Source organism: Chiloscyllium punctatum, chromosome 10 (assembly GCF_047496795.1).
Source record: "Chiloscyllium punctatum isolate Juve2018m chromosome 10, sChiPun1.3, whole genome shotgun sequence".
NCBI lineage: Eukaryota > Metazoa > Chordata > Chondrichthyes > Orectolobiformes > Hemiscylliidae > Chiloscyllium > Chiloscyllium punctatum.
Genome location: NC_092748.1, coordinates 8313627 through 8890342, shown reverse-complemented (window position 1 = coordinate 8890342; position 576716 = coordinate 8313627). Strand labels below are relative to the sequence as shown.

The window sequence follows — 576716 nt, the reverse complement described above, 5'->3', positions numbered from 1 at the left end:
ACTGTGAAGCTTTTAAAGAACAACATAGGATAACCAAAAAGGAAATACGCAAAGAAAAAATAAGGAACGAAGGTAAACTGGCCAAAAATATAAAGGAGGATAGTGGAGGCTTTTTTTAGGTATGTGAAAAAAAATGGTTAAGACTAAAATTGGGGTCCTTGAAGAGACAAACGGGTGAATTTATTACGGGGAACGAACAAATAGCAGAAGAGTTGAATTGTTACTTTAGATCTTCTTCATTGGTGAAGACGAGCAATCTCCCAGATGTAATAGTAGCTAAAGGACCTGAACTGAAGGGAATTTATATTAGGCAGGAAATGGTGTTGGACAGACTGTCAGGTCTGAAGGCTGATAAGTCTTCGGGACCGGATGGTCTGCATCCCAGGGTACTGAAGGAAGTGGCTCTAGAAATCGTGGATGCATTGGTAATCATTTTCCAATGTTCTATACATTCAGGATCAGTTCCTGTGGATTGGAGGGTGGCTAATGTTGTCCCACTTTTTAAGAAAGGAGGAAGAGAGAAAACAAAGAATTATAGACCGGTTACTCTGACCTCCAGTGGTGGGAAAAATGCTGGAGTCAATTGTAAAGGACAAAATTACGACACATCTGGATAGCAGTAACCGTATAGGTCAGAGTCAGCATGGATTTATGAAGGGGAAATCAAGCTTGACTAATCTTCTGGAGTTTTTTGAGGATGTGACTCTGAAGATGGACAAGGGAGATCCAGTGGATGTAGTATACCTGGACTTTCAGAAAGCCTTTGATAAAGTCCCACATAGGTTAGTGAGCAAAATTAGGGCACATGGTATTCGGGGCAAAATACTGTCATAGATTGAAAATTGGTTGGCTGATAGGAAACAAAGAATAATAGTGATAAACTGCTCCCTTTCGGAATGGCAGGCGGTGACCAGTGGTGTGCCTCGGGGATCAGTGCTGGGACCGCAGCTTTTTACTATGTACATTAATGATATAGATGAAGGTAATATTAGCAAATTTGCTGAGGACACAAAGCTGGGTGGCAGGGTGAAATGTGAGGATGATGTTATGAGAATACAGGGTGACCTGGACAGGCTAGGTGAGTGGACAGATGCATGGCAGATGCAGTTTAATGTGGATAAATGGGTGGTTACCCATTTTGGTGGCAAGAACAGGAAGGCAAATTACTAGCTACATGGTGTCAAGTTAGGTAAAGGGACAGTACAATGAGATCTAGGTGTTCTTGTACACCAGTCAATGAAAGTAAAGCATGCAGGTACAGCAGGCAGTGAAGAAAACTAATAGCATACTGGCCTTCATAACAAGAGGAATTGAGTATAGAAGCAAAGAGCTCCTTCTGCAGCTGTACAGGGTCCTAGTGAGACCGCACCTGGAATATTGTGTGCAGTTTTGGTCTCCAAATTTGAGGAAGACCATTCTGGCTATTGGGGGAGTGCAGCTTAGATTCACTGGGTCACTTCCTGGAATGGCAGGACTATCTTATGTTGAAAGATTGGCGCGACTGGGTTTGTATACGCTTGAGTTTAAAAGGCTGAGAGGGGAACTGATTGAGACATATAAGATTATTAAAGGATTGGACACTCTGGTGGCAGGAAGCGTGTTTCTGCTGATGGGTGAGTCCTGAACCAGAGGACACAGTTTTAAAAATAAGGGGTAGGCCACTTAGAACAGAGTTGAGGAGAAACTTCTTCACCCAGAGAGTGGTGGGTGTATGGAATGCTCTGCCCCAGAAGGCTGTGGAGGCCAAGTCTCTGGATACTTTCAAGAAAGAGTTGGATAGAGCTCTTAAGGATAGTGGAATCAAGGGTTATGGGGGTATGGCAGGAACAGGATACTGATTGAGGATGATCAGCCATGATCATAATGAATGGTGGTGCTGGCTCGAAGGGCAGAATGGCCTACTCCTGCACCTATTGTCTATTAAAACAAGAGTCCCAATTCCAGCACTATTTTCAGTCTGAGAAATGCCCACCAATACCTAATCTCTGTCTCTTTTAGCCAACTTCTAATCTATACAATGAAATGGCTAATCAATCCCCAATATTTCTAATTTGCTAACCAACCTTCCATGTGACACCATATCAAATACTTTCTGAAAGTTGAAGAATACCACATCCAATTGCATGCAGTTCAGGTCTCCTTCCTGTCAGAAGGATGTTGTGAAACTTGAAAGGGTTCAGAAAAGATTTACAAGGATGTTGCTAGGGTTGGAGGTTTTGAGCTATAGGGAGAGGCTGAACAAGCTGGGGCTGTTTTCCTGGAGTGTCAGAGGCCGAGGGGTGACTTTATAGAGATTTACAAAATTGAGGGGCATGGATAGGGTAAATAGGCAAAGTCTTTTCCTTGGGGTCAGGGAGTCCAGAACTAGAGGGCATAGGTTTAGGGTGAGGGGAAAGATACAAAAGAGACCTACAAGGCAACTTCCTCAGACAGAGGGTGGTACATGTATGGAATGAGCTGCCAGAGGATGTGGTGGAGGCTGGTACAATTGCAACATTTTAAAAGGCATTTGGCTGGATATATGAATAGGAGGGGTTTGGAGGGATATGGGACGGGTGCTGGCAGGTGGGACTAGATTGGGTTTGGATATCTGGTCGGCATGGATGGGTTGGACCGAAGGGTCTGTTTCAATGCTGTACATCTGACTCTAAGACTCTGACATATCACCACCCTTATCTACAGCACGACCTTTATCCACTGCCTGCCCCCTCATCAAAAATGCAGTCACATTTGTCAGACAAGATCTGTCCTTCACTCAGCCTTGACTTCATATTACTGTACAGTACACAATACTGCAGTCTATTAATTTTTGACCCTTCCACTCGTTTGGAAGATGAAGGTGAATTAAAGTTAATAGTATTGATAAACAAGATGTGCCTGCACCCTGAGGGGCTGCAACCTTACCATTTGTTAATTTCCATCTTTGGACCCTGGACTGAATGTAGTTCATTTTTATGCCCTTCTGGAGCAATTAGTCATTGGGGATCATGTATGTGCTGATTGGTCCCAAGGTGAATGCTGTGCCCTTGCTAGGGGCAGTATGGAAGTCTACATATAGAAGAGGGCTGGTAGCAAGAAATTCTGAATCTGTAGATTTATTTTCCCATTCTTTTTACAAGAACTCCCCTATCTTCTAAGGTACAGTAAACTTGTAGAAAATTTGCAGTTGGTCAATTTTCCCATGTCAATGCAGATAATAGTGGCTGCTGTCCACTAAGCTGCTCCTAATATTAGTGTTCACATAAACATTGAGCTTTATGATATCTTAAACAGGTTTGTGTAAACTAGATTGATTGCTAACTGCTATTGAAAACCATTCCTCAATCGTGTGGGCTGAAACAGGATTTGTTAAATCTACGTGAAAACTATTTGTTGGGTTTTAAAGCTAAGAATTTCAAAGATGTGTTAATGAAAAGCCAGTGTAACGACATGCTAGAAATTGTTGTAGAAAAGCATTGAACAGAAATGTCACATTTTGACATTTGAACATGATCCCTGAGCCACTGGTTAGCCTAACTGTATTATATTAGAATGACAAAGTGAGTGGTCTTATTTCACCACTAAAGTTTCATTTATTCTCATTTGTAATGTAGTTTTAGATATGTGGTGGGTGCAGTAATTTCTTCTATTGTGCTGAATTAATAGAGTTACAAAATTGGCTGCCTTTTGTTCCTGGTACTTTCATTTTGGTTGCTCTCTGATAAATATGAGCCATTGCTCCTAATTTTAGGGAACCATGGGGAGAATTTTGATTTAGAGTTAATTCTTGGCACATGCTAGAAATGGATAGAGAAATTATGTAGCACTAGCTCTTGATGTTGTCTTTTAAAATGATTGGGTGGATGATTATAGGTTGTTCTGATCTGTATTCTGAAAAGTGCAAGAAGGGAATTTTGACCTATTGCTTCCAAAAGTATTTCATTTTATCAAGAGTGTAATTTCATTCTGAATAGAATTAGGCAGTATCTGTTAACTACCAGGACTTGCATTGTACAATCTTTGTATTTGAGGCTGCTGTAAAATACAGTGGTGTTCCCATGGTTGGTGTTTGTAGGTTATCTATATGTTAATAACTTGAACTTTGATTCATAGGTGGCAAGTGAGGTTCAAAAGAGTGAATTGAAGTTCTACATCTTGGAAGGAAGCCCATGGAGCGACAGAATAAAGGGTGTAATTCTGAAAGAGGTGCAGAAGGACATGGGTGACTGTCCATAAAGTTAAAAATCATACAACACCAGGTTATAGTCGAACAGGTTTGTTTGGAAGCACGAGCTTTTGGAGCTCCGCTCCTCCTTCAGGTAGTTGTAGAGGGTAAGATCATGCTCACAGAATTTATAGCCAAAGGAGTCCAGTGTCTTGGGGATGTCATATAGTAAACAATCTTAAATTAGAACATTTGTCTTTTATAATGGGATATGCTGGTTTCTGTTCTTTGATATGTAAATCCTAGAGTTGCTTTTAAATTACATTCTCAAGATCACACCTATTGCTTAAGAAGCTGAGTTAAGTCTGTGTCTGATCTTAACTTCCACGTCTGAAGGAATGGCGCTCTGAAAGCTAGTGCTTCCAAATAAACACGTTGGGATTATAACCTGGTGTTGTAATTTTTAATTTTGTCCACCGCAGTCCAACACTGGCACCTCCAAGTTATGTCCATGAAGAAGGTTTTTTTTTAGATTAGATTAGATTACTTACAGTGTGGAAACAGGCCCTTCGGCCCAACAAGTCCACACCGCCCTGCAGAAGCGCAACCCACTCATACCCCTACATCTACCTCTTACCTAACACTACGGGCAAATTAGCATGGCCAATTCACCTGACCTGCACATCTTTGGACTGTGGGAGGAAACCGGAGCACCAGAGGAAACCCACGCAGACACGGGGAGAATGTGCAAACTCCATACAGTCAGTCGCCTGAGGTGGGAATTGAACCCAGGTCTCTGGCGCTGTGAGGCAGCAGTGCTAACCACTGTGCCACCCACAAGGTGTTGAGAGTGAGTGGGCACATGCTTGGCTGATGCAATGAAATGTTATCCAGTTTGGAGTAAAAACAGAAAGATAATTTATAGCCAGATAATCTGAGAGAGGGGTATGTGCAATAAAACCAAGATGACCTTTTACACTTTGTTACCAAAGGTAAACACACAAGTGTAGCAGGCAGTAAAGAAGGTAAATGGTGTGTGGGCCTTCAAAAGAAGGTGAGATTACAGGAGCAGGGGCGGCTTGCTACAATTGTACAGGGCTTTGGTGAGACCATGTTGGAATACTGTGCTATTTTGGTCTCCTTATCTGAGGAAGGGTGCTGTTGCTCTAGAGGGAGTGCAGTGCAGGTTGACCAGACTGATTCCTGAGATGTTGACACTCTCCTATGAGGAGAGACTGAATTGGTTAGGATTATTTGCTGGAATTCAGATAATTGAGGGGGGAGTCCCCTCAAAACCTAAGATTATAACAGGAGGTGGCAAGGTGGTTGTGGGAAGGATGGTAGAGTCCAGAAATAGGGGTCATAGTCTAAGGTCGTGGGGTAAACAATTTAGGACTGTGATGAAAAATTTCTCCACTTGGAGAGTGGTGAGCCTGTGGAATTCTCTATACAAAGCAGCCTAGGCCAAAGCATTTTATTACTTCAGGAAGGAGTTGGATATAGCGGTTGTGGCTAAAGGCATTAAGGGATATGGGGCAAAGCAGGAACTGGTAATTAATTGATTAGCATGATCATATTGAATGGCAAAGCAGGCTTGAATGGCCAAATGGTCTACTTCTGTTGTCTGTTTTTAAGCCAGTAGTTAAAATGCAAATTACCTTAGATTTATGTATTGGGATTATTTATGATTGTTACAATGTGTTGACTTTGTATGAGGTACTAGTTTGGCCTTGGGCGTTAGAAAGACTGCAGAGGTTTGAACCTGAAATGGATTAACAAAGCTATGACTGTTCTTCTTGTAGAAGGGGAAGTGGAAGGATCATCTGAATTAAGTGTTTAAATTAGAGAGGTCTGAACAGTAGATAATGCAAAAATGTTCTCATTTTGTAAAATTGATTTGAGAAGATGCAGGTTTGACATCATAGAGCAAAACTGATATGGGGAAAGACTTTTGCATGCAGCTTCTGGAATGCACTGCCAGGGTATCATGAAGGCAGATTCCATTGTGGTATTCCAAAGGGAATAGGGTAATTATTTGAAACAGAATAAAGCGTAGGATCAAAAGGAGAAGGCATGATGGCACTTTGAGAACTGGTCCTTTAAAATGACTAATGGGTCGTCTGTGTGCATCCTTTAGTTTAATGAAAAGCAGTAACTGTCTGTTTAAGAGAACATCTTTGTTTTTGATCTAGTATATAGGTCGAAGTATCCTTTGGAGCCTATCATTCTCTAGCTTTTTGGACATTGGACTTCACACAGCCAAACTAACCAGTGTTTCAAAGATCACCTGTGCGGCAGGCCTATATAATAAATGTCAATGTTTACCTCCAAAAGGAGGTGCATACTGTATTTTGGGGCAGCTGATGGGAGTGATCATTCAAGCATCAACATCATGACCTCAAAGGTATTGTCCATAGCTGTGGCCATTCATGCATTTGAGTAGAGGTTGTCGGTTCAAGCCAGATTCCAGAGATTTGATCCTGAATTCTGGGCTGATGCAAACCAATATTGTACTGAGGGGTGGTTGTTGTGAGAGAGAGAATGAACCTCAATTGAATTAACTTGAGATTCTGTCCTGCCTTTGGATGTATAGGCAATATTTATTCCTCAGTGAGCAAAACTAACCTGATTAACCTAGATTTTGCACTGATAAGTGCTCACCATTATTGAGTAAATGGGACAGCAATTTCTGGCTTTTACATATGCACATTTGAAATGCAGAAATCCAGGTTTTGCTGTTGTACATCTGTGACTCTATTCCTCCTCAGATTGAGCTATAACAGTTCTCACTGAAACTTGAACTAAAGTTATTGGAATGTGTACAGTGTTGTACCAGTTGCTTTTTATCCACTTAAAATGCCGGGCAAGACAGAAACACGCAGGTGAACAAACATTCATCACTAAGGTCGTCATGCTTTTCATTTGATGAACGTGTTGCATTTGTAGTTGTTCCATCTGTCATTTAGGATACATAATTCACATTGGCTTGTGTTTCCATGGTTGATTCCACTGGAATTACCTGCAGGTCTGAGATGAACTTTGTCATTTGGGTTGCTTATCTTTGCAATCCTGCTACTCATTCTTGGTGTCTTGCACAGTCAAAGCATGTTTAAACCCAGCATGACAGAAGTTGGTGATTGTGGCATCTTGTGTTTTCAACTCCGTTTTCATCATGAATACCTTCTAGCTGCTCAGTGGTTTGTACTCATTACCGATTTCCCTTGATAACCCAACAGATCTGCTACTGATGACTTTTTGGTTCCAGTCACTCCTGATCCCTTGGCTGGTTTTTTGGTCATAATTTTGGGAGGCCTCTTGAAGCTCAATGTTAGGGTAGTTGTCTGTAATTATGGTATTCTTTTTCTTCCATTGATATGTTTTGTCTACTTGATCTGTGATTCAGTGTTAGAAGTCATCCAAATGGGTTTTGTAAGCCACCTACTGCATGGGCAGTTTCTAGACATTCGCAAAGTAGCATAGCTTTTTGGACTTTGCTGACACCAGTGACAGCTTGTTGACATCCTTCATTTTGGTGCAGACCATAGTGACGTGTTCCTTCCTTTGCTGTCCACTGTTGCATGTTTCGGTTTTAGACATCAAATAACAATCTGGTAAAAGGCAGTAAAATAGTCCAATTTCATTAACATTTTCAAAAAAAAAAGTCAGTTTCATTTTTCAGGATGTACAAGACTTATTTAACCTATCATCTGTCATTGCTACAGGGACTGCCTCAGCAATGGCACCAGCAAGTGATGCTGTGTGCTCTCTTGAATTAGTCCACCCATCTCTCGCTGCACATGAGCTCTATGCAGTTCAGGCTCTCTGCCACTTTGCAGGATTGGGTGGGAGGTGGGAACATTCTCTGCTCAAGTTGTCTTTAACATTCTTCTCTACCTGGATAGAATGCCTGCCTGTCAGACTGTTAAAGATGTTCCTTTTGTGCTGCAGAATGGTTGACAAACACTGGTGGGATATCCCATACATTTGTGATATCTGCTTTATTTTCTTCACACTGGTGTTTGACTTGCTATATCAAATTCACTTTACCTTCAGTTGACTGCAAATTGAACTTTGGTTTGGCTAAAATTACAGGTTTTGATCTCTAACTCTTCAACAGTTGGTGGGCGCAGTTAGACTATATAGGAGCAGAATTAGTCCACTCGATCATGGTTGATATGTTTCTCAATCTCCATTCTTCTCATAATGATTTGATTCTTGTTAATGGTTAAGTTGTCAGGCAAGACCATGTGAGTTCTTCTAATTCTAAGGCACTGCGCTGGAACTTATCAGGGTATCCTTCCAAATCAGGTGGGATTGGCTGATTACTTTGCCACAACCAGCATTTCAGGTTGTCTTAGTTTGACTTGTGATTTCACTGCATAACTTTCTGTAGAATTAAGATCGTTGTGGTGTTTCACTAATCTGTCTTAATGCCCTAGATGAGAACTTTGGCCAAGGCTAGTGCTTCCCAAACTTTCTTTACACTGAAATCCTATTTCAAAGCTAAAATTGCCAAGAATCTGCCAAGAGTGGTTTGAAAGCTGAGATCAAGGTGGAGGCAATATATTGAATCTTCAGAGATTTTTAATGGCATGCTTTCTTGATGTTTGTTTTTGAAATGGGAATTGAGCCTCAAAAGATTAAACAATGTACTGCGCTATGCCCTAATTCAGGAGATTTGTAGCTTTTAGCACAGTCAGGGTTCCACTGCAGCTGTAGCTATTTCAGATCAAGCCCAGAGTTCTGATCACCTGTATTGAAGGTCATGACCCACAGTTAGGGAATCGCTTCCCTAGACTATCCATGCCATATATCATATATATGCTGCTAATTAAGATGAAAGAAAGAAGAGAAATATTGTTTTGTCCTATATATGCAAGTTCATTATGGGCATGGAACAGACTGTGTGCAGCATCTGGTACCATGTTGAGCAGCAAAAACAACCGCAGTCATATTTTCTGAAGCATTTGAAGAATTTGAGAGAAAATTGGAATGGTGAAGTGCAGAAGATAACTTGAGTCATGTGTGACACAGGCTTGCATGATGCAAATGGCAGAGTGGTACAAATGGTCTAGCAGTTTGTGGTTGTAGATGTCTCGTGTTGAATTGAAATGTGAAAGAACTCAGTGTGAAATGGTGCAAGCTTTTGAAGAAAAGTTATAGGTATCTGGCATCATCTAATCAATTGGCTTTGAATTATAGAACCAATAATAGTGCACATTAAACCTACCATTATTTTGATATTGAAAACAATCATAATTTTTTTCGTCATTCTAAAAGTTATTCTCTTGGACAGATGTGCCCTACAATTTGAGCAATTTCTATTGTGCAGCAAGGACAACATCTTTGCTCCTACCTTTAACTAGAATTTCCTCTCTTCATAAATTAAAATTCTCTCTTGGTTTTTGGTTAGATCTCTCCATGGTTGAAAATTATGTTCAGAATGGTTAATAGTCTCTCTTTTATACAAAAGTGTGGTTTCTACACAAAAATATTCCTATATGCCTGTAAAATGTTACAATAGCATGTAGAATTAATATTTTAATGAAACTTAACTTATCTGCTTGTAACTAATGCAGTGTAAGCATTCTGATGTTAGGTACCTATCAGACTTGTTTTAAAGTTGATCTTGGAAGTGCTTGAAATATGTAATTTTAATCACGTGGATCTGCATTAACATGTGCTTGCAATTTTAAACTTTAGTTCTCTCCTAATAAAATTGGCTCTCTGAATAAACAGGCATGATCACTAGAAACTCTGGTTCAGTAGTATCCTGGTTTGCTCTGCACATCATAGAATCTAGTACTTATTATAAACATTGCACCAAGATTTATGGTATGTCTATGTTCAGATGATTGCATTTCTACAGAATGAATAAATAAAAAGAAATTTTGTTAAAATGTGCATTGAGTAAAGAGCCGTTTTAAATGCTAAAATAATTCAATTTATTAAAGAGCAAAGTATGAGCTTAACAATGCAGTTTGCTTATAATTATTTTGATTAAAATGCTACCTGTCTATGTCTAAGATAAAGACCTAACGAATGCAATGAAGCATTTCCTAAACCTGACACAAAATTCAGAAATAAGCAGTGTTGTGGACACATTTGGCTTGAAGGGAGACACTGGGTGGCTGGTTATGAGGTCGCTGAGCATTTTGCTCATTCGTGCTCATTCACTTTTTAAAAATTCCTGTTCTAGGCCTATATATATTTCAGTAAATCGTTTCTTGGGGAAAAAAATGTCTTGCGTTGTGTTCATGAGAAGGCTGCTTGGAATCCAATGAAATGCACTTTGATTTCTAAGCTAACAGATTAACTACTGTCCCAGTGAGCTGACTTAGCTTTGCGAAGAGCTCTTTCCGAGCTGTGGTGATACTTGGTGCAGTATGGTAGCCTGCAGCTCTTTGGTCGAAGAAATGGTCTTTTTGTTTGTGCCATCAAAATAAGTGATTTTAATGTATAGCAGTCAAAGACCAAAGAGGAGTATTTGGAAAAAGATTTGTCACATGGCTGGGACTCTGAATCATGTGATTGTTTTGTCCAATCAGGTTATTCTAAATGGGATAGACAAAATCGCTATTTTGTCTGAACGTTTTTCCTTCAGTCGTTGAGCACTGTCTGACCATCTGTTCAGATCGACATCACGGGAAAAAAAGTGGGGCAAGAGCAGAGCTGCTTTTTGGGGGTAGGATTACTTTGAAGGTTTTTTTTGTCATGAACAGTCGCAACTAAAATATTCCATTTTCCTATTTGGTCAAATGATCTAAATGGTTAGGTTCCATTCTCATGTTATATAGTATCATTGAGTTTTTATTTCTCAGTTGTTGATTTGAGATTTTAATGATTGTGGTATGTTAAGCAATTGTTAATGTCCTGAGGAGTGTTGGATTTGGTAAGAATTTAATGCATTTTTATTGTATATTTAGCTTTCCACTGCAAGGTCATTAATTTGTATGGTCATTAATTTATTTGCCTGTGCCCCCTCCCTTGTTGAAGCCATATGGTCAAGCAGAGCAAAAATTTAACAAAAAAAAACTGGATCTTTTTTGTTAGTCCAAGTCTTGTGCCCAAAGGATTACCTGCTGGCTTTTTAAAATCTGGGATATGTCTTAGTACTGTGAATATTTGTCAGTTTGTTAGTATTTGAAATGAATGAAGGTGAATAATGTAAGCGTATTGTTTAAATATTTCTATGTTAAGAGCTTCAATTCATTGGGGGATGGGGAGAAGAATGAAGAGATGGAGGGAGAGTTGGTGTGACATCAGCAAATGTTCAATTGTATTCTGCTTATATGCAGGATAATAGATATTAGATTCTGCTTATCGTTATAATCTTGGTCTGCAATTTAGTTGGCAATGGCCAGAAATTGCTTTCCAACTTGGGTGTTGGTCAGAGCTTATTAAAATGCTCAAAAAGTAGTTTGGGAAAAGCAAGAAAATGTTAACCTATTCAGGCTGAAGCTAATCATAAAGATTAATTGAGTTTGTTTTATCATGTTTTGGAATGCAACAAATGCATGGAAGGCTTGCCTCTATTATAAACTGGACCAGATTTCAAATCCCACTCTATGGAATGCCAATGTGATAAATATTTGCTTTGAGTAATAAGCCACTATTTGTTTGTAATCTGTATGGTTATTTGTGATTAATTGAAATGCTGGACAACTTTGGGTTGGATGTGCAGTTAAATTATTAGTTTGTTTATTAGGTTGAATAGCACTTTTCCAATTCAATTCTGCACTTGAGTTCTGTTATTGAATAAAATTAAATGGTAAAAGGTATAGATGCAGAAAAATGAAATTAATTGTTTGTAGCCCCATATTTATAAATTGATTTTGTTTCTACATCAAAAGCTTGACCAATTTATGGTTTTTGAAAAGTACATCAAACCAAAGAGCACTGCTGTCTCAATGTTAAGAATAAATCACTATTTCAACTCGTTAATATTCTTGACTTTGTAACCTGTGCTCCTCTTTAATCTGGACATAATGTATTGGCATCAAAGATTTTAGAATGCCTCAGAAATTCATTGAATGTATCTCTTAAACTTTCTGTAAGGCACAGATGGTATTTACTGTACTAGTGTAGCTGTCCTCTGTGCAAACTAATTGTATCTGATAACTGAAGGATGTTATGTTGAATTAAATAGAGTGGAATTAAATTTGAATAGTCAGCCAGAAATGCCTGTTGGAATTTTGAACGCTTATTTCTATTTTGTTATCTATATTGTAATGGCTCTGTTAATGGTCTTTTCTCAAAAATAACAAAGCACTTTTATTGCCTATGTTTTGTGCTAATCTTGAGCATTCTATTATTCTTGCTAAAGAAATAATTGAGCACTGTCCACTTCAGTAATACTTAAATGCCTCTGATTAAATGTGAGGCGTAACTGTGGCTCAATAGTGATAGTCTTTGCTTCTCAGTTAGAAGTAGTGAATGTGAGGACCACTCCAAAGACTTGAGTGCAAAACCTAAGTTGACATTTCATTGAGAAGTTGTTCTTGGATGTGCTATCTTTTAACAGCTTTCTCACAGAAGGTAATATGGAAGTAAAATTTTTTTTTAATTCACTGGAGAGGCAAGGGATTTGTTCAGGTGCTAGTAAAGATTTACCATTCAATGAACACCTGAAACAACTGATGAAAATTAAATACTTAATTGCTATTTGTGTGACCATGCTTTTTTTTGAATAGACTGTTTTCTATGTCACAATGAAGACTTAAAGAGAAACTTGCTTTACTGTGAAGCACTTTGGGATGAATTATGTTAGGTGATGTAAAAGGTTTTTCAGTCAACAGTATTGTGATCTGAGTAGTGCAAACTTAACATAATTTATTTTCCTTTGTAATATAAAACTAATAATTGCAGCTATCAATGTATTTTCTGAATACCTTTTACTGTTAACTTGCTTATCAATGTCCTATTGCTACCTTAAAATGTAAAGTTTGTCATTTTGCATAAACACTAGTTCAAATTACCACCACTCATAATATAATGAGACAATGTTTCTTTGTGCACCTGTTCCCTTTGAAGAAAATGGAGGTATGTGCATTGAAAATAATAGGCTGTCTTTGCATGCAAAATGCTATATTCTGTCCTTTGAGAATTTCCTCTGGCTGCACAGAAAAATAGCAGGTACCTACATTGACTGAGATCTGAAAGTGAGGTAGTGATCACAACTATCCTAAAATAAATACATTGCTCTTGACAGTGGTTATTTTCAGTTAGTTTTTGCAAATACTTTAGTTTTTGATCTGTTATCTTGTTTAATTACAAATAGTCTTGCCATTCTCTGTCATCCTGAAATCATTGACAACGATATAGTTCTGAGAGCATCGGTCTTTTATTTTGGCATCTCACCAAACAGCTGCAAATCTCTACAATAATTCTTAGCAAGCTGTTTGACTACCAGAACCAGTCATGACCAGGAATGCATTTTTTTTTAATGGGACAATGAACTAATTTGTACCATCCTACCACTCTAAATATGAACTCATGTGGATCTTTTCCTGAATTACATTACGAATGGCTTTACGTTAAATTTACTAATAGTAAACTTAGCTTACCTCAATTAAACATTTAATCCATTGTTAAAATGGAAGTTGTATGTGTATCTGACATTGGTAATTTCCCAAAATCCCTCTTCTAGGATAGGCATTTTAAGCATGCATGCAGAGCATTGCAGTTCTGGATTTTCCATAAGCTAAATTCCAAAGCATTCCCTTTGAACATTGTATAAGCTGTCAACTATGTAGTAGTGCCCTTAAAATTTCTCCCTAAATGTATGTACCTCATTTAGAATAATACAGGTGAAAGTAAGTTATGCCCTGCAAAATAACCATGCAGTCATTATTGTCATGTCTGAGTAGTGCATTGGGAATAGAGAGGCTTGATTTCCAATGTCATCGCAAATGTGGAAATGTTCAGTCAAACTGCTGCAATCCACAGTCGATTTGATTAACATAAAATTGTTCAAGTTTCTGTACAAGAAAATAGCTTTATGAACAAATTGTTTTCAAACAATGGCAATTAGCAAATCTGAATTACTAACTGAATTTCACAACTTTATCTTTTCTTGAGTCCCACCCTTGTACCCTGAAACAAAAAGAATAGATTAGATTACTTAGAGTGTGGAAACAGGCCCTTCGGCCCAACAAGTCCACACCGACCCGCCGACGCATATACCACCAAGACCCATCCTCCTACGTTTACCCCTTCACCTAACACTACGGGCAATTTAGCATGGCCAATTCACCTGACCTGCACATCTTTGGACTGTGGGAAGAAACTGGAGCACCCAGAGGAAACCCACGCAGACACGGGGAGAATGTGCAAACTCCACACGGTCAGTCGCCTGAGGCGGGAATTGAACCCGGGTCTCTGGCGCTGTGAGGCAGCAGTGCTAACCACTGTGCCACTGTGCCGCCCGTGTCTGATAGCTCATCAAATCCTGAATCTAGGCTGGTGCTATTTGTTTGTTCCAGTTGCTTTTAGTTCTTTGCTATTGACACGATGTTCTTTGCGCATTGATTTTCTTTGCACTGTTTGTTTAAGAATTTGGCCTTGCATTTCCTTTTGAAGGCATTTTATTTCCTGTTCAACAGAAGATTTCCAGAGTGAAATAAGTGGAAGACAGCAAGCTATTATTGGAGACATTTCAGTACCTCCATAAGGTTTTTTTTAGTGCATTCTCACTGAAGGCTAGGTGGTTCTCCGCTGTCCCAACACAAGTCCTGATCACCTGGTCAGGAGCCACTCCACATTGTCCAGCATTTTTCCTCTAATTTAGAACCCCATTGGCTCTACTATAACTGTTCTTGCTCTTTGTTCTAGAAAGTGTAGCATTATATACAACTTGTTTGCTGCAGTAAGCATTTTTAAACTGTAACCATCTGTTAATCCTTGGACTAAAACAATGTAATTTGTCTAGTCAAAAACTAAATTAATAAAATGTGGTCTTAAACATTCCTGAAGAAGGACTCATGCCTGAAATGTCGATTCTCCTGCTCCTTGGATGCTGCCTGACCACCTGCTCTCTTCCAGCAACACATTTTCAGCTAATCTCCAGCATCTGCAGTCCTCACTTTCCCCTTTCTTAAACACTACACTAGATCTATAAATGTCCAGCGCAATACATAAAAACTGACCAGTGTTTGAGCTGCTTACTACAGCAACATGCATTAAGAAGATGCTAAATGAAACTACCAACATTATTTAATTGCTAGTACGTTATGTACCTTTTAAGAGGGATTAGTCTGTCTTGTTACTCTTGAAATCTAGCCATATTGTAAACCTGATGAGAAGTGTCTACTCCATGGACGTCAGTAAATAGCTTTTGGGGTTTTTAAAAATTAGACAAAAGCGTGAGTGGGTGGAATGTGAATGCAAAAATAAAACAGTTTTTGAAGTTAAAACTGCAAGATACAATTCTCCTCTGATGCAAAAAGCTTGTTCTGTCTCTGCTGTTAAGTTCACTTTTTAGTTTTTGCTTACTCCTGGATTGCAGATAGTGAGCCAATCTGTTTTGATGAATTTGTCTTTGCCAAGGGTGTGTTTATAGGATGCCACTATATTGCAATAGTTGAGTAGTAGTCAAATAATATATTATTGTGTATTTTGATAGTTGTGCCTACTTTTTTGTTTGTATTTTAACTCTTAAGAATATGTGTGATTTGCTTAAAGTTTAGTAGTTTGACCAAGCAAGTGACGTCTGGAATGTAGCACCTTTCACTTGCTTTTAAATAAAGTAAAATTTAGGGTTGAGGCCATCCTTGATGAGGTTTAAAGGGTTTGGAATAGTCCCTAACATTACGCATTAATTTAACTTCATGCACGCATTTTGAGAGTTCTGGTGTTCATGAAATTTGGAAACTTCAGGAATTTTGGAAGTTATAATTGGATCAGAATCTGAAAACTGAATAACCCAAAATATATCAATTAGCATGTATCAATAGTTCATTGACAGATTGTAACAAAATAAACAGCATGACAATTAACCAATCTTGGATGACTATTACTGTAATGCCTTTATTTCCATGTTGCAAATAAATCTTGTTGGGAAATTGAGTTCTCAATATCACTCAACTGCCTTGTGAAATAGTTTTCTTTCAGTATCAGCTTTTTGGCATCCTGTTTTAATCTTTACAATTGGTCATGTTTTTCATCTTGAGTTCACCATGTTGCCTTTTTAACTAAGTGCAGAATTATAATGGAATGTGCCCTACATTCTCGTCTTAGCTGGTTCTTTGCCACACTAAAATTATGAGCGGAAAAAAATGTTGCCAACAAACCATTGCAATCAAAATATCATCCATATTCCTCTTTTTCCTCTTAATCACACTTCGAATGATAGCCCAGGGTTTTAATTATGGCTTTTGGACTGAATTTTATTGTCGAGAATTAACATATCGCAGTTAACTCAAAACTCCCATTAAAGTGTATTGGACTGAAAGTGATGTCTAGTAATCCGAAAATGTGGAGTGACTTGTTCTGATTTGGAGCGAACTAACTTTTAAAACAAATGCCAATCTCTGAAAATCTCTCGTTTTTAAGTTGTAAATTGAGATAAGCTTGTCTGCTTTACCATGGACATTTTAGCAACTCATTTAATGTGGCACAGTATGAATGGTAGTAATAGCTTTATGGCACTTAAAGGGTTATGTTTAGTTCCAATCCATTGACCGCTAGCGTTAAAATACCACATCTTAATGCTTTTGGATAACTTAAACAATGTTAAATATATTTAATAGCTTAAATTTCAAATGTACATTTGGGGGAACAACCGCATTTTCCTTAGTTTGTTTTAAAGATAATATGATTGAATGGGAAAAGGAAGTTGACACTGGAGGTGATGGCAGCCTTGTCTAGCTTGACCTCCAAGACGCTGAAGACGATTGATTAGAAATGACAGCTCTGGAGCCAGCTGTCACTGCCATACAGAATGCGCTCCAAAAATATGTATTTTCAGGCTAACGGTTTGCATAATTTCCTCGGGTTTCTTACATGTGCCACACTGAAAAATCAGTGATAAAACCTTGGCAAAGGAGTTTTCTTTATTTTTGAATAATTTCAATATGGTATAAACCTTTCTCGAAGCTCAGTGCATTAGATTTGAGAATTTCTCTACTCTGCGCTCTTTTAATTGCATTTTTAATATACCTAGTCTTAATTCCTTTTACAGTTATACGAAAATTTGCTGAATTTTCAGTGTCGTAAAATATAAAATTATTATTTTCAGGACGCACTCCAAAGTAGCAATCATTAACCTAAGTGTTTCAGTGGTGATTAATAGGGGCATAGGCATGGTGCCTTAGTTTTTTTTGGTGTATTTCTATATGCTTGGCATTTTTCTATTTATATAATCTATTCTCTATCATAGTGATTTGTGAATTTAACCATTAGAATTTTGGTATTTAAGTTATGTATTGATGTCATTGGCTTACTTTGCAGTTTCCATAAATTTTATCAACAAGCCTTTTAAAGCCAGTATGGAAACGAGGACATAATGTAGTATGTGCATGATTAGATAGAATTAAGTGGATGTCTGATAGAATTGCCTATTCCTTGATAAATTTTAATTTTTGTTTACTTTTAATCTTTTTTAACTCCACTTTTTAAAACATAAAATTCAGTCAACCTATTCTGCTGTTACCTGACAAATCTGTCATGCTGTACTTTTTAATCTGCTGTACTGAGGCCCTGGGGTTAATTTCCAATTACAAATGAAAAGAGAATGATGTGTTGCAAAAATTTATATTTCTGAGCACGACCTTGCTTAATTTTGGAGTTTAGATCTGTGCTATTGGATACTGAATTCCACCACAGGATACATTTTGTTTTTGAACAGCTGAGTACAAATATCCTTCTGGACTTTAAGAATTAATTCATTAATCAGACTTAAAATCTAAAAATAGGAGCAACAGCAGATCATGGGATCCTCAAGGCTGCTGTACATTCAAGAAGTCCAATGATTGATTAATCCCCAGATTCCTGTACTGTCCCTATTTTTCTTAATTCCTCACGTAACCATGTCTCAGATTGAACGTTTTTGTGAGAAGCCATAGCTTGAGGGAGAGGATTCCGAAGCTGTATACTGATTTGAATGTAGGAATTTCTCATCAGTCCTAAATGTCCCAACTCTTCAGTCACTAACCCCAGATTTTAGATTCTCTGCCATCCATGAAGCATCGACCCTGCTCATAATATTATTTTTTAATGAATTCATCCCTTATCCTTCTGTATCCAGAGAATGCAAACTCAGCCTACGCAGTTGCTTCTTGATGGACAAAAACTGTCCAGTGTGTCACTGAACCCTATTCCTTAATTCCATAAGAGAAAACCCAAGCAGCTTTTACAGGTGAAATAGTGATTTACTTGTGTTTTCATTTCAGTAACTTGTATTTACTGCTCAAAAGTCAGCTTACACTAGGGGGAAGAACAAAAACAGATTGGGTGATTGCTTGCTGGATACGGTTTGTTTAGCCTGTGAGCATGACTTTGAGCTTCCAGTGTCTTGCCATTTTAATTGTCTGTCTCACAGCTGGTCAGACCATGCTGTGCCTAGCCTCTCAAGTTACACCTTGTTAAGATCATTTTCGCTCTTTATTCCATTTACTGTGTACAGCCTGATTGTAGACCTTTCATTCTGTTTTTCCTTCCCCTCTTCTCCCCCACCCCCCAAAATTCATTTGTCTGTGCCTAAAACCTATTACATCTGCTTCTAGATCCACCAGAAGATTGTAGACTTGAAACTTACTCATCAGGTTTAGAATAAGAATGATCATTTCCAGCATTTGTTGTCCTTTACAAATGTCCCATATTTCATTGTGTCTTTATTTTGCCTAAAGGTTAGATTTTAAGTTTGATTATCCCTGTATGGCAGAATAAGAGTTTAGAGAAGCATGAAAGATTAACTTGAGATTTGCTTATAACTGATCATACCCCCATGGATTTAATGGGTCAGGTTGAATCTGCCTCCTTACAGTTTGCACTCTGGATGGAGCTAGTTAGATCAAATGGCCTTTTCTTACTCATCATAACACATGTTCATTCCTCAAATTGGCTACAGTTGAGTTTTTTTTTGTCCACATTTGCGGTGTTATATTATGACTAAATACTCCTCACCTGGGGTCCTAGCACTAATCCCAGTGGACAGTGTTTTCTTGTGAGAGCCACATTAAAGAATAATTTCTTTATTGCACATTTCTATCTTTACCTTTTGAATCAGTATTGTGCCTCTACACACAATTTGTCTTAAATTCCATGAAGTTGTAGTAGAAACTTGGCATTGAAAACTTAAAAGCTTCCTAAATGTCATGAAGTAAAGATGAATTATCCAAAAATGTTAGAAACAAACTGCTTTTACATGTCTGGCCTTTTTGCTTTTTAAAGCAGTTGCTTCCTCTTCTATTTCTATGAATTTTAATATTATCACTATTGATTAGTTTTTACTCATTTGAGTAATGCTTACTAGCTTCTAACCAGACACCGCCTGATTCCAAACAATATTGCAAGATTATACTAAAGCAAACCAAATTTCTGTTTGTATTTAGTTTCCAACCCAAAAACTTTAAAATATCAGGCCTTTTATTTGTTTTAATCCTATTTTGCATCTGCACCTCTTTCCCTGTATCCCAATCTCTCTCCTGGATCTCGTACTTTTATAGCGAAAGTGGTTCGTGGAGGGAGAGCTGAAGCTGGTTGGGCCTAGGGCATTAAAGCCTATATAGCGCAGTGGTAATATCCCTATGACAGGGTCAGAAATGTCTAGTAATAACTCTGAACAGGTCAATTTAAAGAAATTAATCCCAAGGAACACTGTCATGGAGTGCAGTGATAGTATCCCAACTTATCAGCCCACAAGTTCCATCTACACCAGAGGCATATAATAGCTATTTGAAAAGGTTGATGAGAAAATATCTACCCTGACAAACTCCTGTATAGCGGTCCTGAAAATATCCTTGGGGTATCGGGGGTAGAACAGTGGTTAGCACCCCTCCTTCACAGGGACCTGAGTTCATTTTCACCCTTGGGTGCCTGTGGAGTTTGCACATTCTCCTCATGTCTGCATGGATTTCTTTCAGGTGTTCTGGTTTCCTCCCATAGTCCAAAGCTATGCAGGTTAGGTGGAATGGCTGTGCAAAATTGCCTGTAATGTTCAAGATTGTGCAGGTGGATTGGCCATGGTACATGCAGGGTTTCGGGGATAGAATGAGGGTTGGAAGTGTGGTGGGATGCTCTTCAGAAGGTCAGTGCAGACTCTAGGACTAAATGGCCTCTACCTGTACTGTAGAGATCCTATGAAATGACTGACCTTCAACCTCAACCGTCATCTTTTTATGTCAGGTATGATGCCAATTTGCAGAGTGTTTCCTCACTAATTCTCATTGAGTCTTCAGTTTTACTAAGGCTCTGTGATGCCACACTCAAATGCAGATTTGATGTCAAAGGTAGTTTCTCTCTCATCTCAGCTCTGGAATTTAGTTCTATCTGTATTTGAACCAAGGCTGTAATGAGGCCAGAAACTGAGTGGTCCTGGCGGAATCCAAACTGGTTACTTTTAAACAAGTGATATCTTTGTTGATGATCCATCCATTACAGCAACTTGGCAAGGTTTTTGGACAGTTGTGATTGCTATACTATACAGTACAACCTCTATTATCCGCACAAGATCTCAACGCTTGGGTAAACCGTTATCCAAACGAACAGTTGTCCAAACAAAATACACTCCACCCATATCATTAGGATAATCGGGGTTGCCCTGTAGTCGGTGTCAATGAAGTGGAAATCTCTGTATTTTTTTTAATATAAACAGACCTATCAGTGTTATATTTGCATCTGTCAAATATTCAGTATTTACTGTAGTTATGTGTCAATAAATCATTAAAATTAAGTCCGGGCATCTTGTTGCTTGCCTTTTAGCTCATCCTGTTTGAATTTGTAAAGTGAGATTATATGTAGCTCCTAATGCTTTGGAATTTATCAAGTGCTCACTTGGTATAGTTCTTTCAGGCTTTTTGATTCATTCCTTCCTTCCCTGCTACCTTTCACTTACTCGCTCATGTTCCCCACCCCTTCCCAAGTTGAAGTTGGAGCCTTTGAGCACAGTCAAGGTGTCCAGGTTTGAGGTGCAATTATGGCAGAGGTTGGTTAATAGGCTAGAAAATTCAGTCGCTCATATCTGGATCTCAGTCTTTTCATATCTGTTCGAAATATGGCAGTAATTGCTACTGAAGCATGATGTCTTTCTAAAATCTGAAATGAAGAATCTCCATTGTTTGGACACAATAAAGTAATGACCTGGAAATTTTATAAAGCTACCTATTGGTTAAAAGCTCTTTTAATATGGCACTTAACCATTGAAATGCAGTGCTTTGGTCTGTATTATATTTTAATGGCTAAATTATGAACCATTATCGCAAGTCTATTTAGTACTAAATTATAGCATTTCTATCTCTTATACTCTGATTAAATAAATTCTGTTGGGTAATTTGTACGAATTTGTAATCTGTATACTCCTGTTAAATGGAGGTGATCATGATTTACTTCATCTAGTTGCATGAATAAAAATGTGAAATGTTTTGGTTTTTAAAAAATGTAGCAGTGGTTAGGATCAGTAGAGCATGAACCGTATTTAATTCAATAACATAGCTCATGGAACCATGAAGATTTGTTTTAACACAGCGCTGCTTGCTTTCTTCAAATTAGAAGCATGCAATTGGACCTTGATATTCTAGTTTTGGGCTTCAGAAAATGTAGTCCTAATGTGAGCTTGATCACCTGTTATTGGATTTCCTTTCTCAGTAATGTCAGTTTTTGATGATTGAATTATCGCAACCTTAATGTAACAATCAAAAAATACATCAAAATTGGGGAGGATAGATTGTCACAACACTTAAAATATCATATTTGAATTTTCTGTAGTAATAACAAGCTGTCAAGTGCTCACCATTTTTAGAGTACAAGAAATTTCTTGTATCTGTACATATGCATGCATAAATGCAAAAATGTGGAAGCTTTTTCTCGGTATGTTCGCAGTCTTTGCCCGTGGATGTACCAGATATCAACATTAAGGCATAAATTTCAACCAGTTGCCCATTGTCCTCATAAATATAGAGAACACTGGCGAAACTCTGGTTTAACAGCATGTTTGGAGAGAGAAAGCATTAACATTTTGATTCTGGGATGCCACATCTTTCAATGCAAGTTTTGATATCATGTTCTAATATTTAAGTTACAGGCAATGTTTCCCTGAAATCCAGGACTAATTCCATTTTCAGAAAACATCCTCATAGGTTGCTCTAATAAGAATAGTGTACTCCACAACCACTTGAAGGAGCAGCACTCTGAAAGCTAGTGCTTCCAATTAAAACTGTTGGACTATAACTCGGTGTTATGTGATTTTTAACTTAAGTTGCTGTTTTAGTAGTCCTTATTTCGTCATAAGGAATTGAGGGCAAATTTAGTCTTAGTTTGTTAACACTTGGAGCAGTACGTTGGAAAAATACCACATTCAATACACTTTTTTCTGCTTTTTATTGAACAAATGATGCTACAACTGAACAGTGAGTCTATACTATTTAGGAAGATCGTGACTGATTGGTGTTAAGACGCTCCATTGCTTTATATCTTGCCTTAACCAAAGATTTGCTGATCGCAGGCTTTGAAGTATTAAGTGAGCCAGACAAAATCTGTCAGAGGGTCCCATGCATTTCTTCATATATTTATTTCCTGTATAGCAGGATTCTTATTTTTAAGTTAATTCCCTTTTATGCTGGATGCTCCCACATGTAGAAAAAGTCTCTGTTACCCTGTCAATTCCTTTCAAATTGCTAAACATTTCAATCAAAATCACTTTCGTTATCTAGATTACAAATTTAATTCATGCAAATACTTCCTCCTCAAATCCTAGCTCTTGGGGACACTGGTAACATTCTCCTGCATTCTTATCTGGGCTATTACTGTATGTCAGAGGGCACGACTCAAATTTTTGGTACCAATTATCATGTTTATACCTACATTCAGCATATAAATCAATTCCCTTTTTGTGTTAAGTGTTCTATCAAGGCTGGATGCACTAGGACTTTTTTCCTTGGAGCGTAGGAAGTTGAGGGTAACCTTGGCTTTATAAAATTGAGGGGCTTGGTTAAGATAAATAGCAAAGGCCTCCCTCAGGATAAAAGACCAAAACTAGAGGGCATAAGTTTAAGGTGAGAGAGGAAAGATTTAAAAGGGACTTGAAGAGGAACTTTTTCACACAGTAGTGTGTGTATGTAATGAACTGCCAGAGGAAGTGATAGATGCAGACACAGTTACACCATTTAAAAGACATTTGGACATGTAGGCTAATGCAGGTAAATGGGACAAGATTAGATTAGATTACCTACAGTGTGGAAACAGGCCCTTCAGCCCAACCAGTCCACACCGACCCTCTGAAGAGAAACCCACCCAGACCCATTTCCCTTTGACTAAAGGACCGAACACAATGGGCGATTTAGAATGGCCAATTCACCTGACCTGCATATCTTTGGACTGTGGGGGGGAAACTGGAGCACCCGGACGAAACCCATGTAGACATGGGGAGAATGTGCAAACTCCACACAGTCAGTCACCCAAGGCTGGTGTTTGAGAAACCTGATCAACATTAGTGAGTTGAACTGAAAGGTTTGTCTTCCCTGTCGTATGACCTCCATTTTTCATAAATGCATGTTTTACTCCCCTTGGGTCACTGCAGAGGGTCAAGCAAGTGATTGTGGACATATTGTCTAGATAATGCATGGACGTTTGACAGTCTTTGTCACAAACTGAGCAAAAGGAATGAAGAACAAAGCTGGTTTCGAGCTAAAAGTCATAATGTGCAACTTACCAAAAATGTGTTGCAGTGAAGGAATAGTTAATGAAAACCTGACCAGTAGGTTTCCACAGGAATTGGTCCTGGAACCACAACTGTTTACATTCACTTCCTTCCTCCGAGTCATTAACACATGTATTGTAATGTAGCCGAATCGGCACTAAAACAAATGGAGAGGTAGGTTGAGAGGGATACAAATAGTTTAGAGAAAGTGATAGGTTAAGTAAATGAACAAAAAGTTGGTAAATGGGCTGAAAATGGGCAGTTCATTTTGGAAGGGAGAACTAAAGAACAGAATATTATTTAACTGGAGAAAAGCTGCAGAAATCTGAAACACAAAGCGACTCGTGCATACTTGTAAATGAAGTGCAGCAGGTAGTCAGTAAGGCAAATGGAATAAGACCATAAGACGTAGGAGCAGAAGTTAGGCCATTCAACCCATAGTCAGCTCCACCATTCATTCATGGCTGATAGGTTTTCTCAACCCTATTTTTGCTTTCTCCTCGAAACCCTTGATCTCCTTGACAAATGAGAACCTATCTATCTGTCTTAAATACACACAATGACCTGGCATCCACAGCCTTCTGTGGCAGTGAATTCTGCAGAGTCACGACTCTCTGGCTGAAGAAGTTTCTCCTTATCTCTGTTCTAAAATGTCTTCCTTTTCCTCTAAAGCTGTGCCCTCTGGTCTAGTTTCTCCTCCCTATAGAAACATTTTCCCAACATCCACTCTGTCCAGGTCATTCAGTATTCTAAGTTTCAATTAGACCACTCCCGCATCCTTCTAAACTCCATAGAGTGTAGACCCAGAGTTCTGAAGTGTTCCTTGTATTTAAGCTTTTCATTCCTGGGACCATTCTCATTAGCTGCCACTGAACACCCTCCAGGGCCAGTACATCCTTCCTGAAATATGGGGCTCAAAAGTTTGCACAATACTCCAATGTGGTCTGACCAGAACCTTTTAGTCTCAAATACAACCCTGCTTTTATATTCAAGTCTTTCCAAATAAATGCCATAATTGCATTTGCCTTCCTGACTACTGACACAACCTGTAAGTTTACTTTGAGAAAATCCTGGGCTAGAACTCCCAAGTCACTCTGCACTTCAGACTTCTGAATTTTCTCCCCATTTAGAAAAAAGGCCATGCCTCTATTCTTACCAAATTCCCACTTTGTACTTTCCTACTTTGTACTCCATCTGCCACTTTTGTTTGCTTTCCTAACTGTCCAAATTCTTCTAAAGCCCTCCCTGCTGCTGCAATGCTTATCTGTCTCTACCTATCGTTTTGTCATCTGCAAACTTAGCCAGAATGCCCTTAGTTCCTTCATCTAAATTGTTAATGTATAAAGTAAAAAGTTGTCTTCCCAACACTGAGCCTTGCGGAACACTACATCACTAGCTGCCATCCTGAGAAGGGCCCTCTTATCCCTACTCTGCTTTCTGTCAGCCAATCTATCCACACTAGCACCTTGCTTCTGACACCATGGGCCCTTCTCTTACTCAGCAGACTTCTGTGCAGCACCTTGTCAAAGGCCTTCTTGAAGTCCAGGCTATCTTTGATCTAACCTGCAATTACTTCTGCAAAGAATTCTAGCAGATTTGTCAAGACATGACCTCCCCTTGATGAAACCATGATGATTTTGCCCTATTTTACCATATACTTCCAAGTATTCAGAAATGTTATCCTCCACAATGGATTCCAGAAACTCTCCCATGACCCAGGTTCGGTCAATTGGTCTATAATTGTCCATTTTTTTGCCTTACCCTCTTTTTAAGCACTGGTGTCAATTTAGCAATTTCCAGTCCTCTGGGACCCTTGCTGATTCTAGTGATTCTGGAGAGTGCAGGCGTTAGTGATCTGTCTCTTCAGCTATTTCCCTTAGAACTCTAGGGTGTAGTCCATCTGGTCTAGGTGACGTATCCACCTTTGTCATTCAGTTAACCCTTATTTCAAGAGGATAGAGTTATAGGAGTAGGGAGTCTTGCTGTGACAGTACAAGGTGCTGATGAGATCACATCTGGAATACTGTGAGCAGCTTTGGTCCCCTAATGTGGAGATATTATTTCATTGGCAGTGATTCAGAGGTTTGTTAGGATCATCCCTGGTATGGAGGGATTGTCATATGAACAAAGGTGAAACAGGATGGGACTCTACTCAAAGGTTAAGAAGAATGAGAGGTGATCTCCTCTTGAAATATATGGGAGTTTGATAGGGTTAACGTTGAGAGGATGTTTTGTTTTACAGGAGAGTTGCAGACCAAAGGGTTTGTCTCAGGATAAAGGGGTGCCACTTTAAGACTGGAGGAATTTCTTGAGGATTGAGCGTCTTAGGAACGCTTTACTACAAAGGTGATGGGGCAAGGGTGTGGTGTACAATTAAGGCTAAGATAAATTCTCGATCAGTAGGGGAATCGAAGCTTCTGGGGAAAGGGCAGGATAGTGGATTTGAGGAATGTCATCGGATCAGCCATGATACTATTAATGGCAGAGCAGGCTTAAGGGATCAAACTGCCTACTTCACCACCTATTTCTTATGGTATGAGAATGAAAGAAGAAATCTGTCCTGAAGACGTTCAATACCAGTGCGCCAAAAGAATGGGACCACCACCTGTGAAAATTACCAGTTTCCAACAATTCTATTTTTCATTCTTTTGTGGTTATGTGGCCTCTGTTTTCTTAGAGATATGATCTTTCAACTTCTGTTGAAATTCATTTGCTAATTGTAAACTTTGGAGGCAAAATGGAAATATGTTCAGAAAACATAAAGAACAGGGTAATTGTCTTTTGTGTGTTGTAATTCTATGACTCTTCATTTAATTTGTTGCAGATTCCAGAGTTTGACTATCCCTCTAAAATTAAAATACTTTGCAAACTTGGAAATTTTGATTTGAAATCTAAATCATTAATGTAAATTACAAATTGCAATGGGTCTAATGTTGATTCTTGTGGGACTTCACTTTCAACTTTCCATTAATCTGAATGGTGACCCATTTCTCTCTCCACTGCTTTGTCTTGCAACAAGTTACTATCCATACTGTTACGTGTGTCCCGAAACCATATGTTGTGATCTTATTTGTTAATCTTCTATGTGGTACCTTATCAAAGGCTTTTCAGAAATATTGCATCTACTGCATTACCCCACCTACTGTTATCTCCTGAAAGAATTCAATAAGGTTAATTAAAAGTGCCTTTGAAATGCATGCTAACGATTAATTATTTGTTTTTGTTTTTCTATTTGCTCCTTTTTATAGATTTCAATTTTTTTCCCCAGTACAGACTTTAAGCGGGCTGGTTTATTTCCTGAATGTGCTCTATTACACTTCAACATTAAAAATAGCAGTAGCGATGTCTTCGTCCTCTATCATTGTATTCTTTCTTAATCATTAAGTGTAATGCCTGTAATGTTTTCTCTTTTGGCTAGATTCTAAAACTTACAGGTGCACACTATCTGGACGAGGGATTTATCACTGATTTGGTTAGTTTATTTAATCTTTCTCTCTTATTTCAAATGCAGCTATATCATTTCAAATCTCATCTTCAGATGTCAAGTCCACCTGACTCGATTCCCTGGTAAATACTGAAGCAAAATATGTTTCTGCCATTCCGTTGTTGCCCATGATTTTATTCTAACCATTCCTTGGTAACCCTATCCCTATCTCAACTTTCCTTTCTTAAATTTGTACCTGCAGCATATCTTTGTTTATGCTCTGATAACTATGAACAGTTTCTCTTTACCTCTTCTAATTTTTTGCCTTTCGTTTTCCTCCAGTCAATTCGCATTCTCCCTGGTTGTGTTCTGTGCATGCTGCTGTGCTGTCCATGTACTTTGTGTAATGCCTCTTTCAATTACTGTCATGTGTTCGCTCCTATCTTTGTTTATTTCTGTTGTCTCATTAATGTTTGGTTTGTTCCTGTTTGGTGCAATGTGTTTGGTGTTAACTGTTGCCATTTTGCAACTTCTCGTCAAGGTTCTCTGTTTTATCTTTGTAAGTTTTATTGGAGTCAGTGTATCAAGTTTTCTCCAATTCCCTTGGTTTTTGCTATGTTTATGCCTTAGCTACTATCTAAAGCACTATTATGTATAACTATTGCTTTTACCTCTACTTCCCCTTTCTGTTCTGATTAGTTTCCCCACTGCTAGATACAACAGCCAGTGCTTGCTTAGGTTTCTGTATACAGAAACCTGATCCAGGGAAAATCCAATCTACATTTGTAGTGACACCTTTCTATAATCTACATCTTATTTGTCTCTTATGACGAGTTAATTTTGGGGTACTTGAAATTTTCTATGATTTTTCTAGTTTTAACTTATTTGTTTTCTAATTTGCATTTTGCTTCAATCAACTTTCACCATCAGATGGTCTGTAATACTACCCCTATTAATGTAATTGTTATCTTCTACCTCCACTTGGAGACAAAGTGGTTACTTGGATAATATGGCTTAAGATTGAAAGTACAGAAGGAGTAAATTGATTTTTCTTATCCTTGTCAAGTTGGTTGCATTTCTAGCATCTATCTTAGGGCATCTTTTTATAGACTTCAAGGATTGATTGGACATGCACCATGCAACATTACTGTTTTCTTAGTGGTATGCACAATATATTAAGGAAGAAATCAATTAGTTTTAGGAGGACAGTCAGACTAGAGTGGTGAGCAGGTTTCTGTTTAGTGGAGACTCCTGGAAACATTCAAAGAAATGAATGACAGGAATGTTTTCCCCACTTTTTCTGCATGACAAATACGATTCAGAGCTGTGCTGAGATTTTCATTGACAGGTCTGCAGGTGGAAAAAGCTGTAAGGACATTTTGGGTTCTGGGTTCTATTTTTTTCAAGGAGAAGCTGAAGACAAAAACAAGGAGGTGATGACAAATCATGCAATTGCTGCATTGCTGTGCAGAAGGGATTTTGGAATGGTAGAAAATTCATTAGGATAATGCAAAGAGTGAGAGGACAAATTTGTGTAATATACTTGAATATCTGTAGCTCTTCACCAGACCAAAGATGATTAAGGAGTAATCTAATTGTGCTCAAAACTGAGGATTTTGAAGGGTAACTAGTGAACTTTTTTTATGGTTAAATTGGTAAAAAGAGGCTAAGTTTAAGACGTGCTAGAAATGTTGAGGAATTTGATAAATGATTCTTGAAATTTGTGTGGAATATATTACCGAAGGGACCTAAAATCTGTTTGAATCAGCCTTTGAGCCGAATCTACTTGAAGCAGCAAATTAAAAACTGAAGGGAACGTACAGGAATAAGAGACTAACATGCGTAGCTCTAATATGGAATTAGCAGTGTTCTGTCCAAATATGATAGCCTAAAATGGCAGTCTCTTAGTTATAGGGATGTACAGCACGGAAACAGACCTTTCAATCCAACTCGTCCATGCTGACCAGATATCCCATTTCAATCTAGTCCCACCAGCCACCAAATCCTTCCCAATCCTTCCTATTCGTATACCCATCCAGATGCCTTTTACAATTGTACCACCCTCCTCCTCTGCCTCAGGCAGCGCATTTCATACGTTGCCCCTTGGGTCTCTTTTATATCTTTCCCGTCTCGCCCTAAACCTATGTCCTCTAGTTTTGGACTCCCCCATGCTAGTGAAAAGGCCTTGTCTATTTATCCTATCCATGCCCCTCCTGATTTTATAAATCTATTGCAAGCAATATTCCAAAAGTGGCCCAACCAATGTCCTCTATGCTTCTATAATTTCATGTGCCAAGTAGCACTTCTGAGAAAGTTTCATTTGTTATGCCAATGTCAAACCTTTAAGAATCCCATGTAAATTTTGTAGTTAATTTAACTTTGCACTGATATTTGGGGACATGGCTTCAAGTGTTTAGCAGTGTAATGTTTTTGAATTGGACATTTTGGTCACAACCACTGTCTGATCTGATCTGAGAGTTTCATGTGTTCAGTTGTGGGAGATGTTTGGGTGCCAGACAGTTAACTGGAGAAATCTTTAGCAGGGAGGAGCAAATCTGAACGTTGATGTGCAGTTTTAGGATCCTTGTTGGCTGCACATGCTAGTGAGCTTCAATTGAGGCTGTAATCCTAATAACTCGATAGTCATAGTTGAATGTGGACATTTGCTATAGAGGCTATTACAATAAATAGTCAATAAGATAAGTGGAAATGGAAGATATAAGGAAAGAAATGTAAATGCTCACTTTTCCATTATTTAGTATTTGCTTTTTGTATCAATTGATGCGCAAGATTATTGATAATGTAATAAAGCAGATGTAGTTTGAAATAGAACATATTGTAAACGCCCCCAGAAAGTGTGTTGGAATACCAAGGGCAAGAGAGCTATATCCCTTTGAGAATAGATTAAATTAATCATGCATTAGGGTAATGTAATCCTGTAATGATCACATTCTATTCTGGATATTGAGTATTTCTGTAACTCTAGTTGTAAATCCATTCCCATTGCACTTTTCGTGCAGGTCCTTGGGCCTGGGAACATGCGGAGGAGTTATCAGTTTCATTTTAAAAAATGTTCAAGCACCCAAACGTTGTGAAAGATTGCAGTTTGAAATAGGAAAACTAACAAATATAAGCTGAACTTCTTTTGGTCTACATATAAATAATTTTTGAAATTTTAAAAAATTCTGGCATGTTTACAGCAGACAAGACTATTCAATCTGTGCTGGATTTCTTTGTAATAGTGATTGTATTACATTTGAAATTTGGACCAAATCTTTGATCCCATTGAATGATCGAACTTTGAACAGCCTGTTCTATTTATATCTATCTCTTCTTTGCCCTTGCATCCCCACCTATAAATATCATATGTCAATATAGATCATTGTTACACGCTTGAAGGAAAATATTAAGACAAAATCCTTTGTTTTAGTACCTAAAAGTACTGACTTCTAAAGAATCAATGCTCTTTAGCAGTGTATTTACTTTCATAATTGAAATAGTTCATTATGTACACTCCATATTGAAAAGAATGGGCAGGAAAGCATTGATTCTGTACAGCTTGCTATTGCAAAGCTAGGGAACAGTATGTGGCACTCTTGAGTAGAACAGGGCATGTGCCACATAACCTCAAAAGTAAGTTAGCAATAAGGAAGTATTTTCAAATTCTCATGAGCTGAAAGTAAGAAGGAATGATTTCTAATAAAACACTTCTATGGATTAACAAAGACTCCTGATCTGTGCCTTGGGATGATATGCATTACTGGGAAAAGCTGACTTGATTTTTGAAGGGAAGTTAATTAAATGGCAGTTTTTCTTCCTACTTAAAATGGTAATACACTCTTTGTATACAAAGTAGTGAGTAGTTTGACTAGAGTTACATTCATATTTCGTCAACGTAATCACCTGATCAATGTTTTTGGCCATAATTTATAATTAAAAACAAATTATATTTTCAGTGAGAAATCATGAAAATCATATGACACAATGTTTAAAAGTTAGCATGCATGTCCACTTAGAATTTCTCTTTCCCTTGTTTTAATGAAGTTTGTAACAGATGTAAAATGTGTGCAGTAACAGGAGATGAGTTTTAATGCCAGATGTGCTGCACAATAATTAGTGTTAAGGAAGGGTTAGATTTTGTGAAGGTGTCACTCTGATTTCAAAAGAAATGATTTCCTTCTGTGTTAATTAACTGTACAATTAGCTTAGCCTGTCTCTCATATCTAGTCAAGTGTCATCTGTAGAATTTGAGGCACCATTCTGAAACCTACTTTAATGTTCAGTTCATTAATGAACTATATATAAGCATTCTGAATACAACTTCAGTTTACACTTTGTTGGCTCATCCTGGACATGCAAAGATATTAGTTTACTGGGACATTTTTGCCTGATCAGAAGTGATAGATATGTGTGGTGGAATTATTTGGGTGAAATTGTCTTTCTGAATGTGAATATTAGAAAATGATAAATCTGAAAACCTGTGCAACAAACATTTCGAATGAATTAGTAGATTTAGTTCAAACTTGGTATAAGTTGACAAAGCTATGGTGCTGCTTTTAATAAAAAAAGCATGTTTTCACCATTGAAAAATTGATCACCGCTTCTTTGGGTGTGTTAAGTGACTGTTAGGCTTCCTTGTCACTCTACATTTCGCTCTATGACTCCAGTTTCGTTAGCATGAATTCACTGTAATACAATTGACAAATTGGGGACACTTTCAAGTGTGAACTTTTAAAACGTGTGTTGGCTGTAATGCGATTACAACGCCAACACTTGCAGCGCTGTTTCTAAAATGCAATTTTTCTATATCACAAGCTTGTACAAGAATGCAACCGTTGCGTTATTGAAAAGCTACCTATATTGCAAGCATTGAATTATAAACCTTAGAAACGCTACAATAATCTCCAGACGTTAAAGAGCCACAAAACACAAGCACAGCCTTTACAGGCACACTTCATTGCTATTGCACACATCTGTCTAGTCTCCATTGCCATTCAGTCCCCTCACTCATTCGTTCCCCTTGTCATATTCCATTTCCACTTATTAATGCCCTGCCTCCCATCTCCACTCACTCTCATCCTACACTCATCATCTCTTTCCCTGCTGAGCATCCATTCACTTAATCTTCCCTCCAGTTAAGGCACATTCATCCACTGCTGTTCCACCCTTCCCCTGACCAGGCTATCTTTGCCTTGCTCAAATGTGTGTGTAAAGAGAACTGACAGAGAGTCCAAACTCTCTGCTCCAATTCCAGGCCCCCTCAGCTCTGAACAATGCCCTACACCTCCCTGGCCCACTCTTAGTACTCTGACCTTGTGTACACACTTGTCTAATAGCATGGATTCCTGCAGCCAAGGTTGTAAGCACAAGCTGCAACTCCTGGAGGTGTGGCCTTGCCATAACCAAATCTGTTGCATTTTGTTTCTATAGACTAAAATGAGCCTGTAAGTCAAGAGTCCTTTTCGATTAATTTCCTTTTCTGTCTTTTAACGGAGCCAGCAGCCCAGTAACACACTTTTTCTTTGTGACATTTTGATTTTAAGATCAAAATTGTTTGGGCATTTCATTTTGTCAACCTTGACATAACAGCTAACATGATGCTGTTGTCACTGAGACCAAGTGTGTAGTTAGTACCACAAATTGAGAGTCAGGCTCCTAATTTCTTTGGAAAGAAATGCATCTTGTGGGTATGTTATAGGTGCCTTTTGCTAGAGGCGATTAATTGGTTGTAATTGGATTTTTGGCTGAACGGTAAGTTTATCTGCATGTTTGAAACTTGCTCAAGACTTCAGAGTAAGGATAATCAGTTAATTTAATTTGTTTTCATTTTGAATGTATCGATTGCATATTCTTGCCATCATGTGACTTATGCCACAAACTAAAGTTGGAGTGTCTGGTTTTAGTACCTAGTCTTGTCTTGAAAGAGCCTTATACAATCGTATTTGTCCCTTTTGAATAGAAACTTACTTGAAATGAACCTGGGGATTTGTATACCTTGATTTTTTTTTTTCATCCTCATTAAAAGTATCCCAAGCAAAATGTTAGGTTGTTAGACGAGTGAGAGAATTGCTATGCTTTCCTTGAAGGTCTTTGTATATGCAAATTGTTGTGATTTACAGGTGATTTTTCTTTTATGAATACTGTTTTCCCTGTGTATACATACAGGTGCATCACTATCCAAATACACTTTCCCTGAGGAATCCTTGATAGTAAACGAGCAACAGTGATACTACAACCACGACCATGGACCCTAAAGTTACCGAAGGCGGTCTAAATGTTACCCTTACCATCCGACTGCTGATGCATGGGAAGGTCAATATTCAGTTTTAGTATTACAAAGAGGAATGCAATGATGCTTGTCTTGCTGATGGTGGTCACCAGTAATGAATTATCTTGGCTTTAAGTCATTTAATATTGCTCATCAAGGAGTGTGTGTTCAGGGACTTTATATTCCAACTATTGCAAATGCTTATATGGTTGACAAATAATTACTGTGACTGACTTGTCAAAATAGGTTTACTGGCTGACACTTTCATAACAGGGACATGGTTGAAATGAGTGAGTTTCTTCAAAATAATTAATGAGCTAATGCCAGAATTAAATTAATCCGAATGAGTATTGCATTATGGCTCATCATAAACCTATTTTGTGTTACGTAAAAATTATATGTTTGGTTTTTGTAAACTTAAAGAATTCCTCTGGTGTCAGATGAGACCCGCAATGTTCAGTTTCTCTTCCCTTACTTGAATTCTGTTTGGTGAAGGTGTAACACTCGTAATCACCATTTGCTCATATGGCAAATGTTGACCTTTTTAAAATGAAAGAATTGGACAGATTAAACATTTTGGAGAGAAACATGCAATAAAGCAATTGTAAAATATCACCATTTGAAATGTTTTCATGCTATCCTAATTGTTGAAGGTTAAGTAGGGGAATGGCATTTTCTTTCCCCACACCATTCTTTAGGACATCTAATGCTGTTCTGTTAGATATTTGCTTAGGTCTTCCAGTTTCAAGATCGTTAGAGACCTAACTATCCAATTCTCCTGCCCCTGCTCCCTTTAACCCAAAGGCACCCTTGTTACCTGATGGCAACTCTACCCAACTGCCATCCTATTCCCTTAACCACTTTGCCAAAGATGGTTTGGGGCATTTGAACTCAAGTAAGCAGAATATAGCAGCTATTGCTATTTTTTAAAAAGAGGCAAGTTTTCTACGTGGATTCCTTTTGCTCATTTCATAGTTGATTTTTTTTTTGAGGATTCATGTACTGGCTAAATTTGGAAGATCCTCAGCCAGAAAAACCTGAAAAATAGGTTGACGTTTTTTGTCCAGTCAAGGTTGGAAACACTGGCTGTGATCATAAGATTTGGCCAAAGTAAATTTTGATCTCTTTGTCATCTTGACTGAACAAAGTTGATGTTTACCACTTGGACATTGTCTTTCTCTGTCAGCCTAAAACAGCCACCTGATGGAGTAGCACTTTTGAAAACTAGTGCTTCCAAATAAGCCTGTTGTACTATAACCCGGTGTTGTGATTTTTAACGTAGCCTAAAACCAGGATTGCTGAACACTGATTTTCTTAGTATTAAGCATCTTTAACACTGGACAGGAGTGTTAGAACTTCACATTGACAATTTCTAAAGGCAAGCGGTGGCGGGAACTCACTCTAGCCCACCTGCCCCTCATTTGAAGGTGATTTAACCTTAAATTTCCAAATGAGAAATGGAAATGATTCTGTCAGAGCACGTCACTGCTTGCTTATTTAAGCACTGTTTAACATTTTATATTTGCTGTGCCACTTTTGTCAGTTTGTTGCTGATCAACTGAATTTAAAGAATTGTGTACCCATTTAAGTATTCTGTAGTATTTCCTATTAACTGAAAATACTAACTTTAAAAAAAGGACATTTTCCCCAGATTTCTGTTAATCTTTAAACTGACTCTTTTGCATGAAGTAGAGCAGCAATGATTCAGTGACTCATCTCTGCTATTTGCCTCTTGCTGTAGGTTTCTGGTTATTTGACTTGCATGCTCCGTTTACCCTTGCCCATACACTGGTCATTCTGGGCATTTTTCCCTGGCTCAAAAGTTGTCCCTGTCGCTCCCAACCCATGCTGTATGTTCCTACCCACCCCCTCATCAGTACTATTCCCACATCATCCTCTTTGACCTATGCCCCTTGACATTTGCAGGAAGGTGAGAATTATTAAGAAATGTGTTTTGCTTTTGGAACTGTAACATGGTTCTTACTGTAAGTATTTGTCTAGCAAGGTTTATTTCTTTTCACAAATCCATTGAACTATGAGTGTCACTTAGTAAATCAAATATCACTTGAATTCAGAAGCTTGAAGTTTTAGGTTTTCAAATAGGATATTCGTTAGTATCCAATAAATTTGTTTTCTGCAGTATTTTAATGTGGCAGTTAAAGCATTTATTAAAAACAGCTTGAAGTCTGTTTGAATGTGCCACAAAAATTTGTGGATGAGTTAAGTAGTGCTCTATTAGAGGAATTATCTACAGGATAAGCATTACTATGTTCTTTTCCCCTTTTGATTCTTACAGGAAGTTGGAAGCATCATTGGAAAGGTATAATATTTTACTTTGTATTTGCTGATCTCTGATTATGAATCACATTCCCAAAATTTGAAAATTAAGTGAATGCATAGATATTTCAGATGACAATTCTGATATGTTTGTGGCTGAAGTCTTATGGTTTCCATAAAATTGTGTTCATGAGAAGCCTTTCTAACCTGTTTTTCTCTCTGGCTTGAATGTGTGGTTTATTACTTTTGTAGTAATCATTTCTACCTGTTGCATACAGTTGCCACTTTCTAATGACTTCATACCATTTAACTGCAAACCTGCGGACTTTCATTGCTTCCAAAGGCATGATGTTGTACAACCATTATTTTAAATTTCATGCCTTTTGACTTATCAGTCTATCGCCAGTGCTACTATATCCATAGATTACAGGATAGCATGAACAGAATATAGGTGAATGGTTTACGTGCTTTGTATCTCTGCTTTCAGAAAGGTGAAACTGTAAAGAAAATGCGCGAGGAGGTAAGTGAATTTTCACTGTGATCTTTCATTTGAGGTTTTGTGCCTTTGCCAAGTAGTTTGATCAGCTTTCCTGCTGTAACTTGGACATCTTGTGGCTGTTTCAGAGTGGTGCACGCATTAATATCTCTGAAGGAAATTGTCCCGAGCGAATTGTAACCATCACAGGTCCAACTGATGCAATATTCAAGGCATTTGCAATGATCGCCTTTAAATTTGAGGAGGTAAGATACGTGGCTTAGGGCAGTCAGAAATAAACCTTTCTTTTGAAATGAGCTGTGGTTTGTGTAGGTGTCTCATTTTGATTAGAGTAGATTCCCTTTGATTAGTTTTGCTGCAGTTGTCAGGAGGTGCACCGTTTATGAAGAAACATCTATCAACTATAGAGTTCAAAACTAATACCAGTCCTATTTTGTGAAATTTAAAAATACTGTTACCCAAGTTCTCCTTTCAAAAAATATTCTTTGCATCTGTGTAGTGTGTAGGAATATAGCTGCATTCATAGCAGCCATTAAAATGAATTTCAATTACCTGTACCTCAGTTTAAACAGAAGTTTACACTACCATATCCCCATTACCCCTGACAGGTTCTGCAGTATGAATTTTGAGTTCAGTTCTGAGACCAAGTTGTGTTTAAATGCTGCAAACTTCTATATGTATCTAAGACAAGACAATACAAAATATTCATTGGATAAGACCAAAGGTATAAGAGCAAACGTATGGTATTCAGTCCATCAAAATTGATCCACCAATCAATGAGATTGTGGTTATCGAGTAAGAGCGTAAGAATTAGGAGCAAGATTAAGCAATTCAGCCTCTTGAACCTGCTCTGCCATTTAATATGCTGTCCACTCTTCATAACCTTTCAATCTGTTCCTAATTTAAAAATCTGTCCATCTCCTCAAATATACTGAGTCCCAGCATCCACTACCTTCTAGAATAGTGAATTCCACAGATTCACAATCCTTTGAAGTAATTTTTCCTTACCTGTTTTAACTGTGCTACCCCTTATCCTAAAACTAACGTTCTAGATTACCCCACATGAGGAACAAGCCTCTGTACATCTACTTAGTCCATCCCTTTTGTCATTCATCCAAATGAGATAAGGTGGCACAATGGCACAGTGGTTAACACTGCTGCCTCACAGCGCCAGAGACCCGGGTTCAATTCTAGTCTCGGGTGACTGTCTGTGTGGAGTTTGCACATTCTCCCCGTGTCTGTGTGGGTTTCCTACGGATGCTCCGGTTTCCTCCCACAATCCAAAGATGTGCAGGTTAGGTGAATTGGCCATGCTAAAATTGCCTGTAGTGTTAGGTGAAGGGGTAAATGTAGGGGAATGGGTCTGGGTGGGTTGCTGTTCAGAGGGTCATTGTGGACTTGGGCTGAAGGGCCTGTTTCCACACTAATCTAATTGCTCCTCATAAACTTGTGTGGCCTAACCTACTCAATCTTGTAAACCACCTCTGAAGTGCCTCCAGTGCAACTAAATTTCCCCTCAAATAAGGGGCATTATGCAATAATCCATATTCTCAGTAATGTATTGTACAGTTGTAGCAACACTTCTTTTATACTTCCTTTAGCAAGAAATGCCAAAATGCCTGTTGTACTTGATTTAATACATTGATCCCTGTATACCAAAGCACCCTGAAGTTTCTGTTTCGACAGTAAGTTGCTCTTCTATTCCCGCATCCAGAATGGATAATCTCACTTATCCACATTATACTAATACAGGAAATTTTGGCCCATTCACCTAACCTATTCATTCATTTGTAAATTTTTGTTACTTTATTGCAGCTTGCTTTCCCACCTATTTTAGTGTCAGCTGCAAATTTGATTATAATATATTTTACCCCACATCATAAATGTAGATTGTAAATAGTTGGGGTCTGGGAATCAAACTCTGCGGCACTCCACTAGTTGCATCTTGCCAACTGGAAAAAGACCCGTTTATCCCAACTCTGTTTCTGCTGGCGAGCCAATAGTCTATCCAAGCCAATAAATTACATCTAAAGCCCATGTGTTCTTACCTTTATGTATTATCCTTTTGTATGGCACCTTATCAAGTGCCTTCTGCAGTCCAGATGTACTATGTTTGCAGGATTCCCATTATCTGCATTGTTTGTTACGTCTTTGAAGAACTACAGCAAATCAGTCAAAACATGATTTACTTTTCATAAACTATGCTGATTATAATGGATTGCGTTTGGTTTTGCAAATGTTTTGTTACTACTACCTTAACGGATTCTAACAGTTTTCCAGTGATGCATTTGAGGTACATTTTCAGGTCCTGGAGATTTATCCACATTTTGTTTTCTCAGACCTCCAGCATGTCCTCTTCTGTAACATGAACTATTTCTACAACATCAGTATTTATTTCCCTGAGTACTCTAGCCTCCAATTCTTTCTCCTCCATTTCCTAATTTCTGTCTCCCTTTCATTTTGAAGAAAGGTATTTATATTAACATTTCTACATCCCCTAGAACTTTCCTGCATCCAGGGAATTTTGGAGTATTGTAGTTTGAATCCTCTGTCTTTGTCACTTCCTTTTAAGCTCTTAGGATGTAGGGTCTGTCAAGCCCTGGGGACTTGTTTGCCTTCAGTCTTAATAGTTTGAGTACTTTTTCCCTAGTAATTGTTCCACAGTCTTCCCTTTCTATAATCTTGGTGTTGCCTGCTACTATTGGAATGGCATTAGTGTCTTCTGCCTTTTAAAAACAGAAGAAAAAAATCGATTTAGTGACTCCATTTGTGTTCCTTGCTATTAACTCCTTAATCTCATCATCCAAGGGTCTAACATTCCCTCTAGCTACCCCATTCCCTTTTACCACTTTGAATCTTTTGCTCTCCATTTTATATTTTGCAGTAGTTTTCTTTCATAATATACCTTTGCTCTTTTTGTAGTGTTTTTGGTAACCCTTTGAGCTTTAAAGGTTTCCTGATCTTCCAGCCTGCCATTCACCTTCGCAATATAATGCACCTTTGCTTTTGGCTTTATATTATCTTCAACTTCCTTCCTTAGCCATGGATGTTTTCCCCCCTCTTACAATCTTTCTGGAATATGTTTTAATCCTACAGCATAGAGCAGGTCCTTTCGTCAATACTGGTCAAGTTTCCCAAATTAAACTAGTCCCATTTGCCTGTGTTTGACCGATATTATTCTATCCCTGTAAACATTTCCTATTATGTATTGAATTGAATTTATTGTCATGTGTACCAAGGCACAGTGAAAAGCTTTGTCTTGCGAGCAGTACAGACAGATCACATGGTTAAGTAGCCTAGATCAGCAAATAAGAGGTAAGCAGCAAAAACAAAAACACAGGTCTATTAAGTTTAGAGCGTAGGACAATTGTAGGAAATAGAAAACTTAGATCTGCACATTGGATCTTGCAAGGAGTCGACCATATCCAGGGCCATCTTTGTAACTGTATCTACCACTTATACATCCTTGTAACAATCTCTTCATAATGGCTGCAAAATCATATCAATTTACTTCAGTTTGCACCACCAGTTCATCTATTGCATTCCAAATACATAAGTGGGAGCAGAATTAGGCCATTCAGCCCTCAGTCGTCTTTTCCCCTTCTCATGCCTTCTCCCCATAAATGTTGATCCCCTTACTTAAGTCAGAGGAAGAAAGGTTCTTGATTAGTATGTTTAATGACTTGGCCTCCACAGCCTTCTGTGACAATGAGTTCTGCAGATTCACCACCCTCTGGCTGAAGAAATACTTCCTCAACTCAATTCTGAAGGATCATCCCTCCACTCTGAGGCTATGCCCTTAGGATCTAATCTCACCTACTAGTGGAACAATCATCTCCATGTCTGCTGTATCCAGGCCTCCGTATACTCCGTTTCAGTGAGATTTCCCCTTCATCCTTCTAAACTCTATTCAGGACCCAGAGTCCTCAGCTGCTGCACACGTGACAAGCCCTTCATTCCCAGGATTGTTCCTGTAAACTTCTGGATAACCTCAAAAGGCCAGTGTGTGCTTCCTTTAGATACCGCTCCAAATTACTCAATATTTCAAATGCAGCCATTATGAAGAGATTGTTACAAGGATGTATAAGTGGTAGATACAGTTACAAAGATGGCCCTGGATATGGTCGACTCCTTGCAAGATCCAATGTGCAGATCTAAGTTTACTAGACCCTTATACAACCTCAGCAGTTCATTTCTACTCTTATATTTTAGCGCTCTCATTGAATGCTAAAATTGCATTTGCCTTCCAACTCAGCCTGCGTGTTAACCTCGAGAGAATCCTGAACTAGGACTCTCCAATCCCTTTGTGCTTCAGTAGGGAGCATTTTAGCCAGGAGTAGTTGAGTATCTCCTTAAATTTCTGCCACTGCTTGTCAGCTGTCCTACTTTTGTCTTCCTGTCCAATCCACAATGGCCAAGTCTTTCCTCTTGACTATGGAATTACCTATGTTTAACTTCAGACTGCTATTAGAGTCAGATGTACAACATGGAAACCTTTGTTCCAACTCGTCCATGCTGACCAGATATCCCCAAATGAATCCAGTCCCATTTGCCAGCACATGGCCCATATCCCTCTAAACTCTTCTTACTAATATGAACATCCAGGTGCCTTTTAAAGGTTGTAATTGTACTAGCCTCCGCCACTTCCTCTGGCAGCTCATTCCATACGTGCACCAACTGTTGCAGAAAAAGGCTACCCCTTAGGTCTCTTTTATATCTTTCCCCTCTCACCCTAAACCTATGTCCTCAAGTTCTGGACTCTCCCACCCCCGGGAAAAGACCTTGTCTATTACCCTATCCATGCCCCTCATGATTTTATAAGCCTCTGTAAGGTCACCCCTCAGCCTCCGACGCTCCAGGGAAAACAGCTCCAGCCTGTTCAGCCTCTCCCTATAGCTCAAACCCTGCCAACATCCTTGTAAATCTTTTTGAACCGTTTCAAGTTTCACAGCATCCTTCCTCTAGGAGGGCCACCAGAATTGCGTGCACTATTTCTGTGGGGCTCCAGCTTGTTGCCTTGCAATTGAATTTGAAATTCTAGCAATCTATGATCACTCATCTCTCATGGATCCTTTACTGTGTGATTAATCCCACCTCGTTGCACAATACCATATCCAGAATAGCCACCTCCCTGGTTGGTTCCAAAACATGCTACTCCAAGAAATGATCTCTAATACATTCAATTAACTTTCCCATGAGGCTAGCTATGCTAATGTATTCAGTTTTATGTGCATATTAAAATCGCCCATTATTATTACTGTACCTTTTCTTACAAGTCCCTGAACATTTCCCGGTTTATACCGTGACTCATAATGGTGCTACTGTTTGGGGACCTATGGATTGCACCCATTTCGGGACCTGTTTCCCTAATTTCTACCCACACTGATTCTATGTCTTGGTCTCCTGTGCTGGTATCATTTCTAACCACAGCATTTACATCATCTTTACTAACAAAGCTACACATATCTTTTCCTTCCTACTTATCCTTCCAAAGCAACACTGAGTACTCTTGGGTATTCAGTTCTCAAAACTAGTCTCCCTGGAACCATGTCTATCAAAATTGGTAATTGCTACCAAATCCTACCCACGTATCTCTCTTTGCGCTGTTAACTCATTAATTTTGCTCCAGATGCTTTGTGTATTCAGATACGCCTTTAAGTTTGTTCTATTATCAAATTTGTCCACTTTTGTATGATTCCTTGGTGCATGATATATTCGTGTTTTTTGTTACCAGAAGATCAAAAAATGAACTCTGTTCACCTGCTCTCTCCCCCTTTCTCAACTTTGATTTTCTGATTTTCCATGCAATTGAACCTTATATCCACTACCCCCACTCAAAAAAAAACTTTAGTTTTAAATTTCTATCTACTACCTTCGTGCAATTCACCAGGACTTTTCCAGAATCTGAGGATTCTTGAAAGTTTACTACCAGTGCTTTTTTGTTTTGAATTTTTAGTTCTTAAAACCTTCCCAATCCTCTGGTTTGCCATAATCTTTCCTAGATTTAGGTTTTTTTCTTTTAGTTTGTTATCCTTAACTTAATCCTGGTTGCTTATTCCTCTCCTCACTGAGATGTCTCTTCTGGGATTATTGTCTATAACACAAAGACTACTTGTTCACAATTTCAGGACATCGATAACTCAATGTCGAACAGTACTGCCACCAGTAAACCACCTGTGACCCTGCGGCTTGTGGTACCAGCCAGTCAGTGCGGATCACTGATTGGCAAAGGGGGCTCCAAGATCAAAGAAATTCGTGAGGTCAGCTTTTTGCTCTGCTTGAATGTGGTTTGTCTGGTAGAATGTGTATTTCAGATGTAAATACTACTGTTGAGATTCAACATGATGTATAGTTGTCACTGTACCTAATGCAGTGCCAATTCTCAAACAAATGGTCATTAGCTTGCAGTCTGAGTAGTCTTATGATCTGGTCTCCCCTGCCAATAATGCCACTAGATAGCAAGATTTTGGGGGGGGATCTTCAATGCTTTACTTTGAGAGAGAGCTACGGAGTGCATTTTTTAAAGATACAATGGTACATAAACTGATTGCAGCCAGAGATGACAAACAAAGACAGTTCACAGAATCTTACCAGATGGCAGGAAAGCATTGTGTCTGCCTTGTATCTTTGAGCAAACTTAATTGGTATACTTCGCCTCCGCTGCTCATCCTTCAAAAGGTTTTCCTCCAAGTAAATAACCAATTCCCTTTCAAAAAATATTGCTGAATGTACTTACAATCATTATAACTTTGTAAAATAAAATCTCACCTACCCTCAGATTCTTGTGGCAATTATCCATTTTCTGATTTTTGACCTTTCTGATTTTTGAAACAATTATTCTTTTGATTTAGCAAACCACTTCGTTTGAGGGGCTTGGTAGACATGAAATCTTTCTTTAGCTTTTTCTGTTCCTAATAGAATAATCCCAGCTTTACATTTCACTCCATAAAATTGAAGACCTTAACCATACAAACTGCGTCACGAAAAGAGTATTTTCAATCATTTTTCTTGAGGCACTCCCTATAAATGCTAGTATGTTTTCAAGCTCCTGCTGCAGATAATGGCATGTTTCCAAGGACCCCAGTCCTAACTTTTGAAAAAATTGTGGCTGGAAACCAAAGCAATGCACTGCTGCCATTTTTGCTGCTGTAGCATTATAGATGTCATGCTAGTAAGATAGTGAATAATTCAAAAATAATGCTCAAGTATGAGACCAGCTATGCTAATGGATGGTTTAACATCTGCAGACAGAGTATTCCACTGCTCACCACTTTTTTTTTGGCCCCAAAGGCAACAAAAGCATTTTCTTAATCTGCTGCAGGGCAGTTTAGTCAGTGAAATTGCATTAAACTTAGTCATCCCAGTTCAAGAGCCGACTCCTCGGTCACGATAAGACCAGACTGGGTTGCTTTCAAATTTTCCTAACTTGAGGAGGTTTGGTTATAAACTAGTTTAAAATTTTGTTTTTGTAGTGTAAGGCATTTGTCCATTTCAGGAAACAATGGACTGCACCAAAGATCCATGTCACTTCTTCCTTGTTGACCATTACCTGTTGTGGCTATAAAGACTGACTTTTGAGTGATGGGTACAAGTAAACAGCATTGGCCAAAATGGCTGCTGTTTTTCTCCCCTAAGGATCTCTTTTCTGTTTTTTCACATCGTCTCTGTCCATGCTCTTCCTGACTTCGTCCCTGGGCACTCCGGTCAGCAGCAAGACCTGCGTGTAAGCAGATTCTGATCCTCGTCATGTTGATGTGTCTCTTGCTAATGTCCTTGTGTTGCAGATATGGATGATCTGTTGGTTTAATGCCAGTGAAAACTTTCCTCAGATTGTCTGGAGGACGTGTCTGTCATTTATTTGGTTCACATAACCCAGCAAATGCGTGCATTTACTGACAAAAACAACATGCTGGAGATCCCTGCATGTTGAAGTATTTGCATATTTAGCACTTGCCTCCCAAAACGTCCCTGAAATTTGTCTTGAGCAATTGAGGTGAAAGCTACTTTTCCTGGCTTGCATAAGTTGTCTATGCTCCATTGATGTAATGGAGAATGTTGAATACAAACTTAATACACGTGCATCTTCATATTTTCCTTTAAGTTGCTGTTGGCCCACACTGTTCAGTGTTGATTTGTTTTATTGTCACGTATACCTAAGTATAGTGAAAAGCTTTAAATGCAAACAGTACAGCCAGATCATAGTAAGCAAGGACATACAGATTTTAGGGTGAAGAAAAATACTTGGAGGCATACAGGTTACATCACATGGCATGTGCTGGGCAAGATAGACATTAGCAAGATCGACATTATTTGAAGTTAGTGTCCATCCATCAGCATAATGAAGGCGGGGATGAAGCTGCTCCTGAATCTATTAGTGCATGTTCAAACTTGTGCACCTTCTGCCTGACCAAAGAGTTTGTATGAGTGTGTTACTAGGATGCCTTGGATCTTTGATGTTGGCAGCTTTTCTGCAGAAGCGGGCTGTGTAAATGGAGTCCATGGATGGAACGTTGGCTTCTGTGATAGTCTGGTTCTGTGCACACAACCTTCTGCAGTTTCTTACAGTCCTGGGCCCACCAGACTGTTCTGCACATGGGCAGTATGCTTTCAGTGGTGCATCTGTAAAAGTTGGAGAGTGTACTTATGGAAATGCAAACTTGCCTGAGTTGCCTGAGGAAGAAGAGACATTGTGTATTTGTGGAAAGCCTAGGATAGGTGGTCTGTTATTGTCACTCTTTGGAACTTGATACTGTCCATCACGTCAGCCCCTCTCATGTAGATCTAGCCATGTTCTCCTCCTGATGTTGCAGCTATGGCCTTGTCAAACTTGGTCCTCATTTTAGTGTCTAGAGATACATTCCTCGTGATTGTTAATCCATTGGGCATGAAGCATGTGACAGTCTTCAGAGAGGTTGACAGAAGGTGGCCCATTGCACTGGCCTTCCTGACACCATTGTCATTCCAAAGTCCTGCCAAGCTTGGAGAACAAGCTGTTGAGTGAACCTCAGTATGGGGTGTTGTGCACTTTGGGCATGGTGTATTGAATTAGCTGCTGTATTAATACAAAAACAATTTGTATGTCACTAAGTGCCTAACTGGAATTTATGTAATTTACACAATATTAACATGAAGATTATCTTGTGATTAAGGGAGCACATTAAATTCTTGTTTTAACACTTGTAATGGATTTATTAAAATTTTACTTAGGATTACGATAAATTATGCTGTGTTCTCCCTATATTTTGAAATTTTGGCCATCTGCATATTGAGGTGCACAGACTTAGTGAAATGTGTCAACTCTACAATGCAGGCATGTTTCATTGAACTGGCACAAAGGACTTCTAGATGCAAATTATGGTCAAATAATTGTCATTCTTCCAGACTCTGGCACCACATCTGTGGCTTTAATCTATGCATTTTTTTATTCGTTGCAGTCAACAGGGGCTCAAGTCCAGGTAGCAGGGGACATGCTGCCTAATTCCACTGAGCGTGCTGTGACAATCTCTGGGATGCCAGATGCTATCATCCAGTGTGTGAAGCAAATATGTGTGGTGATGCTGGAGGTAGAGTATAAGGCGAGCATCAGGAGCAGCATATTTTAAGGGAGTCATGGCTGCCTTTTGGGCATTGTAATACTTTGATACCATAACACAGATTAATTGTACCTGAAGATGTCTGATCTGATTTAGTTTTATAATGTAAGTTGGGCAATACAAATAAGATGACCACTTGATTCAAATGTTAGTGTCAACTTTCATCCATACTAGATTCATCTTCTGTTTTTCTTTCTTATCCTATTTGGGTAACATTCAACACACAAATACAAAATAATGCTGCATTCTAGGTCAGTCTTTCATAATTTTTAAAATTGTTTTACTTTATATTCTTTAAAGTCTATCTTGCAGATTTGAATAGGAATTCTGTTGATCAATTCATGATACACATTCCATTGTTCTCTTTAACGATTACTCCACTGAACTATAAAGTGTTCTATTACTCCTGTAAGCATGAATAGTCACAACGGTTAGTCATTTCCACCTGAGTTTCAAAGTCATGTTCTATTAAAGTTAAGAGTTAGATTTATAGCCAGTTACTTGATGTTATCATCCAGTTTTCAGCTTTTATTAAAAAGATCTCAGATTGGAAATTTACACTTTGCAATAATGAGAACACCTGCAAGTTTTTGGCTGGTACTTGCTTGGTTAAAGTTGTGATTTAAGTCTAGCTTAGAGTGGTATTGGAACAACACAACAGGTCAGGCAGCATCTGAGGAGCAGGAAAATTGACTTTCCAGGCAAAAGCTCCTCCTAAGTTGATTTGAGTCGACTTCTGACTAACCTGTACAATCAAACAAAGACAGGCATACTTTGTTCTTTTCACAATCCAGAACACAATAAATGTATGTGAATGTTAATAACTTGGAACTCTGGCACTGTAATACCTTCGCAAAGTGGCCCCATTAATCGATCAAATCAGTTGATGCTTTTTTTTAAGCTCTTCTGTACAAATCTTATTTACAGGCAAGGTAGTCACTGAATAAATGAAGTTGCTATTAAAATGAGTAGGTGGATACGGAGCTACTTTGAATTTTCACTAAAAAAAAATTTCAAATTCATTCTAACAGAAACTGAGCTATGGAAAATGTTTCTACAATAACTGTGTCATTGGCAGCTACACTAGTGATTCAGACATCCGGTTATTTATGAAGCGTTCTCTCAAAACATCTCTTATTCTCAGGTGAAAACCCTTTCAAAGCTGGACTGGCATAAAGCTGTTTTTGTAAATTATACACAGTTCATTTGCTAAGGCACTCATACAATACAGTGTACAAGCCTGCAACTTTTAGAACATTTCTGGTGTCCTTTTAAAATGTTTAAATACCTTTATGGTGTTTGACTTTGAGGTAAGTTATGAGGAATATCATTCCCTGAACTCCACGCAAATTCAAAAAATAATGGTTTTACTTTTTGTCACAATGTGTTTAAGGAATGCAAGCGTGGCTTTGAACCTTATATTAAAATTTCAAATTGCTGTTCTCCAATCTGGGCTCTTTTCAGAGCTACAAACAACCTTTCCTGTGTTTCCTAGCCAATTAGTTGATCATCACAAGACTGGTATTCGGGGTAAAGTGCGATTTTGCACTCTGTATGTAATATAAATGGTGCAGGTACTTTCAGTCTAGTGCTAGAAACCATGAAAGAGAGACTTGCTTAACCTTCAATCAGACTTGTCAGTTCTGCAGCTAAGTATGGATGTAAAATTTAAATAGATTCCACTGTGCAGTCACCAAACATATCAAGCTATCAGTGTAAAGTGATAAATCATCCTGCAGTTTTAAAATGTAACCAGAAAGATTGCAGAATGGAGCATACCCACTTCAGTTTGCCCTTCCAGTTTCAAACATCCTATGTGAAGGCTAGTGTTATCAAAATGTCTATTGAAGATGGCATTAATACTGGTTCTGTTTGCATTTTGTGAATCTGTTACTCCCATTCTTAGCAAAGTTTTCACCAGTCCATTTTAGGTTGTGATAAGTTGCTGATGATGACTAAGCTGCATTCTCGTTTGGAAATGGAGTATTGTGTAGAGGAGTTTCTTTAGTTAAAGCTTCAATGTGTTTGGAATGCCCCTGCCACAGTTCCACTTTGTGTTTGAGGTGGGGAGCAGCAAATATACAAAATAAAATCACTAGAGGAGACTGGTATGGGGTAATTTATAAATTGGGGATTATATGCCTTTAAATTACATCATTCACAATTTTTGCCTTGAGTTTTATTTCCACATTTGCTCACAGGATTTAATGTTTTCCTGAAATTTTCTCATTAAACTGTTAATTATCTTATTGTTTTTGGAAATATGTCAATTATCCAGGTTGACAGTTTATTCAATTACGTAAATAAAATTGTTAAATCATTAGGAAATAACCCATCTTAGTCCATGATTCTAAAGATAATTGACAGTCCAGCAGAGAAAGCAGCAATGTGTCATAGACACTAGATAATGTTGGGGAGGTCTGTGTAGCATTTGATCATCGATTTGTCTGACCAGAAAGTGTTTGGTGTCAAGTGCTCATTTCCCTAATGATTTGAAGCCTGTTACAGTTTCAAGTTCTGTTTAGAAAGCCATCTTATCAAATATAAAGTTCCTACATTAATGGAGGACAGCTTCAGCTTGATACCTTGTGGAATGAATTTAGTGCAATCCTCATTTCCATTTATAGCTGCTTTAATTCACTCGTGAATCATGGACATTGGTGGCAGGCCAGCAATTATTGCCTGTCCTTGGTTGCCTTTGTTGTTGCACTTCATTCAAATCTCTTGATTTGTCAAAAGAATAGATGTGCTTGCTGGCATCTTTCTTACACCTTACTGCATCCAGTGACCAAACCAGGCAATTGCATAATAGGTGGAAATTCTGGTCTAAAGTAAACCTGTCTCTTCTCTGCCTCAACCTCCCAAAGTACCTCCAGCATCCTAGTTATTTGTTCCTTGTGTTTAGTTGTCACCTATTTCTGCAGCCTCTCTTGAGCTCATTAGTTAGTTCCAAATAATTGGTAACCTTTTGTAAGTTCATACAAACCAGTACCATGTGGAACTGATCTCATTTTATTGAGGAATTTTACATTTGACAAGATGGAATTTATTTTGAACAAAGTATTTGAAAACCTAATGAGCTTCCATTTCTGCAGCATCCCAAGCTTGGACTCTGTTAGAGTCTGTTGCATTGCCAGCAAGTGCTGCCAAGCATTTCATGTTAATCTGTTCTTTGTGTCTGAAATATGACTTTTGGAGTAAGAAAAGCTGGGTACAATGTAGCCTTTTCAAACTGGTTATTGGGGTCAGTGGGATTGATGCATGATTGAGGGAAAATGTTAGTGTTTCTGAATGACTTTGTTAGGTTTGTATGGGGAAGATAATATTACAATGAAAAGTGTTAAATTGTTTGTTGTATGTGACTAAGATTTTCTATTAATTGTTTTATTAAAAGTAGAATTTTGAGTTGTTTGTTTTGGGTTAAGAAGATATATTGCCATTGTAAATGTGTTTAACGATCATTTTGTTCTGTTTTGTGATTGAATTTACCTTTTATTTTTTCAGAAATGAATTGAACCTGTTCTAATGCTGTTTCTAACATGCTTTCCCTGTCCCTCCTAGTCCCCACCGAAAGGTGCCACCATCCCCTACCGCCCAAAGCCCGCCTCTGCCCCCGTCATTTTTGCAGGTGGCCAGGTAAGAGCAGATCCCCTCTCGGCCTCCGCAGCCAACCTCAGCCTCTTACTGCAGCACCAGCCACTGCCTGTTAGTGCATTCAGGTTTCTCATCTTCACTTGCATGTTGTATCCTAATGGCCACTGAACCGTGTCAGAAACTGCTTAGAAGACTGTGTGCGTGTGTTTTTGTGTGAGCATGCACGTGCGCCTGTCTGTCTCTTCATGCTGCCACTGAGTTTATACACATGTATGTGTGACAATATTCTTGAGTAGCTTCAGAACATCCCAAACGTGCAGCTTGTCTCAGCAAAGTTATTGTCTCCATGTTGAATAACTTATCTCCTGCTTTTGAAATCAAAAACCTTTCAAGCCATTTAAAAATTCTTTCACTGTAATTCAATGCTGTTAAGCCACTGACTTGGACTTCATGATTTCTCAACACTTAACTGGATAGTAAATGAAATGGTCTATAGCCTGAGTTCCCAGCTAATTGAGTAAAAACTTTTACTGAGGTGTTTTAATTAAATATTCATCACGGTTTAAGAACCATAGAATTATCAAAGTGGGTCGCAGAACTTTGCAACTTAAAGGAAGTTTACGGAAATATACCTTTTGCAGTATGTCCGCAGTTGTCAGTCGTTTAGGGATCAGAGTGGTTTGTGGTGGCAAGTTCCCAGTGCTTTTACTTCCAACCATTTTATTGTACATGGTATCATTTGGAAGTTGGATGCCTTGCCATGGAATGAGAAGAGCTACTTTTGTTTTGAATCTATCCTTTGTCAACAGGGCTGCCTAACATTACAGATATAAAATTTATAAAAAGAAAAGCCCATTCAGACCAAATTGTCAGTTTTGCCATTTTGTTCTTCTTAAATAAATCACTGGCCTGTTATTGCAGAAAGGAAAATTGTGTCGTGTCCCAGAAAAGCATAGGTAGATGGAGAAGAGGTTTTTTTTAGATTTTAAGGAGAAAATAATTAGTTATGTTTACTCCAGGACTAAACTACAGGTGATTTGAAAAGTCATTTGTGTAAGAAGCAAGATTCACATTCCTACTCAAATACAGCAAATGTTTTCCATTTTAAAAAACATTTTCAATGCAATTATCCACTTGCAGCAAAAATAAAATATTTCTCCAACATGTAATGCAAAGATTTTGGGAAATGATAGCTAGGTACATGTTTAACAGGCAGGTGTTTTTACACGCAATGGGCTGACTATATTCAAATACTAACCTGGCAGAAACAATTGTAGCCAAATTGAAGATTGCTGTTCATGGTAACTTGTTTGTTTCAGACCTCTTCAATTAGGACTTTTTATTGGACTGACTACTTCAGAACATTTTCTGCTTTTATGGGTTTTTTTTGCACATAATTTCACAGTTGAATTTTCAAACTTGAATAGCTTGTTCTTTTAGTAATCTATTATGTGTTTTACGTTTTTAATAGCTAAAAGTGAATTCCATGCTTTTACATTAGTACACCTGAACTTCATAACCAGACTGCACTGACTTGAGAAAAGTTGGACAGGCGGTTTAGATTTCTGTCATTAACAGTTGATAAAGAATATAAAAGGTAGGAGGAATGACTAATTGAAATGGGTAGTGAGTTGCCAAATAGTGATTGATGAGAGAACATAATCAGTTTGCACTAGAACTGACCAACTGAATTGCAATAGCTTTTAATTAATTTCACTTGACAATGTGAAAGCCCTACTGTCTTTGCTAAGGTAGCAGTCAAAACAACTATTCAGAAGGTAAGTGCATGGTAATTAATATAATTGTTAATTATATAGAGGTAATTGGTGTTACATAGATACAATATTTGACTTTGTGAAATGTGTGCAAGTGAGGTAGGAAAAGCAATTGTGCTGCATCTTGGTGTAGACACTTTGACCTACATAATGTATGCTTTCCAAAAAAAAAGTGAAAACCTCCACCTGTTTTAGGAGCAGCTACACAAGCTGAAAATGCAGAATTTATAAGCAAATGCTTCCTGCACACACTTTCAATATTTTTCATGCTGGAGCCACTTACAGCTGTATAACAGTATTAGCCTGAGTAGCTTAACATGGTAATAAATGAATGAGTGCTTTTCAGTCCCGGGGATTTTTGTTTTTGCTCTACTGTTATTCACTGCAGGCTTTCCCAGCATTTGCTGGGTCATGCTTCAGTGCTGATATTTTATTGCCAAAGTATGGTGTTATAACCCAGGCTCTTGTTCTTGCAACAGTTTTCTTTGAAAGTTCTGCGGCACATGATAGTTGTTGTAGCAACTTTGCACTCGAGCTGTTGTTTCATCTCTGTTCACAAATGTTCTTTAAGATACAATTTTGATATTTGTCTTTGTTTTAATAATGTAACAATTGTGATTACAAGATTGCACCATTACGGCAAAACATTTGCTTTGAAAGTCCACACCTGGCCCTAGAATGTTCCTAAATATACAAAAAATGTAAATAAAGCAAATATATTCTGGAAATGGGCAAACTTTTTACAATACGTCTATGTCTCTGTTATCAAAGAAATAAGAAAATGCAACTTTAGCTTTGCAGAAAGTTGATATGAAAACTGAGGGCATCCTTTCTTTGGGTTAAATGGATGTTTGCAAGATGTGGCTCAGTAATTTTCAGTACTTATTATTTCCAGTTGAAAAAATAATCCATCCATTTGGCTAATGCCAAATACTTATCTGGCTAATGCATTTTAAGTAACAGCTCGGTCTGATAAGATATGTAGGTTTTAGCTCCCCAAGAAAATGTTGCTGTTTTCTAAATTAAAGTGGGTCCTGAATACTTAACTGTTTGCTCATGTTACTTCATCCTGTGCTTTGTCTTTTTCCAGCTCAATTTCTGTCAATAAATGTTTTTGCATGCTTTTCTCTTTTAAATTTATTGGATAAAACCTTTGCTGAGACAACATGTATTTCAGAGTAGACAATTTAGATGCAGGTCAGGTGCTTGCAGTGGTGCTAACTGTGTTATTTCTCAAATGTGGAACTTCTGAAGAAGTTTTTTCTTTTTCATTTCACTTTTACAGGCCTATACAATTCAGGGACAGTATGCCATTCCACACCCAGATGTGAGTTGTTTTCCCCCCTTTCTTCCCTAATTGTCAATTCAAATGAAAACAAAATGCATGATATGTATAATATTAATGAATACTAATAATGAACTGCTGTATTATGATTTCACTAGTAAAGTTGTCTATGTATTTGTGATTTCTAATAACTGTTTTTAACTGACCATTTTGTTATATCGTAGTAATGTTTTACAAGAGTATTTGATGGAAAATAAGTGTCACACTTTCTTGAGTAACTCCTGATACTTGCCTGTGGGGATAAATGTTTCTGAACAGTTGTATAGCTATTTTTCATTAAATGGAGCGAATGCCATTTAAACCTACATTACTATCTGTCAATAAGATAAATAGTAATATTGCTTCTGGCCCCATGAACTGAGAGTAGCATCTCCATTACTGAACACTGTTGTTCCTGGGAACAACAAAAAATACTGAAACCTGCGTAAAGTGAATGGTTGCATGAACTAAACTTTACTGTAAGGCTGTAATACTTTGATTATTTGACCTTTATCCCAGTCTGTGCTTTTATATGTCCACATTCTGGTCAATTACTCAGTACCAAAGAGGGAATGACATTCAAATGTCATGTCTTGGTGTTTACTTTCCAAGATAACCAATTGAAATTGCTCACAAGACATCCAATTTTTGTATTAAAATAAATCGGAATAGTGTAGACTTGCTAATGTGAATAGGTTGTTCAGTCCTTTCCCTCTGTTCAGTTAGATTATGGCTGATTTGGATTCTAAATCCACCCCACCCTCTTTTTACTTCTGTCCTGTCTCAGATTTAAAGGTGTCGATTGTGCTAGCATTTTGACAGTATTCCATTCTTCTACCATCTGTTGTATGAGCATTTTGAGTTGCCCTTCTGAATGGCTTTGCTCTGATTTTGTTATGCTGCCCATCTTGAGACTCCAGAACAAGTTTCTAGCTACCCCATAAATTCCTGACAAAATTGTATAACACTACATCAGATCACCAGGTGACATTTATCAGAGGTCATAGCTTAATTTTTATAATCTGTCCTCAAATCGAATGCTTGGTGACTTAATAGCATACTGGTGAACCTGAGCTGCTGTGCCCCCTAAACCAATATGCACTTTTATGATGTAGTGCCCAGAGCTGCTCATGGCATAGCAAATAAAAATCTAGCCAGAGCTTCAAAGTTTGTGCGAAGATTTGTAGCTCGGGTGCTCGTTGTTGTGGTTCTGTTCGCCGAGCTGGGAATTTGTCTTGCAAACGTTTCGTCCCCTGTCTAGGTGACATCCTCAGTGCTTGGGAGCCTCCTGTGAAGCACTTCTGTGCTGTTTCCTCCAGCATTTATAGTGGCCTGTCTCTGCCGCTTCCGGTTGTCAGTTCGAGCTGTCCGCTGTAGTGGCCGGTATATTGGGTCCAGGTCGATGTGTTTGTTGATAGTCTGTGGATGAGTGCCATTGGGTCGGCCCAGACCCAATATACCGGCCACTACAGCGGACAGCTGGAACTGACAACCGGAAGCGGCAGAGACAGGCCACTATAAATGCCGGAGGAAACAGCACAGAAGCGCTTCACAGGAGGCTCCCACGCACTGAGGATGTCACCTAGACGACAAATTCCCAGCTCGGCGAACAGAACCACAACATCTAGCCAGAACTTTATATAGTTATCATAAACTTCTCATTCTATTATAGGGCGCTTGTTATAATAGCTAATATTCCCTTTTTTCCAGAATCTGACTAGTCTTAGCAACCTAGATAAAGGGAACCTTCATCTCTCTACACTCCGAACTGTTCACTTACTCAGATTTATCTTGTTCGGTCCAAAGTGGATGGCTTTGCAGTTCCCTACAATTCCTGTTTAACTGTAGTTCCTTAAGTGCAACCTTGTTGAATTCTATCTGGAAGTCAATAGAGACTTCAATAAACATTCTTTTTTTTGTCTAACATTAGATATGTTTCTTGCCTTAGTTTCGTGAACTCCTTCACAAATCTGTTCATTCTCTCATCAGCTTGTGTGTTGCACAAGAGCTTTGCACAGTACCTGATGATGATGTAAGCTATGACTAACATGGATGCTATCACTAAGGAATTTTTTGACACTGCATTGCAAATAAAAACATCCCTAGAATTGTATATGTGATGCTGGGAACTTGGAGTCATAGTTATACAGTATGGAAGCACCCTTCAGTCCATCTTGCTTATACTGACCAGATATTCTAAATCAGTCTAGTCCCATTTCCTCCTAAATCCTTCCTATTCATATACCCATCCAGATGCCTTTTAAATGTAATTAGATTAGATTTCCTACAGTGTGGAAACAGGCCCTTCAGCCCAACAAATCCACACCAACCCTCCGAAGAGTAACCCACCGAGTCCTATTTCCCTCCGACTAATGTCAGTAACACTATGAATAATTTAGTATGGCCAATTCATCTAGCCTGCACATCTTTTGGACAGTGGGAGGAAACCAGAGCACCTGGAGGAAACCCATGCAGATACTGGGAGAATGCGCAAACTCCACAAAGACAGTCGCCCAAGGCTGGAATCGAACCTGGGACCCTGGTGCTGTGAGACAGCAGTGTTTACCACTGAGCCACCATGTTGTCTGTACCAGCCTCCACTTCCTCTGGAACCTTGTTGCATGCATACATACACCACCCTCTGCATATAAAAGGTGCCCCTGGGGAAAAAGCCCTTGGCAATTCATCCTATCTGTGCCTCTCTTGATTTAATAAACCCTTATCATGTCATCCTTCAGCGACCAACACTACAGGGGGAAAAAGCCCCAACCTATTTAGCCTCTCCCTATAGCTCAAACCCTCTAAACCTGGCAATGTCCTTGTAAATATAATCTGTACCCTTTCAAGTTTGACAACATATTTCCTATAGTAGGGAGGCCAGAATTGTATGCAGTATTTTAAAAGTGACCTAACCAATGTCCTGGATAGCTGCAATCTGACATCCTAACTCCTAGACTCGATGTACTGATCAATGAAAGCAAGTGTGCTAAATGCCACCTTCACAACGCTGTCTACCTGCAAGTCCATTTTCAAGGAACTAAATATCTGCATCCCAATTTTGTTCAGCAACACTCTCCAGAGCCCTACCATTAACTGTACAAGTCCTGACCTGATTTATACTTATCAAAATGCAACACCTCACATTTTTCTAAATTAAACTTCATCTGCCGCAGCTTGACCCATTGGCTCATCTGACAAAGGTCCTATTGTGCTCTGAGAATTTCCTTTATTGTCCCCATACCACCAATTTGTGTCCTCTTCAAACTTACTAATGATACCTCATGTTAACATCCAAATCATTTATATAATAACAAAAAGCAGTGCTCCCAGCACCGATCCTTGCGGCACACCACTAGTCACATACCTCCAATCCAAAAAACAGCCTTCCACCAGCCCCTCTTCTATCTTCGAGCCGTTTTTGTATCCACTTGGCTAGTTCCTCCTAGATTCCATATGGTTTGCCTTGCTAACCAGTCTACCATGTGGAACCTTGGCAAGCGCCTTACTGAAGTCCACATAGACAGTGTCTACTGCTCTAACTTCAGTCATCATTGTCTCTTCAGAAATTCGAGCAAGCTGGTGAGACACTATTTTCCACATACAAAGCTATGTTGACGCTCTCTCTAATCAGTTCTTGCCTTTCCAAATGCATGTAAATCCTGTCCTTCAGGATCCCCCCCAGCAACTTACCCACCACTAGAGTCAGTCTCGTCGATCTGTAGTTCCTGGGCTTTTCCTTGCCACGTTGTTTAAACAATGGCATCACATTAGATAACCTCCAGTCTTCCAGCACCTCACCTGTGGCTATCAGTCATGCAAACAGCTCAGCAAGGGGCCCAGCAATCACTTTCCTAGGTTCCCAGAAAGTTCTGTGATAAACCTGATCAGGTCCTAGGAATTTATCCACCATTTTAAGACATCCAGCAGCATCTCTTTTGTAATATGGGCACTTTTCAAGATGTTGCTATTTATATCACCAAATTCTCTAGCTTCTACAGTTTTCGATGTAAGTACTGATGAAAGATAGTTGTTTAGTATCTCATCCACTTCTGGTGGTTCCACATGCCGAAGGACTTGTTGATCTTTCAGGGATCCTAATCTCTTCCTCATACTCTTTGTCCCTTTTTAATGTATTTGTAGAATCTCTCTGGATTCTCTTTAACCTTATTTGCCAAAGCCATCTCATGTCCCCTTTTTGCTCTCCTGATATCCCTCTTGAGTATAGTCGTACATCTCTAGGCATTCACTCGATACCAGCTGTCTATACCTGACAAATGCCCTTCACATGAACAGGAACATGCTGTCTCTGAGCACTCAAATCTTCCCACTTTCCATTCGTCCCTTTCCTTGCAAATAGCCTCTCCCAATCAGCTTTTGAAAATTCTTGCCTAATACCGTCCAAATCTGCCTGCCTTCAATTTAAAGTTAACTTTTAGATTAGGTCTTTTCCATAACTATGTGAAAATTAATAGAATTATGAACACTGACCCCAAATTGCTCCCCTACTTGTGCCTATTAGTTGATGCTATCAGTGAAATTGTTTGTCCCATCTAACTTGCTAACTTAAAAATACTTCAAGCAAAAAGGTAGCATTTGGCCTGAGGGGGTTTACTATATTTTAGTAAAATTTGCTTCTCTTAGCCACACACACACACACCGCACATTTATTTTAAACACAGCTGGTTAAACATGAGTAGAACCTGAAATTCTACAAAGGCTTTGAAATTTATGCATATGAAACTAGCCTGAAAAGTCATGGTCAAATTGTATTTCAAATTGCTTCCTAGTAATGTTGAAATATGGCCTGTAATCCTTTGCTGTACCCAGACCCCACCCCTAGATTCCTTCCCATCCCCATATTAAATGTCTTCAACAGGATAAGACATCATGAGCAACATTTAAAACATTGGATCCTCTTGTTATAACATGTTGTAAGCATCTCAAATCTAATAGAAATATTGTATCACCTTGATTTAAGAGTGATGGCATTGGGGCCCACACAGCCAGCTCTGCAAGTTCAGTTAAGTTTCAGTATCTGTTCTATTCCTTTCTCTTTGTAACAAGAATGAGAGTTACTTTCCTAACTGCGCTGTTGTGCTTGGTAATCAGTGGTATTAAACTTCTGATCATGCATTTAGGCCCTGAAATTTTACCACATCATGGTAAAATAAGCAACATGTCCATTTTGAATGGTTAAAGTGCTTCTTCTGTTGTGGCTTTGAGTCGCAGTGCTACCTAAAACTCCAGTCCTACAGCTACCCTTCTGATGAATTCCTTTGTCAGCGATATTGGATGCTCTAATCTTGCGGCACCAACATGAGGTCCTTCAATTCTCAGTCAGACAGCAAGGCAGGATGTCTCATGGTATGGGAGCATCGCAACTCTGACACTGGCCATCTTGCTCCACAGGATGCATGCCTCCTGTCGGCTGAGTATAAAGCGACACTGGCGTCGACAATGTGGAGAAGTCCGCAGCTTACTCACCCATCCTCCCAGCTGAAGGAACCTGCATGGAGACCAGAGTCCTTGAGAGGAAAAATCGAATTAAAAAACTGTAACGAAGAATCAGGAACCTGGGGTATGTTTGAGTCCCAACTGAGGCTGATTCTCCTGTCTCTTGTCATGCAGGTATCGGTAGCTCTCAGATAAGGCACCAGATGAAACCTGGCTTGCTGACCTCCACTTTCAGAAAGACCTCAGCAACTTTCTGGCTGGCTCACAGAGCTGAGGGTGAGCCTTCACTTCCTCTTGTCTGCCAGGAGAAATTCCCATTTACTTGTACCAGTCTTCCCAATCAGATCCTTTGATATGGAGAGACATTAAGAAAGGGTGGGACCCAGAAAGTTTGCAATTTTAAAAAATATCTTATTTTCCATCAAATTAAATGTTTGCCATGTTGCTGCATGGTTCATTGTTTACTGCCTTTTTTTTTGTTTCTAAAAGTAGTGTTTGTGTTTATTGTACAGTAATCAGTTAGTTCTAATTTCCCCTCCTACCCCCAGCAGTTGACCAAGCTTCATCAGTTGGCTATGCAGCATACCCCCTTTACTCCCCTTGGGCAGACCACCCCTGGTTTCCCTGGTACGTACCCACAGTGCCCTATTCAGCTCCTTTTCTTGGCACCTCTGTTTTCTCTACTCTCTTTTCTCTTTCTCTCATAGTTTTTAAAATAAATTGGAATTGATGTATATTCAGTGCTTCAAGGTTTAAGTTTCTTAACTCATTGAACTTGTAATTTAAGTTAAATTAATTTCTCATTTTCTATCTGTAACTTTATGAAAGAATGTGAATGTATAGTTTTTGTGGATCAGTTTCTCATAATGCCTAAGTTAAATTATCAATCTAAAGTTATCTTTGCTACTTCTAGCCTCAAGGTGCAGGATTATTGATTTTACCGTTCCATGTATGTAAAATTGCACCAAATAGCAGGATATTTATTTTTATTGATAAAATTTAAAAGATCAGAAAGTTTGCCTTCATTTGGTAAATGGTTTAAACTCTTAATTTATAAACAAACATAAATTTCCGATTCTGAGGCTAATTTGCAGCTTGTAGAAAGACAGCTGCACGCATTTCTAATGATTTTCACAAATTCTACATGTCTCACTTATGAATGCAGTCTGTCAAGTGCGAAAGAGTAGTCAAATAAAAGCAACTGATTGCGTGTCTCATATTTAGCTGGGTATTTGGTTTGCAAAGGTTTTGCAGTAAAGACAAGTAGCTGATTGTGCTTTGATCGCCAGAATCTTTGCTCAGCATAGATGTTTTCCATATTGAGAATTTCCAGTAAATATAATACCTTAAAACTATCAATTTTACAAGTATAGCGGTTGGGAGGTAGGTCATCTTGCAGCTGTACAGGACATTGGGTGGACCACTTTTGGAATATTGTGCCCAATTCTGGCCGCCTCCTTACAGGAAGGATGTTGTGAAACAGTTCGGAAAAGATTTACAAGAATGTTGCCAGGGTTGGAAGGTTTGAACTATATGGAGAACCTGGATAGGCTGGGACTGTTTTGACTGGAGCATCAGAGGCTTGAGGGGTGTCCTTAGATGTTTATAAAATCATGAGGAGCATCGATAAGGTAAATACCCACAGTATTTTTACTGGGTGGGTGAGTCCAGAGCTCGAGGACATAGGTTTAGGGTGAGAGGGGAAAGATTTAAAAGACCTGAGGGGCAACTTTTTCACGCAGAGGGTGGTACATGTATGGAATGAGTTGCCAGAGGAAGTGGTGGAGGCTAGTACAATTACAGCATTTAAAAGACATATGAATAGGAAGGGTTTAGAGGGATATGGGCCAAATGCTGGCAAATGGGACTAGATTAATTTAGGATATCGGGTTGGCCAGTTGGACTGAAGGGTCTCTCCCTGTGCCGGCCATCTATGTGACTCTAAGTGGTAAAATACACTATCATAATGAAAACAGTCACACAGGAGGTGATTAGTAATTCATTTACGGGATTTGCATGTCACTGACATGGCCAGATGTCCGTGCTCATGCCTAGTTGCCCTTCAGTATAGTGAGCAATCTTTTTGACCCAGTGCACCTGTGCCTATTGTTAAAGAGCTATCATCTTAGCCTCATTGGGCTGGACTTTCCTCATTCTCTTGTAAATATTTCAATGTCAAATATTTATCTGCATCCTTTTTAAAAGGGTGTTATGATTTTTGTAATATTATAACTCTGCAGTAACTGAGTCTAATCTCCAAACTTCAGCAAAGACCCATTGAGACCACTGTAAATTATAATTTACATAGAATAAGCTAATGGCTAGATGACATGACACAGTCAGAAGCCAGATAAGTACTGACTTTATATTTGGCTTTATAGCTTGGATAATTAGTCCTTTTTCATTATGGTCATTCACATTAAATTTTGCCTGTCACCTTCTTAACTACCTTATCTGTTGTGTATTTGGGAATCTACAGGAATCAAAGTCAAAAATGGTGCAACTTGAATTTCCCATGTTTTAATTAATTCAGATGTGCAGGGAAATGATTTGACAAGTTGGCTTTCTCCTATCATGCTTTGTGCTCCTCCAAGAGTCATCTTCCACAAGGAGGTCTTCATTCTCATAAATCAAAACTTGTCCATTTTCAACATTATATATTAAAAGTACCAGATCTAAGACGAGCAATTTACTTTTCTTTATTGGAAGTAGGAGAGGATTTTCAATGTAAACAAATACTTCAATCCAATTGCCAGTTGCTTTTTGAGAAACCCAAAGCAAGTCCTATTGGGCAGTAAAGCTTTATTCAATCGTGCATATTAAATAGATCTCGAGAGCAAAATATTGTTTTATTTTAAGTCCAGCTTAAAGTATCGCATTTGAACATGTTCCCAAATTGAGGTCAGGTGGGTAGAAGCACCATTGGAGTTCAGCGTATGAGTTCAACAGACTGAACTATATGATCCAAATTTTAAAAGAAACCATTTATGTCAACAGTATTAGTTTTGAGACAACTGTTTTTATTTTAACTTGGAGAAACTCAGCAAACACAGTTGATCAATCTGCTTTAAAGCTAACGTTTAAGCTCCAGGTAACTGCTCTATATATTATTTCATTGGAGACCTGATCCAAATGGATTTTGGAAAATCTAACAAACAGTAGCCAGAGTTTCCATTACAAGTAAAACCCAGCAACTGACCTCCCTCCAGTTTTACTTGTAGATCTGATTTTATAATTAGATGGATCTGCTTCTGTCACAGGAGGCACTAAGCAATTCATTAGTTACTAATGTGCTGGATGGCACATAGGACTTGTGGACCCCTGTATCTACTGCTGTGTAATTAAATTGATGCCTGTGGAAGCGTAATGAAGCTTTGCTTCTGTCTCGGCAATTCTTGACATAACTACTTTTTTTTAAAAAACTTCAACTTTTTGCTGGACCTTTTGAAAGAAGCAATTCTGATGTAGGTGCCTTTGCATCAACCAAGGATCTGCATTGGAAGTGGTCATGAAATTTTTCATGTGCCAGTCTGCCCCTGTACTAGCCACTCAAACCTCTTTCAAAATGTAAGTATGATAAATTGGCCATCTTAACAAATTTTCTGTTCATGCCCTTTCTTCTTATCTTTAAATCCAATAAACAATCGTGTCCACTGCAGTGCTATGTACTTTTGTGAAGATCATGAGAATGAGGGTCTGATTTGTATATATAGCAAGAGAAACTGGTCAGTGATCAACTTGACAGTGAGAGATCTGGGACAAATCTGCCTTTGTGGCACTGAACCTCTCATTCATGTGCAAGGAGAGGGGATTGCGTTGTTTGTTTCATGCATGTAGTCCATTGCTAATAACTTATTCTCACATTTACTTAGGTTTGGATGCCAATCCCCCGGCCAGTACTCATGAACTCACCATTCCCAATGATGTAAGTTATTTCCTTTGGGTAAAGGCACTATTTTGGAAATCCTGATTGTAAAACTTGTGTCTTGATTCCAGTCCCCAAGATCATGACTTATTCCTATTTCCTCCCTTTCGAAATGCAATATCCCAAACCTACTCAATCTGTAAGTGACCAACAGAAGGGTTCTGCAAACTCAGCTCACTTCTAAGAGACTTGGAGAAAAAGCAAAAGTAAATTATATTAATTGCTAAGGAATCAAATAATTTAATGTTAAATATCCACGTTCCAATAATTTTAAACCTGAAATGTTTGCTGATCTTTCTCCATTAAAGTAGATTCTGCCTTTCTATTATTCTGCTCAAGCATCAGGAAGATAAATTGAACTTATTGCATAAATGGCATGTTAGCTCTGTAGGCTGCAGTTCCCCATTTGAGGTGATGTAATGCAATTTTTGAGCAGTGAAGGTTAAGTAAATTAGAAAAGTTGATCCAAATAGTGTAAAATTTTGCCTTTTTTTAAACTTTCATGCAAAATGGGGTCTCGCTGGCTAAGCATGCATTATAACTGTTTACTTACTACCTCTTCAATCTCTTTCTCTCTCATTTTCTTAACTACCTTGTCCTTGTATATCTTTGTTCATGTGATCACAAGTTCCATATCTGCATCACGCTCTCGAAGCTTCTTGTAAGTTATGTTTATGATAACTTACACCATGGAAAATATTTTTTCCAAGCTACAGATTAATAAGTGCCTGTGAACTGCTGATTTGCTCATTTATATTTGTACATCAAAAATGAAAAATTTTACAAAGTTTTTTTATGTTTTGATGTTTCAAAACACTTCGTAACAATAAGTCGATAATATAACTCTTGGCTAGCTGTGTTGAGAAATTTGGTCAAACAATGCAGTATTATTTCTTTATTGCTTCCAATATATTTGACTGGTTAGGATTGCCATTGGATAACTTTTCACCTAAATGTCCACATCAGTAAGTGCCTTAAATCGCATGTGCTTTTAGTGTGGAAATCCTCGTCCTTTCCCATTATCTTGGTTTAAGTAATCTGATGTTTTCATCACTTTTCCAAAGTTTGGTCTTATGAGCAAGCAAACTAAATTTAATTAGGAATGACTATTGCACATGTGAAAGTTAATTTTCAGTAAAAACTTAGTGTTGAGTGTAGGACTCAGTTTAAAGAAGAACTGGACCTTTTCCAAGTATATGTGGGACTAGCCAGCAAGGAAGAAGCAAATGGCCACTAGCAATCCTTAAATATAAGCAATAAAATAAGTATTCGACTGAAATGCTTCTGCTTCTATCTTCTCATTCTCACAGCTTTGGTCTACATTCATTGTTGCACACTTTACCAGTTAATTGTTTCATTTAGTTTTTTTGCAAATTTCTTTCCAGCTAATAGGATGTATAATCGGCAGACAAGGCAGCAAAATCAATGAGATCAGACAAATGTCTGGGGCTCAGATTAAAATAGCTAATGCAGCCGAAGGCTCAACGGAACGCCAGATTACTATTACTGGATCCCCTGCCAACATAAGCCTTGCACAGTACCTCATTAATGCAAGGTAAGAGAATTCCACCTAGCATTGGGGGTGGGAAGGAGATGTGGACAGATAGAGGTTATCAATTCAGATTATTATGGAGCTTCATTAGCACCAGAGCAAAAACAGTGCAATTGCAAAAGCAAATATTGCTCCAAACTCAATGAGTAAAATCTGTATAATTGCTAATAGTTATAAATTCAGATAATGTTTATAGTTGTGCAGAATTTTTAGGACTCTTTCTGAAAGGACAGATTTTTTTTCTTCTTTCTAACATGCTCCTCAACTTCAGTATGTAGCTGTGATGTGCTATCTTAAAACTGTTTGCTGTCTTTCCAGTCTTATAATGATATGTCGGTGAAATACAATTGGAAGCCACAGGGAAGAAAGATGTAATGAAGTAGCAATGAATTAGATTCAAGTATTGTCTGATATTGCTGTACCCACTTGATGGTGCTATAACAGCGATTATCACAGTTCAGACATTGATTTCATTGTGAAAAGGTAGAACAGGAAATACTATCTACTTAGTAATTTGTACAGGTGAAATTGAAGACATTATCTATAATTTATAAACTTAATTCTGTTTAATCTGGACTTTATACAAATGTGATGCTGTAAGGGCAAGCAATTTTGTACCCACGTTCACTCCAGTTTACAACACCAGATAGTTGTTTGCAAATTTTTAGCATTCGGAATGCAAAATTTTTCAAGTACTTTGTACACATCCAGCTTAAAACCAAAGTGCCATTTTCGCATATTTTGTTAACCTGATGGTATTGTAAATTCCCTATCTTTATGGCAGTACAAATTAATTTAGGATTCATGTGGTTGATGGAAGAGAAAATTGGTGCATTAAGCACGACCTATCGGAGTCAAATCACCTGCCATGAAGTTAATTTGTCTGCTCAACTCTCCTAAACAATCTCAGTTGTTCCTTGATGTCAGAAACACATTTTACTTTTGCTGATCTACTGTGGTAGAATTGAATAAATCAGGACCTAACAATGACTGTTTACCTATAAATGAATTAATTGTAGCTTTGTACTGTGCTGTCATCACTGCAGATTTTCATTAAGCATGTACTGTCACTTTACAGTTTTAAAAAAATGAGGGGAAAAATTGGCAAGATTTAATCAATGCAATGTTTTAGTGAAACCAGTGAATGTAGCAGCATAAATAGAAACTTAGACAAGAGAATAGTAATTGATGCATTTTTTTCCAATGTATATCAGTAATATCCTTAGTGCCATTGTCAGGAATATAGCTCTAGATTTGGATATGGGGACATAGTTTCAAATTTGTACAAAATATGAAAATTGGGAGTACAATGAAAGGGATGTGTGACTTGCAAGGGAACATAATGAGATTAGGTCAGGCAAATATGTCTGATGTCTAGTGAGAAATGAGCATATTCATACTGAGGGAGAGTTAAGGAGAGGATTTTTACTAAACCTCAAGTTTTTAAAAGGGTGTATATGCAAATTGGAAGTGCTGCAATCTTTATTTTTATAAATAGGGCCATGGTGCAAACACTAGTGCTTTGCTAAACTTGCACTAATATTGGTTCAGTTGCAGTTAGAATGCTGAACAACTGATTTCAGGTTGGAGATGGAAAAGTGTTCAATAAGGCAATATAAATAACGTTTCAATTATAAGACACGAGATCTGATAGTATTGAAAATTTTGAAGTGATCAGGGAAACATTGCTTCATCATAAAGATGAACACCAACAAAACTGCTATGTTTCCAAAGGGTCATTATAGCACAGGGTAGCCTATTATAAACAGATGCAAGAGCTCTCCTCCGTACCCCTGGACTGGGAAGCCTAGGTTCAGGTACCACCTGTTCGAGTTGTGTAATAATATCTTTGAGTAGTTTAATTAGAAAATGAAGTAAAACAAGTGGACAAGTACTTGCTGGAAGCTAGGTGTGTTGCAAGCTGCAAACGACATTGCAGAATTTGCATTTGAATCGTGGATGAACTAGTGAGCAAATCAGTGTCTGGCATTTGCACGTGAGCCATGTCACTTTGCCAAGCCCATAGGAACTGATCTGGAACAATTCCCCAGAGTAAATCATAAATAAAGTAATGTCTCTAATTTTGACGTGCTGATCTGCTTAGGTTCCTTGTGCATTGGTGTCTTCAGAATCTGTTATTACTCACTGTTTAGCTCGTTCACTTTCAAGCATTAAAGCAATATTTAAAACATCATTTGGGTTTTATGCTCCATGTGCCTGTGTCTCAATTTTCAAATGATCAGCATTGAAGACAGCTTTTGCTTTTTTCATTATGTTGTTAAAGTTCTAAGGGATAATGAGTAGAGACTGACTTAGGAAAATAGAATCCTGAATAGAATCCTAAATTATAAAATCATAAGAAGTGGCCAGCTTTAGAGAATTGGTGGTGAGGGATTGATTAATTCCGCCCTCAGCCAAGCATGATACCTGTACCTGAATCAGAAGGGAAGGAAAGCACTTTTTTTTCTAAGATTAAAAACTGAGTACTTAATTTTAACTTTTCAGAAGCTCCACACACTCCAGTATCCTCAACGAACATACATGATAAATGTCATTTGCTGGGCCTACTTAAGGGTTATTTTTGCTAATGCCCACTAGCTCACTTGTTTGCCATTCCCAAAGATTGAGCAAAAGAGTAAGTATTTCAATCTGCAGGCATTGTTGTCTGATGGCTTGATGAGAAAAGTAAATATAGCACAGGTACTCAAGTAAACAAGTTAAGTTGACCGTACTTCACTGACCACTGTTAGCTACATGAGGATGTTCACTAAATAGAAAATTATAGTCTGGGCAGTTTGCTAAAAGGTGCTGGATCTGACCACATTCCCAAATCCGATCAGTTTTACAAGAAATCAATTGACAAAATTATTGTAGCTTGAGAGTTTCAGGAAATGAATGTTGTGATTTTAAGCACAATATACACTTTGTTTCATTTGGAATTTGCCGCAAGAGTAAAATAGATTTGTGAATGTTGGCTAAATATACAAAGAAATTAATAAAAGGATAGGCTGCTTAGTTGAAATTAAGTGAGGTAAGAGGGAGGCTGTGTGAAACAAAAACACTGGCATAGATCTGTCATGCTGAATTTGCTTGTCTCTGATAATTAAAGATCGCTCAGAACTTTTATTGATCAAATTGTTTTTTTTTTGTTTCTCCCTCTCCCAGGCTAACATCTGAAGTCTCTGGAATGGGCACACTTTAATTGTTTCCTCATCTCCTTCTGCTGTTTGTGTCATGTTACCCACCTACATAAACCACAAGTAACCTGCTATCGCACCCTGTTTGTAAAATTTGTATATTACAGTCTTGCCTCATAGACAGTACTTAGAATGTTAAATTTTAAGGAATTATTCTGAACTACTTTTCTAATTCCAATCCTTTATGGCTAGACCCTTCTTTCCCATTGCTTCGTGCTTTAATGTAGGTTTTCGGTTCCACATTTAAATTAACGATTGCTTGCAAAAAATGTATTTGCAGACTATTTCCTCTGTATACTTTTTAGTTCAGTAATTACTGGTAACATGATTGCAAACTCTTTTTATAAAAAAAACCTTGATGTAATCCAATTATTTGTAGTTGTTCTATTTGGTTATAATAAAGGAAGGCACATGTCCTGCTATGTGCTGAAATACAACCTATCACTAAACCGGTTTCATCTGTCTTCTGTGCTACCACATGCCATAACAAGGTGAATTTAATTGAATTGCAGATTTTCATTGGGGAAATCAATATTTTTAAGGGACAATACAAAATAGCATGATTTATTGATTCACGAGCTAAGCCAGGAGTGTGCAGAAAAGGCAGGAGGGTCAAGGAGTGACGTTCAGCACTATTTGTGGGCGGCACGGTGGCACAGTGGTTAGCACTGCTGCCTCACAGCACTTGAGACCCGGGTTCAATTCCTGCCTCTGGCGACTGTCTGTGTGGAGTTTGCAAATTCTCCCCGTGTCTGCGTGGGTTCCCACCAGGTGCTCCGGTTTCCTCCCACAGTCCAAAGATGTGCAGGTCAGGTGAATTGGCCATGATAAATTGCCCGTAGTGTTAGGTAAGGGGTAAATGTAGGGGAATGGGTGGGTTGCGCTTCGGCAGGTCGGTGTGGACTTGTTGGGCCAAAGGGCCTGTTTCCACACTGTAATGTAATCTAATCTAATCTTTACTTAGACGTACGCCAATGTCCAGAAATACTTGTGACACCTCTGGTAGTGAAGCAGTTCATACTCAAAATGCAACAAGGTCTGGACAATATCCAGACTTGGACTGACAAGTGGTAACTAACATTCATGACACAAATGTTAGGCAATAACAGATGGTCTGACCACCGCCCGTGACATTCATTGGTGTTACCATTACTGAATTCCCCACTTCCAACATCGTTGGTATTACCATTGACCAGAAACTCCACTGGATTTGCAACGTATGTGCAGTAGCTAGAAGAGCAGGTCAGAGGCTAAAAATACTACGGTGAGTAACTCTCCTCCTGAATTCCCAAAGCCTGTTCACCATCTACAAGGCACAAGTCAAGAGTATGGTAGAATCCTCTTCACTTGTCTGGATGGGTGTGCCCCCTACAACACTTGAGCTTGACATATCGAAGACAGGGCAGCTGACTTGAATGGCTGCACTTCCACAAGATTCCACTCCCTCCACTGACTGTGTGCGCTATCTGCAAAATGCAATGCAGAAGTTCACTAAAGATTCTTAATCCCTTCCAAATTCACGACTGTTTCCATCTAGATGGACAAGGGCAGATGTATAGGAGCACCAACTGTAAGTTCTCCTCCAAGCTACTCCGCATTCTGACTTGGAAATATATTGCTATTCCTTTACTGTCACTCAGTTAAAATTCTGAAATTCCTTCAGGGCATTTGTGGGTCAAAGTCTATCAAGTAGACTGCAGTAGGGGGCAGCTCATCACCACTAGCATGAAGGCAATAAGTGCTGGCCAGTCGGTGATGCCCCTGTCTCATGAATGAATTTTTTGAAAAATGTTGCACCCTAACCAGTGGTGTAAAATTGAAAATCTGTTTGGGGAGAGTTTGTGTGGTAAAGGATGGTGGTCGTGGGTTTATTTAGGAGAGTTGAGTTTGGGGGAAAAAAGCAATGTTGAATGAAGTAGGTGGTCAAGTCAGATCTGATGCACGGAAAAGGGGACTGTGACTGAATGGAATCTTAACCATTAAGGAATTAAATTGATCACTTTACAAGTGTATTTAATACCTGGGATTCTTCTGTACAAAGACTGGTGTAGGATCTTTGACATTTTTAAGATTAGCATTCTCTAAATTCTTGATCTGAATCTCAAAATGGAGTAAATGCAAGTGGAGGTATAGAACAGTCATAATCTAAACTGAATGATGGATGCTTTAGACAATGGAATCAACATTTCATACTTTTTTAAAATCATAATCATACTGCTTCACTGGACTCTGGTATGCAGAGTACCTGCTGCTGCATTTCCCAAATTATGACAATCTTCTAAGGAAGTATGCTGTTTTGGAAAACATAGGGGGTGATGGATTCTCGGGGAGGGTAACACGAACATCCAAGTTTCTGGTATTGAGACTACCTCTAATGCAATGAGGGGTGCACCGGGTTCCAAGAGATCAATTGTTAGGGGACTGTAGTCTGAGGCACCAACGGATATTTCTGTGGCCAGCAGCAAAAAAGCAGAATGGTGTGTTGCCTTCCTGGTGCCAGGGTCAAGGATGTCTCAGAGGGTGAAGAATGTTTTCAAGGGGGAGAGGGGCCAGCAGGAGGTCATTGTCCACATAGGAACCAATGACATAGGAAGGGAAAAGGATGAAATTCTGCCGAACTCTCTATTCTCCTTTCAGGCATTTAAAAAGGAGGTTCTCGAGTAGTAATATCTGGATTACTCCTGGTGCTTTGAGCCAGTGGGGGTAGGAATAGGAGGATAGAGCAGATGAATGCATGGCTGAGGAGCTGGTGTATGGGAGAAGGATTCACCTTTTTGGATCATTGGAATCTCTTCTCGGGTAGAAGTGACCTGTACAAGAAGGACAGATTGCATCTGAATTGGAAGAGGACTAATATACAGGCAGGGATATTTGCTAGAACTGCTTGGGAAAATTTAAACTAGTAAGGTGGGGGTGGGACCCAGGGAGATAGTGGGGAAAGAGATCAGTCTGAGACCAGTACAGTTGAGAAAAGAAGCGAGTCAAACAGTCAGGGCAGGCAGTGACAAAGCAGAAAACCAGGTAGCACTGATCAATTAAACTGCATTTATTTCAACACAAGGAGCCTAACAAAGAAGACAGAAGAACTCTGGGCATAGTTAGGAACATGGGACTGGGATATCATGGTAACTACCGAAATGGGGCTCGGGGGTGGACAGGACTGGCAGCTTAATGTTCCAGGATATAAATGCTACAGGAAGGACAGAAAGGGGCAAGAGAGGAGGGGGAGTGGCCTTTTTGATAAGGGATAGCATCACAGCTGTGCTGAGGGAGGGTATTTCCAGAAATACATCCAAGGAAGTTATTTGGATGGAACTGAGAAATAGGTGATCACCTTATTGGAATTGTTATAGACCACCTCATCGAGGGAAATTGAGAAACAAATTTGTAAGGTAATTTCAGTTATCTGTAAGAATAGTAGGGTGGTTCTGGTTGGGGATTTTAACTTTCCAAATGGACTGGGACTGCCATAGTGTGAAGGGTTTAGATGGAGAGGAATTTGTGTGGACAAGAACATTTTCTGATTCAGTATGTGGATGTACCTACGAGAGAAGATGCAAAACTTGACCTAATCTTGGGAAATAAGGCAGGGCTGGTGACTGAGCTGTCAGTGGGGGAGCACTTTGGGGCCAGTGACCATAATTGTTTATTTTTAAAATCATGATGGAAAAGGATAGACCAGATCTAAAAGTTGAACTTCTAAATTGGAGAAAGGCCAATTTTGACGGTATTAGGCAAGAACTTTTGAAAGCTGATTGGGGGCAGATGTTTGCAGGTAAAGGGACGGCTGGAAAATGGGAAGCTTTCAGAAATGAGATAACAATCTAGAGAAAGTATATTCCTGTCAGGGTGAAAGGAAAGGCTGGTAGGTATAGGGAATACTGGATGACTAAATAAATTGAGAGTTTGGTTAAGAAAAAGGAGGAAGCGTATGTCAGGTAGACATACAGGATAGATCGAGTGAATCCTTCGAGTATTAAGGAAGTAGGAGAATAGTCATAGGTATAGTCATAGAGTCATACAGTATGGAAACAGACCCTTCAGTCCAACCAGTCCATGCTGATGATAATCCCAAACTAACCTAGTCCCATCTGCCTGAGTCCCATGTCCTTCCAACTTAAGAGGGAAATCAGGAGGGCAAAAAGGGGGCATGAGAACTCTATTTGCCAAAGCTAAGGAGAATCCAACAGGTTTTTGCAAATATATTAAGGACAAAAGGGTAACTAGGGAGAGAATAGGGCCCCCTCAAAGATCAGCAAAGCGGCCTTTGTGTGGAGCGACAGGAGATACAAAAAAAGTATTTTGCATCAGTGTTTACTGTGGAAATGGACTTGGAAGATATAGGATGTAGAGAAGTAGTTGGTGACATCTTGAAATATGTCCATATTACAAAGGAGGAAGTGCTGGATTTCTTGAAATGCACAAGAGTGGATAAATCCCCAGGACCTGATCAGGTGTACCCAAGAACTCTGGGAAGGTAGTGAAGTGATAGCTGGGCCTCTTGCTAAGATATTTGTATCATCGATAGTCACAGGTGAGGTGCTGGATGATGGAGGTTGGCTAACGTGGTGCTACTGTTGAAGAAGGGTGGTAAGGATGAGCCAGGGAACTTATAGACCAGTGAACCTGACCTCGGTGGTGGGAATGTTGTTCGAAGGAATCCTGAGGGACAGGATGTACATGTATTTGGAAAGGCAAGGACTGATTAGAGATAGTCAATATGGCTTTGCGCGTGGGAAATCATGTCTCACAAACTTGATTGAGTTTTTTGAAGAGGTAACAAAGAAGATTGATGAGGGCAGAGCAGTAGATGTGATCTATATGGACTTCAGTAAGGCTTCAACAAGGTCCCCCATGGGAGACTGATTAGCAAGGTTAGATCTCATGGAATACAGGGATATCTAACCATTTGGGTATAGAACTGGCTCGAAGGTAGAAGACAGAGGGTGGTGGTGGAGGGTTGTTTTTCAGACTGGGGGCCTGTGACCAGTGGAGTGCCACAAGGATCAGTGCTGGGACCACTGAGCATAAGAGGTATAGTTAGTAAGTTTGCAGATGACACCAAAATTGGAGGTGCAGTGGACAGTGAAGAAAGTTACCTCAGATTACAGTGGGCTCTTGATCAGATGGGCCAATGGGCTGAGTAGTTGCAGATGGTATTTAATTCAGAAAAAATGCGAGGTGCTGCATTTTGGGAAAGCAAATCTTAGCAGGACTTATACGCTTAATGTTAAGGTCCTCTGAACTGTTGCTGAACAAAGAAACCTTGGAGTGCAGGTTCACAGCTCCTTGAAAGTGGTGTCGCAGGTAGGTAGGATAGTGAAGAAGGCGTTTGGTATGCTTTCCTTTATTGGTCAGAGTATTGAGTACAGAAATTGGGAGGTCATGTTGTGGCTGTACAGGACATTGGTTAAGCCACTTTTAGAATATTGCATGCAATTCTGGTCTCCTATTGGAAAGAAGTTGTGAGACTTGAAAGGGTTTAGAAAAGATTTACAAGGATGTTGCCAGGGTTGGAGGATTTGTGATATGGGGAGAGGTTGAATAGGCCAGGGCTGTTTTCCTTGGAGCATCTGAGGCTGAGGAGTGACGTCATAGAAGTTTATAAAATCATGAAGCGCATGGATAGGATAAATAGACACAGTCTTTGTCCTGGGGGTCGGGGAGTCCAGAACTAGAGGGCATAGATTTAGGGTGAGAGGGGAAAGATATGAGAGAGACCCAAGGGGCAACTGTTTCACACACACGGTGGTGCGTGTGTGGAATGGTCTGCCGGAGGAAGTGGTGGAGGCTGGTACAATTATTGCATTTAAAAGCCATCTGGGTATAGGAATAGGAAGGGTTTGAAGGGATATGGTCTGAGTGTTGGCAGATGGGACTAGATTGGGTTGGGGTATCTGGTCAGCATGGATGTGTGGACCGAAGGGTCTGTTTCTATGCTGTGCGTCTTTATGACTTAAATACTTCATTGAGTTTAAAACTCTTTGGGTCATCCTGAAATTGTGAGAAATGCTTATATAAATGCTTGTCTGTTTTGGGCTGGAGACCTGCTCTTGTTCTGAACTTGTATGTTCCGTAAGAACAAGTTGGGGATAGGCACTAGCTTTCTTTATTTCATGGGATTTTGTTCTTTTGGCAGGTGACTAAGCAAATGGTAACCACATATTTCAAACGAGAGGGACCGTATTGTTGAAGAGGAGAGTGTGAAACGGACTGATAAGCTAGAAGAGATACCTGTTAGGAAGGAAGATGTGTTGGACATTTTGAACAACTTGAGGATAGACAAGTCCCCCGGGCCTGACGGGATATATCCTAGGATTATGTGGGAAGCAAGAGAGGAAATTGCAGTACCGTTGGCAATGATCTTCTCGTCTTCACTGGCAACTGGGGTGGTACCAGGGGACTGGAGAGTAGCGAATGTTGTGCCCCTGTTCAAAAAAGGGAATAGGGATAACCCCGGGAATTACAGGCCAGTTAGTCTTACTTCTGTGGTAGGCAAAGTAATGGAAAGGGTACTGAGGGATAGGATTTACGAGTATCTGGAAAGACACTGCTTGATTAGGGACAGCCAGCACGGATTTGTGAAGGGTAGGTCTTGCCTTACAAGTCTTATTGAATTCTTCGAGGAGGTGACCAAGCATGTGGATGAGGGTGGAGCAGTGGATGTAGTGTACATGGATTTTAGTAAGGCATTTGATAAGGTTCCCCATGGTAGGCTTATGCGGAAAGTCAGGAGGCATGGGATAGAGGGAAATTTGGCCAATTGGATAGAAAACTGGCTAACCGGTCGAAGTCAGAGAGTGGTGGAAGATGGTAAATATTCAGCATGGAGTCCAGTTACAAGTGGAGTTCCGCAGGGATCAGTTCTGGGTCCTCTGCTGTTTGTAATTTTTATTAATGACTTAGATGAGGGAGTCGAAGGGTGGGTCAGTAAATTTGCAGATGATACAAAGATAGGTGGAGTTGTGGACAGTGAGGAGGGCTGTTGTCGGCTGCAGAGGGACTTAGATATGATGCAGAGCTGGGCTGAGGAGTGGCAGATGGAGTTCAACCCTGCCAAGTGTGAGGTTGTCCATTTTGGAAGAACAAATAAGAATGCGGAATACAGGGTTAATGGTAGGGTTCTTGGTCAGGTGGAGGAACAGAGGGATCTTGGGGTCTATGTACATAGATCTTTGAAGGTTGCCACTCGGGTGGATAGAGTTTGTAAGAAGGCCTATGGAGTATTATCGTTCATTAGCAGAGGGATTGAATTCAAGAGTCGTGAGGTGATGTTGCAGCTGTACAGGACTTTGGTTAGGCCACAGTTGGAGTACTGTGTGCAGTTCTGGTCGCCTCACTTTAGGAAAGATGTGGAAGCTTTGGAGAGGGTGCAGAGAAGATTTACCAGGATGTTGCCTGGAATGGAGAGTAGGTCGTACGAGGATAGGTTGAGAGTTCTCGGCCTTTTCTCGTTGGAACGGCGAAGGATGAGGGATGACTTGATAGAGGTTTATAAGATGATCAGAGGAATAGATAGAGTAGACAGTCAGAAACTTTTTACCCGGGTACAACAGAGTGTTACAAGGGGACATAAATTTAAGGTGAAGGGTGGAAGGTATAGGGGAGATGTCAGGGGTGGGTTCTTTACCCAGAGAGTGGTGGGGGCATGGAATGCGCTGCCCGTGGGAGTGGTAGAGTCAGATTCATTGGCGACCTTTAAGCGGCATTTGGATAGGTACATGGATGGGTGCTTAATCTAGGATAGAAGTTCGGCACAACATCGTGGGCTGAAGGGCCTGTTCTGTGCTGTATTGTTCTATGTTCTATGTTGTTTGATGATCTCTCTTGTGTCTTTGAAGAGTTCACATTGTGAAATATCAGATCGCATTCACTTTTGAAGAGGAATTTGTATTCCAAGCATCCACCTCCATTTCATACAGCAAGCAGTGCTATATTTTGCTCAGTTTTGAGGTGCCATGATTGTCCTTGTTGTTCTGTCCTCACGTGTGGATAGAGAGCTCACCGCGTGATCGGGCTCATTCTTTATTCCCCTCAAACTTGGCAGGCCAACTGTTAAGTCCATGCTTTTGAATGCTCATTTGTGTACCTCTTTTCAGCTAACTCTCTTAGCATTTCCCCATTGCTTCATTGATATGTTGCGTCTTTTTATTGGTTTTCAAGTATGGGAAGGTGGCAGCTGAGTGGTGATGTCATCATTCGGCCAGTAATCCAGAGCCTCAGGCACATACAAATCTTGAATTAAAAAGCTAGTTGAATGCAAACATGTAAAAGGAGAATGACAATCTTCCAGTTCCTATGCATAGCTGAAGAGAAAAGTGCAAGACCTAAACCAAAAAATTATGCAATGTGCAATATTTATGAACCATTTAAATATTTATTTGCATTACCACAGTTTCCTGGGCTATGGACCACACTTTGGAAAGTGTAGTTAATCTATGTTGACTAGCATTGACACAATGGGCTGAATGACTGCCTCTTGTGTGATAAATATTTATAAGCCTAGAGAAATAAAGAGGGCCCGCTCTATGCACTGCTACAAAAGACCAATCACCTGGGCTGCTATTTAAATCTTGGGCAATAGTGCCATCTACAGTACTTGAAAATTACAAGGCATTTGAATGTAGAATTATTCCTGACCCTTTGCATTATTTGCAGATGCAGAATGAAAACAGACCCTTCGCTCCAGCTTGTCCATGCTGACCAGGTATCCTAAATAAATCTAGTCCCATTTGGCCCATATCCCTGGAAACCCTTCCTATTCATATACCCATCCAAATGCCTTTTAAATGCTGTAATTGTACCAGCCTCTGTCATTTCCTCTGGCAGCTCATTCCATACATGTACCACCCTCTGTGAAAAGTTGCCCCTTAGGTCCCTTTTAATTTTTTTCCCCCTCACCTTAAACCCCACCACAGGGAAAAGGTCTTATCTATTTACTCTGTCTATACCCCTTGTGATTTTATAAGCTTCTACTTCTCAACCTTCAACGCTCCATGGAAAACTGGCCCAGCCTGTTCAGCATCTCTCTACAGCTCAATCCCTCCGAACCTGGCAACATCCTTGTAATCATTTTTGAACTCTTTCAAGTTTCACAACATCGTTCCGATGGCAGGGAGACCAGAATTGCACGCGATATTCCAACAGTGGCCTAACTAATGTCCTATACAGCCGCAACATGACCTCCCAACTCCTGTACTCAATACTCTGACCAATAAAGGAAAGCATACCAAACACCTTCTTCACTATCCTATCTACCTGCAACTCCACTTTCAAGGAGCTATGAACCTGCACTCCAAGGTCTCTTTGTTCAGCAACACTCCCTAGGACCTTACCATTAAGTGTATAAGTTCTGCTAAGATTTGCTTTCCCAAAATGCAGCACCTCGCATTTATCTGAATTATATGCCATCTGCCATTTCTCAGCCCATTGGCCCATCTGGTCCAGATTCTGTTGTAATCTGAGGTAACCCTCTTCGCTGTCCACTACACCTCCAATTTTGGTGTCTTCTGCAAACTTACTAACTGTACCTCTTATGCTCGCATCCAAATCATTTATATGAATGACAAAAAGTAGAGGGCCCAGCACCGATCCTTGTGGCACTCCACTGGTCACAGGCCTCCAATCCAAAAAACAACTCTCCACCACCGCCCTCTGTCTTCTACCTTTCAGCCAGTTCTGTATCCAAATGGCTAGTTCTCCCAGTATTCCATGAGATCTAACCTTGCTAATCAGTCTCCCATGGGGGACCTTGTCGAACGCCTTACTGAAGTCCATATAGATCACATCTACTGCTCTGCCCTCATCAATCTTCTTTGTTACTTCTTCAAAAAACTCAGTCAAGTTTGTGAGACATGATTTCCCACGCACAAAGCCATGTTGACTATCCTGAATCAGTCCTTGGCTTTCCAAATACATGTACATCCTGTCCCTCAGGATTCCCTCCAACAACTTGCCCACCACTGAGATCAGGCTCACTGGTCTATAGTCCCCTGGCTTGTCTTTACTGCCCTTCTTCAACAGTGGCACCACGTTTGCCAACCTCCAGTCTTCCGGCACCTCACCTGTGACTATCGATGATACAAATATCTCAGCAAGAGACCCAGCAATCACTTTTCTAGCTTCCCACAGAGTTCTCGGGTACAACTGATTAGGTCCTGGGGATTTTTCCGATCTTGTGCATTTCAAGACATTCAGCACTTCCTCCTCTGTAATCTGGACATTTTGCAAGATGTCACCATCTATTTCCCTACAATCTATATCTTCCATATCCTTTTCCACAGTAAATACTGATGCAAAATATTCATTTAGTATCTCCCCCATTTTCTGTGGCTCCACACAAAGGCTGCTTTGCTGATCTTTGAGGGGCCCTATACTCTCCCCAGTTACCCTTTTGTCCTTAATATATTTGTAAAAACTCTTAATTCTATTTGCCAAAGCTACCTCATGTCCCCGTTTTGCCCTCCTGATTTCCCTCTTAAATATACTCCTACTGCCTTTATACTCTTCTAAGGATTCACTCGATCTATCCTGTCTATACCTGACATATGCTTCCTTCTTTTTCTTAACCAAACCCTCAATTTCTTTAGTCATCCAGCATTCCCTATACCTACCAGCCTTCCCTTTCCCTTTTGCAGGATACCTTTCTCAGCATGTCCCCACAGGCCAGTCACATTTCTCATGTTGACTTTATTTTCAAAATGAACTTCCTGATGCAATATCGAAATACAGCCAGAACATGCCGTGAACTGTCACAAATATGCAGACATAATGTTCAGAGTTTTTTTTTGCTTGTGTGTGTGATGTTCATCAAGGGCTGAATACTGGGGGATAATTCCCCTGCTCTACTTCAAAGTAGTGCAATGGGATATTTTCTAGCCACTCAGACAGACAGGTGTGTCTTCAGTTCACATCTCCTCTGACAGCCTGCCTCAGTACCACAATGAATTTTAGTGTTCAGGTGCTCGAACCCAGAAACATACATTGGTTAGGCCACTGTTGGAATATTGTGTGCAATTCTAGTCTCCTTCCTATCGGAAAGATGTTTGAAACTTGAGAGGGTTCAGAAAAGATTTGCAAGGATGTTGCCAGGGTTGGAGGATTTGAGCTACAGGGAGAGGCTGAACAGGCTGGGGCTGTTTTCCCTGGAGCATCGGAGGCTGAGGGGTGACCTTATAGAGGTTTACAAAATTATGAGGGGCATGGATAAGATAAATAGACAAAGTCTTTTCCCTGGGGTCAGGGAGTCCAGAACTAGAGGGCATAGGTTTAGGGTGAGTGGGGAAAGATATAAAAGAGACCTAAGGGGCAACTTTTACATGCAGAAGGTGGTACGTGTATGGAATGATCTGCCAGAGGATGTGGTGGAGGCTGGTACAATTGCAACATTTATGAAGCATTTGGATATGTATACGAATAGGAGAGGTTTGGAGGGATATGGGCCGGGTGCTGGCAGGTGGGACTAGATTGGGTTGGGATATCTGGTCGGCATGGACGGGTTGGACCAAAGGGCCTGTTTCCGTGCTGTGCATCTCTATGACTCTAATAATAGAGCTGCATCTAACGGTGGCCGGCTAATGTGTGCTTTGTTTTCTCCCACCCCGTCTCCCAAAATACTGACCAGAACATGGCTTTTGTGTCATATGAGAAATGCTAAGGTACCAGCTTGTTGTTTTTTTTTGTAGATTAATTCAGCAGCCTGTTTGCTTCTGATACATACCGTGCACATTGCAGTAATTCTACTTAAGAATTGAAAGGAAGCTATTATTACTCAGCAATTCAGTTGCAGAACAAGCCAACAATGAGGGTGTGCATTTGTGTAGCATCTTTAACGCCCTAAGCTATTATCAAGGACAGAGATTGAGGGGGGAAAAAATGCCAGGGCTTGGGGGACGAATAACTGAAGGTAAAGCAATGAACCGCGTGCAACTGAAATGGGAATGTAGCACAACCTAGATTTGGGGAAACGCGGGTAAACACAGAAACAGAGATTTTGCTTTAAGGCGCAGCTGAACAGGTCAGGCAGTGGTGCCACTCCAGTCAAATAGCAGGGACAGCTAGTCATTCTCAGAAGTGGTAACATGATCCCTGCCACGACAATAAGTCACCTCTGTCTGACAATTTAAGGAAAATTTAATAACTTGTTTTAATTCTTTTGACTCAGTTAAAGACAACTGATGACGGCCAGCCAGTAGGATTCCTGGTTTCAGTTTCGTTTCTGTGATCAGTTGTTGAAGTTGCCTCTCGTTTGAAACGACGGGCGAAGAAAATTCACGCGGGGGCAATGTCACAGCTGACTGTCACTGAATTCATCCTCAAGACCCTGTGCGCCAACCAGGGCTCGTCAGATTTTAACACCATTCTGGAGAAAGTTGCCAGTACTGGTTTTGGTATTTCTGGGGCGGACATGAACCAGGTCCTGTACAACACTCAGCACTTTGCTGTGGTAAAAGACTCAGGAGCCGCAGGTTCCAGCCGCTCTCTGGGCAGTTTGGTCATCGCTGTCACCTCAGTCAGACTGTGCAAGAACTACCCAAATCAGGACTGTGAGACCTGCAACAAACTGCACTTGTGCCGAAGGTTTGTCTATGATGATTGCAGACCAGCTAAAAACAAGTGAGTGAGAGTGGGCTCTTCTGGCTGAATAACTAATGTACTGTAATCCACTGTAAATCTCGGTCTGACATTATACAGGTAAAAACAAAGACTGCAGATGCTGGAAACCAAACACTGGATTAGTGGTGCTGGAAGAGCACAGCAGTTCAGGCAGCATCCAAGGAGAGCTGCCATTCTCAGTTCTCAGCTAACTCTGTGCTAATGTTTACGCAGTTAAACTGGTTTCTATGACTCTATAACCCGATGTGCGCAGACAATGGGTGGAGTCGAGAGTGTGGTGCTTGTTCAGCACAGCAGATTCCTGATGAAAGGCCTATACCTGAAACGTCGATTCTCTTGCTCCTCGGATGCTGCTTGACCTGCTGTGCTTTTCCAGCACCACACTCTCGATTCTAATCTCCAGCATCTGCAGACCTCACTTTCTCCCAAACATTGGGTGGCGTTTATTTTTGAGCTTGTACTCAAAGCCAGGATTTGTTGCATCATAGATTACTCAGTGCAGCTGGAGTCTGTTGAATCGGTGCTGATTTTCTCTGCAAAAGTAATCTATCTCTTCCCATTTCCCTGTGCTGTCTCTCTTTGGGTTCTTATCCAAACCCATGGAAAACTGGGTTTTCCATGAGCATCCAGCACACCCTCAGACAGTACATTCCAGACCCTGAATGAGGTTTGTCTCCTGTCATCATTGACTCTTTTGCAATTCACCTTTAAAATCTTCTCCCTCTGACTATCAGCATTCTCCCCAATGAAATTAATCTGTCTGCTCCATGTGGATTCCTTGTGAATTTTGAACATCTCTATCTGCTCTCAACCTTTTTTTATTAAAGTGAACAGTTCCAGCTTCTTCAATCCCCACTGAAGTCTTTCATACCTGGAACTGATCTTACAAAGTCTGTCGCATCTTTCCAATAGTTTGATGCCTAGAATTGGAACCCACAACTCCAGTTGAAGCTGAACTGGTGTTTTACAAATGTTCATGATAAGTTCCTTGCTTGTGTACTCCATAATTCTTGCTGGAAGCCTCTTGTCTCTTACTAGCCATGTTCTCACCCTCTTGTATCACCTTCAATGATTTGTACACTAATAATCCGAGGTCCGCCAGTCCCTGTCCTCACTTTAGAATTGACCCTTTCTTGTATTTTGTATTACCTTGCTTCATTCTTCCTATGAAAATATATCTATTTACAAATCCCTGTGTCCACCTGCCTATGCTTTCTTGAAGTCAATGACTAACCTTCTCACAGTTCACAATACTTCCAGGTTTGTTATCTCCAAGTGTTGACATCCATGCCCTGTATGCCCAAAGTCTAAGTCAATGTTGTTCCAAATATCAGTCACTAGCCCCATGTGTCTGATCAAGAATGGATCAACCATGATCCTCTTGAGTGGTGAAGCAGGCCCGAAGGCCGAATGGCCTACTCCTGTTTCTTATGATCTTAACCTGGATGTCGTGTTGCTGTTCTCATTCAGCTTCCCATGATGCACGAGGCAGATGGAACACATGCTTGCATCTGTTTCCATTGTTTTCCCTGGAATAGATTGCCAAGAGGCTGTAGCTTGATGGGGCACCTGTCAATGAACAGCACATGAGGAGACTCTCTCTCTCTCTCTCTCTTCCTCTCTATTACTGCTTACCATAGGTGAATGGGAAGGATTTACAGGTTGACCAACTGTTTGGCACTATTTGCAATGCAACTTCATTGACCTTCAAGCCAAGTTCAAGTCGGACTCCAACCTTGAGGCAGGGACACTGTTCTCTGCACCTCAAGACCCTTTCTTATTTCTGATTTATACTGGACCATCAAAATTGAGTCATTAACCCCGTGGCTGGGCATGTGGCATCAACCCTTCTGTTCATGTGGACTAAAATCCTGTTGTGCATTCATTATGAAAATGGTGAGATGAACAGCAGAGTGTGCAAATGCTTTTCTAAATTACTATGTGTTACTTCCTCGGTCACTGAGCAGAGGTAAATGTTTTGGAATATATCTGGAATGGTTGTGTGAAGGTACGTAAAATACTTGATGAAAGTGAATATGGAGCTCAGACTGTGCTGCACTAGTGATTGATCGCTGATTTCTGTGGACAACACTGGTCTGTTATTAATATGTATCAAGGCAAGCACACAACTGCAAACCTTCCACCATTACTCACTTTTCCCAGTCACCCAATCCGACTTCTTGTCCGTGCCACCACTGCCTTTTCTTGTGATTCCACGTATATCAACTTTGCTGATGTGTGGCAATTTATGGTGTGTCCTTTAGAAGTCCAGAGAAATCAAATTTAATCGGATTGCCCTCATTCATCCTTACTGTTACCCTACCAAAAAAAGCACAGTTGTGTTGATTTGTCATTATTTGCTTTTAGAAAGTCCATGCTGACCTTCCTTAATGTGAACAGGCCCAAGAAAAACATGAATTTTCTCCCAGAGTTTAGTATCTAAATGTTTTCTCACCATTGAGGTTATGCTGACCAGCTTTTAGTGACTAGGTTTATCTGGGTTGGCATGGTGACCCAGTGGTTAGCACTGCTGCCTCACAGCACCAGGGTCCCAGGTTCGATCCCAGCTTGGGCAACTGACTGTGTGGAATTTGCACATTCTCCCCATGTCTGCGTGGGTTTCCTCCAGGTGGTCTAGTTTCCTCCCACAGTCCAAAGATGCTAGGAGTTAGGTGCATTAGTCAGAGGGAAATGGATCTGGGTGGGTTACTCTCCAAAGGGTTGGTGTGGACTTGTTGGGCCGAAGGGCCTATTTCCATACTGTAGGTAACCTAATCTAATCCTGACACCTCTCTGTTTGAGCCACTCCTGGTGAAGCTCTGCTGTCAATACTTCCAACCTACAGCCCCCTCTCTCATATCCTACAGCTAGCAACCCAATCAGTGCAAGAAGGGGTAGGCCACAGATGCTGGCTTTACCAGCGATGCCCAACCTTCTAGCTGAATGTTTATAACACAAGTGTATTATGGGGCTGTGACTGTAACTCCATTATTGAACCAGCTAGGTTTTTATATGTTTTCTTAATATCCTTCATGTGTTTCAGAAAAGCCTGCACAAATTCTCATGACATCCTGTCTGCCCACAACGGTGCAATCTTGAGTAAGAATGGACTTCACAATCTGGATGTCAAAGAGTTGCGTCAGCTTCTGTTGCAGAATGATCCTACTCTAATGCCTGAGGTGAGATTTGAAAAGCAGCAAGAGACCGGGCTGGGACACTCATGAAACTTAATTATTTACATATTCGCCATAGAGCTAATAAATCAGCGATGCTTCCGCAAACTTTATCAGCAGATTAAAGTTTAACCGATACACAAATTTCACACTCATGCCAGCAAATTCCTCTTCTCAAGTAAAAGGGTTGGACTATTGTAAATCGCATGTTAGATCTCAGCTTCAGCTTTGGGTTCAATTGTCAGCACAGCACAAGGATGTCATAGCTCCAGCTAGAGAGGGGGAACAGAAGACTTGACAGAGTGGAACAAAACACGATAGACTTCAAATATCCAGGAATCACTGCAAAAAGTGGAGATTTTCTCCTTGGAGTAAGATGGTTAAAGAGGGCATTTGAAAGGTGTTTAAGTCATGAAGGGAGATTGATTGAGGGCAAGTGTTTCCAGTGACAGTAGGGTTAGTAACAAGAAGGGCTCTTGTGGTGCAATGGTATCGTCCCTACTCTCTGGACTGAGAGACCCAGGTTCAAGTCCCACCTGCTGTAGAGATTTGTAATGACATCTCTGAATAGGTTGGTTTTAAGAAAATAACATGAGCTGCTTGCGGACAGTTTTCAGACCCTGGGTGACTCAGTCAGTTGAGCATCTGACTTCTAATCTGAAAGTCTGAGCTTCAAGTCCCTATCTGGCTGCTGCTGTGGCCTCAATTTGTTCTTTTAGAGAGAGGTGAGCCCCACTAGGGATAGAGTTCTTTATCTCCCCCACCCACTCTGTTTTGATTTAGATTAGATTAGATTATTTACAGCGTGGAAACAGGCCCTTCGGCCCAACAAGTCCACACCGAAGCAAAACCCACCCGTTCCCCTACATTTACCCCTTCACCTAACACTACGGGCAATTTAGCATGGCCAATTCACCTGACCTGCACATCTTTGGACTATGGGAGGAAACTGGAGCACCCGGAGGAAACCCACGCAGACACGGGGAGAATGTGCAAACTCCACACAGTCAGTCGCCTGAGGCAGGAATTGAACCCGGGTCTCTGGCGCTGTGAGGCAGCAGTGTTAACCACTGAGCCACCGTGCCGCCCTATCTCGTTTGGATGAATAATAAAAGGGATGGACTAAGTAGATGTACAGAGGCTTGTTCCTCATGTGGGGGTAATCTAGAACATTAGACCTTTGATGGTCTGCTTTGCATGCATTGCTTTGCATGTAAATTATCAGTTGGAAAATCGGGGTGAGTTACTGGCGGTGGTTACTGGATGAAAAATGCCATGGGTGATTTGACGACAGGGACAAAAAAGTTGTTCAGTTTTGCGTGCGAGCAGCTATGGGTATGAAAATAAAATAAGCAGAAAAGAACGGCTGTTGCATGGTGGTAGTATCTCTACCTGTGGACCAGGAGCATGTGTTCAAATTCCGTCTGCTCCAGAGGTGTGTCATAACAACTCTAAACAGGTTGATTGGAAAATATCCAACTGGAGGAGACAGACTGGAGGTGGTTTAAGTTAATTGGCGTTTGATAAAGCAAAGTTAAAAAGCCAATGGAATCAAAGGCAGGTGAGTGTGACTGGCCCTCTCAGAGAATGGGCTGACTGGCCTCCTTTGTGCTTTTACCATTCTATAATTCTGTGCAAGGTAGGAATTTTCTTATGCACCGTCATCTTGTGGAATACATTTCTTGAAAGGCAGTGGATGTGAATTAACGGTGACTTTCTCAAAGGAATTGGATAAACTCTTGGAAAGGATACATTTGGGGCCAAGAGCATGAGGAGAGGGAATTTCAAAGATCTAGTCTAAGTATGAGGTTCTAATAACGTTGCTTTGTGCGTTGTGATTCCAGCCATGGTCCTAAAACCTGTCAAGCAATTTCTTTCTGCAGATTCTCTCCGTTACGGAGAGACCGAAGCCAATGTCCACAGCCATTGCCTGGGCTGGATTCAGCAGAGTCAAGATTAGAGTGGTGCTGGAAAAAGCATAGCAGGTCAAGCAGCATCCAAGGGGCAGAAAAATCAACGTTTCGGGCTTTTGCCTGAAACATCGATTTTCCTGCTCCTCGGATGCTGTCTGACCTGCTGTGCTTTTCCAGCGCCACTCCAAAATTGACTCTAATCTCCAGCATCTGCAGTAGCCACCTCTGCCCTGAGATTCAGCAGATGCAGCTTTACCTTGAAGGAACAGAATATTTGAGAGGAAAGATATTCTCATTTGTGGTCGAATCATAAAGAGCATTATGTAAATATTGTGCTGTGCTGTGACATATTTATTTATGTCACCTCTCAGAATGAACCACATTGCTAGTTTGAAACAGAAAATGGTCAGGACACTCTGCTTGCAGACAGGATGGGGAATATAGGATTCCCCTGGAATAAGATTGAGAGCTGAAAAATGTGTTGCTGGAAAAGCACAGCAGGTCAGGCAGCATCCAAGGAGCAGGAGAATCGACGTTTCGGGCATAAGCCCTTCTTCAGGCTATGCCCGAAACATCGATTCTCCTGCTCCTTGGATGCTGCCTGACCTGCTGCGCTTTTCCAGCAGCACATTTTTCAGCTCTGATCTCCAGCATCTGCAGTCCTCACTTTCTCCTATAAGATTGAGAGTTGTGTGGGGCGGGCTGAAGATCTTTTCCATCTCCATTGTTCGTACATTTGAATGGAAGAGGTTCTGAGTAGAAACTAGGTACTTCACAACAGTCAAAGGAGAGCTAATAATTCATAATTGTTCATTTTTTAAAAAAAAATTAAAACAAAATTACCCTGTCAAAGCTTTGTCACCTCCAGAATTGACCACCTTCTGTGAATTGAACCATCATCCAAAACTCTACTTGACTTAAGTCAAGCAAATTCCCCACTCCACGCCTCGTCCCAGTGCTCACTGATTTATATTGTTATCAGTCCAAAGCCTCATCTATCTCTGGACCCTCCTCCTAACCAACTACCCAACTGGCTTCCTGAGCAGTCCCAACTTTAACTGCTTCACCTTCAGCTTCCCATGCCCTTAGGTGAGGAGTTCCCTCCCTGCTGCTCTCTGCCTCCTCCTTTAATGCACTCAGTATCACCTATCTGTGACCAAGCTTTTCATCACCTGACCCAGTGTTCCCTTATGTGGCTCAGTGTCAAACACTGCTGTATCGTGAAGTATCTGGGGGCGTTTCATTCTGTTTCCTGGATGCTATGGAAATGTAAGTTGTTGTTGCTTTGCTTTAGGCCTTCCTGTCAGGATTGCAAGAACCGTCAATACTAAAGGCAGGAACTGTCAGGGATAGACAGTCTGGGTGTCCTGGACAGTGGACAAACATGAGATAAATTAATAGAAGAACAAAAAGAACAAAAGAGAAGTACAGTGCAGGAGCAGGCACTTTGGCCCACCAAGCCTCTGCTGATCGTCAAGCTCTAACTAAACTGCCCTTATTCGGTCTGTATCCTTCTATTCCCTCCCTGCTCATGTAACCATCCAGGTGCCTCTTAAATGTCATTAACATGCAGGTTTCCAGCAGCCGTTCTGGCAGTGCATTCCAGGTTCCTACCACTCCCAGCGTGAAAACCTTTTCTCGCACATCTCTCTTAAACTTCTCCCCCTCACCTGTGTCCCCTTATAATTGAAACGTCAACCCTGAGGAAAAGCCTGACTCTTCACCCTGTCTATGCCTCTAATAATGTTGTAGACCTCTATCAGATGTCCTGTCAGTGGCCATCTTCCCAGTGGGAAAAACCCTGGTCTTTTTACCCTTCCCTCATGGCCAAGGTCCTCGTGACCGGGCAACATCCTGGTGAACCTTCTTTGCACTCTCTCCATGTCCTTCTGGTAGTGTGATGACCAGAACTGCACACATTACTCTAAATGCGGCCTAACAAAGGTTTCATATTACAAATCATCTTGTCTCTTCAGGTCTGTGCCTTTTACAACAAAGGAGATGGTCCCTTTGGCTCTTGCCACTACAAACAGTCTTGCAAAAAGCTTCACATCTGCCTTCAGTTTATTCTGGACACCTGTCCACTGGGAAGCCAATGTTGGCGATCCCACAGCTTCTTGGAAAACCGGAATTTGCTGGAGAATCGTCGAATAAACATCGAACTGATCTGTGATCTGCCTTCCATATATCGTAACATCTGTGAAATCAGGAGAAGGGAGGCTGCCGGTGCCAAAGGTAAATCACAGCTCTAATTCGATCTGAAGCTCTACTTTGTTTAATTTGCTTCCCCCACATCCCCGCCCTGCTCTGCCCTGTGGCAACACCCTGACCTCGCAAGACCACAACCTGAATCCCAATGTAAACTGATGATTCAGTGGAACATTGGCTGGAGGTGGCTTTATTTGGTTGTGACACTAAACTGAGATCCCGTCTGCCGTATCAACGGGGCATTAGATATGTCATACGGCATTACTTATCGCCAGTGCTATAGCCAAGGCGCATCCATTCACCGAAGCTTACGATCAGATTGCTGGCTTTGTGGGATCTTTCTGTGCTCCATTTGACTGCTGCATTCTTATTTACAACTGTGCCCACACTTCAAAAATAATTAACTTGAGACTAAACGCGGTGGGCAGTATTTGGACAGTCTTTAGTGCATCGCCCAGCTTTTGATTGGACCATGTCTAGGGAGTGAGCAGGGCACTCATTTTCTATTCCTCCTTCCTTGACCTACTGAAAGTAATAAAATCTAGCCCCCATGTGGTGAGGTTTTACCTTGGAATGGTATAAGGGACGAGGGAATCCCTCTGTATTTGTTCAGGGGTTAGAGGTGTTACTGGGAATTTATTGCCTATCCCTAATTGACGTGGAGTCATGCAACATGGAAGAAGACCTTCGGTCCAACCAGTCCATGCCGACCATAATCCCAAACTAAACTAGTCCCGCCTGCCTGCCCTTGACCCAGATCCTTCCAAACCTTTCCTGTTCACGTACCTATCCAAATGTCTTTTAATTGTTGTAATCGTGCCCACATCCATCACTTCCTTGGGAAGTTCATTCCAAATGCGAACCACCCTCTGTGTTAAAAAAGTTGCCCCTCATGTCTTTTTTAAATCTCTCTCCTCTCACTTTAAAAATGTGCCCCCAGTTTTGAAATCCCCCATCACGGGAAAAGACAACTACCTTATGGGACCCAGGGATATAGTGAGGAAAGGCATCAATCTGAGGCTGCTGCAGTTGGGAACAGGAGCAAGTCAAACAGTCAGGGCAGGCAGGAACAAAGCAGAGAACAAGGTAAATTAAACGGCATTTATTTCAATGCAAGAGGCCTAACAGGGAAGGCAGATGAACTCAGGGCATGGTTAGGAACAAGGGACTGGGATATCATAGCAATTACAGAAACATGGCTCAGGGATGGGCAGGACTGGCAGCTTAATGTTCCAGGATACAAATGCTACAGGAAAGATAGAAAGGGGGGCAAGAGAGGAGGGAGAATAGCATTTTTGATAAGGGGTAACATTAAGGCTATACTTAGAGAGGATATTCCCAGGAATACATTGGTGCAAAGGGTGGTGTGTGTATGGAATGAACTGTCGGAGGGAGTGGTGAAGGCTGGTACAATTACAGCATTTAAAAGGCATCTGGATGGGTATATGAATAGGAAGGGTTTAGAGGGATATGGGCCGTGTGCTGGCAAATGGGACTAGATTGGGTTGGGATATCTGGTCGGCATGGACGGGTTGGGCCCGAAGGCTCTGTTTCCATTCTGTACATCTCTGTGGCTCTATGATTCTATCTGCACCCCTCATGATTTGATAAACTTCTAACACGTCACCTCTTAACCTCCTACGCTCCAGTGAAAAAAGTCCCACCCTATCCAGCCTTTCTTTATATTCAAACCTTCCATACCCGGCAACATCCTGGTAAATCTCTTCTGAACCCTCTCCAACTTCATAATAACAGGGCAACCAGAACTGGACGCAGTACTCCAGAAGAGGCCTCATCAATGTCCTGTAGAACCTGAACATTATTTCCCAACTCCTATGCACAAAGGACCGAGTAATGAAGGCAAACGTACTAAACACTATTTTAACCACCACGATACAAATTTCAAAGAATTATGTACCTGCACCCCAGGTCCCACTGTTCTACAACACTACCCAAGATCCTACCATTAATTGTATAAGCCTTACCCTTGTTTGTTGGACCTAAAGCAATATCTTGCATTTATCCAGATTGAACTCCATCTGCCATTTTCCAGCCCACTGACCCATTTGAACAAGATGCTTTTGTAATCTCAGAATACCTTCTTCACTGTCTACTATGTCACCAATTTTGGTGTCATCCACAAACTTACGAACCATGCCTTCTTTATTCTCATCTAAATCATTTCTATAAATGACAAACAAAAGAGGACCAGAAGCGAACCCTGTGGAACCGAACTGATGACAGACCACCAGCCTGAAAGAAAACCCACCATTCTCTGTCTGCAGCCATTATGCCAATTCAGGCTCACCCTGAACCCCACGTGACCTCGCTTTACTAATTAATCTATCATGCTGAACTTTATCAAAAACTTTACTCAAGTCTAAGGAAACAATGCCTACTGCTCTGCCATCATCAATCTTTTTGATGACTTCCTGAAAAAAGCCCCAACAAGTTTTTGAGACAGGAGTTTGCTCACATAAAACCATGCTGACTATCCTTAATCAATTTTTGCTTCTCTAAAGGTCCATAAATCCTCTGTTTTAGAACTACCTCCAACAATACACCCCCAGCCAAAGTCAGACTCACAGGTCTACAGTTCCCCAGTTTCTCCTTGCAACCTTTCGCAAACAAAGGTACAACATTAGCCACCCTCCAGTTGTCAGGCACCTCACCCTCACGGGTTTGTCATTCTTCGGTGAAGTGGTGAAACTGGAGTAGATGGGGTTGCACCTTTAGCATGAAAGGTTAAGGTTAGCTTTAATCGAGGTGTGCAAAATTGTGTAACACGATAAGTAAGGGGAACGGTCAGTAACCAGGTTGAATAGAAATGGCAAGAGAACCAGAGAGATTATTGAGTTGTTATCGTCTGAATTCCAAAGCCAGAAGGGGAGCTGGTTGTGAGCAGATTTGTTGTTAACTTACAAAAAGGAATTGATAAATAGTTAAAAAGGAATAACTTTGCAGAGTGTCGGGGGAGATCAAAGGAATTGGGCCATTTCATTAACTGTTAAACAGACAATGACACAACGGACAAAATGTCTTGTTTTTCTGTTGAATGAGTTTATGCAGTTACAGTTGTTACGTTCTGCATTAGTCAATGATTTTGTAGAGATATTACCAAAAAATGTAACTTGCGATCCTTGTATTTCATTCCAGTTAAGGGATCTTCACCCAGTTGCTCCCTCAGTGAACCCAACACTAATGTGGACAGTGAGGAGATCTGCTTGTTCTTCCTCAGGAAGCACTGTTCCTTCAAAGGTACTGAAACATCAGCTGTATATTGGTATTGGAAAGGGGAGTAGTTTCGAATGTTAAAGGTGACGTAAATCATAAGGGTTTGACATTGTGAGGAAAAGCCAGCAACTCAGTGCTAATGGAAAAGTTCCTTTGGTACCACTTCAAAGAAAAGCAGGAGAGTCTGTCCTACTGTCTCCCAACCAACTTCACTAAAAAGGTGAGACAGTCTTTATCTCAGTGCTTCTTGGATTCAATTTGGCTACCACACTTCCTGCGCTATTTTAGTGGCTACCACACTTCTTGCACTATTTTAGTGGCTACCACACTTCTTGCACTATTTTAGTGGCTACCACACTTCCTGTGCTATTTTAGTGGCTACCACACTTCCTGCGCTATTTTAGTGGCTACCACACTTCTTGCACTATTTTAGTGGCTACCACACTTCCTGTGCTATTTTAGTGGCTAGCACATTTCCTGCATATTTTAGTGGCTACCACGCTTCCTGCAATATTTTAGTGGCAACCCTTCAAAAAGTACTTCATTGGTTGTGAAACTTGGAAACTGGGAGCAGGAGTAGGCCATTTGACCCTTTAAACCTGCTCTGCTCTTCAATGCAATCATGGGTAATCAACCTAGTACCCTGTTCCCACTTTCTAATTTTGGCCCCTTTCAGTACACCCTAATTCAACTTCTCCTCAGCCTGCTCTGTTCCAAAGGAAACATCCCCACTCTATCCAATCTTTGCTCAAAGCGAAAGTTCTGTATCCCTGTCAATCCCCTGTCCACCCTCTGCTGTGCATTCACATCCTTTCAATGAAGTGGTGGCCAACATTATACACAGAACCCTAGCTGTGGTCTACTTAGTGTTTAGTTCTAGCATTACCTCCCTGCTCCCGTATTCCAGATTTTGGAAACTATCTCAAAAGCTATTTTGACCACCTGATCTACCTACCCTGTTATTCCAAGAATCTGTTACCATTCACTGCAAGGTCATTCTGTTCTGTTGTTCTAACTTGGAATGCTGCCATTTATTGTATGACCTCTCAACTCCTGAATTGATTTCCATTTGCTACTTTTCTGCCCACCTGACCAGCCCATTGACATCTTTCTGCAATCTACAGCTTTCTTCCTCACCGTTAACCTAGTGGCCAATGTTTTTATTGTCTGCAAACCCCTCAAGGATGGATCTGACATGTAAGTCTAAGTAATTGGCTCACAATGTATGCCAGAAATCACTCTGCACCTTCTGGACCCTGACTAAAAGGAACCTTCCTCAATTCCTAAAAGTACCCAGTGACCATAAATCTTTACTTTGGATCCCATGAGTCTTCTGGCCAGTCTGTCATGTGGGACCTTGTCAAAAAAACTAATTGCGTTAATTTTGCGACCTTCATAGATCCTTCTTGTTGCCTCTTTTTAAAAAAAATACCATCAAGTAAATCATACATGACAAATCAAGAGCGGTGAATTTGCTGCTTTCTAACAGTCAATTCATGCACCCTCTCAACATTTCTAATAATTTGCTCATGTCCAAGGTTCAGCTGACTGTCTGGTAGTTACTCGGTCTGTGCCTTCCTCCTTTGTCACCAACAGTTCAATTCTCCATGCATCTAGCACCATTCCTGCAGCCAGAGATAATGAGGTTAGATAAGTAGTCAACACTTGTGCGATATCCTCCCTTGCTACCTGCAGCAGTTTGGGATACATTTTGTTTGAGCTGAGTTGTTAATGTACTTTCAATGATACTCTATATCAAAAGATGCTCCACCCCCCCCCCCTCCATCAAAACATCCAGCTGTTTATCAAACAGTTCCAAGAATTTTGCTGGAATCCATTCCACATGTTGATTGTACTTTGTTTGAAGAACTCTCTGACATCAGTCCAAATTTCAGTTATTTTGACACTGCGCAGCCTCATCTGAAGGCCACAGTTTGGTCTGAAGTTATGTCCAGTACCTAGCTCTTCTATATCACCTTTGATGCTTTCCATTTGTACAAGGCACTCAATAACGATGCAACATTCATTGACCTTCCTTTGTGCTATGGATTGGCTTCCGTGGGCAGCTCCAAAATGTTCATGCAACCTCACAGAACAGAAGGAGACTTGCAGCGCAGTGGTAGTGTCCCTTCTTCTGGGGCAGAAGATCGGGGCTCAAGTTCCACTTGCCCTGGCGGTGTGTCATACTCGGCCTAGGGCCTGTTGCGATGCAGTGGTATTGTCCAAATCTGGGTTGGGAGGTCTGGGTTCAAGTCCCACTTACTCAAGACATGTGTACTAACATTTCTGAACAGGTTGATCAGAATATATCTGCACCAGAAGGAGGCCATTCAGCCCATCATTTCCCTGTGGCTCCTTGAAGAAGTTCACTGAAGTCTCAAGAGTCTGGCTGCGGCTGCGATGTTTTGACTAACATTACAAGCTTTGATCCAAGGGCATGAGGAAGGAATTTAGAGGGAACACCATCAAACTTCATTTGAAATTACCTCTTTTTTTTGTGATCAACACAGATCGATGTAAACTGGTGCACTTCAGGCTTCCTTATCGATGGCAGGTTTATGTGGAAGGATGGAAAGATCTCCCAGACATGGAGCAGATTGAAAAGGAATACTGTAATCCCCAATCCATAGGCAGGTAAACTTGATGTAGGCTAAGAGTTTACCTTTTCTGATCCAAGCTCCGGTTATTGGGTTTAATTTCCATCTTCGCCATGATCATAATGAACGGTGGCACTGGCTCGAAGGGCAGAATAGCCTACCCCTGCACCGATTGTCTATTGTCTTATTGATTGTAAAATCTTTATTTATCTTACAAGTGATGTTATGTATGTTCTTACTATAAAATGTCACACTATAGTTATATAGTGTTTTAATATGGCATTTACTATGTTCTTGCTGAAAAGAAAGGCATGTTTCTGAAGCTGTACTCGTCAGGACAAACATAAAAGCAAATTTCAAATGATCGCAGTAATGAAGACTGCATGGTGAAAGAGCTCAGGAAGCCAATGGTGTTCGATTTCTTTGTCTGTGCGATACCTCGGCCAACCAGAGTATAGCTGCCAACAAATTAAGCCCTTTTTCTCCTGTAGTGCAAATTGTTGTGATTGTTTGAAATTTGGCATTCTTGCATTTGTCCTGATGAGTGCAAGAGGGAAGATTTCAGGGACACATCTCTCTTTTCAGCGAGATTCTGGTTTTGTACAACTAGGTTTTGCCTTGGTCCCAGAAGGCCGTAGGGCTGCTCTCTCATTAGACAGAGTGCGAGATAACTGGTGTTGGTTTAACCTGAGGGTCACCATACCTCAGGTGAGGGGAGAGGTCTCAAAGGATCTTCTAATTGTATAATGTTATAAAATGCTAAGTCATGGGGTTCAGCTAAGTTTCCATGTTATCAGTTTGTGATGTTAAGCAAATGTCATCTTTCGTGAGGTGTACATGTCAAAGTTTGATCTAAAACTCAGTGACTTTCCCTTCACTTCCTTACAATGAAGGCTAACAGTGTTTGGAGAGTTGGAAAAGTGCTTCGTAGCCACTGAACTTGCATCAGCCTTCACTATAGAGTCTGCAAGGAATATCCCAGAAATAGGTGTCAGTCAGGAAATGGAAGGGGAGCAGGAATTCATGAAAACTACAATCACCAGGCAAAGCTCACCATGGATAAATGATTGGCTAGTTAGCAGGAAATTGAGGAGGCATTAATGGGTTACTTTCTCGTTCGCACGGTGTACTGAGTGGTGTGTCACAGGGATCAGTACCTGGACTCTCAACATTTTTCCAATTTACACAAATGATTGGATGCAGGCACCAAAAGTGTAGTTGCTAAATTTGCTGCTGACACAAAAATAGGGAGTGCAGTAATTTGTGAAGAGGACATAACCCTTACCTTAACCTGAACGGATATAGATGGATAAATGAGTGGGCAACGATGAGAAATAGAGAGAAAATATGAAATTTTCCATTTTGACAGGAACCATACAAAAGAAGAATGTTATCTAAGCAGTGAGATATTGCAGAACTTTGGGATGTAGAGGAATCTGGGTGTCCTTGTGCATGAATCTCAAAAGGTTAATAGACACTAATGGCAAGTAAATAGGAGAAAAAATAAGTTGTTATCATGATGAGATTTCAGTTATGCAGGACACAGTGAGACTACACACTATAAACGGGCTAGGCTGCCATCAGGAAAACACTAGAGTCCATTGTAAAAAAATTTAATAGCAGAACACTTAAAATAGTGACGGGTTTGGACAGAATCAGCATAGATTTATAAAAGGGAAATCGTGCCTGACAAATCTATTGGAAATGTACAAGGATGTAACTAATAGATTTGATAAGGGTGAGCCAGCAGATATTGTTTATTTCAGCAAGGTCTGACAAGGTCTCACATAAGAGATTGGCATTTAAAATTCAAGTGCTTGGGGTTGGAGGTGGTTTACGGACATGGATTAGATTAGATTACATTACATTACAGTGTGGAAACAGGCCCATCGGCCCAACAAGTCCCACCGACCCGCCGAAGCACAACCCACCTATACCCCTACATTTACCCCTTACCTAACACTACGGGCAATTTAGCATGGCCAATTCACCTGACCTGCACATCTTTGGACTGTGGGAGGAAACTGGAGCACCCGGAGGAAACCCACGCAGACACGGGGAGAATGTGCAAACTCCACACAGTCAGTCGCCTGAGGCGGGAATTGAACCCGGGTCTCTGGCGCTGTGAGGCCGCAGTGCTAACCACTGTGCCGCCGTGCCGCCCACAAGATGGAGAACCAATTGGCAGAGAAGGCGGGTCATTTTCTGAGTGTCACCCAATGAATAGTGGGGGGTACCACAGGGAGCAGTGCTTGGACCCCAGCTATTCACAACATAGATTAATGATTTAGATGAGGGAACTACATGCAATGTCTCCAAGATTGCAGTTGGCAAGAAGGTCTGGTGCAAGGAGGATGCAGAGATGCTTCATGTTTGGACGGATTGAGTGAGTGGGCAAATGGTAGGTATAGCATAATGTGGTTAAATGTAAGTTTGTCCAATTTGATAGCAAAGACAATAAAGAGGATTATAATCTGAATGGTGGTAGATTGGGAAATAGGGACATGCAACGAGACCTGGGTGTCCTTGAAAAGTAAACATGCAGGTGCAAGAGGCTGTGAAGAAAGCAAATGGTATGTTGGCCTTTCATAACGAGAGGATTCAAGTACAGGAACAGGGATGTCTTGCTGCAATTGTGCGTTCACACCTGGAGCAGTGTGTGTGTAGCTTTGGTCTCTTTATCTGAGGACATTTGTTCTGGCAATGGAGAGAGTGCAATGTAAGTTTACTGGACTGATTCCTGGGATGACAGGACTGATGTAAGTGGAGAGACTTGGATCAGTTAGGACCATATTCACTGGAGTTTAAAAGAATGAGAATAAAATTCTAACAAGACTGTGCAGGGTAAATGCAGGAAGATGATCCCAGTAACCAGGACTGTCAGTTTACGGATACGAGGTAAGACTGGGATGAGAAGAAGTTTCTTCATCCAGAGAGTGGGGGAGTTCTCTGCCACGGACTTCGGTTGAGGCTGTAATATCGAATATTTTCATAAAGAAGTTAAATATAATTCTTAGGACTAAAAGGATCAAAGGGTATGGGGACAAAGCAAGAACAGATTACTGGGTTGGATGATCAGCCATCATTATATTGAACGGCAGAGTAGACTCGAAGGGCTGAATGGCCTACTTATGCTGCTGTTTTCTGTATTGCTATCCAATGTACTGTGTAGAGTACTGTCACTTTAGTCAGGAAGGACGTTCTTCCAATGGAAACAGCTCAAAGAGGATTGAGTGGACTAATCCCTGGAATGGGCAGTATTTGTCTCATGTGGAAAGGTTAAACAGGCTGGTGTATATCTCTGGAGCTTAGAAGAAGAAGACACACTTAAGTTTCTGAGAGGTATTTAAATGGTGGATGTGGAAAGGATGTTTCATGTTGGGGGAGAATCTAGAACAAGAGATCATTGTCTACGAATAAGGGCTCCCCATTTGAGACAATGATGGGGGGAACCAAAAAAGAGAAAATGCTGGAAAATCTCAGCAGGTCTGGCAGCATCTGTAAGGAGAGAAAAGAGCTGACGTTTCGAGTCTAACTGACCCTTTGTCAAAGCCAGACAAAACTTTTACAAAGGGTCAGTTAGACTCGAAACGTCAGCTCTTTTCTCTCCTGACAGATGCTGCCAGACTTGCTGAGATTTTCCAGCATTTTCTCTTTTTTGGTTTCAGATTCCAGCATCTGCAGTAATTTGCTTTTATCCAATGATGGGGGTGGGGGGGGGGTGGGGTGGGGGGTGGGGGGTGGGGGGGTTCTTTTCCTCGTAGAAGGTTATGTGTCTTTGGAATGCTGCTCCTGAAATTGTGTTGAAAGCAACGTCCTTGAATATTTTAAAGGCAAAGATTGATAAGAGTTTTGATAAACAAGAGTGTGAAAGATTATCGGGGTAGGCAGGAATGTGGCATCATGAGGTCACTCATGATCTTACTGATATGGAGATGCCAGTGTGGGACTGGGGCGGACAGAGGTTACACGGCTTTAGTCCAACAGGTTTATTTAAAGCCACAAGCTTTCGGAGTGATGCTGATTCATCAGGTGAAGGATCTTATTGAATGGGGAAGGGGACTACTGCTGTTCCTAGTTCATTGACCTGCTTGTGTGAGCTGGTCCTGAGGTGGAAGTGTGGCCGCAGAGCCACAGCTGACAAGGGGGAAGAGTGTTCTTCCTTGAATCTAATAAGATTCCCAACAGCCCAAAGCAGTGGAAATGGTGATGTGGATGTTTAGAACTCAATGCAAGACACAGCCAGTGTGTGGAATGGTTCCCAATTGTGCTCCAGGAGAATCAGAGTTCCATCCAGGAAGTCACCAAAGGGAGAATTCTGAACTTCTATTGCATTCCTTGTTTCAGAGTTCAAACACCAGGTTGTTGCTAGGTGGGGAGGTGCTTGTCTCTTTGCTATCACCAAGGCAACCAAAGGCTTACCTTACAGTTTGTTTACTGAAGGCAGCATGTTTGATATGATATTGGTGTTATGCATGCTATTGTACTAAGTGGCCTAATCCTTCATTTGTCACCTTAGTATTAACTGCTAAATTGTCACAACTTCTGTATGTGTCAATCCTACTGCTTACTCTCATGATGTCAGCAGTCAGACCAACACACACACTGAGAAGAGATGGTCATTAATCCCTTAAACCTACTCTGCCTTTCAATAACCTGCTTGATCCTGCCTGCCCCTTTATGTTCCTGGTTAGTCAAGAGCCCATCTACCTTAAAGATATTCAATGAGTTTGTCTCTCCTATTGTCTGGGGAAGAGACTTCCACAGACTCTCAAACCCTAGAGAGAGAAAATAAAATATCCTGTGGGATATTTCAAACATTACTTTTAAACTGTAATTCCTAGTTTTAGTCTCTTCCATGAGGGCAAGCATCCTTGCAACATCCACTTGGTCAAATCTCTTCAGGATCTTGTATGTTTCAATAAGATCACCTCGCATTTTTTTAACTTTAGTGAATACAAGTACGGCCTGTCCAACCTTTCCTGATAAGATGACCCCTTCATCCCACAAATCAGTCAAGTTAACCTTCTCTGAACAGCTTCAAATATAATTATGTCCTTTCTTAAATGAGGAAGCCAATACTGAACACAGTACTCTAGACGTGGTCTCACCAGTGTTCTATACACCCACAGCAAAACTTACCAATTTTTTATATTCCATTCCATTTGCAATAAACAGCAACATTCCCATTGGTCTTTCCAATCATTCACTTGCTCTTGGCTAAGATGATAGTTCTGAAAAGCTTAATGTTGGAGGCTGCATTCTGCTCCACCCCAGTCTGTAGCTGATTAAGTACTTGGGTGGGAAAAGGCAAAGCATTTTCAGATCTTGCCAGCTGAAGACCTATATCCACACGCTTCCCAATGGTCTTACAAACTGTGTGCATTGTATCTTCTCCCTGATCACTGTTGTGCAATCAACAGCATTCTGTTCAGATGCACTTCTGGTTTTCCTGCACCACCTAGGTCCTCAAACCTGCTCCAGGAAAAGGGGGTGACAGAAGCATAAACACAAGCTGGTATCGCGGCCCATGCAATAGCTGCATGCTTATGTTTTTGTATCCGGATCTGTCTGAATCTCCAAGTTTTGCAATCCCACTCCATGTAAATAACCTGCTCCTTTTCCACTCTTCCTGACAAGTTCACACCTGCTCACATTACACTTCAGCTGCCAATTGTTTTGCCCATTCGGCTCAGTGGTTAGCCCTGCTGTCTCACAGCTCCAGGGATCTGGGTTCGATTCCAGTCTCATGCAACTGTCCGTGTGGAGTTTGCACATTCTCCCCAAGTTTGCACCAGTTTCCCCCGGGTGCTCTGGTTTCTTCCCATTGACCAGAGATGTGTAGTGTAGGTGAATTAGCTGTGTTAAATTGCCCATAGTGTTCAGGGATGCATTAGTCAGGGGCAATGTAGGGTAATAGGGTAGGGGATTGGGTGAGGGTGGGATACTCTTCGGAGGGTCAGTGTGGACCTGTTGGGCCAAATGGCCTGTTTCCACACTATAGGGATTCTATGATTTCATCTATATCCTATTACAGACTCTTTAAGTCTTTTTCAACAACTTGCTCTCCTAACTATCTTTGACATCAGCAAATTTAGCAACATCCAGGTTATTTGATGTACTATAAATTGTAAATAGTTAAGGCTTTTCTGCACTTTTCTCGATATGTTTTGCCAACCTGAAAATGACCCGTTCACAACTGCTCTCTGTTTCCTGTCAGCTAATCAATCTTCTGTCCTTAATAATGCATTGTACTCTAAACAATGAACTCTTACTTTGTGTAGTCACCTTTGTGTAGTCGATGTGACACCTTAGTCAAATGCATTCTGGAAATCTAAGTACATCACACTGACAGGTTTCTCTTTATCCACACTGTTTGCTAAATCCTCAAAGAATTTCAACATATGAGACAAAGAGGTGACAACTTTCACAACCCCATGTTGTCTCTGCCTGATTGCATTCAGATTTTCCCTGAATGACCTTCTTGATGATAGGCTCCAGTATTTCTCTGGCAGATATTAAACTAACTGGCCTGCAGTTTCCTGCTTTCTGTCTCCTTCATTCTTGAATAGAGGAAATAAGATTGACTATTTCTCAAACCAATGAGAACTTTCTGGAATCTGGGGAGTTTTAGAAAATGAATGTCAATGCCAGCTGCTTCAATTTCTTGAGGATTCTTGGATACAGTCCATCAGGACCTCTGAACCTGTCAGCTTTCAGTTCACATAGTCTTTTTTTCAGTATCCTCCTCTTGGTGGCTGTAATTGTTTGAAGTTCCTCCTTGCCTTTCTTCTTTCTGATTTACATTTATTTCTGGGATATTATCATGATTGGATTCTTAATTCCAGATATACTATTGAATTCAAATTCTACTATCTGCTGTGGTGGGATTCAAACCCAAGTCCCCAGAGCATTACCTGGATCAACAGAACAGTGTTAATACCATCATATCACTAGGTGATTACCTCCCAACCGTATGCATGTGAGTGTGTATGTGTGTCATCTACAGCGAAAATAGATGCAAAACAAATTAATTCATCTGTCATCTGCTTATTTCCCATTATTAATTCACCAGATAAACTCTCAAAGTTTAAAGTTCAATTTACTTAATCTTCTTTTTAAATACCAATGATAGAGTGTAGAAACCTTTACCATCTGATTTTATGTTTTTCACTGGCTTTCTCTTGTACCGTTAATGTCTCCCTCCTTTATTATTCTTTTTTTCACTCTTAGCTGTTTTTATACTATTATTTTTCCATTTTTTATTCACCCTTCTAACTAATCTTTGCTGAGTGAGACACATTGTTTTCAATTTTCTTTCAATTTTTAACTTTCTTAATTAGCCACATTCTTCTCCAAGAAGTTTTCCTTCTCAAATGAATGTATTTCTGCTGAATGTTCCGGAATGTGTCTTTAAGTCTGTAGCTGATACAATGGCCGTCATTGTCGGCAATCCCTTGAATTTGAGGCTAATCAGCCTGAAATTCAAGTTAATTCTCGACCTGAAAGTCTTTGGGTACTTTGAGGAGGATGTCCCACTTGGTAGTGGGATATGCAGAACAGGATTTGCTTCCTTTTCTTTCCTCTTCTGCCACTTTTCTGCCCCATCACTAAGATGTTGGGACTCCATGTGCAGCACAGCTTTGATGGGCAACATGTCCCCATTTTGAATGTTTCCCTAAGCTCCTCCCAGTCACTAAAGTCAATGCTGCTTCATTTCGAAGATGTTATGTCACTACCATTTCAATTACCTTAATCACAGACACACACTCATAGACAGACACGCTCACGTTCTCATAGACACACACATACGCTGACACATTCTCGTATGCACTCTCACATTCACTCTCACACACATAAACAGAAACACACACTTTTATGTTCTCTCACACACATTCTCACACACTCACACATTCTCATACGCACACATTCTTATATGCATGCTCATGTTCCCTCTTGCGCACGAACAAACACACACACACACACACACACACACACACACACACACACACACACACACACACACACACACACACACACACACACACACACACACCCACAATTATGGTGTTAACACTGGACTGTTGATCCAGGTAATGCTCTGGGGACCTGGGTTTGCATCCCACCACAGCAGATAGTAGAATTTGAATTCAATAGTATATCTGGAATTAAGAATCTAATCATGACCATGAATCCATTGCCAATTGTCGGAAAAACCCATCTGGTTCACTCATGCCCTTTAAGGAAAGAAATTGCCATCCTGACCTGGTCTAGTCTACATGTGACTCCAGACCCATAACAATGTGGTTGACCTCTAACTGCCCTCTGGGCAATTGGGAATGCACAATAAATGCGGCATTGCCAGTGACACCACATCCCGTGAATGAATAAAGAAAAAAAACACACTCGTACATTCTCAGATGTACAAACATAGACACAAAATACAAACAGTGACACATGCACCCATTCTCTCACTCCCATGCTCTCTCTTATATGTGTGCATGGGGTCAGCCACACGTGCACTCTCACACACATCCTCACATAAACATACACAAGTAGAGAGACACACATTCTATTATCTTGAAGTGCAGTCAAACATTACAAGGAACCCCCTCCCCAGGGCTGCCTGTGTTTATCAACGTGCTCACCCAAACTCGACTTGCTTTGTGAGGAAAATGATGTAATAATTAGTTTCAATTGAAAATCATTTTATTTGTATCTGAGGGAGGTCTTTCGGCTTATTGTTCACGTGTTGGCTCCTTGAAAGAGTCATCCAATGAGTTGCTCTCCCTGCTCATTCCCTGTGGTATTGCAGTACAGAGGAACCTCGATTATCCGAATGAGATGAGCGGGCACTATTTCGTTTGGATAATTGATTATTCAGATAATTGATTTGGCCTTAAATAAGGAAAGTCATACTGATCTAATGCTGTGCTTGACCAGAGAATTTGTTTAAATCTATAACTTTAATGAATCCAATATTTAAACAAACTGATCTTTAAATTCTGCAAATTACAGGTTAACCTGAGAAAGATTAAACCCTTACCATCACATAAATACTGTACTGTGTATGAAATGCCAATCAGCTTCGACAATCACAAGAGCATTTGTCAGTTTCCGGGAACTCAACCTCACGATAGAAAGACAGAAACACAACCTTACACGTGCGTTTAGTTTTCGTCCATTTTTTTTTCGTGAACAGCCTGGTAAAGTGATGGGAATACCCTGTAAAACACTGCAAAGGGCTGTGTAACAACCCTAACCTAAAAAAATCCCGTCGCTGCTGCTTGAGCTGCTTGTGTTTGTTTTTGCCAGGATTTTCACATGTTCTTCAGTACAAGTAAATCAATTACACTTACCTCTTTGATGTAACATCTTTACGGGACCTTGAAACCTCCTTTGGATAATCCGACATTCGGAAAATCAATATTTGGATAATCGAGGTTCCTCTGTATTTAGACAATTCCCTTACAAAGGTCCTGATTGAATTTGCTTTCCCGCACACTTCAGACCCAAGCTGTCCAGATGACAACATCCTGCTGTGTAAACCAAGTTACTCCCTCTGGGTTCTAACCTTACAAAGGCTAAGCAGTGCAAATTGTTTCCTCTGTATTTGTCCTTTTCTCAATTCTGTCTTGTTAACCAGTCTGAAAACATGGTCAGTCCCAGTTTAATGGAGTTGCATGCCTTTTAGTAGAAGGATAACTGAGTCCAAATCCCTCGTGGTTTCCTCATCCTCTTGCCAACTACTCAATGTCAGTGATCCAACAATGCTATCTAAAACAGACAAATCAATAAGGAGCCAACTAGACAGCTGATTACTTCGACTCATGTCATTTAATATCGTCATGGCTGATATCATTGCTGTTTGCATTAAAGGGGCCTTGATGTTCTGTGACTGCTTTCCATCTACACTCTCACTTCCTTCGGAGGATTGAACACATGGAGCATGGGGTGTCACACTACGAGGTGTTAGCTTTCAGTCATCCTCGGCTTTAGCTGCATCCATGCACTGGGGCTACTCATGAGTAGCTTAATATTTAGGCTGTGGCTGATTTCCATCCCAGCGTGAGGCTTTCTGTAATGATTTGGAGATGCTGGTGTCGGACTGGGGTGGACAAAGTTAAAAATCACCCAACACCAGGTTAGAGTCCAACAGGTTTAATTGGAAGCACTAACTTTCGGAGCACTGCTCCTTCATCAGGTGGTTGTGAAGTACTGTATACGATCTTATACTGATGAAGGAGCAGCGCTCCGAAAGCTAGTGCTTCCAAATAAACCTGTTGGACTATAACCTGGTGTTGTCTGGTTGTTAACTTTCTGGAATGTTTGTTTTGTGGTGCTGATACACAGTAATACCCAGAAGTATAACGTCCGATCAGAATTGACTTTATTCTTTAAATTACAACTGAGTTGTCTGTTTATTTTCTGAGGCAGAGCTGGGCCCCCAGCCATTAATTTCATGACCATGACCAGCAACTTGAACAAGGTGAGGCGTCTGTCCACCGTCTCGTCCGTCACCAAACCTCAGCACTACACCTTAACCACTGAATGGCTTTGGTACTGGCAGGCTAAGGCCGCAGAATGGATTGAATACGGCCAACAGGTGAGCTCCTGGTTTCCTGTATTGAATTACATAGACCATATCGAAAGAAACAGCTCATTTGTCCCGTCTGGTCCAGACTAGTCTATGTTAATGTTCTCTGCCAAATGACTTCAATATTGAATTGGATTTGTTAATGATCCTAGAGCTCTCTCCTCTAATATTGAACTCTCCTAGTGTGTGAGAACATTTCATCTCTCTTTACCCTATCAAATCCCTTCATAGTCCTAAAGAACTCTCTCAGGTCACCTCTCAGCCTGTTGCTTACAGATTTAAAAAAACTCTAGCCTGTTCAGTTTTTGCCAATAATTGTAACTTTTCTGTTCTTGTATTATCCATGTGAATCTTTGTTGTGCCTTCACCAGGGTTTCTGTTTCGTGTTGGTAATATGGAGATTATGTGACTCTCTACTTGCCTGGATGGGTGCAGCTTCTCTAGCCTGGCACCTGGGAAAAGCAGCCCGATTTATCAGCACTCCTTCTGCCTTCAGAACTATCCCCTCTCTCCACCACTAGTGCACAATAGCAGCACTACACAGTGCACTGCTGCAACTCACCAAGGCTGTTTTCAAACCTATGAGCTTTACAATTCAAAAAAAGACATTGAGACACTTTCACACACGATCCCAACTTGAACAAATATGACCATGCCTTCATTGCCACTCAGTCAAAGTTAAAGCCCTTCTTAATTATTACGGTCTGTAGTGATTCAAGGAGATGGGCTACCATCTACTCACAGCCCATCAATGGGTTGGCAAGAGATATTAGCCTTGTTGGTGATGGCACCTTATTGAAGGCTTTATGAACATCCAAATACACTATATCCTGGTTTCCTATGATCCATTTTACGAGTAAGATCCTCAGTAAACACTTGTCTGTTTCTAAAGAGAAAAGAAAGACCTGACTTTCACAAGCTTGGGACATCCAATGATATCCTTTTGAAGTTTAGTCACTGCAGTAATGGGTAGGAAATGTGGCAGCCAAATCTGTGCACAGCAAGCTCCCACAGAAGGCACTGCTGTAACACCCAGATAACCTGTTTCTGTAATGTTGATTGAAGGTTAGCCGGGGATAGCTCAAAAAGCAGAATATTGAAACCTGGAATACAAACCGATGAGGCTGAAGTTACTCACCAGGTCAGGTAGGGTCTGTGAAGGCTGCCAGACCTGCTGAGTAATCTTGACAAGGGATCTCGCCCTTGTTATTCTTAGAAATATAGCACGGGATCTTTTAAATTTGTCCAAGTAGATGGAGGCCTCAGTTTAACGAATCATTCAGAAGGTGGAATCACCAACATTGCAGTGCCCTCTCACTGAGTGTCTGATTTGAACTTTTGTGCTCAAGCCCTGGACTTAGGAGGACTTGAACCCAGAATTTTGCAATTCCAAAGCAAAATGCTCCCCACTGAGCCACGGAGTAAAGCCATTTCCTTCCTGGCCACAGCACAATATGCTTCTGCACTCACCAAATCGGCCCAGCAGCAGATGACTCTGCTGAATCATTTTATGACTTTTTTTAAAGTACTCTTTTGACTCAGTAATAGATCTTCTCATTGCCTGATGTCTCCAGGTTTCTGAAACTCCTTAACTTAAATAATGGGGTCAACTTATCCTACTTTCAGTGCTTAAAGGGAACTGTTTTAAAAGCTATTAAATTCCCAAGGATCATGACCAATACACCCACTATCTCATTTGCTCCCTTTTTTAAACCCTGGTGGTCAGGTCTGGGGAATTTGTCGTCATTTAGTCTTATTAAAAATCTATAGTACTATTGCTTTACTCAGACTGACATCTTTAAGTTCCTCATTGGTTACTCGTAAACTGCAGAATTGATTTAGCATCTTTTATCATGAAGAAGAAGAAGCAAGATTTTGTGTCAGCCATTTTACTGTTTCCCATTGTAACTTCACCTGTATCTGCCTCTGATTAGTACCTATTTATTTTCACTTACCTCACTTGCCTATTTATGTATCTATAGAAAATATAATAATTTTCCTTGTATTTTGTTAATTTACTGTCAAATTCACTGTTTATTCCTGATTTATTCTAAAATCTCCCCCAACCTCAGGTTTACTCCTCTTCCTGGTAGATTATACAACTTTGATCCAATACTGTTTTCACCCTCTTGTTAGTCATGGTTAGACAATTAAGGCCCTTTTCGTGCTCTAAAGGACCATACACTAGTGCCAAGATTTCAAATTGATTATTCTTTTTTTAAATACTCACCATTGCTTGTAAACTGTCATTTCTTCAAGTGTAGTTTCCGAATCAACATCAACGCTAACTCACCCCACAGATCAATATAATTTCCTTTCTTAGACTCTAATTTCAAACACTATTGATTCACTCTCAATCTTGATATCAGATTCTGTCACATAATAGTCAATTTTCCCTAGAAGCCCCTTTAGTACAAGTTTACAACCTTTCTCATCACACAATACTAAAGCAGCTTGCTCCACATTAGAAACAGGAATTGCTGGAGAAGCTCAGCAGGTCTGGCAGCATCTGTGGAGAGAAACCAGAGTTAGCGTGTTGGGTCCGGTGACCCTTCGTCAGAACTGATCAGTTTTGGGTTGTTCCATAGTTTGTTCCTCGATGTACTACTGCTCCAGAAAGCTACCTTGTACGAATGAACTCAACTGCTGTGTTATTCCTACAGATCTGGTTTGCTAATGAAGATTTAAGCTATTCCACGCCCCCACTGGCCCCACCCCCTATCCCCCACCCCTCCCATTCCCCCCCATCTCCAACTAATGCTTTTTGCCTCTTGCTGTGCCTTGGCTGCACCTGAGTGGCTTTGATTCTTCAGATGTTGAGCTAAGTCCTTCCTCTGTATGGTCTTTATTCCAATCTTTATTATCGCAGTTACCCATCCCTCCTTTTCCATTATGTTAATCTCTCCTAAAGTTAAGAAGCCGCGAATATTTAATTCACAAACCTTGATTTGATTTACTTTATTGTCACGTGTACTCTAGAATAGACGTACAGTGAAGAGTGTACAATGTCGCCACACATGGCACCATCCTAGGGACAAAGGTACCTAGGTACAGGTGGTAACATAAAGTAAAGCATTACAATTGTTTTTAGATTAGATTACTTACAGTGTGGAAACAGGCCCTTCGGCCCAACAGGTTCACACCGACCCTCCAGAGCGCACCCACCCAGGCTATTCCCCTACACCTAACACTATGGGCAATTTAGATTAGATTTTTTTTTAGATTACTTACAGTGTGGAAACAGGCCCTTCGGCCCAACAAGTCCACACCGACCCGCCGAAGCGCAACCCACCCATACCCCTACATCTACCTATTACCTAACACTACGGGCAATTTAGCATGGCCAATTCACCTGACCTGCACATCTTTGGACTGTGGGAGGAAACCGGAGCACCCGGAGGAAACCCACGCAGACACGGGGAGAACGTGCAAACTCTACACAGTCAGTCGCCTGAGGCAGGAATTGAACCCGGGTCTCTGGCGCTGTGAGGCAGCAGTGCTAACCACTGAGCCACCGTGCCATGTTCTTGGTATAAGTATAAAAATGATGCTGTAAGTTAACATTACAGTCCTTCCTAGTATTAAGTAGAAAAATAAAGGAAAAAGGTTCAACACCTTGATCACTTAGTGAGCAATTCTATCAAGCACAGAAGAAATAGGAGCAGGTATGGGCCATTTGGTCCCTCAGCCCTGCTCTGCCATCCAACACCATGGCTGATCGTCGCCAGGACTCAACTCCTCTTTCATGTCAACTCATTTATGATCCTCAACTCCCCGATATTTCAAAGATCTATCTACCTTCTTTTTATATCCTTTCAGTGATCTATTATTGTCTATGTGCTATTAATTTATGTGAATGCTTTTCACACTCAGATATAGTTCCTCTAACTTTCACCTCGTCCACGTTTTTCCCCTGATGTCAACCTCGTCACTAATGCCCAAGTCTGTTTGTTACTCTCAGTGCCCCTCCCTGATCAGTTCTGCTTATTTTCACTCAAACCACTCTCTACCTTGGACCTTTGGCTTTAACTTTCCTCCTATCTACTCCCACCGTCCAACTCTTCTTTGTTAAAAGTCTGATGTGCTACTCTAATTCAATTCACCGGGACACTGACCGCAACCCGGTTTAAGTAAAACCCATTCCAAGGAACAGCTCCTGCCTTTCCTCAGTAATAGCCCCAGTTGCCCATGAAGTGAAACCCCTGCTTCACAATTTAAGCCACACCTTTAACTTTCTGATCAGTGTATTTCTGCGGCAGTTGGGCATGGTTCGCTAACAATTTGGAGATAATAACTTTTCAAGTTCTTTGTTTCTCATTTGGATTGTCAACTCGTAAATCTCTCTCAGTTTTCATTCCTGATTATGCCGATGCACGTGAACCACTGTAGATGTAACTTTTCGGATCTGACAGACGAACCATTCTTATACAGGAAACAGGAGCAGTCCTGCTCCACCGTTTGGTGTGATTACGGCTGATCATCCAGCTCCGTAATCTGTCCCTGCTCTCCCCCCATACTGTTTGATCTCTTTAATCCTAGGTGCTATATCTATCTCCATCTTTAAAACATTCAATGTTTTGGCCTCAACTATTTTCTGTGGTAGAGAGTTACACTCTCCGGGTGAAGGAATTTCTCCTCACCTTAGTCCAACAATAGTCCTGTTGATTTGGTCTTGTGTTGTTTCTTTCTGCCTTTATGTTGCACTCAAGTTCTTTTATTAATGTACCAATTCACACTTCATTTGGACGTGACCTTTCTTTATTATATCTGTTCCCATTTTCTTTGCTGTTGCACCAGGAAATATTTTGTTATTTAATCTTCCCTGAACCTCTCCCAAAGCCTTAATTTCTTCCTGCCACCTTCCACTGGCTGAACAACTCATAAATGTTAATCTTCCTTTCAAATGTGCAGCAATATTGGCTGTTTCTCTCTCCACAGCCTGACTCCAGCATTTTTTGTTCTGATTTGCACTATGCCCACTGTGTTTCAGTTGGCCATTGGCCTGACCTCTGGTGTTGTGATCTGACAGGGAAGTTCAAGTGCTGTTTCCACAGTCACATCAACTGTTCTGGAGAACCTGTACTTGGTGGACAGCAAAGATAAAGCAGTATTCCAGGTCGACAATCATCCCTACGTGGTGGACTTTGAAGGTAGGGCCACTTCACTGTGAGGAGGAACTCACATCCAGTTCACCAAGTGTCATAGAGTCATACAGCACAGAAGCAGGCCCTTCGGTCCAACTCGTCCATGCTGACCAAGTTTCCCAAACTATACTAGTCCCATCTGCCTGTATGTGCCCCTTTTCCCTCCAAACCTTTCCTGTTCATGTACTTACCCAAATGTAAACATTGTAACTGTACGCACATCTAACACTTCCTCTGGCAGTTCTTCCCACATACAAACTACTCTGTGTGGAAAACGTTTCTCCTGAGGTCCCTTTTAAATCTTTCTCATCTCACCTTAAAAGTACACGCCCTAGTTTTGAACTCCCTCCACCCTAGGGAAAAGACCTTTGCTATTCACCTTATCTGTGCCCTTCATGATTTTATAAACCTCTATAAGGTCACCCCTCAACCTCTTATGCTCCAGGGAAAAATATCCCAGCCTATCCTTATAGCTGAAGCCATCCACTCCTGGCAAATGTTTTCTGAACCCTCTCCAATTTAATTGCATCCTTCCTATAGCAGGGCGGTCAGAACTGGATACAGTACCCCACCAACGTCCTGCACAACCTCAACATGACATTCCCAACTCCCATACTCAATGAGGGACTTTTAAGAATAGATCATAGAATCCTTACAGTGTGGAAGCAGGCCATTCATCCCATCAAGTCCATACCAACCCTCTGAAGACCATCCCACCCCCATACCCTATCACTGTAACTCTGCATTTCCCATGGCTAATACACCTAACCTGCACATCTTTGGACTATAGGAGGAAACCCATACAGGGAGAATGGGTAAACTCCACACAGATAGTAGTCTGAAGGTGGAATTGAACCCAGGTCCTTCGTGCTATGAGGCAGCAATACTAACCACTGAGACACTATGCCACCCCATTCAAGCGTAGTATTTATTTTAAAGAATGTGAATGGGTTTGCATTAATCAAGTGTGCCTTTCGCATGGGCCAGAGTATCCCAGAACACTATACAGCCCCTAAAGTGCTGTTCTAATGTAGGAAACACAGCAATGTGTGCACCGTAAAGTCCCGTGAGCAAATCTACTTCCATCAGCATATCTCCTTTTCTGATATTAATTGACCAGGACAGCAGGAGGAACATGTTTGCTCTTCTTTGAATGCTGCCATTTCCATGCTCCTCAGGGGACAGATGATTCCTTGGTTCATTACGTCGTCTGAAAGGCTGCTTCTCCGACAGTGCAGCACTCCCTCACTGCTGTGCTAAAGTATCAAGCTGAATTTTAGTACCCAAATTGGGTGGCATGGTGGCTCATTGGTTAACACTGCTGCCTCACAGTGCTAAGGACCCAGGTTCAATTCCAGGCTCGGGCATGTTTCTTTCTGGAGTTTGCACACTCTCCCCATGGGTTTCCTTCAGGTGCTCCGGTTTCTTCCCACAGACCAAAGATGTGCAGGTCAGGTGAATTGGCTGTGCTAAATTACCAATCCTGTCCAAGGATGTGCAAGCTAGGCAGATTGACTGCAGGAGATGCAGGTAGGTCTGAGTAGACTGCTTTTAGGAGGGTCAGTGTGGACTCGATGGCCTGTATCGACACTGTCGGGATGCTAACTGGAACTAGTTGGAACTTTACTGGGTCCTTGTGTGTCTTGGCAGGATTGAAAGGCAAGTTGACTATAACTTTCACAGGCATGTCAGCCTGGATTGAGAACGAGCCTTTGGGTTGGGGCCTGAACCCATAACCTTCTGACTTAGAGGCGAGAGTAACGTCCACTGAACCACCATCTTTTGATGTTTTCTGATACAAAGGGAAGAGGCTCAGACATACAAGGGCAGTGAGAGACATCAGGTCGTGAGCAGAAAATTGGTGGGGGATATCAGTCAGAGGGCCTCGATATGGTGGCTGAGAACACATGTTGGTGTCACCAGGTCCTCAGCAAAGTGCCTACTCTGTTCTCACGGAATAAACTAGTCCCGTTTCACCTGTGTAAGTGTCCACAGCCGAACTGGCAAAATCTGAAAAGTAAACCAATCACTGGAAACCTGGCAAGCTAGAAGCTTACCATTGTACCAAACCTCCAGCCAAAAAAAAAAACAAAAGGTAGTTATACACTGAGCCCAAAGCAGGGTGAGACAGCGGGTTGTGTTTTCTTGGAGATTGTTTACTTTGACACTTTCTGTTTAGCAGCTGAAGTATTTGCTCGTAAGATTTTTGTGCATGGGTTAAAATGGCGGCATTATTTTACTTCTTGTCCAGCAATGATTCAGAAGAACATGGTTCTCGGAACGTGCAGGGAAGTCCGGAGAAGACCTCGGTTTGTGTCCGAGCAGGAAATGGAAAGGCAGATGTACAGGTACTGACACACGTGCTGGAGTATCCCCTGACAACTGGAGATTCCGTGTACCCGAAGAGACCTGCCTTGGGACCGTGTGGTATTCCCGATGCATTGTCTATCTGGGAATTGCCTGGGAAGTATCGATGGGCAAGTACCCATCGTGGGCGGCCCGGTGGCACAGTGGTTAGCACTGCTGCCTCACAGCGCCAGAGACCCGGGTTCAATTCCCGCCTCAGGCGACTGACTGTATGGAGTTTGCACGTTCTCCCCGTGTCTGCGTGGGTTTCCTCCGGGTGCTCCGGTTTCCTCCTACAGTCACAAAGATGTGCAGGTCAGGTGAATTAGCCATGCTAAATTGCCCATAGTGTTAGGTAAGGGGTAAATGTAGGGGTATGGGTGGGTTACGCTTCGGCGGGGCGGTGTGGACTTGTTGGGCCGAAGGGCCTGTTTCCACACTGTAAGTAATCTAATCTAATCTAATCTACCCAGACCCTGGATCCCTCTGAAAAATTCCCCACCTCCTAGGGAGAGTATTCCTGCAATAGTGAGCCAGGAAAGATTAGGAGGAATAACCCCAGCTCCGATTCCTGGGTAATTTCCAAAACTAACTCCACAACCACTCACAGAAACTTCTCCAATAATCACATACACGCACGCACACACGCATGCACACACACACACACACACACACACACACACACACACACACACACACAGCCCTCTCACCCACAATAGTCGCTCAGACAGTCCACCCTCCCCCACCCACAGTCACTCACACTGAAACCCCACCCCCCCCACCAAACATAGTCCCTTCCCCAAAGGCTCCCAATCTCCCGCCTACCAGACCCCTTCCCATCAATCCCATCGGAGACCACACATCCTTCCCAGAAGCTGGTGACTTTCCCGCGATACTCTGACCTTCATTGGCTCCCAAATCCCCAACGGCTTAAACCTTGAATAAAATCCTAAAATGTTCGCCCCATTGTGCGCCGCTTGATATCCTCACCTTTCCACCATCTCCACTTTCCTGCCTGTGACTCTTATCACTAGTTCCCTGATGGACCGTAAATCTGCCAGTCTCAGCCTTCAATATTCACCGATAACCCCAACCCTCAGGGGAAGCCACTTCCAAACATTCACAAGCCTCTGAAGTAATTACTCCTCATCTCAATCCTTAATAATGGGCCCCCTTTTCTGTATTGTGCCCCTATGTCCCAGGTTCCCCAGCCAGGGAGATGTGGGGGTCAGTGATTTCTTAGTATCAAGCCCCTTCAGAATCTGTTACGTTTCAATGAATCATCATTCATTCTTCTAAACTCTAGAGAACATCCATGCCGACCAGATATCCCAACCCAATCTAGTCCCATTTGCCAGCACTTGGCCCATATCCCTCTAAACCCTTCCTATTCATATACCCATCCAGATGCCTTTTAAATGCTGCAATTGTACCAGTCTCCACCACTTCCTCTGGCAGATAGATCGAATTAACTCAGCTTCTCATCATAGGAAAAACTCCCTCATCCCAGGAACCAATTGAATGAACCTTCACTGTTATCTCCAAATCAAGTACATTGTTTCCTCAGTACAGAGATCAATATAGCACAAAGGAGTCGGTATGCTCCCATCAACTGGCGTACTATTGATATCAGACTGTTCTTTCAGTTCTGTTCCAATGCCCTTGCAATAGAGGTGCAAATTGCAAACATGAATGCCCAACTTTATACATTCTGAATTATCAATTCTGAGCCAAAAGCTGAATCTTGTGGTCCCTTAATCTCAACTCTGATCTTTGTAGGTATATCCATCAGCTTCTTTCTCTTGTGTATTCTCTTTGTTCGTGTCTGCCCCATTCTTATACAAATGAATGGAGCTGTCCCCATCAGTAAGAGTAGTTAAACCTCCAAGCTGGCAATGAATTGCCTGATATCCCTGCTAGCTATTTTCTGATCTACTCATTAGTACACACCTCTGGAACAAGTGGGACTTAAATCTGATCCTGCTGGCCCAGAGGTAGGAATACTACCACTGTGCTGGGAGATCCCTCCTCCATGCCCCTGGTAAGTTTGCTGACTGTATTTGGATATATTTATAGGTATCATCACATGACTGCCCATGCTGTCACCATTGGTTCCTGAACCTGTCCATCATCACAGAGCCCTCCCTTCCTACACCAACTGGAAGGTGGATGAATTGCTCATCACCCAATTGAATAAACCGTGGCAATCAATCACAACAGCCTTCCTCCTGTGTTCCCTTGTTTTTATAATTAATGAACCAATGTATAAAATAGAGAAAACATCATTTATTTTCATGTTGCCACCATTTTGTTTCTCCTGGGTTGCTTGCAGTATCCTGGAGGTTAATCTGTAAGGTACACTGTGGGGAGGACACCTAGAGACTGAAAGGGGACAAGTTAAGTGAGCAGGCCCCAAGATGGCAGTGCAGTGTAATGTGGGGAAGTGTGAGGTTACTCACTTTGGTCCTAAGAATGGAAACATTGAATACTTTGTTAAAACTGTGAAATGTTGATGTCCAACGAGACTTGGGTGGACCATACCAGGAACACTGACAGTTAGCATGCAGGCAGAGTAAGCTATGAGGGAAATAGCCTAATGGTTTTGCTGCTTGACTAGTGCTCCAGAGACCCAGGTAATATTCTGGGAACCTGGGTTCAAATCCTGCCATGGCTGATAATGGAATTTGAATTCAATAAAAATCTGGAATGAAAGAGTCTAACGATGACTATGATGATTGTCGTTAAAAACACATCCTGGTTCACTAATCCCACTCAGAGAAAGAAGCTGCCATCCTTGACTGATCTGACTTACATGTGATTCCAGACACTGATCTCTGAAGAGACCTCTTGCAATCTGTTCCGTTGTACCAGTCTCTAAAAAGCAATGAAAATGGACAACCTGACATCAGATCCCTAAACAATTCAAATATTAAAAGCTGGGCCAGGTAGGAGGGATCAGGTAGCGCTCTTTCATGCACAGGCTAATGGGGGAAATCTGGAATTCCCTCTGCCAAAGGGCTGTAGAAGCTAATTGTTGCTTTCATGATTGGGATGTACAGATGTTCAATCAGGAAGTGATTTGGAGCAATAAGGTGGATCAGTAAGTTTGAGTTGTGACCCCCAATCACAATCTGACTGAATGGCAAGACAGGTTCGAGGTGTTGGGTGTCATTGCCCTGTTTACACATGTTACAATGTGCAGCAATGGCCCAAATGCCATGTATCCTGTGTGGAACAGCATGCAGCCTGTGACAGGCTTTTGAAGGTCTTTCAGTGAACTGCTGTCTCCCTCTTACAGCAACAACGAAGTCAAAGATGAAGCAGCTCAACGTAAAGTCATTCCAACTCATTGGGAAATGTCAGCTCAGCCGACTAATGGGTATAAGGTAAAGGACTGTCAGCTGATCGAACAATGCAACTCATATCACACTCACTATTCTGCAGGAGAAGAACAGAATTTGAGGTAATAATGTTCTGAAGGAGCTGACATTAAAGGTTTGCATTCATAAAACCTCTCATGACTCCAGGATGTTCCAAAGCACTCTATAACTACTGGAATACCTTTTGAAGAGTACTTGCTGTTGCAAGATGTGGCAGTCAATTTGCAAGAAAGGTGCTTTGTGAATGCAAAGGTTTTAAGCAAGCAACAGTAAACATACACTGCTTACCATCTCATTCATAGGGTCATAGAGATGTACAGCATGGAGACAAACCTTTCAGTCCAACTCATCCATGCTGACCAGGTATCCTAAATAGTCCCATTTGACCCATATTCCTCTAAACCCTTCCTATTCCTTTACCCATCCAGATACCTTTTAAAGTTTGTGATTGTACCAGCCTCCACCACATCCTCTGGCAGCTCATTCCATACACATACCACCTTCTGTGTGAAAAGGTTGCCCCTCAGGTTCCTTTTAAATTTTTCCCCTCTCACCCTAAACTAATGCCCTCTCATTGTGGACTCCCCCTCCCCCGCACGGCCCCAAAGGGAAAAGTCTTTGTTTATCCTATCTATGCCTCTCATAATGTTATAAACCTCTATAAGGTTATCCCTCAGTCTCTGATACTCCAGGGAAAACAGCCCACTCACTAAGCAGATTTACTCATTGACTAGTCAATGTGCACTTCTAGTCATCTCGCTTCTTAAGCAGATTCACTCATGAACTCGTTGATGTGTACTGCTAACTGTCTCCCTCATTAACTGACTCCTGTTTGTAGTGTTATCAGAATACTGAAAATGTATTTCCATTTTAAAGTAGTTGGTTAAAGTGAAACAAATGTATTCAACATTTGCTGTATTTAAGGGTGCTCTGTCCCCTGTGCTCTGAGACTCTGATCTCTGATTCTGTCTGCAGCTTGTTCGAGTGCTTGAGTCTTCAGAGGAATATAAACAGGTGCAGACCCTCTTTCAGCGGACAATGAGAAACAATGTCATCCAGAAAATCGAGCGAGTCCAAAATCTGGCTCTTTGGGAAGTCTTTCAATGGTTTGTAAAAGAAAGACTTGCATTTCCATGGCACCTTACATGACCACGGTCCTCTCAAAGTATTTTCTGACCAATTAAATAGTTTTGAATGTTAGTAACTGTTAAGAATATCATAGACAAAATGGGCGAATTTAAATTATGTTTGCCTTTTCCCCATTAAGCCTGAGACAGAAGGCGTTTGATGTGTGAGAAGCACATAGAGTCATAGAGATGTACAGCATGGAAACAGACCCTTCGGTCCAACCCGTCCATGCCAACCCGATGTCCCAACCCAATCTAGTCCCACCTGCCAACACTTGGCCCATATCCCTCCAAACCCTTCCTATTCATATACCCATCCAGATGCCTTTTAAATGTTGCAATTGTACCAGCCTCCACCACTTCCTCTGGCAGCTCATTCCTTACCTGTACCACCCTCTGCATGAAAATGTTGCCCCTTAGGTCTCTTTTATATCTTTCCCCTCTCACCCTAAACCTATGTCCTCTAGATATGGACTCCCCGACCCCAGGGAAAAGACTTTGTCTATTTATCCTATCCATGCCCCTCATGATTTTATAAATCTTTGTAAGGTCACCCCTCAGCCCCCGACACTCCAGGCAAAACAGCCCCAGCCTTTTCAACCTCAAATCCTCCAACCCTGGCAACATCCTTGTAAATCTTTTCTGAACCGTTTCAAGTTTCACAACATCTTTCCAATAGGAAGGAGACCAGAATTGCACACAATATTCCAACAGTGGCCTAACCAATGTCCTGTACAGCCGCAACATGACCTCCCAACTCATGTACTCAGTACTCTGACCAATAAAGGAAAGCATACCAAACGCCTTCTTCACTATCCTATATACCTGCGACTCCACTTTCAAGGAGCTATGAACCAGGACTCCAAGGTCTCTTTGTTCAGCAACACTCCCTAGGACCTTACCATTAAGTGTATAAGTCCTGCAAAGATTTGCTATCCCAAAATGCAGCACCTCACATTTATCTGAATTAAACTCCATCTGCCACTCCTCAGCCCATTGGCCCATCTGGTCCAGATCCTGTTGTAATCTGAGGTAACCCTCTTCGCTGTCCACTACACCTCCAATTTTGGTGTCATCTGCGAACTTACTAACTGTACCTCTTACGCTCACATCCAAATCATTTATATAAATGATGAAAAGCAGTGGACCCAGCACCATCCTTGTGGCACTCCACTGGTCACAGGCCTCCAGTCTGAAAAACAAACCTCCACCACCACCCTCTGTCTTCTACCTTTGGGCCACTTCTGTACCCAAATGGCTAGTTCTCTCTGTATTCCATGAGATCTAATCTTGCTAAACAGTCTCCCATAGGGAACCTTGTCGAATGCTTTACTGAAGTCCATATAGATCACATCTACCACTCTATCCTCATCAATCCTCTTTGTCACTTCTTCAAAAAACTCAATCAAGTTTGTGAGACATGGTTTCCCACGCATAGAGCCATGTTGACTACCCCTAATCAGTCCCTAATCCCTTTCCAACTACATGTACATCCTGCCCCTCAGGCTTCCCTCCAACAACTGGCCCACCACCACTGTCAAGGTCACTGCTCTGTAGTTCCCTGGCTTGTCCTTACCACCCTTCTTAAACAGTAGCACTATCTTCTCCCAGGAAGGTCACGGCTGGTTGTAATTTGTATTTGTGAGACAGGCAAAAGCAACAAATGAAGAGAAGAAATGGTGGTAAAGCAGTGGATGAGAGGCAACTTTTCTATGGCTGGGATTCCTCACCCATTTCAACAATCCTCAAGGAGAACTTTGACTGGAGGACCTGTGGGACACATGGTGAAGGATACGGGAAAGGTAACGGGCAATATCAGTGCTTCACCTTGAGTTTCTGTTTACATCTGCAGGTGACATAAATGTGCCTGATAACTCATGACCTAGGGATTGTTACAAAGTTTGGCCAGTGGGGGTAGTTAACCTAAATTGAAGTTGAGGAATGTGTTGCATTTTTGGCTTCCTTGAACCGTCTGGATGTATTTAGTGATAATGACCAGCAGCAAGTGTATTGTGGGAAACTGTAATATTGACTTTTAATAATTCCCTCCCTTGAATCAACATACAGAGCACTATTTTACATATGTTTGATTTGTTTTTAGCTGGGATGTAACAGTTAAAAACATGACAGACAGATAGTATGTATTCAGCTCTTATGCCAGAAACATCTGCTAACCAATCCCCCAACCTTGCTCTCCCTGCCTGGGCACTGCAATTTCCTCTCTTTCCGGTATTTTTCCAATGCCCTTTCTGAAGTGAATGTTGAATCTACTTCCATCGCCCTTTTAAGTAGTGCATTTCAGATCAAGTAACTGGCTATGTTTTTTTTAAAAAACCATTCGTCTCCCTTCTGGTTCTGTAACCTGAAATCTGTGCCTTCTGGTAATCGACCTTTCCACCAACAGAAACCCCTTACCTCCTGTATGAAACCTCATTTTGAACGCACCAATTAAACCTCTTGCTGACTATCTTTTGTTCTGAGGAAGGATCACTTGACACAAAAAGTTAACTCTGATTTTTCTCCACAGACACTGCCAGACCTGCTGAACTTTTCCAGCAATTTCTGTTTTTGTTTCTGTTTTTGGAGTGTGGTGGTGAAAGGGGACACGTTACCAACCCCTCCCTTCCTCACTGTTCCATCCGGTATATTGACAACTGAGTTGGTACTGCTTCCCACACTAACCCGGAACTAGAAAATTTAATTGACTTTGCATCCAATTTCCCCTCGACCTTCTGTCTCATTTACATCTCCATCTCCAACTCCTCTCTTCCCTTTCTCAGCCTTGCTGTCTCCATTTGCTGTAAGCCCTTTGGCTCCCTGAGGCTAATCTTTCTCACCCCCCCCACTTCCAGACTCTCTGCTTCTTTGTCCTTGCCACATCTGCTCAGAGAATGCCACCTTCTGTACTATTGCTTCCAATGTGTCATTTTTTTTCTCTCGCCTGTGGATTCTCCCTCCCCCATGCACTGTGGTAGTTGGAGGCCTTGGCAATGTCTAATCTCTGTCTCACACTTGCCACTTCCCCTCCCTCCCTCTGTCATAATATTGCTCCTCGTGACCTCATCTTCCACTCCCCTATGCCATATATAATGGATGATCTTCTGCCATTCCAGCCACTTTCAGTCCGCTGCCACCCCAAACACTCTTTACAGTCCCTTCTCTTTCCAGCATTCCAAAAGGATTGTTCCCTTTGGGGACCCTGGACCACTCCTCCGTTACCCCCAACACTCCATTTATTCCCTGGGGCACCTTTCCATCCAGGCTTCAGAGAGGCAACGCTGCCCTTGCAACTCCTCCCTTCTCATTGTCCTTTCAAGAAAAGCAGCAATTTACTCGTCATTCTTTTATTGTAGTATTCCATCTTCAATATTCACAATGTGGTCTCCTGTATATCAAAGGGGCTAAACTGGGTGCTCAGCGAAGTTCAGTGTGTGAGCATGATCCTAACCTCCCAGCTGCCTGCGACTTTAAATCTCTGCCTTTTCTCCCAGTCTGATTTTATAATTCTCCACCGAAACCCAGCAGGAGCATCACGTTATTGTCTGTTGATTGGGCTATTGCGAACCCAACATGGACTTCGAAAATTTCCAATTGCCAACCTCCTGTCCTCATGTTGTTTTGTGTCTCTTTGCTGATTTGTTGTATTTTTCTTATTTCCTTTGTGTTCTGACTTCAGTTAGAACATTTTGACTATTCTGGGCATCACAATTGAGGAAGGATGTCAAGGCCTGACAGAGGAAGCTCAAACAGGAGCTGTCCTGTTAGCCTGCCTTTCACACCCCACCCTAGGGTTGCTTCTTTTCTATTTCTCACCACCCTCTTTGCCCTTGCACCTTTTGCTGTTGAACCTCTCCTGCTCTCCACCAAATCACAGACCTTGCCTTTGCTTTGTGGACAGCGGGGCCAGCTTTATTAGCTTGCCTGGCCTACCTTGAGAGGTTTGTTTATGTACACTCCCAGGTCTCTCTGTTTCTGCACTGAGCTTTCAAGGGAGAATGGAAATAAGCAAAGTCTGCTGCATTCTCCTCATGACTGTCTTGCGTGTGTATGTGTACCGATGCGTGTGCACTAGCACTTATGAATATGTTTCTTTATGTTTTCTCATGTGTGAATTTTTATGGTATGTGCGTGTGTGAGTGAGCTTTTGTGTGTTTTACTTCCTAGTGCTTGTACACTTAGATCTTTTGAGGGCACAAGTAGCCTCTGCTGTATTGATCGCCATGGCGACTAGGTGGTTGCTGACAATTGAACTAAACCCTTGCTCACTTCATTCCCTTAAAGAAGGCACAGTCGCTATGGGAGGGGGCAGGTGAAAGAAAATAAGAGCTGGGGAGAGGATTTCCACCCTTGACGGTAGATTATTCTTTGAATCCTGGTAGGTGGTGAGGAACAGTGCAAAGTATCCATGTGGTCTTCCACACATTGCAAATGACTAAAAGCACCCCCAAATCTTGCTATGCAGATCTGCCTTCTGAATTGCAATCCCATTGGTCAGTTCTTTTTTTGTGTGAGTGAGGTCTGATCTATTAATTTTTAGCCGGGTCATTGAAATAATGGGGTCAGACTTGGGAAGGTTGTGTTGCATGGTAACTTGAATCTATTCCAATTATGAGACTAGATCTGCATCAGAAGAGTTACTGTCTAGATGTGCATGTCTCATTTCGGTTTATGTTCACTGTTTTTTATTTTGCGGTTGCTTATGTGCTTGAAAATGGTCTATTCCACCAATAGGGAGTTACCTGGCCAGAGACGCATCCTACGCCGATAATTATTTCTCCACCACATCAGCCACTAAGACTATGTTTCTGGCAAGGGTCCTGGTTGGCCAGTTTTTCAAAGGAAGGGCAAATTATTGTCGGCCACCTTCGAAAGATGGCTTCAACACCAATCTGTATGACAGCTGCACTGACGATGGCTTCAACCCATCGATCTTTGTCATATTCGAGAAACACCAGATCTATCCAGAGTACGTCATTGAATACAGCAACAAAGTTGGCTTCCTCCAGTGGATAAGGGGAGTCATGTCGGGAATGTCAGCATCAGCCAAGTGACAGTAGCTTGGCGCCATTTTATCTTCATCCTCTGTGCTGCTGGTTAGACATTCTTAATCAAGATGCTCTTAATTCAGTTCATCAATGTGTCATGGTTGACCTTTAATCATTAACCAGCCACTGGACATTCAATCACCCTGAACAATTAAAGCTATGATTTGGAGGTGCTGGTGTTGGGCTGGGCTGGACAAAGTTAAAAATCACACAACACCAGGTTACAGTCCAACCGGTTTATTTGGAAGCACTAGCTTTTGGACCGCTGCTCCTTTATCGGGTAGCTAGTGGGGCAGGATCTTAGAACACAGAGTTTACAGTAAAATATCAAAGTGTCATACAACCTGTGCGATGTATTGAATAAACCTGGACGGCTGTTAAGTCCTTAATCAGTTAGAATGGGGATGCAGGTTTCGATTCATTAATATGTAAATCCCAGAATGAAGGAGGAGCACTCCGAAAGTTTGTACTTTGAAATAAAGCTGTTGGTCTATGACCTGGTGCTGTGTGATTTTAAACTTTGAACGATTAAAATTATTGTTTTATTATTGGTGACTATACAATAAGCAATCAAATCACTTATAATCACTGCCTTCACAACCTCATCAATCTTGCTAATAGATGTTGCACTCTGTTGATGGGATATTGTAACTTTATAAATCATTACTTACTGTATAAACCAATGACTATGAAGGAGTTAAAGTTCATGTTGTGCCAAATCCAACTAACCTGATAATATCACACAGTCTTTTGGCAGAGATGGATAAGTTCTGGATGAGTAGTTGAAGGGAGCTGATGGATTTAGTACAGCACCTGAGAATCCTTGGTGTTTATGTCTGACTAGAAATGTAATTGCCATTTATTGCTATCATGGAATAAATCATCTTGTTAACCAAGACAAATGGCTCTTCTGTTAAGACTCACAAGTGACCTATCCTGACCTGTTGATAATTAGACAGGCCTTAGACATAGCGTAATCAAAGGAGGACTGGTGATGGTGAACAATTTCAATCAACCTACCCCAGCATCACGTTCTGGCAGGAATGGTAAATAGCACACTGGTTCGACCCCAGCTGGAGTATTGTATCCAATCTGGATGCCACACTTTAGGACAGATGTTTTGGGCAGCATGGTGACTCAGAGGTTAGCACTTTTGCCTCAGCACCAAGGACCTGGGTTCAATTCCACCCTCAGGCGACTGTCAGTGTGGTATTTGCATATTCTCCCCATGTCTGTATGGGTCTCTGGGTGTTCTCATTTGCTTCCACAATCCAAAGATGTGCAGATTAGGTGGAATGGCCATGAGAAATGCAGGGATAGGGGTGTGTCTGGGTGGGGATGCTGTTTGGATGGTTGGTGTGGACTTGATGGGCTAAATGGCCTCCTTCCACACTGTGGGAATTCTATGATTCTATGTCCTGAGGCTGTGAAAGGTGCTATTTAAATTCTTGTTCATTCATTTTGATCCTTCCTCATCCTTCTTATGATCCTCTCACATTTTGGGTTAATAGACATAAAGGAGACTTCACACTGCAGAAATGAGGAATGGTTAGAGCAGGGAGAGGAATCCTTACTCATTGTCTCTGCAGATTGGAAAACCCCCCTGATATTGTGCATTTAATATAGGTTTTTAATTCGAAAGTGAAACTTATTCAGAATGATTCCAGATATAAACAGTTTCAATAATGAGGACAGGTCCTATGGATTCACTTGTGCTTCAAAGGTTGTGTGAACACATTGAGAGAATTAAGATAATGTAAAGATTTGAACATGTAGTCAGATCATTTCCTCTTAAGGAAGAGTCTTGACCAGTAGATGCTGGTTCAATTTTGAGTTGAAGAGTGTGGTGCTGGAAAAGCACAGCCGGTCAGTCAGCCTGCGAGAAGCAGGAGAGTTGACGTTTTGAGCATGAGCCCTTCATCAGGAATGAGGCTTGTGGCCCAAGGGGGCTGAGAGATAAATGCGAGAGGGATGGGGCTGGGGTAAGTTGGCTGGGAAAGTGATAGGTAGCTGAAGGTGGGGGGTGGTCCTGATAGGTCGGAGAGGAAGGTGGAACGGATAGGTGGGAAGGGAGATGGACAGGTAGGACAGTTCAAGAGGGCTGTGCCGAGTTGGAGGGTTGGGTCTGGGATAAGGTTGGGGGAGGAGAAATGACTCCCTTGTTAAGTCCACGCCCCCACCAACCCACCCTCCACTCCTTCCCCTGCCACCATGAGAAGTGCAAAACCTGCACCCAAACCTCCCCCCTTACCTCCGTCCAAGGCCACAAAGAATCCTTCCACATCTGACAGAGATATACATCATCTACTGTGTTCGCTGCTCCTGATGTGGTCTCCTCTATATTGGGGAAATAAGACACCAACGTGTGGACCGTTTCAGAAACCATCTCTGACTAACCTGATAAAGCACCAAACAACCCCACTGCCCTGTGGCCAAACACATACAAGTCCTAGGCCTCCTCCATCGCCAAACCCCAACCACCCAACACCTGGAGTAAGAATGCCTCATCTTCCACCTTGGGACTCTCCAACCACATAGGACCAATGTGGATTTAATTTGAGCTTCCTCATTTCCCCTCCCCCCACCTTATCCCAGATCCAACCCTCCAACTCGGTACAGCCCTCTTGACCTGTCCATCTTCCTTCCCACCTATCTGCTCCACCCTCCTCTCCAACCTATCACCTTTACCCCACCTTCATCTACCTATCACATTCCCAGCTACCATCCCCCCGGCCCCACCCCGATCCCATTTATCTCTCAGCCTCCTTGGGCCACAAGCCTCATTAACGATGAAGAGCTGATGCTCAAAGTGTCAATTTTCCTGCTCCTTGGATGCTGCCTGACTTGCTGTGCTTTTCCAGCGCCGCACTCTTTGATTCTGTTCTCCAGCCTCTACAGTGCTCACTTTCTCCTAGCTGGTTCAATTTTGTAATATACTGCCCAAAGGGACTAAAGGATATTAAACTAAGCTAATTGGATGGTGCTAAGATACAAATAACCATGATCTCATTGAGTGGTAATAATGTGGAAATGCCAATGTTAGACTGGAGTGGACAAAATTAAAAATCACGCAACACCAGGTAATAGATCAACAGGTTTGTTTGGAAGCACTAGCTTTTGGAGCGCTGCTCCTTTGTCAGGTAGCTAGTGGAGCAAGATCATAAGACACAGAATTTATAGTAAAAGATCAAAGTATCATACATTAAGGCGATGTATTGAAGAAACCTAGAATCCTGTTAAGTCTTTAATCACTCAGAATGGGGATACGGGTTTCAATTGATTAATATGTAAATCCCAGAATTTCTTTCAAGTCACAGCCCTGAGATAACTTAAGGTTTTATCAGTACTGTATATGAAAAAAGGTGACATCTCAGCTCAACAATGCATTAAAGGCGTGAGGTTAGAGTCTGTCTGTTTCCCAGCCTGGAGTCAGACTGGTTTTAGTTCCAAAGTAGGAATTTAGAAAATGTGACATGGACTGACTGCTTACAGATTGTGTACTTTTTGAACAAAATGGAACATATCTACAAATGCAACTTCAGCCCATAGACATAGATGTGTGGGAGAAAGACAGAAGGTGTGTACTTGTGGGAAAGAGGGAGAGAATGCGTGTGTATGAGAGTGTATAGTATGACATGAATCCAAGGCCCAAGGTCCCAGTTGAGGCCATCCCCAAGGTACAAAACTTGGCTGTCAGCCTCTGCTCAGCCACTCTGTGTTGTCGCTTGTCCCACAGTCCACCTTGGGGGATGGCCACCTTAAAGTCCGAGGCTGAATTTTCGTCTGGGATGGAACATTCCTGTCTGGCAATTGTTGCGCGGTGTCCATTCATCCGTTGTCAGAGCACCTGCTTGGTCTTGCCAATATGCCATGTCTTGGGGCATCTTGCCTGCAGCATTTGAGATAGACAATGTCGGCTGAGTCACATGAGTACCTGCCGTGTACATGGTCATTGGTGTCCCCAGGTGTAATGGTGGTATCCATATCGACATGTATCTGACACGTCTTGCAGTGGTTGCCATGACAGGATTGTGTGGTCCTGTGGTCGATGTTGTCCTGAAGGCTGGGCAGTTTGCTGCAAACAATGGTCTGTTTAAGATTTAGTGGTAGTCTAAAGATGAGAAATGGAGGCATAGGTAAGATCTTGGTGAGGTGCTTTTCCTCTTTGATAATGTGTTGCAGGCTGTGAAGAACATGGCATAGTTTCTCTGCTCCCAAGAAGTACTGGACAACAAAGGGTACCCTATCAGCTGCATCCTGTGTCTGTCTCCTGAAGAGATCATTATGGTTTCATGCTCTCTCTCACATACACACACTCATGCGCACACCATCTCACTGGCATATACTCGGTCAACCTCGCTCACATACTGTATCAAGCAGGTGCACACACACACACACACTCTCACACACATTCTCTCTTTTTCTCTCTCTCACACACAGAAGTCTGTGGGTTGGATTTACATTTGCAGATTTGTATTTGCAGACACATTCCATTTTGTTCAAAAAGCACACAACCTGTAGGCAGTCCTTCCATCTTCCAAAGTTCCTACTTTGGAAGTAAAACTAGTCTGACTCCAGACTGGCGCTACAGACAGACTCTATCCTCACACCTTTAATGCACTGTCTGAGCTGAGATGTCACTTCTATTTTCTAATATACTGATAAAACCTTACGTTATCTCAGGGCTGTGACTTGAAAGAAGTTCTGGGATTTACATATTAATCAATCGAAACCTGTATCCCCATACTAAGTGATTGAAGACTTAACAGCCATCTAGCTCTTTTTTCTCTACATTACATCAGTTGTATGACACTTTGACCTTTTACTATAAATTCTGTGTCCTATGATCCTGCCCCAATAGAATCCTGATGAAGGAGCAGTGCTCCGAAAGCTTGTACTTTCAAATAAATCTATCGGACTACAACCTGGTGTTGTGTGAGTTTTAACTTCATTAAATGGTTAAACAGGTTCAAGCTGAGTGGTTTCCTTTTGTTGCACTGTTGAATTAAGATTAATATACGTCTCAGTATCAAAGTTGGGTACTTGGGTTGGATCCTAGAAATCGATAAAATTCTAACTGCACGAGACAGAATAAACACGGAAAGGATGTTCCCGATGACTGGGGAATCAGGAATCAGGAATCAGGGGGTTACAGTCTAAGGATATCAGGTAGGCCATTTAGAACTGAGATGTGGAGATATTAAAAAAAAACCCAAAAGAACTGTGGATGCTGTAAATCAGAAATAAAAACAGAAGTTGCTGGAAAAGCTCAGCAAGTCTGGCAGCATCAGTGGAGAGAAATCAGAGTTAATGTTTCGGGTCCAGTGAGTTCTGAGGTAGAGCTAACTCTGATTTCTCTCCACTGATGCTGCCAGAACCTGCTGAACTTTTCCAACAACTTTTGTTTTTATTTCTGATTTACAACAACCACAGTTCTTTCGGTTTTTAAACATCTTCTTATCTCATTCTAAATGGCCGACTGGTATCCTTAGACTGCGAGCCTCTTGCAGAGATGTTTCTTCACCCAGAGAGTGGTGAGCCTGTGGAATTCTCTGTCACAAGGCCCAACAACATAAAATGTTTTCAAGAAGGAGTTGGGTATGGTTTCTAAGGCTAAAGGGATCAAGGGGTATAGGGAGGAAGTGGGAACATGGTATTGAGTTGGATGATCAGCCGTAATTGTACAAAATGGTGGAGCAGGGTCAAGGGTCTGAATAGCCAATTCTTGCTCCTACTTTCTATGTTTCCATGTTTCAAACAGACTGGAATCTATTCCATTGAGGAGAGTAAATTTCTGCAGAAATGTGAATTTAGGTTTCACACAGGAGGTGGCAAAACCTTCTGTTCCCAGAATAAAAAAAGGTATTTGGTGTTATTCATTCTGAGGATGTGTGAGAATGTGATAACAAAGCGAAAGGTGTGTCTGAAAGAGGGTTGAAGGAGCAATAAGTGGATTGTAGTTGTGGGATACAAGGCAGAAGGTCCAACTGTGCTTTTGCACCAGGACGTTTTCAAGAGGAGAATACATTCGCAGAGAATACCAGTTGGTGCCAGTCCCACCCTTTCAACAAGAGACACCATCCCTCCTCCCACCCTTCCAGGAAACTCAGACAGCTCCAGGGCGAAGGCTGCCTCAAGGACAAATTGTTCCTCATACCTCCGCAATGCCACCAGCTCGATGACCATCAATTAACCCACTGCTGCATTATTCACGTGTCTGGATTGCTTATAGGGTTCTCTACATCATACCCCACAAATTGGTTCTTTTTATATCCATTCTTGAGATGTGGGCGCTGCTGGCCAGACTGGCATTTAGTGCCCTTCCCTTCTTGCCCTCGAAGGTGGTAAGTGAGCCACTTTCTCAAACCGCTACAGTCCATGCAGAATGTACCAACCACAAGAGCCATTGTGAAGGGCAGGAGAGGGTGGCATGATGGTGATTTTTTTCAAGGTTCCAGGAACACAGGTTCAAATCCCAAAATGGCAGCTGTTGGAAGTTACAGTTAAAATAAATTTAAATCTGGAAGTGAAACCACTCTCAGTAAACTGCAGTATCATGTAACTACCATTAACTTGTAAAAATATATCTGGTTCACTAATGTCCTTTAGGGAAGAAAATCTGTCATCCTTACTCATGCATGACTCCAGATCACAAAACCAAATTGCCCTCCAAAATGACCTAGCAAGTTCAAAGGCAATTAAAGTTGGGCAAAATATGCTGACTGTGCCGATGGTGCCCAGAGCCTCCAGTCCCCATCAGGATGGCCTCAGGACTCTCCACTTCTTCCTGGAGTAAAGGCCTGAACTGTCCCCACCCATCACCACCCTCCTCTGCTTGGCCGAGCTCATCCTCACCCTCAACAATATCTCTTTCAACTCCCCTCACTTTCTTTAGGTCAAAGGTGTGGCCATGGGTACTCACATGGCCCCCAGTTATGCCTGTCTCTTTGTGGGGGATGTGGAAGATTCCTTGTTCAAGTCCTATTTGGGCCATCAATCACAACTCTTTCTCCGGTACATCAATGACATCATCGGTGCTGCCTTCCTCTCTCATCCAGAATTGCAAACGTTTATCAATTTTGCTTCCAACTTCCAACCTGGTCTCATCTTCTCTTGGTTCATCGCTGATCACTCCCCTCTCTTCATCAACATTTATGGTTCCATTGCTGAGGATAGGCTGGCCACTTCAACTCCCCTCCCACTCCACCAAGGATGTGCAGGTCCTGGGCCTCCTCCATAGCCACTCCCTCACCACCCGACACCTGGAGGAAGAACACCTCATCTTCAGCCTTGGGACCCTCGAACCATACAGCATCAATGTGGATTTCACCAATTTCCTCATTTCCCCTCCCCCCACTTTACCTCAGTTCTAACCTTCTAACTCAGCACTGTCCTCATGACTTGTCCCACTTGTCCATCTTCCTTCCCACCCAACCCTCCTCTCCGACCTATCACCTTTGCTCCCACCTCCATCTACCTATTGCACTCTCAGCCACCTTCCCCCCAGCCCCAAGCCCCTCTCATTTATATCTCCTTATATCTTTAAGGTTAGGACCTTAAAGGGCTAAATAGACTCCATTATTCCTACAAAATGACTGATGCTTAACTAATGCAATTACTGTGAATCCTCATGTTAAAGAAGTTGTAATGAAGTTACTGAACACTCTATAAACTGGCCAAATGTATTGTGGAGACAGCAGTCATGGGCTGCAACATGTTAAACATGAAGTTGAATCAGCAGAGTCCAGTGAGTCAGCACTAGGACCATACTCGGTTGAGTCTCTGAGATACAGAACTACCTGCTGTTCTGGATCCTGATTCTCTGCAGCCTTCAACAGGGAGCTAGGGCAGACACTGCTCAATACATACGTCTTTGTAGTCGATCTCCTATGGGAGTCAGATAGGAATTTTTCAAAGTATTCTTCTCCTTTATTAGCATGGCTACTCTTCCTCTCCCCCATGTTTGTGGAAGGCGAGAGGAGGTTTTAAGAAATCACTCGAAATGATACTCCACTCTTCATAAGAATGAGTCAGGTTTGACTGATAGGCTGGTCTTCACATGTCCATCGATACTACATGCTTTTGTCAGATGGTTCAGTCATTATTGGAATACTGAGTGCAATTCCAGTCTCCCTCCTGTAGGAAGGAAAGGTTGTGGAACTTGAAAGTGTTCAGAAAAGATTTACAAGGATGTTACCAAGGTTGGAGGATTTGAGCTATAGGGAGAGGCTGAATAGGCTGGAGCTGTTTTCCCTGGAGGCTGAGGGGTGACCTTATAAAGGTTTACAAAATTATGAGATTTATGGATAAGATAAATAGACAAAGTCTTTTCCCTGGTGTGGGGGAATCCAGGACTAGAGAATGTAAGTTTAGGGTGAGAGGGGAAAAATTTAAAAGGGAGCTAAGGGGCAACTTTTTCATGCAGAGGGTGGTGTGTGTATGGAAGGAGCTGAGTTAATTAGACCAATCTGCCAGAGGAAATGGTGGAGGCTGGTACAACTGCAGCATTTAAAAGGTACCTGGATGTGTACATGAATAGAAAGGGTTTAGGGGTATATGTGCCAAGTGCTGGCAAATGGGGCTAGGTTTACATAGGGTAGCTGGTTGGCATGGATGAGCTGAACCGAAGGGTCTGTTTCCATGCTGTACATCTCTATGACTCTAATAGGCTTAAGGGCCTCTCCTTTTTTCTACTTCTCTCTTCCTCACTTTCTGTTAACCTTACATAAGGCAATAGCGTTCTCAGCTCTGGTGAGAAGCTCCAATACAGCAGTCTAAGTTGTTTTCCTGATTGAGGCTGGATTTTTGCGTTTAAGGATATTCAGGGGTTCCATCCTTCCAGAGAATATTTATCATCTCATTTGCCTGTATGAAGAAAAACATATGATAACTCCCAGCATTTCACTCAACACTCCGACAGATGAAATTGTCCTTTATGTCAGTGTTTGCCATGTTTGCCAACAGAGCATTTCAAAAGTTACTGTTTAGCGATGAGACACTTTGGAGCATTGCAGGACATTGACGATCTCCATTGCTTCACTGTCCTTGTAGCTGAAACACTCAACCCTGTTTGCATCCCCTCCACGTTTCACTGGTCGATTGCTTCACCTGTCAACCTTGTCAAAAATCTTTTGCTCTAGAAATGACTGTAGCTCAAAACACAGCCCCATGCACCTATTGTCAGTGTTGAGGGAGAAGCTGCCCAAGGTGAGTGACCCCCAGAGTCCATCAAACAGCACAAAAAGCTTTATTGGTGGGAGCTTGCAGTGCATTAATTGGCTGCCCCTGTTTCCTACATCACACTGACCTGGTTGTAAAGCATTTTTGAGATGTGCTGAAGCCATAAAAGACACTATCTAAATGAAAGGTCAACTCATTTTCACCCCCCCCCCCACCTTACCCCTGTCATTGTTAGCCTGCTGGAACTTTCTATTTCCCTAAGCACGGAATTTAATATCCTTTTTTGTTTCTACCACTTCCTCCACACTTGTACGATCTCTTAACGAGAGAAGGAAGCCACATCATTGTAGAAGCTGACAGGCTTGGATCAGTAGATTGTCCTTTCATCTGAGGCATGAATAGAGTCTGTGTGTATATGTATGTGTGTGTGTGTGTGTGTGTGTCTGTGTGAGAGAGACTGAGAGTGAGTGAGAGCGCGATATCAGGCAAGCATAAAGAAAGGGAATATGATCCATCACGAATGCTATTGAAATTCCGTGTAGAACAATATTAAAACAAAGTAAGTAATATCAATTACTTGTATGTACAATTATAGGATCCCTACAATTTCCCACAAGAAACTACAGAGAGTCATGAACACAGCCCAGTCCATCATGCAAAACAGCCTTCCATCTGTTGACTCCATCTATATTTCCAGTTGCCTCAGGAAAGCAACCAATATAATCAAGCACCCCTCCCACACTGGTTATACCTTCTTCCACTTTCTTCTATCAGGCAGACGATGTAAGAGTTTGTACACATGTACGAATAGATTCAAGAATAGCTTCTTCCCCGCTGTTATCAGACTTCTGAATGGACCTCTTTAACGATAATGTTGATCTCTCTCCCCACCTTCTCAGCAGCTGTAACATTGTATCCTGCACGCTGTTCTGTTAACCTGATGTACTTGTATAGTACAACATGATAGACTGATCAGTAAGGGATCCATGGACAACTAGCCAATTGGATACAAAATTGGTTTGACGGTAGGAGACAGGGTGGTGGTAGAGGGTGGTTGTGCAGATTGGAGGCCTGAGACCAATGGTGTGCTGAAAGGATCAGTGCTGGGTTGTTTGTCATTTATATAAACAATTTGAATGAGAACATAGGAGGCATGGTTAGTAAGTTTGTGGATGATGCCAAAATTGATGGTATAGTGGAGAGTGAAGAAGGTTATCTCAGAGTACAACGGAATCTTAATCAACTGGGCCAATGGGCCGAGGAGTGGTACATGGAGTTTAATTTAGATAAATGCGAGGCATTGCATTTTGGTAAGGCAAACTAGGGCAGGACTTACATAGTTAACAGTATGGCACTGGAGAGTGGTGTTGAACAGAGTGACCGTTTGTACTTTGTTCCTTGAAAGAGGCATCACAGGGAGACAGGATGGTAAAGAAGGCATTTGGGATACTTGCCTTCATCATTGAGTACAGGAGTTAGGACATCATGATAGAGCTATCCAAGACATTGGTAATGCCATATTTGGAGTACCGCATACAATTCTGGTTGCCCTGATATAAGAAGGATGTTATTAAACTGGAAAGGGTGCAAAAAAGGGTTTACGAGGATTTTAATGTATTTGGAGGGTTTGAGTTATATGGAAAGGCTTGATAGACTGGGACTTTTTTTCCCTGGAATGTGTGAGGTTGGACGGTGACCATGAAGAGGTTTAAATAAGGTGAATAGTCAAGGTCTTTTCCCCAGGGTAGGGGAGACCAAATCTAGAGGGCTTAGGTTTTAGGTCAGAGGGGAAAGATTTAAAAAGGACCAAAGGGCCAACTTTTTCACACAGAGGATCGCACATGTATGGAATGAGCTGACAGAGGAAGTGGTGGAGGCTAGTACAATTACAACCTTTAAGGGGCACCTGGACAGGTACATGGATAGGAAGGGTTAGAGGGATATGGGCCAAATGCAGACACATGGGGCTAGTTCAGTGTTGGAAACCTCGTTGGCACGGACGAATGGGGCTGAAGGGCCTGTTTACATGCTGTATGACTTTATGTATCTGTGGGAACCTATAGACTTTCCCTACACCAATTCTCGCAGTGGTCTCCTTGTGAATCTGTGACTAATGTATACCTTGTGATTCTGTGAAGATGTCTTGAGAAAGAATCGCAACCAGTCGCTCAATTCAAAGGGGAAGTGCCACTATTTGCCAATGTGACCAAGAATCACATTGCAACAAGAAAGTTTAATGTTTCTAAGGAAATAATTACAGACTGGATAGCCAATAAACTGGAAAAGATCATAGAATCCCTGCAGTGTGGAAATAGGCTATTTGGCCCAACAAGTCTGCACCCTCTGAAGATCACCCCCACCCCCCCCACCACCAGATTCAATCCCCTATCCTGCGTTTCCCTTGGCTAATCCACCTGAATTACACATCCCAGGACACTATGGGCAATTTCCCATGGCCAGTCCCCCTAACTTGCACATCTTTGGACTGTGGGAGGAAACTGGAACACCCGGAGGAAACCCACACAGACACGGGGAGAATGTGCAAACTCCACATGGACAGTTTCCCGACGCTGGAATCAAACCTGGGTCCCTGGCACTTGTGAGGCAGCAGTGCTAACCATTGAGTCACCGTTCTGCCCCATGGTGATAAAAAATAAAGAGAGCAGCAGAGGAAGGCTGAGCAAATGGACTCACCTCGAGGAAAGGAAAGTGGCAGTTTGGGGCTAATGAGTATCAGGAAAATGATACAGCCATCTGACTAGACCCTCCAAAGAATTGGAAAGGGATGGTATTGTAGATGCCCCATGCCACAAAGATTCACAAAAAGGCATGATTTAGTACTCCATTAGAAAACAAGCATTAACACCGTCTACCATCTGCACTGCAATATAAGTCATCCACTTCCTCTTCTTTATAATCCAAAATTTACAGTAGGTTTAAGATAGATTGGAAATGTGGGCAAAATATTGATATGAACCTTGGCATGCTAGCAAATGATACCGTTGCCAAGATTAGTGATAGAAAAGCCCTTGGAAAGATGACTAGCTGTCAGAAGACATGGTTTACAGTGCTGCTACACGTCACTGGATTGGCGTGATTGAAATCATTACAACACTTAAAGTATGTGAGATTCCTCGCTTCACCTGTCTTCTCAAACCAGGCTGACAGAAAACATGGACTAGGTTTGCAAGGATTGCTGTTCATATAACAAATAAACAGTTTCTAACTACCGCTAAACAGTTATGAACTGTTGACATATAATATCAGTTAAAATTCAACACCATTATAACACTTGCCCATCAGCACAGGAGTCAACCTAATGCATCTTTCTTACACAGCCTGTAAGGCACAAATGTGGCATGTGTGTATTTCTATCTCACACTGAGAGTCACAGTCAGTGTGCAGGTTTCCCTATGAAGTAGTGATTCACTTTCAATGTACACATCTGAGGAGTGACCAGATTTTCAAAGTGCGAAAATAGAACACATTGAAAACAGACTAAGTGATTGGGCAAAAGAATGGGCAGGTGCAATATAATGTGGAAAATTGTGATCCTGCCCACTTTGGCAGGAAGAATGGAAAGGCAACATGTTACTTAAATGGAGAGAGATTGTAGAACTCTGAGGTACAAACAAATCTGGGTGATCTGGTATATGAATCACAAAGACCTCATACAAAGGTACAGTGAGTAATTGTAGGAATGCAGACAGATATGTCATAAATTGCAAAGGGTATGGAACGTGATAGTTGGAATATTTTGTTTCGGGTTGAGCCTGTACAAAAATGAGAGGTGACCTTGTTGAAACGTGTTAGATCTTGATTTCATAGGGTAGATGCTGGAAGGATGTTTCCTTTTTGTAGGAGAGTCTAGAATGAGGGGGCATGTCTAGTAAATAAGGTGTCTCCCATTTAGGATAGATTGCTTACAGTGTGGAAACAGGCCCTTCAGCCCAACAAGTTCACACCGACCTTCCAAAGAGCAACCCACCCAGACCCATTCCCCTACATTTACCCCTTCACCTAACACTACAGGCAATTTAGTATGGCCAATTCACCTAACCTGCACATCCTTGGACTATGGGAGGAAACCAGAGCACCAGAGGAAACCCATGCAGACACGGGGAGAATGTGCAAACTCCACACAGACAGTTGCCTGAGGTAGGAATTGAACCCGGGTCTCTGGCGCTGTGAGGCAGCAGTGCTAACCACTGCGCCACCGTGCCGCCCAAGATAGAGATGAGATTTCATTTCTCTCAGATGGTTGTGACTCTGTGGAATTCTATTTCCCAGTGATTAGGCGAGGCAGGGTCATTTTAAAACAGTGATGGTTTGGTTCTTGACTAACCTCAGTGGTGGGAAAGATGCTGGAGTCTATTATAAAGGATGAAATTACGGCACATCTGGATAATAGTAACAGGATAGGACAGAGTCAGCATGGATTTATGAAGGGGAAATCATGCTTGACTAATCTTCTTGAATTTTTTGAGGATGTAACTCGGAAGATGGACGAGGGAGATCCAGTGGATGTAGTGTACCTGGACTTTCAGAAAGCTTTTGATAAAGTCCCACACAAGAGGTTAGTGAGTAAAATTAGGGCGCACGGGATTGGGGGCAAAGTACTAGATTGGATAGAGAATTGGTTGGCTAACAGGAAACAAAGGGTAGTGATTAACGGCTCCATTTCGAAATGGCAGGCAGTGACCAGTGGGGTACCGCAGGGATCCGTGCTGGGACCGCAGCTTTTTACAATATATGTAAATGATATAGAAGATGGTATCAGCAATAACATTAGCAAATTTGCTGATGACACAAAGCTAGGTGGTAGGGTGAAATGTGATGAGGATGTTAGGGGATTACAGGGTGACCTGGACAAGTTAGGTGAGTGGGCAGATGCATGGCAGATGCAGTTTAATGTGGATAAATGTCTGGTTATCCACTTTGGTGGCAAGAACAGGAAGGCAGATTACTACCTCAATGGTATCAAATTAGGTAAAGGGGCTGTTCAGAGAGATCTGGGTGTTCTTGTCCACCAGTCAATGAAGGCAAGCATGCAGGTACAGCAGGTCGTGAAGAAGGCTAATAGCATGCTGGCCTTCATAACAAGAGGGATTGAGTATAGAAGCAAAGAGGTGCTTCTGCAGCTGTACAGGGCCCTGGTGAGACCACACCTGGAGTACTGTGTACAGTTCTGGTCTCCAAATTTGAGGAAAGACATTCTGGCTATTGAGGGAGTGCAGCGTAGGTTCACGAGGTCAATTCCTGGAATGGCAGGATTGCCTTACACGGAAAGACTGAAGCGACTGGGCTTGTATACCCTTGAGTTTAGAAGACTGAGAGGGGATCTGATTGAAACGTATAGGCTTATGAAAGGACTGGACACTCTGGCAGGAGGGAACATATTTCCGTTGATGGGGGAGTGCCGAACCAGAGGACACCACTTAAAAATACGGGGTAGACCATTTAGGACAGAGATGAGGAGAAACTACTTCACACAGAGAGTGGTGGCTGTGTGGAATGCTCTGCCCCAGAGGGCAGTGGAGGCCCAGTCTCTGGATTCTTTTAAGAAAGAATTGGATAGAGCTCTTAAAGATAGTGGAGTCAAGGGGTATGGAGATAAGGCTGGAACAGGATACTAATTAGGAATGATCAGCCATGATCATATTGAATGGCGGTGCAGGCTCGAAGGGCAGAATGGCCTACTCCTGCATCTATTGTCTAATCTAATCTAATCTAATAAGGGAGTTAAAAGGAATGGGGGATAGGGAGGCAGGGAAGTGGGCTAAAGCCACAATCAGATCAGGCATGATCCTATGGAATAGTGGAGCAGGATTGATGAGAAAAATGGTTTACTCGTGTTCCTAATCCGTATGTTTGCATAAGAATCTTGGGAAGTTGAGAGTCTTATGATAATTGACGTGTTGGATGATCAATGTCAGGAGTTGGGAGGGGAAGTTGAAGGTAATTGAAGATGAACTGGTGGTGCATTTCCTGGGATGACATCAATAATAGAACTGGCAGTGCCAACAAAGTGGTGACAACTCCCGAAGGCACGTCAAAGGGCCAGTGAAGGGGGGTACAGGTCCACTGTATGCAATGATGTACAATGTGTGTGTGTAGGGTATTTACTCAAACATGGATGAAATTACATGTATCTCCCCAAACCCAGTTTATAATGGATGAAAAAGAGAAACTGTGAGAACTGGGATGTTTGAACTATATTTGGGGATTTGTTGGGCTACAGAGACATTAATGAAACACTGGAATCGTCCCAAGCTAGATCACCCTACCACGTCTGCCTTATCAATGGTAAGTGCCTATTAATGTAGGTCAGATCTAACTCTGTGTCTCTCCAACTGGACTCTGTGCAGATTAATGATATCCTTTCTCTGCAGTGACCAACTGTTTCGTATTTACGTGTTTGCCTCTTATTTTAACTGTTTGTCCCATGCCCCTTAAAGAGTCTCCTTTTGTTTCCAGGACAGCCTTTGGGGTACAGATCCTGGGATACTTCAGGGTGGGTTTGAGTGGTCTGAACAGGATTACTAGTGAGTTGGCTGGCAGAGACGAGGCTGTGACTTGAGATAGATTATAAAATTGTGGTTGATTTTAAACACTATTTTACCCTTTATTAAGACGCCCACCCACTCATCAATCTCAGTCACCACCCCTCTCTCCAGCTTCCTGTGCTCCTTCCATCCAGACCCACTGTCAAAGTCTCTTATTTTAGGTGTGCCTCTCTGCTTTCTCTCCAAGTATCAGTCTGAGTCACTCGCTCTGCCTATTCTCCTTGTCCAAATATCACTCTAAGACTTTTTCTCTCTCTCTCTGTAAGTATCCCTCCCCGCTCTGAGTCTCACACTCCTCTTTCTCTCTCTCTCTCTCTCTGAGTCTCGCCCTCTGACTACCTCTCTGAGTCATGCTCTGCTATTCTGGCTGTTCCAGTAGGGCTGTAATTCTCTCTCACACTCTCTCTCTCTGTCTCGAAGTCTTCCTTCCTCTGAGTCTCACACCCTTTTCTCTTTTTAATCTCCTCTCCCCAGGTATCTCTCTCTCTCTCTCTGGGACTGTCCTTCCCTGAGGAACTTTCTCTGTTCGATTCTCTTTGTGAGTTTCTCTCCCTTTCAGTAACTCTCTCTGTCTCTTAGTGTTTCCCTCTTGAGTGTCTGTCAGCCAGCCTCTCGGGGAATAGCAACTGACTCTGCGCGACCCCCCTCGCGTTAAGTTTCTCCTGTTACAAGTCTCGGTGCTGGGATCTCTTCTATTGTGAAACACAGTCCCCACCTCTTGAGGTCAGACACTGAGAGGAGCAGCCAATCAGTGAGAGGGAGGCTGAGGCTCAAAGTTCCACTTTCGTTTTTCTGTTTTCGTGAACCAAGAGGAGGAAGAGAGAGAGAGAGAGAGAAAAAACAAGTAATTTCTGTACGAGTTGGCCGAGTTGATGGCTCTGGACAGGATTCGAGATGTTAGCCTGAAGCTGCTGTGCTCCCATGGGGGCTGTATGCAGTACAGCACCTTACGGAGGGAGCTCTGTCAGGTTTTGCAGGTCACAGACTCGGAGCTGTGCCGGATGCTGAAGGCGAGCCAGTGTTTCACCATCGTGCCGGGCCAGGGCTCCAAGCGAGCCGGCTCCCAGCTGAGTGAGGACACCCAGCTCATTGCCACCGCCTCGGTCAGACTGTGCAAGGACTTCCTGAAGAAGAGCTGCCGCGGCTCCTGCAGCCAGATCCACCTCTGCAAATTCTTCCTCCTGGGCAATTGCAAGTTCTCCAAGGGGAGGTAAAAAAACAGCATGTTTTGTTTGAGTGAGAGAGAGAGAAAGAAAGCTTTTCTTCACTTCGCCCACCCCGCGAATAAAAAAGGATTGTGTGGGAGGAAGGCCACCGTCGTGTACTCAAAAATACATGAAGAGAGTCAGGACGGCAACAGAAGATGCAGAAAGGTTTGGGAGCAAAACAGAGCATTCATCCCAACAGTGTCTCTCATTTAGTGAGAGATCGCCAGATTTCAGAAGGCTCTTATCGGGTTATTTTTACAGGGAGCCCCAGATAGCAAAGTCTGGAAACCAAAAACTCAGTCTTGAGGGTTGGGGGGGTCAGTTAAAGAGTCATACAGCATGGACACAGACCCTTCGGCCCAACTCGTCCATGCTAACCAGGTTTCCTCAACTGAACTGGTCCCATTCGCCTGCATTTGGCCCCTATCCCTCTCAACCTTTCTTATCCATGTACCTGTCCATATACCTTTTAAAATGTACCAGCCCCTACTACCACTTCCTGTAGAGATAAAAGAACAACTGGATTCCAAGCTAGCCAAACCATTTCCACTTCCTCTGGCAGCTGGTTCCATATATGCACCACCCTCTGCGTAAAGAAGTTGCTCCTGAGACCCCTTTTAAATCTTTCCTCTCTCACCTTAAACCTATACCCCTTTAGATTTGGACTCCCCTACTCTGCTTTAAGGATGTTTGAAAGAGGGATTCCAGAGTGAGGTGTCCTCCTGATTGAAGGCATGGCCACTAATGTTCAAGCTGTAAGAGACCAGAATTGGAGGAAGGCTAGAGATCGCAGAGGGCTGGTAGAAATCATTTCAGGAGGGCAGAAGCCATGAAGGAGACTTCAAAACTGGAGCTAACTGTTTAAAATCGAGGCCTTTCTGTCCGGGAGAGCCAGTGCAAGCCAGTGAGCACAGGGCTAATGGGGGGGGCCCAGGTTTGGTGTGTGCTGGGATGCCCTGTGTAACACCGAGAAGTGTAGAGTCTAATCACCTAAGTCTTCGGGATCAAAGCCCCTTATCTTCAACACTCTAGAAACCTAGTCTCATTGAAAACTCTTCAACTGTTTCCTACAGCCATTCCCATCACCACCAATTCTCCAAAAGCCCCAATCTCCGTGTTCCCTAGATCTGATATGATCCTGGCCCCTCTCTCCCTTCTCTCCTTTATGCCTAGCTTTGTGACCCAGCAGTGCAACTGTCAGTGACTTTGTTGAAAAGGAAAGATTTCAAATCGTATCTTGCCTTTCACAAACTTCGAGCGCTTCAAAGCACTTAAAGCTCATGAAATGCTTTTGGAAGTTAAATTGCTGTTGTGATGCCAGAACTGTGTCAACCAATATGAGCACAGCAAATGCCCACAGACAGCCAAGTCATAGAGTCACAGAGATGTACAGCACGGAAACAGACCCTCAGTTCAACCTGTCCATGCCGACCAGATATCCCAACCCAATCTAGTCCCACCTGCCAGCACCCGGCCCATATCCCTCCAAACCCTTCCTATTCATAAACCCATCCTGATCCCCTTTAAATGTTGCAATTGTACTAGCCTCCATACTTCTTTTGGCAGCTCATTTCATATGTGATAACCACAAGTGAATCACAGTCTGTTAAATTAAAATGGGGTGATTATCTAAGTTATTATCACTGAATTGTTAATCTAGCAACCTAGTTAATGTCCTGGGGACCCAGGTTCAGATCCTGCTATGTCAGCTGGTGGAGTTTGAATTCAATCTTTGAAAAAAAAATCTGGAATTAAGATCTAATGATGTCCATGAACCTGTTGTAAGGAAAAACCCATCTGATTCACTAATGTCCCTTAGGGAAGGAAATTGCATCTGTGTCTGGCCTGGCCTACATGTGACTCTAGACCAACACAACATAGTTACCTCTTGACTGCCCTCTGGGGATGGGCAGTAAATGCTAGTCTTGCCAGTGATGCCCACATCTCATTAATGAATTAACCTTTTCACAGAGTCCTCCACTCCATTATTTGGGAAGCGCAGTGGGAAGAGGAGAGTGGGGCTTGCACTCCCTGCTTTCACCCTGGCAGCTACCTTAAGAAAGAAAGACTGACCGAACCATCGACACTATGGCACTCTCTCAGTGCTACACTGCAACGTCGCTGGGCTGACCTATTCTGCTCCTCTTTCAGAAACATCTGCAACTTCTCGCATGCTATCCATTCTCCTCACAACCTGAGTGTACTATCTTCAATAGCAAAGCTGACCGAGGCGGAACTGCGACAGCTCCTCCTTCAGAATGATACATCTCTGCTGCCTGAGGTAGGAGCCTGCCTGAACCTAACAACTGCATACCCCTCCGCTTCCCTTTACTGTCGGTTATAGCTAAATGTGTTATCCTTTCATTCCTCGCATGAGAGCAGCAAACTGATCGAGTGAAGTATGATGAACAGAGACTGTTCTCAGCTTGGTCTTACCTCACACTCTCATTCCCATGTTGGTGAATTCTCATCTTTCTGGTCAGATCTCTCTGTGGCCTTGCCTGTCCCTATCCCTGTACATTCCTCCAACTCCACAATCCAGCAGGATCTCTTCACTCCTTTAAATCTAGTTTTGGTGCATCCACCCATTTTCTTCGCACCCATGTGGGCAGCTTTGTCATCAGCTGTGTAGGCCCCAAGCTCCTCATGTCTTCGCCTTTACCACCTGCCTTATCGACAAAGCCTTCAGCTACTCGTTCTAATATTTCTGCATGTGGTTCGGTGTCAGATTTTGTCTGGTAACATTCCCACGGAACTCCATGGGAAGATTTCCCACCTTGAAGGGGCTATGCAAATGCAAGTTGTTCTTATCAATACTTTGAGCAGACTGAGGTCTTCTGCTGCAGGCTTTATTTTCTCATTCATTCAGAAATGTGGGTGTTGCTGGCTGGCCAGCATTTGTCACCTGTTAAGAGAAGGTGGTGGTGAGGTGACTTCTTGAAGCGCTGCAGTCCCCTTGCTGTGGATTGTCCCACAATTCCAGTAGGGAGGGAATTCCAGGATTTTGACCCAGTGACAGTTAAGGAACAGCGATATATTTCCAATTCAGCATGGTCAGTGGCTTCAAGGGGAACTTGAAGCTGGTGGTGATCCCATATATCCGCTGCCCTTGTCCTCCTAGATGGAAGGGGCCGTGGGTTTGGAAGGTGCTGTCTGAGGATCTTTGGTGAATTTCTGCGGTGCATCTTGTAGATAGTACACCCTGCTGCTACTGAGCGTTGGAAGTGGAGGGAGTGGATACTTGTGGATGAGGTGCCAATCAAGCAGGCTGCTTTCTCCTAGTTTGTGTCAAGCTTTTGAGTTTTGTTGGAGCTGTATCCAGGCAAGTGGGGAATATTCTATCACACTCCTGTCTTGTGCATTATGGATGGTGGGCAGGCTTTGGGGAGTCAGGAAGTGAGTTACTTGTCGCAGTATTCATAATCTCTCCCTTTTTTAACCACTGTGTTTATATGGCTAGTCCAGTTCAGTAGCTGGTCAATGGTACCCTCCAGAGTAGTGGGGGATTCAGTGATGGTAATTCCATTGAATGTCAAGGGAGATTCTCTCTTGTTGGAGATGGCTATTGCCTGACATTTCTGTTGCACGAAATTTACTAGCTGCTTGTTAGGCCAAGCCTGGGTATAGTTTAAGGGTGGCATGGTGGCTCAGTGGTTAGCACTGCTGCCTCACAGCACCAGGGACCCAGGTTCGATTCCAGTCTCAGGTGACTATCTGTCTGTGTGGAGTTTGCACATTCTCCCTGTGTCTGCGTGGGTTTCCTCCGGGTGCTCCGGTTTCCTCCCACAGTCCAAACATGTGCAGGTCAGGTGGATTGGCCATGCTAAATTGCTCATAGTTAGGTGCATTAATCAGAGGGCAAATGGGTCTGGGTGGGTTACTCTTTGAAGAGTCAGTGTGGACTTGTTGGGCCAAAGGGGCTGTTTCCACACTGTAGGGGATCTAATCTAGAAGTGCACATGGACTGCTTCAGTATCGAAGGAGTTGCAAATGGTGCTGAACATTGTGCAATCATCAGTGAACATCCCCACATCTGACCTTATGATGAAGAAAAGGTTGTTGCTGAAGATAACCACAATCCCATTAGGGAGGGAATTCCAGGATTTTGACCCAGTGACAGTTAAGAAACAGTGATATATTTCCAATTCAGCATGGTCAGTGGCTTCAAGGGGAACTTGAAGATGGTGGTGATCCCATATATCTGCTGCCCTTGTCCTCCTAGATGGAAATGGCCGTGGGTTTGGAAGGTGCTTCTGAGGATCTTTGGTGAATTTCTGCGGTGCATCTTGTAGATCGTACACCCTGCTGCTACTGAGCGTTGGAAGTGGAGGGAGTGGATACTTGTGGATGAGGTGCCAATCAAGCGAGTTGCTTTCTCCTAGTTTGTGTTAAGCTTTTGAGTTTTTAGGCTGTGGACACGACCCTGAAGAATTCCTGCAGAGATGTCCTGGAGACAGGATGGTTGGCCTCCAGCAACCAGAACCACCTTCCCATCTGCCAGGTATAACTCCAACCAGTGAATGCCCTGTCTTGAGTTGTTACATGTATTCGAAGTCTGTCCCATTTGGCACGGTGATAATGCCACACAACATGATGGGGTGTATTCTCAAGGTAAAGGCCAGACTTCATCTTCACAGGGACTGTGCGGTGGTCACTCTTACCGATACTGTCACGGACAGATGATTCTGCAGCTGGCAGATTGGTAAGGATGAGGTCAACTATATTTTTCCCTCTTGTTGGTTCCCTCACCCCCTGCCACAGACCCAGTCTAGCAGCTATATCCTTTAGGACCCGACCAGCTTGATCAATAGTGCTGCTGCCGAGCCACTGGATGCTGGATATTGAAATTTTACATCCTTACCAGCCTCGTTTTCCTTCTGAGTGCTGTTCAGTCAAAGAGTACTGATTTCTTTGGTTGAGGGAGGATGGTACATGGTCGTGAGTCGGATGTTTCCTTCCCCATGTTTAACCTGATGCCATGAGACTTCATGGGGTCTGGAGCCATTGTTGAGCGCAATTCCCTCCTAACTGTATATTGTTGTGCTGACACCTCTGCTTGGCCTCTCCTATGTTAGACTGTTGCTTGACAAGTCTGTGAGGCAGCTGTCTCTATTTTGGCACTAGCCCCCAGATGTTAGTGAGGTGGATTTTGCAACGTTGAAAAGACTGAGTTTGTGGTTGTATTTGTGATCTGCGGGGAAGTCGATGCCAGGTTGAATGGAAGATCTTATTTGTTTTTGAAACACAGCCTGTGTGTTTTGACTTTGATGGAGTGATGAGTTAGTATATACTCAGGGGGGCATTAATGTACCTGTGTCAAATTTTCCAACGAGCTGTTCTACTCGAGCCGACAGTTGCTGTGGAACTTTTGCCGTGTGTCACTTTGTTTGTTTATTCATTCCTAAATCTTGTTGATGTTTCTGAAAAGCAACTTGAACTATTGGATGAAAAACCCAGTTGTTTGTTTATTAACCTGCGGGGTGCTTCAATATGCCGTTGAAACATTTTCTAGGCTTGGGTGTGGATTTGTGTTATTAGTTGTCACTCAGTGGTTGAGTCAGAAGGGTAAAAAGTTAATTGTCCTTCTGGAGACTTGAAGGACAAGGTCCGAACTGAAGGGGTGCTGTACTGTCAGAAATACTTAATCTTTCGCCAAACTGGGGAGTTCTGCTCCTGACTATTGTCCAGTGGGAATAAAACAGGAACATAAGAACCTAAAAGAGGAAGTGTTGGAGAAATTCAGCAGGTCTGGCAGCACATGTCAGGAGAGAGACAGAGTTAATGTTTCAAGTCCAGTACGTCTGTTCTTCAGAAACCATCTGCATTGCACATTGCTCACGCGGAATGTTCTTGCTGCTAAAATGCTTTATGGGAAGTAACTGATTGATTGATTGGCTTGTGTTCTTCCGCTGAAAGCAGTTGTTTCTGACCTCAGAATATCACATAAGACATTTCAACCAATGAAATACGTGAAAGGTTCAGTTACTGTTGTGAAGTAGGAAATGGAGCAGCCGACTTGTGTACAGCAAGCTCCCACAAGCTGTGCGCTCTAATAGAAAGACTGTCTGTTTCGGGGATTTTGATTGGGGGATGACTATTGGCCAAAATACTGGGGAGAACCCTGTGCACATCTTCAAATAGTGCTGTGAGATCTGTGAGACCTGTGACGTCCTACATTTTGTCTGAACTAAGACAGTGCAGCACTCCCTCAGCAACTTGACTTTAGCCCTCAAGCCTTTGGTACGGGACTTGTACCTGCAACTTTCTGACTCTGAGGGAACTGCATGCTCACAGAGTAAATGCATATGAGTAAATGCTGAAGGTAACATCAGTCTAGCTCTGTGTTTTGCAGGGATGGTATTGATACTGTTTTTTTTTGGTTCTGCTGTCATTCTCTAGTTGTTTGGTTGGATGTACTGTTTGGACTCGTGAATTTGTGAATTTCTGTCACTGCAGATTTGCACGTTTTACAACAAAGGCCCCGGTCGCTATGGCAGCTGCACCTACAAGCAGGAATGCACTAAGCTTCACGTCTGCCTCCACTATGTCCAGGGCTCCTGCAAGTTCGGGTCAAGTTGTAAGCGCTGCCATAGTTTCAGTGACAGCAACAGCGCCATGACCCTGGAGAATCTGAGAGCCGATGTGGCTCACAACCTGCTGCAAACATACCAGAACCTGTACAGCATCAAAAACTACACACCGCACGATGGTAAAGGTAAGTGAGCGATGTCCCCGTTTTCCTGAGCTTTGTCCAGCTGCTGGAAGTCAGTAAAAGAAAGGACTGTAAAGTAATGAAGTAAATAAGTGGAATGTTAATCTTTAGTAGCTGATACTATTCGTCCCTCCCTGAAATGTAGAAGATTAAGGGGTGCTGGTGGTTGAGAGGTTTAAGATGATTAAATGACTTGATGAAATTATTTACTCTGAAGGAGAACTCCAGAACAAGGGGCAAACCTTCCCTCTGCACCATTCACCAATTATATTAAACCTGTAGCCCCCTGGTTACTAACAGCTGAAATAATTTCTCGTTATTTAGTCCAATACTCCTCACGTCTCTGGTCTGAGGGCAGCAATCTGTCTTCTCGGGCTTCGTTATGTATCAGTATTCCCCATCTCTGGTATCATCCCGTGACACGTACCCTGCACCCTGTCAGAGGCCTATTTGATGCCCACTGAAGGTCACAGCGTAAAATTAGAGTCAGGTTGATTGCAGGAAGCACTTCTCCATTCGAAGGTGGAGGGGCGGGGGGGGGTGAAAATCCGAGACACTGTTTGTCCTCTTCCCCCCCCCCCTCCTCCAGAAGCACACCCAATGGACACAGACCGAAGTGGGGCAGCTGCAGTTAATATGCAACCCAGCCATGGTGTGAGGCGATACTGGAGCAAGCTAAAGGGGTTGAATGGCCAGCAGTTTAATGTTCAGAGACAAGTTGATGATCAGGTCTTTCAACGTAATAGTGGAATGTTGTGGAATGTTGACCAAGCTTTGGGGAGAGTCCAGAGTAGATGACCTTGGATGGTACAAGGCTGAGGGTCTTCACAGATGTGTGGTGAGACTAGGAATTGTTGCCCTTAGATTAGAGAAGGGGAAGCTGGGATATAGTAGAGTTCAGAAGGAGAGATAGGTTCCACTGGCAGGAGGTTCAATAGCTCAGGGATACACTCTTATAATAATTGGTGGAAGAGCAAGCTGGAAGCTGAGAAGTCTTTTTGTTTTTTTTTCTGCACAGTGAGTTGTTATGATCTGTGATGGACTGAAAATAAAGCAGATTTAATAAGAAACTTCTCAAATTACAGCATGTGAGGTCACCTCATTATCCTGGCATCAAAAATGATGCATTTGCATGTAGAGTTAAAGAGATGTACAGCACGGAAACAGACCCTTCGGACCAGCTTGTACATGCTCACCAGAATCCTAAATTAACCTAGTCCCATTTACCAGCCCTTGGCCCATATCCCTCTAAACCCTTCCTATTCATATACCCATCCAGATGCCTTTTAAATGTTGTAATTTTACCAGCCTCCACCACTTCCTCTGGCAGCTCATTCCATACACACACCACCCTCTGTGTGAAGTTGCCCCTTGGGTCCCTTTTATATCTTTCCCCTATCACCTTAAACTATGCCCTCTAGTTTTGGACTCCTGTACCCTGGAAAAAAGACCTTATCTATGATTTTATAAACCTCTATAAGACCACCCCTCAACCTCTGACGCTCCAGGGAAAATAGCCCTAGCCTATTCAGCCTCTCTCTATAGCTCAAACCTTCCAACCCTGGCAACATCCTTGTAAATCTTTTCAAGTTTAAAATCTTTCCTATAGTAGGGAAACCAGATTGAAAGCAGTATCCTAAAAATGGCCTACCCAGTGTGACGACAGCCCTGCTCAAACCTGCCCCAACATGCTGTACTCACAGTCGCAGTCAGCCTGAGTTGGCCACACGACAAATTGATATTTTACTTACCGGTGCCTTCTGAACTAGGTGCGAGGGATTGAGCAGGTGATACAGGACGTGTTGTGCACCAGAGTTTCAGACACGTCCATATTTGCATCAGAGGCTGAAGGTATTTGAAAAGGATGATCCCGTGCCTGAGATGCACTTTTCTGTGCTCAGCCTATAAGTCCTCCATGATTTTGGACAGACATTTCAAGACTTTAAAGGTTGACTTGTACACAGGTGGCTAGGGTCCCAGAGTGGAATAGATTGCGGGACAATGGGGAAAAGAGCAGGGAAGTCAGACTGATTGGATTGCTCTTTTTTTTTAAAGAATCAGCATAGGTACGTTGGGCCAAATGGCCTCCTTCTATCCTGTATAATTCTTAAAGAATGGCCTCAGAGTAATAGAGATGTACAGCATGGAAACAGACTGTTCGCTCCAACTTATCCATGCAGACCAGATGTCCTAACCTAATCTAGTCCCATTTGCCAGCCCTTGGCCCATATCCCTCTAAATCCTTCCTATTCAAATATCCATCCAGATGCCTTTTAAATGTTGCAATTGTACCAGCCTCCACCACATCCTCTGGCAGCTCATTCCATACATGCACCACCCTCTGCGTGAAAAAGTTGCCCCATCTTTCCCCTCTCACCCTAAATCTATGCCCTCTAGTTCTGGACTCCCCACCCCAGGGAAAAGACCTTGTCTATTTACCCTATCCATGCTCCTCATGATTTTATAAACCTCTATAAGGTCACCCCTCAGCCTCCGATGCTCCAGGGAAAACAGTCCCAGCCTATTCAGCCTTTCCCTATAGCTCAAATCCTCCAACCCTGGCAACATCCTTGTAAATCTTTTCTGAACCCTTTCAAGTTTCTCAACGTTCTTCCGATAGGAACGAGACCAGAATTGCACACAATATTTCAGAAGTGGCTTAACCAATATCCTGTACAGTCTCAACTTGCCAATCAGTTTTGAACTTGAGTGACTGGGCTAACATGAAATTCCTCACAGTGACCCCAAGGTGGTTACGGTGGTTCACCTCAATAACTAACATGAGAATCTGACTTTGTGTTTTGAACTGCCAGCCACAGAGAAGTCACCTCGATCCCGACAATCTTCCGGCAGCTCCAGTGGTGATGTGGACAGTGAGGAGATCTGCCTCTACTTTGTCAGGAAGAATTGCAGCTTTAAAGGTAAAAATCCTAGCACAACCTTTCTTCAAAGTGCAAGCCAAAACATTCCTCACTCATAAAATATAGCTTACAAATACACTTTCCAGATAAAAACCATGTCCTAAAATGTGGATTGAGTTGGCTCAGGCAGCCCTATTTTCATGCTCTGGATTTTACTGCAGGAGAAAATTGAGTCTATGTGACATTTATAAGTCTGCCTTTTAAAACAATTTAAAAAACGAGTGTTTCTATAAGTGAAGCAGTAAAGTTAGCTAAAGAACTGACTGTTTTTAGATTAGAGTGGTGCTGGAAAAACACAGCAGGCCAGGCAGCATCCGAGGAGCAGGAAAATCGATGTTTCGGGCAAAAGCCCTTCATCAGGAACACATAACCCTTGATTCCACAATCCTTGAGAGCTCTATCCAACTCTTTCTTAAATGAATCCAGAGACTGGGCCTCCACTGCCCTCTGGGGCAGAGCATTCTACACAGCCACCACTCTCTGGGTGAAGAAGTTTCTCCTCATCTCTGTCCTAAATGGTCTACCCCGTGTTTCCGCTGATGGGTGGGTGCCGAACCAGAGGACACAGCTTAAAAATACGGGGCAGACCATTTAGGACAGAGATGAGGAGAAACTTCTTCACCCAGAGAGTGGTGGCTGTGTGGAATGCTCTGCCCCAGACGGCAGTGGAGGCCCAGTCTCTGGATTCATCTAAGAAAGAGTTGGATAGAGCTCTCAAAGATAGTGGAGTCAAGGGTTATGGAGATAAGGCAGGAACAGAATACTGATTAAGGATGGTCAGCCATGATCATATTGAATGGTGGTGCAGGCTCGAAGGGCAGAATGGCCTACTCCTGCACCTATTGTCTATTGTCTATTCCTGATTGGATTAGATTAGATTGGATTAGATTCCCTACAGTGTGGAAACAGGCCCTTTGGCCCAACCAGTCCACACCAACCCTCCAAAGAGTAACCCACCAAGACCCATTTACCTCTGAGTAATGCACCTGACACTAGGGGCAATTTAGCGTGGCCAATTCGCCTGACCTGCACATCTTTGGACTGTGGGAGGAAACCGGAGCACCCGCAGGAAACCCACGCACACACTGGGAGATGGAGGGCTTTTGACCGAAAATCAATTTTCCTGCTCCTCGGATGCTACCTGGCCTGCTGTGCTTTTCCAGCACCACTCTGATCTAAACTCTGGTGTCCAGTATCTGCAGTCCTCACTTTTGCCTAAAGAACTGACAGGCCAGGTGCTGAAGATTAATAAGACTAGACCAATCACTGACCTTGGTCTTGGTAAGATAAGCACCTCATGTCCAGTTTTCAGGAGAAATCTCTAGTTCAAGATGTTTGAGAGAAAGATAAAACAGGGACTCAAACATACACTGATAATCAGCTTCTTAATTGGAACATTGCTCAGATAGACACATGCCCAGAATCAGAAGGAAAGCCTAACGTATGGAAGTTTGGAAGTTAGGAGTTTATTGTGTTTTTCAACCAGTTGACCTATAACTATTTGGATGTAGTTATTATTTAGTATCACTGTTTGCAGTGTTCCTCATTATAATGGTTTCTCCATTGCTTCCCTCATTGTTCAATAAATCAGCTCAATGACTGGTTCCAGCTTTTGTCCTCCTCAAGTCTTAACTATCTGAAACTGTAAGCTTAACAAAACTTCCCTGAGGACGTGTGTGAATGGTATGAGTGTGGAAATGTGGAAATAGATTGATGAGGTGCACAATAATGTTAGCTGAGATGTAAGGGAGTGAGCTGCAGACTATTTGTGCCCAACTGGAGTGTCAAACTGCCGTCTTAAAAGCTGCGTCACAGTTTCTTTATACAGAAATTTATTGAAATTCAGACGCGTGAGCAAATTGAACAAATTCATATTAAAGTATTTATCTACACCACCAGTTATACCTTTCAAGGGTGTGTGACTGGAGATAACCCCCAGCCTGTTCAGCCTCTCCCTGCAGCTCAAATGCTCCAACCCTGGCAACATCTTTGTAAATCTTTTCTGAACCCTTTCAAATTTCACAACATCTTTCCGATAGGAAGGAGACCAGAATTGCACGCAGTATTCCAACTGTGGCCTAACCAATATCCTGTACAGCTGCAACATGATCTCCCAACTCCTGTACTCAATACTCTGACCAATAAAGGAAAGCATACCAAACGCCTTCTTCACTATCCTATCTACCTGCGACTTTCAAGGAGCTATGAACCAGGACTCCAAGGTCTCTTTGTTCAGCAACACTCCCTAGGACCTTACCATTAAGTGTATAAGTCCTGCTAAGATTTGCTTTCCCAAAATGCAGCACCTCGCATTTATCTGAATTAAACTCCATCTGCCACTTCTCAGCCCATTGGCCCATCTGGTCAAGATCCTGTTGTAATCTGAGGTAACCCTCTTCGCTGTCCACTACACCTCCAATTTTGGTGTCATCTGCAAACTTACTCACTATACCCCTTATGCTCACATCCAAATCATTTATATAAATGACAAAAGGTAGAGAGCCCAGCACCGATCCTTGTGGCACTCCACTGGTCACAGGCCTCCAGTGTGAAAAACAACCCTCCACCACCACCCTCTGTCTTCTACCTTTGAGCCAGTTCTGTATCCAAATGATTGTTCTCCCTATATTCCATGAGATCTAACCTTGCTAATCAGTCTCCCATGGGGAACCTTGTCGACGCCTTACTGAAGTCCATATAGATCACATCTACCGCTCTGCCTTTATCAATCTTCTTTGTTACCTCTTCAAAAAACTCAATCAAGTTTGTGGGACATGATTTCCCACACACAAAGCCATGTTGACTATCCCTAATCAGTCCTTGCCTTTCCAAATACATGTACATCCTGTCCCTCAGGATTCCCTCCAACAACGTGCCTACCACCGAGGTCAGGCTCACTGGTCTATAGTTCCCTGGCTTGTCTTTACCGCCCTTCTTAAACAGTGGCACCACGTTTGATAACCTCCAGTCTTCCGGCACCTCACCTGTGACTATCAATGATACAAATATCTCAGCAAGAGGCCCAGCAATCACTTGTCTAGCTTCCCACAGAGTTCTCGGGTACACCTGATCAGGTCCTGGGGATTTATCCACCTTTAACCGTTTCAAGACATCCAGCACTTCCTCCTCTGTAATCTGGACATTTTGCAAGATGTCATCATCTATTTCCCTACAGTCTATAACTTCCACATCCTTTTCCACAGTAAATACTGATGCAAAATATTCATTTAGTATCTCCCCCATTTTCTGTGGCTCCACACAAAGGCTGCCTTACTGATCTTTGAGGGCCCCTATTCTCCCCCTAGTTACCCTTTTGTCCTTAATATATTTGTAAAAACCCTTTGGATTCTCCTTAATTCTATTTGCCAAAACTATCTCATGTCCCCTTTTTGCCCTCCTGATTTCCCTCTTAAGTATACTCCTACTTCCTTTATACTCTTTTAAGGATTCACTCGATCTATCCTGTCTATACCTGACATATATTTCCTTCTTTCTCTTAACCAAGCCCTCAATTTCTTTAGTCATCCAGCATTCCCTATACCTACCAGCCTTCCCTTTCACCCTGAATACTTTCTCTGGATTCTTGTGAGGATTTTGAGGCTGTTTTCGTTAGAGAGAAGAAGGTTGAGAGGTGACTTAATTGAGACATACAAGATGATCACAGGGTTAGATAGGGTGGACAGTGAGATTATTTTCCTCAGATAGTGATTGCTAGCACGAGGGGACATAGCTTTAAAGTGGTAGGTGATAGATATAGGACAGATGTCAGAGGTAGGTTCTTTACTCAGAGAGTAGTCGGGGTGGAGAACACTTTGCCTACAACAGTAGTTGCCCTATCTCCCTCTGACTCCACTTTCAAGGAACTATGAGCCTGCATCCCAAGGTTCCTTTGTTCAGCAACACTCTGCAAGAACCTACCATTAACTGTATAAGTCCTTCCCTGATTTGCCTAATCAAATTCAATACCTCATATTTATCTAAATTAAAGTCCATCTCCCAATCCCCAGACCAGTGGCCCAGTTGATTAAGTTCCCATTGTACTCTGAGGTAACCTTCACTGTCCACTACACCATCTATTTTGGTGTCATCTGCAAACTTACTAACCATCTCCCCTATGTTCACATCCAAATCATTTATATAAAAGATGAAATGCAATGGACCCAGCTTCTTTATTTATACCAGTTATTTAATAAACAGTTAGGAATAATACATAAGACAGAGTCTATATACTGTAATGCAAAAGCAAAGATTGCTTATGCCCTTAGAATCTTAGAAACCCTACAGCGTGCATGCAGGCCAATCAGCCGATTGAGTTAACACCAACCTTGTAAAAAGCATCTCACCCAGACCCATCCCTGTAACTCTGCATTTCCCAAGGCTAACCCACCTAGCCTGCACATCCTTGGACACTCGGGGCAATTTAGCATGGCTAACCCAACCACCTTGCGACTGTGGGAGGAAACTGAAGCATGGGGAGAATTTGCAAATTCAATTCAGACAGTTGCATGAGGGTGGAATTGAACCCAGGTCCCTGGTGCTGTGAGGCAGCAGGGCTAACCACTGAGTCAGCATACTGCCCACAGTGTGAGGTTAGAGCCCTTTGAGCCTCTAAGACAGCAAGCCCCTTCCCTAATGACTGTAGCCTTTTCTTTCCCTCCACGGGATCAAACCTTCTTCATATCCTGACTGTTGGCAAACTCCAAACCTCTCAGTACCTTTTCATTCTCCCTTTTCTCCCACCCCCATATCTCTCTCTCTCTCTATCTCCCAACCCCCTCTCTAACTGTGTCTCTGGTGCAAAAACAACTTCCTGATGTTAGAGTTTCCCACAGTGTCTCAAGGTCTGTCTGAGCAGCTGTCCTGTTTAACTTTGCCCCTTATCTCAGGGAAAGTACATTGTCTCAATCGGCATTCTCAGCAGTTAACTCAATAATGTACTTTGCTGTTTGTATTTCGAATCAAAGTCTGCTCTTTGAGTAATCCAGCATTTTTTATTTCCTGGAAAATTATTAAAAAATGTGTAATCCCGTGGATGAAATGTTGAGAATTTCAGTAGTTGATTGGGGGTAGATGTTTGCAGCTAAAGGGACAGCTCAAAAATGGGAAGCCTTCAAAAATGACATAACGAGAGTCCAGAGACAGTATATTCCTGTTAGGGTGAAAGGTAAGGCTGGTAGACATAGGGAATGTTGGATGATGAGAGAAATTGAGGTTTTTGGTTAAGAAAAAGAAGGAAGTAATGTCAGGTATAGATAGCAGAGATAGAGGGAATCCTTAGAAGAGTATAAAGGAAGTAGGAGTATACTTAAGAGGGAAATCAGGAGGACAAAAAGGGGACATGAGATAGCTTTGGCAAATAGAATTAAGGAGAATCCAAAGGGTTTTACAAATATATTAAGGACAAAAGGGTAACTAGGGAGAGAATAGGGCCCCTCAAAGATCAGCAAGGCAGCCTTTGTGTGGAGTCGCAGAAAATGGGGGAGATACTAAACAAGTATTTTACATCAGTGTTTACTGTGGAGAAGGACTTGGAGGATATAGAATGTAGGGAAATAGATGGTAACATCTTGAAAAATGTTTATATTACCGCAGAGGAGGTGCTGGAGGTCTTGAAATGCATAAAAGTGGATAAATCCCCAGGACCTGATCAGGTGTACCCTAAAACTCTGTGGAAGCTGGGGAAGTGATTGCTGGGCCTCTTGCTGAGATATTTGTATCATCGATAGTCACAGGTGAGGTGCCAGAAAACTGGAGGTTGGCTAACATGGTGCCTCTGTTTAAGAAGGGCGGTAAAGACAAGCCAGGGAACCATAGACTGATGAGCAAGACATCAATGGTAGGCAAGTTGTTGGAGAGAATCCTGAGGGACAGATTTACATGAACTTGAAAAGGCAAGGACTGATTAGGGATAGTCCACATGGTTTTTGTGTGTGGGAAATCATGTCTCATTGACTTGATTGAATTTTTTTGAAGAAATGAAAAAGAGGATTGATGAGGGAAGAGTGGTGGACGTGATCTATATGGACTTCAGTAAGGTGTTCAACAAGGTTCCCCATGGGAGACTGATTGGCAAGATTAGATCTCATGGAATACAGGGAGAACTAGCCATTTGGATACAGAACTGGATTGAAGGTGGTTGACAGAGGGTGGTGGTGGAGAGTTGTTTTTCAGACTGGAGGCCTGTGACCAGTGCTGTCCACACGGATCAGTTGGGTCCACTGCTTTTCATCATTTGTACAAATGATTTGGATATGAATATAGGAGGTATAGTTTGTACGTTTACAGATGACACCAAAATTGGAGGTATAGTGGAGAATGAAGAAGGTTACGAAGAGTACAACGGGATCTTGGTCGGATTTGGCCAATGGGCTGAGGAGTGACAGATGGAGTTCAATTTAGATAAATGTGAGGTGCTGCATTTTGGAAAGGCAACTCAGGGCAGGACTTATACACCTTAATGGTAAGGTCCTAGATAGTATTGCTAAACAAAGAGACCTTGGTGTGCAGGTTCATAGTTACTTGAAACTGGAGTTGCAGGTAGAGAGGATAGTGAAGAAGGCATTTGGTATGCTTTCCTTTCTTGGACAGAGTGTTGAGTACAGGAGTTCAGAGGTCATGTTGTGGCTGTACAGGACATTGGTTAGGCCACTTTTGGAATATTGTTTGTAATTCTGGTCTCCCTGCTATAGAAGGGATGTTATGAAACTTGAAAGGGTTCAGAAAAGATTTACAAGGATGTTGCCAGAGTTGGAGGGTTTGAGGTATAGGGAGAGGTTGAATAGGCTGGGGCTGTTTTCCCTGGAGTGTTTGGGGGTGAGGGGTGACCTTATAGATGTTTATAAAATCATGAGGAACATGGATAGAGTAAATAGACACAGTCTTTTGCTTGGGGTAGGGGAAATCCAGAACTAGAGGGCATAGGTTTAGGGTGAGAGGGGAAAAATTTAAAAGGAACCTAAGGGGCAATGTTTTTCATATAGAGGGTGGTGTGTGTATGGAATGAGCTCCAGAGGAAGTGGTGGAGGTTAGTACATTTACAACATTTAAAAGGCATCTGGCTGGGTATATGAATAGGGAGGGTTTAGATGGATAGGGGCCAAGGGCTGCCAATTGGGACTAGATTAGGTTGGGATATCTGGTCGGTGTGGACAAATTGGACTGAAGACTCTGTTTCCGTGCTTTATATCGTTATGACTGCAGTTAGATATCAATCATTTACTCAAGATCAAGTAAACCAATTAATAACCAGATGGAGTAGTCTTTTTGCATGAAGGGTTGGTTGCAGAGTGAGTAAAGGAACACAGAATTAGAGATGCTGTCCTTAGTGATTGTAATAAGGCCAGCCAGTTTGCACCTCATGGATTCTGAGGTCCTTGATTGGGGCAGTTAATCTGGTCCAATCAGGGATGCTGGCTGACTAATCAGGAGTGTCAGAGGTTCTGTTCACTCTGAGAGCTGGCTCTGAGGGAGCTGGGTCAGTGTCAAGGACTCACAATGTATAAATAAAGGGTGACTTTGTGATGGGATACTGGCCGTTGTGGAGTTATTTCACTTTCTGAAGCATGAAAATGTGACTTCTTTGAAGTCATCGCCTCTTGGTTTCTGTTGCCTTCAGATCAATGTAACCGGGTTCACTTCAAGCTCCCATATCGATGGCAGATTCATGGGGAATCATGGCAAGATCTCCTGAACATGGAGCAGATCGAGAAGGATTACTGCAACCCCAGTAAGACCAGGTACACTCCGACCTTTCAACCTGGGCAGCTTCACAGGAGCAGAGTCTTCGATTAATACCTGATTATACCATTGATGCAAACCCAGGGTTTAATGATCAATTCATGAGCAATCGCTTGATTATTTCATTTTACGTTATCTCCTGACCTCGACCGGGTAATGACGGTGACTGCACTACAAAAGGAACTCATGGTTTTAAGCATGTTGGAATATGGTGAGGATAGTGACAGGCACTATATAAGGATAACTCACTCCTTATTAAAGACATCCATTGCTTGATCAGGGACCCAGGTAGTGAAATCATTAAAGGCTAAGTCACAAAATAAATTGTATAGGTGTTATTATCCGCGAGGTTAGAATATTAGGGGTATAATATAGTGACATAAAGTTCTGGTTGACCAGCTCTGCAGTTCTGGGCATCGCACTGAGCCATCGTGGAAAGATTGTACAGAAGGATAACAGAATTAAAATGGTTTAACTGTGATGACTTGGTTACATAGACTGTGCTTACAATTCTAGAGTGTGCGTGTATGAGATTGAGGAGGTCCAATTGAAGTGTTGAAGGTAATCGAAGGTGTTGTTCTGGTGGATCACGGAGTTGTCTGCTGTTGGTGGGGGTGGGGTGGGGGGGGTGGGAATTGTGTGTGAGGGGAGTATGCAGAGGTCTGTGCCAGTCATTGCTGCCTTGGGAGCGTGTGCCCTACACTTGCCCTCATTTTGTTCCTACTGCGTGGACCTCCATACGGCAGTGGCTCCTGGAATCGGAAGTCAATGTGTCAGCATGCCGATCAGCGAGTGCAGACCCCCGAGCGGTGTTTCTGTGACGTAAAGGGACCACTGCCCATGACCATGAGGCATTAACTCATGATCCCACTTCATGTCCGATCCCCACTTTGGGAAGCTGAATTGAATTGTCTAAATTGAACTGTGGAACATGGAGCTGAACGGTCTACTGTTCCTATCGTTTGGTAGCCAAAGATTCTTAATTTGGTCCCTTCATGGGACAGGTATTAAAGTACAATCTTGAAGCTCTCTTGGACATGAGACTGAGACAGACTTATGAATCAACACCTTATCACACCTCCTATAATACAACATTAGCTCTCAAGTGTAGCCATACCTCAGTAAGCAGAAGTTGGTAGCTCTCAGTCAGAAGGTTAAGGCTTCACAACTTATTCTAGAGCTGTGAATCCAGACTGACACTCTCACTACAGCTGAGGGAGTGCTGCACTGTCACGGTCTTTCAAATGAGATAATAAATCCTCATGTATCTGTCCTCTAATGTAGATGTAGAAAATATTATGGCACTATTGCAAAGAAGCACAGAGGTGCTTTCTCTGACCCTGCGGCCAAAATTTACCCCTCAATCAATGTCACTAAAATCAGATGATCCAGTTTTTTTATCTCCTTATGTGATCTTACTGTGTATACATTCACTTCAAAAGTACTTTATTGACTGAAAGATCAATTTGTATGGGCCTACCAAAGAGACATGTCTTCAAAAGTATTATAAAAAAGGAGAAGCTTAGTGAAAAATATTTGGAGCTCAGGACCCAGGCACCTAAAGGAACAGCTGCCTGTAGCAGAGTGAAGGAAATGGAGGATACACAGCTGCTTAGAACTGGGGCGGGGGGATTGTAAAGATTCTGGAGGGGAGTGCAAAAATGAGAAATTTAAGTTGAGGCCCTTGGTAAATCGAGAGCAATTACAGAGGCGAGAGGTGAACTGGACTTGGTGCAAGTTAAATTGTAAGCAACCCACGTTTTTTGAGGAGTTAAAGTTTCCGGAGGATAGAGGGAGAGAGATTCGCCAGCTGAATAAAGAGCTGGTACATCAATAACAAAGGAAGCTGTGCAGTTGTCACTGGTCACTATTTGGGAATGCTCCATCAGATAGTCTGGTGGGAGCACCAATGGCCCCACAGATCAGTGCCAAAGCCTGCCGTCACCAACGCCACCACTACCTTCGCAGAGAAAGTAGAATTTTGCTCTCGCCGGTGACGCCCATAAATCCCAGGAACAGATATATCAAAGTTCCTATCGGAAAGATGTTGTGCAACTTGAAGGGGTTCAGAAAAGATTTACAAGGATGTTGCCAGGGCTGGAGGATCTGAGCTACAGGGAGAGCCTGAATAGCCTGGGGCTGTTTTCCCTGGAGCGTCAGAGGCTGAAGGGTGACCTTTATAGAGGTTTACAAAATTATGAGGGGCATGGATAGGATAAATAGTCAAAGTCTTTTCCCTGGGGTCGGGGAGTCCAGAACTAGAGGGCATAGGTTTAGAGTGAGAGGGGAAAGATATAAAAGAGACCTAAGGGGCAACCTTTTCAAGCAGAGGGTGGTACGTGTATGGAATGAGCTGCCAGAGGGTGTGGTGGAGGCTGGTACAATTACAACATTTAAGAGACATTTGGATGGATATCTAAATAGGAAGGGTTTGGAGGGATATGGGTCGGGTGCTGGCAGGTGGGACTAGATTCGGTTGGGATATCTGGTCAGCATGGAAGGGTTGGACCGAAAGGTCTGTTTCCATGCTGTACATCTCTATGACTCTATGACATAGCGATAGCAGGATCTCAATATAGTCTTGTCCTGTGAAACACCTGGTGGATAATAGATAACAATGAAATACAGTCAGAAGAGGTGATACAAACAGCAGGAATGCTGGAAAAATTCCTCAGGAGAAAGAAACTGAGTTAATCTATACCTACCAAGTGACAGACTGAAACTTATTAACTAAGTTTAGTGCAGAGGCTTTACCTCTGTGTAACTCCCATCAATTTCCCTGTCTTATATTCACAATAGAGCTCATTACTGAGATCCTTCCAAAGCTAGACATTGACATTTGTCCTGTCTCCCTGTAATGGTATCTATCTAGTTCTGACATAAATGTGTTCCTCCATTTCATATGTTCTTATCCTAGATCCTCAGTGATTAACTTTGATGCCATGATAAGTGGCTTGAGCCAGATTAGACGCCTGTCCACAGCCTCCTCTGTCACAAAGCCTCCACATTACATCCTGACCACAGAATGGCTCTGGTACTGGAAGGACGAATACGGAAAGTGGATTGAATATGGGAAACAGGTGAGACTTTGGGGTTTTTTTTCTCAGTGATCTTTTGTATCAGATCTCCCACAGGTTAACACTGTAGTCTTTTTTCAACCATAGCTGCCAGACTAGGAAGGTCATGCAGGATTGGAACTTATACTCCAGTTGTCTAAAGTTCTGGTTTACTAATAGCCGCTTGGTTACCCAGAACCTGAGTCTTGCTGAGAAGGGAGATCTGTTGCTGAAGCTTAGCACTTTGCACTCCTCAGTACAAATGCAAGAATGATCACAACAAGGGATTCTTACTGAATCTGATTGCTGGAGTTATTGCTTTGGAGAAAGTAATAGATTACCCACCCTCTAGATTGTTAAAAAGCTACGTGAGGTTTGAACATCTTCTGTTTGTTTGCAGAGAACAGTTCCTTACGTGTGAATATGTGTCACTTCTGATGAGCGTAAACGATCCCTAGTATGAGCTTGAATGATGAACTTAAATTGGTTATTAGTGCACAGCTGTCGACACACTCGAGATCACTCAGTGGGTGTTGCCCAATCATGGAATCACACCTAACACGGAAAGATTTGCAGGTGGACTGGTAAGGGTTTGTGAGTAAAGTCTGTAAGACCTTGATTTCAAGCACTGCACATTTCTGGCCATTGTACCTCTGGAATCCTGCACTGGCCTCAGCTGGGAGTGCATCACACATTCATTGGAATTATATCACCGCTAAAGAGAGTGACAAAGGCAGGCCGAATAGATTAGGCTTTATTCCCTTGTGTGTGGAAGGTTAAAGTATGATTCACCTGAGGGGTTTAAAATATTTCAAGCATTAGACCTGGTAAATAGACAAAAACATTATTTAGATATGGAAGCCCAGAACAAGGGGTCACAGACTTAAAATCAGATCTAGGCACCTCAGGATAATGTCCGGAATAATTTCTTACTCAAAAGGGAATGGAAGTCTGGAATTCTCTTTCCCAATTCCCTCCCCCACCCCAGATAATACAGTTGAGATTGGGTAATAAACTAAACAATTCAAAAGTGAGATTGAAAGATTATTTTTGTTAGGCAAGGGTATAAATGGTTAGAGAACCCAGAAATGGAGTTAAGATACAAGTCAGCCAACAGGCTCATCCACCCTTCAATTAGATTGAGGACCTGATCTGAAGCTGTAGTTTAGCTATTTATAAAAATAATTTGAAGAACACTATATGCATCCTTTGATGTTCCAGCTGGAGGAATGCCCAGTTATTGTACAGAGGTCCAGAGTCATGTTATTGCAGAGTGCCATATCTAAGTTTCTATCAAAATAACATAAACCCAATGGCCCCCGACATTTCCTTCTCTACAACTACCACAGCAATCCCAGGTGAGTGTTGTTGCTTAATGCAGCGCAGAAATCCAAACATTGTGTCCAAGTTATGTTGCTTCTCAATTAAACTTTGTGAAAACAATGTTCCTCATGTATTGCTCACCACTGAAGTCAATTGAATGGTATGAATTGTTGCAATAGCAATGTGATAAATTGGACTCGGCAATGACAATGACATACCTTTGTGATGTTATACTGTCTTAACATCTCCACAGCGTTGTGTTATTATGTGGAGATCTGTCTGATATATGGCTACATCTTGCAAGGTTGCTCAGTCACATATTTATGTTTTTGTTGTTCATTCTAAGGTCTATTGTTAAATGTGATTGTGATTGGGAAACACAACTTGAAAGGGTTCAGAAAAGATTTACAAGGATGTTGCCAGGGTTGGCGGATTTGAGCTACAGGGAGAGGCTGAACAGGCTGGGGCTGTTTTCCCTGGAGCATCGGAGGCTGAGGGGCGACCTTATAGAGGTTGACAAAATTATGAAGGGTATGGATAAGGTAAATAGGCAAAGTCTTTTCCATGGGGTGGGGGAGTCCAAACTAGAGGGCATAGATTTAGGGTGAGAGAGGAAAGATATAAAAGGGACCTAAGGGGTAACTGTTGCACACCGAGGGTGGTGCATGTGTGGAATGAGCTGTCAGAGGAAGTGGTTGAGGCTGACACAATTACAGCATTTAAATGGCATCTGGATGGGTATATGAATTGGAAGGGTTTAGAGGGATATGAGCCGAGTGCCGGCAAATAGGTCTAGATTAGGTTGGGATATCTGGTCGGCGTGGATGAGGTGGACTGAAGGGTCTGTTTCTGTGCTGTCCGTCTCTATGACTCTATGACTTGGTGAAAAATCATAAGTGTGCTAAGAGCTACACTAATGGTCAGTTTAAACCAAATGAGTCTAGAAAACAACATGGCTTTCAATATCTGCCAAAAGTGATAAACAGGGACCCATTCATAGTGCTCAAAAAGGAATATGTTCAAACTTTGCATCTTCTTTTGAATCATCCTGGAGATAGGGGAAGCCTATGGTTTCTCTGCTGTTTTCTCCATGGCAATGCCTCAACCAGTTAGAGTCAACCTGTTGACCAATCAACACCATTTTATCCTGTACCATAAACTGTTGTGAATGTTCATAATTTGGCAGTCTTGATGGGTGCAACAGGAATCATCTGTCCTCTCTATTAAATTCTCTTTGCTGTCTGTTGGTATCAGAAGGAAGCCAGCAGAACCTCCTCCTGGAAGGCACAAGGATGAATTTGCTGAAGTTGTGCCTTTAGCATGGAGCCTTGCTGGGCAGGGAGAGCTAAGATTGGAGTGTGTAGCATCAGTTGCATAAATTCTGACTGACTGACTAAATTCTGCACGACAGGAAGGGCTGCACAGTGCTGCCAGCACAACATCCATTAACCTGGAGAAGGCGTATTTGGCAGACAGTAATGGGAAAGTGGAATTCACGGCTGGAAAGCATCAATATGTGCTGAGCTTTAAAGGTACAGTGTTTTTCAGAAAACTGGTTTAATAATTGGACATTAAGGAAATGTTGGTAAGAAATATGAAAATTGCAAGCGTTTTTTTTCTTGTGGAATAAAAGCCAATCGCTGAATTCTGCTTCTTCTCTCTTATCCTCCCCACATCTCTCCTGGCTTCGGTCCAGAAATGTGTCAGACAAACGTGCACATTGGGACTCAGAGAGCTGTCCGGAGGAGGCCCAAGTTTATCTCTGAGAAAGACTTGGAGAATCAGATACAAAAGTAAGTAACGCCTATCAACAGCCCAGCTAAGGAAGCTTCTTAGTCTGTGTCATCGAAGAGATAAGGAGTTTCATTGGGCACTGTCCCGGCTCTTCCAGAGAAATCTACAGTCTCTGATATTGATTCCATTAGCCAAGATCCTGTCAATCCTAGGTATTTTTCTGTTACATTAAGAAAGCATTTGAACAATTTGGCCCTGTTGTTGAAGCTATATTTAAGAGTTTCTAGATATTTTCTACAGTCAAGCCGTGTAGAGGTCCCCTGTGTTTCTGCAGTGATAATACCACCAGGCCATTGCCTCCCCTTGCTTCAGTTGCCATATTTCAGCTTTGGAATAACCAAACTGTTCTCCCACAATGCAATGCACTGCCAATAGGGGACAACTTTACTTTCCCTGCAGCTTTATCAGAGGTTGAGTGTTCCTCTGTGATCCGTCCCTTCATCTAGAACATTTTGGAAGGTCTCTGTCACTTAAACCATCCACCTTTGAATCAGAAAGTAATGCTTACCAATTCCCTGTGTTGTTGACTGCAAAGTCATACTTTATAACAAGGTTTCCCCAACTACATCTCATTATCTCCAATGGGGTTATGGAACAGACAACTGGGGCCTCAAGCTCTGGAGCAAAAACTCAGATTCGATAGTCCTGGGACCATTTGGAGGCCCATTTAAATGTATGCAATTCTTGTTTGCTTGTAGGTGCAGCCTAACCTAATGAGCTCTTTGGCTTGATCACTGACAGCAACTCAGACTGAGAAATGTCTTTGTTCTTTTTTCTGTGGCTGTACCCCTGCACTTTGAGCAACCCAGCCCACTCAAGAGACCCCAGACTTCCAACTTTCACTTGGGATGCACCACATGAATAACTAAAGTGAGGTTTTGGCAGAAAGGGGTTTGGGAAGGTTGGGTTGTGGTGTATCCAGAGCTCCTGCTATTTTGTGCAGAGAGTGATGCTCAAGGAGTAGACTGTGCCACGGGTAAGGTGGGTTTTAAAATAAATCGTGTGATTCATTAAATGGTGACTGGAGCTCAATGGGCAGCATTCTCCTCTCTGATTCAGAAGGTCATAGATTCAAGGCGAACCACAGAACTCTGAGCATGAAATCTAGGGCAATGTCCCAGTGCAAATCAGAGGGAGCACTCCTGTCAGGGGTGCAATGTTAATCTCCGGTTCCATTTATCCTCTCAGGTGGCTGTAATATCTTGCATTGGAGCATACTCACCTCTTCCCTGTTGTGATATTTATCTTCAACATCATCACTCAAACAGACTATCTGGTCATTATCACATTGCTGTTTGTAGGAGCTTCCCGTGTGCAAATTGGATACTGTGTTTTCTAAATTATCACAGGAACTGCACTTCAAAAAATGTTTTTTTTATATATAAAAAGCCTTGGAACATCTTATGGCCATGAAAGGTGCAATACTCAGCCAGGCTTTTGTTTTTGTGACAATAACCAATCTGTCAATTTTAAGTGCAGCTAATTCAAGCTGCTTTTCACTAACAGGCGATTTTTATCTTTGGTATTTTGATTGTGGTTCAATTCTGCAGCCAAGCTCCTGTAAACTTCAAGATATCTAAGCTCTCTGATTCTTTCCCTAGTTCCTTCTGATCTCAACCTTCAATATGCTCCTCAAACCAAGCTGTTCCACCAAGCCTTTAGTCAGCTGGCCTAAAGTGTCTTTATGTGGCCTGTTGCCTCAGGAATTTTATTACATTGCAGGTGCTATGCGAATGCAAATTGGTATATTGATAGAAACCCTTGAAAAGAAAGATTAGTGTTTCTGTCACACCTTTCACAGATTTGGTGCACCCCAAAGTGCTGTACAGCCATTGAAGAGTAGTTTCTGTAGTAATGTAGGAATCATGGCAATCAATTTGCAAATATGTCTGACAGACAGCCATGTGACACTGAATAGGTAATTTTTTTGTCAGGGTTGGGGACAAAAATGTTGTGTAGAATACACGAGAGTACAAGAAATAGGAGCAGGTGTAGACATTTGGCCCTTTTGAGCCTGCTCACCACGATCGTGGCTGATCACTGGCTTCAACTCCACTTTCCTGAAAGCTCCCCATATCTCTCAGTCCCCCAAGAGAACAAAAACTCTTCAATCCCAGATTTAAATGTATTCAGCGACTAAACATCCACAGCCCTTTGAGGTCGAGAATTCCAAAGATTGAGTGAAGAAATCTCTCTTCATCTCAGTTCTAAATGATCAACCCCATCACCTGGGGTCTGTGCCTCTATGTTTTAGATTCTCTGACCAGTGGAAACAGTCCCTCAGCATCTACCCTGTCAAGTACCCTTAGGATCTAGTCCATCTCAATGAGATCACCTGTCATTCTTCTGAATTCCAGAAAATATAGGGCCAATTTACTTAGACTGTCAGTATAGGTGAACCCCTCTCATGTCCCAGGACCAGTTCAGTGTACAGGGGAACCTCGATTATCCGAACGAGATGGTCGGGCACTGTTTCGTTCAGATAATCAATTATGCGGTTCATCGATTAAATGCCTTTCCTCTGGGCCTCGGGGTTTTAAAAGTCTACTCCCCGTTCAGGAGACTGCAGCAGCGCACAGCGTGTGAGACCCCGCCCCAACACCGCCTAACATCCCCCTAACACCTACCCCTTGCCCTCCCCGAGACCGCCCCCCCCGCCCCCAAACCCATTCGACACTGCCCCCCAACCCCACCTGACATCGCTCCCCACCCCCTGACACCACCCCGCCCCACCCCAACCCCATCTAACACCTCCCATCCCCACCCCTGTCCACCCCTGCGATCTCTCTGGGACAGCCGGACTGTACACTAACAACAACAACAACACTGCTGCTGTCTTTGTGGGGTAAGTCTCCAAACAGTACGTGCCCACACACAACCCTTTACTGTACTGTACCTTTTTGACAGGTTCCACCTCTGCCCTGTACATGACAATGTTGTTTAGATTATCTGGGGAAGGGGGGGTTAGTTTAGGGTACACCCCTCTGTGGAACTCCAGGGAAAGTGTGGGGAGAGAGTCAGCACGGGAGGTCAGTCATTTGGAGATGGTGTCTGTTTAATCACTGTAAACAAAAGATGAGATCACTGTTGGAAACACGTCTTTGATGTAATGTTTCTATTGGGACCTCCAGATCTCTTTCAGATAATTGGTATTCAGATAATCAATGTTTCTCTGTACTTCACTATACTGTCTCCTTCCCTGAGTATGGAGACTAACCCTGAACACTGTCCTCTGAGTGTGGTCACTCCAGGGCACTGTACAATTGTGGCAAGACATATTTCCTCCTGTACGCCAGCCCCCTTGCAACAAAGGCCAACAGATCATTTTTCTTCCTAATTGTTTGCTGGGCTTGCATGCCGACCTTATGTGACCCTTGTATGTCTCTCTATTACATTCCCAGCTACCATCCCCAACCCCACTGACTCCCATTTATCTCTCAGCCCTGACCCACAAGCCTCACTCCTGATGAAGCGCTTATGCCCAAAACGTCGATTCTCCTGCTCCTCAGATGCTGCCTGACCAGCTGTGCTTTTCCAGCACCACCCTCTCGACTCTGATCTTCAGCATCTGCAGTCCTCACTTTCTCCTGTCCCTTGTATGAGCACATCCAAGACTGTGTGAACATCAACCTTTTTAAAAAAAAAAAGTTACACCTTCCAAAGGATTAAAAAGAAACCGGAAAGAGGTGCCCTGTTCCTTGGAATAGGGGTTGTGGGAATGCCAGTGTGCACCTGAGAGGTCAGAGAGGTTCTTTGTTTAACGTCTTGTCTCTGAGAGCATCGCACTGCACTGGATCATAAGTGTAGTTACTGTGCTCGGGTCACTGGAATGATTTGTGCCCACTGTTTGTAATCATGGCATCAAAGGGTGGGTTGATGGTGGGTTGACTATCATTGATGGATAATTGAGCTTGAAGTGAATCATCTTTAATGTCCAGAAGGTGATCCCTGAATGTACCTTTTCTTTTTCCAGCCAAGGAAAACCTGGACAGTCAGGTAGCACTCGAGGAAAATCCATTCCAGCCAACTGGGATAAATCACTTGATGTGGACATAGAATATAAGGTAGACTCACTCAGCTGCCAATGTGATTATGGTATTGTTTTGCCTGAGACACACTATGGTATACCAAGTGTTGTTATACCAAACTCTTGGCTCAACTACTTTAAAGGAGAGGACCCTCTTAATGTAACTGAGCTTCTGCCACCGTCAAAATCACTAAATAGTCACAAAATATGATTATCATTTGGTAATTCTCCCCTGAGATCATTCAAATACTAAAATTTATTAACTAATCCTTAAATTTAATCCTTAAATTATTCAGGTTATGTCAAATTTGACCTATACTCTAGTAAATTAGACGCATCTTAAATTCTACTCATCCATTATTCCTTAGACTTCTTCACATTAGCTCTTCAGTTCTACCTGTTAAATACTTGAATTCTATTTATTCACTTATAAAATTCACTTAATCACTCACTAAATTCATACAATCTCCTTGGAATTAGTGCCATTAATTTCTCTTTAACTTATGCACATTTGTTTCTTAAGATGCTATTAATTTGTTCCCAATCTGTCCTCTTTTAACATTATAGTTACTTCTTGCAGTTTACTCATTCTCTGAATGAAGAAATGTTGTTCACTCACCCCAAAATTAGATTATCAAAATACAGAGGTCTCATCAGTCAAATTACTTTCATAGCCGCTTGAGCAACTAGTGGAAATTTCGGGTGAGTGCCTCATCGTAAAAGCCACACCTACAGTTTCTAAAATGGTGTGCATCTATCGCCTTCTAACTGAGGATGGGGTCTGTAGCAGGAAAGGTGCTCATTGACGCTCTAAGAGCTAGGTTTACAAGGTGGAGCGACGTGGTGTAAGGAAGTGAACTCAGGTAGATGAGACTTCAGAAATTGGAAGTGCAGTGCAAGGGCTTCAGGACTTTGGAGCAATATAATGATGATGTCATGCAGCTGCACCTCACCGCATCTAAATGGCACAATGTGGGCAGAGTTAGGACACTCTAGAAGAATCACATTAGAATGGGACAGTCTGGAAGACTCACATTAGCACACAGACGTGTGCAAATAAAGAAGATGTGTGTTTGGGAGATGAGTGTTAAAGATCAACCCTGGGATATCAACGATTATTGTGTATAACAGTATTTAGTATGAAGTTTAATAAATGTGTTTCTTTGAAGTCTAAGTCTAAAGATGGTTCTTTACTTAGCCTTCTCCTTGATAAATCCATCTTGATTCTCAAACCACACAATAAAACAGGATGGCTGGGCAATACTAGTTAAAGTCTAGAGCTGGAAGAGTTTGATGTGCAAGGATGGAGTGGAGGCCATAAAAGGGTCTAGATTTGGATCCAAAGTGACATGGGGACACCAGAAGTAAGAAAGCAGGAATAGGATCTAGGCAGTGGATGGCAACACTTGCATTAACCTTGCATTTTTACTGTGCTATAATGACCCAGTGTGCTTGCCAGAAACAAACAAGATTTTTGATATCAAGCCATGTAAGGAAATACGAGGGCAGGTGACCAATAGCTTAGTCAAAAGAGATCAATTCTAAAGTTTGGAAAATGAGGAGAGAGGTTCACAGAAGGAGTCCAGAGCTTAGGATCTGGGACTGTAGGCATAGCCACTCCACAGCATTGAAGGAAGGGGAAGAAGCACAGGAGTCAGAATTGGAGCAGTGCAGAGATCCTGGGTGTGTGTTGGTTGGGTTCGAGTTTTGGATACGTCGGGGCAGGTGTATTACTGGACACTGACAAGGAAAAGCGGTTATAGGTATGTCAATGCGTAATCAAGGCTAGATAAGGCAAGCTGGCTGATTCAGGGTCAGAGTGAAACCACATTAAATCAGTAGCATGGTCGTCTCACTGAGGGAGGCACAGCACAAACCTGAGAAGATTAACATCAGGAAAAATTTAAATGTTTATACGCACAGCAACTTAATGGATACCAACTGAGGCTAATCTGTAGTAACATTTCAATGTTTGCTGTATTTAAGGGTGCTCTGTCCCCTGTGCTCTGAGACTCTGATCTCTGATTCTGTCTGCAGCTTGTTCGAGTGCTTGAGTCTTCAGAGGAATATAAACAGGTGCAGACCCTCTTTCAGCGGACAATGAGAAACAGTGTCATCCAGAAAATTGAGCGAGTCCAAAATCTGGCTCTTTGGGAAGTCTTTCAATGGTTTGTAAGAGATTTTTTCTTAAGTATCTGTCTTCTTCTTATCTGTGCTGCAGCAGTGAGACGGTCTGTGTTGGTGTGTAAATATGTGTGTGTTTGGGTATGTGTGCGAGTTTAAGTGCGTGTGTGTGTTAGAGTGCATGCGCATTTGGGTCTGTGTGGGGGGGTGTTTGGGGGCGAGTGGGGTATGTGCGCACGCTTATGCATTTGCAGGAGTGTGGGTGTGTGCATGTGTTTGTGTGGGAATATGTATGAGCGTGCATTTGCAGGGGGTTGTGCACACGCATTTGCAGGGAGGGTGTGTACGCATGTGCTTGTGCAGGGGGATGTAGATGCACGTTTGTTGGGGGGGAGTGTGTGTGTGTGCACATGTTTCCGGGGGGTGTGTGCGTATTTGCAGTGGAGTGTGCACGCACATGTTTGTGGGTGGGAACTTGTGTGCGCGTTTGAGGGGGGGAATGAGTGTGTGTGCGTGCACCTGTTTTTGGCGGAGGGATGTGTGCGTGCACAAGCATTTGCAGAGGGGGAGCATGTATGTGTGCTCATTTACGAGGGGGGGAGTGTGTATGTGTGTGCATTTGCTGGGGGGAGTGTGTATGTGTTTGCATGCATTTATGGGGGGAGTGTGTGTGTGTGCGCGCGCGTGTGCATTTGTGAGGGAAAGTGTGTATGTGTGTGCACACGTTTGTGGGGTGGGAGTTTGTATGTGTTTTGGAGGTGGCTGGGGGAGGCTACAGAAGGAAGAGTCTCCTTGTTGCAGGATAATTAAGCTAAGGGGCTGTTCCTGTGAATCTTAACAACAAGGGAAATGTATCCTCCTTCCTCGACTCCACATCCCAACCTCACTCCATATTCCTCCCCAACCTGCCTTCTACTCCCCACTATGCCTCTGACACTCCCGTCTCTCAAATTCTCCTCACCCACTCTCCTGAGCCCCTCACCTCCCTGAGTTCCATGTTCCTCAAGTGCAGCTTCCTCACTGACTCTTCCTCTTCTCCCACTTCTCCTCTGGCCCCCAACAACCCTCTCCTCCTCCAGAACAAGAAAGCACCATTTTAAAATCATGGATCACCCTTGTAGGACAGAGGTGAGGAGAAATGTTTTGCTTTTGAGGATTCAGGACTCTGCTTCAGAAGGTGGTGAAACTGTGATTGTTGCATTTCTTTTTAGCTGCAAGTAGGTTGTTCCTTCCGAGGAAAGGGAGTTGAGGGTCGTTGGGGTAAATGTGGGATTTGAAACACAAACAGATCGGCCACGGGCTTAAAGAATGGCGGAGCTGTCTTGAGGGGTTGAATGGCCTGTTTCTGCTCCTTTTTTGTATGTTAGTATGATCTTGTTCTTGTACTTCTGAGACAGGCAGAAGGAGCAGATGACAAAGGCCAGTGGTGGTGCAGATGTGGTTGAGAAGCAGCTTTTCCATGGCACGGATCCCAAATTTATTGAGGCCATCTGCCAGCAGAACTTTGACTGGAGGATCTGTGGAGTTCATGGAACCGCCTACGGAAGAGGTACCTGCACATTCACAAAGCAGTTGTCTTTGTGGCTGTCGTATGTTGCCGCGAGTGTGGCTCCGTGGGTAGGCTCTCACACCTCAGAGTCAGAAGATAGTGGGCTCAAGGTATTCTCAGACTCAACCTCAAAAGCCCATGCTGATTCTCCAGTACTGCATTACTGAGGGAGTGCCATACTGGCGTAGGTGCTGTCTTTAAATTAAATGTTAAAGTGGGGGAGGTCTGCTTTCAGGTCAACAACAAAGATCCCTGATCAAAAGATGGGCAAGGGAAAGCTCTTCTCTACTGTCCAGGCCAATACAGAGGAACCTTGAAGGACACAAGTGGGGGGGGGGGGGGGGTGTATTTCGGTCGGTTAGTCAAATTCCAGATAATCAAATGCCGGACACCATAGTAAGCCAAACATTGGGACCTTGCGATCTTGTTCAGATAATCCAAACTTCGGTTAATTGAATGCCAGATAATCGATGTTCCTCTGTACTTAATTCTGCAACCAACATCACAAAAACAGACCATTCACTCTTTATCTCACTGCTGTTTGTGGGAATCTCCTGAGCACAAATTGACTGCAGCATTTCTGACCTGATAGCAACGATGACATTTGGAAAAGGGACTTTATTGGTTATACCGAGGCTTGGCTCCTGAGGCACGCCTTTTAAATGTATCTGCTTTCTTTCTTCAGGAACCTACTTCGCTCGAGATGCGTCCTATTCCCATAATTACTGTCAACCAAGACAAGGAGCAATGACCATGTTTGTTGCTCGGGTTTTGGTGGGGCAGTTTGTGAAAGGAGATTCCAGTTACCTCCGGCCACCCTTAAGAGACGGCTCAAAGTCCAGCTATTACGACAGCTGTGTTAACGACGTCTCCAACCCCTCGATATTCGTCATCTTTGAGAAACACCAGATCTACCCTGAGTACGTGATAGATTACAAAAGTTAAAGTGAGTCACTGTGTGAGCTGGGCAGGACATGGCTGAGTCCACATCTGCAGGTGTGAAGGAACCTGTTTGTAACTTCATCTCACTGTCTCCCTGTGAAATGGAAATATTTAAAACAGATGTATGATTGGTTAGAAATTCATCCTTTTTGGTTCAACTGTGTTGGCCTCTTGTCTCCCACTCAGACCAGAGCTGCTCAGACCCTCTAAGTCATAGTTATTTTTGTAACAATTTTTTATACAACTGAGTCGCTTGCTTGGCTGTTTTAGAGTCAATGACATTGCTGTGGGACCAGACACATTTCAGGCCAGTCAGTAGACAGAGAAGTTCCGAAAGGAACCAGATGGAATATTAGTGCAAGTGTGGCAAATTTATAGTCATTTAAGCTATGTAGCTTTTTAATTACACTTATTTTAGTTGGTTGTGTTTAAATTTTCCAGCTGCCTTGGATGACATTTCATTTTAAGTCTTCATTGATTATTAATCCCGGTTTCTTGTCCAGGAATATAATCTCTGTGCTACATTAACATCTCACATCTTTCACTTAGGAATGATGAAATGTACTGCACTTTCTGGTAAATTCCATTCTTTTGCAGTGTCACAGTGCTCTTAAAGTCATGCTGACAAAATAAAGACTGAAGAAAAGAAATTACATAAAAAAAGTCAGATGCTGGAAATCTGAAGTCGAAACCGAACCATTTCAGAGAGCGCTTAGCATTGGTGGAAAGAGAAATGGAGACAACAGTGAGGGATTTATGTGTCTCCTGGCCAGGGAGTCAGGAGCAAACCAGTCTGAGTCACTTCCAACCTGATTTTTATTGGGAAGCAATTTTATTACAATAAAGGCATATATATCCTGACTTCACTCTAGCCCTGTGTTAGTAAGTATCTCTGCGCTGATAAATCAATAAAAGAAATTGAGTCAAATGAAAGGGTGAGATCTGTTCTGTCTCAGCAGCAGCACCGGGAGTGGTGGCCACCACTGGAACTGCAGCCAGTCAGGAACAGCAAAGTCAGAAAGGAGGTGAGTGGGGTTGGCCTTGTCAGGGCCAGTCAGTCTGCCCCCAGAAAGGTTGGCAGGAGTGGTGATGGGGCTGGTCTCGAATGCAGGTGAAGGTTGTCAAGTTTGCTAAGGCTGTCACCTTAGGGCAAACCTGGCAGTCTCTCTGGGCCCCTCCACCTCCTATCACCACTCGGCAGTAAAATGCTAGCAATGGCAGGATGGTGACGGGTGTGTCACTGTCTCCAGCCTGCGGAGTGAAACAGCTTTCTGAGGCCTCTTTTTGTTTTGCGCTCAACAGGAGGAATGCAAGAATTGCAAAGTTTCAAATGATCGCAACAGGAAAAGAGGGTGCTGGATTCAGTGTGGCTGAGGGCATTGCCTTAGGAAAAACTGCTGAGGCTCCAGTATAGGCTTCCCAAGCCTCTGGCTGATGAAGAAAGGTGCCAGGATTCAACACCCTTTTGGTGTGCAGCTAACAGGTGTTTTTGAATTTATGGCTACCACTTGTAGCGTGTGTAAATGAGCCATGTCATAAGCTTGATTGATTCAAGATGATTCTATAATTGAGCAGCACTGGCTGGCCAATCCCAAGTGTGCTAATAGCCAGAATAACAACCATAGTCATAGAGTCATACCAACTTAAGATTTAGTAGCGCTCAATATTTATGATTGCTGGAATGGGAGCACCATGTCCGTAAACAAAAAGAATAAGTTCAAGCCTTGCACCTTTCCTGAGTCACACAGGAGCTTAGAGGGTCTTAGTTCTCTATTGCTTTTTCCATCACAACACCTTGACTAATCAGAGTTGACATTGCAACTAATCAGGAGAAAGTGCAGATGCTGGAGATCAGAGTCGAGTGTAGTGCTGGAAAAGCACAGCAGATCAGTCAGCATCCGAGGAGCAGGAGAGTCGACATTTCGGGCATAAGCGCTTTATCAGGAATTTCCGAAACATCGATTCTCCTGCTCCTTGGATGTTGCCTGACCTGTTGTGCTAATGGCAACTAATCAGCACTCTTTTTTTTCTCTCAGGTAGTAAAAATCCTGACTGCTTGAAATTTGGCATTCTTGTGTTTGTCCTGATGAATGCAAGACAAAAGCTTTGGCTAGGGGTCTCCCTTTTCAGCTAGATTCTAAGTATTATCTTGACTCTCCACACATATGAATGAACTGACGGCTTACGACAGTATGGCTACCATTGCCAACTGGAAAGGTTCCTTGTTGGCAAGCCATCATCAGAAATTTGGCACCGCTATTCTTATTACCTCTTTCTATTCTTTTAACTATACTGAGTCATTGACAGAGCTTTTCAACAAAGGGGAGTTCCAACAACAATAGACTGAATTTCTAAAGCTCCTTTAGCATCGTAAAAATGACCCAAGGTGCATAACAAGGAGCATTACAGCAAAAATTGGCACTGAGCTACTCAAGAAGATATTGGGAGAAGCAACCAGAGTATTCATCGAAGAGGTTGGTTCAAGGAAGGTTGTAAAGGGTGAGCTAGGGATGGGATGGTTTAAGAAGGGAACTCCAAACCTTAGGCCCAGGCAGTAGACTATCATTTAGTGAAATGATAGCATTCACAATGTACAGGAGGCTAGAATTAGAACAGTGAAGTGATTAAGACAGGAAAAGAGGGGATAGCTTTTAAATACAAAATCACATTGGCTACTTGTGATTGGAACCATGGTCAGGAAGAATCTCATAGTCATTGAGATTTGCCTGGTCATGATTCCAATCACTACACTACTAAATAAAGCTAAATAAAGGTGATGTGCTTTGTTTCCTGGATTTTGATGTGTTTAACTAGCTGTGGGGGCAGAAATATTACCTAGAACCTTGGTTGTTAATCTGTTTAACTGTTGCAATAAAACTAACAAATAAAAATAAATGCTCTCTTGTAACCTCTGAAGTTGTTTATCTTTGTCAGATGCACTCTATGCTTGCCACTCCCAGTCACAAGTCCTGCAGATACAGCCCATACTGAGTACAACAAACAGTGGGGGAGTTACCTTCAAGTTTCAAACAGAACACCCTCTCTACCATGTGTGAGTACTTTGAATTAACAGCAATTAATCAAGGCTGTCAGGGATGTGCAACAAATATTGCAAATTATTAGTTCTAGTACTCACAAGGTATAATGCTAAAAGGTGGATGTCCCTCATCTAAATTTTCAGGACCACCTTTCCTGTATTTCTTCCTCCACATCCTCTATGGAATGTCATTCAGCTGCCTGGATGCAAAGTCTCTGACTGGAAATTGACTTATCAGTCAGGATCATGACAGAGTGGTCTCCAGATTTGGAGGGTAAGATCTCTGTGAAGCACGTCCCCAGCTTTATTGGGCTTGGCCAATATTTTGCAGGTGATATCACTGAAGATAAATTGGAATCAGTTTTGGGCCCTTTCAATTAGGTGCCGAAGGTCCCTTGGTTATGTTTTGAAGAAGAGTGGGGAATCTTTGCTGGTGCCCTGACCAGTGCATAATCCTATAGATACAGATCGCCTATCTCTTTGTGGCTTGCGGGATCATGCTTTATACAAATTATCCACTGCATTTTCCCACATTATGACCATGACAACACTTCAGAAGAATGTCTTGTTTACTACGGGATTGTATGCATTCTCTGTCAGTGTTCAGCCCCTGTTGATATTGGCTGTCCTGATGTGTGTTTTTGACCAGCTGCAAGTTTCCTGTTCAATCCTGTGTACATCGCCCTGATGTTCCAGCTTGCCAGCCAAAGAGTTGGCATCGCCTGTCTTTTTGTTTGTTTGCCTGCCTGGGTGCGATGCATTCCGTCCACTGCTGAGTAAAACCTGAAGCTTCAATCGCCCTTTGAAGCAGCCGGATCTTGATGGGTCAGCAATGTTACTGAAGCGATGGTGGGCGACCAGTGGGGAAGGATGGCTTTGAGACAGCTCAAAGCACCCAACCTCTATGCCAGTCAAGTTGGCGTTTCACATGTAGCTGCTGTCTCCTGTGTTGTTTATCACTCTGTATGAAACCGGACCCCCCCCACCCCACCACCCCACCACCCCAAAAGAAAACCTGGACAACATTTATGGAATCTATCTGTCCAAATGTCAGTGTCCTGCTCTTGACCCCATGGCTTGAGTCCTGGGGAATAGAAAGCTCTGTGCTTTCCACCAGCTTGTTTATGGGAGCTGCCTGAAAGTTGAGGTGGGAGCAGGAGTAGGCTAGACTCCTCGAGTCAGTCCGTCATTCGAAAAGATCATGACTGACCATCTACTTCTCCCGACCATCACTGTATCCCCACATGTTGGTCGTGTCCTGTCCAGAGCATGTTCAATTATTGTATTTGTGCAGCCCTCTAGTGTTGCAGAGATTCACCACCCCATGAGTGAGAAATTGCTCCCTATCTCGGTCCGAATTGGCCAACCCCTTATTCTAAGACTACATGCCCAGGTTCTAGGCTCACCAACTACATAGAACATAGAACATTGCAGCACAGTACAGGCCCTTCAGCCCTCGATGTTGCGCCAGCTTGTGGAAGCAATCTGAAGCCCATTTAACTATTCCATTTTCATCCATATGTTTAGCCAATGAACCTTTAAATGCCCTTAAAAGTTGGCAAGTCTACTACTGCTGCAGACAGGGCATTCCACATCCCAACTATTCTCTGAATAAAGAAACTACCTCTGACATCTGTCCATATTTCTATCACCCCTCAATTTAAAGCGATGAAATATCCTGTTGACAACCACCCTGCCATGCCCTGCAAGAGTATTATAGGTTTCAGTGAGATCACCTCTCACCCTTTGAAACTCTGGAGAACATTAGGATGGCACAATGGCTCAGTGGTTAGCACTGCTGCCTCTCAGCTGGGTTTGATCCCACCCTTGGGTGACCGTTTGGAGTTTGCACATTCTCCCTGTGTCTGCGTGGGTTTCCTCCCACAGTCCAAAGATGCAGGTGTTAGATGGATTGGTCATGCTAAATTGTCCTGTAATGTCCAGTTATGTGCAGACTAGATGGAGTAGCCATGGTTAAGCCAGGGTTACGGATGGAGTGAATCTGGGTGGGATTCTCCTCGGAGGGTTGGATGGCCTCTATCTGCACTGCAGGGATTCTATGATTCTAATGTAGGTTTAGTTTCTTCAAAGTCTCCTCTCAAATCAGCCCCAACATCCCAAAGGGTTAGTTTGGTGAACCTTTGCTGCATTTCCTCTATCAAAAGCCCAAATATAGAGATCAGTTTGCCTTCAGAGTCAGTTCCGGTCTATTTTTACATTGTGCACTCCATTAGCTTTCAACTGTGGCTGAGTGTCCACAATGCAATGAAGCTGTTTGCCCATGGCTGGGGGTTTGGCTGCAGAGCAGCAGGGCACGCTCACAAGAAAAGGTGCTTGCTTGACATTGATGACCGAGGTGTGCCACGTCCCCATCCGAAAGTCGCTCTGCGCGGACGATGCTTCACAAGAGTTCCTTCACCAGCAAATAGATAACCTCTCACCCCTGTGAAGAGTTTGACCGTCAGTGCCTGGAAGACAAATGTCACGGTGCGGGATGCTGACAACTGGAAGACAGTCGCTGATGTCTGTCATCTCTGGAAGCTGGCACTTTGGAAAGGCTGTGGAAGATGCAAGTAGAAACAAAAGGCTTAGCTGAGTGATGAGGACCCCAGAACAAAGAGGCCAGTGAGCTGTACACCTCCTCAGCCCATCGCCTCCCTCTGTAGTGAATGCAGCAGAGTTTGCTCTGCCAGACTGGGGCTTCTGAGCTGTCCCAGGTACCGTCATCTTACAAGATGGCAGATTACTCCAGACATGCATACTAATAATTGCTATGGAACTAGGCCTATCGATTTGAGTTTTCCCTGTGTCCATTTAGGGAGGTGGGTTGGCTGCCAGTTTGGAACTGTCACTTCAATGTTATTTCTTTCTCCTTTTAAAATTTTATTCTACTTACCCCTGCCAAACCTTCCGTCATGCCGCCTTATACATCTCCACTCTCCAGCATGCTGCTCTCCCAAGTCACTAAGCCAACCCTTTTAGTACTTATCAATCTCCCAATCTTCTTATCACCATCCCAGGTGTGACTGTCTGTTGGATAAGCCTGCAGCTTCCCTGTCTGCCTCCCCCTCCATCTTCTAACAAGCTCAGAAAGGCACTGATTATGAGCAGCAGCTTCAGTTATCCCTGACATTCCTGCCTAGCACCCAGCACAGGGGCTAACTTCACCAATCTTACTCACATCAACTCACCCCACTGTGGCTGATGTGCATTCAGCAAGTGGATCAGCTCTTACTTTTGACACAGCTCCTTCTAGAAGGTCCATTCATTTGTGACAAGGCCCCTATTCTGCTTTATCTTGTTCGTTTAGCCAATACTGTTACCTGTACATTGAGATACTGGTCTGGAATATCTCAGGCTGTGGGTATCTTCACATACACTGTCCCCGAGGCTGCTGCTCCATATTTCTAAGTGAGGTTCTTCAATTCCTCATGCATGTAACACTGCTTTCCTTACACAAGGTGCACAGTAAGTTCCCAAGTTGCAGAATTACATTTTATTTTGCTCAAAAGCTGCATGAATCCATGTAAGATTCTGTAAATGCGTTTTTTAGATTAGAATCAGTCTGAACATTGTGGTATAGAAAGCCTCACACAGGGCACCTCACACCTTCAGTGCATTATCTGGACCAACATGACACCAATTGTTAAAGTTCACTTGAGAATGTAACTTTAAAAAAGTTTTGCGATTTACATATGAAAGAACTGAAACCAACATGCCCATTCTAAAAGATGAGGGACTTAACAAACAATCCAGGTCTTTTTCAATATATAATTTCAGTTACTTTTTAGATTAGATTACTTACAGTGTGGAAACAGGCCCTTCGGCCCAACAAGTCCACATCGCCCTGCCGAAGCATAACCCACCCATACCCCTACATCTACATCTACCCCTTACCTAACACTATGGGCAATTTAGCATGACCAATTCACCTGACCTGCACATCTTTGGAATGTGGGAGGACACCGGAGCACCCGGAGGAAACCCACGCAGACACGGGGAGAATGTGCAAACTCCACACAGTCAGTCACCTGCGGCGGGAATTGAACCCGTGTCTCTGGCGCTGTGAGGCAGCAGTGCTAACCACTGTGCCACCGTGCCGCCCACAACACATCACACTGTAAACTTTTTCTATAAATTCTGTGAGCATGATCTTATACTCCATAACCACCTGACGAAGGAGCAGTGCTCTGAAAGCTAGTACTTTCAAATAAACCTGTTGGACTATAACCTGGTGTGTGATTCTTAACTTCTCAAATCAAGTTTCCCATAGTCTTACCAGATTATAGGGCTGCTTTCTCATTAGAGAGAGATGACTGGTGGTGGTTTAATCTGAGGGCCACAACACCTCAGGCAAGGGGAGAGGTTGAGAAGGACAGTCCTTCATGGTAGTCCCTCAGGCAGTATGGGAATTGAACTCATTCTGTTGGCACCATATTACTTCACAAATCAATGGTCCAGCCAATTGAGCTACAATGACACCCAGGTTCCCAAATATAGCTCTCTGGTGTGGTGTTGGCAAATACAGCTATCTGGTATGGTGTCTCCCTTCATACACTCATTGCAGTCAAAAGGTGTGGTGCTTGAAAAGCACAGCAGGTCAGGCAACATCCGAGGAGCAAGAGAGTCGACATTTCGGGCACAAGCCCTTCATAAGGAATGTCGGGGGCTGGGGGGAGGGCAACAGGGCTGAGAGATAACTAAGAGGGTGGGGATGGAGGGATTGCAGACTGATGTCTTCTCTCCTACTGATGTCAGAGTCCAAGTGATCAGTTACACCACCCTGATTTATATGAATCTCATCATGCCACACTTTCTATCCATAACCATACAGTGGGTGGTCTGATCGAACTGAAACTTGGCTGAGGTGTAATGTGGTGTGCCAGTTGTCACCAAACCATCACTTTCCCTGTCCCTCCTACTCCTTTGGCATTTTCTCTAACCGTTAGCAGCTTAGCGCGTCCCAGCACAGCACTTCTCATCTTCACTGTTTTCCTCCCTCAGCTTCTGCATTAAGTGATTCATCCTTGGCGACTTCAACCTCCAACACATTTCATCATATTCCTTCCCCTCTTATTCCACTGCCCTCTGAACCTCCTCCCAAATTTCCCCAAGCCAACCCATAAATGGCGACAAGGGCAGAACAGAAGCTCAGAATTCTGTTCTCGCAACTCATCTCCTGAATCTCGAAAGCCCATCCAGCTTCTATGAAACACAAGACAGGATTGTACTGGAATGTTCCCAGTTGTTTGAATGAGTGCAGCTTACACAACACTCAAGAAGCTTGACACCATTCAGCATAGAGCAGCTCACTTCATTGGCACCACATCCACAAAATACTCAGGACCTCCACCATCAGCTGTAAACTTGGCTACAGTGCTCAGGCCACAGCTGAAATACTGGCTAAGACACAAGGACTACGACGTTTCCTCTCCTAATTCCAGGGTCAAACTAAAAGGCTATATAAGGCAGATCCGTACATAATGGCAAAACTATGACAGATCTGCTTCACAAGCCAGAGCAGCTATGCATAGTTACACCCTTATCCTGGTTGGAAAGTGATTGTTTCAAAACATATTCCATTTTAAGTCTCTCAAGAACAGAAGGCAGAAATTTAGAAAACCTTTAGGCCTTGGTTTGATCCCCAAGTGATTGATAGTTATGAATGGAATGTGTTCAAGTTGAAAAACGATTCATTGATCAACGTCTGATCTTATTAACACAACTCACAGAATCCTGTAAATTTGCACAAGATCTGATTAAAGACAGGATTGTATTAAGCATAAGAGATCTTGCAGTGACAGCATGTCCACTGAGAGAGACAAAACGTACTTTCAAGAAAGTGATCATCATATGCAGAACTGCTGACGTTTTGAGTCAGCAGTTAGAGTATATTCATAGCAGAATAAAGCATGCTTCACATTATGCTGATAGACATGCCAGGTCCAAACAGCATCATAATGATATGATGGATAGGGCAGGATATGAATACTACAGAGGATATCATCCAAAAGGGACAAAGGCATGTATTTTGTGGAGAAACCAATGTTCTCACTACAAGAAGACCAATCATTTTGCATAGAAGTATATGACTGAAAGGAAACACAAGCAATGGCCACTGGAGCCATGACAATAAGCTGAGATACACTCAGATGGAAGATGAACTTTTAATTGTACTGCCTCTTTAATTTAATAAGAATCCCAAGCTGCAAGAATTAATGGATGTGTGCGCAAGACCTGGTCTGTAAATTCTAATTTTATTCTCCCCACCCACCGCTTCCTAAGGATATTTCCACCATTCAGATTGCAGTACCCTACACCTTCATCCCTTTAGAAGGGCCTGATTTCCTGGGAAATAAGGAATGTGGGTGCACAAAGGTATGTGAGAAATCCAGTGTGATTACCAGGAATCAGCGAGGTCATTTAGTCGTCATTCTAACAGATCACAAGCTTCTGTGAATTGGAATCTGTCATATTTCTACTCAGAACAATATTGTCATAGAATCCCTACAGTGTGGAAACAGGCCATTTGGCCCAACAAGCACACACTAACCCTTCAAAGAGTATCCCACCTCGACCCATTCCCCTGCCCTATTACTTTACATTTCCCCTGACGAATGCACCTAACCTAAACACCATGGGCAATTTAGCATGGCCAATTCACCTGACCTGCACATCTTTGGACTGTGGGAGGAAACCCAAGCAGACACAGGGAGAAAGTGCAAACTCAACACAGTTACTCGAGGCTGGAATTGAACCCAGGCCCCTGGCACCGTGAGACAGCAGTGCTAACCACTGAGCCACCGTGCTGCATTACATTCATGCCTGTGTTTGCTGATTCACTTTGTGCAGGTATTTGCTTTATACCCAGTTACATGGGCATATGGGCATTCATATTTGGATAATTCTACCTACAGTACACGGACTGCAGCAGTTCAAGAAGGCAACTCACTACCACCACCACCACCAATTCAAGGGCAATAAGGGACAGGCAATAAATGCTGGGCCAGCCAGCAACACCCAAATTCCAAATGAATAAAAAATATTGTATTCCAGATGTTGTATTTGTTTAATGCCAGTAGGGGGAGCCACAATAAAACAGTTCAAAATCCTTCACCTAATTATGCCTGTTCATCACAATGTAGTGAAGAGGCTGAATCTGTTAAAGTCTTGCTGTTGGCACCTTTGCCCTTTCTGAATCTATTTACATGCACATATATTCTGCGTACCATACAGCATTGCAGGCTATAACATTCACTTGCCTGAGAGTCTTAGGAAATGTCAAGTAAAACTATCCAGTTCATTCACTTTGATTTACTGAAGGAAAACTGAAGTGTGAGAGTGTATATTCTGTTTTTTTTCTTTCAAGGTGGAGTATGACACCTAAAGTTACCTGCTCCATCGGACAAGTGGAATTATTAATCATCACTTGTGGCAAATAATAAATAACGATGAAGTCGTTTGGATAATAAAATAATGGTTACTACACATTTAGGAGTTTCATCTGGCTATATCACTATAAGAGATAAATGACTTAGGTCTCATGTTCGCATTTTTGCCCTATGTGTTCTACATTGCACCAATTGAAGGCCAATGCAGCTGGAGGAACAGTGTGTCATTTTAGACACTTTGCAGCCTGCTGGTCACAACATTGAATTCAACAAACTTCAGGCCGTGAACAGGAATTGAGAGAGTCAGGTAGTATATTAAAGAAGAGGAAAAGGTTGTAATCTCTGGATTACTTCCAGCGCCACGCGGTACTGAATATAGGAATAGGAACATAGGTCAGACCAAAGCGTTAAAGGATGGTATAGGAAGGACGGGAGGGCTTTAGAGTTTTGGATCATTGGGACAGCTTCTGGGGTGGGTGGGACATGCCCAAGCTGGACTGTTGCCCCTGAACCACAATGGGTCCGTTGTCCTTGTTGTTGCTCATGCTGCTGGAGAGGTTTTAACTGACTTATCCAGGCAGGGGTGGGGCACAAAATATATGAGAAATCAAGAGGAAGGTCCAATTAGATACAGAAGGATAGGACAGGCCAGTTGGTGGAGACGGATAAGACGTGTGGGAGGTCCAGAAAGCTAAACCATATCTATTTTAATGCAAGGGGTTTGACTGGTAAGGTGGATGAAGTTAGAATGTGAATCAGCACAAGGGAATATGATATTGTTGCAATCACCAAGACATTGTTGAAGGAAGGACAGGTCTGAAGCTCAACATTCCAGGGTTTGGAGGTTCAGGCACAAGAGAGGTGAGAACATTGCATTATTACTGATAATGGAACCCATCACGGCAGTAACGTGGGAGGACATGCTAAAAGGGTCTTCAAATGAAGCCATCTGTGTTGAGCTTAAAAATAAAAAAGGGTGATCACTTTGCTGGGATTATACTTCAGGCCTTCCAACAGTCAGAAGGAGAGAGAGGAGCAGATAGAGGCAGGAAGAGTTGTTGTAGGGGATTTCAACCTTGTTAACATTAACCAAGATTGCCTTATTATAAAAGGATTAGATGGGGTGGGGAATCTTTAAATGTGAATCCAGGAGAGCTTTTTGTGCCAGTACATAGATTGGCCTACAAGAGATGATGCAGTGCTAGATCTAATCTCAGTGAAGGAAGCTGGTTAAATGATTGATGTTTCGGTGGGCAAGCATTTTGGGGATAGTGACCACAACTCTTTAAGTTTCGAAGTCATAACAGAGATGGGTAAGGATGATGCAGCATTTAAATGTCTAAATTAGGATAAGGCTAATTTCAATATCATTATACTGAACTTGGCAAACACAGACAGGGAGCCAGGGACCTGCACGCCAGTCTAATTTTGAAAAGTGGGACTCTTTCAGAAGTAGTATAATGAAAATTCGGGGCCAGTGTGTTCCTCTAAGAGTGTTCGGCAAGGGCAGCAAGTCCAGGGAACTCTGGATATATTGAGAATTTGATAAAGAAAAAGAAGGAAGCTTATGTCAGGTCCAGCTCATTAACAAATGTATAGAGAGTATAGGTTGCTTAAGAAAGAAATTAGGAGAGCAAAGAGGGGCCGTGAAATATCTTTGGCAGATAGGATCAAGGAAAACACCAAGGCCTTTTGTAACTATATTAAGAGTAAGAGGGAGGAGTGGAACCTATTCGAGACCAAAGGGACAATCTGCTTGGAGCCAGTGAACATGGGTGAGATCTTAAATGAATATTTCCCATCTGTATTCACAGAGAAGAAATAGACTGTAGCTGGGGATTTTAGCTGTGACGGTGAGGTTCAAGAACACATTACAATAATGAGGTATTAGACATTTTAACGGGAGTGCAAGTACACAAATCTCAGGGCCTTATGACATGTATCCCAGGCTGCTGTGGCAGGCAAGGGGGGAGATTGCTGAGGCCCTGCCTGAGATATTTAATATTTGGCTAGCTAAGGATACTAATGTGGTTCCTTTGTTCAAGAAGGGCATCAGGGATAGGCCAAGTAATTACAGATCAGTTAGTCTGATGCCAATGATAGGGAGAAATTCTGAGGGACAGGATTGATCAACTCTTGGAAAGGCAGGGATTAATCAGGGATAGTCAGCATGGATTTGTTCAAGTGAGATCCTGTCTGACTAACTTAATTGAGTTTTTGAAAGGGTAGTTTAATATATTGATGAGGGTAGTGCCATTGATTTACATGTTGGCTCACATAGACTTCCTTAAGGTCTTTGATATGGCCCCATATGCACAGCTGTTCCAAAGCTAAGAGCCCAGGGGATCCAAGGCAAGTTAAGAAACTACATCTAAAATTGGCTGGTATATAAGAGGCAAAGGATGATGGTGGAGAGATTTTATTTTGTGATTGGAAGCCTGTGACGAGCAGTATACTACAGGTATCGGTGATGGGACCTTGCTGTTTGTTATGTGCTTTAATAACTTGGATGTGAATGAAGAAGGCATAATTAGTAAGTTTTCAGGTGACAAGAAAATTGGACTTAGTGAGTTTTGAGAAGATTTGTAGCTCAGCTTGAGGTTCTGGATGTAGGTTTGCTCGCTGAGCTGGAAGGTTCATTTCCAGACATTTCATCACCCAACTAGGTAGCACCCTACTAGTTCCAATCGGAACTCTATCAACAAACACATTGAGTTAGATCCCATCCACCACCCTCTGAGAAAAAGAACTGGAAATGAGATCACCGCCGGAAATGATGTCACCACAATAAATGACATCGCCAACCCAAAGAAACCCAAACATCTAGACAGAAAGCAGGAATTATCAACAGTGCTTCGCCCGGAGGCCCATTGAAGATATTACATCTGGAAATGAACCTTCCAGGTCAGTGGGCAAACCTACATCCAAGAAAGTTGGTGGTGTTGTTTATAGGGAAAAGGATAGTCTCAGGCTACAGTCTGATATTGGTCAGCTGGTAAAGTTGGCAGAGCAATGCCAGATGGACTTTAATTCTCATAAGTGAGAGGTAATGCATTTGAAAGGTCTAATAAGGAAAGGATATACACAATGAATGATAGATCCCTAAGGATTACTGAGGGACAAAAGGACCTTGGAACACAAGTAAATAGATCCTTGAAGTTGCCAGCACAAGCAGACAGAATGATGAAGAAGACAACGAGATGCTTTCCTTCATTAGCTGGGACCTAAAATTATTGAGCAAGGAAGTTTTGTCACAATTTATTAAAACATTGGTTAGGCCACAGGTGGAATACTGTGTGTGGTTCTGGTCATCACATTATCGGAAGGATGTGATTGTACTGGAGAGGGTGCAAAGGAGGTTCATCAGGACATTTTTTGGGATAAAAAAATCTCAATTATGAAGAGAGACTGGATAGGTTGGCTTTGTTTTCCTTGGAGCAGAAAAGGCTGAGGGAGGAATCTGATTGAGATATACAAAATTATGAGAGGTATAGATAGTGTAGATCATGAGAATCATTCCCTATGACAGATGTATCTAAGACTAGACAGTATTAGTTTGAAGGCGAGGAGTAAGTGGTTTAGAGATGTAACAAAAGAAATTTTCATCCAGAGTGTGGTAGAAACATGGAATGGCCTGAGACAGTGGTGAAGAGTGGTATTTCCCTAACATTTCTGGAGCATCTGGATGAGCATTTGAAATGCCAGGGCATAGTAGGCTATGGATCAAGTTCAGGTAAATCAGATTAGTGTAGTTTGGTGCTTGTTATTCAGCATTGACATGATGGACCGAAGAGCCTGTTTTTATGCTATATGACTCTATTACTCTTCCTCCCTTCTTGCACCAACAACTTGTTTTTGTGTTTTTGCTTTCAGTCAGAACTGACTTCTTTCTTCTATTAACATCTACTGGGGATTAACGCTTCGTTTCTTCTTGACAATTATCATCATTCTTTTTCTGTTGTTTTATGATATGTTTTACACCTAATGTCCCCCATTCTCTAACCTTTCCTAACTTTTTCTTTAGTTCCACCTGCCCCTCTACTTTTTCATCAGGATATGGCCCAGTGGTAGTGTGGCCAGGAGGCCAATGTTCAAGTCCAACTTGTTTCAGAGGTGTGTATCTCTGACTGAACAGATTGTTTAGAAAATATTTAAAACCCATCACAGTTTTGGGTCCCTTCAGCTTTGAAGGTGAATCATCTGACAATCACCTGATGAAGGAACGGCATTCCAAAAGCTAGTGCTTCCAATTAAACCTGTTGGACAATAACCTGGTGTTATGTGATCTTTAACTTTGTACACCCCAGTCCAAGACTGGCAAGTCCAAATCATATTGGATACAAAATGTTAACTCTGTTTTTTTCTCCCCAAAAATACTGTCGAACCTGCTGAATTTTGCCAGCACTTTCTGCTTTTACTGCAGATCTCTAGAATCATCAGTATTTTGCTTTCTTTAAAAGATTGCTGCTTTTCAATGACAAATGATCACTCAATGACAGGATTTCCGGGACTGCACATTCCCGCTTTTCCACAGAAATCAAGAATCAGAGGGTCGTGCAATGATTCCAAATTAATTCTTTAAAGATTCATAGTTGACCATATTTACAGGAGCAATGTTCGTACATATCAACCTTATGGATGGTTGGAGCCTATTCAATTGAGTCCCATTGTAAAACATGTTTGCTCTTTGTGATTTTACTGCTTGTGAGGATTTCTGGGAATATGACCCTTGGGAGCTGCAGGACTTTACTGAGATGTATGTAGTTGATATCTCTCAACAATTGATACATAGTATTACATGACCATTGCTGTATATTTTCACACCATTTAGTTGTTTGAAGTTTAGAAGGCTTTGAGCCTAGAAGTAGCAACTCTGAACTAAGATTCATTATCTTGGCCTTCTCAGTTTTGTTTCCCTTAACCCCACTCCTTGGGCCCATCTCAGCAGTTGCTTCTCTTTCTGTTACACAGTCATACCAGCAGACAGTAGGTTTCCTCTGTGCCTCTCTCTCTCAGCATTCTTCAAAGGATCCATTAAAACATCTGTCACTACCTCCTCACAGGCTGCAGTATCAATTGCCCTCCGATGGCAGGTTGTGTGCACTCAGTTGAAGTATAAGTTATTAAGGGATGATCGAAATGAGGTAAAGGATTTGATAGGGGAGAAATAGAGAGATTGTTCTTCCTCTCTGGTGAGGCAGGGATGAGGGACATCCAGAACATTTGGGCCCAACTTTAATCATTAGAGCCAGACCATTTGGGGATGATGTCAGGAAGCAACTCCTCACATAAAGTGTTGGGAAAATCTGGAACTTTCTCCTTTCAAAAAGCTGCGGAGGCTGGGGTCAATTGAGTGTCAAAGCTGAGTTTGATAGACTTTCGTTAAGCAGAGGTAAGGGATATGGAACAAAGCTAAACTGAGTGAAGGAATGGATCAGCTTTGATCAAATTGAATGATGGAACTGGCTTGATGGGCTGAATGGCCTTAATCTAAGCTTTGTCTCTTTCATTTATATTGGGAGGAGTTATTATTTGTTCTCTTGCACGATGAGAGCCAATTATCAAGTTACTTTCCAATTTACCTTGATCAGAGTGACACATTTCTAACTGAAATGACAATTGTAAGAGTAGGTACAGTACAAGGGGTAGTAGGAAGTGTAGCCACGTGAAAGAAACATACTTCAAATGCTGATATATGAAAAATGAGAAAAACATACATGGAGAGGAGCAGGGTTTCTGTAAGACAGAAAAATCAGGGTTGGAACTTGTTAGTCTGAGGTAGATGAGATGAGAAGGCTGAGTCACACCTACTCTCCAAATCACTGCCACCCCTTTCCAGGTCCTGAATTCACCCATCTTCCCCAGCCTTGAGTCACCTATCTCCCCCTGTCTCTCCACCTGCTGTGAGCTCACCTGTCTCACCCTGCTCTGAGCTCACCTGCCTACCCCACCCTGAGTTCACCTCTCTCCCCTGTCCCTCCCCCTCACCCTGAGTTCACCTCTCTCCCCCTATTCCTCCCCCTCACCCTGAGCTTACCTGTCTCCGACATCTCTCCTCCTCGTGCTGAGTTCACCTCTCTCCCCCTGTTCCCCCCCTCGCCCTGAGCTCACCTGTCTCCCCCTGTTCCCCCCTCGCCCTGAGCTCACCTGTCTCCCCCGTTCCCCCCCTTGCCCTGAGCTCACCTGTCTCCCCCGTTCCCCCCTTTGCCCTGAGCTCACCTGTCTCCCCCTGTTCCCCCCTTGCCCAGAGCTCACCTGTCTCCGTCTGTTCCCCCCTCACCCTGAGCTCATCTGTCTCCCCATCCCTGACCAGCCCTGAGCTCATCTGTTTCTCATCTCCCCCTTGCCCTGAGCTCACCTGTCTCTCCCCTCATACCAACCTCACCTGTCTCTCCCCATCCCACTCTCAGCCTCAAGCTCACTTTTCTCCCCTGTCCTTGTCCCTCACTCTGACTCACCTATCTCTCCCCATCTCTGTTCTTCCCCCTTACCCTGAGCTCACCTGTCTCTCCTGCCCCTTCCTCAGCCCTGAGCTCACCTGTCTCTCCTGCCCCTTCCTCAGCCCTGAGCTCACCTGTCTCCCCCTGTCCCTCTCCCTCACCCTGAGCTCACCTGTCTTAGAGTCATAGAGTCATAGAGATTACAGCATGGAAACAAACCCTTAGGTCCAACCCTCCCACGCCGACCAGATATCCCAACCCAATCTAGTCCCACCTGCCAGCACCCAGCCTATATCCCCCCAAACCCTTCCTATTCATATACCCATCCAAATGCCTTTTAAATGTTGCAATTGTACCAGCCTCCACCACTTCCTCTGCCTGAAAAAGTTGCCCCTTAGGTCTGTTTTATATATTTCCCCTCTCACCCTAAACCTATGCCCCTCTAGTTCTGGACTCCCCCACCCCAGGGAAAAGACTTTGTCTATCCATTTCCCTCATAATTTTGTAAACCTCTATAAGGTCACCCCTCAGCCTCCGATGTTCCAGGGAAAACAGCCTCAGCCTGTTCAACCTCTCACTATAGCTCAAATCCTCCAGCCTGGCAACATCCTTGTAAATTGTTTCTGAACCCTTTCAAGTTTCACAACATCTTTCCGATAGGAAGGAGACCAGAATCGCTTGCAATATTCCAACAGTGGCCTAACCAATGTCCTGTACAGCCACAACATGACCTCCCAACTCCTGTACTCAATACTCTGACCAATAAAGGAAAGCATACCAAACGCCTTCTTCACTATCCTATCTACCTGCGACTCCACTTTCAAGGAGCTATGAACCTGCACTCCAAGGTCTCTTTGTTCAACAACACTCCCTGGGACCTTACCACACCTGCTAAGATGTGCTTTTCCAAAATGCAGCACCTTGCATTTATCTGAATTAAACTCCACCTGCCACTTCTCAGCCCATTGGTCCATCTGTCTCCCCTGTCTCTCCCCCAGCCCTAAGCTCATCTGTCTCCTCCTTGTCCGTCCCACTCGGCCTGAGCTCACCTGTCTCCCTCCCTGTCCCTCCCACTCACCTTGAGCTCACCTGTCTCCCCCTGTCCCTCCCCTCGCCCTGAGCTCACCAGTCTCCCCCTGGCCCTCCCCTCGCCCTGAGCTCACCTGTCTCCACATCCCTCCACTCGCCCTGAGCTCACCTGTCTCCCCTGTCCCTCCCCTTACCCTGAGCTCACCTGTCTCCCCCTGTCCCTCCCCTCGCCCTGAGCTCACCTGTCTCCCCCCGTCCCTCCCACTCGCCCTGACCTCACCTGTCTCCCCCTGTCCCTCCCACTCGCTCTGACCTCACCTGTCTCCCCCTGTCCCTCCCACTCGCTCTGAGCTCACCTGTCTCCCCTGTCCCTCCCCGTCCCTCCCCTTACCCTGAGCTCACCTGTCTCCCTCCATCCCTCCACTCACCCTGAGCTCACCTGTCTACCCCGTCCCTCCCCTCGTCCTGAGCTCATCTGTCTCCCCCTGTCCCTCCCACTTGTCCTGAGCTCACCTGTCTCCCCCTGTCCCTCCCGTAGCCTGAGCTCACCAGTCTCACCCGGGCCTTCCCTTCGCCCTGAGCTCACCTGTCTCCCCCTGTCCCTCCCCTCGCCCTGAGCTCACCTGTCTCCCCCTGTCCCTCCCCTCGCCCTGAGCTCACCTGTCTCCGCTGTCCCTCCCACTCGCCCTGAGCTCACCTGTCTCCCCCTGTCCCTCCCACTCGCTCTGAGCTCACCTGTCTCCCCCTGTCCCTCCCACTCGCCCTGAGCTCACCTGTCTCCCCCTGTCCCTCCCACTCGCCCTGAGCTCACCTGTCTGCGCAGTTCCCTCCCACTTGCCCTGAGCTCACCTGTCTCCCCGTCCCTCCCTCGCCCTGAGCTCACCTGTCTCCCCCTGTCCATCCCACTCGCCCTGAGCTCACCTGTCTCCCCCTGTCCCTCCCCTCGGCCTGAGCTCACCTGTCTCCCCCTGTCCCTCCCACTCGCTCTGAGCTCACCTGTCTCCCCCGTCCCTCCCATCGCCCTAAGCTCACCTGTCTCCCCCGTCCCTCCCATCGCCCTGAGCTCACCTGTCTCCCCCTGTCCCTCCCCTAGCCCTGAGCTCACCTGTCTCCCCCGTCCCTCCCATCGCCCTGAGCTCACCTGTCTCCCCCTGTCCCTCCCCTAGCCCTGAGCTCACCTGTCTCCCCCTGTCCCTCCCCTAGCCCTGAGCTCACCTGTCTCCCCCTGTCCCTCCCACTCACCCTGAGCTCACCTGTCTCCGTTGTCGCTCCCCCTCGCCCTGAGCTCACCTGTCTCCCCCTGTCCCTCCCCTCGCCCTGAGCTCACCTGTTTCCCTCTGTCCCTCCCACTTGCCCTGAGCTCACCTGTCTCCCCCTGTCCCTCCCACTTGCCCTGAGCTCACCTGTCTCCCCCTGTCCCTCCCCTCACCCTGAGCTCACCTGTCTCCCCCTGTCCCTCCCCTAGCCTGAGCTCACCTGTCTCCCCCTGTCCCTCCCCTAGCCCTGAGCTCACCTGTCTCCCCCTGTCCCTCCCACTTGCCCTGAGCTCACCTGTCTCTCCCTGTCCCTCCCCTCGCCCAGAGCTCACCTGTCTCTGCTGTCCCTCCCACTCGCCCTGAGCTCACCTGTCTCCCCCGTCCCTCCCACTCGCCCTGAGCTCACCCGTCTACCCCTGTCCCTCCCACTTGCCCTGAGCTCACCTGTCTCCCCCGTCCCTCCCCTCGCTCTGAGCTCACCTGTCTCCCCCTGTCCCTCCCCTAGCCTGTGCTCACCTGTCTCCCCCGTCCCTCCCACTCGCTCTGAGCTCACCTGTCTCCCCCATCCGTCCCACTCGCCCTGAGCTCACCTGCCTCCCCCTGTCCCTCCCCTCGCCCTGAGCTCACCTGTCTCCGCTGTCCCTCCCACTCGCCCTGAGCTCACCTGTCTCCCCCTGTCCCTCCCACTCGCTCTGAGCTCACCTGTCTCCCCCTGTCTCTCCCACTCGCCCTGAGCTCACCTGTCTCCGCAGTTCCCTCCCACTTGCCCTGAGCTCACCTGTCTCCCCGTCCCTCCCCTCGCCCTGAGCTCACCTGTCTCCCCCTGTCCCTCCCACTTGCCCTGAGCTCACCTGTCTCCCTCTGTCCCTCCCACTCGCCCTGAGCTCACCTGTCTCCCCATCCCTCCCCTAGCTCTGAGCTCACCTGTCTCCGCTGTCCCTCCCACTCGTCCTGAGCTCACCTGTCTCCCCCTGTCCCTCCCACTCGCCCTGAGCTCACCTGTCTCTCCCTGTCCCTCCCCTCGCCCAGAGCTCACCTGTCTCCGCTGTCCCTCCCACTCGCCCTGAGCTCACCTGTCTCCCCCTGTCCCTCCCCTTGCCCTGAGCTCACCTGTCTCCCCCTGTCCCTCCCCTCGCCCTGAGCTCACCTGTCTCCCCGTCCCTCCACTAGCCTGAGCTCACCTGTCTCCCCCTGTCCCTCCCATTCGCCCTGAGCTCACCTGTCTCCTCCTGTCCCTCCCCTCGCCCTGAGCTCACCTGTCTCCCCGTCCCTCCCCTCGCCCTGAGCTCACCTGTCTCCCCCTGTCCCTCCCACTCGCCCTGAGCTCACCTGTCTCCGCTGTCCCTCCCACTCGCCCTGAGCTCACCTGTCTCCCCCTGTCCCTCCCCTCGCCCTGAGCTCACCTGTCTCCCCCTGTCCCTCCCCTCGCCCTGAGCTCACCTGTCTCCCCGTCCCTCCCCTAGCCTGAGCTCACCTGTCTCCCCGTCCCTCCCCTAGCCTGAGCTCACCTGTCTCTCCCCGTCCCTCCCCTAGCCTGAGCTCACCTGTCTCCCCCTGTCCCTCCCACTCGCCCTGAGCTCACCTGTCTCCCCCTGTCCCTCCCCTCGCCCTGAGCTCACCTGTCTCCCCGTCCCTCCCCTAGCCTGAGCTCACCTGTCTCCCCCTGTCCCTCCCACTCACCCTGAGCTCACCTGTCTCCCCCTGTCCCTCCCCTCGCCCTGAGCTCACCTGTCTCCCCGTCCCTCCCCTAGCCTGAGCTCACCTGTCTTCCCGTCCCTCCCCTAGCCTGAGCTCACCTGTCTCCCCCTGTCCCTCCCACTCGCCCTGAGCTCACCTGTCTCCCCCTGTCCCTCCCACTCGCCCTGAGCTCACCTGTCTCCCCCTGTCCCTCTCCTCGCCCTGAACTCACCTGTCTCCCCCTGTCCCTCCCCTCGCCCTGAGCTCACCTGTCTCCCCCTGTCCCTCCCACTCGCCCTGAGCTCACCTGTCTCCCCCTGTCCCTCCCCTCGCCCTGAGCTCACCTGTCTCCCCCTGTCCCTCCCACTCGCCCTGAGCTCACCTGTCTCCGCAGTTCCCTCCCACTCGCCCTGAGCTCACCTGTCTCCCCCTGTCCCTCCCACTCGCCCTGAGCTCACCTGTCTCCGCTGTCCCTCCCACTCGCCCTGAGCTCACCTGTCTCCCCCGTCCCTCCCCTCACCCTGAGCTCACCTGTCTCCCCCTGTCCCTCCCACTCGCCCTGAACTCACCTGTCTCCCCCTGTCCCTCCCCTCGCCCTGAGCTCACCTGTCTCCCCCTGTCCCTCCCACTCGCCCTGAGCTCACCTGTCTCCGCAGTTCCCTCCCACTCGCCCTGAGATCACCTGTCTCCCCCTGTCCCTCCCCTCGCCCTGAGCTCACCTGTCTCCCCCTGTCCCTCCCCTCGCCCTGAGCTCACCTGTCTCCCCCTGTCCCTCCCACTCGCCCTGAGCTCACCTGTCTCCGCAGTTCCCTCCCACTTGCCCTGAGCTCACCTGTCTCCCCCTGTCCCTCCCCTCGCCCTGAGCTCACCTGTCTCCCCCTGTCCCTCCCACTCGCCCTGAGCTCACCTGTCTCCGCAGTTCCCTCCCACTTACCCTGAGCTCACCTGTCTCCCCCTGTCCCTCCCCTAGCCCTGAGCTCACCTGTCTCCCCCTGTCCCTCCCCTCGCCCTGAGCTCACCTGTCTCCCCCTGTCCCTCCCCTCACCCTGAGCTCACCTGTCTCCCCCGTCCCTCCCCTCACCCTGAGCTCACCTCACTCGCCCTGAGCTCACCTGTCTCCCCCTGTCCCTCCCACTCGCCCTGAGCTCACCTGTCTCCCCCTGTCCCTCCCCTAGCCCTGAGCTCACCTGTCTCCCCCGTCCCTCCCACTCGCCCTGAGCTCACCTGTCTCCCCCGTCCCTCCCCTCACCCTGAGCTCACCTGTCTCCCCCTGTCTCTCCCACTCGCCCTGAGCTCACCTGTCTCCCCCTGTCCCTCCCACTTGCCCTGAGCTCACCTGTCTCCCCCTGTCCCTCCCACTTGCCCTGAGCTCACCTGTCTCCCTCTGTCCCTCCCACTCGCCCTGAGCTCACCTGTCTCCCCATCCCTCCCCTAGCTCTGAGCTCACCTGTCTCCCCGTCCCTCCCACTCGCCCTGAGCTCACCTGTCTCCCCCTGTCCCTCCCCTCGCCCTGAGCTCACCTGTCTCCCCCTGTCCCTCCCACTCGCCCTGAGCTCACCTGTCTCCCCCTGTCCCTCTCCTCGCCCTGAACTCACCTGTCTCCCCCTGTCCCTCCCCTAGCCTGTGCTCACCTGTCTCCCCCGTCCCTCCCACTCGCTCTGAGCTCACCTGTCTCCCCCATCCGTCCCACTCGCCCTGAGCTCACCTGCCTCCCCCTGTCCCTCCCCTCGCCCTGAGCTCACCTGTCTCCGCTGTCCCTCCCACTCGCCCTGAGCTCACCTGTCTCCCCCTGTCCCTCCCACTCGCTCTGAGCTCACCTGTCTCCCCCTGTCTCTCCCACTCGCCCTGAGCTCACCTGTCTCCGCAGTTCCCTCCCACTTGCCCTGAGCTCACCTGTCTCCCCGTCCCTCCCCTCGCCCTGAGCTCACCTGTCTCCCCCTGTCCCTCCCACTTGCCCTGAGCTCACCTGTCTCCCTCTGTCCCTCCCACTCGCCCTGAGCTCACCTGTCTCCCCATCCCTCCCCTAGCTCTGAGCTCACCTGTCTCCGCTGTCCCTCCCACTCGTCCTGAGCTCACCTGTCTCCCCCTGTCCCTCCCACTCGCCCTGAGCTCATCTGTCTCCCCCTGTCCCTCCCCTTGGCCTGAGCTCAGCTGTCTCCCCCTGTCCCTCCCACTCGCTCTGAGCTCACCTGTCTCCGCTGTCCCTCCCCTCGCCCTGAGCTCACCTGTCTCCCCCTGTCCCTCCCACTCGCCCTGAGCTCACCTGTCTCTCCCTGTCCCTCCCCTCGCCCAGAGCTCACCTGTCTCCGCTGTCCCTCCCACTCGCCCTGAGCTCACCTGTCTCCCCCTGTCCCTCCCCTTGCCCTGAGCTCACCTGTCTCCCCCTGTCCCTCCCCTCGCCCTGAGCTCACCTGTCTCCCCGTCCCTCCACTAGCCTGAGCTCACCTGTCTCCCCCTGTCCCTCCCATTCGCCCTGAGCTCACCTGTCTCCTCCTGTCCCTCCCCTCGCCCTGAGCTCACCTGTCTCCCCGTCCCTCCCCTCGCCCTGAGCTCACCTGTCTCCCCCTGTCCCTCCCACTCGCCCTGAGCTCACCTGTCTCCGCTGTCCCTCCCACTCGCCCTGAGCTCACCTGTCTCCCCCTGTCCCTCCCACTTGCCCTGAGCTCACCTGTCTCCCCCTGTCCCTCCCACTTGCCCTGAGCTCACCTGTCTCCCTCTGTCCCTCCCACTCGCCCTGAGCTCACCTGTCTCCCCATCCCTCCCCTAGCTCTGAGCTCACCTGTCTCCCCGTCCCTCCCACTCGCCCTGAGCTCACCTGTCTCCCCCTGTCCCTCCCCTCGCCCTGAGCTCACCTGTCTCCCCCTGTCCCTCCCACTCGCCCTGAGCTCACCTGTCTCCCCCTGTCCCTCTCCTCGCCCTGAACTCACCTGTCTCCCCCTGTCCCTCCCCTCGCCCTGAGCTCACCTGTCTCCCCCTGTCCCTCCCACTCGCCCTGAGCTCACCTGTCTCCCCCTGTCCCTCCCACTCGCCCTGAGCTCACCTGTCTCCCCCTGTCCATCCCCTCACCCTGTGCTCACCTGTCTCCCCCTGTCCCTCCCACTCGCCCTGAGCTCACCTGTCTCCCCCTGTCCCTCCCACTCGCCCTGAGCTCACCTGTCTCCCCCTGTCCATCCCCTCACCCTGTGCTCACCTGTCTCCCCCTGTCCATCCCCTCACCCTGTGCTCACCTGTCTCCCCCTGTTCCTCCCCTCGCCCTGAGCTCACCTGTCTCCCCCTGTTCCTCCCCTCGCCCTGAGCTCACCTGTCTCCCCCTGTCCCTCCCCTAGCCTGAGCTCACCTGTCTGCCCCTGTCCCTCCCCTAGCCCTGAGCTCACCTGTCTGCCCCTGTCCCTCCCCTCGCCCTGAGCTCACCTGTCTCCCCCTGTCCCTCCCCTCGCCCTGAGCTCACCTGTCTCCCCCTGTCCCTCCCCTAGCCCTGAGCTCACCTGTCTGCCCCTGTCCCTCCCCTCGCCCTGAGCTCACCTGTCTCCCCCTGTCCCTCCCCTAGCCCTGAGCTCACCTGTCTGCCCCTGTCCCTCCCCTCGCCCTGAGCTCACCTGTCTCCCCCTGTCCCTCCCCTCGCCCTGAGCTCACCTGTCTCCCCCTGTCCCTCCCCTAGCCTGAGCTCACCTGTCTGCCCCTGTCCCTCCCCTAGCCCTGAGCTCACCTGTCTGCCCCTGTCCCTCCCCTCGCCCTGAGCTCACCTGTCTCCCCCTGTCCCTCCCCTCGCCCTGAGCTCACCTGTCTCCCCCTGTCCCTCCCCTAGCCCTGAGCTCACCTGTCTGCCCCTGTCCCTCCCCTCGCCCTGAGCTCACCTGTCTCCGCGGTCCCTCTCGGTTTTGCCCAATCACCTGTCCCCGCTGTCACGTGGCTGGCGGCACCTGTGTCTCGCTCTGGGAATGGAGCAGCTGGTTGGAGGAAGCCGCGCGTGCGCAGTTCAGTCGGAGGTCCGGCCCCGAGTGGAGCGGTCGCGGTCGCGGTCAGGGTCAGGCTGTCGGAGCGAGGAGAAGTAGGGAGGGTCCGGGAGGGTCCGGGAGGGAGAAGCGGACAGAGGGTCGAGGCGGGAGAGATCGCCGAGGAGAACCGGAAGCCGCCGCGCTGGGCGCCCGTCAGGCCCATGGAGCGAGCCGCTGCACTTGCGATGCCCGGTCTCGGGAGCTGAGTGAAGAGGCCGAGCCCGAACAGCCCCCGCTCCCGGAGGGATGGCGACCGCCGAGCGGCTGTACGAGCTGTGGATGCTGTACTGTACCAAGGTGAGGGGAAAGTCTGTCTCTGAGTGTGTGTGTGTGTACCTGGGGGCACTCTGTATATACCCCCCCGGGGGTGAGGGGGGGCACTCTGTATATACCCCCCCCCCCCGGGGGTGAAGGGGGACACTCTATATACCCCCCCGGGGGTGTGGGGGGACACTCTGTATATACCCCCCCGGGGGTGAGGGGGGGCACTCTGTATATACCCCCCCCCCCCCCGGGGGTGAAGGGGGACACTCTATATACCCCCCCGGGGGTGTGGGGGGACACTCTGTATATACCCCCCCGGGGGTGAGGGGGGGCACTCTGTATATACCCCCCCCGGGGGTGAGGGGGGGCACTCTGTATATACCCCCCCGGGGGTGAGGGGGGGCACTCTGTATATACCCCCCCGGGGGTGAGGGGGGGCACTCTGTATATACCCCCCCGGGGGTGAGGGGGGACACTCTGTATATACCCCCCCGGGGGTGAGGGGGGGCACTCTGTATATACCCCCCCCCCGGGGGTGAAGGGGGACACTCTGTATATACCCCCCCGGGGGTGAGGGGGGGCACTCTGTATATACCCCCCCCCCCCGGGGGTGAAGGGGGTACTCTGTATATACCCCCCCGGGGGTGAAGGGGGTACTCTGTATATACCCCCCCGGGGGTGAGGGGGGACACTCTGTATATACCCCCCCGGGGGTGAGGGGGGTCACTCTGTATATACCCCCCCGGGGGTGAGGGGGACACTCTGTATATACCCCCCCGGGGGTGAGGGGGGACACTCTGTATATACCCCCCCGGGGGTGGGGGGGGGGCACTCTGTATATACCCCCCCGGGGGTGAGGGGGGACACTCTGTATATACCCCCCCGGGGGTGAGGGGGGACACTCTGTATATACCCCCCCGGGGGTGAGGGGGGGGGCACTCTGTATATACCCCCCCGGGGGTGAGGGGGGACACTCTGTATATACCCCCCCGGGGGTGAGGGGGGGGGCACTCTGTATACACCCCCCCGGGGGTGAGGGGGGGCACTCTGTATATACCCCCCCGGGGGTGAGGGGGGGCACTCTGTATATACCCCCCCCCCCCCCGGGGGTGAAGGGGGACACTCTGTATATACCCCCCCGGGGGTGAGGGGGGGCACTCTGTATATACCCCCCCCCCCCCGGGGGTGAAGGGGGTACTCTGTATATACCCCCCCGGGGGTGAAGGGGGTACTCTGTATATACCCCCCCGGGGGTGAGGGGGGGCACTCTGTATATACCCCCCCGGGGGTGAGGGGGGGGCACTCTGTATATACCCCCTCCCACCCGGGGGTGAGGGGGGGCACTCTGTATATACCCCCCTGGAGGGTGAATGGGGACACTGTATATACCCCCTTGAGGGTGAATGGGGACACTCTGTATATACCCCCTCCCACCCGGGGGTGAGGGGGGGCACTCTGTATATACCCCCCTGGAGGGTGAATGGGGACACTCTGTATATACCCCCTGGAGGGTGAATGGGGACACTCTGTATATACCCCCGGAGGGTGAAGGGGGACACTCTGTATATACCCCCTGGAGGTGAGGGGGGACACTCTGTATATACCCCCTGGAGGGTGAATGGGGACACTCTGTATATACCCCCTGGAGGGTGAAGGGGGACACTCTGTATATACCCCCTGGAGGGTGAAGGGGGACACTCTGTATATACCCCCTGGAGGGTGAAGGGGGACACTCTGTATATACCCCCTGGAGGGTGAAGGGGGACACTCTGTATATACCCCCCTGGAGGTGAGGGGGGCACTCTGTATATACCTCCCTGGAGGGTGAAGGGGGGCACTCTGTATATACCCCCTGGAGGGTGAAGGGGGACACTCTGTATATACCCCCTGGAGGGTGAAGGGGGACACTCATTATATACCCCCTGGTGGTGAAGGGGGATACTCTGTATATAACCCCTGCGGGTGAAGGGGGGCATTCTGTATATAGCCCCTGGGGGTGAAGGGGGCCACTCTGTACATACCCCCTAGGGGGTAAAGGGGGACTCTCTGTATATAACCCCTGGGGGTGAAGGGGGGCACTCTGTATGTACCCCCCTGGGGGTGGAGAGGGACATTGTATATACCCCCAGGGGTGAAGCGGTACTCTGTATATACCCCGGGGGTGGATGGGGACTCTGTATATACCCTTGGGGGTGGAGGGGGCAGTCTTTATATACCCCCCTGGGGGTGGGGACACGCTGTATATAACCCCCCTCCCGGGGTGGGCACTCTGTATATACTGACCTCGGGGGTGGAGAGGCATTCTGTATATGCCCCTGGGTGAGAAGGGAGGGCACTTGGTATATACCCCCTGAGGAGTAGAGGGCACTTGGTATGTACCCCTTGGGAAGGAGGGTGGGCACTCTGTGTCTAGCCCCTGGGGGGAGGAGGGAAGGCACTCTGTGTCAAGTCCCTGGGGTTGATGGGGCATTCTATGTATACCCCTGGGGGAGGGCAGGGCATTTTGTATATACCCTGGGGAAGGGCTGATGGGGCATTGCGTACCCAGCGGACGGGGTTGCTGTATACCTTTGAGTGCAGTCACTACTCCCCTGGGGGTGGGGTCACTGTACAAAGATGGAGAGCAGTGGGGTACTGCAACCTCTTGGATGTTGGGAGAATGCTGGACCCCTGTGGGGCTGCAGTTATTGTGCTGAGGCCATGGGGACTGTAGAGCCATAGGGTGAAGTGTCTGTATTGGAGCACATGGGATTATCACATTCGGGTCATGGTTACTGTGTAGCTGTGGGATCAGGGTTTTGTGTACCTCTGTGGGTGAAGTTATTGTACCCAGATGATAGTCCAACCCAGGATGGGAAATGTGGCAGTGTTGGAACCAGACCTTGCTACTGAAAGTGGTCAAAGTATAAGAGCTTGCACCCTGTCAATTGAAGCTCCCTGTAACTAGTTTTTTTGTGCTTGTCTATATCACTATCTGTGCTATATGCACTATTTTGAATATCCTATATGAAGTATGCACAGTATGTGTATGCCACGTGTTCAATGATTACATTAATTATAATTTTTTTGTGCTGAAAGGCATGCCTTATGTGTATATTTTACGAATTCACAGAGGTGACCATTTAGTCCCCATTCTATAATTCAACAAATTTTTCCTACCTTATGCTCTCCACCCTCTTTAAAAATGTGAACACCTGTATCATATCTCTGCTTAACATTTTCAGCTTTAGTCACTGTATGTGTAATGTAAATGAAGTTCCTCTTCCAAGGTACAAGTTTGATACGTACCCTCTGCAGTCTCTCTTCGGCCTGGTGTGAGGTGCAGTGCCCAGAACTGACCCGAATGTTCTGGTAGAGACTTCAGCGATATTTCCTAATAGAGTATCTCTTGCTAGTTAACTGGCAGAGGAAGTTGGAGTCATTGACATAATTGATGTGTGCCTAGAGCTTCAAGCCTGTGCCAATGCCCACACATGCACATGCATGGTGCTACTATTGTACAAAGAGCTATTGCCACCCTCGTTCCACACTTAGCTCTGCTCAGTGTGCTGGGTGCCCAGTTCTCCTGTTTCATTTAACCCAAACACCCTCCCCACTACTGTTTCACCCAGCATCAGTTCACACCCTGCTTGCTACCTCCATTGTTGTCCTGCTCCTGAGCCCTCACTCATCATCATTGGTAGTCCTCGCAGTAGAGAATGACACTCAAGGTGAGTCTGTAGGTCGATGCACAGACCGATGGGGCTACCACAGGCTCTGTTACACTTGGAGCAGAAGGTGGTCATGGGGAAGGGTGATTGGGTTTTTGGTGTGGCGGTGTGCTCCTTTTGCTGTTTTCACTTGGCTTCCACTTGTTCCCAACGGCAAATCTCGAGGTGATCGACACCTTCCTGGATGCTCTTCCTCCACTTTGGATGGTCTTGGGCCAGTGATTTCCAGGTGCTGGTGGGAATACCACACTTCGACAGTATCACTGAATCACTTCCTCAGATCATCTGGGGCTCACCTGCTGTTTCGAAGCTGGGATTAGAACACCTGCTTAGGAAGTCTCATGTTGGTCATGCGGACGACATGCACAGCCCATCGTACTGATCAAGGGTGGTCAGTGCCTTGATGCTGGGGATATTGATCGAGGACGCTGTTGGTGCTTCTTTCTTCCCAGTGGGTTTGCAGGATATTGCATAGTTGTTCCCTTCACTCTCAGGTGGTGAACTATGATGCAATATGGCGACGAACTGGACAGAGGCAATTAGGGGTCAGAAGTGGGCAGTGAGGAACTTATGAGCCCAGGATTTGCATTATTTAAAACATTGGAAAAAAAAATCACTAATTCTGTTGTTGCTATCCTTAGATGCAGGTACATTGTAGTGCTGTTGCTGGCAGCAATGTCTCAGGCCCAGTAACCGGATGGCTTTGAGTGCTCCCCATGTAGTTATGGTGGCAACAAGTGGAACCATTTCCTGAAGGTTTAGCAAAATTCATTCTCAACATGTCCTGCCAACATTGAATGCAGACATCCTGAGGCCTCTCTGATCCTGTACAGCCTTTAAAATTATGCCACTTCATTTATGTTGCTTAAAATGTCTTGCAGCAAGAAAGCTTTGATTATTCTGGCTCCTGCTATTTCTGCTTTCTGTGTCCTGTGCCATTCTTGCGTGAAAGTAATGAAACAGATCTGTCAGTAAAGTTGCAGCAATTACAGCAAATACATTTTGATCTATCATTTTGTCTTTTTGTGAGTGCAGGAGTGTGGTCTAAATAGCATAACGTTGCATAATTGCAAGGGCATTTATTTTCCTTCCACTCTGCACTAATAATTTTTTGCCTGTTACCTTGTTAAACTTCATGAAGTTTGCAGTCGAATAGCAGACAGTAGTTTACTGTTAATTGTATTGAAACTACACATGTGTACCCCCAATGCTAATTTAACCATAATAGTAAAGGACATTGTGCCTCAGCCCAAACTAGGAGTTGCATCCTTAGCTAAACTTCCTTTTATTTTTCGCTTGTGCTCATGGTGTAGTAACTGGCAGCACAGGCTGAATTGCCTCATTCTGGGTATGTAACCATTCTATGCTTTTATGAACACTTGTTGGAATGGATGTGTGTATACATGGAGTAAGGTAAGATTGGGTTTAGCTGTTTTTCTTCCCATAATTGAACTATCTATCAAATGATTTAAAAAATAATTTAAACCTATTTTTCTAATCAATCTCTTCAGAGATTTTATTATGTACCTCTGGATCATGTGGCACCCATGAACTCATGCCTGTCAGTCCAGGGGGAGGCACACTACCTCTGGGTCACAAGAGGACCCAAATTCTGTGCCTAGACTGACAGAAAATGCTGGCTGGGCAAATACATCTATGACTTCATCCCTGGGTGGTCTCAAATCAGCAACTTTCCGCTTAACAGCCCAACATACCAGATGAATAATGGTCATGTGAATGAGGTAACAAGGATGCTGCCAATACCAATGGAAATGTATGGATCATGTTTTGAAGAGGTGTTAGACTGAAGACTAGAGATGCTATTGATGTTGCATAGCTGTCCAGAAGGGTTAGGCTTCTGAATAGTGGAAATCAGGGAAACTGGTAATAAATTTGGTGGGGGTGGGGGGTCTAAATATGATGCACTGGCAGGCATTATTCAGACGCTATCTTCCTGATAGACTTGCTAATCCTGCCCTGCACAGGGTTTCCTGAAGAAGGGCTTATGCCCGAAATGTCGTTTCTCCTGTTCCTTTCATGCAGCCTGACCTGCTGCGCTTTTCCAGCAACACATTTTTAAGCTCTGCACAGGGTTTCCACAGGCTTGTCTGTGTAAAGGGATATGCAGTGTATTGATTGCACTAGTTCTAGCTACATTCTGAAAGTGTATGATTAGTGATTTCATCTGTACAAATTAATCCGTTTATTATTTGTAGATTCTGCTGAACTCTTGATTCCCAAATCGCTTGAATCAGGGTTTATGTAAATGCATAACTCTAAAGTAGTGGCAAGTATGTTTTCTTATTAAACAGCAGCATAGTCTTGAATGGATAGATTTTGATTCTTGTTACTATTCCATTTCTGATTTTGTTGTAATTACTTGAGCCGCAACTTTGTTTGACGGAGTTACATTGAGATTTTACTGTTATATTGAATTGCTAACGTGCTTTATCTGTCAGCAAAGGTCAGACACCCATTTGGATTTGCTTTGCCCCTGAATTCATTGGGAATAGTGCTGATTGGAGAACATGCAGCCCCTTTCAAGATGAAAGGAAGATATCAGAGCAAAGTTTCACTGACATCAGTGGTTTGAGAACAGAAGAACCAAAGATTTGCATTTGTAAACTGCCTCCAGTGGCCTCAGGATGCCCTGTTGTGATGTACAAATCCCAGCTGCCGATCAGTGCACAGCAAGATCCTGCAAGCAACTACTAGATAATGGCTTTTACAGATGCTGATTTGCCCTGAACACCTGTGTGTCTTCAAGATAGAAATATTATTCTAAGAGCACAGAAGATTGATGGAAATATGGAAGACAGAATTAATTGAGTAGTGGTAAAGAAGAAAATGTGTTCCCTGCCAAGTATGTCAGTGGACAGTGATATGTTGTTAACTCCACAGCGGTGACAGTGAAATTAATTGCCAGCTTGTTGCATTTTTATATCATTTACCATTAAAGCCGACTTTGCAAATGTAGTTAATTGAAAGGGCTGTTTTTCAAATGAGTTAATGTTTTATCTTTAAACATATTTTTGAAGTTGTTTTGAGGTGTTGTTAATGTAAATACAATGGCTTTTAAAAATAAATTTGTTAAAGTTTGACGTTACTCTCATTTATTATCCATCCTGAGCAGGTCTCAGGAGGGTAGTGGTGAGCTGACTCCTTGAACCCCTGTAGTCCGTGTGGAGAAGGTGTCCTAAGTACTGCTCGGTTGTGGAATTTGGTCCAGTGACCCTGAAGGAATGGCCATGTATGCCCAAATTAAAATGGTGAGGGACAGAAGTGGTGGTTTTCCAATGCTTCTTCTGCTCTGATGGACAGTGGAGGTTGTGGTTTTGGAGGTGTTACTCATGTGAACCTTTCAAAGGCTGAAACCCTGGTCTTACCCCAAAACTAAAAGTATCTAAATGTGCTCAGAGCTACTTTGCTTTGAGAAAAGCTGGATCGATAGCTTGTGACTTATCTTTTGAACATCATGTGATGATTAGAACTTAGAAAACAGGACTCATAGATTGGTTTTGTTATATTGAAATTTAAAAAAAGTGGTTTGGTGTTTTCTGAAAATCATTTAGGAAGATTTTCAAATTTTTAAAGTTGCAATTCTGCTCTGAACTGTATAATAAATATCCCTACTTAAACCTTAAAGACCTAGGGTTCTTTTTATAGGGAACTTACTTTGCTGATTTGAATCTTTATTAATTTCACTGGTTCTCACGTGCTGTTATTGGTGTCAGTTACTTTGTGAATTCAATAGTTCTTCTGCTATCCATATGGTATAAATGGCTGGATGAAGGTCATTGTACTGATCTGAATACTTTTAAGACGAAACAGAGGAACCGTGTTGTAAGATAGAGTCAAAAGATGTGTGTGATTGATGTAAAGAGCAACTGCATGATTTAAGGAGCATGGCACAGTTGGAATAAAACTTGAAAACACTGGAAATACATGAGTTCTTTAACATTGCAAAAGAGGGAATAGGTTGTAAGAGTGAAAATGATAAGCTGCTTGTTTTTTGAAACTGAGCTGCCTTAATGATGCTAGTCTTCACGGTGTAAACCATCATTGCTAAATATAAACATTCTTTTAATAATTTAGTGGTTAATAGCAAAGTTATACTTTGTTTTAAGGGAGGGGTTGCTTGGAAATTTAACCTGAACCATGTCAGCAAACCTTAACAAGTAATAAGGGTATGGCAGTATCTGTAAAGTCTAGTTGTGACTGTTGTGGAATAAACATGATGATCTATTGAATTTGAATGCTTGTACACTTTCTTGTGATTAAATCAAGCAGAAGGAAAATCTGAATATGCCAGAACAGTGTTGTCTTATAACAGTATATGTTAGAGCAAAATTTACATCTGTAAAGAGTACTTTTTGGCCTTGGCATTTGATTTTTATATGTTGCAACCAATTACTTCCTCCATCCTTATTATTATTTTCCCTTGTTGTCACAGACCATTTTCTGAATGCCGATGTAAAGCTTTTGGCAACAGGGAAAGTGGCAGTAGTTCGCGATTCCACCCACCAATGGCTGATAGAGGAATAGATGTAACTTTATATGCTATAAATAGACTATATACAGCATTATCAGGATATTGAGCAGTTTTGAATACATTCATATTGTTGGTTATATCCTTACTTGTCATACACATTATGTTGGCAAAAAGGGACACAGAATCATAGAATTATTATAGTGTAGATGGAGGCCGTGTGGTCTATCGTTCCTGCGCTGGTTCTGTTATCTAGCGCCAATTTCTTGCCTTCTCCCCATGTACCTGCACACCATGACTATCCAAACAAAAAATCTGGTGTGCTTTTGAATGCCTCAGTTGAACCTGCCTCCATCATGTTCCTGGGCAGTGCTTTCCATGTCTAACAATTTTTTTTCTCACATCATCCTTCCTTCACATCACTTTAAATGGCACAAAATTGAATTAAATGTGTTGGGGATGTGTTAGATCCCATGATTAAAAGTAATGTAGTTAAAAGTATGGTTCAAATCAGTAAAACCTCTGGAGATTCCAGAGATGTCAGTTTGCTCAACATTTCGCTATGGTTGTGGTTTGACATCTGCTAATCTGCTGTCTTCTATTTTCTTGTGATCGCTGTTAAGGCCGGATTTCTCCAATGTGCAATGACTTTGTGTAAACTGAATTGATCAACCCCTGGTGTTTCGCCTGGGGTGAGCAGGAAACTAATGTGGGTGTTATAATTGATATCAGCAATTCTGTATCAGGGAGGGAACATAATTGCTGCTTCTGATTGTGTTTGATGATCTTGGCTGACAGTACGTGTACAAATTCTGATTAAGTTTCATTGTGGCTTCAAGAGCAGAAAAGGCTGAACAAGACATAAGACATGTCACTTGTGGGGTGCCAGACAAAGCTTTGACAAAGGGTCAGTTAGACTCGAAACGTCAGTTCTTTTCTCTCCTTACAGATGCTGCTGGACCTGCTGAGATTTTCCATCATTTTCTCTTTTGGTTTCAGATGGAATATTTTGAGACTGCACCAATTATGAGAAAGGAATTTGGGGAAATGATTCACATTCTATGTGAGTACAGCTCCATAATATTTATGCAGTCTCAAGACTTGGAAAGGTAGTGTTATACAATATAAATGAATTGGAGATGCCGGTGTTGGACTGGGGTGTACAAAACTAAAAGTCACACAACACCAGGTTATAGTCCAACAGATTTATTTGGAAGCACTAGCTTTTTGAGCGCTGCTCCTTCTGATGAACCACCTGATAAAGGAGCAGTACTCCGAAAGTTAGTGTTTCCAAATAAGCCTGTTGGACTATAACCTGGTGTTGTGTGATTTTAAATATAATGAAATCTATTTGGCTCATAATGCTGGTTATTTTAAAGAACTATTCAGTTTGTCCCGCTCCCTCTCACTTACCCTATACTGTCCCACTCTCTCTCACTTACCCTATACTGTCCCACTCCCTCTCACTTACCCTATTACTGTCCCACTCACTCTCACTTACCCTAATACTGTCCCACTCCCTCTCACTTACCCTATTACTGTCCCATTCTCTCTCACTTACCCTATACTGTCCCACTCCCTCTCACTTACTCCTTTTCAGTTGTGCATCCAGTTCCTTTTTGAAGGCCCGTCACCACTTTTCTTTTCGATAGCACATTCCAGATTACCCTAATTTAGCTGCCGATTTTTCACTGGGTATATTCCGTTAAGTGTTTGGCAGCTTCATGAATACGGAATTCTAACAAATGGAACGATATTGTTTCTGTGAAGGAAAGAATTTTATAGAACAGTTTGGTTCTCAGAGTTAAAGGAGTTAAGATCCTTCTGTACTCTTGCGGGATTGAACCTCTCTTGTAAGAAGAGAGGATCTGGTTGTGGTGGTATTGTTTGCAGCTAAAGATGCTGATGACAGTTGGAAATCATGTAGAGTTTCTTGAATGGGTGGATACATTGGAGCTATAATAGATAAAGCTGAAAAAGATGCATGCTAAAATCAGTTGAGTCACTTTTAAAGATTGGGGAGCAGCAGGGTGATTGAAGAATAAGTGATTACTTTTAAAACCAAAGAGCTTGCTACAGCTTAGGGCTTTAGTGAGACCACAATTGAGGTAAAACGTGCAGTTTTATCCTCCATGTCTTACTTGCATCGGAGGCAGTATAGTGAAGGTACATGAGATTGGTTCCTGGGATGAGAAGGTTGTTTTTTGACAAGTAGATTAGACTGAGTAAATTTCTAGAGTTGAGAAGGATGAGTGGTGATATTTTGAAATGTAAAATATTTTGAAGGGGCTTGACAGGGTACATAATAAGAAATTGTTTGTTTTCTATAGCTGAGGAATCTAGAACATGGATGCATAGATAAAGGGCAAATTGCTCAGAAGATGAATGGAAATTTATTGATTCAGCATTGCAGATTTTTGGAATTCTATACCCCAGGGTTTTGTAGAGTCTCCATTGTTGCATGTATTCAAAACTGAGGTAGATGGATATTTGGTCTTTCAGGGAATCGAAGGACATCGGGAGTAGGCAGGCAAATGGAAAAGAGGCAGAAGATCAGCCATGATTCTATTGAACTCAAAGAGCCATATAATCTACCATTTATGTCTTTATGAAAGGACTATTTTAGCTTGTGTGAGAAATGATCCCTTGCTGAAGTATTTTGTATTCAGGAAAGAGAGAGTTGACCGTTCATGTAATAATGCGCTTGAAATGTTAACTGATATGCCTAATCAATGTTAGTATGTCATTACTGCAATGTGTACATGTGCAAGATGATTTCACGCATCAGAGTTTGCTTTTAAAATTCTTAATCTTCAGTGGATAAGTAGGAAAGATAATCCTATTGGAAGGCTATTCATTAAAGAACAAGAGAACTAGGCCTGTTAGTCAAGGTGACTGGTTTTTAAAGTAACTGAGTTGCTTTTCTTGTGTTGGATGCAATGTTAAGTAAGTGGTTGCTATGGTGATAAATTGATTTAGATTTTCTATACCAGGGTGCTAGGATAAGGCTGCTACTATTGCTACCTTCATCTAATGCCTAGAATGCTAATAAAAGGTTCCTACCAGCCTACAGTCTCTTCTACATGATTATAATTTAGTGTTATTAGTTCACAGATGTGTCATGATGCAACTTGGATATCTGGACAAAGTTCTCTCCAGTGTTTATTTGTCTTCAGAAAATATCATCTGTCCAAGAAGGCCTGGTTGTTCTCTCATTGCTGGTTGGGACATCTTGCTGCATGCAAGTTAGCTGCCATGTCTCCTACACAATAACAAAAGCAGTTAACTAACCATAATAAACCGAGAAATCACTGGAGAAGCTCACCAGGTCTGGCAACATCTGTGCAGAATAAGCACAGTTAACAGTTCAGAATTAACCACAAAGTACTTTTCAGGATTTTGAAGTAGTGTACATAAGCTGTTTGAAGTTTAAATGGTTGATCTAGTTGATAGTTGAACCAGTACACTCAACAGACTGACAACTTTTACTTATATTTCCCAATGAGCTTTACTGATATTACAATGTCATACCAACAAATGTTTGATTTCAGAGCCTCCTTTCCAAGTATGGTCAAGTAATGTTGAATACATTATATATTTGTGTCCCAATTAGAGATTTGAGGTATCTTTGTAGTGTATTCATTCCTGATGTTAAAATCTTTTATCAATTTTTAGCTGCCAGCATCAGTTATTTTGGAATTAGCACACTAAAGGAGCAGCTGAATTTATCAGCAGAAGTCCTGTACAATTTGATTCAGTTAACCAGCCTGAAGATCGGTCATTCAGATATATGCTGTTAAAAATCTGCAGCAGGAGACATGTCAATAGAGAATTTATTTCTACTCTTGGTTAATATCAGATGATATAAAATTCAAAGTACAGAGCTGCTCTACTCCGTCTCTTATAGTACTGAGGGAGTGCTAAGTTGTTAGAAGTGTCATCCTGCAGATGAGATTTTAAAGATTGGGTCCAGTTTGTCATGCTGTCTGGCCAATAGTGATTCCTAATCCAATCTCACCAAAATGGATTCTTTGAGCATTATTTCATTGTTGTCTGTGCGAGTGTGCTGTGCACAAATTGATTGTTGCAGTATCTTACATTAGAACACTTCAAAAGTACTTGTGTGGCTCCAAAACACTTCCACCAAATCAAGTTCAGGAAAACTCAGGCTTAACTCAGTTCAGTTTTTGTGGTGACAATGTCAGTATTTGTCGTTTCTATTGCTTTGTACATTTTCTGTTTCCATGGCATTCTTTGGTAATTATCACTTTAAGGAACATCTGAACAGCAAGTTGCTTCAGTGTATGCACTGGCCTTTTTAGTTCTGACCTTTATTTACTGCTGTTTGTCTTTTCCACCTTGTTTTTTTTATATAGTCTTCTACACTTTCAATATTGGTAACAACTGATATTTGTAAATGACAGTCAATTTCTACAATATGTAGGAAAAGTTGAAACATCTGAACTTTCTCTCCCAGCTTTTGGTATGGGGTGGGGGTGGTGTGGGTGGTGGTTCTGTCTGAAATACTAGTTGTCACTATTTATGTTGGCTTAACATGGACATGGCAAGCTACGTGTGTTACTCAGGCATGTTTAAATATGCTTTCTGCTCAATATGTCTCTCCCATGTAAATATCAAGGATTGTTTCCAGATATGGAAGAATTGGAAAGTTTAACCTTCATTTGAACATTTACCTCCACTACTTCTGTTACTGCCTAATAGCATAACAGTTATACCACATAAGGAGACTTGTTTGTGTCATAGAGTCATACAGCACAGAAAAAGACCCTTTGATCCAATCCGTCCATGCTGACCATAATCCCAAAATAAACTCATCCCACCTGCCTGCACTGCCTGCCTATCCCTCTAAAGCCTTTCTTATGCATGCATTTATCCAAATGTCTTTTAAATGTTATAACTGTACCCGCACCCACCACTTCCTGTGGACATTCATTCCACACATGAACCACAATGTTACTTTTTTTCAAAGATCTATCCACTTCCTCCCACTTCCCCAGTATTCCTCAGAGTACAGAAGATTTCATTTTTTTGAACAGTAACTTATATTTTCACACCAATTTTATTGCAATAAAATCAGGATTTTGTATAAATATAAGAAAAATTCCAAAGTGTAACAACTTGTAGCACTGAGCCCACATAAGGCAATGTCAGATTAAAGCCTTTCTCTTTGACCAAGTTTGAGATAATGTAAAGAGTGTCTTAAAGGCTGAGAGATTTAAGGAAAGAATTCCAGACTTGGGACCCATGCATTTAAAGCATGGCCTCTAGTATTAGAATGATTAAGATCAGTTATGTACAAGGTCCCAGACTTAGAGGGTTGAGAAAAATTTTGGACTGTAGACAAAGATTAAGCCATGGAGGGACTCTACAAATTGGTTGAGAATTTTCACATCAAGACATTGCTTGACCTGGAGCTAATATAAGTCAGTAACCACAGGGATGATAGGGGAACGAGTTGTGGTATGACTTGGGCAGCAGACTTTGGGAAACATCAGATTTATGGAGGGTAGAATGTGGGAGACCAGCTAGGAGTTCATTGGGATAGTCAAGTCTAGAGATAACAAATGTATGAATAAGGGTTACTGTAGCAGATAAGCTAAGTCAAGATGAAGTCAGGAGATATTACAATGACTTAGTAATGGCATAAAAATGAAATCAGAACTTATCTCAGGGGTGAATATGGTGCTAGGGTTGCAAACAGACTGGCTTAATTGTTTTTATTCTTTGTTGGGATATGACTGTCTTGTTGCCCACCCCTAATTCTGCTTGAACTGAGTGGACTGCTGGTCCGCTGTGGACCTAAAGTCACTTGTATGCAGACCTGGTAAAGATGAAGAGTGTGGTGCTAGAAAAGCACAGCCGGATCAGGCAGCGTCTGAGAAGCAGGAGAATCGACAATTCGGGCATAAGCTGTTCATCAGGATTCCTGATGAAAGGCTTATGCCCAAAACGTTGATTTTCCTGCTCCTCGGATGCTGCCTGACCGTGCTTTTCCATCTCCACACTCTTCGACTCTGATCTCCAGCATCTGCAGTCCTCACTTTCTCCTAGACCTGGTAAGGATGACAATTTCCTTCCTTGAAGAACACTAGTGTATCAGTTGGGCTTTTTTACAACAATCACTGGTTGTTATTATGTTTTCTATTTTATATCCCGAATATGAGAGTGCAGTTTATCCTGGTAATCTTTGATTTTTGCTGGGGAAGGAAATTGTGTCAGTAGTTAGGGATTAGAGTTTGAAGCCTGAGCTGGAAACAAATAATGCCTTCAGTTGGAGGAAATTTCTGTTCATCTGCTTGTTGGATAAGCAGTCTTCTAATTTAGCAACAGTGGAGGAGTTAAAAGAAGTGTCATGGGTGAAGGTGTGTGTATTCACTGTACACATGCAAACTAATGCTGTGCCTTTTGGATGATGTTGCTGAGGGTGAGTGTATGCTGATGAGAAGTAGGGAGTTAATAATTGATCTCTGGTGGACATCCGAGATAATGTGAACTGAAAAGGAAGCTAATGAAAACTACTTTCTGGTTATGATTAAGTTAAAAATCACACAACACCAGGTTATAGTCCAACAGGTTCATTTGGAAGCACTAGCTTTCAGAGCACTGCTTCATCAGGCAGCTGTGGAGCAGGATTATAAGACACAGAATTTATAGCAAAAGATTACAGTGTCATGCAACTGAAATGATATATTGAACAAACCTAAATTACTGTTCAGTTTTTCATCTTTTAGAATGGGTTGCAGGTTTCGGTTCATTAATATGTAAATCCCAGAACTTTCTTTAAGTCAAATTTTCAAGGTAACTTATGGCTTTATTAAAACAAAAAAATGACATCTTCGCTCAGGCAATGCATTAAAGTTGTGAGTTTAGAGTCTGTCTGTTTCCCAATCTTGAGTCAGACTGATTCTATTTCCAAAGTAGGAATTTATAAAATATTACATGGATTGACTGCCTGAAAATTGTGCACTTTTTGAGCAAAATAGAATGTATCTGCAAATATAATTATGCAAATGCAAATTCAACCCATAGACGTGTGTGTGTGTGCGCGCGCGCGCGCGCATGAGAGATTGTGAGTGTTTGCTGGTAAAGTGTGTGTGTGTGTGTGTGTGAGAGATGGAGTATTAGCCTGTGAGGGTGTGTGTGTGTGTGTGGATGTGTGTGTATTGAGATATATTGACAACATTTTCTTCCACTTGTATATTTCTTCCTCTGGACCCATGACGAGGAGTCATTGAAATAATTACACATTAATATCAACAAGTTTCACCCACCATCAGACTTAACATGGACTACTCTTTTTTTTATATCTGTCTCATTCTTGGACATATGCATCTCCATCAAGGACAGGCATCTCAGTACCTCACTCTACCACAAGCCCATGGATAACCTCATGATGCTGCACTTCCCTAGTTTCCACTCTCAACATATTAAAACGGGCGTTCCCTACAGATAAACCCTATGGACACACAGGATCTGTTCAGCTGAGGAGGAAGGTGATGGACACCTGAAGGTGCTTAAGGATGCCCTCTTAAGATCAGGGTATGATGCTCAACTCATCGATCGCCATTGCCACAGCGAGAAACTGTAATGACCTCCTCAGGAGACAGACACGGAATGCAACCGATAGGATACCTTTCGTTGTCCAGTACCTCCCTGGAGTGGAGAAACTGTGCCATATTCTTCGCAGCCTGCAACAAGTTATCGATGAGGATGAGCACCTCACCAAGATCTTCCCTACGCCTCAATTTCTCACCTCTAAAAAAACCCACCAAATCTTAAACAGACCATTGTTCGCAACAAACAGCCCAGCCTTCAGGACAACATCAACCACAACACTGTACAGCCCTGTCATGGCAATCGCTGCAAGACATGTCAGAGTATTGACATGGATACCACCACTACATATGGGGACACCACACACCAAAAATGCAGCAGGTACTTATGTGACTCGGCCAATGTTGTCTATCTCATACGCTGCAGGCAAGGATGCCCCGAGGCATGGTACATTGGTGAGACCAAGCAGACAATCGACAACGAATGAATGGACACCACGCAACAATCTCCAGACGGAGGTGTTCTGTCTCAGTCAGGGAACACATCAGCGGTCAAGGACATTTTGCCTTGGATCTTTGGGTGACTGTCCTCCAAGGCAGACTTTGGAATATGCAACAATGCAGAGTGGTCAAGCAGAGGCTGATGGCCAAGTTCACTGGGACCAAGGGTTCATGTCACACTACAGGTGACCCCACTACACTATCCTCTCTCCCTCTCTTGCGCACTCCCTTTCTGTCTCATGCTCTTTTTTTGTTCTCTTGCTCCCTCTCCCTCTCTCGTTCAATATCTCATTTCAGTTGCATGACACTGTAATTTTTTGCAATAAATTGTCTTATGATCCTGCTCCACAGCTACCTGATGAAGGAGTAGCACTCTGAAAGCTAGTGCTTCCAAATAAACCTGTTGGTCTATAACCTGGTGTTGTGTGATTTAAAAAAAAATTGTACACCCCAGGTCAGCACTGGCTCCTCCACATCATGGTTATGATAAGGCAAATAAAAATGGAATAGTCCCATCCGGGGCGTTGACAGTCAGAAAGTGTTGGAGGAGAATGGTGTGATTAACTGTGTCAGAGGCTGTAGTGAACAATAAAGGGAAAGGTTCACCTTTGTCACAGTCACACTGATGTAAATTGTGACTTTGATAAGAGCTATTTGATAAGTTTGAAAATAATTTGCTAAGGGTTGTAATTAACCGGGAGAGAAACCTGCTTGGAGAGATTTGGGAGATGACAACATGTTCAAGGAATTTGGAGATGAAAGTGAGGTTGGCAATGGAGTTTGTTTTGAGCAATGGGTGATGACAGACTTAATGGAGAGGGGAACAACACCTGAAAGAGATCCTTTTACAGTGCCACCTAACGTGAGCTGGGAGGAGAGATTGGGTGTGAATAGGTTCGTGGAGTCATACAGCATGCTGCAGGCCCTTCTGCCTAACTGGTCCATGCCGACCAGTTTTCCTGAACTGAACTAGTCCCATTTGCCTATGTTTAGCCCATATCCATCTAAAACTGTCCTATCCATGTACTTGTCCAAATGGTTTTTAAATGTCTTAATTATACCCGCCTCTACCACTTCCTCTGGCAGCTTATTCTAGATCTGCCCCACCCTCTGTGTGGGAAAATGTTGCTCCTGGGTCCCTTTTAAATCTTTCCTCTCTCATCTTAAACCTATGCCCTCTAGTTTTAGACTATCCCACCCTAAGGAAAAAACCTTGGTTATTCACCCTATTATACTGCCCCTATGATTTATAAACCTCTATAAGGTCACCACTTAGCCTCCTATTCTCCAGGGACAGAAGTTCCAGCCTCTCCCTATAACTCAAACCTTCGAGTCTCAGTAACATCCTTGTAAATCATTTCTGCACCCTTTCCAGTGTAATAACATCCTTCATCGAAAAGTATGGTGCTGGAAAAGCACAGCAAGTCAGGCAGCATCTGAGGAGTAGGAGAGTCGACATTTCTGACAGAAGCCCTTCATCTAGGAGGGTGACCGGCACACTGTGGAGGTGGGTCTCGTGGACGTGATGGTTTTGGAGAGGGAATGAGATCAAATAGACAAAGTTATGCATTAGAGGATTAGATGGAGGAAGGTGAACATTATGGAGGATTTGGCTAGGTAGTCTGGTGACGGGAGAGACAACAGAGGTAGATTGTCCCAATCTTCATGTCACAGAGGTCTGATGAGGGTAGAGAGGAGAGGGGTTTAGGAATGCTATTTGCATTAGAGAAAAGAAGTTGGGCTTTAATATGGAGTTCAACACCTTTAATTTGTGAACCATTTCTTCCCTTTCTTTTAGCCTGTTATCATGTCTTCCCCTCCCCCCATCCCAGTTACTGTCCTTTTAAAGTCTGGCAGGAGACATAACATTTTCTGCCATTCTCACATTCCGATCATTTAATCTGAAACATCAACATCTTTTCTCCATCAGTACCCTACACCCACTAGCCCCTCACACCCTCACCAATTATAACATTAATGCTGCCCCCTCCTAGATGAAGTATCATCTAGACTTGAAACATTAATTGCACTCTCTCTCTGTGGATGCTGTCTGATCCACTGTGGTCTCCAGCATTTGTTGTCTTTGATCCAGATTCCTGAATTTGCAGTAATTTGTTTCAACTTGGTGTTATTTTTTCAAGTTCCTTTTTGAAAGTGACTATTGAATCTGCTTTCATTATCCATTCAAGGAATGCATTGGTCTTATCACAACTTCAATTATAGTTAGAACTTTTATCTCCCCTCCCCACCACCTTTTCTTTGCTATCTACTAGAAATCTTTACACTCTTGTTACTACTCATAATTTTGAACAATTGTGTTGAATCTCCATGACCCTCTGCTCACTTCTTGAATTTCTTAACATAACCAAAATCCCACTGTTAATACTCTTCTGATGAAGGAATGGGGATGGTACATTATTTTAAAAGTATAGGATTTTCTTTACATTGTTCTTGGGACTGAGGATGGCTTGTTTCACTCTGGTCCAGCGGGTTCCGAGATGGCTGCGAAGTCAAATGTGTGACCTGCAAACCTTGCCACACGCAAGGCAGGTGGTGTCTAGAGAGTTAGCATTTGGGATGTTTGAACGTTTGCACATTTCTCCCATTCCCTCTGAAGTTCAGTGCCTTCATGAATTAACTTTCTGCAGTTTGGTCAGTCACAAGGCAGGGGCTCTCCAGGGTCAACAGGAAAGTTTGATTTCTTCTGGGATTCTTTTAGGACGTTCTTAAAGCACTTGCCCTGTCCTCCTGGGAGAATAATTGTTAAGAATAATTGATTATGGAATTTATTGTTAGTTATACAAATGACATGTTCTTCACAGTGAGGCCAGTTTTGAATGATTAGTGCCTCATTGCTGGCCATGTTGGCTTGGGAGAGAATGCTATTGTTGAACTATCTTTTTCTTGCCATTGGATTTGGAGGATCTTGTGAAAGCACAATTTGGTGGTACTTCTCCAGTGCTTTAAGGAATCTGCAATAGGTTATCCAACTGTGAAACAGGGGATCACAGGGATCACTTATGCTGGTAAACCATGACCTCAGTCTTGTGCTGAAATTCTGGTCCTTGATATTTTTATGAAATATATTTTATTCATAGAAGTTGTATTAGTGAATTATGAAATATTTCATATTGGACGCGATGGAAGTGCAATAAAATTCAGCCATTCTCAATAGAGCACATTTCACTCTGAGGTGCCTCAATGGACCTCCAGTACCATGATGTTTACTATACACGTTCTTTTCAGATTCTGCACAGTTACCAGTCCCTCTGTCTACAATGGCTGGAGGATCTTAGATGGTTAGCTTTCCCCATTACAGAAACCCCCTATACAGACAACAAGCAAAACTAATGTAACTTACAAAATACCGTGCAAGGACTGTAACAAACACTACATTGGACAAACAGGCAGAAAACTAGCCATTAGGATACATGAATACCAACTAGCCACAAAAAGACATGACCCTCTCTCACTGGTATCCTTACATATGGATGAGGAAGGACCCCACTTCAACTGGGACAACACATCCATCCTAGGACAAGCCAAACAAAAATACGCACAAGAATTCCTAGAAGCAAGGCATTCCAACCGGAACTCTATTAACAAACACATTGAGTTCGACCCCATCAACCACTCACTGAGAAAAAGAACAGGAAGTGGCTTCATTATAGGAAATGACATCACCACAGGAAATGACATCACCAACCCAAAGAAATCCAAATTTATAAATAGAAAGCAGGAGTTATCAGCAGTGCTTCGCCTGAGGCCCACTGAAGATGTTACTTAGTAGGGTGATGAAACGCATGGAAATTAACCTTCCAGCTCAGCGAACAAACCGACATCTAGAACCTCAATCTGAGCACACAAAACTTGCTAAGACTGACACATTCTAAGTTAAGCAAGTTTCAGGCAGACTAGAGTGTGTCTTTCATGAATTGATAATGCTCTAGCAGCAGTTAGTTTTTGTCTTAGCTCCTGTTCCATTGAGCACAGAGACCTGTATGTGAGTTAGCTGTGTTTAACCTCGACAAAATCCTTAGTCAACTGAAGGCTGAGCTGGTACATTGGAGTTGATGAAGAATTTTGTCATCTATACCTGCCTGCCTTTGTCTTTTACAATAATGCTGAATGGTAGGCAACTGTCACTTCTATACCTCTTTCTTTGGCCTCTCCCCTTGCCTCACCATTTCATTGCAGAATGGTTTCAAAGCATGCAAAAAGATTGCAGCCCCTATGAGGGGAGTAGGTATTGTTTGAATTTGACATTTAAATCTACTAAAATAACCTGTTAAATATTTGCAAGCTCCTCTCCTGATTTGCCAAATTTATAAGATTTTTTTGTCAATTATTTACAGGTCGACACCATGTAAACATAGTAAAATAACAGAGCTAATGAGGGTTAGAGACAAGCATGAGGCAAAATCACTGATGCCCTCGGTTTTGTGATTGAAGCAAAGCTTGAATCTAAGATTAGGTTTGTCATCTGCATTTAGTTGCAGTCCACTTTGGCCTCATGTAAAATTTCTGGGATGCAACCCATGCTGATTCTGTCTAATTCTGAGTTGCAGCGATGATAACTAATAGGCCAAAACCCTCTTGTGCTGCGCCGACTGGCTAACGACTTAACTGTAATCCTATTATGATAGGATTGTTACAGGCTGAATTTGGGAACTTAATTACAGTGAATGACCAAGTTGCTTACTCCATACAATTCATTAGATTGGTATAAATAGGCTTGCATGGACTTACAATCAGGCCGTTTTCTTTTTAATGTCTGTCGTTGCTTGCTATTTAGTCTTGTTAACTGTTTTAAAGGTCTCTAGTCTTTAGCTGTAAGCTTTCTGGTTGTGGAAACAAAGGTCAATATTGTTGATAACTTGTGGGGTTCCACAAAATCCTGCATTTTTGGCCCTGGTGTCTTTTTACCATGGATTAGCTTGAATCTAGTCATCGTGGTGGTTGAGAGGAGTAACAGGTTGGAATCTACAGACGGCCAAGATCATACAGAGAAGGTTATGTTGAAGCTGAAAAGTTTTAAAGGGAATTTTGTTGATGAATTTGCAACTTTTGAGCCCTGGACACTAAATGGAGTTTTCCACAGTTGTTTAGTGCAAAAACTGTACGTACTGCCTTGAACTCTGGATAGCATGCAACTTCAAAAACTCCTTTGTTTTAAAGTATAGAACAGAGAATCAAAGGTGTCAGAAAGAGAAATGTCTTTGCTCAACTGCAGATTATGATGTGATTTGCATTATCTGAGAGGGTGGTGGAGGCAAGTTCAATAACGGCTCTCAAGGAAATTGGTAGGTAACTGGAAAGCGAGAACTTGCAAGGGTATGGGAAAAGGCAGGTAAGGGTGTATCTGAAGTGCTGTTGCAGGGAAGCCAGCATGGACTCAACAGGCTGAATGGCTTTGCTGTAATCCTTTGCTGTAATCATATTGTTTCTTTGTGTTCAGCACATCTCTATATTTATCCCATATAAATTAGCATTCTACATCATTAATGGTGATGAAATTTGGTACGATTGTATCATGTTTGAGATGCTTTCTGAATGGAATAGTATGCAATTATATATTACTGCTCGGGGTATTCCAAGCTGCTTCATCGCTGATCATTTATTTTAGAAGTAAAGTCACTGTTTACTTAGCCAACAAGTTGCATGGTCCCACATAGAGCAAATTAATTCCTTGGTTGAGTGCAGACACGATAGAGACAGAGACTGCATTCATGTAGCACTTTTCACAACATTGGAACATGCAAGTAAAACCATCTATTGTCTGCTGTACTGACTTGCACTGCATTTACAACGCAAGGTTACTAATACAGCAGCTCAACAGTGTTGACAGTGCCAGTGAGGTTTCTCTGTCCCTGTGGTACTTTTGTGTACCACCAAATAACATGGCTTCTGTTACTGTCTCAGCATTGTCTCCAGAGGAAACAGAATGTGAGTCTGCCATTGGAGACAATTGTACATTTTGAATGCCAAGTGAAATCTGATAAGTGAAATCCATTGCTAGTCAGACAAAAAGATTTGGAAACTTTAAATTGATATAACACTTTGCAACCCTTGGGCATCCCAAAGCTCTTTAAAGTCAACGAGGTACGTTCAAGGCAAATTCATGGAAGTAAACGTTTTGTCTCACTAATGGTGGTCCATATTGTTTGTAATATCAGTTCGAACAGGAATGGAGTAAAATTCATTCAAATATTGTGCTGATGTTTGAGGCTGAATTTATGATAATTCCTGAAGTATTCTGGGTTGCTGATTGTCTCAGTTGATAGCTTGAGATAAACTTGAGCCAAGTTGCTCTACTTTATTCAAGGCATTCTTATGGTCATAAAGTTGTAATATTTGGGGTTTCAGTTTATTTCTCAGCTGCTGCTTCTATTTTTATTTGACATTGCCTGATCCCCTTATTTATGACCACATATAGTGATATTGTTATTCATGGTCAGAATGGAAATGCATGGGTCAGTTTCCCCATCATGCCAGGAGAAAGACCTGCTGTATGAGACTGGGATTGATTTTGCGCACACAATTTGAATTAAATACCTATCCTGCATTATCTGCATTTTACTGGAAAACCAACCTTGTTTTTCCTGGGAGGAGTTGCTGTAGTCTTCTTCATGAGTTCTGTTTGCTGTAGTTCAGAAATTCCTTAGTAAACTCTAAGTTAATACTGTTTACAACTGTATGCATTCTTTAAATAGATCTTAGTTGATGTTTTTTTGAATAAACAGAATTAATTGTAGAATGTTGTTTCTTGTAAGGCCTATCTTGATACCAGCTCAGTGTTGTCAATAGGCACTTTGGTCAACTACAATCTACCCCTGCTGTCCAATATTCTGTATGTAATGTGATCTCTGCTGTTGTGGAATGTGAATTAGATCAGAAGCAATTCTGACATAATTAACTTCACATGAATAAGTGACTGATAAGTGTTTAGTGAAACAAATCTACCCCTGAAAAGTGGACCCAGCTACTCTTTCCTCTTTGGGTTTTTTGCTATTGCCTCAGCATTGTCTCTAGAGGAAACAGAATATGGGCCTGCTATTGGAGGTTTTTCAGGTTTGAACTATTTACTGAATTCCTTCTATGCAAAGAATCTTTGGCATCCACAGCCATTTCTAGTCTTTTCACGAGCATAGTTATCTCTGGAGTGTCAGTGCATTTTAAGGTTGCTTAGCTAGTTTTATATATTAATTATGATTGGTTATAAAGAGAAACCATTGAGTCTGTATAGCACAGTTATTAGACAAAATAAACTGTTTCATGCTCAAGCTTTTAGTTTGCAGCAAGTTCTCAGAACCCTTTTAAGTCAGATGATGTCACATTAACTGATCCAATCTACTAAATTTGAATTTCTGTCGTGGATAAATATGAATTTCCTCCTGATAAATCTTTTGAGATTAGGCTCTTGGCTCGTTGATGGCTGGGAATTAACGAGTGTTATTTCAGATTTTAGTCTCAGAATTTTGACAAAACATTTGATGTAACTGGAAAATGTTGGGAAACTAACATTTTGGCAGATACTGTCTCCTGTTGTAGATTGATGGCATCTCAGATCAAAACCTATGTCATGTTTTATCATGTAGCAAGTTTGAGAACCAGCTTAATATAAAACAAAGAATTGCAAATGCTGGAGATCTGAAACAAAAACAAAGTGCTGGAGAAAATCAGCAGGTCTGACCGCATCTGTGGAGAGAAAAACAGTTCATGTTCTGAGTCCAGTGACCATTTCATTTGTTTGAGAAACAACTACGTGGAACCTAATTTGCATCAAGCACAACATTAGTGGATTTAAGAAATTTAGCAGCACTGTAAATCTGTTTGAGAACCTTAAGACAGGAGCCATAATTGTACAGAAGACGTTTGCAAAAGTCAGGGATAAGCTGCTGAGTCTTTATGAAGCTGTGGTTAGACCACATTGGGAATATTATTATACCGTAAGACATAGAGGCAGAAATTAGTCCATTTGGCCCATTGAGTCTGCTCCACCATTCGATCATTAGGTTTTTCAACTCTACTTTCCCACTTTTTCCCCGTAACCTTTGATCCCCATGGCAATTGGGAACCTATCTATCCCTGTTTTAAATATACTCAATGACCTGGTCTCCACAGCCCTCTGTGGCAATGAATTCCATAGATTTACCACTCTCTGGCGAAAGGCAATTTTCGGGGGGATCGAAGATGGTGGCGATCTGAGAAGATCACACTGCAGAGCCTCACATCGCAGCAGGAGCAGGAACGGTCCTTTAACCCGCCCAACCCAGGTCATCGGGATTTCTTGGGGCGTTGGAAAGATCGTGGAGTCCCAAGAAACATTTAAAAATTGACTTACCTGTATTTTCAGCTGTCCAGAAATGTCTAAAAAGGGAGAGGAGCATGGGTCTGCAGCTCGGCCTGGTGAACCAGCTTGGGAAGACTCTCCAGGACCTGGTGAACCAGCTTGGGAAGACTCCTGAGATACTGGGGAAACAGATTGAAGAGAAGCTGGCTCCAGTCTCTCTCACGCTGCAGAAACATAAGCAGCAGCTGGGAGACCTGGAAAAGAGGATGGATGAGGTGGAGCACAGGGTCGCAGTGGTGGAAGCTGATGCCAGTTCATTCAAGGATGAGATCCAAGCCCTGAAGACGCAGGTCCGTAATTTGCGTGACCAAGTGGATGATCTTGAAAACAGGGGTAGGAGAAAAAACATTTGGATCATTGGTCTGCCTGAGGGTAAGGAAGGTGAGCGGCCTGCGGAATTTGTTGAAGATTGGCTTCCGAAATTCCTTGACTTGGAGACTGGCATGAGAGGATTGAAGATAGAGAGGGCTCACCGGGTCGCAGCGCGGTGGTCGGGTCTGGGTCAACGCCCTCGTCCTTTCCTGGAGCGGTTCCATCATTACCGGGATAAGGAGAGAGTCATGGAGGCTTCCAGACTCCAGGGGAAGGATCCAAAAGCCCTAATTTACGAGGGGTCTAAGATCATGTTTTTTCAGGACTTTTCAGCTGCGGTGATCCAGAAACGAAAATCGTATGATGGTGTCAAGAGAGGACTGAGGGACCTTGGGATTCAGTACTCCCTGAGATATCCGGCAGTGCTTCGGATCACCTTAGATGGATCCACGCATCTCTTTGACACATTGGAGAAGGCAAGAGACTTTGTGGACAAACTAACCTAAGTTAAACAATTGTAGTATGTATAAATATTGTTGCTTGGGTATGCATTTATCATTCTGTAAAAGAAATGGAGGAAATCCGGTTGGAGCTTTGTTTTTCCCTTTTTTTCCTCTATTGATAATAATTTGGTTCAAACTATGTCTGGCGGTGATTAAGATGTACATTTTAAATTTTTGAATTAGGACATACCAAAGGATGGGTGGGATATTTATTTCCCTTTTTTTATAAAAGAATGTTTTTTTATTCATATTGATAGTCTGTGGGGTGTTTATTCTTTTTAGCTTGTGCTTGCGATGCGGCTCTAGCTGGGAGAAGTGAAGGTGGTTGAGATGGTTAGATGCCTACTTATGAGCAGTTCAGGACGGGTAGTTGCCCCCTCCGGGCAGGGGGTGAGTTCCCGTACTCAGCGCTGTTGGCGCTTTATATGTTGGTTTGTTTTCTGGTTTTTGTTTTTTATTTTTAATAATTTTGTATGTTTGTTAAATGTAATGGTTTTAGTTTATGTAGTTTTTATATTTGGTGGTCCATGCGACACTAAGGCTCAGCAATTTGTGGTTCGGGTTCCTCCTCTCTGGAATTTAAATGTAATTGCAGAAGATTATGGCTAATAATTTGATTAAATGGTGTACCTGGAATATCAAGGGAAGTCACTCACCAATTAAGAGGAAGAAGGTACTCTTGAATCTTAGAAAGGAGAACGTGGATATTGCTTTGTTACAGGAGACACATTTGGATGACGAGGAACATCTGAAATTACAGCAGAATGGCTTTGACCGAGTTTATTTTTCATCATTTAATACCAGAAGTAGGGGAGTGGCTATATTGGTTAGGAAAAATCTCTCATTTAAATTGTTGGAATGTGTTAAAGACACATACGGGAGGTTTGTAATTGTTAAAGCCTTGATAAATGGGAAGAATATGGTATTTTGAATGTTTATTGTCCCCCAGCTCATCCTCTTAAATTCTTGGTAGATGTTTTTTTCTTAACTGATAAGTCTCAAGTCTTGGCACATCATTATAGGTGGAGATGTTAACTGTCTCATGCACCCCACAGTAGACAGGTTGCCTAAAGGTCCCTCTGCACAACTAAACAGTTATTGGGTCTGTGTGGGGAATTAGGGTTGGCGGACGTCTGGAGGTGTCTCCACCCGACAGGTAGGGATTTCATGTTTTTCTCCAATCTGCACAGATGTCACACGAGGATTGATTTTTTTCTGACCCCTGCGGTAACCCTGGATCTGGTGGCATCTTGTACGATTGGTAATCTTGCCATCTCTGATCATGCTCCAATGTAACCTCATGGTTAAGATTAGGGATGTTACAGTGGATTCAAGGTACTGGCAAATGTACTCCTTTATTCCCATGGACAGTAAGTTTGTGGAATATTTCTCTAGGGAATTTCGGGCATTTCTAGACACCAACATAGGTTCGGTTGATAGTTCATCTGTTCTCTGGGAAACTGCCAAACTTATGCTAGGGGGTTAGTTTTTCATACTCCACTAGTAGGAAGCAGCAGAAGGGTGAGCAGCAATGTCTCCTTGAAGCCCGGTTGAAGGCAGCTGAGAAGGCCTATTTTGACAGACCCTCGTTGGTCAAACTACAGAGGATTACAGCACTGCGGTCTGCACTAAATTCCATGCTCATGCAGATGGCAAAGAAGGAGCTGGCTTTTGCAAAGCAAAGGTTATACGAGCATGGTGACAAGCCAGGCAAATACTTAGCATACCTTGCCAGAAAGAGAAGTGCCCCACAAACCATTACAGCGATTAGGGAAGGGTCGGGGAACCTAACATGTGATTCTAAGAAGATTAATGTGGCGTTCCAGAGATTCTACTCTAAATTATATCAGTCTGAGAATTGTGAGGAGGGGCAGGCCAAAATGGAATCCTATTTTAGAGATCCGAAGCTCCTGGGTGTGATTCCTGAACAACAGTCCTTTCTCAATGCCCCATTATCAGAGCAAGAAGTGCAGGAAGCTGTGAGGCAGCTTCAGAGTGGAAAGGCGCCCGGTCCTGATGGACTTCCCAGTGAATTCTATGAGGAATTTATAAGTAAACTGTCAGGCCCGATGCTGAATATGTTTAATGATTCATACAGTCATGATTATCTTCCACCATCTCTGAGAGAGGCCAATATTTCACTTATCCTAAAAAAAGGGAAGGACCTGGAAGACTGTGCTTCATACAGGCCCATCTCGCTCTTAAATGTGGACTTTAAGATCCTCTCTAAGGATCCCACGTTAAGGCTGGAGACTGTGTTACCCTCTATTATTAAAGAGGATCAGACGGGCTTCATAAAGGGTCGCAGATCCTCCAATAATGTTAGGAGGCTGCTTAACGTAATTCAAGCATGCCAACAGCAGTCAATACAGGGATTGGTGATTTCTTTAGATGCAGAGAAGGTATTTGACCGAGTTGAGTGGCCGTACCTTTTCTATACTCTAGACCGGTTTGGTCTGGGCAAAGTTTTCATAAGATGGGTAAAGGTTCTCTACAGTGTACCTCTCGCTGCAGTCATTACCAATGGGGTACGATCAAGCAATTTTAATATTTCTAGGGGCAGCTGGCAGGGCTGTCCCCTTTCACCATTACTTTTTATGTTGGTGATTGAACCGTTGGCAGAGGTCATTCATGGGGATCTTAATATATCAGCTCCAGAAGTGGGGTCAAAATTACGTAAGATCTCACTGTATGCAGACGATGTTCTAATTTTCTTGACAAATCCAGCAGTTTCAGTGCCTTGCCTGATACAATGCATTCATGCGTTTGGCACTTTTTCAGGGTATAAGATTAATTTTGCTAAATCAGAGGCTATGCCTATAGGTGGTCTTACGAAAGAGTTGGCTCTTGAGAGTCACTATAGATTCCCATTTAGGTGGTCACAGGGGGGTTTTGTATATTTGGGCATATTCATTACTCCAGTTCTGGGTTGGTTGTTCAAAGCCAATTTTACTCAATTATTTGGAAAGATTAAACAAGATCTTCAAAGATGGGAGACACTTCCAGTCTTGTGATTGGGTTGGATAATGCTCATTAAGATGAATATTCTCCCTCGTTTGCTATACCCTATATGGATGCTCCCCCTGATTTTCAATAAACAAACACTCAGGAGACTGAATGGCTGGTTCAACTTCTTTATCTGGCACCGTAAACGGCCCCTCGTTAAATTAGCCAAACTGCAGTTGTCTCACAGATTGGGGGGAGTAGACTTTCCGGACATTAAAAATTACCAATTAAGCTCACTTTTGACCTACATGAGTGATTGGGTTTGTGGGGACCCTCTTTCAATATGGCTAGATATCGAAGTCTCCCAGGCAAGGTGCCCCCTTACCAGTTTGTTGCTTCTGGACAAAATGAGGACAGTTAGGGAATATTGCTATAACCCAATAGTCAGCACAGGAGGCTCCCAAGCACTGAGGATGTCACCTAGACAGGGGACGAAACGTTTGCAAGACAAATTCCCAGCTCGGCGAACAGAACCACAATAGTCATCAATACTGTTAACGCATGGAGGGCAATTCGGCAGAGGGAAGGTAATATTGGCAAAACATCTTTGTTTACACCTTTAGTGGGTATGCCGGGTTTTCAACCGGGTATGATATATTCAGGATTTAAACATTGGGCAGCTACGGGTATATCTTGCATGGGTGATTTATTTGAGGGAGATGTAATGATGTCCTTCGATCAATTAGTACGGAAGTACGAGTTACCTAATCGAGACCTCTTTTGTTTTTTTCAAGTTAGGGATTTTATTCAAAAAAAGACCACACTTTTGACTGATCCCTACAAATCTGACAAAGAAAGAGGGATACTAAGGGCTAAGAGTACATTCTCTGTCAGTACTTTATATCACGACTTGGGGGGGTGCCACCTCAGATGAGTCTGATCGACTCTGCAAGATGTGGGAAAGAGAGCTGGGTGTTGAAGTTTCTTCAGAGGCATGGGAGGATATTTGGGAGAATGCAAGGAAGATATCAATTTGCAATAGGACCCATGCTTTACAGTTGAAGATTCTCCACAGGGTCCACTTAGCCCCAGACTGTTTGTCAGAATTTAAACCAGGGGTATCTTCAGCATGTCGCAAGTGCAAGGTCTGCACGGGCACTTTTACCCATTGTCTTTGACTTCAAACATATTGGAGTGCTGTGGCGGGTACAATGGAGAGGATTTTGGGTGTGGGGATGGAGAAGGACCCTATTTCTCTCCTTTTGGGCCTACCCATTGTATTTCCTGCGGACGCGCATAAGAAAAACCTTTTCAATGTTCTTGCGTTCTGTGCATGGAAGAATATCTTGCTAGGTTGGATATCCGAAAACCCCCCAGGCCTGTCTGGTTGGCAGAAGATTGTTATGGAGCATATTCCCCTGGATTTTCTCACAAATATAGTACACCACAAAACTGAGAATTTTTACAAGACATGGCAACCCTTTTTGAAATACCTGGACACAGATTTATCTGCCACACTAACAAGGGCTTTTATATAGCTGTAGCGATTGTGTTTCATGAGTCCAATATCCAGGGAGGAGGAACTGGGAATGTATGAGTGTTTTGTTTGGCTGGGCTGAGTTATCACTATTTATTTGTTTGTTGTTAGGTATTTATTTATTTATTTAGTTAATTAATTAGGTTTTTAAAACTTTATATTTCTCTGTATATGTTTATACACTTATACAGGAGGGTGGGTTGGTGAATTTTTTTTTATTATTTGAGTTTAGTTTTATACTATTTTTGTACTGTTTTGAATTGCATTTTTTTGTATTTGTTGTAATATTTAAAAATCTATTTTTTCTTAATAAAAATATGTTATTGAAAAAGGCGTTTTTCCTTATCTCCGTTTAAAGGGTCTTCATCTCTTAAGCAGTGCCCTCAGGTCCTCATCTCTCCCGCCAAAGGAAACAACTTCTCAATGTCCACTTTGTTCAGGCCCTTCAGTATTCTGGAAGTTTCAGTCAGAAACCTCCTTCCCCCCCCAACACCACCTTATCCTTCTAAATTCCATCAAGTATAGTCCCAAAATCCTCAAACATCCCTCATATATGTTAAGCCATTCATTCTTGAGATCATTCTCGTGGACCTCCTCTGGACCTACTCCAGGGCCAGTACATTCTTCCTGAGGTAAGGGCCCAAACTTGCTCACAATTTGCTAAATGTGGTCTGACCAGAACCTTATAGAGCCTCCAGGAGTACATTCCTTCTTTTGTATTCTACACCTCTTGAGATGAATGACAACATTGTATTTATCTTCATAATTACTGATACAACCTGCAAGTTTACTTTAAGAGGAACCTGTACTCAGACTCCCAAGTCCCTTTGTACTTCATATTTCTCAATTTTCCCCCCATTTAGAAAGTAGTCCATGCATCTATTCTGCCTAACAAAGTGCATGACCTCACATTTTCCAACATTGTATTTCATTTGCCACTACTTTGCCCACTCTCCTAACCCATCTAAATCTTCCTGCAGCTTCCCTGCCGCCTCAATACCACCTGCCCATCCACCTACCTTTGCATCATCTGTAAAGTTAACCAGAATGCCCTCAGTTCCTTCATCCAGATCATTAATGTATAAAGTGAAAAGTTATGGGCCCAACATGGAGTCTTGTGAAACACCACTAGTCACTGGCTTCTATCCTGAGAAGGACCCTTTTATCTCCACTCTCTGCTTTCTGCCAGACAGCCAATCTTCTATCTGTACTGGCACCTTGCCTCTGACAGCATGGGCCCTTATCTTACTCTGCAGCCTCCTGTGTGGCACTTTATCAAAAGCCTTCTGAAAGTTCAAATAGATAATATCCATTGGTCTAATCTGCTCGTTACCTCAAAGAATTCTAACAGATTTGTCAAGCATAACCTCCTCTTGATGAAACCATGCTGATTTTACCCTATTTTACTATGCACTTCCAACTCCAAATGGACTCCAAAATGTTACCAACGGCTGAGGTCAGGCTAATCGGCCTATACTTTCCCATATATTGCCTTACTCCCTTCTTAAACAAGGGGGTTACATTAGCGATTTTCCAGTCCTCTGAGACCCTCCCTGACTCCAGTGAGACCTGAAAAATCACTACTGAAGCCTCCACTGTCTCTTTAGCCATCTCCTTTAGAACTATTTAGGTGTAGCCCATCTGGTCCAGGTGATTTATCTACTTTCAGACCTTTTAGTTTTTCTAGCATCTTCTCCTTGGTGATGACCATTGTACTCATCTCTGCCCCCGACTCTCTTGAATTTTTGGGATAGGTCTTCCACTGTGAAGACTGATGCAAAGTACTTATTCAGTTCTTCAGCCATAACTACTTTGTTCCCCATAACTACTTCTCCAGCATCATTTTCCAGCAGCCTAAGGTCCACTTTTGCTTCTCTTTTGCTCTTCACATATGTAAAAAAAAACCTCTTCCAATCTTTCCTAATATTACTGGTTGGCTTACCCTCATATTTAATCTTTTCCCTCTTTTTTTCTTTCTTCTATCTTCTCTGTTAGTCTTTGTAAGCTTCTCAATTCTCTGGCTTCCCACTGCCGTTTGCCACATTATATGCTTTCTCTTTTGCTTTTATGCTGACCCTGAATTCCTTGGTCAGCCATGGTTGCCTAGTCCTCCCTTTAGTATGCTGCTGCTTCCATGAGATGAATGTTTGCTGTGAATCTTGAACTACTCCCAGAAATTCCTGCCATTGCTGTTCTACCGTCTTTCCTGCTTGGCTGCTTTCCCAGTCAATTCTACCCAGCTCATGCCTCTGTCTTTGCCTTTATTCAGCTGTAACACCATTACATCTGATTCTGCCTTCTCCCTCTTCAGTTGCAGAATGAGCAGTTCTGAGCCTTGTATCAGGGCAAGTTTGTGCTGGCTTTGGAGTTGTGTGGGGGGGGAGGACAGGAAGTTGACAAGAATGATATGAAAATGGAGGATGTCATGTGAGGAGCAGCTGAGAATTCTGGGTGTGTGCTCAAAGGAGTTCAGGAGGATGAAAGGTGGGGTGGGTAGGGAATAATTGCAACGTATGGAATACTGAGAGGCATGGATCGAGTGGTGGAGAAAAAGTTTCCATTTGCAGAGAGGTGAGGAATTTCATAAACCAGAGGTTGGTGAATCTGTGGAGCTCATTTCCACTGAAGGCTGTGAAGACCAAGTCATTGAGTATATTTAAGACAGAGAAAGCTAGGTTCTTGATTAGTAGGCAATCATGGATTTATGGGAAGAAGGCAGGAGAATGGGTTTGAGAAACATATCAGTCATGATTGAATGGTAGAGCAGACTTAGTGGGCTGAATGGCCTAATTCTGCTCCTAAATCTTATGGTCTTAGTGTCATTGGGGTTCAGGAAAGGGATCAAGGCATTGTTTTTCAAAACACAATGCTGTGTACTCAAGGTTTTGAAGTTCTTTATAGCAAGCAAGCCTGCACATTGACCATGAGGAATGAGAGATATTCATTTGTCCGGTGATCTAAGCATCATGACCAACCAAGTGCTTTGAAGTCAAAAGTTAATACTGATGTCTAGCCATTGTTGCAGAGAAGAAAAGGTTTCAGTTATTTGTGCACAGCAAGGTCCCTCAAACCGCAAAATAAACTGATGAGGCAGTCTATCGCAGTGATGTTGGTTGAAGGGTAAACTCCGACTAGGACACCAGGGAAAAGCTCCCTTCATCTTCAAATTAAAGTATTGGGATTTTTTACATGGATCTGACCAGGTGTATAAGGCTTTGATGTAACATTTCTTCCGAAAGATGACCACATCTGACCATGTTATACTACACTGAAGTGTCCGCCTAGTTTTGTGTTTCATTCTCTGGAACAGAGCTTGAACCCACAGCCTTGTTATTCTCAGGTGAGAGAGTGTTGTTTTCAGATACTGTACGCTAATATTTGGAGACCTGATTCTGGACGATACCAAACCCTTGATACTATGTGAAATTTGTCTTGGGAGACAAGCTGCTATCGGATGCTGCTGGCAAAGGAAAAATATAACACAGTGTTTGTCTCTAGATTTAAATGTGAGGAGGTGGATACATTAAAATAGTAACCATTTTGATTGAGTGCAATAAGCTGCCTTGCATGACCTTTCTTCTTGGATATGAATTCTTTGGAAGGAAAGTACATTTGTAGTTTTGTTTGAAGGCAAACTTCTCTAAATGTTCAAGTCAAAAGTTTTGCCTCATGACTAGATGTGAGAATTGTATTATTGTCAAACATAAATTGTTTTCTTCCTTTTGACTCATATGCTTACTCAATTTGAGCAAGCTTGAAATGTACTAGAATTTCATACAGTAGTTCCTCCAACGTTGCTTACATTTCTTTGAATGAATAATCGATGAGCTTTTTTAAGTGATGCCTGAAGCAGTATGACCAAAAACTATTCCACACCAAGTTACATAAAACTAACAGGAGTTGGCTGTGTATCATTTTTAAAAAGTCAAGTATCTGGAAACATTACTTTCCCCTCTTAGGTTTCATGGAACATGCTCCTGTGCCACATTGCTTGATTAATTTCTGTAACATCATTCAGTATTGCCATGCTTCAGCTCATCTGCTGGTGAAACCCTCACCTATACCTTTGCTATCTCTGGACTTGATTAATCAAACACACTATCAGTCAACTTTTTTTTTCTACCTTTCATAAACTCCAAGACTCTGCTGTCGTTGTTTTAAACCATTTACCCATCACCAATGTGCTGTTGATCAGCATCATCTCCAGTTATTTTGTATCCTTGTTTTCAAACTCCTTTATAGCCTGGCATCTTGCTCTCTTTGTAATTTCTTCCAGCTTCACAAACCTCTGAAATATCTGGTAGCCTTTTAAGTCTGGTCCATTGACGTCGATACCTGCAACTAACGAGACTCAAAAGCTGTGAAATTCTTATGCTAAACATCTCTCACTTTCTACGCGTTGAACTGAAATCTGATGCAAGTTTTGGAATTATTTATATTTTCATCTTTTAATAGGATGTGGGTAACTCTGGCAAGGTCAGCATTATTGTCCCTGAACTGATAGTTAGGTCATTTCAGAGAGTGGTTATAGTAGAACTGGAGTCACAGATCAGATAAGGATGGCAGAGTTCCTTCCTTTAAAGGTCGTTAATGAACCAGATGGGTATTATGACAAGTAATGGTGGTCAGTATTCCTTAGAATGGTTAAATACTCAATATTTATTAATTGAATATAAATTCCACTAGTTTAGTAGTGGGACTTGAATACCTGTCCCAAGAGTATAAGGTTAGGCCTCTGGATTACTAGTCCAGCGATGTTCCCATTCACTCACTATCTTCCCCAACTAACACCTCTTCAGGATGGACAGTATTAAAATCAGTCTTCTACCACTTTGCTCTGTGATTTGTTTTTTTTTAAACAGTTGGCACCGTGTGGCTGAGCACCAAATTGTCCAGAGACAAAATACAATCCTTTATCCAAAACTCCGAAATCCGAAATATTTTTCATGGAGTGTGGAGTGTCATTTTGGCATGCGAACAGTTGTCCCAATTCCACACCCACTCGAACCATGTCACTCAGATGTGACATGGCGGCGTGGCCCAGCAATGGCAAATGTCAGTTGTGTCTCAGTGTTCGTACTGTTCACGCGTGTGTCTGCTGTTAGGTAATTGAAAAAAAAATTCACTGTGAAAATGTCATTTATTCCAAAATCTGAAAAATTTTAAAAAACAACTGGCCCCAAGGATTTCTGATAAAGGATTGTGTACCTGTACTTTGTTTTCATATAATGACTTGCTTAATGTACCTTATTTTGATTGGATGTCACAATGGAAATGGGAATATTTTCTCCATGTTTGTCAATTTAATTTCAAACCAGAATAGATGAATTTCCTTTTCTAACTGGCCAGAATGATCTAATTTTGTATGAGCTATTGTAATTTGTAGTGGACTTGGGCCCACTGTCTCAAGTTTGAGGCTGAATGTGAATAGAAATTGGAAATTTAGTTCAGCATAACTAATGTAAACAGGAAAACATGATGCTATATGGACTGCATCTGTAACAATCACATGGAAGCACAGAGTTAACATCTTTTACTCTAGTGTTTATTTTGAAATCATGTGTCAAGTTTGGAACTTCTCTAGTCACTGCATTGAACTGCTTCACATTAATGAAGATTCCTTCACGGTTCCCTCTAATTCCAACCAATATTTTTGGATTTTGCATGGCCCACTTAGTGATTTAGGAGGAAATATCAGCCCTTATAATGCATCAGGTTATTTCAGATGACTTCTTTCTTCGTGCCTCTTCAATGTCCTGGTGACACTTAGTAACCAGTTGTTTACTAAGAAATGTTTTTCAAACTAAGGTATCTTCAAAGTTGAATTGTTTCGGATTATTTTTAATTTGTTTGCTGATAAATGTTTATGCTGGTTTTTAGAATGACTTATTATGGTATTGTCAGCAAACTATACCCAATTTTGGGACATGAATGTCTCACAAACAGTAATGAGACAGACAACTTAGTCAATTTGTTATTGTGTATGTCGAAAAATGTTGGCCAGGACACTGGGAGACAATGTGTTGTGATAATGTTGCTGGGTTAGTAATCTAAAGATCCAGGGAAATTCTGTGGAGGACATGGGCTCACATTTCTCCAAAGCAGCTGGTGGAATTTAAATTCAATTATTAAATAAATCTGGAATTGAAAGCCAGTCTCAATCATGGTGATCATAACAGCTAACATTGATTGTCAAAAAAAACCCAATGGGGTTCACTGACATCCTTTTAGGAAGGGAAATCTACCATCATTACCTGCTCTGACATACTTGTGACTCCAGACCAACGCACTATGATGGACTGTTAACTGCCCTCTGAAATGACTTGGCAAACCATTTGTTTTGAGGGCAACTGGAGATGGGTAACAAATGATATGCTTGTCAGTGACACATACAACCCATGAAAATATGAAGAAATAAACTATTGTGAAGATTTGGATAGTATTCCAGGATCTTTAACATGCACCTGGTAGATAGACAAGTTGGTGATTATTAAATTTGTACAATAAATGACACACAATATTCTTTCAGAACTGCACAGAAGAGTCAGTCTTAATTATGCGCTTAAATCTTGGACTAGAATGTAGTTGAAGGTAACAATGATCCATTCACAAAATCAATTACTTTATTACACAGTACTGTTCATAAATATGTTTTTTAATTTCCAGTACATTAGCAGTTTTAATCTTGGAGAGTGCTTCAACCCACTTCAGACCCTCCTCTTGTCTGATGAATACGCTCCCTGTAGAGGTCTGTTCCCTAACTCTCCTCAAATGGTGTATGTATTGCTGATGCTGAACCAGCATAGAAAGGAACTCTAGTCTCCAATGCCTGGTGTATGTAACTGATCAGTTCTTCATACTGTTCTTATTTCCTTTCTAAGCGTTGCCTAACATTGGAGTTCCTTTTTGTTCATTCCTGTGATATGTGTCACTGGGAAGGCCAGTGATTTTATGCATTCCTAACTGCCCTTGATAAGGTGGTGTTGAGTCACCACCTTGAACTGCTATAACCTGTGTTGTGTAGGCGCACCTACATTGCTATTTCAAAAGAAGTTCCAGGATTTTGATCCAATGACAGTGAAGGAATGACAGTATTGTTCCAAGTAAGGGTGTTGTGTGGCTTGGAGGGAGACTTGCAGGTGCTCATGTTCCCGTGATCTTCAGTCATCCTTTAAGTGGTAGAGTGTGTGGGTTGTTTAAAGAGTCTTGCCAAATTGCTGCATTGCATCTTGTAGTTGGTGCACACTGTGTTGTTGATGGAGGGTGTCAGTGTTGAAGGTGATGAATGCAGTTGCCCCAGATAGTGCTGAACTTCTTGAGTGTTATTTGAGCCTCACTCATAGAGGCAAATGGAGAATATTTCATCTTGTAGATGGTTTACGATCTATCTTGCCTTATTGATAGTGAAAGGGCTGTGCAGAATCAGGATAACATTGCATTAGCTTTCTTAATTACTTGTTTTACCTGCTTACTAACTCCTTGTGACTCTTGCAGCAGAATGCTTATACATTCCCCCACCTTGGAATTCTGTAGTCCTCCATTTAAATAATACCGTTCAGTTTATTTTCCCTGCCAAAGTGAACAATTTCACATTTTGCCACATTATAATCTTAATTGCCACATTTTTACTCACTCTCACAACATATCTATACCCATGTGCAAACTACCTTATATTCTCTTCACAACATATTTTTTATCTGTGAGAATATTTCTTTTGGTTAGAAGTGAGTGTTCTAAACCATAAAGTCCACCAGTATTTCTAGTTCCTTGCAACACTGTGGTGGTATGTAAGGTCTGTTATTTCCTTATTTTGATAGTGCTGTAAGGTGGGGATTTAATGATTTTGTTATCACCCCACCTTCTAAACAGGATTAAGGAAAATTTGAGTATAAATCACTACAGGCCATTGTTACTACCTCTGTGATCTCCTAAAATATATATTGCAGCAGGTCTTGGAAGACATTGCTCTCCAGCTGTGTGTCCTGAAGAATGGCACTGGAAGTGAGGTCTAAAAGAGGGGCAGTAAAAATTCAAAAAGTTAGAATGGGACTGAGTTCAGTCAATGCTGTTTGTAATTGTCCATAATTTGTGTAGACTAGAGAGTACAATAGAGTAGCTTTTATTTGTCATTTCTACCATACATAACTGATACAGTAATAACGAGACAGTGTTCATTCAGGACCGAGGGTGCTACATTGACAGCACAAACTACAGAACCGTACAAGGCGTAAGAAGTGCAAAACACACAACTTACGTTGTAACACAGGAATGAACGATGGACATTTTTCTAGCAGCAATACGAAAGAATTTCATATGGGAAAGTAGCCTGATGGCTTGGGGGAAGAAATGTTGCATAGTCCAGCCGTAAGAAACCGTATGTTCCGGTATCTTCTCCCAGATGGCAGGAGGCATGAGAGTTTGAGTGAGGGATGTGTGGGGTCTTCCACAATGCTCTGAGCCTTTCGGATACAGGGTGTGGAGTAAAGTGTCCGTACTGGAGGGAAGAGAGACCCCGATGTGCAGGGGTTGCATATACATTAGTGGTGAAACTGTCAAATCACAAGCTCCTGCAATGTTTAACAAAAAGTAAATGTGTTAGCATCTTTCATATGGTCTGCTAGTCAAAACTTCCTTGAAATGTTTGGACTTGCAGTCACTGTTTCCATGTTTTGAACAATGGCTTGCTGTCCACACTGTAATATTATTTTGGTCGCCAATAGCAATTGCTGTCAATGATTTAGAAATGAAACACCAGTTCCTCATTTTTGAATTTCAGCCTTCGTTAGGTAAGGGCTTTTAGTTTCTGTGAATTTTGAGTTGAATTATAAGACTTCCATGATCCACTACAATGATGATACAAGCATGTATGAATGAATTGTTCAAATCCATCCATGGTCTTGCACCATCCAATTTCTGCACCATGAGATCTTTGCATTGTTCCAATTCTATCAATTTCTGTTTCCAGTTTCCTTCACCACATTCCTCGTAACTAGACCTTCAGATATCCAGTTCCTGCACTCTGGAATTTCTTCTCATCCCTCTGCTTTTCTACCTTACTCTTCAATGTGATGATCCTTTAAAACCTATCTCTTGAACTAGTCTTGACATCATGACATAGTCATAGAGTTATTGAGATGTACAGCACGGAAATAGACCCTTCCATCCAACTCGTCCACATCAACCAGAAATCTAGTACTATTTCCCAACACTTGGCTCATTTCCCTCTAAACCCTTCCTATTCATATACCTATCCAGATGCCTTTTAAATGTTCTAATTGTACTAGCCTCCACACATTCTCTGGCAGCTCATTCCATACATGCAGTACCTTCTGTATGAAAATGTTGTCCCTTAGGTCCCTTTTAAATCTTTTCCCTCTCACCCTAAACCTATACTGTCTAGTTATGGACTCCCCCACCCCAAGGAAAAGACTTTATCTATTTATCCTACCCATGCTCCTCACGATTTTATAAACCTCAGCCTCCGACATTCCAGGGAAAACAGCCCCACCCTATTCAACCTCTCCATGTAGCTCAAATTCTCCAACCCTGGCATTTCTGAACCCTTCCAAATTTCACAACATCTGTCCGATAGGAGGGAGACCAGAATTGTACACAATATTCCAAAACTGGTCTAACCAATGTCCTGGACATATTGCAGTGTTCAGTTTTAATTTATTTTTCAGGAAACTCTCCAAAATGCTGTGGAATATTTTAATGTATTAAATATGCTGTATAAGTGGAAGCTGTTGATGCATAGCTCTGGAAGAAGCTCTATTTCAAAAAAAAAGTTTGCACCACCTTATCTTCTAAATATGTGATTGGTACAAGGTGATGCTGGTGATGGCAGCCTCTTAGTCCCTTGCTCAGTGGCCATTTGTTATTTGTCATGTGTGTGTCAGCTTGGTACTGGTCCTCTGAATGTTAATATCAGTGCTGAGTTCAAAAGCAAAATAATAGGATGTTGGGAATCTGAAATAAACACAGAAAATGCTGGAAGTATTCAGTTCTTGAGGCAGCATTTGTTGGTAGAGACACAGAGTTATGATTTTCAGTCGATGATCTTTCATTAGAACTAGAAAAAGTTAAGGAATGTGACAGTTTTTAAGCAAGTGCAACTTGATTGAGTTTTTTGAAGAAGTAACAAAGGAGATTGATGAGGGCAGAGTAGTAGGTGTGATCTATATGGACTTCAGTAAGGCGTTTGACAAGGTTCCCCATGGGAGACTGATTAGCAAGGTTAGATCTCATGAAATACAGGGAGAACTAGCCATTTAGATACAGAACTGGCTTAAAGGTAGAAGAGGGTTGTTTTTCAGACTGGAGGCCTGTGACCAGTGGAGTGCCACAAGGATCGGTGCTGGGCTCTCTACTTTTTGTCATTTACATAAATGCTTTGGATGCGAGCATAAGAGGTACAATTAGTAAGTTTGTAGATGACACCAAAACTGGAGGTGTAGTGGATGGTGAAGAGGGTTACCTCAGATTACAACAGGATCTGGACCAGATAGGCCAATGGGCTGAGAACTGGCAGATGGAATTTAATTCAGATAAATGCGAGGTGCTGCATTTTGGGAAAGCAAATCTTAGCAGGACGTATACACTTAATGGTAAGGTCCTAGGGAATGTTGCTGAACAAAGAGACCTTGGAGTGCAGGTTCATAGCTCCTTGAAAGTGGAGTCACAGGTAGATAGGATAGTGAAGAAGCCGTTTGGTATGCTTTCCTTTATTGGTCAGAGTATTGAGTACAGGAGTTGGGAGGTCATGTTGCGGCTGTACAGGACATTGGTTAGGTCACAGTTGGAATATTGTGTGCAATTCTGGTCTCCTTCCTTTTGGAAAGATGTTGTGAAACTTGAAAGGGTTCAGAAAAGATGTACAAGGATGTTGCCAGGGTTGGAGGATTTGAGCTACAGGGAGAGGCTGAACAGGTTGGGGCTGTTTTCCCTGGAGCATTGGAGGCTGAGGGGTGACCTTATAGACGTTTACAAAATTATGAGGGGCACGGATAGGATACATAGACAAAGTCTTTTTCCTGAGGTTGGGAAGTCTAGAACTAGAGGGTGAGTGGTGAAAGATATAACAGGGACCCAAGGGGCAACTTTTTCACGCAGAGGATGGTACATGTATGGAATGAGCTGCTAGAGGATGTATTGGAGGCTGGTACAATTGCAACATTCAAGAGACATTTGGATAGGTATATGAATAGGAAGGGTTTGGAGGGATATGGGCTGGATGCTGGCAGGTGGGACTAGATTGGGTTGGGATATCTGGTCAGCATGGACGGGTTGGACCGAAGGGTCTGTTTTCATGCTGTACATCTCTATGACTCTTAAGTGCAAAGGCAGGGTAAAGAGGGGTGAATAAAGGAATGATTGGTGATAGGTGAAAAGCAGAAACAGTTAAATGAGTAAAGTGGTGATGCAAAGAGGAGATAATCACAATCAAAGTACTCCAAAACTGTGAAATTCACCGTGCAGATTCATCCAGAGTCACTTTGCCTGTGGCATCACTATGAGGATTCTACTCTGTAGCATTTTCAGTTTCAGATTTACTCTTCTATGTTAGGTTCTTTTCCAGAGGTTTCACACACAAGATTCCCACTCGCCAACTCCTGCAAACAGTTAAAGTTTATTGAAGCCTTTACAAGCCAGGTGACTGCCCTGGTATTCTTCACAGCTGTGTGGAGTCGAGTCTGAAGAGAGAGTCTGAACAAAGAAAACACATCCCCTTTATTCAGGTCAGTTGGCAATGCTTGCAGGTACTCTGGCCACTCCCCAAAAGTCACACGCCACTCAAGGCAACACCCAGCCTCTCAGTCATGTGTTATCCCAGTAAAGTGGGAGGATGAGATCGTCCTATGAGATGATGCAAATGCTAATGCCCTAATCGTGGAGAATCGTTATGCAGACGATTTCCTGACTCGGTGATTCCCCAAGACAATGTAGGTGTGATGTGCCGTAGCTTCAGGGTGGTCCTACAAGTGAAACTGATTGGCTGGGGATGGCAATGAAAGTATGGAAGAGGTTGAATGAGAGTTTTTAATTGATAATCGTAGGGGGAGTAGTAGCAAACGATTGTCTAATTGGATTGGGAGTTATTCGCATTCCTGCCTAACTGTCGTCCCCACCCACTTCCTGAATTTTCACTGTGTAGTTTTAACCCTTAAAATTACATTAATGTCCGGAGAGATATTCCGATTTAATCTTTTAACATTACATCCACATCAAACCTCCTGTCTGTCCATTGAATCCGTCTGCATTTTTTTAATAATCTAATTGCATTTGGTGCATTGATAATATTCCATGATTTGATAATAAAACCACACAAAACATCAGCAAGCATATGCCCCATCTTTTGTGGAGGACCTTTCAATATCTACCAATATCAATCTGTTCAATGTGAGCATGTCTCTTGAATGGCTTTTTGAGACCCACATCCAAATTTTGAATGAAAGATGTATTCACTAGTATAACTCCGATGTGACTGTGATTTATTTGCAGTTTCCTTTCAATTGCATCAGTTGTATGGGATCTGAATATGTCCCACACTGGCTACGTTGGTCACCAGGATGGCTAGTCCACATATTATTGATCATGAATTTTACTTCATCCTCATCCATCTAACTGAGTCATAAATGTGAATCTGCTGGGAACTTGATATGTGATGTAGTTTTGCAATGAAAAATTACCATTGACTTTAATTTTGTTCCTGGATTAGTGGTGCTGGAAGAGCACAGCAGTTCAGGCAGCATCCCAGTAGCTTCGAAATCAATTGCTCATAGACTATTAAAACACCTCAATGCAAAGATCACCAGTTGCCAGCAATTCATTATCAGCAAACAGCAAAACATGGGTAGTTTTGACATCACATCAGCAGCATGGATAAAATGCCCACGAATTTCAAGATGCGAGGCAATCAAAGTGTGGAATGGAAGGTTTCATAAACAGTTTGATTGAAATGATGGAACATGAGAAGACAAGATTCAAGGTGGCAATATCCTTCATGACAGGTGGAACAACATTAAAGAGGTAAAAACAATGACTGCAGATGCTGGAAACCGATGCTGCCTGAACTGCTGTGCTCTTCCAGCACCACTAATCCAGAATCTGGTTTCCAGCATCTGCGGTCATTGTTTTTACCTCTTTAATGTTGTTCCACCTGTCATGAAGGATATTGCCACCTTGAATCTTGTCTTCTCATGTTCCATCATTTCAATCAAACTGTTTATGAAACCTTCCATTCCACACTTTGATTGCCTCGCATATTGAAATTCGTGGGCATTTTATCCATGCTGCTGATGTGATGTCAAAGCTACCCATGTTTTGCTGTTTGCTGATAATGAATTGCTGGCAACTGGTGATCTTTGCATTGAGGTGTTTTAATAGTCTATGAGCAATTCACTCTTCTGTAGTAACAATAGATTATTTGTTCTATAAAGTGGCTGCAAAATTAGCAAGTGTTACGGATTTTAGCTTGTAAACAGCTTTATACTTCTTTTGCTTTTGCTGGAGGATCCATTCTTTTTGTTGTTTGCCATGACACACACTGTCTGTTCTGTGTGGGTATGTCTTGGCATTTTGTAGCTGCAAAAGGGTTGAAGAGCGGTCTGGTGCATGTGTGATTTCTGATGCCACAAAAGAATGGGTCAACTCACACGCCTCAATCTACACAATCTTTGTTAGAATATCTGGAGTGATTTGTGTAGCAGACTGATCAGTCCGTGGTGAGTTAACTGACTCAGAGCCAGTTGGCTAGGAACTCAGCTGAACAGAATAAGGCTTTAAAAAAACAGCTGCTTGATTTTAAAACATATTACATAATGCATTACGATGATTAAGTATAACCACTTTATATCCACGTTTCATGTGATCTAGGGGACAGAAGTATAAACCATTGAATGAAAAGGCAGACTTTGAAATTTGTTTGCTTACAGAGAACATTTTACTTTGTTTGCAGTCTGTTGGTATCAAATATCAGGAATGTTAATAAGTTTGACTTGAATGTGTCTTCACTTTATATTAAACCATACATGCTTTGTCATTGGTAAATGTTTCCATCAAGGAAGAAGGATCTCTTTTTTGTTTGAAAAACAGATTGATAAGAGTCCAATGGAATTGCTTATTTTTTCTCTTCCACCTGGTCTTGAACTGTTCGGATGCTTGCTGTGAGAATGGAAATTTTGAACTTTACCTAGTATCTAACCAGGGCAGTTGATAATGTTTTGGGATGAGGCATTCATCTACCTGTCTTCATACTGGCAAAGTAATGATTTGCAGAATCAGAGAACATGCAATCTTATAAATTGAGGAAGCCATTCAGCCCATTTTGTCTGTCAGTTCTTTGGAAAAGCTATGGAATCGATTTCACTGCTGAGTTTTATTTTTCCAATCACCCTCCTACAAATTTCTCCTTATCAAAGATATATCAAATTCCTTTTGACAGTTATTATTGAACCTGCTTTCGCTAATCTTTCAGACAATGCATTCCAGGTTATTATATGTGTAAAGTAAATTCTCCCCATTGTCCCTTCCTGCCTCTTACTGAATTTCTGCCGGTTGTGCTAAGTCTAACTCCTTTGTTTACTGGTCTTCCTGCCAGTGGAAACAACTTCTGTGCTAGCTCCTGTTTTAAATCCTTTGTCATAATAAACACCACTTAACCATCTACTCTTAACCTTTCCTGCTGTAAGAACAATCCCACTTCTCTCATTTCAGTGTAACTGAGTTTCCTTATCACTGAAGGATAAGTAATCACTTTAATGAACAGTTGACTCAAAAAAATGCTTTCGGCATTAACGGGGAGTTGAATTAAGCTGGAGGTGTTTTTAATTTGGGCTAGACTCAGTACGTGTTTTTCATGCATAGGGCATAAAAGGTTTTTAGGCAATCTGGTGCTTTCTATTTTCTGCTCAGTCTAGATCCAGTTTAAAAAACCCAGTATTTAAAAGTAACTGAAGTGGCTTGGAGTAGTACCAGTGTTGGAGAGCATGTTATGGAACATATTGAACTTATTCAGATCAGTATACAGAAACCAGAATTGATGCTAAAGAATGGAATAGTGATGAAGTTTCAGCAACCATATGATATGATAATATGACTAGAATTTATTAATGTGGGATATACCTGCATTTGCTTTGAGAGCAATCATGGCGGAATTATGAGGGATAGGGGTTAGACAGACAAGGTATCATTGCGGTGTTGACTGTCCTTGTGTCCTGAGCATTGTATTGTCATGGAGAATTCACCAAAACCCTTGCTCTGTAAGCAGAAACAACAAGTACAGACATTGCACCTTTTCTGAATAAGAAGCAACATGGGGGACTTTAATTCCATGATACATTCTCATGGGAGCATCTTGGCTATAGTTGACTTGCCAGTCAACCAGTACCCTTTTCTCATGCAGTATAAATTGTTGATTTATTTGAAATTTGATGTTCTTACATCTATCCTGATGATTGCAATACACCATGTCTTTTTTTCAGCGATATTGTTCTGTAATATCAAGTGACTACTTGTGTTTGTATTTGCTGGAGTCTATAAAACAGAAAAGCTGTTGCTTTATAACTATAACTAAAGGTTCATATGGTTGGTTGCTCACACTTTGTGTCAGTACTGTATTATAAATTTGAAGATGCAGTATACATTGCTCAATACAAAACTGAAATTTTCTCAACTTGTCAGCAATTGCATTTCAGCATAGAATAAAATATCTAATTTCAAAATGTGTTTGTACGTAATGCTCTCAAAAAAGCACATTAGTTAACTTGTCCTTGAGTTTCTATCAGTTTACTTCCCCTGCCTGTACTACAGTTAGTAGTCCTGTGGGACTTGGCCAAACCAGATGTACAACTATGTCGTGCAGATCAACTGTGGTAGCATGATAATCCAAAATGACACAAAAGCCTGTATTGTCTACTGTGCACTTCCAGGAGTAATGACTGGATAGCATTCAGGAGAGGGATTTTGGACATGTGTGATTTCTTGTTCCAGCTCCTTATTGTTTGTGTATAGACACTAGAGATTAATTGGGTGTTTACTCCATCTGAGGAACTGCATTCTGCTGGGGGTGGTGAATTTTGGATGTATCCCTGTTTGCCATCAGGTGGCTGCAAAAGATCTGTGTTACAATTTAATGAAGGAAAGGGCAATTCTCCCCAAGGTCCCTGGCCAATATTTCTATCTGAGCCAACTAAAACATGCTATTTCATCATTATCACTACTGCTGTGGGATTTTGTTATGCCAATCCTAAAACAGCAACAAAGCTCAAAAGTACTATTTTGAGGTAAAGTGCTTTGGGGTCTTGTAGGACGATGACATTTTCCACATAGATGTACTTTTACCCTTCCTTGGCTTGCATCCTGTGTTGCATTCTGTTAACCTACATTCCCAAAGGTTCTCAAAAACTGAGGAATTCCTTCTGAAACACCATTCATGAACTCTTTCTTGTACCCCAGAGACATTTCCCTCTGAGCTTTTGTTTTTGTCTTTTGTTCAGTTCCTGTAAAGCACTCTGGTTTGTGTTCAGCTTGTGAAAGGTGCAAAATAAATACAAGCTTTTTTTTCAGTTGACCATGGTTACCATTGAGCACATCAGTTCAAGGATCTTTATTGCATAGAATGTCTTGTTCTCATCACAGTCCACATAAAGATGAATGTTTTGAAATAAGAGTAAACTCTAACTGGGGCTGGACATTTTTCTTTTGGAATATGAGTCCTAATTCCAGGGAAATAGGATATCTATACATCTTGTTGAACGCTCCGAGAGGAACTGTCCTATCCTTGCAGTCTATGTTCTGGATAGATACAAGTAAAATGTCGGTGTGCTGTGAATAGGCTTTCAAACAGGCATGGATTGGAGGGCTTTTCAATATTCTTAAAAATTATTCACACTGCTAATTTATTACTTAAATAATTTCCAGTTTGAGGAAAATGAATTTTGGTCTTTACATCAAAGAGGTTGGAATTCTTTGAGTTGTATGGAAAATGGTCAGGCTAATACTGTACAGAAGGCTATATTTGACTCTGGCCACTGAGTATTCAATTTAAATAACAAGGAAAACATTTGGTCCTTAACGAAAATCTAGTTACAGACATCTGCAGTTCCTTCCCCCATTCTGTGCTGTATTTATCAGCTGTAAATTAGTAGGGTATGTGTGCCAAATGTAAAGGCTTTCAGCCTGGTGTGTTTAGCATCAGTAATTATTTTGATTCAGGTCCCTGGAAATGAATAATACCATCTTTGCACAGTCAGGATGGTCCACAGGAAGGTCAAAACAATTTGCATTGAAGTGGTATTTCAGAAGCATATTTAACTGCCTGTTGTTTGTCTGGCTGTATTGCTCATCTTTGTTCACAGATTTTAACTCCTTCACTGCTAACTTTAGAGTAATGGTAACGTTTTAGCTTAAATTACAGTAAGATGTCTCTGTTGTAATGTCAGCTACTTATTTCCCAGAAAAGCGCAAACAAATGGACTTGACCTCCATGAATGATTCATATCTTCTGTTGTCATGCAAAAGGCTTGTCCTATAATAGTAGTGTTATCCCAGTCGAATTCATGTTGCTTGTAATCTGCATGTGTGGCTACTAAGGATAGCAGATCGTGTCGTTTCGTGGCTAGTTGGTGTTCATGGATGCGGATCGTTAGCTGTCTTCCTGTTTGTCCTATGTAGTGTTTTGTGCAGTCCTTGTATGGGATTTTTAGTAGCCACACACGCAGATGACAAGCAACATGAATTTGACTGGGACAACACTACTATTATAGGACAAGCCAAACAGAGAACAGCTAGGGAATTCCTAGAGGCATGGCACTCATCCACAGATTCAATCAATAAGCACATCGACCTGGACCCAATATACCGACCACTGCAACGGACAGCTGGAACTGACAACCGGAAGCGGCAGAGACAAACCACTATAAATGCCAGAGGAAAGATCCCAGAAGCACTTCATAGGAGGCTCCCAAGCACTGAGGATGTCACCTAGACAGGGGACGAAACGTCTGCAACACAAATTCCCAGCTCGGCGAACAGAACCACAACCACACTGTCTGTCAAGGATACCTTTTCATATGAAACATCTTTGCAGCCAAAGACCAAAGACAGCCCAGGGAGTTCTACAAATTGAGGAAGATCGACACTGAAAATGACAGCGGCTGTCTGGTTTTGAAAACATAAAGTTGCTGTAAATTTAATAGTGGCTTTATTGGATCAGTAGATTGTTATAGAGTGGGAGGTAGATAACAAATCTTTAAGAGGAAGGTGGCTTAGAGTTGTAAATAGTTGTTTTTTAATGTTCACTTTTGGAGTTAAAGTATAAAATTGTTTTTTTTCCCTTTAAATAGTAGAATTTGATAGTTCTCTATCACTCATACTTTAACAGATGATGAGACGAGGTGAGCTTTTCTGTGTGTTTGGTTTAACTAGCAGAAGGGTTTACTGCCGTATCGTAACTTCTTAGGGAATGGTTCACTGAGCATTGCAGCCGAGTCTGCAGGGGCTGACTGGACCTCCCAGTCACCGCCCATTTCAATTCCACTAACCACTCCCTTTCCAACATGATCATCCTTGGCCTCCTCCATTGCTGCAACAAACCACACCACAAATTGGAAGAACAGCACCTCGTCTTCTGCCTGGGCAGCCTACAGCCCAGAGGACTCAACACTGAGCTCTCCAATTTCAAATAACCTCCCTCCCATCCTCCAACTCCCTTCCCAGCCCCTCCCCATCTTTTCCACTGCTCCCTGCCACCAACCAGATTCATCCTCCCATTGACCAACTAGGTTGTACCCTCTACCTGTCTTCACCTGTCCTAACTTCATCACCCTGCCTCCACCTCCTTTATCTGCAGCTCCCCCACACCCACCTCCAGTCCTGAAGAAGGGTTGCATCCATACTGTGGACTTCTCCAACTCCTGAGCTGCCTAGCTTGCTGTGTTATTCCAGCCTCCTGCCTGTCTATTTTGTGTCGTAACATCAGCATCATTGAAGAGTGATAAATGAGTCATTAGAATGTTGCTTTATGTGGGAACGTGCACTGTGCAAATTGGCTGTTTTCTACATTATAGCAGTCACTATAGTTCAGGATATTTAACTGACTGCAGAACTCTTTAGGCTATTCTGTGGTCACGAGAGGCACATTATAGAATAACAAGTTTGTAAAAATCATTTTGTCTTCTCATGTACTTATGTACCTTATCCGCAAGTGCATCTGTGCTGGTCATTTCCACCACTTACTGATTAAGTTCCACATTCTCGCCAGTCTGAGTAAAGAATTTTTCTCTGAACTCCTTGTTTGATTTAATAATAATTTGCTGCATACCAAGAGGTGTATTTAGAAAATATGTCCAGCAAGTATCATCAAATCTTTACTAAGTTATGTAGAAAGCAGTCTAAATATTTACATAAATCAAGATTACGTGCAAAAAGGAATAACTATCAAATGTTGGTTACAATTCATTATGTTTGTAGTACTGAGTTCAGGTTCATGTAGCAGTTTTCTTCAATGCCTCTTCATGGTACCTTGATATTTACAGAACCACCACCTCTGGTTGTGAGATTCCAAATTTCTTTAAATCCTTAGTGTGCAATTGCAATGGTGTTGCTCTGACTAATAAATGATGTAGGAGATGCCACAAGATTCGATAGGGTGTTAAGGTTAGGCAATTCAGACCTTGGTGGTATTTATCTTACATTTCCAGAGAAATGTAAGTAGTTTGTTATTTTTCAAATGGATTCTGTGAAATATTATTGTCATTGAGTTTTCGAGCACAAAAGAAGCCATTCTGCATATTACGTCCATGCCAGTTATCAAGCACCTATCTACTTTAATCCCAATTTCCTCGGTCCATAATCTTGTATGCTATGGTGTTTCAAGTGGTTATTTGGGGAAGCAATGTGGCTCAGTGGTTAGTACTGTGGCCTCACAGTGCCAGGGACCCGGGCTCGATTCCACCTTCAAGCGACTGTGTGGAATTTGCACGTTTTCCCTGTGTCTGCATGGGTTTCTGTTGGGTGTTCTGGTTTCCCCCCCACAGTCCAAAGATGTGTAAATTTGGTGGATTGAGAGAATGAGAGTGGGAGTGTGAGAACAAGTGAGTGTGTGCACGAGAGGGAGAGAGAGGGATTTGTCATCCCCAACTACTGTTGCACGTACAATCTAAACTTCCTTTAGAACTTCCTGTGCTGGAACACTATCAATCAACTTTCTATACCTGTCCTACTCCAATCTGTCTGTCCCAATCACAGCCCTTTGAATTTAACCAATGTAGTCAATTTCTTCCTGTTGACTGCGATATGTTAATGTAATGTCTTTCCTAATCATTAATGTCTTTACAGCATTAAAACAATTAATAGCAATATCCTCTAGTATCTCTTTTTGAGTCCATCTTGTATGATTCCATTCCTGTCTCTTTTTGGGTAGCACTTTCTGATTGGAAGATATATTTTTAATTGAACCTAAAGTTTCAGCTTCAGTGATATTTAGTTTTGCTTTTGAGTCCCTCTTTTTTTTCTACTCCACATGTTGCTATCTGGCAGCACATCCAGTAAGAGTGGGAATCCGTTTTCTAATGTTTGCCAACCAGATTTATTTTTCGATTCGTACATTTTGTTCTTTGGCTGTGGTGTCAAGCTCTTCAACTTCAAGTCATAAATTAGCCACAATTTCATGGGGAAAAGGACCACCAGAAAAGCCAAGTCTCTGTTTTACACCCTGGATACCTGCTTCAGCTAACACAAAGAATTGTGGATGCTGGAGATCTGAAACAAAAACAGAAATTGGTAGAGAAACTCTGGCAGATTTGTGAGATGAAACCAGCGTTAAAGTTCTAAGTCTGGTGACTCTTTATCACAACTGTTAGCAGCAAGGAAAATGTATTTAACTGATTACCTGCTTAAGCTAACCTGGTGCAGAACTTCAATGTCTTGTCAAGTCTGAGCTTGTGTCAAATGATGCACTGAGTCCATCACCAAGATTTCCTGCTTTCTCCGAACTTTGTGATTATTGCTAATCTCTGTTTCATTGTCTCTGAAATCTGCATTTGTTCACTTCTCACTTGCAAACTTTTTTCTTGAATTCCTTATCCATGTCCTTTCCTTTGTGTAAACTGTAAACCATTCAAAATTTGTTTCATACAGCAGTACCCCAAACTCATTGACTCCTGTCCATCATCAACTTAAAGAGCCTTCTTGCTGTCATTGCCTTTCTCTTACCTACCTTCTCCAAGCTGTACATTCAATGGATGTGCCCTTTGTTCTCCCACTAATGATCTATCGTCCTTTCTCATGCTCCCCTTACCTTCCCATGCACATACATACGTGTTTTGTATGTGTGTGTCATGCAATTCTCCTGTTAGTTAATTTCTGTTTTACAGTGATCTTAACAAAAGCTAACAAGCTTATTTGAGTTGAATACAAATCTATGATATGGCTGACCCAACAGTTTGCGTCGGATTGGGATCGGAGAGATCTGCCTGACTAACAATACACTTAATTTGATTCATTTCCCACTGATACCTCAACTGTTTCTGCAAGTAATTTTTCGAGGTTGGTTTTCTTTGCATCTGGCAACGGGAATGTGGAGAGATGCTGGGAGCTGGAAGAGTTAGGAATATTGTGTTAGACAGAATCACATGCATCACTGTGGAAACTATCTTAAATTTCCTTTTATTTCTGTTCACTTCCTGCTTTACCAAGTTAGTGGTTGAATTTCGAACAAATGAAAAATGGATCCTATTCATAAATATGGGAAGTAACAAACAGTGAATGTAAAAAAAATCTAGCCTAACTCGAAAATTGATTGCCATTAGTTTATAAATTAGGCAGTGCCTGATTACATTATTCAAATGACATCAAATTTGGTGATTATCAAAACAATTGCAGAGTGTATGTGACCGATCAAATGGAAATGCTTTGATGGAAAGAAGGGAAGCTCTCCGTGTATCTTGACCATTATTTATTCCTCAATCACAAAACCAGGTTATCTGGTCATTATTTCATTGCTGTTTGTGAGAGCTCGCTGAGTGTAAATTAGTTGCCAGGTTTTCTGCATTGCAACAATGGCTAAAAATATTTCATTGGTTGTTACCAATGAAAGATTAGATGAGATGAGATATTTGTAAATGCACTGTACAAATGTAGGCCCTTCTTTTAATCTGGAGAAATAAGACCGAAGGTATGATCTGACTTTTGTTTTTGCTGGTAACACTCATTCTAGCTTCTAGGTTTGTGACACACTTGGTAATTATCGCATAATACACTGCTACTCCAGTGCAGTATGGAGGGAGTGCTGCCCTGTCAGACGTGCCAACTTTTGTTGAGACATTATACTGAGGTCTCATCTGCTCAGTTGGAAGAATGTAAAATCTCCTAGGGCTGTCTTTGAAATAGCGTAGGAGAGATCTGTGTAGTATTCTGGCCAACATTTATCCTTCCACCAATGTCAAAACTGAGATCGAATTGTTATTGCAACATTGTTTACACAACCTATCTCTGTGTAAATTGGCTGCCAGTTTTTCAACCATACAACAGTAACTACATTTTAAAAGTACTTTAATAAAAGCAAAGTACTGTGATGCTGGAGATCTGAAATACAAACATAAATCACTGGAGAAACTCAGCAAGTCTTGCAGCAAATGTGTAGGGAATTAGTGATAACATTTTGTGACTGGTATGACTCTTCATATTGGACTTAAAACGTTTAATTCTGTGTTCTCTCACAGATGCTGCCATACCTGTTGAGTTTCTCCAGCACTTTGTTTTTATTAAAAGTATCTTCTTGGCTGCAAAGTTCTTTTAGTACCTGAGGTTGTGAAAGGCACTACATAAATATAAATATTTCTTTGTGTCTCACTTTTGTATAGTTAAGGTACACAACACTGGTAATATCCTGGCTATGCAAATTAAGTTTTAACTCACTCAGTCCAATGTGATTTTCTTCAGAAGCATTATTCTGCCAAATAATGTCTGCCACGTCTCTATTTAGTATAATCTCTGGGCCTATTTTGAAATACAACATTGCTTCTTTGTAGATAATAATGTATACTTTCCTTAAACATAAGTAACAGAGATTGAATAAAAGGCTGTAGTTTAATATCCAGTTTGGAATGACTCATGGTTTGGTGTCAGCTGACCCCTTAATTAAATTTGCAGCCTTATTCATTCCCTCAAGTACATTTAAGATTGAAGACCTGTTGCTACAGAGATTTTGAAGCAAAATCCTGACTCTGGAACAATGTCACTTCCCAAAGGAGATGGTTTCTCCCCACTTGGCCTTGGCATCACAAACAGTACAATGCTAGACCCAGGCATCATGCAAACATTTTCAGTCTGTAAACATGCTTTTGAAGTATTTAACATTTGTTTAACAGGAGTGGACCTGTGTGCACTTCTGTAAGCAGGCATGTGCAGAGCTATTTCCGAAGTTCAGGAACAAAATCACAGCCCAGAAGTGTAAACAAGGTGCTGACTCTTTTACCAGTGCAGCTGTGGGACAGCGGTTGGATGGAGTCACATTAGAACACCAATTAATTCTAGTGGTGGTAGAATTGTTAAAACCAAATCTGGAAGACATCAGCCAGTGTGACTTCATTAGTTTAACATCAGGGACTGACATTTTGTGACTTCTCTTCAGATGTATACACGCAGTATGAACTTGTTAATATTCTTACTTGGCTCAAGATTAGAGTAGTGCTGGAAAAGCACAGCAGGTCAGACAGCATCCGAGGAGCATGAAAATCGCCATTTTGGGCAAAAGTCCTTCATCAAGATTCCTGATGAAGGGCTTTTGCCTGAATTGTTGATGTTCCTGCTCCTCGGATGCTGCCTGATCTGCTGTACTTTTCCGGCACTACTGTAATCTTGACTCTAATCTCCAGCAACTGCAGTACCCAATTTTGCATAATTGATTCTCACCAGGCTGTTCTTTTGCACTTGCTTCCAGGTGAAGGGAAAACCTGAGTTGTTTCCAGCCAATTTATTGTTTGGCCTGTTGTTTCAACAATTGTGAAGAATTTTTCCGAGAACAGCCTGCCCCACCTGCCTCATTCAATTTCTTCATTATTCCTACAGCTTATGCCATATGCAAACTAGCTGTTAGTTAGCACATTGGTCAAAGCTCATCATGAACTTAACATGAGTAATACAACAAAAACTAAGTTCACGAGTCTGAGTTGAGTTTTGTAAGGAATATTATATATTACCATTTGTTTCATTTTGATTTATAAAGCACTTACTGTCTTGACAAATGCATAGTTTCAGTAAGAATAAATAACTACGGTTGTCAGACTAAAAAACAGAAATTGCGAGAAAATCTCAGCAGGTCTGACAGCAACTGTGGAGAGGAATCAGAGTTAACATTTCAGGTCCAGTGGCCCTTCCGCAGAACAGTTCTGAAGAACGGTCATTGCACATTAAATCTGATTTCTTTCCACAGATGCTGCCAGACCTGAGATTTTCCAGAAATTTCTGTTTTTGTTTCTGATTTCCAATATCCGCAGTTCTTTTGGTTTTTTTATTTACTGTTGTCCAACTCCTTGCAAGTTAAGAACAGGGATAGGCCATACAACTGCTCAAGTGTATTTTGCTATTTATTTAGATCACAACTGATTATAACTCCATCTACCTACCTTGATTCCATAATTCTTACCACAGGTGTCATTAGTGATGAGCTGGCTCAGGGCTGATAGGCTCTCTTTAAGCTTTATCTTTGTTTCTCTTCAAAATGGCGCCTGATCGTGGTGACAGTTGAAAGTTTTACATGTACTTTACTGTTTTTCTCACCGTAAAATACACATGACAATACAATCATTCATTCATTCTTGACTTCCTGAGAAGGTTGTTTACTTATCTGTTTTAATATAAATGTGAATATTTATATCAGTCAGTCGAAAAGATGTGAAACGTTGGCACTGTGTTGAAGTTGCATTTGTGATTCTGTTGCATTTTTTTTTCTCCTCCCCAGATAAACACAAACTCAAAGGCAATCAACAGAAGCAACCGATTCTAAATTTCAGTAGTTATCTTTTTGTGGCTTCTCTGTATGATATGTTTATTTAAAGGTGATGATTGCTTGAATACCATATATTGTTGGTTAGGCCGCTGTTGGAATATTGCATGCAATTCTGGTCTCCTTCCTGTTGGAAAGATGTTGTGAAACTTAAAAGGGTTCAGAAAAGATTTACAAGGATGTTGCCACGGTTGGAGGATATCTTTCCCCTCTCACCTTAAACCTATGCCCTCTGGTTCTGGACTCCCCAACTCCAGGGAAAAGACTTTGTCTATTTATCCTATCCATGCCCCTCATAATTTTGTAAACCTCTATAAGGTCACCCCTCAGCCTCTAACACTCCAGGGAAAACAGCCCTAGCCTATTCAGCCTCTCACTATAGCTCAAATCCTCCAACCCTGGCAACATCCTTGTAATTCTTTTCTGAATCCTTTCAAGTTTCACAACATCTTTCCGAAAGGAAGGAGACCAGAATTGCACGCAGTATTCCAACAGTGGCCTAATCAATGTCCTGTACAACCACAACATAACCTCCCAACTCCTGTACTCACTACTCTGACATATCAAATACCTTCTTCATTATCCTATCTACCTGTGACTCCACTTTCAAGGAGCTATGAACCAGGACTCCAAGGTCTCTTTGTTCAGCAACACTCCCTAGGACCTTACCATTAAGTGTATAAGTCCTACTAAGATTTGCTTTCCCAAAATGCAGCACCTCACATTTATCTGAATTAAACTCCATCTGCTACTTCTCAGCCCATTGGCCCATCTGGTCAAGATCCTATTGTAGTCTGAGGTAACCCTCTTTGCTGTCCACTACACCTCCAATTTTGGTGCAATCTGCAAACTTACTAACTATACCTCTTATGCTCATATCCAAATCATTTATATAAATGATGAAAAGTAGAGGACCAGCACCGATCCTTTTGGCACTCCACTGATCACAAGCCTCCAGTCTGAAAAACCACCTTCCACCATCCTGTGTCTTTTACCTTTGAGCCAGTTCTGTATCTAAATGGCTAGTTCTCCCTGTATTCCGTGAGATCTAACCTTGCTCTCCAGTTTCCCATGGGGACCCTTGTCAATGCCTTTCTAAATTCCATATAGATCACATCTACTGCTCTGTGGGCAAAGTCTTTTCCCTGGGTGAGTCCAGGACTAGAGGGCATAGGTTTAAGGTGAGAGGGGAAAGATATAAAAGAGACCTAAGGGACAACATTTTCACGCAGAGGGTGGTGGGTGTGTGGAATGGGCTGCCAGAGGAAGTGATGGAGGCTGGTACAATTGCAACATTTAAAAGGCATCTGGATAGGTATATGAATAAGAAGGGTTTGAAGGGATATGGGCTGGGTGCTTTGCAAATGGGACTAGATTAGGTTGAGATATCTGGTCAGCATGCACGAGTTGGACCGAAGGGTCTTTTCCATGCTGTACATCTCTATGACTATGACTCTATGATGTTATAAACCTCTATGAGGTCACCCCTCAGCCTTCAACACTAGAGGGAAAATAGTCCCAGCTAATTCAGCTTCTCTTTATAGCTCCAACCGTGATCTCTCTGACTCTACAGCCTTATCCTGCAGTCCAGACACTTTGAGACTGTGTTGTTCTGGATTATAAATCAGCTGCTGAGTTGGACAATTGGCTAACAATAAGATTTGGTTAAACTATTAAAATTTATGGAATGCAGAGGTTTAAATAGGCCGTAAAATGAAAGATTTGAAAACAGGAAGTCACTGTCAATATGAAAGCTTTGAAATCAGTTTAAAGTTAGCGTTGATATAGTCCACTACCCAGGAAAATATTAGGGTTTTTTTAAATTTCAGTTATCATCTTAAAAGTAGCAAAGGGAACTCTGCTTACTTAGTCTGGACCTTGGCTTTAGATTGTGTATAGTTTATAACAGTGAGTCCAGGAGTAAATATGTTGAGTGGATTTTTCAGTAGCCTCTTCTCAACTGGAGGAGAGAGGGGCTTTGCAGCCGCATATACTTTTACAGAGCTATGACTGATTTGATGCTGCAGTTTTGATGATTTGAAGGCACTTAACTGTACAATATCGCACTTTTCTAACTAGGATTCTGCAGTCCTTGGAAGCAGGAGAACCTGCTTTTGACTTTCACTGCCAAAGACCATTGGTTTATAATTGAGCTGGTTCTATCTTTGATTCAGTGCGGTTACGGCTTTAGTAACTGAGGAAGTTGATGCAGGTATAGAGGTTAATTTTGTGTACATAGACTTTGAAATGTATGACAAAAACAACATAATAGATGATAGCAAAATTAAATCCCAAGGCATTAAAGCGAGATTGGCAGTGTGGATACAGTGGCAAGGAGCAAAGCAAAGAATTGATCAGACACGAGTGGGAGGTTTATCCCTGGAATTGGTATTTAGACCACTGCTGTTGTTCAATATTGTAATGACTTGGACTTGCATGTAAGAAGTATAATTTTAAAGTTTTCAGGTGACATGAAATTTGGAAATAAGGTGGAAAATAACAATGAGGAAGATGGTGGCAGACTGAAGAGTTAGGCAGGCATATGAAAGTTATAATTTGACATGGAGAAATATGATGTACTACATTTTGGTAGAAAGAATATGGAGAGACAAAAGAAACTAAAATGCTACAATTTTAGAGGGGGTGCTGCAACAGTGAGAGTTTGGGGTGTAGGTGCACAGTTACTCAAAGGTCACAAGACAGATTGAGAAGGCTATTAATGGAGGCATAAAGGACAAAAGTCATGCTATTCTTTATAAGATACTGCTTAGACTTCAGCAGGACTGTTCAATTCTGAACATTAGGAAATATGTTGAGGCCTTTGTGAGTGTAGAAGAATTTTGCTAACAGTAATGGGGGTGAGGAGCTTTAGTTATGTGGGGAGATTAGAGAAACAGGCGTGGTTCTCCTTAGAGTGAGAAATGTTAAGAGATTTGGTAGAGGTATTCAAAATTGTGAAGCTGTTGTATAGAGTAAATAAGGAGAATCTGATTCTTGTGGCATAGGAGGACTCTGTTTTAAGTGACTGAAGAAGTGACAAAAGAACCAGAGGTGACAGAAGGAGATGTTTTATACAATAAGTTATGATTGCACTAACTGAAAGGAACATGGAAACAGATTCAGTAGTAACTTTCAAATGGGAATTTGATAAATACTTATAGAAATAATTGACTAAATAATTGATAAATAAAAGGGAAGATGTACATAATTCAATTAAAAAGTGGGAAGTCAGATCAGATGGATAGTTGTAACAAAGATATAGCTGAAAGATGAGCCAAATAACTATGCTTTATTTTATATTCTACGTAGTGTCAAATAATTGCTTGTTTATTTTTAATTCATGGTATTTTGACCTTCTTGGCAAGACAAGCAATTATTGCTCAACCCTAGTTGACATTGAGAATCCAACTTCGAGGCAATTGAATGGTTTGCTACGATATTTCAGAGGGCGTTTAAGAGTTAACCACATTGCTGTGAACCTGGAACCCCATTTAGACTGAAGGTTGCAGGTTTCCATCCCTAAAGGTCATTCAGGGATCACATGAGTTTTGCATAGAATGGAATCGGAGATTTTCAGCATTTAACTCATCTTGTTTTGCTGCCTAGAAAGAATCATAGAATCCGTACAGTGTGGAAACAGGCCCTTTGGCCCAACATATCCATACTGACCCTGGGAAGAGTATCCCACCCAAATCCATTATTCTACACCTTTGTGTGGAGCCCCAGAAAATCGGGGAAGATACTAAATGAATATTTTGCATCCGTATTTATTGTGGAAGAGGATATGGAAGATATAGACTGTAGGGAAATAGATGGTGACATCTTGCAAAATGTCCAGATTACAGAGGAGGAAGTGCTGGATGTCTTGAAATGGTTAAAGGTGGATAACTCCCCAGGACCTGATCAGGTGTACCCGAGAACTCTGTGGGAAGCTAGACAAGTGATTGCTGGGCCTCTTGCTGAGATATTTGTATCATCAATAGTCACAGGTGAGGTGCTGGAAGACTGGAGGTTGGCAACCGTGGTGCCACTGTTTAAGAAGGGCGGTAAAGACAAGCCAGGGAACTATAGACCAGTGAGCCTGACCTCAGTGGTGGCAAGTTGTTGGAGGGAATCCTGAGGGACAGGATGTACATGTATTTGGAAAGGCAAGGACTGATTCAGGATAGTCAACATGGCTTTGTGCGTGGAAAATCATGTCTCACAAACTTGATTGAGTTTTTTGAAGAAGTAACAAAGAAGATTGGTGAGGTCAGAGCAGTAGATGTGATCTATATGGACTTCAATAAGGCATTCGACAAGGTTCCCCATGGGAGACTGATTGGCAAGGTTAGATCTCATGGAATACAGGGAGAACTAGCCATTTGGATACAGAACTGGCTGAAAGGTAGAAGACAGAGGGTGGTGGTGGAGGGTTGTTTTTCAGACTGGAGGCCTGTGACCAGTGGAGTGCCACAAGGATCGGTGCTTGGCCCTCTACTTTTTGACATTTACATAAATGATTTGGAAGCGAGCATAAGAGGTACAGTTAGTAAGTTTGCAGGTGACACCAAAATTGGAAGTGTAGTGGACAGCGAAAAGGGTTATCTCAGATTACAACAGGATCTGGACCAGATCGGCCAATGGGCTGAGAAGTGGCAGATGGAGTTTAATTCAGATAAATGCATTTTGGGAAAGCAAACCTTAGCAGGACTTATACACTTAATGGTAAGGTCCTAGGGACTGTTGCTGCAAGAGACCTTGGAGTCCTGGTTCATAGCTCCTTGATAGTGGAGTCGCAGGTAGATAGGATAGTGAAGAAGGCGTTTGGTATGTTTTCCTTTATTGGTCAGAGTATTGAGTACAGGAGTTGAGAGGTCATGTTGCAGCTGTACAGGACATTGGTTAGGCCACTGTTGGAATATTGTGTGCAATTCTGGTCTCCTTCCTATTGGAAAGATGTTGTGAAACTTGAAAAGGTTCAGATAAGATTTACAAGGATGTTGCCAGGGTTGGAGGATTTGAGCTACAGGGAGAGGCTGAACAGGCTGGGGCTGTTTTCCCTGGCGTGTCGGAGGCTGAGGGGTGACCTTATAGAGGTTTACAAAATTATGAAGGGCATAGATAGAATAAATAGACAAAGTCTTTTCCTTGGAGTTGGAGTCCAGAACGAGAGGGCATAGGTTTAGGGTGAGAGGGGAAAGATATAAAAGAGACCTAAGGGGCAACTTTTTCATGCAGAGGGTGGTACGTGTATGGAATGAGCTGCCAGAGGATGTGGTGGAGGCTGGTATAATTGCAACATTTAAGAGGCATTTGGATGGGTATATGAATAGGAAAGGTTTGGAGGGGTATGGGCCAGGTGCTGGCAGGTGGGACTAGATTGGGTTGGGATATCTGGTCAGCGTGGACAAGTTGGAGCGAAGGGTCTGTTTCCATGCTGTACATCTCTGTGACTCTACCCCTAAATAATGCACCTAACCTACACATCGCTGAGCACTATGGGCAATTTAGCATAGCCAGTTCACTTAACCTGCATATCTTTGGATTGTGCGAGGTAACCGCAGCTCCCGGAGGAAACCCATGGGGTAATGTACAAACTCCACACAGACAGTTGCCCGAGGCTGGAATCGAACCTGAGTCCCTGGCACTGAGAGGCAGCAGTGCTAACCACTGAGCCACCGTGCCGCCCTAGTCTTATCCAGTGTAATCTCTTTGCCAAATCTCGACCCTTTAAGTGCGTATCATAGTCATAGAGATGTACAGCATATAAACAGACCCCATTGTCCAACTTGTCCATGCCGACCAGATATCCTAAATTAATCTAATCCCATTTGCCAGCATTTGGCCCATATCTCTCTAAATCCATCCAGATGCCTTTTAAATATTGTAATCGTACCAGCCTCCACCACTTCCTCTAGCAGCTCATTCCATACACACACCACCCACTGCATGAAAAAGTTGCCCCATAGGTTCCTTTTAAACCTTTCCCTTCTCACCTTAAACCTCCAGTTTTGGATTCCCTTACCCTGGGGAAAATACCTTGGCTATTCACCCTATCATTGGCCCTCATAATTTTATAAACGGCTGTAAGGTCCCCTCAGCCTCTGGCACTTGGGAAAATAGCCGCAGCCCATTCAGTCTCTCCCTATGGCTCAAACCCTACAGCCCTAGCAGCATCCTTGCCCTGAATTGCCTTTCTAAATGCAGCAACTCACATTTATTTAAATTAAACTCCATCAGCCACTCCTCAGCCCATTGGCCCACCTGATCAAGGTCCCATTTAACTCTGAAGTAAACTTCATTGCTGTCTACCATACCTCCAATTTTGCCCAAGTATTTTATAAATGAGATGTGTATTGCCATTTTTTCAGACAAAAGGTTCCAGATCACACCATCCTTTGAGCGAAAAGGTTTCTCTTCACTTCTATCAAATCCTTCTACCATTAATTTTTAAATCTAAGATTTCTGATTATTGACTTTTTTTTAAAGAAAACAGGCCTTTCCTAAACACCTGATCATTACTTTGTACATTCTATTGAATTTCCCCTCCATTCAGTGGTGAATGAGACTGGCCTATCCAATCTTTCATAGCTATAATTGCCCTCCTAATTCTACACTCCATTCTCTTTACTGCAGTCATATCCTTCCTGTATTGTGGTGACCAGAATCCTGCAGAGTACTGTACTCTAGCAAGTCTAATTAGACGTTTTGTACAATTCCATCACAGCCTCCCTTCTCTTGTATATATTTTAGTTAATGAAGGAAAGTGTTTGAAAATGTTATGACAGTCATAGTTAGATGATCACCAATACTGATACTAGTTATTTCAATTGCAGATTTATTTGATTAACTGAATTTAAATTCCCCAGCTGCTGTAATGAAATTTGTAATAACTTAGCATTATTAATTCTTGTTTACTCATTCAGTTAACATAATCGCAGCGCTACTTGGTATGAGTTTTTGGTTTGACAATTGCTGTTGTTTATTCATAATTGAATTCTTACAGTACTGATAGTTTTCCAACAAAAGTTCTGCCACATGCTTATATTCTTAATGATTTATTCCAATTTTTTTGCATTGTAGAAATGATTTATGTCTTATCGAATAAGTTGATGAACAGGGGTGCCTGCAGCACGATGGCCTCACATTCATTTTCGTAACAGAGTTAGACTCAGTGGCTCTTGTCAATAGTGTCTTGATAAGTGTGAACTGGATCAAGCACTCCATTTTCTCATGGCGACAGCTAATGCTTTTGTATCACTCCACATCTTTTGGCTAACTGGCAATCTCTACTGACAGCTGGGGTTGCTGTCTTCAGAATTCAGTAGGATCCCACTTCAATACCTGATGGGCAGACCAAAATGACTGATCCCATGTGACCTGGCTAAGCCAGCTGAACCATCTTTTTATCAATGATGGAGGAACTGGAGGATGTATTGAGTGTTTTGCCACATCATTCTTGGACATAGAGTCCCCCCCAGTGTTTGTCTGGAATCCTCCAAAGACATCTGGTTTTAAAGTTTCCTTTCTTGGCAGGTTTTCAAGTTCCAGATTTTGCAACCACGTAGGAGAGTGGAGAGCATATTTGCTCTTGTAGATCATAAACTTTGTTTTCGAGGAAACGTTTACCGTTCAACATCTTTTTCAGATGGGTGAAAGCTAATTATACCATACCTGGCCTCATATTGAGCTCAATAGCTCACTGGATATTCATGGAGTTACTCGGCTCAGTTACACTCTTTATTTTGGGAATATTTAAAATTTAAGACAGGAAAATGATGCTATATTTTTAAGTAGTTACCTTATTTTTCACTTCATTTTGACTTCTATTACGTTGTTCTTGGTGGTTTTCAGAAGATAGTATTATCTGTTCAAGGCAAGTGACATGTAAAAGTTGGTACATCCAGCAGTTCTGAATTTCCCAATAGCTTTCTCAATTAACTTGATCTTTATGCTTGTGATTAGTTTCTCTGTTTGAGGCCAGTGGGGTAGTGGTTACCCCACACCTCTAAACGCAATCTCATTCTTTGTCAACAGCTACACAAATGCTATGCTGGCTGGCATAAATTAATAGTAAATAGGAGCAAATTATTCTAATCCAGTACTGCTCAGGCCTCATGCATTAATCTGACACTGATCCCAAGAGATGAGCAACTCCATTGTGGAGTCTAGTTTTGTACTGTGAGAAAGTGAGGACTGCAGCTGCTGGAGATCAGAGTCGAAGATGTGGTGCTGGAAAAGCACAGCTGGTCAGGCAGCATCTGAGGGGCAGGAGAATTGACGTTTTGAGCATAAGCCCTTAATCAGGAATGAGGTTTTTGGACCGAGGGGGATGGGGCTGGGTGGAAAGTAACTGGGAATGTGATAGGAGGATGAAGGTGAGGGTGAAGGTGATAGGTCAGAGAGGAGGGTGGAGCAGGTAGGTGGGAAGGAAGGTGAGCAGGTAGGACAGTTCAGGAGGGTGGTGCTAAGTTGGAGGGTTGAATTTGGGATAAGGTGGGGGGGGGCGGTGGTGTGGAGGGGAAATTTGGAAACTGGTGAAATCCACATTGATCCTGTGTCGTTAGAGGGTCCCAAGGCGGAAGATTAGTTGTTTTTCCTCCAGATGTTGGGTGGTTAGGCTTTGGCGGTAGAGGCAACCCAGGACTTGCATGTCCTTGGTGGAGTGGGAGGGGTAGTTGAAGTGTTCGGCCATGGGATGGTGAGGTTGTTTAGTGTGTGTGTCCAAGAGATGTTCTCTGAAATGTTCTGCAAGTTGGCGCCCTGTCTCCCCAGTGTAGAGCAACGGATACAGTAGATGATGTGTGTGGAAGTACAGATAAATCTTTTTTGCATTGTCCATTAACAGTATGGACCTATGCCCATTATGTATCATAGAATCTATTGTCTAACCTGCTGAGTTTATTTTTCACTTTTTTTTCCTTAGTTTAGATTTCTAGCATCTGAACTTTTGTATCACCTGTGTAGAATGGTACAAGAGTCTGGTCTTTGCATAGAAGTCATATTATGACTGTGACCTACAAGATTACTGCTATCATGAAAACTTTTTAACCTTTTGCCGTTTGACACCATGTTATGTTCATCTATTTGGAAAACTAGCAAATGAACAGCCTGTTGCCTCATGCTCATATATTCCCCATACTTAATCTGAATTTCTGAACTGGTCAGAGTTTCATTTTTCTCATTTTCATACCATCAGCTTGATTGAGGAAGTTTCTTCAGCTGTGAGATGAATTTGACTGGGGCTTCCTCAACAGAATTTATGTTTGATTCACCAAGCCATTATGTTTTTGAAAAAAAACCATTCATGATGTCTGTGGAAGTTAGGTTGTTTTCATTGTTAGTTTGAATTGTTGTCCAGGTGTGGTTAGTTTGGATTGAGGAAGTTGCATTGAATTGGGAGAACAATGCTCGGAGTTTCAGTGAAACATGCCTCCTGCATTGCAGATGGATAAGGGAATATTGATCTATGTAATATAGGGTATATCTTAAATGCAGTCAGGATTTTTCTTACACCAATAACCGTGTGATGAATTAGGCAGTAAAAGACTTTGCAGATTTACAGTATATCTCAATGTAGCTCAAACATCAGTTTCCACCTTTCCCTTGGCAACTAGCACTGAAGAAAATCTGAGCTCTTTTGCTTTAAACTGTCCACTGTCAAATCACCCAATTAACTAATTAAACAAATAACAATGAACAATTAATGCTGAGCTTGGTGATAATGCATCAAGTCCTTGGATGTTAATCACAGCTTTGTTGATTTTTGCTGTCCATGTTTTCTTTCCTTATTTTCCATTGTTTCTTTGTTCTCTGGCTGCTACTCTGCTTCCCAGATAAAGCAACCCCATCCTTTGAAACTGGTAGTTTCCCAGCTGTCATTGAGTTTACTACTTCATGGAAATCACAGTGCAATCATGGCAACTTTATTGTTTCTGTCTACATTATGTTTTTAAACTGCTGCTGAGCACTTTCACTTTAAGCCAATAATGCTAATCCCTCAACGGTATTTCAAGAAAAACATAAACTTAGCATTTCTAAGCACAAGCACCTGGGAATCACTGGCCCAAGACCGTCGAAAGTGGAGGAGGAGTATCTGGGAAGGTGTGGAGCTCCTTGAGACTTGCTGTCTGGAAAAAAGCAGAAGCCATGCAAAATCAGGGAAAGGAGTATTCTGCAACATCAATGCCCATCCACCCCTTCCCGCCCCAGGTGTAACAGAACCTACAGTAGCTACTTTGGAATGTATAGCCACCTATGGACTCATCCTGAGAATGGAAAAGAGTCCTCCTCGACTGTGAGGGACCATCAACAGTGATGAAACTTACCTTCTAAAGTGAAATGATTTTTTTCCCCCTCATTGAGTTAGTTATTAAGTAAAGATAAAAGATTCTTACGTGATGAAATTGGATGTGAGGCCTTATAAATGCTGTTGTCTTTGGAGGCTTCAGTCTCTGAACAGTATTTATATACGTTTCTTACCCTTCATGTTTCCTTAACCAGCTTGCTAAATCAGCTGACTTCCTGTAAAGTTATCATTCTTTCCCAAAGGCATAGTTATATTTTCGGTCTTATGTCTTACTCAACCAATAAAGCAACTGGCATTTATAGGATATCTGTGACATGATAAAATACATATCATAGATCACTGTCACAGGTGAGTTCTGACTCCATTTCTTTATGTAGGTCTTCAGTGAGTAAATGTCAGTAATAATGAACAGAACGCTGTTTATGTTTGTCACTCTTAAGTGACTGAAATTAGTTCTGGAGTCTTCCATCAAATCCTCAAGTACAACATAACATCAGGTGTTTTGCCAGTTCTAAGTTATCAATTAGGCCTAAACTATGTAACAGCAATATAATAAAGATAGAAATATAGTACTATTATCCCTGATCTGGGCCACAGTAATGTGTATGCTAAATAATGAGCTAAATTTACCTGACTTAATTATAGCGCACTAATATATCTCAGTCCTGTTCAAAAGTCTTAGCTAGTTCATTTTCATAGCCAGGGTTTTGCATCATGTCAAATGACACACATATTCAAAAAAAGTAACAAAATTTCCATTTTTATTTTAAGATTAGATTTCCTACAGTGTGGAAACAGGCTCTTCGGCCCAACCAGTCCACACCGACCCTCTGAAGAGTAACCCACCCAGACCCATTTCTTTCTGACTAATGCACCTAACACTATGGGCAATTTAGCGTGACAATTCACTTGACCTGCACAACTTTGGACTATGGGAGGAAACCGGAGCACCCGGAGGAAACCCATGCAGATACGGGGAGAACGTGCAAACTCCACACAGACAGTCACCCAAGGCTGGAATCGAACCTAGGACCCTGGTGCTGTGAGGCACCAGTGCTAACCACTGAAACACTGTGCCGCCCCCATTATTTATTCAAAGTATGAAAATGTTTAAAACCTTGTGCTGGACTAGTTATTGCGTCCAGTATTAATGATCTAGACAATGAGCCCAAATAAAGTTTTTTAGGGAAGGAAATCCGTAATTCAAAATTGGCATGGGTCTGTATATGACTGCAGTCCCACATCCAAATTGTTGAACTAGGGATGGACAATAAATACTGATCACATCCTGAATGTGAATGTGAAGAGGAAATTGGGTATATTGTTTCTGATTTCGAGAGACTTTTACCAGATCAAAACTAGATGAGTTCTGTTTTATGTTTGTTCGTGATGTCAACTCATGCTGTTTGAGGAACTTCAAAGTGGGCATTAGACATTTCACCACAGAGTAGAAATTGCATCAATGAGCAAACTCTTTTTAAGTTTTCACTCTTGAGCCTTTGAAGATGGAGCGATGCAACAGTTCTGTTTAACCAGAATGATTATTCGAATGCAGGCAGACTTGAATTTAGCTAGTGCCTTTAATGACCTCAGGAAGTGAAGTACCTTTTGAAGTATAGTCATAATTCTGATGTAGCGAAAGTAGCAGTTAGGATGTGAATGAATTATAGAGTGTGCAGAAATAATTGGCAAGAATGGTTTCATGGAACAGGGACTTTAAGTTACGTAGATACATTGGAGAAAGTGAAATGGTTTGCCTTGGAGTGGAGAAAGTTGACATGAGATTTGATGGTGGTATTCACAATTGTGAGTGGTCTAGAATGAGTATGTACTAGGAGGGAAATTGTATTCGCTAGTGAAAGAATTGAGGAGGACACCAGGTTTGAGATAATTAGCAAAACATGTTGCAGTGACACAGAGGAAAACTTTTTTGTGCAAGGAGTGGTTAGGATCTGGAATGCAGTGCCTGAGTGTGTGATGGAAGTAGGTTCCATTGCAGTATTCAAAGGGAAATTGGGTCAGTATATGAAAAGGAGGCAACGCAGGGCAATGGGGAAAAGGTAGGCCACTGAAGAAGGCACTGGTAAATTGCTTTTTCAGAAACCTAAGTTAGATAGAATTGGCTGAATGGTTACAGTACAACGGGAGGCCATTCTGTGAGTTTGTGCACATGCAGCAGTGTGCTGGTTTAGCAATGTTTTTGGAGTAATGATGGGCGGCACGGTGGCACAGTGGTTAGCACTGCAGCCTCACAGCGCCAGAGACCCGGCTTCAATTCCTGCCTCAGGCGACTGACTGTGTGGAGTTTGCACGTTCTCCCCGTGTCTGCGTGGGTTTCCTCCGGGTGCTCCGGTTTCCTCCCACAGTCCAAAGATGTGCAGGTCAGGTGAATTGGCCATGCTAAATTGCCCGTAGTGTTAGGTAAGGGGTAAATGTAGAGGTATGGGTGGGTTACGCTTCGGCGGGGCGGTGTGGACTTGTTGGGCCGAAGGGCCTGTTTCCACACTGTAAGTAATCTAATCTAATCTAATCAGTAAGAATTTGCCTTCCTGCTTTTCAAATCTTTTATATCCACTGATAAGAGGTTTGTTTTAATTATCATTGGAAATGTTTCACCTCCAATAGTGCTGCAACATTCTTTCATTGCTACAGTGGAGTGTCATGGATTCTGTGCTTGAGTCTTTCGAATGGAGCAAGATCCCCCACAACTAAGAGGCCAAAGTGTTACCAGCCACAGCTTGTCGCTTGATTTGCTTTGTAGCTGTAACACAATCACAGTAAAGCAGGTAGCATTCACATTCTGACTTTATCCAGATTCTGAGAGACCGTTACAAACAACACGAAGTGCATTATTACTATTCATTGGCTGCAGCAGAAAATCAGCATGAAAGCAGCAATCACTTGTTTTTGCTTGAGGATCACAACCAGCTTCCCTGATGTCAGTGTGAAAGTATGCGTAGAGGTGAATTATGTGATCTGTCTATGCAACAGTGCATAGAGACTGAATTAGGACATTCCTTCTATGTTGTGAAGAAGTTTACTTTTTACTGCCTTTGGTTAGTTTTGGAAAGTTACAACTCTAGGAGGAAAGTGGGGAAAATGTAGCCAATACAATTAAATACCTTTATTTTTTGTAGAGTTATTTCATCACTTTGTAATGTGGCTAGTTCAAAATAGGCCATAATATGCTGGACTTAAATAACAATTGTATGGAGTGTTAGTGTTCATGCAATGCAGCATAGTTTCAATTTTCTTTCTCCACCGAGCTTATTTAACTTGTGATTTCCCAAAGTAGATCTTATACTGCATTTTTAATTGTTTATTCTAGTTTGTCTTTTGTCAGGTTTCAGTCATCTAAAAACAGCAATTTGCAGAGTTTATAAGGCTACTATTTGAGTTGCAAAGCAGGGAAGTTCACACGACAGGAGTTGCAATACTACATTATAATCAATTGAATTACACTGAAAAAGCATTTGTTCATTGCATACTGCTTTTTCAAAAAACTGTTCTTTTGCAGTATTTAGGTTACAGAAGATTTTGTGGAAGTAGTACAGTGTAATTTGAGTAAAATAGACTACCGAAACAGGTTGTGGCAGCATACGTGAGTTTAATCACTCAACGTTGGTTTTAAACTTGCTCATTTCTGTTGTGCCTTGCAAGTACCACTGAGTGACTGACTTTTCTCCCCCTACAATCTTTTATTGCCTCTTAAAACTATTGCAATTATACTCTGCTGTGGGCTGTATTTGAAGTAATGATTACTTTCCATTATTGCAAACACTTGTAACCATTTTGCAGATGGAGCAGACTTTTAAAAAGCAACTATTAAGAATTTAACAAAAAAGATATTAGTTCTGCAGCCCAACATCTTGTGAAACTGTCCATTTTTGTTTTGGATAAACTGGCTTATTTCATCTTGAATTCCCTTCACTCACAGCATACAGGCTTGCATAACTGAAGGTGAATAGGACATGGTGCTGAGGTTTTTACAACCCCTGCAGTGAAATTACATTTAATGAGATTTTGCTCTCAATAAACCCTCTGCCTTGATTGCTGCCTCTGCCAAGATCAACTGGGATAATTTAAAGCTAAACTTGCAAATGGTTTAGTGATTCTAGTTTGACAGGACAAGAAGGTACTGTTTATTTTTGGAATGCTTTCCTCTGGGAGCTTGGAGTTCCTGGAATGGTGTCCAATTCCTACGTTCCATTCCTGTAATGTCCCACGCTGTTTCAATTACACAGGCAGGCTATGCATTCAGAAACTGGCTTTCAGAATGCTATCCTTCCCACAACTGGTAAAAGACTAAAAATATAACAAAGGGTACCATTCTAAAGGGTGTGCAGGAGCAGAGAAATCTGAATATATATGTGGGTAAGTCACAAAATGTGGCAAGATAGGTAGACAGAGTTCTTTTAAAAAAAATTCAGCTTCAGTAATAAGAATACAAGAGCAGGGAAGTTGTGATGAACTTTTCTGAGACTCTGTTTAGATATTAGCCAAAGTATTACGTAAAGTTCTGGGTAATGCACTATAGGATAAATGTGAATACATTGGAGAGAATGCTTCCAGGGCTGAAACACTCTGGTTATAAAGGAAGATTGGAGAACTGTACATTGTTTTCTTTGGAGAGAAGACTAAAAGAATATTTGATAGAAATTTTCAAAATCATGAGGTGTTTGGAAAGGACAGATAAGGAGGATCAGAGGGCATCTTTTTAAAGTGTTTGTGAAAAAAGCCAGTGTGAAGTGAGAGAAATCTTTTTCACACAGAGTAGTAAGGATATGGGAGAGGGTTGGCTACTGGAGTTAGCTGTGTGCCTTGATTTTGATGCAGCATGAGCCCAGCAGCATGAACTCAATTCTCACATTGGCTGATGCCACCATGGAGGTCCACCTTCAGAACCTTATCCCTCACCTAACGTGTGGTTAAATTCACTACCAGTCATCTCTCTCAATAGTCCTGTATCCGCTGGGACTCTGGCAAATTTACCTTTACCTAGTTAGGAAATGGGGTATACTGCCTGGAATTGTGGTTGGGAGCAGGTTCAATTGAGGTATTCAAAAGAGCATTATTTTTATTTTAATAATTAGTGTCAAGGATTATAGGGAGAAGGCAGGAGATTGGCATTAAGTTGAAATGCTTAAAGATCCAGCACAGACTTGATTGGCTTCCTACCTGATTGGCTTCTTTAAACAGTCAAGCAATTCTGCCAGTGGAAACAATTAGACTAACACCGAAGGAGTTGGTGACAGTAACTTCAAATCAATGTACACAATTTCCCATCTCTCTCTCCTTGGGGCAAGCAAATTATTTTAACTCTTAAATTTTTATTTTTCCCATCATAAGTCCAGTCAGATCAAGGACCCTCCTGTGAGTGTTAAATGTACAATGGCTGCTCAGGATATACATGAGAATTAACATAAGTTATGGTGAAAATAAAATGAATTCAGAAGAAGCACAAAGGGCCAATCAGTCAGTGAATTAGTAAAATTGCTTTCGCACTAACTAAATCAATGAATAGTTTTAAAATTTCAAAGTAAAATACTCATTTAAGGTATGGTTCACACTTGTTGGTAAATCTCTGCAAGTTAAAAAAGTGCAAATCCACATGTTTGGAGATGTAATTACACACTTCTGGAGCATTTCTTGAAACTGGGCTTCCTGGCTCAGAGGGAAACTAGCATTGTGTCACAAGAGCGAAAGCCTATTCCATCCCTTTGCCCATATTAATAGCTAAAGCAAGTATTTAGTGCTGTCAATTCAAACTACATTGAGCAGGTACCAGTTTCAAACTAGTTCCCTTTGAATCTAATGGCATACGTCCTAGACTTGTGAAGGAAGACAATAGCAGAGATTCCAACCATGGTTCCTCAACTTTGTAGATAGATGAAAATTATTGTTCGATATTGAGTTACAATTTGCATAACTATGTAACTGTTTAAAAGAGGCATAGCTGCAAGAGGATGGTGGGCAAATACTCTTTGACCATGGCCTACCCCCTATTATAAAGTCAGGGAGGATCTGTTCACTGATGATTTCAGCATGTTTGACTCGATTCAGACCCTTTTCTTAAGGAAGATGCTCATGCTGGCCTACAAATGGCTTTGGAAATTACCCAGATACAGACTGATAGACAACACAACTGTAATGAACAAGAGAAAACCCAAGCATCTCCCTTGTTCAAAGGTAACAGCATTAATTGTTCTCTGTTATCACAATGCTCATCTTTAAGCAGAATAAACTAGACATGCTGCATTTAGTGCTGTGGCCAGCTGCTAGTTATCTTCAGACAAAAAGCACACATTCTGATTCTTCAAAGTGCAGCCACACCGACCACATAGATGTGTGATGGAAGTGGTGAGCACTTAGTAGATGATGAATGGAGAATGTTTCTTGTTTGATATTCGTGCCAATGGAGTCAGTATCCACTCTGTCCTACACTTGACTATACCAGATGCTATCCACAGAAAACACCGCAATGATTCATTCAAAATTATTTTGACATCACCTCCCCCTTCATGTAACTCCTACTGCCAATGGAGCAAGAGCATTGACATGTGGATATCTTCATCTCCAAATCTTACACCATCTTGGCTTTGGAGAAAGTGAGGACTGCAGGTGCTGGAGATCAGAATTGAGTGTGTGGTGCTGGAAAAAGCACAGCAGGTCAGGCAGCATCCGAGGAGCAGAAGAATTGAAATTTTGGGCGTAAGCCCTTCTTCGGGAATTATCATCTTGGTTTTGTCTCACATTGTTGATTCATCAATGTTGCTGAGTTACTATTGTGATACTGTAAACTTCAAACTTTAATAACTGTTCAGGGATCGAAAGAATCAGCTATAACACTTTCTGGAATAAACTGTTTCCTGAGATGAAAGGGCAAAGGAAAAACTGGTATAAAGGAATTAAAAGCAACATGCCAATTAAATATCCCTGGAAGGAGGAGTCAAAACAATATAAACAAGTTGTTTCCTTGGAGGGAGAAGGTAACAACTGCTTGGCAGCCTGCTGCCTTGTGACCAATGGGCAGAGGAATGTCCTGAGCTAAAGGGCATAATTGTGGTAAAGTAGTGTTTCAAATATATAGTTATCAAGGAATGTAATAAGGAACAGGATAAAAAGGCAAGCAACATATTTGATGACCCCAGAACCATACTCAGTATTTGGGTGAACTGATTTGAAGGATCATCAGTGATGTCACATCAGAAACTGTACAAGACAGAAACTCCTATGATTCTGGATTAGTGGGGCTGGAAGAGCACAGCAGTTCAGGCAGCATCCAAGTAGCTTCGAAATCGACGTTTCGGGCAAAAACCCTTCATCAGGAATAATGAAGGGCTTTTGCCTGAAACGTCGATTTCGAAGCTACTTGGATGCTGCCTGAACTGCTGTGCTCTTCCAGCACCACTAATCCAGAATCTGGTTTCCAGCATCTGCAGTCATTGTTTTTACCTTGAGAAACTCCTATGATATCAACTTCAAGATTCTTCAGTAGCAGAACTCTGGAGAACAAAACAGCACAAGGATGAAAGCCTGGACATCCAGAGACAGACCTGTTGGTGAGAATTGGAACGAAATTCCACCATTAATTGAGTAATAGCTAAGTTGAGTCGAAAAGTATGGCACTGGAAAAGCACAGCAGGTTAGGCAGCATCAGGAATTCCTGTCGAAGGGCTTATGCCCGGAACGTTGACTCTCCTCCTCAGATGATGCCTGACCCACTGTGCTTTTCCAGTGCCACACTTTTCGACTCTGAGCTCCAGCATTTGCAGTTCGCACTTTCTCCTAATAGCTACCTTGAGTTGTGAGGCCTTATTTACTGACTTCAGTCTACCATGCAATAAAGTTAAATATTTCAATATTTGCTTCTCTGTGTGATTTTTAAATAAATAGCTGAAATATGATAACCTGTGTAGTTTACACACAACAGTAGAATTACATACCAAATACTATTGTGAAAGCATTATTATCAACTGGACTACAATGATTCAAGGAGGAGGTCCACTATGACCACGCAGGAATATGTAAATAAATATAACCTTACCTACATTCAGAAAACATGTACTATTTAGCACCACCGATATTACTGTATATTGAAAAGTAAGAAAAAACCAGAATTACTCTAATGTTATTAATGGTGACCTCTCTGGGTCCATAACTAGATGGAACTTCAAAGCTGCATCAATAGTCTCTCTCAAATGCCAGGCAATAACCATCTCTAATAAGAGACAATCTAGCCACTGTCCCTTGACATTCAATGGAGGTACTATCACTGAATCCCCAGTATTAACATTCTGGGAGTTACCATTGACCGGAAACTCAGCTGACTTGTTACATAAACAGGTAGCTAAAAGAGCAGGTCAGAAGCTAGGAAAACTACAGTGAGTAACTCACCTCCTGACTCCCCATTTTCACCATCTGCAAGGCATAAGTCAGGAATGTGATGAAATACTCCCCATTTGCATGGATGAGTGCAGCTACAACAACACTGGAAGCTTGACACCATTCAGGACAAAGCTGTATGTTTGATTGGTACCATATCCACAAACATCCACTCCCCCCTCCACAGGCAGTCAGTACCAGCAGTATTGCTATCTACAAGATGCGCTGAGAAAATCACCAAAGATCCTTAGGCAGAAACTTCCAAACCCATGACCACTTCCATCTAGAAGAAAAAGGGCAACAGATAGATGGGAACACCTGCTCATTCCCCTCCAAGCCAGTCACCATCTTGACTCTGAAATATATCAGCATTCCTTCAGTGTCACTGGGTCGAAATTCTCTAAAGGCATTGTGGGTCTACTTGGAGCACATGGACTGTAGTAGTTCGAGAAGACAGCTCACCATTGCTTCTCAAGGGCAACTGGGGATGGACAATAAATGATGACCAGCCCGTAATGTCCAGGTCCCGTGAATGATTAAAAACAATTATAGTTTGGTTGACCGATGTCAAATAAAAGGGTAGAGCTAATGGTATTGCTTAGATTTAAATTGACACCTAAATTGACCTGTTTCCCATCATTAGATTTTTTAGTGGTTTGTGGTATGATTGCAAGGGGTTATGCAGCGGTTAACTAGATTCCTGATGGAGCAACAAATAAGTGATTTAGTTCTATTTTTGCTTCGACCACTTGTCTACCAATTACAGGCTAATGTGGTTAGAGCCCATCTGTTGGAAGCTGTGCACTGGACCCAAAGGTACATAAATGTCACGAGTAATTAATGTAACATTGATTTTATTAGCACATTTGTCAACAGTAAAAGCTAGTGAAATGATTGTACATTGATCTGAAAGCAAATTCAAGTAAACTTCATGTTCCAAATCAAATTGTATGTCTAAGAGCAAACATTGTAAAATGGTATTGTGCTTTTGACCTTTGGATTTATAGTTTAGATATAGATAATAAATAGATCAAGTCTTCATTTTTTCACCAGTATGGTTAGTGCTTTTGATGGCTTATTGAAAAGTTTTGTTACAGCTTTCAGTTAGTTGCATTGATAGTTATTTGTTGATTGAAATATTGTAAGTTTTATCCAGGGACTGATGTCCCTGTGCTTTGTTCCAAAGTAAAATGAATGTGAGATTAAACAGAGACCCCAACAGCTTCTTTGACAGGTACAGAAGATCCTGTGGTACTACTTGTAGAGCAGGAGAGTCCCATAGGAACATAGGAATTAGAAGCGGGAGTAGGCAATTCAGCCCTTTGAGCCCAATCTGTCATTTAACATGATCATGACTGATCTTATCCTGGTCTCAACTCCGTTTTCTTGCCTGACCCCCATAGCCCTTAATCAAAATCATATCTATTTTTTCTTATGCCTCCTCTTGGACAGTGAGCTTCACAGGTTCACAACCCTCTAAGAGAAGTAGTTTCTCTTCATCTCAGATTTGAATCTACCTCCTCTCACTATATGTCTACGACCTCTTGTTCAAGACTGTTCCACAAGGGGAAATCTGTTCAATGTCCACCTTATCGATCCCCTTTAGCATTTTAAATACTTCACTGATCCCCCATTTATTCTTCTGAACTCCACCAAGTCTAAACCCAAGCTATTCAACTGTTCCTCGTACGACAGCCCTTTCATTCCTGAAATCAATCTGGTGACCCTCCTATAAACTGCCCCCAGTGCCACCACATTTGTAGCTCAAGTAAGGAGACCAAATCTAGGCACAACGCTCCAGGTGTGATCTCATCAGCACCTTATGTAGTTCTGACATTTCTTCAGTTTTATAATCCAGTCCTCTTGCAATAAATGCCAAGATTCCATTTGCAAGTTCTCTCCAGTGCCTTAGCCAGGATTTATTATTCCAGCAATATCAGAATATATCTGGACATTATTAAATTGCGGTTTGTGTAAGCTTGCTGTGTGCAGATTTGGCTTTTGTTTTTCTTGCATTACTATAGTTACTATAAAGTGTACTACTTGTTAACTATGTTAGAATGTCCTAAGGTTATGAATGGCATGACAATGCAAATTTATCTGTGTTTTTACTTAATCTCCTTTGCTGTGAAAGTTCAAGTCTCCTCATACTCACTACTTAGTTTTGCAAGTGATCTATTTCACTTTTAAAAAGTTGGAGTTTTGCACATAGCTTTATTACTCTGCCAATGAAAATGAGTGGAGGCAATACTTATAGCAAAGATAATGTTTTCATGTCTCTGTTTAAAAAAAATAAAAACTAATGAATGGATTTCAGTAAAATCCGATGCACAAGGTTTAGCCCAAAGAAAAGCTGATTATTTTTTGGCAGTGATCTAGATCCTGAAATTTTTCAAAAGGTAGCTAAACATTAGTTAATAGGTGTAGTAGATCTATGTGCTCTGCCAAATGCCTACTTCACTTGTTTATCAATTGAACAATATGTTTGACATTCCCTGGTTGCTTTGTATTGGAACTTACTTGAGGATAATCTATATTCATTGCTTTCCAGGTTGGTTCATAATGTATCATTAAAGGTATTCATTAAGAGTTTTGAGTTCCTGAAGTATCAGAAACATCAACATTGCTGACTTTCTATGTTTATCTAATACGTGGTTCCAGTGGGCAAACTGAAAGAAATACTCGCATTTATACAACACTTTTTATTGCCATTACCATAATGACATTTGGCCTAGAAGCAATAAGTAAGGAAACTGCAATTTATTTAAATGATATGTGGAATCTGTGTAATTAGTTTTGACAATGTATGTCAAGTATTTTGTAAAGATAAAAGACAATGTGTGTAATTACAAAGAATCAATTGGTATTTTCTTGGATAGTAAAAAATACTGAATCTAGCAACTCTTGACCCAGAAGGAAGTTAAGAAAGAAGCCTTTTTGCTGACAACACAAAGAGCTATTTGCAGAGGATCCACAGGGTAAGGGAGTTAAACATGTAGATACAGATACATAAGGAAAGCAAACCAAGACAGAAAAAGGAGCCAGAGAATTCTTGTGAGGTGAAGAAGCAAATCTCACTTTCAGGACATCATAAAGTTTCCTGTTTGGTAGAAAAGGAGATGCTGCTGGGTGTTTTCACAGAAGACCCAAATCATAAACAGGAATGTTATTGGTTAGTTGAGCTGAAAAGGATCAAAGAATTGCTGGTATCAGAACTGTCGTGAATTGAGCGATAGAGGATTTATAGAAGTGTACTTGAACTTTACTGATGACATTTGTACACATGAAGCTTATACTGATAGCTCTTGTCAGGTAGAACCTCTGACCTACCTGCATGAATAAAGAACGGCGTATTGTGGGATTCTGAAGCTAACTAGTGTCCTATTTGCATAGGGAGTGAATGGTTGGTGTTTATGGTTGCTTAAAATATATCTTTGGTCTATCAGCTATTTACCGTTTTACTTGAAGTATCATTTGGCTATTAAGTCAGAGTTTTATTTGTGTTTTCCAATTTTTGTGAAAGGAACAGCAATAAAAAGTGGAAACTGAAACAAATACAACTCTAGAGAAACTCTGCATTTTTGCAGCATCTGGGGAGAGAGAAACAAAACTTGAACAGAATCTTTGGGAAGTTACTTTATTTGGAGGTTATTCAGTAAACTTGGTTATCTTGGTTTATATCTCCTCCATGGGATTTGTATTACACCATAGTATGCAATATACGTGCACTTTACATGCGATTATGTACTGTTTAAAGTATAGTTACTTTTGTAGGAAGTGCAGCAGACAATTTGTGCACTGCAAGCTCCCAAAAACACCATCTCAGATCCTGAGGGAACTTGACAGGGTGGGTGTTGGAAAGCACATTTCCTCTTGTGGGAGATTCTAGAACTAGAAGTCATAATTTAAAAATGAAGGAGTTCCCATTTAAAAACAAGATGAGGAAAGACTTTTTTTCTCTGAGGGTTGAGAGCCTTTGGAAACCCCTTCCTCAAAAGTCAGTTGATGCAGGATCATTAAATATTTTTAAGGCTGAGTTAAATAGATCCTGATGACCAAGGTGATGCAAGGTTATTATGGCATACAGGAATGTCGAGTTGAGGTTAAAATCAAATCAGCTGTGATCCAATTGAATGGCAGAGCAGACTCAACGAGCCAAGTGGCCTACCTTGTTCCTTGTTTGTATGTTTGTGATGGTGACCGGACATTCTGTTTTACTTGACTTTGATTGAAGGCCAAACATTGGTTAGGACACCAGGGATAAGTCCCTTGCACTACCTCAAAGTAGTGCCTTAGAATATTTTATACACATCCAAAAATAAAGCTTGGTTCAACAACTTATCCGAAAGATTGCACCTTTGTTCTTGCTGCATTCCCTCAACCCTGTACTGGAATGTCAGCTTTGATTTTTGCACTCAATCCCTGGAGTGGGGCTGGTATCTAAAACCTTGTGATTCAGAGGTGAGAATGTTATCAACTAGGTAAAAGAAAAGTTGCCACAGTCTTACCAGACCATGTAGCTGCTCTCTAAGTAAAGAGAGACAACTAATTAGATTAGATTACTTAGATTAGATTACTTACAGTGTGGAAACAGGCCCTTCGGCCCAACAAGTCCACACCGACCCGCCGAAGCGTAACCCACCCATTCCTGTACATTTACCCCTTTACCTAACACTACAGGCAATTTAGTATGGCCAATTCACCTGATGTGCACATCTTTGGACTGTGGGAGGAAACCGGAGCACCCAGAGGAAACCCACGCAGACACGGGGAGAATGTGCAAACTCCACACAGTCAGTCGGGAATTGAACCCAGGTCTCTGGCGCTGTGAGGCAGCAGTGCTAACCACTGTGCCACCGTGCCGTGGTGGTTTAACCTGAGAGTTACCATGCCTCAGGTGCGGGGAGAGGTTGTGAAGGAGAATTCTTCATGGTAACCTCAGCTTGAGAAGAAAACATTTACAGATTTGTGGGGAAAGCGCAAGGGAGTGGGACTAATTGGAAAGCTCTTTCAAGGGCTTTCACATGCACAATGGATTGCATAGTCTCTTTCTGTTCTCTAGGATTCTGCATAGATGGAATGATAGTTTGTGTGAGAGAGTTTAACGAGCAACATTTAAGTTCCTGCCAGATAACGTTTTGCATAACGTGATCATAACAATTAAAGGGAGTCGGGGGCTGAGTTCAGTATGGTTGCCATTACAAAAGAGAAAGTGCTAGAAAAGCTAAAAGGTCTTAAAATTGATAAATGTCCTGGCCCCGGAACAGTTGATCTTCCGTAATTACACCGGCACCACTCCCCACCTCTTCCTCCGTTACATTGATGACTGCATTGGCACCACCTCATGCTCCCGCGAGGAGGTTGAGCAATTCATCAACTTCACCAACACATTCCACCCTGACCTTAAATTTACCTGGACCATCTCTGACACCTCGCTCCCCTTCCTGGACCTCTCCATCTCCATTAATGACAACCGACTTGACACTGACATTTTTTACAAACCCACCGACTCCCACAGCTACCTGGATTACACCTCTTCCCACCCTATCGCTTGCAAAAATGCCATCCCGTATTCCCAATTTCTCCGCCTCCGCCGTATCTGCTCCCAGGAGGACCAGTTGCACTATAGAACACACCAGATGGCCTCCTTCTTTAGAGACCGCAATTTCCCTTCCCACATGGTTAAAGATGCCCTCCAACGCATCTCGTCCACATCCCGCACCTCCGCCCTCAGACCCCACCCCTCCAACCGTAACAAGGACAGAATGCCCCTGATGCTCACCTTCCACCCTACAAACCTTCGCATAAACCAAATCATCTGCTGACATTTCCGCCACCTCCAAAAAGACCCCACCACCAGGAATATATTTCCCTCCCCACCCCTTTCCGCCTTCCGCAAAGACTGTTCCCTCCGTGACTACCTGGTCAGGTCCACACCCCCCTACGACCCACCTCCCATTCTGGCACTTTCCCCTGCCACCGCAGGAACTGTGAAACCTGTGCCCACACCTCCTCCCTCACCTCTATCCAAAGCCTTAAAGGAGCCTTCCACATCCATCAAAGTTTTACCTGCACATCCACTAATATCATTTATTGTATCCGTTGCTCCCGATGTGGTCTCCTCTACATTGGGGAGACTGGGCGCCTCCTAGCAGAGCGATTTAGGGAACATCTCAGAGACACCCGCACCAATCAACCAAACCACTCCGTGGCCCAACATTTCAACTCCCCCTCTGACTCTGCCGAGGACATGGAGGTCCTGGGCCTCCTTCACCGCCGCTCCCTCACCACTAGACGCCTGGAGGAAGAACGCCTCATCTTCCGCCTCGGAACACTTCAACCCCAGGGCATCAGTGTGGACTTCAACAGCTTCCTCATTTTCCCCTTCCCCCACCTCATCCTAGTTTCAAACTTCCAGCTCAGCACTGTCTCCTTGACTTGTCCGGACTTGTCCTACCTGCCTATCTCCTTTTCCACCTATCCACTCCACCCTCTCCACCTTGACCTATCACCTTCAGCTCCTCCCCCACTCACCCATTGTACTCTATGCTACTTTCTCCCCACCCCCACCCTCCTCTAGCTTATCTCTCCACTCTTCAGGGTCACTGCCTTTATTCCTGATGAAGGGCTTTTGCCCGAAACATCGATTTCGCTGCTCGTTGGATGCTGCCTGAACTGCTGTGCTCTTCCAGCATCACTAATCCAGTATTTGCTTTCCAGCATCTGCAGTTATTGTTTTTACATCCTAGAGTTCTGAGGGAGGTGGCTGAGGAAATAGCGGAGGTGTTGGTTAAGATCTTTCAAAAGTCACTGGAGTCAGGGAAAGTCCCGGATGATTGGAAGATTGCTGTTGTAACCCCCTTGTTCAAGAAAGGATCAAGACAAAAGATGGAAAATTATAGGCCAATTAGCCTAACCTCGGTTGTTGGTAAAATTCTCGAATCCATCATTAAGGATGAGGTTTCTAAATTCTTGGAAGAGCAGGGTCGGATTAGAACAAGTCAACATGGATTTAGTAAGGGGAGGTCGTGCCTGACAAATCTGTTGGAGTTCTTTGAAGAGGTGACAAGTAGGTTAGACCGGGGAAACCCAGTGGATGTGGTCTACCTAGACTTCTAAAAGGCCTTTGATAAGATGCCACACGGGAGGCTGCTGAGCAAGGTGAGGGCCCATGGTGTTCGAGGTGAGCTACTGGTATGGATTGAGGATTGGCTGTCTGACAGAAGGCAGAGAGTTGGGATAAAAGGTTCTTTTTCGGAATGGCAGCCGGTGACAAGCGTTATCCCGGTGTTCAGTGTTGGGGCCGCAGCTGTTCACATTATATATTAATGATCTGGATGAAGGGACTGGGGGCATTCTAGTGAAGTTTGCCGATGATACAAAGTTAGGTGGACAGACATGTAGTACTGAGGAAGTGGGGAGGCTGCAGAAGGATCTAGACAGTTTGGAAGAGTGGTCCAGGAAATGGCTGATGGAATTCAATGTGAGCAAATGCGAGGTCTTGTACTTTGGAAAAATGAATACAAGCATGGACTACTTTCTAAACGGTGAGAAAATTAGTAAAGCCAAAGTATAGAGGGATCTGGGAGTGCTAGTTGAGGATTGTCTAAGGGTAAACATGCAGATTGAGTCCGTGATTAAGAAAGCGAATGCAATATTGTCAATTATCTCAAGAGGGTTGGAATATAAAAGCACCGTTGTGCTACTGAAACTTTATAAAGCTCTAGTTAGGCCCCATTTGGAGTACTGTGTCCAGTTTTGGTCCCCACACCTCAGGAAGGACATACTGGCACTGGAACGTGTCCAGCGGAGATTCACACGGATGATCCCTGGAATGGTAGGTCTAACATATGAGGAACGGCTGAGGATCCTGGGATTGTATTCATTGGAGTTTAGGAGATTAAGGGGAGATCTAATATAAACTTACAAGATAATACATGGCTTGGAAAGGGTGGACGCTAGGAAATTGTTTCCGTTAGGCGAGGAGACTCGGACCCGTGGACACAGCGTTAGAATTAGAGGGGGTAAATTCAGAACAGAAATGCAGAGACATTTCTTCAGCCAGAGAGTGGTGGGCCTGTGGAATTCATTGCCACGGGGTGCAGTGGAGGCTGGGACGCTAAATGTCTTCAAGGCAGAAAGTGATAAATTCTTGATGTCACAAGGCATTAAGGGCTACGGGGAGAATGCGGATAAGTGGAGTTGAAATGCCCATCAGCCATGATTCACTGGCAGAGTGGACTCGATGGGCCGAATGGCCTTACTTCTGCTTCTATGTCCTATGGTCTAATGGTCTTATAGGATATGAAATAAATCATGACACAATGAGGTGGTTCAGTATGAAATGATTATTTTGTTGAATTTTTGTTTGTTCAGTTTATTAAGATTGAATTACAGTTTGCAATTTCCTCTCCATTCTAGATTTGTTCTCTTTGACAGTCAGCATTTCTGATTTGGGGCAGTAGGTGAAAAAGGATGGAAATCAAAATGAAGCTAAATGTTTTTGGGCACCTGACTTCGGAGTTCTTTGAAAAAAGGAAAATTACGCAACAGCTATCTGTCTTTTTATAATAGTTTTATTATTGTTATATAATTAATTGTTAATTAATATTATTAATAGTATTATAATTATATTGTAATAAACAATAAGAGTCTTGTCAGTTTTGTTCCTTTAATGCGACAAGTGCAGCAAGAGTCTGGGTGCATTCCCATTCTTCCCACTTTTAACAGAGATGTGCAGTTATTACTTGCTGAGTAGCACCATAACACAGATGAGTGTGGTCATCAGTCTAAAGCTGGACTCCAAGCACCTCATAACATTTTCTAGAGCTTGAATTTGTGTGAGCAGATCCTCAGTGAATAGAGAGGCTAAAATAATGCAAAGAAATTGTACGTGTCAATTCTGCAATGGGCTCAAGTGGCTTTGCAGGAAAACAAAACTTTGGAAGTGTATCTCTGGGTCCAGATCTGACATTTGAGGCACTTTATTAATTTGTGAATTTTAATTATGCTGTATTTGTTTGAACAAAAATAAAATTTAACTCATGCTTTGCTTGTATATATTTTCTGTTTACAGAAGGACCCAGACTACCTTAAGCTGTGGCTAGAAAATTTTGTTGCAACATATGAGAAGTTTCTTGATGTTGATTTTGAAAAACCTCCCACAAGGTATGTTATGCCTCAAAACTGTTGAAGTTTTGTTCTGTTCATTCATGGGATGGGGAGTTACCAAGACATCATTTATTGCCCATCCATAATTGCCCTAGAGAGGGGAATAGTAAGGTGCAGTCTTGTGCTATACGTGTGTGGTGATTAGTGGGCGGGAGTAGTTCTCGACATTTTATCCTATGGCAATGAAGGAACACATGTATGTGATAGATAAGTCAGTATGGTACATGACTTAGAGTGGTATTTGCATATGATTGTATTTCTATCCATCTGCTTTTGACTTCTGTGTGATAGAGGTTTCTGATTTCAAAGATATAGTAAATGAAACATTGGTGGGTTACTTCAGTGAAATTTGGAGATGGTGAAGAAGCAGAAGAGTGAATTTTAAAGTTGCTGGATGGTGTGCCAGTAAAGTGCTTTGCTTTGTTCTTGATGATGTTGATCTCCTCAAGTGTTACTGGAGCTGTACTCACCCAGGCACTTGGAGAGTATTCCATCCCACTCCTGACTTGTGCCTTGTAGGTGGCTTTAGAAGGTGAGATATGCGTTCCAGTTTACCAACCTTTGACTAGCCCCTTTGACTAGCCATAGCATTTATGTGACTGGTCTAAAATCTGAGACTTGGAGGCCTGCAGTCTATCACTGTCACCACAGCTGCCCAGGCATTTGTTCACAGGTGAGAATTTAAGGCAGCTTCTTCGCAGTTAGATAACTAAGGTCTTCCTTTAACCTTACAGCAACTAAAGCATCCAGGCACATTGAGATGTACAAAAATATGCAGGCCATGTTGTCAAACTGTAGGTCCTTATTCTGATTATTTTCCTTTGTTGTCTTTTGAGCTTAAATAGGGGTAAGTTAAATGATTACAGAAACAGGATAGCATTAAGTGGAGTATCAGGTGTCAATCATAAATTCTGTAGCATGAGGTACTGATCAGTGAAAATTGTTGGACACTACAGTTTGATCTGGCTAGGGCTAGCTTTACACTTGCTTGGGAAAATTCCATTAAAGCTTTCTAATATTCAGGGGTAGCTAATATTTTATCACGATTAATTAATGGGCAGATTAAGATCATTAAGCTCTATTGACCCTTCCTGCTTGCCTATGATGACTAGAACATATTGGTTAAGCATTTCCTCCTTACCCCAGCAGCTTGATAATGTCATGAGAAAGAGAAAGGTAACCAGGCCTTTAAGGGACAACTGTTCTGGAAGACTCGTATGTATCTTGACTCGCAGCCCACCCTTGGATTGGTCTACGAGACCAGTATACTTGGTGTTGTCTGTGAAAGCACACCATCTATTTGTATGATGGATTCCTTCACCCTCTTGGTGGTTACAGGTTAATATCCATAGCATCAGCTAGCAGTGCATTGTGTAAAATGAATTATCTTAATTTTGCCCAATTAATTGACTTGTAATTGTCTGCTTAATTGAAGGGATAACCACAGCAGACCGTGGAATTTAATAGATAACCAATAATGCTATCTTTCATATTCTAAACCAGTCTGGATTGTTGTAAAACCTGTATGGAGAACTTCAAAAACTAAACAACAGTGATGTTTAAGCACTGAAATCCAACATTTAAAAATATCCTTATTAGTGTATACAGATATTATGATATTATGTTTAATCTTTTGACCCTTGTGTCCGAACAGGCGAATGTTTAATCTGCCAATTCATTTCAACATGAGGGATCATGAACTCATTTCTTGCAAGAGGAAAGATCATTTCTGTTTTGTGAAATGAGTTCTTCATTTGACTGTCGTCACCCCAATCTCAGTTGGTAATAGTTTGACAACAATAGCGATAGTCATTTTAGCACTCTGGCTTGATTGGGAAAACTCTTAAATCATTGTGTAGAAATGTGACAGAGTAGAGCACAGTGACCAGTTGTTTGAAGGAGGGAGTGACCTATCATATTTTGAGTATGGTTCTTATACATAATCACTGCTGGTATGTAGTTGTTGAGTCATGATCTATTACCCCACTGGTGTCAGTAGTAATTCATCAAATATTTCTTCATTAAATGTTCCCAGTAAAAGACCAATTACCTCATTGTACATCTTTGAAGGAACTATCATTTAGTGCCTTTCTCCAGACCCCTACATATACATCTAAATCTGTTTTGAATGTTGCTGCTGAATCAAAGTAGTGTATTTCTGATCCCAGCAACTCTTTACATTTAATAAATCTAATTCATACCCCAGTCCTTTTGGTCATCTGTGATTGATTTCTTCTCTATTTTTGCTGTCCCTCAACATTTATTGCCATGGATTGTTCTTGAAACGTCTGCTCTTGAGTTATTTGTAATATGGTTCTTCAGAGAAGTCTTGGCAGGTGTTTGACAAAGTCTTGGATGGATGCTTATGAGAAATAGTTTTGCTTCCCTACTGATAGAGGGATGATGAGTTCAGTGCTATTAAGCACTGTCAGTATGACTGAGAAATTCCAGAATAAACTCAGTTTGTGAAAAAAGTATATGAAGACTAGGGTGTGATCAGGTGACCTATTTGGGATAGCTTATACAGAAGGTATTTTTAGGATATTGTTTAATAATATAGTTTCAAGCATTGTTGTAAATATTAATTTTGCTCACATACTTTGTCAGTCGTTCTGTAATGTCAACTGCAAAGCTGTCCCAGCCAGAAGCAGAAAAATGCAGTCTGTTCTTACAGGTTCAAAGACAGCTGCTATTTTTCTATCTGACTGACAAAGTTACTCAACTACAAAAATACCCCAATCCCTGCCTTATGTTTGAATTCAGCATAACCACTTGGTACTGAATTTTTGACAAAAAGATTTGAATAGATCTTTATAAATAAGAATCAGGCCAACTCCACCACACTTGTTGACAGAATCTGTATGAACTTCACTGCCAGTGTTTAAAAACAAAATTCTTTGTTTCTGTGGGATTGCCAAATGGCAAAAAAAAGTCTTAAGTAACATCGGTTTGATATGTAAGGAGGAACATTATGGTAAATATGTTCCTCACATTAGCAATTTCTTTAAATTATTGGTGGGGTGATGGGGAGCAAAGGCAATGTATCAAATTTATAGACTAGGCACAGACCATTCAACCCAACTGGTCTTAATCCCAAGTTTTGATATTCTCTCACAAATGGCATCATCATCTCAATGACCATTTCAGTGTTTTTTTTCCCAACTCGAAACACTTAGTCATAGTCATAGAGATGTACAGCATGGAAACAGATCCTTCGGTCCAACCCGTCCATGCCGACCAGATATCCCAATCCAATCTAGTCCCACCTGCCAACACCCGGCCCATATCCCTCCAAACCCTTCCTATTCATATACCCATCCAAATGCCTCTTAAATGTTGCAATTGTACCAGCCTCCACCACATCCTCTGGCAGCTCATTCCATACACGTACCACCCTCTGCATGAAAAAGTTGCCCCTTAGGTGTCTTTTATATCTTTCCCCTCTCACCCTAAACCTATGCCCTCTAGTTCTGGACTCCCCAACCCCAGGGAGAAGACTTGTCTATTTATCCTATCCATGCCCCTCATAATTTTGTAAACCTCTATAAGGTCGCCCCTCAACCTCCGACGCTGCAGGGAAAACAGCTCCAGCCTGTTCAGCCTCCCCCTGTAGCTCAAATCCTCCAACCCTGGCAACATCCTTGTAAATCTTTTCTGAACCCTTTCAAGTTTCACAACATCTTTCCAATAGGAAGGAGACCAGAATTGCACACAATATTCCAACAGTGGCTGAACCAATGTCCTGTACAGCTGCAACATGACCTCCCAACTCCTGTACTCAATACTCTGACCAATAAAGGAAAGCATACCAAACACCTTCTTCACTATCCTATCTACCTGTGACTCCACTTTCAAGGAGCTATGAACCTGCACTCCAAGGTCTCTTTGTTCAGCAACACTCCCTAGGACCTTACCATTAAGTGTATAAATCCACTTCTATTATGGGGAATCCCTCATGCTCTACATTTCTAGAAAAAGAGAGCTTCAACCTGTTCAGTCTTTCCTAATGATTGTAAATTTTCATTCTCCTTGAATATCGTTTTGCACTTTCTCCAGTCTCACTATACCCTTTTTTGATGATGTAAAGACCAGAACTGAAATGAGCCACTGACTGAATTAGAAAGGGAAACCTATAACCTGGTTCCTACTTCAGGGAATCTACTGCTTGTTTGCATTGTGTGGAAATTAGTTGAGAGCAGGATCAGATTCAGTTGTGGTGACCTTATAATCGAAAGTCTTGTTGGCACTCATTGTCAAGATTAAGATGAAAGAGGATACTATGGAAGCATATTCATGCAAGATGCCAAATGCTTCAAGGCAGTAAGAGGACAGATAAAATGTATTGTCTGTAATTAATAAAACCACTGAGGGAAGGCATTGTATTTCAGAAAAAGAATTGCATTCTAAATTATTTTATACTCTTATTATGACTGAGCAAGAACACCAGTTTTAGTCTTAGTTACCAGTGAAACTGCGTACTATTTATAGGATTACATAGTCTGCAGTGGTAATTTTGAAGAATTTGGGATATTTTCTGTCTTTCTGCCAGATTCAGGCTTGTTGTCGAAGCAGCTGGCTTGAGGCCTGTTTTAGGGCTTGAATGTGCTTGAATAGTTCAGATGATGCAACTGACTGAAAGAGCAAAGCTTAAGCTCTTTCCACTGGAAAATCCAAATACTATGCATGTGTTGGCTGTTTTAAACAGTCGAAACAGCAGCCTTCTTTGTTTTAGAATTATGAGGATCAAATTTGTTACTTAATTTGCATGCATGTAATTTCTGTCCTTTATTTAGCCACTATGAACACTGCATGAATTAATTCTTCAGGCAACACTGATCCATCCTGCCTTTCTTTCAAAAAATGTACAAACTTTACAGTACACAGTATTTGTTTTAAGGCAACCTTTAATGTCGTGTCTCCATTTGTGCTGTGTTAAACCAAGTGATGGACTTGACTAACAGTAAACTACATTGCATCATAACTGTCCAAAGCTTCTAAATAATCTAAGTTTTGCATTGGAGTTCCACATAATTCCTTGAAAGGTTAGCTGTTGGCAATATTTATAAACAACTTGGAGTTGGAAAATTGTGAAAACGTTCATAAGTATAAGTTGCTGGCAGATTGAGTTTAATTTAGATAAAGTCGAGGTGCTGCATTTTGGGAAAGCAAACCTTAGCAGGACTTATACACTTAATGGTAAGGCCCTCGGGAGTGTTGCTGAACAAAGAGACCTTTGAGTGCAGGTTCATAGCTCCTTGAAAGTAGAATCGCAGGTAGATAGGATAGTGAAGATGGCATTTGGTAAGCTTTCCTTTATTGGTCAGAGTATTGAGTACAGGAGTTGGGAGGTCATTGTGTGGTTGTACAGGACATTGATTAGGCCACTGTTGGAATATCGCTTGCAATTCTGGTCTCCTTCCTATTGGAAAGATGTTGTGAAACTTGAAAGGGTTCGGAAAAGATTTACAAGGATGTTGCCAGAGTTGGAAGATTTGAGCTATAGGGAGAAGCTGAACAGGCTGGGGCTATTTTCCCTGCAGAGGCTGAGGGGTGACCTTATAGAGGTTTACAAAATCATGAGGGGCATGGATAGGGTAAATAGACAAGGTCTTTTTCCTGGGGTGGGGGAATCCAGAACTAGAGGGCATAGGTTTAGGGTGAGAGGGGCCTGTGAAAGAGACCTAAGGGACAACTTTTTCACGCAGAGGTTGGTGCATGTGTGGAATGAGCTGCCAGAGGATGTGGTGGAGGCTGGTACAATTGTAACATTTAAAAGGCATCTGGGTGGGTATATGAATAGGAAGGGAATATGGTCCGGCTGCTGGCAGGTGGGACTAGGTTGGGTTGGGATGTCTGGTTGGCATGGACAAGTTGGAGCGAAGGGTCTGTTTCCGTGCTGTACATCTCTATGACTGTATAAGAAAGCCACCAATAAATCCACTGGAAATTTGAAAGAAATGTTGATATCCAGAAGAGTGGGGAGAATGTGAAACTTGCTACCACAAGGCGTAGTTAAGATGAATGGCATACATATGTTTACGAGAAAGCAGTCATGTTAATAAGGTTGGATGAAAGTGGTTGGAACGTAAGCTCCAGCATCAACCTGACAGATGAAATAGATTGTCTAGTTCTCTTTACGTGATTTTGCCCCATTTTGAACTACAGTGCTCTTATGAATGCCAGTGTAGGCCCAGATAAGAAATCTGATTTAAAACCTTTTTGTTTAAATGAATGCTGTCAAGTAAAATTGAGTTTTGCCCAATTTTTAGCATTGTCAATTATTTCTCATTTGTTATCGTTGAGGAACTACACATGCAATGTACTTTTGCTGCCACCATAAAGATGGTGGAGTAATCTAAATAAAGCAGTTCTTATCCAAAATCTCAAAGCTGCCAGCGCTTATCATTTCAATGATGCAAATCTATTTTCTGTTTTGTATTGATGTGCAGTTGTCTGGATGAACCTACCCCAACTCTGCTTCCTACAAGTGGAGCACTGCATGTCTTCTCATTTTGGGAATTAATTGATTGCCAACCTTTTAAGTTCTTGGGGCAATAAGACAATCTTTGTCACCATTAAGGTTTGTAAAATCAATGCTTAGGGAGGTTTCTTGAGATGATTTTCAGGCAAATTAACATGTTTTGAAATTTTAACCTAGGTGTGATTGAAGTAACTTTATATAGTGTACCACCAGGAAACACTAACACACTGTCTGATAAATATTGCTCCAAATTTTGCCAATTATTTTAAATCTGTCACCTCTGACTTCCAACCCACCTACCATAAGCAATGGTTTCCCCCTCCTTACTGATCAAAACTGCCCATTACTTTAAATACCTCATTTCAGTCTCCCCTTAACTTACTGCTTGCAGCTGAACAAACCCAGCTTCTCCAATCTCTGCTAACAAATTAAATCCCTCTTCCTTGATTATCGTCTTCAAGAACATGACATTTTTTTCTGAAATCAGATGGCCAGAATTGGATGCGTACTCCAACTCGGAGATAACAAGTGAATAATGTGCAATATAAGCAGATGTTTCTGGGAAAAAAATATTTCTGTCTGACTGGATGGAGGAGTCATGGGCTTATAAAAGTGGGAAATAAAGCTATTAACAGTTCTTATATGTAGATGGATTGATTAAATGGCACCTTCTCATTACAAATGCAAGGCTTGAATCCTCATCTAGATGAGAACATAACAAGGAGCAGACTTTTGACATTAGGCCTGCAAGCCTTTTATTTGGAACCTGATGTTTAAGGACTGCACTGTGAAGCCTGGAGTTTTATTGCTGGTTTCCTGGCATTGGAATTGAATTCCATCCCCTATTTAAATCGGGCTATTCTGCAGGTGTGGTGCTGTACCAAAACACCCATCATATCTTTGTAATGAAGCCATCTTTCCCACTGTTATCAGACTTATGAGTGGACCTCTCATATATTAGTGTTGATCTTTCTCTGCACCTCCTCTGTAGCTGTAACACTATATTCTGCATTTGTTATATTATCCTGTTGTACTTATGTAAGGTATGATTTGTCTAGATTGCATGCAAAACAGTATTTTTCACAATAACAAATCAAAACCTATTCCCTTGGATTTGCTAAAAGAAAGTTTTTTTTTTCCATCTGGTTCTTGTTATTTGGAAACTGACTGAAAAATACTGAATAATTGGGGGAAAAAAACATCATTGGAAAGAAAATTTAAACAAACTCAGTTTCTCAAGAAATACTGTGCTTTACAATAGAATCCTACAGCACAGGAGGAGGAAGTTTGTCCTATCGTACCTAAACTAGCGCTTAAATAAAAACATTGCATTATTAGTCCTATTCTCCTGTCTTCTCCCCAGATTCTTGCAAAGTTTTCCCTCTTAAAATATTTACTCAAAACTCTTGACAGTTACTAGCGACTAGTTTTCCACCACCCATTTTAGTTAATAAGTTCCAGATCAGCATAACTAGAAAAACTAGATTAAACAAAAATTCCCCTAACTCTCTTCTAGTTCTTTTTCCCATTACCTTAAATGTGTATATTGTAGGACTAGTTCTCCTGCTTTTAGAAATGGCTTCTTGCTACATATGCTATCAAGACCCCTCCTAGTTTTAAAATGATTGTTAGTAGCGTTGACCTATTCATAGTCAGCTAATTTTGCAGGACGGCGAAGCAGTTGCTGTGTGTTTTGGCTGGTATCAGTGTGATGATCTCAAACTGCACTGCACCACTGTGAAACAGTGTGTGATTTTTCCTTGGCAGTCGAGCAAACCTGTGATCAGAATAAAGTTAAATTTATCTTGTTAAAAAAAAATCACTGGAGCTTGGTTGCAGTAGCAGATTTCTTCTGTCACCTCCATGTTAGTTGAAATCAATGAAAGCATTATCTGTGAGAATATCTGTTTCATATTGTCAGTTGAGATGCTACCACAATCTTAATTATTTGACTTTTTTTCCTTGTGGGCATTGCTGGCACAGCTGTCATTTGTTGCTCATCCCCAAATGCTCTTGAATGCTGAGGTTTTTTTAACCATTTCAGAGGATAGTCAAGAACCAACCATACCACTGTGCATCTGGAGTGATATGTAAAACAGCAAAATTTCCTTTACTAAACAACATGAGGGAACTAGGTGGGTTTTTACTTTCATGGCCTCCATTCCTGAGACTAGCTTTACAGATTTGGAGATGCCAGTGTTGGACTTGGGTGTACAAAGTTAAAAATCACACAACCACCTGTTGAAGGAGCAGCGCTCTGAAAGCTAGTGCTTCCAAATAAACCTGTTTGACTATAACAGAGGTATTTTTAATCAATCTGTTGAGGGATGTTATTACATGCATCTAGAGCAGGTGAGACTTGAACCCAAGCCTTCTGGATCTGAGACAGGAACACTACCACTGCATTACCAGAGTCCCTTGAGATTAACTTTATAGTTCAGAGCTGTTAATTGAATTCACCACCTGTGGTATGGTCTTCCCTTTGTCATGGGACTAGTAATTCAGAGGCCAGGCTAATGGCCTGGAGGCATTAGTTTCAATTAATTTAAAATATAAATTAGAAAGGTGGTCTGAGTAAAACTAACTGTGAAATTACAGGATTGACATAAAAGCCCATCTGGTTCAGTGATGTCCTTTCTGAAAGGAAATCTGTCAGATTACCTGATCTTGCCTACATGTGACTCCAGACCCACAGCAAGAGCTTGGTTCTTGATAGCACTCCGATGTGACATTAAGCTTAGATCCCTGATTTTTCTGATCCCTGTCCTGTCCCACTGGCAAAATAGGAACAGAAATAGGCTTTTCAGCTCCTCAAGCCTGTTCTGCCATTCAGTGAGATCATGTGTTCTAACCCTATATCCCTGCTTTTAGCCCATATCCCTTAATATTTTGGTTAACAAAAATTTATTTATCTCTGATTTAAAATTAACAACTGATCAAGTATCTACTGTCATTTGTGGAAGAGAGTTACAAATATCTGCCATCCTTTGTGTGTAAAAGTGCTTCTTAACATCTCTCCTAAACAGTCTGGACCTAAGTCTGAGACTATGCTCCCAGTTCTAAAATCTCCAATCGGTTGAAGTAGTTTATCTTGATCTACCCTGTCTTTTCCTATTAATATCTTAAGATTTCAATCATATCATTGCATAATGTTCTAAATTGTAGAGAAAACAGGATTAATTTGTATAATCTCTCCTCAGACATAAACCCCTGAAGTTCAGGTATCATGTCTAAAATGTCTTACTCCCTCAATTTTTGCACCCTCCCTGGCAGTATTGTGACATTAAACCAGTGGTTTCACCTGAGCCCCTGGAACCACCATTTAATGAGTTGGTAATCTCAAACCACGTGGCAGTTTTAGCTCATTAATTAACTGTTCCAGTTGCTTGCAGCTGAATTTAAACATTTAGTTCAAAACCTTGGCTTGACCTCCATAGTAGCTGAAATGTGTGCACAAGTATATAATCTCAACATTGATCATGTTTATTTCTGTTCCCTTAGACTGGATGACATTCCACCAGGGTTATCTTTGTTGCCTGATAACATCCTGCAGGTTCTCAGGCAACAACAGTTGCAATGCATGCAAAAACTGTCAGACGGGCTAGAAGATGAACAGCAAGCACTGGCGCTCACTCTGGTCAAATTCCTCATTATCATCTGCAGGTATAGTTGCTATTATAATTATATGTGATTGATAGCATATAGACTAGAAGGGGGCTACAGAAAGCTAAGAATGCGAGTGTTCTGATATAAGATAACAAATCTGAATTGTTAATTCTGTTTCTGCATAGATGCAGCCAGATCCGCTGAGTGTTTCCAGCATTTTCTGTTTTTATTTAAGATTAGATTAGCTTCCCTACAGTGTGGAAATAGGCCATTCGACCTGACAAGTCCACACAGACCCTCCGAAGAGTAACCCACCCAGACCCATTTCGTTCTGACTAATGCACCTAATACTATGGGCAATTTAACATGGCCAGTTCACCAGACCTGCACATCTTTGGATTTTGGGATGAAACCCATGCAGACACGTGGAGAATGTGCAAACTCCACACAGATAGTCACGCAAGGTGGGAATCGAACCAGAGTCCCTGGCGCTGAGAGGCAGCAGTGCTAACCACTGAACCACCGTGCCACCCTCTAAGATTTTCAACTGCTGCATTAATCTTTTTACCATATGCCTATTGAACAGTAGTATGCCCTTAAAGAGACAATATCCCAAAGGACAATGAAATCCCTGTTTCACTCGATTATAGGTATCACTGATGATGAAGAAGTTTTTCTCTCTCTCTCCTCCCTTGTAGTTACATAGTTGTCAGTGACAGATATATTGGTGCATTGGTATATAATCTCAGAGAGAACTTTCACAGAGTCTTGGTCTGTTTGGTCTAAGTTTGTTTGATGGGATAACAAGAGAGAGAAAAAGAAGATACAACAGCTGAGCGCATTCTGTCCTCAACTAATGCCTATACATGAAGGTGAAAGGCTAACTGCCTAGCAAACAGGAACCTGGGCATTTTAATTTATCTTTAGTCCTCTCCATCCCAATCTTGTAGCTGGCCAATAGTAAGCATCTATCACTGCTCTGGCTGACTTAACTAACTTAATGTGCAACAAATCAAGAAATTTCCCATCAACTTGAATTTGTATAGCACTGTTAGCATGATAAACTGCCTGAACATGTTTTATGGGAGCAGTATCAGACAATATTTGACACTGATCCCAATAAAGAGTTATTCGGTCAGGTTGATGGCACGTAGGCTTTAAAGATCCTCATAAAGAGGAAGGAGAGATTGGATGTAGCGAGAATTTGGGGAGGGAATTCATACCTTAAGGCCCAAGCTGCTGAAAGCATTGCCTTTAGTTACAAGACTAAGGAACAGGACACTAATGGAGGTAAGAGTTGAAGGAGTGCTGAGGTTCCAGGGTTTTTAGGACTGGAAGAAGTTAACAATGATTTGAAGGTGCAAGACCGGAGGGTGATCAGAATGTTAAGTTTGAAGCTGGGCTGGGCATTTTCTAATTGCAAGGCTTTGGTTTTGTCCCATGTAAACTGATTTATCCATTTGATAACCCAATATTTTAGTCTCTCGGGTTAGTTCCTATTATTTATGGATGATCTTTCATTATTTCTGTTTTGTTTGAGTTTTCTTAAAACAGTGTAAATTATAATTTGGATCATTCCATTTGTTTCTAAGGAACCTGGCTAATGTTGAGGAGATCGGCACTTGCTCCTATATTAATCATGTTATTACTATGGCTACAGTCTACATTCAGCAGGTAAGTGATGATTAAAAACAAAACTTACCTTTTAACAATAATTCTTAGCTGTATGTTGTTCCATTACTCTACGACAATGCAGTTGTTTATTTGTTGAGACAAAAGTGTGTAATTTATCAGCAAGAAAACTCTTGAGATTAATTTTTGCAGGCTTAAACTAGTTTTTCTGCATGTCCTATTCTTAATTCTTTTCTTTGTGTCTTTGGGAGTCGATAGGCCAGACTGCTCCTTCTATACTGAAATGAATATCTGCAAGCATTTGCAAAACAAAACTTCTACATTGAATCCCTACAGTCCCTTCAGCCCAACAAGTCCAGATTGACCCTCTGAAGAGTAACCCACCCAGTCCCATTCCCCTACTCTTTATTTTGCCATTAACTAATGCACCTAACCAACACATCCTTGAACACTATGGGCAATTTAACATGGCGAGTTCACCTAACCTGCACATTTTTGGATTGTGGGAGGAAACTGGAGCACCAGGAGGAAATCCACACAGACGTGGGGAGAATGTGCAAACTCCATACATACAGTCGCCTGAGTCTGGAATCAACCCAGTTCCCTGGCACTGTGAGGCAGTAGTGCTAATCACTGAGTCACCGTGCCGCACCCTGTGATGCCTGGGTTGCAAACAGTTGTGGAACAATGAGTGAATTCTTTAATATAGTAGCTGATTTGCGAAATTGCCAAATTATTTTGAAAAAATGTTCTTAAAATTCTAAAAGAAATCTGCCTAAATTTAAAATTTCTAATGAAAAATTGTCATTCTTTGTTCAGTTAAAAATGCACATCCTCAAGTTAAAATGACTGGTGTCTAATTGCTAATATTTGATGAAGTTTCTTACAGTAATTTTTTTTTGCAGTGTCAACAAACAACAACCTCCAGTCTAGTGAAATAGCACTTTCTTTAAATATGAAAGCAGAATATTGCAGCTGCTGGAAGTAGTCAGGAACTGCTGGGAATACTCAGCTGGTCTGGCAGCATAGGTAGAGAGAGAAAAACAGAGTTAAAGTTTCAGACTAATGATGACCCTTCATCAGTCAAGTGTTACCATCGTCCTGAAACTCTGCTTTGTTCCACAGATGCTGCATGACATGTTGAGTTTTTCCAGCAATTTGTTTTTATTGGAAGTTTTTTGAATATTGGTAACCTGCTGTGTTTGATGTTTTCTTAATTTTCTTTTAACGCAAGTTAAAAAGCAAGACCAAAGAGAAAGAAATGGCAGATCTAACTCCAGCTGAAGAGTTTGCAAGACATGCGCTTACCTTTTGTGAGAGTTTGTATGACCCATATCGAAACTGGAGACACAGAGCAGCTGGGTAAGTAGTTCAAAACTCCAAAATAAACAGACAAAGCTAAGCTGAATTTCTTTCTAAACAGAGGGTTTTTTTAGATTAATATATTGAAAAATGTTATTAGGTATAGTCTATATTCAATTACCATTTGTGCATAATTAACAATGAGCATCAATAGTCTCATCATCATTTTGACAGTAATTCTGTCTTACAGTGTGTTTAATTCATTACAATAAAGAAGCGTCTCTAGTTATCTGTCAACACCAAAAAAAAGTTTCTGCTATGGTCAAAATGCTGCATATTTGTTTGTGGCTTTTTCCAAGAACAAAGCTCAGTTGTGTCAGACCTTTGTGGCATTTTCTAATGTCATCATCTCGAACACATGAAGGAACTGTCTTGAAAGTACTTTGTTGGATTTATCGATACTGATTTAAAATTGCACTGGTTATGAATATTTCTAGCAACAACTTGTATTTATATGGCTCCTTTATTTTAGCAAAATGGCTGAAATAATTTAACCATGAGTCACATTAGCAGATACTACGACAGGTTATTTAAAATGTGGTGCTGGAAAAACACAGCAGGCCAGACAGCATCCGAGAAGCAGGAGAATCAATGTTTCGGGCATAAGCCCTTCGTCAGGAATGAGGCTGCTGTGTCAAGCGGGCTGAGATAAAAGGTAGTGGGGAGGGAATTTGGGGGAGGGACGCTGGGAATACGATAGGTGGAAGGAGGTGAGGGTGAGGGTGATAGGCCGGAGAGGGGGTGGGAGCAGAGAGGTCGGGAAGAAGATTGCAGATCAAGAGGGCGGTGCTGAATCCCGGGGTTGGGACTGAGATAAGGTGGGGGGAGGGGAAATGAGGAAGCTGGAGAAATCTATATTCATCCTGTGTGGTTGGAGGGTTCCTAGGCGGAAGATGAAGCGCTCTTCCTCCAGGCGTCGTGTGTTCAGGGTCTGGCAATGGAGGAGGCCAAGGACCTGCATGTCCTTGGCAGAGCAGGAGGGGGAGTAAAAGTGTTCAGCCATGGGTCAGTTGGGTTGGTTGGTGCGGTCTCCCAGAGGTGTTCCCTGAAACGTTCCGCAAGTAGGCGGCCTGTCTCCCCAATGTAGAGGAGACCACATAGGGTGCAACGGATACAGTAAATGATGTGTCTGGAGGTGCAGGTGAGTTTGCGATGGATATGGAAGGATTCATTGGGGCCTTGGAGGGAGTGAGGAGGAAGGTGTGGGCGCAAGTTTTGCACTTCTTGCGGTTGCAGGGGAAGGTACCGGGAGCGGAGGTGGGGTTGGTGGGGGTGTGAGGACCTGACGAAGGAGTCGCGGAGGGAGTGGTCTCTCCAGAACGCTGATAGGGGTGGGGAGGGAAATATATCCCTGGTGGTGGGGTCTGTTTGGAGGTGGCAGAAATTACGGAGGATAATACGATGTATCCGGAGGTTGGTGGGGTGGAAGGTGAGGACCAGTGAGGTTCTGTCCTGGTGGCGATTGGAGGCGCGGGGTTCAAGGGCGGAGGAGCGGGAAGTGGAGGAGATGCGGTGGAGAGCATCGTCGACTACGTCGGAGGGGAAATTGCTGTCTTTGAAGAAGGAGGCCATTTGAGTTGTTCGGTTTTGGAATTGGTCCTCCTGGGAGCAGATGCGGCGGAGGCGAAAGAAATGGTGTTTTTACAGGGGGCAGGGTGGGAGGAGGTGTAGTCGAGGTAGCTGTGGGTGTCGGTCTGCTACAAACCGGTACCCAATGTAGGTCAAGGTACAGATGGTAGGATTTCATGCAAGTTAAAATATGAGAAACAAAGTTATGGATGAGCAGTGTCATATTGAAATTGAATTAAATGTGACAAAACAGTGGCTAGTTAATTCTTTTCACATGACTTAAAATAATTACATCCTTTTAACACTCTTTGGAGATTGTAATTGAGTCAAAGAACTGGAAGATTGCAAATGTCACATCCCTGTTCAAAACGATTAGACATTGATAATACAAGAAAAGGCATTAGAATCAATTTCTACCTCATATATATTCTTCCAACAGGAGCAAGTACATTAATCACTTGGCATTAACTTGGATGTATGATGTATTTGCTTTTTTTTTGGTTTAGTTGTAGATTCTGCTTCGGTTAAGTGGTGAAATTTTCAGTTGAATCACAAAAGATTTAACTTCAGCTGGAGAAGGCAGGAATGTGGTTGAAAATATTAGGGTATTGTTCAATTAAAATGTATTTTTCGCTTCTGTATTAATAATAATTGTGCAGCAGCGTGCTCATGATCATTTTTATAAATGATTTTGTGAGTGGAACAAGTGATTAGTTACTATCCTTATTATAAAATCTTAATGGAGGCAAATTAAAGTTGTTCTATGGTATTCAACTGTGTCAAATTATAATTGCCCTTAGCATAGCATTTGTTCTCAATATTTTTAAAGACCTTGTATTATGTGCATAAATGCTAGTCAAATTGCAGTCTATAATTATAAACACATTAGTGGTCTAAGATCCAAATGTAGTCATCACTTTAGGTGTCATATGTGATTTGGTAAATTAGAAGGGGCAGCATGTATTTTAAGTAACAGTTATCAAAGTTAGATCTTGCATCAAAACCTGTGCTTAGTCTGTCTGTGCTGGAAGTATTCATTGCAAATACATGTTTTCTATATGTTTTCTGTAGGAAAATTGACTTTCGACTTGGAATTAAGTGTGTTAACTTGAAAGGCAAATGCTTTTAAGAGCTTCTGTGACTTCAATTTTCAAATTTCTATACTTGTTTTAATGGAGCGTGGATGGATGAATAATCTTGATTTGAACCTTTATTTCATGAAAGCAAAACAACAGGACTGACCAATTAAGACTCAACCTTGGATACTAGGAAGGCAAAGTATCTGGTGACAATGCAACTGTCTTTTTATTGAAACGGTACCAAAGTAAAAAGTTACAGAAACTTTTTTCCTACTGTTTGACACACAAAAAAAAAGAATTTTTGGTCTGAAAGTGTGTTGGCTCTGGTGCAGCAGGCCTTTCTGTTCTACTTGTTTCATCTTTTGGCCAGATCTAATTCTTGACAAATTAAGTTGGTGAGATTTTTCTTTTAAACATGCGAACTGTAAGCTGATGTGAGAAAATAATTTCCCAATTCTTTATGATTGAGACAAGCAGCTGAATGGCTTTCAGTGAACACCACAATCTGTTTCTTTTTGACATCTAAGTACTTTTTCTTCTGCTTCAGCTACACTTTAAATTGACAACTTGATGTTGCTTAGCAGTGTGTTTGAATCTTAGACCAATGAAGTAAAAACTCAGTCAGAATTTATATAAATGATTTAGATGAGAATTTAGGAGACATGGTTAATAAGTTTGTGGATAACACCACAATTGGTGGTATCATCAACAGTGAAGAAGGTTATCTAGGATTACAAAGGGAATTTGATCAATTGGGCTGATGGGCTGAGGAGTGGCAGATAGAGTTTAATTTGGATAAATGTGAGGTATTATATTTTGGTAAAGCAAAAAAAAGGGCAGGACTTATACAGTTAATGGTAGGGACCTGGGTAATGTTGTTGAACAGAGAGACTTAGAGGCTCGGATAGATTGTTCTTTGAAAATTATGACATAGGTTGACAGGATGGTTAAGAAAGCGTTTTGCAGGCTTGCCATCATTACTTGGACTCTTGAGTATAGCAGCTGGGACATCGTGCTGAGGTTGTACAGGATGTTGGTGAGACCAATTTGGAGTACTGTTTACAGTTCTGGTTGCTCTGCTATAGGAAGGATATTATTGAATTAGAGAGGGTTCAGAAAGGATTTACCAGGATGTTACTACAACTGGATGTTTGAGTTATAAGGAGAGGCTGGATAGACTGGGACTTTTTTCAGTAGAGCGTAGGAGGTTGAGGGATGACCTTGTAGAGGTTTATAAAATGACGAGGAGCATATTGAAGGTGAAGAGCAAATTTTTTTTTCCATAGGGTGAGCAACTTCAAAACTAGGGGGCATATTTTAAGGTGAGAGGACAAAGATTTAAAAGGGACCCGAGGGGCAACATTTTTCACGTAGAGGATGGTTTGTATGTGGAATTAACTGCCAGAGGAAGTGGGAGGTGCAGGTACAGTTCTTACATTTGGATAGGTACATGTATAGGAAAGGTTTAGGATATGGGCCAAAGGCAGGCAAGTGGAATTAGTTCAGTTTGGGAAACTTGGTCAACATGGACGAGTTGGACTGAAGAGTTTGGGTCAATGCTATATAACTCTATAACTACAAGTAAAAACTGCCATTTGAAATGAGTTTGAGAACTGTTTGGCAAGTCACAAATCAGAACAAGTTGGTCTTCTTCCTTGTGTAGTATTGTAGTGGCTGTATAAAACAAAATTGTTCATGCTGGAGTGGGAATGTGACAGCACGCTAGTGATCACTATAGTGTTAGAATTAGAATTCTGGTCCATAATGACCTTTTAAATTTCAACTTCTCCATGTGTTGAGATGAGATGATTTTCCTATAGTGGGGTGAGTGGTTTGTGTGAAATAAAAACCTCCCATCCTGGCCCAGTGATGTCCTAAAAAATATCTTATCCTTTTTGGAAATCCCCTTTTGAAGGAAATGTGGAGAGATATCTGTGGAGAAAGTGCAGGAGAAGAATGTTTGCAAATTCGCATGTGAAATCAATGATGTTCTGAGGTTGAGCATGGAAATAACCTTACTCCCCACAAATAAAATAGAGGAAGGACCATGGATATGTAATGCAAGTTTTGTTTTTTTAAGACAACCATGTTGCGGTCTACAATAACAGGCTCTGGGAATGGAACCATATGTAAATGTTTCCAAGGGCCAGCACGGAAGTGATAATCTGAATGACTACCTTTTACACTTAATTGCTTCATAGTTATAGAGTCATAGAATTGTACAGCACAGAAACAAGCCCTTTGGTAAAAGCCGACCACATATCCTAAATTAATCCAGTCCCATTTGCCAGCATTTGGTCTGGTTTTATTGTGATTCGATAACTCGTTGTCTGATGAATTAATAAACAACTTTTGAGAACAATTGGAAGAAGTGGGTACTATTGGTCATTAAAAAATGATGCTTAGATAAAGTGTGCTCAGTGTTACTCTTGGAAGTTGAAGAGATAAATAAACTATAATAAAAATGAAGAATTGCAGTGCTGGAAATCTGAAACAAAAATAGAAAGTGATGGAGAAACTTGGAGACCTGGCAGCACCTGTAGAGAGAAACACAGAGTTAACATTTTGAATCTAGTCACCTTCTGTTAGATTTTGTTACAGATAAATGTTTTTTTTAAAAAAAGTTCTGGTCCATTGATTGGATTAATGTCTCTTAGCCTTTTAGCATCTCCATTATATTGCTCACCTTAGCTTTGTTGTGACGTGTTATGATACGTTTCTGGAACCCTTAATGCTTTCTTGTAACATGCATTATCTTGATAGATTTGTCTAGTCTTCCTTTTCCTCCAATGTCATACTGATTCATTCTGTGCTGTGGTTCCCCAGGTGGCACCAACCTGGTGATATCTTCCCAAATGACAATGCTTTGAACAACTGAACAGATGAACTGGTTGAAAGAAACACAGTTCATCTCATTCCTGTCCATCGACACATTTCACCACTGGTATCAATAGATAGTAACCAAGAATGGGAATTGTAACATGTTCAACCCTCCCTAATTTGGAGAAACTGAAAAGAATTGGAGAAAACATGTTACTCGAGCAGTGATGCATTATTTCAGCAACCATTTGAGTTTGTTGCTAATTGTAATATTCTTTCTTGTTCTTTTCTAGTGAAGTAGTCAGTACTGTGGAGAAGAGCAGACAGAAGTACAAAGCAGCTAGCCTAACTGTGGAGTTTGTTCCTTTCTTTTACCGTAAGTACGATGTGTTCCTTTTTAATTATATGGTGCACGTTAATTTTGTGTCTCTGAATTATTTTCCCCAATGTCTTCTGCTCCAATCCCCACCCACTCTCCCCTCCCCATCCCAAAATAGCTGTGTAAAGCCCCTCTAAGGATAGGATTGTGCTGATTTTGCAAAACAATGGCATGTTGGAACAGTTAAAGGAGTCCTCCTTTGGTGTCCATGCATTATTCCCTGGCCTGAGGTGACTGTGCAACTTGTTTACTGAATTAGAAGACTGATTTCTGCATGTGTGAAAACTACAAGGATTGATCCAGTTGCTTTATGTTCCCCTTTCTTGGAGGGAGGTACAATGAAGAATTCAGTGTATGCATTGCAGATATTTGTACAAGAATTAGAGCTATACAGAGCCCTACTTACACTGCACCTGGAGTACTGTGCAGTTTCCGACCACCATGTCTTGGGAAAAGTATATTGGATTTGGAGAAAATATAATGTAAATTTAGTAGAATGGATCTTTTAAAAAAATTGTTCTGTGGATGTAGGAATCACTGACCGTTTTTATCGCCCAGCTCTTAGTGCTGTGGAGAAGGTGGTGGTGAGCTGCCTTCTTGCAGTCCACATGAGGCAAGTTTACCCACAGTGCTATTAAGAAGGGAGTTCCAGGATTTTGACTCTGCAATTGTAAAGGTATGATAATATCATTCCAAGTCAATCCAAGTTGTGGCTTGGAGGTGAATTTCAGGCGATGGTGTTCCTATGGATCTGCGACCCTTTGACATTTTGGAGGTCATGGGTTTGGGAGACGATGTCGAATGAACCTATGTGAGTTGTTGTAGCAAAGCAAAATGTTTTGTTTGTGTGGAGAAATTTCACAAAGTAGCATTGTATACAGTATATGAAAATGAGAGACGCATAAGGAATGATTGGACCAAAGATTTAAAAACTTTTAAAGAGAACTGATGAGGTATTATTCGGGGAACATAGGACTAAGGGGCATAGTCATAAATATCGAGCCAGGCCTTTCAGGAATAAAGTTAGGAAGCACTTGTGCAGAGGTTGGGAAACCTTTTGCAACAGCAAAATGACACTACTTGAATTAATTTTAAATTGGTGATTTTAGTTAACCAAACATGTTTAGTGATAGAGAACAAAGTAGAGTAAATGGAGTTAGGTTGCAGATCAGCCACAATCTCATTAAACTTTGAGTGGCTGAATAGTCTATTCCTATTTCTATATTTCTGTGCCATGAGCTGGCCAACTTAAAGTTCCTTAAGTCTTTCAGATTATGGGGTGCTTGGGAACAGATTTTGTTAATGCAGATGAGAAACGGGAAAAGGGTGAACTTGGACATTTGCAGCTGTTTTCTTTGAAGTGTCCATTTGATTCTGGCTAAGCATGGCAAAGAGTTGTAGATGAAGAAGAGTGATTGCTGATGCAAAACCTCAATATTCAAAATATATATGCAAACGTTCATTCTTACAGAGTAGGAACAGGAGTAGGTATTTGGCCTTTTGAATGGCAGAGCAGGCTCAATGAGGTCATGGCTGATCTGGTTACTCTGCATTCCTGCTTAACCTGATAATCCTGATATCATCTGTTTACTTATCAAAAATAGATCTACTTCGGCCTTAGAAATATTCAGAGACCCTATTTCGCAACATTATAAGCAAGAATGTTCTAAAGACTCTGGCTTGTATGACAACAAATTTGTCGTCTTCGTGGTTTTAAATGGATAATCTCTTATTTTTCAAGTGTCACTGGTTCTATGTCCTTCCACAAGAGGAAAACCTTTTCCACATCCACCTGTCAAGAACCCTCAGAATCCTGTCACTTAAGTTGCCATTAAATCTTCAAAATCCAGCAAGTACAAGCCAAGCCTGTTCAATATTTCCTTTTAAGACAACTCACCCATTCCAGGTATTAGTCTGGTAAACCTAAGCTGAAATGCTTTCAACATATTCATGTCCTTCCATAAATGAGGAGACCAAATATATATATACCCAGTACTCCTCAGAAATGCAGGTCTCCTGTATAAATGAAGCAGAATTCCCTACTTTTGTATTCAGTTTCCCTTGTAATAAATTATAACATTTGTTTGCTTTTCTTATTTATTTGCTATAACTGCGAAATAACTTTTTAATAATGCCTATACTGGGAACCATGATCTTCCACATCTTAGAGTTTTGCAATTTCTCACCATTTAAATAATATGCTTTTTTAAACTCTTCCTGCCAAATGCACAATTTCACAGTTTTCCACGATATACTACAGTTCTTTGTCCAGTTATTTAACATATTTATATCCCTGACTTCCTTATGTGTTCACAACTTAACTTTATTCTGTTTGTGTCAACAAATTTAACAGCCATATGTTTGATCTCTTCATCCAACTCACTTATACAAATTGTAAAAAGTTGAGGCTCCATCTCTGATCCCTGAGGCACTGCATTCAACACACCTTGCCAACCAGAAAAATGCCCAATTATGCTTGTCCTCTGTTTCCTGTTAGCTAGCCAGTCTTCTATCCATGTCATATGCTACCCCCTAAACCATTAGCTTTTATTTTCAGCAATATTCTTTGGTGTGGCACCTTATCAAATGCCTCCTGGCAGTTGAAGTACAGTATATTAACTGGATTCCCTTTATTCACAGGTCTTGATAGTTTTTCAGAAAACTGTTAGCAATCAGGTTAAACATAATTTCCCTTTCACGAAACTATGTTGACTCTGCCTGATTACATTTAATTTTTCTAAGTGCCCTGTTATCATGTCTTTAATAATAGCTTCTACCCGTTCCCCTCTGATAGATGTTAAACCAGTATACCTGTATTTTCCTTCCTAAAAGAAGAAGTTATGTTTGTTATTATTGCCCAATCTAAGGACTTCCCCTTATCAAGGGAGCTTTATAAAATTAAACACAATGCATCAAAGTATTTCACTAACCACGTCTTTTAAGACCCTAAGGTGAAGTGTATGACCTGAGGACTTGTGAGCCCATAGCTCCAATAATTTGATCAGTATACCATTTCCCTGAGTTCCATTGAATGTGGGTTTTGCTCGCTGAGCTGGAAGGTGTGTTTTCAGATATTTCGTCATCATACTAGGTAATATCGTCGGTGAGCCTCCGAATGAAGCACTGGTGGTGTAGTCCGCTTTTGATTTATATGTTTGAGTTTCTTTGGGTCAATGACATCATTTCTTGCGGTGACGTCATTTCCTGTGGTGATGTTATTTCCTGTTCTTTTTGACAGGGGCTGGTAAATGGGATCCAAGTCAATGTGTTTGTTGATAGAGTTCCAGTTAGAATGCCATGCTTCTAGGAATTCTCATGCGTGGCTCTGTTTGGCTTGTCCGAGGATGGATGTGTTGTCTCAGTTGAAGTGGTGTTCTTCTTCATCCGTACATAAGGATACTGGTGAGAGTGGGTCATGTCGTTTGTGGCTAGTTGATGTTCATGTATCCTGGTGGCTAGTTTTCTGCCTGTTTGTCCAATGTAGTGTGTGTTACAGTTCTTGCAAGGTATTTTGTAGGTGACATTAGTTCTGCTTGTTGTCTGTATAGGGTCTTTCAAGTTCATTAGCTGCTATTTTAGTGTGTTGGTGGGTTTACTCAGACCTCTTGGCTACCATGATGCCAAGGGGTCCGAGTAGTCTGACAGTCATTTCCTTAACATCCCACTAACCAAAGGAATAGCAGAGCAAAGCGGCCGCAGAATGCTTCGTGAAATGATGAATGATGCCCACAACAGACTCCATAAATACAGCCAGGACATTTTGCACCAAAGTTCTTTATTCACTAATGCAACGGACCATTATTGGATAGTCACAGTACAACAACTCATTGATATTATACAGAAAATGAAAAATAAACTAGACCTGCAGAAAAAACTAGACAAACTTGCACAAAATAACAACATAGTCAACACAGAAGCATGGATAAATATTTTATCTGACTGACCCTTAACAGACACTGAGAAAACAGTCATAGTAAGAGGATTAAATTACAACTTCCAGGATGCGGTCAAGAAAGATTACTTTGCAGCTTTAGAAACAACACCAAAAGACAACCAATTCACAGAAGAAACCCAACAAACCATCAGACAGGCAGTCACACCAATATTAAGCGTGGAAAAAAGAAAGAAACACACTCAATATGCAAGAAAGGAAAGCACTAATAAGACTTAAAAAAATTGTTATCCTGCCTGCAGACAAAGGATGCTTGACAGTCATCTTAAAACAAAGAGACGACATTGAGAAAGCAAATGCACTACTTGCAGATACTAACACTTATCAATGAGTGATGATAGACCCAATCCCACAACTAGAGAACCGAATCACAGCCCTACTCAAAATAGAGTCATAGAGATGTGCAGCACGGAAACAGACCCTTCAGCCCAACCCGACCATGCCAACCAGATATCCCAACCCAATCTAGTCCCACCTGCCAGCACCCGGCCCATATCCCTCCAAACCCTTCCTATTCATATACCCATCCAAATGCCTTTTAAATGTTGCAATTGTACCAGCCTCCACCACTTCCTCTGGCAGCTCATTCCATACACATACCACCCTCTGTGTGAAATAGTTGCCCCTTAGGTCTCTTTTATATCTTACCCCTCTCACCCTAAATCTATGATCTCTAGTTCTGGACTCCCCAATCCCAAGGAAAAGACTTTGCCTATTTATCCTATCCACACCCCTCATAATTTTGTAAACCTCTATAAGGTCACCCCTCAGCCTCTGATGCTCCAGGGAAAACAGCCCTAGCCTGTTCAGCCTCTCCCTGGAGCTCAAATCCTCCAACCCTGGCAACATCCTTGTAAATCTTTTCTGAACCCTTTCAAGTTTCACAACATCTTTCCGATAGGAAGGAGACCAGAATTGCACGCAATATTCCAACAGTGGTCTAACCAATGTCCTGCACAGCCACAACATGACCTCCTAACTCCTGTACTCAATATTCTGACCAATACTTCAGAAATCTGGAGAAATAAGTAAGACCAATGTCCAAAACATCAAACCAGTCAGATCCAACACACCATGCTTCTATGGATTACCCAAAATTCACAAACAACGAGCCCCCCTCAGACCCATAGTCTCACTACCTGGAACACCAACTTACAGATTGGCCAAGAAGCTACACCAAACACTAAAGCACTTAGTAGAAGACTCACGTCATTCCATCCACTCTACTCAAGAGTTCCTAATGACTATCAAAGACACCAGGATAGAAGAGGATGAAATTATGGTCTCCTTTGACGTAACAGTCCTTTTCACGTCCATCAACACCAATCTGGCCAAAGAAACACTGACTACATTATTAGAACAACCAAGGACGCATAAACCAAACACCACCAACTTCATCAGCAAGGACAGTATCATCAAGCTAGTGGACCTATGCCTTACCACACACTTCACCTTCAACAACAAATCCTGCAGACAAACCAATGAAACACCCATGGGATCTCCAATATCAGGGTTCTCAGCAGAGGCAGCAATGCAGACACTCAAACAAACAGCTCTGCTAACCATCCAACCCAAACTTTGGGTCCGATACTTGGATGACACCGTTGTCATCACTAAACAAAACAAATTAGAGGAAACCTTCAAGACCATCAATAATATCCTTACTGGCGTAAAATTCACTAAAGAAGAGGAAAACAACAACAAACTGCTATTCCTAGATGCCGCAGTGGAGTGAACAACCAATGGGGAACTTCAAACCAGCGTCTACAGGAAAACAACACATACGGTCTAAATATTGAAGTACAGAAGCAATCATCCCAACATCCATAAACAAAGCTGTATTAGAACATCATTTCAACTGGCCACCACACACTGCAGCACAGAGGAACTACGCAGTGCAGAGGAAAATCACCAATACAGTGTATTCAAAAAGAATGGGTAGCCAATGAATACAGTCCACCAATTTCTGAGCAACAGACCCAAACAAGCAGACAAAACACACCCAGAACACCTCTCTCCTACATCAAAGACATCTCGGAAATTACTGCCAGACTACTCAGACCTGTTGGCATCATGGTTGCCCACAAACCCACCAATACATTAAAACAGCAGCTAATGAATTTGAAAGACCCTATACAGACAACAAGCAAAACTAATGTCATCTACAAAATACCTTGCAAGAACTGGACAAACATGAACATCAACTAGCCACAAAAAGACATGGCCCTCTGTCACTAGTATCCTTACATATGGATGAGGAAGGACAACACATCTCCCCCCACCCCCCACCCACCCCACCCGCCGCACCTCCTGCCCCCCGCTCCTCCCGCACCCCCCCCCCGGCCTCCTCCCGCACCCCCTCCGCCCCCTCCCCCTCCCCTTCTGCCCCTGTCCCATCCCCCTCTGCCCCTGCCCCCGCCCCCTCCGCCCCCTCCCCCTCCGCCCCTCCCCCTCCCCCTCCACCCCCTCCCCCTCTGCCCCCTCCGCCCCCTCCCCCTCCGCCTCCGCCCCCTCCCCCTCTGCCTCCGCCCCCCCTCCTCCTCTGCCTCTGCCCCTCCCCCTCCACCCCCTCCCCTTCCCCCCGCCCCCTCCCCCTCCGCCCCCCCCCCTCCCCCTCCACCCCCTCCCCCTATTTTGACCACAGCTGTTCAGGAGTATGATAATTAATGATGGGATGGTATGTTAGCCTTGAGGAAATGATAAAGATACTACATAATTTCCTCTAAAGCATGGAGAGATAACAGGGCAGTCAAGGTTCCCATTTCTAATTGTTGCTGAAAAATGCATGTGGGTGAATGTGGCATGAAGAAAGCCCAGCATCAGACCCTTCTTTGATGTCCCTTTAATTAAGTAGCCCATTGATACTGTTTGGGTTTAACTACAAGAAACAACTACTTGGCTTGGGTCTATGGGTGCAATATGGGCCTGTACCTTAATACAAGTGACTGTTGTCAGATGACGACTGCAGGGCCTAAAGCTGCATTGTGAAAGCATAAAAAGTGTTTTTGAAATTAAGTGGCCTACAATCTCAATTTGAAGATGGAGATTTATGCTCACCTAGAAGTGGTGTGAATAAAACGTAAATTGATATTAGAATGAAATATTACAGTGAGCAAGATAACTTATGAATATGGGAGAAATTGAGAAGTAATAAAGCAACAAATAACCTAATAAGATGATGTAATTTCTAAAAATAGAGCATCAAAAATAGTAATCACAGACAAGTAGACAGCTGAAAGATGGAGTCAACACTGAATGGGAAAGGCTCAATGGCAAGATCTCGGGCAAATGTGTATATTTTATATAAATAGATTATAATCTAAGAAAAGTTTCCTTTTATGCAATCTGGTCAATTGACCTTTTTTTGTTTTCGTCGAATGAAAATATTTGCTTATCTGCTGGTTACTCTAGTGGAATTGTGCATTATATCCCATTTGCTCCTACACCAGTTTGGAATTGGTTTATCAGAGATTGAAATGCTTTCTGTTTTTTTAAGCCTTTTGAGAGTTTGGCACGCACAGCTTGTATTTGACATATCAGATAGCTGACGAAGCTCAACACAAATGGGCCTTTTGTACTTGAAGCTTGAGAACCAGTTCAGATAATTACTATGACGATAAGTGCCCCAGCCTATCAAGCTTTTTGTCAAAGCTGTTTATGTCAGAAGGCAACAAGAGCTGTGGCTATGTAAATGATCAAAATGATAATTCCCAACTGTTTGATGAGTACTTATAATACTTCCACAGAGTAAGATTTACATATTCCTGTTAGGCAACAAAATGAAAGTGCTTCTGTACCTTAGTTAATACATAACCCTCCCTTTTTCTGTTCCATTTTCAATTTAATGTTGCATTTTCAGTTTTCTCTCTTTCAGGAGCTGTTAATTTCTTTGGGCTACAGTTCTTCAGGCATTAAAGGCCTTTTGTGCGAGTGTAGTCTGACTGATGGCAGGCTTTTCCAAAACAATGCATGGTGATCTCAAGGCTAAATTTTCTTCCAACATTGGCATAAGTATATTTCTTGTGTGGCTGGAAGAATGCACATGACTGAATGGTGATTTAAATGACTGGAATAGAATAGAGGACAAATTTTCCTTCTGTAGCCCAGACTGCCACAGTAGCTGAGATCAGCTCACATAACATAATCTACGAATGTAAAATAAGATCTTCAAGTCATTTGGATTGATTGCACATTATACTTCCAATAGAATTCATTAGATTTCATATTTAAGGTGCAGTTGTGAATATGGCCTCTTCCCACCTGGAGATGGGGAGAAAATTGTTTTTTGCTTGATAATCTTCAAGAAAATGACCTTTGCTGTCTCGAATATGAATGGATATGACTAGTTCACACTTAGATGCTTGCTTTGGCCTGTTTATTGTTCAAGTGAGGAAGTCTTGTGGCACAGTAAGTAACTGTCCCTGCCTTTGAAACCGATGTTCTAGGTTTCAGTTGCACTCAAAGATTTGATGGTCAGGGAAGATGCATTCATGATGTCATTTCCTGTGGAACACTCTCAACAAACACATCGAATTTGACCCCATATATCACCTCTGAGAAGAGGAACAGGAAGTGACTTCACCACAGGAAATGACTTCACCAAGAAACCCAAACATATAAATAGAAAGCAGGAATTTTCAGCATTGCTTCGCCTGAGGCCCACTGAAGATGTTACCTGGAAATGAACCTTGCAGCTCAGTGAGCAAACCTACATCCAAAACCTCAACCTGAGCTACAAATCTTCTCAAAACTCGCTAAGACCAATACATTGCATTCTGATGTATTAACATTCTCATTATCACATCATCCCGCCTCAATATTATGCACTTTCTCATTCTCCAACTGCTGAAAACAAACTAGACAGTCAATTCCAAACATGAAAGTCAGTGTATTTACCTGGCGACTCCAGCTTGCTCTTCTGACCCTCCATCAATAACCAGTAACTCAGGCTATGCTCCATAGGCAGCAACTATGCACACCCCTTTATCTGATCTTAAAGCTGGAGATTTGAGCATAACTGAGTGCTTCCACCTGGGGCAGGCAGGAGAATATGGCGACTGGGGCATCTAAGGAATGTGCTGAATAGGTAAGGAGGTGAATTTGGGAAGGTAACATGTGAAAACCCAATAGGGCTTGAGGCGAGAAAGCCGACTTGGGCTTGTGGAGAGAAACCTTCCGTGTCACATGCTAAAATTAACACTTAGGCCATTTCTTGTAAAGTTCTACCAAGAGTCTAAAAAGATAGCTATAAAAATGAAGAAATGTCCTGAAGCTTAGCTCAGCTCATGTGATGATACTGTATTTATAGGGTTGCAAAACTGGAAATATGATTGTGACTACATGATGAGGCGGTTTGATATTACATTTGGATTAGGTAAATAGTTAAAATTGAGCAAATGTGTTTGGGTGACTATGTTGTTCATCGGCATTCCAAGCATGAACAACCAGTGAGAGATGAATGAAATTAGCATGTCAGTGCTATCGGCAACTTGTTTTTTTTCTAATGAGCTTTTCTGCATGCTCCTAAGTTTTTGGCATCTGTGCATTATCCCATAAATTGTTTTCCTTCATTTTTCAATGCAGTCCTCTTTAGGAGAGCAAACAATGCATTTAGAAATAAATGCCTAAGTATTTAACAGTGCTTGCTAGATTTTTATTATATACCTTGCTAGACTGGACAAACATATTTGCTGCATTCTAACTTCACTGGGTCCAGGAGTTGAGACTGCATTAGAATCTCTACTGGAGCAAGATACACCACACTTGGAGACCCCCTGCTTAAAAGAATGCAGCAACATAAGTCTTTCTTTAATCCAATTTTCCTTCTCACCTGGGACTTCTACAGGCTGAAGTCAGCATGTTGAGTTGCAAGGACAATAACAGTGAACACAGTTAATAACACCCTTCGGCTTATTCATGCAAAATTACTTATACAGATGCAATTTAGACCTGTTGCCTAAGATGTGCAGAAGAGATTAGCTGAGATATACTGTATTGGGAGATGTAAGGGGGTTGAAAATTTTGTTCCAGGCAATTTACTTTGGTGAATACTATCCTGCTCTTGGTGGACAATGTACAAATTGGGCTGTAATTAGAGCCTGTTTGGTAGGATTCCTGATGTAGGTAGTCATTACATATAACTGGAAGAACCAAACTGTACTTGCAGCACGGTATCATGACAGCTGAGGCATTATGAAATTTGAAAAATTCCATTAATTTTAAGGCCTTCCAATTGTCTTGTTGTGTTTGTGGAATAGTCCAAGACGCTATTTGGTTTTGAACAACAGAGTGAATCTTTCCTACATTTCAGGGCCTAAATGGTCTGTTAGCCAGCATTATAACGTTACTAACACCACACTGACCATAGTCGCCACACCTTTTTGAGGCTAATTGAACATCGGTAGTAAATGCTGTCCTTGTTAGGGATATCTATGTTCCATGATAGATTTTCTGAGCAAGATATATGGACTGGGGGTAATTTGTTCCTGGGATCACCCTAGAACCATATTATTACAATATTTTTGAGTGTCACCACACCTCGACCAAGAGATAAGCTTGAGAATGTGGGACCTTAATGGTGATCCCAGACAGTGTGTGAATTGAACCCATCCTGTGGGCATCATATTGCATTGCAAACCAGCAGTCCAGCCAACTAAGCTAACTATCTGCTAGGTACCTGGTCTCACATTGTTGGAAGCAATGTGGATCAATTTGTATTGATGTCTGGATATATAAAGCTGGGCCTTGGAGTCCACTGTGCCATTCAATATGATCATGGTTGATCTGCTCTCCTCTCTGCTCCTCCATCTCGATCCAATGTAAATTGCACTGTGAAATATTTGTGCATTTTTAAAAATGTGTTGCAAGCTCCCGTTAACTAATGTTGCACGGGTGCTGTGTTGGGAATGATATAGAATACAATAGTTGGGACAAGGGGCAGGTGCAAAAGGTATGTGAATATTTGGAATGTTTTACTGAAAAGGAAGCTACAGTTAATATATATCTGGTCCAGAATCCATGTCGAGGCCATTTCTACAGCATCTGTGATGAATCTGAGTGTGACCTCACTTGTGGAAATTTAAAATTGTTTACTGTAACAGATTTGGAAAGAACATTGTTCTGTTATGTATATAGTATTGTTTATTCAAATTGTATTCAAAAAATTTACATAAATGAAATATTACTTGGTTTGAGCTTTGCTTTTTTTCTGTTTGTTTAAAGTACTCTCCAGAAGTGGAAATAATTGAGACAGACTGATTTATATAAAAAAAGTCACCCTTCGCAACCCTATAAACATACACATTGTGATGTTAATCACACATAGTTGTTTCAAATGACTGACTGCACATTCAACCCTGTGAAAAAGAACTGTGTCCCTCAAGATGATGTAATCTGGAATGACTAATTGTTTAGATGGCATGTATTTATCAAGTCAGCTTGACTCATGGGTATGAAAAGCAAAATTCCAAAGTCACTGTAGCTGATCTGAGAACAGCTGCTCCTCTGAAACTCTTTGAACTCGCATTATAAGTGAGGAATGTGATTGTTGTGTGTTGCAACTGAACTGGGGGATTGTAACATTCTTCAAGCTCCACTTTTAGATTAGCTCCTTGGTCTTGAAAACTATTGCATTTTTTCATACTCAAAACTCTTTTCTTTCAGCCTTAGTCTGGAGGCCTGAGCATATGAACTTTCAGAAATCCAGGGCAAAATTAACAGTTAATTAACAAAATCAACAGTGTTAATTAAAGAAAGCCACACATTTGTCAAAAACAAGTTGTTGTTCGAATATTTTTGATAAGACAACCAAGAGTAATTAGGTTGATGCTGTGAATCATAGAAAAGTTACAACTTAAGAGGCCATTAGGGCCATCATGTCCGTACTGGCTCTCCAGTTGAGCATCATGACTTAGTACCAGTTCCTGAAGAAAGATCATATCTTTTTATTTTTCTGTGTTTTGATTGTGAACTGAAATAGGAAAAACACTGTTTTAAAAACGAAGGATTGTGGAAGGGATTGCTGCACATTTTAAAGGCAAGCTGCCAGCACTTAATGTAAGTGCTGTTTACACTGCTCTTTGTTCAACCGGAAATAGTTTAGTTGCAGACAAACTACATCAAGAGAGTGTACAAAATGAGAATTTGCTGGCTTAAAGTAGCTGATTAACCTGTGGAGTGGTGACCAACAGTCTCCTGTCTATCAACAACTACATGTTTGGCTCCTATGTAGTTGAAAGGCTTGTGTGTATGCATGAGATACCAGAAACCATTGGAGCTCTGAAATGAAAGAAAACTTAAAGCTTGAAGAAAACCAATTTACTCTTTCACTCGTTGCTTTCAACTAATTCAGACTAACCTTATAATTTCTGAACGAGTTGGTCTGTTTCTCCTAGGCGGAAGTGATAAACACTTAAATAGAGAGAGAGAGAGAGTGAGATTGATGAATAGCAATAGATTGATGACAAGCCAAAAGAATCATCTCAGTGAACTCTGTGGGAAGAGGTCATTGAACTGCCTTCCCAATTTTTCCCTTCACTCATAACACCAGTGTTTTGGGGTGTATGAAAACAAACTGTTGATGTGTTTGGACAAGTTGAAACAGTTGTTAAAAAGGAATGAGAGTTCTTGGGATTTATGAAGAGGGCATAAAGAACAAAGGTATTCATGTTATGGTGAATCTTTATGACATCAATTGTTTGACATCAATTGTAGCAATATGTCCAATCCTCCTCTCTGTCGAGGAGCACCATGCTGAAGATCTTGCCAGCTACTGACAGCAGTGTTATGTCCCTCCATTTGGTGAGTCGCTGAGTTTTCCTTGTTCTGACAGTTCGAAGATTACCCTCACCTTCATTTGTAGGGAATACCTACCCATAGTCCAGATCTTGTTGAACAGGTCCATGAACTCCGTTTAAAAGGAGTTCTTATTATATTTCAATAGCTCTGTTCTTATTTCACCATTCCCAGGTATCTTTTTGATTTTAAGCTCTTGAAGGCTGTCTTATGATCTGACTGTTTCTCCCAGGTTGACATTCAATTACCAAGGTACAGGGTAGTCATCGAACACCAAAGGAAGCACATTACAATTACAAACAGATAAGGGAAATGGTCTAAATACATAAAATACATTTGGTTCCTGGATGAAAACTTCTGTGGCAGAGAGAGCACTTCAAATGTAAAATACATCTGAGGGGATTAAATGATTAAAGACTTTCCTCCTGCTTAAGAATAACTCAAGTTAAACCATTGTGGCTTAGGTTATCTGAAGATGTAAACAATTTCAACAGTGACATTGCCAGCAATGCTCGTAAAATGTTGTAGAAATTATCTGGAGTGATTACTAGTCAGAATCCATTCATTCTTACTCCAAGCAACTTTGCATTCTGTTTTTGAAGTCTGAAATGACTTTGGTAAGTCATATGTTCTCTCAGCAGTGCATTCTGCCATTTCAGTGAACATTATGCTTTTTCTTCCCCTTCTCAGAGTGTTTTCAAGAGAGTGAACATCTGAAAGAGAGTCTGAAGTGCTGCCTTATTCATCTCTTTGGGGCTGTTGTTGCAGGAGGACAGGTGAGACAAGTGTGGAAACCAAACACACCGCAAAAAAGAGCGAATGTCACAATATAAAGCCATGAATTTCATTTGGATATAGTGAAAGAAACAATGATGTGAACAAATGCAAAATACTGCTGATAAATAGAGAAAATGTTGGAAGTACTTTGGTGATTAAGCAACATCTGTATAGCGTAAAACATTTTAAGGCCGATGACTTTTGGTGAGAACTTGAAGCTGCAGCTCCCTGAGTGACAAACGTGTGGAGATTGAAATAAGAAAGAAAAATCCTGTAGCAAATATAAGATGTGTAATGCAGTAGAGAGCCAGTCTGAATGTTGAAAGCAATCATTCAGATTGAATAATGTGGAGTAAATTAATAGGTGTTTGGAAATGTATGGACTACTAAATAAAAGTTAGCAAGGATTTGTTGAAGGCAGACTGAATTTGACAAAATTCTTTGAAGGAGAGTGTTGATGAGAATAGTGAGGGTAATATTGTTTAGGGGGACCATCAAAGGTGTTTAACAAATGTACGAAATTTAGATAAACAAAATTGAAGTCCATGAGATTAGAATATCAGTGACATTGTGGACAGGAAAACATTAAGAGAAAGTATTGTGAAGTGGTGAGTGGATGTTTTTCAGACTGGAGAGAACATGAATACATACAAAATAGGAGCAGGAATAAGAAATTAGCCCTCCTCATAAAATATTAAACCCAGCCACATGAGAAATTAGTAGACCTGCAGGAGGCTAGAAGACCACAGCAAGCCAGGAAGCATCAGGAGGTGGAGAAGTCAATGTTTCGGGCGTAACCCTTCTTCAGGACTGGGGGTGGGTACAGGGGGAGCTGCAGATAAAAGGACTAGGGGGTGAACTGGGGATAGGTGAAGACAGATAGAGGGTACCACCTGGTTGGTCAATGGGAGGAATAAATCCGGTTGGTGGAAGGAAGTTGGGGGATGGGGAGGGAGATTATTTGAAATCGGAGAACTCAGTGTTGAATCCTCTGGGATGTCGGGTGCCCAGGCGGAATATGAAGTGCTGTCCCTCTAATTTGCGGTTTGGTTCATTGTGGCAATGGAGGAGGCCAAGGATGCTCATGTTGGAAAGGAAGTGAGAAAGGGAATTAAAATTGGTGTTGACTGGGAGGGCCGGTCGACTCCGCGGGCCTGGCTGAGATGCTCGGCAAACTGTTCCCTAAGTTTACATTTGGTCTCTCTGATTGAATTGGTCTCCTTGCAGGTGCTGAAATCCAGTTTTTTTTTGTCTCTAAACATGAGAAATTAGAGCAAAATGACTTAAAGACCAGTCAAAGAATGGTGTTAAGGAGCATCTTAAAGGAAGAAAACGAGAATGATATGAGAGGTTCAGGGTGTGAATTCTAGATGTTTGGGCCCAGGATCTGAGGGTATAGCCACCAATAGTGAAGGCATTAAGTGAAGGAAATGTTGAGTCGGCTAAAGTTCACAGTAGGAGAAAGTGAGGACTGCAGACGCTGGAGATCAGAGCTGAAAATGTGTTGCTGGAAAAGCGCAGCAGGTCAGGCAGCATCCAAGGAGCAGGAGAATTGACGTTTCGGGCATGAGCCCTTCTTCAGGAATCTGAAGAATTCCTGAAGAATGGCTCATGCCCGAAACTTCGATTCTCCTGCTCCTTGGATGCTGCCTGACCTGCTGCGCTTTTCCAGCAACACATTTTCAGCTAATGTTCACAGTAGGTAGGCATCTCGGAGAATTGTGGAGCTGGTGATGGGAATGGGTGAGGTGATGGACTGATTTGGAAGGAAGGATGAAACTTTAAAATATTGGGTATCAGGTTTGTGATTTGGGAATACATCCAAAATTGAGTAAACGTTGGCTTCTCGACTCCACCTTCTTCAACTGGCTATAGGAAGTTTAACCCCAAGTGCCATTGGAGACCCACTTGTAATCGCTTACTAAAGTCAGTATTTTTAAATCTTGTTTGACTCTGCAATTTTAGAGCATGTCTTTCAAAACAATTAAATGAGAAAACATTTTCAAGTTAAAATACATACCAACTTTGTATCTTAGTTCGAAAGCTATGTCACCATTTTAACATGGAGCCGAAACATAAATGTCAAGATTTGAAGGTTACACCATCGCAGTTAGCAAGTTGACTAGCCCATTCGTTTAGATGCAATCCAGCTTCAGATGTCAGCAATCACGTGATTGGGAAGCTATTTAAAAACAAAGGGAATTTGTAGAATTATATTCAGTTTGACTGTGGATGCAACATTGATTAAATTATTTATGAAGACTAACATGCCATTTAATTTCAGCGGAATGCACTTCAGGCAATCTCCCCAGCTACAATGGAAGTCTTAATGAGGGTACTGGCAGACTGTGATCTGTTGGATGACAAAGACCCTGAAGATGTAAGCCATAAATTGGTGCTGACCCTGAAGTGCCTGACAGAAGTGGTTCACATGCTGCTAACTAGCAGCTCTGATCAGCGGCAGGTAGAGATCAGCACAATCCTGGAGAATTATTTCAAGCTGCTCAATTCTGATCACATCGCATTGCTGGCCAATCGCAGATCGCGGAACTGGGAGAGCAGTTTCATTGCACTACAGATACAAATGCTGAGTGAGTATACATAGCAAAGGTAAAAAGGACTGCAGATGCTGGAAACCAGATTCTGGATTAGTGGTGCTGGAAGAGCACTAATCCAGAATACATAGCAAAGGGCCTGTTTGACTGTCTTTTGCTTATAGTGTGAGAGCTATTGCTGTATTACTGCATGGAAATTGGAATTTTGTATGATATGCTGTCACAACTGTTTATAAAACCCTTTTAACATGAAAGAAAGTCAGAGTTAGGTTTTCAAGTATGTCTTAAAAGATGAAAGTGATAGACATTTAGGGAGAGAATTCCAGACTTGGGGAAGCTGAAGCTTCAGCTCGCTGGAGGAGTACAACCATCTAGGAGGGTTATAGGTTTAGAGAAGGTTTTAGAGATGGGGATGGGAGCTCCATGGAGAGATTTGAAAATGCGGATACAAATTTTAAAAATGAGACCTTGGCAGACTGGAAAATTCAGAGTAGGTGAGTGAACATAGGACTGATGGTTAAGATTGCTTCACAATTAAAACATGGGTAAATCAGCTTACAGTTACAGCTTGTCTTCTCAAATGAAAGAGTGACATTTGCATTGTGCAAATCATGACTGTGGGTATTTAACAATTAAGGTTATAATGGGGTAAATTACCTCAAGCAAATATTGCTGAGAAAATGGAATGTTTTTAGATAAGACCTTTTTGTACAAAACTACAAATTTCTGAATTTTCTCCCCACAGACACTATTCCAGAAATGTTAAACTGCCCTGACAGACCCGTCCTTCAGGCAATCTTCTTGAATAGCAATTGCTTTGAACATCTCACTCGACTCATACAGAACAGCAAGGTAGACTTCAACTGGCACCAGAGTGATTATTTGCCTTTGTTTGACTAACGCTGCCATTACTACTTTCACTGCTTTTTTTATAGGCTAATGTTGAAATGGATAGGACAGAAATGAGAACTTGCTCTCTGCCTGAAAAAGTTTTGTCTCAAAATCATTGAAATGATCTGATTGCAAGTCTTGAGGTTCGAAGACAAGTTTGAATTCAGCAGTTAGGATAAAGATGTTGTAATATTAGATCATTGTAAGTGGACACAAATGGGCTTGACTTTCAAATCAACTGAAAGTCAACATAGTCCTTCCCTGCTCAGCTGTTTTGCTGAGTGTAAATAAATATTGTGAATTAAATGCTAGTTATTGCATAGTCCACCCTTCATTTTCTTCTGTCTTTTTTTTATTGCAGCAGGCACAATGTCCAGCTGTGAGTGCGGACAGTTAAACTGCATGAGGTTTCTGCAAACCTTGTACCAGTGCAGACTTACTAAAGTTAATATTTTCAATCAACATGTTCAGACATTTTATGACACACCTCTGGAGCCAGTGGGACCTGGAGCCAGTGGGACTTGGACCCAGACCTTCTGGCCCAGATGTAGGCATACTACCACTGTGTCACCCTTTTCCTAACTCTTGGTTTCTGCTCTGCATTCCTTCTGCTTTGAAGTGTTTAAGATTGCAGAATAATCGTGCTTTATGATAGCACATTGGAACATCCCTTAAATATTTTTACACTTTATGAATGTTGCCTTGCTAAAATGGTGTCTGCATAGTTTATTAAGAATTTTGTATAAGACTGTGACTGGTAGAATAGTTGCAAGTGACCAATAGCCATGCTGTTTTAAAACTGAAAAGACATGATTGTCATTTTGGCATTATTATATTGCAAAGCCTCTAGATGGTTTGATTGAAATAAAACCATCATTGTTAAAGCCTGGAAGTGAGCTAGTTACACAGGAATTTACCTTGAGGCTGTGATCATTGACATTTTTAATCTGTTTTGTTGGCTGACTGAAAAGATTGATTATGTGAGCTTTTTTAGTTGACCTTGTTAAACAGACTTATTTGTTGTAGTCTAAATCTTTGAGTGTAGTAGAATTGAATGACAGGGCTGTTGTGGTGCAGTGGAGGCCTGTATTCAAGTCCCACCTGCACACAGTGGTGTGCCTTATAATCTCTGAGCGGGTTGATTCGAAAATATGGAGTTAAATGGTAAATGCATTTGAAACGACTGGATAGTTGACCTATCTGGAACAGGCTGATTAGGTGCATCTTTTTCAAGATTGTGATATGGAGGAGAAATTAATCTCCGCAATTATAACACAAAAATGGGGCTGACATTTTATTTTAAAATTTTGCTTATGTTTTGAATTGTAAAATAGCCTCTCTATAACAGCCTGTTTAGATGTTGGAGAGAGGAATCTGAAGCTTTCAATTATTAAGCTAAAATGCAGTCAGAAATTGACGTTCAGGACTATGTTTCTGGTATTTTGCTGAAGTATATTGACAGTCCTGTGATCAGTGTTGTCCTTCTGTGTAAAGTAGCTCCCCCTTCACAATGTGTATCAGTATGAGAAACTTTGGATGAACAAATAGATTTGTCCACTTTGTGCATCACACTGACCAGCTTAGATTCTAACCCTGAATCTCCAAGCTGAATGTGATTTTTAAATGTACAGGAGTACTTTTACATAACTACTGCAGCATGTTGTGCAAGTGATTTAAGAATAATGATGAGCCAGCACCATCAATCAAGGATATACATTCAAGCTTTAGATACTGCTGGGTTATCCATATTATGTATAATTTCAGTGTCTTGTCCATATTAATGTTGTAAGCCTTTAAAAAGGTTTAGTAAAAAAAACGTTTTTTACACTGTGATTTATTGATGAATTAGTATTGTAAATTCACAGCGATGTAGCTTTTGAAAAGTTCTAATGGAACATTTGCAAAAGCTATACTGTTGTTGCTTCCTTTGATAATCCAAGAATGTAAATGAGAAAAGTTGAGCAGACCTTTCCTCTGCTCCTCTATCTCTCATTCACAGCCTTTTCCGCCTCTTCTTCCCAGTTTTTTTTCTCCCCTCATCCTCTCTTCTTTAGCTCTCTCCTTCTCTGTCCTGTACTTTCCTTCTGGTTGGTCACCTTTCTCTCCAACTTCTCTTAGTGTCCCTTTTCCTCCCGCTACCTGTCTATTCTGTGTGCCCCCTTTCCCTTCCTGTAAGACTGAAATAGGCGAGTGCTGGATTAGTCAGTGGTAGGAATTGAGAGTTAGTGCTTTCCCTTTTGACGTAACCAGCAGAGTCATGAAAAGAAATAACAGTAATATGCTTTTCTGGGACAGTATAGTAAAGGAACAATGTGCAGAGTTACAAGTTATTGCCTAAACTGAAAGATTGATGTGTGAGATTTTAAAAAGTGATTTTGTATATTTAAATGCAAAATGAATACTACTCTACAAAGGAAGCTTCAATAACAATTTTGGCATGAATCCTAGTCTTTTTCTCAGTTCAGCCATTATGCAACTTCTACATCTTTCAATTATTGTGAATCTGAGATTAAAAATAAAGAATCTCACTTCTGATGACAAGTTACTATGGTTCCTTAACAAGTGTGTGAGACACCCATAAGCATAAGGTGCTTTATTCCTCTACTTGTCAACGTTGGATCTCAAGTTATTTTACAGCTTCAAAGCTGTATTTTGTTGAATTACCATGAACTCCTGAAAGGCAATAATCTGCCAAGTTGCAGTGGTTCCTGTTTTAAGTTACTGGGTGCTGATGTCACAGAAGCTGCTGTTTTGTGAATTCAGTTACCAACTTTGGTGGTATAAACATCAGGCTATGTGTGGTGCAGTGTATTTCATTGGTATAATGCTATAACACAATACATTGGTTCTCATCAGCAGCTTTAATGCATAAACAAGTTCACAACTGGTACTATGGTAATTATGCAAACATCTTCCATCACAGCAGTTGAGCTGCAGGAGAATTGAGTAGGATACATTGACCTTGTACCTGTTTTATTAGTGAATGTTGAACAGTAAAATGGTCTGGTGACCGTTTTGATTCAATTACATGATTGCATATAAAGATTTTGCAAGTTTTATTGTACTTTATAGTATCTTTAAAGAGTTATTGCAAGATCCTATAATTTGTGATTTTCAGTTGTGTGAGCCATTAATCTGGTCAACCAGACAAAAGGGAGATTCAGACCTGGGTTGGAAAATAAATCAGTGGAAAACTATAAACTATTTCAAATGTAATTTTTTAATTTCCTGGACCAATATGGATGAATCCCTGATCTGTGTTGATCTTCTGACTGGTTGAGGTGAAATATAAAGTTTTGCTGTTTGTGACTAGCTAGCTTTAATTTCATCCCGTGTAAACATATAACAGTTGAATGTAACCCTCTGATTCGATATCGGAATCACCCAGCAATGGAGAATGTCTTTGAGATTTTCATGTTTGCCTGTGGCCTGCATGTAATTAAGACTGTGTTCTTGAATGAGCTGGGACAGTTATAGCAGGCTAAAGTATCCAGACAAAGGATCTTTTAAAAGGCAGTGACATAACTAATGGAATTTTTCTGTCTTTGTGGGCCTCTCCAGCTCCCATGTTACATGGGAAGGCAGAACGCTTCACTTGCAAAGTCAGATCAACCACCTCAATGCTTTTTCTCTCTCATCACTCTTCTGTGGAACTATCTTTCTGCTTATCTTTCTTTCCAGCCAAGACCTGTGTAGGATAGTGATGCTTTTCATCCACATGCTACAACATGACCATGACTTTTATATAAGTTCTCAGCTCTCTTTGTCTCCTGCTGGTGTTGGCATGCTAATTATTAATCTTCAATACCTCATGCAGCCTTCATTCTTCATATGTGAATGTCAGCAGCCTGTTCAACCAACTTCATTCTTCTTTGTATGTTTTCTTTATACCTAGGTCATTGGATATTAATTGGGAGTGGTTTTCCAGTGAACTTGTTTTTAGTCACCAATGCTTCCCCACCTGCACATCCCAAAACAATGGTGCTTGTACAAAGATTCTGTTACCTCAGACTTAGTGGTGCATTACAAGTTGAAGTTACTTAGCCATATAGGACTTTCTGTTCAAGGGAGAACCTACAATGGAAGGAGAAGGCAGAATATGCTGTCTTTTAGGAGCTCACTCTGGAAAAAGCAGGTGAGCCTGACATGCCTGGAAATGGGACCCATTCCATTGGAGAATGCACATTGCTTACTGCATATTGCTGGGTGCTGCCCCAAGAATGTTGCTGCTGTGTAGCGTGTGAATTTCTGAATTCAGCCTACGTTTACAGCCACATCAATTGATTTGTTTTAATCAGCAATGGCAGGATCGTGATTTAGTATCAGGGTCTGAAGTAGAGAAAACAATTATCTAACTTTTTTCATTGCTGAATGTTTTTGTTGAGTTGGCTAAGTTTAGTTCAGGAAACTAATAGCAACTTGCTTTATGCTGGCTTAACCAAAGTTTTTCTTTCAATAACCATGCCCCAACTGTATTAATTCTACTTGTTGCGCACCTTTGATGCTTGTGTTGTGTTCATTTAACAGCTATTTGTAAGTTGTAAAGCAGCAGACAAGAATGAGAAAGATCTTGCCAACAAATTACTGACAGAAATGAATGTGAACCAGGTATTAACTGAATTCTTCTTTCAGCTGTAAATCACCAGCATTGGGACAGCCATGTCAGTATGTGCCTCAAGGCAGCCAGCCTATTGACCAGCAAATAATCATGGGCGAGTGATCACTGGAATGCAGCTATTAATCAAGCAAGTGAAAGCGTTGGTGACCATTAATAGCACAAACTATGGACTGTGTTGTATTCTCTCTCCTATTTCCAACCCATTGCGATTTTAATTAGATGGTGAAAAAAACAGTTGACATTATGAAATCAATGAATAATATCTTTTGAGAATCATCACCAGTTGCTCTGTCCAGTAAGAGCTAGCTAGTAAGTGTTGACACCTAACTAGGCAAAACCTGGTGGAGTCAGAATTCTACACATAGTTTTTTCTTAGTATTTGACTTCTCAATCAGTAAATACTGAATTAGGCTGTCCCACAGCATTTAACATTAAGACCTTTAAAGGAAGCAGAAATGAGTTTGGCCTAAATTCAACTGAGGCTTCAAGTGTAAAAGGATTCTATTTAACCTCCTATCTCGCCCAGTCCCCCAACAAAATATATTTTTAGAACTGTTTTTTCATATTACTGTATCTCTCACCGTTAGGATTACTTCCTAATGGAGACAGCAAATCAAAGTCTAATTTGCTCCAGTTGACTGAGTTGCATTTAAAGTGTTTAAATCTGCAGAGATTTTCCTGCCACATAAACTTGCATTATTTTTGTGCAATGTGCATTGTGTTTGCTGGGAATCTGATGGAGATTCTCCCAAATATGTTTTCTGTGGTCTTTGAAAACAATATCAGAAATAAACTGTCATCTACACCAAGGTTCATTTGGAAGTCCAGTCCAAAAGTGCTTTAATGCACTGACTTGGCAATCACTAATTTAGTTGAACAAGTTAGTTACAATGGCATTAAAAACTGAAAGCACTGGAAATTCGTAGGTCAGATAGAATCTGTAGAGCAAAAACTAAATTACGGTTCCAGTTCATTAACCATTCATCAGAACTAGAAGGTGCTGATGATGAATAGCCATTTGGTACTGCAGCAAGGAATGCAAAATCAAAGGCAACAGGGGATGCAGTCGTTAAACGGCATAGGGGATTATGGTGCAAAAATGTGTGGCTGTGGGACTCATCTTTTCTTTAAGTCTCACTATGTTGTGAACACTTTTAAAGGAAGTGGTATGGCAAAGTCTGGAAATTTGGAACAGGTTACCATTATTATAGGTGGTCACTGGAGTAGCAGACTGAAAGAGAATCAGTAAAAGACTTTCTGCTCCAAGTATAAGACTATGAAGGCATTTTGGGCATGGGCTTTGGTTCCCTGACAAACCATTCAATGTTGCTGAATTCTGCTTGAGCAATAAAAGGGTTGTTAATCAAAACTGCTCTGTGTTCAGCATGAGTAAACCGAAAAAATGCTTTCAAAACCTACTTCAAATAATTCTTTTATACATCCATAAAGGAATGAGAGCCATGGAGGTCATTTGTTTAAATCAAACTTGAATTAGATGCCCAACTTATTTGTAAATTATCTATTGTTACACACTTAGTTCCCAGGTTGCTATCACTATTACAAGAGGCTGCCATTATATCATCAAAATTTCAAAAATGGTTAAGCACATAGGAGCAGGAGGAGGCCATTCAGTCTCTCAAGTCATCCCTGTAATCTGTAAGATCATGGCTGATCTGCCCCAGGCCTAAACTCCTCTTTCATGCCAGCTCTTCTGAACCATCTACTTGTTGATATTTCAAAAATCTGTCTCCCTCCTCTTTTAGTGCTTTCAGTGATCTATCCTCCGGAGCACTCTCAAGTAGAGAACTCCCAATATTTATTACTTCTGATAGACGATATTTCTTCACATCTCGGGTTTGAATGTATATCCTTTCATTCCGTAATTGCGTTCCCTAGTTCAAGAATCCCCTCTAATGGAAACATCTTCTACCCTGTTAAGCTACTTTAAAATACTTTATCTTTCAGTAAAATCACCCGATATTCTTCTAAACTCTCACAAATAAAGACCTAATCTGTTTAACTGGTTTTGATAACTCAACCCCTTCATCCCAGCCGTCAGTCGAGTGAAACTCTTTTGAACTGCTTCCCGTGCCAATATCTGTTTTTTTAAATATGGAGACCAAAACTGTACACAGTTATCCAGGAATGGCTCACCCACATCAACAATCGTAGCTTCTAATAAGACTGCCTATTCTTCGACTCCAATCCCCGAGGTCATAATTCCATTTTCCTTCTTAATTATCTGTTACACCTGTATGATAGCTTTTTGTGTTTCCAGCACAAGAACACCCAAATCCCTGTATACTGCACTTTTTTGGAGTCTCTTTCCATTTAAATAATAGTCTGTATTTTGATTCTTCCAAACAAGGTGCATGTCCTCACACTTTCCTACATCAAACTCCATCTGGCAAGTTTTTGCCCATTTACACAACCTTTGAGCCACTGTGCAGATTTTTTTATGCCCTCCCACCTGTTTTCGCAGCATCAGCTAATTTGGATGCATTATACTTTGTCCCATCCTCTAAGTCACCAATGTAGATGGTACTTAATTGTGCCTTAGGACTGGTCTTGTGACACTCAACAAGTTACATCTTTCCAACCTGAAAAAGTGTGAATGATCCCAATTCTGTTTTCTATTGTTAACTAAACCCTCAATTCTTTCTAATGTATTATCCTCAATATAATGAGTTCTGGGATTCTTGTGAAATAACAGTTAATGTACCATACTGAATGCCTTCTGGAAATCCAAACTCAGTACATCAGCTGGTTCTCCTCAATCAACACTCTTGGTGATAGCCATAAAGAATACTACAAAGTTTGTCAAGCACCATCTCACTTTTACACAACTGTGTTGACTCTGTTTGATTGCATCAACATTTTCTAAATGTTCTGCCATTTCTTCCTTAATAGTGAATTCAAGCATTTTCCCAATTACAGATGTTAGGCTAACAGGTCTGTAGTTTCCTGTCTTGTGCCTCTCTTCCTCCTTGGATAATTAATCAAATAATTGTAATTGTCTCCTTAAACAGTATTCACGTAACTCTTTCCCATCTCAAATATCTTGCAGTATTCAAAACTTGGACAGTAGCTTATCAATTCTTAATCAAATTTCCTTGAGCAGCCAACACTTGCTGCAGATGGAGTTACTGTAGATCACATGAGCGCTCATCAGCTCCCACAAACTACTGCTGCGACATATTTCCTCCCTAGCCATCTCTTCTGTTTAATTAATGTGGATCTTCAATATTTTAAAAGTGAATTTCCTAACTCACTCTTCAACTTTAATAATTTCTCCTTACTTGAACTTGGCCAATCAAGCAAGCGATCGAAAAAATGCCCACCAATTGCCTACCCATTTTGCTGTGATGTAACTCTTTGTCAGGTAGAAACAAGTTGAAAAGGTTCGTTGCTTTTGCCTTTCATCTCCCACCCTAATCGCCCTTCTCTTGTAGGTCGTCCTCTCCTAGTCTGTTTCACTGTAATGTTGACTTGTTACAAACTCCTCCCAGTCTCCAGTTTAGATTTGATGTTTTGGCACTCCCTCTTGTAAACTTTCCCAAATATTTATTCTATGTTAGCAATGTGAACTTTGTCACTGCTTTAATATTTTTAAATGATGTAATAAAGGTAAATTTGAAACTTTCCAAAAAGCTGACTTGACAAGATGCATATACATTATACAAAGACATAGAATATAAACATCTTAAAATGGCCAAGTGAGTCTTTTTAAAACTTTCCTGATTTCATAGAATGATGCAGCACAGAAGAAGGCAATGCAATCTATTAAAAGAGCTATACATTTAGCTCCCCACTGATTCTACAGCAATTTACAAAATTGTCCTTTTTGAAACATGTATCCTGTTTCCTTCTGAAAACTGTTATCAAAGCTGCTTTTACAACTCTGTCATGCAGTATATTTCAGATTATCGTAACTCTTCAAAAGGGAAAAAAAGGTCTCCTATTCCTGCTGCTTTTTTGACAATGAATTTCTAGTTCTGATTCCCGGCCGTTCATTTTTTTCAGATAACTGAGATGCCTCAATGCTAGTATATTGTAAAATCCCTCTGCATCGTTTCAAGGTCTGGGCATAATTTCTAAAGGGTGAGGCCCCAAATTGAACTCCAGATGTCTAACCAGTAATTTATAAAAGATTTAGCCTAATTTTCCAATGTTAAATGGTGGTGCTATTTAACTAGTGGACATCATGTATAATTATGTATTTTTGTTAGGCAGTGACAAATAAGGCTGTCTCTGTCTAGTGACATTCCAGAGGAGTTTAATGCCCAGTTGGCCTTTTGTTTGGGTGGTATCAGTTGAGCAAAGAATGTTAGCCTGAAAGTGGGTTCCTGTTTTAATTCAAATACTGCTGTGGAACATTTAGCATTTGCCTTTGTTTTTTTTTGCATAGCCCACTATTTTGTGATGTGAAATGAAACCCAAATGTAACAACTCCAGACAGGCTTCCCTGTGTGCAGATGTGAAATTATTCTTTCAAACTCAAACGCATATTAAGGCAGTAAAGACTTTTGGTTGGAATGTGCCTCTTCAATGTGGGCCCCCAAGTGTTCAAATACTAGTAGAAAGCTGGAACTTGGCACAGGATTCGTAGTTTGTTTTGCAAGAGGATGACATCATGTCTCCTATTGCCTGAGAATATGTTCTGGACATCAAAAACAGACGTGAGTCATTTTTTTTCCCCTCCTATTCACTCTTTGTAGCAGTCAGTCTGTTGCATTCCCTTATCAAAAATGACCAATACTATTTTCCCCTTAAAACGTATCTAAAAAGCTCTCCTTGTAACGGTTTGCACCCAGTCTGCCCAGTTGTGTGGCTGATGCAGTTTTATACATGTTTAATCTCTATCATTGTTACTTTATTCCTTTTAATCCCATACAAATTAAAAAAAGAAAATGCATCTGCAAGCCAAAAAAAAACTGTGGGTCAACAGTCACTGCACTGATATTGTTGTTCCACATTTTAGCCATTTAATTTTTATAGTCTTTGTCTGTTAGTTATTTGACATACAGAGGTGGTAGTGTGTACCATCTACATGCTGTACTGCAGCAATCCACCAAGGCTCTGCCAACAGCACTTTGCAAATCTCTGTAGTGCAGAAGAACAAAGGCAGCAAATGCAAGGGAAAACAACCACCTGGAAGCTCTCTCCAAGTCTCTCATTATCCTGACTTGGATTTATTTTGAGCTCTCAACAAACCGTGGAACTCACTTCCTAACGGAACTAAGATTGTCCTTGCACCATGTGGATTGCAGTGTTCAAAAAGGCAGCTCAGGACCACCACCTCTATTAAGGATGGGCAACAAATGTTGGCCCAGCCAGAAACATAAACATCCTGTGAAAGAGTAAATTAAGTAACAGTTCTTGGACATTTACCTGACGTTTGAGTAGCAGAATTATTAGCTTATTCAGAATTGTAAATCTATTTTAACTTAGGAGTTAAATCTCAATTTATTTCATGTGCTGCATAAAGAGACCTTCATGCATCTTTAGGAAATGCCTATGGTAATTCCTGCAAACTTACAACTCTAAACAAAAAGGGATATGCTGGGGTTGGAAGAATGAAATTGTAAACCCATTTATAAATTCTGATTGAGATTTTGTGACTTGGAGGGCACTGTCTCCATTGTCATTTCAGGCTTTTAGTCATTTTTAGACTCAACTTTTCCAATGCTGTCCTGGCTGGCCTCCTGTCTTCTAACTTCATATACTAGAATTCATCCAAAAGCATGGATGCCCACATCCCAATTTGCAACAATTACTGTTTACCCATCACTGCTCAACCCCCCTCCCCCCCCCCACCACAAAGCCAGTGTTTGAAGACTAACAATGACTCTGCCAGCAGTGTCCAATTTTAAAACTTTCATCCACATATTTAAATTCCTTTGTGCCTGTGCCTCAATATCTCTAATTTTCTCCTGTCCAATAAGCTGCTTCCCCAAACTCTGTAACTTAGCCTACTTGTGCATCAATTTCTTTTTAGCAGTTCTACTTTCACCAGCGATGCTGTGCACTTTGTATGAAAGCAAATTACCGTGGATGCTGGAATCTGAAACCAAAAGAGAAAATGCTGGAAAATCTCAGCAGGTCTGGCAGCATCTGTAAGGAGAGAAAAGAGCTGACGTTTTGAGTCTAACTGACCCTTTGTCAAAGGGTCAGTTAGACTCAAAACATCAGTTCTTTACTCTCCTTCCAGATGCTGCTAGACCTGCTGAGATTTTTCCAGCATTTTGTCTTTTGGTCTCTGCACTTTGGAGTTCCCTTCTTAAGCCCACTTGTTCCTTCTCCCTTTCAAAGTTAGTTCCCAGACAAACTTTGTTTCTCCCTTCTTTTTGATGTCTGATGCTTTTTGATCACGCCTCTAAAGCATCTTAGTGTTTTTGTACATTGAAGGCACTAGATAAAGATACACTATCTTTGTCTAAAAGTACACCATTGTCAAACAAAAGATCTAAGAACTTCAATCCTTTTCACTCTGTTTCACATCTAAAATGGATGTTTTGGTAGCACCTGTTCAGTATTTAATCATTTATAATGTAGGTTATAGGAAAGACAAAGCCCCTGAGTTAGTTCTTGAAAATTAATGTGCAAGCTGGCATGTGGTGTTTGATACTGGCATGGCATTTCCAAGCACACTTTCCTTTTACCTCACAGGGTTTACCTTTGATTTCTCGCACTGTGGTGATGGGTGGATAATTTTGTGATCAGTGATGCTGAATGTTGTTTGGTGCACAGGCAGATTTGTATGTTGTCCTGCTGCTTATTGTTGGTGTTACCCGCACAGTACAGTGACCTGGTCTGGTGAGGAGGTGCAGCAACCACCTGAAAGTTACTGGGTGTTCTGCTGATCATTTACTTCTGAGGATTGCACAAACACTTAAGGTACCAAAAATAAAGCCACATTACTGTATTTCTTGTGTTTACCAAATTCTACTATGTGCTAGTTTCAGATAATCTGGTGAATAGTTGATTTGTTCTGAGCTAGAAGGTTTCAAAGATCAACAGTAGGCTATGCTGGACTAGCTGAGTTGAAATTATGGTGGCTCTGTACCCTAGGTCAGAGAAGAAATAATTGGGCTTCTCATTAAACCATGTCAGCCTAACAAAAGCCCAAAGTCATATGACAGCAGGTTCTAGTCCAGCAGGTTTATTTGAATTCACAAAATTTCGGAGTGCTACTCCTTCATTGGGTGAAGTGATGAAGACTTCTCCTGACAAAGGAGCAGCACTCCGAAATCTTGTGATTTCAAATAAACCCATTGGATTATAGCCTGGTGTTGTGCGACTTCTGACCTTGTCCACCACAGTCCAACACTGGCACCTCCACATCATAACAAGAGGCCTGTTAAGATGTTGAATCAACTCAGAAGTCAAGATCAGGCAATCCTGGGTGGCCAGCAGCCGTGTATCTGAGGTTGATGGCACATATATTTTTAGGGTATACAATCTAAGCCAATCAACCTCTCGTATATATTGTTGCTCATGATACCCTTTCAGTATCCTAGAATATGAAGATGATAACTAGGTGGTGACTGGAATCTTAAAATGAGGATTTCACAAAGTGATTGGTGAAGAGATTCCTTTTTATTTCAGTGATCTAGAAACAGGATAAAGCCATCCAACCCAAGAGCCTGTTCTGCCATTTGATTGAATTATGGCTGATCTGTATTTAATTCCATTTACCTGTCCTCTAATTTGGACTTCCCTTCAGAAGGCCTAATCTTTTGTCACCAGTGCACTCTCTTACAAAGTATAGCTGTTTTCTTGGCAAATTTATGGATTGTAACTTATGTTGTGTAAGTGTTTCTGCTGTCCTCAGAAATGTTTTACTTAATTTTGGATAAACTTGCACATTACCAACTAAAAGTGCAGCTTTCAGAGTGAAATATTTTTTTCGGATTAACTTTGCCTCATTAAGTAGCCTCATTTAATTATGTGATGGCATGCCTGTGATGTTAACTCTAGCTGCTGCATGTGGAAGCAAAGCAATTGGAAACAAAAGAATCAACTGTATCCTGATGTAACTGTAAAGATGTGTATTTTTCCTCACTAGCCTTCGTTACAAAGCTGACCAACACCACCTAATGTCAATAATGGGAGCGGGTGTGGCATGCCGCATAATGTTCTTGCTACAGGAGATTGTTGGAGGCTTGTCTTGTATGGTTATGGGTATTGTCAAGACTTGTCATTCCTACTAGCTTTCTAAGCATTTGTCACTTCACCTCATTAAATTTATTTTAGCACAGCATCTATAACCAATTCAAGTGTGGCAATAAATCTTGCCCCTCTAAAATGTGTTAAGTATAATATTGTAAAACTGGCGGCAGAAAAGAAAATTACCAAAGCTTTGCTCTCCTGTCTACCCAAGATTGTCTTGCAATGTCCTACTGGACTTCTTCTAAACATATCACATAAGGATCTATTTCAGTGATTCAAAAATTGAAAAATCTGGCACAATATGGGCTTTGTTGCTTTTCATGTTATGCAAGTGGACTTTGCTTTAAGCAGGAGGATTTGAACTAACAATTGTAATGTCAATCCAGAACTATTACTGCCAGAGGTTTAATATATTTGTGTGCTAAATGAAAATGAGGTTACATTTTTAGCCCATGCCAAACAATTATGTACTTTCACACTGAAAAGATGTATAGGCCAAGAATTAAGCGCGAGATTGGTAACATTTGAAACTGACATAGCTACATTTTTTTTGAATTACAAAAACTCGAGGTAGGTTTCTTTTGTCACCAATTCCATTTAATGTTTAGTAACCCACTTTCGGATCATTTGATTCCCACTGCTATTAATAGTATTTTAAAACTGAAATTTGCAGCTGCTGTTCCCTCAGAATGACCCCAATTGTCATAATATTACAGTTCTTAAATGTTAGTTAAATGCCAAGTCTTGATATGTTGGTTTTTCATCTTTATATTCCAATTTTGAGAACAGAGAGCTGGTGAATGAGTATTCCTGCCCTGGTCAGTATTCTTGCTAGTTGCATCTTAATAGTCTAATTGATGTTCCAGGTGTTTCAGGGGCGCCTGGATAGTCTAGCTGTTGCGACGATTCAAGCTTTGACTGCAGTGATGCACAAATCCCCAGCTGCTAAGGTAAGCTTAGTTCATAATCTTGTAAAAAATTAAAACAGAACTCTATCTCCAATTTGAATAACTTGAGTTTAAAGTACGTTTTACCCTCTTCCCAACCAACGCATTCCATTTTTCTCAGAGTAGTACTGCTCATTGCTCAGAGTAGTTTGCACATTGGGACTAGGAAGGGAAGTGACACTTGTGGAATGATGAAAGACCTTCTGCCCACCAGAATTATGCTGCCTCTTTGAATGTTATACAAAGTTTTTTTGGCTCTCACAGCCTTCTCATGAAAAGTTAGCTGAGATATGGAAGTCAATGCTGCAAGCTTCCAGCCTGCTGCTTCATTGTGGGGAGTTTTGCACTCCCATTGCACTGATTACTGAACCACTAATTTCCAGATTTTCTTCAAAGGGCTCCTTAAAGTGAGGAAACTATTTTTCAAAGATGCTTCATACCAGTTAAATGTATTTTAATTACTTTGCATTGAATTTTCCCACATTCTTTTTAAAATTGTGAAACCAGGAGGTGTTCAAAGAGCGTATTGGCTACACGCAACTGTATGAAGTTCTGAAGACTCTTGGCCAGCCGTCACGAGATCTATTGAAGGAGCTGATGAACATGGTGAGGCTCAGTGTTTCAGTTTGAACACTCGGGGTTTTGCACAATCTGAAGGTGACTTGACAAGTTTCTTTCATTAGCGTCAAGAGTTGGAATCTGAGGATTCACATCAGCAGAAATCCTGTAACTTCCATGTTTTTACAGTTTATTGTAATATTCATCTTGGTTAATAAGTTGTTTAATTCTTTATAGTTTTGTGCTCTCTTTTGCTCATGATTGTAATTTTGGCAATGTTTACAAATGGATTTTAATGAAACAAAATGAAAATCTTTCTTGGTCTTTTCTCTATCGGTTTAATTGTTTTTCTCAGGTACTGTTTTCTAGATCTTGTTTTTGTTTTAAACAACTTGTATCGTCATTGAGGCCTGTGTTCTCCGTCAGTCCTTGCCTTTTGCACACGTCCCAACTTCTTCTCCTTGCTCTGTTGGCTGGCTAGGCTGAAAACTCTGGAATTCCCTCCTTAAAACCTCATCATTACTCTCACACTCACTTTCGCTGTCTGTACACATGTAGGTACAGGTGAAAAACAGATCTTGGAGATTTACAGAGGATCATTCGGGAGGCTGAGGGGGTAATTGAGAGGAGTTACTGGGAGTTGGTCACTCCTAAGGCTCAGGACAAGGATAGATGGGTTACAGTTAGGGGGAGGAAAGGAGACAGACAGACAGTGCAGAGATCCCCTGTGGACATTCCCCTCAGCAATAAGTATACCGTTTTGGATACTGCTGGGGGGGGATGACCTACCAGAGGAAAGCCATAACAGTCAGTTCTCTGGCACTGAGCCTGACACTGTGGCAAAGAAGGGAAGGGGGCAGAATAGAAAAGTACTCGTGGTTGGGGACTCAATAGTTAGGGGAATCGACAGGAGATTTTGTGGTCAGGATCGGGATTCCCGGAAGGTATGTTGCCTCCCTGGTGCCAGGGTCCGGGAATAAGGTTCTAAAAGGGGAAGGCGAACAGCCAGAAATCGTGTTACATATTGTCACTAATGATGTAGCCAGGAAAAGGATCGAGGATATAAAAAGTGATTTCAGGGAGTTAGGATGGAAGCTGCAAAGCAAGCCGAGCAGTGAAGTGTTCTCTAGTTTACTACCGGTGCCACGAGATAGCGAGGCGAGGAACAGGGAGTGGGCGCAGCTTAACACGTGGCTGCGCAGCTGGTGTAGGAGGGAGGGCTTCAGATACGTAGATAATTGAGATGCCTTCTGGGGAAGGTGGGACCTGTACAAGAAGGATGGGTTGCATCTGAACTGGAAGGGGACCAATGTCATGGGTGGAAGGTTTGCTCGAGTAGTTTGAGAGGGTTTAAGCTAGTATGGCAGGGGGGTGGGAACCTGAGCTGTATACCGGAGGTGAGAGTTGATGCAGATGAGGCAATAGCAAGAGGTAGACCAGCTAGTGGGAAGGATTTTCCTGGGAAGGAACCAAGGGATCAGTAAAAGTGTGTTTGCTTTAACGCAAGGAGTATCAGGAATAAAAGTGACGAACTTAGAGCATGGATCAGTACCTGGTGCTATGATGGGTTTCTTCGGGGCAGGAATGGTTGCTGGATGTTCCAGGGTTTAGAGAATTTAAAAAGAATAGGGAGGTGGGAGAAAGAGGAGGGGGTGTAGCACTACTAATCAGACAGGGTATCACAGCTACAGAAGCTTCCATTGTCGAGGAAGATCTGCCTACTGAGTCAGTATGGGTGGAAATTAGGAACAACAAGGGAGCAGTCACCTCGTTAGGGGTTTACTACAGGCCCCCCAATAGCAGCAGGGAGATGGAAGAAAGCATAGGGATTTTGGAAAAGTGTGGACGTAGTAGGGTTGCTGTAATGGGTGACTTTAACTTTCCCAATATTGATTGGAACCTCCTTCGAGCAGAAGATTTGAACGGAGCTGTTTTTGTAAGGTGTGTTCAGGAGAGTTTCCTAACTCAGTACGTTGACAGGCCGACGAGGGGAGAGGCCATTCTAGATTTGGTGCTCAGAAACGAGCCGGGGCAGATATCAGATTTTGTGGTGGGAGAGCATTTTGGTGATAGTGACCACAACTGTCTCACATTCTACATAGCTATGGAGAAGGAGAGGATTAGGCAAAATGGGAGGATATTTAATTGGGGAAGAGGAAACTATGATGTGATTAGACATGAGTTAGGAAGCATGGATTGGGAGCAACTGTTCCATGGAGAAGGCACTATAGACATGTGGAGACTGTTTAAGGAACAGTTGTTGCAAGTGATGAATAAATATGTCCCTCTGAGACAGGCAAGAAGTGGTAAGATAAGGGAACCTTGGATGACGAGAGTGATGGAGCTTCTCGTCAAAAGGAAAAAGGTAGCTTACATAAGGCGGAGGAAGCTAGAGTCAAGCTTAGCTCTAGAGGATTACAGGCAGGCGAGGAAGAAGCTTAAAAATGGTCTGAGGAGAGCCAGGAGGGGGCACGAGAAAGGCTTGGCAGAACGGATTAGGGAGAACACAAAGGCATTTTACACTTATGTGAGGAATAAGAGAATGGTCAAAGAAAGAGTAGGGCCAATCAGGGATAGCATAGGGAATTTGTGTGTGGAGTCTGAGGAGGTAGAGGAAGCCCTAACTGGGTTTTTTGCTTCTGTCTTTACGAAAGAAATGAACTTTGTAGTGAATGAAACCTTTGAAGAGCAGGTGTGCATGCTGGAATGGATAGAGATAGATGAAGCTGATGTGCTGAAAATTTTGTCAAACATTAAGATTGACAAGTTGCCAGGCCCGGACCAGATTTGTCCTCGGCTGCTTTGGGAAACGAGAAATGCAATTGCTTCACCACTTGCGAAGATCTTTGCATCCTCGCTCTCCACTGGAGTCATACCTGAGGACTGGAGAGAGGCAACTGTAATTCCTCTCTTCAAGAAAGGAAATAGGGAAAATCCCCGGCAATTACAGACCAGTCAGTCTCACGTCTGTCATCTGCAAGGTGTTAGAAAGGATTCTGGGGGATAGGATTTATGACCATCTGGCAGAGCATGGCTTGATTAAATGCAGTCAATATGGCTTTGTGAGGGGCAGGTCATGCCTCACAAACCTTATCGAGTTCATTGAGAATGTGACTAGAAAAGTTGATGAGGGTCGAGCTGTGGATGTGGTGTATATGGACTTCAGCAAGGCATTTGATAAGGTTCCCCATGGTAGGCTCATTCAGAAGGTCAGGAGCAATGGGATTCAGGGGAACATAACTGTCTGGATACAGAATTGGCTGGCCAACAGAAGACAGCGAGTGGTAGTAGAAGGAAAATATTCTGCCTGGAAGTCTGCGGTGAGTGGTGTTCCACAGGGCTCTGTCCTTGGGCCTCTACTATTTGTAATTTTTATTAATGACTTGGATGAGGGGATTGAAGGATGGGTCAGCAAGTTTGCAGACGACACAAAGGTTGGTGGTGTTGTTGACAGTATAGAGGGCTGTTGTAGGCTGCAGCGGGACATTGACAGGATGCATAGATGGGCTGAGAGGTGGCAGATGGAGTTCAACCTGGATAAATGCGAGGTGATGCATTTTGGAAGGTTGAATTTGAAAGCTGAGTGCAGGATTAAGGATAGGATTCTTGGCAGTGTGGAGGAACAGAGGGATCTTGGTGTACAGATACATAGATCCCTTAAAATGGCCACCCAAGTGGACAGGGTTGTTAAGAAAGCATATGGTGTTTTGGCTTTCATTAACAGGGGGATTGGGTTTAAGAGTCGTGAGATCTTGTTGCAGCTCTATAAAACTTTGGTTAGACCGCACTTGGAATACTGCGTCCAGTTCTGGTCGTCCTATTATAGGAAAGATGTGGATGCTTTGGAGAGGGTTCAGAGGAGGTTTACCAGGATGCTGCCTGGACTGGAGGGCTTATCTTATGAAGAGAGGTTGACTGAGCTTGGACTTTTTTCATTGGAGAAAAAGAGGAGGAGAGGGGACCTAATTGAGGTATACAAGATAATGAGAGGCATAGATAGAGTTGATAGCCAGAGACCATTTCCCAGGACAGAAATGACTAACACGAGGGGTCATAGTTTTAAGCTGGTTGGCGGAAAGTATAGAGGGGATGTCAGAGGCGGGTTCTTTACACAGAGAGTTGTGAGAGCATGGAATGCGTTGCCAGCAGCAATTGTGGAAGCAAGGTCATTGGGGACATTTAAGAGACTACTGGACATGCATATGGTCACAGAAATTTGAGGGTGCATACATGAGGATCAGTGGTCGGCACAACATTGTGGGCTGAAGGGCTTGTTCTGTGCTGTATTGTTCTATGTAGGAGGGACGAAATTGACAGGACAGATTTGAAAACAAAGATGAGAATTTTAAAATCAGGCATGACCTAACCATTGTTAGCCCCACTGGAAATGATTAACACGTTACCTTGGGTCCACGGCAACAGACAAACTGTATCGTGATGCAGAGATGAATAAATGCACAGCTATCAGGTTTGGTCAATTTATGAAGCAGTCATGGAATTACATCAAATTGACTTTACAGAACAAGATGCCAGTTTATGAGGCCTGTGTTTTCAGCACCTTTCTCTATTATGTAGACAACTTCCAGCTATCAAGAAACAAAGTCAACAAATTTTATTTGTCCCGTTTCTGGGCATCTTGCAGAAGGACAAAATTAAAAATTCAGCAGCCTTTTCAAAGGCAAATCTTCCAGGTTTGCCTGTCATAAAGCAGAGGTGACTTAGCTAAGTTGGGCATATTTGCAGACTGTCACATACCCAAAGGTATTCTGCATGGGAGGGCCAGTGGACAAGCAGGATGTCCAAAGGTTCACTTCAAGGATACTTGTAAGCCTGACCTGAAGGACAGAAGCATTGATTTTTGCACCCTGGAGGCTGTCACTGACAACAGGGGAAAAGGATAGCATCATCTGGTACCGATGTGTTGGCACCATGATCATCATGACTTGGAAATAGGCACTAACACCAACATAATCTCTTCATGGGCACCACTTGTAGCAGAATCTACCCCTAACAGATTGGTGTCTTCATCCATTAGCTGAATTGCACTATGTGAAACTTCCTCACACCCAGCAAATGTGGTTTGCCACAAAATCATCATCTTATGTAGAAAGGTTGCTGCCTTTGCCTAAAACAGAGAGCTCAAAAGATTTTGTTTCATTCATTCATTGGCATTGACAGTTTTTGCCCGTCCCTAATTGCCACTGGAACTAACTGGCTATGAACATTTAAGAGTCAGCCACATTGCTGCAGATCTGGAGTCACATGTAGGCCAGACCAGGTAAGAATGCAAAATTTGTTTCTCTAAAGGGTATTAGAGAACCAGTTGGATTTTTACAAAGGTCCATGGCATTTAAACCCCAGTCCCCACAGCATTAGCCCAGATCTCTGGGTTACTAGTCAAGTGATAATACCATAGCCACTACCTTTGTGATGGGTGAATGGGAATTGGTGCATGTTTGGACATGGACAGCAGAATTTTGAATGTGCACAAGTTTAGGGAGAATAGAAAACAGGAGGCCAGCCAGAGGTGCATTAGAATAATCAAGTTTAGGGGTACCAGAGGCATGGATATAAATGTCCGTTTAAAGGTGATACTTAGAACCTACCCTTTTGAATCAGCTTCTGTTCACCTACTGTAATTTGCTTTTATATTTCTCAGTATTTAATTTTGTTTGATAATGCTCCTGTGAAGCGCTGGAGGATGTTTTACTCGATTAAATGTTGTTATTTAAACAGGTGCTGAAGGAAATAATCTAGCCCTCTCTCTTTTACATCCTGCCTACAGACACCTATGTATCTCCAATTTGCAAGTCCAACTTCATAAATTGAGATTGCTGTTAATGTGAAAACACTTTTATCACTTTGCTCATGCTGTAATGTCATTGGAATCAACATGCCATCAATGGATGGGGAATGAACTTCCTGAGGAAGTGGTGATACAGGCACAGTTACAGCATTTAAAAGACACTTAGAGAAGTAGGTGTATAGAAAACGTTTGAAGGGATATAGGTGAGGAGCAGGCAGGTGGGAATAGTTTGATTTAAGATTATGTTTGGCATGGACTGGTTGGACCAAAGGATCAGTTTCCATACTGTATGACTGCATGGATAATTAAATTCCTGTACCATCAAACAAAATGAATATGTCTTTCCAGTAACACATGACTCTATGATTTACACAAATGTAAATGCCATGATATTTGACGATTACCAGTATTACTCATTTAATTGGTATTTGATTGTATTGGTTGAAATGAATCAATATCTTTGAATAGTGATAGAATTACTCATTTATGCTGTCAAAAGCCTAACCTGAATAGCATGGACTACTTTTCCCATCACAGTAATTTTCTTGAGAAGTAAGTGGTTAGATTGCAGCTGGGTTTAATCTTTAAGGATACCATTTAATTCTGGATATCGCAGGTTGGTGATGCATTTACCAGTGCCCTTTAGCACTTATCTGTGTGCAGTTTGCAGGTGTGCATGCTTACATTTGTTAAAAAAAAATTCAGTCTCACTTGCTGTGTTATTTCCTGCTTGCAGGCAATTGAAGGTGAACATACCTCTGTTGGGATGCTGGGGATCAGCAATGTCCAGCCACTTCTACTCCTCATCCAATGGCTTCCTGAGCTGGATTCTTTCGAGCTGCAAATTTTTGTCTCTGATTGGCTGAAGAGGATCTGCTGCATTAACCGTCAAAGTCGCACATTTTGTGTGAATGCCAACACTGTGAGCCGTATCCTTGTGACTTTGAACTGTCATGTGAGGCTACATCGTACATGTGCGGAGAACCTAATTGGACTCCTAGGGTCATTAGGCAGCCAGTCACTGAGCTCAGGAGAGCTCTTGCAGTTGATGAGGTTATTAAGGGTGGACAATTCTAAAGAGGCCCATCCCTATGTTGCCCCTGTGACACGTGCAATACTGGGCATAGCCCGAAAGCAGGGCTTGGATAATGCACTACAGTACTTTAACCTATCCCACAGCATGGCGGGGATCATGGTACCCACTATTCAACGTTGGCCTGGCTATGCCTTTAGCTTCTATGCCTGGTTGTGTGTTGACCAGGGGCAAGAGGCCAGTGGAATAATTGGGAAAGGAAGCAAGAGGAAACAGTTGTACAGGTAGGACAAAGACAATTCAGTTGTAAAAAATTAACTTTTTTTTTCTGTCTTGCAGCAGAACTGTTTCAGATCTTCATTGTGCTGTTGTTAACCAATCCTCCCCTTCCTCGAAGATGGTGTTTGCCATTATAGGAATGGACAGCTCAGACCTTATGACTCATCATGCTTCTGTGGCTAGGGTTGCCAACCTCCTCTTCCCCCCCCCCCCCCCCCCCCCCCCCCCCCCCCTGCTTTGGCGCCTCTAAGAATTAGAGCAATTGCAAAACAAGAGACAGCCATTCGGCTCATGCTGGCTGTCTATAGGGAAATCCAGTTGGACCCATTCTGCCAGTCTATCCGTGTGACCCTGTTTGTTCATTGCCTTCAAGTGTCCATCCAGTTTTCTTTTGAAAGCATTCTTCATGTGTTTCATGTCATTAACATTTATGCTGAAAAAACAAGTTCTTTCTCACACCACTCCCTGTATTTATTGCCAAAATCTTTGAGTCTTCTCTTTGTGCCGTTAGCTGCTGGGAACAGCATTTGTTACCCCTACCTTCAGTGGTCATAGCTTCACAAGGACAGTTAGGAATGGGCAACAAATGCTGGCCTAGCTAATGACATGACATCTCGTAGAGGGAGAAATAAAAGTCTGTACATCTTGATTAAATTGCCTTTCAACCTCCCTTACTCCAGGGAGGATGACCTGAGGTGAAGTTCAGTTTTTGAGCTCTGCTGCAACCAATCTAGGATAAAAACCCATAGGGGCCCTTTCTCTGTTTTCAGTGAACGTTTTACTTATTAGAGATAGTGAGTGGGATCGAGACTGATTTTAGTGAGGTAGTTGGAAGCTGGAGATGATGAAATCTGCAGGAATCTCTCCAGTCAGAGGTAGTAATCTCACCTGCAGGAACCAGAATATTGAGCTTGTGCTTATCTGATCTGAATTGTGTTGATTCTTGTGATTAATTCTTTTTAACACTGTAACAAAACTGGATTTTAGATAGAGTCATAGAGTCGTACCGCACAGAAACAGACTCTTTGGTCCAACTAGTCCATGCTGACCAGATATCCTAACCTAATCTCGTCCCACCTGTCAGCACCCGGTCTATATCCCTCCAAACCCATCCTATTCATATACCCATCCAGATGCCTTTTAAATGCTGCAATTGTACCAGCCTCCACCACTTCCTCTGGTAGCTCATTCCATACACGTACCACCCTCTGCATTAAAAGGTTGCCCCTTAGGTCTCTTTTATATCTTTCCCCTCTCACCCTAAACCTATGCCCTCTTGTTCTGGACTCCCCCACCCCAGGGAAAAGACTTACACTATTTATCCTATCCAAGCCCCTCATGATTTTATAAACCTCCAAAATGTCTCCCCTCAGCCTCTGACTCTCCAGGGAAAACAGCCCCAGCCTGTTCAACCTCTCGCTACAGCTCAAATCCGCCAACCCTGGCAACATCCTTCTAAATCTTTTCAAGTTTCACAACTTCCTTCCGATAGGAAGAAGACCAGAATTGCATGCAATATTCCAAAAGTGGCCTAACTAATGTTCTGTACAGCTGCAACATGACCTCCCAACTCCTGTACTCAATACCCTGACCAATAAAGGAAAGCACACCAAATGGCTTCTTCACTATCTTATGTGCCTGCAACTTCACTTTCAAGGAGTTATGAACATGCACTCCAAGGTCTCTTTGTTCAGCAACACTCCCTAGGACCTTAACGTTAAGAGTATAAGTCCTGCTAAGATTTGCTTTCCTAAAATGCAGCATCTTGCATGTATCTAAATTAAACTCCATCTGCCACTACTTAGCCCATTGGTCTATTTGTTCAAGATCCCGTTGTACCCTTCTTCGTTATCCACTACACTCCTAATTTTGGTGTCATCTGCAAACCTATTAATTATACCTCCTATGTTCACATCCAAATCATTTATATAAATGACGAAAAGTAGTGGGCCCAGCACTGATCTTTGTGTTACTCCACTGGTCACAGGCCTCCAGTCTGAAGAACAACCCTCCACCAGCACCCTCTGTCTTCTACCTTCGAGCCAGTTCTGTATCCAAATAGCTAGTTCTCCCTGTATTCCATGAGATCTGACCTTGCTAACCAGTCTTCCAAGGGGAACCTTGTCAAGTGCCTTACTGAAGTCCATTTAGATCATGTCCACTGCTTAGTCGTCATCAATCCTCCTTTGTTACTTCTTCAAAAAACTCAATCAAGTTTGTGAGACATGATTTCCCATGCACAAAGCCATGTTGACTATCCCTAATCAGTCCTTGCCTTTCCAAATACATTTAAATCCTATCCCTCAGGATTCCCTCCAACAACTTTCCCACCACCATCGTCAGGCTCACCAATCTATGGCTTGTCCTTACCATGTTTCTTAAATAGTGGTATCGCGTTAGCCCTCATTATCCCATGTTAGCCTTGCGGCACCTCACCTATGGCTATCGATGATACAAATATCTCATCAAGGGGCCTTCCCCAACTTCCCAGCGTTCTGAGCTACACCTGATCAGGTCCTGGGGATTGATCCACTTTTATGCATTTGAAGACATCCAGCACTTCCTCCTCTGTAATATGGACATTTTGCAAGATGTCACCATCTATTTCCCTACATTCTATATCTTCCATGTCCTTTTCCACAGTAAATACTGATGCGAAATACTCATTTAGTAACTCCCCCATTTCCTGCAGCTCCACAAAGGCAACCTTGCTGATCTTTGAGGGGTCCTATTCTCTCCATAGTTACTCTATTGTCCTTAATGCATTTGTAAAACCTTTTGGATTCTCCTTAACTCTATTTTCCAAAGCTATCTCATGCCCCCTTTTTGATTTCCCTCTTAAGGATACTCCTACTGCTGTTACATTCTTCTAAGGATTCACTCGATTTCTGATACCTATACCTGACCAAAGTTTCCTTCTTTTCCTTAATCAAAACCTCAATTTATCTCATGATCTAGCATTCCCTGCACTTACCAGCCTTTCCTTCCATCCTATCTCTTTTTTTAAAGGCTTCCCATTTTCCAGCCATCCCTTTACCCATGCACATCAGTCCCAATCAGCTTTTGAAAGTTCTTGCCTAATACCATCAAAATTGGTCTTCCTCCAATTTAGAACTTCAACATTTAGATCCAATCTATCCTTTTCCATTGGTATTTTAAAACTAATATAATTATGGTCACTGGCCCCCAAAGTGCTCCCCCACTGACACCTCAGTCACCTGCCCTGCCTTATTTCCCAAGATTAGGTCAAGTTTCGCACCTTCTCTAGTAGGTACATCCACATACTGAATCAGAAAACTTTCTTGTACACACCTAACAAATTCCACTCCATCTGAACTCTTAACACTATGGCGGTCCCAGTCCATTTGGAAAGTTATAATCCCCTACCATAACCACCCTATTATTCTTACAGATAACTGAAATCTCCTTACAAATTTGTTTCTCAATTTCCTGCTGACTATTAAGGGGTCTATAATACAATCCCAATAAGATGATCATCTCTTTCTTATTTCTCAGTTCCAATAACTTACCTGGATGTATTCCCAGGAATATCCTCTCTAAGTATAGCCGTAATGCTATCCCTTATCGAAAAATCCACCCACCCTCCTCTCTTGCCCCTCTTTCTATCGTAAATGTAGCATTTGTATTCTGGAACGTTTAACTGCCAGTCCCGTCCATCCCATCGCAATGTTTTTGTAATTGCTGTGATATCCCAGTCCCATGTTCTTAACCATGCGCTGACTCATCTGCCTTCCCTGTTAGGCCTCTTGCATTGAAGTAAATGCAGTTTAATTTATCAGTCTTACCTTATTCTGTGCTTTGTTTCGTCCTGCCCTGAGTGTTTGACTCGTTCCCTTTCCCAACTGTACCAGTCTCAGATTGATCTCTTTGTTCACTATCTCCCTGCACTGCCCAGCCCCCACAACCTTACTCGTTTGAATTCTCCCAAGCAGCTCTTGCAAATCTCCCTGCCAGTATATTAGTTCCCTTCCAATTCAGGTGCAATCCATCCTTCTTGTACAGGTCACTTCTATCCCAAAAGAGATTCCAATGATCTAAACAAGTGAACCCTTCTCCCATGCACCAGCTCCTCAGCCATACATTCATCTGCCTTATCCTCCTACTGCTGCCGTCACTAGCTCGTAGCATCAGGAGTAATCCAGATATTACTGTTCTCAAGGACTTCCATTTTAAATTCCTGCCTAACTTTCTATATTGTGCCTTCAGAATCTTTTTCTCCTCCTATGCCGTGATGTCCTGCTGGTCCCTCTCCCCCTCGAGAACATTCAGAATTCTCTGACCAGTAAAGGAAAGCATACCAAACGCCTTCTTCACTATCCTATCTACCTGCGACTCCACTTTCAAGGAGCTATGGACCTTCACTCCAAGGTCTCTTTATCCAGCAACACTCCCCAGGACCTTACCATTAAGTGTATAAGTCCTGCTAAGATGCTTCCTTATCTAGCAAGGCCAAAACTTTGCACAGGGCTCCAAGCGTAGTCTCACAAAGTCCCCATAAAATTAAAGTCAAACTTCATCAGTGCTATACACCAGTCCCTTTATAATAAAAGCTAACCCACAGTTTACTTTCCTAATTGCTTTCTGCATTTACTTGTTAAATTTCTGACATTATTGTCACAAGGATACAAAAGTCCTTCTGTACACCAATATTTCTCACTCTCAAATTTACCTTGTCTGTTTTTCTTTCCAAAGTTGACAGCTTCACAAGCTTGCCCCACCTCGCCCATTATATTTCATTTACCATGTTCTTGCTCAGTCATTTGAACCATCGTTTACCCTTTTCCATCTCTTTGTACCTTCCTAACAACTTTCTTTCTCATCTGTTTGTCTAACTAGAAAAATTAGTCAAGTGTTGAGTCATGCTATGGAGAGAATGGAAGTATTGTGCTAAGTGGTCAGCTAAACTATGTATGATCTCCCAATTGTAACTTTGGGCCTGTTGATTCTAAGTACAAGTCGTTCTGCTATAATGCAAATTCTGTTGATGGGAATTGCTACAACATGAATTGGAAACATTGTTTCTCTAGCACGAACTTTTAAAGCATGTATTGGTTATAATGCGATTCCAGCCCCTTTAGTTTAAATAGTGCTTCTAATTTTGTGATTTTCTTACAACATGGGATTGCACAAGAATGGAACTACCGTGTTATAGCAGAGCTGACTGTTAGTATTCTTCACTTCAGTGAAGAGGAATCTCCATTCACATTCATGGGCAAGGGAATGATTGTCATTGGGGATTCACGAGAAAACTATCTCTTCTGACAAAAAGTAATTCATTAGAAATCATTGTCACCTCAATGTTATGGTCTCGCTGGTCCTGAAAACTAAACTAGTAACCCACAATGAACCCATCAACAATTTGTTGCTATGTTTGCCCAGCTCCACAGTGTTCCAGTATAAACCGTTTAGCCAGAAGTTGTTCTATCTTTTTAAGTTATTTTCATTTTTGAATGAAATCCGAAAGGATTTATTAAATGGTGTTTAATTTTAATTTAGCTGCTTGTTTGCAGGAGGCACAGGGTATTTGTTCACACTTACGAAGATCTTTGACTTGTCAATTAAAAATCACTACTTAAGCAGCTGAAAGGGCAAAATAAAGTGACTATCTTCAGGCTGACGATGCTTTTTACTTCAGAGCAAAAATAACTCCTTCTCTAGAGTTACAATGGTTTCATCCAAAACATTCCCACTGCCAAGCTGTTTTGTTACCTTGGAGCTGGTCATGTAGTTGTTGGTAGGCAGAAGGTCATTCTCATAACTAACTGGTCACTCCTTCACAGACCAACTAGCTACTTGCATCAGTCAAAGCTGTATTCATGCACACTCCTTATCTCCAGCTCATCTGCAAACTAATTTTCCATTGCTGCTTGAACAAGCAGCTGTGTAAACAATGCATACAATGAGTGTCAGGTTATTTGTTTTTTAAAAAAATGCAGCAATTCTTTAATAATCCTTTGTTTTTAAAACTGTTCTTTTCCCATTTCGGTCAATAATCAAAAATGCAGAAAAATAAAAAAAGGTATGGTCTTTATAGTGAAGATTGTGGCTTTTATTTATATAAATAGTGCAAAGCTAAAGAGCACAATGTAAAATGTATTTTTATGCACAATTAGAGAAACTATTGTGGTTGCTAAGATTTAATCCATTCCGTATCAGCAGTCTAGTATGAAGCTGGGAATTGGTGTGTTGTAGCATTGAAGAGGATTTACTAAACTCAATTAGTAGTAGATTGCTGGCTTCTTTTTGAAAATACTCTGCTCCATATTCAAGAGCATTGGATGTCAGTAATTAATTGAAATAATTCTATAGACATTCACATGTACCAGCAAAGTACAGTGCACAAATTATTGCCTTGAACCTGATGACTGTTTGATGTTCTTGCAAATTTTTTTCTGCAGATGTAGTTTTGTTGGTTATACTAATTTGCAATACACTATGTCACTGGATGCAGCTTGGGAAAAGATTAATTTTGAAAAAAAAGTTGCTGTCAGAATTCACTGTCAATAAGGTTTCAGTGGAGCATAGTAATTATGATATAAGTTTGGAGTACTTTTAGTTGTTTGTGTCATGTGAACATTGCTAGTACAGACCTATCCCTAATTGCCCTTGAGAAAGTGATGGGAAGCTGCCTTCTGGAATCATTGCTCACCTTGGGGATTAGGGGCATCCACAGAGCTGCTACAAAAGGCATTCGAAGCTTTCGATCCAGCGGCAATGAAGAAACAGTGACGTAGTGTCAAGCCGGGCTGTGTGGTCTGGAGTAGAACCTGCAACTACATGTGTTCCTGTGCATCTGCTGCCCTTGACCTTCCAGGTGGTCGAGTCACAGGTTTTGAAGGAGGTTTGGTGTGTTGCTGCAGTTAGCTTGTATGCTCTATAGTAAACACTATTGCCGCTTCATGTTGGTGAAGGGAGTGAAGGTTTGAGGCAATGAATGGGATGCCACTGAAGCGGGTTGTTTTGTCCAGGATGGTGTCAAGCTTTTTGAGTGTTCCTGGAGCTTCATTCATTTGGGCAAGTGGGTAGTATTTCATCACATTCCTGACTGTTGTTGTTACAGATGGTGGGCAGATTTCAGGGAGTCAGGAGGGTGAATTACTTGCTGCAGGATTCCTAGCCTCTGACTTACTTTTACAGCCACAATATTTATGTGGCTAGTCCAGTTCAGTTTCAAGTCGGTGATAACCACCCAGGATTTCAATTGTGGGCGACTCAGCAACAGTGATACTATTGAATATCAAGGGGCGGTGGTTAGATTCACTATTCTCTATATAGCACGAATTCCTGCGGTGTGAATTATTGATTGCCACTCATCACCCAAATCTTGACCTTGCTCAGGTTTTGGTGCATATAGGCACAGACTGCTTCAGTATCTGAAGAGTTGCTATTGGTGCTGAAGATCATTCAATCATCAGCAAAATCATTCCCACTTCTGACTTTATGCTAAAAGGAAATTCATTAAGGGAGCGGCAGAAGGTGGTTGTACTTGGTTTTTGGAAGATTATGTATTGATTTGATCAAAGTTTTCAAAATGTTAAGAGGAGTTGCTCTTCTGGATTGGGAGGGAATCCCCGGTTGAGGAGGCATAGCACTCAAGGACATAGGTGTCGCATTAATTTTTAGACAAGTGAAAGTAGGAAACATTTCTGTACAGAATGGATCGTAGAAATTTGGAACTTTTGCTCACTTGAAAACTGGTATTAATTTAAAAACAGATTGTTACATTTTTGTTATCTGAAGATATTAAGAGAACTGGAGCAAAGAATAGAGTTAGTGCAAAGATTGGCCATGATCTCATGGGATGGTGGAATGAGCTTGAATAGCTATATAACTACCTCCTTTTCCTATGTTCCTGATGGATGTGTGAAATTTTCCAACTGAAATATATCCAGCTGTTCACTTGGATTATTTGTGGTCATTCCAAACTTGGTTGTGCTGAAGTTTGAACTACAGTGAAGTGGTGGGAAAGTACAACCCTCCAAATGTAATTTCAAGCTTTTCTCTTTATAACACACAAAATAACAAGTACATTATTCCATCTTGGTTTTGGGGCTAGTTCCAATGTCAAGCTTAGCAGACCTTTGAAACTACTTGGGGATACAAATCAACTTATTGCTTCCACTTCAAGTTTCCGAACTGACTTCTTTGATCTAGTTGGACAAGTTGGACAAACCTCACTCCTTACTGTTCCCCAGTGCTTATATCCAATTGATCCCTGACGTCCCAGGTGTGGGCTCCTGGCAGCTGCTTTGCCCTCCTCCTACCCCATTCCACAGGACTTAAATGAAGGAAACAGTTCCAACATGAACATGAGCGTTGCTGTAGTGCCTTGTGCTAAATTCATGTTTGAAAAATGACATTTCTCTGCAGTTGGCATCTAATCTGGATACCTGGGAGTTTTTGCATTCTGCAGGTTTAACCCTTTTATTCTGCAGCACATTAATTTAAATGAAATTGTATTTCTTGAAAGATTTCTGACTGATAAGTAGAAATGATATGTAATACAAAATATGACAGCATTTTTCTTTTGCAAATATTGAATGTGTGTACAGTGCAATTTTTCCAGTCTTAAGCTAGAGGCACTAAATGTCTTACCCTGTGTGTTTTTTAGTTTTTTCACAGCCAGTGGAACAGGATTTGAAGCTTTTCTGACTTCTTCAGGAGGGCTGGTTGTAGCAGTTTGCACAAAGAAGGAATACATGACTGTAGTGCTGCCTGACCATTGCTTTTGTGACTCCCTATGGGTAAGTGTGAAGACTAAGAGACCAAACATGGGTGTTTATTTTGTTGTATTTGGTCAACTACTATAACCAGGACTGAAATCTTACAGCAGTTTTATGGTGAGAAGGCAAACCTATAAGATGCACATCCAGCCTTAGTTGATACACCTACCTGCATGGTGTAGTGTGTTGATTTTACCCTGTTCCCTTTCACAATTTCAGAGCCACTGACGTATCTTGCTTAAACCACGGAAGCAGCTGCCAATTTGGGAATAGTACGGTTCCACAAACAACAATGTCAGTTATCAGATAATTTTCCATTTGGTCATGCTGAGTAAGGAAGAAATGTTGGCCAAGTGAATGAACTGCCCTGCTCTTCTGTGCCATGGGCTCTTGTCTCTACACTTGTTAGTTTAGATTTCTCACCCAAAGGACTCCAGTATTGGCCTGAATCATGTGTTTGTGTCCTTAGTGGGACTTTGACCACCATTGAGTTACTTTCATGCATTTATCCCAATCTTTATGAGAGGCATCTGTAGACAGCTGGATTGGCAGTTACTTTGGAATTCTATATTTCAGTGTCACCGACCAAAAGAACAAAGAAAGGCTGAATTGAAACTGTTCAAATGCAGTATAGCTGAAAACTGGAGTTTTAAAAAAAAAATCATTGAGGAACCTTTCTACCTACTTTGTAACCCGCCTCGTCTCTGGACAGAAAGGCTAATGTTTAAAAATCAATTTACATGCTTGTGGTTAAACTGATCTAACTTGGCTGACTACTTCCTCATTGGAACATGAAATGTGAAGGTACAGATTCTAATCCTCCATGGAGTTCCTGATTGAAATAATGTGAAGGGGAGGCTGTGATGTCTCCCACACGGCTTTCAAAATGTTGGATAGAGGGTGTTGTAAACTATTTGGTTGTCTGCTCAATTGTCAACAAAACCCCTCTTGAACACTACAACTGACTTCAGTACTTGAATTCTTTAGCTGATCTGTGAATGTTTCTGTTAACAGCATAATATAGCTGTGGTACATGTCCCAGCAAAACGTCCCTTTGGTCAGAGTCTGGTGTACATCTATGTCAATGGTCAGCAGAAACTCTCTGCACCCCTCAAATTCCCCACTATGAACGAGGTAAGGTTTTATATCTGAAATACACAGCTGTGTTTTCTTTTCTTTCTTGGGGTATTGGAAATATGTCATGGTAATATTTCAGGTGGCATGTAAAGATGGTTTTCTGTATGGCATAGACAATGGTAGAGATATCATAGAACATAAAACATTACAGCGCAGTACAGGCCCTTCGGCCCTCGATGTTGCGCCGATCTGTCATACCAATCTGAAACCCATCTAACCTACACTGTTCCATGTATGTCCATATGCTTGTCTAATGACGACTTAAATGTACTTAAAGTTGGCGAATCTACTACCGTTGCAGGCAAAGCACTCCATACCCTTACTACTCTCTGAGTAAAGAAACTACCTCTGACATCTGTCCTATATCAATCACCCCTCAATTTAAAACTATGTCCCCCCCCACCGTGCTCGCCCTCACCATTCTTAGAAAAAGGCTTTTCCTGTCCACCCTATCTAACCCTCTGTTATCTTATATGTGTCTCTATTAAGTCACCCCTCAACCTTCTTCTCTCTAACGAAGACAGCCTCAAGTCCCTCAGCCTTTCCTCGTAAGACCTTCCCTCCATACCAGGCAACATCCTAGTAAATTTCCTCTGCACCCTTTCCAAAGCTTCCACATCCTTCTTATAATGCGGTGACCAGAACTGTACACAATACTCCAAGTACGGCCACACTAGAGTTTTGTACAGCTGTAGCATAACCTCATGGTTCCGGAACTCGATCTCTCTATTAATAAAAAGCTAAAACACTGTATGCCTTCTTAACAACCCTGGTAAAAACAATGACTGCAGATGCTGAAAATCAAATACTGGATTAGTGGTGCTGGAAGAGCACAGCAGTTCAGGCAGCATCCAACGAGCAGCGAAATCAACGTTTCGGGCAAAAGCCCTTCATCAGGAATAAAGGCAGTGAGCCTGAAGCATGGAGAGATAAGCTAGAGGAGGGTGGGGGTGGGGAGAGAGTAGCATAGAGTACAATAGGTGAGTGGGGGAGGGGATGAAGGTGATAGATCAAGGAGGAGAGGGTGGAGTGGATAGATGGAAAAGGAGATAGGCAGGTCGGACAAGTCAAGGAGGCAGTAACTGAGCTGGAAGTTTGAAACTAGGATGAGGTGGGGGAAGGGGAAATGAGGAAGCTGTTGAAGTCCACATTGATGCCCTGGGGTTGAAGTGTTCCGAGGCGGAAGATGAGGCGTTCTTCCTCCAGGCGTCTGGTGGTGAGGGAGCGGCGGTGAAGGAGGCCCAGGACCTCCATGTCCTCGGCAGAGTGGGAGGGAGCGAGGTGTCAGAGATAGTCCAGGTAAATTTAAGGTCAGGGTGGAATGTGTTGGTGAAGTTGATGAATTGCTCAACCTCCTCACAGGAGCACGAGGTGGCGCCAATGCAGTCATCAATGTAGCGGAGGAAGAGATGGGGAGTGGTGCCGGTGTAATTACGGAAGATCAACTGTTCTACATAGCCAACAAAGAGACAGGCATAGCTGGGGCCCATACGTGTGCCCTCTGACACCTCGCTCCCCTTCCTGGACCTCTCCATCTCCATTAGTGACGACCGACTTGACACTGACATTTTTTACAAACCCACTGACTCCCATAGCTACCTGGATTACACCTCTTCCCACCCTATCTCTTGCAAAAATGCCATCCCGTATTCCCAATTTCTCCGCCTCCGCCGTATCTGCTCCCAGGAGGACCAGTTCCACCATAGGACACACCAGATGGCCTCCTTCTTTAGAGACCGCAATTTCCCTTCCCACATGGTTAAAGATGCCCTCCAACGCATCTCGTCCACATCCCGCACCTCCGCCCTCAGACCCCACCCCTCCAACCGTAACAAGGACAGAACGCCCCTGGTGCTCACCTTCCACCCTACAAACCTTCGCATCAACCAAATCATCCACCGACATTTCCGCCACCTCCAAAAAGACCCCACCACCAGGGATATATTTCCCTCCCCACCCCTTTCCGCCTTCCGCAAAGACCGTTCCCTCCGTGACTACCTGGTCAGGTCCACACCTCCGTACGACCCACCCTCCCATTCTGGCACTTTCCCCTGCCACCGCAGGAACCTTAAAACCTGTGCCCACACCTCCTCCCTCACCTCTATCCAAGGCCCTAAAGGAGCCTTCCACATCCATCAAAGTTTCACCTGCACATCCACCAATATCATTTATTGTATCCGTTGCTCCCGATGTGGTCTCCTCTACATTGGGGAGACTGGGCGCCTCCTCGCAGAGCGCTTTAGGGAACATCTCCGAGACACCCGTACCAATCAACCAAACCGCCCCGTGGCCCAACATTTCAACTCCCCCTCTAGCTTATCTCTCCATGCTTCAGGCTCACTGCCTTTATTCCTGATGAAGGGCTTTTGCCCGAAACGTTGATTTCGCTGCTCGTTGGATGCTGCCTGAACTGCTGTGCTCTTCCAGCACCACGAATCCAGTTCTTAACAACCCTGTCAACCTGGGTGGCAACTTTTAAGGATCTGTGTACCTGGACACTGAGATCTCTCTGCTCATCTACACTACCAAGAATATTACCATTAGCCCAGTACTTTGCATTCTGGTTACTCCGACCAAAGTGAATCACCTCACACTTGTCCACATTAAACTCCATTTGCCACCTCTCAGCCCAGCTCTGAAGCTTATCTATGTCTCTCTGTAATCTACAACATCCTTTGTCACTATCCACAACTCCACCGACCTTCGTGTCGTCTGGAAATTTATTAACCAACCCTTCTACGCCCTCATCCAGGTCGTTTATAAAAATGATGAACAGCAGTGGACCCAACACCAACCCTTGCGGTACACCAGTAGTAACTGGACTCCAGGATGGACATTTCTCATAAACCACTACCTTCTGTTTTCTTTCAGCAAGCCAATTACTGATCCAAACTGCTATATCTCCCACAATCCCATTCCTCCACATTTTGTACAATAGCCTACTGTGGGGAACCCTATTGAATGCTTTGCTGAAATCCATATACACCACATCAACCAGTTTACTCTCATCTACCTGTTTGGTCATCTTTTCAAAGAACTCAATAAGGTTTGTGAGGCAGGACCTACCCTTCACAAAACCGTGCTGACTATCCCTAATCAAATTATTCTTTTCTAGATGATTATAAGTCATATCTCTTATAACCTTTTCCAACACTTTACCAACAACTGAAGTAAGGCTCACTGGTCTATAATTACCAGGACTGTCTCGACTCCCCTTCTTGAACAGGGGAACCACATTTGCTATCCTCCAGTCTTCTGGCACTATTCCTGTAGACAATGATGATTTAAAAATCAATGCCAAAGGCTCGGCAATCTCCTCCCTGGCTTCCCAGAGGATCCTAGGATAAATCCCATCCGGCCTAGGGGACTTATCTATTTTCACACTCTGCAGGATTTCTAATACCTCCTCCTTGTGAGCCTCAATCACACCTAGTCTAGTAGCCTGTATCTCAGTATTCTCCTCGACAACATTGTCATTTTCTAGAGTGAATATTGTTGAAAAATATTCATTTAGTGCTTCCCCTATCTCCTCTGACTCCAAACACAACTTCCCGCTACTATCCTTGATTGTCCCTAATCTTACTCTCGTCATTCTTTTATTCCTTAAATACCTAAAGAAAGCCTTAGGGTTTACCCTGATCCTATCCGCCAACAGCTCCTCCTGGTTCTTCTGAGCTCTGTCTTTAGGTCTTTCCTGGCTACCTTGTAACCCTCAAGCGCCCTAACTGAGCCTTCACATCTCCTCCCAACATAAGCCTTCTTCTTCCTCTTGACCAGAGATTCCACTTCCTTCGTAAACCACGGCTCCCGCGCTCTACAGCTTCCTCCCTGCCTACATTCTTATCTAGGACGCACAGTAGCTTTACCTTGAATAAGCTCCATATTTCTAATGTGCCTATCCCCTGCAGTTTCCTTCCCCATCCTATGCTTCCTAAATCTTCATATCGTAATTGCCTTTCCCCCAGCTGTAACCCTTGCCCCAGTGGTAAACACCTATCCCTTTCTATCGCTAAAGTAAACATAGCAGAATTGTGATCGCTATCACCAAAATGCTCACCTACTTCCATGTCTAACACCTGGCCAGGCTCTTTACCCAGTACCAAATCTAATGTGGTTTTGCCCCTTGTTGGCCTGCCTACATATCCTGGGAGTGTAGGGATGTACCATGAGTTGGGGGGATGGTCTGTGCAGGTTGCAAAATAGTTTTGGGAAAGGATTATGTGTGTTGCAGAGGGTATATAATGAAATATCCACTTCTAGCAATACAGTACATTAAGGTCTGAAGTCTGTGGTAAGTAATGGAGGCAATTTCCAGATGTGAAAATACATGATTTATTTCATATGAATTATTACCACCGTGGTAATCCATTTACCATTTCCATTGGTCATGTTGAAGTTATTAGTCACCGAGCTTAGTAGTGATAAGAACTTCTGATAAAGAACTTCAAGCATTATGTTCATCAACTACCAAAGTTTGAATGTTTAATCTTAGTTTATTTTAGAAATTTTATCATACAAGGGCCTGCATTGCTATCACACTTTTCATGACCTCAGAAGGTCCCATACTTCTTTACAACCAATAAAGTAATTTTGAAGTTTAGTTGCCATTATAATAAGACCATAAGATATATATTAGGTTATTTGGCCCATTGAGTCTGCTGATAGGTTTTTCAACCCCATTTTCCTGCTTTCTCCCCGTAACCTTTGATCTCCTTGGCAATCAAGAATTTATCTATCTCCGTTTTACATATACTCATTTATTGCCTTCTGTGGCAGTAAATTCCACAGATTCACCACACTCTGGCTAAAGAAGTTTCTCCTTATCTCCATTCTAAAGGGTGTTCCCTTTACTCTAAGGCTATGCCCTCGGGTCCTCGTCTCTCCTGCCAATGGAGACATCTTCCCAATGTCCACTCTGTCCAGGCCGTTCTATATTCTGTCAGTTTCAGTCACATCCTCTCTCATCCGTCTAAACTCCATTGAGTATAGTCCCAGAGTCCTCAAACGTTCCTCATGGATTAATCCTTTCATTCCTGGGATCATTCTTGTGAACCTCCTCTAGACCCACTCCAGGGCCAATCCATCCTTCCAGTGTCCAGAATTGCTTATAATACTCTAAATGTGGTCTGACCAGAGTCTCTTAAAGTCTCAGAAATACATCCCTGCTTTTATATTCTAGTCTTCACGAGATGATGGACAACATTGTATTTGCCTTCCTCACTACTGACTCAACCTGCAAGTTTATCTTAAGAGAAACCTGGGCAGGGATCCCCAACTCTCTATACATTTGAGATTTCTAACTTTTCTCCCCATTAAGAAAATAGTCCATGCCTCTATTCTTCCTACCAAAGTGCATGACCTCACACTTTCCCACATTTTATTTAATCTGCCACTTCTTTGCCTACTCTCCTAACCTGTCTTAATATTTCTGCAGCCTCCCTCCTCCTCAATACTGCCCGTACCTCCACCTATCTTTGTATCACCTGAAAACTTAGCCTGAGTGCCGCCAGTTCCTTCATCTAAATCACTAATTTATAAAGTAAAAAGTTGTTATCCTAACACTGACTCTTGTGACTCTTAGTCACAGCTTCCATCCTGAGAGGGACCCTTTTATCCCCATTCTTTGCCTCCTGCTCGACAGTCAATCTTCTGTCCATGTTAGTAACTTGCCTTTAACACCATGGGCATTTACCTTAATGAAGGGAATGTGGCATCTAATCTTGTGGACAGCCGACTCCCATTAACAGCAACCTGGTAATCGGTTTTTGTGAAGTAGGTTGAGGGATAATTATTGGACGCAGAGCTGCTTTTTTAATTAGTGGGATAGAATCTGTAAATGCCCAGTTGAGTGGCCAAGTAGGGTCACGGTTTAATGTTTCATCTGAAAATACACGATTGGAAAGTCACCTTAGATAGGATCTCCAAGTTCAAGACTGTCATTAGTTAACTGGCTGGTCAGTGTCTCAGGGCCCTCTGAATTATGCATTCTGTATCTTGACGATATGTTTGAATAAATCTTCCAGACTGCACATTGACCTCTGGTTTACGTTCTTACAATGTGTTCTGTTGCAAGCACCAATTCAAGGCTGATTAAGACAGATTTTTGATTGACAAGGATGTTGAGGGTTATGGTGGACAGGCAAGAAAGTGCTGTTAAGATCGCAATCAGATCAGCTTTGATCTTACTGAAGGGCAAAGCAGGCTCAAGGGGCTGAGTCAAGGTTAGAGCACAGCAGGTCAGGCACGTCAGAGGAGCAGGAAAATTGACGTTTCGGGCAAAAGCCCTTCATCAGGTATCAGCTTTTCCCTAAAACGTCGATTTTCCTGTTCCTCGGATGCTGCCTGACCTGCTGTGCTTTTCCAGCACCACTCTAATCTTGACTCTAATCTCCAGTATCTGCAGTACCCACTTACGTCAAGGGGCTGAGAGGCCACCTCTTCCCATTTCTGATGATGCTTATCTTGATAATTTTTAAAAAGAACAAAATGCTGGAAATAGTCAGCTGAACCGACAGAATCTGTGGAGATGAGAACAGGGTTAACTTTTCAGTTGAGTGACTTGTCATCCAAACTAGAAGAAAGAAGTTAATTTTAACTACGAGAAAGGGGCCAGAACGGGAGGAAAAGCAAGAGGCAAGATCTGTGAACAGGTGAAGAGTAGGAGTGATTAGATGAAAGATTTCAGGTTGCGAGGATGAAGGGAGTGAGAGTGAGGCAGGTCTAGAACTGAAAGGTGTGTGTGTCTAAAGGAGCTGTGAATAGCAAGGTCATGAATATTCACCATCCAAAAGTGAAGGGAAAGAAATGAGAGAACAAAAACCAATGAAGGGAAGCAAAATAAAGTGGACCAGAGGTTACACTGTAAAATTTAACTATAGCTATGAAATCAAAAACTGAGGTGCTGTCCCTAGAGTTTGCCTTTGAATTTCATTGGAATACTGTAGCAGACTGAGGACAGGAAGGTCAGAGTAGGATGAAGGTGAAGACTTAAAATGACAAGTAACTAGCTCCATGTCATCTGGACAATCATCTGTTGAATGTGGAAACTGGTGGAGGCAAAAGAATGAGGCATGATTCTGGAGGGAAGGGGTAAGAATAGAAATATGTGAAATAGAATGAATATAGTCAAAGGCCCTGTCAGTCACTGTGTGCGGGAATCATTGGCTGAAGAAAATCAGAAGGGCTAGCATGTTAGTGTGCTTCGGTTGAACAGGTGCATTGGAGAGGGAGAATGGGACAATGGACTAGCAGGAAATACGGTGCAAAGAAGTGCAGTCTAAAAAGCTGTGGACATCAGTGGGTTTATAGCCGATATTGGTTAGTGATGTATTCCCAGAAATGGGGAGGCAGAAATCAGGAGAGAGTTGGAGATGGACCACATGAAGATAATAGAAGTAAAGAAATTGGAAGCAACATCAGTGTAATTTTCTAGTCTAGGGCAAAATCTTTAGCATTCCTAACGTGTCGAGTTCACACTAAAATCCTGTTAAATGTTTCCTCCCTTTCTCAGCCTTTTACCTCGTGTTGCATTGGATCAGCTGGTCAGAGGACCACGACCCCTCCACCCTCTCAAATCCCGGATCCTCCTTTCTCATTATCCATTCCCTCTGGGCGGGCGTCCCTGAGTGCAATTCTTTCCTCGTCAGCCTGGAGTGGAGTTGCAGGAAAACCTGAATCGGTGACGAAACTCATTTCGGCAGGAACTCAGGACAGTGAATGGGGTTCGCCCACTTCACTGGAGGGTCAACTGGGTTCTGTTCTTGTCTTCCATGATGCACTACAGTACTCCCAAGTGAAGGCTCTCTATCTTTCAGGTGAGAATTAGATTTCAACTAATGATTGAACATAACCACCCAGAATTAACTTACATTGGCCCCAGCACTTCGTGTATCTGAGTTATATTAATAAAACTATTTTGCTATTTTAAAATTTCTCTTCATAGACTCTTGAATGCAGGAGATTGTCAGTTGGTTTTTGTGTTTGTGCCAGCTCTTTCAAACCAACCACGCTCCCCTGCTCTATGCCCTTGTGTGAAATTTTCTGTCTCAAGTATGTCCAATTCTCTCTTGAAAGTTATTTTTGAATCTGTGCCCACCACAGTGTGTTCTGTATGATACCTACTTACTGCTTTAAAATGCTTTCTTCTCATCGTCAGATTTTTTAATGCAACTTAAATTAAAATAAATTTTTACTGCTTCCCAATCCTGATGCCAGAAAAAAAATTTCGTCTCATACAACTTATCAAAACCATATGTACTCAGGAGCACTCCTATTGTATTTCCCCTTAAATGTCTTTGCTCTGAGGGGGGGAACAGTCTCAGCTATCTAGTCTCTCCATAGAACTGAAACTGTTCGTCCTGGTACCATTCTAGTAAATCTCTGCACCACCTCCTAGATCCTGATCTCTTCCTGAAGTGTGATGTCAAAGTTGGATTCAGTACTCTAGCTGAGAGCTGTCCAGTGCTTTTCTTTTCATTCTTTATGGTATGTGGTCAGCATTTAGTGGCCATTGCTAATTGTTTTTGAGAAGGCAATGCTATACCGTCCAGATATGGCTGATAATGTTGAATGTAGTTCATACCAGGGCAAGGTTTTGCCTGAAATATTGGATAGGGACTTCTTTAAAAAAATTACTTACGTTTTTTTTCCCTGGTGACAGGTCCAAACTGCATTTCTCCATTGAAATCTCAGGAGTCTGAGCTTACAGACCTCACAAGTAAGCTGCTTCTGCATTATACACCAAAAGTAAGTACATCTAAACCCATAATCTTTAAGGATTATCGTGTTGTTTTTAAGATTTTCCTTTCTTTGTCTTTGCGTGCTGCCACTTCCAGAAGTTGTTGATCCTGATATGGGTCATGATCCCATTGGTACTGGATGATTATGGTAACGCATCCCTTAAGTTGTCAGACCCCTTTCCTGAGCAGCAGACACTTCTATGGTGAAGGCATGGAAAGTTGTAAAATGTTCAGTGGATGTCTGCGATTGCAGAATTCACGAGAGTGCTGGAGAATGGAAACTTGGTTCAATTTGCTATCCTTAATCCAGGGAATTGACACCAAGGTTCGGCTTCAGAGCTGTTTACATCCTCACTCTTGAGGTGGCTTCAAACCAGCAACTACTTTAGAAATAAATGCATAAATCTGGAAGTATTCAGGTCAGGCTGCATTAATGGAAAGAGAAACTCATAAAATTTATGCGTTAACTCTATTTTTCTCTCCATGGATGCTGCCTGACCTGTTGAGTATTTATAGCATTTTCCATTTTATTTCAGATTTACAGCATCTGCGTTACTTTGATTTTTCTTAATGTATATGAAAAGTCACTGGGTTATAAGCACCACTGCCAGGGTAGACATTTATTCCTCAACCCAAAATACCTTTCAGACATGAGTTGCTACCTTGAGCAGTGTGTGTGGTGTAGGTGTATCCGTTGTGCTTTTAGGAAGAACATTGCAGAATTTTGCTCCAAGATGAAGAAGGAATGGCGACTCAGTGTTTTGTTCTGAAGTTCCTAATGCTATGAGATTATTTTACAGCTCAGTATTTCAAAACTAAATGCTATAAATATTTTCTGCATTATTACAGGCCTGCAAAAGTCCCATCTGCCTCGATTTGTCTCCAAATCTCCTTCATGGGAGATTGACTGGGCATAAAGTTGTCAACTGGGACATTAAGGTATTTTAGTCAGTTGAATTATTGACCACAGTTATTATTGAGAAAGTGACAGTTATCCAGATTTTGCATTAGAAAAACTAGACATTTGATAAAATTATTAAACTTAATTAAGTTTAAATCATTCTTTCTCTGGATCTGAAATGCTGCAAAACTGAAAATGTACCGGAAATGGGGCGGTGCATACGGTAGATAATTTTAAATCATGTTTTGAAATAACTCCTTAATGAACAATCCATTCCCTCTGCTTACTCCCCTCACTTTTTCCAAGCCCTGTATAGTTACCATAACCTTTTCCTTCAACCACATGGAGGCAAAACCAATGTAGTAGAAATACCCCATTGGTGCTGACAATAATTGGTTGTTGTAGGACATTCCTGGGACTTTTGGAATACTGGGTGCAATTCTGGTCCCCCCTCCTATCAGAAGGATGTTGCGAAACTTCAAATGGTTTAGAAAAGAGTTGCAAAGATGTTGCCAGGATTAGAGGGTTTGTGCTATAGGGAGAGGCTGACTATGCTGGGGTTGTTTTCCCTGGAGCGCTGAAGGTTGAGGGGTGCCCTTACTGAGGTTTATAAAATCACGAGGGGCATGGATAGGATAAATAGAAAAGGTCTATTCCCTGGGCTGGGGCAGTCTAGAACTAGAAGGCATAGGTTGAGGGTGGGAGGGGAAAAATTTAAAAGAGACCTGAAGGGCAACCTTTTCACACAGAGGGTGGTACGTGTATGGAATGAGCTGCCAGAGGAAGTGGTGGAGGCTGGTACAATTATAATATTTAAAAGGCATCTGGATGGGTATATGAATAGGAAGGGTTTGGAGGGATATGGGCCAAATGCTGGCAAATGGGACTAGATTAATTTAGAATTTCTGGTCAGCATGGACAAGTTGGACCGAGGTGGTCTGTTTCCGTGCTGTACGTCTCTCTGATTCTATGACTCAACTTCCAAATGATCCCTGAAGGCAACCAACACTGTGTCCCTAACACCTAAACTGAATGGACAGACCCAATCAGGACAGTGGTCCAAACTGTTTGCGAATGGCTTAGGCTACAAACCACTGCTTGGAATGTTCTAAACATATTGACTATTTTATAATAAGTTCACCCTGTATTGGCAGTTTTAAACTCTACTGATTTTAACCAAAGTCAGATTTTCTAATAATTTGAACCATACACTTAGAACTGCAATTCTGGATGCAGTTGTGAGCAATTAGGAGAAACAGTTGCTAAGTGGTGAATGTCTGTTGTCAAATAAATGCTTGTCTGCTAGATCATCAAGTAACCACCAATGTGAAAATACTATTGAGCATGAGTATGAAATGCTTCAAATTTTGCTCTGCCCCATTTTTCTTCCACGTTAATTCTCCTTCTCAACTGCCATACAGTCCAAGTGAGAGTACTGCCCTGCTACGCAGCACATTGAATGGAAGTAGCTGGTGCAACTCAGTTAAGAAATTGGAGCTTGAGATTCAGTTAGTATTGTCCTGCTGAAGCAGGCAGGAAGTGTTGGAATTATGCTTGTCTCATTGTACAATTTAAATGTGTCTTTATGACTAGATAATAAAGTTTTGATATCTTGCAGGATATGATCAATTGCACTGGTGGTCTGAATGTTCTTTTCCCACTGCTGGAACAAATGAGCAATCTTGGGAGCCAGGGATTGGTGAGAAATGGAGACTATCATGGCATCTCTGACTTTGTGACACCTGAAGCCTCCTCCCCTGCTGAAGGTGACTGGGTGGTGATTCCTTCAACTAGAGCTTCTGGTAAGACTTCATAGTTCATGTTAATTTTGAAATCGATGATTAGGTTAGGTTTATGCATTATCATAATCTATTGCCACATTGCAGACCTGTTCTTCTCTTTGCTACTTGTAGTTTTTAGTGTGAAATCCTTCATTTCCCCAGCCCTGGAAAACTTGTCCTTTTTCTATATATTAAGATGATGCAGTGTCTTAAGACTCTGGTTATAGTATTGTTTTCTTTAGTTTAATTTTTTTAGTCGAATTTTAGTCAAGGCAAGTTGACGAGGACAGGGTGATAGTCATAGTCTATATGGATTTCAGTAAGGCCTTTGATAAGGTTCCACACGGTAGGCTGCTCTGGAAGGTTAGATTGCATGGAATCCAGGGTGAGCTGGCAAATTAGATACACAATTGGCTTAATGGTAGGAAGCAGAGGGTAATAGTGTCAGACTGGAGGCCTGTGACTAGTAGAGTCCCTCAGGGTTCTGTGCTCGACCCATTACTGTTTGTTATCTATATCAATGAATTGAATGAGATTGTATAAGACATGATTAGTAAATTGGCGGATGACACTAAAATAGAACGTATTGTGGACAGTGAGGAAAGTTATCAGAAATTGCAGCAGGACATTAATTAGCTGGGGAAGTGGGTTGAGAAATGGTAAATGGAGTTTAATATAGATAAGTGTGAGGTCCTGCATTTTGGAAAGTCAAGTCAAGGTAAGAGTTTCATGGTAAATGGTAGGGCCTTAAGGAGTGTAGTAGAACAGAGGTAACTTGGAGTTCAGGTGCATGGTTCTCTGAAAGTGGAGTCATATAGACAGGGTAGTGAAGAAGGCTTTTAACAGACTGACCTTCATCAGTCAGGGCATTGAGTATGTAAGTTGGGAAATTATGTCACAGTTATACAGGACGTTGATGAGGCCGCACTTGGAGTATTGTGTTCAGTTTTGTTCACCTTGCAATAGGAAGGATGTTATTAAACTGGAAAAAGTGCAGAAGAAGTTTACAAGGAAATTGCCAGGACTCAATGGTCTGAGTTATAGGGAGAGGTTAGACAAGCTAGGACTTCTTTCTTTAGAGTGTAGGAGACTGACGGGGCATCTTATAAAAGTGTATAAGATCATGAGAGGCATGGTTAGGGTGAATTTCTTTTTCCCATGTTTGGGGAGTTGGGGACTAGAGGGCATCAGTTTAAGATTAGAGGGGCAAGAATAAAAGGGAACCTGAGGAGCAACTTTTTTACATAGAAAATGGTGCGCTTATAGAAGGAGATGCCAGCAGAAGTCATTAAGGTGGATACATTAACAATATTTAAAAGACTTTTGGACCAATACCTGGATTGGAAAGGGTTAGAAGGATATGGGCCAAGTGTAAGGAAATGGGGTTAGCATGGATGGGCATTTTGGTCAGCATGGACCACTGTATGACTCTGAGTTTTTTGCTTTGGAGAAGAGCATGTCCCACCCCTGTCCTGGGTTTCCCCTCCTTTGAGAGATGCATTGTTGTCTCCTCTTACCTTGTTACTCACTTCATTCATTGGTGTCTACCAATACAGTAAGGTCATGCATCTGCCTAGTGTTTTCAGTGCAGGCCCTCAGGAGACTGCTGAGTTGTGAAACGGTGAGAAATTTATCAATGCAGAATGAATTCATCCAATGCACAATTAACTTACAAGCTTAGTGCACCTTTGTGTAGAAGATTTTCAATCTAAAGGTTGGAAGCTTTGTAGTCCTTTTACTTGTTAAGCTTTTAAGCAATGATCAGGAATCATGTAGTTGATTAGTGAAAATGGTAAGTTTCACTAATGGTAAGTAAAAATTGTTAACACATCAAATGTTGTTCAGGTCTAACCATTGCATTGACATTTTAACATCTTTTATATAATTCTCATTCACACCCTTGAATCCAATCTACTTTCTATTAAAATGAGCAAGATCATCCATGTATGTTCCCAGCTGAGTAACTTAAGTTGCTGTTATCCAGTATGTGGAGGAGGGGAGGCAGGTTTATCTTGCTAGTTCAGTGGGCTGTTCAGTTTCCAAACTTCACTTAAATCTGATTTTATCCAAAAGGTTTATTTACTTTCCCAATCACAATCTAACTAGAGTGAAAAATAAATGTATCACGATGTTGATTGCGTAGTGTCGGTATTCAGCTGTCTTCCCAAAGATGATTCAGTTTTTAAAGTTGCCTCACTTCTTTAACATGTACTTGCTGCATAGTCATCAGCATCTCCTACACAACTTCTATAAAGGCACAGCAAGAAAATAACAGCCTCAAGCTTGTCTTGTTCACAGCATTCTTTTGCTTTATATGAAGATATTAAACACATGTTCTCATAAAGATTGATGCCGAATACCGTGAAAAATCTTCAGACTTTAAATATTACTTCAAATATTACTTTTTATTTGCTACTAATTTATTCTGAGATTCTGTCGTTTTTGGGAGAAATGCTTTTTTTATGAGGATTTAAAAACAAACCTCCCTATTGGTTCTTCCTTTCAAAAATCGGGTCTTTTCTAGTTCACTTTAGCGACCTTCATGGGGTTGTTGGTTTAACTTTATTTTTCTTTGCTGGTCAATTTTTATTTAAAGTAAAAGCTGATGACAGGTTTGTGGGGAATGAAGGCTTCTAATAAATAATTCAGTTCAGCCATGTGATGGTGCTAAAGGAACAGTGGATGCAGGACTAACTGTTGAAGGAGGCTGTGGTTTTGTTTAAAACTGATGGCAGTTCAGATTTGTCATACTGTATGAGTGTTAGTGGTTCCTGCCAACAGGGCTTTCCATTTAAAAATAACATGCCCTTGAGTTCTCACATTATGCATGAATCTGTGAATACAGTGGAATTTATAAATGGAAATTGTTGAAGTAAATTAGAAACTTAACTTTCTTCCTAGTCACTGGTCCAAATGTGTTTGTTCCTTCCTTCCTTCCTTCCTTTGATCTAGAGCAATCATGGCTGACTCTTTGGTTTATTCTCTTGCCTCTAGTGACACATACTGCTGAAACACTCCCACACCAATACAACATTGCATTCCTAATTACAGCAGTGACTGAACCTCAACAGGTACTTTTACTGGCTATAAAGCAGTTTAAAATACCTTTAGGTTTTTAAGAATCCCTACAGTGAGGAAGCAGACCATTCAGCTGATTGAGCCTACACCGCCCCTCTGAAGATCATTCCACCCAGATCTACCCTATCTCTCTAACCCCACGTTTCCATTGGCTGATCCACCTATACATCCCTAGACACTATGGGCAATTTTGCATGGCCAATCCACTTAACTTGCACAACTTTGAATTATGAGAGGAAACACACATAGACATGTGGAAACTCTATACAGACAGTCACCCAAGGCTGGAATTGAACCCATGTCCCTGACACTGTGAGGCAGCAGTGCTAACCACTGAGTCACCCTGCCTCGTTTTGACAGTTGCTCCACAAAGACAAGTCTTCCATTTATTTTAACGTTTCTTCTCATTTTTCTATATTTTTTCAGAAAAGATTGTGAAGATTACAACATTGGTAGTGACCTTTATGGGAATTATTGCCAAAAAGACATGCAAATAACTAACTCCCATATTTTACCTGACCCTGTCCTCCGTAAAGACTCTTAAAAAGCCAAGTAGAGCTTGCATTCTTAGAACACCTGATCATCTATCTCAGAATTGTCCGAAATGTTTAGCAGTTACTGTCACATTTCAGGACTGATTGACTTTAATGCATACAGCAGTTTATGCCTAACAAATTCAGAAATTTATTTAAAAGGGAATTAAATAGTGCCTTGGAAAAAGGAGGACATGAAACAGCATAGCATGCAGCAGGTGAATGGGACTGCACTAAACAGAAATACACAATCATCTGAGATAAATGATCAAGTTATTTGTTTCTCTGGTGGAGTTGGTTGAAGGAAGAATCTGGGCCAGGGCACTGGAGAGTTCCTGAATATTTTTGAAAATATTTTTCAATTCAACTGCACAGATATGTAAAGGATCCAATTTAACATCTCATCAAAGATAGCATTTGTGACTGTGGCTTAGAATTATCGAATCTTGCATTGCAGAAAACACCCATTAGTCTATTCCATCGGGATTATTGTGTATTTCTGTTGCTGCATGCTATGCTGTTTAATGTCCTCCTTTTTCCAAGGCACTATTTAATTCCCTTTTAAACAAATTTCTGAATTCATCTTTTCTGGTAGGAATTTTCCCATTCTAATCGCAAGCTACACACTAAAAATATATTCATCTTTTTGATAATATATTTGTTCGATTGTGACCTCCTTGTGTGGATGTCTTACTATTAACGGTGTCATTTATCTTTAAATTCATCCACCTTCTCAGATCAAATGCTGATTGTTCTTACAACTTTCTTCATAACTGTAATCCCACATTACTACTGACATCGTAATTAATATATACTGTGGTTGTTGCATTCCTGTAGTGAATACTCCAAATTGGATACGGTACTGCCAATTGCAGACTAATTAAGTCGTGTGCAAGTTCAATATTACTTCCTTGTCTTGATATTTTATATTTCTAGGTGGAAACCAAAAATCCTAATGGCTTTATCTGCATGTGCCATGTGTTATGACCAAGATAGGAGGAGTGCAATATCTTTCTCTAGACATACCATTTCCAGGACAACAACACAGAATTTAGTTTGTTTTACCCAGTTCCTGATATGACCAATCCTATTAGACTTAGAATAAAAACACAGGTCAGCCAAGTTCTTTAATAAATTCAAAATTACTGTTCTATTGAAGTTGCAAAGCTGGTTAATGCATGTAGTTTGATATATAAATCTACCCTCTAAATTACCCAAAATGCACAGGCTGGGTAAAGTAGAAGAAAAGGATTTATTTGCACAAATTCACCTTTGTGGGGAAAGTACACCTTTGGCTAATAAGCCTTGAGATGTTCAAATGGCTGATATTCTGTCCTTTGTAGACAGGTGTCACCAAACGTAGGCAGGGTCTGGGGTTTTGCCAGTTGTATTTTGCTCAGGAAACACAGTACAGAGAGGTTTTCCAGTTGCTGTACAAGAGGACCATCAGGTTTCATACTGAATTCACCACAGATGTTCTTATGAAATGGAAGAACCAAGCTTCACAGCTAGTTCATTAGCAGGCACTTCCCAAAATTGAAAGCCTGAACCATCTGGAAGCCTACAAAGTATGAAAAAGAGCGGTCATAAAACCCAGTTGTGAAAACAGTCGTGTTTTCCCTGAAGTGAATTCTAACAACCAAACTCAACAGTTACCTAGAACCATGTGAAAGCCAAGAAATTTGCTGTTAAACAAGAAGTTCCAGTGTATCTTTCAAAAAACTTAAAAATAAAAAAATCCAGTTATCTCCACACGCCTTCTAGTTCAAGTGCATAAAAGTTATTAAATGTGAAACCATCATTATTCAAGCTCAGTTTAAAAAACTGAACGTATTTAATTTGGGCCATTCAAACTCCAGGGACTTGCAAATATTTCAGGGATGAGAAATGGCAGAAGATTTTTCAGATAGACAGGGAAGGAGTCTAGGAATTTGCTTTCCTCCATCAGTGAAATTGTTCATTTCTCATAAACTGTATGTGTTAACATATTGTGGCTGTGATTGTCTGTGTGTGATTTACAGAGGCCAGACTAGAGAAGAACCCTGTAGCTACTTTTCTCTTGACAATAAAGCACTTCATAAGAAGGCATCCAATCAATCAAGAGAACTTGCTTCACTCGCATGGAGTTGCCACTTTAGGTGCCTTGCTGCAAAAGGTAGGGAATCTCTATCCTGTACATCTTAAAGTAATTACTGAGAGAAAATTTTTGTAATGCTAATAGAAGTCAATGCAACAGGTATTTAAACAGCTGTTAATGCATCTAAGAGGTATGTCATGAAATGAACAAATTTTTAAATTGAATTTATTAGGTAAAGTGCATCATACTGTACAAGATAAAACAAATATTCTCCATTTGTAAGACCATAAGACCATAAGACATAGGAGTGGAAGTAAGGCCATTCGGCCCATCGAGTCCACTCCGCCATTCAATCATGGTTGATGCGCATTTCAGCTCCACTTACCAGCGTTCTCCCCGTAGCCCTTAATTCCTCTAGACAACAAGAATCTATCAATCTCGGCCTTGAAGACATTTAGCGTCCCGGCTTCCACTGCACTCCGTGGCAATGAATTCCACAGGCCCACCACTCTCTGGCTGAAGAAATGTCTCCGCATTTCTGTTCTGAAATGACCCCCTCTAATTCTAAGGCTGTGTCCACGGGTCCTAGTCTCCTCGTCTAACGGAAACAATTTCCTAGCATCCACCTTTTCCAAGCCATGTATTATTTTGTACGTCTCTATTAAGTCTCCCCTTAATCTTCTAAACTCCAACGAATACAATCCCAGTATCCTCAGCCGTTCCTCATATGCGAGACCTGTCATTCCAGGGATCATCCATGTGAATCTCCGCTGGACACGTTCCAGTGCCAGTATGTCCTTCCTGAGGTGTGGGGACCAAAACTGGACACAGTACTCCAAATGGGGCCTAACCAGAGCTTTATAAAGTCTTAGTAGTACATCTCTGCTTTTATATTCCAACCCTCTTGAGATAAGAGACAACATTGCATTCGCTTTCTTAATCATGGACTCAATCTGTAGTTGTGATTGTATTTTATTTTTTGGACAACAAATAAAAACTCTATGAAAGTAGTAGCCAGAGAAAGAGAGTGAATGAATGATAAGGGAAAGGAATTTGTGATGGAGACTAAAGATGGCAACTTTTGGTTACCCAGTAATTATGTAGATGACATTTCTGCTTATCCATTATAGGTAGGTAGACAGTTTAGAGATGTAAGAGAAGTCAAAAGAGATGGTAAAGGGTTCGAATTGGGTATTTTACTTTACTCATATATGGGATGTGAGCATTGCTGGCTGGGCCAGCTTTTATTGCTCATCACTAACTACCCAGAGTCGACTAGTTTTCTATGGGTCTGAAGTCACATAGACCAAGCCAGGTAAGGATGGCCAATATGTTTCGAAAGTGAACCAGATGTTTGTTTGTTTGTTTAAAACAATCAGCAGTGGTTAAATGGTCTTCATTAAATGGTTTTCAAAATTTAAATTTCAACATCTACCATGATAAGATGTGAAGCCATGTCCCCAGAGCATTAGCCCTGGGTTTTGAGTGACTAGTGAAATTACCACTAGGCTGCCTCACGCTACACCATATGTGCAAAATTCAGTAAGAGAAAAAAACCAGCTTGTGCTCAAGCCTGCTTGTTGTTGTAAGGGGCAAGCTTTCAAGCCAAGTTAGCCTTCGCAGTGTGTACTTTGTTATCTGGTATAACACACTGATTTGTAGTGGTTTCTCTTTACACTTGGGTATCTGTTTGAAGGGGGTCAAACTGTAATGTATTTTAAACGTCTTGTGTGACAGATGCCAAATAGTTTAGCGGATGTGAACATGCTGGTGGCTGTGCAGTTACTGATTGAACAAGCAAACGTAGAGAAGAATACACAGCTCCTGCATCAGATGTACCAACATCTGCTGTTTGACTTTCGAATCTGGAGCCGTGGGGATTTCCCATTCCGAATTGGCAAGTGCATTTTCTCAGCCACTGTAACTCAATTGAGATGCAATGTAGAGAAATAGATTAATACGCACACACACACACCCCTTTGACCTGGAGATATGCTTTGATGTCGGAAATACAGCAGCTATTTCCTGCCTCCCAAGTTCTCACAATGACGTTATGTCCAGATAATCTTTTTTTCATGGTTTTAGTTGTGTGGTAAAGACTAATCGGGGAGAACTTGCTTTCTTTTCTTTAAAGCTCTCCTGTGGAATCTTCCATGGCCCACCAAGAAATTAGGTGGAGCCTAGTTTCATCCAGAAGGTGTTACCTTTTACAATGGAGCAAATCTCCATCCCCCAGTGACTCCTGGTATGTACCAGAATGTTAGCTGAGAATTTGTGCTCAAGTCCCTGGAGTGGAACTTACACTAAAACCTTTAGATTCAAAAGTTAGAATGCTATCACTGACAATTCTTCCACTCCTTGCTTGATGCAGGAAAGTGTTCTGTTACCTTGCAGATGGAAACTAACAATTTTCAAATGTTTAATCAAAATAAATATGCATGAATATAATGGGTATAATTTTAATACTGGGTTTACATTTGCACAGAATATACAATTACATTTTGGATATCATTGGCTGCCAAACATTATTTTAATTAGGGTGGAGTTGGATTATAGACTGATTTAGTTTGCAATTCTTTAAGCATTGCCCAAATATCCAAAAGGAAATTATTCTAAGCTGTCCCTGCAGTATTAAATTATCTGTAGTTTGACTCATAAAATTGTATAGAAAATGGTAAATGCACATTGTCTTATGAGAAAAATGTCCAAAGTTTAAATTTGGGGCAGTTTTATTAGGAATAACTTTTATTCTTAGCTTGTCACATAATACTTAATAAAATTGCATAAAAAGAGGCCAGTTGACCAATTTATGCTTTATTTTATGATTCTCTGAAAGAGCTATCCAACTATCCCTGTTTACTTTGTTGAGCTCTGCACATTTTTAAAAAATATTTATTCAGCTTGCTTTTAAAAGTTAGCATTGAATCTGCTTCCACTATCTTTTCTTGCAGTGCGTTCTTAGACATTTATGGTTTAGATTAGATTAGATTCCCTACAGTGTGGAAACAGACCCTTCAGCCCAACAAGTTCACACCGACCCTCTGAAGAGTAACCCACCCAGACCCATTCCCCTACCCTATATTTACCCCTGACTTGGCAATTTAGTATGGCCAATTCACCTGACATGCACATCTTTTTGGATCGTGGGAGGAAACCCACGCAGACTCGGGGAGAATGTGCAAACTCCACACAGACAGTCACCCGAGGTGTGAATTGAACTCCGGTCCTTGGCACTGTGAGGCTGCAGTGCTAACCACTCAGCCACCATGCTGCCCCAGACAGTATAGAGTAATTCTCTCATCTCCCTCTGAACATTTTGCCATTTAATATTTGATTCTCACTTTGGTCCCCCAGAGTGGCATCAGATTTAATTCCACCGTATTGATGCCCCTCATTGGATGGACACAAAAATAATCACCACCATGTTTGTTTAAAACTAAGAAGTAACATTGTACCTACCTTAACAATTGATCCATATGTTACTCCCTTACTTTAAAATTTTTGCTCAGTTTATAAAAATTGGAAGTGTAAAAGCTTGTTTTTACACGTTGTGAAAGTAATATGAAGGTACATTCCTTTTGCCAAACTTTGCAGCAGTCATCCTACTATGGCGTTGTAATGCTTGCTTTAACACCTAAATTCTGTAAAGCCTGTTTTTGTGCTGTATAAATAAATGATTATGAGAGGAGTTAAGCAAATATGGATTTTGGGGGGCTTTCTAAGTTGCTCATTTTGACCTTTGTGGCAAATCCTAAACCTAATCTTTTTGACTCTCTTGCAACTGTCTTTTATTGAGGTCTGTCATAAAAGGGTAACCAGTTTTCTATTTCAGGCCATATTCAGTACTTATCCACAATCATCAAAGACAATCGGAAGCTATTTAGGAAGAAATATGGGGTGCAATTTTTGCTTGATGTGATCCGGATGTGTTACAGGTAGAGTGTCTGCTCTCTTTTCTGCTACCTTTTTTATTTGAAGAATGAATATGGTTTATAGACGCTAAGCAACAACTCAATACCCTCAATCCAATGTGGAAATACCTGACTGCTTCCCGTTCTTTGGCACTTCTCTGAACAGCTCAGATAAAGACAGTGACTTGTCCGCAGATGACGTGAAGACTATCCGCGCTTCTCTGTATGGGCTAATTAAGTACTTCATCAGCAAAGGGGTGATACAGGAAGAGGTCCAGAGCATCATGGGATACATTGCTGCTATCAGTGATGAACAGCAGGTAAAAGAGGGATTTTGCTTTGTTCCACAAGACCTTTACCTCACAGTCATTTGGTGATACTGAGCTTAGATATTGGTGATAAAAGACACATTTTGTCGAAGCTCTTTGTCTTGCAAAAATGTCCTGACAAGTACAAGATGAAAAACGTCAACTAAGCTCATCTTTTCCCTCATTGTGGCCATACCACTAATTGAAATAGCTAGCTACATGGGAACACCAGCATCTGTAAGTTCTTCTCCAAACCACTCACCATCCTGACTTTGAAATTTACTTCAGTATTACTGGGTCAAAATCTTGAAAGTTCTTTCCTAATAGTGTTGTGGGTGTACCAACGTCACATGGACTGCAGCAGTTTAAGAGGGCAGGTTGTCGTCACCACCTCAAGGGCATCTAGGGATGGGCAATAATACTGGTCACCAACTGATGCCCACATCCTGCGAGTGATTTTTTTTTAAAAAAGCTAATAATCCTACACACTTTGTCCCATACCAAAAAAGCTGCACCTTTCACTCGTTTAAGAGTTTATTCAATTCCATTTTGAAAGGTAATATTGCACCTGTGTCCACGACTCTTTCAGGCGGCTTATTCAAATGCTACACAATAACTATTTGTTCTGTATTCTTTCATGTGACATGGAAAAATCTGCCAAGACCATATTTATTACCCAATCCTAACTGCCCTTGGAAACCATGATGTTGACCTGCTTCCTTGAACTGCTGCAGTCCATGTGGTGTAAGTGTATCCATAGCGATGAAAGCTTGGGAATTCCAGGTTTTTGATCTATCAACAACAGCCATGAATCTGAGGGGACTCGGATGACATAGAGTGAATAGTTTAGTCATCCATATGCTCTAATCTATTTGAATGTTTATCTTCTGCCGTGAAGCCAGGGAGCAGTATTGAATCTAGGTAATGGGTCTTACCTGCTGGCTGGAAAGCTGGTGAGAGATTTGTGTTTTGGGGAATGCCTACTGAATGAAGTGCCAGCCAGGCATTTATCTTGGTACCCAAGCAACTTCCAGGATTCCTGAGTGATCTAGGCCACTCGTGAGTGATGGCACATGTGGCAAGGGGAGTCGGTAGCAAGAGAAGTGGGATGATTTCTAACATTCCCCCACCACTCCGACACATGTCCACAATGATTGGTTCCTCTACCAGGCATTGAGTGCCCTTGAACAAGTGATGCCATTTCTTGGAAACCTGCAAGTAATTCTGACAGAGTTTGCATTGTGTGAAGCTTTGGCCTTGAGGGAATGCTCCACTGTTGGTGGCACCCCATTTTGGATGGAGTTAGTCAAGGTACTTTCTGTCCCGATGAGGACAAAAATGAAGTTATTCTGATAACGAGCAGGAAAAAAATGATCCAATATGGATGAGCTGTTAGCATTTTTTTTGCTTGTGCAATCTTGTTGTGTGGGAATTGACTGCTATCTTTCCTACATTACAAGTTATTTCATAAGTACTTTATTGGCTGTAAAGCCCTTTGGAACAAGCATCGTGAGGTTGTGAAATTTGTGACATAAATGCAGTCTTCCTTGAAGGGAAGTAAAGTATTTTGTATAAAATGATAGAATATGACATTTGTGTGCATTTGTATACATGTTAATATTAAAGTCTAGATTCCCAGTCGAAATGTTATTCGCTGACCAGATTTGGTCATGAAAAGCAGTAGAAACCTAAAATTGTTGAAATCATTTGTTTGTCTTCCGACAATAATATAAGCACTGCATGTTGTTGCAGGCAGAATTTGGATCTGATTGCTGATTTTTATTTTGGATGTGTGTATTTGTAGCTCTCTGGAATCCTGGAGATTCTGCTGAATCTCCTTCAGACTAGTTCAGCTCGGGACCAGCTCTACCTGCTGCTGTTTGAACCAGGGCATGCTGACATTCTGTATGCACTGCTGCTGACGAGCAAGTATTCTGACACATTGCGTGAACTCGTTTTCAAGGTACTCTGCACCCTTAATATTTGACAATGCACCTCATGCAAAAGAAGTTTTGTTGACCTTAATTTGTGATTGACCATTGGAAAACACTTGCGTTTCAGTGACTGCATTTTTAAAGTGAAACATATCACACAAGTTTTGCAAGAAGGATTATACTGACTGAGATTTGGTGACTAGGTTTGGTAATTGAGGTCTCAATGATCAACAACACTTCGTTCCCATTCAGTTGGGAAGATCTCAGCCTTGAACACTTGGCTGACTTGATAAAGCCAAAGTTAAAAATCGCACAAGATTATAGTCCAACAGGTTTACTTGGAAGCACTAGCTTTCAAAGTGTTGCTTCTTAATCAGGACAATCGCCTGATGAAGAAGTAGCACTTTGAAAGCTAGTGCTTCCAACTAAACCTGTTGGACTATAACAGGGTTTTGTCATTTTTGACTTAGTCCACCCCAGTCCAACATCGGCACTCTAAATCATTGATAAAGCCATTCTCAGTTGCTTCCAATCTTAGAGGTAAAAGAAGCAGGAGTGGGATACATGTTTCCGGACTCAGGAGCTGTGTGTCCTAGAAGAGTAGCTGAAAGCCAATTAGTTGAAGCCAAGCAAGTTACTTAAAATTAAACCTGATGGAATTGAAAGCAAATTATTTACTTGGTTAGGACTTTGCATAGCTAGCAGACAACAGAGCTGGGGTAATGGATATGTAACTGATTTGGAAAGAAGTGAAAAGTGGTATCCCACTGGAATTGCAACTAGTCTGTATCTCAACTGATTGCAAATGTGGATAACAAAGTTAAGATGAAAATCAGGTGAAAGTGAGAACCGCAGGTGCTGGAGATTAGAGTCGAGAGCGTGGTGCTGGAAAAGCATAGCAGGTCAGGCAGCATCCGAGGAGCAGGAGAATTGACATTTCAGGCAAAAGCCCTTCATCAGGAATTCCAATGAGAAGGAAATCAGTAAAATGTCATAGTCAATATGAAAAGAATTTTAAATGCTAATGGTATAGAGCACTAGATTATAAAGGAGCGAAGGTTTTCCATAGCTGTGCTGTGCCTGAATTAGCCCACGTCTGAAGTACTGAGTACAGATGTAGCTGTCACACCAAAGCTAAGGATGTAACGGCCTTGGGAGGAGGAATTCAGCACAGTGTTACCAGGGTTCACAGGTTAAATTATAAGCCGAGAGCACATAGAGAAAGGCTTGTACTCCTGAAATCTGGAAGGTAATTGGATAATTGATATTTATTATTTTTAATAGGCAGAACAGCTTCAGAGAAACTTGTTTCACTGCTTTAATGGGCAGCAGGCTGAAGGGGAATCGAGAACAAGGGATATGATCTTAAAATCAGAGTCAGGGCATTCAGGAGCAAAGTTAGAAGACACTTCAAACAAACTCGGTTAACAATGTTAATTTTGAGATTAATAGAGTTTGCAAATCGATGGTAGAAGAGGATAATGAACCCAAGGTGAATAGCTGTAATTGCGATACAGATCATCTGTGATTTCACTAATAGCGAGAGGAATTGAATTTGTAGCAGGAGCATTACAGCAAGAAATCTGTGATCTAAATACAAAATCTCCAATGCCTCAGAAGTCATAGCAATCTGATTTTTGAGGTAACTATCTGCCCTCTGTTGTCACATCCCATGGCACACTAAACAGCAAGACATCTGAGTTTAGTGGTGAAAGCAGTTTTAACAAGAAAATAAATTGTGTTTATTTCTTTAAATCATGTTACCATTGATGCACTGTAATTGATGTTAAGAACTTAGGAGTCTATCCTCCCGTCAAGGCGGTTATGCCATTCTGTTTGGTCATGGCCGATTTGTACATTAACCCCGTTTTATCTGCATTAGTTCTGTAACCGTGAGTACTCTTAACTTAAAAAAATTCTGCCCATGACAGTTTCAAATTGATCCTGACCCTCAGCAGCTTTTTGTGGGAGAGATTTCCACCGTGTTTTGTGTGAAAAAGTTCCTCCTGGTGTGACCCTGATCAACCGAGCACTAATTTTAAGATTATACCCTGTTGTTCAGGAATCATGCACCAGAAAAACCAGGTTCCTTCTCTTTCCCCTATCGGAACCTCTCTGTCTTTGCCCCACAGCTGTTCTGTTTCTGTTAGTAGCCATTTACATCAGACAGTGCTGGAAGAATTACACGCTTAGCACCTTGAGGATTGAATCAAATTATGTCCTTCCTTCTGCATTCAAACAGCCTGCTAAGGCCTACTGTCTGGACACCCACACAAAGTCTGACACAGTCATGGTATGGTCATCATTGACTGCCCAGGCCTGTGGAAATATATCCAATTTCTGTCTTCATATTATAAAGTTTCAAACAGTTTGCACTTTTCAGACCTAAACATAGTATTAACATGTCTAAATTCTGCTCCTCGATAGATATTTGAGAGGATGTTAAAGTGCGATAAAGTTTATGAACGGAACAAGCAGCGCATCAAGCTGAGGGATGTGGGTTATTCAGGACTCATCATGCTGCTGAATGATTCCCTGATTACTGTGTCCCTGGTCAAAAACCTCTTGCATCAAATCCTACAAGCAGGTAAATTGAGAGTTTGTTGCAACAGTGAAGACTTGAACTATACAAATGAGATAATTGACTGCCAATGTGTTTTGTCTCATTGATTGAGGGCCTATACCTTGTTGGTAATTTTTTTAAAAATTATCCTATTCATAGATGTTATTACATACCACTGATTGTGTGCCTCCTAGCTCAGAGATAGGGACATTACCATTTCATCACAAAACTCCCTTTGGGGCACAATAAACTTAACGTTGTGACTTCCTGGAGGTACGTTTGGATTGAGGTGCTGGACTCAAACAATTCATCGTTGACTGATTCAAATATCCAATATAGAATTGCTGCTTGAGGCAACGTGACACAATAATGCAAACATGTTAGTTATCCATAATGTGGGAAAAGTAGCTTAATTATGATTTTCTTTTTCTCAAAACATGTTTTGAAGGGCATTGTGTTCACTTGTAAAGAGGTTATGGTGAAATATACTGCTCTCTAGTCCTGCCAGTGAAGTGTATGCAGGAGAGGTGCATAGGTTATAGATTGCAACAGAAAGTAGATATGTTAACGGTTTTCCCACATGGTTGGCATCATTCCTCAACCAGTTGAGAGCACATATCAGCAACCTCCCTGTCACTGCTGTACTTGAGCTAACTACTGAGGACATATATACGGAATGTCTTGTTCGCCGATATTGAATCTGTGTTCTTCTACAGTGTTCGTGGTCGAGAGCATTTGTCTGAACTTGATCAGACTTGCAGACCATTTTTTCTTCATTTTTGGTTACTTGCCAGTCCTGACTAGGAAGATGGACATTATGAAGCAGCTGTTACAAGGGGAGTGAGATAAAGTCCAATCATCCATTTGGTATTTTTACGTTTGTTACCTTGCTTCTGACAAGGCTGTCTACTTCTGAAATCAAATTGTGAATTCACTTATCTGTGAATTTCCTCATTTGGCGGAGGCAGATTCAAATAATAAAGAGGGAATTGGCATATTATCTGAAAAGGAAGACTGTGTAAGGCTATAGGGAGAAGAGAGGAGAATGGCTCCAGGTGATGGGATGAATGATCTCCTTCTGTACTGTGACAGTTCTTAATTCTGTGGTTATGCAGAATTAAATGCAATGAATAACTTTTTTTTTCTGGTTCCATTTGTTTCAGACTCTGTGGTGAATTATAAAGATGTAATGGCTGTGGTTCACCTAGTGCATAAGGCAGGAGTCAACGTGAGGCTTGCTGTTTGCCGAAAGGTCAGTCTTCTCCTCCTTTTAATGATTCACACTTTCTTTGAGGTTCATGCAAGAAAATTCTGGAATCATAGAAAACCAAAGAAAGTGCCAAGAATATGTTCATTTTTTATCAGTCAACCTTTTAATGCTGAAACCAAATCTATGACTATTATATTCCTTGTTCCTGAATTATGTATACTCTAAGTTTGTGGCTTAACATAATATCACCAACTGTGTGCTATGACAATTGAGTTGGTGTTTTTTGGCTAGGTAATGAGAAGCCAGGTAAATGACTTGATCAGTGTATGTTTGTTGGAGGATCCAGAGTAAACCAGATGTAAAAAACAAGATGAATTAGAATTGGGATCATGCAGACTCCTTAGTGGAGCTGAAGAAAGAAAATTATATAGACTTGCATCTTTGTTCAATGACTATGAAGGAAAGAGAGAGAGAGAGAAATGAAAAATATATGCCTCCTAATCTTTTATATGCAAAGGCCTTAGAGAAAATGTGGGCAATCTTCCCATAAATATGGAAAGGGAGAACGTCGTGTCCATGATCAAATCCTTTGTGAACCTTGGTCTGAAATGCTATTTCAGTTGCTGCTTTTGGAGCATCATTTCCAGTGATGGTTGCTGTGACCTCAGGAAAAGAATGGCAAGAGAGGAAAGATAAACATTTTTGTTCAGTTGCTGCATGAAGCTTGGGCAGTGTGTGAACATTGTGGGTACTGTGTGTGAACTTATTTAAATGAAAGCAAGTGCAGTGTCTGATGAAAAAGATGAATGTTATACTGTCCAGTTCTAGCTTCAAAGAGGATCCTTTGATGGCTAACCAGATATTGCAGAGATTGTTGACTGTCAAATTACTAGTTAATCCTGCAGACCAAACTACAAAGTCCTGTTCTGAGCACATTGCACACAGGGGCAATGGGATACTTCTTAGCCCTACTTCAGCTGTACCTTATTTAAGGGTGGGGTGCCATTTAAAACAGATGAGAAATTTTATTTTCCACCGAGTGTTGAGAGTCTTTGGAATTCCCTTCCTCAAAGGAGAACCAATGCGGAATCTTAAGTATTTTTAAGACAGAGGCTGATAGATTCCTAGTGACCGAGGGGATGAAAGATTCTTGGGGATATGCCGAAATTTAGAGTTGAGGTCAAAATCAGATCAGCCGTGATCTTACTGATTGGAAGAGCAGGCTCAAAGGGCTGAGTGGCCATCTCTTTCTTCTTGTTTGCATATGAGTAATGTGACCACCTCTCAGCCAACAAGAGTAAATAGGTTTTCACCTTTATTGTAAGGCTGATAAAGTTTGTGGATAGTAAGGAACAAACATTTTTAACCTGATCCTGAGACCAAGGCTATGCTGTTGATTATTTTGCAACCTTGGATGCTGGAGTTGTGCCCTGAGCAGATGGTGAGATTCGCCAGTCCATTGTCACTCTTGGATCTGACAGGTTAAGTATCAGCTACAACTGAGTGTTAAGATCACAAAAGATCTTGTACTGCTGTTTCTGTTTTGGTGCAAATTGATTACTTTGCCATACAGACATTGATTAGTGAGCAATACGAAAAATAACAGCGATTTTAAAAGACCAGTAGAAAGCAAAAATATCAGTTGTTTTGTTGGTGACATTTAAGCAATCTTCCTTTCTCCTTGAATTGTTTTAGATTTATCAGCACTTGCAGTCCCAACAGGATGCAGCCCAGCAGATAGCAAAGCAGACCAGTTGGCAAGAAACATTTGTGCGGTTATTTCTGAAGGAAAATGCTGAGAGCAAGGAGAGTGCTGGTGTGGACAGTTTGAACAACAACAGTTTGGATTTTGGTAAACAAGCTGATTCCCAGCTAGAGCTGAGACCCAGCATAGAACAGTTAAGAAGCACTAACGAAGAATCAAATATTCAGGATGACAAGCTGTCAGATGGTGATACAGTCGACAATGTGCCCTTCAACAAGTTCTATGATAACAGAAATTTTGATGGGTTGGTTGAAAGATTCACTGACTCAAGCCACTCCTCTGAGATGTTTTCAGATGACAGAGCCTCAAATGAAAGTGTCCTCACAGAAAATTTGGTGGAAAATCAGGCTCAGTTGGAGGACTGGACTCCAAAGGGGAGAAGCCTAACACTGGACCTGTCGAGCATGGCCTCTTATGAAATGGGTGACATTGAAAGTCAGACACCAGGTAGCGTAGCCAGCACCCCATCTCCACTTGAGATGCCCAAACACTTTCCTGGTGCACAGTTTGATAAGGAACCTAGCAGCACAGATGATTCAAGTTATATGGATGATACATCAATCTATGAAGTCTCTGGAAGTGGAGAGGTAATTTGTTAAATGATTTTTGTGCCATGTTTGTTTTGTTTTAAAGCAGGTATAATTAATGCTTATATTGAGGGATTGGCGGGGGTGGGGGTGGGGGGAAGAATCAAACTTGCTAAATAACTAGTGGTAGTTGTATTACAGGTTGTTGGTCTCTGATTAAGAAACTCAACATTTGTTTCAATTGATCTTCAATTGAAGTGCTTCTCCCAGTGGGAAGGTGTACCCGATAAGGAATGTCATCACTGCTGAACCACCAAATATTAATTCTGAGGGGCATCTGACCCAATGGCAGCAGCTCACAAGTGTGCCCTGTAATCCCATTTAATAATATCAAGAAAATTTGTGTAATTGGTGTTTTCATTCCTATTAGCTTCTGCTTGTAAAATTGCTAAGTCAAACATAGTAGAGCTCCTGTTCATATTGCTATATACTCGCATTATAGCAGCAATCCGTAATCAATATGGTAAAGACTTGTTGTGTGGCCTCAAACATTATATCACTTGAATCTAACTTTAGTGAACTGCATTTGCTTATGGAACTGGCTTTCTTTCCCTTTCAGAAAAGTGAGGAAGAGCTAAGTCGAATTCTGATGGACATCCTCCTCTGTATTATGTGGCGTGGCCTGGATGGGTCAGATGATGCTGCTTGGATCGAACGAGGCCAAGTCTTTTCAGCACTGACAAAGCTAGGGACAGCAAATGAACTGCTTTCTCCATCAGATGAAATCAAATTGAAGTACGGTTTGCATGCATTGAGGGTGGCTTGGGGTGTGGGTAACCTTCATATTGGAGGATCTCTGATTTGTCATAACTAAGAGACTGAAGCTATGTTAGACCTCATGGAGTAGTGCACCAAAAACCAAGTCCCAAACTTCCTGGAGTCATCACAGATTTTAAAGAAAATATCAGAATTTACCAATTTACCTTATGCCTAGACCTTTGTTGACAGAAAGCACAAGCTAGGTTTCCATAGTTAACAAGAATCACTTCATTTCAGGTAAATATGCTCTAGCTATGTGTATTTATGAACCATCAGCATACAGAGTATATGCATTAACACATATGCAGGCAGGGTATTATAGGTAGACGGAAGGGTTAGGAAAGCATTTCAATGTTTCCCATTCACGGACCTGCTGAGATGATTCTTGTGCTGATAGGAATGCTGCTTCTCGTTCTTTCTTCCTTGGATGCTTCCACTGGTTTGCAAGAGGTACTTGGTGACTGGTTCACAATTAGAAATTGTGCATGCTGCAGGTTCAAGCTGCAGTAGAAAAGATCTTTTAAAAAAAGTTTCTGACTTAGCAATTAAAAGTCACCGCTTACAGCAACTTAAGGGAAAATAAACTGGTTCTCTTCAGGCTTAAAGTCACTTTTAATGCAAAGAGCAGAGAAAGCTCCTGAGCTGGTGAAAATCTGAAGGCTTTCCCCAGCCTTCACCTAACCTGTTTAGCTACCTGCGAATCAATCAGTCCAGTTGGCTACTTGTTGGTGGCTGAATATCTGTTTGTACGCAGCCCTGGTTCTAACTGGTCTGCAAACCATCTACTGTTTGAACTAGCAGCAGCTGTGTAAACAGCATTTACAATGAGTATCTGGTTACTTGTTTTCAAGAGTTGCAGTAATCCTTCAGAAATTCTTGATTTTTAAAAGTTATTTTCCCATTTCAGTCCACAATCAAAAATGCAAACAATAAAAAGGCATGGTCTTTACAGCTAGGGTAAAGTCAAGACTATCCCGTAATGAAACTGGTCTTTTTCAGACTTCTTGAGAAGATATTGGAATGGGCTGTGACTGACAACAAAGAGGCAACAGCAGCTGCCCTTCCGGTTCACACTGAGAATGCAGTGCGATTGCTTTATATTGTTCAGGACTTCCTCCAGGCTGAGGGGTTGGTGAATCCTGCGTTGTGGACTGATAAGGTACTTAATTATACCTGCTGTAGTGTTTACCCCTTTCCTAACACAGCACTTGAGTCATCTGCCTTTCTTTTTAGTTTCTGTATATTGAGGCAGAATTGCCCATCTCGTTAAAGATGTTGCAACCCACTGCCAAGCACCGCTTCATGTTGTTCTGCAATTGATTGTGAGCAACAGGAGTTGCCTGATTCATTTTCTTTCTCCCTTGATGAAAATGCACAGTTGACATTAGGATCCTGCTTGCAGCTCTGTGCCATGTCACTACATACTCCTGCATATGGTGAGACAGCATAGTTTTGTCAAAGCCGTCAGTGGAACTGAAAGATGTCAAAGGCTGACTACTGACTGTCACGCATAAACAGGATAGCAAGGACCAGGCAGGAAGTTTGATCTTCCAGCATGCCACCTTAATATATCAAGGAGGAAAAACATGTGGGCTTAATATTTGGAGCAAGGGCATGTAAGCAAGATCTGATGGGACAGTCATTGGGTAAGTGTTTCAATTAAAGGCGAAGCTTGAACGAGAGATGGTAATTGCAGGCTAGAAATTAAAGAGAGAAATGTTTACTGACATGACGTATAGTTTCTGTTATTAAGGCCTGGAATTTGTCAGAGTGTTTTCAAAGAGCACCTCCAATTCATTAGATCTGTATCAGTGTGGAAGAACTTTGAGGTTTAAAAATAGTGTCCATCAGAAAAGCAGAATGCAGCCATAACAATGGGGTGCTGCATATATTTGTGATTTTAACACCAGGATGTCAATAGAGGTAGAGGCTGGAGATGATAAGACAAGAAATGCTGACTGATTGTCAGGCAAGAAAGATGTTTTTATCCAATCTCATTGACAGATACCATGTTAAATAGCGCGGAGAAGATCAGTAGGGAATGATTATCTTGTAAAATATAACAACATATTTGAGATTGTGCGTGAACAGAAGGAGGTTGATGATTAAAGAATAGAACCATCAGCAAAGCAACAGTTTTCTGAGTTGAGATGACGTACAGTTGGAGAGTTGTGGTACTTGGCAGAACCTTGATTGAAAAAGAGTCCCAATATTGGGCAGCGCAGAATTGCAAAGAAACTTGATTTCCTACTAATAAAATGGTGACTATCTTGGAACAGCACAGCATATTGCTATTCTAAGGACTAAATGGACCCTGATTATCCAGAAAGTTGAGTATAATATTTGTTTTGGTCTACTTTCAGCTGAACTAAATTTAATTAGCTTTTCTTCTTCATGAATATTGTGTGCAATTTTGGTCTCCCTGCTATAGGGAGGATGCTGTGAAACTTGAAAGAATTCGGAAAAGATTTACCAGGATGTTGCCAGGGTTGGAGGATTTGAGCTATAGGGAGAGGCTGAACAGGCTGGGGCTGTTTTCTGTGGAGCTTTGGACACTGAGGGATGAACTTATAGAGGTTTATAAAATCATGAGGGGCAGAGACAGGATAAATAGACACTGTCTTTTCCCTGGGATGAGTGAGTCCAGAACTAGAGGGCATTGATTGAGGGTGAGAGGGAAAAGATATAAAAGGGACCTAAGGGGCAACCTTTTCACACAAAGGGTGGTGTGGGTATGTAAAGAGCAGTCAATGGAAGTAGTGGAGGCTAGTACAAGCATCTGGATGGGTATGTAAGTAGGAAGGGATTAGAAGGATATAGGCCAGGTGCTAGCAAATGGGACTAGATCAATTTAGGATATCTGGTCGACATGGATGAGTTGGTCCAAAGGGTCTTTTTTCTTGCTGTACAACTCTGTGACTCTAAGAGTGATTTCCATTGTTGTTGTGCAGGTATTGGAGGAAATGGTCACCTTAATGGACAGCCTAATGGTCTGGTACTCATCTGGATCAGAATGGATGCAACTCTCACAACTCGGAGTGCGTCTTCTCCTTGGATTTATTGCACAGGATAACATTCAGGTAGGAAGCAGCAACGACTATGTCCATCCAAGATATTTAGTTCAGTTGGTAAATGGTCAATCAGTTGGTTGTGCTTTCACTTCGAATTCAGAAGTTTGAGAGTTTAAGGCCTGCTCCACAACCTTGAATGTGAAATCAAGATTGATGCTCCAATGCAGTACTGAAAGCGTGCTGCACTATTGGAGGAGCTAACTTTCAGAACAGACTTCATATCAAGGTCTCATCCACCATCTCGGAGATGTGTCAAACAATTTCCCATTTTACTGTTTTAAAGAGCAGCAAAGGATTTCTCTCCATTTCCCTGGATAATAATTGTCCTTTCATCAAGTCACTTTAAAAAAAGTTGATTATTTGGGTCTTTTGCGTATTGTAATTTTTGGAATCTTGCTAACAAATGGGCTGCATCATTTCCTGCAATACAGGAAATGATGGGCTACACGGTGGCTCAGTGGTTAGCACTGCTGCCTCACAGCACCAGGGACCCAGGTTCGATTCCAGCCTCATGGCGACTGTCTGTCTGGAGTTTGCACATTCTCTCTGTGTCCGCGTGGGTTTCGTCCGGGTGCTCCGGTTTCCTCCCACCATCCAAAAATGTGCAGGTGAGGGTGGATTGGCCATGCTCAATTGTCCATAGTGTCCAGGGATGTGTAGGTTAAGTGCATTAGTCAGGGGTAAATGTAGAATAAGGGGGTAGGGGAATAGATCTGGTTAAGTGACTCTTCAGAGGGTAGGTGTGGACTTGTTGGCCCAAATGGCCTGTTTCCACTCTGTAGGGATTCTGTGAAAAGGAAACAACAATGACTACACTTCAAGACTACACTTCAGAAAGACTCAGTTGCATGTGAAGTGCTTGACGTCATGAAAGGTGTACCACAAATGCAATTTCTTTTCCAAAATAGTGAATAGTTGTCAAATTGTCACTATCTGTAGAAATCACAGCATTGAGAGCAAATACTTTAATCCATCTTTGAACTGTCTGAAGATATAAATTCATCATAACTTACCAATTGGTTTGTAAAAATTATTTTTCCTTGTTTAAATCTGCTGCTTGTTATTAACATTATCATGCTTCTTTTGTTTCATGAAATGTGAGTGTCACTGACAATGCTAGCTTTTGTGCACATCCCTAATTGCCCTTGTACGTGGGTCATTTCCAAGTCAGGCAAAGGACAGACCGGGTAAGGATGGCAGATTTCCGTCCCGAAAGGACATTCATGAAGTAGATGGGTTTTTACGAAAATTGGTGAAAGTTGTCGTAGGTGTATTCCTGGGACTAATTTTAAATTCCAGCTGTATTCATTGAACTTGAGGCCCATCAGCCGCTATGGTGAAATTTGAACCCATGTTTCTGAATCGTTAACCTGGGCCTCTGGATTGCCAGTCCTATCACATTACCATTATGCCACAATCTTCTGCAAAGTGGGCCAAAACAGTAGTGCAGGTGAGATGTTATCTGTCATGTTTATGTGAATAAATTTGACTAATCAGAAGCCACTGTTTTTTTTAAATATTAGGTGTGTGCCATGGCAGCAGCAAAGCTCAACACCATCCTGCAGACTAAAGAGATAGTCAACCGAGATGAAGCTTGTTTCCTCTTGGGCAAGTTGGAGGAAACCCTGACCAAGTCCATAAGAGAGAGAACTGAAACCTACTCTTTTTTAATCCCAATCATACGAACTTTGGTATCCAAAATTTATGAGCTGCTGTACATGCACCTACATTTGCCAGCTCTGCCTCAAAGCAATGGCAGCCCTTCTTTCTTTGAGGACTTTCAGGAATACTGCGGATCCAGTGAATGGCGCGTTTACATTGACAAATATGTACGTAGTACCATTACCAACCTTGCATTCTCTGCACAAGTCTCTTGTTTTACTTTCTAGTTTAAATTGGTCATTTGGGACAAAAGTGAATGACCACGTATGAAAGTAGTGAACAGCTGTATAAGGCCCTCATAAGGTCATATCTGGATTACTGTTCAATAGTTTTGGTGTCCTTACTTAAGAAAAGATAAGCTAACGTGAAAAACTGTCGAGAGAAGATTCATTCAACTGATTATGGGCTGAAGCATTGCCTTATGAGGGAAAGTTGGACACATTGGGCTTATGGTCAGTAGAGTGTAAAAGAATGTGAGGTAATCTTATTGAAGCATCCTGTGGAGACTTAACAGGGTGGAGGCTGATAAGATGGTTGCTCTTACGGAGGAATCTACAAAAAGGGGGTGCAGTTTAAAGATTAGGAATCTCCCTTTGAAGAGGGGATTTTTTTTTTCCCTCAGAAGCTTGTTCATTTGTGGAATTTCCTTCCCCAGAGAGCAGTGAAGACAGCAGCATTGCATTCATTCAAGGCTAAGCTGGATAGTTTTTATTTTGCTGGACAAAAAGTATCTCGGGTTATGGGGAGCGGCTGTAAAGGGGAGTTAAGGCCACAATGATCAGTCGCAGTCTTACTGAATGGCAGAGCATGTTCAAGGGGCCAATGGCCTGTCCTAGCTCCTAATTCTTGTGTTCTCTTCTGTCTTATTGTGAACCATTGTGACCCTGTCCTCATTTCCAGATCATCCCCTCGATGAAGCGTTATGAAGTGGAAACATTCAGCAAAGGCCACGAGCGTATGGCAATCTTCTGGAAGGAATGCTATGAAACTATGATGGTGAATTTGCACAAGAGAGATCGCGAGAAAGGAGAAAGCAAACTCAAATTCCAGGTGGGTGGGCAGAATATGCAAATTATTGATGTTTTTAAAAAAAAGAAGCCTTTTCTTATTTTGTGTTTTTCCACCTGCATTTACCCTCATTCACTGCAAAGACAGAGGAAGCTGCAGAAAACCTAGAAGCTCTCAATCCTGAGATGCACTTTTTTTTTGTTGTTCATGAGAATTTTGAAGTGCTGAGAGATTATCAGAATGATTTTATCATCCTGTGTTCAAAGGGCAGTGTGCGAGCTGCCCAGTTCCTCCTCCCTGGTCTGAGGAGAAAGTGAGGACTGCATATGCTGGAGATCAGAGTTGAGAGTGTGGTGCTCGAAAAGCACAGCAGGTCAGGCAGCATCCAAGGAGCAGGAGAATCAACAGTTCAGGCATAAGCCCTTTATCAGGAATAAGGCTTGTGGGCCGGGGGCCTGACAGATAATGGGAGGGGGGATGGGGATGGGGGAGGGAAGGTAGCTGGGAATGTGATAGGTAGATGAAGGTGGAGGTGCAAGTGATAAGTCAGAGAGGATGGTGGAGTGGATAGGTGGGAAGGAAGATGGATAGGTCGGGCCGGTCAAGAGGGCGGTGCTGATTTGAAGGCTTGAGACTGGGATAGGATTGGGGGAGGCGAAATGAGGAAACTGATGAAATCCAGCAGTTGGGAGCAGGGCACCAAGGCGGAAGATGAGGCATTCTTCCTCCAGTCAGATGGTTAGGATTTGGCAATGGATGAGGCCCAGGACTTTGATGGAGTGGGAGGGGTAATTCTTAAGTGACAACCACCTCCTGTTTCCACCAGCCAATAATGCTGGATGAGTGCTTGCTATCCTATACTAACTCAACCCAGTAACAGATTGAATTTAAAGTTCTCCCTTCTGTATTTATGCCTTTTTGACCTTAACCACTCCCTACTTTTGTAACTTCCTGTCAGTATCTGAAAGCTGTGTTTCTCCAATTCTGGTCTCTTGTGCTTTGCCAGTTTCCTTTCTCCACTATTAGTGGCCATGCCTTCAGCTGTCTGGGCCTGAGCTCTAAAATCCCCTCTGTCAACATCCCCTACCTTCTGTTTTCCTTCAAGCCACTTTTTGAAGCAAATATGGAATTGTTTCTGACAAGACAGCTTGTGACATACCTTTAAAGGCACAATATAAATACATTTTATTGATGTTGCATAAATTTGGATACTTACTTATTTGTAAGCATACTTATTGGTAAGCAATGGTGACATTTGAGTCACCATTGACTTAACCTGTCCTTGCATGTGCTTCTAAAAGGTGTTGGTCTGGAACGAGAGACTTGCCATACAACAAGAATTCCTAGAAGGTAATGAGTTTACTCACCGACACACATTTGAGTACTTGGTTTAATAATAAAATGTGCATCTGGTCATTGTCTGCCATGATACCACTTACATCAAGTGTGCATCTTCTGAAGGTACCAGAACCTTAATCCGTTTCCACTGTTAGCAGTGGGTTTGGTAATCAGAGGAAGCCAGAGGGATGTAAGAATGTTTTTATGTGGTGAGTTGCTAAGATGTGCAATCTGTTTTATATGGCAATGGTTCAATAGCAACTTCCAAAGGGGAATTGGACACTGAACATACCACAAAGGAAAAAGATTTCAGACCTTAAGGGGAAACAGCAGGGAATTGTACTAATTGGGTATTTCTTTGAAAGTGCTAGCATAGGCACAATGAGGTGAATAGCCTCCTTCTGTGCTGTATGTGCCCAAAATGGCAACTGAGATGTCCACATATTTACCTATAAAATTATGCACCAAAACAAACTTGAATCAAAATGGAAATTGCTAAGAAAACTCAGCAGGTCTGGCAGCATGTGTGGAGAGAAAGCAGCGATAACGTTTCAAGTCCAGTGACCCTTCATAAGACGAACAGTTTTGATTGAAACGTCGAATCTCCTGCTCCTCGGATGCTGCCTGACCTGCTATGCATTTCCAACACCACTCTAATCTAGACTCTGATCTCCAGCATCTGCAGTCTTCACTTTCACCTAGTTCTATTTCTGCCTCCATGTTACAGTATTAAATTATATGCCTCTGCTGTTTCACCCCCACTCTCTGGTTCACCCCACATGTCAGTTGTTACTTAGTGAACAGTTTCCTATTGGATAGTGACCAGTGTTTGTTTGGTTTATCTGGTGTTAGGAGTTTTTTGTTGAACCGTTCACCCGCAAGGCCAGGCAAGAGAACCTGCGATTTAATAGCATGTTGAAGCAACTCAACAGCCAACACACTGCGACGCTGAGACAGTGGAAGGCAGCCCAGCACTATCTAACCTGTGAGCGTGGACCATGGGCTGATAAGTAGGTGGCTTACAATAATTTCTATGACACAACAGAGTTTTTTTCTGGGGGGTTCAATATCCTAGAAGGATTTTAAAGGAGTCTGGTTTTAGGTTTACACTTTTTGCTTTATTTATTCCTGGAATGTGAATAATACGTGTCAGGCTCATATTACTTTCTCATCCCTCAATGCAATCCATACCATTGGAAAGTACATCAAATCAGCAAGGAGCTGCGATTTTAAAAGCCAAACTTGACATAGGGAAGGGGATGGTTGGTTAGCTCAGATGGTAGAGTGTGGTGCTAATAATGCCAAGGTTGTGGGTTCAATCCCCACACTAACCAAGTGTAGCATTGGAGGTCACAAGTGGTAGGTTTGCCCTTGCAGGGTCTGTGTTTGTGGGCAGCACGGTGGCACAGTGGTTAGCACTGCTGCCTCACAGCGCCAGAGACCCAGGTTCAATTCCTATCTCAGGCGACTGACTGTGTGGAGTTTGCACATTCTCCCTGTGTCTGTGTGGGTTTCCTCCGGGTGCTCCGGTTTCCTTCCACAGTCCAAAAATGTGCAGGTTAGGTGAATTGGCCATGCTAAATTGCCTATAGTGTTAGGTGAAGGGTTAAATGTAGGGGAATGGGGCTGGGTGGGTTGTGCTTCGGCGGGTCGGTGTGGACTTGTTGGGCCGAAGGGCCTGTTTCCACACTGTAAGTAATCTAATCTAATTTGTTTTTATTTGTGAACCATTTGCGGTTTTAACTGCTAGCTGGTCATTTTATGTGTCTGGTGTTAGTCTATTTCTTTTAATTAAATAGTTCAAGTAATTTACTTTGCCCCACTATGAAGGCAAGTACTTGATTTGAAACAAAGCCAATATCATTTGAAATATTACATCACCACATCTTTCTGGATTGTGTAGGAGCTAAGATATAAACTGTGGCTTAGTGTGTGATCTCTGTGGCAGCATTCGCAACTCTTGAGTTGAGTTTAAGTCCCATTCTAACAATTTGAGTTTGTAATCCATCTGACACCAAGGGAGTACTGCCATATCTGAGGTGTCATCTTTCAGATGAGGTGTTAATCTGAACCCTGGTCTTCTGTGTCAAGTGAATGTTAAAGATGGTCCTGTACAAATTGAGCAAGATAATTATTTTCAGTATCTTGGATAGTGTTTATTCCTAATTAACAAATAAGAACAAATTATTTGGTCATTATTTGTTTGCTGTTTGAGGGACTTTGCAGATATAAATTAGCTACATTCCTTTCTAAATTGCAGCAGTGCTGATCACTCAGGAAAGGCCCTGTAATATATAAATGCAAGTGCTGCTTTCTGTTAAACTATCATTCAGCTTCCTTGAATCCCATTGCTATTAAATTGCTGAATAGCCACCTTCCTGACCCTCATGGTAACTGCCTATCTGCACCTTGACCTTCACATAACTAATGCTGATACTCTCTTCCATTGGGAAGGCGGTGCACAGTGGTAATGTCACCAGATCAAGCAACTGAGAACCTCAGGCTAATGATTCAGCAATATGGCTTCAAATCCCACCTTGGCAGACAAATTCAATAAAAGGTTACAATAAAAAGCTAGTTTAGTGATAACCACTGACAACTGTTGTAAAAATAAAAGCCGTCCTTACCTTACCGTACCAGGTCTGGCCCACATGTGATTCTAGGCTCACTGCAATGAACTAGCCTTGAGGCAATTAGGTATAAGCAATAAATCCTAGTCGAGCCAGCAGCGCCCTCATCTCATCAGCAAATAAAGAACAGTCCATGTTCTCACTGCTTAGAAGTTTAGTTTCTGCATTGCACTATTGGGCTGACATCGAGTCCTTTTCCCTTTTGTAAACTCGTTCAGAGTTCCATTTTCTCCCCTTGATTCAAGAAGTTCAACATTTACAACCTCGTGTTTAAATTACACCATGATATCTCCCACCAATCTTCCTCCAGCTCTACAATCCTCCCGCTGCCATTCTTTGTCTTTCATTCTTCTGTCACTTACCTCTTGTGTATTCCTCCCATAAAAACAGCAAACCAGCTAAGAATTTTAGCCATGATCTCTGCTAATGTTACTACTGGAAAAGTCTGATCTTGGAACGAAATCTGGCTTGATGGATCACATTTCTTTCAATTTAATGTGGCTTTCAATGTAACATCTCCACACAAGGCTACAGATTTGATTTTAACACTAAAACAGAAGTTTTACTCCACAAAAGAAATACAAATAACATTTTATAGAACCAAACTATCTACATATAGACCAGTGTTAAAGATTTCAAAACACATAGCAAAACAGTAAAGCAATACACCACTATTTTAAATTCAAACTCTTAACAAATATCAATGTACGTAAATCTCTCACCTTTCATCATGGGTCTAAATTTCAGTTAAAGTTTTAGCTTTAGTAGTAATTTGCCTGTTTGTTACAAAGGGTGCAAAGTGAAACTCCTTGGTAAATATTCCCCTAATGGAAAGAAAAAGGAGTTGGGATCACTGAGCACTTTGATACAGAAAATTGATAAGACATTTTAAATTTTAAAAACACTTCAGTTTGTGGCAAGAAAGCATGCAAAAGCCTGAAGTGGGATACAGGTGTCCCCCCCATATCCACAGGTGATGCGTTCCAAAACCTACTGCAGGTGCCCAAAACTGTGGATAGTAGAAAACCCTATTGTTTAGATGGGAAATTTATCTCCCCGGCAGCCCCCAGGATTGTTTCTGCAATGTTCTGTGTAATATTTTCGGGCCATGGTAAACCATGTAAACCAAATCCATGGATACATGGGTTCTACTACATTTATTTCTTTTATGAGGGATTCCAAAGTTTAAAGTTGTTACAGATACGCAGTATTTTAAAAAAAAGGTTAAGGATTGCCTTCAGACGTGAAACTAAGGTTACCTCAATCCCAATGTTTATGAGACTGATTAGAGTCAAACAAATCTAAAGCAAACCTAAACAATGCTAGCAAATCTTCAGTTATTCAGTCATGGTTGTAGATAAGTATAATTAATTATTGAAATTGTGTATTTAATGGTTATGTGGAAGATGTTTATTTGAAGACAGGTGAACCATCCCAAATTATTATCCCGTATTTGCTGAAAGGACCACCTTTTATAATGAGGGTGCCCATTCAATTTCTAAGCAATGTTATTTTGAATTTATTCAGAAAAACTGATTCAGTAGCAATTGTGTGTCAGTTTTGTCGAGTCAATATAGTAGGTTGGCAGCATGCGAATAGGATTTGAGGCCAATTGATCTTCTATCTGAATATAGTTCTGCTTATCAGGGCTAGCATCTTATGGTTACATATTATTTTTAATAATACAGGTCATATAATAATTTTCTTTCAATGTGTGCATTCATGTTATTGTGAATTAAGTTAATCATGTTGTGTTTGCAATGTAGTTTTGTCCCCTGTTTAAAAAAACATACCCTGCTATAAATTTTACTGGAAAGTGCCATTTAATGTCATCCTACTGCGTTTTTCCTTATATCTTAAACTTTGTTCTTCCTCAATTTTCTATTGTAAAGTCACCGTATAAATTAACATTGTTGTCCATATCTGAATTAATGGATCATTTACTCTTTTTTGCTCTTGGTAGAAAACCGGGACCAATGCACTGGAAGTTGTCCAGTGTGGAAAACTACTCCCGCATGAGGCTGAAGCTGGTCCAGGACTACAACTTTGACCCTCATTCTGATGCCAGTGCACTCCGTGACAACTTTGGTGAGCTTCTGGACCATTTGGGGTTTGGTTTAATATTGATCTAAATGATGTGAACCAGACATACTACTAAATGTTTGGAAAGTTGCCTCACTTACTGGTTCGGATTTACTATTTGAGATAGGAAATAGATGCAGGAGTAGGCCATTCAGCCTTCTCGAGTACACTTGCCATTCTACTCAATCATGGCTGATTGTCAACCCACATTACTCCCATATCCTTTTGTGTCTTGACTGTTTAGAATTCTATTGATTTCTGCCCTGAACATGTTCAATGACTGCTCTCAGTCTGCTGGGGTACAGAATGCAAAAGGTTCATCAAGTGGTCTTCCTCTTACTCTGAGACTCTGACGCCGGTTTTGAGCTGCCTCCCCAGCTGGGAGAAACATCCTTCTTGTGTCGACCCTGTTGAAACCTGGTTGGATTGATTAGAATAGATTAGATCCCCTACAGTATGGAAGCAGGCCCTTAGGCCCAACAAGTCCACACCAACCCTTTAAAGAGTAACCCACCCAGATCCATTCCCCATATTCACCCCTGACTATGGGCAATTTAGCATGACCAATTCACCTAACCTGCACATCTTTGGATCGTGGGAGGAAACCGGAGCACCCGGAGGAAACCCACACAGACACGGGGAGAATGTGCAAACTCCACACAGAGAGTCACTCAAGGCAGGAATCGAACCTGCGTCCCTGGCGCTCTGAGACAGCAGTGCTAGCTGATTTTGGATAAGATTCTAGTCCTCTAAAGAGCTTACATTCCCAGCAGACCCAATGTCTCTGTGCATGTTTTGTTTTGCATTGTAATGAAGCATGTGCACTCTTGGATCAAGTTAGACTAGCTTTGTTTTAACTGCCCCTGAATATTCAAAATATTAGTGATAAACTTGGCTAGAATTTGAAATGGCCACATGGGGAGGTAGTTCTTGTTGGCTCTTTCTGGGTAACCAATATCTTGCTGGCTTTCTGTGAATAAGTAAGGCTAAACCTTTCTGTGTCTGTACAGGAGTTCAGCAGTCAGCACCGTCCAATGATTCCTTGCTGCTGGAAGCAGTAAAGCAAGCTAAGGTCAATGACCTGGAGGATGATCGATTAGCGGATGAAGATCTGACTGTGCTCAGTAACATGTAAGTTTGCTTTGTCTGAGAAGGACAGCCTAGGAAGCTCTTGTGAATTCCCCCAGTCCCAAAAATTGTTGTAAAAGCCTGTGTGTGATTGAAGCCGTAAATTTCTGAGGGTTGTGATGTAATAGGGATGAACAGAACCATTTGAGTAGGTTATGCACTCGTTACAGAACATGTTCAAAAAGATAACTAAAACTTTCAAGAATTATTAAGTAATTCTGCTGTTAGAACTTTCATCTGTTTTTAATGACTCTTTTGTTCCTCTCAGCTGTGATTTGTAATTAATGAAAATTACATTTAATAATAATCAACATTCATGCTATGGCATATACTGTACATACATATTTTCTAGTCCTCCGCTGTGGTTTCTTTCTTAAACTTGTAACATATTCCTCCTTAACCCTAACTTACAGGGAGATTTAACTTTAGTTACAGTGAACCTCTCAATTGATTGAAGACTGTAGAATGTGATATAAATTTGCGTTTTCTCAAAATTGTAAGAATTTATTTTTAAAACTGCCTTGATTCCTCACGCCTCACTATGCCTGTGCAGATGTTTTGTATTGTATTCAATCATCCCAAATGACTATACAAAGTGAAATACCACCACCTGCTGACAGTAAAGTTTTACATTGTTTGACAACACACTTGAGAATATGTTAAAAGATATTTTCTCAATATTGTTGGATTTGAATCTTAATATAGTATTGGGGCTGGGACAATACTATATAAGATTCTTTGAGTCTGTACCAGGTACTTAATATTCCAGACAGAAATTATATTATTTCCTACAGTACATTTTCAAAATCACATTTTCTGCCTTTTCACTCTGGAGTTTCCTTTTCTGATATTTCTCATCAGCTGCATAACACACAATGTGACTGAGGGGCTTATTTTCCTATTGCCATCAGTGTTATCTCAGCCAAGAAGGAACTGAGAAATATGCCAGCTTTTCTAGTTGAGCAAATGGACTGGAATAATCATTAATCATGCACTCAGGAAGTAATTTACCCAATTGTATCTGTGTTGACTTGTTTACTTCGATCCACTCAGATTAATCCCTTAATTTTCAAATATTTATCAGTTTCCTTTTTTGAAAGTGAATCAGCTTCCACCGTCCTTTCAGATAATGAATTCCAGACTATTAAAACTTGCTGTGTAAAAAGAATTCTCCCGATTCTTGCGTTTTTCTTATTTTTGACAATTATCCTCTGTTTACTGATCCTCCTATCATTGAGAACAGTTTCTCCTCATTTAATCTAATAAATACCCTCACAATTTCAAGCCCCTCTAACCTTTGCCTTCTCAGCTCAAAGAACTGTCACTCCACTTGAAAAAGGTCCTTCATACCAATGTCTTCCTGGCAAATCTAACTCATGAATCCCAACAAAAGTAAAACCTGCCTGAAACAGGGATTACTTCCACCCAGTGTAACCTGAGCTTTGTGTTATAGTAAAACCAATTTCACTTGTACTAATGACTTGGTCACTGTGAGAGTGAAATGTATACAGTTCCATAATTTGACTTTGATTTCCAATTCAATCCTGCCTTTTTCTGTTTTCTCCCTCAGCAACGAGAAAGAGGAGCAGAATCAGAAAGAAAAGCTGGTGATTGCTGAAGACTGTGACCTGATCACCATCATGGATGTTGTTTCTGGGCGACTGGAGGTCACCACCCAACACATTAACTTTTTTGATGGGAGTCTGGACAAAGAAGAAGGTAAGAAATGAACTTGGGAAAGCTCTGTCTTGGGAAATATCCTACTTGTTGAGGTCTTATTGTTAACCAGAAGTTTTATTCATCGAAGGTTGTAAACAGAGTCATAGAGCTGTACAAGTTGACTTTTGCAATTTACAATGGAATCAAATTCCACCTCCTTTTCAGACAGTACATTCCAGATCACAACAGCTAAAGGTAAAAAAATCTGTTAATCTCCCCTATGGTTGTTTTGTTGAATAGCCCATTTCCATAGCTGTTAGAAATAGTTCATCCCTGCTTCTTTAATTTCAGACTTTATTGTGAAATGCTACCTGTGCCTTCTTAATATACTTCAATTTGAAGACAGTGAGAAAAACTATTTAAACGCAGCAAAATCAAAAGCTGTCTTCCTGACGCATGTGTGCGGAGAAGTTGATTTCTATTGGCAGGTGCTGTCCCAGAGGTACAATGTGTAGCTGGAAAGGTGTTAGAATAACCTCAGACTAAGAGTCAGGTGTGGTTGGTTGGCTATTTGTTAAACAAAAACAAACTTGGGAAGAACAGCACAGAGGATGCCTTGTATTAAAAGTAGGAAAGGGATGTATTGAGCAACTGAAACATACCAGAGTCACCAACCTTCCAGGAATTGATCTCAGTTGTAAGTAACTCTAGAAAAATATTGTAGCGGCCTTAAAATTGTATTTTTCGGAAGAAAAAATAAAGATTGTTTAAGTAAACCATTCCACAAATAAGACATAAATAACCGAGGAGACAGCCCATCACTACTTAATAAAATTAATAATAACATTTATGAACAGTATGCAAATGATTACAAATTCTGTGAAAGCAATTTCATGACCTATGGTCTGTGATCTTTAATAAACATTACAGAGAGCTACAGACTTTTCACTTATTCTATAAATTAAGAGGATCTACATTTTACAATCTGGTGTAATTAATTGCGTGATGAAGTTACCTAATTGTGCATAACCATGTTATGAACTATGATTGTTTGTTACACTTGAACGGTCATGACAATTCAGCATCTGCTGCCACAATGATTTCTCGATAAATCAATTATTAGTTATAAAAAAAAACTGTCAAAGGAAAATAAACTGATGGTCAAACATCACCCAGTTTGTTATTGAAGAGTGTAATTGCTTTCCACTTAGTGAGAAAGACATTGCATCACATTGCACATGGATGTCCTGGAGGTTCAGTGGGAGGATTGTTGGGACAGGGTGTTGCAGCTAATGCGGTGTCATGAGACTGCGAGGAATAAAATTGGCAACCTCGTTCAAGGACTGACATCAAATGAAAAACTCCTTACTTTATTTATCATTTGCAAAAGGCAAGTGTGTCTTTTTGGAGTATGCAATTGTATTAAAGGTAATAAAAAGGATTTTTAAGACTCCTCAGGATGTGTGACTTGTATACGTGTCAATCATTAATGCACCTCTATTTTACTGAAGAATTGAGATTGAAGTGTGTGGTTATTTTACTCTGCAGGAGTAGGCTACGATTTTAGGTGGCCTCTCTCTCAGCTGCGTGAGATTCATCTGCGCCGCTACAACTTGAGAAGGTCGGCACTGGAGATCTTTCTGATTGACCAAACCAACTACTTTCTCAACTTCAAAAAAGAGGTGAGACCAAAATAAAACCTTCACAAGAATAGCAATCATTGCCTCAAGTGAGTGGCTATCCTGCCACAAAATGTTTTGGGCATCCCTTTGCTCTTGTCACTCGTAAAGACCAGGTTATAGTCCAACAGAGTTATTTGGAAGCACTAGCTTTCAGAGCGCTGCTCCTTCACCAGTTCAACACAGGCTCCCCCCACGTCTTGCTTTTATCACTCTTGTCTGAGGTGATGTTATTTTTCTACTAATGACACTTTTAAAAGAGCAGGTTAGAATCAAGAGTTGCAACTTAGCTTCTCAGTTCTATTCCACTAGTGGATTATGTTTAACCTGTGACTCAACTTTGTACACTCACCTTTGATTCATGTTTGTTAATACATTCATCACGTAGCTGTGGAGCAGAACCATAAGACCCAGAATTTGTGGCAAAAGATTACAGTGTCATGCAACTGAAATGATATATTGAACAAATCTAGATTGCCATTATGTCTTTCATCTTTTAGAATGGGTTGCAGGTTTTGGTTCATTAATATGTAAATCCCAGAACTTCTTTTAAGTCACAGTCTCAAGATAACGGAAGGTTTTATAAGAAAAAGGTGACTTGCATTCGGATACAGACATACTCTAATCTCTGATTTTCTGAGCTGAGATGTCACCTTTTTAACAAAACCTTCAGTTATCCCAAGAATGTGACTTTAAAAAAGTTCTGAGATTTACATATTAGTGAACCAAAACCTGTAACCCATTTGAAAAGATGAAAGACTTAACAGCAATCTTGGTTTGTTTAATATATCATTTTAATTCCATGACACTGTGTAATATTTTGCTATAAATTCTTATGATCCTACGATCCTGCTCCACAGCTACCTGATGAAGGAGCAGCGCTCCGAAAGCTATTACTTCCAAATAAACCTGTTGGACTATAACCTGATGTTGTTTGATTTTTAACTTTGTCCTCCCTAGTTCACCACTGGCTCCCCCGCGTTGTGCTTATCACTCTTGTCTGAGGTGGTATTATTTTCCTACTAATGATACTTTTAAAAGAGCAGGTAAGAATCAGGAGTTAGCAATTTAGCTTCTCAGTCCTAGAACATAGAAAAATACAGCACAGTACAGGCCCTTTGGCCCTCGATGTTGCGTCGATCCAAGCCCACCTAACCTACACTAGCCCACTATCCTCCATATGCCTATCCAATGCCCGTTTAAATGCCCATAAAGAGGGAGAGTCCACCACTGCTACTGGCAGGGCATTCCATGAACTCACGACTCGCTGAGTAAAGAATCTACCCCTAAAATCTGTCCTATACCTACCATCCCTTAATTTAAAGCTATGCCCCCTCATAATAGCTAACTCCATACGTGGAAAAAGGTTCTCATGGTCAACCCTATCTAAACCCCTAATCATCTTGTACACCTCTATCAAGTCACCCCTAAACTTCTTTTCTCCAATGAAAACAGCCCCAAGTGCCTCAGCCTTTCCTCATACGATCTTCCTACCATACCAGGCAACATCCTGGTAAACCTTCGCTGCACCCGTTCCAGTGCCTCCACATCCTTCCGATAGTATGGCAACCAAAACTGCACACAATACTCCAGATGCGGCCGCACTAGAGTCTTATACAACTGCAACATGACCTCAGGAATCCGGAACTCAATTCCTCTACCAATAAAAGCCAGTACGCCATATGCCTTCTTCACTGCACTATTTACTTGGGTGGCAACTTTCAGAGATCTATGTACATGGACACCAAGATCCCTCTGCTCATCCACACTACCAAGTATCCGACCATTAGCCCAGTACCCCATCTTCTTGTTACTCTCACCAAAGTGAATCACTTCACACTTACCTACATTGAACTCCATTTGCCACCTTTCTGCCCAGCTCTGCAGCTTATCTATATCCCGCTGTAACCTGCCACATCCTTCCTCACTGTCTACAACTCCACCGACTTTCGTATCATCCGCAAACTTGCTCACCCAGCCTTCAAGCCCCTCCTCCAGGTCATTTATAAAAATGACAAACAGCAATGGTCCCAAACCAGATCCTTGCGGAACACCGCTAGTAACTGCACCAAGATGAACCTTTACCATCAACTACTACCCTCTGTCTTCTTCCAGCCAGCCAATTCCTAATCCAAACCTCCAACTCACCCTCAATGCCATACCTCCGTATTTTTTGCAGTAGCCTACCATGGGGCACCTTATCAAACGCCTTACTAAAATCCATATACACCACATCTACCGCTTTCCCCTCGTCCATCTCCTTAGTCACCTTCTCGAAGAATTCAATAAGGTTTGTGAGGCACGACCTGCCCTTCACAAAACCATGCTGACTATCCTTGATCACATTATTCCTATCCAGATGTTCATAAATCCTATCCCTTACAATTCTCTCTAAGACTTTGCCCACAACAGAAGTGAGACTCACCGGCCTATAGTTACTAGGGTTATCCCTACTCCCTTTCTTGAACAAGGGAACCACATTTGCTATCCTCCAGTCTTCTGGCATTATTCCTGTGGACATTGAGGACATAAAAATCAAGGCTAATGGCTCTGCAATCTCCTCCCTTGCTTCCCAGAGAATCCTAGGATAAATGCCATCAGGCCCAGGGGACTTATCTATTTTCACCCTTTCCAGAATTCCCAACACCTCTTCCCTACATACCTCAAAGCCGTCCATTCTAATTAATTGTGACTCAGTATTCACATCGGCAACAAAGACCTGTTCCTGAGTGAATACTGACGAAAAGTATTCGTTCAGTGTCTCCCCAATCTCTTCAGCCTCCACACGCAACTTCCCACTACTATCCTTGACTGGACCTATTCCTACCCTAGTCATTCTTTTATTCCTGACATACCTATAGAAAGCCTTTGGGTTTTCCCTAATCCTACCAACTAAGGACATTTCACGTCCCCTCCTTGCTGCTCTTAGCTCTCTCTTCAGATCCTTCCTGGCTACCTTATAACTCTCAATCGCCCCAATTGAACCTTTATATCTCATCTTTACATAGGCCGCCCTCTTCCCTTTAACAAGGGATTCCAATTCCTTATTAAACCACGGCTCCCTCACACGACCCTTTCCTCCCTGCCTGACAGGTACATACTTATCAAGGGCACTCAATAGTTGCTCCTTGAACAAGCTCCACACATCAATTGTGCCCTTGCCTTTTCCAAGCCACGCATCCTAAGTCGTGCCTCACCGCATCATAATTTCCCTGCCCCCAGCTATAACTCTTGTCCTGCAGTGCACACTTATCCCTCTCCATCACTAGAGTAAAAGTCACCGAATTGTGGTCACTGTCCCCAAAGTGCTCACCTACCTCCAATTCTAACACCAGGCCTGGTTCATTACCCAGAACCAAATCCAGTATGGCCTCACCTCTTGTTGGCCTGTCTACATATTGTGTCAGGAAACCCTCCTGCACACATTGGACAAACACCGACCCATCTAACGAACTCGAGCTATAGCTTTCCCAGTCAATATCAGGAAAGTTAAAGTCCCCCATAACAACCATCCTATTACTTTCACTCTTCTCCTGAATCGTCCTCGCAATCCTTTCTTCTACGTCTCTCGGACTATTAGGAGGCCTGTAGAAAACTCCTAAAAGGGTGACCTCACCTTTCCTATTCCTAACCTCAGCCCAAACTACCTCAGATGGCGAGTCTTCATCCATCGTCCTTTCCACCGCTGTAATACTATCTTTGACAAGCAATGCCACACCTCCCCCTCTTTTACCCCCACCTCTGACCCTACTAAAACATTTAAACCCTGGAACCTGCAACAGCCAATCCTGTCCTTGCTCTACCCATGACTCCATAATAGCCACAACATCGAAATCCCAGGTACCACCCATGCTGCAAGTTCACCTACCCTATTTCGTATACTTCTTGCATTGAAGTATACACACTTCAAGCCACTTTCCTGTTTGCAGGCACCCTCCTTTGAGATTGATGCCATGTTCCTAACCTCCCTACACTCCAGGTCCTGCACCCTAAAGCTACAGTCTAGGTTCCCATGCCCTTGCAGAGTTAGTTTAAAACCCCCCCAAGAGCACTAGCAAACCTCCTCCCAAGGATACTGGTGCCCCTCAGGTTCAGGTGAAGACCATCCTGTTTATAGAGGTCCCACCTTCCCCAGAAAGAACCCCAGTTATCCAGATACCGGAATCCCTCCCTCCTGCACCATCCCTGTAACCACACATTTAACTGTTCTCTCTCCCTATTCCTCGACTCTCTATCACGTGGCACGGGTAACAAACCAGAGACAACAACTCTGTTTGTTCTAACTCTGAGCTTCCAACCTAGCTCCCTGAAAGCCTGTCTAACATCCTCAGCCCTCCTCCTACCTATGTCGTTGGTGCTAATGTGTACCACGACTTCGGGCTGCTCCCCCTCCCCCTTAAGGACCCAGAAAACACGATCAGAGACGTGTCCTATTCCACCAGTGGATTAGGGTTAACCTCTGACTCAACTTTGTACACTCACCTTAGATTCATGTTTGTTAATACCTTTGAGTGATAAAAATCTCAGGCTCAGGTTTAAAAATAAGGTTAGATCTAACAGCAGCTACCATTCTTGAAAGAGAGTTATAAACTTCCATCATCCTCTGCAAGTGGAAGTGTTTCCTAAGTTCACTCCTGAAAAATCTTACTCTAAGTTTTAAATAATGACCTTTTGTCCTAGATTCCCCAACCAACAAAAAGCAACCATCATTCAGTCAGATCTCTTATATTTTGAAGTTTTGATTAACCAGCCAAATTCCAGGACGAGAGCTCCAGTCTAATCTCTCGTCATTACTTAGCCCTGGGAATCCAGATATTATTTTAAGCCTACATTGCAATCCCTCCATTGTATACTTTTCCTTAAGGAGTATTTTCCAAAACTGTTTTCAGGACTTCAGATGATCTAATCAGTACTTCTATAGCTGGAGCATGACTTCAAAGTTTTGTATTCCACTCTACTGGATGTAAAGGCCATCATTTCATTTCCTTTTTAAATTATGTTTAGGTCTGTTCATGACATTTTCAGGTTCTATGTACTGGGGCCACCAGTCTCATTGGTTCTCCATTAATTCTAGTTTTTCATCAGTTTCAAGCACACTATTTTATCCTTTTAAGTCCAGTATTGATGACCTCAAGTTTGTGAACATTAAAATTCACTTTCTCCACGCAATGATGTTATGCTTCCAGCTACATCTTTGTCATCAGCAAATTTGGGTATGTGGCCCTCAGCCCCATTATTCTTTTTAATAAATACAATGAATAGGTGAGATCTCAATAAGGATCCTTGCTGGGCATGACTAATCATGTCTTGTCAATTAACGTACCTGCTCATTATCCCTACTCTGTCTCCTGCCACTTGGTCAATTTCCTAACCAGGTCAGTACTTGCCTTCACTTCCCTGGTTTTGGTTATAATTTACATTATGTTATGAGCGATTTTATCACTTATCTTCTGGATTTTCATACTTTAGTTATCATTTCAAAATTTCCCTGTCATGTTCATCAGGTATGACTTTTTTTTTTCCCTTTGTTCCTTTCTAGGATGTGGGCAAAGCCAGTAATTATAGCTCATCACTAATTTCACCTGAAGTGATTTGTGACGTTATTTCAACCACATTGTCATGTAGGCCAGACCAATTAAGGATGGTAGATTGCCTTCTCTTTAGGGAACAAGATAGGTTTTCATAACAATTGATAATAGATTAATGATCACTATTATTAAAATGAACTTGCTGTTCCATATTTTATTAATGACATTTACATTACAGCTATGTCACCATCTCCCCATGTTCCCTTTACAAATCCATACTTGAGATCTTTGAAATGTTCAGTCTTTCTCTCCTTAATTAGAGACTCGAACAATGTCCCGACTGCACATGTTAGGCTAAATCATTATGTTTGAATGTTATAACTTCAATAGCCATTAGCGATTTAGTTAGGTCTGCTCAATGTGACATGCTATCAGCCTCAGGGAAACTGGAGAAGAAGGGGTACTTCTTTATGAAACCGAGAAATAATTACTGACTAATCCAAATCATAAAGTGGAATTGGTAGATTTCTCTTCACCGCCAATTGCTCTGTAGAGCATGGTTCAAACTAGTTTTGTGAGTGTGTTGCTGGAAAAGCACAGCGGATCAGGCAGTATCCGAGGAGCAGGAAAATCGGCGTTTCAGGCTGGAGCCCTTCATCAGGAATGGGTTGTGTTTCCCACTGTCATTTGCCATTTTTGTCACACAGTCTTGTCTTTCTTTCCACTTCACTTTTAGGTGAGGAACAAAGTCTACAGCCGTATATTGTCTCTGCGACCACCCAATCTATATGGCACGCGATCACCCCAGGAACTGCTGAAAGCTTCAGGACTTACACAGGTATTATTATCAAGGGGATTCAACACCAGCCAGAAATCCCCTTTAGCAGCAGCAGTGTTGTCACAACATGAAGGAAAATGCATAAGGCTCCATGATTTTCTCATTGCAACAAGAGGCTACACAATAGGGAAAGATGTTGCAGTTCAGTCCTTGAATTCAAATAAAATAAGTGGTATAACAATGAAGTCTGACTCTGAAAACTTGGGGCAGATGATGCAAGTAAGAGAATGGAAAAAGGAAGTGGCCTTTTAATCATTCTGCCTTGCTCCTCCATTTGGACAGATAAGACTGAGCTGTATCTTGGTTTGATTTACCCTATCTGGGCATATTCTTTGAGCACTTTGTGTCTTACGATAGAAATATCTCCACATTGTTCATGAGAGTCATTTTGGATGTAAAAGTCAATTCTTTTGGTCTTGTGTGTCACTCCTCCTCACGGACAAATACGTTTCTAACCTTGCCTGAATTAAGAGACCAATTTATTAAAGTTTGTTAGGAATACAGGAACAGGAGGAGTCATTCAGCCTTTCAATCTGCACTTGTGAGATTTAAACAGAAATGTCTGCTGACTCTATTTACCAGACATCATTCCATATTCTTGGAAAAAGAAAGCTAAGAAAAATCTTACAAATTTCAGTTTTGAAATTTTCATTTAATCCCAAGTTCTTTTGGAGGAAAGTGTTCTGTATGACACAGCAACAAGGAACAGGAGTGGGTCAGTTGACCTCTCAAATCTGATCTGATTGTAATGTCAAATTTACATTCTTGATTGATTTTGGTTTGGATCTCCAGTTAAAGGGGACAGTGGGAGCATTAGGCAAATGCATCATTAAGTTATTTAAGATGGATGTGTACTAAAGGTCACCACAACGTTTGGCATGTTTTAGGAAATCATGAAGATACTGACTTAGTCATAGAGACATAGAAATGCACATAACAGAATAAGATCCTTCAGTCCAACTCGTCTGTGCTACCCAGATATCCCAACCTAATTTAGTCACATTTGCCAGCACTTAGCCCATGTCCCTCTAAGCCCTTCTTATTCTTATAACCATCCAGCTCCCTTTTAAATGCTGTAATTGTACCAGCCTCCACCATTTCCTCTGGTAGCTCATTCCATACATGCACCATCCTCTGTGTGAAAAAGCTGTCCCTTTTATATCTTTCCCCTCTGACCCAAAACCTTTGCCCTCTAGTTCTGGACTCACCCACCCCAAGGAAATGTCCTTGTCTATTTATCCTATCCATGTCCGTCATGATTTTATAAACCTCTATAAGGTAACCCCGTAGCCTTTGACGCTCCAGAGAAAACAGCCGCAGACTATTCAGCCTCTCCTACAGCTCAAACCCTGGCAACATCCTTGTAAATCTTTTCTGGACCCTTTCATGTTTCACAGTGTCCTTCCAATAGGAAGGAGACCAGAATTGCACACAAAATTCCAATAGTGGCCTATCCAATGTCCTATTCAGCCGCAACATGACCTCCCAACCCCTATACTCAATACTCTGACCAATAAAGGAAAACATACCAAATGCCTTCTTCACTATCCTATCTACTGTGACTCTACTTTCAAGAAACAATGAACCTGCATTCCAAGGTCTCTCTGTTCAGCAACACTCCCCAGAGCCTTACCATTAAGTGTATAAATCCTGCTCTAATCTGCTTTTCCAAATTGCAGCATCTCGCATTTATCTAAATTAAACTCCATTTGCCAGTCCTCAGCCCGTTGTCCCATCTGATCAAGATCCCGTTGTACTCCGAGGTAATCTGCTTTGCTGTCCACTATACTTCCAATTTTTTGAAAGTTCTTGCCCAATACCGTCAAAATTGGCCTTCCTCTAATTTAGGACTTCAACTTTTAGATCCGGTCTGTCCTTTTCCATCATTATTTTAAAACAAATAGACTTATGCTCCCTGGTCCCAAAATGCTCCCTAGCACCACAGTTGCCTGCCTGCCAAGAGTAGGTCAGGTTTTGCACCTTCTCTAGTAGGTACATTCACGTACTGAATCAGAAAATTTTCTTGTGCACACATAACAAATTCCTCTCCTCCCAAATTCTTATCAATATGGCTGTCCCAGTCTATGTTTCGAAAGTTAAAATCCCCGACTATTATAATGCTATAATTCTTACTGATAACTGAGATCTCCTGACAAATTTGCGTCTCAATTTTCCACTGACTATTGGGGCATCTATAATACAATCGTAATAAGGTGATCATCCCTTTCTTATTTCTCCGTTCCACCCAAATAACTTCCCTGGACGTATTCTCAGGAATATCCTCCGTAAATACAGGCGTAATGTTATCCCTAATCAAAAACACCAGTTCCCCCTCCTCTTTTGTCTCACCTTTTGATCCTTCCTGTAGCAGGAACATTAAGCTGCCAGTCCTGTCTATCCCTGAGCCACGTCTCTGTACTTGCTATGATATGTTCTCATGTTCCTAACCATGCCCTCAGTTCATCTGCCTTACCTGTTAGGCCTCTTGCATTGAAATAAATGTAGTTTAATTTATCAGTCTTCCCTCGTTCTCTACTTTGTTCCCACCTACCCTATCTGTTTGACTTACTGCTTTTCCCAACTCTACCAGTGTCAGACTGATCTCTTTCCTTACCCCTCCTTGGGTCCCAACTAGTTTAAATCCCCCTGAGCAGCTCTAACAAATCTCCCTGTCAGTACATTAGTCACAGTCCAATTCAGGTGCAATCTGTCCTTCTTCTACAGGTCACTTCTACTCCAGAAGACAGTCCAATGATCCAAAAATATGAATCCTTTCTTCCTGTATCAGCCATGTATTCATCTGCTGTACTGCTATTCCTATCCTCACTTGCTCATGGCACTGGGAGTAATCCAGATATTAACGACCTTCGAGGATCTACTTTTTAAATTGCTGTCTAATGTCCTATATTCTCTTCTCAGAATCTCAGACTTTTCTCTTCCAATGTCATTATTTCCAATGTTACAACAACCTCCTGCTGGTTCCTCTTCTCTTTGAGAATATTCTGCACCTTTTGCGAGATATCCTTGATCCTGGCAACAGCGAGGCAATACATCATTCTGATGTCTTGCTGTCAACCACAGAAATGTCTGTCTGTGCCTCCAAGCCCATTTAGGTGCCTTGGCTTGTTCCCAAATCAATCTCTGCCCTTGTAACTAGAGAGTCCCCAAACACAATTGATCACAATTGTAAGGCACAGAATTTATAGCAAAAATTTACAGTGTAATGTAACTGAAATTATACATTGAAAAATACCTTGATTATCTGTTAAGTCTTTCATCTGTTCGAATACCATGATAGATACAATGAGCATTAGCTAGACAATATGTTGTCTAGCTAATGCCCATTGTTACAGCTCACCTGAGAATGCAAATTTTAATAAAGGTTTTGTGATTTACACATGAAAGAAGTGAAACTATCATCGTACTCGAACAGGTGAAAGACTCAACAGACAATCAAGGTATTTTTCAATGTATAATTTCAGTTACATCACACTGTAAATTTTTGCTATAAATTCTGTGCCTTAGAATTGTATCCTCCACTATCACCTGATAAAGGAGTGGTGCACTGAAAGCTAGTGTGCTTCCAAATAAACCTGTTGGACTATAACCTGGTGTTGTGTGATTTTTAACTTTGTACACCCTAGTCCAACACGGCATCTCCAAATCAAAAAAAAAGGAGCAGCTCTTAGTGCCCCAACCTTTTCCTATCCTCCATCTTGGATTACCCAGAATCCTTAACTTGTGCACTGAAAAGCAAATAGTGGTGACTTAATCACGGCTATAAGGGAGTGATAGAGTTCATTCTTAAAATACATAGTGAATCATCTTCTAATGCTGTGAGCAGTTGGATTCATGCTTCAGCTTGAAAAAAGCAGCATTGAGTTTATATAGCACTTCATCATACTCCCCTCAAGAATGAGAGTCACAGTAACCTGTTGGCAGAGTGTAATGCTCATGGCTATTGGCACCGAGGGCGAGTCCTCCTTAATTTTCATCCTGTGTGTTTCTTCTGTGTCTATATTTTTTATTGATGTTTTATTATCCTGCACATTATTGTAAAGTAATGCTACAGAAGGAGAAGGAAAACTCACTGGCATTTGTTGTTTTCCCTTCAGAAATGGGTCAACCGAGAAATTTCAAACTTCGAGTACCTCATACAACTAAACTCTATTGCAGGAAGGACCTACAATGATCTTGCTCAGTATCCAGTGGTATGTAGAATCATTTTTTTTTTCAAATGCAACATGTACGTGTAACCAGCTGTTGACTGACTGCTGTATGTTTTATGAAGAGTAATGTGGGTTACCTGTGACTATTACCAACGTGTCTTTCTCAATGAACCTCAGAATGCTGCACAAACAGCCACTAGTTTAGTGCCTTCAAATTGACATTTAATCCCATATTGTCCCCTGTCATGGATTGCACCTGACAAATTGGAGGCTTGTCAATCTCTGCCCTTTTTACTAGGGTCATCTCATCAGTTGCCCTTAATTCATTTTCTCTCTCTCGCTCTCGCTGTCTCTAATTTCCATATATCGGTCCACGGTGACGTTTGGAAAGGTTTTACAGTGGTTTGCTGTTGTCCTCTGCAGGTTCGGTTTGACCAGGAATCTTTCTTGGTCTTACCGCCTCCTACAGACGTATGATGGGATGACTTTCAGCTTGATAATCTATCTAATTAGCTGAGTTATAATCGCATCTTCCTTGAACATCAAGCTTTGGACTTGAACTCCAAACTTCTGGCTCAGAAGCAGGGACACTAGCCACTGCATCAAATGATTTCTCTCAGTTCTCTAATCTACCAAAGTAAAGATGCATAGTGTTAGCATACTCTTTTTATCTCTGGGGGAAGTTTTGACTCTGGCTCGTATGCTGGCATTGCTGTGAAGATTTTGCACCTAGTTTTCAAATCCAAATTGATTTAAATTCAGAACACCGAACCTAGTTTGTACAGTTCTGGATTGGTGCAATTCTTGTGTCATTGCATTTTGATGTTCCAAATGTTTCTATTAACCATCCCATTAGGCAGTGTGTTACCAATACAACACATTTCTTTTGTCAATAAATTGGTTATCTTTTGGAAATAGCTTTTACAAGAAGTGGAAGTACTGTTTTCAACATAATCGTGTGTAGTTTCGCTAAATCTTAAAAAGCACCATGTAAATCAGATCAAAAGAAATTCTGTAACACGTTTGGACTTTCCAGCTTCCTATATCTTGTGCATGTGTTTCTTGTTGTATAACCTCTGACTATTGATGCTTCACTGTTCTGGGATTAGGTGTTACATTTTGAAATATATATTTTAAAAGAACAGCAAGATAGAGTCTGGTCTTATCTCAGACATTTGACAGTCACTTTTCTTGATTTCAGTTTCCTTGGATTCTTAGTGATTACACTTCAGAGGAGCTGGATTTGAACAACCCTGAAGTTTTCAGAGATCTCTCCAAACCCATTGGAGTTGCCAATGAAAAGAATGCCAAAGCTGTTCGGGAAAAGTGAGTGTTTCTGCTTCCAGACTAAATTAATTAATGTTTTTGTTCCCATACTTTTCTTTCTAATGAAACTTACCTGCTGCCAAGGAGGCACCTGCAGAACTGTATTTCAGTCCATTGCTATTACTGAACTCCCCTCAATTATTGGCGGGATCTGCATAAATTGTTTGCTCACTTTAATCCACACTATATTCGGGTTGAAAGGAGGTCAAGGCCAGTCTTTTTAAAAAAAGATGTACTGACAATTAATTATACCTCAAACTGTACTGTCCTGTCTCTCCATTGTGCTTGGTTCTATTCAAAGATGATCCAAGGAGTGGCTCCTCTGATGTACAGACCAATGCTTATCCCTTAACAGCATATTTAAAAGCAGATTATCTAGTCATTATTACATCATTCCTATGGGAAGTTGCTGTGGGTAAATTGACTGCTGACTTTTCTACATTACATCTGTGCGTAGGCTTCAGAAAACATTTCATTGCTTATTATGTACTTTGAGGCATAAAAGGCTCTTTAAGTATTTGAGAGATTGGAAAAAAAACTGAACTGCAATGTAAAATAGATATCCACTAAAATTAACTTTTGATATATGATGCATTTGATTCACTAATCTTCATGTGTATTCTAACTTTATTGGTACCAGTCTAGTTTAGTCTAGTCTGATGCTGATGTTTGCCAGATTACCATTTTTACACTCCTGCAATCACACGTATTATGACAAATCAACAAGACGTGTTCAGAGACCAACTCCACCATATTGTCTGTCTTGGTGGACAGTATCATTCTTTGATCTCATTTTGTACGCGTGTACCATATCAGGCTGTTTTCTTTGAAGTTCCCACAAAACACTGATCTCTGACGTTCTCTCTTTCGGGTTGTCCTACAGGTTTGATAATTTTGAGGACCCGACAGGGACGATTGACAAATTCCACTATGGAACTCACTACTCCAATGCAGCTGGTGTCATGCACTACATGATAAGGGTTGAGCCCTTCACTACTTTGCACATCCAGCTACAAAGTGGCAGGTGAAGCTGTTCAAGATGTCTCTCGTATTTGATTACCAGCATTAGTACAATAACAGCGCAGTGGGTGCACCCCTACATAGTGCATTATTTAATATGTGGGGAAGAGGTTGTTCTAATGGTTTTACTTGAGGTGTTTGGAGAACCTTTCATGAAGATGGTTGTCATGACACTATCTCATATTGGCAACTGTATGCTTGGCGTTGTTTTGGATTTAATGCTTCTGTGGCTCCATTAGTTTTAATAAATGCTGAAGGGCTACCGCTGGGCACTGGTGACAGTAGGACAACGGGGGAAGAAAACCGACAGCAATTCCCTGACAAGGCAGTTTCTACTCGCTGGATTCAGCTGAAAGACAGTGTAAATTCACATTAAATTTTTCAACCTGTCTTTGTTGCTGGGAGAGTGGTGTAAATAGCTAATCAGCAAGTCTGACAAAGGGTTGTACCTGAAATGTTAAACTAGATCTTCATGTAGCTGCTTTTCTGTTGGCTTCTGAATTTCCAATATTTTCAGTGCTCTTTAAATGTGGCTCTTTATGGATAATGGGAATGTCAGTGGTTCATTATCTGTCCTCTGACTGTGGTAACGGTTGTCAACTCTGGTTGGATGTAGAGATTTACCACATGACCTCCAACTACCCAAGCTCCCCCTCACTTCCACCATTGGTGCCTTGTTCTGAGGGGATAATGCCCCTTGGATTTCTACATGGATGATGGTTGACAATCCGTCAAGTAGCCTTCATAAATCTGTCTGCAATACCTGTTTTGTTATTATAAAGAAAACAGTTTATTTTTAATTTGTCTCTAATTTTTCTCTCTCATCATTCATAGTTGCATCCTCAGCAATAATTTTCAATTTTTGGGAGAAATGGTGATAATCTTGCAGAGTTGGCAATCCATTCTGCCAGATGGATAGCCAAATAGATTGACTTACTTGGTTTTACATTGTAGGATTGGATGAAATCATTGATGCAGGAGTATTTGAGAGAAACCAAAGGAAAGCATTTAAGGGGAAGGCACAAAAACAAGAGGGAGAAACTGATAGAAAGATATGCTGATAGGATTAGAAGAGGAGGTATTGGAGGAGGGTGTGAATAATCAGCCTTTTGAATTAAATGCCCTGTTTCTGTGTTGCGCATCATACGTAATTTAATGAATTGTAAACTGTACAATGTCAATTTATGCATTTTTGTGTTCCTTTTCTCTTCAAGATTTGATTGTGCAGATCGTCAATTCCATTCCATTCCTGCCACATGGCAGGCTCTCATGGAGAATCCCAATGATGTAAAAGAACTCATTCCTGAATTCTTCTACTTTCCAGAATTTCTAGAAAATCAGAACCGTAAGTACTCCGGCTGAGCTGATACCAGAGGAGAGTCCTCCTCAATCACTGCTTCTGATTGTTATTTAGAGATGTCGCGCAGCTGCATGCAAACTTCTTATGTGATATTTGATTCATTTAAAAGAGGAATAATTCCTGCTTAGCTCCTTAGCCCTGTAACATTTTTCTAGGCAACAAACAATCTTTGAATTTAGAGAATACTGCTAAATATCTTGAGAATTGAGACTCTAATCTGTTGTTTCTCACTCTCTGCTTAAAGTTAACAATGCAGAATATCTGGTGGACTCAAATATGCCCTCATTAGTATAAGCTTGTGTGAATCTGCCGCACTTTACTTCATGCAGTAACCCATCACTTTTCCCAGGTCTCTAATCTTAGAAATTTATGCAATAATGGGCCTATTTGATGCATTGCTGGGGTGCACAAATCATATGATATACTTTGTAAAGTAGCACACGTGTAAAGGTAAAATCATCGTTGTCCCAGAGGACCATGGGGCTGCTCTCTCATCAGAGAGAGAGAGAGAGCGCGCGAGAGAGAGACGATGGATGGTAGTTTAACCTGAGGGTGACCATGCCTCAGGCAAGGGGAGAGGTGGAGAAGGAGAATCCTTCATGGTAACCTCAGCTGGTGCAGGAATTGAATCTAAGCTGTTGGTATCACATGCATCACAAACCAGCCACCCAGCCAACTGAGCTAACCAATTCCCTGAGTGCATCTCCCAAAGGCACAATCTTATTTTGAGGTGTCTTGTGCACAGACACTGATAGCTTGGACTAACTCATATATTTCTGAACTATTAAAGAGCTGGATCTGGGACGTTTACAAATTTCCAAGGAGCGGGTTAATGACGTGATACTTCCGAGATGGGCTACATCACCAGAGGACTTCATCTACAAGCACAGGAAAGCCCTGGTGAGGGCTACACCACAGTCTATATGTTTTGCTGCATGCTAAATATATGCAATATTTAAATCTATAATTTTTAACTTCCCCATAACTCATTATCCAATTATGCTACTTTTTCAAAGGATATTTTTAGAATAGACAGCCATCTGAACTGGTGTGATTAATTTTATTCAGTTAGTTTTGAGATAACATCATATACTTTCCACTTAGTTGTGCAACAGTGGATACCCTTATTCACTGGTCTGCACCTGTTTTAAGTGCACTGAATGCAAGGGCAAAGATGCCTAAAATAAGAAAACACAAAATGTGCAGTACAGCAGACAGGACCTGTGGAAGGACTGATGGTTAGGATTTCTAGACGCTGAAAGATCATTGATATGAAATGTTTTCTCTCTTTTTATCTTTCTATTGATTCTTCAAGACCTGCTGTGTATTCCAAGCATTTTTAGCTGCAGTATATTTATATTTGAAACCCAAGCCTTGATTTTATGTCCACTTATGTCCACTTGCCTTATGTACAATTAAATCTCTTTTAATTCCTTCTGAATGATGTGAGGTTACAATTTGTAATGTGCACCAATTGCAGTCTAAACGCAACTGCAGGTTAGAGTGGAGCTAGAAACGACTGGGCCAAAAGTTGTCCAATAAAAGAAACATTCATGTTATGCATCCTGATTATTGTAATAGTACTTCCTATTATAGTAGACATCACTTACAGCCAACAAATCATGTTCATGTGAATGCATCCATATAAGTGGTGAGAACTAAATTAGAAAATTCCATTGACTTTCCTCATGATGTCTCACTCTTTCAGTTCAAGATTTTAATAAAGGAATTTAACTGAGTCGCTGTTAAGAGTTTTTTTTAATGTTTCTCAGAGTTGTATTTTCCTCTTCCCTCAGGAGTCTGACTTTGTATCTGCTCATCTTCACGAGTGGATTGATCTGATATTTGGATATAAACAAAGGGGACCAGATGCAATTGAAGCACTGAATGTTTTTTATTACTGCACGTACGAAGGTAACTAACAATGTCCAGTGAGTTACTTATGTGTTGTAATTTCTTTTAGGTCAAATTCTTTCTTTTCATAAGAGTATGTCACGTGGGGGGAAGAAAGTGTGAGAAATGTAACAGGTGTAAATGTTATTGTGACATTTTACAGGAGCTGTTGACCTGGATGCAGTTGCAGATGAGAAAGAACGGAAGGCATTGGAAGGGATGATCAGTAATTTTGGGCAGACTCCCTGTCAGCTACTCAAGGTATTGTTTTATCATTTCCATAATGTTGCATTTATAAAGCATTTTTAACACGGGCTAATGATCTAAAACAGTTCAGGGGAGCATAATCTGTCAAATATTTACAAGTCAAAGGACTGGATCTTAATTGGGGTGGCCGAAAGCTTTGCCCTGGAGATATACTTAAAGGAGGATCTTACAGGGGGAGGTGCAGAGGTATAGGCAGGTGATTTCCAAATTTAAAAGCTTATGTAGCTCAAGGTATGGCCACCAAATAAAAGCAGGGTCTCATAAGTGGCTTGTGTTGACTAGTTTTGTGTTGGCAGAGAATGATAGAACTGGAGTAGGTTGAGGTTGGAGTTGGAGAGAGGCAAGACCTTGAGGAAATTAGAACCCAGGTGTAAACATTTCAATATTGAGATCTTTATAGGTCAGAACACTTGATCCACGGTCCAAGTTTAGATTTGGGACAGCAAGGCCCAACTTTATATGGGGTGGCAATGGAAACTGAATAGAAGCTCATTGGAGTAGTGGAGGGTGGAGGAAACAAAGACGAGGATAAGGGTTGTAGCATGTGGCTGAGGCAGGGCAAAGTGAAGTTAGGCTATGTTACAGGATTCTTCCTGACACAGGGCATATTGTATCGGAAGCTGAACTTTGTGTCAAATTAGGATGCTGTGCAGGGGTCAAAAAATTCTAGTTTTAGGTTCTTGACCGTTTCGCAAGGAACACTTGTTGATTTTTAGGACTCCTTTTTAATTCTTGCAAACCGCTTTATTAGGTGATGCGCTCTCAGCAATATTGTCAGCTTCATTTGTGTTGGCGTATGGGACATTTGAATTCACACAGTAACAGGATTAGAAGATTGCCCTTGATGTTCATCACTGCTCCATGAAACTTCATGCTGCAACGCATCAGCAAAAATTAATTCCCTAGACATCGCAATATTTAAAGAGAGCAAGCATAAGTTAACAACCTTTTTTTAAAAAAGTAATTGTGCACACTTTTACACACACAACTCTAATGGTGCTTTCTGTGGACTGGTGAGGTCACAGTGAACTGTTTTGCAAGTCTGTCTCTAATGCAGTCACTGCATCACACATACCTCACAGTAGAGGAGACTGTTTCAGATACAATAGGACAAAACTGTTCAGTATTAAATTATCTAATTGACACAGTGTTCAATGTAATAGCATCAACTACATTTTTCTCTTGACCTTCTAGAGATTCCATGTTAATTTGCAAGGAATTTATTTCATTAGTTATGTCAAGATTTTCTGGTTTCTAGGTAGCTGAATATTCTATTAAAAGTTTAAAAATGCTCTTCCCCGTTTTTTTTTATTCTAATGGGATGTGGGTGACGCTGGCTAAGTCATCATTTATTGCTTGACAAGGTGCTAGATTTGTCTTACTCTTTGTGCACAGGGTAGTATACATCATCAATTTTCTACATTGTCAGGTGGATGCCAGCGTTGTACCAGAAAAGCTCAGCTAGGGCTATGGTTAGTTCTGGAGCTCAAGTCTTTAGTATCATTGCCAGAATAATGTCAAAGACCATAATTTTTGCAGTATCCAGACTTCAGCTGTTTCTTAATGTCATATGGAGTGAGCCACACTGGGTTGAAGACTGACATCAGTGTTGCTAAAGACCTAAGTAAAGAACAAAATGGATCATCTTCTCAGCACTCCTTACAGATCCTGACATCCCTAATCCGGCCTTCTCCAATTTTGTAGCTTTCCTCCCCTTTTGCTGCCTCGCTCCTCTCTGTTGTCACTCTCCACACTTGGTTAATTTTCTTTCCCCACCCCTCCCCTGCCCTCCCCTGCCCTCCCCTAGGGTCCCTCTTTTCCTTTGCTGTCTCACATTTACCCAATCACCCAGCTCTGCTTCCCTGCCCCCTACAGCATATGGCCTTGCTACTTCTGACCTTGGTACCCCATGTCCTCTGGCCTAGCAGCCTTATTCACAGCTGCCACTTCCCTGTGTGCTGCTCCCAACACGAGCTGGTTTTTTTTCTGCTTTTGCTGCTGATAGACTCACAAAAGAGAGCTGGTCTCTGATTGGAGCAGCAGCAGCTCCTGACAAATTGTGTCCATTCTGTTCACTGGGGGCAACTTTTATCCAGTTGGTTTCCCAGTGATTGAATTTTTCCAGGTGCTATTAGGGACTTTCAGGGACACATCTGCCCACTGACTCCCATGTATTTTGCTCATTGATCCAGAGTTTATAATTAGTCTGGTTCAGCGTGAAACCGTGGCCAGGGAAGGGAATGGAATTACTAAGCAGACAATGGGAGTTTGTGGTCTGGGTCAAAGACAATGACATCAGCCTTGCCAGTAATTGGAGAAATGGTAGTTTATCCAGTACCAGATGTCAAGCCAACAACCTGGCAACACTGGAGGGCTAAGAGATGTAGGTGTCCATGTGGTGCAGTTGGGTGTCACCAGTGTATATGTGAAATGTGAAGCATATCATTGAGGCAACACATAGATGAGAAATAGGAGGAGTTTCCTTTCTTGTAGGGGACACCAAAGCAAGAAAGTTTTGGCAGAAGGTTTGATCTGAGGCTGTAACCACAATTTCTGTTCCATCTCTAGTTCACTTGCATTTTAATTATTCTTTCACTGTCTTCCTATCACAAAGTTTGAATGATCTCAGTGTACTCACATACCACAGTCTTATGGTCATTCAGATGCGATAATAATGTTGGAGTGTGAGCTTTAAGCGTGGGAAAGGTGGAATGCCTATATTCAACCAACTATTTCAGATTCTAGCTACAAATGGTCTTAATTTTTAATGCACTTTTTTAAAACTCGGGTTAAAAAGGCATTTCACATGCTTGTCTTCATTACTCAGTCCTTTGAGTACAGGAGTTGGGAAGTCATGTTGAGGTTACACAGAACATTGGTGAAGCCTCTTCTGGAGTACTGTTTTCAGTTCTGGTCACCCTGCTATAGGAGGGATATTCAAAAAGAGATTTACCAGGATGATGCTGTGTAAAGAAGGTTTGAGTTATAAAGGTAGGCTGGGACAACTTTTACTGCAGTGTAGGAGGTTGAGAGGTGATCTTATAGATGTTTATGAAATCATGAGAGGTATAGATAGGGTTAATAGTAGGTGTTTTTTCCCCTAGGGCGGGAAATGTCAAGACTAGGGGGCATGTTTTTTAAGGTGAGAGGAGAGAGATTTCAAAAAGACATTGGGGGTTACCTTTCTACACAGAGGGTGGTTCACATATGGAATGAATTTCCTGCGGAAGTGGTTATTGCAAGTAGCGTTACAGTGTTTAGAAGGTACTTAAATAAGTACATGAATAGGAAAGATTTGGAGGGATAGGGGCCAGGAGCAGGCAGGTGGGACTAGTTTAGTTTGAGATTATGTTTGGCATGGACTGGTTGGACTGAATGGTCAGTTTCTATGCTGTGTGCTTCTATAAATAATACTTCACAGGTTTTTAATGAGAAGCATAGATATTTCACCAAACTTAGAAGTTAACCTGTAATGTCATTTGAAATTAGAGTAAGCAGAAGCAGCAAAAGCACTGTTACATTAGCCATTCTGTTATAAATAATGTTTGCAGCAATAAAAATATTGCTGTATCAGATACTTATTGGCACTGTCTTCTATTTCTGAACATAGACACTTTGTTCTGGTTAAAAAGCTGAGGAAAATGATCAGAATGAATTGAGTTCCTTTACAGCGCTGTCTCACTGCTTTAGGAGCAAACATATTCAATTAGGTCTGCTAAGCATTATCTGACCTATTGTCACCATCTGTTAGGAGCCACATCCATCCAGGTTGTCAGCTGATGAAGCTTTGAAGCGACAGACTAAAATGGACAACTGCCCACTGAATATCTTCCAGCACCTAACTGAGCTCAAGTCCTTCTTTGTGGAGGTATACATTGGAAGCTTTATCAATTGTCTCATGATGTTATCTGTATAAGTAATTTTGATAGGTCTGTTTTTGCCTTTCAGCTTTGTTTGCTGATACATAAAAGGATTCAAACTAATTCCATGATAATACTCTCGAAAGGGATCATTTTTATGGACAGTATAAGATATTTTATAATTTGGATGCATCATTTGTTGAGTACTGAATTCTCAGAATTGGAGATAAATAAGACCCTAGATATCATACTGATCATTTTTAACCTATTAATGTCATGTGCTGCTGTAATTTGTAAGAAAATTTACTTCAGTAAATCCATTAACAAATTCACCAGAGGAGTTTGATTAAAAATTGTAAAATAATAAAGGACAGCAAAAATCAGTCTGGTTTTTAACATCGCTCAGTATTGCTTGCCCTTGTGCACTTTGTTTAAAAAAAAGTATCCTGAGAATAATCACTCCTCAACAAATTCTGTGAGGAAACAGTGAATTTAATGGATTTTGATTATCTTTTATTTCTCCAAAGGGAATCAGCGACATGGTTCCTATAGTGAAAGCAATGGTGCCCAAAACCCAGGCTCGCTCCTTCATGTCACAGGGAAGTCCTGACACCCTGGTAAGTCTTCTGTTGCAACCCTCATGAGCACAACCACACAACTAAGGGCAGGAGCTGAAGGGCGTTATAAACTAAATCTAAAAACCAAAGAGCCCAATGACTTCTCATCCTGTGGAGTAGGTGGAAATTACAAAACTAATTCATAGCCTCGAAGGACTGAGGTATGAGGGAAGACGGGAGAAGCTTTATCCCTTTGGGCCCTCATGGGTTACACAAAATGGTAATCAGTATGAAAATGCTACTGAATTGAACTGCAGTATTGAGATGAAGCAGAATTTTCTCCTCCCTGCTATGGTATTAGTAATCATGAGAAAGGTGGGAAAATACTGAGAAAACATTGTAAACATTGGAATCTTGATGCTAAGAAAATGTTTTCCAGTTTTCCCCTTAAGTTTTAAATGGTGATTTCAGAATTTCACCATTGAGCAGTGACTTCTTTTATCGCCATTGGCAAGTCACCAGCTTCCCCACAGGATACTTGCTCTCCAACCAGCTCTCAGTGACTGTTTGCCACTTTACTGTGAAACTTAGGGACTTGTATGCTTCTGCCTGGTCACTTTGAATGCAGGGACACAAGCACCTCATGCATATACATAGCATGCATCTTAGGGCTCTCAGCTGACTTTCTTTGCCCTCATTTGCTTGTATTTATTTGGAAGATGCCAACTTCTATGCTAACAAGCAAAGTGAAATAGACAGATGGAGCGCAGGCAGCTTGCCACAATGTGGAGCATTGATCAGTCAAGTGGATGAACACGTTGTATGCCACAGAGCTATGAGAGCATCAGAACTGCAGCATTTTATATGGCAAACATAATTCAAGCAAACGGCCATAGGTGAAAATTGAAGGGGAACAGTTGGTGGTGAAGACTACAGTCAGTCAGAAGGGTACTGCCACAGTCAGTAATCCTATAAGAATTAAAATCTTTACAGTGTGGAAACAAATCCTTCGGCCCAACACGTCTACACTGTCCCTCCAAAGGGTATCCCAAGCAGACCCATTCCCCAACATTTACCTCGATTCATGCACCTAACCTATACATCTCTGAACACTATGGGCAATTTAGCTTGTCCAATTCACCTTACCTGCACCTGGAGGAAACCCAAGCAGACACGGGGAAAATGTGCAAACTCCACGCAGACAGTCCCTAAGGCTGGAATCAAATTTGGGTCCCTGGCACTGTGAGGCAGCAATGCTAACCATTGTGCCATCACATTCTAGTGCATGAGGATAGACATGGCCAGTCCTGCAGGTTAAGTGCAGCTACTTTGAGAAGTACACATAAGTCAGTGGGTGTGCTTTGGTGATATCCAGTGTTTCATGCAATGAGACAAAGAAGGAGTCAAATATGATAGAGGAACAATTGACAGTGAGAGGAGAACTGGTGAGGTATTCATAGTGAGTGAGTAGGAAGTGCAGAGGGCAGGAAGGATCAGTAGTAGCAGGGGGCATTGAGTGGACATGATGTTGCAAGTTGTGGTTCATGAGCCCTGGGGAGAGGCGTGTGCAGTGATAGAGTGAGAGTGAGTGTTGACACAATGGGTATGAAGTAGCAGAGAAGAGATGGTGGCTGTTATCGTTACAGAGCACAGAAGACCATTGATCTTCCTCCTACACTGCTGGGCGGCCTGCTTCTGCAGGGTCATACTCTGAACCAGGTTGAAATCTGTGGCTAAGCTGGCTATGTCTGGTGTCTCCACATTGTTCACCGATACTTCCAAGTCTCTGACTGCAAAGGATAGCGAGTGAGTTGCTTGACTTTGGGCCATGTCATTGGTACCAGCGATCAAACATCACAGTGTGAGGGTCAGCCTCTGGCTGGCAGTGTCTCAAATAGTGTGCAGCTGAGCTTTAAACATAGCACAGCAGCATGTATACCAGAAACTCCCACTCCAAGACCAAGAAATTCCCCGTGAAAGGTACCTGAAACCCAGTTGAATGGTTAATGAGGTGAAGAACAGAAGACTGAATGAGAAAAGGTCACTCCAAGCCAGAGTGGATCTCACTCAACCAAACACCTTAATGGGAAATGGGGAAGATCCACCCAAAGTGTTCAAACTGGCACATTTAGAAATGATGCCTAAAAAATGAACGATTTACTGTGATCCAAGTAGGTTAGTGAAAATGTGATGGAATTCATGAAGAAACAACTGATGGGTCCTGTGGAATTTTAGATTCTTTTTTAGATGAACCTATAGTAAATAGGCAAAATAACCTCCCCTATCACATTTGTGGTAAATACAAAACAACCCTCAAAATTGCACCTTAGTTACCTCTATTTGGAAGTCTTGTAGATTAGATTAAATTACTTTAGATTAGATTACTTACAGTGTGGAAACAGGCCCTTCGGCCCAACAAGTCCACACTGCCCCGCCGAAGCGCAACCCACCCATACCCCTACATCTACCCCTTACCTAACACTACGGGCAATTTAACATGGCCAATTCACCTGACCTGCACATCTTTGGACTGTGGGAGGAAACCGGAGCACCCGGAGGAAACCCACGCAGACACGGGGAGAATGTGCAAACTCCACACAGTCAGTCGACTGAGGCGGGAATTGAACCCGGGTCTCTGGCGCTGTGAGGCAGCAGTGCTAACCACTGTGCCACCGTGTTACAAGAAGCAGTAAATGTCTAAAGGAATCTATGCTCAAATAGCAATTTGCATTTCCAAACTTCGTTAACATTTATAAGCTATCCTAAGGTATTTTAAAGGAGCATTAGCAAACAAAGTATGATGCTAAGGCACATGCAGAGATATTCAGACAGATGAACAAAAGCTTTCTCAAAGTGGTATATTCTAAAAAGCATCTTAATGGAGGAGAGTGAGACTGAGGGAGAGAATTCCAGAGCTTGGAACCTAGATAGCTGAAAGAATAATCACCAGTCATGGAGTGATGAAAATCAGGAATGCACATGTTCATGTCATTCATATTTTGGAATTTTGTTAGGTGGATTCAACACAAACCTTAACTCTGAGGGGAAAGTAGCTTTCAATTGCCTTTGCTTTCCTCACTCCACCCTTCGGTGCCACTTGCTATTACCAAGGATGGAGCAGTATGCATGGGCATTCTCGAAGAAGTCTTGCATGTCTTAACTTGAGACTTCCTGCCTCAGATCAGTGTTACATCCTTTCAGCTGCTGGAGGAATCAATGATTCCAAAAGGAAATGGAGAATGTTGTGGAAGCAGTGGAGGGTGGGTATGAATAAATTGGTGCTGAGTGCTGGCCTGAATTGGCATTGGGTGGGGTAGGAGAGGTAAAGAGTAGCACAGTGAATTTTAGTGTTGGACAGTTGTCAGGAGTGACTGGGAAGTAGGAAAGGAAGAAATATGTGCCTCATTGACTCTGGAATCAAAATATCTATGACATTGATAAAAAGCCAAGCAGATTGACTGTGGAAAGCTTTGCAAAGTCTCAGATACTGGGGAAAGCACAATGACTGATCTAAAATGTTCAGTAATTTTGTTGTCCACGAGTTTCACCTTGTCTAACAAGTGCTAGTGCCATTCTGGGAAATTAGCTCTAAGTTTAATGTTGATTAGAAGCCTGCAGCCTTTTGTTTCAGTATACCAAAGGAGTTTATATTTTACAAATACAAGAAAATTTATGCTTTGAGAGAGCTAGTTTAAAACTGTGTTGCTACCTTCAATTAGGTTGTGGGACAAGCAATGACTTATTTCTTTGTACAGGATTACATTGTTTTTTGACCTGTTCTACTGAAATGGATGCTGTCGATTTTTAGCCGCAGTCTTCGTCTGTGAGGTGTTGCTGTCCGTCTGCCTTGCAAAAGGGATCACTGCTGATTCCAGTAGCTGGTGCACAGTTCAAGGGTTTTCTGGCTGTGATTTCTGAGTGTTTATTTAGGCATTGGACAGAAAAAGATATGCTGTATACCCAATTCCAAATTGAAAACCTCAAAACTGTCAGCTCAACCAAAAGGTTAATGAAAACTGAGACGCAATTTCTACAATTCGCACAAAATGTTCACCAGCAATAAATCAGTCTATAAGCACATTGGATATATTGTAGAAAAGTACAAACAATGCAACATACATTAACCATGTGTAGAAAATGTTATACTATGGGCTGATGAAAGCATCAATGACACCCCTTCACTTCTGCCTACCTTTTGTGGAGTATTTAATCACATGCAATTAACATAGTTGGAGCTATTATCTGCACCATTAAGGGGTGTCACTAGGTGTTCAATGTGTAACTTCGAATGGTTTTAGCCTAATGTATTCTTCAAACATCTGTGAAACCAGACTCTCTCCTAAGTGTCTGTGCTTTGGATCTGTAGGTGACTTTGAGTCAGAATTGTCTGATAGGAACTCATGGATGGCTGCCTTATGATAAAAACATTTCCAACTACTTCACATTCTCCCGGGATCCGACAGTAACTAATTCAAAGTAAGTAAATCTTAGCCAGCTGAGTGTTCATCACACCAAGTTGAGGTTACATGCATCTTCAAACAATATATTTCAGAGCAGGAGATAGTAGGAATAATGGGCAGGTATTTAAATTATGGATTAGTGGTGCTGGAAGAGCACAGCAGTTCAGGCAATATCCAAGTAGCTTCGAATTCGACGTTTCGGGCAAAAGCCCTTCATCAGGAATAAAGGCAGTGAGCCTGAAGCGTGGAGAGATAAGCTAGAGGAGGGTGGGGGTGGGGAGAAAGTAGCATATTGTTTTTACCTCGTAGGTATTTAAATTAGCAGAACTCAACTGCTGAATTGATCTGTGCTATGCTCTTAACTGTGTATTAATCACTTAGATAATGGAATAGCAATTATTAATTTTAAATATGAGCTTGATAAAGTTTTGTAAATCAAAAGCATTAAGATATCTAGGGCAAATCAAGTATCTGGAGTTAGGCCTCCAAATAGCAAAATAGACTCAGAGTTAAACGTCCTTTCCTGTTCCATGTTCTTTGTGTGTAACCTCAAAGTAATTAGCTTGCCATCATATAATCCTTTGCAATGCAATCATTAGAATGTATTAAAATTGTATGAATCTTAACAATTGTCCTTCTCATCAGTCCAACCTGCCAGTTAAGAGGTAGAATCATAGAATCATACATTGTGGAAAGAGGCCATTGACCCCATCAAGGCTGCACCAACCCTCCGAAGAGGGTCCCAACTAAACTCCCTATCCTATTTCCACAACCCTAACTTTGCAACATCTTATCCACCCAGCCCTTGACAGTACAAACAATTTAGTATGGCCAGTTTACCTAACCTGCACATTATTGGGCTGTGGGAGGAAACTGGAGCATCCAGTGGAAACACACGTAGACCCGGGGAGAACATGCAAACCCCACACAGATAGTCACCAAAGGCTGGAATCAAACCTGGGTCTCTATTGCTATGAGGCAGCAGTGCTGCCACTGTCCACTGGTGTTTGTTCTAGACTTATTTTCTTCACATCCTCAACACTCTTCTTGATATCACCATTGACTTCAATGTCCGTTCATATATGTTTTGATAATGTAGTATATTTTGTTTCATATCGAGACAGTAGATAGTGTGAATTAATGTGGGCAATGTTCAGAAAACAAACAAAGATTTGAGATCCTGAGCCATTTTCTCTTATGAGTAGAAGGGGTTAAAAGGGTAATTTGAAAGATTTTTCAGGTTGGGGCAGGCATAGAAACAAAGAACTGAATTTAGTAGTGTAAGGATTGTTGCTTATGTGGTGAATGAATGCTGACAGGAATCAGATGGCCCATTTATTGTAATTACTGTGCAGTTCTGTGCAGACTCATCTTACTTGGTGTGATGGTTTCAACAATGAATTTCTTTGACTGTGATGACCTATGCTGCTATAATCTATCAGTAGTTCAGCCATTTGTTAAAAGATCATTCTGTTTGTACATGCCTACAGAACCCAGCGTAATGTCAATGGCCCCTTTACTCCTGGGCTGGAAGTGAACTCAAAACTGTTTGTGGTGTCACATGATGGGAAACTGCTTTTCAGTGCAGGGCATTGGGATAATAGCATTCGGGTGACCTCCATTGCAAAGGGCAAGCTTTCTGGACAACACATCAGACACATGGGTAAGTGATATCAACACACCTGGTAACAAGGGTTAGACTTTTCAAACAATCCCTGTGATGACCCCACAGACCCACTGCTACTGTGATTACCTCTTTGACACAGCCAGATTCCTGCAAGAATCCTATTCCATTCTCCAGGACTTGACATCACATTAATTCTGAAATGCTACCTTCCATAGCAGTGCTTCCATTTTCCTCAGCCAGTAATCGCCCCCCACTCACTATTGCTGCCAAGACCCTCAAATTGTCCATTACATTTCCCCCGCTTCTGCTCTCACCCCTTCACTTCTTTCCCATTACCATGATAGAGTTCCCTTTTCCCTCCATTTCCAACCAATCAGTTTCTTCATTCAACAAATCATCCACTGCCATTTAGGAGCTACAGTGGTGTATGTTTGACACATTCCCATGAAAAGCTAACTTGGTGATCTGAGATTCCATAGAAGTAACATTCACCCCACATAAGTGTCAAGAGATAACCATTTCTAATTAGAGAATACTTAACTGTTGCCCCTTGATATTCAGTGGCATTACCACTGCTGAATCTCCCACTATTAACATCATGCCATTGACTAGAAACTGAACTGGAGCAATCATATAAATACTGTGACTGTTAGAGCAGGCAAGAGACTAGGAATTCTGTAGCAAATAACTCTCATCCTGTTTCACCAAAGCCTGTCCACCATCGATCTACAAGGCAAAAGTCAGAAATATGATAGAATATTCTTCATTTGCCTAAGTGGATGCAGCTCCAGCAATACTCAAGTAGCTTGATTCTATCCAGGTCAAAGCAGAACATCATGATTTCTTTTCCAAGTTGCACACCATCCTGACTTTGAACTATATCACCATTCTTTCACTGTTGTGGGTCAAAATCCTGAAACTCCCTTCCTAACAGCATTATGGATGTTCCTAAGTCAGAAGCATTATAACAGTTCAACAAGGCAACTCTCAATCACCTTCTTTAGGAAACTTAGAGCTGGTCAATAAATGTTGGCCTGATCAGCAATGTCCTCTCGCCTTGAATAAATAATAAAGGGAAGTAGCATAGACTGGTGTGATGTGAGAGAATCTGAGGAATTATCAGGAAATGATAATGTAAGCGAGCTCAAAACTGTAAACCTTTTAATATAAAGTTAGGGCTTTATTGCTTGCAGTCTTCAAGAATGATCAAAACTATCACGAGCCAACTGCACCAATGATATAATTTCCACCCCTTCTAGCACAATGTCTCCATCAAACACATCTTCCCATTCCATTAAAATGTTAGGATTAATGTCCCTGTCAGTCAAAGCGATACTGGTGGGATAGGATTTATAGCAGGACTTATAGCAAATCTACATTACTGCAAACAAAATATTTTTAAAAAGTATTTATACAAGCTATTGTAAACATAACCAATGAGAGGAAGTCTCCCACTAAAAGCCAGTTATATCGCTACTACATTACTAACTTATTATTTCTGCAGTAAATTGCAGCACAGTGGATAGTTATACCAATTATTTGGGTAAAGTCAGCCTAATACACTTGCAGCTGTACAGTAGTGATTGATGGCTAACAATGCAATTGTATCCATTCTGCCTGAGACATGTACTTTTACAACATAGTTATCATATTATTTTACTGTTATCATTCAGTTCACAATGAGCAATGCCAGACGTAATCTTCCACTGAGCAATATACGTAGCAAAGACATGCTGTGGTGGACAGGCTAGTATCCTTTGAACAAAGTAAAAGATCTTCCTGTCTTTGCAGGAAGTTTAGTGCCACTCATTCTTTCCAATTTGGGTGTCATTTATCACATTTTCTGCTCTCATTTTAGATATTGTGACCTGCCTCGCAACTGATTACTGCGGAATCCATTTGATATCAGGCTCACGTGACACAACATGTATGATCTGGCAAATTTTGCAGCAGGTCTGTACTTATAGCTTTGTTTCCATTGCATTTTGCAAACTACAGCATTTTAGAGCCTTGTGATATTTAGATTGTCTAAAAGTTAAACTACATGAATCTGCTTACATTTGACTCAAGTCAGTCCAGAACATTGAGATATATCACCTAGCTGCACACAAACCTTTCACACTAGGTTTGTTAGAATAATGTCATAGTTCTCAATGTTCAGGCTGATGTAAAAATTCATAAAAATCTACAACAGTCCCATAGAACATCTATTTGAGGAACGTCCATGGTTCTAGGTTTTATCAGGTGGACGCCTAGTTTCAGTCACCAAACAGATTAGGAGTGGTGCATATTTGCAGAAAGTGAGATGCAACTATGAGACTGTGTTCATTATAAACCAGACCTGCTGTTCCTCAGCCAGCTTGGTAATATTTCACTAATGATGAAATTCAGCAATATATTTTACGCTGAACTGGTGAATTCAACCAAGGCAATAGCAAGACCACAGATATTTGATTTTAATTCTCTTAGATTAGGAGTTTCTCCTGAGTTGAAAGGCAAAGAATTCAAATCCTATTCGGGAAACTTGAGGACAAGTTGTAGACTGATTCCCTAATGATAATGTATAAAATGAGGCCTAAGTATAGATTATCTGCCCATTAGTACATTGTTGGTTGTGGGGCCTTATTGGTTGCCATACAATAGTCACTTTATATGTCAAAAACACTTCATCGCCTGAGTAGGGCAATTTGAAGCCGTCTGAAGCACTGTGTTAATTCAAGGCTTTCTGTTGTATTTGGCTGCATGTTTATTCTTGTCTTTCTGCAAACTGATATTCTTCACTGATGTGTTTTCAACTTCTTTTCGATTCAGGGAGGAATAGCCACTGGTTTAGCGCAGAAGCCCATGCAGATACTATATGGGCACACTGAGGAGATAACGAGTGTGGCTATCAGTACAGAGCTGGATATGGCTGTTTCGGGCTCCAAGGTAAGGTTCAGGAGTCCAGCAGGTCGTAATTATTAACTGGTGAGATGGCCACCAGTACAGGCCAGAGAATTGATTCCATGTACAGGTATTAACTTCTGGCTCCAAGTACTCATTGTGTTACACTTAACACTTAAAAAAAAAGGAAAAAATTATTTTTTTATTATCCAAGCGATCAACTAATATAATAGATTTTATTGTTTTGCAGCTGCTTTAGGTTCTTCCAAAGAGGCGGCGCGGTGGCTCAGCAATTCCAGCCTTGGGTGACTGTGTGTGGAGTTTGCACATTCTCCCTATGTCTGCATGGGTTTCCTCCGGATGCTCTGGTTTCCTCCCACAGTCCAAAGACATGCAGGTCAGGTGAATTGGCCATACTAAATTGCCCATAGTATTAGGTGCATTAGTCAGAGGGAAATGGGTTTGAGTGGGTTACTCTTCCGAGGGTCAGTGTGGACTTGCTGGGGAGAAGCGCCTGTTTCCACACTGTAGGGAATCTAATCAAAGTAGTGAATGTGTCAAAAAAGAATTGGCTGTGTCTTGTTGCTTCTTGAGAAAGGAGTGCTGAGGGTGACCCAAATAGCAGGTTGTTAAAATTATTTAAAGCTTTGACAGAATGGCAAGAGAAATAATGTTTCCTTTTTTGGGGAAAAAAAGTATCTAGAGGTCCTCAATCAATATCACCAAGGAATCCAACAAGGAATTCTGAAGATTCTGAATAGCACACCTTGGGAGGATAATTGATGGTTGTGTGTTACCTTTATTTTACATCAGAGCCGTGTGAAGATTGTTATCTTGGTTTTCAAGTTGATGTTGACCAGTTGCTGAAGGCTAAATAAGCAGATGACTGTCTGATTCCCTTTGTGCACTTCCTCCAGGATGGAACTGTGATCATTCATACCATTCGGCGTGGGCAGTATATGAGGACGCTTCAACCGCCCTGTGTGAGCTCACTCCCCCTCTCCATTCCCAATCTGTCCGTATCTTTGGAGGGGCACATCATTGTCAACACTGTGATAGAGGGAAAATCAAATTTTAAGGTACAACATCAGTGTGGATTTACCGCCTTAAGTGAACTGTGAACGGGTAACTGTAATGTATGAAAACATTATGATATAAAAACATGAATCGCTTGGTGCAATTATGGAATTATTAATCCATTTTTTGTACCTCCTATGTCTGCCATTTGCATCCCAGCTAAAGTGAGAGAGACCACAACAGGGTGGAGACCTCCTGCACCAACAAGTCCAGAAAGAAGGGAAAAAAGAATGAAATTGTGTAACATTATAGATTTGAATAAATTGTGTGCCAGATCAGTGGGGTAGCCAACCCTTTGCATAGCCTGAGCCTCTCAAATTTCCAATCAAGAACTGTGGTACAGAAAACAGTTTTTAAAGAAATCCCAGACTTGAACTACTGAATCATTTACTGTAATTAAATACAATGAAAGTTAATTTGGAGTACCTGTGAACAATTCTGATCCCCTTATTTAGAAAAAACTACATTATTTCATTATAGGTAGTTCAGAGAAAGTTTGCTGAAATGATTCCTGGTATGGAGGGATTGTCTTATGAGCAAATGTTAAATAGGTTGGGATTATATTCATTGGAATTTAGAAGAACGAGCAGTGATATCCCTGCTGATTACACTTGCAGGAAGTGCACCCATCTCCAGCTCCTCCAAGACCGTGTTAGGGAACTGGAGCTGGAGTTGGATGAACTTCGGATCATTCGGGAGGCAAAGGGGGTCATAGATCGGAGCTTTAGGGAAGTAGTAACTCCATAGATGGCAGATAGATGGGTGACAGTGAGGGGGACTGGGAGGAAGCAGCCAGTGCAGGGACCCCCTGCGGCCGTTCCCCTCAAGAACAAGTATACCGTTTTGGATACTTGTGGGGGGGGGGGAACTTACCAGGGGTAAGTGACGGGGCTCAGGCCTCTGGCACGGAGCCTGTCCCCGCTACTCAGAAGGGAAGGGTGGAGAAGAGCAGAGCAATAATAATTGGGGACTCGATAGTTCGGGGCACAGATAGGCGGTTTTGTGGGAACGAGAGAGACTCACGTTTGGTATGTTGCCTCCCAGGTCCAAGGGTACGTGATGTCTCTGATCGTGTTTTCCGGGTCCTTAAGGGGGAGGGGGAGCAGCCTGAAGTCGTGGTCCATATTGGCACCAATGACATAGGTAGGAGGAGGGCTGAGGATGTTAGACAGGCGTTTAGGGAGCTAGGTTGGAAGCTCAGAGTTAGAACAAACAGAGTTGTTGTCTCTGGTTTGTTACCCGTGCCACGTGATAGAGAGTCGAGGAATAGGGAGAGAGAACAGTTAAATGCGTGGCTACAGGGATGGTGCAGGAGGGAGGGATTTCGGTACTTGGATAACTGGGGTTCTTTCTGGGGAAGGTGGGACCTCTATAAACAGGATGGTCTGCACCTGAACCTGAGGGGCACCAGTATCCTTGGGGGGAGGTTTGCTAGTGCTCTTGGGGGGGGGTTTAAACTAACTCTGCAGGGGCATGGGAACCCAGACTGTAACTTTAGGGTGCAGGACCTGGAGTGTAGGGAGGTTAGGAATATGGCATCAATCTTAAAGGAGGGTGCCTGTAAACAGAAGAGTGGCTTGAAGTGTGTATACTTTAATGCCAGAAGTATACGAAATAAGGTAGGTGAACTTGCAGCGTGGGTTGGTACCTGGGACTTCGATGTTGTGGCTATTACGGAGACATGGCTAGATCAGGGACAGGATTGGCTGTTGCAGGTTCCAGGGTTTAAATGTTTTAGTAGGGTCAGAGGTGGGGGTAAAAGAGGGGGGGGTGTGGCTTTGCTTGTCAAAGATAGTATTACAGCGGTGGAAAGGAAGATGGACGAAGATTTGTTATCTGAGGTAGTTTGGGTTGAGGTTAGGAATAGGAGAGGTGAGGTCACCCTGTTAGGAGTCTTTTACAGGCCTCCTAATAGTCCTAGAATTGTTGAAGAAAGGATTGCGAAGATGATTCAGGAGAAGAGTGACAGTAATAGGGTGGTTGTTATGGGGGACTTTAACTTTCCTGATATTGATTGGGAAAGCTATAGCTCGAGTTCGTTAGATGGGTCAGTGTTTGTCCAATGTGTGCAGGAGAGTTTCCTGACACAATATGTAGATAAGCCAACAAGAGGTGAGGCCATACTGGATTTGGTTCTGGGTAACGAACCAGGCCAGGTATTAGAACTAGAGGTAGGTGAGCACTTTGGGGACAGTGACCACAATTCGGTGATTTTTACTCTAGTGATGGAGAGGGATAAGTGTGTACTACAGGGCAAGAGTTATAGCTGGTGGCAGGGAAATTATGATGCGGTGAGGCATGACTTAGGATGTGTGGATTGGAAAAGTAGATTCCAAGGCAAGAGCGTAATTGATATGTGGAACTTGTTCAAGGAGCAACAATTGAGTGTCCTTGATAAGTACGTACCTATCAGGCAGGGAGGAAAGGGTCGTGTGAGGGAGCCGTGGTTTAATAAGGAATTGGAAACCCTTGTTAAATGGAAGAGGGCGACCTTTGTAAAGATGAGGCGTGAAGGTTCAATAGGGGCAATTGAGAGTTATAAGGTAGCCCGGAAGGACCTGAAGAGAGAGCTAAGAGCAGCAAGGAGGGGACATGAAAGGTCCTTAGTTGGTAGGATTAGAGAAAACCCTAAGGCTTTCTATAGGTATGTTAGGAATAAAAGAATGACTAGGGTAGGAATAGGTCCAATCAAGGATAGTAATGGGAAGTTGCGGGTAGAGGCTGAAGAGATTGGGGAGGCACTGAATGAATACTTTTCATCAGTATTCACTCAGGAACAGGACATTGTTGTCGATATGAATACTGAGGCACGAATAAGTAGAATGGATGGCTTTGAGATATGTAGAGAAGAGGTGTTGGAAATTCTGGCAAGGGTGAAAATAGATAAGTCCCCTGGGCCTGATGGCATTTATCCTAGGATTCTCTGGGAAGCAAGGGAGGAGATTGCAGAGCCATTGGCCTTGATTTTTGTGTCCTCTTTGTCTACAGGAGTAGTGCCAGAGGACTGGAGGCTAGCAAACGTGGTTCCCTTGTTCAAGAAGGGGAGTAGGGATAATCCTAGTAACTATAGGCCAGTGAGTCTCACTTCTGTTGTGGGCAAAGTCTTAGAGAGAATTGTAAGGGATAGGATTTATGCACATCTGGATAAGAATAATGTGATCAAGGATAGTCAGCATGGTTTTGTGAAGGGCAGGTCGTGCCTCACAAACCTTATTGAATTCTTTGAGAAGGTGACTAAGGAGGTAGATGAGGGGAAAGCGGTAGATGTGGTATATATGGATTTTAGTAAGGCGTTTGATAAGGTCCCCCATGGTAGGCTACTGCAGAAAATACAGAGATATGGCATTGAGGGTGAATTGGAGGTTTGGATTAGGAATTGGCTGGCTGGAAGAAGACAGAGGGTAGTAGTTGATGGCAAAGGTTCATCTTGGAGTGCCGTCACTAGCGGTGTTCCGCAAGGATCTGTTTTGGGACCATTGCTGTTTGTCATTTTTATAAATGACCTGGAGGAAGGGTTAGAAGGTTGGGTGAGCAAGTTTGCGGATGATACAAAAGTCGGAGGAGTTGTAGACAGTGAGGAAGGATGTGGCAGGTTACAGCGGGATATCGAGAAGCTGCAGAGCTGGGCAGAAAGGTGGCAAATGGAGTTCAATGTAGCTAAGTGTGAGGTGATTCACTTTGGTAAGAGTAACAAAAAGATGGGGTACTGGGCTAATGGTCGGATACTTGGTAGTGTGGAAGAGCAGAGGGATCTTGGTGTCCATGTACACAGACCTCTGAAAGTTGCCACCCAGGTAAATAGTGCAGTGAAGAAGGCATATGGCGTAATTGCTTTTATTGGTAGAGGAATTGAGTTCCGGAGTCCTGAGGTCATGCTGCAGTTGTATAAGACTCTGGTGCGGCCGCATCTGGAATATTGTGTGCAGTTTTGGTCGCCATACTATAGGAAGGATGTGGAGGCACTGGAACGGGTGCAGAGGAAGTTTACCAGGATGTTGCCTGGTATGGTAGGAAGATCCTATGAGGAAAGGCTGAGGCACTTGGGGTTGTTTTCATTGGAGAAAAGAAGGTTTAGGGGTGACTTGATAGAGGTGTACAAGATGATTAGGGGGTTAGATAGGGTTGACAGTGAGAACCTTTTTCCACGTATGGAGTCAGCTATTACAAGGAGGCATAGCTTTAAATTAAGGGGGGGTAGATATAGGACTGATGTTAGGGGTAGGTTCTTCACTCAGCGAGTCGTAAGTTCATGGAATGCCCTGCCAGTAGCAGTGGTGGACTCTCCCTCTTTATGGGTATTTAAGCGGGCATTGGATAGGTATATGGAGGATAGTGGGTTAGTGTAGGTTAGGTGGGCTTGGATCGGCGCAACATCGAGGGCCGAAGGGCCTGTACTGCGCTGTATTCTTCTATGTTCTATGTTCTATGAAATGTACAGGATTCTAAAGGGGCTTTACGGGATAAATGCTGAGAGATTCCTATTCCTGTTTCTTATGGCCATAACTCTCTTCCACTCTCTTCTACTCCCCCAGACCCTAAAATTATTTTGCAAACTAACTCTTTTGTTTGAATTTGACATTTCAGTAGAGACTAAGTCACCGGGGCTTTTCAGACACGACAGCTTGAACTCTTGGTTGGAGTTTAGAAACTTCCCATGGGACATGCTTATAGAGTGCACTAAAGAACTGGCAAGAATAGCTTCGGCTACACGCAGATTCCGACTTTTCCTTCCCACCTACAAACTCCTGAAATTTTGGAGAGGGAGAGGTTGCTGAACTAGCTGGATTATGGGAATATTAAAATCTAGTTAACTGTGTGTTGGAGAGCATTAAGCTAAGTTTCTCTCAGGGCTACCGTCCTCCTACCATTTTTTATTTGCAGGATAAGAATGCTCTACACCTATACTCTGTAAACGGCAAACACTTGGCAAGTGAGATTATAAAAGAACAAGTGACTGACCTGCTTGTCAGTGGTGAACATATTATCCTTGGCAGCATGGAGGGATTTCTCTCTATTCGGGATTTGTACAGGTAAGGTGATTATTGGCAAACATCAGGAGCCAGAAAATAAAATTAATCCCAGACTTGACTTGGGTATATTGTTGATTGTTTTATTAACTCGTATTATTAACAGGCCCTAATTCTAACAGTAGCCCCCTTATGTGAGACAGCAGCTTATTTATGAATATTTGTTTTAATCTGCCACGTGTGAAGCATAGCTGCAATGGTTGACAGAAGTTTCAGGTATTAACACTAGATCTCTTCGTGAACCAAGCACTGAAATTATTTTCATCCATGCATAACTTCATTTTAATACTTATTACTCAGTTTGCAAGTAATTCAGGGTTTCTTGAGCGCATGCTGAATTAATTTGTTCCTTGTTCCTGGCTACTTGGCTTTTAGACATTCCTTTGCAACTGTGTTAAATGAACCATTTTATTTCTCTTCAAATCCCCTCCAACCCCTGTTTCATTGAGAACAAACTTAAATATATTTGTTATTCTTAATGAGTTTGTTTATTTGTGAAGCATCCTCAGGCATGTTTTATTTTATATTAAGGCAAGTTGTACACATGAAGATGGTGTTTTTTTAACTTAACTGAAATCTAGCTTTAAGGTTGATATAATATTATATTCCTACTTTGGCGTCTGTGATCTCCCACACTCGGTGCTTTGCTGGCTGCTTGTCTGCCCCTCCCGACTGCAGCCTCTATTGAGTGACAATAGCAGTGATATATTGTTGCACTTGATTTGGGTGGTGTGCTGGAAATCAAACTGTGCTATTCCCAGAGTATTCATAAAGTTAAAACATCTAATAAGTGTGCAAAATGCTCGATTTACCAGTTTTTCAGACCCGGGTTGAACAGAAAGTATGGATCAGGTTTATATTCTGAAAAGGGTTACTATTTATTACAAATAAATAAATTCTAGCAAAAGTTAAACAATTGTGAACCATCATCATAGAACTCTGCAAGTTAAAACTCCACCATCACCAGCCAAAATACATGGGTTATGGGTGAATGAAAGACTGGAAAGGCACTAATTCTCATCGTGTTACTCAAATGACAACAATAAAGAAAAACATGACAGATACTTTTCAACAAGGTTTTACAGGTTTTTACAAAGATATTGTTAACTGATAATTTCTCATAAATAGAATGTCAATTACAGTTTATAGAAATGTAACAAGTGATTTAATTAACATTGAAATGCATTTGATCGATCAAGTTCAGGAGTCACATGTGAGTCCTTAATAAGTCTCTCACAGCATGGAGCTGTAACTTGCAAAATCCTCCTTTAACCAACCCTCTTTAAAAAGAGCACACACTTCCTGGTCACAAATAGTTAATCCTAGGACCTCACTGCAAAGTTTGTAAAATTATTTTATTGGCTAGAAAGTACTCAGCACATCTAGAAGTCGTGAAACTAACGCCCGATTCTTCTATATCTCTTTTTAATGACAGTAACTGAAGTTGAAGAGCTAACATTTCTGAAACATTTCATTTCAGTCTGAAGCTTAGTGCAGTCCCACTGGCAATGAGATTGCCAATTCACTGTGTATCCATCACCAAGGAGAACAGCCACATCCTCGTTGGACTGGAGGACGGCAAACTGATCATTGTCGGCGTGGGCAAGCCAGCTGAGGTAAAGTCCACAGTTCTGAGCTACATCTACAAGACAGTGGAGAGCTCCCACCTGCCTTTTTTATCTCAGCTCAACCTAAAGTCACCCAGCCAACACTTGGAGCAGTGCAACAGGTTTCAGTTCCCAGCGTCAGACAAGGAGTCAGAAAAGTAAAACTAGGAATATTCGGGGTGACCAAAGGCAGGAGTGGTTCCATATTCTGGCTGCCTTTTTGAATGATGCTACACCCTTTCAGGAAGGAAAAGAAAGAAAGGAGTAATATTGAAGGAACAGGAGGATGTAGAGCACCGACGACAAGAACCAGAAAAAGAAAGGGAAGGTTTCATTCCTGTAAAGAGTTGGATTATCCAGAGTTTAGTGTCATCTATTTTCATGATTACAAAAATTAATAAATCCAATTAAGAGCAAATTTCTGTCCATGAAGGGCATGGCTCTTGTAGGTGTGCAGCTGCTTGTAGACATCAAATATAAGGAAACAAATGAATTAAGAATATCTTATCAAAAATTTTATTTTGAAAAAAAAAGTTACATTGGTTTGTGAGTTTTTGCTTAAAAATTCAAATTGCATCAGTTCTCTCTCACATCGGGCTGCTATATTGATATCCATCCATTATTCATCATTCATATTCATTATTCCCAACATGAGATCATAAGATTCTCTGACGATTGTCATTTCAAATATAGCAACCATTTTTATTCTGTGCCTTCAGGACCCATGAAGAAATTTCCATGTCCTAACTCTGAAAGGAGGCAGTTAAATATTAATCCTTGAAAAACATATACATTTAAAAAGTTACTTTAAAAATGGAAGCAAAATGTTTGGATTTCAGCATGTTCACTTTTTCCATCATCATCTAACTGAATCCTTGGCTGGTTCATTCTCGTCATTTCCTTTGCACAATGCCAATATATCTGTTTTTTAAAAAGAGGTATGGAGGTTTGTCAGATTGAACGAGGAATGATGGAGACGCTTATTTTGAGGTCTCTGTTTACTGGATCCTTCGTACTGGTGACCTTTTTCCCTCTATTTCTGCTTTTTTTTTCTCTTCCTTCCACAAATAGATGCGATCAGGGCAACTTTCCAGGAAGCTCTGGGGTTCCAGCAAGCGTCTGAATCAGATCTCGTCTGGAGAAACCGAATACAACCCCCAAAGTGAGCTCAAGTGATGGGGTCATAACACCGGAAGGAAAACAAAAGTCCTGTGGCTTCCTGTCTGCTATTACTGATCATTTCTGTTTTTCCTGTCCTCCATCTGATTGTCAGCCGTAGGAGACTATGCAACAAATCAGCATGTCCATTTCTGATCATGTAGCACAGATTTCAATGTGCTGAACCTTCCTCTGTCTCCTGTTACAGATAGCAATGGAGCTCGCTCACTCACCGCTACCCTAAACAAAAAGAAGCATTATGCTTCTGTGCAAAGAAGGCAGTCCGGTTACTTTTTAATTAAAGGTATTTTTCCTTGAAGGATCGTAGCACTGGCAGATGTCTCTAAAAAGATACCTCCTCTCTTCAGCATTTTAAAACACTTAAAAGGATCACTTAAGAATGAAGTTGGTTTGTATCGCAAGTGTTGAGGCAACAAAATTTCACTATCTTGGTAGCCAGGGCAGAAATAGAGAGCTCATCTCATCGGGATCTCTCTGGAATAGAATCGCTGTGATGCTCCAGCTACTATGTACCTGTGAGGAAAAATCTTGCAACTGGAGACAGTCTCCCAGTCTTGCTGCCTGGCATCCTTTTTCCCTTAAAGCTCAAGAGATCATGGTTAATGTCTTCTTAATGCTCAGTGCATTGACTTTCAACCAAGACAGTGGAAATAATAGATACTTCCAATGTGATTGCCAAACTGGCATTGTTGGAATGATTTTGTCTTTGTAACATACCCCTACCTATCTTTCTTAGCCTCACAAAGCTTTCTTTAAATCATTAGATCAGTTTCATGATAATCAAGCATAATACTTCATGTTGATATGAATTGCTTACTTGTGTCAATCCGTACTGTTGCACAAACGTAAATGCATTATCCTCTATTTCCCAGATGTACTGTTCTTCTGTGTGCACTTTATATTGTAAACATAATTTATGGAATCGGAATTATTTTTATTTAACATTTTCTTCCAAATTATTACTTTGCCTAAAGTGTAAACCACTTTGCAGCTGCTAGCAGAAGTGATCCATGCAGGATTTAATTATGTTTAACTCCTCACCAACCCTGCAACCTAGTTTACCTCTTGATAAGGAGCCGGGGATAGAATAATGAATTGTGGGGTAGTTGGCTTGCTCCTTCTTCAGCAACTACATTGGTAGCGGGGGAAGGGAGTGAAAGAGAGAGAGAGGAGAGGTGTTGGGATTGGGAGTACAGAATTCCCATCTCAGGACGTGTTGGAGTTGGAAGTACAGATGTCGCATATCAGGACCTCATCATTCATAGGCATATGGCACCGCATAGGCACAAAAATGGTTTATTGTGTAGAGAATAGCATACTGGCATTAGGCACTACGCGTGTCCACCATTGTATTGTGCCATTAGCTTTGAGGATGTTTTTTTTCCTTGTCACTATATGATGAGTACAAGAGATTGGACAGATAGAATTGTGTAAGGGCCCTGTACCATTTACAGCTGGAAGAAGCTGTGTGGGAGGGAGAGCAAAATTGAATAATGATTTTTTATTAAGTCTCATCAATCAAGGTATACCATAGACACTTCCTGACCTGTATGGGCCAACAAAGCACAGAGTATATTGGTGGTGGGAACAGTCTGACCTTATTTTATTCTGAGCATTGGCAAATTTAGAAGGTGGACAAGCTGTTTTAAAATGGAATAGTCTTACGAAGAACTTAAGTAAAACATACAGTCACAGAGTTATTAAAAAGTAAAAGCATGGTGCATTAGGCAAGTCTGATTTCTTTTTTTAAAATAGCCTTTCAGAGGAATAAGGTTTGTCACTTTGCAGGGAACATAATTATCACTGTTTCTGTTCTATTCTGAATCAAATGCCGCTTCACCTCAGAGTGCTGACAAGTGAAGCTGAGTTCTCGATACAAAATTAATTACATACAAGTATACTTACAATGATTGTTTGTAGAGCTGATATTTTATTAAAGGAATGAATAGAAAGATGTTTCAGAACAGATGCATTGCTCGTAGTTTTGATTCATGAAACCCCAGAAGGAAACTTATCCAAGTTATAGCCACTTTCAATTTGCATTTGCCTTTAATTAACAATTGTGTATAAAAGTGAGAAATTTTGATTAGCAGCATTTTCGTGAAAAACATTGCAAACTCTCACTTCGTAGTGACTCAGGAGCTAACTCTGTTCGTTAGGCTGAGATGCCAAGTGGCATTAATAAACAAATATGAAAACATGTCTTTCATCTGACCAGCTGTATTTTATCTTGTTTTAAGCAACTGGTTAAAGCGTTTCCCTATTTTATTAATGTAAAAATGGGTTTTAATGAGATTCCTAATCTGGATACCTGCCGTTGGGCTGTTGTAATTAGCCTCAGACATTGTGAGGAGTTGTGCTGTGTTCTGATGGGCAACTTATTGGAGCATTGTCATTAGATGCAAATATGGGGAAGAGCAACTGTTGCTGAGTAAGATAGATTTATCTAGGGTTAGATGCACACCTCATTCACCACGCGCTACACTGAAAAGTCTGCTACTGCAGCTGAAGTAATGACATTAATGTTAACCTCACGAGGTTAGAAGCTACAATGTGAAGTGGACTACATTAGTTGTCAGTTAGATCAAGTTTGCATACTTGATGTAGCTAATGAACTATCAAGCTTTGCAGCTGTTAGGATATCAATAGTCGTGCTAACTTTATTGTATGGCAACAGCAGAGATGTGCAAGACTCTCCATACCTCTGTATGTTGAATCCGATTCATTGTACCATATTTTATGAATCAGATTAAATTGGCAACTTGGATCTAATATTTAACTCTACTTGCATAAAGATTTCTGCAAACCTAACCTGAGCCTTCATGTGGCACCAGTAATTTACTATTCAAAATAGGGTTCCCATAAATTATAACATGCAAGCATTATTTGATCATAGCATATCATTGTATTTTAAGGAGCTATTTAAGGTAACATAAATAAGTTGAGCAAAATATTCAAATTTTTATATATTTTCCAATAACTGCTTTGGCATTTCACTGCAAAAATAGGTTTTTATGTACATTTCATTTTGGGGAATGTTTTATGCCAATGGAGTGTTTCAGTGCTTTAAAAATCTCTTGATTTTTAATCTGATTTGTGAAAGTGTACTGTGTATAATATTGTTATTATTCTGTGCTTTTTAAAGAAAAATCTCCATCTACCATGTTTCCAGCCACGTTTTGTGCAGTGCCCAGGAGGTGACAGATTCTACCTTGTATTTCAGATTGACTTGTAATTTAACAACACACTTCTGCGCTTGTATATTTGATTTTTTTTTATATATGTATAGTGTGTTTGTTGAAGGTGACCTTTTTTGCACTTTTCAGGTACTGCAGATTGTAAAATGTAAAGCTCTGATGTACACATTATCTGTACATAACAAATTTATCAGATTAGCTTTGTATACAGAACCAATAGGACTCAAGGCAATAAAGGTGGGATTATAAGGGTTGGGGTGTTTGTGTTTTGTGCAGATGTTAACTGTAAGGACTGTTGCAGAATTTTTGCACCAAAATAATTAAGAATTTTAAAAATAAAGTGTCTTCATTTTAAAAATTAAATTTTCAGTGATGTGCCCACTGACTTTTCTTACAAGCAGAAAGGATTGGAGTGATGTGGAAGTTGAATGATAAACAGCCTCTCCACGCAATTTGAACAACAACATAAATGGATTGGTGTTGAAATACAATTTAAAAATAAAAATTAAGGCCCATTTAATTTTCTTGTCTATTATCAGATCGAAGTCCAGCTGTACTATGCAGAATGGATTGAAGTCTTCCTTTGCTAACTGCATTAACAATCCTGAGTTTTCAAACAGTAAATCATCAAAGTGATGGAACTGTCTGTACATAATACTCTGGTCATATCGTTTTAGCTGATGTCTTAGATGAATAGTTCAAGCCCAGGCTACAGTGTTCATTAAATGTTTGCTTTGAATGTAGTTTGATAATTTTTATATTCCTTGTCCATGATGCTGGCAAGTTTGGTTCCATTTAGCCCTCTGGGATCTGGTCCTCCCGGCCAATGTCCTAATTCTCATTTCTGTTAGCTGTACCACTTGTGATCTTTGTAAAGTCTCCTTCCAATCAATGGAACACTTGCAGAACTGACTATTGTCAATGAGTTGCCTTAATTTGTGGTTTGGATAAACATGAAATCTTCACAATAAGTTACAAAATTGCATTGTTTTGAAAAAAATCATATAAGCTTTTGAAGTCTCACATTTTGTATATGATAGTCTCTCTGCCTCCTTCATGTGTCTGAAGATTTTGAAAGTTACCGAGGTATTGGTAAACCATTTAATTCTGTTGCAGCAATTTTTGCAAGGAACACAGTCAAGTTTCTTCAATCAAACAAGACTGTATCTCCATTCAAACAACCCTATGTCTTGACTGTACAAAGATAATTCACACGTCCACAATGCAAGAATGCCAGCTTTTGACACTTCTATATCATTGCTTACTGTTAGTATGTGAAAAGTTGATTTTGCCGTTTCTGAACTTATAACACTGTGTTGGAACATTAAGGCACGATGCATGCTATTAGCATCCACCCGTCATCTGCTTTGCTGTCTATTTTATGAATCAATTTTCAAGAATTAAAAATTTAAAAATGAGAAGTGATCTGTTTGTCACCTTTAAAATATAAAACCGACAAGATGGGACAATTCTGGACTTAGTTTTAAGGAATAAAGTTGGGCAGATGCAAGGGTTATTAGTGGGGCAGCATCGTAGTGGTAATGACCAGCCCTTAGACTTAAAGTCATGGAAAGCATTAAAATGACTGTGTTAAAAAGTTGTAACTTGACAAATGCCAATTTCATTAATCTGTATTGAGCAAATGTGAACCAAACCCATCTACTTTAATATAAATCAATGTCTGAATAGGGTCATTGAGTCCAAAACAATTATGTTCCCACAATTTTGGAACCTCTTGGATACTGAGGAGCGTAAAAGATGATATAAGGCAAAATAAGTGAAGCTGCTGTCTGATATTGAGCACTCAATGTACTGCAGAACAGAAAAAGTGCAGGGGCAAAATTCAAAAAGAAATTAAGGAAAGCAAAGAGAGAACATGAAGAAATGTTAGTAAATTCAATACAGGAAAATCCAAAGATATTTAATAAATATTAAGGAAGAGGTTTAGGAACTAAAAGGAATCTATGTGTAGAAGCAGAAGACATAAGCTGATTCTTAATGAATACTTTGTGTCTATTTATAAATGAACAGGTTGATATAGTTGAGGACGAGTGTGAAATAGGATCGACTTTGTTTCCTATTTTTAAGTGATGAGATGCTGTTAAATATTCGTATTGAAAGAGATTTTGTGTCCTGGCTTACAAATTGCAAAGTAAGTGTGTTAGTATGGCCAACAATTAAGAAGGTAAGTCATGTGTTGGCCTTTATTGTAAAGGAAGTCTTGCTGTGACGATACAAAGATTTGGTGAGAAAATGGCCACTCTGAACCAGTATAAAATGGCGCAAGATGTTGGCTATTGTGTTCCGAAAGAGGAAAAACAGCCATGAAGGTGTATAAGTAAAGTGTGAACAAGGGACAAGGTGACAAAGAAATTCAGATTTCCAAAGGACATCAAATCTTCACATTAAAGAGCAGCCACTGTCACACCATCAGTTTGCAATATACAAAAGACAGCAGCAAGCTAACATCCCAGAAGTTCATGACAACTTTAATCAAATCATCCTTGTTTCTTTTAAATTTCAGTGATACAACCCAAGTTTGTGCAATTTTACATTGTAATTTCACTCCCTTGGAGTTTCATCCAGGGCAACGTTATTGAAAATGAAGTGGACTGCTTTCTGTTTACTGCCAAGCAAACCCTGAGTGAGATCTGAAACCAGGTCTCCCAGCTCCAACTGCATCAAGTCTATTTCCATTCTCTTGAGTATGGTGTCAAAGTATTTCATAAGTTTATCTTGAGCGTGGCCAAGAATTGGCAGTATTTGGAAGACTGCTATAAACTCTTCCCCCATTTTAAGATTTGAGCAATTTACTTACTGTGTTGTCTCTAATGGCACAGTGGTACAGTGGTTAGCACTGCTGCCTCACAGTGCCAGAGACCCGGTTTCAATTCCCGCCTCAGGCGACTGATTGTGTGGAATTTGCACATTCTCCCTGTGTCTGCATGGGTTTCCTCCAGGTGCTCTAGTTTCCTCCCACAGTCCAAAAATGCGCAGATTAGGTGAATTGGCCATGCTAAATTGCCTGTAGTGTTAGGTGTAAGGGAATAAGTCTGGGTGGGTGCGCTTCAGCAGGTCAGTGTGGACTTGTTTCCACACTGTAAGCAATCTAATAACTGAGTGACCTCTTTGACTCAGACAAGACCTTAATTGTGAGCGAACGTGAGTTGGGAGTCTCTCATGTCATACTCCTTAGTACCCTGCCATAATTTTAACTTCTGTGAAGGTGGCACATGTTTAATTTGGAAACGCCCTTTTGTGACACAGTGGTAGTGTCCCTGCACGTGGACCAGAAGGCCTGGGTTCAAGGCTCACCTGTTTCAAAGATGTGTAATAACATCTCTGAGCAGCTTGATTAGCAAAAATAGGTATGAACCAGAAAGTGAATTTTCAGTTGTTACTATCCTTTGCAACCTAAGGAAAAAATGTACCTCAGTGGTCACTTAATTGTTACACCAGACCATATTGCTGCTGGAAGCTGAATTTGATACTTTTGTCAGGTACACTGGCACAAGGTGTCTATGATATAAAGTAACTGCCCAGCAACCGGGTTTGGATTGGTTTAAAACAGCAAGTTACCATTAATCTGAAAGAAAGCAAGTTCATGCACAGATCCACAGTAAGTGGTAATGCATTGTCCCTTTTCACTTGGAAAAGAATTAGCATTCAAACATTCTGCAAAAAGAAAGTGAAGTTCCAGCCAAGAACCAAGTCTCAACAGCCAGCTACCAAGTTGAGATTCACTGCAGTCAACATCACCGTGCTATCATAACCCTAAACCCAAACAAACTCAGTAAAGTCATCTCATTCCAACCTTTAATCCACAGAATTCTGCCTATTTATTTGCCTGTATTTTCTACCAAGTGATGTTCTTAACAAGATTTTGTGGGTGGCATTGTGGCACAGTGGTTAGCACTGCTGCCTCACAGCGCCAGAAACCCGGGTTCATTTCCCGCCTCAGGCGACTGACTGTGTGGAGTTTGCACGTTCTCCCCGTGTCTGCGTGGGTTTCCTCCGGGTGCTCTGGTTTCCTCCCACAGTCCAAAGATGTGCAGGTCAGGTGAATTGGCCATGCTAAATTGCCCGTAGTGTTAGGTAAGGGGTAAATGTAGGGGTATGGGTGGGTTGCGCTTCAGCGGGGCGGTGTGGACTTGTTGGGCCGAAGGGCCTGTTTCCACACTAAGTAATCTAATCTAATTAATTTGTCTCATCTCTCAGTTCTACCTTTGCATGATGTGTGTTTGGATTTAAAAGGAGTATAATTTTCAGTTTGCATTCAAAGTTAATCTGTTTATGCCACATGTTTAACATTCTTGTTTATTAATGAAACTTTCTGTGATTGGGTCATGGTCAGGCGTTAACTATCCTCAAGATGAAATTGGTCATATTTCACAGCTTGTGATGATGTGTAGACTAATGGGGCTTAATTTGTAATGCATTGTTTCTATAAGGGTCATGCTGAATGATGGAGCTTATTTCAGGGCAAGAACATCGATGTCCTCTTCCAGGGCCTGATGTAGTTATAGAGATGTATAGCACGGAAACAGACCCTTCAGTCCAAAGCATCTGTGCCGACCAGTTATCCTAACCTAATCTAGTTCCATTTGCTAACACTTGGCCCATACTCCTGTAAACCCTTCCTATTCATATACCAATCCAGATGCATTTTAAATGCTGTAATTGTACCAGCCTCCACCACTTCCTCTGGCAGTTCATTCCACCACCCTCTGCGTGAAAAAAAGTGCTCCTTCGGTCCCTTTTATATCTTTCCCCTATCACCCTAAACTTATGCCCTCCAGTTCTGGACTCGCCCACCTCAGAAAAGACCTTGTCTATCCTATCCATGCCCCCTCATGATTTTATAGACCTCTGTAAGGTCTCCCCTAAGTCTCCAGTGCTCTAGGGAAAACAGCCCCAACTTATTCAGCCTCTCCCGATAGCTCAAATCCTCCAACCCTGGCAACAAACTTGTAAATCTTTTCTGAACCTTTTCAAGTTTACAACATCCTTCCAATAGAAGGGAGAACAGAATTGCACACAATATTCCAACAGTGGTCTAAGCAATGTACTGTACAGCCACACCATGACCTCCCAACTGCCAATGGTCTGACCAATAAAGAAAAGATGACAGAGGTTAAGGCATTATTGACCTGCGCAATCCTCCCACCCCATCCCACACCTTATACCCTACCAAACCCTCTTTCTCAACACTGCACCCTCTGGAGCTCCCTATGTTTTCAATATAATGTTGTTTCTGGTAACCTCCAGACAGCCCCAGTCTCTCAGGTGATGATCCTCTTGTAAGATATCCTTTAAGATGTGAACATAGGTTAGTAAGTTTGCAGATAACAAAATTTGTGGTGTAGTGGACAGCCAAGAAGATTAACTCAAGGTGCACTGGGACCTTGAACAGATGGGCCAATGGACTGAGGAGTAGCAAATGGAGTTTAATTTAGATAAATGTAAGGTGCTGCATTTTGGGAAGGCAAATCAGGGCAGGACTTATACACTTAACGGTAAGGTCCTGAGGTGTATTGCTGACTAAAAAGACCTTGGAGTGCAGGTTCATAGTTCCTTGAAAGTGGGATCACAAGTAGACAGGATACTGAAGAAAGTGTTTGGTATGCTTGCCTTTATTGGTCAGTGCATTGAGTACAGGAGTTGAAGGTTACGTTGCAGCTGTACAGGACATTGGTTCGGCCACTTTTGGAATACAGTGTTCAGTTCTGGTCTCCCTGCTATAGGAAGGCTGTTGTGAAATTTGAAAGGGTACAGAAAAGGTTTACAAGGATGTTGCCAGGATTGGAGGGTTTGAGCTATAGGGAGAGGCTGAACAGGCTGGGGCTGTTTTCCCTGAGCATCGGAGTCTGAGGGGTTACCTTATAGGAGGTTTATAGAATCATGAGGGGCATGGATAGGGTGAACAGCCAAGGATTTTTCTCCACGGTAGCAGAGTCCAAAACTAGAGGGCATAGGTTTAAGGTGAGAGGGGAAAGACTTAAAAGGGACCTTAGGGGCAACCTTTTCATGCAGAGGGTGGTGCGTGTATAGAATGAGCTGCCAGAGGAAGTGGTGGAGGCTGGTACAATTACAACATTTAAAAGGCATCTGGATGGGGATATGAATAGGAAGGGTTTAGAGGAATATGGGACAAGTGCTTGCAAATGGGATTAGATTAATTTAGGATATTTGAACAATATGAATGAGCTGGACTGAAGAGTCTGTTTCCTTGCTGTACTGTACTATGATACTAGGTCTATTGAGACCAGACATTCATTGTCCATCATTCAAATGAACAGGATGCTCACCACCCTGCACCAGCATCGCTTCCCCAGTTACCTGCACCTCACTCCAGCTCACCCCATGCTCCCCCATACATTCTTTCCTCCTCATCCTACCCCTCCCCCATACCTGGAGCACCATCTTCACCTGTATCTCACCTCTCACCCCATTCCCCCTCACCCACCTGGTTCCTATCTTCCTCCATCATCTCCCTTCACCAGCATCTTCACCCCTCTCTCCTCAACTCCCCCTTTGATCCCCTTCCCCACTCTACCCTGGAGCCTCTGCCTCCGTCACTCCACCAGTTTACTATTGATGAGTTAAAATGGTCCCTGTTAACTTTGAATTGAATGGACAATGAGGCATGGTTTGTGAGCAGAGGATAATCTTAGGCCTTTGCTGTTTCCATCCTGCCAAAAATGAATGCTTCTGCCTTAAATTGATTTATTAGAGTAGATATCAGCACAAGTTGTGGGAACATTTTAATCTTATTAATTATTAGGGAGGAAGGAATATAGACTTGTAATGTACTTAGGGCCTCTTGATCTTTGGATAGCCAGATCTCTCATTTCCTTTCCATTGTGCTCAGTCTGATATTTGGAGATGTACAAGAAGCTCTGAATTATAGAATCCACTGCAAATGCAGTGAATTAAGTAAGTACAAAAGGAAGAGAAGTTGTGTGAATAACTACTCCCTCACATCACCCCTGACATGATCAATCTCTAATTTGAAGGGTCTCCCTTTATCCCCTGCTCTCTCTCTGGACATTACCCCCAACCCCCACCCCCTCCAAGATCCAGAGGACATGCATTCACATCATACCTGGTTAATGGATTGTGTGATCATTTAGGGGTTTTTTTTGCATGCTCTAATGGTTGCTGAGTTGGTTGTCTGTGTTTGGCAATGATGCCATGTTTCCATTTGGAGTCTGGGAGCCATATATTCCTGATAGTGCCTTGCTTCACTGGTTGTTGCTGGCATTTGAAGGAAATTATGTCAAATAGCTAAAAGAAGTGGCATTCTCCTTTTCTCTGTGTCACAGTTTCAAAGAACACTTCAGTCTCTGCAGGGGATATCATAGATACACGGTCCCTTGTTTTCAGGCAGGATGTTTTCCATGTTACATCATTGATCAGGTACAGATCTTCCTGTAGACATTACTGGGCCGATAAGATGGAATCTTGTGTCCACTAATAGAACAAGTTGTCCTTCCAAGAGATCACTCAGGCATGATGGCGATGCTAAAGGAACCATCTGCTTTTGCCCAATGTCATTTGATACCTGTTGACTCCCTTAAAGTCATAGAATCATACAGTATAGAAGAGGCTATTCGGTTCATCTAATCTGTACTGCTAGAAATGTACTGCTACCTACATTACTGGGAGTCCCCAATTTACAAAAGTCTGAATTATCAACATTTGTACTTACAAACACGATCCTTTACGGGGGGTGTAAATTTAAAGATCCAACAAATGAACATTACCTGTACTTGACAATGGAAAACAGCCCTTATTCTGAATTGTGTTCCACTTGTAAACAGACTCAGAATAGAACGCTTCTGCGACCTGGGGACTGCTTATAATCCCACTCTCCTGCATTAGGCCCGTAGCCTTGAATCTTTCACACTTCAAGCACTCATCCAAGTATTTTTAAAACATTTTTGAGGTTTCCTGCCTCATCTACCTTCCCAGGCATTGCATTCCAGACAGCCAACCCACTTTGGGTGAAAAGGTTTTTCCTCGATCTCCTATAAACCTTGTGCCTTTCACTTTAATAATATGCCACCTTGTTATTGATTCTTTGATTAAAGTGAACAGTTGCTTTCTCTTCACCCAGTCCGTGCCCCTCACAATCTTAAACACTTCTATCAGGTTTGCCTCATATTTATCAGGGTTAAAGTCCGTAATTTCATAAATTCCATAACAGGATTAAATTCCTTATCATTTGCCTTAAACTTATTCAAAGACCCTGTCTCCCCCATTCTCCACGGAAATGAGTTCCAAAGTCGCGCAAACCTCCATCTTAAATAGAAGACTCTTGACTTTTAAACTAGTCTATCCAACAGGGAAAGAACCCTTTAATCCTGTCAAGTCCCCTCAAAATCTTACATCTTTCCTTAAGATAACCTCTAAACTCCAACAAAAAATATACTTGAGAGAAATCAGGAGGGTAAAAGGGGCCATGAGATAGCTTTGGCAAATAAAGTTAAGGAGAATCCAAAGGGTTTTTACAAATACATAACGGACAAAAGGGTAACTAGGGAGAGAATAGGGCCCCACAAAGATCAGCAAGGCGGCCTTTGTGTAGAGCCACAGGAGATGGGGGAGATACTGAATGAGTATTTTGCATCAGTATTTACTTTGGAAAAGAACATGGAAGATATAGACTGTAGGGAAGTAGATGGTGACATTGTGAAAAATGTCCATATTATAGAAGATGTCTTGAAACACATAAAAGTGGATAAATCCCTAGGACCTGATCAGGTGTACCCTAGAACTATGGGAAGTGATTGCTGAGCCTCTTACTGAGATATTTGTATCATCAATAGTCACAGGTGAGGTGCTGGAAGACTGGAGGTTGGCTAATGTGGTACCACTATTCAACAAAGGTGGTATGGACAAGCCAGGGAACTATAGACCAGTGAGCCTGACCTCGGTGGTGGGCAAGTTGTTGGAGGGAATCCTGAGGGACAGGATGTACATGTATTTGGAAAGGCAAGGACTGATTAGGAATAGTCAGCATAGCTTGGTGCATGGGCCATCATCTCATAAACTTGATTGAGTTTTTTGAAGAAGTAACAAAGAGGATTGAAGAAGGCAGAGTGTAGATGTGATCTATATGGACGTCAGTAAGGCATTCAACAAAGTTCCCTCTGGGAGACTGGTGAGCATGGTTAGATCTCATGGAATACAAGGATATCTAGCAATTTGGATATAGAACTGGCTCAAAGGTAGAAGACAGAGGGTGGTGGTAAAGGGTTTTTTAGACTGGAGGCCTGTGACCAGTGGAGTGCCACAAGGATTGGTGCTGGGTCCTCTACTTTTTGTCATTTATATAAATGATTTGGATATGAGCATAAGAGGTATAGTTAGTAAGTTTGCAGATGACACCAAAATTGGAGGTGTAGTGGACAGCAAAGAAGATTACCTCAGATTACAACGGGATCTTGATCAGGTGAGCCAATGAGCTGAGAAGTGGTAGATGGAATTTAATTCAGATAAATGCGAGGTGCTGCATTTTGGAAAAGCAAATCTTAGCAGGACTTGTACACTTAGTGGTAAGGTCCAAGGGAGTGTTGCTGAACAAAGAGACCTTGGAGTGCAGATTCATAGCTCCTTGAAAGTGGAGTCACAGGTAGATAGGATAGTGAATAAGGTGTTTGGTATGCTTTCCTTTATTGGTCAGAGTATTGAGTACAGGAGTTGGAAGGTCCATGTTGAGGCTATACAAGACATTGGTTAGGCCATTGCTGGAATGTTGCATGCAATTCTGGTCTCCTTCCTATCGGAAAGATGTTGTGAAACTTGAAAGGTTCAGAGAAGATTTACAAAGATTGGTGGATTTCAGCTATGGGGAGAAGTTGAATAGGCTGGGGCTGTTTTCCATGGAGCGTTGGAGACTGAGGGGTGCTCTTGTAGAGGTTTACAAAATTATGAGGGGCATGGATAGGATAAATAGACAAGGTCTTTTCCCTGGGGTGGGTGAGTCCAGAACTAGAGGGCATAAGTTTAGGGTGAGAGGGGAAAGAAAAAAGAGACCTAAGGGGCAACTTTTTCAGGCAGAGGGTGGTACGGGTATGGAATGAGCTGCCAAAAGAAGTGATGGAACCTGGTACAATAGCAACATTTAAAATGCATTTGGATGGGTATATGAACAGGAAGGGTTTGGAGGGATATGGGCCGGGTGCTGGCAGGTGGGACTAGATTGGGTTGAGATATCTGGTTGACATGGACAAGTTGGACTGAAGGGTCTGTTTTCGTGCTGTACATCTCTATGACTCTTAAAAACACAGCCAACTTGTCCCAGATAACAACCTTGACTAGCACCTTCGCTCCCCCCCCTTACCCCTGCGCGCACACACGTGCACACACCCAGAAATAGATCAAAAGAATCCTCTCTGCACTGCTCCAAATGCAAATATATCATTTTTAAATAAGATGACCAAAATTGTACATAGACTCCAGATGTGGTTTTACTAACATTTTATACAACTACAGTAAAAGTTCCTCTCTCTTTATATCCCAATCATTCTCCCACCTTAATAATTTGCTGTACCTGAAACTTTGTGTGATTCATATCCGGGACACCAGATTCCTCTCTCTGACCACGTTCTGCAATCTCTCTCGCTTTAAATAAGTTGTATTTCAATTCTTTCTGCACAACTTGACTTTTTCCTGCATTATTCATCTGCAAAATGTCCCCTTCACCTAACCTCTATGCATTCCTTTACAGACCCTTGAAATCCTCTTTACAACTTGGTTTCATACTATCTATATGCCATCAACAAATTTAGTTCCCACACGTTTCTTCCCTTCATGCAAGTCATTGATGTAGTTTGTAAACAGTTGAGGTGCCAACCATAACATTTTGCCATCCATAAAATTCAGACCTACATTGTTTTCCATTAGCCAACCAATCCTTTATTCATGCTGAAATATTACACCCTTACACAATGAGCTCTCGGTTTATGCAGCAAAATTTGAGGTGGCACCTTGTCAAATGTCTTTGAGTAATCTAAGTACATCATATTAACAGATTCCTCTTTATCCATGCTGCTTGTGCTTCAAGGAACTCTAATAAATTGTGTAAAGCCATGTTGACTGTTTTTGATTGCATGTAGATTTTCTAAGTGATCTGCTGTAACCTCCTCAACAATAGATTGCAGCATTTTTCCTTTGACAGATGGTGAGCTCACTGGCCTGCTGTTTCCTGCTTTTGTGTCTCCTTCTTTTCTTGAACGGAGGAATTACGTTCACTATTTTCCAATTGGTTAGGCCCTGGTCATTAAATTCCTCTCTCCTTTTCACTACTGATTTATAATTATTTCTGGAATGTTATTTGTATCACCTACAGTGAAAACTGTCACAAAATACCTGTCCATTTCATTCTCCGTGTCTACTTTTTTCACTATTAATTTCTGAGACACTGTCTAGAGGGTCTACACTCGCTTTACTTACCCTTTTTTTACATACCTGTAAGATCTCTTACTATCTGCTTTTATTTTTCAAGCTCACAGTTTTTCTCACTCTTATTTCTTTGATTTGTTTTTTTTAATGTTCTGTCCAATCTCCTGACCACCACTAATCCTTGTGTAAATGTATGCTTTTAATTTTGATATTATTTTTAATTTCCATAGTTAGCTACAGATGGTGTGTCCTTCTTCTAAGATAGTTCTTTCTCACTGAATTATATGTTGGTGCTAGGACTGCTGTTGTTTGTTGTTTATATAAATGATTTGGATGAGAACAAAGGAGGCATGGATAGTAATTTTGTGGATGATACTAAAGTTGGTGGTATAGTGGACAGTGAAGAAGGTTATCTAAGATTACAATGAGATGTTGATCAACTGGGCCAGTGGGCTGAGAAATTGCAGATGGGGTTTAATTGAGATAAATGTGAGGTGTTGCATTTTGATAAGACAAACCAGGGCAGTGCTTAGACAGTTAATGGTAGGGCCCAGGGAATGTTGTCGAACAGGGAGATCGCGGGATGATGGTGTATAGTCCCTTGAAAGTGGCATCACAAGTAGCTGGGTAGTGTAGAAGACTTTTGGAACTCTCAGCTTTATTAGTGAGAGCATTGAGTACAGGAGTTGGGACGTCATGGTACAGTTGTACGAGACATTGCTAAGGCCACATTTGCAGTCCATGTGCAACTCTCGTCTCCCTGCTACAGGGAGGATGTTGTTAAACTGAAAAGGGTGCATGAAAGGTTTACAAGGATGTTAGAGACTAGAAGGTTTGGCTGGATAGGCTGGGACATTTTTCCTTGGAGCATAGGAGGCTAAGGGGTGACCTTTATAGAGATTTATAAAATCAAGGGGGGGCGTGGATAAGATAAATAGACAAGGTCTTTTCCCCAGGGTAGGTGAGTCCAAAACTAAAGGGTATAGGTTTAAGGTGAGAGGGGAAAGATTTAAAAGGGACATAAGGGGTAACTTTTTCACCCAGAGAATGATGCATGGATGGAATGAGTTGCCAGAAGAAATGCTGGAGGCTGATAGAACATTTAAAAGGCATCTGGATGAATATATGAATGGAAAGGGTTTAGAGGATATGGGCAAGGTGCTGGCAAATGGGACTGGATTAATTTAGGATATCTGGTTGGCATGAATGAGTTGGACCGAAGGCTATGTTTCTGCGCTGTATATCATTATGACTCTATTTAATGTGGTGGTCATTCACCAGGCTTGCAATGAACAATAGAGCCTGAATGTGTTGTGCTTTTTTTTAAAGATATTGTTTATTGGTTATCTGTAATTCCAACTGTCTAATCACTTTTCTTCATTTAAAAATTCTCCACACATGAGTTGACAGATTATAATATTAACAGTAAGATATTAAGGGCTTTTATTGGCATGCCTTTCTGCGAGTTGATAATGCAAACGATTTTCCTCTGACATTTTTAAGATAAGAATAAACAGGTTGTGACAGAGGTGCAGTCATTCTTGAGACACCAACAATGGCAAGGTACTTTTTTGAAGAGCAGAGATATGCTGCACTGTATCAGAAATACGGGCTTTCTTCACCCAATGAAAGACTCACCCTCATCCTCAACTACCTACGGACAAAGGTGAACATGGGGAAAATATAGAAATCAACTCTTTGTATGGAGAGGTCTGATGTAGAGCCAGGGAGTCCCCGAGGTAATCAATGACCATGTAATGCAGCCGGATCATCTGAAGTGGTCCTGGTGGATGTGAAAAATACAGTACAATTTGTACTGCTGATAATACAGAAATGTCCCTTAGACAGATGTCACTGATAAGTGGGGTTTGAGCTTTGGAACACAATGTATTTTGTATAACATAATAACAAAGCTCCCAAATTGGAACTTATGTTATAGATGCAAGTAGATGAGCTGAAACATGCCTCACATGGTCATATATCATACGATCAAGATTCAGTGCAGGAGGCCCTTGGGTTAGTGTGAAAGACTCCAGTGATCCATTTGGGAGACCTTTATGTTCAGGGTGCGAATTATTGCCAATGCTGTGTAAAGACTATAAATATGTTATTTGGCATCTAACCTGGCAAAATGGAAGGTTGGGCACTGCTGTGTTGAGGCAAAAGTACTGTTTTGTTTTTCTGCAACTCACAGGTTAAAATTGGAACTGTGTGGTGTTGACTTATTGCTTACGCTAGGTCGCATAATTTTTGGAGAAGCTGGATTTGGTACTTTTGTAAGACTGGCTGATGCCAGGGGCTGTCGAAATGAAAACAGTCTACCCAGGAACTTCTTTTGGATTTGTTTTAAGTTGCAGTTTGTTGCAGACCTGATGAAAAACTGAAAACTAAGCCGTGTTTCTCTCTATCTCAATCCCTCTGTGAGTGGAAAGGAAATAACACACAATGACTCTGGAAGGAAGAATTCATAACTCAACTGCAAATCCAGGTCCAATCAATTGGTTCGGAACTGAGGATCACTGCAACCAACCACGACCGGGCTGTTCTTTCCAGAAGTCAACAGAACTGTGTGAAAGTTACTTCAACCCATTTTTGTTGTTTGTATTCTACATCCAGAGAATTTGTTCCATTTTGTCTTTGCTATTCATAATATTTCTGCAGAACTGTCCCTGTTGTCTGAACTATTTGTAAATGAATGTGCATGCATGATGGGATTCAAAGGAATATATTAGCAATTAACAATCCATTTTCCTCTTGTTAAAGGATATGTTTCTTTTTTAATAAACAAGGTCTGTGTTCTTGTTTATGAACTACTTTCACCTTAGACAGTGGTCGAATTCAGGCAAATGATCCAAATTAGTATTTCAAATGGCCATTTACGCATCTGTGATAGCTCGTGGAAAAGTGGAGCTTCATTTCCAGTGCACTCTTCACTTCAGGGTTATGGCAGCTACCTTTGGGCCTAACAAAGTCCATTTAAAATGGGATAGTAGGTCAGAGTGCCATCAACCAGGCCTTATGGCTTTCACTGGGTGCAGAAAGTCTGTAATTCTGATTCAGAGCAGCATACCACCATGTCAATATCTCACAAAGTAACTGATCGAAGATCTCCCAGATCCTGGTCATTATCAGCTTAAATACCTCACAGACAAACCATTTGATTCATCAACAGAAAAACTTCCACAACAGTGAGCCACTGTAAGCCCTGCATTCTCCTGAGAATATTTCTGCCAATTATTGCTGTCTGTGAACAAATGTGAGAAGAATTTTAGCAAGAAGGAAAGACTAGATTATCTGGAGGGTGGTGGATCTTTAATCTCTTGCTTCACTACATGTGAAGTTTTTGCAAGAACAGTTCAGCCCCCACTGAAGCTGCTACACTGTCAGTGTTCGACATCGATCGGGGCCATAGTCGCCCGAATACAAATTTGAAATTGTTGCAGTTTTAGCCCTCTTCCTCACCCTGCCTCACCTTTGAAGTATCCCCACCTTGAGTGGGTTGGTAAACTTCTGTCTAAGGGTTCAAACCACAGTATTGCAGCTATCAGAATTTAAATTATTTAAAAGTTCTACAACAAAAAAGAATTCAGTGAGCATGAGACTATTGGATTGTAATAAAAACCCATCTGGTTCACTAATGTTCTTCAAGAAGGGAAATCTGCCGACTTTCCCTGGGCTGGCTGACATAGCAGAACCAGCAGTCTGTTTGGCTTTTAACCACCAGCCAAAACAGACTAGCAAGCCACTCAGTTATGTCAAATCTTTACAGAATGGGAATAAAACCAAATGGTGAAAAGCGAGACAAGGACACGAGAGAAGATGGTGTTTTCTAATGAGATGTAGATCAATTATGTCATTGAAAATTAGTTCATGTGAAAATTCAGTGTAGAGGACGTAGGGATACTCTTTTACTTTCTACCCTTCCCTGCATCCAGGAGCTGTATAAATAACACATTATGGATATGATTATCAAGTGATTGGTTGGTGTGTGTTGTTTTCATTTATCTTTCAAAGCAGGGATAGTTTATTAATGACAGTAAAGTATTATTATTAGGTAAAGTTAAAAATCACACAACACCAGGTTATAGTCCAACAGGTTTATTTGGAAGCACTAGCTTTCAGAGTGCTGCTCCTTCGTCAGGTGGATGAAGGAGCAGCACTCCGAAAGCTAGTGTTACCAAATTAAACCTGTTGGATTATAACCTGGTGTTGTGTGATTTTTAACTTTGTGCACCTCAGTCCAACACCAGCACCTCCAAATCATTATTAGATAAGATTTACTAAGTACTTCCTGGGGAAACTAGGGAATTTCAATGGGAAAGTGTAACATTTATTAAAACGTTAAGAACAAGCACAGACAAGGCAATAGACAGGAACTCAAGTTTAACCTGTAAAGGAATTAATTAATGAAGTGCTATTAAGATGGCCGAAGAGTTGATATGTGGTGGCTGGAGAGTGAGGAAGCTAATGGACACCTACATGATCCAAGGTAATACATCTGCAGTCTGATTGGAGGAGTCTCTGAGGAGTCTCAGCTCAGTCATTGAGCTGGAAGCTGAACTATAGACACTGATGCACGCTGGAGGATACTTTGTTGCTAGAGACAGTCATGCCTGTTAAGATGGGGTCTCCTGATTTGGTCGATGGCCAGGGACAGAAGGGTGTGGCAGAAACTTGTGTCGATAAGGGGCGTAAGAAAATAGGATGGAGAAGGCACAGTCCTTGAAATTGAGAAACCAGAGTTGTGGCTGTTACATCTTGTGTGGCCGAACATGAGGGCTGCAGAAGCCATTCAGTTTGGGAGAGTTGACAGGACCTTAGCAGTAATAGGAGATAGTATGGTCAGAGGGATAGACACTGTTATGTGCAGCCAAGGATGGATTTTCAGAAGACTCTGTTCCTGCTTGGTGCCAGGGTGGGACATCAACTTAGGACTGGAGAGGAAATTACAGTGAGAGGGGGAGAATTCATTAGTTGTGGTCCATGTAGATATCAATAACAAAGGGACGACAAACATTGGTCAAGGTTGTTTATTGGCCACTAAACAAGAATGATCATGTAGGGCATGATATTCAAGAAATGAAAGATGCGTGTAACAAGAGCAATGCTGCCATCATGGGCTGCACATAGATCACCTTAAAAAAATTGTTCAGGTGAAAGGCAGAAACTTATAAATTTCCTGCAAAAGTAGGAAGCCTGAAGACTGAAATCTTTTTAAAATTCAGCAACGGAGGGCCATGAAATTGTTTTTTTTTAAAAAATAGAATATGAAAGTAAAGCAAAGAGAAACATTAGCATGGATTGTCAAAGATACCTAAAAAGGTAAAGATTGGCCATGACAAATGTGGGGTCATTATAAACAGAGACAAGAGAACCTACAATGGGAAATAAGGAAATGCAAAAAGAATTAATAATTTGTGTTCGAATTCATAGAAGAAAATACAAGGGGAACTAGAGCATCAAGGAGATATTGAGAATGAGGGGTTGGAAGAACTTAGAATTGATTTTAACAAAAAAGTAATCCTGGGGAAATCAATAGGACTGGAAATTGATAGTTGCCAGGGACTCAATGATTTATGTGCCGCTGTGCTGAAAGAGGTTGAAAGAGGTAGGGACAGTGGCTGCATTAGTGATCATCTTCCAAAATTCAATAGGCCTTTGAAAGTCCTGCAGATTGGAAGGTAGAAAATGTAATCCCACAATTTAAGGAAGGTAAGAGACAAAACCGAGATCTACAGATCTGTCAGTCTAACATCAGGACCAGGGAAAATGTTAGAATAAAGAATGTGATAAATGACCACTCAGAAACTTATGGGAGGTTTGAGAAGAGCCAATGTGAATTTATGAAAGGGAAATCATGCTTTCCAAAATGGTTGGAGTTTTATGAAGATGTAATGTTGCAGAATAGAATAGAGTAAGCCAATAAATGTGATGTTGTTGGATTTCCAGAGAAACTTAGATAAGGTCATAAGCAGGAGGTTAGTAAAGAATACTAGAGCGTATGTGATTTGGGGTAATATGTTGGTATGAATTAAATATAGCTTAGTGGAAAGAACATAGAGGTAAGCATGTGTCTGCCATTGTGATTGTATATTTGGTCATTCACTTCCATTGCATATGATCGAGATGACAACTGATCTGCACAGGTCCCCAGTTGTCACTTGTTCTGACTCTTGTGAGCATGTTGAAAGTTTGCACCCTGACTGGCTGTCCAATGCTCAACTCTGACAATTGTTTTGCAGAGTTGTCAAAATGAAATTTGGCTTTCTCTCATTTCTCTTGATTTTGCTCCTCATACCTGTTACTATTTCTGGCTTCCATAGTTTTTGCTTTGCGATTGAAAGAGGAACTTGTTTGCACTGTACTATTATTCATGCCTTCAGTGTGTATGCTTCTGTACTCAGGAGCTGCCTTGCATATATCTGTGCTAGATTTGCTTCATTTCTTTGATTTATTTGGTGAATTTCACTGCAGCCTTAGGCTTCCCATATGACTGGGGATAGTGTAAAGGTGATGCATCTTGTTAAATTTTCCGTTAATTTATGAATCAGCTGAATCCTTCACTCACTAATATCACTCATTACAATGTCAGGAAATGTTATAACCACTGAAGTGTGGTTGTAAGCATTCAACAATCTCAGCAGCAGTCACTGAAGTCGACCGGTCAAACTCCCTTAGAATAGTAGTCTCTTGTGTCAGGGTGATCAATTAATCCAAAAATGTGCAGATTAGGTAAACTGGCCATTAGGTAAACTGCTAAATTGCCCATTGTGTTCAGGGATATGTAGGTTAGGTGCATTAGTCAGGTAAATGTAGAGTAGTAGGGTAGGGGAATGGGTCAGGGTGGATTGCTCTTTGGAGGGTCAGAGTGGACTAGTTGGGCCACATTTAAGGGGATATATGTATGATATCCTGCGAGTTGTGAACTCCCAGCTTCATCCATGATCTGTCTTGGATATCGGATGCCAACAGTGGCTCTCTAATTTGCCTAGCTTAGGACTCATTGCAAGCAATGCACTGGCTGATGAGGTCCTTCATTTCTTTTCACTCCCGTTTGGCCGAGAAAGCACAATTTCTTGCCTTCCTCAGATTTGGTGACTTGCGTGGATGTGCTTCAGCATCTCTCCTCTCCACTCCTGAGTCAGGAGAAGGACAGGAGAATTACAAAGATTCTGCTCTTGTTCAGAAAAGGATACAAGGTTATGTCCAGCAATTGCAGCATGTCCATTTAACTTTGATGGAAGGGGATTTCCAGAAGCAATTATTTGGGATAGGATTAATGGTCATTTTGTGAATTGTGTGTTAACATGGAAAAGTAGGCATGGAGTGGTTAACTTACGAGAGTATTTTGAAGAGGTAACAGAGAGGGTTGATGAGGGAAAGGCTCCTGATGTGTATGTAGTCTACTGAAAGGCATCTGAATAGGAATTCGCTCTGTTGTCTGCAGGAAAAGCCACTGTAAGCCCCAGGGAGAAAAAAGCTTATCTTTCCTCTAGCAACTGCTGTAAGCTACAACTTTTAATTCATAAATCAGAGACGTTTTATAAGTGAACTAGCCACCCTGTGCTTCTTCCAAACCAGTGGAAGTATCCAGAGAAGGATGACTGAGGAGTACTGATCTGATCTACACAGGAATCATGAGAATTGATTCAGTGATATTGAGAACAGGAATCATTGAACTGCTTTCCCAGTTTCTCCCTCCATCCATAACCTGCGTTTTTTTCTAGAAAACCCTGCCTGTCTGTTTGTATGTGTGTACAAGGTAGAGCGAGTTACTAAGGCGATCAGAGATTTAATTATTGGGTTATAAGCCAATGTTTCATAGCTGTTCACCTTGGCTAGATTCTAATTACTTGTTTGTGCCTGGTCTATGTATCACTCAGGCTACAAAGCATGCCTTTAAGGCTTGAAGTTTCCAAAATTATGAGGTGGCTGGAAGGGTAAATAGAAATTCAGTTCACATTCTTAAACAGACAGATCATGGATGAAGTTGGGAGTTGACCTCTTCACAATTTGCAGGATATCATACATAGATCCCCTTAAATGTGGAAACAGACCATTTGGCCCAACTAGTCCACATTCAGAGGGAACAGATTTGATTTTGTTTTGCAAAAGAAACAAATAGGAGGTGATATAAAGTAAAACTGGCACTTTTTCTACACACAATGACAGGATTACAAAATAGCAACAGATCTGTTTGACAAGACAGAACAGCTAAGGGTAACTACATGCTTATTGCTATTGGGCAAAGATCGTTTCAAAGTGTATTCTGCACTGAATCTCTCTGATGAACAGAAAACAAAACATTGTACGTGGAAAAGCTGCCTGCTTTGCTTCTTTTAACCATTCATTTTGACCAGAGCAAGGAGCAGAAAAGTTGCAATCCATTGACTCTTGTCTAAATTTCAGCTCTGGCCTATGTTTTTTTTTCTTTCAGTTGCTTGGAGCACCCTTCACAATTCTGAATACTCCTGTGTCTCTCTCCCTCTCTCTCTGTCAGTAGCATGTTATTTTTTGTGGCTCCTTAATACTCTATCTCAGCTTCACGTCTGGCATTACGTTCTGTGATCTCTAGGCAGCAAGCTTGTCTGTTCAGTGTCTTTATTGAAGTGTCTATAAAATGACTTTCCAATGTATGTGCCTCATAAAGGTGTTCATATAACAATGGCAGATTAAGGAGGACCATTGTACGTGATTGCATTTCAAATCAAACAATCTATGTTGATTGTTTGGTTGTGGGATCAATAGAATATTTCAAGTTTGCTGGTAACATAAAAATAGGTGGGAATGTGAGTTGCAATTTATAAACACTGAGTGGCATGATATGGCAAATGGAAGATAATGTAGGAAAAAAACATAAATTCAGAGTATTTCTTAAAAGGCAAGAGGTTCGGAAGTGCTGAAGCAGAGATTGAACAGACTGAGCCTATACACTCTAGAAGGGGGTCTGTAGATTTAGAGTGATGAATCTTTAGAATTCTCCACTTCAATGAACTGAGAATCAGTATATGTCAGACAGAGATTAATAGGTTTCTGGAGATTAAAGATTTCAAAGTGTGGGATTATTCACTGATGATTTTAGAGTTCAATGCAACATTTAATCTTGGACCCCGTCCCAGAGATTTATCATGTGACCATCTGACATTGCCACCTAGGCAAACAGTCTTTTCACCTAACGCCAATAACAGATTATGTCAAGAAAACGATGCATAGAAAAACAGACATAGTTCCTTGAAATTGACATCACAGGTAGACAGGGTAGTGAAGAAGCATTTGGGCACGCTTGCCTTCATCGGTCAGAACATTGAGTACAGGAGTTGGGTTGTCATGTTGCAGTTGCACAAGACATTGGCAAGGCTACTTTTGGAGTACTGTGTGCAATTCTGCTCTAGAAAGGATGATGTTAAATTAGAAAAGGTATCAAAAAAAAAATCACAAGGATGTTGCCAGGCTTGTAGGGTTTGAGTTACAAGGAGAGGCTGGATGGGCTGAGACCTTTTTCCCTGGTGCATCAGAGCCTGACAGGTGGCCTTATGGAGTTTTATAAAAACATGAGATGCATAGATAAGGTGGACTAGTAGGGCCAAGGTATTTTCTGAGCATAGGGGAATCCAAAACTAGAGGCTATCGGTTTAAGGTGAGAGGGGACAGATTTAAAAGGGACCTAAGGGGCAATTGTTTCAAACAGAGAGTGGTGCACATATGGAATGAGCTGCCAGAGGAAGTGGTAGAGGTGGTTACAGTTTCAACAATTAAAAGACATTTGGACAAGTACATGTACAGGAAAGTTTTAGAGGGATATGGGCCACATGCAGGCAAATGGGACTGGTTCAGTTTAGGAAACGTGGATGACAAGTTGGGCTGAAGGGCCTGTTTCCATGCTGTATGATCCTACACAAACGTTTTTTTCATGTGCTACAATCTCTTTCTTCCAGGATTCTTTTTAACTTGTTTGTACATGTATTTTGTTTCCTGATATGTGTACTGTGGGAAATAAGTGGCATCTGGTTAACATTTGGTTGTAAATTGATAGGATTAGAAATTAAGTACATGATTTAAGGTGTATAACAGTTGAGAACTTGTGGATTCTTGTCAGAGTTCGGTCTTAGAATACTTAAGACTGATTCTCCTTGTGTGCTCATGAATAAAGAATCATGAACAGTACCCAAGTCTCAAAATGAACCATAACAGACGTGATGAAGGGCCATGCTGCGTATGTGAAGATGGACCAGTTGGAGACAGGCAGTTATGTGACAGCTCCAAAACAATGTCCAACCAGTGTCAGCAACCTGAGTACCAACCATCCTTTCACGACAGGGTCCATCTGTCATCCGAAGAATCAATTTGATTGTGCAGTTGTGTATCATGCAATTGTAAGCAACTGCAAACGATGTTTTACTCAGATCTTTTCAGAAGGAGACGCCATTCACTCTCACAGTGGATGTTGGATGTGGTTCTGGTCAGAGCACCAGAGGATTGGCTTCTCACTTTGAACAAGTGGTTGGCATTGATGTGAGTGAAGCTCACATTGAAGAGGCGAAGAGGATGGATGGACCTGATAATGTCTCTGACAGGTAACCATCGTCATCTCAAGATTTTGCTAACTCTACAAAAATTAGACATGCACACTTGTCCGTTTGATATAAGACCATGAGATGTAGGAGCAGAAATAGGCCATTCAGCCCATTGAGTATGCTCCACCATTTACCAAGACCATGGCTGATCTGATAATCCTTAACTTGACTTTCCTACCTTTTCCCCATAACCCTTGATTCCCTTACTAATTAAAATCCATCTATCTCAGCATTGAATATACTTAATTATCTGTTCTTGACAGCCATCTGCAGGAACACGTTCCACAGATTTACTACCGTGAGAGAAAAAATCCTCATCTCTCTCATATATGTGCATCCTGTTACTCTAAGATTATTTTCTATGGCCTTAACTGTCCCATTAGGGGAATCAACCTTTCTGTGTCTACCCTGTCAAATTGCCCAGGAAACTTTTATGCTTTAATACATATAAAGAGATTAATTTTGTTTTAGGAGGTTTAATAACATTCAGAAGGATGATACCAATAAAATTCATGACGATGGCAATTCTCATTGGATTTTCATATAACTAAATGGACAATAGGGTGGCACGGTGTCTCAGTGGTTAGCACTGCTGACTCATAGCACCAGGGACCTGGGTTCAATTCCTGCCTTGACCAACTGTTTTTATGGTTTTCCCCCTGGTGCTCCAGTTTCCACCCACAGTCCAAAGATGTGCAGGTCAGGTGAATTGGCCATGCTAAATTGCCCATAGTGTTAGGTGCATTAGTCAGGGGTAAATACAGGGTAGGGGAAATGGGTCTGGGTGGGTTACTCTTCAGAGGGTCGGTGTGGGCTTGTTGGACCGAAGGGCCTGTTTCCATACTGTAGGGAATCTAATCTAATAACAGGAAATGTGAATCCTGTTGCCGATGCAGGTTTCATTAGCAAACGAGAAAAAAGATTTGGATGTGATATTAGTCGTTGATTTCAAGTACTCAGAGTGATGCATTATCAGCAATCATCTAATGTTCTTCATACTGTGGTTAGTTGATTATAATTTCAATAATATTCCTGTTTAATTTATTGGTATGGCCACAATGACAGACTGGAAAAGGCTCAATGCTCAGTTCAGCCTATTGTACACTATAATGATGCCTTATCTATCACATTATGTATATTCCCCATTGCACCTGAAACTATATGATCTCCTCGATCAAACCAGTAGAAATCAAGACATTTCTCTCTGACCCCTGAAACAATCAAAACAAAACCAGGAGTTTACTCTGGATCTATCATAGATTCATAAAATCCCTACCACGTGGAAACAGGCCATTAGGCTCAACAAGTCCACACCAACCCTCCCAGACCCATTCCTCTATCCTATTACTCTACGTTTACCCCTGACTAATGCACCTAACCTACACATCTCTGAACACTGTGGGTGATTTAACATGGCCAATTCACCTAACCTGCACATCTTTGGATTATGAGAGGAAACCAGAGCACCCAGAGGAAACCCACACAGACACGGGGAGAATGTACAAACTCCACACAGATAACCGCCCTAAGCTGGAATCAAACCCAGGTCTCTGGCGCTGTGAGGCAGCAGTGCTAACCACTGAGCCACCATGCTGTCCATAACCTACCTGGTTAATGTAACACAGTATCTATATCTTGTAAAAGGGAAACTGCACCTGAGACAGATACAGGCCTATCTCTCCCTTGAAGGAATTCAGTGGGTCAGTGTACAGCCAATGAAACAGCAGCGTGTCCGAAAGGTTCACTCTTCACTGGGAAAAGAATCACTGCCTGATAGTGAACCGAGATCTGTCTTTGTATAAGGAAATTGTGACCCCTGATCTTCCCAATACATTTAATTGCAACAAGCTGTTCACTTAAACACAATCTAATCCATTCATTTTACAAACCTTCAGGTCTTCTTTCTGTCATTCTCCTGCTATTCCACTTGCAATGCAGGGATGTGAATGTGCTTCGAATTGAGAATTAATCTTGAGACATCTGGAACTTTTCCAAAACCTCAATGCATTCTGAGCTGTCTATTTTAGGTCCAGACTGTTTGACTTGTCTATTATGAAATCCAGTGGGCACACTTTTGTTTCTTAATGTAATTTTGGGCTTCCATTGGCACTGCTTAAACTGATACCTATATTGGTTGAACTTGCCTGAGAGTCTCTATCCTATAACCAGTCATTAATAAATAGTGAATAGTTGAGGTTCAGAAAAGATCTCTGTGGAACACTATTATTCTTGCAAGCCCTCCTCAGCGCAATTCTCAAAGTCTCAAACCATCTGTTCTGTGGAAGCAAGAGAACTGGCTCAGTAATTGAACTGGGATAATGCCAAGGATTTTTTGAAGGACAGAATAATCATCGTATCAGTTTTGGATATGTTGGCTTTAAAGGCACGTTGCTCTGGTGAAGAAAGACTGGAGATATCCTGGGATGTAGAGATCACTTACTAAAACAAGGTGGTCTGTTGGCTCATGCAGAAAGATTGGTCATATTCATGGTCATGATGAAGGTGAAGAGGGGGTGATATCTCGGAAAAGGAACGTTAACTTTCAGAAGACACCAGAAAAAGAGGAAGGAATTTTTTTGGAACAAAGACCAGCTAAGAGAAAAGCCATTTTAAAAACTGATTGAAATTGCAAAGAGTCTGGATACAGTTAATTGGGGAATACGTTACTTTCTTTGTTCCATGAGTCAGCAATTTGAACAATCATTGATTGAAGTAGAGTGGAAAGATTAAGAGTGTTTTTCACAGTGTTATAAAATCATGCTGTGCCCTTCTAGAAAGGGAAGGATAAAGAAGCTGGATCCTTTTCATGAGAAAAGGCTCACAGGTCTTTAAGGTAGGTTAAAACAATGACTGCAGATGTTGGAAACCAGATTCTGGATTAGTGGTGCTGGAAGAGCACAGCAGTTCAGGCAGCATCCAAGGAGCAGTTAAATCGACGTTTCGGGCAAAAGCCCTTCATCAGGAAGGGCTGATGAAGGGCTTTTGCCCGAAACATCGATTTCGAAGCTCCTTGGATGCTGCCTGAACTGCTGTGCTCTTCCAGCACCACTAATCCAGAATCACAGGTCTTTAAACCTGTGAAAGGTTTTAGTGGAGTGGATACAAAGAACGTTTCCTCTTGAGGGAAAATCCATAATTAGAGGCACATGTAATATTACATAATCACAGAAGAATGTAATAGGGAATTCAGACGAAACCTCTTTCCCAACAGCATGGTGAGAATGTGAAACGTGCTACTGCTGAAGTGAGGTATGACAAACATATGAAGGAGAATACAGAGAGTTACAGTGGTAGATTCAGATGAGAAAAGATGGGGATGCTCAAGTAGAACATGAACAAATGCAGGGATTGGTTGAGCCAAATTACCTGTTTTAATGCCATATATCCTATCTTTTGTAAAAGATGGTGATCCTTAAAGAAACAGTCATTGGTGCAAGGAAAAGGAGCCAAAAAATTATTGGGAGGGAGCATAGAGTGGAAATAATTGGATAGCACTTTCAAAGTGCCAGCACAAGCATAATGATCTGAATGTCCACCCTCTTTGCTGTAAAATCTCATGATTCCACATGTCAGCCCTGTCAGAAACTCCTGTTCTTTTGGCTATCATTGCTACAGTTGAATTATCTCCTGGAGTATAAGACTCGAGGCTGGTTCAGACCTATGTCTGAGACACAGATTAAATTGTCCTCCAGTGTTACCATATCAAGTTCTTCCAGATGGGAATTCTTTCACAAATTTGTAATTGTTCAACAATTGTATATTATGAAATATCTTTTGTCACTTTCGTATATCCAGTGCCAAATGCCACACATTCAGGGTAGCTCCATCATTGTCTAGTCCACATGTCTCCTCATGGCCAACTGTCTCCATGGTCCTCATCCCTCCCTAACTCTATAATATCCTTTCACTCCACAATCCTTGATATCTCTACACTCTTCTAATTTTGCCGCCTGCAGCATTCCCAATTCTCATCAATTCACCTTACCTTCAGCTATCAAGGCCCTAAGCTCTGGAAGTCTCTCCCTAAACCTCTCCACTTCTCCATATTTCTCTCCTCCTTTAAAATGCTTCTTAAAACTGCTTTTGGTCGCCACCATGAATATCTACAAAGGTCGGGGACTTCCTTGTATATGGGAAGTAATTGTAAACCTAAGTCTTTGTCCTGAGTGGGGTTCAATGGGTCAATCATAGTTGTTGGCCAAGCTTGGACATACACTGATATATTGTTTAGCTAGCAGATGGGCAAGATATCTAATGGTAACATAGATCCATTATGGCTCAGTTTCATTTGGCTATGCACCACTTGTCACTGTAAGAATCTACCTCTGACCTACTTGGGGGCTAGGGTAACATAATTGCTATGCTGCAGCTGGAATAATCTTAAGGCCTGGGTGAATGATAGTAAGACATGGGTTCATATCCTACAGTGGGGGATGGGAAGAGTAAATAAATGAATCTGGAATTTTCAGAAGTGTTGTCAATGATGGTGACCTTGAAATGATTGCAAACACCCACCCGGTTCCTTTGTGCCCTTCAGTGGAGAAAACCTGCCGTCCTTCCCAATCTGGCCTGTATGTGACTGCAGACATGCAAGCAAAACTAGACTCTTAACTCATCTTGGAAAGGACAAGGAAGCCACTCTGTTACATTCAAGAGGGTAGGATGGACAATAAATGCTGGCTTAGTCTCCTGTTCCTTTGATGCTGCCTGACCTGCTGCGCTTTTCCAGCAACACATTTTCAGCTCTGATCTCCAGCATCTGCAGTCCTCACTTTCTCCTCGAAAATCACTGGCAAGGCCAACGTTCCTCACCCATCCTGAATCACCCTTGAACTGAGTGGCTTCTCACTGATTTCAGAGCATGTTCAGAGTCAATCACATTACTGTAGAAGCTTTTTGCAATTGGAATTGGGTGCTGTATGCAACAAAGCAAGCTACCCTCTTGCCAGTGATTTCCACATTCCATGGAAGATTAAAAAAAACAACAAAAAACAAGCTTGATATATTGCAGTGCAATGCCTTCCCTAACAGAAACTCATTTAAAACACAATAATGTTTTAAAAATAGAGAAAATGATCTCCCGTACAGCTGCCCAAGGGATCTTCAGCTCAGTTTATTTAATGTGTGCTAACCAGTATTAAAATAGTGGATCTAAATTGGGTACCTTTAGTCAGTCCCTTATCTTGAAACTACAAACCTTTTTTTCTTGATCTGTCCCCAGGTTTCCAAATCCTCAGAGATTTGATTCACTTCTTTTTCTATAATCCACAAATTGTATACTTTAACCTCAAATGTTGACCTTTCTTTCCAAACAGGGCCAATCTAATGTCCTTTTGGGAAAAAAATCTGCCATTTAGTCTGGTCTACATGTGACTCCAGGCGCACAGTAATGTGTTAACATTTAATTATTTTTCTGAGCAATTAAGGATGGACAATAAATGCTGGCCTGGTCAGTGACTTCTGCGAACAAGTAAATTTTAAATGTGTTCCAAAATCAGAGGGTTGCATTCCACGTGTCAGTGCAAGCAACAAGATTTTTTTTTAAATGTGTATTTGCTTAATATCAAGCAGCAGCCTTTAAGGAGCTGCTGTCCATTTCGGTTTCCTGTCCTTCACCCAAACAGGCTAGGTTTCCATTTTGTTTTAAAGCTGTTAATGTTAGGAGGAAAGGCTAACATCCCAAATCCAGCTAAATCAACATCACCAAGTAACCACCACAAATTGCCTAGGCAGGGCTGGTTTTGCAATGTTAACAGGTTGCTTCCTAGTAACTGTGTCCTGCATTCCAATGACGGAACAGTTCAGATGAGAGTAGAATCTGAGCATGTGTGAGTACTGCATTACCACAATATATGTTATTGTATATACTTGTGTGAAAGTATGGGCGACATGGTAGCTCAGTGGTTAGCACTGCTGCCTCACAGCACCAGGGACCTGGGTTTGATTCCCATCTCAGGTGACTGGAGTTTGCATGTTCTCCCTGTGTCTGTCTGGGTTTCCTCACTCATCCAAAGATGTGCAGGTCAGGTGAATTGGCCATGAGGAATTGCACATAGTCTTAGGTGCATTAGTCAGAGGGAAATGGGTCTGGGTGGCTTACTCTTTGAAGAGTCAATGTGGGCTTGTTGGTCCACACTGTAGAGAATCGAATCTAATCTAAATCAATCTGGCTCTTGAGGCTTTTGAACGAGGATAATACTTTCAATAAGTTGGAGTACACACCAGGTCTTTGGAAATGCCAAATGCTGGTCATGTTGATGACTTGGGTTGCTGGCCAGGGTGCTGATTGCAGCCAGGGATAGCTGCTCCCTGGCTAACTCAGTAATTCTGAGTTTGAATGAGTAAAGAACAGTTATGAAGATGACACACTAAGCTGTTCTCCTCTCCAAAAACTAGCTAAATGGATATTTTTATAAGAGTTTGGGGCCAAATGTTGGAAGTCAATTAAGCATCAGACTGACTAATAGGAATGTAAGACAGAAGAACAGAACTAAGACCTCATCACGTAGAACCTGCTCCTACAATTCAATGCACTCACTGCTGCTGGAACATTTCAATGCCTTTCTCCCCCACCTTATCCCCATAACACTGTATACCATTGGTAATCAGAAATCTATCAGTATCTACCTTATTCATATCAAAGACTGAATTTTCACAGCCCATCTAGGTAGAAAATTCCAAACATTCACAGCCTTCTAAGTAAAAAACACCCTTCTCGTCTCAGACCTAAATGGCACCTCACTATTTTAAAATTGTGCCCTGGATCTATACACGTCAGCCAGGGGAAATATCTTTGTGCATCTTCCCTATCTATCCCATTTTAAGTATTTTGCAGATTTCAATGAGATCTCCTCTCATTCTTTCGGACTCTAGATGAGTTTGCCCAACCTCTGTTCATAGATCAGTCCCGCCATCCTGGGATCAAGTCTGGTGAGCATTCATTGGACTCCCTCAATGGCAATATCATTGATCATGAGACAAAGAGACAAAAGCTGCACACACTTCTCCAGGTGCAGTCTAACCAAGCTCTTATACAATTGAAGCAAGACATCATGACTCCTGTATTCAAGTCCTCTTCCAATAAAGGCTAACATTTCATTAGCCTTCCGAATAGCTTGCTGTACCTAAATGTTAGCCTTTAGTCATTTATCAAGAAGGACACCTAAGTCCTTTTATACATCGGCACATTCCAACTTCTTACCATTTAAGAAACGTGCTGCACATCTGTTCCTCCTACTAATGTGGATGGCCTCATTTTTTTCACATTCAAGGGTCTATTTATCATGTCCTTTACAATAAGATGCTAACATTTTCCCTGCTACTAATTCTGTATGGCTCACAGTTCTGTAGTTCTGTTTTTTCTCTTGTTTCTTTCTGAAATAGTGGGGTGAAATTTGCTACTTCCCAATCCACAGGAATCATTCCAGAATCTATAGAATATTGGAAGATAATCACTGATCCTTCAACTATCTCTATAGTCACCACCAGCAACACTCAAGGATGAAAATCATCATGTTCTGGGGATTTATCAACCTTCAGCCCCATTACTTTCTCCAGTACAATTTTCTTTCTAATGTTAATTTCCCTCAATTCTTCACTTGTTTCTCTACTTCTGGGAGATTTATTTTACATCTTTCTCAGTATGTACAAAGCTCAGGAAGTCAACAGCGAAGAAAGGATAATTAGAAGATTTTGCCCAAGTTACAGAGTGTGAGATGCAGTACATTCCAACCTCTGAATGAAGTGAAGTCAAGACACTTTGCAGTGAGTACACACTAATGCAAAACTGCAGTAATGTGATCGAATACTGCTGACAGCAAATGACTAAGTGCAACAATCCAATAAATAAATATTGCCTGAAAATGCTCACAAAGCCGCAATATTACATTTCATTGACAGCTCTGAATAGAGTTCTCGATGAACTGGTTTCACTGTGTTAATTCTTACAAAGAAGCTGTCTGATAGCAGTTGAAGCTACACAATTTGCAATGGCCAGGATCAATAAACTGAAGACTCAGAATCTAGTAGACGTGTTTATTGGAGTGATGAAGTTAAGAAGGTTCAGGTTGCTCTCAGCAGTGATGTGGATACAGTTACAATCCTTCAATCTATTTAACTGCAATGTGACCACCTGAAAAACAGATATCCAGAAGACGATTGTGAGAGTGGCAAGCATTTGATCAGGCTGTAATCATCAAGACAACCGATTATCAATTTGGAAAACAGTATTGTGTGACTAATAGTGAAATAGTCCACTTTAATATCAAACTGTGGTGAAAATGTGGTCACAAGAATATGTGAGGAATACTCCAATTTCAATTTTATCGTTGTGGGATAAATCAAGACAGGTTCCATTTAGATATTCAGTGAGTTGGTGCACTGTGCTCTAAAAAATGACCCAGTTCAAGAAATGTCTATTCTTCTAGACATTTGAGCAACATTTTAGGCACCACATGCTGACTGTGAAAGTGTTAGTTTCATGAATGTGAAATGCAAACCACGGTGGGTCAGTGGTTAGCACTGCTACCTCTCAGCACCAGGGACCTGGGTTCAATTCCCACCTCAAGTGACTGTGTGGAGTTTGCACGTTCTCCCCGTGTCTGCGTGATTTCCTCTGGGTGCTCTGGTTTCCTCCCACAATCCAAAGATGTGCAGGTCAGGTGAATTGGCGATGGTAAATTGCCCATAGTGTTAGGTGCATTAGTCAGAGGTAAATATGGGGAATGGGTCTGGGTGGGTTACTCTTCGGAGGGTCAGTGTGGACTTGTTGGGCTGAAGGGCCTGTTTCCATACAGAATCTAAAAAGATTAGAAATAGATGACTTGGGCATCTTGATGTGAATTAAATTGTACATTTCATCTGGACAAAATGTCAATCATTGGGCAGCAAATAATGTATAGGTGCAAAACTCAAAACAGTGAATAAATTATTAGTGACCTCTTGAGGTCATGCAGAATAGGTGATGTACATAGCAGCACCACCACCAAACGAGTCCCGGACTCCTGAACTGAGCAAAGTATTTAGTCTAGCAAGTTGAATGTGTGTGACTGTAAAAATGATATAAGTAAACACATTTAATGGTTAAAACTTTAAAAATTGCCTTATGTAGGTAGAATGCCTGTAATCATGAAATAATATAAAAGCACACTCTTAATAGTTAATAAACAAATTGCAAATGAAATGGCAATATGACTTCCACTCCATGGGTACAATCAGCTGCTCAGACTGCTCCAGATTCCCCACATGCCCCACAAAACCTAGAAGGAACACTGGACCCAAAGTATTAACTTACCTTCTCTGCCAATACTCTATTCTCCTTGGTAAATTTTCTGCCTCTGCCTGTAATGGACCTACACCCATTATAGCCAAACATTTTCTTTTCCGTATCTCTAGAAGCTTTTACAGTAAGTTTTTGTTTCTCTTTAACTTGAGTATATATGGTATAACTTGAGTATTAAATGTGGCAACTCTTTCCATTTTATGTTCTCAATGCAGCTATTCCAAACACTAGTACCCTATGAGACTAATGCAAATAAAATTGTGTGGAATGAATACTGGAACATATTTAATGCTATCGCTTTTCCTGAGAAAGAAAGGTAAATTTGATTTATTATTGCTATACATACCAAGATACAATGAAAAGTACTGTTTTGCATGCTATAGGCAAATCATACCTTACATAAATTCTTCAGGGTAATAGAACAGCTGCAGAGAAGGTGCAGAGAAAGATCAACTCTAATATATGAGAGGTCCATTCAAAAGTCTGACAATAGTGGGGAAAAAGCTGTTCTTGAATCTGTTGCTGTGGGTTTTCAAACATCTCTATCTTCTGCCCAACATCACACAGCAATGTTAGCATTCATCTTTATGGGGGGGGGGGGCAGGATATTATTTATTATTATTTTTCTAATTAACTCTGCTGTCATTCCTCTGTACTGATCTGAAATTTACAGACATAATGTTGAATGAAGGTAAAATAATGTGAGTGCTGGAAATCTGGAAGAAATATGGAGAATACTGGAGAACCTCAGCAGGAATGGCAGTGCCTGTGGAGGGAAGAACAGAGTTAGCAACTTGACTCTTCAGAATTGAAAGGTGTGGGAAAGTAATTTTTTTCCATATTTTTGACAGAGGCAGAGACCCAATGCAAAAGACAAAGGTTTGTAAAATAAGGGTAAATTAAGATGTGAAAGGGAGGGATTGGATTATCTATACGTAAGCAAGACAAAGCTGTTGGAAGAAGGGGCAGAGAGAATCTAAGAATAATGTGAGCAGTTTTTGAAGTTAGTGAATTCAATACTGAAATACAATATGGTCTCCTTTACATTGATGGAACCAAGCACAGACTGGATGAGCACTTTATGGAACACCTGTGCTCTGTACAAAGGTATTACCCTGACCTCCCGGTTGTTAGACATTTCATTAAACCACCTTGCTCTCAAACTAACATTTCTGTCCTGGGCATGCAGGAATGTTTAAACAAAGCACAACAGCAGCTCAGCAAACAACACCTCTCCACTCAGGCACTTTACAGTCCCATGGCCTCAATATTCAATTCATTAATGTTGGAAACCGATTGCAATATGTCTGTTATCCATTTGTATTACATTCTCTCTGCCCTCTCCCCCCCAACTGCCTTGTCCTGTTTATGTCTTGTTTGCTTTGCTCTGTAGAGAGAACCCATTCCCTCCCTTTCATACCTTAATTTGCATTTCTTTCTTTTCTCGCCAGCATTAGCATACCCCATTTGTGTTTTGCATTGGGTCTCTGCCTCTGTCAAATGTATATGAAACCATTTTCCATGCTTTTTCAGCTCTGAAGAAGTCATACTGGACTCAAAGCTTAAACTTTTGTTTCTCTCTCCACAGATACTGCCAGACCTGCTGAGTTTCTCCAGTATTCTCTGTGTTTGTTCCATTGGGACTGTAACCATGACAAACACATTATAATATAGAAGGAGGCCATACACCTTGTTGTGTTGGTACCAGTATCTCTGCAAGGGAAACTCTCTTGTTACACTTTCCCCAACAAATCTTTTAATTCCATCCTATTTTAGAAGCCACATTAGTATTGGTTTAATAATGTCTCGGTTCTGTGACAGTGCACATTGGAATAGATTTGGAAACTAATTTCCAAAGATTTAAACCCAGTTTGCCCCCGATCACAGTGTTGGGACTATGCTGTTTAATGGTACCAGTCACATCCTCTGTGCACCATCACATGCTTATGCTCTTGGAGCTTATCACAACCTTTAGCACAGTCAGATTTTCAGTCCATTTTCCACACTGGACCACACAGCAGTGCCAGAATAGGTGGTGTTCAGGTCTCCAGAGTGTGGAAACTGTCACTAAGCTGAGTTAAACATCATCGTCAATGATGCCAAATGATTATTTTCATCCTGTTTTTTCACATAGTGAGCAGTGGGTGAAGTTAGTCTGTGACAATATCATAAAGCAGGTGACCACTAACTAGTAGCCCATGTTATTGCCAAAAAAAAAGCCATGAGTTCTATTTCAAGGCAGAATAGGAGAGTTTTCCCCAGTCTCCTAGTGAATATTTATTCCTCAACCAAAGTCACAAAAAACAGATTGTCTGGCCATTAACACATCACTGTTTGTGGAATGCTGCTTTGTGCACATTGGTCACCGTGTTTCCTACAAAAGTGACTACATTTCAGATGTTCTTTTTTGATTGTGAAGTGTTTATGAATATGCTCAGACGGCAGGAAGTGCTAAAGAAATACAATTCTTTCTCTCTTGTTTTGTTTTGGAAAGGAATTCTAATGAGGGGTAAAATGAGCATCCAATTGGTTATTCCCAGTTTGTGCTCCCACCAAAGAGTGATGTTGTTCTTGTTAGTTTTTCTTGGATAGTTGATGAATCAACAATGACTCATCTTTGGTGACTGTAATTGAACTTCATTCAGGTCAAATGAGGATTGGTGCATAATGGTTTCTAAGCAACAGCTTTATCCTTTTTATACCTTGGATAAAAATCAGAGTAACATGCCTACATCTCCTGGATGGAACAATTGATTCTTCCTCCACATAACTCCATGTCATTAGTTCCCCTTTATTAACCCTCTTTCTATAATTCCAAACCACTAAACATCACTTGACCAACCACTGAATTACAGCCTTCACTTTATTACCTATAGTAGGCACACAAAATCCCTGTTGTTTTCTTGTTGCTGAGATGATTGCAAATTTAGCTGTAGCAATATAAAATGACACCTTTTACACTGGCCTTGATAATTCTGGTTAAATGTGTTCCCATCCCTTCCCATATCCTTTCTCAAGCCAAGAACACTAGTCCTCCTTAAATCCATACCACAGATCCAAAGAATGTGTCATGTCCTCATAGGAATGTGGTCACCTCTGTTTTGTGGTTCTGTTCCTTTGACTCTTAACATTTTTAATTGTCCTTTGTCTTCCCACATGTAGAAGACCCCTTGGTACATGCCCAGATAAAACAAAGCATAGATGTGTTGTTACAATTCTATGGCAGTATAGAATTATAGAATCCCTACAGTGTGGAAGGAAGCCATTCAGCTCATCAAGTCCACGCCAACTCTCCAAAGAGCATCCTACCCAGACCAGTCCCCTACATCATCCCCATTACCCCACATTTCCCATGGCTAATCCTCCTAACCTGCATATCCTTGAGCACAGTCGATTTTGGCATGGCCAATCCACATAACCTGCATATCTTTGGACTGTGGGAGGAAACTGGACACCACACACAGACACATGGAGAACATGCAAACTCCACACAGATAGTCACCTAAGGCTGGAATTGAACCCAGGTCCCTGGCACCATGATGTAGCAGTGCTAACCACTCAGCCACCCTGCCACCCATAAACTATAGACATTGTTTAGATTAAGCACTTATTCTCATACACATGCAGTGCGTGAAGCAGTAGTGCTGGTTCATTCAGGGACCTTGAGTTGCTGAGGCAACATACACTTTTATATGCGTAATGTAGCTTGAAGTTATCAATAGTGATGGTAGAGGCTGCAGTTTTCATTTCATCACTTAGCTGATTGGGAATTATTGCCAGTCTTATCAGTTACCGTTAACATGTTGGAATGAATTACAAGAAGATACTGAAACTGCTTGGCTATGTTATGAATATGCCTTCCTTGACCATCAAATCCTAGGGTGGGCCTCAAACCCATAATTTCTGGCTCAGTCAGAGGGAGAGATACTACCCACTGCACCAAAAAGCTCTGCAGGGCCTCCCACATACCCCACCACTATCTAAGGTGACACCTAACAAAGGTGAAATTCTACTTCAGTGTTAAGTGTGACATTAATTACATCTTCCTTGTTACAGAGCTGAAGACGTTTATATCAGGCTGAAGAAACCATTTTTGTGGTTCACTGGATTTCTGAATTTTATATCAACCTTACCAAAAGAAAGAGCCGCAAAATGCTAAAGCCTCATTGGAAAATACTAAACAAAAGTACAAAATTGTAGGTAAGGCATATCCTTTTCAGCCTGTGAAATTTAATTATGTCGATTAGATTCCCCACAGTGTGGAAACAGATCCTTCAGTCCAAGTCCCTCTGAAGACTATCCCACCCAGATCCATTTCCCTCTGGCTAATGCACCTAACACTATAGGCAATTTAACATGGCCAATCCACCTGACCTGCATAGCTTTGAACTGTGGGAGGAAACCCACGCAGACACGGGGCGAATATGCAAACTCTACACAGACAGTAACCCAAGGCTGGAATTGAACCCAGGTCCCTGGTACTGTGAGGCTGCAGTGCTAACCACTAAGCCACTGTGCCACCCCATATTGTGGAATTAGTGAGTCCCATGGCCTGCTTTGGGATTGGAGTTCGTGTCTTCCCTGTTGATCCTAATTCATGTTAATGGTTCAGATTCAGAAAAACTGAAGAAACCGCTAAAAGTTAAAAGACAGTTCAATTCTGGGGACTGAGCTCGTGCTCCCACAAGGAGGTTGATCAGTTCATCAACTTCACCAACATATTCCACCTCAACCTTAAGTTCACCTGGACCATCTTAGACACTTCCCTCCCCTTCCTGGACCTCTCCATCTCCATTAACAGTGACCGACTCAACACGGATATCTCCTATAAACCCACCGACTTCCACAGATACCTTGTTGCCAGGGTTGGAGGAGTTGAGCTATAGGGAGAGAGATTGAATAGTCTAGGCCTGATTTTCCTGGAGCGTTGGACGCTGAGGGGTGACCTTATAGAGGTTTCCAAAATCATGAGGGGCATGGATAGGATAAATAGACAAAGTCTTTTCCTTGGGGTGGGGGACTCCAGAACTAGAGGGCATAGGTTTAGGGTGCGAGGGGAAAGATATAAAAGACACCTCAGGGGCAACATTTTCACGCAGAGGGTGGTGCATGTGTGGAATGGGCTGCCAGAGGAAGTGGTGGAGGCTGGTTCAATTGCAACATTTAAAAGGCATTTGGATGGGTATATGAATAGGAAGGGTTTAGAGGGATATGGGCCGGGTGCTGGCAGGTGGGACTAGATTGGGTTGGGATGTCTGATCAGAATGGACAAGTTGGGCCGAAGCGTCTGTTTCTGTGCTGTACATCTCTATGACTCGATGACTGCACCTCCTCCCACCCTGCCTCCTGAAAAACGTTACGCCTTATTCCTAACTCCTCCACCTCCACCGCATGTGCTCCCAGGAGGACCAGTTCCACCACAGAACACACTAGGTGGCCTCCTTCTTCAATATCCGCAATTTCCCCTCCCACGTGGTCGATGATGCCCTCTAGCGCATCTCATCCACTTTCCACACCTCCGCCCTCGAACCCCTCCAACTGTACCAAGGACTGAATCATCTGGTCCTCACCTTCCACACTACCAACCTCCAGATACATCGCATCATCCTGTTCCAAATCCGCCACCTACAAACAGACCCCACCACCAGAGGTATATTTCCTTCACCCCGCCTATCCACTTTCCGTAAGACCATTGCCTCTGTGACTCCCTTGTCAGGTCCATGCCCCCCCTCCCCCGCCCACCCCCCCTCCCCAACAACCCACCCTCCCCTCTCGGCACCTTCCCCTGCCTCTCCAGGAATTGCAAAACCTGCGCCCACACTCCCCTCTCACCTCTGTCCAAGGCCCCAAAGGAGCCTTCCACATCCATCACCTGCACTTCCCCACATGTCATTTACTGTATCTGTTGCTCCCGATGCAGTGTCCTCGACGCTGAGTTGACAGGACGCCTACTTGCACAGCGCTTCAGAGAACGTCTCCAGGATGCCCGCACCAACCAACCCCACTGCCCCGTGGGCGAACACTTTAACTCCCCCTCCCACTCTGCCGAGAACATGCAGGTCCTGGACTTCCTCCATCGCCACACCCTAACCACCCAACGCCTTGGGACCCTCCAACCACATTGCATCAATGTGAACTTCACCAGTTTCCTCATTTCCCCTCCCCCACCTTATCCCAGTTCCAACCTTCCAACTCAGCACCGCCTTCACGACCTGTCCTACTTGTCCATCTTCCTTCCCACCTATCCACTCCACCTTCCTCTCCGAACTATCACCATTACCCCCACCTCCATCTACTTATCGCATTCTCAGCTTCCCCCCAGCCCCACACACCTCCCATTTATCTCTCCACCCCCTCGGCTCACAAGCCTCATTCCTGAAGAGCTCTTGCCTGAAACGTCGATTCTCCTGCTGTTCGGATGCTGCCTGACCTGCTGTGCTTTTCCAGCACCACACTCTCGACTGATGAATTTTATCACATATGTAATCAGGCAACTTTTAATGTAGATAATTCTATGTGAACATACAAGAGCAACCTCTATACTCTATCTGCTAGGGAACAGATATTCTTACAAATAGCTTTAGAAGTAATTGTCTAGGCATTACATTTCAGTCATTTATTGACTTTCTTAGGAAATAAATATAAAGTGGACACACTGGGTGGGTGGCACGGTGGCACAGTGGTTAGCACTGCTGCCTCACAGCGCCAGAGACCCGGGTTCAATTCCCGCCTCAGGCGACTGACTGTGTGGAGTTTGCACGTTCTCCCCGTGTCTGCGTGGGTTTCCTCCGGGTGCTCCGGTTTCCTCCCACAGTCCAAAGATTTGCAGGTCAGGTGGATTGGCCATGCTAAATTGCCTGTAGTGTTAGGTAGGGGTATGGGTGGGTTGCGCTTCGGCGGGGCGGTGTGGACTTGTTGGGCCAAAGGGCCTGTTTCCACACTGTAAGTAATCTAATCTAATACATCCATCACCATGTTTGAGTTCGAGAGCATCTGTTGGTCAATCTGTGTTGAATTCTGAAATATCTTTTCTAACCCCCACCTTTTAATCCTTTGTTTTCTCTCTCCATTACGTCAAATGGTGCCAACCATTACTTTGTTCAAACAGCTAAAATACCTTCAGTTTTAACAAGAGTTCATCTCCAAGGCTTTACCTTGATGGAGACGTCAATCAATCGAAGACAGTTGCAGGGAGCAAACGCCTTCTACAAAGGTATGTGGTACCCGAAGACATAGTTCCTTGCCTTGATAGACCAACCATGTCAATAATTATATCAGTGCTGGTAGATCAATGGTAGCCATCAGCTAAATATGGTTGCGATATCTTCAACTCCACTTTCCCACCTGCTGTCATATTCCCTGAGAGATCAAAAATATGTCTATTGTAGCCTTAAATTTATTAACTGATGGATCATCCACAGCCCTCTGGTCAGAGAATTCCAAGGATTCATTAGTCTCTTGAGTGAGCAATTTCTTCTCTTCTCAGTCCTGGATGGTTGGCCCCCTTATCCTGAGACTGTGCCCCCATGTTTTAGATTCCAGAGCTAATGGAAATAGTCCCTCAGTGACAACCCTACCAAGCCTCTTGAGAATCATGTGGTTCACTGAGATTGCCTCTCATTCTTCTAAACTCCAAACAGTAGAGGGCTGAGCTCCTCCTCATATGAAAACCCTGTTATCCTGGGGACATTATTTAATGAACCTTCACTGTACAGCCTCCAATGCAAGTATATTCTTCCTTAAATATGGAGAATAAAGCTGCACACATAATTCCAGATGTGGCCTCATCAAAATCTTGTACAATTGTAGCGAGATTTCTTTATTCCTGTAATTTCAAACCTCTTTCAATAAAAGTCAATGTGTCACATGTACCTGCATGCTGACCTTCTGATTCCTTTGTATGAGTATACCCAAGTCCTGACTTCATATCAACATTTACAAGTTTCACAGGTTCTAAGTAATGTTCTGTCTTAAATTCCTATTCACCGAAGTGAATGAATTACTTCACATTTCCTCACATTATGATCCAGCTGCCATCTTTTCTCTCACTCACTTAACCTGTCTATTTCTCTGCAACCTTTTGGTGTCCACCCCACACACCTTCCTCTGAGTTTTATATCATTGATAAATTTATATAAATTATTCACCGTCTCTTCAACTAAATTCTTAATATAGATAATAAGTAAGTGAGGCCTCAGCACTGATCCTTATGGAACTCCATCAGCTACAGACTGCCAATGTGAAAATGCCCCGTTTGTGCCCACTGTCTGCTTCCTGCCTGATAGCCAACCTCCTGTCCATAACTGGACCAGTTCTGACTGGAATCCGTTTTCCTGTCTGAACAAAGTCAACAGCATCTCACTTGAAAGCTGGTGTTAACATAAAGATTTAACTCTTCCCAACTCACACCCTAATTGACAGTCTCAGGTTGTCTTTGGACATTATTTTCTTAGCATCATACCCCTGTCCAGAGGAAATGATAGCATCATGGTATTACCACTGGACTCCAGAGTATTCCAGAGAACCAGCCTCCTGAGATCTGGGGACATGGGTTCATATCCCAACCCCAAGGTAGGTGGCAAATTCAAAACCAATTGATTATTAAATCCAGGATTGACAATGTGAGTTTCATTCTCATAAAAATCTTGCTAAACGGTGATGAGGTAGCTACTTGTGCATCAGGTCTGATTGGAGAGAGGAGGGAAATGTGGGGGCTCTCACAGAGGAAACCCACACTCATCCCTCACCTGCTGCATTACCAGCACTGAAAGGCTACTTGCAGCAGGTCTCCCTTGCTGAGCCAGAGGCTCACATTGGGATGAAAAGAGGTGAGTGACTCTGTGTAAGTCTGTGCTCACAGAAGTCGGCTCACAATGCCAGGGAGGAGAGAGATCTGGAGTTGGCGTGCTGTAATAATCCTAATAGAGGAGGGTTTGTAGCAGGGCAGCCAGTCGGTGAAGGTTAGGCAGGTATGGAGAGTGATGGATCCAGACATTGAGTCTTTGAATTGAGGGGATTACTAACTATAGGGCCCTTGTGGGCATTGATGAATGCAGGAAACTCTAGACCATTTGGTAAGTACATGACTAAGAAATGCTTGGAGGGACATGGGCCAAGCGCAAGCAGGTGGGACTGGCTTAGTTTGGAATTATAGTCAGCATGGATTGGTTGGATCTGATATCAAAGGTTCTGATTCTGTGCTGTATCACCAAGCACAAGCAGTAGTTGGTGAGTGAAATCACAACAGGGCCACATCACTCTTACTCCTTCCAACATGTTGAGTAGCCAAGGGCATGGCCAAGAACGACTGCAAGACTGTGAGAATTCTCAGGAGGATCCACCATCAGCCCAGTGCACCCATCATCCACGCAGACACACACAGGTTGGTGGGCACTGATACACAGTTTGAAAGAATGTCAGGTGCAGCACTGATGCAACATACAGGCAGTGTCCCTCAGAGGGTTAAGGAAAGGTCAAGCAATGTGCAGTTACCTTCAGATGGTGAGTGTTGGGAGTTAGAAACAAATACCGGACCCACAGATGAGCTGTCCAACTGGGAGAACCCACTGATGTCTCCGGGTGATGCCTGGAATGATCCCAATGTTGAAAGAGTTGAGTGTATTATGGTAGCTCCTTATTGCCACAGGCAGAGGGCTGCCACCTCATCCCATTGCCTCAGCTCCTCCTCCAGCATTCTGCACTGATTCTCACCTGCTTGGACCCTCCCAGCCTTCGGAGGTGCTGGTGGTTTGATATCGTCTAATATCATTCTACCTTGGTGATGTTGGGAGATTCAGCAATGGTAACCAATTGTAACCAGAGAATCATCTGTAATGGATTCTATTCTCAGCCCCTTTCCAGTATCTCCGGAGCAACTCAATCGTTGATCCTTGGCTGGCTCCTATTTCTCATCTGCATGCTGCCCCTTCATAACATCATCTGAAAACACAGGGTCAGCCAACGATCAAAGACATTCAGGAAGAGTACTTTCAGAATATTAGCCAACTTGACCATTAGTGCAGTAAGGTCTGTTTGTTAAAGTAATGGTTTAGAAATTGTTAGTGCTATAGTGCTGAGTGATAACTTGGAGTCCACTCTGGATCCTGGTGGGGTCAGCTCTGTCTCCTTTAGATAGTAGTAACTAGCCAATGTATGTCTATGTGTTGCTACATATTGCTACACTTTCATGTTCAGACAAGTGCCTCTTCTTGTTAAGACTCACAATGGTTCATTCTCTACAACTATAAACTGATCAGTCCCTTAGACCCAGTACCAAAAGGAGGATTGGTGGCAGTACTTCACCCCTATTGTAAGCTTCCGGGAATGGTCCTACAGACATACACTAGAAGCAGAATCCACTGGCTTTAACCAACAGATTTTAGTTGCTCAGATTGGTTAGATAATGGGGGCACAAACACCAGGATAATTTGAATATGATTTGGCTGTGGGATTAGAGGACTGTAGATTCCATCTGAATGCAGAATAGGTTGCATGGCAGTGTTTCCTGTAACCTTCATGGGGCCTGTGTGTAACCTGGAGCAGTCTCAGCAGCTCATTGTATCCATTGAGCGGAAATCATATTGTAAATTTTTCACGAATTGTTGGCGATTAAGCGTGTGTATTTATATTGTTTTACACTTACAGGCATTCTACACGCATACAATTTTTCACGGTGTTAACGATTAAGAATGTGCAATTACATTATTTTACATTTACCAATCGTCTACTTGCTAAAGTAAACAAAATAGTTTGCTAAATTCAGACGTCTGGGGACCCATTTAGTGGCAGCGCTATGTGTACTACATATTATGTGATCAAGAGAGGCCACTAGTAACTTATTCACAGATTTGTTACACTTATCTTTATTTGCTGCCCAATAACTGTAGAATGCATTCAGGTTGACATTTTTTCCAGGTGACATGTACGACTTAATTCACATCAAATTGTCCAAGTGATCTATTTCTAATCTCTTTCTGGATTTGCACTTCATCAAGTTCATGAGGCTAACACGTTTACAATCAGCACATGATGCCTGAAGTGCCCAGAACAATGGATATTTCTTCAAACATTTTTTACGAGCACAGTCCACCAAATCACTGAATATCAGAATGGAACTCATCTTGACTTTCTCCACAACTATAAACTTGAAATTGAAGTATCCCTCACATATCCAATGGCCACACTTCCATCATAGTCTGGTGTAGAAAGTGGACTATTTCACCATCAGTTGCACAATGCCATCTTTTCCAAATTGATAATTGGCTATCTTGGTGATTGCAGCCTGATCAAACATGCTGTTCTCATAATCCCTCTTGTGGAAATCTGCTTTCCAGGTGATCACATTGTAGTCAAGTCAATTGAAGGATTGTAGCAGTGTCCAGATCACTTTGAGAGCAACCTGAACTTTGTTAACTTCATCACTCCAATAAACACATTCACCTCGATAATGAGTCTTATTGATCCTGGCTATTGTAAATTGTGTAGGTTCAATTGCTGTCAGACAGCTTCTCAGTAAGAATTAGCACAATGATACCAGTTCTAACAAGGACACCCCCATTCAGAGCTGTCAATGCAATGCAATATTGTGGCTTTGTGAGCATCTCCAGGCAATTTTTGATTATTGGATCGTTGCACTTAGTCACTTGCTCGTACTCAATCATGGCATTGTAATTTCAAATTAGTGCACTCACTGCAAAGTGTCTTGACAGTTACCTCACTGCATTCAGAAGTCGATATGCCACTGTGTCACACACTCTGAAACTTTGGCCAAATCTTCAAATTGGCCTTTCTTCACAGTTGATCTACTGAACATTGTACACACTGTCCTAAGACACACTTTCCCAGAAAAACCTGATTCTGATGAAAGTTCACTGGCCCCAAAGCATTAACTCTCCTTTCTCTCCTCAGATGCTGACAGACCTGCTGGGTTTCTCCAGCAATTTCTGTTTGTTTCAGAATTCCAGCATCCGCAATTCTTGGTTTTGTTTATATCAATATTTTGCATAATTTACACCAGCCTCCAAGTATCATCTACTCTCAGATCTTCTCTGTGAGCTACACAATATTGTTCTGACAAATATTTGATTTTGTGTCGCAAGATTGGAGCTGCTCTGTCTTCCTTTCCCTGCACAACAGGAGCTGCTATTGATGTAAACACCAGCTTCTGTAAATCAAGGTCACTGTTAACATAAAATTTCCTGATTCCTATCACAATGGACACACGCTCGCAGGCAAACAGTTTCAAAATTCCTACAATTACAGTGTTGTAACCAAGTTCAGACTCTGGTCGAAACTTGATGTACAAAATCAACACCTTTTTGTACTGCAATGTCCATATTTTGTCTACCATCAGCGTATGAAAACATGATTTGGACAGTTCATCTGGGAATTGTTTCTGGTATGACTAAGCATACACTCTACAGATTTAAAGGTGTAATTTTTGCTGCGCCATCTCTCAGTAATTGCTGCATACTTGGCCACATAGAGTCATAGACATGTACAGCACGGAAACAGACCCTTCGGTCCAACACGTTCATGTCGACCAGATATCCTAAATTAATCTAGTCCCATTTTTCAGTATTTGGTCCATATCCCTCTAAACCCTTCCTATTCATATACCCATCCAGATGCCTTTTATATGTTGTAATTGCACCAGCTTCCACCACTTCCTCTGGCAGCTCATTCCATACGCAAACCACCCTCTGTGTGAAAAAGTTGCCCCCTGTGTCCCTTTTATATCTTTCCTCTCTCACCCTAAACCTATGCCCTCTAATTCTGGACACCCCCACCCCAGGGAAAAGACCTTGTCTATTTATCCAATCCGTGCCCCTCATGGTTTTGTAAACCTCTATAAGGTCATCCCTCAGCGTCCAAGAAATCACTGACACATTCATCTTTGCTGTAATTATGACATTACCTGTGAGAACTTTCACTATGTCAGGATTTGGTCCCTTTTTGCACTCTGCATGCTCCACTCTCATTTGATAAGTATTTATAAAATTCCACGATTTGGAGGTGCTGGTGTTGGACTGGGGTGGACAAAGATAAAAATCACACAACATCAGGTTATAGTCCAAAAGGTTTATTTGGAATCACTAGCTTTTGAAGTGCTGCTTCTTCATCAGGTGGTTGTCCCTTTGCCTTGGTTTCATAAAGTAATAACAGCATCGATGTGCACTGTGGCTCAAAATGCCAATTCAGGTAGTCCCGTTTCCAGTCCTATCCCATTCCAGTCCTGTCCCATTCCAGTCCTGTCCCCTTTCCAGTCCTGTCCCCATTCCAGTCCTGTCCCCATTCCAGTCCTGTCCCATTTCCAGTCCTGTCCCATTTCCAGTCCTGTCCCATTCCCAGTCCTGTCCCCTTTCCAGTCCTGTCCCATTCCAGTCCTGTCCCCTTTCCAGTCCTGTCCCATTCCAGTCCTGTCCCATTTCCAGTCCTGTCCCATTCCCAGTCCTGTCCCCTTTCCAGTCCTGTCCCCTTTCCAGTCCTGTCCCATTCCAGTCCTGTCCCATTTCCTGTCCCATTCCAGTCCTGTCCCATTCCAGTCCTGTCCCATTTCCTGTCCCATTCCAGTCCTGTCCCATTCCAGTCCTGTCCCATTTCCTGTCCCATTCCAGTCCTGTCCCATTCCAGTCCTGTCCCATTCCAGTCCTGTCCCATTTCCTGTCCCATTCCAGTCCTGTCCCATTCCAGTCCTGTCCCATTCCAGTCCTGTCCCATTTCCTGTCCCATTCCAGTCCTGTCCCATTCCAGTCCTGTCCCATTCCAGTCCTGTCCCATTTCCTGTCCCATTCCAGTCCTGTCCCATTCCAGTCCTGTCCCATTTCCTGTCCCGTTTCCAGTCCTGTCCCATTTCCCGGTGCTGAACTCACCTGCAGTGTTTGCTTTCAAGCAGGTAGTGCATTGGACATCATCCAACTCACGGTAAGCCAAAATCTCACCCATTCATGCCTTCTGCTTCTGTGTTTTGGTTTTGATGACCTTGGAAAGCCACTCCCTTTTTTAAAGAGGCTGAAGACTCACTTGCCTTTCATTATGGACATATTTTAAACTTCTCAAGAAAACAATTATTTAAAACATGGAAGAGAAATGTAACTTGCTACTTGTGTCATGTGTTAATTCCTTCTGGAATGGCTGCCTTTTTCCCTGACCTAGTGCCTGATCCTCCTGGTCAGGGCTGAAAAAGCTGTAAATTCCAGTTCATTATAGAGAATTGAACTGTGAGAGCTGCAGGCTAGCAAAATGAAAATATTTGTTGCGACCAAGTAATGGGAATGATGCTGTATAATGGATAGTCGATTTCCTCTCCCTGTTCTGGTCATAAACTTGGGTCAAGATTCTGGAACTCCATCCCTGACAGCACTGTGAGCAGACCAGCATCATTACAGCCTACAGGGATTCATGAATGCAACTACCATCACCTTCTCAAGGACAATTATAGATAGGGCCAGCATTTATTGCCTTGCAGCAGTGGTCTCAGCCGTAAATGGATCGCTTCTGCTCTCAAGTATCATCTTTGACATCATATTTGGATAGAATTTCCCAGTTGCATATTGTAAACATATTAAGAGGTGGCAGTGAGACCTGTCCAATCTACAATGCAATCAACAGGATATACCAACTTGTTGTGGATTTCAGTTCTAGGAACTTTAATTCTCTCAATTTGAGGGAATAGTATTCAAGGATCAACTGGAAATATTTTAAGGAGTTCACAGGGACAGCACTCAAATCTTTGAAGGTCACAGGTTTATGAAATCATGAGAGGCATAGGTAGGGTGACTAGCCAAGGGCTCTTCCCAGGGTAGTGAGTCCGAAACTAAAAACATAGGTTTAAAGTGAGAGTGCAAAGATTTAAAAGGGACCTGAGGGGTAACTTTAACACAGAGTGTGGTGCATGTATGGAATGAGCTGCCAGAGAAACTGGTAGAGGCTAGTAAAATTACAACATTTGAAAGGCATCTGGATGGTAATATAAATAGGAAGGGTTTAGAGGGATATGGACCAAATGCCGGCAAATGGGACTTGATTAACTTACGATATCTGGTCAATATGGATAAGTTGGACTGAAGAGTCTGTTTCCATGCTGTATATCTCTATGACTCTATGACTGTATGTTTTATGAAGGGTTTCTGAGGATTTGGGACAGACTAGAGGAGATTTACTAGCATGGAGCTGGGGTTAAGAGGCTTCTGTTCTCAGGAGAGGCTGAAGAAGCTGGGATTTTGCTCCTGACAGTACAGAAGGTAAAAGGGAAATTTAATTTTGAAGGGATTTGCGGGCAACAGCTGTTTCCAACAGTGAGATCGTAAGTAAAGTGAAGGGTCAAATTTACAAGGTGAGATAAGAAAATCTTTATCAAATCAGTCATGATTCAGAATGCATTGCCTGAAATGGCAGTGGAAGTAGATTCAATAATAACTTGCAGAAAACAGTTGGATAAATACTTGGGGGATGTCACTCACGGACTCCAGGTCCCTGTGGTAACATACACAGTTACATATCTGTTGTAGTCTCTGGCTATTGAGGGTACAGGCTCTAATGTTCTCTCTGTCACTCACATGTCCACGAATCTCTCCTGTTCTTACTGCCTACAATTGATATGTACTGAAAAGATTTGCAGGTTGCAATCTGTTTGGCTGCATCATGAACACACCGTTTATGCCCGAAACGTGAACTCTCCTGCTCCTTGGATGCTGCCTGACCTGCTGTGCTTTTCCAGCACCACACGTTTTGAGACTTTGGCCATCAAATCCTGGAGTGTGATATGCACCTGGAGCTTCTGACTCAGTGACAGGGATATTGTCCAGTGTACCAGAGGGGGGTCGGTTAGCTCAGTTGGTTGGATTACTGGTGTGATGCAGAGTGATCCAACAGTGTGGATTCAGTTCCCACACCGCTAAGGCTACCATGAAGGACTCTCCTCCTCCACCTCACCCCTTGCCTGAGGCATTGTGACCCTCAGGTTTAAGTACCACCAGTCGTGTCTCTCTCTCTAATAATTGGATTATGGCAACATTACTTTTACACAAGAAGGTAATTCATAAATCCTGTAATGGGAACTAATTCTGTGCTATGTAGAGAGAATCAAAAGAATGAGACTAATTGGGATAGCTATATTAAATGATGCAGTGGGCTGGATGATCTCTCCTTCACATTTAAATTAAGTTTTACTCTCTGAGGGGTTCCACTTCACTACATTTCTCTGAATTGAATGTTGTTGTATTCTGTAGATTATCTTTCATTAATTTTCCCCCTCTAGTCTTCTGAGGTCATGGGAGTGTCCACTGAGACTGTTGTGGAATTCCATATCAAATATTACTGCCTCTTGGCAAGCAAACCTGAGTGATATTCTCAGGCCTCCCTCCAGAATCCTTCATATGACATAGACTAAATCCTATCAGAGAACCCTCTGATTGAAATCTTCTCCTTGGACAATCAGAAATCAGATCCAGTTTTAAAACACAATAAACAGATGGATGGCTGCAGCTGGAAGATCATTCAGCAGCTAGGAATTTGAAAATCCATTCAATGTGGTTGCATTAAATAAACACCGTTTTTCATTAAATAAACATGCGTCACCTTTAAACATGGAGTCATAGTGCTATACAGCATAGAAACAGACCCTACAGCCCACCATGTATCTGCTGACCAACAAACACTAGACTTTACTAATCCCATGTTCCATATATACTTGTGTAAAAGTCAATCTCATATAATAGTCAACCCCTTACATTTGGCCAAAAAATCTTGTATTTTCCATATATCTCATGTAAACATCGACCCTACTGTATCACATTATAAACCTCTTTGTAACTCTACTTAGCCCATTTGGTCTGATACAGCACGTTTTGATTCGTTCATTCATTCAGACCAGTGCTAAGTCTATCAGGATTTACCACGCTTTGTTCACTATACATCCACAAGTTAGTATTGTTAGAAGGTTAATCATTTTAATTGTGCCATTATATCTGAATAAAAGTGAGATATATTAGCTCCATATATCTTTTGACAAATGTGTTAATGTTGCTGAGGTTCATAACATACGAGAGTAAATGGGAGGGAAATGGAAGAATTTGGCTGGAAGGTTCAAGACACTTACACATCGAGAATTTAATAAAGGTTTCATTTTAAGTCTGCAATTATACCAGGCCATGACAATGTTGAACAGTGTGATTTTGCAGGATTTCAATGAATCTTTGACCTGTTAAATTTTCGTACCGGTATGTATAAATAGAATTTACTACCAGTAATTCATTCTTGTTTCTCCTGCTTTTATCTGATAAGTACCTTTACCGTAATTCATTGTACTTTTCTTCTTTACCTAGGATTAGTTGAGTGATCAAACTGACTTCTGCTAATAATATGATATTTCAAACTGCAGCATGAATTTCAGTCCTTCGAAACTAGTGCCCGTGTATTGGTTGACCATATAAATTGAACCTTTAAAAAAAGTCTCGAAAATTTGACTTTTACACGAGTATATATGGTATCTGCATTTGGTCCATAGTCTATTATACCATGGCAATTTAAGGCCTCATCCAGATGCTTCTCAAATTGTGTGAGAGTACCTGCCTCCACCACCCTCTCATGTAGCTACCACCCTGTAGTGACTTATTTTTCCCAGATCTCCTCTAAACCATTTGCTGCTCACCTTAAGTATATGTCCTCTGGTTTTAGACATGTCTGTCATTGGAAAGAGGTTCTCACCATCTACTTTGTCTATACCTCTCATAAGTTTGTATACCTCAATCAAGTTGTATATCTCAAACATTCCAAATGCCTTCTTCACCAACCTGTCTACCTACACTGACACCTTCAGGGATCAATGGACTTTTACACCAAGGCCCCTTTGTTCCTCAGTAATCCCTACAGATCTACCTTCCATTGCGCATATCCTTCCCTTATTAGACCTCCCAAAATGCATCACCTTGCACTTAAATTCCATCAGCCAATGCTCTACCCAATTTACCAGCTGGTCAATATCAGGCTATAGCCTGAGACCATCCTCCTCACTATCAACACCACCACCACCAATTTTCTTGTCATCTGAAAATGATATGCTTTAATAAGACCTTTTACATTCACGTTCAAGTTGTTAATGCACATAACAAACTGCAAGGGTCCCAACACTGAACCCTGTGGTACACTGCTGGTCATAGCCTTTCGATCACAAAAACATCCCTCCACCATTATCCTTTGCCTCCTATTTCATGGCTCATGCCCGAAACGTCGATTCTCCTGCTCCTTGGATGCTGCCTGACCTGCTGCACTTTTCCAGCAACACATTTTCAGCTCTGATCTCCAGCATCTGCAGTCCTCACTTTCTCCTCCTATTTGTAAGCCAACTTTGGATCCAGCTTGCCAACCTACCTTGGATCCCCTGGGCTGTTAACCTTCGGACGAGTCTTCCACGTGGGACCATATTAAAGGTCTTACTGAAGTCCACATAAACTACATCAATTGCACTACGTCAACATATTTAGTCACCTTTTTAAACTAACTCAGCTAATTTAATCAGACAAGCTCTCCCTCCAACAAATCCATCATGACTAACCCTGATCAATCCTTGTCTTTTTCAGTGTTCATTCACCCTGTCCCTCAGATTTTTTTTTCCAATAATTTCCCTACCACTGACATCAAACTAACTAGTCTGTAATTACCTGGCCTGTTCCTACTGGGAGAAAGTGACCACTGCAGATGCTGGAGAATCAGAGTCGGAAAGGATGGAGCTGGCCTATCCCTACTGCCCTTCTTGAACAAAGGAACCACATCAGCTATCCTCCAGTCATCTGGCACTTCATCTGTGGCCAGCAAAGTATTCAATATCTCTGCCAGAGCCCCATGAATCTCCTCTCATACCTCCCACAGTAGCCTGGCATTCATGTTAACAGGCCCTGGGGACTTGTGCACACATATGCCCTCTAGAACAACTCACATTGTTTGGGTTATGTCTCTAATGCGATAAATCTCTCCGATGTTGACCCCATGGAGGATTTCACTTTATATTGGTGTTTGCTGTACATGGCCAATGAGGGTAATGAGAGGTCTATTGAGTTTCAGTGACTGGGCTTCACTGCAATGGAGCAGGAGAGCCAGCCACATGCTGTTTATTAGGAGTTCACCATGTAAGGTGGGAGATGGTAAGTGGACTGTGGTGAACATGACAGTGCAGCTTAAAGGAGATGGTTGGTTGCAACTGAAGTTAACACTTTTCAGTAACAGTGTTTTACTGGTCAGCAGGGAGGAGTTGAATTCCTGGAACTATCAAAGATATAAATCTACCTGAATCTCATGGGAGGGTCAGTGCCTTTACACAAATAAAAACGAGACTAGTAATCTCAAGGTTCAGGCTCATGCTCTGGGGAAACAGTTTCAAATCTCACCACCGCATCATGTGGAACTTAAATTTAATGATTGAATCTGGAATTTAAAGTTAGTCTTCATAATGGTGACCATGACAGCCGTCATTAATTGTGGTTTACTCCTGTCCTTGGGGGAGAGAAATCTGCCCATCTGTGCACTGATTTAAAACTAAAGTGTGAAGGAAGTTCTTTACCCAGAGGGTGGTGCATGTGTGGAATTCTCTGCCTCGAATGTCATGGAGCCTACATCATTGTACATATTTAAAGAGGAGATAGACATATTTTTGAAATATGGAGGAGTTGAGAAAAATGAGGAACTGGCACAAACATGAGTTGAAGCCTGGGGTAGGTCAGTCACGATCTTCTAGAATGGTAGGAGACTCAAGGGGCTGAATGGCCTACTCCTGCTCCTATTTCTTGTGTTCTCGCCTGGTCCAGACTACATGTGACTCCAGACCACAGTAATGTGGTTGACTTTTAACTTCCCTCTAAGATGGCTGAGAAAGCCACTCAGCTCTTGGGTAATTAGGGATGGACAACAAGAGCTGACTTTCTCATGTTGCCCCACATCCCAGGAAAGAATAAAAGAAAAAGCTGCCACCATCTTCTCCCAAATGAGGTTCAGAGTCTCCTTAATAACATTGTTTCCCTTGATGTATGTATAGACATGACAGGACAAATGGGCTGGAAATTGATGTTGGAGGGATCTGCCCATATTCCACGGCAACCAATTTGAGCACAGCAAGATCCCAAAGATACACAGGATAATGACCAAATGAAGTGTTATGTGATGCTCTCGCATTTGCCCCCATGAAGAGCTCATATCCCCACCATCACGGAGACCATTTATTTCCACTTTTAATAACATCATCCCCATCTTTGGCCCTGTCTCAGCTTCCCCCCTGCTAAAACCTTTACACTTGCCTTTGTTACCTCTCGTCTTGACGATTCCCATGCACTCCCATGAATCTCCCAAATCCTAGGCAAAAGTGAGCAACAGCTCTCCCAATTTCAGTACTGGCCCCCAGATGTTGGTAAGGAGGACTTTGCATGGTTAACAAGGCTGTTGTGATTTCTTTGCCAGTGTCTTTTTCCATTCTGAGGTCAATGCCAGGTGGTCCGCCTGGCTTCATTACTTTGTTGTGACTTTCTAACAATTGATACAACTGAGTGGCTTGCGAGGCCATTTCAGAGGGCAGCTGAGAGTCAACCACCTTGCTGTGGCTCTGGAGTCACATATAGGCCAGACCAGGTAAGAATGGCAAATTTCCTTCCCTGAAGAACATTAATGAACCAGATGGGTTTTTCCAACAATTGACAATGTTGGTCATCAGTCAATGCTTAATTCCAGATTTTCTCCAGCAGGTGCTGGAGAAGCACTCTGATGATGGAGAGTAGACTGATTGGACGGTAATTGGCCAGATTGGATTTGTCCTGCTTTTTGTGTACAGGACATGCCTGGGCAATTTTCCACATTGTCAGGTAGATGCCAGTGTTGTAACTGTACTGGAAGAGTTTTGGAGCATAGGTCTTCAGTACTATTGCCGGAATGTTATCAGGGCATATTGCCTTTGCAGTATCCAGTGCCACCAGTCATTTCTTGATACCATATGGTATCAAGGTTACCACATGGTAAAAAGGTTCTTTTTCAGAATGGCAGCCGGTGACGAGCGGTGTCTCGCAGGGTTCAGTGTTGGGGCCACAGCTGTTCACGTTATATATTAATGATCTGGATGAAGGGACTGGGGAAATTCTAGAAAAGTTTGCAGATGATACGAAGTTAGGTGGACAGGCAGGTAGTACTGAGGAAGTGGGGAGGCTGCAGAAGGATCTAGACAGTTTGGGAGAGTGGCCCAGGAAATGGCTGATGGAATTCAACGTGAACAAATGCAAGGCCTTGCACTTTGGCAAAAAGAATAAAAGCATGGACTACTTTCTAAACGGTGAGAAAATTCATAAAGCCAAAGTACAAAGGGATCTGGAAGTGCTAGTCGAGGATTCTCTAAAGGTCAACATGCAGGTTGAGTCTGTGATTAAGAAAGCAAATGCAATGTTGTCACTTATCTCAAGAGGGTTGGAATATAAAAGCACTGTTGTGCTACTGAGACTTTATAAAGCTCTGGTTAGGCCCCATTTGGAGTACTGTGTCCAGTTTTGGTCCCCACACCTCAGGAAGGACATACTGGCACTGGAGCATGTCCAGCGGAGATTCACACGGAGGATCCCTGGAATGGTAGGTCTAACATATGAGGAACGGCTGAGGATCCTGGGATTGTATTCATTGGAGTTTAGAAGATTAAGGGGAGACTTAATAGAGACGTACAAGATAATACATTGCTTGGAAAGGGTGGACGCTAGGAAATTGTTTCCGTTAGGTGAGGAGACTAGGACCCGTGGACACAGCCTTAGAATTAGAGGGGGTAAATTCAGAACAGAAATGCGGAGACATTTCTTCAGCCAGAGAGTGGTGGGCCTGTGGAATTCATTGCCGCAGAGTGCAGTGGAGGCCAGGACGCTAAATGTCTTCAAGGCAGAGATTGATAGATTCTTGTTGTCACGGGGAATTAAGGGCTACGGGGAGAATGCGGGTAAGTGGAGTTGAAATGCCCATCAGCCATGATTGAATGGCAGAGTGGACCCGATGGGCCGAATGGCCTTACTTCCACTCCTATGTCTTATGGTCTTGTGGTCTTATGGAGTGAATCAAATTGGCTTGAGATTAGTATCTATGATGCTGGGGTCCACTGGAGGAGTCTGAGATGGATCATCCACTCGGCACTTCTGGCTGAAGATTGTTGCAAATGCATCAGCCTTATCTTTTGCCCTGATGTGCTGGGCTCCTCCATCATTGAAGGTGGGGATATTTGTGGAACCTCCTCCTCCTCCAGTGAGTTCTTTAATTGTCCACCACCATTCATGACCGGATGTGGCAGGACCGCAGAGCTTAGATCTGATCTGTTGGTTGTGGAATCGCTTAGCTCTATCACTTGCTGTTTTTCCCTCTTGTTGGTTCCTTCACCATCTGCCACCAACTCAGTCTGACAGTTATATCCTTTAGGGCGCGACCAGCTCAATCAGTAAGGCTGCTGCTGAGCCACTCTTGGTGGTGCACAGTGAAATTCCCCAGAGTACATTTTGTGCCCTTGCCAACCTCAGTGCTTCCTCCAAGTATTGTTCAACATGGAGGAGTACTGATTCGTCAGCCGTAGAAGAGTGGCATGTGGTAACCAGTAAGAGGTTTCATTGCTCATGTTTAATCTGAAGCCAGGAGACTTCATAGGATCCGGAGTCAATGTCAAGGACTCCCAGGGCAATTCCCTCCTGACTGTACACCACTGTGCTGGGTCTGTCTTGCCAATGGGAAGGACATACCCAGGGATGGTAATGGTGGTGTCTGGGGCATTATATGTAAGGGGTAATTCTGTAAGAAGGACTATGTCAGGCTGTTGCTTGATTAGTCTGTAAGACAGCTCTCCCAATTTCAGTACTGGCCCCCAGATGTTGGTAAGGAGGACTTTGCATGGTTAACAAGGCTGTTGTGATTTCTTTACCAGTGTCTTTTTCCATTCTGAGGTCAATGCCAGGTGGTCCGCCCGGCTTCATTACTTTGTTGTGACTTTCTAGCAATTGATACAACTGAGTGACTTGCGAGGCCATTTCAGAGGGCAGCTGAGAGTCAACCACCTTGCTGTGGCTCTGGAGTCACATATAGGCCAGACCAGGTAAGAATGGCAAATTTCCTTCCCTGAAGAACATTAATGAACCAGATGGGTTTTTCCAACAATTGACAATGTTGGTCATCAGTCAACGCTTAATTCCAGATTTTTTATTGAATTCAAATTCCACCATCTGCCCTGGCAGGATTCAAACCCAGGTCCCCAGAACATTATTCTGGGTTTCTGTATTAATAGTTGAGTGATAACACCACTTGGCCATTGCCTTCCCTTTATGTGAGGAAATGTTTAATGTACTGATTGTAGGAATATCCATCCTATGTGTTGCACTGTTTCCTGTTAGTTGACATTGCAGTTGCTTCTCTGTAATAATATCAGTGTGAAGACAGCCAGAATGGGAGCTTTAAACTGGACTTAGTTCCTGAGCTTCCAAACAGTTCACTCAGTGCGTCAAAAGTTGTTTTAGAATAGTCCTAAGGAAGGCTTCTTTCAGTCATAATGTCCTCAAGCCCGCAATCAAGATAAATACCGAGAGTTGCATTGTCTTGTGAGCCACGGGTCAGTTGGTAACACACTCACCTTGGACCTGCGCAGTTTCAGGTTCAAGTCCCTCCTCACACTTTAAGCAGGTAACAGCTGACACATTGCTACAAAACAGAGGAGAAACTACACTGTTGGAGATGCCAGTTTTCAGGTAAGATATTAAACTGAAATCTGCACAGGCTGTATGAAAATGAACACATGGCGCTGTTTTGAAAGGGAGTAGATGAATTATCCCTCATATCCGAGCAAATATCTGTCCCCTCAATTAATGTCAAAACAACAAACTACAGTATCACATTGGTAGAGTATGGGTGTTAGTCTGTGATAATGAGGCAATCAAAACATAAATATTCTTGGATGAAAGTGTTCCAGTTTAATTCATAAACAGGAAGAGGCCATTTCACTCCCTCAGCCTAATCCTTCTCCATTCAGTGATATCACTGTGATCCAATCTGTCTGAGCTGTGACCTAACCCCATAGCTCTTTCAGTTCACAAAAAATTTAAGCATCTCAGATTCATGATCAATAATTGGTCTAGCATCAGTTGTCATTCACAGAGAACAGTTTCAAACTATTACTATTCCAATACCATTCTATTACTTGTGTCACACAAGTGCCAGACATCTCCAGTAAAGAGGGAATCTCCCAATGGCATTCACTGGCATTACCATTGCTGAATATCCCATCATTAATATCCTTTGGGGATCACCATTAACCAGCTTAGACATTTGCTCCCTCCACCAACGGCACACAGTGACAGTGACAGTAACATCTATAACCCATTATTAAGTCAGATGCTTAGTCAAAAAAGGTGTTAGGAGTTTCTTAAAGGAGGGGGTGCAAAGGAAATTCGCCAGGATGTTGCCTGGGGTGGAGCATCTCAGGTATGAAGAGAGGCTGGATAAGCTCCAGTTGTTTTCTTTGGGTCAGAGAAGGTTGGGGTTGTGATCCTGATTGATTAATCTGTATAGGATTATGAGGGGCATGGGCAGGGTGAACAGAAAGCAAACACTCCTCTTAGTTGAAGGGTCATTAACAAGGGGACATAATTTAAAGTGAAAGGCTTAAGATTTAGAGGGACTTTGAGGAAAAGCTTTTTCACTCGGGGGTAGTGGGTGTCTGGAATGCACTGCATAGGAGGGTAGATGAGGTGGAAAACCTCACAACCTTTTAACAATACTTAAATGTGCATTGAAGTATCATAATATTCACGTCTCTGGGCCTTGCGCAGGGAGGTGGGACTAGTGTAGGTAGTAGTATACAGACTCAATGGGCCAAAGTGCTGTATGATTCAATGAGGAAAGATAATGGCCTTAGATGAAAACTACACATAATATTCCAGGTTTGGGGTTATCAATGCCTTTATAATTGCAGTAAGACATCTTTACTCCTGTATTTAAATCATCTTGTAATAACTTTGTTGACTAACCTGTTGCATAGGATTTCATTAAAAGCCTTCTGAAAATTTAAATATATCACATTCACCAGTTTTCCTTACTTATACTGCAAGTTACATCCTCAAAAAGCTCCAATGACTTGGTCAAACATAATTTCCTTTTCACAGATTCAGGTTGACTCTGCCTAACCTTAACATTAGTTTCAAATTGTCCTGTAATCACATCCTTTACTATGGAATCAAGCATTTTTCCTGTAACATTGCAGGATAACAAGACTACCTTCTTCTCTGTTCATCCTCTCTTAAATAGTGGGGTTACCTTGATCATCCAATCCTCCTCATGCCCATTCTACAGCATACGGAATAGTGCAAGATGACCATCAATGTCTTGACTATCCCTGCAGCCACCTCTGTGATATCGATTCATTCAGGTATTCATTCACTTTAGTTCCCATTCATTTAACTGCTCCTGCATTTTTTTACTAATACGTTGCAATTTCTAGATTCTTCATTACACCTGGGAGACTTTTAGCATTTTCCTCAATTAAGACAAACACCAAGTATTTCTTTGTTTTCTCTGGTAATTCCTTATTACCCTGTACAAATTCTTTTAACTCTGTTTGGAATGGATCCAGCCACAAATGTGACTGCACACTTTACCTTAGGAAGGGTGGGTCTCCCTGCAATGAAGGGAGTGTGCTGTGGTTAGTTGTGTGATGTTTAGTTGGTGCATGCACTGCGATTAATTACCCGACATCTGGTTGCTACTAAGCTGCATAAGTGGGGAGAGGAAGCTGCATTCTTCCTCAGTTAGAAGTATATAAGTAAGGAAACTTTTGCGGCAAATTATAACGAGAGTTGATGTATTGTACACAGTTTTGGTCTTTACATCAAAGGAAATACTTTCTTGCTTTAGAGTCAAAGAAATGTACAGCACAGTAACAGACCCTTCAGACCAACTCATCCATGCCAACCAGATATTCTAAATTAATCTAACCCCATTTGTCACCATTTGCCCTATATCCCTCTAAACCTTTCCTATTTATATATCTGTCCAGATGCCTTTTAAATGGTGTAATTGTACCAGCCTCCACCCCTTCCTCTGGCAACTCATTCCATACATGCACCACCCTCTGTTCAAAAAAGTTGCTCCTTGGGTCCCTTTTAAATCTTTCCCCTCTCACCTTAAACTTATGCCCTCTAATTCTGGCTTCCCCAACCCTGGGGTAAAGAACTTGACTATTCACCCTAACCATGCCCCTCATCATAAACCTCTGTAAGGTCACCCCTCAGCCTACGACGCTCCAGGGAAAACAGCCCCAGCCTATTCAACCTCTCCCTATAGCTCAAACCCTCCAACCCTGGCAACATCCTTGTCAATCTTTTATGAACCCTTTCAACTTTCACAACATCCTTCCTATAGCAAGGAGACTTAGAATATGCATTAAAGGGTCATTAGAATGAGACAGCTGTTTTATAAACACTGATGGAGTAGAATGGTCGAAATATTCTCTGCAGCACAGAAGAATGAGAGTTGATGTTATTGAAATGTATAGCATGCTTGGAGGCTGTTTCCTCTGCCTGGGGAGTCCCGAACATGGGGATCACTGTCTCGGAATAAGGGCTTGGCCATTTAGGATAAAGAAGCTTGTTCATTCAGTTGTTAAATCTTTAGAATTCACTGCCGTATATGGCTATGGGTGATGAGGCAAGGAGTATGTTCGAGACTGAGATCCATAGACTTTTGAGCATTCAGGCAATTAAGAGATCTGAAATTGAGCAAGAAAGTGACGTTGAACCATGATTTTATTGCATGATGGAGCAGGCCCAAGGGTCAAATGGCTTCTAATTTGTTATGTTGTGATCATCCTTTCTCCTATATTCTATTTTTCTGTTGTTGCTTTACTTTTCATGCTGTCTCTCTCTTTCCTATCTTCTTTGTTATTTTCTCTTTCTTCCTATTCATGTGTTTTCTCTCTCTTTCTCTCTATGCCCTCTGACATTTTCACATTCAATTTCCAGTTTTTAAAGTGTCCTCTTTACTATCTTTCTTCCTGTTTTCCAGAATCATCGGAAGGCTTCTCTTTTCCAGTGAATCCTGTGGCTCCTCTAACCTATCCTTTCTTCTGTCCCACCAGCCTGGCCTGGTTTGAACTACAGGTAGCTTTCTCCGACACCACCTTCTCCTGAAGAGTCCCTCCAGCACTGCGCCCTTAAATCTTCAACTTGGATGGGTCTCCTCTCGTCCTTCAAGTTCACTGCCTGCTTTTCCAGCAGAAACATGCTCCCACTCATCAGGCCAGAGGTCTGGAAGTCTAGAGGTGGTGTTCCATTCATGAACATCTTGTCCAGGAACATTGCAGTTCCTGGACAAGATCTCCGTCTGGGCTATTGGTGCTAATGTTGTATCAGTTGAGTATGCATCTGTGTGTACCCCGCTTGTGACTAAGAGCAGAGTTTAGATCAGAGTGGTGCTGGTAAAGCACAGCAGGTCAGGGAGCATCTGAGGAGCAGTGAAATTGACATTGTGAGCAAAAGCCCTTCATCAGGAATCCCTTCCTGCTCCTCAGATGCTGCCTGACCTGCTGTGCTTTTCCAGCACCACTCTGATCTAAACTCTGGTTTCCAGCATCTGCAGTCCTCACTTTTGCCTTGTGACTAAGAGCAGCTGACAGTAATGTGGTAAGGGTTAAGGCACATATGCAAGACCCAATTCAAGAAGGATCTTGCAGCACAATGGCTGTGTTCCTACTGCTGAGCCTGGAAGCCTAGCTTCTGGTCTTACCTGCTCCAGAGGTATATCATAACATGTCTGAACTAGCAGATTCAAATATTTATAAGAACCAGTTTCCAATCTGAGAAGGGGTTGGTCTTCGGGAGAGAGAGTACCCTGCACTTAAGTGTCCAAGGTATTCCTTATTCCTTTGCCGATATGTTTACTGCATTACCAGGTCCTACAGCACCTTAAAGGGCTGGGCAACCATTGAGTAACAAAACTGTGTGTGTGTGTGTGTATCCAGTCACTCTGTGTTACTCTTTCAAATGATCAGCGCACTGCCACAATCACAAGGAGAAAATATAAATTGCTAATTTCCCTGGGGATTTCTCATTACTTGGATGTTGGACCTAAACTCAGCAACAGAGTCGAATAGGTCAAAACGAATCGGACTGCCAGCTCAGAGAATTAACTGCACCTTCCTTCAACGTGTAAAAAAATAGTTCTCATTGACTTGAACCAACTGGAAATTGCATCAGGAAGACAGCCCTATCAGATAAGGTTTAGACACAGAATTCTTCACAGCACCCTTTGTTTTGTATAGACACAATGGATAAGAGCCAATAATGGCCAGAACCCTCAGCCTAGGCTCTAAGAGGCAGTGTTTCGGACAATTTCTACCTATGCTGGACCATTCTTGCAAAGTAATGTGCTGTCATTAAATGAACATGGTACTATGTTCCTTCAACAGTGCTAGAGGATCTCAACCCTAACTCTCAACAACAAGACTGTGTCACACTATGGGATGTGATGAACATCACAGTACCAGGAAATAAAGGTAAAGTCACCATTATCTTAACAGATGACAGGGCTACTCTCTCATTAGAGAAACAAAGAGTGGGGTGGTTTAACCTGAGGGTCAACACATCTCCAGCAAGGGGAGAAATTGAGAAGGAGAAGCCCAGATGGTATCCTCAGCTGATGTGGGAATTGAACCCCTGCTGTTTGTGTCACATTGTATTGGAAACCAGCCATCCAAGCTAACTCTCATATCAAGGAATCAGATGCACATGGGGATAGTGAGGATGGAACACATGGTACACATTTGGCTAGGAGAGTTCATGATTTTGGGAAATAGTTTCAGAAGGACTTGCATGTACAAAGTCTCTTTCATGACCTCAGTGTGTTCCAAAGCACTTTGTAGCTCATGAAGTATTTTGAAGTGTAGTCATGGTATTAATGGGGGAATTTCAATCCACAGTTTCTGTGCAGGAAATTCCTACAACTGGCATGCAGACCATGATCAAATAATCTATTAATTGATGTTGGTGGGGTCAGCAGAACGGGGAGAACTTCCAGACACTTTTTCAAAATAAACGTCTTCGTCCTCGATTCTGCTGCAGCTAATAGTTTCATTTATTTCTGTTCTGAGGGAGTCAGAAAGGTGTTAAAGAAGATCCATTTCTGACCCTGTACACACACAGGGTAAAACGATTCTTGTACATTGAGAAATTGTCCAAGGATCATGCAGAGCAGTAATGGAAAATCACCTCCAATCAGTCCCAAAGCACAAGCCTTGGAATAATTCCAACCTGCAGGTGAAAGCTGGGCTCATGTAAAACTTTATTTTGTAAACAGGAAGGGGAACTTTTGTTTGAATTGGTAAACCTAACTGGCCCTCTTGTCAGATGTGATACCATAGAGATGTATAGCACAGAAACAGACCCTTCGGTCCAACCCATCCATGCTGACCAGATATCCCAACCCAATCTAGTCCCACCTGCCAGCACCTGGCCCATATCCCTCCAAACCCTTCCTATTCATATACCCATCCAAATGCCTTTTAAATGCTGCAATTGTACCAGCCTCCACCACATCCTCTGGCAGCTCATTCCATACATGTACCACCCTCTGTGTGAAAACGTTGCCCCTTAGGTCTCTTTTATATCTTTCCCCTCTCACCCTAAACCTATGCCCTCTAGCTCTGGACTCCCCCACCCCAGGGAAAAGATTTATCCTATCCATGCCCCTCATAATTTTGTAAACCTCTATAAGGTCACCCCTCAGACTCTGATGCTCCAGGGAAAACAGACCCAGCCTGTTCTGTCTCTCCCTATAGCTCAAATCCTCCAACCCTGGCAACATCCTTGTAAATCTTTTCTGAACCCTTTCAAGTTTCACAACATTTTTTCGATAGGAAGGAGACCAGAATTGCACGCAATATTCCAACAGTGGCCGAACCAATGTCCTGTACAGCTGCAACATGACCTCCCAACCCCTGTACTCAATACTCTGACCAATAAAGGGAAGCATACCAAACGCCTTCTTCACTATCCTACCTACCCGCGGCTCCACTTTCAAGGAGCAATGAACTCCAAGGTCTCTTTGTTCAGCAATACTCCCTAGGACCTTACCATTAAGTGTATAAGTCCTGCTAAGATTTGTTTTCCCAAAATGCAGCACCTCACATTTATCTAAATTAAACTCCATCTACCACTTCTAAGCCCATTGGCCCAGCTGATCAAGATACTGTTATAATCTGAGGTAACCTTCTTCGCTGCCCACTACACCTCCAATTCTGATGTCATCTGCAAACTTACTAACTGTACCTCTTATGCTCGCATCCAAATCATTTATATAAATGACAAAAAGTAGTGGACCCAGCACTGATCCTTGTGGCACTCCACTGGTCACAGGCCTCCAGTCTGAAAAACAACCCTTTACCACCACCACCTTTGAGCCAGTTCTGTATCCAAACTGATAGATCTCCCTGTATTCCATGAGATCTAACCTTGCTAACCAGTCTCCCATAGGGAACCTTGTCGAACGCCTTCCTAAAATCCATCTACTGCTCTACCCTCATCAATCCTCTTTGTTACTTCTTCAAAAAACTCAATCAAGTTTGTGCGACATGATTTCCCACGCACAAAGCCATGTTGACTATCCCTAATTAGTCCTTGCCTTTCCAAATACATGTACATCCTGTCCCTCAGGATTCCCTCCAACAACTTGCCCACTACCGACGTCAGGCTCACCGGTCTATAGTTCCCTGGCTTGTCCTTACCACCCTTCTTAAACAGTGGCACCACATTAGCCAACCTCCAGTCTTCCACCACCTCACTTGTGACGATCGATGATACAAATATCTCAGCAAGAGGTTCAGCAATCACTTCTCTAGCTTCCCAAAGAGTTCTAGGGTACACTTGATCACATCCTGGGGACTTATCAACCTTTAACCGTTTCAAGACATCCAGCACTTCCTCCTCTGTAATATGGACATTTTTCAAGATGTCACCATCTATTTCCCTACACTCCATATCTTCCTTATCCTTTTCCAAAGTAAATACTGATGCAAAATACTCGTTTACTAACTCACCCATTTTCTGCAGCTCCACACAAAGGCCACCTTGCTGATATTTGAGGGGCCCTATTCTCTCCCTAGTTACCCTTTTGTTCTTAATATATTTGTAAAAACCCTTTGGATTCTCCTTAATTCTATTTGCCAAACTTATCTCATGTCCCCGTTTTGCCCTCCTGATTTCCCTCTTAAGTATACTCCTACTTCCTTTATACTCTTTTAAGGATTCACTCGATCTATCCTGTCTGTACCTGACATACGCTTCCTGCTTTTCCTTAACCAAACCCTCAATTTCTTTAGTCATCCAGCATTCCCTATACCTACCAGCCTTCCCTTTCACCCTGACAGGAATATACTTTCTCTGGATTCTTGTTATCTCATTTCTGAAGGCTTCCCATTTTCCAGCCGTTCCTTTACCTGCAAACATCTGCCCCCAATCAGCTTTTGAACGTTCTTGCCTAATACCGTCAAAATTGGCCTTTCTCCAATTTAGAACTTCAACTTTTAGATCTGGTCTATCCTTTTCCATCATTATTTTAAATCTAATAGAATTATGGTCGCTGGCCCCAAAGTACTCCCCCACTGACACCTCAGTCACCTGCCCTGCCTTATTTCCCAAGAGTAGGTCAGGTTTTGCACCTTCTCTAGAAGGTACATCCACATACTGAATCAGAAAATTTTCTTGTATACACTTAACAAATTCCTGTCCATCTAAACCTTTAACACTATGGCAGTCCCAGTCGATATTTGGAAAGTTAAAATCCCCTACCATAACCACCCTATAATTCTTACAGATAGCTGAGATCTCCTTACAAACTTGTTTCTCAATTTCCCTCTGACTATTAGGGGGTCTATAATACAATCCCAATGAGGTTATCATCCCTTTCTTATTTCTCAGTTCCACCCAAAAAACTACCTGGATGTATTTCCGGGAATATCCTCCCTCAGTACAGCTGTAATGCTATCCCTTATCAAAAAATGCCACTCTCCCTCCTGTCTTGCCTCCCTTTCTACCCTTCCTATAGCATTTGTATCCTGGAACATTAAGCTGCCAGTCCTGCCCATCCCTGAGCCATGTTTCTATAATTGCTATGATATCCCTGTCCCATGTTCCTAACCATGCCTTGAGTTCATCTGCCTTCCCTGTTAGGCCCCTTGCATTGAAATAAATGCAGTTTAATTTATTGATCCTAACTTGTCCCTGACTGTTTAACTCACTTCTGTTCTCAACTGTCCCGGTCTCAGATTGATCTCTTTCCTCACGATCTCCCTGGGTCCCACCTCCCCCTCCCCCTCCCCCTCCCCCTCCCCCTCCACCCCCTCCACCCCCCCCTACCTCCCCCTCCCCCCCTACCTCCCCCTCCACTCCCCCTCCCCCTCCCCCCCCTCCACCCCCCCTCCCCCTCCTCCCCCTCCCCCTCCCCCCCTCCTCCCCCTCCCCCTCCCCCCCTCCTCCCCCCTCCCCCTCCACCCCTCCCCCCCCACCTCCCCCTCTCCCCCTCCACCCCTCCCCCCCTCCCCCTCCACCCCTCCCCCCCCACCCCTCCCCCCCCACCTCCCCCTCTCCCCCTCCACCCCTCCCCCCTCCCCCTCCACCCCTCCCCCCCCACCCCTCCCCCCCTCCCCCTCCACCCCTCCCCCCCTCCCCCTCCACCCCTCCCCCCCCACCCCTCCCCCCCTCCCCCTCCACCCCTCCCCCCCCACCTCCCCCTCCACCCCTCCCCCCCTCCCCCTCCACCCCTCCCCCCCCACCTCCCCCTCCACCCCTCCCCCCCTCCCCCTCCACCCCTCCCCCTCCACCCCTCCCCCCCCACCTCCCCCTCCACCCCCCCTCCACCCCTCCCCCCCTCCCCCTCCACCCCTCCAGAATATGTTGCCTCCCTGGTGCCAGAATAAAGGAATGTCTCAGAGAGGGATACCAACACAGATGTGGCTCATTGACCTACCAAGAGGGGCAGGCAATAACAAAAGAAGCAACAGGCCTTCAACTTGGGCACACTGGGAAGGCCACTCAGATTGAACTTCCTCCGATACACTGCGGCGGTCTTCACAGTAGAATGGAACAAACAAGCTGGTTCCGATGTGGTGGGTCAGTTTTATTAAGTTCAATTCTGTATGACATCTCCCCAAAACCCCAAATCCATCTCAGCCCTTCACTCAGGGGGTAGGGGAAGTGCAGACACCTTGCTAAAATATGGTCCAAAGGGAAAGCCATTCTCCATAACCCATTCAGGTGTCCCATTCTTCAAGTGTATGCCAGGATTGAGAGTGAGGGCAGGCAAAGTGACCTTGGTGTGCATCGCGCACACTGATTGGTCACGGCATGGTTTAAAGTCAGCTCCAGTATCTAGTACTGAAACTAACTAAAATTCAAAGACTACAACCTATCCCCCCCAACAAGCCCACAGCTGACAGCTGTCTGGATCACACATGCTCCAGCCACCAAAACTCTCGGCTGTGTTTTAAATTGTCATGAGTTTAACAAGTAAACAAGTGACACTGCACTCAAATTCTGGCACTTATTTCCACAACAACAGAATAGGGACAGCGTGGGATTAGATAAAGAGTAAAGTTCTTCTCTGCACTGTCATATTAAACACTTCCAGGACAGAGACAGCACAAGGTTATAAATGGAATAAAGCTGCCTCTACACTGTTCCATTAAACACTCCCAGCATGGGATTCAATACAGAGTGAAGCTCCCTCTACAATGTCCCCACTAAACACTTCCACGACAGGTATAGCATGGGATTCAATAGAGTAAAAATACCTCAACTCTTTCAAACATAAACCAAGCTCCCTCTACGCTATCCCCAACAAGCATTCCCAGGATAGGGACAGCATAGAGTAAAACTCCATCTACTCTTTTAAACTGAAAGTAAAGCCCTGTTCCTAATAAGCACTCTCAGGACAGGGATAGCACAAGTTAGATAGAGTAAAGCTTCCTCTACACTGTTCCATTAAACACTCCAAGGACAGAGTTAGATACAGAGTAAGGGTTTCTATTCTTTTAAACTGAAAGTAAAGTTCCCACCTCACTGTCCCCATTAGACACTACCAGGATAGGTACAGCACAAGCTTAGATTGACAGTAAAGCTGCATTTACTATTTTAAACCAAAAGTAAATCTCCCTCTTTTAAACTTTAAGTAAAGCTTCCCCAATGCCATCCCCAGCAAACACTCCCAGGACCGGGTCATCATGGGATTAGATACAAAGTAATGCTCCCTCTACCCTGCACCCATCAAACACTCCCAACAAATTTCCACTATGGGGATAGATACAGAGTAAAGCTCCCTCTAAACCTGTCCCATCAAACACTTCATCACAGGCACAGCATGGGGGTTAGATACAGAGTAATGCTCCTCTACTCTTTTAAACTAAAATTAAAGTTCCCTTGATAAGGTCCCCATCAAATACTCCTAGGACAGGGGCAGCACACAGGGACTACATGTAGAATAAAGCTGCTTCTGCATACATTCAAAGTACAGGCACAGCATGGGACTAGACACAGAGTAAAGCTATCTCCACTCTTTTAAGCTGAAATTAAAGTTCCCTTGACATAGTCCCCTTCAAACACTCCCAAGACAGGTACAGCATGGGACTAGATACAGAGTAGACTCCCTCTACATCGTCCCCATCAAACATTCCTGGGACAGGTAGAACACTGGGTTAGATACAGAGTAAAGCTCCTTGTACACAGTCCTATTAAACATTCCTGGGGCAAATGCAGCACAGTGAAGCATTGTGGATGAGAGGCTGGTCCATCCTGAACTTAGAAGATGAAGCCAAGTTACATGTTCAGGGGTCTTCAGTCTCTTGATGTTAGGGCTCTGGATGGTTAAATGGCAGTGATTCACAGAAAACAATCTGCAAAGGAAAGAGTGGAATGTTAGGGAGGTGAAGCCACTGATAATCCTATCACGTAGAATTATCCACACTTGTGTGAACAGGGAGACAAGTGAATGCCACAGCAAAGCACAGACTGGTGAGGCTCAAATCAATAAACTGCAAGTTTCCAAATGCTTGTTAATAACTAATTGCTTTGCCTGTCATGGGAATGAGTCAGGGAATACATTCCCACCAATAACAGCTGCTCTACTACCACCTCACACTCACACTAGTGTTTTAACTAGCTAAAAACCAGACATCTGCCCTCCCTCAGGAGAAAGGCCTTTCCTCAGAGAGTTAAGGGCTATCTGGCAGCTCTGTAGACCCTGCAGGGGACAGAATCTAAAGCTCAACTCCAGGACCAGGCAAATGTGAGGGGTCTCTTGGCAGAGAGAGGTAACATCATAATAATAATGGTCCAATACTCAGTTGTTCATCTGGATTGGTAAACCCTGTGGGTTTGTTTATTTAAAACAGTAAAACACATTACAAGTTACAATGAGATTACAGCAAACCTACTGATTTCTGTGTATGCAGCTTTCAGATTCAGAGCAGCCTAACTGCCAGGCAGATATATACACGGCACTATATACACATAGCACATGGAGTACTTCAAGGTACACATACAACAAGTCCCCTCCTTTCTGAAATGAAGTTTAATACTTACAATAACAAGCGAGTCTATATGTTTCAATAAATGTATAGGTAATTTGTTGTATGCCCAGGTATCATTATGGTAACTTTGACTGTGAAATCAGCCACATCTCTGGGCAGTGATATTGTTTGTCATTCCTGCTTGCTACGTTAGGATTTTCTTTCATGGATTGCAGTTGTTGTTCCAGAATTTGCTTATCCTGAAGCACGAGAACCAAGCTTTGTTCCAGATCAGCCACTGACTGGTCTTGTTCCTCAAGTTGTTCCAAGTTGTTTGAATCTTCGTCTTATTTATTGCTTTGTTCCTGAAGTCCACATCATTTTGAAGGTGCTGGTTTTAGACCTTAGATTCTTTCAAGTCTACAAAACATTTTAGCTTTCTGTCAGTCCAATATATTTCTTCCTTCATAATGTATTCTAACAAAACCCATGATTTTCTTTGAAATCCTGACTTTTTACAATTCCTACTTCAGTGGATGTTTGTATCCTTCTTTGTCCTGTTAGGTTCTGTCACTAAGGCATCATTGCTGGCATTTATTTCTGAAAGGGCTGTCTCACGAATGTTTTATACACCCCTTTTGTGTCCCCTGTGCAATCCCAGCTTTTTTTTTTGTTTTGCAGGTCTGTCGTTTTCTCCAACATTATTTTGAGCTCAGGCTGATGTTTCTGTAGCTGCTCCTGTTAAGCCCGATCCGTTTTACGTTAGAGCTGCTCCAGGATCACCCTGTAAACCAGCAATCTTCTTACCGGATCGATGGTACAGAACTTGCCATTCATCCCACTTCCTTTCCTTGACTTGCAGCTCTTTATTCATTTTGAGATGAGTAAAGGTATCACCTAAAGACCTCCTCATCGAGGGGATGGTACTCAAACGTTTGCACTTTTATCCCGAACTAGTTTTTCAGCTTCTTCCTCTGAGAATGTTCATTTTTCTCTCCAAAGAAAAAAGCTGAGATTTTAGCTCCACCGCTCTGCGAGAAAGTCACGTGCCAACTCTACCTTCACTTGCAGCCCAGCAAGTGTTTCTTGAATAATATGCTGCAATTTTTGTTGTGATCCCTGATGTTTGATTGATCTCAGATTTTTGTCACTGGTGTAAGGTACAGGTCGTTCTGCTATAACGTGCGTTTCGCTGATGCGAATTTGCTATAACATGATTCACAAATTGGGGACAATGTTTCTACAATGCAAATCTTTAAAGCGTGTATTGGTTATAATGCGATTCCAGCCCTATTGATTTGAATGGTACTGCTATTGCATGATTTTCTTATATCATGGCTCTGCACAAGAACGGAACTACTGCGTTATAGCAGAACTGACTGTATGACATGCTGTTACACCTTGCAATTGCCAGTCCAGCAGTGTCTACCATGTTGAACATCTATGACGCCCAGGTATAGTTCCAACACTGTTTACACACAACTCATAGAATCCTTAAAGGTGAACTCACTTGAACACAAGGTACACATACAGCATGAGGAGAGACGAGGCTGGGTGGGAGATGACCCTCGAGTGGTCATCGATTTTAGAGGCTCAATTGGGTCCAGCCTATGCCTCACTTGTCCCACAGAAACCTGTGGAGAAGTCAAGGCAGGTGGGAGGGCAGCGGGAAGGTCATCTGGAGAATTTTTTACAGGCCCAATTACCTATAAAGACGTTCACGGCAGAGCTTAAAGTGTATCCGATTGTCAGACATGTGAGCTTCCCAGGCCAGTGGAAGCCTGTCCGTGATGGTACAAATGGGAATGTCAGAATATGCAACACCAGGAGGAAGAGAGAGAGAATGAGACATCATGAGAGAGAATAAGTGAGTGAGAGAGAGTGAGAAAAGGAGAGAGAGAGAGGAACAGCAAGAGGGAAAGAGAGACACAGAGAGAGAGAAATAAAGGGAGAGAGCAGCAGAGAGGGAGAGGGCAACAAAGGGTGGGAGGTAGTGAAAGAGAGTGGACAGCACGTGGAGACAGAGACATAGGGTTAGGGTTAGTAGACACAGCAAGAGGGAGGAGAGCACGGGCAGCTCAGGGTTAGTTAGAATTAAAGTGGAGGTTAAGCTGAGTGTCATATTCATTTTCCCTGCTGTTAAATCCCAGTTTTTCCCCTGGAGAATCCTGAGATTCAGGCCTGTGTCGAGACACACCAACAGGGGCTGTCTTTGTATTAGAGACACCTCCTGTATTAGTTGTCTCCATCCATTATCAGACAGGCTTGTACTGCACATGGCAATGAGGGCAATGCCTGGAGACCTGACTCAGTCAGCCTCCCCACCTGAACTTTGTGCATTTTGAAGTCAAATAGAGTAGAGAAGAAAAAGCTTGCCCCAGGGTGATTTCAGAAAGAATGACCTCCAACACTGACAGTCACTTCCACGTCTCACAGATCCTGGGAATGCCCCCAACCTCCACTCCCAGAGAAAGGGCAAGTGGGTAGAACAACTCATCCCGTTTCTGATTTCCTCTCCCCCTTGCCCTCCTGGGGGCCATGAACAGTCTCCAGTCTGTTCCCTACCTGTCCCATTCTCCCTCCATGTCAGGCAAGGATTGAGGTGCATCTGACCTTCCGAAAGGGATGGAAAGCATTCCGGGCCTCGGGCTCCAACCGGACACCAGCCACACTGAAGATGGAAATCACTGCAAGAGACACAGGAGCAGCAGTCAGCAAGGGAACAGAGAGCACTGCAGAACTCAAACACTCAGGGCTGCCTTTACAATATAGCTTAGGTACACATTGCAACAGCAAGGCCCACTGACTGTAACTAAAGTTCAATTTTTGTACAAAACAGAGATTAATGCCATGTTCTCCATCCAATGTGGAGTTAGCAATGGTACTCACTAACATGGATACCTGTGGTATGGAGTTTGACATAGTGGCTTAGGACCAGAGGGCACAGTCTCTGAATAAAGGGGCACCAATTTAAAACTGAGATGAGGAGGAACTTCTTCTCTCAGAGGGGTTGAGAGATTTTGGAACATCTTACCACAGAGATCTTTTGGGGCAGAGTCCTTGTGTGTATTTAAGGCCGAGACAGGTAGACACTTGAACAGCAGGAAAAATCAAAGGTTATGGGGGAAGGGCAGGAAAGTGGATGCAAGGAATATTGGACCAGCCATGACCCTATTGAGTGGAGTAGGAGGCACAAGGGGCCAAATGGCCTACTCCTGTTTTCCTGTTTATTCCTGTTTATTAAAGTCTTATGCTTGAATGGCATTCTCCAGTTTGGTTGATCTTAAGCCAGGGTCTCCCATATATCAGTGTGGATGTTTGGCCTCTTCAAGGATATTTTGAGGAAATTCTTTTAAACATTTCTGCTATCTTCCTCTGATTCTCCTGCCATGACTGAGTTCAGAGTAGTGCAGATGCATCAGGAGTCTGGGGTCAGGCAGATGAACATCATGTCCTGCCCAGCAGAACTGGGCATATTAGACTGGGAGACACATTACAGATGGATCACCTTTCTTGTCATGGGTTCTGGAGAAAGGCACTGCTCATAGTACTTCTCCATTGTTTTGTGAGGTTTGCTGAAGGATGTGGAAGTGTCTGAAATATACAGGAGCACAGGGATCACTACTGCACGATTAACCAGGAATTTAACCTCCTGCCTGAGATCCTAGTCTTCAAATGCTTATTTTCTCCTCAGTTGGCAAAAGGTTGAGATGGCACATTGGAGGTGATGAAGAACTTGGTTAGCTGTCCATGTCTTGCTTCATTGAGAGGAGGCTCCCAAGTCCATACTGTCCACATTTTCCAGGATCTTGCTGTTGACTTTAATCAATAGGAGCAGTTGTTCTTCATGGGAACTGATTTGAAGAGGACCCTTGGTTTTCTGGGTGTTTAGTGAAAGGTCCATTCAGTGAGCACTTTGAATGCATTCTTGCTGATTCCCCAGATTCTCCCCTCTACAAACTCAACGTCATCCCAAACTAAGCTCCTTTGTTTTAATTAATTTCCTTGTTCTCCACTGAATGTTCCCCTGGCTCCACCTGTAACAGGCCCACATTTGTCCTAGCTCAGCTTGAAATTTCCATACATCAACAAACCTTCTTTTTCTGCTTTCTTTATAAGCTTCTTAATCCTCCTTTGCTTTGGTTCTAAATTTCTTCCAATCCTCAGTCACAGAACATTTTCTGGCATGCTTATAAGCCACTTACTTTGTCCTAAGTCAGTCAATCTTTAACTTGCTTTCTTAGCCAATGTTGATTTTCTTGTTCCATTGAGCGTTTATGCCTTTAAGTAATATATACCCGTACACATAAAACAGGACAAATCCACCTTAGCTAATTATTGCCCAATCAATCAGTCTACTCTTGCACATCAGTAAAACGATGGAAGGTTTCATCAACAGTGCTATCAAGCAGTACATGCTCAGCAATAACCTACTCCGTGATGCTCCTGAACTCATTTCAGCCTTGGTTTAAATATGGACAAAAGATCTGAATTCCAGAGGTAAACAGAGAGTGACAACCCTTGACATCAAGGCTGCATTTGACTGAGCATAGTCATCAAGGAACTCGAGCAAAACTGGAATCAATGGGCATCCGGGGAAATCTCTCCACTGGTTGGAGTCATATCTGGCACATAGGAAGATGGTAGTGGTTGCTGGTGGTCAGTCATCTCAGCTCCAGGACATCTCTACAGGAATTCATCAGGTTAGTGTCCTAGGCCCAACCATCTTCAGCTGCTTCATCAATGACCTTTCCTCTGTCATAAGGTCAGAAGTGGGGATGTTTGCGAATGATTGTACAATATTCAGCACCATTCATGACTCCTCAAATACTAAAGCAGTCCATGTTCAAATGCAGCAAGATCTGGACAATATCTAGGTTGATAAGTAACATTTGCACCCCACAATTGATTGGGAAAAACCATCTCCACTTGAGCGAATCTAACCAACGGCTTTACTATTACTGAGTTCCCCACTATTAACATCCTGGGGATTTCCATTGAACAACCTACCATTTCTTTATGCAGAGAGTTGTGAATGCATGGAATACATTACCAGAGGTGGTGATGGAAGCAGAGTCATTAAGGACGTTTAAGTGACTGCTGGACATGCACATAGATAGCAGTGAATTGAGGGGTGTGTAGGCTAGGTTATTTTACTTTAGATTAGGAATAATCCTCGGCACAACACTGTGGGCCTAGGGGCCTGTTCTGTGCTGTACTTTTCTATGTTCTATGTTCTAAGAAACTCAACTGGACTCACCATATAAATACTGTGACTACAAGAGCAGTTCAGAGGCTAGGAATCTCTGAGTAACTCAGTTCTTGACTTACCAAGTCAGCAGTGTGATGGAATATTCATCACTTCCCTGAATGGGTGCATATCCAACAACACCCAACAAGCTTGACACCATTCTGGACAAAGCAGCCCACTTGACTGGCGCTACATCCACAAATATCCACTTCCTCCACTCTCGATGCTCAGTACACATTGCTCCTGTTACTATCTATAGGATGCACTGCAGAAATTCAGCAGGTTTCCTAAGGCAGCACCTTCTGGACCTATCTGGAAGGACAGGGCAGCCAATGCACGAGAACACCACCACTACAAGTTCCCTCCATCCTGATTTGGAAATATATCACTGTTCCTTCAGTCACTGGGCCAAAATCATGAAACTCCCTCTTTAACAGCATTGTGGGTCTAATTATACTAGTTGGACTGCTGCTGTTCAAGAAGGCCACTCACAACCACCTTCTCGGGGCAACTGGGGACAAGCAATAAAAGGTATGCAATTCATATATTCTAATGTCATTTTGTTGAGGGTTTGAAATTCAAACTAGTGACATATGGGTGTTGGTCTGTGTGAAGGGGTTTAAAAATTAACTGTGTCAGTCTTTCCAGAACCATGATTATAAACCAGAACATAGCAGGGAGCTGCAAGAACTGCTAGAGTATAAATGGAACTTTGTTTACGCTGTGTGAATTTACAACAGAATAGAAAAAGAATCAAACCATTAGCTGTAGCAAATCTAAGATGAACAAGTTTATTTTAAAATAAATTCAAAATCTTTTTGGGTTTTAGTTTGAAGGAGACTTGACTAAAGTCAGATGCAATCATACTCTCCTGAGAAAAGAAAGATTGTTCAGAGCAGTTAAGGAACTGAGTTCTCTCAGTGAAAGAGAGCAGTTTCTAAAAATTCCAGGCTGGGAGTGTATGCTTAAAAATCTGCAGATTATTTAAAACTGGGAAAGTTTAAACTCGCCGTTGTATGTGCATTCAAGGGAAAATAGTTCATATTTCAGGGTAGGAACTGAGAAGGAACAGTTATGTCAAACCTATATACTTGATGGGGGAGGAACATTTTCCTGGATTTTGATTAACCGTAAATTGATTGTTTTTGGAAAGTAGATGGGAATTTGTTTTACCGTGCATTTTAAAATCTTTTTAACTATGTTATATTTTGATAGCTCAGTTTATTTTATTGTGTTTTGTTTATGTTTTTAACTTATGTTGTTAGAACCAAATCTTCAGCCTTGAATGCTTAGTTGTCAGTGAAAAACCTGATTTTAGTCTGTGATCTGATTTGTTCGTAGTAATATCATAGAGTCATAGAGATGTACAGCATGGAAACAGACCCTTCGGTCCAACCCGTCCATGCCGACCAGACATCCCAACCCAATCTAGACCCACCTGCCAGCACCTGGTCCATATCCCTCCAAACCCTTCCTATTCATATACCCATCCAAAAGCCTCTTAAATGTTGCAATTGTACCAGCTTCCACCACATCCTCTGGCAGCTCATTCCATACATGTACCACCCTCTGCGTGAAAATGCTGCCCCTTAGGTCTCTTTTATATCTTTCCCCTCTCACCCTAAACCTATGCCCTCTAGCTCTGGACTCCCCCACCCCAGGGAAAATATTTTTTCTATTTATCCTATCCATGCCCCTCATAATTTTGTAAACCTCTATAAGGTCACCCCTCAGCCTCTGATGCTCCAGGGAAAACAGCCCCAGCCTGTTCAGCCTCTCCCTATAGCTCAAATCCTCCAACCCCAGCAACATTTTTGTAAATCTTTTCTGAACCCTTTCAAGTTTCACAACATTTTTTCGATAGGAAGGAGACCAGAATTGCATGCAATATTCCAACAGTGGTCTAGCCAATGTCCTGTACAGCCACAACATGACCTCCCAACTCCTGTACTCGATACTCTGACCAATAAAGGAAAGCATACCAAACGCCTTCTTCACTATCCTATCTACCTGCGACTCCACTTTCAAGGAGCTATGAACCTGCACTCCAAAGTCTCTTTGTTCAGCAATACTCTCTAGGACCTTCCCATTAAGTGTATAAGTCCTGCTAAGATTTGTTTTCCCAAAATGAGCACCTCACATTTATTTAAATTAAACTCCATCTGCCACTTCTCATCCCATTGGCCCATCTGGTCAAGATCCTGTTGTAATCTGAGGTAACCCTCTTCGCTGTCCACTACACCTCCAATTCTGGTGTCATCTACAAACTTACTAACTGTACCTCTTATGCTCACATCCAAATCATTTATATAAATGACAAAAAGTAGTGGACCCAGCACAGATCTTTGTGACACTCCACTGGTCATAGGCCTCCAGTCTGAAAAACAACCCTCCACCACCACCTTTGAGCCAGTTCTGTATCCAAATGGCTAGTTCTCCCTGTATTCCATGAGATCTAACCTTGCTAATCAGTCGCCCATGGGGGACCTTGTCGAACGCCTTACTGAAGTACATATAGATCACATCTACTACTCTGCCCTCACCAATCATCTTTGTAACTTCTTCAAAAAACTCAATCAAGTGTGTGCGACATGATTTCCCACGCACAAAGCCATGTTGACTATCCCTAATCAGTCCTTGCCTTTCCAAATACATGTACATCCTGTCCCTCAAGATTCCCTCCAACAACTTGCCCACCACCGAGGTCAGGCTCACCGGTCTATAGTCCCCTGGCTTGTCTTTACCACCCTTCTTAAACAGTGGCACCACATTTACCAACCTCCAGTCTTCCAGCACCTCACCTGTGACTATCAATGATACAAATATCTCAGCAAGAGGTCCAGCAATCACTTCTCTAGCTTCCCACAGAGTTCTCGGGTACACCTGAACAGGTCCTGGGGATTTATCCACTTTTAACTGTTTCAAGACATCCAGCACTTTCACCTCTGTAAACTGGACATTTTGCAAGATGTCACCATCTATTTCCCTACAGTCTATATCTTCCGTATCCTTTTCCACAGTAAATACTGATGCAAAATATTTATTTAGTGTCTCCCCCATTTTCTGTGGCTCCACACAAAGGCCGCCTGACTGATCTTTGAGGGGCCCTATTCTCTCCCTAGTTACCCTTTTGTCCTTAATATATTTGTAAAAACCCTTTGGATTCTCCTTAATTCTATTTGCCAAAGCTATCTCATGTCCCCTTTTTGCCCTCCTGATTTCCCTCTTAAGTATACTCCTACTTTCTTTATACTCTTCTAAGGATTCATTCGATCTATCCTGTCTATACCTGACATATGCTTCCTTCTTTCTCTTAACCAAACCCTCAATTTCTTTAGTCATCCAGCATGCCCTATACCTACCAGCCTTCCCTTTCACCCTGACAGGAATATACTTTCTCTGGATTCTTGTTATCTCATTTCTGAAGGCTTCCCATTTTCCAGCCGTCCCTTTACCTGCGAACATCTGCCTCCAATCAGCTTTTGAAAGTTCTTGCCTAATACCGTCAAAATTGGCCTTTCTCCAGTTTAGAACTTCAACTTTTAGATCTGGTCTATCCTTTTCCATCACTATTTTAAAACAAATAGAATTATAGTCGCTGGCCCCAAAGTGCTCCCCCACTGACACCTCAGTCACCTGCCCTGCCTTATTTCCCAAGAGTAGGTCAAGTTTTGCACCTTCTCTAGTAGGTACATCCACATACTGAATCAGAAAATTGTCTTTTACACACTTAACAAATTCTTCTCCATCTAAACCTTTAACACTATGGCAGTCCCAGTCGATGTTTGGAAAGTTAAAATCCCCTACCATAACCACCCTATAATTCTTACAGATAGCTGAGATCTCCTTCCAAATTTGTTTCTCAATTTCCCTCTGATTATTGGGGGGTCTATAATACAATCCCAATAAGGTGATCATCCCTTTCTTATTTCTCAGTTCCACCCAAATAACTTCCCTGGATGTATTTCCGGGAATATCCTCCCTCAGTACAGCTGTAATGCTATCCCTTATCAAAAATGCCAATCCCCCTCCTCTCTTGCCTCCCTTTCTATTCTTCCTGTTACATTTGTATCCTGGAACATTAAGCTGCCAGTCCTGCCCATCCCTGAGCCATGTTTCCGTAATTGCTATGATATCCCAGTCCCATGTTCTGAACCATGCCCATATTAGCTGGAATCAGAACAATGCTGAATCTAAAGTAGCTCTAAAGATCTCTAGTTGGTTCCTCAACACACTACTGTAGAAGCAACTACTATCAGTGGTAACTGAATCAGCTGCTTCTCATAAGAGACAGGAACCAAAGTCATACCCTTAAACATTCTCCTCGTAAACATTCTCAGTCTAGCCAAGACCTTGTGCAAACTTAAGTGCTCAAAGTGAATTTTGTTAAAAGATTGGTTCTGCGATCACTAAAACAGTCCCGCCGGTGTAGAGGTCCATTAGAACTCGGTGACCAACTAACCAGATGTTTATTTGGATGTTGCTGAGTATTTTAACTGTTCCAAACCAGATGTAGGTGGACTTTCCAAGATGTGCACTCTCCTGGATACAGGCGATTAGTTCTCTGAATCAATTTAGGTCCAAGCGGACTCTTGCTGTCTCAAGTCCATATAACGGCAGCAACTATAATAGTTTGGATCCTGAAGAAAATGTTGACCAAGGCTTGACACTGATTTGACATTTTGCTGTGGGCTGACCTAACGTCCCACTGTCCAGGATATGTCCTGAGTGAGGCTGTGCAATTACCTTCACTCAAGTGACGTTCCCCAAGCTCAGTCATCTGTCAGCCAGGGCTCCTTGATTGAACCCAGATTAACAGCGCCAATCAGGGAGCTCAGAGTCTACGAAGTCCACCTGGCTGACCTCATTACAACCTCTACAGGAGGGATGGCAACAAAAGCTCCTATGAAAAGTATAAATCAGAACTGGCATGGATTCTATCACACACTATCACTGGAAAATAACATAAAATCCATAACCCTGTAACCCACCCAGACGTTGACTCAGTCATTCCCAGTCTGTCAGTATTTACCAGTTCGGGGAGTATTTAGTCACATTATGTTATAGTTTACTCATTTAATTATGATCCTCTCATTCTGAATGTATTAATGTATTAATGTTCTACAATTCCTTCTCTTTATGATTACGCGTCATGATTTTCTTTTTTAGCTGTTGAGTGTTTGATTGACAATCCTCTTTGTTGCTTACATTTCCATTAATGCCACTCTCCTTGACAATCGCTGACCCAATCCCAATAATTTATTGATCTGCTGGTGAGGCAGAGCCAATGTCAGGGTCTGACAGGAAGGAAGATATACATACTGTCGGGGAGCTGGAACAAAGCAGGGGGTAGGCTGCTGAAGTATTCATGTGCCAGGGCATCCTCGGCAGAGCTCCTGTCCCGTGGGTAGCACTGGAGGAGCTGCGATGTTAGAGACTCCGCCTGAGGGACCAGGCCTAATCTGAGCAAAGGGAAGGAAAGGACCATTACGAGAGACAGAAGGCAACACTGCAGCAAAAACACCACCAGCACAATCCAAAACCAACAACGTGCATTTCTATAGAGCCTCTTCTAACATGGTAAAGTGTTTCACAGCACTTCCCAGGATCATCGGCAGATAAAACCTGGCCCCAAACTGCACAAAGAGATTAGGAGATCAAATTAAGGAAGCTGGTTTGAAGGAAAAACTTCAAAAATTGGGAAGACAGGTGGAAAGATCCAGAGGAGGAATTCAAAAGTTCAGGTCTTCATTAGACAAATAAACAGAGATACAGACAATCAGAAAGACACAGCCAGAGAGAAACAAAGGTGTATTTGAAATAGAGGAAGCAACTTAGAGAGAAGATTAAGAGACAGACGGAGAGCAACAGACACAAATCGAGGGAGGAGAAATGTGGATAACTGCACTGATTTGATTGTATGTTGGGATTTGGCAGTGAAATTGAAAATTTCATTCAAATATGTTGGGATCTATGCATTCTCAGATCCACACGCATGCCACTTAGAGTGCTGTATATGGGTCCTCAGATCAGAATGAGCAGACCAGAAGCAAAAGCAGCAGATGCCTGCTCACAGACCAGAATCTCTTCAGAAGAGACGAGGTGAACAAAGGAATGCAGCTTGCAGGAGACTATACCCAACACAGTGTGTCTGTAGCCAAAAGAGGAGTGTCTTCAATTTGTTGGAAGTCATGACGATCAGTGTCAGACATGTGCAGTCTGCTGGAACAAGAACTGCCGACTGGTCCCAGTGAAGTCAGACTTCACCAACTTTGACCTCTTGGAGTTTCAATCCTTCAAGAGACTAGGGTGATCTCACAGCTGGCTGCAGCTCACAGGTGTATAACGGGAACTCGTGGGTTCTTTGTCAGAATCATCAACAATGTTCACATTGATGCCAGTCAGAAATGGGGTGGCACGGTGGCTAGCACTACTACCTCACAGCACCGGGGACCCAGGTTCAATTCCAGCTTAGGGCAATTCTATGTGTGGAGTTTGCACATTATCCCCGTGTCTGCGTGGGTTTACCCCCACAGTCCAAAGATATGTAGGTTAGGTGGCCGTGGGAAATGCAAGGTTACAAGGATAGGGTAGGGGTTGGATCTGGGTAAGATGCTGTTCGGAGGGTCAGTGTGGACTTGATAGGCTGAATGGTCTGCTTCCATGCTTGAGAGATTCTATGATTCCATTAAACGAGTGGGTGCTGAGTTTTGCAGCTTTTGTTCACTTGCCACAGATATTGGACATCACTGACAACTCTTTCCATCACTTATTGATGGTACAGAGATGAGCAATCAATGGTTCTATTGGTCACTAATACTGATCTTCAATTGGACCTCTCAGGCATCTTGTCTCTTGAGACAGAGAATAGCTCCCCCTAACACCACAGGCAAAATAGGAAAAGTATCTGCAAGGGGGGTGGGGAGGGATAAACAGGAAGAAAAAGAGAAGGAAACAAATGAGGGGGTGAGTGAGTCAGAAAGAAACAGGGGCAAGAGAAAAGAGGGGAAAGGTGAGATTTTGAGATTGGATTAAGCTGGTGATATACTCCACACATATTTCAGTGGCACTTTTTCAAACTCAGGAACAGCCAAGATCTGAAAAATGAGAACCAGTCAGGAAAGGAATGGGAACATGGAGAGACAGCTTCTTCACCCAACGTGCCAGTGTCACAGATCCCAGACGGCAGCTCCCTGGTGTAGAATCATCCAAAAATGCCACTCACCTTTTCCAAACCTGGCCCAACTTCTGAGGTGGGTGAGGTATAAAGTGCTCTGCGAAGAATAAAGGAGGAAGCACATTTCAGGACTGATCTAATGGCATCATCAGTATATCCACCCACGTGTACACACAAACCAATTCATAGAACTCTTTCCAGCCCAGCACACATATACAGAAGTAAACATATAGCCCACATAGAATACCCCAAATAATCTAGCAGAAACTTTCCCACTATATACCCACACATTGACTCTCACATACCAACCCTTACAGAATGCACACAAGCACCAACACACACAAAAGTAAACACATACTTACACCCACCACCCAGCCAGACCCAAACATATTACTGTGGGTGAGCCTGATGGATCAGCTCAAAACTGAACCCCAACAAGGGACATCACTCAGAGCGATTCCCAACATTTCACCCCTATTAGATTAGATTACTTACAGTGTGGAAATAGGCCCTTCGGCCCAACAAGTCCACACCGCCCCGCCAAAGCGCAACCCACCCATACCCCTACATCTACTCCTTACCTAACACTACGGGCAATTTAGCATGTCCAATTCACCTGACCAATTCACATCTTTTGGACTGTGGGAGGAAACCGGAGCACCCGGAGGAAACCCACGCAGACACGGGGAGAATGTGCAAACTCCACACAGAGAGTCGCCTGAGGCGGGAATTGAAAACTCATGTAGCACAGACTGATCCCAATTATATAACACAGACTGAATGCCCAATACATCACTTAGACCTAACCACAGATATTGCAAACTGAACCCCAATATCACTCAGACTGAACCCCAAAATGAATCCCAGTATATCATTCAGACTGAACCCAAATATCTCACCCATTCTGAACCACAACACATTACAGACCGTTTGTCAATATATGACCCAGACTGAACCCCAATGTATCAGTGAGGTTGCATTCCAACATATCACAGACTGAACCCCAATATCTCACTCAGACTGACCCCTTCATGACAGATCTTTCCACATGGATGATTGATTATTAAAAGGTTTACCTGTGCGATAGTTTGGGAGTGCTGTGACTCCGGGCCAACTCTCTTCTGTGGGAAGTCCCAGTACCTGGAAACAGAGATTCCCCAGTCAGATTGGAATGTTGACCACACACTGCCCTCTCAAAGCCTTTACGTTGGTGCATCTAGTTCCAGCACAGTTCAGACTCATCATCGACAATGGGGACCTCACTCTCTGTACTTTGAACTCCATAGTCAGGGACAAAAGAGAGGGTCTCAGATTCCACTGACCCACCGAGTTTCAGACGGACGGGAATCCTATTTTCCAGAATTATTTCTGGAAATAGGCCTGTGCCAATCTGTACAAATGCAAACCAAGGTCAAGTGACATTACATGTCACTACAGTCTCTGAACTCTAAGACCTCTGCAGCCCTGCCTCATTGTGAACTGAAAGGAATTGTGGGAAATAAAAAGGAGTCACTGTCCTGCTCTAGGCCAAGTTCAAACCAAGGCCCTTCACCTAGTTTCAATGTTTGGAGATTCACGCCCTCCCTTAGCCTGAATGGAGTTCAAACCCCAGTGATGGTGTCTTCCCGGGTTAACACAATATCCAAAGTCACTTACTGCCCAGATTCTCTGGAGCTGCTCCATGATATCAGACACACCAGGAAAAGCTGGACAGCCTTCCACCATCTCAATGAATATACAACCTGCTCCCCTGCCAAGGAAGGACACAATTACTCGCCATCGTCAACACTACAAGGCAGGAAACAGTCACACATCCAGCTTGTTCCAGGAAATTTGGCAAAATCAAGGCACAAATGAGATCTACACATCAGTATTCTCACTGGTGAATGTGTGGGACTATGGGCATGCAATCCCTATGCATCTCCCTGAGATAGGTGGGTCGGGGTGGGGGTGTGTGGGGTAGTGGTAATAGTTAATTGGTTTGATGTAAGATGGGTTCCTACAGCTTCCAGTTCTGCTCAAGAAAGGCTTGTTAGAATATGAAATGCTAAAGAACTAGAGACCCCATTCATTCAAGCATTTAGGACACTAAGACACCGTTTTGTGATGATAAAGCATTCAGGTGGATTGTGTAACCATGGTAACAGTATCACTGGGAGAGATTGACAAGCATGAGTACATCTTTTTGGCTCCACTTTTTCTAAAGTCTGTATTATGTTTCTTTTAATGCATTGTAAATTAGTGATAATAGATATGGAATGTCAGCATTGAAAACTAGAATTGGTATAAGTATTCACAGTAAAGCATTTAGAGTTATTTGCTGTGTGAGGTTGGCATGGTAACACTTTGTACCCGAGTCTTATCGTGAATAGTGAACACACTAAGAATCCTAATATAAAGAATTGTGATGAATCATTGATTGAGCAGGCATGTTGGATTGTGCAACATGAGTTCTTTAAACTCAAGGATCCAACTCTGCAAAATGAGGCCAACTCTACAAGGAAAGATCTTGCAGGGACATGATAGGGTGGACAATGGGAAGGTGGTTTCCCTTGTGGGAGAAACCACAGGTACTGAATACAGGTTAAGAATGAGGGGTCTTCCTCTTAAGATGGAATGAGAATTTTTTTTCTCTCTCAGAGGGTTGTTTAGGCTATGGAACACTCCTCTCCAGACAGCACTAGAGGCTGGGTCTGGAATATCATCAAGGCAGAGAAGTGGTATTGAGAACACAACTCTTATCAAATGGCAGAGTTAGCTTGAAGGCCTAACCAGCTCCTTCATGTTTCTGCATTTTGTCATCTTTAACATTGGTATTTGCCTCACAAAATGAAACAAGAAAGCAGTAAGTTAGTTCCTCTCAACCAGGCCTGCGAACTGAATTCGATACCTTGGAGTTGGAAGAATAGCCCAGCTCCCCATTACCCCAGTTGTTACCCTGTGCCTCTTGGCTCAGCATGCTGCTAGCAAGTGCTATCCACATTGACAACAGGAGAATGCCTACCCTCAACTGGAGAGTTAGATGGTGGGGTTGGGGGGGGGGGGGGGGGGTGGACACGGGGGGTGGATCTGTGGATGCAGATGGGGTTTGGGATCACAAGCCTGGGCAATTAGACTTTGTTCATACAGGGTCAAAGTCAGGAAGCATACCTTCACATGAAAGGACGGGGAGAAAAGGAACTACATACCTCACCCCCCCCCCCCCCCCCCCAAGCCCCCAAACATCATAGGGACCGCAGGACAACTGAAAGTTTCAACACTGAGGCTGCTGGATGTTTGTTGGTTAAGAGTATAAAGGATGATGGAGTTAAGTTCGATAAGATCTAGTGGAATATTGGGGCAGGCTATCCAGGGGATGAATGGTCTCCTCCCATTACTAACTGTCAGTGAGGGGCTAAACCTAGACTCCACCTCCAAGGCTCCCGCCACCACCCAGCTCAGGGAGCAAATATTCCTGAATGTATCCCGGAGTCACCACAGGTTTTCATTGGAAAGGATGTGAAGAGTCCTCACCAGATGTCCAGGGCTGTGGAGTAATCGGTCGCCCCAAGGAGGACGTCTGGAGGTCGGTACCACAACGTCACCACCTGGGAGGAGTAGGTCTGACTGGGCACAGACTTCGCTCTTGCCAGTCCTGTTGGTCCGAACAGAGAAAGAACTGACTGTGAGAAACTGGTTCTGAGACAAGGGAGCTGATAGAATGGCTGAAGCCATCTGTTTCAGGCATGCTCGGGTGTACGACGAAAATGCTCACCAGAGGATTGAAGGTCCAAAAAAATTGATTTGTTCGCGCAGGGTAAACCGAGGCCACAGAGTCTGGACAGTTATTGCAGAGAACTCTTCATCAACTCTCCCAGTGAAAGGTGTCGATCAGAAACATTCACACACACACACATACATGCATACACACACAGCATACAGGCAGAGAGGCGCACGCACACAGGTACATATGGGCAGAGAAAGAGGCATGCACATGGGTACATCCAGGGAGAGAGAGAGACAGACAGACAGACAGACACGCATACGGATGCATACAGGCAGAGATAGAGAGGCACACTCAGGTACATACAGGCAGAGAGAAACATACACACACACATACAGACGAAACCCAAGCATGCATATAACGCACATGCAGGCAGAGAGGTGAACACACTCACATTGTAACACTCAACCCCTTCTCCCACGCACTCAGACACAGACCCTTGCCCACTCTCTCTCACACACACACTCACATATAATGGACTGACCGAAGTCCGCCAGCTTGAGCTCTCCAACACAGCTGATGAGCAGGTTCTGTGGTTTCAGGTCACGGTGAAGGATGTGGCAGTGATGAATGTACGCTAGGCCTCGCAGGAGTTGAAAGAGAAAGAGCTGGAAGGGAAGAGAGCTGCCTGTTTGTTATTCAGGAAACAGTGCAATAACAGGGCTCTCAGGGCTGAGCCTGGCCCAGCAGGGTGACATGAGGAATGGTCACCATAGGAACAAGAACAGGTTTCACTACATGTCCTGTTTATTTGAATCGTTGTCAGGATTCGATCATAAAGGCTACTGGAATGTTGATCTTTTTCCAAAGGGACAGGAATACAAAGGGAAACAAATACACTTCAGTTGTATCCAGCTTTAGGTTGATCACACCTCGGCTAACTGTGGTGGGCACTGCCAAACAAGCTGAGGGAAACCGATACCGAACCTACAAAAACAAAAGTAGCTGATGGAATGGCTAAAACTACAGAATGGTTTCAGGGCCAGCTGAAAATAAATGATGCTCACGTGAGGAAAGAAGATAGCAAAAAAATAGTTTATTGATACAGAATCAGTCAGAATAAACTGATGTCACTGGAATGTGTTTGGAAGCAGGATGTACAATCAGTTCTGCTCTAATGTATCTTTCATTAACACAAATCACTGCAATGCGATTGGGTGAACAGGGAATGCTGTTTCTAAAGCGTGTGTTGGCTATCACGCGATTGGATTGGCAACACTGTTTATGGTGCTGTTTATGTTGTGTGCTTTCTGTACACTACTGGGTGACACAGGAACACAACTAAGGCATTTTGGAAGAACTGCCTGTATAGGCCTTGGAAGAACTGCCTGTATAGGCCTTGGAAGAACTGCCTGTATAGGCCTTGGAAGAAGTGTAAGCTGATGAAGCTAACGAGTGACTGTCACCACTGCTAATGGAACCATGGAGTGACCAATTGCAATGGAGTTTCACTCCAGTTTGTGTGAGCACCTTCAGGGAAGGGCAGTGACATTCAGAGTGTGAATGAAACACAGTAAGATGTGCGGTTAAGGTACGTTATTGTCGGGTTAATCCAGCACCTATATTTTACGGGATCAACTCAGGACTCATGGTTGAATGGAGGATCACGTCCTCACCCTCACTCACTATTACCAGCCTTAGTTAATGGGAGGGGGAAACTCTGCACCTTGAACCACAACCTACCTTGACATTGTGTGTGTGCAGGCCTCCTGGGTGCTGGGTCATGTACTGTGCGAGGTCAGTTTGCTAGAAGGAGGAAGAAACTGGAATGAGCTGTAAGTAACACTGAGTAGCAGTGTGATACCTTTCTTGGTCAGTTTACTTGTTGTTATTCTTAATCTTAACCTCTGAGGGCAATTTTCTATTTACTTCAGTATCCCTTCCTCCCTCTCTTCTTTAAGCACATGAGTAGGAAAAGGGGAACAATACTCAGCTCCTCAAGCTGACTCTGCCATGCACTAACACCATCGCAGGTCTGACTGGGCCTCAATCCACTGGCCTGTCTACACTGTAAAATATTTAGCTCCCTTGTTAGTCAAGAATTTTGATTCTACGTTTGCCTCAAAAACATTGCTTAATCCCCCAACCGCCGTTGCTCTCTGTGAAAGAGAGTTCCATAAACTAATGACCTTCTCCACATTTGTCACAATAAGGAGACCTCTTTTTTTGAAACTATCCCTTAGTTCCAGTCCTCCCACAAGGGGCAAAATTCCTTTCAGCATGCATTCTGTCAAGTACCCTCAGGATCTTAGATGTTCCCTAAGATCACCTCACATTCTTCTAAACTCTAAAGCGTACAGGGCCAACTGGCCAATTCTTCCCCGGAAATTAACTTCTTCATCCCAGGAGTCTATAGGCACAAACTGGACAACACAGAAACAGGCCATTCGGCCCGTCCGCTATGTGTCTGTCAGCCTGAGAGAGGCTGGTTTCTTATGGATCCCACTAACTTGCTTCTGTGCCAGCTCCCTCGAGCTTCCCACTCTGACAAGGAGATGCCCACACGTTCAAACCCATGTTGGTGCTGATTTGAGCCCACCACCCAAAAGCTTTCACTCACAGACCCACGCACACACACACAAGGACATTGCCCACCTTTCTCACCCCTACTCAACAGGCACTCCATCCGCCATTCCCATCTCCAGTGGCCCCTTGCTTCTCGCTGGATAGATTTCAAGATCCTTAATGTTGTCTGCAAGTCTCGGCATCCCGCTAACCACCTCTGAGACACTGGCAGCTCTCAACTGCGAGCGCCAAAATATCAAAACCCTCTCCCTGCTACCCCACCCCCTACATCTTCATTTCCACCAAAACAAGATCCACAGTCACATCCGTCCCTTTTCAAGCACGTCCAAGGAAATCTGATCCACCCCTTGATCGCAAGTCACCCCCTCTCTATCCTCCCAGCTCCATGGTACAGTGCTCTATCTCCATGACACATGGCATCTGTGCCTCATCCTCTCAAAACTCTTTCTCTTCTTGTGCGTTGTGAACATCCACACTAGTCCTTCATTAGTGTCTGAGTACAAACTGTTCTTCTATGGTGGTTCTGGCAGTTACCATGTAACTGTTGCATATGTGCAACCACATGACAGTCAACAAACTGTGCATCATTCCTGGGACAACGTCTACTGGGTGTGATGCAAAGACCAGTCACAATCCAACTAAATGGAAAAACAGTCTCGAGGGGTGAATCGCCCTTCGATGGCACCATGTTCCTGCTTCAGTGGAAATCCAATCTCATGTCTCTGAAATCCTCTGCATCCCCAGAACTCTTGTCTCTTGTACAACCTCAATCTATTTCTCCCCCTCCATCGGTGGTCATGTCCTAAGCTCACAAGGGCCTGAGCTCTGGAATTCTCTCATGATCCTTTCATCTGCCTCTCCTCCTTTAAGACATCTCTTAAAACATAGGGCACTGGAGCAAGCTTTTGGAAACCTGTCCTATATTGCTGGATGTCACATTTTGTCTGATGACACTCATGTGAAATGCCATGTGTAGTTTTACTATATTAAAGGTGCTATACAAGTTGTTAACTCAGGGCATCAAATTCCAAATTCTGTCCACGGACTTTGTATAAATTTTAAGTTTTGTTCACGAATGACTAACTTACACAGTCCACTCTTTCCAGTCTCTGTGCTATTAAAATTGCTTTCCCCTTTCATGTTTGCTTCTGAATATAAACTGATGTTGAATCAGCACACAGCAGATCTGTTTGGTTTATGCGCGCACGTGCGCGCGCGCACACACACACACACACACACACACACACACACACACCAGCTGTAAACTCACCACATATTCAAAAACAAAGGTCAGAGTCTCCTGCGTGTGGATGATGTCATGCAGAAGCACAATATTGCTGTGTTTTAAACCCTTCAGTAGCGAGGCTGCAGACATGATGGAAAAAGCATTCAGAGACAAGATTGTTTTTCGGGAATAGAGTAAAGGTCATTTATAACAGCAAGTCTGCCCTGTTACCCTGCAGCATTCACTCACACTGATCCACCAAACTACACTGATTAACTGTGTGAGAACACTCCATCATTGTACCATCCCCCACTGTCGTGAATAACATCATGCATAACATATCCTCACTCTGTACCTACACTTGCGACTATGATTTATGATATACCATTCAGACCTTCACTCTGATCCATCCCCTGCCGCAATGATGTACAGTACATGAAATACACCATTGCTCTGTAGCCATCCTCAATGGGGTGAATTATAGTATATATAACATATCCCCAATCTGTACCATCCCTCACTGCAATGAGTAATGGTATTTCTAACATTTCTTCACTTTGTACCTACTCTCACTGCAGTGAATTACAGTAAATATACGCATGCTCATTATAAGTTACCATCACCACATTATATATATCATAGCCCCATTGTATAATTATTCACTGAAGTAAATTATGACATACAAAACACACCCTCAATCTCTACCATTACTCACTGGAGTGGATTATGCAGATTTTCACTTTATCCCAAACACCTCTGCTAAACATTAAAGGTTATTATAACACACCTGCATTCTGTATCTATACACTGCAATGATTTATATTGCCGGTGTATTGAATATATATTGCATACCTTCACTTAGAACTACCCCTCATTGTAACGACACGCAGTATATGTAACACACCCTAACTCCAAATTATTTCTCCCTGGACTAAATTACGGTAGATATAACACACATTTCACTCTGTATTACCCCTCACTAGAGTGCCTTACGGTAGATATAACACACATTTCACTCTGTATTACCCCTCACTAGAGTGCCTTACGGTACATATAACACACATTTCACTCTGTATTACCCCTCACTAGAGTGCCTTACGGTAGATATAACACACATTTCACTCTGTATTACCCCTCACTAGAGTGCCTTACGGTACATATAACACACATTTCACTCTGTATTACCCCTCACTAGAGTGCCTTACGGTAGATATAACACACATTTCACTCTGTATTACCCCTCACTAGAGTGCCTTACGGTACATATAACACACATTTCACTCTGTATTACCCCTCACTAGAGTGCCTTATGGTAGATATAACACACATTTCACTCTGTATTACCCCTCACTAGAGTGCCTTACGGTAGATATAACACACATTTCACTCTGTATTACCCCTCACTAGAGTGCCTTACGGTACATATAACACACATTTCACTCTGTATTACCCCTCACTAGAGTGCCTTACGGTACATATAACACACATTTCACTCTGTATTACCCCTCACTAGAGTGCCTTACGGTACATATAACACACATTTCACTCTGTATTACCCCTCACTAGAGTGCCTTACGGTAGACATAACACACATTTCACTCTGTATTACCCCTCACTAGAGTGCCTTACGGTAGATATAACACACATTTCACTCTGTATTACCCCTCACTAGAGTGCCTTACGGTAGATATAACACACATTTCACTCTGTATTACCCCTCACTAGAGTGCCTTACGGTAGATATAACACACATTTCACTCTGTATTACCCCTCACTAGAGTGCCTTACGGTAGATATAACACACATTTCACTCTGTATTACCCCTCACTAGAGTGCCTTACGGTAGACATAACACACATTTCACTCTGTATTACCCCTCACTAGAGTGCCTTACGGTAGATATAACACACATTTCACTCTGTATTACCCCTCACTAGAGTGCCTTACGGTACATATAACACACATTTCACTCTGTATTACCCCTCACTAGAGTGCCTTACGGTACATATAACACACATTTCACTCTGTATTACCCCTCACTAGAGTGCCTTACAGTACATATAACACATCCTCACTCTGAAACACACTTAGTATTGTTAACTACAGTATAGATAACACACCCTTATTCTGCATAATCCCACAATGACACTAATTATAGTATATATAACTCACCCTCATCACTGTTCACACCCCAACCACATTGAATTACGGTACATATAACATGCACAAGGTATAGTCACTCACTGCAGATAATTATGGTTAAGTGTAACTCACCCTCAGCCTGCATCCACTACTTTGAATTATACACTTATTCTGTAGCATCCATTACTAGATTGCATTATGGTATATATCAAACACCCTCACTCTATACTTACCCTCACGGATTGCGGTGAAAGGCACACCTTCTTCCTCTTGCATTTTAATCACCTTCAAGGCAACAAGATTGCCATTTATCCTGCACAGACCAAGAGGATGGTTAACATCTGTTTCGACTTTTCTTAGTGCATTTCTTCTCTTGGAGGAAGACTGGGGAGTTGGAGGAAGGTTTGGAATGCTGGGGAACCTAGCCTGGAGGGGTAGGTGAAATGGATACAAGGAGGATGACTGAGAATATTACAACCAACCTGCTGATCCCCTTGTACACCGTGGAGTAGGATCCTTCCCCCAGTTTCTCCAGGTTTAGATAAGAGGCCGCAGTCCCAAATCGTAGGCCACTTCTCTGGAATAAATAAAAACATTACAATTTCTTGTGATGAAAGGCTTACATTTCGCTAGCACCTTTCATGGCGTCAAGACATTCTAACGTGCTTTACCGGCAGTGAAGTACATTTTGAAGTGCAGCTACTGTTGTAATGTCGTAAGTGTACCTGCCAATTAGCATACAGCAGGCTCCCACTGACAGTGAAATAACGGCCAAATACTCTGCTCTAGTGATGTTGGTTGAGGGCAGGAACGTTGGCCAAGACACCAGGCAAAATGCGCCAGCTATTCCGAGATGGCAGACACGGCCACCCTTTTTAATGGACTGTCTGAAAGATGACATCTCCAACAACGCTGCACTCCCTCAGTGCTGCGACCTTGACTTTTGTGCTCAATTCTCCGGAGCAGGACTTGAACCCAGAACCTTCTGTCTCAGAGACGAGAGTGGTGCCCACTGAGCCACAACTGACACTGTTCAACCCACGGATAGGTCCAGGGAGGGCTACAGGTTTGGGACAAGGGGAAACATTGCAACGGTAAAAGTCATCATAAGGATCAGTGGATTTGGGGAGGAGGCAACCTATTGGACAGGTAGTGGCTGTTGTATGGAGATTAGTGTTGATGCAGCGTACCCATTGGTGGCCCTGGGTGTAGTTCTTGCACCCTATCGGAATGCTGTTGCTGCGGCTCCTGTGCCTGCTGGGTTTTTGGGCCTGCAGTGTGTGGTACAGACGGGGCTCGCAGACAAACGGACTTCTCGGCGACTCAGCAACCTCAGTCAGCTGCAAAAAGAGAAAACAGCGTTCGTATCGAGACAGTGTTGGGACATACGGTGAATAATCACCCATTGCTGTGACAAACATCAGCCTCAAAACAGCCCACTGACCTCCTCCCTGGTCAATATCACATGATCGCCAGTGACAACCCCACCTTTCCTGCCCCTGCAGCTTGGCTCAGTGGGCAGCACTCTCTCTGGGAAAGAAGGTCGTGGATTCAAGGCCCGTTCCAGAGATTTCAGCGCATCATCCAAGCAGACATAGGTCAAGACTACCCAGGCTCCCATAATGGAGGGGAAGGAGGGAGGGGAGTTGTTGTAATGAGGGATCTTCCAGTTCCTACAGTAAGGGAAAGGCCTGGTGTTAGGGGTGCGGTTACCCCAGCTCATGTGGGAGGGCCCTGTTGTTGGGGCAGGGTTACCTTAGCTCAAAGTGGGAGGGTCCTGTTGGGGTGGTCATCTCAGCTCCTATTGTGGGTTGGGCCTGTAAGGGGCAGGGTTACACTGTTCAAAGTGGGAGGGGCCTGCTAAGGGTGAGGTGACTCCATTTCCCAATGTTGGAGGAGCCTGTGGTGGGAGGGGTTATCCCTGTTCCTAATTTGGGAGGAGCCTGCTGTTGGTGGGGTTTTACCCCAGCCTCTAATGTGTGAAGGGCCTGTTGTTAGGGACAGAGTTAACCCAGCATCAAGTGGCAGGGGGAGGATACCTGTTGTCAAAGGGGGATTACCCCACCTCCTAATATGCTAGACATGTATTGTTAGGGAAGTGGTTACCCCTGTTCCTAATGTGGGAGGGGCCTGATCTTAAGTGGGTTACCCAACTCCTAGTGTGGGAGGGGCCTGTTGTTAAGGAAGGGTTTGTCCAGCTCTGACTCTGACTGAAGTTATTGCCAGACTGAAAATAGTGATAATGACCCACAGTGATTAAACAATTAAAACAATACCCCTATTGGGACCCGTCTCTTTACAACAGATCACATCCTGCTGTCCAGGTGCTGCTTGAGAACAACATTCCCCAATCTGCCAGGATAACCTAATGTATATACTGTAGACATTCAACAACTGTTGAATACAAGGTTAATAACTCAAAATATACACAGCCAAAAATTCACCAAACCTCCAGAGTTAAAACCCAAGCAAGGCATTCGATGACAATAGTTCAATCTGAAGATCTCAAATACAAATTAATAATTGTGGTCATTTTGAACACTGTCTTAATTCTTGGTCTCTCTGAGACTGTGACTCCCCTTTGCTGCTCCCTCCCTGTGGTCACACCCTGGGAACATTTTACATGAAATTTGCACAGAAATTGCGGCTCCAAAAGAGACCATTTGGCCCAACCAGTCTACACAGCAGCACTTATATTCCACTTGAGCCTATTCCCAAACCTTCCTCATCTAACTCAATCAGCACAACTCTCCATTTGCTTCTGCTGCATAACGGTTCCTCTTAAAAACATCCTTGTTCGGTGATAGCCAACAGGCTGGAGTTACCTCAAATGAAGCTTGCCCTCCATTCCAAACATTCCCCAGGCTGGAGTCAGAGGCTGAGCAGGACCAGCAGCAGATTCTTCCCCAGGTTCTCCACTTGGACATTATCTTTCTCACTGTACAGAACCTTCACAGCTAGACGTCAATCCCTCACTACTCAGTCACAGGGCCACAGTCCCATGATTTGTTACAACAAGGCTCTCTCTCTCTCTCTCTCTCTCTCCCTCCCCTCTCTCTCTCTCGTCGGGAGATGAAAAATGACAAAACAGATCAAGCATCAAGCCCAGTGTTTACCAGCTCCTGGCCAGTCAGGATGAATGAATAAAGCAGGGATATCGGACAAGACCTCAGGAGCTACCCTGATGAGATAACAGGTAATTGACTGCAAGTGGGGACAAGGAGAGAGCACTTCGAGGTGAGAAAGATAAAATGACAATAGAGCAAAGGGCAGAGGAAATGGATGGAGTCAGGAAAAGGACTGGGATCGCTGCATTAGTTTGGAACTTTGCTTAGGAATAGCTGGAAGGTTGGAACAGGAACTCAGTAGAGTGGGGTTACAGCCAGGGAGAGGGGTGAAGAGTTAGAGATTGGAGGTGGGGGGGTGGGAGGTGGGGGGGTGGGAGGTGGGGGGTGGGAGGTGGGGGGTGGGGGTTGGGGGTGGGGGGTGGGGGTTGGGGGTGGGGGGTGGGGGTGGGGGGGGTGTGGGGGGTGGGGGGTGGGGGTGGGGGGGGGTGTGGGGGGTGGGGGGTGGGGGTGGGGGGGGTGTGGGGGGGGTGGGGGGGGTGTGGGGGGGGGCGGGTGGGGGGGGGTGGGGGGGGTGTGGGGGGGCGGGGGGGGTGTGGTGGGGGTGTGGGGGGGCGGGGGGGGTGGGGGGTGGGGGGGGTGTGGGGGGGGCGGGTGGGGGGGGTGTGGGGGGGCGGGGGGGGCGGGGGGGGGGGGCGGGGGGGGGCGGGGGCGGGTGGGCGGGGAGCTATTTCCGAAGGAGGGAGAGCTGGAGCTTAACGGTGCTGGGGGGTGGAGACCTATTGCCCAGGCAACTAACCATTCCTCGGTCAAGGAGGAGCTCAAGACCCAAGGAATGGGTTAAAGCCCAGATAGGGGTTGGGGCTAAGCCCAGAGTGTGACGGGCTGCAATAAAGAATTTGCCGGGCCAAGAACCAAATGAAGTGGACCATAGAGCATAGGGAGGAGCTATAGCCCAAACCAGGGGGAGTGGTGCCTGGTCCTAGGGGAGGAGCTAGAGATCATTGAGTGGAGTTACACCAGAGTGGGTGGTGTCAGAATCTGGGAGGAAAAAGCTTGAGAAGAGGGATTGGGGATGGCTAGGGAAGAGGGGATGCTGCTGGGGGGGGGAACGGTGGAGCTCAAAAAGAAGAGATGGAGCTCTAGACATGCTGGCTAGATGGATGAGCTATGGTTAGTTCGGAGTTACAGGGACAGGGTGGGGGAGTGGGTCAGGGTGGGATGCTCTTCAGAGGAATGATGCAGACTCAGTGGGCCACATGGCCTACACCTGCATTGTAGCGATTCTATGACTGTAACTAAGAGGGTTCGGGGCTGGGGGAAAGAGGAGACGGAGCCAGAAGTGAGGAAGTGGGGATAAACCCCAGTGGGCCCAAGCACAGAGTTGGGATTCAGTCAAGTTGTGGTTGGGTGTGACAGGATCCAGGAAGAGTCCTGTACTATCCTCTCTATATCCGTAACCTGCTCAACACATTCAGTGTCGTCAAACCCTCAATCTGCTCCCGAGATAAACGATAGAGGTCAGTCTTCAATAACCCAAGAATCAATTAAAAACCCAGTGGCAGTGAGGGGCTTAATCCCACTATCCGTGAGCAGCAGAACTTTTTACCTCTTTGTATCCAGGGTGTCGCTGGGTCAGACCTGTTAAGAATAAATAGCAAAGTGAGTGTTCTGAAGGACTTGGTGAATATAGCCAATGACTAAGAGAACAAGGAACAGCAGGAACAGAAATAAGAATAGCAAATGTTAGAATGTCACTACACATCCCTCAAAATTTGGCCAACAGTTACAACAACAACAGCAACTCACAATTATATAGCTCCTTTAAAATAACAAAACCCCCCAATCCACTTCACAACAGCACAACGAAACAAAAATACAACAATTTGTCTTATAGGGTCAGGTGATCAAAAACTTTTTGTAAAAAGGTAAGTTTTAAGGGATGTCATTAAAAGAAGAGGTAGAGAGTTGGAGAGGTTTGGGAAGGAATTACTGAACGTAGAACACATGAAGCTGGCTGAAACCACAGTTACTAATGGTAAAATAATTCGGACACACAACATGCAAGAGACCAGAAGAATTGTAGCTTTGCAGAGATAGAGAGGGGTGACGCCATTTAAAAGCAAGGGTGTAAATATTTAAATCAATGAGTTGCTTAGCCAGAAGCCAATGTTGAGCTGGTGAGCAAAGAGTTGGTAGGGGAATGGGGTTTAGTGCAAGAAAGGATATGGGAAGCACAGATTGGGATGACCTCAATTTTACATATGATATAACATGGGACACCATCCACCAATGCACTGGAGTGGTCAATGGTAGGAACACAGCAGCAGGAATAATCCACTCAAGTCCTTGAGCAGGTTCTACCATCCTAGATCATGACCAATTAACCACCTTAAGACATTTTTCCACATTGTCCCCATATCCCGATATCTTTAAATATTGAAACCTATTGAGCTCAATTCAATGATTGAATCTTCACAATCCTCTGGGGTAGAGAAATCTACAGATTCACTACCCTTCAAATGAAGAAATATCTCCTCATCTCAGTCCTAAATGGTCTGCCTCATATTCTGAGATTGTGTGCCCCTGGATGTCGAACCCACAGCTTGGGAAACTTCCTTCCTGCATTTACGTGTTAGGAATTCTGTAAGTTCCTATGACATGGCCTCTTGGTTCTTCCAAACTCCAGGGAGCACAACTCCAGCCTGCTCCCTTTCACCTCAGATACCAATTCCATGGCCACAGGGATCAATCTGATGAACCTTCACTGCGCTTCCTCTGTGGCAGGTATATCAGTAAAGGTCAGAGTGTGGGAGACTTTAGTGGAGTGAGATGAAACCTGAATGAGACTGTACTTGGAAATTTGGTTTAAAATGGGAATTCAACTGACAATAGGCTTGTAAGTAATTTAAAACAGCCTAATTAAAGGAAGTAATTCCTGCCTGATTCTGGCTGTAAGATTCAAGCACATGAATTTCCTTTATCTAAATGAGGTGCTGATCACTGTAGCTAAAAGAGGTCTCTGAGCAGATCCATATAAGAAAGGGAATTCCTCTACCGCAATGTCAAGAGGGGGCACAGTCAGGGTGTAGGAGTGAGGTGAAGGCTGGGTGAGTCACTATCCTCTTGGAAATTTGGTTCCAATTGTGGGAATTCAGTGCAAAAAAGGGGCAGTGGTGCTTTAACTAAGGTTTCACTACAAGGAGTGAAGAGGTAAGTGGGAGAGGATAAAGGTGTGGATTGAGAGGCCAACCTACAGTGAGACCATAACCAGAGAGCCTCACAATTCACAGCACAAGGCGAGAACAAGGGAAGAAGCTGATAGCTGAGTAGGATTGGTGAATGTTTCTAGTCTTTCAGGTACAGGTAAGGTCTTCAGTTTGTATTTAGGTACCCAGTGGGTTTCTTTCTCACATCTCTCTTTCCTTATCATGGCTGCTTAAGAATCAAATTGGTACTGGTGAGTTTTAGATTATAGAAACAAAAATATCATTACAGTAAAGTGTAAAAATGCAGGGAATCTAAAATAATTTATTTATTTATTAAACCAAATACAATGGTGAAGGTAGGATGGGTGATGTATTGCAGCTACAGCATGTGGACACTGCTGGACACCAATGTGAACACGTCTGTAGCAAGTGTTGCAAAATGAAGAAGTTCCAATCCGAGGTAAGGAAGTGAAAGCTGAGCTGCAGTTGTTGTGCCACATCAGGGAAGCGGAAAGTTACCTGGACACTTTGCTCTTGAGACCAGTCAGACAGCCTTCAGACTAGATAACTCAAAACTGGTCTGCAATTCAGGTCAAGAGGGTAAAGTCGGTATGAGGACAGGGGGTGGGATTGCAACTGAGGAGCCTTGACCCTTGCAGTTGTCCAACAGTTATGAGGCAAGCTGTGAGGATGGCAATGGAACTGCAGGAAAGATGAGTAAACTGACCATGGCACTTTGGTACAGGAAGCCATTTAAGTGGGGGAGGAAATAGGGGATAGAATAATTAGGCGTAAGCCATAATTAGCCATAAGTGGGCGTCCCAAAGAATGTGATGCCTGCCCAATGCTGGGTTAAGGGCATCTTCTCCAACACGGAGGGGAAGTTGGAGTTGGACAGGAGGGATCTCGTTGTTGATACCAGCGACATTGATAGGACTGAAAAGGAGGTTCTGCTGAAAGTTTTTAAGAACTAAATAAGAAGGCAGAATCTCCAAGATGATGTTTTCTGGATTACTGCCTGAACCACAGGCAAACTGAATTAGGGTAAATAAAGTCAAGGAGTTTAAATGTCTGACTTACAGGGGAAAGAGTTTGGGAGAGGGGAAATGTAGGCTTACAAAGCAAAAGAGCATTGCAGCATTACAGGGCAGCTGTTTGGATAACGACATCCAAAGTGGGACAGACTGTACAGAAAACACAGAAAAAGTCCCAGAGGATTGTGAAACTGTCAATGTAACACATTTTATTTAGAAAGGAAAAGAAACACGAATCAGATCACTACATGTGGATGTGATGTATTTGCATTTTCAGAAGATGTTTAAGGTACAACACATTAGGCCACTTTAAAAAAGCCCACTGTGTTGGAGGTAATAAATTAGCATTGGATCAGGGGACATGAGCTCAGAGTAAGGAGTCACTCATTGAAGACATATAAAGAGGAATTCCTTTTCTTCTAATAGGGAATCTGTGGGATTCTTCACTGCAGAGGGCTGTCAAGGCTAGGTCATTAAGGCTGAGCAAGACAGATTTTTGTTCAGTCAGGGTGTCAAGGGTTATGGGGAGAAAGGAAATTGAGAATTAGCAGATCAGCTATGATCTCATTAAGTGATGGACCAGACTCAATGGGCCAAATGGCCTATTTCTGTGACTTATGCCCTTATCTTCAGGGAGGTGCCACCTGAACCCTTGACTCCCATGATTTTTGAGGTTGAACTTCCCTAGCCTTCCCCTTTCTCCAGCAGCGATCAGCAATCTCGTTCTTGGTCCGATATCTGTAAATGCTTTAAGTGAGGTAGTAGCCGATAATACATGAGGAAAGAAAAACTTCTAAATCACATTCTGATTCAGCACTGTGCAGTCCTATCTATCAAGCTGAACCATGCCTAATATTGAAAGGGGCTGTGGGCATCCCTATCTTTAATTCAGTTCTGTTGGGTCTTTAACCACACAGCTACATTGATGTCATCTCATTCCTGTCACAAAACCCAATGAACAACACCTTTAAAAGCATGAAGTAAGAACACAAATTTCCTGTGAAAAGGAGTATTTACTATGGCAACCCTTATAGTTTCCATAGCAATCTTCTTCACCCTGCCGCATGTCATTTTCATTCCGAAATTCCCCATCTTACTCTGGCAGAGTGACATGTTGCTTGTGTTGGTCACATTACCCAGGTCACAGAAGGACCGGTGAAACCCTGACCGGTGTACAGTGACCGCAAAAGTAAAGGCAGATTCACTGCAAGAGGATGTTTGCCTTTGTGTGGGAACTCTAAAACTGTGGGCGCAGTTTAAGGGCTCCCTCATTTAAGAGGGAAATGAGGAAGAATCCTTTTCTCAGCGAGTTCTCTTCAATGGAGAGCAGTGGAAGCTCTGGGTCATTGAATTCAGTCAAGGCTGAGAGATAGCCTTTTGATCAATAAAGGGAGTCAAGAATTGTAGGTATCGGCAGGAAGTGGTATTCAGGCCACAACCATGATCTTACCAAATGATGGAGAAGGCTTGATGGGCTGAATGGCCTAATCCTGCTTTTTATGTCGTTTCTATGGCTTCAAGGGGTCAAAAGCCCCACAGGGACCCCACAAGGATCAAGTTTATTCATTCATGGGGCTTGAGGCCTGGCAGATTATGGTACACTGGAGGATGGCAGGGCTTGGTCCCACAACTCAAAAACATCACACTGGCCTTGGAGGGAGTGGAGTTGATCAGAATGATCCTGGAGCTAAAATGATAAAAATAATGAGGAGAAGTTGCATTAACCAGTGCTCAAATACAGAAGATGAAAGTAGTGATCGAATTTCAGTGTTCAGGGTAGTTAAAGGAATGATCAGGAAACAATTCCCTACACACCAAGGAGTGGAAATCTAGAACTCTCTCCCACCAAAATTCCAAGGCTGCAGTTTAAAATGTCAAACGTTCAGGTAATGGCAATTGGAGATATGGCACCATGGGAGGTGACTCATTTGCAGGATGTGTCACAGCCATGGATTCCATTGACAGCTCCTCCTCTCCAGTTGCCCTGAGAAGGTGCTGGTGAGTCACTGCCTTCAGGAACTAATTGCAGTGGGTTTGATCTGGAAGGGCTTCCTGTCATTTCAGACACAGTCAAGAATCAGTTATATTGCTGGAGGCCTGGAGTCAGAGACATGCCAACACAGAGACACACCCCTGCACGCACATCCATCCATGTACCCACACAGAGTCAGGTACACATACAGCTACATATCCACATACATAGAAACACACCCACACACACAGATACATATCTACATACAAATACACATGCAGATACAATACATACATTGAAACACATACATATCCACACATGCTGATACACATCAACACACACACACACATTGAAACACAGAGAAAAAAAGAAATCCACACACAAGAGAAATATCTGCACAGGCAGATACACATACAAAAATACACAGAAACACTTTCATACACATAGCAACACACAGATACACATCCACATACAAATATTTACACACATAGACAAGAACATACTGAGAAAAACATGCATACATAAACACACACAAAAAACACCCCCTCGTAAAGCGCTGGAGATTGGGCTCTGCTCAAAACCATGAATGTGTTTCAGTTGCACATACGACTGAGCTATCACAGGTAGCACAGTAACCTCTGCACTCGGTCTCGGGGTTGCAAGTGCCTTGGTCCTTTCTGCAATAATTCGCGGGTCGCCACCGTTTCCTCCTCGCTCTCGGAGAGAAGGACGCAAACCCTCTGCCCTTGACTTGGACGGGGTTAACAGTGATCCGCAGCCTATCAAAAGCCGGGAGATTGTGCCCTGCAAAACTGCAGTGTGTGTGTGTGTGTGTGTGTGCATACATTGAGACGGGACTGCGGGGCAGACAGACACTGGGCGGAAATAATCACCGGGCACAGTCAGTGCTCACCTAACCGGCTCAGAGTCTCTGCTGCAGCCTGCCTGAGGGTCTTCATTCCGGACACACTGCTTTGATGAAGGAGGCACTGACTCTAAACCAGTAGAACATCCCGGCGCTGCTGCAGCAGCCCACAAATGGCAGCTCCAGTCCGCCTCACCGGATCCATGCAAACACTGAGGCTGCCGGCCCACACTGTGTAATAACTAGTCCAGGCACATGACTGAATCCAGCTCTCCTTAAAAAAAAACAGCACAACAACGAACACACTCTCTCTCTCATCCCAGCGGGCACATCAAAAACGGCACACTGACTAACTAATCCCAGCACGTTGTTTTTTTTAATTATTCCCAGTACTCACATCATAAGCCATACACTGAAAAGCAAACTAGCCCCACTAGATTAGCCCAATACTGTATACACGCTTGCTCAGAAGGAATGTTAGGTGTCATGTGGCCCACAAAACGCTCAACAGTTCCCCGAGCAACCCCGTATGAACTGGACCAGTGCAAACATTTGTTAATAGTCCATCCAGCGTCTAATTTAACTGGTGGAAGAGCCGGAGGGGGAGGGGGGGATTTCACTTTCTGCTGATTTGGCCTGGAATGCACCGGCGAAAGGGCTGCAGGTGCGGGCAGATGAGTGGTTCTGTCTGTTTCCTTTCAGACCAGGTTGATTGATCCGAACATCCTGCAAGCTGTGGAGGCTTGTCTTGAAGCACAAATTCAAGTCAACTCACATCAGAGCTTTGAACAAGATGTGACCGATTCTAGCAGACTCTGCAGTCACGCCAACGTGTTATACCTTTGTTCACAAATCTGCATTGTCTATGAAACCCTTCACCTGAATAAAACCTGTGTTTGTTGATCTACACTGATTCCCTGTCTGGTGCCACCTTGATCCAAGGATTCTACCTTTCATTAATTCTATCTTTTGAGCATTCCCAATTATCACACCACGATTGGTACCAGTATTTTCTGTTACCTGGGCCCTAAATTCTGTGATTCCTTCTGTAGACCTCCCTGTGTGTCTCTCTCTATCTGTCCTTTAAGATGTTCCTTTAAAACCTACCTCTTTAACCTTGTATCTACTTAGGTGGTTCAGTGTCAGATTTTGTTTGACAAGAGCCCTTGGAATATTTTACTTGTTAAAATGGTACTAGACAATGTAAATATAAGTTATAGTTGGATGTTAGAATTAGTTTGCAAGCTCTTAACATGAGATTAGTTGTTAATTCGGGGCTTCCATTAATCAATTCATAGCTGAGAATAAGAAATGTATGTTTTAGTTTATACTTAAATGCCCTAGTTTATCTAGAACTTTCATTCCTTTGAATTTAGAAAGTCAAGTGGTGATTTAATTGAAGTTTTGAAGACTTTAGGGAGCGGATAGACAGAGAGGTTGGGTATTGTCAAAGGTTGGGAAGTCAGGGGCATGGTGTAAAACTTTAAAAAAAGATCTTTCAAGAATTAAATTGAGAAACACTTATACATGCAAAAGTCAGTAGAAATTATTTTATTCGTTCATGGGATGTGGACTTTGCTGACAAGGCCAGCATTTAATCCTTATTCCTAATTGTCCTTGAAAACGTGGTGATGACTCACTTCCTCCTTCCACTGCAGACAATGAGGGAAATTCCAGGGTTTTGACCCACTGAAGAATTGCAATATATTTCCAAGAGAAGACAGTGTGTTCAATGGAAGGGAACTTGCAGGTAGTGATATTCACCATGTACCTCTGCCCTTGTTCTCCTGGGCAGTAGAGGTTGGATGGTGCTATTAGATTCTTTAGAGTATTGGAACAGGCCCTTCGGCCCCAACAAGTCTACACTGACCCTCTGAAGAGTAACCCACCCAGACCCATTCCCCTACAAATGCACCTAACACTATGGACAATTTAGCACGGCCAATTCACCCGACCTATTGAAAGAGACTTGGCTAGTTGCTGCAGCGCATCTTGAGATGGTGTGCACAGCTGCCACTGTGCATCAGTGGTGAAGGGAGAGAATGTAAGGTGGAGTGCTTTGTCCTGGTGGTGAGCTTCTTTGGAGTTGCATTTATCAAGATGATAGAGAGAATTCTATCATACTCCTGACTGTGTGTAGGGTTTGTGCCCGAAACATCAACTCTCCTGCTCCTCGGATGTTGCCTGACCTGCTGTGCTTTTCCAGTGCCACACTTTTCGATTCTGACTCCAGCAGTCCTCACTCTCTTGAACCTTTGGGACATTACTTGTGTCTTCCACCGTGAAGATTGACACAAAGTAACTATTCAGTTCCTCAGCCATTTCCTTGTTCCCCACTACTATCTCTCCAGTGTCATTTTCCAGTGGCCCAATGTCCACTTTTGCCTCTCTTTTGCCTTTTATATATCTAAAGAAACTCTTTCAGCTTTCCTTTATATTACTGGCTAGCTTACCCTCCTATTTAATCTTCTCCCTCCTTATTTCTTTCTTCATTGCCCTCTGTTGGCCGTCAGGTTTCCCACTGCCCTTTGCCACATTAACTGCTTTCTCTTTTGCTTTTATTCTATCCCTGACTTCCCTAGTCAGCCCAGTTGCCTCATCCTCCCTGTACCATGTTGCCTTTTCCTCGGGATGAATCTCTGCTGTGTCTCCTGAATTACTCCCAGAAACCCCTGCCATTGCTGTTCCTCTGTCTTTCCTGCTCAGCTCCTCTCCCAGTCTATTCTACCCAGCTCCTCCCTCATGCCTCTGTGATTACCTTTATTCAGCTGTAATACTGTTACCTCTGATCCTATCATCTCCCTCTCAAATTGCAGGGTAAATTCAATCATATTATAATCATTGCCACCTAAGGGTTCCTTCACCTTAAGCTCCCTTATCAAGTCTGTCTCATTGTACAACACTAAACCCAGAATGGCCTGTTCCTTAGTGGGCTCCACCACAAGCTGCTCCAAAAAGCCATTGCATAGACATTTCACAAATTCCTTTTTTCACAATCCACTACCAACCCGATTTTCCCAGTCCCTCTACATATTGAAGGCTCCCAAGACCACTGTAACTTTGCCTTTCCTACACATCTTTTCTACTTCCTAGTCTATCTTGCACCCCAGCTCCTGACTACTGTTTGGAGGCCTGTACATAACTCCAACTAGGTTTTATTTTTATCTGTTCAATCTATTATTTCAATTCTACCCACACAGATTCGATACCATCTGACCCTATTTAGTTTCTCACTTTTGATTTAATTTCATTTCTTAATAATAAGGCAAACCCCCCCCCCCCCACCCCCCCAACCCATCTGCCTATCTTTTCGATAGGATGTATATCCTTGAATATTCAGCTCCCAATCCTGATCCCCTTGCAGCCATGTCTCCGTGATACCCACCATGTCATACCTGCCAATTTCAATCTGCATCACTAGCTCAGTTACCTTATTCCTTATACTGTGCACATTCAGAGATAACACCTTCAGTCCTGTATTAACCATCCCTCTTCTCATTAAAGAATGAGTAAACTTTTCCATGACATTATCACTGGGACAAACCTTCCTTAGGAATGAGGAAAAAGATATTAATGCAGCTTTTATGTTTGAGTGAACCATTTTGGAAGTCAGAAAAAATAAATCATGGTTTGAAGATGCAGTTCTGGCTGTCTTCACACTGAAATAATTACAAAGAAATTACCACATTATCAGCTGACAGGGATCAGTGGAACACATGGTGTCAGGATAGAAAGATCCCATGAACAGTGCATTCAATATTTTCTCGACTCTATCTAAATTATTCTCTGTAAAGAATCAGTTATGAGGAGTTCCGATCTGTGGACCTAACTGGTTTGGATGGAGCCGATATTAGTTACCTCACAACACTTTGATTATCTCTAAAACTGCTGGGGCAACTATTGTATGAGATAAAAGCAGAAATTGCTGGAGAAAATTCTGGCAGCATCTGTGGAGAGAGCTTCTGAAGAGGGGTCACTAGATGCAAAATGTTTGCTCTGCTTTCTCTCCACAGATGCTGCCGGACCTGCTGAGTTTCCAGCAATTTCTGTTATTGTTTCAGACCTTCAGCATCCACAGTTCCTTGTTTTATTTTATTGTTGTGTACTGTACAGGGAATTAGATCTGTGCTGTACAGAATTAGTCTGCGCCTCATTCTAACTATTCAGCCATCTGAGCTTATCGCCTCCCACTCTGCCACAGTGACGAAACGTCATTAGTATTGATCATTTTCCCTCGGGTGATGCAAGGTTTTGAAAGAGATGAGATAACTTTTTTTTTTCCCTTAGGTCTCACACTTACGTGGAAAGCAGATTTGCAGTGCTGACGTGGTGAAATTGCAATATGTAAATAAGTGTTAATTAATATGGATAGAGTCCTCAAACGGTCTTTATTTGTCAATTCACCCTCCCATTTTTGTTACTTCAACCTGTCCCTTATCTATGTGGAGATGCACATTGAATGTTGCAGTGCCAACCACTGGTGGCTTGCAGTTAGGGGACAGTGCTATCAGTTACCTTCCTTTCTCCTCTTTCACAACAAACTGGAAATACATTGGACAGCTCCCAGTAATAGTCCAGCATTTGCCACCCATCCCCAATTTCCCTTGATCTGATTGGCTTATGGGTCCACCTCAGAACATTTAGGAGTCAATCATATCGCTATGGGTCTGGAGTCACATGTAGGTCAGACAGGGCAAGGATGGCAGATTTCCTTCCCTAAAGGACATGTGTTATGATCCTAGTCGATGTTATTACTGGACAAGTTAGATTCCAGACTGAAACCTTGCTTGATCATATTTTATTTTGTTTTAATATGGTAGTCTCTCAGTGAGACATAAGCATGCAAAATCACAGATTTTGCTTGTAAAGAATTAAACAGAAGCTTACAAACCCAAATAAACAAAGAAAAGGTAGAATAAGCCCATTTATATATAACATAAATTCAAAGATTTTTAAACACACAGTATACGCATAATTCAATTAATTCCAAAAGTACTCCTTTATCAATTAAAAAAAAACATATCCCTTAGAGTACCCAAAAGCATTTAATACCTCAATAGGTTTTATGTCACCTGTGTCTTTAGCTCCTAAATCTGTTATAGTTTATTCCTGGCTATCACACACCTTGTCTACCTTGCTAGGTCATAACATCCTAAAGTAAACAAAAATCCATCACAGTTTTTAAAGTAGCTCTCTTAAACTACTTTATAATAAATCACCATGGGTACAGAAAAAAATTACAAATCAATTGTTAAGTTCAGATGCACAAAACCCATTTGTCACCAGCTAATAATTGAAACCCAAGCTTAAAATATGGTACAAACATTTTTAAAATAAATCAGACAGTATTGTCACACATGGAACAAGTGAATTTTTGCAACAGTTGATGGTGGTGTTGTGGTACCATTACAAAGACTACCTTTATAATTCCAGATTAATGACATTTTAATTTCACCAGCTACAGTGTTGGGATTTGATACAGTGCCCCAGAGCACTCTCCTGGGCCTTGATATTACTATTCCCATTGCAAGGCATTTATCACATCAATCTGCGTATGTTCGTACCCAGGCACAGAGGTGTTAGGACAGTTCTCTAAGTCTTTTACAGAATTCAGAATCTGAATGACCTGAACTGTTTAAATTATTGAATGAAAACAAATTTTGCAGAACCACATCAAGTGGATATCAAATTCTTAGCTCCTTAATGATCTTTCAATTCCAGCCATCCATCTATTTATTATTTTGAAACTGGATCCCATTTCTGACTGAATTCTTCTCCTTGGACAATCAGAGGGTTCTCTCATAGAAGGAATCTGGAGGGAAGCCTGAGAACACAACTCAGGTTTGCTTGCTAAGGGGCAAAAATATTTGATACGGAATTCCACAACAGTCTCACTGGGTACTCCCATGGCCTTCAGAAGCCGAGAGGGAGAGAGAAACTTCATTAAATATAATGCTTGGCCTCCATTCTTTGGTTTTGCAAACTTTGTTTCATACCAACCACCCATTAGCTAACTTTTGTACCACTACAAGTCTGCTGCCTCTGAGAACATACTTCCCAATTGTGTATAATTCGTCTTGTGCAATGATTAACAATTTGATTAGGAAATTATCCCCATTTCCACTTTGGATATGCTGTCTGATGCCATTCACTTCTGAAATCTTTGATTTTCTTTTGATCTCTCTAGTGTCATTGCTCTGGCTGTAGCATTAACTACAGCGTGAATAATCCAGCTTTCTTCTCTCGTAGAGATCTGTTTGATCGATCCTCCCTCTGTTATTGTGACAATGATGTTCATCTTTCCAGCAATGTGGACCACCTGTACCACTGGTACCTCAAACCCATCTTTCAACTCTGGTGCATGGTTTGGTCAGATCTGTTTCTATATAAATGCATCCAAACAACATCTGCTGCACAAATTAAGGTACTATTTGGACCTCATTCTGTCCCATCTGATGGGAAATGTGCCTTTTGAATGTAGCATTTGACATTGCCCCTTAATTGTTCAAAGTTTTTGGTGCACAATCATAATCCACCTTTTCTCTCCCGTGCCAGGCAGCATCTCAAAAGTCTTGCTCACTGAAGCACTCACATTGAACAGCGAGAAGGCCAGTTGTTGTGTTATTTGTGCAACCGTCTCCTGAAAGCCAGGTTGTGTCTGTCAGCAGATGCTTCAAACTCCTTCAGCCGCACCTTCCATGTCATACTGATGATTCGGGCTTCACACATAAGATCAAACAGCTCAATTCCCCAGACCGCAGAGATGTTAAGGAGCCAGGCTACAATCTGAAATATCTCTGTAGTTATCATTGTTGCACAATCACACCACAGGCTAAAAGAACCACATTCCCACACATACATTTAACTGCAGAGGTTACACTTAGGTAGCTGGATCCCCTTTAACATTGGACTAATTAATCCTTGTATTTTTGCTAACTCAAATTCTGAAGTGGGAGGGTATGAAATTTTCAGAACTACAACACACACACAGTTACAGCTGTAAATTGTACATTTCTCACCATCACCCCTAAATAGATTTACAATGTCAGCTTGGGAACTTCTACTTGACCATGATACCAAAGCCAATATTTCACAGCAGACAAGCTGGACTTTTTAATTGTTCTTTCACGGGTTATGAGCATGACTGGTAAATTTACTCAACCCTAATTGCCTTTGAGAAGGCGGTAGACAGCCACTTTCTTACGCTGCTGCTGTTCTTGTGGAAGGAAATAGCACACAGGGTGAGGGAAGGGATTCTGGTACTCTGACCCAGTGACAGTGCAGGAATGGTGACATAGTTCCAAGTCAGGCGTGGCTTGGAGAGAAGTGGGTGGTGTTCCCATGTGTCTCCTGCCCTTGTCCTTCTAGATGGTAGTGGACATGGGGTTGTGAAGGTGCTGTTGAAGGTGTTATGACAGATTGCTGCAGCGTGCGTGTTGTATCATGTTTCAGTATTGGTTCCTCATGAAATATCAGGCCAGAGTTTGTTGGTTGCTGTTAAGTAACATTTATTGATAGGCTGTGCATGATGGTAAGGCTCAAGAGCCTCCACTCGAACCGCTTGGCAGAGTAGTTAGAGCTCGACTGAAAATCATATCAGTGCTTACCTCAGTGGCTCATCCACACATTCATTCACCCTATTTCAACATTTCCAACTCCCCCTTATATCCCCTCTCAGCTTCCAGAATTATTAACTAAAAGTATATTCTTAAAATTGTTGACTGGAACATTCAACTAAAAGTATTCCCCTTTAATTGACTGTATTTCCAACTTCATCACCTCCCCCCCCCCCAACCCCCAAACTCCAGTTAAGAAGTCCATTATTCATAGATGTCAGCTCTGTGGCGATCTCCCTGATCTGGTTGTTTGAAATGAATTAGGAGAGTGATGGCATAAAGCTGTCTTTGGGACCAGAGTTTCAGAAGCTGAAACAAAATGAGTATAATTTATGTCTGTAGCCTAAAGCCTATTGTTACTGAAAGGAAAAGTGGCTGCAGCATCAGAATACCAGCTGATCAGTGCTTATTGATATGGTACCAGCTCTGCTTCACTGGACTATCTCTTTCTCAATACTTTCAGTTGAGGAGCTGAACTGAGCGACACTCCCACCATCAAAATCATTGTGACTTTATTTTGTTTTTTTAAATGACTACCCACCACCAGTAAAACTCCCATGCAGCCAAATCAATACTTAACTGCAAAGCCCATTAAGAACCCAGCTCTTATAGACAAAATCCAATGAGCATCAACAGTGCCCAATCACTACTGGAGCTGTTCTGGTTGACCCTTAAAATGGACCTGCATTTCTATCACTGACATTCTCAGCATGAAAACTCTGCATGCTGGAGAAAGCTTCATACCGTCTTCAGTGGATGAAGCTCACATTGCCAGAGAAGCTGTGGTAAGTCCTCGCAAAATGGACTGTTACCATCTTGGCATGAAGTGTTTTTTTTATCGTCTTAGAATATCTAGTAACTGTTGTAAAAGATTTGTTGGAGACATGCTTGCCAACTTAACAAGGATTTGTTCCAATGTTGAAAGGTGTAAGTAGACTCGTTAGATTTAATAGACTTTCCTATAATAGATTTTCTGTTGCAGGTAAGTTTTATTTTACAATGCCTTTTAACTGGACTTCCCATACCTCAGTGTTGACTCTTGATGGTCATACGTGTACAGTATGAAGCCATTCCAAATGACAAGGAAGGACAGTAATAGTTGCTGCTGAACTGAGAAAAAAAATTACCAACAAAATTCTTGGTTCCCAATCTTACTGACCAATTATCTTGGCCCAGATCAACATCATCATTCACTAAAGGCCCAACAATATGTCCTTTATTCCTCAAGTGCCTAACTTTATGTCTTCTTCATTTTCTTGCTCAATTTGCTGGAATTTCCTTTTCCCTGGAGATGACCTGTTTGATTTACTTTGAGGAGATTATTTCATCATTTCACCATTGCAAATCTGCAGAAGGTCGCCCCATCACAGTAAAGGCACTGAATGCCCCCTGCTGGACAGTATTGTCAGCTGTGGTGCTTCCTTGCACCTCACTATCAATACTACCAAAATGACGATTGCTACCTTTTCCTCATTTTTGCTGGGCTTCCTATTGGGTGAAGTGGATTTCTTTGGGCCTAGCCAACTTACAAGTTCAAACTGAACTTCAGTCTTTCACGAAATTGCCCCCAGCATTATGCCGTGTGCCCAGGCTGACTTGTCCATTTCATCACCTGCTCTATGGCTCAGGATCTTGTTCAGACTCAATGAATCAGGAAGCATGTGACAAGGTCATCCCTCAACGCTACAAAATTACATGGAATGGCTGCCTTCCTTGGGGAAACACACCTTCCACAACTCCCATCTGAGAGTCTATAGTGGTCTTTCAACAGCATCTCAGGGCTTTGGAAAGGATAGGGATTGCCTAGCTGATGTGGACATGCTATCACTTTGGAGAATGCCTCAATTTACCTCATGTTGGGTAGGTCATCACCTCGCTTTGCATAAACAGTCAGTGTACTCAGGAAATCTAAGGGTAGTCATTGCAGCCAACGTGGCCTTACAATAGTCCAGATTCCCCTGGATTCAACACAGTCCACCTTAGACCACTGTCTCCACAGCTGCTACAATGTTGTATTAGGTTCCAATATGGAGATTTCATAGAATCTCAGCTCAGGCGTTTTGGTTCAACAACGTTTCCTAAGTTTAGATTAGTGTGGTGCTGGAAAAGCACAGCAGGTCAGGCAGCATCCGAGGAGCAGGAAAATCAACGTTTCGGGCAAAAGCCCTTCATCAGGAATGGTGGCAGGGAGTCTCCAGGCTGGAGACATGAGTAGGCAGGGTGGGGGGGAGGACTGGGGAGAAGGTAGCAAAAAGTACAATAGGTAAATGGGGGTGGGGATGCAGGTGATAGGGCGGGGAGAGTGGAGTGGATAGGTGGGAAGGAAGATAGGCAGGTAGGACAGGTCATGAGGACAATGCTGAGCTGGAAGGTTGGAACTGGAGTAAGGTGGGGAGGAGGGGAAATGAAAAAACTGTTGAAGTCCACATTGATGCCCTGGGGTTGAAGTGTTCCGAGGCGGAAGATGAGGCGTTCTTCCTCCAGGCGTCTGGTGGTGAGGGAGCGGCGGTGAAGGAGGCCCAGGACCTCCATGTCCTCGGCAGAGTGGGAGGGGTAGTTGAAAGGTTGGGTCACGGGGCGGTGTGGTTGATTGGTGCGGGTGTCCCGGAGATGTTCCCTAAAGCGCTCTGCTAGGAGGCGCCCAGTCTCCCCAGTGTAGAGGAGACCGCATCAGGAGCAACGGATACAATAAATGATATTAGTGGATGTGCAGGTAAAACTTTGATGGATGTGGAAGGCTCCTCTGGGGCTTTGGATGGAGGTGAGAGGGAGGTGTGGGCGCAGGTTTTGCAATTCCTGCGGTGGCAGGAGAAGGTACCAGGATGGGAGGGTGAGTTGTTGGGGGCGTGGACCTGACCAGGTAGTCACGGAGGGAACGGTCTTTGTGGAAAGCGGAAATGGTTGGGGTGGGAAATATATCTCTGGCGGTGGGGTCCGTTTGGAGGTGGCGGAAATGTCGGCGGATGATGCAGTTTATGCGGAGGTTGGTAGGGAGGACCAGAGGGTTCTGTCCTTGTTACGGTTGGAGGGATGGGGTTTGGGTGTGGGATGTGGACGAGATGCGTTGGAGGGCATATTCAACTATGTGAAAAGGGAAATTGTGATCTCTAAAGAAGGAGGCCATCTGATGTGTCTGTGGTGGAACTGGTCCTCCTGGAAGTAGATATGGTGGAGGCGGAGGAATTGGGAATACGGGATGGCATTTTTGCAGGAGGTAGTGTGGAAAGAGGTGTAATCCCGGTAGTGTGGGAGTCGGTGGGTTTGCACCTCCATCCAGGGACCAAGAGAGCAAAGGCAATGTGTTCAGTCTTTTCAATATTAATTTAAAGGAACATGCTCTTCATCCAGGATGTCAGATAAGCAGCCTGATCATTTACCAACAGAGGAGGAGCTAAAGGAGGTGATGGTTGATGGAGCTGGGCGTCTTCAGCCTACACGTGAAAGCTGATGTTTTGGTTTTCTTGGGTGAGTCGAAGTAAATACAGATGAGAAATGTAAGGAGGCGAGGGATCTGACCCTGGTAATGATACTAGAGTGGGAGTAAAAACCATTACAATTGATTTTCTGGCTGATAGCTGCCAGATAACAATGGACGAGGCAAATTAACAAAGGATAAGAGACCATGGAGGAGGTTAGTGCAGTAAATCATGTCAAAGGCTGCAGGCAACTTGAGGAGGAGGAGCAGGGACAGGGTACTTTTGTGACAGACACAAAGAATATCGTTTGTAAGTTTGATAAGAAGCTATTGCTTCAGGTAGAGGACTCCCTGTAATCATCTTCAATTGATCGAGGTCTCCACAAAGGTAAGATCTTGGGGATACACTCTTGTTAAAGCTGATGTTATTGTAGCTGATTGAACAAAGTAATGGTTGAGAACATTTGACATGAAGGAAAGGAAAAGAGTGGATTAACAGTGAGGGTTAGAAAAGGTATTTCAGAATTCAACACAGATTGACCAGCAGGTACTTTCAAACTCAAAACATGTTGTACTCTCCAGTGTGTTTAATGTATTTGTATTCATTACAGATCATTTTTCTCACTTTACATTTATTTCCTCTGGAAATCAATTAACGACTGAAATGTAATGCCTTGAGGAATTACGTCTCAAGCAATATGTAAGAATATCTGTTCCCTATTAGACTATAGATGTTGCTCCTGTATGTTCAAATAGACTTATCTGTGTTAAAATTTGCTTGATTACATATTTGACCAAATTCATCTGTCAGTCTCCAGAAGTGAACTGTTTATAACTTTGATTGGTTCTTCAGTTTTTTCTGAATCTGAATCTGAATCATTAACATGAATTAGGATCAACAGGGAAGACCCAATCCCAAACTCCACAATACAATTGAATATCACAGGCTGAAGAGTATATGGTTTAACTACAGTTTTGTACCTTTGCTTAGTATTTTCCAATGAGGCTTCAGCATTTTCTGGATCTTTCTTTAGGAAGGTTTGGTACACACCCAAGGATTTCACAAATCCAATGCACCATGAAATTGTCTTCTTGAAGTTGATGTAAATGTCTTCAGCTCTGAGACAAAGAAGATATGATTAATAACAGTTAAGGAGAGGTGGTGCTGTTGTGGTTATATCACCAGACTAGCAATCCTTTGGCTTAATCTAATTTGGATGCAGACGATTAAGTACAACAGAGAGGTCCTGGTGCGTTGGTAATTGGACTAGGTGAGTAATTCAGAACCCTCAGCTAGTGTTCTGGAGGTACAGGTTAAATTCCCACAGGGGAGGTGGTAATATAGTCACTGACCTACAGTGACTTGGTGCACTGATTCTGAACTGCCCCCTATAAGTGACTGAGCATTTCTGTTCCAGGGCACAAATGCTGGCCTTGCTAGTGACACGTGCATCCCCTGAAACAATAAAGAAAAGAACATGTAAGCGTGAAACACCACTGAAGATTTTATTTATTGTGTATCTTTGGAATATTTTAGGAAGTCCTGCAGTATCTTTGGCATTTGATTTTTGGGATAAACTCTTAATTCAAAGAAATATCTGCCAGAACAGATCACTCAAAACGACGTCCACTGGACATGACGTATTGTTCATTTGTCTGATATTAGACTCCTGAAGCAGCTGCAGTACAGGGAATAGATTAGATTCCTTCAGCCCAACTAGTCCACACCAACCCTCCGACGAGTGATCCACCCAGACCTATTCCCCCTGACTAATGCAGCTAACTCTATGGGCAATTTAACATGACCAAGTCGCCTAATTTGCACATCCGGATCACCCAGAGGAAACCCACGCAGACACGGGGAGAATGTACAAACTCCACACAGACAGTCACCCGAGGCTGGAGTCGAACCCGGGCCCCTGGCACTGTGACGCAGCAGTGCTAACCACTGAGCCACCGTGCCACCTTAAACAGTGACCAACTTTGACACTGCAAGTATCGCTCTTGCAAACCACAGCGGTATGCTTGGTTGGTGTGAGGATTAAACCCACGACCTTGGCATTAGCACCACGCTCTAACCATGTGAACTAACCGACCTACAATACTGTCAGGATAGACTACCATTTTGAAATGCTACAGTCCATTTGATGTGGGTGCACCTACAATGCCGTTAAAGAGTGAGTTCCAGGATTATGGCTCCACAACACAATAGGAACTGCAATATCTTTCCAAGAGGAAGGTGAGTGGCTTGGAGAGGAACTTGCTGATGGTGATATTCCCATCTATTTACTGCCCTTGTCCTTCTAGAGAGAAGTGGTTATGGTTTTGAAAGGCTCTGTCTAAGGATCTTTGGTGAAATTCTGCAGTGCATTTTCTAGATGGGGCACACTGCTGCTACTGAGCGTCGGTGATGGATAGCATCCCCTTTAAGTTTCTTACCTGCATGGACCTTGGAGGAGTGTGCACTGCAGTGACTTTGGTAACCAGAGTGGACTCTTGTGGGTGTGGTGCCAATCAAGCAGGCTGTTTTGTTCTGGATGGTATCAAGCTTCTTGAAATTTGTTGGGCGGGGGGGCTGCACCCATCCAGGCAAGTGGGGAGTATTCCGTCACACTCCTGACATGTGCCTTGTAGATGATGGACTAGCTTTGGGAGGTGATTTACTTGCTGCAGGATTCCTAGCCTTTGACCTCGTCTGGTAGCTGCAATATTTATATGGCTAATCTAGTTCAGTTTCTGGTCAACTGTAACCCCCAAGATGTCCGAGCTGGGAGATTCAATGATGATAGCAACATTGAATGTCAAAGGCATGGCTAGACTCTCTCTTGTTAGAGATGGTCATTGCCTGACATTAGTGTGTCACAAATGTTAATTGCCACTTGACAGCCTAAGCCAGGATATTGCCAAGGTCTTGCTACATTTAGACTGTTTCAGTATCTGTGGAGTTGTGAATGGTGCTGAACGTTGGGCAGTCATCAGTGAACACCCCCACTTCTGAGCTTATGATAGAGGGAAGATCAAGCAAAATAGATCATAATAGGATTTATGATAATAGGTTTTGATTCATCAACAGTAATAATGCCAGGGATATTTGACTTCAGGGATGGGCGAAAAGGAACATTCCACCCTGACCTTAAATTTACCTGGACCATCTCTGACACCTCGCTCCCCTTCCTGGACCTCTCCATCTCCATTAATGACGACCGACTTGACACCAACATTTTTTACAAACCCACCGACTCCCACAGCTACCTGAATTACACCTCTTCCCACCCTACCTCCTGCAAAAATGCCATCCCGTTTTCCCAATTCCTCTGCCTCCGCCGTATCTGCTCCCAGGAGGAACAGTTCCACCACAGAACACACCAGATGGCCTCCTTCTTTAGAGACCGCAATTTCCCTTCCCACGTGGTTAAAGATGCCCTCCAATGCATCTCGTCCACATCCCGCACCTCCGCCCTCAGACCCCACCCCTCCAACCGTAACAAGGACAGAACGCCCCTAGTGCTCACCTTCCACCCTACCAACCTTCACATAAACCAAATCATCCACCAACATTTCCGCCACCTCCAGACAGACCCCACCACCAGGGATATATTTCCCTTCCCACCACTTTCCACCTTCCGCAAAGACCGTTCCCACCGTGACTACCTGGTCAGGTCCATGCCCCCCTACAACCCACCCTCCCATCCTGGCACTTTCCCCTGCCACGGCAGGAATTGCAAAACCTGCGCCCACACCTCCTCCCTCACCTCCATCCAAGGCCCTAAAGGAGCCTTCCACATCCATCAAAGTTTTACCTGCACATCCATCAATATCATTTATTGTATCCGTTGCTCCCGATGCGGTCTCCTCTACATTGGGGAGACTGGGCGCCTCCTAGCAGAGCGCTTTAGGGAACATCGCTGGGACACCTGCACCAATCAACCACACCGCCCCGTGGCCCAACATTTCAACTCCCCCTCCCACTCTGTCGAGGACATGGAGGTCCTGAGCCTCCTTCACCGCCGCTCCCTCACCACCAGACGCCTGGAGGAAGAACGCCTCATCTTCCGCCTCGGAACACTTCAACCCCAGGGCATCAATATGGACTTCAACAGTTTCCTCATTCCCCCTTCCCCCACCTCACCCCAGTTCCAAACCTCCAGCTCAGCGCTGTCCCCATGACTTGTCCTACCTGCCTATCTTCTTTTCCACCTATCCACTCCACCCTCCACCCTCCCGACCTATCACCTTCATCCCGTCACCTATTCACCTATTGTACTCTATGCTACTTTCTCCCCACCCCCACCCTCCTCTCACTTATCTCTCCACCCTTCAGGATCTCAGCCTGTATTCCTGATGAAGGGCTTTTGCCCGAAACGTTGATTTTACTGCTCCTCAGATGTCTGCCTGAACTGCTGTGTTTTTCCAGCACCACTCTAATCTAGACTCTGGTTTCCAGCATCTGCAGTCATTGTTTTTACCTAAAAGGAACATATCATTGTACTGAGCAAGTAAATATATGTATAATTGGGGTTATAGTTGATGACAACAATAGATATTAGGCTGATCAGTCTATAGTTACCCACATCTTGCCTCTATCCCTTTTGAACAGGGGTGTCACATCAGCAGTTTTCCAATCCTCCAGTATTTCTCCAGAATCCAAGCATTTTCAGAACCTCGCAACCAATGTATCTATTATCTCTATAGCTACTTCTTTTAGGATCCTAAGATACAAACCATCAGGGCCAGGGGATATATCGGCCTTTAGTCCCCTTTGTTACTCTGACACGACTTCACTAGTGATGGTGATGCGACTTAACTCCTCCACTATATTCTTTAGTATTAACAGGATGCTCAAGGTACTTTCCACTGGAAACACTGATGCAAAATATCTATTTGACTCCTCTGCTAGTTCCTTGTTTCCCATAACTATATCTCTAGATGCATTTTCTAAGAGGCCTATGTTCACTTTGACTCCTCTCTTCATTTTTATTTAACTGAATGATGGTTCTAGTCTGACTGGTGTTGATAATTTTCAGATTAGCTCCAGCACAGTTAATTTGAAGTATCATAATATTGTCTGATCCAGAATCTCGGTGAGAGAATTAGAAACCATGCAATTTCATTTTTAGTGCGTTCTGGAAGTTGGTGTTGACATTTCGTGTTATCCATTTACTTCTCTTTGTCAGGGAAAGTGATGGCATCAAATAGGTCTCTATTCATTCCATGCAATTTTTGCTTCTGGAGTCTCATAGGGCACAAGATCAGTGAACAGCTGCAAAGAAAACATGCAATGGAAAGAATTACCACATTGGATGGTCGGCCTAACTCATATTGTAGAATGAAGATGCTGCAGCCACCCAACCCTTATCTTGCCTTGGGACTCTCCAATCACTCGGAATCAACGTCGATTTCACCAGTTTCCTCATCTTCCCTCTTCCCACTTTATCCCAGATACAACCCCCTCAACTCGGCACCACCCTCTTGAACTGTCCTACCTGTCCATCTTCCTTTCCACCTAACCCCACCACCCTCTGCTCTGAGCTAACACCATCAACCCCCACCATCACCTACCTATCGCAATCCCTGCTACCTTACCTCCAGCTCCACCCCCCCTCCCATTTATCTCCTCCCCTCCCCCCCCCCCTCCCACATTCCTGATGTAGAGCTTATGCGCAAAACATCCACTCTCCTTCTCCTCGGATGTTGCCTGACCAGCTGTGCTATTCCAGCGCCACACTTTTAGACTCCAACTCATATTGTGATAACTCCAATGCGGAACTGTTAATTTCTTGGAAACTGGGGCCACTCTCTGGCATCAATCAGCCAGATTCTCAAACAGGAAGGGATTTCCTCCCTCAATGTCCATCTCATTTGGAACCACAGGCAACAGTTCCTGCAGTGTCCACCTGCTATTCAGAGTGCTGCCACGACTATTATATTCCATACAACTCTCAAATTCCTTAAGCATTTACACCATCACATTGTCTCTAGAGCTGGCTTGTGGATGATAAGGGAAAGCCCTGGGAGGCATAGTTAATGATCTAATGCAAGACCCTCAGATTGACAGTGAACAACTCTACAATGCAGCCCATGTACACACCATTGAACAGAGAGTTGCTCCTCTGAAGATGCATTTCCCTTGCCTGATCCTCTGAGGAGGAGTACACCAGTACTCAGTGGACACAACCACCACAATGGTAACTTTTTTCCAATGTTCTGTTTAACCCAGCTCCAGACTGGGGTGAGAACTTAGAAGAGAGGGAGATAGAGCAGCTGCCTGTCCCCGCAGATTCTGCTGATAATGGTAATGATGCTGAGGGCATCAGGGCAGTAGTGAGAAGATAAACAGCCCTGAGAGAATCTGAACATGGCTAGGTTTGAGAGCAAATGACTTTGCCTTCGATATACACTGAATGAATCATCCTCAACAGCTCTCCGCTGTGGGAAACCCATTGAACCTCATTCGTTACTGGGGTTTGGGATGGCAATTACTTCCCATGAACAAGGATGTCCCCAGCCTTTGTAGATCATCATGGAGGTGTCCAAAAGCAAGTTTTAGATATTATTTTAAAGGAGGAAGAGAAAAACGTGGAGACAAGGTGAGGTATAGGGAGGAAATTCCAGAGCTTAGGACCTTGACAGCTGGAAGTATGGGTGAATCGATGAGGATGGGGAATGCTGCATGGGGCAGAATTACAGGAGTGTAGCAATATTGAAGGATTGTGGAGCTAGTGAAGATAGGGTGGAGTGAGACCACAGAGGGAATTGGACTTAAGGAGAAGTGTGGACTGGGGAAGGATGAAACTCCCATGAATGTGTGACACTTGGCACTGGATTGGTTTATCATAATTAACATCTTAGCAAAAGGCTAACACTGACCCCAAAGTGCAGCCTCACTAGGACTTGATTCTCCTTGGTCACAAAATATCATTCTCCAAGTTAAGAATGACATGTGTGCCTGATTTCATATCTTCACAGACTACAGAAAATCTAATCATGGTCCTTTGTCTGGGCGTGTTTCTTAAGATGGAGTTTAATTCAGATAAATGTGAGGTGCTGCATTTTGGGAAAGCAAATCTTAGCAGGACTTATACACTTAATGGTAAGGTCCTCGGGAGTGTTGCTGAACAAAGAGACCTTGGAGAGCAGGTTCATAGCTCCTTGAAAGTGGAGTTACAGGTAGATAGGATAATGAAGAAGGCGTTTGGTATGCTTTCCTTTATTGGTCAGAGTATTGAGTACAGGAGTTGGGAGGTCATGTTGCGGCTGTACAGGACATTGGTTAGGCCACTGTTGGAATATTGCGTGCAATTCTGGTCTCCTTCCTATTGGAAAGATGCTGTGAAACTTGAAAGGGTTCAGAAAAGATTAACAAGGATGTTGCCAGGGTTGGAGGGTTTGAGCTATAGGGAGGAGCTCAACAGGATGGGACTGTTTTCCCTGGAGCGTCGGAGGCTGAGGGGTGACCTTATAGAGGTTGATAAAATTATGAGGGGTATAGATAGGATAAATAGACAAAGTCTTTTCCCTGGGGTTGGGGAGTCCATAACTAGAGGGCATAGGTTTAGGGTGAGAGGGGAAAAATATAAAAGAGCGGAGTGGGACCATTCGGCGCAGCCACTTTGGCGCGAGCAATTTCAGTGCAGACCCATTTTGGCACAGAACTGTCTTGTAGTTATTCAGTAGTAGTTATTAGACTACTATTATTAAAATTATTAAATTATTTAAATTATTAAAATTATTAAAATATATTAAAATAAAATATATTTCGGCGCAGACCCATTTGGCACAGAACTGTCTTGTAGTTATTCAGTAGTAGTTATTAAACTACTATTATTTTAATTATTAAAATATATTAAACTTAAACATATTAATATACAAATTATTAAAATAAAATAAAACCCGTTAAAATGCCATTAACAATTTTGTATTTGCCTTATTTCTTTCATTTTTATTTTCCTTTTACTATTTTTACTGAAGAGGATAAACATTATTTTTCTTTTTATTGCTTTCATTAATGCTTGTAAGTAAGCCTGAAAAGGAATAAGTAAGAGCTGCACTGAATCGCTCGCGCCAAAGTGGCTGCGCCAAATGGTCCTACCTCCATAAAAGAGACCTCTGGGGCAACTTTTCACACAGAGGGTGGTATGTGTATGGAATGAGCTGCCAGAGGATGTGGTGGAGGCTGGTACAATTGCAACATTTAAGAGGCATTTGGATGGGTATATGAATAGGAAGGGTTTGGAGGGATATGGGCCGGGTGCTGGCAAGTTGGACTAGATTGGGTTGGGATATCTGGTCGGCATGGACGGGTTGGACCGAAGGGTCTGTTTTCATGCTGTACATCTTTATGACTCTCAGACTCTAAGCTTGATCCCCTGGGAAAATGCATATGATTGAGGAATAATTATTACAGTGTAAGTAGTCACTTAGCTGTGGTCTGACTTGAGGCTGCTTCTGAACAGATACAGCTGCCTTTGATACAGATTAAATTTCCCCCATAGTTACCATATCAAGCAATTACAGATGGGAATTCTTTATTGTACAATAGCTGACATTAAAACATGTTCTGCTTTACAATTTTATTCTACTGAGTACAATTTATAGTTTGAATAGAAATTAGTCACTCGCCTGACCCTCTTGTTCCACCCATGGGTCAGTTCATCATAGAATAGAATAGAATATCAGAAAATCCCTACAGTATGGAAACAGGCCATTTGGCCCAACAAGTCTGCACTGAACCTCCAAGAGTAACCCAGTCCCCTATCCCACATTTACCCCTGACTAATGCACCGAACATACACATGGGCAACTTAGAATCTAACCTGCACATCTTTGCATTGTGGGAGGAAACCCATGCAGACAAAGGGAGAATGTGCAAACTCCACACAGAGGGTGGAATTGAGCCCATGTCCCTGGCGCTGCGAGGCAGCAATGCTAAGCCACTGTACCACCTGTAGGATCTTCTGAGAGTCAGGAGTTGTGGACTTAAGCCCCACTCCAGATATTTAGAAAATGTAGAACTAACACTCTATTCCAGTAATGGGGGGATTGCTGCATTGTTGGAGGTACAGACTTTCAGATGAAATATAAAGGTACAATTTGCTTTGGTAGTTGCATAGGAAGGTTCTCACGGTGCTGTTTTGAAGATAAGCCAATGTGTTCTCTATGGTGTCAGCCAATAATTTTCCACTTCGTATTTACCACCAGTTTATGGCAAGATTTTCCTGTGCCCCAAATTTATCTCTTTTTCTATGAGGCTTTCGGTGGGTCAGAGAACACAGAACAGAGAAAAGTACAGCACAGAACAGGCCCTTCGGCCCATGATGTTGTGGCAAGGATTAATCCTAACGTAAAATAAAATAAAATAACCTACACACCCCTCAACTCACTGCTATCCATGTGCATGTCCAGCAGTCGCTTAAATATCCCCAATGACTCTGCTTCCACCACCACAGCTGGCAACGCATTCCATGCGTAAAGAACCTTCCTCTGACACCTCCTCTATACCTTTCTCCTAATATCTTAAAACCATGACCCCTTGTGCCAGTCTGGCTATTGACTCTATCCATGCCTTCATTACCTTGTATGCAACAATCAGGTCACCTCTCTTCCTCCTTCTCTCTGGAGAGAAAAGTCCGAGCTTAGTCAACCTCTCTTGATAAGGCAAATCCTCCAGGCAAAGTTGCCTTCCTGGTAAACCTTCTCTGCACCCTCTCCAAAGCCTCAGTATCTTTCCTATAATAGGGCGACCAGAACTGGACGCAATATTCCAAGTGTGATCTCACCAGGGACTTGTAGAGCTGCAGCAAAACCTCATGGTTCTTAAACTCGATCCCCCTGTTAATGAAAGCTAAAACACCATAGGCTTTCTTAGCAACCCCATCCATTTGGGTGGCAACTTTAAGGGATTTATGTACTTGAGCACCAAGATCGCTCTGTTCCTTCACATTGCCAAGAATCCTGTCTTTAATCCTATATTCAGCATTCAAGTTCGACCTTCCAAAATGCATCACTTCACATTTATCCAGGTTGAACTCCATCTGCCATTTCTCAGCCCAGCTCTGCATCCTGTCTGGGTCACGCTGCAGCCTGCAATAGCCCTCGATACTATCAACGGCACCTCCAACCTTTGTGTCATCTGCAAATTTACTAATCCACCCCTCAACCTTCTCATCCAAGTCATTTATAAAAACTACCAAGAGCGAGACCCAAGAACAGAGCCCTGCGGGACACCACTCACCACTGACCTCCAGCCAGAATTCTTTCCATCTACAACCACTCTCTGTCTTCTGTCAGCCGAGCAATTCTGAATCCAGACAGCCAAATCCTCCTGTATCCCATACCTCCTGACTTTATGAATGAGTCTACCATGGGGAACCTTATCAAATGCCTTGCTGAAGTCCAAATACACCACATCCACTGCTTGACCTTTGTCGACCTGTCTTGTCACCTCCTCAAAGAACTCAATAAGATTTGTGAGGCATGACCTGCCCCTCACAAAGCCATGCTGACTGCCTTTAATCACGCCATGCTTTTCCAAATAGTCATAAATCCTATCCCTCAGAATTCTTTCTAAAACTTTGCTGGCCACAAATGTAAGACTGACTGGTCTTGCCAGGGATTTCCCTATTACACTTCTTGAAAAGAGGAACTACATTCGCCTCCTCCCAATCCTCTGGTACAACTCCCATGGAGAGTGAGGAGGCAAAGATCTTCGCCAGCGGCTTAGCAACCTCCTTTCTCGCTTCCTGGAGTAACCTAGGATAAATCTGGTCTGGGCCAGGGGACTTATCAATCTTAATATTTGCCAAAATTTCCAGCACATCAACTTCATCAATCTTGATCTGTTTAAGCCTGTATCCCAGCTCCTCAAAGTTCTCATTCACAACACTGTCCCTTTCCTGAGTGAAAACCGAAGCAAAAAACTCATTCAGGGCTTCCCCTGTCTGCTCAGATTCCATGCACAAATTCCCTATACTATCCCTGATCAGCCCTACCTTCTCCTTGATCATTCTCACGTATGAGTAAAATACCTTTGGATTCTCCCTAATCTTTCCTGTCAAGGCTTTCTCGTGCCCCCTCCTGGCTCTCATCAGTCTATTTCTGAGCTCCTTTCTAGCAAGCCTGTAATCCTGTAAAACTGTGCTAGACCTTTGTTTGCTCCACCTTGCGTAAGCTGCCTCCTTCCTTCTGACGAGAAGCTCCTCTGTTCTCGTCACCCAAGGCTCCTTGATCTTACCCCTTCTTACCTGTCTCACAGGAACAAACTCGTGCATCACTCACAACAACTGCTCCTTAAACAGTCTCCACATGTCTGCTGTGCCCTTTCTGTGGAACAATTGCTCCCAAACTGTACTTCCCAACTCCTGTCTGATGGCGGCATAATTTCCTTTTCCCCAATTAAATATCTTCACTTGGTAACTGCTCCTTTCCCTCTCCAAGGCTATGGTAAATGTGAGGCAGTTGTGGTCACTGTCACCAAAGTGTTCTCCCACCGTCCTGGCTCATTGCCGAGCACCAAATCCAAAATGGCCTCTCCCCTCATTGGTCTGTCTACATACTGAGTAAGGAAACCCTCCTGAACGCACCTGACAAAAATGGCTCCATCCAAACCATCTGCACTTAGGAGGTTCCAATCAATATTGGGAAAGTTGAAATCACTCATAACAACAACCCTGCTAAATCTGCATTTTTCCATCTTCGATCTCCCTACTGCTACTAGGTGGTCTGTAAAAAATCCCCAATGAGGTGGCTGCACCTTTGCTGTTCCAAACTTCCAGTCAAACTGACTCAGTAGACAAACCTTCCTCGATAACCTTTGTTTCTGTAGCTGTGATGCACTCTCTGATTAGCAATGCTACACCCTCTCCTCTTTTTCCACCCTTTCTGTTTGCCAGCATTTGGCCCAAATCCCTCTAAACCCTTCCTATTCGTATACCCATCCAGATGCCTTTTAAATGTTGCAATTGTACCAGCCTCCACCACTTCCTCTGACAGCTCATTCCATACGTGCACTACCCTTTGCCTGAAAATGTTACCCCTTAGGTCCTTTTAAAATCTTTCCCCTCTCGCCCTAAACCTACACCCTCTAGTTTTGGAATCCTCTACCCTTGGAAAAAGGCCTTGTCAATTCACCCTATCCATGCCCCTCATGATTTTATAAACCTCTATAAGGTCACCCCTCAGCCTCCAACGCTCCAGGGAAAATAGCCCCAGCCTGTCCAACCTTTCCCTATAACTCAAATTCTCCAGCCTTGGCAACATTCTTGTAAATCTTTCCTGCACCCTTTCAAGTTTAACATGATCTTTCCTAAATAAGGGAGACCAGAATTGAGCACAGTATTACAAATATGGCCTAACCATCCTCCTGTACAGTTGCAACATGATATGCCAACTCCTATACTCAATGCACTGATCAATAAAGGTAGGCGTACCAAATGCCTTCTTTGGCAACAATTCCCTGGGTCCTACCATTAAGTTTGCCTTAGCAATATGCAAAACCTCGCACTCATAAATTATATTTCATTTGCCACTCCTCAGCCAATCTAATCAAGATCCCATTGTAATGAGATAACTTTCTTCACTGTCCACTACACCAATTTTGATGTCATCTGCAAACTTACTAACCTCCTAAAATCACATCCAAATCACTTATATGAATGACAGAAAGTGATGGACCCAGCACACCACTGGTCACAGGCCTCCAACCCAAGAAACGATCCTCCATCACCACCCTCCGAATCCTCTCTTCAAGCCAATTTTGTATCCAAATGTCTAGCTTTCCCGGGATTCCATGTGATCTAACGTTGCCAATCAGTCTACTATGTGGAACCTTGTTGAATGCCTTGCTAAAGTCTATTTTAAAAATGTTCATCGCTCTGCCTTCATCAATCTTGTCACTTCTTTAAAAAACTCAATCAAGTTAAGGGGCATCTGGATGGGTATATGAATAGGAAGGGTTTGGAGGGAAATGGGCCGGGTGCTGGCAGGTGGGACTAGATTGGGTTGGGGTATCTGGTCGGCATGGATGGGTTGGATCGAAGGGTTTGTTTCCATGCTGTACATCTCTGTGACTCTATGACTCTAAGTTAGTGAGACATGATTTCCCATACATAAAGCTGTGTTGACTGTCCTTAATCAGTCCTTGCCTTTCCAAATACATGTACATCCTATCCTTCAGGATTCCCTCCAACAACTTACCCACCACTGATGCCAGACTCAACAGTCTATAGTTCCCTGGCTTTTCCTGACCACCTTTCTTAAATAGTGCACCACATTAGCCAACCTCCAATCTTCTGGCACCTCATCCGAGGCTGTCAATGATCTCAGCATGGGGCCCAGCAATCACTTCCCCAGCTTCCCACAACATTCGAGGTTAGACCTGATCAGATCCCAGGGATTTATCCACCTTTATCCATTTTAAGACATCCAGCACCACCTCCTCTTTAAAATTGACACTTTCCAAGATATCATTGCTCATTTCTCCAAGTTCTCTGGTTTCCATATTCTTCTCCACTGTATATACTGACACGACTTACTCATTTGTCCATCTTCTGTGGTTCCAAACATAGACAGCCATGTTGATCTTGAAGGAGCCCTATTCCCCCCCCCAAGCTACTCATTTGCCCTTAATGTATCCCAGCTGTTTATACCTACCATATGTCTCTATCTTTTTCTTGACCAGAGCCTCAATTTCTCAAGTCATCCAGCATTCCCTGCACCTACCAGCCTTGCCCTTCACACGAACAGGAACATACTGTCTCTGGACTCTCACTATCTCATTTTTGAATGCCTCCCACTTTCCAACCATCCCTTTACCTCCCAATTAATCTTTGAAAGTTCTTGCCAAATACTATCAAAATTGGCCTTCGTGCAGTTTAGAATTTTAACTTTTAGATCGTGTCTATTCTTTTCCATCACTATTTTAAAGCTAATAGAATTATGGTTACTTCCCCAAACTGCTCCCCCACTGACACCTCAGTCACTTGCCCTGCCTTATTTCCCATGTGTTGCTCCTCCATTAGTAGATACATCCACATCTGAATAAGAACATTTTCTTGTACACACTTAAATTCATCTCCATCTGATCCCTTAACACTATAGCAGTCCCAGTCTATGTTTGAAAGTTAAAATCCCCTACCATTACAACACCCATTATTCTTACAGATATCAGAGATCTCCTTGCAAATTTACTTCTCAATTTCCCACTGATTATTAGGAGGTCTATAGTATAATCCCAATAAGGTGATCATCTGTTTCTTATTCTCAGTTCCATATAAATAACTTCACTGGACACACTCCCAGGAATATCCTCCCTCAGCACATTTGTAATGTTACCCCAATCAAAAACACCATTTCCCCCTCCTCTCTTGCCCCCACCCAACCCTTCCTATAGCATTTGTATCTTGGAACATTAAGCTGCCATTCCTGCCCCTCCCTAAGCCATGTTTCTGTAATTGTTATGATATCCCAGTCCCACGTTTCCCTGAGGTCATCTGCTCTTACCTGTTAAACCTCTTGCATTCAAATAAATGCAGTTTAATTTATCATTCTTATCTCGTTCTTTGCTTTTTCCTGCCTTGACTGTTTGATTTGCTCCTTCTTAACTGTACCATCCTCAGACTTTTCTCTTTTACACACATGTACACATGCACATTCACACACTGTTACTGGCTTAAAACTCCCATGTGGCTCTGGCAAATCTCCCTGCCAGGATATTGGTGTCCTTCCAATTCAGGTGCAATCTGTCATTCTTGTACAAGTCAGTTCTACCCCGGAAGAGATTCTAATGATCCAAAAATTCAATTCCCTGCTCTCTGCACCAGCTCCTCAGCCACACATTAATTTGCTCTATCCTCCTGTTCCTACGCCTACCTCTTGTGGCACTGGGAATAATCCTGATATTTACCCTTGAGGACTTCCTTTTTGACCTGCTGCCTAATTTCCTATATTCTCTCTGCAGAACCGCATCCCTTCCTCTTCCTATGTCATTGGTACTAACTTGTACAACAACCTCCTGCTGGTCACTCTCCCTTTTGAGAATATTCTGTACTTTTTGCGAGATATCCTTGATCCTGGCACCAGGGAGGCAACACACCATTCTGATGTCTCACTGTCAGCCACAGAAATGTCTGTCTGTGCCTCTGACTAGAGAGTCCCCTATCACAATTGATCGCTTGGAACCTGACGTACCCCTCTTTACATTAGAGCCAGTCTCTGTACCAGAAACTTGGCTGTTCATGTGACATTCTGCTGAGATTCCATCACCCCCTACATTTTCCAAAACAGCATGCTTTTGAGATGGGGATAGCCACAGGAGATTCCTGCAGTACCTGCCTCCCTCTCCTACCTTTCCTGGAGGTAACTCATCTACCTGACTGTACCTATGGTTTTTCTACCTTCCTGAAACTGCAATCCATCACAGCCCCAGCTCCTCGAAATTCCTCATTGCCTCTAACTGCCACTCCAACTGATCAGATGGGATTTGCCACCAAACACACTTCCTGTATACATAATCATCAGGGACACTGAAATTCACTCTAATCTCCGATATTTGACAAGAAGAGGACATCACTCTACTAAAAGCCATATCTGCACCTTAATCTACAGACCCAGAAAATCGCACACTCTTATTTCTCTAAATACACTGCCAATAATACCTATATTTTATATTTAAAAGAAATAATCGAGACAGATCTCAGTAAAAAAATGTACTTTCACTTTACTCTTTATTGCAAATTTACAAAAAACACAGATTAAGATTTATAAATCTTAAAAAAACAAGCACTTAGCTGCTGGCGTTCCTGGCTGTGTGTAGTTCCAAATCTCCAAGGTCAGCTGTGAAACTTTGCAGTTTGTTTTTCTTGGAGTGAACTCTGATTTGTGAAAGTTGCTTTATGAATGTGGACTTTCTTTCATTTTACTCACCTCTTCAACAATTTGGGCTAAGTCTTCAGAGCAACTGTTATAACCAAAAACATAAGGAACTCCATAGCAATCCAGAGCCAGGTAGCCTTTGGGTTTTAAAACCCTGTCAACCTCCTTCATGAACTTCTCCATATCAAACCAATAGGCCGCTGTTCCCACTGTTACCAGGTCAATGGAACCATCCTTGAACTGCAACTCTTCTGTCAGACCTTGTCTGTCAAGTGAATCATGAAACACAGGAATACAACAACTTTGATATCTCGGTAAATTTTTTAATGGATTCCCAGGGACATCTCATTTCCCAGGCATTAAACCACATGTGATGATGAGACAAAAGTAAACAGGAATTTGACAGGAATGGCAGAATCGAGATGGGAGAGTCCAGAGCTAGAGGATGTAAGTTTAGGGTGAGAGGTGAAAAGTTTAAAACGGACCTAAGGGGCAACTTTTTCATGCAGAGGGTGGTGCATGTGTGGAATGAGCTGCCAGAGGATGTGGTGGAGGCTGGTACAAACACAATATTCAAAAGGTGTTGGGATAGGTGTATGGATAGAAAAAGTTTAGAAGGATATGGGCCAAGTGCTGGCAAATAGGACAAGATTAGTTTAGGATATCTGGTCAGCATGGTAAAGTTTGAGAACCCCAAAAGTAAGAAAAATACCATTTCACTGGCTTATCATAGTGTTTTGAAGTATTGGGAATTCAAGGGTTAAAGATCCCCTATTAGAGTATGTTCGATTGTGTACCTGTCCTTTGACAGGCTGAGATCAGGAATCAGATGGCTGGCTACCTCCAAACTGTCAAAATGGTCTGGAGCCATACATGTGTATTTGACCCCCAGTCCCAGGCAAAGAGAGTTGTTTCCCTGAATAAGCCTGTCAGCCTTGAGTATAATTTGGAGATGCCGGTGTTGGACTGGGGTGGACAAAATTACAAATCACACAACACCAGGTTATAGTCCAACAGGTTTAATTGGAAGCACTAGCTTTTGGAGCACTGCTCCTTCATCAGGTGGTTCATCAGGTAAGCCCAACCACCAGATGAAGGAGCAGCACTCCGAAAGCTAGTGCTTCCAATTAAACCTGTTGGACTATAACCTGGTGTTGTGGGATTTGTAACCTTGATTATAGACCTTATTAACTGCCTCCTGTTCCTGTTAACATACTTCCTTACCTATTAGGAGAAAGTGAGGACCGCAGATGCTGGAGATCAGAGCTGAAAATGTGTTGCTGGAAAAGTGCAGCAGGTCAGGCAGCATCCAAGGAGCAGGAGAATCAACGTTTCAGGGATTCCTGAAGAAGGGCTCATGCCCGAAACATCGATTCTCCTGCTCCTTGGATGCTGCCTGACCTGCTGCGATTTTCCAGCAACACATTTTCAGCTTCCATACCTATTAACAAGGGTATGTGAAGACCAACAATGAGAACAATACAAAAGTCCTATTATCTACCTCCTTACAGATTAACGTAAGATTGTGAATAATACAATGGCAAGCTCCTGTGCACAATTCGCTATTTATCACAGGAAGGTACCAATCAGTAGTCATTGTAAGATTGAGAAATACCTGCTTTAACAACATGATGTAATCAGCCATGTGATGTTAAGAACTTTGCATTAGTCACTCTCAAATAAGATGTAAAATACACTGCTTGCATGTAATGTTCAGATATTCATTGATGGGTGCCACCACTGGTAAGCTACATGATTCCTCTGGTGTCACGCAGAATCTGTCACTGGCTGTTCGAGAAATAAAGTGTCTACCTTTGAACTGAAACTTGTGTCTCCAGAGTTAAGAGTCAGGAATTCCACAGGCATGAACAAGTTGGACCAAAGGGTCTGTTTCCATGTTTTACATCTCTATAACTCTATGACTCAAGATGTAGGATTCAACAAATTTACAGCCATTCATTCCATCGTACCTGTCTTGGCACTTTGAAAGTGCAAATGAATTTAGCTGACTCCTCTGCTTGCTCCCAATTGCCTTTTGTTTCCTGTACCAAATACATTTAAGTTCAAAACATTTTTAAGGATCTGAATTCACCATTCTTTATATTGGGGCATGACTACCTAACAACTCTAGATTTAAAAAATCCCTAGTCTTTCTCGATCTCCTTCAAACCACCATCTTCTCAAGGACAATTAGGGAGTGACAATAAATGCTATCCAGCCAGCAACACCCATATCCCACAGATGAATAAATATAAAAACAAATGGAGGATCTTCAATTAATCCACTCAAGCTGGTGACTCATGGCAGAAGGAAAATAACATTTTCTCTAATTTACTGCATCTAGACCCTTTGAAATTGAAAATACTTCTCGCAGCCAAATGCTTCCGTTGTCTGGTCCCTGCTATTAATTAATGCTCCTCATCCCAGCTCTCCACCCTTCCAGTGGAGTGGGAGAGCAGAGGACCCTGAGACAGGCAGTCAGCAGCACCGAGAGGAGTAGACAAGACGACAATATCAAGGCAATAGTCAGCATCCCTTAGAGGAGCAAATGAGGAAAAGAGTCGAGACAGATAGTCAAAGACAGAGCATTGGAAATATTTGGTGAGCAATTTTACATTCTGCAATCTAATTTCCAATTTAAATCGTATGTTTAAGGAATGGTAGGACAACTCAGCTGCCTTGAATACCCACACTGTACCCTACAGGGAGTCATAGATATATACATGGCCGAGGTAATCACACATGCAAACAATGTCTCCAGCTGCTAAAATTTGAGCCCTGGGCTTTGGAATTTGAGGAGTGGTTGAGGTCATTGTGGTACACACACAAAGCTGAGAGCCTCGTGAATAGTATGTTTAATAAAGTGGTCACAATGCAGGTTAAGACCAGGCAGGCATGGGGAGTTTGGATAACTGCGAGACATTTTAGAAAAATGAAGTAGGTCATGCAGGAGTCCAGTGTCAATCTCACTCACTGGTGGGGTTTCTGTTTTGGATAATGGAAAGGGTGATGGTTCAGAGGAGTGCTGGGCTTGGGGGAAGAAGAAGAGTAGTGGGTGATTCGATAGGGGAACAGACTGGCATTTCTGTGGCCCTGGTTGTAATTCAGGTACAGTATGTTGCCTCCTTGGTGTTAGAGTCAAGGATGTCGCACAGCAGCCACAGGTCAGTCTTTCAGGGAAAAGTGAAGAGCCAGTGATCAAGGTCCACACCATTGGCACCAATGACACTGTAGCAAAAGGGATAAAGCTCTGAAGGTAAAATTTAGGAAGTTAGGCAGGAAACTGAAAAACAGAACCTATAATACAGTAATCTCAGGATTGCTCTCAGTATCATGTGTTAGTGAGTATAGAAATAGGAAGATTGTGAAAATTAATACAAGCTTGGAAAAATGGTGCACAAGGGAGGACTTTAGATTTCTGAGCCATTAGCACTTATCATCTAACCACATGGGTTTGTTTTGGTAAATGATCTCTTTATGAATCAGAGCTCTGCATTGCCCTAATCTTTCTTCACCACAACAATGTCCCTTTGAAGACAGAATATCCAAAACTGATTAATGATGATTGCTGTCTTTGAAAAGAACTCAGATGGATTCCAGTCCAGATACTGAGTCCAATTTTGCTATTCCCACATGCTGGATAGTTTGAGACTTTGACAACTGTGCAGAAGAGGGGGTTACAAGAATAATAGTGTTTATTGAGCCTGAACTGCTCACAGTATTTAATAATGTCTGGTTATGGGGTAGAGACTCACATCCAAGCCAATATAGGTGTCAATATAAACTGTGCTGATGGTAGCTGAAAATGATGTTACAAAATAAAATGTGTGGCCATTGGATTTCAGATTAGGCAAGTCAGTTAGTCTGGATTTAAAACAGACAGCTCAGAATATATTCTGATTGGCAATATCGAGGCTTCAGAGAAGTTCCAGATATCTCAAGATTAATTCAAGAATAGCAGGGAAATGAGAGAGAGTAGAGCTGGGGGTGAATTGTTTGAAGGTTTGTAAAATGAAGGGATTAGTGTGTGTGTGTGTGTGTGTGTGTGCGTGCGTGCGTGCGTTTGTGATCCAATTATGCCTGTAACTGTCAGTTGACCTTGTACAACAGATGAACACTGTGTTACATAAACCAGCTCCAGGGTAAACTCCTGGATTCATTTTGATTGTTTCAGGGGATCAGAGAGGAATTTCCTGATTTCCGCTCATTTGATCTAAGTCTGTGTAGGTTTGTGCATCTCCCAGGAGATCATGTGGTTTCAGAGCAGTGGGGAATGTACATAATATGATAGATAAGGCATCATTGACAGGCTAAATTGAGCATTGAGCCTTTTCCAGTCCATCATTGTGAACAATCTATGTGTGGCCATACTGATAAATTATACAAGAATATTATTGAAATTGTAATCAAATAAACTCAGTATGAAGAACAGTACTTGATTGCTGATAAGGCATCACTCTGGTTACTTTAAGTCAATGACTCATAATCGCATCCAAATCCTTTTTCACTTTTGCTAATGAAATCTTGTATCTGCACCAAGATTAACATTTCCCATTATTGTCCATTTAGTTATATGAAAGTCCGTTGAGAATTGCCATCATCATAACTTTTATTGGCATCAATCTTTCTGAATGTGATCAAACTTTCTAAAGTAAAATTACTCTCGACAAGGTGAGCAAAGCTGAACCTCTAAGCTTTGCAGTCTTAGTAAAATCCTAAGTTGACGATGGTTACCTGTAAGAGACATTATCAGGGCCATCCATCCTCTTCACCTCTTCAATGTGAGCTTCACTCACATCAATGCCAACCACTTGTTCAAAGTGAGAAGCCAATCCTCTGGTGCTCTGACCAGAACCACATCCAACATCCACTGTGAGAGTGAATGGCTTCTCCTTCTGAAAAGAGAACTGCATGTTTAGTTAAACAAACACCGTTTCATCCCTCAGAAATACCTGCTATCAGTAAGTCTATGTCCAACTATTTCCTATTGCATAGGATACAACTGCATATTCAAGCTTATTGGTGGGTCAACATTTGGAATGGGAGCACTGAAGTCAACAGCTCTGGTTGGATATTTTGGAGACTTGCTTTCAAAGGCTCCATCCCTTCACTCCCACCATGACCAACCTGGAAGCAAGCAGACTCTGTTACTCAACTGAATGATTCTTGACCTATCGTCAAACAACATTTCTGTTTGCTGAGTTTCCATAACAAGAAATTGCAATTTGCGAAAATGTTATTTTGAAATGTCAACTTTTTCATGCCCTCTGATTTCATTTTCCTCTTGTGTTCTGTTCACAGCTGAGGTTGTGAAAGATTAGACTTGATTTGGGTTTCACACCCTAAAGTGAGCCCTTTGATTCCACAGGATTCTGATTTCCAGGAGGATGAGTTAGGCCTAGTGTCTAGGTTTTGCCAAGCCCCCAGGATTGTTCTGTATTCTTTCCAGATGTTGCTGGAAAGGCAACCATTTATTACCCATCGCAAATAGTCTTCAAGTATCATTCAGGGCCATTTCAGACAGCAGATCAGAGTCAACTCAATTGTTGTTCGCGAATCACTTATTGTCATATTCACTTACCTGGATTGTAACTTGCAGGTTATAGCACTTTTGGTACACATCCAGGTTACTTTTAAAGGAGTTGTGAATCTCTGCCTTAACCACTAATCTGACCAGTGAATTTCTGACTCTACCACCGTCTGGGTGAATTTTTTTTCTTTTTAAGCCCCTCTGATCCCTCTACCAGTCACTTCAAAGCCTCTCATGATTGACCTCTCTGCTCAGGGTGTCTGTCCACAGTATCCAAAGCCTTCAATTAAGTTCTCCTGCAGCTTTCTCCAAGGATAATAACCTTAGCTTATTCCATCTTTCTTCATACCTGAAATTTACAAGCCATGGCAACTTTCTTGTCCTTCCTGTAATGTGGTGACCAGAACGGTACTCAAAATTCCATTTGTGGCCTGACTAGTATCTTCCACAATTCCAGAATTACATTCCTGCTTCTGTGTTCAATACCTCGTCAAATGAAGGAAAGCATCCCACTGGCTTTCTTTACCACCTTATCTATCTGTTCTATCACCTTCAGGGACCTCTAGACATGCCTTCCAAGGTCTCTCCCTTCCTCTATCACTCTGAATACCCTCTGTCTATTTCCTTGCTTGGCTTCTCACCCCCAAATGAATAACCTTGCAGGTCTCTGGATTGAATTCAATTTGCTCCTTTTCTGCCCACAGAACCAAACTGTTGATGTCAACTTGCGGTGAACAACATCCTCTTCACTATCATCGATAGCCATGAGGGGCCAGAGGACTGATGTATGGCTAATTTTTTCTCACTATTTAAGAAAGATGGTAAGGAAAAGCCAGGGAACTATAGACTGAATTAGAGCGTGACACCAGTGATGGGTAAGTTGTTGGAGGGGATTGTGAGGGACAGGATTTACATGCATTTGGAAAGGCAAGGACTGATTAGAGCAGGGGTGGGCAATTAATTCTTCCAAGGGGCCACATAAGAAACCTGAGTTGTGTTGGAGGGCCGAACCAACAATAAGTTGAACATAATTCTGCTCAGTATTAATTTTCTCCCATTGTAAAAAGTACTACATTATATAGTTTTGTACTGAAACTTATAATCAAAAGAATAAGGATATTCTGTTACAATAAAGATATGAAATTGTGGAGTAGGTCAAATATAGAAGGAATAAACAGTAAAAACAATAATTTCAGTATTTCATTTTATTTTTAACATGTTAATCTCACAAACCAATAATGAAAAGTTGTTTCATTATTGTTCAGTATTACAAAAAACAAACTCTATACAAAAAGCAATAAGTGCTTTTGATGTTTTTCAGTTGATTTTGCTGGTTCAGTGAGAAAAACCCAGTCTGTTTTGGGCTTGAACAAGTGCACTGAAATCTGGTTGAATATCTGAGGTGGATATACAAAGGACAGCTGAGAGATGATCATCAGTGATAGAGGATCTGCATTTGGATTTGTTGAACTTCATCACTGAGAATGTCTGTTCGCATATATAGGTAGATCCAAAGAGGACGAGAATCTTCTGAGCATGCCTCCTCATGTGTAGAAAGTTCTCCTCTTTGAGGGAAGAGTAAAAATCAAGCAGTGAGACTGACCTAAAGTACTCTGCCAGAAGTGTGTCAGACTGCAGCTCAATGAGTTCAAGCTGAACATCACTAGGTGCATTCTCCACATTGCATGTAAATGGGGAAAAAATCGTGTGCATTCCATTCTCAACTGTTTTAAAGTCTTGAAATCACCTTGAAAATTATCATGCAGTTCTTCTAACGTAGATGAGTACCTGTCGAGGTGATCATCTGAAGGTGCGGCTTCCTTCAGATTTTGGCAAGTGGGTGAGAATGGTTCCCTCCATTTGGCTCGAGAGAAGCTGCAACTTTCTCCTAAAAGCCTTCACCAAGTTGTACATTTCATGCACAAAAAGGCCCTTGCGCTGCAGTTTCACATTTAGTTCATTCATAAGTGCAGTCACATCAACAGCAAAACCAAGGTCTGCAATCCAGTCTGCACCTGAAAGCTGTGGAATGCCATTCCCTTTGTCCCCACAGATATCTTGAATCTCTTCTCTCAGGTCCTATACACTTTTCAGCATTTTGCCCAGGCTGAGCCACCTGACGGCTGTGTGGTAGCCTATGTCACGATGTTCAGTCTCGTTTTCCTCCAAAAGTGCAACAAACTACCTGTGATTCAAAACTCTTGCCCTGATGAGGTCAACTATTTTAGTTACAACATCAACCACGTGGTTAATTTTTAACACTGACTTACACAACACTTCCTGATGTATAATACAATGCAAAAATACTAATTTCTGTTCAGGGTCAATTTCTGTCACTTTATCCTGCATTCTCTTTAAGAGTCCAACATTTTTTCCCATTAGATTTGGACAACCATCCATTGTCACACCCGCCAGCTTGTCCCATTTTAATTCCAACGTGTACAAACATGCATTTACCTCCGTGAACAAATCAATACCAGTTGTTGTTCCTTTCATTGACTGCATGGCTGCCAGCTCCTCCATGATGTTAAAGTCCGTAGTTATCCCACTTACAAAGATGAGTAGCTGGGGTGAGTCACGTACATCGCAGCTCTCATCCAAAGCCAAGGAAAAAAAGGTCAAAGTTGACTGCTCTGTGCTGCAGCTGAAGCTCCAGATTTCTCGCGATGTCCCCAATCCTTCGCGTTACAGTGCGTTGGGAGAGGGGCACATTCTCAAATGCCTCCTTTTTCTCCGGGCATATTAGTTCCGCAGAGCCCAACAAGCACTCCTTAATAAACTCTCCATCAGAAAATGGTTTACTGTTTCTGGCGATTTTGTGGGACATGACATAACTTGTCTTGGCGTGAGCTGACAAATTGAGGGCTAGCCAGCAAGCATCACTTTTACATGCACATGTGCGTCCATATGTAAATTAAAAAAAAGCATCCTTTCCAAAACAAAAGCAACACAGCTGTATTGCGTGCATGATGTAAATACTTTTTCATTTATGTTCTAATTTAAGATTGACCTCATGCGGGCCGGACAGGAATGACCACGGGCAGTAAAATGCCCAGGTCTGGATTAGGGGTAGGCAACATGGCTTTATACATGGGAGATCACATCTCACTAACTAGATTGAGTTTTTCAAAGAAGTGGCAATACAGTTTGATGAAGGCAAATGGAGGACCTTGTCTATATTGACTTCAGTAAGATGTTCAATAGCTGGTTAGTAGACTGATTAGCAAGGTTAGGTCATATGGAATCCAGGGAGAGTTAGCCATTTGGATACAAAATTAGCTTGAAGGTTGGAGACAGAGGGCAATGGGAGAGGGTTGTTTTTCAGATGAGAAACCTGTGACCAGCAGGGTGCCACCAGGAGCAGTGCTGGGTCTGCTGCTTTTTGTCATTTATATGAATGATTTGGATGTGAATATTGGAGGAGTGGTTACTACGTTTGCGGATGACACCAAAATTGGTGGTGTAGTGAACAGTGAAATAGGTTATGTCAGAGTACAATGGGCCTTTGATCAGATGGGCTGAGGAGTTGCAGGTGAAGTTTAATTTAGATAAATGTGAGGTGCTGCATTTTGGAAAGGCAACTCAGGTCAGGACTTATAAACTTAATGGTAAGGTCCTGAGGAGTGTTGCCAAAAAAGAAGAGACCTTGGGTTGCAAGTTCATTAGTTCCTTGAAGGTGGAGTGGCAGGGTAGTGAAGAAGGAGTCTGGTACACTTGCCTGGTAGGTGCTTTGTGTATAGGAGTTAGCAGGTCATGTGGTGGCTATACAGTACATTGGTAAGGCCAATATTGGAATACTATGTGCAATTCTAGACTCCCTGCTTTACGAAAGATGTTGTGAAACTTGACAGAGTGCACAAAATATTTACAAGGATGTTGGAGGGAAAGGTTGAACAGGCTGGGGCTATTTTGCCTGGAGCGTCAGAGGCTGAGGGGTGACCTTATGGAGGTTTATAAAATCATGAGGGGCATGGATAGGGTAAATAACCAACGTCTTTTTCCCGGGGTAGGCAAGTCCAAAACTAGAGGGCATAGGTTTAGGGTGGGAGGGGAAAGATTTAAAAGTGACCAGAGGGGCAACTTTTTCACACAGAGGGTGGTGCATGTATGGAGTGAGGATGTGGTGGAGGCTGATACAATTACAACATCTAAAAGGCATCGGAATGGGTATAGGAATAGGAAATGTTTACATGGATTTGGGCCAAATGCTGGCAAATGGGACTTGATTAATTTAGGATATCTGGTTGGCGAGGACGGGTCAGACCAAAGGGTCCGTTTTCCAAGCTGCAATGCGCAATGACTTTCTCACTAAATTGAGACTGTGGTGCTGGAAAAGCACAGCAGGTCAGGCAGCATCTGAGAAGCAGGAAAATCGGCGATTCGGACCAGAGCCAAATCCCTGATGAAGGGCTCATACCTGAAACGTCAATGCTCCTGCCCCTCAGATGCTGGCTGACCTGCTGTGCTCTTCCAGCACCACACTCTCAACTCTGATCTCCAGCATCTGCAGATCTCACTGTCCCCTCCTTTATAACTAAATGACCAGTCTTTGTGTTCATTTGTAAATTTCACAGTCAATCGGTCTTCCCACATGTAATTGCATCAATAACATACCACAAACAGCAAAGAGATCCAACACTCAGTCTAATGGCAACCTACTGGAAAACCACTTTCTATTGGCAAAAACATGATCCTTTATTTCCTGTGACTGAGCCAGTTTTGGATCCAATCCACCACATTCCCCTGCATTCCATGGGCTTTATGCTCTCTTCAGAGTCTGCTGTGTGACACCTTGTCAAATGCCTTAGTAAACTCCATGTAAGGAGGCAACATCCACAGCCAATCTGGTTTAAACTTTCTCAAATCTGCATGGCCAAATCTGTCCTGTTCAGGTGTGGACTGTCTGGCTTGTATACTTGCTCTGGAAATAGCCCTGATGCCCCAGATGTTTAACACCCACCCTCCTTCACCAGATTTCCAGCCACATTCGTTCAATCGTTCAAATCTGCTGTCTCTCTGCTCACTTGTGTGGGAGACACACCCATGTTTGTGCAGTCCCTGCACACGTGGACACAGTGAGTCCAGGACTTCAAAAATACCATACAGTGTACTCTCCAACTGGCTGAGCTGACCTCAGGAAAGAGCCCTTTCAAACCACCAGCAACTGGAGCACATTCTCGATAAGTCTACAGAACACATTTTGACACTGCTACCCAAATCTACACAACTGATGCCAGGCAGGTAAATCATCTCAAACATTTTCTGAGACACCAAGAAATACCTCTGCTCTTTTTCCAAAGGTTCTCTTAGATCAGGCTGGCCTGACCTCACTTCAGCAATCCATCTGTAAAGCAGGACACACTCAGTCTTTGTAAACTCAAATCAGCACTGGATTCTGAACCTGTCAACTTCACACTCATAGCTGAGAGTATTACCCCTAAGCTAAAATGCAGACAACAACAACTTGCATTTATATAGGGCCTTCATGCAGTGAAACATCTCACAGTAGTTCTTTGGGAGGAAGATGACCTTGCCTCAGCAGGGCAGAAATGCAGCATCTAAAAATCGTGGTTACACAAGAGGTTCAGATTGGAGTGTAGACATTTCAGAGGCTGGAGGCTCCTGCATATTTGGGGATGGCCAATGTCAGGGAGGGATTGGAAAATCAGGTCCAAACGAGTTGCCAGCCAGAACCCAGATCCAGTTTGGTCAGTGAGTAATGGGACCAGCAGCTGGTGTGAGTTCGGACCCAGGTATCAGAATATTGAATGAGTTATGGAGAGGAGAGGCTGCCCAAGTGTTTGTGGAATAGTCGAGTCTAGAGGTAACAGAGGCACGGAGGAGAGATGCTGCAGCAGCTGAGATGGAACAGGAAGAAAGTCAGATAATGTTCCAGATTTGGAAGCGGGTGATCTAGATGGTGAGATGTCACCCACAGGTGGCTAAGACATTGGAAAAGTAGACCCAACATTTAACCATAATTCTGTTAATAATTACCATCCTGAAAACTGCCAAGATTTCATGCTCCATTTGTGTGTTTTCTATTCTACACCTGTTTAAAAAAGCCACTCACTTCCAAATAATATTTTTAACCATGTATTTAGAACAGATCGGAGTGGAACAGGTTCACTACTTGAAACGTAAGATTTATTGTTGAATCACGGAACAGTTACAGCACGGAGGGAGGCCATTCAGCCTGCCATGTGCCATGTCAGCCCACTACAGGAGGAACTTGCCTGGCCCCACTGTATTGTCCATTCCTCTTCAGCTCCTTGTCCAGTTTCTCATTTGAAAGTGTCAGATGAACCTGCCCTCACCGCATGGTCAGGCGTCACTTTTCCAGATTCTAAACACTTTCTGCATTAAAAGAAACCTAGCATTTCTTCTCCATCTTTCTGACCATATGTTACAGTTAAGGAAGAACCTTTGAAGTGCAGTTCTGCTTTAATATAGCAAGCAACCCACAATTTGGATACAGCAAGATCCTACAAGTAGCAGTGAGAAACAACCAGACAATCTGCTTTTGTGATGTAATTTACAGAGTAATTATTGGTCAGGTCACTGGGAAGGCACTCCCCCTTGATTTTCTTTATGAGGCTACACCAACTCCAGCAACTTTATTTTTATGCTTCAAAAATATACTTTATTCATAATCAAAATATACATGCATAGTCACTAACGCAGCTCGGTTCTGTACTGTAGCATATGAAGAAAACAAACAAAACTTAAAGGCATCACTTACTTATGCAAGATGACATTTACTTGTATTTGAGGCAGCGGGGTGCGGGTGGGGGCGTCCAATAACAGAACAGATCCCCACTTTTAGCTTCAGCAGAAAGACCTCAGGCAGTAGTCTTTCCCTGCTGCACCTTGGCGGCAGCTGACCCAAGATTTAATGTGTCCATCAGCACATAGTCCTGGACCTTGAAATGTGCCAGTCTGCAACGGGGGTCAACCTCTTGCACTGCAAGACCAACAAGTATCGGGCAGACCAAAGAGCTTCTTTCATTGTGTGTGTGGGGGGGGGGTGTGTATCAGGGAACAGTCCATAGAGCACAGAGTCCTGCGTCATGGAGCTGCTCGGAACAAATCTGGATACAAACCACTCCATGTCTCTCTCCCGACTTTGCAAAGGCACATTCTAAGAGGAGATGTCTGAACCCCAGCTCCCTTCCTCCATCCCTCCATCCCTCCCTTCCTCTTTCCTCCTTCCTCAGCCACTTCAAGGGCTGCAAGCTACAACCTATTGGAGTTTTCTGAGTGGGATTGCACTTTCTGACCCAGACTGTCTGAATTCTACATCGGCCACAACCACTCATCTTTCTCTGCAGGTAATTGAAGATGAGCTTGTTGATTTCATTGGGCACAGAAAGCCTGTATTGTCGATAAGAGCAGTATGTCTCTGCTCCTTAAATAAACGCAATGCCATGTTGGTGTCACACCAAGCCACTGCAGCTTGGTCAGTATGTTACAGCAAAATCAGAAATGTAACTGTTATGTAAATATGTAACAAAAAAGGGCCGACTGTCAGAGAGTCATCCAATGAAAACAAAACTTGCCCTCTTCCAAGAATGATTTTGTAAACTCTGAATGTTTTTAAGCTTGAATGATTAACAATTTGCATCTGTATTCCCGTGCATGATAAACTTTAAAAATGAAGAGAACAGGGTGGACTGGCTTCCTTTCCATCGAAGAGCATGATTAGATTAGATTAGATTCCCTACAGTGTGGAAACAGGCCCTTCAGCCCAACAAGTCCACACTGACCCTCCGAAGAGCAACCCACCCAGACCCATCTCCCCACATTTACCCCTGACTAATGCAGCTAACACTGTGGACAATTCAACATGGCCAATTCACCTGACCTGCACATCTTTTGGACTGTGGGAGGAAACCGGAGCACCTGGTGGGAACCCACGCAGAGGGAGAATATGCAAACTACACACAGACAGTCACCCAGGGCTGGAATTGAACCCAGTCCCTAGCACTGTGAGGCAACAGTGCTAACCACTGAGCCACTTGACGGATAATGACAAATTTCATGTTAAAATTATTTGAAAAGATAGACTTTATTGGTCACACTGTAAATAAAAATACATGCAATAGCAGACTGTTGGTACAATTCATCTGACAGACTCATGAAGCAACATCCCTACACATTTGTGTGGGATTTCTAAAGGGCATTTGCAAGCAATAAACATCCAATGTTGCTAACATAAGTTGGGGAGGCTATAGACTTATAGTGGTGCGCTGAGTCTACAATATTTCAGCCACTTTGTCGAAAGATTTTGTTCCTCTCTCTGATGACATTTGTGTTAGCTATTGATTTCTCCCCTTGAGCACCATTACTGGCATTCAGGGAATCTCTGTCTGACACACTAGGAGTGCTGTTAACTGAAATATGTCTGTACGTGAAAAGAAATGTTCCCTGACCTAGGATTTCCAGCATCTGCAGAGGTTTGCTTTTGTGAACAGAAATATACTTTCACGCTGCACTGCCTGACAATTCATAACTTTAGGAAAGAAAAACCTCCACATCTACACAGAACATGGGAGCCAAGTGCCAGCACTGAAGAGAGGGGCAGTGGCATAGGTTAATGTCACTGGACTAGTAATCCAGCTCCTGATGAAGGGCTTTTGCCTGAAATGTTGATTTTCCTGCTTCTCGGATGCTGCCTGATCTGCTGTGCTTTTCCAGCAACACACTCTTGACTAATCTCCAGCATCTGCAGTGCTCACTTACGCTGAGTAATCCAGAACCCTAGGCCAGTGCTCTGGGGACAGGGACTCTAATCCCACCATGCAGGGTGGCAAAATTTGAATTCAGTCAAAAGAAAAGTTAGCATAAATGACAACACTATCTAATTTTTTGTTTTAAAAAACCCTCTGGTTCAGTAATGTCCTTTAGGGATAGGAATCTGCCATCCTTTCTTGGTCTGATCTACATGTGACTCCAGACCCACAGCAATATGGTGGGCTCTTAATTCGAGACTTTGGGATAGCCAATAAATGCTGGTCTGGTCTGGATGCCTACATCCCATAAACAAATGGGGCAGACACAGGTTCATATTAACTGTGCTCATGTGGACATTGATACAGGAGGTGTTCCCATTATAATATCTGTGTCCTCAGTGGGCAGGAGATATGCAAAAGGAGCAAGATTTGGTTGAATACACCAAAATATGTCATCAATTACACTAATCAGTTCAAATCTCACATGAAAACGTAGCCTGGGCACTTTTGAAAATAAAAAGAAATGGCTAGGATCCACCAAAACTTGGCATCGGAGATTCCTCAACGCTACGTAGTGTTAAACTGAGTAATGATTTAAATGATTGAAAAAGGTTCAGTTGCTATTTCAGTGATGATCAGATTGAACCTGCTGAGGGGAAACCCAAAGCTCACTGACAAAAGTAAACTTTGTAGAATTTAATTCAACATTAAGAAAGTGATGAGGCATTTGGTACAGTACAATGACTCCTGCTCTGTGCCTAATGGACTGACCAGCCAGGGCACTGGCAGGACATTGCAGGTGATCTCTAAGCCTTCACAGAACAAGACCATGAAGGTTGAGAATGTGAAGAATAGACTGTTTGGATTTCTCCATCTTCACCATACATAAAGATCAATTTTCACCATGACTCCCCCATTTGCTGCCTTTCGTTCTGATCGATGGCCAAAGTGAGATGCCAATTAGTTGCTGCCCAGACTATTTTGCAGGAGGAGCAAGGATAGAGAAAACAGCTAAGGAAGGGGTGGAATACATACTTGACAACAGGTTGCCAACACATGGTACTCTAACCAGTGAATGGAGGCAGTCTCCGTATTAATTCAGCACCTTCACATGTTACCTTGGCAACAGCCACAGTTCAGCTGTAGCGAGAGAAAAAAACAAATGTCACAGCTCCACATCAACAGGTCATTCACTGGCAATTCAGCAAGATGAAACCAGCAGCTATGATGACCTCCATCAACCCCGAAGTAACAGCAGGGCAATGGGAGGAGTAGGTTTCAGTGGCCAAGTCAGTTCTAGTTTATCACAGACGTGCAGGAAGAGCTGCACTCAGAAACGATACACTCGTGAAATCAGACCTTCCGGATCATTTCACACAAGCCTTACTGCACAGTGCAACATTTTGTTCACAGTGTAGAGATCTGGGAGGATCATCACTGATTTAACAAGTTCCATTTGATTCATCAAGTGAAACATGTGCACTGACGAAGCAAGTCTTTTGTGGAATAGGCTTTTCTCCTCTCACTCTTTGCTCTTGTATTCTTCCAAGCATCACAGCTTCTTGGAATGGATTTTCACGTTTGTCGGCAAAACTCCCAACTTAATTCAGCCTAATCCAAGATAAATCCACATGTCCTTTTGGTATTCCAAGTTCTCCATCAGCAATAACCTTATCCCAAACACTAACATCAAAAGCAGGACTTCTAAAAAATATTAAATGATGTGGAGAAGCCGGTGTTTGACTGAGGTGGACAAAGTTAAAAATCACAGAGCACCAGCTTATAGATAACTACCCAATAAAGGAGCAGTGCTCCAAAAGCTGCTGAACTATAACCTGGTGTTGTGTGATTTTTAAACAATATTAATGGCAAGTCATATCGAGGGCTGGTGGAAACAAACAAGAGGGTAAAAACAATGACTGCAGATGCTGGAAACCAGAGTCTAGATTCGAGTGGTGCAGGAAAAACACAGCAGTTCAGGCAGACATCCGAGGAGCAGTAAAATCGACGTTTCGGGCAAAAGCCCTTCATCAGGAATACAGGCAGAGAGCCTGAAGGGTGGAGAGATAAGTGAGAGGAGGGTGGGGGTGGGGAGAAAGTAGCATAGAGTACAATAGGTGAGTGGGGGAGGGGATGAAGGTGATAGGTCGGGGGGGTGGAGAGGGTGGAGTGGATAGGTGGAAAAGAAGGTAGGCAGGTAGGACATGTCATGGGGACAGTGCTGAGCTGGAAGTTTGGAACTGGGGTGAGGTGGGGGAAGGGGAAATGAGGAAGCTGTTGAAGTCCACATTGATGCCCTGGGGTTGAAGTGTTCTGAGGCGGAAGGTGAGGCGTTCTTCCTCCAGGCATCGGGTGGTGAGGGAGCGGCGGTGAAGGAGGCCCAGGACCTCCATGTCCTCGGCAGAGTTGGGGGGGGGGGGGAGTTGAAATGTTGGGCCACAGGGTAGCCATGGGCACACGTATCATCCCCAGCTATGCCTGTCTCTTTGTTGGCTACGTAGAGCAGTCGATCTTCCGTAATTTCACCGGCACCATTCCCCACCTCTTCCCCTGCTACATTGATGACTGCATTGGCGCCACCTCGTGCTCCCGCAAGGAGGTTCAGCAATTCATCAACTTCACCAACACATTCCACCCTGACCTTAAATTTACCTGGACCATCTCTGATACCTCCCTCCCCTTCCTGGACCTCTCCATCTCCATTAATGAAGAACGCCTCATCTTCCGCCTCGGAACACTTCAACCCCAGGGCATCAATGCGGACTTTAACAGCTTCCTCATTTCCCCTTCCCCCACCTCACCCTAGTTCTAAACTTTCAGCTCAGCACTGTCTCCATAATTTGTCCGGACTTGTCCTACCTGCCTATCTCCTTTTCCACCTATCCACTCCACCCTCCCCCTGCCCCGACCTATCACCTTCATCCCCTCCCCCACTCACCTATTGTACTCTATGCTACTTTCTCCCCAACCCTCCCCACCGCCCCCCACACCCCCCACCACCCTCACTTATCTCTCCACCCTTCAGGCTCTCTGCCTGTATTCCTGATGAAGGGCTTTTGCCCGAAACGTCGATCTTATTGCCCCTCGGATGCTGCCTGAACTGCTGTGCTTTTCCAGCACCACAGGAAACGACCAAGAGCAAACGCCAGCTAGAAAATAACTTGAAAAAGGGTGTAATTTGGTTTAAAACTCTACCTATGAAAAACGATAAGTTCACGTAATAGATTGAAAATGTCAATGGCCTTCATTGTTTGATGCCTGTTTTATTTTATTTTCTATAGAAACATTACAGCACCGATGAGGCCATTTGGCCAATAACATTTTCTAAAATCAATATTTGAATATGCAGTACATCGAGTCATAAAGCATAGAAACAGACCTTTCCGTCCAATTTGACCAGGTCAACCAATATCCTAAATTAATCTTGTCCTATTTGTCAGCCTCTGGCCCATATCGTCCTAAATCCTTCCTATTCATATAATTACAATTACATCATTTAAAAGGTATCAGCCTCCAACACCTCTTCTTGCAGCTTATTCCATACATGCACCACCCTGTGCATGAAAAAGTTGCCCTTTAGCTCCCTTTTAAATCTTTCCTGACTCATCCTAAACCTATGTCCTCTAGTTTTGGATTCCCTTACACTGAGGAAAAGACCTGGACAATTTGTCATATCCATGCTCCCTCGTGATTTTATAAACTTCTAAGGTCATCCATCAGCCTCTGATGGTCCAGCCAATTCAGCCCCTCCCTCAAGCTCAAACCCTCCAACCTTGGCAATATCATTGCAAATCTTTCCTGAACCCT

The 576716-nt window shown here is 42.3% G+C and overlaps 5 protein-coding genes, 1 non-coding gene and 1 pseudogene across 36 annotated transcripts in view; 5 read left to right on the top strand and 2 right to left on the bottom strand.

Moving 5' to 3' along the window:
* Positions 1–67324, top strand: part of LOC140481873 (poly(rC)-binding protein 3) — a 145518-nt gene extending 78194 nt beyond the window's left edge. For 5 of the 24 annotated variants that reach the window (XM_072578470.1, XM_072578465.1, XM_072578463.1 and 2 more), the window contains 12 exons: positions 33586–33732; positions 35985–36008; positions 36453–36485; positions 36590–36706; positions 42590–42721; positions 45896–46036; positions 49616–49759; positions 52709–52750; positions 58157–58325; positions 62074–62126; positions 63512–63681; positions 66844–67324. In XM_072578470.1, the coding sequence (XP_072434571.1) occupies positions 33664–33732; positions 35985–36008; positions 36453–36485; positions 36590–36706; positions 42590–42721; positions 45896–46036; positions 49616–49759; positions 52709–52750; positions 58157–58325; positions 62074–62126; positions 63512–63681; positions 66844–66880 (1131 nt within the window). In that variant the 5' untranslated portion in view covers positions 33586–33663 and the 3' untranslated portion in view covers positions 66881–67324. Of the gene's footprint in view, positions 1–10692; positions 10830–27507; positions 27564–33585; positions 33733–35984; positions 36009–36452; positions 36486–36589; positions 36707–42589; positions 42722–45895; positions 46037–49615; positions 49760–52708; positions 52751–58156; positions 58326–58749; positions 58829–62073; positions 62127–63511; positions 63686–66843 lie in introns of those variants that run through there. The other 19 variants (XM_072578472.1, XM_072578471.1, XM_072578466.1 and 16 more) reach the window with 16 other exon arrangements.
* Positions 67325–79075: 11751 nt separating this feature from the next.
* Positions 79076–121124, top strand: LOC140481872 (protein mono-ADP-ribosyltransferase PARP12-like). Its single transcript, XM_072578462.1, has 12 exons — positions 79076–79490; positions 82534–82669; positions 86553–86811; positions 89941–90042; positions 92529–92652; positions 103053–103221; positions 108242–108362; positions 110608–110704; positions 114001–114088; positions 115058–115188; positions 116860–117011; positions 119941–121124. Exons 1-12 carry the CDS (start codon positions 79159–79161, stop codon positions 120258–120260), a joined length of 2031 nt encoding a protein of 676 aa, XP_072434563.1. The 5' UTR covers positions 79076–79158; the 3' UTR covers positions 120261–121124.
* A 15267-nt stretch (positions 121125–136391) lies between these two features.
* LOC140481871 (protein mono-ADP-ribosyltransferase PARP12-like) lies at positions 136392–172305 on the top strand. Its single transcript, XM_072578461.1, has 12 exons — positions 136392–137210; positions 139360–139489; positions 143665–143923; positions 146734–146841; positions 154457–154577; positions 157496–157658; positions 160369–160489; positions 160654–160750; positions 164725–164815; positions 166816–166946; positions 168300–168451; positions 169137–172305. The coding sequence occupies exons 1-12, from the start codon at positions 136873–136875 to the stop codon at positions 169394–169396; spliced, it is 1971 nt and encodes a 656-aa protein (XP_072434562.1). The 5' UTR covers positions 136392–136872; the 3' UTR covers positions 169397–172305.
* Positions 172306–194299: 21994 nt separating this feature from the next.
* On the top strand, positions 194300–434142 carry nbeal1 (neurobeachin-like 1). 7 transcript variants are annotated; one of them, XM_072578454.1, is made up of 55 exons: positions 265840–265893; positions 277166–277257; positions 287243–287404; positions 288940–289021; positions 290214–290341; positions 296103–296185; positions 309624–309709; positions 311995–312301; positions 313011–313117; positions 317684–317764; positions 326813–326896; positions 327401–327499; positions 333994–334574; positions 343202–343334; positions 344328–344447; positions 351961–352264; positions 353110–353195; positions 354038–354127; positions 355708–355891; positions 361503–361636; positions 363296–363455; positions 365391–365493; positions 365636–365789; positions 367582–367740; positions 370139–370298; positions 371438–371526; positions 373180–373836; positions 374396–374571; positions 375595–375754; positions 377547–377675; positions 379190–379495; positions 380229–380378; positions 382527–382684; positions 386268–386392; positions 387397–387517; positions 389085–389233; positions 390722–390855; positions 397117–397218; positions 401334–401429; positions 402589–402713; positions 403597–403737; positions 404948–405078; positions 405884–405993; positions 406890–407007; positions 407150–407247; positions 411005–411121; positions 411641–411730; positions 416037–416146; positions 417621–417793; positions 419616–419710; positions 420569–420685; positions 421558–421719; positions 426599–426747; positions 428225–428360; positions 429423–434142. In XM_072578454.1, exons 1-55 carry the CDS (start codon positions 265855–265857, stop codon positions 429525–429527), a joined length of 8247 nt encoding a protein of 2748 aa, XP_072434555.1. In that variant the 5' UTR covers positions 265840–265854; the 3' UTR covers positions 429528–434142. The 7 variants fall into 7 exon arrangements, with proteins under 7 accessions (XP_072434557.1, XP_072434559.1, XP_072434555.1 ...); XM_072578456.1 differs by lacking the exon at positions 265840–265893 and adding an exon at positions 194300–194515 and having other exon boundaries at positions 428225–434142; XM_072578458.1 differs by lacking the exon at positions 265840–265893 and adding an exon at positions 215500–215875 and having other exon boundaries at positions 428225–434142.
* trnai-aau (transfer RNA isoleucine (anticodon AAU)) lies at positions 382936–383008 on the top strand. Its single transcript has one exon. It is a non-coding gene; the product is annotated as a tRNA-Ile (tRNA).
* Positions 434143–497113: 62971 nt separating the features above from the next.
* Positions 497114–532139, bottom strand: cdk15 (cyclin-dependent kinase 15). Of its 2 annotated transcripts, XM_072578451.1 has the most exons (15): positions 531798–532139; positions 526279–526310; positions 522795–522944; positions 522087–522181; positions 521838–521917; positions 519508–519602; positions 517395–517457; positions 516196–516319; positions 515462–515582; positions 513605–513698; positions 513025–513088; positions 511997–512045; positions 510094–510233; positions 502086–502207; positions 497114–498905 (listed from the first exon to the last, which is right to left on the bottom strand). In XM_072578451.1, exons 1-14 carry the CDS (start codon positions 531841–531843, stop codon positions 502107–502109), a joined length of 1254 nt encoding a protein of 417 aa, XP_072434552.1. In that variant the 5' UTR covers positions 531844–532139; the 3' UTR covers positions 497114–498905; positions 502086–502106. The 2 variants fall into 2 exon arrangements, with proteins under 2 accessions (XP_072434552.1, XP_072434553.1); XM_072578452.1 differs by lacking the exon at positions 522795–522944.
* A 5302-nt stretch (positions 532140–537441) lies between these two features.
* On the bottom strand, positions 537442–571606 carry LOC140481746 (putative methyltransferase DDB_G0268948; annotated as a pseudogene).
* Between the last annotated feature and the right edge of the window lie 5110 nt (positions 571607–576716).

Coding starts and splice junctions, on each gene's coding strand:
- LOC140481872 (XM_072578462.1), top strand. CDS start 79,159: ATGTCACAGCTGACTGTCACTGAATTCATCCTCAAGACCCTGTGCGCC. Junction 90,043..92,528: donor GAAGCACTGTTCCTTCAAAG/GTACTGAAACAT, acceptor TGATCAACACAG/ATCGATGTAAACTGGTGCAC. Junction 110,705..114,000: donor ATGGAAAGGCAGATGTACAG/GTACTGACACAC, acceptor TCCCTCTTACAG/CAACAACGAAGTCAAAGATG.
- LOC140481871 (XM_072578461.1), top strand. CDS start 136,873: ATGGCTCTGGACAGGATTCGAGATGTTAGCCTGAAGCTGCTGTGCTCC. Junction 137,211..139,359: donor TGCAAGTTCTCCAAGGGGAG/GTAAAAAAACAG, acceptor CTCCTCTTTCAG/AAACATCTGCAACTTCTCGC. Junction 154,578..157,495: donor TGCAACCCCAGTAAGACCAG/GTACACTCCGAC, acceptor TTCTTATCCTAG/ATCCTCAGTGATTAACTTTG.
- nbeal1 (XM_072578456.1), top strand. CDS start 194,465: ATGGCGACCGCCGAGCGGCTGTACGAGCTGTGGATGCTGTACTGTACC. Junction 290,342..296,102: donor TGGAGACACAGAGCAGCTGG/GTAAGTAGTTCA, acceptor GTTCTTTTCTAG/TGAAGTAGTCAGTACTGTGG. Junction 407,248..411,004: donor CTCCCTGTCAGCTACTCAAG/GTATTGTTTTAT, acceptor ACCATCTGTTAG/GAGCCACATCCATCCAGGTT.
- cdk15 (XM_072578451.1), bottom strand. CDS start 531,843: ATGAAGACCCTCAGGCAGGCTGCAGCAGAGACTCTGAGCCGGTTAG. Junction 519,603..521,837: donor TTTCACCGCAATCCGTGAGG/GTAAGTATAGAG, acceptor TCATGTCTGCAG/CCTCGCTACTGAAGGGTTTA. Junction 516,320..517,394: donor TGCACACACACAATGTCAAG/GTAGGTTGTGGT, acceptor CTTCCCTTCCAG/CTCTTTCTCTTTCAACTCCT.